A 576,716-nucleotide genomic window follows, 5' to 3' on the forward strand; every position below is an offset into this window, starting at 1 on the left:
AATTTGGGGGCATTCTTGCCGTATTATCTCTGGATTGTGTGTTTTTTCTGGGTTCTTTTTTGCTTTTAATTCTGTCTTTCCCATAGACTTTTTATAGATGTCTGGTGCATACTTGCTGTTTCTATAACAACAGTAATTTTGCACTATTTGGCGCTGCACTAAACAAAAACTCATTTATACATTGATTTTTTTCAATCTTCAGCTGGGTTTTCTTGGTGGTGTTCACCATTCATTTTGGTCCTAGATTTTTTTTTTCTTCTTACTTTCTGCAGAGTATCTCATGACTCTCAACCCCTTTATCCCATCTGCTTAACACTTTCTTCTGCCCTACAGCTGGAATGTTACGTGTTTTTATCTTTACCTTCTTCCTTTTGGTCTCAGTGGAAGATGTTCTCCGTCTCTGCAGCTAACCTCACCAAGGACCTGTTTTCATATTTCACCACCTCCCAGATCCTCAGGTCACTGACTTACGTGGCTGTCGTCTGCCTGCAACCTATAACCCTCAGCAAAACAAGCATGCACACGTATCTTCCTATTATAACAAATTCCCTTTGATTTTTCTCAACTAAAACTTGTAGAGACTGTCCTCTCTTCATTACCACCTTGATTCTCCCTTCAGCATATCATTGAAACTACTCTTAACCAACATCACCATTGACCACTGAATGTCTAGGCACTTCTTAAAACATCAAAAAGAAGGGGGGCCTGGGTGGCTCAGTAGGTTAAGGCCTCTGACTTCTGCTCAGGTCATGATCCCAGGGTCCTGGGATCGAGCCCTACATTGGGCTCTCTGCTCGGCAGGGAGCCTGCTTCCCCCTCTCTTTCTCTGCCTGCCTCTCTGCCTACGTGTGATCTCTGTCTGTCAAATAAATAAAATCTTTAAAAAGAAAAAACATCAAAAAGAAGACTCCTTCAGCTGGTAGCTAGTGTGCTTACTGGGGCGTTTTCAGGATTCCTAAGATTCTACTATTTTCAGACTTCTTGTTGCAGAATAGAGTACTTTTATTCCTAGCTTTTATTTATTTTTTCAATAGATTTTATTTGAGAGAGAAAGAGCATAAGCAGGGGGAGGGGCAGAGGTAGAGGGAGAAGAGCCTGACATGGGTCTCGATCCCAGGACCCCGGGATTATGACCTGAGCTAAAAGCAGACACTTAACTGAACCACCCAGGTGCCCCTATTCCTAGCTTGCTTTTTTTTTTTTTTTTAAGATTTTATTTGACAGAGAGATCACAAGTAGGCAGAGAGGCAGGCAGACAGAGAGGAGGAAGCAGGCTCCCTGCTGAGCAGAGAGCCCAGTGTGGGGCTCGGTCCCAGGACCCTGAGATCATAACCTGAGCCAAAGGCAGGGTTGAAAATTACACTGAGCCACCCAGGCGTCCCTATTCCTAGCTTTTAAATGCTATGACCAAACATTTATTTTGAACTAAGTTCTGGAATATGATACAGCTATTGCTTTGGCAAGCTCTGTAGGATTGTATTTTTATCATTGAATATACAATATGCAAGAATCTCTTGAAGTTATCTTAAAAATCATTTATAATATGTCTAATATCTAAAAAATATATCTAATATCTAAAAAAACATTTATAATAGACCAAAGATACAAAGTACCTAGAAATAAGTAATGCCAAAAAACAAATTTATAAAGAGACTGTGAAGATTTTATTGAAAGATTTTTTTTTCTTTACAATTTTCTTTATTTATTAGAGCACAAGCAGGGAAGGGTCAGAGGTAGAGGGAGGAGCAGGCTCCCAGATGAACAGGGAGCCCAATGTGGGGCTTGATTTCACGACCCCAAGATCATGACCTGGGCCAAAGGCAGATAGTTAACCAGCTGAGCCACCCAGGCGCCCCTTACTGAAAGAGTTTAAATTTGGGTTGGAAATTGCTTTATGGATAGGATAGTTTCAATCAAGTGTGAATGTTGAAAAGAAGATTAAAAGTGTGAAACAATTTGATTCAGTTTATCCCAGTTTAATGAAAAATTGGTTCAGAGTCAGAACTATATATTCTCCTGAGTTTTAGTATGAGGTGACACCACCTAGAAGCCATACTGTGGCTTGTATACTAATCTAGACACTTTGGATAGTAGTTTTGTTTGTATGAGCCACTTTACCCAAAGGAATGTACCCACCCATTTGCTGTCCCCAGTTCTTGGGAGAAGCTGTTTTCCACAGAGCCACATCTGGTTGTTGGCTGCTAAACATCCTACCAGTCAAGAAACTTGATTAAATTCTGGAATCCTCTTTCCACTGGTAATTGGAGGCCCTGAGATCACCTTTGGCTGAAAAGAGATGAAGTTGATGATAAAAAATCATAATTGTTAATAAATAAATGAAATCTTTAAAAAAAAAAAAAAAGGGGGCACCTGGGTGGCTCAGTGGTTGGGCTGCTGCCTTTGGCTCGGGTCATGATCTCAGGGTCCTGGGATCGAGCCCCGCATCGGGCTCCCTGCTCCGCAGGAAGCCTGCTTCCCTCTCTCTCTCTCTCTCTCTCTGCCTGCCTCTCTGCCTACTTGTGATCTCTCTCTGTCAAATAAATAAATGAAATCTTTAAAAAAAAAATCATAATTGTTGTTGTTTTATTATTATTATTATTTCAGGTATTTTCCTCCAGTGTGTGAGTGTTGAAATTATGTCCCACCCCATTCTATGAATAAGATATTTATTTGGGGGTCACCTGGGTAGCTCAGTCAGTTAAGTCTCCAACTCCTGGTTTCTCCTCAGGAAACGACCTCCGGAATATGAAATCAAGCCCTGAGTCGGACTCTCCATTCAGTGCAGTGTCTGTTTGAGATTCTTTTCCTCTCCCTCCCCTCTGCCTCTCCCCCCCACTTGCATGCTGTTTCTCTAAAATAAATAGATCTTTTAAAAAAGAAGGTACTCATTTGGATTATGAGCTTCTCTTTGTTGCAAATATCCCCTGAAGTTTTAGACCTCAACCCCCTCCCCTTCTCACTAATCCATTAATCTAAATTCTGCTTGAGCATTAATCTCTTAGAGAATGGATGAAAAAGATTTTGGCGTTCCAAGGTCTTCAGGACACAGAGGACCTTGACAGTAGTGGGTATAAATTCGAAGATAAACACAGTATCCTTTTTTTTTTTTAAGATTTTTTTTTTTATTTATTTGACAGCACAGGCACTGGAGTGGGAGAGGGAGAAGCAGGCTCCCTGCTGAGTAGGGAACCTAATGTGGGTCTCCATCCCAGTACCCTGAGAACATGCTCCTGAGCTGAAGGCAGATGCTCAAGCCACTGACTCACCCAGGTGCCTGCCCCATGGGCAATATTCTAGAAAGATGATAGAACATTGACAAATTTTGCCTTCTCAAGTTTTCTTACGTAAGATCTTGGCTTGATGTCAACAGTGTTTTAAATGGGACTGCTTTCTAAGGTTGTAATTTTCAACCCATCCTAATTCAGGTCTTGTCATGCTGAGAGGAAGAGAAAAAGAGGAACCAAGTAGAGATGAGAGGATGTTCTAATTCACCCCCACTCCCTGCCTTTCAGGGTGATTTAGCGCAAACTTTATGGTTCAAAAGCTCTTCAGTCATATAATTAAATGTGTTGAGTGTCTGTTGCAATACCCTAGTTAGCACTGGATTGGGATGGATTAGTAGGTAGGGAAAGAGCTCAAGGCAAATTTGAAGACTGACCATGTTCAGGATTGCAGGGTACCATGGTCTTCCAAAAGGGGGATCTTTTGTGATTAAGCAGTCTCTGGACTTTTGGAGGGAGAAGAGGTAGAAAGGGATAAAGAAAAGTATGAGTTTTGAATTACTGCAAAAATAAAAAAGTCAGTTTGGGTACTATTCTTGGGTTCTTTGGGTACAGCTAGCCACCCAAAAAATTTGAAATGGTGGGGGGTAACTAACCTATGACAGTTGTGTGGCTAGATTATGAGCTAGTCTCAAACCAAGCTCTGTCACACATTTAGAAGCCAATTAAGCAAACAGTTATTAGCAAGAGCATTCATTTGGCCTGTTCTACAGCCATTATCATACTTGGTGTCTGTCCTGTTAAGGGCTCTGTCCACACTTTGCACAAAAGATTTCACTTTAAGGGGCAGAGAAACATTCTAGAGGCCAGGATTCTGTCAGCCTTGCCATCACGGACCCAGACATCCTCCCAAACAGTGTTCATTTAGGGACAGAGCTTTGAGGGCTATCCTTGAAGGAGTCAGGTGGCAGGCCTCACTAGATTCTTAAACCTTGCCAATGCAAGGCTGCAGATTTACCCAATCCAAGTAGCTTGAATACCTTTAATTTCACTGTTGAGGGACGCCTGGGTGGCTCAGTTGGTTAAGCCACTGCCTTCGGCTCGGGTCATGATCCCAGAGTCCTGGGATCGAGTCCCTCATTGGGCTCCTTGCTCAGTGGGGAGCCTGCTTCTCTCTGTGCCTGCCTCTCTGCCTGCTTGTGTTCTCCCACTCTCTCTCTAACAAATAAATAAATAAAATCTTAAAAAAAAAAAATTCACTGTTGAGAGCCCATTGTTAACTACCAAGCAATGAATTTCATAAGGAAACCCCCCATTTCCCATCTTCATTTTGCTTGTTAGTGGAGCTCAGGTGATGACTGAGATATAGATACAGAAGTGCTTGTAGTAGCTGTCCATAGAGTGACCTTTCTGACGAGGAGCTCACAGCACCTCGTGTGTGAAGTTTCTGTTAGAATGACACACACTGTCCTTGGCAGAACATTTTAAATTACAGATGTGATACAGGTGAAGTTTTTGGCTTTGAAGTTTGATGTGGATTTAAATGCTTATTTGTAATAAGCATTTAATTTAGTGAAATTAATTTAGTGAAACTATCATTTCACTAAAGGAAAATTACCTAGAAGACTGACACAGGAAAGAAGGGCGCTTGCTTGGCCAGGCAATGATTTTAGATGGTCACTATGCACATTTTTCTAACTGGCATGGAAGCACTAACTAATATACAGCTAAAAGGGGCCACTTAAATTTTCAGTTCTACTTCAGTGTTTTTGTTTGTTGAGGGACATTATGTTACTTAGTGCTGTTTGGGAATGTATGATGCTATCAGAATGTCAGAAATTTACTGCACTATGTAATTTTGCCCATGGCAGATTGTACCTCCAGGATTAGTCTCAGAGGTCCAGTGAGATGTTTCCACTGTCTGGAATTCAGTTCAGTATGGCTAAGTCTATATAATCATATCTCAGGATCCTTAGATGTTTAAAGATTGATTTATTTTAGAGAGAGAGAGAGTGAGCTGGGAGATGGGGAGTACGTGAAGGGTAGGGTCAGAGGAAGAGAGAGAATCTCCAGGAGACTCCCGGCAGGGCTGGGAGCCTGCCTCAGGGCTGGATCTCATGACCCAGAGATCATGACCTGAGCTGAAATCAAGAGTCGGATGCTTAACTGAGCCACCCAGGTGCCCCATGGATCCTTAGAAGTTTATACATAGTTCGTGGAGGCTTGGAAAGCAGCCCAATTAAAAGTTCCACAATGCAGTGCGCCTGGGTGGCTCAGTGGGTTAAGCTGCTGCCTTTGGCTCAGGTCATGATCTCAGGGTCCTGGGATCGAGTCCCACATCGGGCTCTCTGCTCGGCGGGGAGCCTGCTTCCCAATCTCTCTCTCTCTGCCAACCTCTCTACCTACCTGTGATCTCTCTCTGTCAAATAAATAAATAAAATCTTTAAAAAAAAAAAAAAGAAAGAAAAGTTCCACAATGCAATGAGAGTTTTTCCAAAGACAGAATCTTCTAACAACTAGATTTTTTTTTTTTAAGATCTTACTGATTTGACAGAGGGAGACAGCAAGAGAGGGAGTGGGAGAGGCAGAAACAGGCTTCCTGCTGAGCAGGGAACCCCATGTAGGGCCCAGTCACAGGACCCTGGAATCATGACCTGAGCCGAAGGCAGACCCTTAACGACTGAGCCACCCAGGCACGCCTAATGACTAGATTCTTTCCTTCTTTTTTTTTTTTAAGATTTTATTGAGACACCTGGGTGGCTCAGTGGGTTAAAGCCTCTGCCTTCAGCTCAGGTCTGATCCCAGGTCCTAGGATCAAGTCCCTCATCGGGCTCTCTGCTCAGTGGGGAGCCAGCTTCCTCCTCTCTCTCTGCCTGCGTCTCTGCCTGCTTGTGATCTCTGTCTGTCAAATAATTAAACAAAAAATATTGAAAAACATATATAGATTTTATTTATTTATTTATTTGACAGAGATCACAAGTAGGTGGAGAGGCAGGCAGAGAGAGAGAGAGAGAGAGGAGGAAGCAGGTTCCCCGCTGAGCAGAGAGCTTGGTGCAGGGCTTGATCCCAGGACCCTGGGAACATGACCTGAGCGGAAGGCAGAGGCTTTAACCCACTGAGCCACCCAGGTGCCCTTAACGGCTGGATTCTTTAGAGATTTTTAGTTCTGCCATAGTTGTATCCTAGTTATGTCATCTTTCAAGTCCATACTTGGGATGTCCAATATAGGACCTACCCATTATTGCCTATCTACCAGTCTTAATTAAATCTCATAGCATATAGAGGAGAGAGATTCCACATCTTCTCTTTCCTTTTGTTAATAACCAGCTAAATTCTACTTTCACCAGGGCATGGGAAAGGACTTTGCAAGAAACTGTCTCCCCATCCCCATCCCAGCTCTTTTCCTGCTTAATTAGACTGTCATGATGCATTGTTAGTAGAATGGCCTAAATCTTCCCGTAACCATAGAATGGAATCAGTAGTGCTCACTTCATGGATTGTTGTGAGGATTATTTGAAATAGTTCACTTAAAGTGCTTAGCACATAGAAATCCCCTAATACATGTTATTATTTTTTTAACTTTTTAACTTAGGTTTTTAACTTTAAGATAACTTATGGTTTACAGGACTGTTCCAAATATAGTACAGAGATCTTATTTACCTTTCTTTCAGCTTTCCCTAATATTAGCATCTTACTAACCATTGTGCATTTATCAAAAAAAAAGTACAATAATGTTAAACTACAGGCTTTATTTGATTTCACCAATTTTTCCATTAATATCCTTTTTTCTGTCCAGAATCCAATCCAGAGTACCACATTGCATTTAAGATTATGTTTATAAGGGGCACCTGGGTGGCTCAGTCATTAAGCAGCTGTCTTCGGCTCAGGTCATGATCCCAGAGTCCTGGGATGGAGGCCCACATCGGGCTCCCTGCTTGGTGGGAAGCCTGCTTCTCCCTCTCCTGCTCCCCGCTGCTTGTGTTCCCTCTCTCTGTGTCTTTCTCTGTCAAATAAATAAATAATATATATATTTTTTAAAAAGATTATAAGGAAATTTTTTTTTAAGATTTTATTTATTTATTAGAGAGAGAGAGCACAAGTAGGCAGAACAGCAGGCAGAAGCAGAGGGAGACACTTAGCCGACTGAGCCACCCAGGTGCCCCAAGAATTTTATTTTCTCAACCCATCTTTATTCTCTGGTGTTCAGCATTGTAACACCATCAAGCATTCAAGATATTCACCTTAATTTCCTGGAACTTCCTTTAGGCCTTCATCCACATAATGTGTCTGTTCCAGCCAAACAAGCTAGGTAAATGTGAGGAATTGTTTTATTCACTTTGACCCTCGAGGGTCTTTGAGGAAATGGTCTTAGATGCTGAAAGAGGTCAGGGATGGACAGGGGCCGAATTCCAAGATCTGAGATGGGGGTTGGGGTGAGTAGCTACTTGTTCATGGACTTGTGGTATCTCCAACCAAGGGAGTAGCACGGCAGAAGTGTCTTCTGGAGTTGTCATATTACAGTCAATTAGCTAATGCAAAACTGGGTTACCAATCCATAGTGGATCAGAGGTCCAAGTACAAGGAAGAAAAACATAGTTCAAAAGAAATTTTAAGCTGAATTATTTGAAGATGATGAGCAACCTAGCACCATTCATGAGCCAAGTGTCAAGTCCAGAGAGATTTCAAACTAAGTCCTGTGGCTGTAGATGCAGGATGAGCTAGGAGGAACACATAAGGACATGACAAGATGGACATTTTCTGACCTTTATAAACTGAGAATTTGACTTTGCGACGAGGAGGACTTCGTGAGTTTCATCTGATTTCAAGGTGAGGCTTATCAATCTGCCGCTAGGATGCGTCCGTGGTGAAAATCAGCTTAGCAGCCCACAGCAGCAGCCCACAGCAGAGCTGGAGAAACAATAGATTAAGCAGAAGACTTGCAAGGAAAAAACTAGGATTGAGATATTCACAAGGGTTTTGAAAAGTTTAACATATTCTCAGGAACGTAGACATCCACATGCATGCTCAGGTGGTTCATGCTGTATGCATTCTCAGGAAACACCTGACAAGGCTTTAAGCTCTCTGCTCTGGCTGACTTTAAGGTTCGGAGAGAGCAGGAAGTAAAAGATAAATCATATTTGTAAATTGCATGGTGCAATAGTGACAGCATACTGCAGCATACGCATAGAGTCCCTTGGCAAAGAGACTTAATTGGTTCCAAAAATTAAAGATCGCGGGCACCTGGGTGGCTCAGCCATTAAGTGTCTGCCTTCGGCTCAGGTCATTATCCCAAATTCCTGGGATCAAGGCCCACACTGGGCTCCCTGCTCATTGGGTAGTTTACTTCTCCCTCTCCTACTCCCCCTGCTTGTGTTCCCTCTTTTTATGTGTGTCTCTCTGTCAAATAAATACAAAATCTTAAAAAATTTTAAAAAAAGAATTTAAGATCTCTGGGGCACCTGGGTGACTCAGTCAGTTAAGCATCTGCCCTTGTCTCAAGTCATGATCTCAGGGTCCTGGGATTGAGCCCTGCATTGGGCTCCCTCCTTAGTGGAGAGTCTCCTTCTCCCTCTGCTCCTAACCCCTCTCATGGTCTCTCTCTCTCTCAAATAAGTAAATAAATTCTTTATTTTTATTTATTCATTTGCCAGAGAGAGAAAGAGAAAGTACAAGAAGGGGGAGCAGCAGGCAGAGTGAGAGGGAGAAGCAGCCTCCCTGCTGAGCAGGGAGCCCAACACAGGAATCAATCCCAGGACCCTGAAATCATAACCCAATCCAAAGGCAGCCACTTAACAAACTGAGCCCCCCAGTCATCTCAATAAATAAAATCTTAAAAGAAAAAAAAAAAAAGGAAGATCACTGTCTAATCATTAGCTAACAAGTCCATTAAGCTGAGTAGAGACTTCAGGGACCACACACAACAAAGAATACATACTTCACAGAATTGGCTCAGAAAAATCAAGTAGCCACTGTAACAAGTAGTAGCAGCAATAAACCCTAGGGAGGAGATCTGATTCCCAGAATTATCACACTATATTATTTAAAATGCTCAGTTTTCAACAACAAAAAATTATAAGACATGCGAAGAAACAGGAAACTGGCCCATAAACAGCCAAAAAAAAAAAAAAATCAATAGAAACTATCCATGAGGGAGCCCAGACATTGAACTTACTAGACAAAAACTATTACCTATTTTAAATATGTTCAAAAAACTAAAGGAGACCATGTTAGAGAATGAAAGGAAGGTGTCTTGCCAAATAAAAAATATCAATATATAGAGAAAATATTTTAAAATAGAAATTTGGGAATTGGGAAGTATAATAATTTACAGGAAAAAAAGGCTGAAAGGTGGTTGATAACAAATGAAAAATTGAAGAGTCTTAATAGCAGATTTGAGCTGGCAAAAGAATCAACAAACTGGAAGATTACCTAATTTGAGGAACAGAAAGAAAAAAAATGAAGAAAAATAAATGAAGCCTTGACTTGTGGGAAAGCATCAAGCTTACCAAAATATGCATAATGGAAGCTTATAAGGAGAGGAGAGAGAAAGCAAGAAAAGAATATTTGAAAGAATAACAGCTAAAAACTTCCCAAATTTGATGAAAAGGTTTACGAATCCAAGAATCTCAAGAAATTTCAAGTAGAATAAAGTCAAAGAGATTGACTTCTAGACACATCATAATCAAACTGCCAAAAGCCAAAAACAAAGATTCCTAAAGCAACAAGTGAGATGCAACTAACCAAGCAAAAAAGAGCTTCAATAAGATGAACAGCTCATTTTCCATTGGAAACCATGGAAGCCAGAAGGAAGTAGGATGACATTTTCAAATTGCTGAAAGAAAGAGACTCAACTAAGAATTCTATACCCAGCAAAACTCTTCTTCAAAAATAAAGGAGAAATTAAGATATTATCAGATAAATAAAAAATAAGAGAATTTTTCACTAGTAAACCTGCCTTAAATACGGAAGGGAGACTTTATGATTGAAAAGCACTAGGGAGTAATTTGAAAGCACATGAAGAAATAAAGATAATTACACCCAAAAATATAAAATATAGCGCATGTGTATTTTTTTATAATACTTTTTTCTTCTAACTGATTTAAAGAAAAATGTGTAGAGCAGTCATTTAAAATCTGTGTTGAGGGATGCCTGGATGGCTCAGTGGTTTAAGCAGCAGCCTTTGGCTCAGGTCATGATCCCAGACTCCTGGGAGCGAGTCCTGCATTAGGTTCCTTGCTCAGTGGGGAGCCTGCTTCTCCCTCTGCCTGTAGTTCCCCCTGCTTGTGCTTGCACTCTCTATCTCTGACAAATAAATAAATCTTTTTAAAAACAGTTAATATGCATATAGTGTGTAACTTATATAACAGTTGTACAAAAGGGGGAAGAGAAATGAGTATGAAAGAGGAAAGTTACTGTATATTATTCAAATGAAGTTGTATTAATATGAATTAGGTTATTGTAAATAAAGTTGTTGATTGTAATTTCTAGAGAAACAAAATAACCCAAAGTGGAAGTGTGTGTATATGTGTCTACACACATATGTACTATATAGTAAAAGAAATGACAATGGAATTAAAATAGCATGGTAGAAGATATCTAACATAAAGGAAGTCAGTAATGTAGGAAGTAAGAAAAAAAGACATGAGACATATTGAAACAAATATCAAAATAGCAAACATAGGGGTGCATGGAATAGCAAACATAGGGGTGCATGGGTGGCTCAGTCAGTTAAGTGTTCGCCTTTAGCTCAGGGATGGAGTCCCGCATTGGGCTCCCTGCTCTGCGGTGTCTGTTTCTCCCTCTCCCTCTGCCCCTGCTTGTGTGTTCTCTCTCTCTCTCTTTCAAATAAATAAAATCTTTTTATTAAAAATGGCAGACATAAATTCTACTTTACCAGTAATTACATTAAATGCATATTGATTAAACACTCTGGTTAAAAGACAGAAATTTGAAAATAAAATACATGATCCAATTATATGCTGTCTATAATAGATCCCCTTCAGATTCAAAGAAACAGAGGTTGAAAGTAAAAGCATGGGAAAAGACATAGCATGCAAACAATAATCAAAATAAACCTGTAGTAGCTATTCCAATATTAGACAAAATAGATTTTCAGACAAAAAAATGTTACTAAAGACACAGAAGGACATTTTACTAAATAGTAAAGGTCAATTTATCAAGATTTAGCAATTATTAAACATTTATGCACCTGACTATAGATCTCCAAAATACATGAAGCACAAACTGATGGAACTAAGAGAGAAATAAACAATTCAACAAAAACAGAGACTTCACTACCTCACTTTAAGTAAGGGATAGAACAATTAGGCAGAAGATCAACCAAAAAGTTGAGAACTTGAACACTATAAACCAACTAGACCTGACAGACATATAGAACACACCATCCAGTAACAGAAGAATACATATTATTCTCAAGTGCACATAAAACATTTTCAAGGATAGATAAAGCAATTATTAATAATTTTTAAAAGATTAAAATCAGGGGCACCTGGGTGGCTCAGTTGGTTAGGCGATGGCCTTCAGCTCAGGTCATGATCCTGTAGTGTGGGGATTGAGTCCCATGTTGGGCTCCCAGCTCCAAGGGAGACTGCTTCTGCCTCTGACCTTCTCCCCTCTGGTGATCTTGCTCTCTCTCTCTCTTTCTCTCTCTCTCTCTCAAGTAAATAAATCAATAAATCAATAAAATATTTTTAAAAAATTGAAATTAGGGTTCTGGGTGGCTCAGATGATTGGGCATCTGCCTTCGGCTTGGTTTGTGATCTCCAGGTCCTGAGCTTGAGCCCCACATCCGGCTCCCAGTTCAGCAGAGAGTCTGCTTCTCCCTCTGCCTCTCCTCTTGCATGTGCTCTCTCCCTCTCTGTCTCTCTCTCTTAAATGAATAAGTAAAATCTTTTTTTTTTTTTTTTTTTTTTTTTTTTTTTTTTAAAGATTTTATTTATTTATTTGACAGAGAGAGAGATCACAAGTAGGCAGAGAGGCAGGCAGAGAGAGAGGAGGAAGCAGGCTCCCTGCAGAGCAGAGAGCCCGATGTGGGACTCGATCCCAGGACCTGAGATCATGACCTGAGCCGAAGGCAGCGGCCCAACCCACTGAGCCACCCAGGCGCCCCAGTAAAATCTTTTTTAAAAATTGTTTTAATTGGGGCGCCTGGGTGGCTCAGTGTTTTAAAACCTCTGCCTTCAGCTCAGGTCATGATCCCAGGATCCTGGGATCAAGCCCCGCATCGGGCTCTCTGCTCAGCAGGGAGCCTGCTTTCCCTGTCTCTCTCTGCCTGCCTCTCTGCTTACTTGTTATCTCTGTCAAATAAATAAAATCTTTTTAAAAATTTTTAAAAATTGTTTTAATTAAAAAAATTTGGGGGCGCCTGCATGGCTCAGTGGGTTAAGGCCTCTGCCTTCAACTTAGGTCATGATCCCAGGGTCCTGGGATGGAGCCCCAAATCGGGCTCTCTGCTTGGCAGGGAGCCTGCTTCACTTCCTCTCTCTCTCTGCCTACTTGTGATCTCTGTCTGTCAAATAAATAAAAAATCTTTAAAAAAAATTTTTTTTGAGATTTTACTTATTCATACAAATATACATTCTGAAAGCACAATGGAATGTAATTAGAAATCAGTAATAGAATGAAATTTGGGAGGGACGCCTGGGTGGCTCAGTTGGTTAAGCATCTGCCTTCGGCTCAGGTCATGATCCCAGCGTCCTGGGATCGAGTCCCACATCGGGCTCCTTGCTCAACAGGGAGCCTGCTTCTCCCTCTGCCTCTGCCTGCCATTCTGCCTGCCTGTGTTCGCTCTCTCCCCCTCTCTCTCTCTGATAAATAAATAAAATCTTTTAAAAAAAAAGAATGAAATTTGGGAGATACACAAATACATGGAAATTAAATAGCACACTTTTAAATAACCAATGGGTCAAAGAAGTCACAGAGAAAATTAGAAAATACTTTGAGTTAAATGAAAGCAAAAACAGAATATATCAAAACTTACAGTATATAACTAACACCATGTTTAGAAGGAAATATATTAGATGTAAATGGATATATATATTTTTAAATTTTTTTTTTTTTTTTACGATTTTATTTGACAGAGCACGCACAAGCAGGGGGAGTAGCAGGTAGGAGAGGGACAAGCAGACTCCCCACTGAGCAAACAGTCTGACATGGAGCTTGATCATGACCTGAGCTGAAGACAGATGCTTAACCCACTGAGCCACCCAGGCGCGCATATATATATATATATATATATATTTTTTTTTTTTTAAATATTTACTTATTTGAGAAGGAGAGTGAGCAAGAGAACATGAGCAGGGAGAGGAGCAGAGGGAAAGAGAGAAGAAGACTCCCCACCAAGCAGGAAGCCTGATTCGGGGCTTGATCTTGGGTCTCCCCCATATTACAACCTGAGCTAAAAGCAGACACTTAGTTGACTGAGCCACCCAGGTGCATATGTATATATGTATGTATGTATGTATGCGTGTGTGTGTGTGTATGCGTGTGTGTGTGTATATATATATATATTTTTAAAGTAATCACTATCCCCAATGTGGGGCTTGATTTCACAACCCTGAGATTAAGAGTTACGTGCTCTTCCAACTGAGCCAGTAAAATATCCCAATGGCTATATTTATTTATTTAAAAAATTTTTTAGACAGAGAGTGCACGTGCACCTGTGAGAGGGTAGAGGGAGGGGCAGAAGGAAAAGAAGAGAGAGAATCTTAAGAATTTTAAGAATCTTAAGAATGCTCCATGCTCAGCAAGCGGGCTTGATCTCATGACCCTGAGTTCATGACCTTAACCAAATTGTGAATCTGACACTTAACCGACTGAGCCACCCAGGCGCCCATATATATATATATTTTTTTAAAGATCTCAAATCAGTAACCTAACCTTTCATCTTAAAAAAGTAGAAAAAGAAAAGCCTACTAAGCCCTAAGCAAGTAGAAGGAAAGAAAGAGTAAAGATGAGAACAGAAATAAATGAACTAGAGAATAGAATGATAGAGAAAATCAATGAAACTAAAAGTTGGTTCCTTGATAAGAGTGACAAAATTGATGAATCTCTTTGTAGAATGACCAAGAAAGAAACAGAAATATTCAAATTAGTAGAATCAGAAATTAAGGAAGGGACATTAGTACTGTCCTTATATAGAAATAAAAATTATAAGGGAATTCCATGAACAGTTGTGTGCCAACAAATTAGATAATGCCTAGATGAAATGGGAAAATTCCTAGAAACACATTAGGTTGGTCTAACATGAAAATCAATCAAATTCATAAATACTAATAGAACAAAGTAACAAAACCACATTATCATTGCAATAGATGCAGAAAAAAACCTTTGACAAAATTCAACATCCCTTCATGAAGAAAACACTAAAAAAACAAGAATGTCCTCAACCTGATAAAACCATTTACAAAACCCACAACTTACATCATACTTCACGGTGAAAGACTGAACATTTTCCCCTTAAGATCAGGAACAAGGCAATAATGTCCATTCTTGCTACTTCTATTCAACTTTGTACTAGATGTTCTAGCCAGGGTTATTATGCAAGAAAAAGAAATAAAAGGCATCTATAGTAAGAAGCAAAACTATGTCCATTCCCAGATGACATGATCTAATAAGAAAATCCTAAGGAATTCACATAGATACAAAAATATTAGAATAAATGAATTTAGCAAAGTTTCAGGATGCAAGAACAATATACAAAAGGAACAGTAATCTATAAAGTAATCTATAAACAATATACAAAAGGAATAGTAATCTATAAAAATAGACATAAAATCAATGGGATAAAATTTAGAGGCCAGAAATCAATCTTCCTATTTGTGATCCATTGATTTTTGACAAGGGTGCCAAGACAATTCAATAAGGGAAAGAACAGTCTTTTCAACATAAGTTCCAACTATGGAACAACTGAATATCCACGTGCGAAAAGAATGAAGATGGAGACCCTTACACTAAATGCAAATATCAATTCCAAGTGGATCATAGATGTACATATAAGAGATAAAACAATAACACTCTACTTTTTAAAAAAGATTTTATTTATTTATTAGAGAGAGCATGAGTGAGGGAGACTGGGAGTGGGAGATGGAGGAGCAGACTCCCTACTGAAGAGGGATTACAGTTCAGGGCTTGATTCCATGACCTTGAGATCATGACGTGAGCTGAAGGCAGCTGCCTAAGCCACAGAGCCACCCAGGTGTCCCAGTTATGGTTATTTGTTTTTTAAAAAAATTGGGTGCCTGGGTATCTCAGTTGGTTAAGGGGCTGCCTTTAGCTTGGTCATGGTCCCAGGCTCCTGGGATTGAACCCTGTGTCGGGCTCTCTGCTCAGTGTGGGGAGCCTGCTTCTCCCTCTCCCTCTGCCTGCCGCTCTGCCTACTTGTGTTCTTGCTCTATCTCTCTGCCAAATAAATAAATAAAATCTTTAAAAAAATCTGCCAGAGAAAGACAAATACCATATGATTTCACTTAAATGTGGAATTTAAGAAACAAAACAGATGAACATAGGGGAAGGGAAGAAAAAATAAAATGAAAGCAGAGAGAAAGGCAAACCATGAGAGACTCAGATATAGGGAACAAACTGAGTGTAGCTGGAGGGTAAGTGGGTGGGGAGAAGGGATAATTGGGTGATGGGCATTAAGGAGGACACTTAATGTAATGAGCACTGTGTGTTATTTGCAACTGATGAATCACTGAATTCTATCCTTGAAACTAATAATACAGCATATGTTAACTAAATTGAATTTAAATAAAAAATAAAATTAAAAGCCTCCTAAAAAAATCTCCTAGAAGACAGATTTAAGTCAACCAAATCATGGATGGAAAAATTATGGAGAAAAGGTTTTGTAGTGAGGAATGCATTTAAATAAGTGTCTAAGTCTAAAGAAATGTGAGAATTACAGTTATAAGCAGAAGTTATCATTTTTACCCTTGGGCATTGTAGACTCGATATAACGGAGTTTTACAAGTGACTTTTGCTTCCAAAAAGAATGTAGTAGGAGGACAATGTTCCTGCTTCGACAACCTAAAAAAATGCAGAATAAGTTGAAAACATCATTGTTTAAAATACATCAGAGAGCTGGGAAGTAAGGACTTGTTACCCAATTTTAGGTAAACAAAATTCCAGAATGGGGAAAGGCCTTCTAAGGTGCATTGATAATCACTAGCTTCCCCTGCTCCTGGAAACATTTGTTGATTTTAGGTACAGGTTGAGGATCAGTCTTTTTTTTTTTTTTTTCCTTAAGATTTTATTTATTTATTTGACAGAGATCCCAAGTAGGCAGAAAGGCAGAGACAGAGTCGGGGAGCAGGTTCCCTGCTGAGCAGAGAGCCCGATGTGGGGCTCGATCCCAGGAGCCTGAGACCATGACCCGAGCTGAAGGCAGTGGCTTAACCCACTGAGCCACCCAGGTGCTCCTGAGATCAGTCTTAACTTAGGCAGAGGGAATCTGTGGGGGCAAAGAAAACCCAGAGGAACTTTTAGCAGGCTATTGGGACTGACTGGAAGGCAGAAGAGCCCCAGTGAATGACTGGTTTTCCATGTGGGGCATTTTCGAAGTTTGAGACCTGCTTGGAAGGCTGTGGAACTGAGCAAAAATTTTAAAGTTATTTTTAATTAAATTAATTAATTAATTTTGAGAGAGAGATAGCATGAGTGTGGAGAAGGATAGAGGAGGGGGGAGAAGGAGAGAATCCCAAGTCAACTCTACACTGAGCTGAGACCCTGACACAGGGCGGGATCCCATGACCCTGGGATCTTGACCTGAGCTGTAATCAAGAGTCAGATCCTCACTGACTGAGCCACCCAGGTGCCCCTGAACAAAAAGTTTTAAAAAGTCATGATGCTTAAGAAACCATACCCCATTAGAGGGACATGGTCTCCTCAGTCACGTGGTAAATCTCTCGCTTAAGACAGTTCTCATCTTTCTAAAAATTTTTATTTATTTTTTCAGAGAGAATGCATGCATGCACGAACAGGGTTTTGGGGGGTGATTTAGGGCAGAGGGAGAGAGAGAAATTTTCTTTCAAAGATTTTATTTATTTATTTGACAAAGAGAGAGCACACAAGTAGGCAGAGCAGTGGGCAGAGGTGAGAGGGAGAAGCAGGCTCCCTACTGAGCAGAGCGCTCCATGTGGGCTCAATCTCAGGACCCTGAGATCATGACCTGAGAAAAAATCAGGACTCAGGCATTTGACCCACTGAGCCACCCAGGTGCCCTGACATTTCTATTTTAAAGCAGAGTTGGTTGGAGGTTGAAGAGCTAAGCTCAAAGCCCTAGAGGAATGAACTGGAAACACTGTAGGCTTTCAGGGCTGAGATTGTCTATCAAAAGCTTGGTCTGCCCCTGAGGGAAGAAATAGAGGTAGGATAAGTCTAAGAGGGCAAACTTGCCAAGACTCATCTCAATCCCTGACTGGATTGTGATGACCAGCCCCTCAGCCAACCTAACAGAGGGAAGGGGGAATCCTCACTGGTAGATGATAATGTGGTGGCTCTATAATTCTTTTATACACACTGACACATAAGAAAACATTACCAAACACGTGAAGTGGCAGGAAAATGTGACAGATAATCATGCGGGAATTATGAACCACTGAACCAGATCAACAAATATTTAACCAAAATATTAAAGTAGCAAATAAGGACTGAGGGGGGAAAAATCCCACAAAACTAAAAGATAAAGAAAACAGAAGAAACGATTAACAACATGAAAAATGGAGACTTTCAACAGGTAACTGGAATCTAAAATTTATTAAATAAAAAAACACAGAAAATACAGTATTAAAAACTAAGAACTCAGTGTAGAGATTTGACAGATGATTGAAGATCACAGAAGAGAGAATTAGGAAACTCAAAGACAGGACAATAGAAAACACTCAAACTGAAGCCTCAAGTGAAAAAAAAAAAAGTACAAAGTGTTAAAACACACGGTGAGGGGTGCCTGGGTGGCTCAGTCTGTTGGGCCTTTGCCTTCTGCTCAGGTCATGGTCCCGGGGTCCTGGGATGGGGCCCCGATAGAGTTGTGCTCCCTGCTCCCTCTCCCGCTCCCCCTACTTGGGCTCTGTCAAGTGAATAAATAAAAGCTTAAAAAAAAAATACGAAAAAACACATGGTGAATAAGATCAAAGAATCTTACTTATGTAGTTGGGATCCCAGAGGGAAGGAGACAAAATGAAGCAAAAACTGTAGTTGAAGAGACAAAGGCTGAGGATTTCCCTCCTGGGGTGCAAAGCTCTGAAGCACCCAACCTTGATATTCAATTATACTCGCCTCCCTTCTATTCCAAATCAAATGCCCAAAATTTAATTCATCACCCACTACAAACCTATTGTTTTATGTCAAGACAGTGTATTGTAACTATCCATTTATGACTCCCACAATTAGACTGAGGGCTTGCAAGAGAATGAATACTTTCTATTTACGCTCAAGAAACATGCGTTGAGTGAATAGTGCTTGAACATTTATCAGGCTGAAGCCACTTTCCTCTCTCATGAGGAAAAAAAAAAATTATAGCTCTACTGCACAGACCTACGTAAACACCTGTAGGCAGTCAGTTTGGTGCTGGGACTACAACGCTGAGTAAGACCGGGCTCTGCTCTGCAGGGGAAGCGCTCTCAGTTGAGAGGCGGAGCAAGATAAAGAAGCAATTACTATACCAAGGGGTAAGATCACGGGAAAACCCCCAAGAAAAGCCCGGGCCAGGCCTCAAAGCGCATCCAGTGCAGAAAGGTGCCCCCTTCGCTTTTGGCAAAAGGGAAAGGGATTAGCGGTGGTCGGCCTTAGCACTTTTGGGGTTAAAAAATTGAGAGGGGACTGAACAGAGGTCTCAAATCCGCCCTGTCGAGCCTCTGCAATTTCTGAATCTCCGTTCCCACCAATCTCACGCGCAAGCAGGGAGACGCCAGTAAGTGACGGTGCGAACCAGCGGGGAACATCTGGCCTATAAGCCGGGAGGCCGCGAAGCGCGCCGCCGGAAGCGGAGGGACGGCGGAGCCACGCCCTAGCGCCCGGCCGCAGCTCTGTCTTCCGCTGCCCCCACCACGGACGGGCGGGGCTAAGGCGGAAGGGCACGGAAGGAGGTGACGCTGTAAGTGAGCGCCGGCGTCGCGGCGGCGCCTGTGAAGGAAGCTCGGTGGCTGTGGCCGCTGCGAGCAGGCCGGGCACCTCCTCACTGACCAGGGTTCCCTAGAATTGGCGAAGGCGGGGTCGCAGGCTGAGCTGCCGCAGTATCTCGACCCCTGGTGCGGCAGGTGCGGGCAGCGAGGGACGTAGGTAAGCAGGAGCCCCGGTGTCAAATCGGAATGACTTACGGACCGGGCTGGCTGGCCATTCCCGCGCCAGTGCGCGCCAGCTCAGCACCCCGGCCTGAAGGCCTCAGGCGCTGCCTTCCCCCCACACCCGAGCCGGAGGCAGCAAATTTCTCCCTGGGCGCTGCTGTTCTTTCCTGGGGGCGGGCAGGGAGCTCCTTCCGAGGCACCGTTGTCCTCCCCTTTTTCTCCCCAGTCTGAACTGTACGACGCAGAAGCAAAAAAAGCTAGCGCCCCCGGCCGCTTCTCCTGAGGCCAGGGAAAGGTTTGAAAGGAAGAGCTGCTGTTATGCGGATTGGGAATCCAAAGGTTTATATTTGTTCGGACCGTTCTGCTTCCTTCCTGCATTTAGTTCTTTCAGCCCGCACTCTTGGGACCTTGTTGTAGTGAATGGGTATGGCACAATTAAACGCTAGGGTGGTGGGAAGCTTGTTTTCCATAAAGCTTTTTATTTTTGTTTCTGTGCTAGTTAGTATCAACCCCCGTTGCACTGGGCTTCTGTGCTGGGGGAAGAGGGACGCGGAGAGGATGTGGGAAATGAGGGTTTTGTATGTAAGAGTCGGAACAGCTGAGTTAAAATCTTAGCCTGCCATTTGGTGGTGGTTTTAATCTTGTGCTAGATACTTCGACATTTTTAACCACACGTAAAGGGGCGCTTTTTTATGCCTATATAAATAGGGAGAATGAAATGGAGTGAAAAAAGCAGAACATCAGTCATTAAATGTTTTGGATTTAGGAATATCCTGGACACTTAATGGTAGGTTTCTAATTATGTCTTTTACGCAGAATAACTGAGTTTGGTATGAAGGAGGGTGTGTGGTTAGAACCTAACTGCAGGCTCTGTTTGGGGTTGTGCAGCATTAGGAAGAGGTCAGACTCTCCTAGCTACCCAGGTATCTTATGTTTGTTGATAAAACATTGCTGGTTTATGAGGAATAACCTAAATCAGTTCTGCTTCTTTTTCCAGATACTTGTGCTCAGTGGGCCCTTTCTAGGAAGAAAAGCTGGAGGGGATTCATTTACACTTTGGCCTGCTTTAGAAGGAATTCTTCACACATATTTCTGAGGATCCCTGCACTATGCTTCTAACAGAGTTGAAAACGTGCAAGGAATTGCAGAGAAATGACCCTTTGAGTGGCTGGATATTACAGTCATGAGTTAATCTGAGGAGCTGCCTTTCTCTGTATTGGGGAGTAAGACATATCCCACTCTGAAGTTTAATAGACCCTAAGTCAGAGGAATGTTCAGGGAAGAGGGTGTGGCAATGCAGTCAAGTGATCTGAGTAAAGAGCACCTGTTCTTACAGTTGCTTGGTCAGACAGTTAAGGATGCTTTCCTTTCCTCGGCAGTGGAACATGATGCTGATGGCTGCTACACATTATGTAGCCAAGTGCAATCTCCAGTTCCTTTAGTACAGAATTGCACATGGACACAGAAGGGATCTTGAGGGTCATCTAATCCAGTGGTTCCAAAACCTGGCTGGGCATTGGAATCATTTGGGGAATTAATACAAAAGTCTAGGTGCTTGGGTGCTGTCTCAGTAGATTGGAAGTATGATCTCTGTATTTGTGGTTTTTAAATAGCTTCTCAGGTGATACTCATGTTTTGAAAACCCAGATGTAGAGCCGGTTTCACATATTAGTTTATGAACAGGCTCCCAGTCAAAGTGTGATGCCATTAACAAATAACTTTACTTAAGTAAAGAGTAGTACTCTTTCAGGTTTTGTACCACTTTGAGCCCAGAAGATAGGTCCTGTAAGTCAGTAGCTCAGTATAATTGTTTTTGTATTTTCCTGTGCACTAAAACTTCTTAAAGCTCTCTGATGAAAGTATTAGATTTTACAGTAAAATATCTTACTAAATGTTGCTTAGGTTGTTTTTTGGCACAAGTATATAAAGGTTATATCACTTTGTACGTCAGTTTTTTAGTAGGCTTTTATGCCAAGCTTTCATAAACCATGGAAAAATTTCAATTTAAGAAAATTTTCCTTTTGCTTTGGCTTATAAACCCAGTGCAGGGGTTTATAATACACAGGTTGCCTTTTCTTTCTTTGTTTCTTTAAACCCCTTCCTCCATCCTAGTATGCATGGCCACTTTGTATCACTAATCAGCTTCTAGTGGAGTGCAGTTTGAGGACTTCCCTCTGAAGGTCTCTAATTGCCTATAAACACCTAATTTGTTAGAGGCATTCAGTATTTAAGCTTGAATTTTTAGTCCTTTTTCTTTTCTTGGTTTAGTTGTAATGTGCCACTGATTTAAAGCATTTGGTAGATGCCTGGAAAGGATCAACTGATTAGATGATAACAGTGCTTCACATGCACTTTTCTTAGGGTGGAAAAGCCTCATGATATAAAGGTAGGTAGATAGATGTATTTTTTTTTTTTTCATCACATTCAAATGAGAGATGTATATTTACTTTTCTTAGAGTGGAAAAACTCTATATCTATCTCATCAGGCTTTTCCACTCTAAGAAATGTACATATGAGGCACTTTTACCACCTAATCAGTTGATCATATACATATATATTGCTTTAGTATTCCTATTCTGTGTTATTAGTAGAGATGGAAATGGACCCTACTTTACAAATCCTCCAGAGGTGGATGCTGAGTTATTTTCTGAAAGTAATCTTGTTTATAGTATGTTACCTTTCTACTACCAGATGACAAAGGGTGTTCTAAATTTGCTCATTAATAAAAACATGTTAACAGGGTGCCTTGCTGACTTAGTCCTTAGAGCATGTGACTCTTGATCTTGGGGTCATGAGTTTGAGCCCCACATTGGGTATAGAGATTACTTAAATAAATAAATAATTAAAATAAACAAACCATGTTAACAAATGCATTGTACATGAATATGAGTCTAGAGAAACCTATGATACATGTCTGGGATGAAAAGCCAAGTCATGGAGTCTCTAAGTTTTTTATTTTTGTGTCTGAAATACCCTAATTCTGAGGTTTTAAAAATTGCTGTTTCAGATTCTGACAGAGCAGACTTTTCAAGTAGAGGTACTTAAAGAGGATAAATATGGACCCAGAGTCCCAATTTTAGTCTAAACTGATAGAACAGATTTAACATAGAAACAGAGGCAGGGTGAGGATAGTAACATGAAGACCTAGTGAAAGTCATTTGCTGGTCCTTGAGGCAGTCTTCTATGTCTATGAGGACTTGAGACCAAAACTGGATACTTAATCTACTTTATATACAGTGGCTGAATGTGATAAAAGTTTTACCAGTAGGGACTATAAATGGGTTAGTCTCTGGTTCTCAGTCTTGGTCTTTTTATGGTTCATTCATGTTCTCCGATGCCAGTGGGCATTATTTTTTTGTTTTTTTTTTTTTTTTTTAAATTTTTTTAAAGATTTTATTTATTAATTTGACAGAGAGAAATCACAAGTAGATGGAGAGGCAGCCAGAGAGAGAGAGAGGGAAGCAGGCTCCCCGCTGAGCAGAGAGCCCGATATGGGACTCGATCCCAGGACCCTGAGATCATGACCTGAGCCGAAGGCAGCGGCTTAACCCACTGAGCCACCCAGGCGCCCCATGTTTGTTTTTGTTTTTAATCTTGTTTCCTGTAGCCCTAGACCAAGGTGGGCATTGGCCTCAAGTGACTGGCAGAAGGTACAGCCAGCCTCGGATATAATTGGTAGGGAGTTATCCTGAGTTTATTTGTAAGAGGAGCAAAAATTAGATCTTAGGCTAAACACACACATGAAAAGTGTTAAGATGCCTGCTGGGGGCCACCTGGGTGGCTCAGTCAGTCAAGCTAGCCTGACTCTTGGTTTTGGCTTGGGTCCAGATCTCAGGGTCCTCTGATTGAGCCACACATCAGGCTCCACCCTCAGTGGAGTGTGTTTGATGTTCTCTCTTGCTCTCCCTCTTCTTTTCCTGCTCGTGCTGTTTCTCTAGAATAAATAAATCTTTAGTGGCAAAAAAAAATCTGGTTTCCTACTACAAGCCATTCAGTCTCTCATATTTCTGGGATGGGTAACCCCATCCCTATTTATTTGCTGTGCAACGGCTATGACTGTCTTTTTACGTCTGCTAAAAAGAACTTTTTCATAGCAGTGCTTGAGTTAACCTGTATGGTGGCTACACTGCGAACATTTCCCCTTAAGGATGGATCCCTTAAGGATTGTTCAGACTTAGGACTGTCTGGAAGTCAGTGAGTATCTCATAAAAGTTGAAGCTCTTTTTTTTTTTTTTTTTTTTAAAGATTTTATTTATTTGAGAGTGACAGGGAGTGAGCAGGAAAGAGAAAGCACAAGCCAGGGGGAGAAGCAGAAGGAGAAGTAGACTCCCTGCTGAGCCCGAAGTGGGGCTTGATCTCAGGACCCTGAGATCATGACTAAGCCACCAAGGCACCCTGAAAGCTCATTTTGGTTTTCATTGTGTGTGTGTTTTATGTCTGAACATATGTTGGTATTTGGTGAACATGAATACAACAGCAGTGTCAAGAATACTGGGGCAGGGGGCGCCTGGGTGGCTCAGTGGGTTAAAGCCTCTGCCTTCGGCTCAGGTCATGATCTCAGGGTTCTGGGATCGAGCCCCACATTGTGCTCTCTGCTCAGCAGGGAGCCTGCTTCCCTTCCTCTCTGCCTGTCTCTCTGCCTACTTGTGATCTCTCTCTCTCTCTCTCTCTGTCAAAAAAAAAAAAAAAAATACTGGGGCAGAAATGTAGAGGAACCACCTGTGGAGGTTGCTTTTAATTTTAATTACATGTAGTTGGGAGTGCATGCTTGGGATTTGTGAATTTTAGGGTATACTGATGGATTCTTTTATTGGAGTTGGGAGTGCATGCTTGGGATTTGTGGATTTTAGGGTATACTGATGGATTCTTTTATTGGAGAACCTTCCGTAGCAACATCTTTGGCTTTCCTCCTGAGTGAGTTAGATTCCTCAAAAAAGAATTTTCAGATCTTCTGCTTGGAGCTTGTAAGCTGGCATCCAGCAGTCTGGCTTAGAGGTTTTAGCCCTTAGTGTGTAGACTCTGCTTATGTTCATTTAACTCAACTCTTTTCAGTATGATACCTTCATTCTTAGCTGGACCAGCTGTTTTCAGTCCAGGAATCCATTGTTTTACCCTCTAGAGCTGCAGTGTCCAATTTGGTAGCCAGTAGCCAAATGTAGCAACTTAAATTTAATAATTAAAATTAAAGAATAAGTTCCTCATTTGCATCATAGACACATTTCAAGTGGTCAGTAACTGTATGTGCCCAGAGGCTACCATATAAGACAAGGTAGATAGAAACTTTCTATTATTGTGGAAGTTTTATTGGATTACACTGTTTTAGTATAGAAAATAAAGCTCCATGCTTCTCCCAGAGTGGGATAGGGGTAGTTGGCTGTATTTTGTGGAGAGTAGGAGGGTATCTAAGTGATTTGACCAATCTTGTTTTTAGCACCATGTTCATATCTCTTTTATAGAACTTGTTGCTGCCAATTTCTGACCTCTTGTGAGGCACTGTTGTATAAATTGGATTGCTTTCCTCATTACAAGCTTAACTCTCTTCACTCTTTTTTTTTTAAATTTTCTTTAGTCTTTAAGTCAATCTGCATTTTAACCTCCAAAAGGGTTTTTTGTTGTTCTCTCTTCCATTTTGTGTATGTATGCTTAAAAAAAAAAAAAAAAAGCCCAAACTCTTTGACTTGTATATTTTATTGTATATAAATTATATCTTAAAATTGAAAAAAAAAAGCTTTATTTTCATCTTAATGGGACTTAGGAGGGAGTAAGAGTAAAATGTGTTCAATCTGCCATCTTTTCCCGTAAGTAAAGTATGCTGTCAGCATTTAAATATGTACAACTGTCTCCATCAAAAAACCTCTGCTTGGTCTCTCTCCAATTTACTTGGGCTTCTTGAGCAGTTTTATATATGGTCGTCTTTACTCCATCTTGGTTTTGTCCTCTTCATTCTACTAAAATTTTTCTTACAAATGTCATGAGAATCAAATTAAGACTTTTAAATTTAATTTAATTTTACTTTTTTCATTTTCAGAAGTTTTTATTGCGATTATAATGGCAGTATATTTGGGAGATTAATTTTTATTTTTTTAATTCGGTTAAAAAATTAATTTTTTAATAAGCTACTGTATAGTACATCATTTATATTTATTTATTTATTTATTTATTTATATTAACATATAATGTATTATTTGTTTCAGGGGTACAAGTCTGTGATTAATCAGTCTTACACAATTCACAACACTCACCGTAGCACATACCCTCCCCAGTGTACATCACCCAGCCACTCCATCCCTCCCCTTCCCCTCCCCTCTAGCAGCTGTCAGTTTGTTTCCTGAGATTAAGAGTCTCTTATGGTTTGTTGTCCTCTCTGGTTTTGTCTTGTTTCATTTTTCCCTTCCCTTACCCTATGATCCTCTGTCTTATTTCTCATATTCCTCGTATCAGTGATATCATATGATAATTGTCTTTCTTTTTTCTTTCTTTCTTTTTTTTTTTTTTTTTTTTTTTTTTGTTTGGCAGAGAGAGATGACAAGCAGGCAGAGAGGCAGGCAGATAGAGAGGAGGAAGCAGGCTCCCTGCTGAGCAGAGAGCCTGATGCGGGGCTCGATCCCAGGACCCTGCGATCATGACCTGAGCCAAAGGCAGCTGCTTAACCCACTGAGCCACCCAGGCGCCCCTGATAATTGTCTTTCTTTGATTGACTTATTTCGCTTAGCATAATAACCTCTGGTTCCATCCACGTCATTGCAGATGGCAAGATTTCGGTTTTTTTTTTGAGGGCTGCGTAATATTCCGTCGTGTGTATGTATATTCATCACATCTTCTTTTTTTTTTTATTTTTATTTTTATTTATTTATTTTTTTTAAGATTTTATTTATTTATCAGAGAGAGAGAGAGAGAGGGAGAGCGAGCACAGGCAGACAGAATGGCAGGCAGAGGCAGAAGCAGGCTCCCTGCTGAGCAAGGAGCCCGATGTGGTACTCGATCCCAGGACGCTGGGATCATGACCCGAGCCAAGGGCAGCTGCTTAACCAACTGAGCCACCCAGGCATCCCATATCACATCTTCTTTATCCATCCATCTGGTGATGGACATCTAGGCTCCTTCCATAGTTTGGCTATTGGTGGACATTGCTGCTATAAACATTGGGGTGCATGTTCCCCTTTCCAATCACTACATTTATATCTTTAGGGTAAGTACCCAGTAGTGCGATTGCTCGGTCGTAGGGTAGCTCTATTTTCAACCTCCGTGTTGTTTTCTAGAGTAGTTGCACCAGCTTGCATTCCAACCAACAGTGTAGGAGGGTTCCCCTTTCTTGGTATCCTTGTCAACACCTGTCATTTCCTGACCTGTTAGTTTTAGCCATTCTGACTGCTGTGAGGTGGTGTCTCACTGTGGTTTTGATTTGTATTTCCCTGACACCAAGTGATGTTGAATACTTTTTCATGTGTCTGTTGGCCATTCGGATAACTTCTTTGCAGAAACTTCTTCACGTCTTCTGCCTGTTTCTTGATTGGATTATTTATTCTGTGGGTGTTGCATTTAATAAGTTCTTCATGGATTTTGTGTACTAGCCCTTTATCTCATATGTCATTTGCAAATACCTTCTCCCATTCTGTCAGTTTTCTTTGGTTTTGTTGACTGTTTCCTTTGCTGTGCAAAAGCTTTTGATCTTGATGAAGTCACAATATCTCATTTTTGCCCTTGCTTCCCTTGCCTTTAGTGATGTTTCTAGGAAGAAGTTGCTGTGGCTGAGGTCGTAGAGGTTGCTGCCTGTGTTCTCCTCAAGTATTTGGATGGATTCCTGCCTAACATTGAGGTCTTTCACCCATTTTGAGTCTGTTTGTGTGTGCTCTAATGAAACGGTCCAGTTTCATTCTTCTGCATGTGGCTGTCCAATTTTCCCAATGCCATTTGTTGAAGAGACTGTCTTTTTTCCATTGGACATTCTTTCCTGTTTTGTTGAAGTTTAGTTGATCATAGAGTTGAGGGTCCATTTCTGGGCTCTCTCTTTGTGTCTGTTTTTGTGCCAGTACCATACTGCCTTGATTGCAGCTTTATAGTAGACCTTAAAGTCTGGAATTGTGATGCTGCCAGCTTTGGTTTTCTTTTTCAACACTCCTCTGGCTATTCGGGGTCTTCTCTGGCTCTTCGGGGGCTTCTCTGGTTCCATATAAATTTTAGGATTATTTGTTCCATTTCTTTGAAAACAGTTGAGGGTATTTTGATAGGGATTATATTAAATGTGTAGATTGCTCTAGGTAGCATAGACATTTTCACAATATTTGTTCTTCCAATCCATGAGCACGGAACATTTTTCTATTTCTTTGTGTCTTCCTCATTTTCATTCATGAGTATTCTGTAGTTCTCTGTGTACCAATTCTTTGCCTCTTTGGTTAGGTTTATTCCTGTTACCTTCTGGTTTGGGGTGCAGTTGTAAATGGGATCAATTCCTTAATTTCTTTCTTCTGTCTTTGTTGGTGTATAGAAATGCAGCTGATTTCTGTGCATTGATTTTATATCCTGACACTTTACTGAATTCTTGTATGAGCTCTAGCAGTTTCGGAGTGGAGTCTTTTGGGTTTTCCACATAAAGTATCATATCATCTGCAAAGAGTGAGAGTTTGACTTCTTCGGCAATTCGGATGCCTTTTATTTCTTTTTGTTGTCTGATTGCTGAGGCTAGGACTTCTAGTATAGAATAGTAGTGGTTCTAGTAGTAGTTCTAGAATAGTAGTGATGATATTGGACATCCCTGCCATGTTCCTGACCTTAGGGGAAAAGCCCTCAGTTTTTCCACATTGAGAATGATATTTGCTGTGGGTTTTTCATAGAGGTCTTTTATGATATTGAGGTATGTACCCTCTATCCCTACCCTGAAGTGTTTTGATTGAGAAAGGATGCTGTGCTTTGTCAAATGCTTTTTCTACATCTATTGAGAGTCATATGGTTCTTGTTCTTTCTTTTATTAATGTATCATATCACATTGATTTGCGGATGTTGCATCAACCTTGCAGCCCCGGAATAAATCCCTCTTAGTCATGATGAATAATCCTTTTAATGTACTGTTGAATCCTATTGGCTAAGTTTAGATTCTGTTTTTTAGATTAAGATTTTATTTATTTATTTGAGAGAGAGCAAGCATGAGAGGGGGAGGGTCAGAGGGAGAGAATGTGGGACTTGCTCCTGGGACTTGAGGATCATGACCTGAGCTGAAGGCAGTCACTTAACCACCTGAGCCACCGAGGCCTCCTTAGTGAAAATGTTTGCATCCATGTTCATCAGGGATGTTGGTCTGTAGTTCTCCTTTTTGATGGGGTCTTTGTCTGGATTTGGGATCAAGGTAATGCTGGTCTTATAAAATGAGTTTGGAAGTTTTCCTTCCATTTTTATTTTTTGAAACAGTTTCAGGAGAATAGGTATTAATTCTTCTTTAAATGTTTGGTAGAATTCCCCTGGGAAGCCATCTGGCCCTGGGCTCTTGTTTGTTGGGAGATTTTTGATTACTCCTTCAATTTCCTTACTGGTAAGGGTCTGTTCAGGTTTTCTATTTCTTTGTGGTTCAGTTTTGGTAGTTTATACATCTCTAGGAATGCATCCATTTCTTCCAGATTGTCTAATTTGCTGTCATGCAGTTGCTCATAATATGTTCTTATAATTGTTTGTATTTCTTTGGTGTTGGTTGTGATCTCTTCTCTTTCATTCTTTGGGTCCTTTCCCTTTTATTTTTGCTAAGTCTGGCCAGGGGTTTATCAGTCTTATTAATTTTTTCAAAGAACCAGCTCCTAGTTTTGTTGATCTGTTCTACTGTTCTTTTGGTTTCTATTTCATTGATTTCTGCTCTGATCTTTATTATTTCTCTTCTGTTGCGGGTTTTAGGCTTTCTTTGGTGTTCTTTCTGCAGCTCCTTTAGGTGTAGTGTTAAGTTGTATAGTTGAGACCTTTCTTGTTTCTTGAAAAAGGCTTGTCTTGCTATATACTTTCCTCTTAGGACCACCTTTGCTGCATCCCAAAGATTTTGACCAGTTGTGATTTCATTTTCATTTGTTTCCATGAATTTTTAAAATTCTTCTTTAATTTCCTGCTTGACTTCAGTCATTCTTTAGTAGGATGCTCTTTAGCCTCCATGTATTTCAGTTCTTTCCAACTTTCCTCTTGTGGGTGAGTTCTTGTTTCAAAGCATTATGGTCTGAAAATATGCAGGGAATGATCCCAATCTTTTGGTGTCTATTGACCTGACTTGTGACCCAGAATGTGATCTATTCTGGAGAATGTTCCATGTGCATTAGAGAAGAATGTGTATTCTGTTGCTTTGGGATGGAATATTCTGACTATATCTGTGATGTCCATATAGTCCATTGTGTCATTTAAAACCTTTATTTCCTTGTTGATCGTTTGCTTAGGTGATCTCTCCATTTCAGGGAGGGGGTGTTAAAGTCCTTTACTATTATTGTATTATTATCCGTTTTGTATTATTGTATATTATTGTATTATTATCAGTGTTTCTTTGATTGTTAATAATTGGTTTAATAATTGGCTGCCCCCATGTTAGGGGCATAGATGTTTAAAATTGTTAGATCTTCTTTTTGGACAGACCCTTTAAGTAGGATACAGTGTCCTTCCTCATCTCTTATTTTAATCTTTGGCTTAAAATCTAATTTGTCTGATATAAGGATTGCCACCCCAGCTTTCTTTTGATGTCCATTAGCATGGGAAATGCTCACTTTAAATCTGAAGGTGTCTTTGGATCTAAAATGAGCCTCTTGCAGACAGCATATCAATGGGTCTTATTTGTTTGTTTGTTTGTTTGTTTTGTTTTTACCCATTCTTATACTCTTTGTCTTTTGATTGGGGCATTTAGCCCATTTACATTCAGGGTAACTATTGAAAGATATGAATTTAGTGCCATTTTATTGCTTGTAATGTGACTGTTTCTGTATATTGTCTCTGTTCCTTTCAGGTCTTTGTTACTTTTAGACTCTCTCTTTGCTTGGAGAACCCCTTTCAGTATTTCCTGTAGGGCTGGTTTGGTGTTTGCAAATTCTTTTAGTTTTTGTTTGTCCTGGAAGCTTTCTGTCTCTCCCTCTTATTTTCAGTGACAGCCTAGCTGGATATAATATTCTTGGCTGCAAATTTTCTCATTTAGTGCTCTGAATATATCATGCCAGTCCTTTCTGGCCTGCCAGGTCTCTGTGGATAGGTCTACTGCCAGTCTAATATTTCTACCATTGTAGCTTACAGACCTCTTGTCTGGAGATGCTTTCAGGGTTTTCTCTTTGTCTTTGAGACTTGTAAGTTTTAATATTAGCTGTTGGGATGTTGTCCTATTTTTACTGATTTTGAGGGGGGTTCTCTGTGCCTCCTGGATTTTGATGTCTGTTTCCTTCTCCAAATTAAGGAAGTTCTCCACTGTTCTTTGTTCCAATATACCTTCTGCCCCCTCTCTTTCTTCTTCTTTTGGGATCCCAATTCCAGTATTGTTTCGTCTTATGGTATCACTTATCTCTCGAATTCTCCCCTCATGATTCAGTATTTGTTTATCTCTTTTTCTCAGCTTCTTTATTCTCCATCATTTGGTCTTCTATATCACTAATTTTCTCTTCTGCTTCATTTATCCTACCAGTAAGAGCCTCCATTTTTTTTTTTTTTTTAAAGATTATATTTATTTATTTGTTAGAGAATACAAGCAGGAGAAGCAGCAGGGAGAAGGAGAAGCAGGCTCCCCACTGAGCAGGAAGCCCGATGAGGGTCTCGATCCCAGGACCCTAGGGTCATGACCTGAGTGAAGGCAGATGCTTAAGTCAGAGACTCCCAGGTGCCCCAAGCCTTCATTTTTGATTGTACCTCATTAGTAGCTTTTTGATTTCAACTTGGTTGGATTTTAGTTCTTTTATTTCCCCAGAAAGGGATTCTCTGCTATCTTCTTTGCTTTTTTTTTAAAGCTCAGCTAGTATCTTTATAATCGTCATTCTGAACTCTAGTTCCAGCATCTCACTAATGTTTGTATTGAGTAGGTCCCTAAGAGTCGGTACTGCCTCTTGTTCTTTTTTTTTTTTTTGAGGTGAGTTTTTCTGCCTTGTCATTTTGTCCGGAGAAGAAGAGATGAATGAGAGAACAAAATGCTAAAAGGGTAACAACGACCCCAGAAAAATATACTCTAAACAAATCAGAGGCGACCCAAAGCTGGGGGGAAAAGAAAGGGAAAAAAAAAAAATGATCAGGCTGGTGAATAGAACAGAGTCATACACTTGATTTGGGGTGTATTTTGGTCTGCTAGAAGAAACTTCCTCCCAACATTTTAAAGAAAGAAAAAATAAATATGTATATATATATGTATGTTAAATACATTGAAGTGATAGAATATGACTGAAAAATCAAAATGAAAAGATTTTTTAAAAAATAGTGATAAGATGTTGGTTAAAATAGGAAAGAGGAAAAATTAAAATAGAAAAATAAAGAAAATTTAAAAAATTTAACTTTGAAAGACTAAAGAATCATGGAGGAAAAAGTCATGAATTCTATGTGCTGTATTCCCCAGCACTGGAGTTTTGCAGTTCTCATTCATCTGTATACTTGGTCTTGGCTGGATGTTCTTGCTGATCTTCTGGGGGAAGGGCATGTTGCAGTGATCCTCAGGTGTCTTTGCCCAGGGTGGAATTGCACTGCTCTTGCCAGGGGCTGGGCTACATAATCTGCTTGGGTTTTCTCTCAGTAGCTTTTTTTCCCTGAAAGCTTTCTGTACAGCTTTGGAGAACAAGCATGCAAATGGTGGCCTCTCCGCCTCCGGGCCTTTAGGGCCCCCGCCTTCAGTGAGCCCTCAAAGAAAAGGAATCAGTCACTCCTGTTTCCCTGGTCTCCGGCCATGCTCTGTGCTCACCTGGCCTGTGACCAAGCATTTCTGTCTCTGGCACACTGTCCTGTTTGGAGTCTGCAAACCCAGCAGATTCCTGCAGGATGCTCCCATGCTCCTTCTTCCAGTGGAGGAAGGAGGGGGTTGGTCTCCCCGAATCTGCCACTTGTGAAGTCCCTGCTGGTAGAATAGTGACGTGACTTTGCTTTAGATCATGGTTTATGGCAACTGCTAGCTGAGATCCCATTCCTTGGCTCTGTCTTTGCAGCTGGCTTCCCTGCTCCGATACCTGAGAGCTCTGCCACACTCAGGCACTCACGGTCTTTCTGTAACCCCGAGGCTTCTGAGACCACACTGTCCCAGGGAGGATTCCACCCCCAACCCCAGCTTAATCACTGGAGTGATGTCCCTCTGTGGAGCAGATTTCTAAAAATTCTGATTTTGTGCTCTGCTGCTCCATTCCTTGCCTGGAGCCAGCAGATGGAGCCCCCCCCCCCACCCCTGCCCAGCAGTCTATCTTCCTGTATATTGCTTCCGATTCACTTCTCCGCACGTCCTACCTTCCAGAAGGTAGTCGCTTTTCTGTTCATGGAATTACTGTTATTCTTTTCTTTGATCTCCTGTTGAGTTAGTGTAGGTTTCAGAATGGTTTGTTAACTAGCTGAATTTGGGACCAGATGAAATTTAGGTCTCCTACTCCTCTGCCATCTTGCTCCTCCCATCATTAATTTTTGATGTAGTGTTCAGTGATTCTTCAATTGCATGTACATAACATGTGCCCTCCTTTAACCCATTACCCTTTTACCCCATCGCCCCACTCCCTCCCCTCTGAAACCCTCAGTTTGTTTCCCAGGGTCCATAATCTCTCATGGTTCGTCTTCCTCTCTGATTTCTCCCCCTTCAGATTTCCCTCCCTTCCCCTATGATCTCCTCCATGCTATTACTTATGTTCTACATCTGAGTGAAACCCTATGATAATTATCTTTCTTTGCTTGACTTATTTCACTTAGCATAATCCCTTCCAGTCCACTCAAGTTGATGCATCTTTTCTGATGGCTGAATGATATTCCATTGTATATATGTACCACATTTTCTTTATCCTTTCATCTGTTTTTTTTTTTTTTTTAAGATTTTATTTATTTATTTGACAGAAATCACAAGTAGATGGAGAGGCAGGCAGAGAGAGAGAGAGGGAAGCGGGCTCCCCGCTGAGCAGAGAGCCCGATGCGGGACTCGATCCCAGGACTCTGAGATCACGACCTGAGCCGAAGGCAGCGGCTTAACCCACTGAGCCACCCAGGTGCCCCTATCCTTTCATCTGTTAAAGGGCATCTCAGCTCCTTCCAAAGTTTGGCTATTGTGGACATTGCTGCTATGAATATTGGGATGCATGTGCCATGGGTAAATACCTAGTAGTGCAGTTGGTGAGTCTTAGGGTAACTCTATTTTTAACATCTTGAGGAGTCTCCATGCTATTTTCCAGAGCAGCTGTAACATCTTACTTTCCCACCAACACAAATGGAGACTTTTAAATCCTTCTCGTTTTTTTCCTTTCCTTTCCCTTCCTTCCTTCCTTTCTCTCTCTCTCTCTCTTTCTCTTTCTTTTTTTTTTTTTTAAAGATTTATTTATTTATTTATTTGACAGAGAGAGATCACAAGTAGGCAGAGAGGCAGGCAGAGAGAGAGAGAGGGAAGCAGGCTTCCTGCTGAGCAGAGAGCCCGATGCGGGCCTCGATCCCAGGACCCTGAGATCATGACCTGAGCCGAAGGCAGCGGCTTAACCCACTGAGCCACCCAGGCGCCCCATCTCTTTCTTTTTTTTGTCGTGACCTTCCTGCCAGTCATGGGGCTCAAACTCATGACCCTGAGATCAAGAGTCTCATGCTATACTGAGTCAGCCAGGCAACCAGTCCTTGTCTTGATTGACTTTTCACTGGCCTTTGACCATTTGCCTCCTTCTAGAAACTTTAATTATCTACCTCTTCCCCTGTTCATTTCTTCTTACTTCCCTTTGCTAAGTAGTCTTTTCTTTTACCTCACTGGTACATCCTAGAGTTCCTCAGAAGATTGCCATAGGGTGCGTCTGCTTCTACCTCTTACAGATTCTCCCTAGGTAAGCTTATTAGTTTCCATAGCTTTAGTTACTATAAGCTGATGGCTTAAAGTGGAAGTCCTGTGATATCTTCTTCTTAGACTTCCTGACCTGTATATCCAATAGTGTATGTCCACTTGGATTTCCTTAGGTCACCTCAGATCTAATATGTCTAAAACTAAAGGCATAGCCAGTATAATCTTCTAATCTTTGTCCATTTGTTCCATATAAATTATGCAGATGTACAATAAAATATACAAACCATTTATTTTATGGAGTAAACATCTTATTAATAAGATTTTTCAGTGATTATATTACTTTTAAGTATTGGGAAGAATGAATTCCAAATCTTTTATGTTGGTAGTACACAGTGAGAGTATGTTTGAATTTCATAGTAAGAAGTGTATTTTAGGGATGCCCGAGGTGGCTCACTTGGTTAATGGTGTGCTTTTGGCTCAGGTCCTGGGGTTGAATTCCATGTCAGGCTCCCTGCTTGGTGGGAGCCTGTTTCTCCCCTCTCCTACCTGCTCATGCTTGCTCTTGCTATCTCTGTCTCTCCTGTCAAATAAATAAATAAATAAAGTCTTTAAAAAGGTTTATTTTAAATGTCTTTTACCATTGATAAAGAAGTAAAGTAAAATAAAGTACCCTAAACCAGAGGTTGTCAACTTTCTCTGTTCACAGCCCCCTTCATGACTTTTTCATAGTGCCCTTAGGCCCAGTAGTTTATTAAGTAATTAGTAATGGCTTTAGGTAGATCTAAACAACTTAATAAGTATGCCCTAGTAACCTATTAGTTTTAAAAAAAAAATACACATAAATTGAAAGACAATATAGTTTTTTAATTTCATTCTTAGTAAACCACAGTTACATAATACACTTGTTGGGCACTATAGAACTTCTCATACCTTGGAACCATTAGACACTGCCACCCACATTTCCTGTTCCAAATTGGTTTTTGTGCAGTATTTTTTTTTTTTTTTTATCATCACAGCAACCAGCCAAAACCCAGGTTTGCAAAGATACGATGTCATCAAAAGGAATATACCAGGATATAATTTGAAACTGAATTATATTAAATTGGTAGATTGTGGAGTGCTTGACAGGTGTGACAGATAAAGAATATCATTTTTTCCCCTCTGATTTCGAATACTTTACATCCCTGTGAAGTTATTGCAGAACCCCAGGGTACCTTGGCACACATTTTAGGAATTGTGGGCCTAAAGTGTTAATAGTTTGGTGTAAATTCCTTTTTTTTTTTTTAAGATTTGTTTATTTGCCAGGGGTAGGGGTAAAGGAGAGAGAAACTCAACCAGACTCACAGGGCTCAAATCTCATGATTCTGAGATCATGACTTAAGCTGAAACCAAGAGTCAGATGCTTACCTGACTGAGCCACCCTTTGGCTGAGCCTGTTGTAGAAATTCTTTTAGACATTTTTCAACCTATAAACTCTTAAAATATACACACTTTTTTTTTCTTTTTAACAAAAATGGGTTCATATGTATTGTTTAGCAACTTTTTTTTTCATTCAGTTGTGTATTATTATGGTAAAGAAATTGGGTTAAGTGTACATATTTAATTCCACATCAGCCTGAAAACTTTAAAACTATAGAGAAGTGAGGGGTCCCTGGCTGGCTCACTCAGTAGAACTCATGACTTGATCTTGGAGTGGTGAGTTCAAGCGTCATGTTGGACATAGAACTTAACTTAAAAAACTGTAGAATTGTTGTTGTTAGGTTTGTTTTTATTTTTTCCGCAAATGATAAAGAATGGAAGCAGTGAGAATAACAACATTCTGGAAACTGGTAAGCAGAAAAGATTAGTGGTAACTGGTTAGCAGACTTGAGAAAGCTGAATCCTAAACCAAGTGGAGAGAGGCAACAAGTAATCATGTTTGTGTTTTAGAAGCTTTTAAAAGTTTCAGAATTAGTGGTGTCATGTACTGTGAAAGTGAAGGTGAAAGTGAGACCAAAAATATGTGATTGAAAGTTTTTTTTTTTTAATTGTTCAAAAATTTCATTATTTCAGAGAGAGAGAGTGTGCACGAGCAGGAGGGGGAGAAGGAGAGACAGTTCAGCCAACTTCAAATTATATCCTGGTATATTCCTTTTGCTGACATCATATCTGGGTTTTTGTTGGTTGCTGTGATGATTAAAAAAAAAAAAAAATACTGGGGCACCTGGGTGGCTCAGGGGGTTAAAGCCTCTGCCTTCGGCTAGGGTCATGATCCCAGGGATTGAGCCCCGAGTCGGGCTCTCTGCTCAGCAGGGAGCCTGCCTCCCTTTCTCTCTCTGCCTGCCTCCCTGCCTACTTGTGATCTCTGTCAAATAAATAAATAAATAAAATCTTAAAAAAAAATTTCCACTACTGGTCAGGAAGTCTAAGAAGAAGATACCACAGGAATTCCACTTTAAGCCCTCAGCTTATGGTAACTAAAGCCGACTTTGTGCTGAGGTTCTGACCCGAGCCGGAACCAAGAGTCAGAAGCTTAACTGACTGCACCACAAAGGCACCCCTGAAAGTCATCTTTAAGAAAAAAACTTCCAGGGTGCCTGGGTGGCTCAGTTGGTTGAGCGACTGCCTTTGGCTGAGGTCATGATCCTGGATTCCTGGGATCTAGTCCTACATTGGGCTCCCTGCTTAGTGAGGCGTCTGCTTCTTTCTCTGACCCAACCCCCTCTCATGCTTTTCTCTCTCTCTCACTCTCTCTCTCTCAAATAAATATATAAAATCTTTAAAGCGAAAAGGTATTTGCAGAAACAAAAAGAAAGAAAAACACTTCCAGAACTATAATTTTCTTCTCTCTGTGCTTAAAAACAGGATAACGAAAGGTTTAGTTTGTGCTGTGGAGAGGGTAAAACAGTCTCTGTACTGGAAGAACCATGCCTAGTTGAGGATGGGGTACAGTGCTTTTATAAAAGGGCTGAGTAGAAAAATACATTCTTTTTTTTTTTTTTAAGATTTTTATTTATTTATTTGATAGAGATCACAAGTAGGCAGAGAGGCAGCAGAGAGAGAGGGGGAAGCAGGCTCCCCGCTGAGCAGAGAGGCTGATGTGGGGCTCGATCCCAGGACCCTGAGACCATGACCCAAGCTGAAGGCAGAGGCCCAAACCACTGAGCCACGCAGGCACCCCAGAAAAATACATTCTTAAGGAGAACACTCTAGCCCTCTTTCCTTAGTTCCTAGAATCCTGCCCCTTCCACCATTTCCTATTCCCAGTGGCAGCCTCTTTCAAGTCTTTGATCTGTTCTTTTGGTATAAACAGCATGGCCCTAAATTACCTTATTTTATTTTATTTTTTTAAAGATTTGTTTTTATTTTTTTATTTTAAAGATTTATTCACTTTAGGGAGAGCATGTGCAGGCGGGGAGGAGCAGAGGAAGAGGGAGAGAAACTCCAGCAGGCTCCTCACTGAGCTCAGAGCCAACATGGGCTCAACCCAGTGACCCTGAGGTCTCGACTTGAGCTGTAACCAAGAGTAAGACACTTAACTGACTGCATCACCCAGGGGCCCCTAAAGATTTTAAGTAATCTCTGCATCCAGCATGGGGCTTGACCGGCCTGAGATTAAGAGTTATATGCTCATCCAGTTGAGCCAGGCAGGCACCTCTAAATTATCCCTTTTTTTAATGTTACTTTTGATTTCCTAATTTTAGTCTTTATTTACTATGGAAGATAAAGATTTAGCTGTCTTTCACATGTGCTCCTCACTTCTGTATACACGTACACATGTTATCTGCCTTCCACCTATCTTCATTGTATAGTGATACTGTAATTTTGGCTAGAAGCAGTTTTTCTCAGTAGGGGCAGTATTGTCATTTTGGATGAGACCGTTCTTCATTATCCTATTACATGATATTTAGCATTAGACTGTGCACTAAATATCAGTACCAACCTGAATTCATTTTAACAACCAAGAATTTCCCACATTCTCCAAGTGTTGGGATGAGGTATGATATGGTGTATCTTGTTGAGGGCCGTTGGATCAGTGTTTACCTTTTTATAATTTTGTAAATGGTAGTTACAGCTAATCTGTGTATTACTCTATGATTTACAATGATTTTTTTTCCTTTCTTTTTTTCTTTTAAAGATTTTATTTATTTATTTGAGAGAGAATGAGCAGGGAGAGCAGCAGAGGGGGAGAGAGAAGCAGATTTCCAGCTGAGCAGGGAGCCCCATGCAGGGCTTGATCCCAGGATGTTGGGTCTGTTTCTGCTTTTTTTTTTTTTTTTTTTTTTTTTTTAAGATTTTATTTATTTATTTGTCAGAGAGAGAGAGAGCGAGAGCGAGCACAGGCAGACAGAGTGGAAGGCAGAGTCAGAGGGAGAAGCAGGCTCCCCGCGGAGCAAGGAGCCCGATGTGGGACTCGATCCCAGGACGCTGGGATCATGACCTGAGCCGAAGGCAGCTGCTTAACCAACTGAGCCACCCAGGCGTCCCTGTTTCTGCTTTTTGTACGTTTGTTTTGCTTTATAGATTCTACATATAAATGAAATCATGTGGTATTTGTCTTTCTTTGTCTGACTTATTTCATGTGGCGTAATATGCCCTAGGTCCATCCACATCATCACAAATGGCAAAACTTCATTTTTTTATGACTGAGTAATATTCTTGAGTGTATGTGTACACATATGTACACACTGCTTATTTGTCTGTCTATGAATGAGACAGTTGAGCTGCTTCATATCTTGGTTATTGTAAATAATGCTACAGTAAACATAGGGGTGCTTGTATCTTTCCAAATAGTGTTTGTATTGTCTTTGGGTAAATAGCCAGTAGTGGAATTACTGGATCATATGGTATTTCTATTTTTAATTTTGGGGGGAATTTTTTATACGTTTTCTATGTAGAAAAGTGTTGCAATGGCTAATGTCAAAGAAATTACTGCCTATGTTTTCTTCTAGGGAGTTTTACAGTTTCGGATCTCAGGTTTAGGTCTTTCATCGATTTTGAGTTAATTTTTGTGTACGGTATAAGAAAGTAGTCCAGTGTTATTCTTTTGCATGTGGCTTTCCCAGCACCATTTATTGAATAGACTTTTTTCTCCCCCCGTTGTATGTTCTCATTTCCTTTGTCATAGGTTAATTGGTCATGTAAGCATGGGTTTATTTCTGGGCCCTTGATTCTGTTCCATTGATCTGTTTTTGTGTTTGTGTCATACTATTTTAATCACTACAGGCTTGTAGTATATCTTGAAATCTGGGCTTGTGGTTCTTTGGTTCTTCTGCATCAGAATTACTTTATTTACAGTCTTTTGTAGTTCCAGGCAAACTTTACTGTTATTTTTTAAAGTTCTGTGAAAAATGCTACTGGTATTTTAATAGGGATTGCATTGAATCTATAGATTGCTTTGGATAGTGTGGACATCTGATAATATGGATTCTTTCAATCCATGAGCATGGCCTGTCTTTCTGTTTGTGTCATCTTCAGTTTCTTTCATCAGTGTTTTACAGTTTTCACAGTAAGGTCCTTCACCTTCTTGGTAAAGTTTGTTTCTAGTTATTCTTTTTAATGCACTTGTAATCGTTTTAATTTCTCTTTTTGATACTTTGGTATTGGTGAACAGAGATGCAGCTGATTTTTGTGTGTTAAATTTGTATCCTGAAAAGTTACTGAATTCATTTATTCTAAAAGCTTTTGGTGGAGTCTTAGATTTTTCTGTGTATAGTATCATGTCATCCGCAAATAATGACAGTTAATTTCTTCCTTAAAAATATAGATGTCATTGTGGCGCATGGGTGGCTCAGTTGGTTGAATGTTCACCTCTTGGTTTCAGCTCAAGTTGTGATCTCATGAGCTGTGATATCAAATCTTGAGTGGGCTCCACACTCAGTGGGGAGTCCCTCCCTCTGCTTCTCCCCCCAGTCACATATGTGTCTGCACTCATGCCCACATGCTCTCTGTATTTTTCCAGTAAATAAATCTTAAAAAAAAAAAAAAAAATGGTTGGTAGAATTCACCTGTGAATCCATCTGGCCCTGGACTTTTTGTTGTTACTTTTTGATAACTAATTCAACTTTGTTACTAGTAATTGGTCTGTTCAGATTTTCTATTTCTTTCTGATTGAGGAGTCTGGCTAAAGGCTTAATCAATTTTGTTTGTCTTTATAAAGAACCAACTCTTGGTTTCATTAATCTTTATTTTTTTTTAAAACTTTTCCCACTTTTTTTTTCCTTAAGATTTTTTTTAATGTAATCTCTTACCACGCCCCCCTCCCCATGGTGGGGCTCAAACTCACAATCCCCAGATCAGAAGTCATATACTCTGCCAGCCGACTCAGCCAGGCACCCTTCATTGATCTTCTGTTTTGTTCTTGTCTCTATTTCATTTATTTCTCTTCTGTTCTTTATTATTTCCTTTCTTCTACTTATGTTGGGTTTTGTTCTTTTTCTAGTTCCTATAGGTATAAGGTTAGATTGTTTGAGATATTTTTGTTTCTTGAGGTAGACCTGTATAACTATAAATTTGTCTTTTAGAACTCCTTTTGCTATGTCCCAGAGATTTTTGTCATGTCCCAAGGATTTTGGACCAGTGTGTTTTTGTTTGCATTAGTTTCCAGGTATGTTTTGGTGTCTTCTTTGATTGATTGATTGATTGATTGATTGATTTTAATGATTTTTTTAAAAAAGATTTTATTTATTTGATAGAGGGAGCGAGTGTGCACAAGCAGGAGGAGCTACAGAGGGAAAGGGAGGAACAGGCTCCCAACTGAGCAGGGAGCCTCACAGGCAGCTCAGTGCCAGGACCCTGGGATCATGACCTGAGCTGAAGGCAGACGCTTAACCAACTGAGCCACTCAGGTGCCCATCTTCTTTGATTTCTTTGTTTGCCCATTGGGTATTAGTAGCACATTGTTTAACCTCCAAATGTTTGTGTTTTTGCTTTTTTTCCCCCTTTTTATAGTTATTTATTTTATTTTATATTCTGTTTATTTATTTGACAGAGATTGATACAGCGAGAGCAGGAATACGGGCAGAGGGAGTGGGAGAGGGAGTAGCAGGCTTCCCACAGAGCAAGGAGCTAGACGCAGGGCTTGATCCCAGGACCCTGGGACCACGACTTGAGCCAAAGGCAGACCCTCAATGACTGGGCCACTCAGGTGCCCCTGTAGTTATTTATTTTAAAAGTAACTTCTGGGGGCGCCTGGGTGGCTCAGTGGGTTAAGCCGCTGCCTTCAGCTCAGGTCATGATCTCAGGGTCCTGGGATCGAGTCCCGCATCGGGCTCTCTGCTCAGTGGGGAGCCTGCTTCCCTCTCTCTCTGCCTGCCTCTCCGACTACTTGTGATTTCTCTCTGTCAAATAAATAAATAAAATCTTTAAAAAAATAAAAAAAATAAAAGTAACTTCTGGGGCACCTGGGTGGTTCAGTGGGTTAAAGCCTCTGCTTTCGGCTCATGTCATGATCTCAGGGTTCTGGGATTGAGCCCCACATCAGGCTCTCTGTTCAGCAGGGAGCTTGCCCCCCCACCCCCCGCCTGCCTCTCTGCCTGCTTGTGGTCTCTCTCTCAGTCAATTAAATAAATAAAATCTTTTAAAAAAAAAAAAAAAGTAACTTCTACACCCAGCATGGGGCTTGAACTCAACCCCAAGATCAAGAGCCACATTCTTTTCTGACTGAGCCAGCCACATAGCCCTTTTCCTTTTGTGTGTGTGTGTGTGTGTGTGTGTGTGTGTGTGTGTGTGTGATTGATTTCTAGTTTTATCCTGTCTATTCTGTAGAAAAGATACATAGTAGGATTTCAGTCTAAAATTTATTGAGACTTGTTTTGTGGCTTGACATGTAATCTGTCTTGGAGAATGTTCCATGTGCACTTGAAAAAATGTGTATTCTGTTGTTTTTTTGGGTGAAATGTTTGGTGTATATCAGTTATGTTCATGTTGTTTAATGTGTCATTCAAAGACATTGTTTCCTTATTGTTTTTCTGCCTGGATGATCTACCTATTGTTAAAGTCTCCTACTGTTACTATATTATTGTCTGTTTCTTCCTTTATGTCATCTTTGCTTGATGTATTTAGGTGCTCCAGTATTGGATGCATAGACATTTACAATTGTTATATCCTCTTCTTGGGATTGATACTTATCATTATGTAATGCCCTTTTTTGCCTCTTTTTTCCCCTTCTTTGTCTCTTGTTACGGTTTTTGTTTTAATGTCTGTTTTGTCTGATAAAGGTGATGCTACTCTGGCTTTTTTTTCCCCCCCTACTACTTCCATTTGCATTGAATATCTTTTTCCATCCCTTCACTTTCAGTTTGTGTATGTCTTTTTTTAATTTTTATTTTATCTTTTTTAAGATTTTTATTTATTTGAGACAGAGCATGAGCAAGGGTAGGGCAGAGGGAGCGGGGAGAGAGACTCTCAAGCAGATTGAGCCCGGCATGAGGTTCAGTCTCACAACCCTGAAAGTATGACCTGAGCAGAAACCAAGAGTCATTCCCTAACCAACTGAGCCACCCAGGCACCCAACCCTGTATATGTCTTTTTTTTTTTTTTTTAAGATTTTATTTATTTGAGAGAGTGAGTGTGGGGAGGAGTGGATTGAGAGGAAGGAGGAAAGAATCTCAAGCAGATTCCTTGCTGAGCATGGAGTCCTACCGGAGGCTCGACTGCAAGATCATGACCTGAGCCAAAACCAAGAGTTAGATACCTAATCCACTGAGCCACCCAGGCACCCCTGTATATGTCTTTAGGTCTGAAGTGAGTCTCTTATAGGCAGCGTATAGATGGGTCTTGTTTTTTTGATTCAGCCATTTTGTGTTTGGAGCATTAAGTCCATTTACATTTAAAATAATTACTGGTAAGTATGTATTCATTGCCATTTTAAAATTTTTTCTCTGATTATTTTTGTAGTTCTGTTTCTTTCTTTTCTTGTTCTCTTTGTGATTGGTGACTTTTATAGTGTTCTGTTTGGCTTTCTTTCTCTTTATTTTTTTGTATCTGTTACAGATTTTTGGTATGTGATTACCATGGAATTCATATATAAGTATATCCTAAGTATATAGCAGTGAGCATATATTAAGTCGGTTGTCATTTAAGTCCAGACACATTCTAAAAGAACTTGTTTTATTTCCCTTCCACATTTTATGTACATGTTTCTGTATTTTACATCTTTTAATTCATTATTGTCTTACATCTAATTATTGCCTTTTCTTTTCCACTTAAAGAAGTCTCTTTTCCATTTCTTGTAAGAACAGTTTAATACTGATGAACTCCTTTAACTTTTGTTTCAGAAACTTACTCTCAATTCTGAATGATCATCTTGCCAGGTAAAATATTCTTGGATATAGGTTTTTTCCCTTTCCACGCATTGGCCTTCAAAATTTTTTTCTCTCTCTCCTTTCTTTCTTTCTTTTTCTTTCATATCTTATTTACTTATTTCACACACCGAGAGAGCACAAGTAAGGTGAGCAGTGGGGAGAGGGAGATGGAGAAGCAGGCTCCCCGCAGAGCAGGAAGCCCAGTGTGGGACTCGATCCCTGGACCCTGGGATCATGACCTCAGCTGAAGGCAGCTGCTTAACCAGCTGAGCCACCTAGGTGCCCCTGGCCTGCAAAGTTTCTGTTGAAAAATCAACTGATAATCTCATAGGGTTTCCTTTGTATGTAACTTCTTACTTTACTCTTGCCTTTTTAAAAATTCTCTATCTTTAAACTTCGACATTTTGGTTATTATGTGTTACAGTATTGACCTCCTTCAGTTCATCTTGTTTGGAACTCTGTCTTTCCTGAACCTGGATATCTGTCCTTCTTCCAGTTAGGAAAGTTTTAAGGTATTATTTCTTCAAATAACTTCTCTGCCCCCTTTTCTCTCTCTTCTCCTTCTGGGACCCCTTTAATGTGAGTGTTTGTTCACTTGATATTGACCAAGAGATTGCTTAATGTACCTCATTAAATTTCTTTTTTTTTTTTTTTTTCTTTTTTACTTTTCAGCTTAGGTGCTTTTTTTCCCTTCTTTTTTATCTTCAGCTTGAGTGCTTTCCATTGCCTTGTTTCAAGATTGCTGATGGTTTCTTCTCATCCACCGATTTACTGTTGATTCCCTCTAATCTATTTTCTATATCAGTTTTACTGTATTCTTAAACTTTGGTTCTTTTTTTATATTTTCTATATCCTTATTGGAAGTTTTCACTGAGTTCTTTCACTCTTCTCTCCAGTCCATTGAGCATCTTTAATATAATTACTTTCAACCCTTTATCAGACATGACATATTGCTTATCTCTGTTTCATTTAGTTCTTTTTTTTTGAGCTTTTGTCTTGTTCCTTCGCTTGGAGCATATTCTTCTGTCTCGTTTTGCTTGACTTCCTGTGTTTGCTTCTATGAATTGGACAGAACAGCTACTCGTAAACTTGAAGGAATGGCCTTGAATATGGTGTTCCCTTTGTAGGCTGTGTGTACTTGGTGGCTTGTTGACTGCCTGGAGCTGTGGTTTGTGTGGGCTGGGGGTTGTGGTGCACTCTGCACTGGGGCTGCCCTTGTGGCATAACCAGAGCTTAAGTGGGCTTGGCTTGGGGTGGCCCTGAGGCTTTTTGCACAGAGGGGCCTCTTGCAGGATAGCTGAAGTCAACGGGGTGTAGGCCAGGGGATTCCTGGGGCTGTTTGTGCAGAGGGTACCCAGGCAGGGCAGCTAAAACTGAAGTAGGCATGGCTGGTGCAGTCCCTGTGCATTGCCACAGAGGGTGCTTTGGTAGAACAGCTGAAGCTGAAGTGGGAATAAGCTGGGGTGTTCTGGGATTGTCTGCAAAGGGGGTACTCTGGTGGGGGCAGGTGTAGACCAGGAGCCTGGGGCTCACTGAGGCAGTAAGGCAGAGCACCCAGACCCTGACCCCATCCATGCCATCAGGGTGGATGGGGGATTGTAAACTGGCACTTGCTAGTCCCTTCAACTCTGGGAGAGTCCCAGCAACTCTCTTATCTGTTAACAGTGTTGTAGGTCTGGTCCTCTTTGTACTCTAGTTACTCTTTTTTTATTTTTTAAAGGTTTTGTATATTTGACAGAGCACAAGCAGAGGGCGTAGGAGAGGGAGAAGCAGGCTGCCCACTGAGCAGGGAACCCAGTGTGGGTTCCCTGGATCCTGGGATCATAACCCTACCTGAAGGCAGATGCTTAACCGAGCCACCCAGGCATCCCTAAAGGACAGTATTTATATACAGTCCTTTGGAATCTAGCCCTATACAGTCAAAATATTTTCTAAAATGTGGGTAATTTTTTCTGTGTCTGCTTTTTTCAATGCAGTTATCTGTCATACAGTTAGATTCATTTGTTACTTGTATTTCATTTTGGATTCCTTTTGCATTCTACTTGATCTTAATTTTATTTGTGTGTTTAAGTATATGAAGCATCAACATGGTTGTAAAAGTCAGAACTTTTCAAACAGGCATATTTAGAGAAGTGCCACTCCTTTCTTGTCCCTCTACCATTTTCTTGTTCATTTGGGAACATCTCAAGAGAGATGTGAATCTCCCTTGCCCTATACGTTCTCATTACTTTCTGGTTTATTCTCATGTTTGTATTTTTATTTTTTGTCTATTTTGGCGGAAGGGTTTGGGTGGAGCACAAAAGGGCAGATACAGGTTTATTTTCTTATTTTTTCTTTTATGAAAGGTGGCTGTTTGGTAAATAATTTAACCTTGCCTCAAAAGAAATCCTTTATCCTTGGCTTCTGGGAAATAATCTCGAAGGCTTTGGACTGTCATATCTGATTCGATGTCTGTATTTGCCTGGGGGCTTTGAATTCCAACAGTCTAACAGATAGCTTGATTTAGGATGGGGGCTGGCTATGACAGAAAGACCAGTGAAATGATTTAGAGTAATGACTTTGGCATCAGCAGATCTCCAGAGGGGCTGAAAAACTGAGCTCCATCATGTGGGCAATCACTTTTGCTTAAAATCCCCGAATAAAAACTATGGATATCAAGGCTCAGGTGAGCCTTCCCTGGCTGGCAATATTGTCACACACTGATGTCAGGAGGTTAAAGCTGTTCTACTCCATGGTAAGAGGACAACTGGAAGCTCCACACTTGTTACTTCTCTTGACTCTGCCCTATGTGCTTCTCCACTTGGCTGATTTTAATCCATATTCTTCAGCTTTCATAAGCCATAACTATGAGTATAATAGTTTTCAGTGGGTTCTATGAGTCCTTCTGGCAAATTATCAGACTGAGGGTGGGTTTGTGAACTCCCTGAGCTTGTAGTTGGTGTCTGTGTGCCACCGTCTTGGTGACGCACTGTTAATACTGATTTGACCTTTACTTTTCTCACCTAACCTGGAAATCATTCCATATTAGTTCATAGAGTTCCTCTTTATTCTTTTCTTTTTTAATTTTTAAAAATATTTTATTTATATTTAAGAGAGAGACATTGTGACAGAGATAGAGAGCACAAGCAGAGAGGAGAGGGAGAAACAGGGGCTTGATCCCATGCAGGGCTCGAACCCAGGTTGGTCATGACCCAATCAGAAGGCAGATATTTAACCACCTGAGCCACCCAGGCGCCCCTATTCTTTTCTAATATATTTGTAAGTAATCTTTATACCCAACATGAGGCTTGAACTCACAACCCCAAGATTAAGAGTTGCATGCTCTACCTACTGAGCTAGCCAGATGCCCCATCTTTATTCTTTCATAACTTACTCATGTAGAAGTATAACTTACTCAAGAAGAAGTAGTGTAGAAGAACCCTACTTTATTCAAGTACTGTCCTTGTAGGTTTTCAGTATTTTGCAATTACAGTGTTGCAGTGAATAACCTTGTGTTATGTATTTTCATTAATATTGGAGGTGTATCTTAAGGATAAATGACTAAAAATGGGATTGTTGGATTAAAAGGTAAATACCTACCTTTTGTTAGATTACCAAATTCCCTTCCAAAAGGGTTTTATTAGTTTGTATTCCTACCAGCAAAATATGAAAGTTTCTTTTCTCCCACCAACAGAATGTGTTGTGATAATTTTTGCCAGTGTTTTTGTTGAGGTATAGTTAACATCTAGCATTATATCTGTTTCAGTTGTAAAACATGACTTGGTATTTGTATACATTGCAAAATGATCACCATAGTAAGTCTAGTAAGCATCTACCACCATATATGGTAATCAAGTTTTTTTTTCTTGTGATGGGGATTTTTAAGATTTATTCTCTCAGCAACTTTCAAATATACTGTACAGCACTATTAATTATAGTCACTCTGTTGTATATTGTATCTCCACGACTGACTTACCTTATAACTGGAAGTTTGTACCTTTTTGACATGTCCCTCCACCCATTTTGGGCAACTCCCCAACCACCCCTTTGCCCATTTTCTTTTGAGTGAAGTTGAACATCTTATGTCTAAGGGCTGTTTAAAAATCTTTATTTGCGAATTGTCTCCGTATGTCTTTTTCCCATTTTTCCATCAGGCTTTTTTGGTTTTGTTTTGAGAATGAGCACATGCAGGGGGATGGTCAGGGCAGAGATGGGGAGGGAAGAACCTCAAGCAGACTCCCCACTGAGCACGGAGCCCGATGTGGGGCTCAGTCTCACCTCTCTGAGATCATGATCTGAACCAAAATCAGGTTGTTTGCCCTACTGGCAGTCCCCCAGGCACTCTTCCCCACCTTAAAAAGAAATTTGAGAGAAAGAGAGCTGGGTGAGGAGCAGATGAAGAGGGACAAACCCTGACACAGGGCTTGATCCCATGATTCTGATAGCATGACCTGAGCTGAAAAGGGTGCTTAATCAACTGAGCCACCCAGGCGCCCCAGCCCTTTATTCTCTGTTGAGTTTTTGAATTCTGCTATTTTACATTTCCAAGGTCCCCTTATTGTTTGTGATTGTTTCTTTAAAAATATAATAACCTATTCTTTTTTTTCCCTTCACTGGATTTTTTTTTCTTTCTTTTTTTCTTTAAACATTTTTTTTTATTTGCAATAAAGAGAGTGAGAGAGAGAAAGCACAGGTGGGGCGATTGGCAGAGGGAGAAGCAGACTACCCACTGAGCAGGGAGCCTGATGAGGGGCTCGATCTCAGGACTCTGGGATCATGAGCTGAGCTGAAGGCAGACGCCCAACTGACTAAGCCACCCAGGCACCTCTATTCTTTTTTTCTTTGTAGACAGTATTGGTTTTTTTTCTTCCTTCTTGTTTTTTTAGTGTGGTAAAATACAGGTAGCATAACATTTACCATTTTAATCACTTTTAGGTATAAAGTTCAGTTCAGTGGCATTAATACATTCACATTGTTGTGCAACCATGGCCACAGTCCATCTTCAGAAGCTTTTTCATCTTCTTAAACTGAAACTCTGTACCCATTAAACAATAACTCACCTTCCCCCAGCTCAGTCAGTTAAGCATCTACCATCAGCTCAGGTTATGATCCCAAGGTCCTGAGATCGAGTGCCGCATCAGGCTCCTTGCTTAGCGGGAAGCCTGCTTTCCCCTCTGCATGTTGCTCCTCCTGCTCATGTGCTTGCTGTCTTCCTCCCTCCCTCTTTCTGACAAATAAATAAATAAAATCTTTAAGTTATTAGCAAGCTGAAATTAGAGTACTGTTTTTTTGATTCATAGTCTCGTATTGTTTCTGTCCCATCTTTAGCGGCTCTCACCTTTCCTTCTATGCTGAAGAGCCTTCATTAGTAGTGGATCTTATTAAATCTGAGGGGAAATCCTGTTTGGTTTTGACTATCATTTTTATCTACCATTCCTAATAAGTGTGTTACCAGAGCTTGTGTGTGCATGCGTGTGTGTGTGTGTGCACATATGCACATGTGCTTTTTTTTTTTTTTAAGATTTTATTTATTTATCTGACAGAGAGAGATCACAAGTAGGCAGAGAGGCAGGCAGAGAGAGAGAGAGAGGAGGAAGCAGGCTCCCTGCTGAGCAGAGAGCCTGATGCGGGACTCCATCCCAGGACCCTGAGATCATGACCTGAGCCGAAGGCAGCGGCTTAACCCACTGAGCCACCCAGGCGCCCGCACATGTGCTTTTTACTTAAGAGCCCAAACCCTAACTGTGTGAAAGCACCTGATAGACTTTTGTCCCTGCGTGGTCACTCAAAGTTTCTGACTGACTGACGAAGAGGAGGCTGGTCTCCCTCTTGAATTAGTGTTACTGCTTGCATTTATTTAATATATGCTTTTGCATGTCTATTTACAGCCCAAAGTACCTGCTCTTTCTAAAATGTGAGGTATGGAACAACTTATTTCAATATGGAATCAGAGTTATTTATTTATTTATTTGACAGACAGAGGTCACAAGTAGGCAGAGAGGCAGGCAGAGAGAGAGAGGAGGAGGAAGCAGGGTCCCGGTGGAGCAGAGAGCCTGATGCGGGGCTCGATCCCAGGACCCTGGGATCATGATCTGAGCCAAGGGCAGAGGCTTAACCCACTGAACCACCCAGGTGCCCCTGGAATCAGTCTTAAATGGTGTGTGGTCCCTCCTTCCTTCCCTATCCCTTAATTTACAAGTGAGAACACAGAATTTGGGTGACTTAAAGTCACTTAGCTAATGAGAAGCAGTGCCAACACTTAAAGATTCTCTTCTGCTTCCCTACCCTGTCCACTCCGTAATAACTGGTGGAAATGATTCTTGAAATTTATGTCAGAGGCAGCTATACTAAATGGGGTCATGTGAGAGTATTTATGTGTTCCATCTTTCACTCTGGGGAAAACCTTGATCAGGTAACGATTTCATTGTGTCTGATAGTCTGTTATTTTTTATTTTATTTGAGAGAACGAGTGAGCAGGGGGGGTGGGAGAAGTGGACTTTCCACTGAGCATGGAGCCCAATGGGGCTTTGATCCCAGGGATCGTAACCCCAGCTGAAGGTATGCCATCGCTTAACCTGCTAAGCCACCTAGGTGCCCCTGGGTCTGATAGTCTAAATTGAATTTTATATGTTCTTCTTTTTCTTTGAATTTTGTAGCTTATATTGCTGTGATTAAATCTTTATGACCTTAATTTTAGGATAGAAGTAACTTTTCTCTCTCTTCTTTCTCTCAGCTTCATCAAGATCTCATTATGCATCAGAAAAATGAAAAAACAGAAGAAAATTCTATGGAGGAAAGGAATTCATTTAGCCTTTTCTGAGAAATGGAATACAGGGTTTGGAGGTTTTAAGAAGTTCTGCTTTCACCAACACTTATGCATTCTGAAAGCCAAATTGGGAAGGCCAAGTACTTGGAGCAGGCAGTTGAGGCATTTCCGTTGCAGAAAGAAGGCCCTTCAAATCCAGAAAACGTGGATCCAGGATGCACCTTTTTTTGCTAAGACAAAGTCCCATGTGGCTGCTCAAAATGTTAGTACTTTGTCCTCTAAAGTGAAAAGAAAAGACTCTAAACACTTCATTTCCTCCTCAAGGACCCTTTTAAGACTCCAAGCAGAGAGGCTGCTGTCCTCAGCAAAGAACTCTGACCATGAATACTGTGGAGAGAAAAGTGTCTTGAAGGCAGTTGCTGACTTACCAGGAAATAATGTTTTAGGTCAGGCCAATGGTCACAGACCTAGGACGGAGCCACAAGCTTCTGACTTTCCTATGAAGTTCAATGGGGAGAGCCAAAGTCCAGGTGAGAGTGGCACAATTGTGGTCACCTTGAGCAACCATAAGAGAAAGCGCTTTTGTTATGGCTGCTGCCAAGGTCTGGAGCACCACAGGAATGGGGGACCCCTGATTCCAAAAAAGTTTCAACTTAACCAACATAGAAGAATAAAAGTATCTCCTTTTATGATGTATGAGAAATTATCCATGATTAGATTTCGGTACAGGATTCTCAGATCCCAGCACTTCAGAACAAAAAGCAAAGTTTGCAAGCTAAAAAAAGCCCAGCGAAGCTGGGTGCAGGTCACTGGGGACCATCAAGAAACCCTTAGGGAGAACGGTGAGGGTGGCAGTTGCAGCCCATTCCCTTCCCCAGAACCTAAAGACCCTTCTTGTCGGCATCAACCATACTTTCCAGATATGGACAGCAATGCTGTGGTGAAGGGAAAGAACTCTCATGTGCCTGATGGCCACACTAAAGGAAGCCCTTTCTTGGGCAAGGAGCTTTGTTTAGATGAAGCATTCCCTGACCAACAGAATGGCACTGCCACATATGCCTGGGACCAGTCACCCTGTTCCTCTCCTAAGTGGGAGTGTACAGAGCTGATTCATGACCTTCCCTTACCAGAACATCATTCTAGTAACGTGTTTATCTCGGAAGCCGAAAGAGAAGTCATGACTCTGGGTCAGGAAAATCGGACAAGTACTGTCAGTGATGACAGAGTAAAACTGTCAGTGTGTGGGGCAGATCAGTCTGTGAGTAGAGTAGATGGGCCTGTGTCTGAAAGGCCTGTTCAGAATGAGAGCTCATGCCAGATGGATGAGGATGGATCTCTCAAGCAGAACATTCTTAGTTCTAAGCTGCTGGACCACCCTTACTGTAAAAGTCCACTGGAGGCTCCCCTGACATGCAGTGGACTCAAACTAGAAAATCAAGCAGGAAGTGGGAAGAACAGTCAGAAAGCCTCTCCAGTGGATGATGAGCAGCTGTCAATCTGCCTTTCTGGTATGCACTCTTCTTTATTCTCCCCCAACCTCCAGCCCACAATTACGGTCCATTATCTTTTCCAGGAGAGTCCTGTTTTTAACTTCTGCCCATAGATTCCCCTTAAAGCACTTAGTTCTCTTTGAAGCCTTCTATATTGCTCTATGACCTAAATGTTCCCTAATTTAAGTCTTCGTTGATAGACATTTGTATTGCTTCCAGTTGTTTACTTCTATAAATGATGGTGCAATGAAATTGTATCTGTATATTTAGATAAGTTTTTCTGTAAGTAAGTTAAATCTGTAGTAGTGGAATTGATGATAAAAGAACACACTTTTAAGAGAATTGTGAAATTACTCTCCAGAAAGTTGAACGAGTTTATTTACACTTATTAAACTTTACTAACCCTCTAGCTCATGAGAGTTTTGGGTTATTTTTAAGACTTTATTAATTTATTTGAGAGAGGCTTGTGTGTGCATGCATGGTGGGGGTGGGGCTGCGGGAGAGAGAGCATGCCAAGCAGACTCCTCACTGAATGTGGAGCCTGATGTAGGCATCAGTCCCCCAACACTGAGATCATTACCCAAGCCAAAATGAAGTCAGATGCTTAACCAGCTAAGCCACCCAGGTGCCCCAGGAGTTGTTTTGTTTTGTGTTTTGTTTGTGTTGTTTTTTGTTTTTGTTTTGATTTGCATTTTTAAGTTTAAAGTTTGAACATCTTTTTCTGTGTTACTTGGCCATTTTTTGTTTGTATATATTTTCCTTTGCCTATTTTTCTGTTGGATTGGGTTATTTCTATTTTATTTATTTTGGTATATGAGAATTTCCTATATGGCAGGCACTTTGTTAGTTCTAAGAATGTGGCAGGGAGCGGGAAACATTGGTTCCTACCTTCCTAGACCTTAGCATCATTCTAAAATGTTAAATTTTAGCTATAAATGTCATAAGCGGGGTACCTGGGTGGCTCAGTTGGTTAGGCATCTGCTTTTTGGCTCAGGTCATGGTTCCAGGGTCCTGGGATTGAGCCCTGCATCAGCCTGCCTGCTCAGTGGGGAGTCTGCTTCTCCCTCTGCCTGCCATTCACCCTGCTTGTGCTCTGTCAGATGAATAAATAAAATCTTATAAAATGAAATAAATCTGACAAGAGTTTAAATTTTTCCTTTCCAAAGGTAAAAGTACCCTGATTTAGTGTGTGGTAATTTTGCTTAAAGGAAATTATCAATTCTTCATTGTGAAACTTACCTGTCTTTATGGGTTCAACTTTTTACATCCTACTTTAAGATCTGCCCTGTGAGTAAGCTGATGTAAACATTTTTGGTAGATAGTGTGGCAGTATCACTCTTTGACCCTTTCCCCTTATTGGAATTTATCCAAGATATGAATATATTTCTACAGGGATATTATAGTATTGTCCTGGTAGTAAAAAAACAGAAGCCAACTAAAAAAAATTTCTGTGGAAGTATCTGTTACAGCATATCCACATAATAGTATACTATGAAACTGTTAAGGAAAACATTCAGTCTGTATTTTGAAACTGAAAGCTGTCTATATAAAGAGAAAAAATGCAAGTTGCAAAACTGGATGATACCATTTTGTTAAGAGAGAGATGCATACATATAGGATAAGTACATGTATATTTGTGCACGTGCATTTATATAGGTTGTATCTGGAAAGATATGTCATTGTTTTTTACCTTTAAAATGATTTATTTATTTACTTTAGAGAGCGCACATGCACACATGGGCAGAGGGGCAGAGGTAGAGGGGAACCAGACTTCCCACTCAATGTGGAGCCCATCGTGGGGCTTGATCCCATGACTTGAGCAAAACCAAGAGTCAGATGCCCAACCGAGCTACGCAGGCACCCCCCTCAAAGGGCTTTTTCTGGGGAGGTAGGAGCATTACTTGTTGGTAGTTTAAATAATTCTGAATACTTTGTTTTCCTAATCATTAAGTATCTATAAAAGATTTTACTCTACAGAATGTACACTTAGTGATCTGTAAAATAACTATCTTAATAGATTGAAGGAAAAAAGAACCTGAAGAACCATTTTAGGGGTTTGCTTAGTATTTCCATGCCCACTGGAAAGAGTTCAAGGCAGAGCAGTAGCTACTGCCCATCACAGCCCTCCCCACATCAGCAAATTACCCAAGTGCAGTTAAGCCCACAGTTGATCACCATATATCTGAGGAAAGCCAGCACAATGAAAAGGACAATTTCAACAAATAAAGGAGCCTCATTAATCAGGATTAATAAAGCAATTAGAATAAGAATCAGTGTGAGACAATCAGTACAGTAGATGCTCCTTTAACTGACTCCTATAGCATTAGCTAATACTAAGTTCCACGGTATGGTGCATGCTGGCTCTCCTCCAGTGTAACTGCGCAGTATGCTCACTGCAGTGGATTGCAGTGGATTTATCATGAGCCAGTTGTACTTACTACAATTTACTTACTTCATAATTGTATTAAATACTGCATAAAATTGGTTTTGGAAGGAAAAGAAGTAGATTCCTATGTCAGTATATTCCAAATGGATTAAAAATGTAATTAGAAACAAATACAGACACACAAACTTGTACACAGTGTGGATCAACTTGCACACATGCTAAGTGAAAAAAACCAGGCACAAAAGGCCACAGACTATATGATTCTATTGATTTGAAATGTTGGGGTACCTGGGTGGCTCAGTGGGTTAAAGCCTCTGCCTTTGGCGCGGGTCATGATCCCGGGGTCCTGGGATCGAGCCCCGAATCAGTCTCTCTGCTCAGCGGGGAGCCTGCTTCCTCCTCTCTCTCTCTGCCTGCCTCTTTGCCTACTTGTGATCTCTATCTGTCAAATAAATAAATTAATTAATTTAAAAAAAAAAAAAAGAAATGTCCAGAGTAGGCAAATACAGAGATAGAGAAAGAAGGTTAATAGTTGCCAGGGGCTGGAGAGAGGGAACCATGAGGAGTGCCTAGTAACAGGTTCACATTTTCTTAGTGGAGTAATGCACTTGTTCTTGAATTAGGTGGTAGTAATGGTTGCACAGCTCTGAATATACAAACAAAAAACTGTACACTTTGGGAGTGATGTGTGTGTGTGTGTGTGTATGCAAATCACAACTCAGTAAAGCTGTTAAACAAGAGACCATTTTATAATCTCACATTGATAATACATGTTAAAGCATGATAGGAAACTCAAAAGCAGTAAACCAGTTTGACTCCATAAACATTAAAATCCTGCACATAAATGTAATGAGTAATAACATTTAAATAGTTAAAAATTTAATTTTCACGTTCCTGGAAGGCTCAGTGGGTTAAAGCCTCTGCCTCCGGCTCTGGTCATGATCCCAGGGTCCTGGGATCAAGCCCCACATCCGGTTCTCTTGTCAGCGGGGAGCCTGCTTCCCCTCCTCTCTCTGCTTGCCTCTCTGCCTACTTGTGATCTCTGTCAAATAAATAAGTAAAATCTTCTTAAAAATTAATTTTAAAATTAAAGCTTGTTGCCATTTCAAGGTTATAAAAATGTTCAACCCTGTTTTTTTCTAGACTATTAATGTGTTATTTTTACATTTTGCCATTTGGCATAAAGTAAATATGGATCCCTACTGCATTCTTCACATCAAAATTAATTCCAACTGTAAATAAACTATTTAGTTAATAGTTCTAATACTATTTATTGAGTAAATCATCTTTTCCTCGTGGTTATGAATTGCTCCCTGTTTTGGGGTCTCTTTCTGGGCTTGGTTTTTCTATTTCTATGCTAGCACTAGGCTGCTTTCATTACACCAAGTTTGTTTTATAATTTGGTGGGACTGGGCCTTCCTTCTCCTCTCTTGGCCTCCTTTTTCACATCTCCTCTTTAATCCTTTTCAAAAATTTCTAGGAATTTTGCACATTTTGGTCCCAATATTTGTTTTTTTCTAGATTTTTAAAAAAATTTTATTTATTTGTCAGAGAGAGTGAGCACAAGCAGGCAGAGTGGCAGGCAGAGGGAGAAGCAGGCTCCCCGCTGAGCAAGGAGCCCCATGCAGGACTCCATCCCAGGAGCGTTGGATCATAACCTGAGCCAAAGCCAAAGGCAGCCACTTAAATGATTGAGCCACCAGGTATCCCTGTTTTTTTCAATTTAATAAAAATAATGGTTTTTGATTGGTACTGCATTCACTTTTAGACTAATTTAGAGACAATTGCATTCATTACACTATTGAATTTTTCTGTTTAAAAATAAAGAATTACTCCATTTATTAACCTATATCCTTTATTAGAATTTTGCGATTTCTGCTTAGGTTTGCACATTCGTTAAGGTTAGTCTTAGATATTCCATGCCTTTCTTATTTTAAGATTTTGTTTTTAAGTAGTCTCTACACCCAGTGTGGGGCTCAAACCTACAACCTCAAGATCAAGAGTTACATGCTCTCCCAGCTGAGCCGGCCAGGTGTCCTATGCCTTCCATGTTTTTGATGGGATCTTTCTGACATGGGTATTGTATTTTGTTTGGAGAACCAAGTGGTTACATTCTTGTAACCACTTCTTTGCCCAATGAACTCCATTCCATATTCACAGCAGGATGTGACCCGGCAGTTACCTCAGGAAAAAACTGTCCTACAGAGTTCGTTTAACATGAGCAATTTAGGGCTCTGTGGGTTAAAACCTCTGCCTTCAGCTCAGGTCATGATCTCAGGGTCTTTGGATAGAGCCCCACATCGGGCTCTCTGCTCAGCAGGGAGCCTGCTTCCCCCCCTCTCTCTGCCTGCCTCTCTGCCTACTTGTGATCTCTGTCAAATAAAATCTTTTTTTTTAAAAATGAGCAATTTAACTTCTGAAATAACAGGTTGTTCTGAAAAAACAGGTTGTGTTTTTCATATTACTACCTTTTGTGGGGGCTTTTTGTTTTAAGTTCTTAGTTTATTAATCCTCTCATGAAAAATCTGCACAGTCTTCACAGATAAGTCACTGCAGAATCTACTCCTTTTTGCCAGCACCAACATTGGCTTTTGCTGTCCCCCTGACTTTCTACATTCTGTTCTTGTGTTCCTTTTGCTGTTTTCTTGAGGTTTTTTTTTCTTCTCATATACGTCATGTCTTGCAAGTCTGTTTGGGTTCATTTTTCTTTGCATAATCCAAGGAATCATAAATCATACCAAAGCCACTTGTCTTGCCACCACCAAGATGGGTTCTAAATTCAAATACAAAGATGACATCTGGTGTGGTCTTATACATTTTGGCTAGCTGTTTTGTGAATTTCTGTCTTAGCTACTGTTGCCTTTCTGGGGTGAAGAACATCAGTGACCATTTGTTTCTGCTGAAGTAGTAGGTTGGTCATGAACTTCCTGGTCCTCAAAGTTACTGTTTCGTTCATGATGGTGGCCAAGCTTCAAGCAGCCAGTGAGGAAAAGAACCATATTGCTACCTTTCGTACTTGTAGGATGGACTCTCATTTGAATTGTAGCTTTTGTTGTTTTATTTTTTCCTAACATTTGATCCTTTGTTTCTTGGTCACATTGATGTTTTAGCACTTTGGGAGTAAGAGAAATTGTGCAGACCAGATGCATTTTTTCCTTTTTGGTTCATTAGTTTCATGAATGCAAGTGGGTAAAGAATAATGGATTTAATTCTCATTTTAAGAAGTTTTCTGGGTAATTCTTGGCCAATGGGTATTAAAAGGGAAAGATGAAGGGAAATGGCCAATGGGTATTAAAAGGGAAAAACAAGCTGCTTCTGTAGAGAAAAGATAATAGGTATTCTGCTTTGGATGTAGCACAGCATAATAGTTAGTGGTTCACTTTCTGCAGTCCTATAACCATGATCACAATCAGAATCTTCACTTTGCCATATGCTAGTTAAGGGTACTTGGGAAAGTTCCTTAACCTCCCTAAGGTTCCTGTATCCATTTGTAAAGTAGGGATGCTAACACAGGGTAGTTATAAGGATGAAATGAGATGTATTAGTGCTTGGTTTATGATAGTGCTCTTTGACCGCCATTTTACTTCTGGTCCCAGTGAAATTTGTTTATCTTTGCGAAGGGTTCTCCTTGAAGATGCAAGCAGGGCCTTTCTACTGCATTGGAAATCCTTGTTTATCATCTGAAAGTGAAAACCAAAATACAGTTAAGAGGAAAAAATATATAATAACTTAAAATCCCCAAAACACTACTATCCATAGATAATAAAATTGTTAGCAAGGACACCTCTTTCCTGTGATACTAGTTTGGAATTGGGGTCCATATCCCCTTGATAGAGGAAACTGCTCTCTTATTCGAGGAGTCTGAATTAAGGGTGCTGGGCCTAAAGTTTAATCTTTTGTTATCAGGGGCATTATTCTGTATAAAATTTGTTCCTCAAATGCAGTATCGCAAATGTTGGTATTCCGTATCTTCGTTTGGGTTCATTCTCCCCAGTAGACACAAGGCCGTTCTTAGGTAACTATACGATCTTGTAAACACAGGCAACTGCATGCTCTATTTCTAGTTTAGAGACCCTAAATCCTTACTTCCTACTCTTATCAAGCTGCAACAAGGGATTCCCTTTCTGTTTCTCTATGCTTAAAGTCCAGACCAGAACCAGGCAAACAAGCACTCTTCCCTGTTTACTATATCCTGATCTTTGCTCTTAAGTGTTTCAAATTGGGGGCCTTCTGGTGGGAGACTAACAGAAGGAAGATAGGTTTTTCATACCCTTGTCTGACCATCCTCAGAAAGACCCACAAAATACACCACTCCACTCCTGGGACAGTCACTTCGTTGTGCTCTTTTTTGTCCTTTTGTATCAGTGTGTACCAGAGGCCATGCTCCGAAGTTAGAAAGGGAGAAAAAGGAGTTGGGTAAAATAAGTGGTTAACAGTATCTTTTCTTCCCATTTTAACTCAGTAGACTTGTCAGACTGAGGGTTAACTAGGTTGTTGCTCTGCCCATTCAGCATCAGTGAATAAATACCGTAAGTCAGCAGTTCTGTGAGCCTCTCAGCCTTCCCTCAGCTTCTTTGTATTTCCTTAGAAATAATGTTCTGGTTCTACTTTCCTACGACTTTTTCAGGTATGTTTCTTCAGTGGATCCTCTGGGAAGCCACCTGAAGACTATCCTATATTCTGGCCAAGGTCACCCTTGTTTCCCCTCTTAAAATGTGCCTCCCTGGTAACAACCAGTTAACTGTTACCCAGTTCACCTTACAGGGTTATTTTGTATCAGAAGTATAATAACACTACCCAATTGTATGATATTAAAAATGCCAGGGGCGCCTGGGTGGCTCAGTGGGTTAAGCCCCTGCCTTTGGCTCGGGTCATGATCTCAGGGTCCTGGGATCGAGCCCCGCATCGGGCTCTCTGCTCGGCAGGGAGCCTGCTTCCTTTTCTCTGCCTGCCTCTCTGCCTACTTGTGATCTCTGTCTGTCAAATAAATAAATAAAATTAAAAAAAAAAAGCCTTAGAATTTGTCCCTTGCTATGTGAAATTTACACACATTTACCAAAGAACACAGTGACAATGATCTCAACAATTAAATTGTGATTTTTAAAAAGATAATACCTTCAATCACCAAATGTAATAGACATTTAACCAGGTGATTAAACCCTTTAGGTATCACTCTTCAGGAGTTAGGATTCATCTTTAAGGTTAAGCTATTGAAGGATGTCAGTCTTTATTTCAGCTAGCGATTCCCTCTCTAATAGTGTGCATCAGTAGCTTAAAAAGTCAATGCGAAATATTACCTTCAGGCATTTCTCTCTCTCTCTTTTTTAAAGATTTTATTTATTTGACAGAGAGAGAGAGCACAAGCAGGCAGAGTGGCAGGCAGAAGCGGGCTTCTCGCTGAGCAGCAAGCCCAATGAGGGGCTCAATCTCCCAGGACCCTGGGATCATGATCCGAGCTGAAGGCAGGTACTTAACCAATGGAGCCACCCAGGCATCCCTAGATAGGGTCAGACTTGAGTTGAATTTCCGGACTGCCTGCTGGTATCCAAGAACTGCTTCGTGTTATGGGTGGGAGGAACATACCCCCATGCTGGAATTGGGTCCAGAATCTCATTTCTATTTGTTGGTGGAGTGCTGTTGTACATGTTAACTTTATGGCTTGATGGGTCATTTAACATCCAGTTCATGAGGGGTATCTTCTGCTGGCTCCTGTTATGTTCCACCAATGTCAAACTGATACAGTCTTTTGTTTCTTGAAAGTCATCTGGATTGGCCACGTTTTAAAAAAAAAAAAAATTCAATGGAGTAAATTTAAAGATCTAATTGACTTTATTAATTGATTCATGTATCAGGAGGCATTCCATGTAGTAAATAGAGGAGTTCTCTGGGCATTTCTCTTTAGATTGGAATGGTGAAGGCCTGATCTATTTTATTTTATCCTTTACAAAACGTAACTTTTAAAAGATTTCTTTGTAGCATAATATGGTATTATAGGTTAAATGTGTGGTAAGTGTCATGTATAGGTTAAGTATTGGGAGAATGAGTTTTTCTGGAAATGTTTTTTCCACTGTAATTTTTCTTCCTTTATTTAAGGATTCCTAGATGAGGTTATGAAGAAGTATGGCAGTTTGGTCCCACTCAGTGAAAAAGATGTCCTTGGAAGACTAAAAGACGTCTTTAATGAAGACTTTTCTAATAGGTTTGTCAATGATGCTTAAGTTAAGCCCTTGAAAATAAAATTGTTGGTATATATGACTTTTCTCTTAATAAAAAAAAGAAGATTTAGCAATAAATTGAGTAGAACTCATGTCTCTTTTCTTTCAAAATCTTTCTTTTTCAGAAAACCATTTATCAATAGAGAAATAACAAACTATCGGGCCAGACATCAAAAATGCAACTTCCGCATCTTCTATAATAAGCACATGCTAGATATGGATGATCTGGCAACTCTGGATGGTCAGAATTGGTTGAATGACCAGGTTAGTATATTGTGGGTTCTTGGTGTGGAAAAGTTGCAGAGGATGTTGGACCATAAAATATAATTAATCTTTGGGTTGGCCTCGCAGTTATCTTTTAGAATCAAAGATTCTTTACCCTTACTGAAGTGATTCATTCACTAACCCCAGTATCCAAACGGTAAATTGTCAGTGTTACTCATTCTGTATGGGATGTTATGAATTGTATAGGGTTAGTAAGCTGGTTTTATGTTGACTTTTTATAGGTCATTAATATGTATGGTGAGCTGATAATGGATGCAGTCCCAGACAAAGTAAGTGCAAAATTACTCTTCTTCAGGAGAGAGAATCCTTGTGTATTAAAATGAGATTTTTAAACTTTATGTATTTATTTGATATTCCTTAGATTTTTTTTTTTTAAAGATGTTTTTATTTATTTACTTGTCAGAGAGCGAGTGAGCACAAGCAGGGGGAATGGCAGGCAGAGAGAGAAGCAGGCTCCCCACTGAGCAAGGAGCCCAATGGGGGATTGGTCCTGGGATCATGACCTGAGCTGAAGGCAGATGCTTAACTGACTGAGCCACCCAAGCATCCCTGACATTCCTTAAAAAATTTTTTTAAAAGATTTTATTTATTTTTATCAAGATCAAAAGCTTTTGCACAGCAAAGGAAACAGTTAACAAAACCAAAAGACAACTGACAGAATGGGAGAAGATATTTGCAAACGACATATCAGATAAAGGACTAGTGTCCAAAATCTATAAAGAACTTAGCAAACTCAACACCCAAAGAACAAATAATCCAATCAAGAAATGGGCAGAGGACATGAACAGACATTTCTGCAAAGAAGACATCCAGATGGCCAACAGACACATGAAAAAGTGCTCCATATCACTCGGCATCAGGGAAATACAAATCAAAACCACAATGAGATATCACCTCACACCAGTCAGAATGGCTAAAATTAACAAGTCAGGAAATGACAGAAGATGCTGGCGAGAATGCGGAGAAAGGGGAAGCCTCCTACACTGTTGGTGGGAATGCAAGCTGGTGCAACCACTCTGGAAAACAGCATGGAGGTTCCTCAAAATGTTGAAAATAGAACTGCCCTATGACCCAGCAATTGCACTACTGGGTATTTACCCTAAAGATACAAACGTAGTGATCCAAAGGTGCACCCGAATGTTTATAGCAGCAATGTCCACAATAGCCAAACTATGGAAAGAACCTAGATGTCCATCAACAGATGAATGGATAAAGAAGATGTGTATGTATACACAATGGAATACTATGCAGCCATCAAAAGAAATGAAATCTTGCCATTTGCGACAACGTGGATGGAACTAGAGCATATCATGCTTAGCGAAATAAGTCAAGCGGAGAAAGACAACTATCATATGATCTCCCTGATATGAGGAAGTGGTGATGCAACATGGGGGCTTTAGGGGATAGGAGAAGAATAAATGAAACAAGATGGGATTGGGAGGGAGACAAACCATAAGTGACTCTTTTTTTTTTTTTTTTTTTTTTTTTTTTTTATTTCCAGCATAACAGTATTCATTATTTTTGCACCACAACCCGTGCTCCATGCAATCCGTGCCCTCTATAATACCCACCACCTGGTACCCCAACCTCCCACCCCCCCGTCCCTTCAAAACCCTCAGATAGTTTTTCAGAGTCCATAGTCTCTCATGGTTCACCTCCCCTTCCAATTTCCCCCAACTCCCTTCTCCACTCTAAGTCCCCCATAAGTGACTCTTAATCTCACAAAACAAACTGAGGATTGCTGGGGGGAGGGAGATTGAGAGAAGGGGGGTGGGGTTATGGATATTGGGGAGGGTATGTGCTTTGGTGAGTGCTGTGAAGTGTGTAAACCTGGCGATTCACAGACCTGTACCCCTGGGGATAAAAATATATGTTCATAAAAAATTAAAAATTTAAAATTAAAAAAAAGAAAAGATTTTATTTATTTATTTGACACAGAGAGAGAGAGATCAAAAGTAGGCAGAGAGGCAGGCGGAGAGAAAAGGGGAAGCGGGCTCCTTGCTGAGCAGAGAGCCAGACATGGGGCTCGATCCCAGAACCCTGAGATCATGACCTGAACTAAAGGTAGAGGCTTAACCCACTGAGCCACCCAGGCGCCCCAACATTCCTTAGATTTTTAAAAGTGTTCGATTTTGGGGCGCCTGGGTGGCTCAGTGGGTTAAGCCGCTGCCTTCGGCTCAGGTCATGATCTCAGGGTCCTGGGATCGAGTCCCACATCGGGCTCTCTGCTTAGCAGGGAGCCTGCTTCCTCCTCTCTCTCTCTCTCTCTGCCTGCCTCTCTGCCTACTTGTGATCTCTCTCTGTCAAATAAATAAAATCTTAAAAAAAAAAAATAAAAGTGTTCGATTTTGCCTTGTTCAGGTACTAGAGTTCGACAGAAGTTCTCTACAATAGTTTAGTATAAAAAAGTCCTGTGCCATCATTTTCTTCATATTAGTTTCAAAATGGGTATGCTGATTCTTCAGGAGACCTTTTTTTTAAAAGATTTTCTTTTTAAGTAATCTCTATACCCAACATGGGGCTTGAACTCACAACCCTGAGATCAAGAATCACATGCTCCTCTGACTGAGCCATCCAGGCACCCCAAAGAGGCTTTTTAAAAAATGGTGTTAAGAGGGCACCTGGGTGGCTTAATTATTAAGCATCTGCCTTCCGCTCAGGTTGTGATCCCAGGGTTCTGGGATTGAGGCTCACATCAGGCTCCCTGCTTGGTGGGAGGCCTGCTTCTCCCTCTCCCACTCCCCCTGCTTTTGTTTCTGAACCTCTCTCTCTCTGTCAAATAAATAAATAAATAATCTTTTAAAAATAAATAAAATTAAAAAGGTATTAAGAAATAAATGTTAACTGAGTACATTTAAGAATCTTACTGGCTTTATTCAAATGATTCATGAACTGGGCAGCATCTTACTAAGAGGTAAAATGGAGCTTTGAAGAGCCATACAGAATACAAGACTTACAAGGCAGAAGGGGCAGGACAATGAAGTTAATAACAAAGAGCAGATTGGTTGCAGCGAAGTCACCTTCCTCTAGGGGAAGACAGGGTCTAACAAGCAGATTACCTCAGTAGTGCTGACCAGGTAATTCTATTAAGACTCTGCAGTCCTGAGAGAGAGTGAAGTTGTACGTAGGTTAGGTATTTTGGCTTTGGTGACGTGGGCTAAGCATAAGTCAACACTAAGTTAGATTCCATTTTGGGCTTGCTGTCTCTTTTTTAACAGTGGGGAGATACACAAAAGGGATATATTATTTGCTTTCAGCTTTTAATTTAAAGTTTCGTTCTCTTGAAAGATCTAATATAGTAGTATTCATTATCACTTCTTTTGTAGATTAATCTTTGATACTCTGTTTAAATACAGACAAACCTGGGGCACTTGGGTGGTTCAGTCAGTTAAGTGGCTGCCTTCGGCTCAGGTCATGATCTCAGGGTCCTGGGATTGAGCCCCACATCAGGCTTCTTGCTCAGTGGGGAGCCTGCTTCTCCCTCTGCCTGCTGCTCCCCGTTTGTGTTTGTTCTCCCCACCCTCCGCCTCTGTGTCAAATAATGAATGAATGAGAGAAATTGTAAACAAAAAAAGAAAAAAAATTAAAACAAAAAACCAACCCCCCCAAAAAACCCTCCTTGAACTCTAAAATTCTCATAAGAACTTAGATATTATTAAAATTATTTTTTAATTTAATTTTTCTGAATATGCAGATTGCCTGATGGGCAGCCTTTGAGTTCAACATAGAAAACCTTTCCAAGTACTTTATAAACTTTTATAAATCTAATAATTTAAACAGGTAGATATAATGCATCTGAGATTCCAACACTATGATTATAGACAAAATGTCGTATAACTTCCCATTAAAACCACAAATCTGTTTTCCATTTTAAACTGGAATCATGAGGGGCACCTGGGTGGCTCAGTCGTTAAACGTCTGCCTTGGGTTTAGGACAAGATCCTAGGGTCCTGGGATTGGGCCCCAAGTTGGGCTCCCTGCTCAACAGAAAGCCTGCTTCTCTCTTTTCCTCTCCCCCTGTTTATATTTCCTCTCTTCCTTTCTCTCTCTGTGTCAAATAAATAAATAAATAGATAAATATGAATTTAAAAATAAATATAAATAAAAAATAAATTGGAATCATGAGGCTAGTCTGTTGGATTCTCTTTTATGTAAAATTCTCATCATCACCAGAAGGTTTAAACCTAAACACATATAGATGATTTTTAACAAAAAACTATTAGTTTCAAGGATATAATTTGCCTTCATTACTTTTACATTTAATTCTGAACCTTCATTGGATTAAAAGGATACTTACTTAAGGTAGTTGTTCTCAAAGTGTAGTCCCCAGACCAGCAGCATCAGCATTACCTAGGAATTTACTAGAGATACAAAATTCTGAAATCTAACCCACCCCTATGAAATCAGAAACTGGAGGTGAGGCCCAGCAATCTGTGTGTTTTTTGTTTTGTTTTGTTTTTGAGTAAACAATTGTGTGTGTGTGTGTGTGTGTGTGTGTGTTTTAATAAGCCCTCTGGATTCTGATACACGTGAAGTTTGAGAATCACTGTTCTAGAAATAGCTGCAACAAGCTCTTTTTATTGACATCTTATGCTGCAGAGTTCTAAAAACAAATGTGCATTAGGATCTTCTGGATTGCTGAGCTCTACTCTCAGTTTCTTCATTAGGAGGTCTGAGGTGGAGCCTGAAAATTTGCATTTTAGCAAGTTCCCAGGTGATGCTGATACTGCTGATCTGGTGATCACAACCTGAGAACCTCAACTAACGGAAGTATTTTCATCTCAAGTGAGTCAGAGTTAGAGTGAACAGTTTAAGACCACAAGATGCTTACTCTCTCAGTTGAGCTGATCCTAATTTATAAGTCAGAAATTTCAGTGCTAGAAATATTCATTTTAAAGCCTTTTAGTAGTTGTTATGACAGCAGGAGTCTGCAAATCCACGTCCTTAGAGGGCGTTAATTTTGTAAGCCATATCCCTTGAGTACAAGGTAATGTTAACCTCATTCTTTCTTAGCCTCTTTCAGTTTTATCACAAGATTTGGAGAGATTTGTCAGGTTGCTTTTCCACTTGCTTAGATTTAGGTGATCTATTTATTTACTGTCCCAGTTCTGACTATAGAACACCGTTGTTCCAAGAAAATCTGGAATAGAATCTTCTGTGAATCATGTAATGTGTTTTCTATAGAAGAAACTTTCCCTCACTTTTTGGTCTATCTTACATACAAGGGTTTTTTTAATTTCCATTTTCTTTTGAAGTTAAATCTGTGCACAGCTTAATATAATCTGGGTGCTTGTATTTGATGTCTCTTCTAGGTTCACTTCTTCAACAGCTTTTTTCACAGACAGCTGGTAACCAAAGGATATAATGGAGTAAAAAGATGGACTAAAAAGGTATTCCCTTTATTTCTTTTTTATTCTAAATTTGAAATGCAGAGAAGCCATTTTGAGTAGAAGGGTAAGAACTTTAATGTCAATATGATATTAATTAGAAAGACTCTTAAAAAAAAAATCTTTAGGGGCGCCTGGATTGCTCAGTGGGCTAAAGCCTCTGCTTTCGGCTCAGGTCATGATCCTAGGGTCCTGGGATTGAGCCCTGCATCGGGCTCTCTGCTCAGCAGGGAGCCTGCTTCCTCCTCTCTCTCTGTCTGCCTCTCTGCCTACTTGTGATCTCTGTCAAATAAATAAATAAAATCTTTAAAAAAAAAAAAAAAAAGCAAGTCAAGTCAGAATACTTGGCTCAAAGGACAGGCTGGCTCTTTTGTTAAGGAGGGGCTAATGCAGTTGTTGACTTGAAGTTGAAGCCAGTGCTCATTGACCATTCTGAAAATCCCAGGGCCTTTAAGAATTATGCTGAATCTACTCTCTCTGTGTGTTCTATAAATGGAAAAATCCTTGCTGACAGCACATCCATTTTCAACACAGTTTACTGAATATTTTAAGCCCACTGTTGAGAACTATTGCTCAGAAAGATGTCTTTCAAAATAAGACTGCTCATTGACAACACATCTGATTACCTTAGGGTTCTGATGGAGATGTCTAACAAGGTTAATGTTGTATTCATGCCTGCATAAACTCCATTCTGCAGCCCATTGACTGAGGAGTAATTTCAACTTTCAAGTCATATTATTTAAGAAATACATTTCATAAGACTATACCTGCCATAGATTCCTTGGTTGGATCTGGTCATAGTTAATAGAAAATCCGGAAAGGATTCATCATTCTAGATGCCGTTAACATTTGTGATTCATGGGAAGAGGTCAAAATAGAAACATAAACAGGAGTTTGGAGCATGTTTATTCCAGCTCTCTTGGACTACTTTGAGGGGTTCAAGATATTAGCGGAAGAACTGACCACAGATATGTGGGAAATAGTAAGGGAACTAGAATTAGAAGTGGAGCCTGAATGGGGCACTGGGTGCTGCAGTCGGTAAAGCATCCAGCTCTTGATTTCAGCCCAGGTCATGGTCTCAGGGTCATGCGATTGAGCCCTGCATCTGCCTCTGTGCTCAGCGCAGTCTGTTTTGAGACTCTCTGCCTCTACCCCTTCCCCGACTTGCACTCTCTCTTTCTCTCAAATAAACTCTTAAAAAAAAAAAAAAGGGAGCCCGAAGATATGACTGAATTGCTGGAATCTCATGACAAAACTTGAACAGTTGAGGATTTTTTTTTTAATTTTAATTTTTAAAAAGATTTTATTTGAAAGAGAGTGAACATAAGCAGGGCGGGGGGTGGGGCAGACACACCACTGAGCAGGGAAGCCCAATGCGGGGCTTGATCCTATGTGACCTGAGCCGAAGGCAGACACTTAATCAACTGAGCCACCCAGGTGCCCTGAGGAATTGCTTCTTATAGATGAGCAAAGAAAATGGTTTCTTGAGATGAAATCTACTTTTGGTGAAGATGCTGTGACAATTGCTGAAATGACAACAAAGGATTTACAGTATTACGTAAACCTGATTGATAAAGAAGTTCTGTGGGTAAATGCTGTCAAGTAGTATTATATGCTACAGAGGAATTGTTTGTGAAAGGAAGAGTCTATCGATTGTAAACTTCACTGTTATCCGATTTTAAGAAATTGCCACAGCCACCCAATCTTCAGTACACTACCTTCTTGATCAGTCAGGAGCCATCAACATTGAGGCAAGACCCTCCCCAGCAAAAAGATCATGGTTCACTGTGAGTGAGTTAGCATTGATGATGGCTGGCATTTTTAGCAGTATTTTTAAATTAAGGTATGTTTATTGTTTAAGATATGTTTTTGTTTTTTAATTAAGGTATGTTTATTTTATGCTGTGTACTTAATTGACTACAGTTTGTGTAAATAAGTTTTATATGTACTTGGAAACCAAAATCATTTGACTCACTTAATTTTAGTGGTCTGGAACTGAACCCACAATATCTCTGTGGTGTATATGACAAATAAATGTAAAATGAACAAGAAAGGTTGAAAACAAAGCGACAGTTAAAGAGGTACTAGACAAATGTAAACTGAGATAAAGTGGTAGCCAAAAAGGAGGAATGGCAGTATTAGGAGCAGATGAGGTAGATATTAAGGTAAAAAGTAAATTATGTGATAAGATTTCAATATATAGAAATCTAACAAAATTACAGAAGGAGATCTTGATAAAATAGTGATAGCAGGAGACTTCTTGTAGTTGGATAGAGCAGGCTGACATAAAACAAAATCATAAAATAATAATACAACCAGTACTACATTTAGTTTAATAACTCTATACTAGATTTTGTAAAAACTGATCATGCATTTATTTGGCCATATAGAAAATTATTACCTATGTTATTCTTTGGTCACAGTTCAGTAAAAAATAAGTAAAGGTGGCCAAAAAAATCTAACAATCTGAAAATTTTACAGATATGCATATAACTGCATATGAAACACTTGGATCTAAAAATTTTTAAAAGAAATTATATACCAGTTGTCTAAAAAGGGATGGAAAGGGGAAACATCTTACCAAGCACTGTGGAACACAATGAAGGCTGGTTTGAGAAGAAAGTTAATGGCCATAAATGCCTTTATCACTAAAGAAAAAATGAAAAATAGAAGAATTAAGTACTCATTAAATTAGATTATATGAAGATAAATTACAAAATGACCAAGGATTTGAATGCAACAAAAATAAATAAAACCATGAAAATACTAAGAAAAGTACTAAGAAAGTCCTTATAAGAACTTGCTAAAAATAATCTCAGGGTAGCTAAGTCTGTTCTCTGTACAACTTAAAAGTTTACAAAAGAAATATGAATTAATTCAGTTACATAACAAGAAAAAATAACTATTTAAAACAGGAGCAGTGTAGGGGACACCTGGGTGGCTCAGTTGATTAAGCATCCCACTCTTGATTTCAGCTCAGGTCATGATCTCAGCATTGAGATCAAGTCCTGTGGTCAGGCTCTGCTGGGAATGGAGCTTGCTTAAGGTTCTCTCCCTCTGTCATTTCCTGCACCCTCCCCCCTCCCCAGCATGAGAACACTCCAGCTCTCTCTCTCAAAAAAAGGAGCAATTGTAAAAAGACAAACTGGGAGGGGTACCTGGGTGGCTTGGTTCTTAAGCGACTGCCTTCAGCTCAGGTCATGATCCCAGGGTCCTGGGATCGAGCCCCATATTGAGCTCCCTGCTCAGCAGGAAGCCTGCTTCTCCCTCTTCCATTCCCCCTGCTTGTGTTCCCTCTCTCACTGTCTCTCTCTGGCAAATAAATAAATAAAATCTTTAAAAAAAAAAAAAAAAAGACAGACTGGGGGGAAAATTGCCATTAATGTCACAGAACTAATTTTCTTAATGCAGAAAGGATTTATATAAATGGATAAGACAAAGACTTCACCAACTAAATAGAAAAATGGGTGGGTGATACAAATGAAAAGATTTGTGGTAAAGAAAGGGTTATTACTGTTGTGGATATAAATCCTTTGTCAGGTCTAGGTTTTGTGATTTCAGTCTGTGGCTTTTCTACTTATTTTAACCGTGTGTTTTGGTAAAAATTTTAATTTTGAGGATTTCTCCATATGGATATCTCGTTGTTCCAATGTCATTTGCTTGAAAAGACTTCTCTTTCCTAGTTTAATTGTGTTGGCACCATTGTAGAAAGTCAACTGACCACATACGTACGGGTCTGTTTTTGCACTTTATGCTCATTTCCATTGACCTTTGTTCTTAATGTTAATACCACAGTTTTGATTACTGTATCTTATAGTACATCTTGAAATCAGTGTAAGATGGCTAGATTTATCCTTTTTCCAGACTTTTTTGGGAATTCTAGGTCTTTTGCATTTTCATACAAATTTTAGAATTAGCTTGTCAGTCTGTTTTTTAAAGAAAATCTGTTGGATTTTGATTAGGATTGTGTTTATATGTTCGTTTGGGGAGAATAGACATTTTAGCAGTATTAAGTCTTCCAGTCCATGTGTGTGGTATATGTTCCTTTCATTTTGGCTCTTCATTTTTCTCAGCAGTATTTTGTAATTCTTAGTATGCCGGTCTTGCACATATTTTTAAAAAACACAACCCTGGTGTGCCTGGGTGGCTCAGTTGGTTAGGCAACTGTGTTTGGCTTGGGTCTTGATCCTGGAATCCCAGGATCAAGTTCGACATCAGGCTCCCTACTTGGTGAGGAGTCTGCTTCTCCCTCTGATCTCCCCTCTCGTGCTCTCTCTCATTCTCTGGTGGCTCAGTTGGTTGAGCCTCTGCCTTCGGCTCAGGTCATGATCTCAGGGTTCTGGGGTCAAGCACCACGTTGGGCTCTCTGCTCAGTGGGGAGCCTGCTTCCCCCTCTGTCTTCCTACCTCTCTGCCTACTTGTGATCTCTGTTAAATAAATAAATAAAATCTTAAAAAAAACCCTAAGGATTTCATATTTCTGAAACTTCTGAAATTTTTAAAACGTTACCTTCCAGTTGTTTGGTGTGAATTGACCTCATAGCCATCGACCTTACTGGAATCACTGGTTGTAGGAGCTTTTTTGCTTTTTTTTAAAGATTTATTTATTTATTTTGGAGTGAGTGAGTGAGAGCGAGCGCATGTGTACATGTTGGGGGAGAGGCAGACAGAGGAGAAAGAGCGATTCTCAAGCCGGACTCTGCTGAGGACAGAGCCCAGTGCAGGGTTTAGTCCCACAACCACAGGATCATGACCTGAGCTGAAATCAGGAGTCAGCCAGTTAGCCATCTGAGCCACCCAGGCACTCCTCCTCCAGGAGCTTTTTTGTAGATTGTCAGATTTTCATAATCATGTCTGTAAGTAGTGTTTTATTTCTTCCATTCTAAACTGTATGCTATTTTTTCTTGCCTCACTGCACTGGCTGGGACTTCTGTTAGAATGTCTTTGCCTTGTTCTCAATCTTAGGAGAAAAGCATTCAGTCTTTTCCTACTATTTATGATGTCAATCAGAGAGGGTTGCTGCTTCTGTTGTTTTTAAGATTCATTTATTTATTTTAGAGAGCACACATGAGTGGGAGAAGGGGCAGAGGGCGAGAATCCCCACTAAGTGCAGAGCCCACAGCAGGGCTCAGTCCCATGACCCATGAGATAATGACCTGAGCGGAAATCAAGAGTCAGAGACTCAACTGACTGAGCCACCCAGATACCTGTGTGGGATTTTTTGTAACTATTCTTCATCAGGTTAAGTAAGTTTTGCTCCTATTCGTAGTTTGCTGAGAGTTTTTAATCCTAAATGGATGTTGAGTTTTATCAAATGCTTTTCCTGCATCTAAGGAGAGTTTCCTATGCTTTTTCATCTTTATTCCTTAAATGGAACCCAGAGGGATGGAACAGCACCAATCTTGAGACATTAACAGTCTCAGGGCCACATGATGGCTCTGGAAGTTTCAGCTTGATCATGACGTAAGTTTGCTTCTGTTTACAGAGCATGGGTTAATAAAGCAGATCACATGATAGGACTATATTCTTCACCTGGGAGGGACAGTGAAGTTTCTTTGTACTCCTTTTACAGGGAGGACAACAAATTGGGATCAATAGTATAATCTTCCACACATATCATTCTTAATTGTATGTATAAAGTGTGTGTTGGGGGCAAGTGCCTGGGTGGTTTAGTCATTTAAGTGTACGACTCCTGGTTTTAGTTCAGGTCATGATCTCTGGGTCATGAGATTGAACCCTGCACTGGGATCTGCGCTTGGCACAGAGTTTGTTTGAGATTCTCCCCCTCTCTCTGCCTCTCACCCCACTCATGTTCTTGAGTATGCTCTCTCTCAGAATCTCTGAGAGAAAAAAAAAAAGGTGTGACAAAACGTATTAAAAAGAAAAATAATCTGGAAAGATACACACTGAAGTGTATTTTTTTCTGTATTTATTTCAAAATTTTTAAATTAAAAAGTTTCCTTTTGAGAAGAATATAAAATTTGATCTCATTTAATATTGTATTTTAGATGTGAGTCCTTGTTTCAGATATTCAAAATTTATGCATTGGGAAGGACCAGCTGTCCTCGTATTTCATTCTGTCCACCCCACTTCTCAGGTTAATGGATGCGAAAATTGGAAAAGTAGAACTGCTAAAGTGCTTTGCTCCAAGATCTTGTTGACTAGTAGAGGATTCATCTAGAGGCAGGACATTACCTGAATATCAGAAAGCAAGGAAGGCTTGAGAAATACCTTGTTAAGAATCTGATGTAGTTGAAAATAGCCTTGTGATTGTTTTAAACCATGGAATCAATTAAAAAAAAAAAAAACCACCTGTCAAAAAATATCTGAAAAAAGAAACTCATTGACTTTTTTACAGGTGTTTATTGAGCACCTACTACTTTATCAGCCAATCCACAACTGGGGTTTTAAATGGAAGAGTAAATATTTCTAAATTGTAAAGGATGTGTAAATAATTATTAAGGCTATTTTTCTCAATTTTGATATCTGGGAGACCTGAGGGTAGTGATAATGGTGATAGTTAAGAGTCACTGGCTACATGTAATGTGTGAAAGCAGTTTTACACATCTTACATGTATTATCACTCTCAACAGCTTCATAAGGTAGATATTGTTATCTGTAATTTATAGTTGAAGAAATCAAGGAACAAAGAAGCTTACAAAAATTGCCAAAGTCATCTTGCCAGTAGGTGGAGGAGGTGTAATTAACCAGACTTAACTTCCAAACCCATGATCATAACTATGATATGGAGTCTATAAATAAAGAAGGCTTATAGTCTGCTGTTTTCTAATACCATGATTCCTAAGTAAGAATTGAGTCAAAGTCAAATGCGTACACAAGAAAATTAAGCATATAAAAGTAAGAGGCTAAGCAAGGTTAACTACTTGAAAAGGTGTATGCACAGGTGTGTCAGGTTAAATGTGAAGTGGTGCTTTCTAGATCTTCAGTTTTCTTATTGTCTATTATGGCTTAGTAGTTACAAGCATGGGCCTTTAGATTCCAACCTGGGTTCAAATTTTGGCTTCACCACTTTCTGCTTTTATGGCCATGGGCAGGTCAAAAGTCAGTAAATGGAAGCTGCTGCCATTGTTCTTTTGAATAGTCTGTGGTGATGGCTGCATTTTTCTCTTCCTTTTTTCTTTTTAATCAGGTGGATTTGTTTAAAAAGAGTCTTCTGTTGATCCCTATTCACCTGGAAGTCCACTGGTCTCTCATTACCGTGACACTCTCTAATCGAATTATTTCATTTTATGATTCCCAAGGCATTCATTTTAAGTTTTGTGTAGAGGTAAGTTAATATACTGCTTGTATTTTCTCATTCATCTTGTGATCAAACAGTATCTTAGAACAGCAGAAGTCAGTCTGATAGAGCATCAGTTTCTGTCATACAGACTTTCAAAAATGTTGGGAGAGAAAAGGACTACTGCAAGAGGAATCCCAGATTGGGGGGAAGTAGAGGTAGCTATCTGTGCTCTGGATCCCCCTTCTGAGATACATGCCCTATTTAGATTTTGTCAGATATTTTCCTGCCTTCCCATAAAGCTACATTTTGTATGTGGACAGAAATCATTTTCTTTGTTTCTCTTAGAGCTGTAATGGGCATGTAGCTTCAAAATAACTCATGCAGAATGAGTTATAATCAAGAGAATCAGCTGGCAAAATACGAGAGCTCAACTAACAGAAGTTCAACAGGATGGTAGGAGGCAAAGCAAGAAAAAAATCAGTAGGTTCCCTGATTTTCTCTCACTAAGAAGGATGAGTTAGGAAATTCAACTAAAAACAAGATTCCATTTTCAAAAGCAACAACGATGTAAATTGCCCAGAAGTATACCCTATCAAAAGTTATGGAAGTTGTTGAAGATGAAAACTCTATATTTAAAGGAGCTCTGGACAGTGGAAAGACAGGAAGACAGACTCAGTATGAGAAAGAGATCAATTATCCTCAAATTAATATATACCCATTTGTCATAATCAGTTTCCCAAGAGGATTTTGAATGAAACCGGATAAGCTTATCCTAAAACCCATATTGCAGAATTCATAGCATGAACAATGGGGAAGGAATCCTTGGTCTACTACATATCAAACCATAACACACAGTTTTAATAAATAAAACTGTACTTATATTGGCTTAGGAATAGACAAGTAAATTGGTGTAACAGCACAGAGAATCCAGAAATTTCTCATGTATATGAAGAACCTGGTATATGATAAAATTGGGAAAAGACAGGCTATTCAGTATATGCTGTTGTGAAAAGCAGTTGTCTATTTGGAAAAGTAAAATACAGCTCCTTCACACTGTTTGTATAAACAAATTCCACATAAAACAGTGACCTAAATATAAAACACAAAACTGTAAAAGAATAAAATACAGTAAATGTCAAGTTCTTGGATTAGGGAAGGATTTCTGACATAGAACCATAAAAGCAAAAAAAAGACATAAAAGAACAGACTGATAAACTGGGCCATAATTTAAAACTTATGTATGTCATAAAATTTACAGATAAGGGTAGATGTGGGGAAAATGTTTGTGATGTAATAATCACTACCCAGAATATATAAAGAACTCATACAAATAAATAAAAGGACTTAATAGAAATGGACAAAGGTTAAATTAAGTAATTTTTAGGAAGAATGCAAATAGCCTATCAACACATGGAGAGATGATCAGTCTTACCAGAAGTACAGGAAATGCAAATTAAAACTATTATCAGGGCTCCATGTTTTGCCTATTAGGCATTGATGGTATTCAGGTGTTTATGTGGATATAAGGAAACCAGGTTTCCTATTTTCTGATGGAGTGTATTAATTGATATAGCAAGCCCCTTGGGGGAGAATTAAAATTCTGATCAGTTCTAAGTGTTTTGTAAATTTATAAAGGTGTATGTCCTAGAGGCGTCTGGCTACCTCAAGTCAGTGGAGTATGCACTCATTCCAGGGTCCTGAGTTCAAGCCCCATGTTGGGCATGCAGCCTATTTTTTAAAAAAAAGTATATCCTATTACACACCAGTTGTTTCTTGGTATCTGCTCCATTAAAAATGCTTGTGTATGAATGTGCACAGTGATAGGGCAAGTACCAGGATGTTCACTGCAGCATTACTGGATAGTAAGAAAAATCAAAACCACCTAAATTTAGCTCTACCAACAGAATAGCTAAATACACTATAGTATATTCATAGTTAAACTGACCATAGCAGTTAAAAAAATACAGATTTCCATGTCCTAACACGGAAAGATCTCCAAGATGTACTGGGTTTTAAAAGGCAAGTTGCAGAATGATGCGGTAGAATATGTGTGCATGTGTGTACATGCATGTGTGCATAAACACACAGCTGTATGTATAAACATACTTCATCTTCAGAGGGGTTAGTTTAAGTCCTGTAACGTCTGACTTCACCTTAGATGCAGAGAGAGCTATGGATGTAGAAAGCACAAGGAAAGTTTGAAACTCTGACAGGCTTCATCCTGGAAGAGATTTCCGCAGTGGACTTGACTGTATTTAGTATCCAGAATGGGTTTCAGTATAACTTTTAGAAACTGCATTATACCTTTACCTACAGCCCTCAAAATACAGATTATCTAAGGCAGGGAATGTTTGTCATTTAGTTCCAGTTACTGATTTCTGCCATGGGTTCCTTCTTTGTATTGAGCATTGGCAGTAATCAAGACTTTCTTTTTGTCTTGCCAGTATTTATTTAAATTTCTCATTCAGCAAGTTGGCTTACTGCTGGAAAAGGCTGACCATCTTATAAAAAGTTCCAATTAAAACATATACGGGTGTCCACAGCCTAAATGCATACCTGAGTATAGAAGGTCTGAGTCACTGTGAAGTGAAATGTCAGAAATAAAGTTCAGCTTATTTAAACTTTAAACTCTAATGCAGACTTTGCCCAGTGGTGGGACCACAGCTTTCTCCTTTGCTTCTATCTGCTGTGGGCAGGTTCCATTTTTCACCAACTGATGGAACACAGCATCTGTGTTGTGGTTTCTTTTTAACCAGAATATAAGAAAGTATTTGCTGACTGAAGCCAGAGAAAAAAATAGACCTGAATTTCTTCAGGGTTGGCAGACTGCTGTTACAAAGGTAAGTACGTGACAAAAATGAAAACTCAGGCATGTCAGGGGGATGGAATCATCTTAGGGGTGGGTGTCTTTAAGAAGCATTTTAAGACTGATGATGGAGATAACCAGTGAGAGTCTGGAGGCTGCAGAGAGGCAGCTTAGAGTAAACCTCTGTTTAGTATTGATCATCTAGGGCTTCGTTTCCCAGTGCTTGTGAGGAACAAATTTACTCATTTCATCCTTGGGGCAGCTGCTAATGATATGATTGCTGTATTGGGGGGAAAAAAGAAAAAAATAGATATGTGACTTTTTTCTTTTGGTGGCGCCTGCCTCTTGCCTCTTATTTCCAGATGACCCACATAGACCCAGAGAAATGCTGAAAAGACCATATGGATCCACTAAGGGAGGAAGTGCACTGGGCTTCTTACCAGGCATTTGGGGAAGACAGTGTCTTGAGTGTTTCAGTCTGAATGCAGCACTACGTTTGCCCTATAGATACTCAGGCTATATGTGGGGCAGAGTGCCCAGGCATGTCTTCTCATTGCTGTCGCAGATACCAATGTCTTAACATTTTATGGTCCCTGCTTTATTGTTTTCAAAGTGTTTTTGCCTGTGTGATCTTATCTGATCCTTACAACCTGTGAGGTAGGCAGATTGGTCATTTAGGGATGAGCATCATCTTTATTCTATAGGTGAGAAAACTGAAGCATAGGTGTGACCTTCCCCAAAGGCCATCAGAACTATTCAGAGTCAGGCCCTTGACCTCAGGTCTGTCTAGATCACTGAACACAATCTTAAAAGAGGTAAAGTTTTGAAACAAACTTTAAGCCAAACCCCAAAGGACCAGATTTGTTCATCCTTGAACTGTACTGAAAGCTAAGTACTTTCAGCTATGTATTAAAAGCATGTATTGAAAACATATTAAACATATTAAAAACTAGGTATTAAAAACTATGTAATTAATAACCTAGTCTTTTAGTTTAAACCAGAATTGAACTTATAAATTGTCTAAATTTACCCAACTAGAATATCCAGGTACTCTAAATTTAGTCAGGATCTTTCATACTCCCATTTTAGGCAGAATACATAACCAGTTCTTTTGGAAACCTGCTTATCTTTATGATTTCTTTGAAAGAATAAAGATTTGTGTAGTAGGAGATCAAAAGTGGAGACTGCTAAGCAGGATCGTTAGGAAGTATTCAGAGTCCAGGCATACGCTTTTTGATCCACAATCCTATTTTGGTCAGTAATCTGACAGCAGAACTAGTAATCCAAATGGAAGTTTTAAAGTGGGATTTTGATTTCCTATTTCTCCCATTTAGGCAAAATGTTCTGTAAATTACAGTTGGTTGCTTGCTCTTTGGTATGGCTAGATACTTCCATAAAATCCCATACTTTAAATACCAGAGGTATATACCAGTACACCAGCTGTCTTGGACAGAGATGGATTTTTGTCTTTTGCTCATCTTTCCATAAAAACAAATTATCTGAAGACAAGTACTTGGGTTTTATTTTAATGATCATTTTGTTTTTCTCTTTAGTGTATTCCACAACAGAAAAATGACAGTGACTGTGGAGTCTTTGTGCTCCAGGTAAAGATACCTCTTTTTCCAGAATTTAGGATGTGTGAGTTAAAATTTGTTGGGCTTAAGGCAGATGGGAGCCCCTGTGGTATGTACCTGGCAGTAGGAACAGGTAACAGTATTTCCTCCTTCCCTTCCTTTGTTGCTGGGGAGCTATAGATTCTGCACTTTCAGATGCGTTATCTTTAGAAGCACCACCTTCTAAAGCCAAGAATTAACAACAGGTATCCACCTCTTAACAGAGGTTATTAGTAAGGCACACTGGAAACTGACCTCAGTCTGTATTGTAGACCCTTGGCATTTGCAGAATTAACTATATTTTTTTTTTAGCCATTGGCAAGTGGTCTTTAACCAGAGTAAAAACTATATTTTAAATAAGGGTCACATTGAAATACTGCTTTCTTCTGCTGTGAGTTCCTTAGTGATCTTTAAGAGCTACTGAAAATTTTGTTAAACATTATATTTACAAAGGAAATTGTATATAATTCATGAGCTTAGAGATCTGCAAGGATCATGAAAGATGGGCTCATTCCTCTGACTCATGAATGTCTTGGGTTTGAAAAGAAACTGAGGTTCTCACTTAAAGACTATGTTAGGTCTAGCTGCCGTCTCTGCACATTACACCTTTAGAAGAATTGGAGCCTCTTTTATCAGTTTCTGCTTCTTATAGTATTGTGTGGCCAAAGGGGAGTCCCCAAGTGAGATACTTACCAGGGAAGGTGACTCTAATTTGGAGGTAAATGTTTTAAAAGCAATGTGTTTTACATCCAAACTTTAAAACGCTGCCTTAGACCCTATTCTATTAGGTCTATATCTGGGGAAATACACTGGGCTGCTTCCTAGCTCCACATGCCACTTAAGTGTTTCTGCGACCTTTGCAGTACTGCAAGTGCCTCGCCTTAGAGCAGCCTTTCCAGTTTTCCCAAGAGGACATGCCCCGAGTGCGGAAGAGGATTTACAAGGAGCTGTGTGAGTGCCGGCTCATGGACTGAAACTCAGCAGGGACTCTGGGAGGTCTGACCAAGTTGAAGCAGATGGTTTGTTACTTGAATCTCCAAACACTTAGTTGAATTTTTACAGATATTTCAGTTCAGTGGTGTTGGGCCACTATTGTTACCTCAAATTTGTTTTTTTGCCCTATTCATTTCTCTAGCTACCGTGTACTATTTTTTAATGTTTAGTTTGGTTTCATTTTTAATTTTATGGATTCCGTGTGTTTCCCCCCCATATTTAATATTTATTATCCAAACGCATGCATATAGACAGAGCATGCAGTGCAGAGTATTAAAAAAAAGAAAAAAAAAAAAGCCTAGTAGATTTGGTGCGGCTTTTGAAACTTAGTTAGACATGAACTGAATACAGGTTTAAAATTTAATCCCAGAACCTAAAAGTGCAGGATGTTTTTAATTCAACGTAACTCTGAGAATGATAGTTGTTCCCTGGGGTGTAAAGGGTAGCTAGGTGTGGTGGTTTTGACAAAGCCAGTCCTTTTACCTGCTGCACCTTTCACTGACTTCCCTCTCCCAAGTGAGTCTTGCCGAGTGAATTGCATTCCTTTTGAAGGGTGAGAAGTGGCCAAAACCTGACTGGTGTGTTCTGTTTAGAGAGGCACATGTAAAGCACAGTGCCTACTCTGGGAGGAGTTGATTGAGGTGGGAGGAAAAGACAACTTTGGATGTCCAGTTAAGACATGAGAAATTTCAATCTTGGCTTTAAGAACTGTAACAAAAAGACCTAAGTCTTATGAAGGCTTTGGCTGAAACACTGAATTCTCTGGATTTTTGGTTTTGGCCCATTAAAAATGTTAATATCCATTAAACTAGTGGTCAAACACATGAGAATTCAGCCTTTCTGAGTACAAGCTGTTATCCTTGTGTGGTCTCCCATATGGAAGAAATTAAGATTTGCCAAACACCTTTTTTTCCCCAAAGGTGTTTAAAATCTAAAATCTTCAAAACTAAAGACTGACCAGGTCTTTTGCAGATGGGTAGGGAGGAGAGAAGAGGAAGGGTAACAAGACTGGACTGCAGAGGAGCACAGCAGATAATGTGTTTTGCTCTTCCCTCTGGTCATCTCAGCAGCATGCAGGGCTCCTCATCTGGCCTCCCTGACCACCCTGAGACTCCAGCGCTGGGGTCTTTCCTTCACTTCTATCAGCCTTGCCTACTGGGGGAAAGCAGAAGTGACCCTGTCCTTATGCTTAGCTGCAGTAGGATTAAAGTAATGGATCTTGCATCTTTATTCTAGCCTTTTGTGATACTTGAAAGGAAAGGGAATCTGGAAAGATGCATGTTAAATTACCCAATTATCTTTTCTGAACTGGGGCAGAAAAAAACACAAAGGTGTATGTAAGAGTCTCAGAAGTTTACACAGAATACCAAGTAAATGACAGAAGATACTTGGCATTATGCCTGTTTAGGTGTGACTATTGAAATAAGCAGCTGAAACATGCAGTTTAAACTTGGCCAGAAGGTGAGGTTGCCAGCAGTCGAGGGTAGAGTCCAAACATGTTTACACGCAGGGTTCCCACTCCCAGACATTCCAAGCACCAACACCAATGTTTACATTGTAAAGAGCCCCAGTACTCTCCAGAGCCCTCTGGACTTACTGTAAAACCAGCTCAGTATTTCTTACTGCAATCAGAGGCACTTTATGCTGCTACAGTTAGGGTTATGTCATCATTAAGAGGACAGCTTAAGCAGGGACAATATCTTGAGGTTTTCCAACGTAATTACCCAAACGTGAAGTTTTTTCAGATCTGCATGTAAGATATTTGCCTAACTTTTGGGGGGCAGGGAGGTAGTTATACAAAGTAGCCAGTATAACTAGGCTGTGGACTCCCACTATCTTAAACTTCAGAGCTCCCGCTCACCTCCTCACTGACAGAACCAGGTATGTAGAAGAGACACCAAAACTGAGTCCTGAATCTTCATGTCCCAAACTTGAATTGCCGTTTCCTACAGTCTGAGAAATGGTCACCCTTCTGGGTGCTGAGGCAGGGGTGCACATAGGTAACTAAAGTGAACTGTCCAAGGCCAGCTTCCCTTTTACTTCCACTTTAAGAAGGTGCCTTGAGGTGCACTGTCCAGCATGCTTTTGCCTAAATGTCAGATATTTTAAGAATGTGGTTCAAAATGTTTCTCTGTTGGTGGAACTTGGTTTAAGCACACATAGTTGCTTTTTCCCCCTACTCATGATTAGGTGTGAACCTCTATTTAGCCCAAGCCCCGTATCAGAAGGGCCTTTGTCCTGATGTTTGCAATAAATTCTTCCTTGCAACAAAGACGTTTTTGAAATGTAGTCTGGACTGCTGGTGGAAGAGGCAGGCATTGTTTTATTGTCACTAGCTTGGCACTGAATTGTTTGGGTGCCCACAAGGTGGGCAGCCCTTATGCTTTTGGGGTTGAGTGCAGGCCCTGTACAAACTAAAAGCTGCTTACGATGTGCCTTCAAGCTGTGCCCAGTCCTGTCCATCAACAAACTTACTATAATTCTTTCTATCCAGTGATTTGTCCTTACATTAAATCTGTAGCAATGAATATAGATTTAATTGAACTTTTAGTTGAGTTCTCTTAAGAAAGGGAACGTAAGGAAGGAAAAAGCAGCAGTTGCTGCCAAAAGTCCCCAAATCACTTTTTGGTTTTGCACTGTATTTTTTACTTATCACTGAATATCAGTGACACCGGTCACGCTGGATTCATAGTTGGAACAGAACAACAGCCCTAACTGGGACACAGCCAGCACTAGTCTAGAGCTGCCCTTTTTCTCTGCAGTTTTGCTTCACTGCTTCCCTGCATTAGAAGTGCCGACTGGGAGAGCTCTGGGTGTATCAGACCCTTCAGGCGTGTTAATAGTGTGAACTGAATATACTGACTACCTGCTCTGTTTAATTATGTTAAGAAACCGAACTAATCAGCAGTTGTGAAACACCTGCTTTTATTGCGTGTGAGGCTCTGCCTCCTGGCCTATAGATAATTAAGATCTAAAGAATATATCATCAGAGAAGTGCTAATTGTATTTGGGTGTTACAAAAACAGGCCTAGATAAGCTGTTCACTTAAATGGTACCTTTTGGTCAGAAAAAGAATTTATTTAAAGATTGTGATCATGTAAAATTACTCAAACCTTCTAGCAAAAATATTTTTTTGAAAAATAAACTAAATACCTTTATAAATGTGTGTTCTCTTGAATAACATGTACTTCAAAGGCATGCTCTTGTCATGACAAGGCTCATTTATGAACAGTGACCAGTGTAGGCCCTAAGCAGCCTACCCTTCCGTAACACTGCCAACAGAATTTTCTGCAATGATGGCAGAGTTGTCTAAGCATCACTAGTGGCTACCGTATTAGGTACCTGTCAAATCACAAAACAGACATGCAAATTCACCTTACTCCTAAATATTCCAGAGTAAGAGTTCCAGTGTCACTCTTTATAGGTGACATGTAGGCAGAGACAATGATAATTGGGTTTGACAATTCAAATGCCTGTGGTTTTTAAGGCCTGTAGAAATCTTGAGTTATGTTTTACTACAAAATTGTAAAATATGTTAATTCAAACTACAGTGTCAAAGAAATTTTCAAAATGCTGTGTCCTCATTAAACATCTGCAGATGGTTCTTTCCTAAGCACTCACAACTAGTTATAGCTCTTAATAATCCAAAAGTCAGCCTGAATTTAATGTGAGAACCTATACTTACTGTAATGGGAAAGATGTTCACACTGAGATACTTCAGCACCAACTTTCAACAACTCTAGTGGAAGTTATGAGATACTCTGTTGCTAGATGAAAAAATTTCACTTAAGTAAGGGAAAATCATATTAGACTAACAGTTTAATGAGCAGTAGTTCATATATATTAGAGAGATCACCTTGTACCTTTAAATGCAAAATAAATTTTACAGACTCCCTTCACTATAGAGACTATCAGGTCACTATCCAGGCTCTGAAACTCGGCAAGCACAATTAGGGGGGAAAAAAACTTCAAATGAAAACTGGCTGAAACATTTCCTGTGGGAAGCAATTCTGATTGTTCTTTGTAAGTCTCCTCTTGATCTTCAAGCTCTTTTTTTTAAACCCAGTCCATTCCTGAGATCGCTCTGAAAATGAATCTTTAAGTAGAACACATCTTTTGAAAATGTGTACAGTAAATGCTAGTAAAGTCTTAATACATAAAGCATACAAGCCGGTAGTATCCCCCAGGGCAGTGCTTTAAGGCTTGCTTCTGCATCAGTAATCTAGGAAGCTCCCTTGACTCCTCTAAGTTTGGCTTTAGAGACCACAACTCAAGACAGAAAACAAACTCCGGTCAAACATCTCACTAATTCAAAGTTACACAACATAGCAAAACCCCATTTATTACACTTTTTTATTTCCTGCAAACTGAAAAATTTTAAGGCCCCCATGAAGACCATGAATCTATTATCAATTTTTAAAAATTTTCCATCTTCCTAAAAGAAGTGTGGTGTTTTGGGCTGACAGAACAAATCTGTTGCCACTGAAAACAAATTCTGATAACAGTGACATAAAATCATTCTGGCCACTTGACATATGGACAAGATCTAAGACTACAGAATAAAGGCATTCCTTTGGATTCTGTCCTTTAATAGTTTTCAAAAGAAAACCATGAAAAGGGTTCCAGCTCAGTAGAGACCTTGATCAAAGCATGGTAAACGTGGGCAGGTTTGCAGACCTTGGGTAATGCACGGCAAATTCAACAGGCCAAAGAGTGAGTTTTCATGATGGGGTCTCACCACTCACTGGTTTTGGGCCAGTTTTCCATAGCCTCCTCTCCCAGCATCATAGTCCTGCCGATACTCATCTCGTACCTTAATTGAAAAGAATACAATTACATTATAGAGAAGACTGGTGTAAGGAATACACTTCCCACAAACACACTAGCAAGTAAACTGCTTAGCCTTTTCAGGTACCATAATGTGAACATTCAAGCAGGACATGACATTTTCTTGAGCAACGGATATAAAGCTCAACTGCCTTGCAAAATTAAGATTACCTACTGGTTTTTTAAGAGTCATGTGCTCTACCAACTGAACCAGCCAGGTGCCCCTACCTAATATGTTTTTGGTTTTGGTGGTTTTTTTGTTTTTTAGTTTTTTAACCAAACATCATGCTTATACTCACCAGCACTGAGAAGTAGTATATTCCAAAGAATAAGTACTTAAATTAGGCTATTTTACAATCAGAAACTTAAAACTTATTTCAGTGCATTTTCCTTTTGTAAGACCCTCACAAGTGCAAAATAGCCCCCAGGAGGAGTCCAATAAGTGGCTTATGAAAATGTACAGAATATAATTTACCAATCCTAATGTGTAGTTTTCATATTCACTTCAAGCCAAGATTAAAGGCACAAAACTGTTTTCTAAAAGAACAAACATAAACGGACAAAGCCCTTGTCACTAGGAATGGACTACCAGGCAAAGACTGAGCCAAGAGAACCCTTCCTGCATACCTGGCCCCCAGATCGCCCACGGCCATATTGCCTGCCCTCTTTAAAGCCTGCATCCCAGTCTGTGCGAATGATCCGGTCATCCAGACGAGTTCCATTTATGTACCTCATGGCATTTTCCGCATCTGCTCTTGAATAGTATCTTAAGTTGGAAGCATTAAGGAACACTGTATAGCATTTCTCCAAACATTTTTGGAAATACAGGAAGCCACATCTAAATGAAACTGCGTTGTTAAGAAAGAATACAAAAACAAATCTAACCAGATGGATTTCAGAGACAGTAACTTGGTTTGCACATCCCTGTTAGAGGTTGGTCCAGGCGCACTTGCAGAGTCCACTACGATTTATCCAAGGCTACTGATCGTGATTTCCTGGAAAATCATGCTGATGATTATTTTGTCCTACTGTCCCCCCATATTTTGGTTTGTAAAGTATAAATATGTTCAGTGCAGGTTTAGAGCACACACTGCACACTTATCCAAGGAAACAAAAGCATCCAAATTTGGAACTGTAAATTCCAAATGCAAATACAACAACTTTAATAAAAAAGAGAAGGTTACAGTACACATGGAATTGCCACTGCATTTCCTTAGAAGGAAAGACTCAGTATCCTATCACTCAAGTTAGTTGCTCCCAAACCTATTTAATCAGATCCACTCAATCTATCTTTGGGGTGATATTTTTTAAAAAGTCCATAAGCAATTATGCTCATTAGCTGCGCTCAGGGAAGCACTTGCTAAAATCCCAGTGTCCAACACCTACATGAAGCCTAGCACCAAAGGGGCATTCAGTAACTTTTTGCTGAATGAATGGCATGATAAAAGGGCAAAGTGAGGAAAAACATTGGCAATGGCAGCTTCTCTTGGTAATCATCTGCTGTTTTGATCATAGATCTCTGACACACAAGACAAATGCAAAACCATTCCAGTACTCAGGGGCTGAATATTCCCCACAAGGTGGATTTTCTTTGCTTTGTGTCTTCTCAGTTGTTTTCCCTGTACCCTGTGAACTTTGATGCTGTTGCCACCTGAGGCAAATGTAAAATTTGGGCACTCCTGACCCTTGTGTCTCAAGGGAGAATGGAAGTAGCTTGCAGAAATCAGACACCAAAATAAAAATTTTGGAATAGGTCTGAAAGTAGGGCTTCTAGTTCAAGCTGACAGAGTGAGCACATTCCTCATTTCCTTTTCAAGACCCCATTAAAATGACAGAAAAGATACATACACCCAAAGAATAGAAGAGGTTATCAGCAAACTAGAGGTTCAAGAAAGATGAAGGAAGAGTGCTAACAGATGAAAAGTCACAGTTTGAAATATTCTTGAAGGGGCTTAAAGAAGGAGACAGCAAATAGGGTTTAATTAAAGGTCTGTATGTGGGAAGATGACCTGCTAGCAAGAAGGCATTTAAACCCAGGCAAATAGGGGGTGCCTGGGTGGCTCAGTGGGTTAAAGCCTCTGCCTTCAGCTCAGGTCCTGGTCCCAGGGTCCTGGGATCGAGCCCCGCATCGGCTCTCTGCTCAGCAGGGAGCCTGCTTCCTCTTCTCTCTCTCTGCCTGCCTCTCTGCCTGCTTGTGATCTCTGTCAAATAAAATCTTTAAACCCAGGCAAATAAAAATAGAATAACAGAGTTCTGAACAAACTAGAGGAACCCTACAGGGCAGTGTCTTTGATGTTATTAAGTCAAAATAGAATCTCTCTTTATTCTGGCATTTGGGAAACCCACATATAACAAAGGTGAGGCAACAACTTGAGAGAGCTCTGCCTGGGCCCACAAAGTTAGCCTTCTTTCCTGTAATTATGACTGGAAACCCAGGGATCACCAAATATTTAAGGAAAATTTACAGCATAAACACAACCCCCCAAAAAGAAAAAAAAAATACCCTGGTAATTTGGGGCACAAAATTTTTAAAAAATATGTTAGATGAGGTCTGGGAAACTTCTCAGAACTATAAAACAAAATGACCAAAAAAGAAAATGTTAGGAGAAAAAAACCCAAGCAAAAAATCCAGGAGGTCCAATATTTGAATTTCCAAGGAGACAATAGTTTGGTTTTGACTTTACATAAAATCAAGCTATATATATCTACATAACAAAATACTACACAGCCCCTTAAGAAAGAGGTAGACCTATGTGCATGAACATAATCTCTAAGGTGGGGGAAAAAACAGTGCATGCGGGGCGCCTGGGTGGCTTAGTGGTTTGGGCTGCTGCCTTCGGCTCGGGTCATGATCTCAGGGTCCTGGGATCGAGCCCCGCATCGGGCTCCCTGCTCCGCAGGAAGCCTGCTTCCCTCTCTCTCCCTCTCTCTCTCTGCCTGCCTCTCTGCCTACTTGTGATCTCTGTCTGTCAAATAAATAAATAAAATCTTTTAAAAAAATTAAAAAAAATAAACAGTGCATGCAGTAGGTTACCACGCATCCACAGGATCACTGCTGGAAAGCTACCCAAGAGACCAGTAACTCTCTGGGTTTAGAACAGTACAGAGATTTTATTTTCACTATACCCTTTATACTTCTGTAAACACCATGACCATCTATTTTCAAAAGATTATTTCTTAAAAAAATCAACAGAATATAAATATTCAGAACAGAATATAAATGTCAGCAGCTTTCACAATGCAGGAGTGTAAACACATTGGGCAGAAGGTAAGAGGTAGATGAAGGAAGGAGAGGTAGAGGTAAAGTATAGGGATGCTAATTAGTGGATGGCCTCATTCATTTTTTTTTTTTTAACTAGCCACTCTAGGCCCCACCCTCACCCAATAGCTATGCCAGACACACAGGAAGGATACTCCACAAAGCAGAACCCACATGCTGTTTTCTTCATCTTATCCAGGCCCATAATGATTTTCTTTATGTCACCACTTTTGCTGAAGAGTTCATAGATCTGTTCTTCAGTTGTGTAAAAGGAAAGATTTCCAACATACAACGTACAGCTCTTCTTCAGTAATTTTTCCTGTTCTTCATTGTCACCCTGGAATGTCAAAGAGAGAAAAAGTTAAGCAACACAATCCAAAAAGAGTCCTGCTTAAATAGTATGCCCAAGTATGGCAAAAACTCTCATTAATTCTAATTTGGGAATCAGCTTTTGTCATCATCCCAGTCTACCACAAATCCCTTGCCAAAGAGAGAGACAGAAACAGGCATTCACATTCGAAGACGCCCTTCTGCAGGTCCAGCCTGCTTTCGGGACACAGTCACCGCTGAAGAGTCAAGCATGTGGCCTTCCTCCTGGGCTGGACTGCCATGCAAATGGCCTGCCTTCTCTGCCAGCTCCACATCCTCAGCACTGGCACCTCCCATTGCTTGAATTTAACTTCCGGACCCTGAACCAATATATTAGAAAGGCTTTTTTTGTAATGAAAATAAATGGATTTTCAAAGATAGGGTATCCCCTATAATATTCCCATAGAAAATGTTTAAAACAACTGCTTAGATGGTTTACATGCTTAGATATTTTTCTGAGTTTAGGAGAAAAGGTAGTGATCACTAAAAACAAGAGCTTGCCTTTTTTTTTTTTTTTTTTAAGATTTTATCTATTTGACAGAGAGAGACACAGCCAGAGAGGGAACAGAAGCGGGAGTGGGAGAGGCAGAATCAGGCTCCCTGCCAAGCAGGGAGCCTGATGTGGGGCTCAATCTCAGGACCTTGGGATCACGACCTGAGCTGAAGGCAGACACTTAACCGACTGAGCCACCCAGGCACCTGAGAACTTAGGTTCTTGACAGTCTTCCTAATTTGGAAGACAGGATGAAGCCAGAGACAAGAATATAACTGCCCTTTGGCCAACCCACCTGACAAACCCTGGGGCTCCTCATGGGCTAGATATGGTATTTTACGCGCCTGCAGAGAAACCAGGTGTTCGTGTCCTCTCACCTTCTCTTCTGACCTCCACATTGGGGAGGACAAATGCTAATAACTAAAAAGAAGGCCTATCCACTGACCTGCTCTCAGACTCTCAGGTTAAGACTCTAACACCAACTGTACAGTAGTATTCCAGTTTGGAAAGTAGCTGAACAGATCTACACTTAGGCCCCTAGAGCGTTTTCAAGAGACCTCCCTTGTTCATTTCCTACACCATATATAATTCTGATCCAGTTTCCTTCACTCCAAGAACCAGACTTTGCATTACTTGTCTCTGAAAGCTTTGTAGCATAGAGCTCAGCATAACAGGTCTCACGTGATCACATTCAGTGGCAGACTGGAGGGATAAAGAAACCATCTAAAGGAAATCACATCAAAAGGAAAATGATGAGATAAATTATGGTACATCAATAAATATAAAAACTATGCAGCCCCAAGAAAAATGTATATGCACATGCAGTTACAAGTAACATCTCTGAGACAGTGATGACCACAGTGAGAACGTGAAGGGTATGCTCCAAAATACACATTTTTTGAAGTATGAATATAAAAGGTCTCATACACCAAAATAGGTACATGTTCCTCTAGGGTGAATCAAGGGGTCACAGGTCAGAGATTTCCATGTAAGAAGTTGCATTTAATTCTCAGAAGTGAATGAAGCAGGTCCTAATTTATTTGCCTTATTTTACACTTGACAGTTAAGTAACTTGTTCAAGGTCATACAGCTACTCAGTAGTTGCAGGTGGAATCCAAACCCAGTCTCTGCCACCACCCCAAACCCAGTCTTATGCTCAATCTCATACTTTCTTAAAAAGTCCACAGGGTAAAGTCATTCTACATTAAAAACAAGTTTTCAGAACTTTGGAATGAGGCATTACATAAAGTAGATTCACCCTACTTATATCACTGCTGTTAAAAGATTTATTGAAATTACCCAGGAGGCCTTCCTTTTTTTCTTTCCACTCCTCTCACACATGTAAGTAACCTAAACAGCGTACAGTTTAAGACAACTGTGATGTAAATCCTTACTTAAGGTATATTAACCTGGATTCCATTCAGGGAACTCTAGAAGTTCCTCATGACAGTATCTTACTACTACCTAAATAAAGCTGCAAGCCTTAGACTAAACAGATGAGTAACAGAACAAGTTGAAACCTTTCACACTTTTACTCTCACTGGATGCCTGAAATTCAAGATGGTAATGTGGAACTTAAGAACTGTAAGAGACAGAAGTGAAAACCTTGCTTGGCAGCATTTAAAAACGGCTGCCTTAGTGAATGAATTTCAGGCCTTCCTCACTTTGGCCTCAAACAAAATTTCCTTTTCCCCACACCCCGCTAACAACGCTGTACCCTCCACGCCGACCCTCTTCTCAACGCGTCCCTCCTTTCCTTTCACCCGCCGCCTCCCTTTTCTGAATCCTCACAAGATTCCCTTTCCCCTCACCATTTCTGCTCTAGATTATGATTACTCACCGGCACTTACAATCCTTACTGGAAAATTATAAACTCTTAGGGTGGGGACACGGTCTTCCCTCTCCCTCTGGGACTTAACAGGTTTAAGCAACAGCCCTCAATAAAAGTTACCTAATAATCAGTGGTTGACCAGTGTCGCACCACCTCGTCCCCGCCTTTGTTGAGACTGAGCAGCCCACCTCAAATATTTGCCGCCTTCCCTTTTCCCATAAAAAACACAATGGCATAGACCAAACTAAAACCTCTCTTCTTGAAACCGAGTTCTCTGCGCTTGACACCTCCACTCTTAAAGTGCCTAGCCTGGACAGTCTCCCTGCCCACCGTGAGGATTCTTTATGGTTGGAGACAAAGCTCAACTTTGTGTCTCCTAGCTACCGCGTAGAACTTAGTAGGACCGTTCTACGAAACCAAGAAGGGAAGGGTTCCACGCGCCACAGGGCTGAGCTAAGTTAAAACTAAAGTTATAAAGAGGATGTGGTTCAGGAAAACGCCCTCGTTCCCCGTACTCCAGTTGTCAAAGGACACCCCTGCCCCTCATATCACAGTCACTTTCCCGACGCAAAGCCTGCGCAAATGCAAGCCGCCGTTACTACCGCCACGGGAATTCCTCTGCTTTGGCCTGGGAAAGGCAGCAGCTGCAAGGGACTGGGGCAGCGAGCCTCAGGTGCTCTATGAGATAAGGGAATTCAGTGGTATCCAAACGCCCTTGCGGCTCCGTTCCCCAGCAGGCACCGGGGCCTCACTTCGCGTTTCGGGAAACCAAAGAACGGAAAACGACATAATGAGAAAAGAGCAAGCCGATTCTCAGCGTTCTGGCCCTGGGCCTTCCCTTCTCGCGGCCCGGCCTCCCTCACCCGGAAGTGCTGGTCCCGGTACTGGCTCAGCTCCACGTAGGAGTCGCTGCGCAGCGCCTTCAGAAGGCCGCCGGACATAGTGCAGAGAGGTGAACGAAAACGCCTCCACTCCAGTCACAACGAGACTGCCGCGGCGGTGGCGGAAGCGGAAACGCGCGAAGCGGAAGCAAAACGTAGGCATCCTGTCGACCAATCCCCGCGCAGGAATGTCGTCAGCGGGCTGCGCGGGCGCAGCCGGGGTCCGTCCTTATTTGTCGCCCGTCGGAAGCGAGAGCGGCGTGCTTCGGGTTCCGGGTCGCTCTGAGGATGGTGCTTCGGCGGCTATTGGCCGCCCTGCTTCACAGCCCGCAGCTGGTGGAGCGTCTGTCCGAGTCTAAGCCCATCCGGCGTGCGGCGCAGCTCACGGCCTTCGCGCTGATGCAGGCCCAGCTGCGCGGCCAGGACGCAGCCCGGCGTCTTCGAGCCCTCGCGGCTGGGCCCGCGGGCTCCCTAGGTCGCCGCGCTGCCCGCTTCAGGGACACCTTTGCAGAGGAGCTGCGCCGCGGCCTCCGGGAACGCCCGGGGTCACCGCCAGGTAACCAGAGGGGCCCGGGCGATAACCCCTAAACCCAGGCCGGGACGGGCCAGGGTCGCCGGCTTTCCCTTCTGGGCTCGACACAGGCCTCGGCGCTCAGCCGTCATCCTGGGCGCAGTGCACGGCTTTGAATCCGGAATCAGACTGTTTGCCTTCAGAGGCCTCGTTCATCAGAAAGCCCAGGCCAAACCGACGTCCCCCGTGAAGCCCTGTGATCGGACTGGGCACGGCATGAAGAAATGACCGACCACCCCCCGCCCCAAAGTCCGGAGCCTGGGGCACCACGTACAGAGAGCCCTGAACTGAACCACAGCCGGAGGCGTGTGCCCTCTGCGAGTGGGACTCAAACTCGTGTTCAGTGATGCTGCTTCTGCTCTGATAGAGCAGCGCGCCACTTCCAGGGGAGAGCACGGATGGAAAGACGCAGCTGCCAAAATCCTCTGATTAAATGTGTGAGCCGAGTAATGGGTGTGAGTGTGGTACTTATCTCGCGAGATGGGTTAGGGGTCAGGGGGACTACAGGCCCATGGTAATACTAGTTAACACATTTTAAGTGTTTGTTCTGTGCTGGCACTTGGTAATTGCAGTCTGTGTGGGTAATCTCACTCCTTACAGCCACTTTCATAGGAGGAAGTGGGCTGCATCCTTACACAGTTGGGATGTTTGATTCCAGGGCCTAAGTCCTTAACCGCAAGTCTCTGAGCCTTTACCCTGAGCTTCAGTGCCTGCCTTCACCTCCCCGACCTCCATTATCACCACGGGGCGTCAGAACTGCCTATTATGGAACAAACTACTTGGATTCCTCTTGCCAGTTTTAGAGGATCTGGGATACAATCAAGACAGCTGTTGGAACCATGAGTGGAAAATCCGTGGTATACAGAAATGCCTGGTCATTGAGGCCTCTGACCGAATTTCTGATTGCTCTTTAGTTAATCATGCAATCTAGAAAGCTTGAAGCCACAGGAAATGCTTCTAGGCTGGTGACCAACCAGAATTTATATCCTGGCCTTTCTGATAGGTACAGAGAAAGAGCTGGATAGGGGTGGAGAGACCTGCTGTGGGAATGGAGAAGCTAAAGTAACATTGTAATATCTGACTTGATATCCTATCCTGGTCATCCCATTGGAGGTGCTGCTGTTTAATCCTGAGGCCTGGAGTCCCACTCTCCTAATGACCACAGTCCTGGTTTGGCATCCTTTCCACACCCCAATCCTATTAAAGGACAAATCCTCATCCCAGATCAGAGGCAACTCTGGATCCTCCTTTGAGGCTGGTAGTGAGGAGCCTGGGGAGCTTGTTCCTTCTCTGGCCTTCCTGCCACACTGGTCTCAATCCCACTCATTTGTCTCTGGATCTCAGCAGCAGAGTATTAGCTGTCCCCAGCCTGACTCCCTACCCTCAGCACAGGCAAGCACACTCACTGGGAGGTCTTTTTCCAAACTGGCAGGGACAAAAAGGGAAGCAGGGCAGGAAGCAATGAAGCTGCTAGACAAACTGGTCATTTTGGTAAGAAAAGAAAGAAAGCAAGAGAAGGGGGCTGTGTTTATTTCTCATGGAAGTGGGTAAGAACTAAGTTCTCTCTGTTTTTGTAGAGGGAGTCGGAGCAGAGAGAGAAAACTTGGTCCTTTCTGGTTCAGCTGTAGGTGATTTCAGATGACTTCTGCTTCATTGGAGGAGACTCCAGTGATTGTAGTCACCGGCTTGCCATCCCACCCATAAGCCTATTACTAAAGAAACATCAGATTCTTCCCACCACCCCCGGTGGCAATCTCCCAGCATGCTTTTCAAGCTTTCCTAAATTCTGCTAGAGAGTGAAGCAGGGAAGCAACTCCTCCTGCTATCTTGCAGGGCAATTCTGATTCCTCCCTTGATGCTGCATAAACTTAGATACAAACGCTTTATGGACAAATTTATTAGAAGTCAGACCATCAACAATCTACACAGCCTGTTATAACCAATTTCCTGGAATTCCTCCAGGAAATTCTGAGATTGTGGATCCAACTGGGGGAAGAGTCTGGGACCCTGGAGTCAGGTGTCTCCAAGATGGCACTTGGGCAGAAAAGCCATCTTTGGCTGCAAAGAAAAGAGGAAGTATTTCCTGTGTGCCAAAGATGACGCTAAGCACTACGGATAGGAAGACAAATGAGAGGTTCATAGAAACATAAACCACAAGAGCAATTACTACAGAATTTAAAAGAGGGAAAAGTCCAGTAGTTTGCTGGAGCCAATGTCTACTGGCATCTCCTCTTAGCTTGGAGTTCAGTAGCATCATTGTGGTAGTTTGAAATCAGTCAGGTGGGAGTATTTACGCCATGGAAATCGGCAAATGCTCCACATGGGGGCTTTTGTGCCCCCAAAGAATGGTTGCTAAACATTTACTAGCATATCACTGACCCTGCCTGTCTTTGGGGTTGGAGTCAGGAGGAGCGTGTGGCACCAAGAACAAGCAGCAGCCACGAACAGCGTGACTGGGAGGGCCGCTGCTTTGGGCTGCCCCAAACCTTAGCCAGCAGGTCAGGACTAGAAGAATGCTCAGGCTTGGTCAAGTGTTGGTTTGGTCTCCAGCTCTGTATTGACTTACAGCTCAATGATTTCTGTGGCCTGGGTGCCTCTTATTTTCAGGAGGTGGTAGAGATTTGAGGAGGGAGAATGAGGACAGGGTGAGTGCTGCAGCTCCTCACGTTCCCAGTGGATTGGTTAGGGGTGCCCTTAGAGGGGGCGCCCGTGCCTGGAGCTGTGATGATAGCTTTCATCACCCACAGGGCATGGGGTTTGCTCTCTATCCTATGAAGCGGTTTCTGATGGGGGCTTTGAGCTTAGTGAGCCACCAGACTGCATTTAAGAAGTCTCTGGGAGCACCAGAGAGCTCCCAAGTGGAGACAGCTACTAATTCTCCATTCCCACTAGGGCCCGCTGAGGACGGGGAACATCTGGGCTCCCCAATCCGGAAGAATGCTCCTTAAAGGGTGAGATGCAGAAAGGTCCTACCCCCTCCCTCAGGGACAGGAGTAGAAGAGAGTGAGGAGAGCAATTCTAGAACTACTTGTTTTGGTAATAACCCCATGCGGAGACAGCAGGCCCCAGAGTGCCATTAAATACACCGCCACACCAAGGCTGCTTAAAGAGCTTTGGGACAGATATGCTTGTTTAGATGGGGGACATGCACTGCAGACCAAGGCATGACACAGTGTTAGCTGGCAGACACCTCAGAGACACTTTTATCCACTGTGCAGATTGGCAACTGAGGCGAGGTGAGGGGAAGGGGCTTTCTTAAGATCACACAGCCAGACAGTGGCAAGTAGACCAGGGACTAGAACTCGGGTCTCTGGAATCTGAACTGCCTGCTCTATACATCACCACTGCCTCCTTCCTGGTGATCTAGGAAGCCGGAGGGTTATCCGACAGGAAGAGATAAGGCATCCTGGAAGGTTTGAGAGAGGAATGCCATCTGCACGCAGATCTCTCTCTTTTCATAACCAGGTGCTAGCTACTACATATCAAAATATCACAGTGGCTAGAAGGAATAGGGCAGGAACAGACCTGAGGCTGTTCACCAGACACCGGTTACACCAGGTTCTTTGGGGAAATTGGTGTCAGGATTGTGACTGGTCAGATCTTTGGTCTTCAAGGGGAGAAGGGTGCCAGCTTACCCAGAAGGCAGAGCAGCCAAAGCCTATGCACAGGAGAGGCAGGAGTGGGACTTCTGGAAGGGAGAGGAATGGAAGAGAATCAGGGCTTTGTTCCAGCCCAGCTACCCACACAGAAGGTGCAGTGGTACCTTCACCTATGGCCAACTCATGGGCGGTGGCTTTTTGGTCACATTGCCAGGCTTCTCCCCCAGTTCCAAGATGTGAAGGCTGAGATGGTTCCTCCAAGCCCCACTCAGCAGAGAAGACAGGGTTGGTGGGTCTTCCAGGGTCAAGTGGGGAAACAGGAGCGTCTCACTCTTGAGAGGGAAGTGGCACTTCTCCATGGCAGGCCTGGCGGTGCCCGGGGTCACCACAAAGAGGCGGCAGAGCCACGGCCCACCAGCCACCTGGCAGGCTGGTTGTCTGGTGAAGTTGTTCAGGGCTCGGCACAGGACCCAGTCCTCAGTCCCAGCCAGGTCCACCACCTCCACCGGCGAGCCCAGGCCTGGGAGGTGGAGAAGGTGCCTGGGGGGCATGTAGGTGTGGGTGAAGAGGAGTGTGTAGTGGGTGGGTAGGCTGGGGGATGCGGGGGCATGAACCACCTGCTCCAGGTGCCCCAGGCCGGGCACTAGGCCCCCCTGGTGCAAGCAGCCAAAGAAGAGGGCGCCCAGGACATTGAAGAGGACCAGGGGGCCCTTGCAGGGCACAGGCTGGGTCTGTGGACTACAAAGCAGGACTAGGGGGACTAGGAGGGGGATCAGGAACCTAGCCTCCTGGTGGCTAAAGGCAGAAAGCAGGGCCAGAGGCGTGAAGTAGAGGAGCAGGAGGCAAGACCTGGGGCCAGAGAGCAGGCTCCTGTGCCCCAGAGCCCTCAGGAAGCCCATCTGTGCAAAGGCCCGGCGGCAGGCTTGCAGCTGTAGCCACGCCGCCTGCAGGGCCTGGGCATGCAGTATCCCAAAGAGCAGGAAACCGTTGACGGCCAGGTGAGTGAGCCGCAAATGTGTGCCATGCCTTGCCAGGTTCTGAGGATCCAGGTTGTAGTACAAGAAGTTGGCAGGCGTAAGAACGAGGGTGCTGGATCTAGAGGGACTGGAGAAATACCAGCTGTCCACAGCCACGAACACCGCCGCCACGAGGCTCGCTCCCGGGAGCAGCGCCAGCATTTCCTTCGCCAGCGACTTGAAGCCGGGGTGCGCCGCGCCGCGGCTGCTCCAGAGGAAGAGTGGGACCAGAGCAAAGGCCAGAAACGTGGGCCGGTTGAAGAAGCCAGCAGCCATGATGCCCCCCAGCAGCCAGCTGTGCCCCCACGGGCCCGGGGCGGGCTTCCTGGGGGTGGGGCTCCACGCCAACCTGGGGGACACCACCACCAGCAGCCCTGCAAAGAGCAGTCCCTCGATGGCGTTGGAGAAGGTCCTCGTGTAGAAGACCAGGGTGACGTAGGAGCCGGACAGCAGGACCAGGGCGTTCCAGCGCTCCGCCCCCCATAGAGGGGCCAGGTGGTACACGGCCACGTCCAGGGCAAAGGAGAGGGCGGTGAGGAGGAGTCGGGGCCCCACCAGCAGCACGTAGCCACTCACCGGGCCCCGCCGCGGCCCCCACTGCTCCCAGAGCCTGAGCAGCCAAAAGGCGGAGCCGGAGGTCAGCAGCGGGAAGAGCACCGTGCGGCAAGAGCTGCTGGGGTCAAATTCCCAAGGCCGCGCAGCCTCCACGCCCAGGATGTCCTCTGCGGACAGAGAAGCGGAGCTGAGCCAGGTCCAAGCTCAGAGACAAGGGTTGCAGCCCCAAGATGTTCCCACCCCCTCGTCAGCGTGCCGTGCACACTCCCCGGACTCTAGGGACCGCGGGTTTTACGCCGGTTACTGCTTTATGTTGCAGCGGACCTGACGGTTAGGTAGGCGATAACCCAAAGGGAGGGGCGCCTGGGTGGCTCAGTAGGTTAAGCATCCCACTCTGGATTTTGGACCAAGTCATGATCTCAGGGTCCTGAGATCCAGCCCCGCTTGGGGCTCCATGCTCATCAGGGAGTCTGCATGAAATTCTATCTCTCTGCGCCCCTCCCCCACCTCTAAAATAAATATCACCCCCCCACCCCCCAAAAAGAAGAAGAAGGTGAAAAGGAAACAAAATCAAAGTCAGATCAATCTGGCTGGGTTTTTCTGTTTTTGGTTTTTTACTGGCTCAGGTTAAAAAAACTGGCAAAGACTGGACCTTTCACCTGAAGAAACAAATCCAGCTGTGAGCCCTATGGCAGGGCCAGCTGCATGTTTCCCCAGTATCCATTGCTTTCTTCCTTCCTTAGTCTCTTCACTTGGGCATTTGGTCAGATATAAAGACTATTTTTCAGCTTCCTTCACAGCTAGGTGTGTTCATGTAATACATTCTGACCAATGGGATGGAAATGAGCAAAAAGTATGTGACATTCAAAATATGCCCTTAAAGGGGTGTCTGGCTTACTCAGTCGGAGGAGCATGTGACTCTTGATCTTGGGGCTGTAAGTTTGAGCCCTACGTTGGGTGTAGAGAATACTTAAAAAAACAAATCTTAAAAAATATATGCCCTTAGAGAGAGCAAGCATGCCCATCTCCTTTCCAGTGGCTGGAAAGACTTCATTTTAGACTTGATGGCTGGAGCTCAAGCAGCCATTTTGAACCATGTGGAGGTTCAAAACTATGAACCATATGGAGGAGGAACCCATGTGCCCACAACATCTGAAAAGCCTCATAGTCCCTGTCAGCCATCCTCTTGATATATTCTATACCCCTCTGCAGATAAATTCTAACAAGTGAGCATTCCAGGCCTGGATTCCCTCACCCCTCAGAAGAACCCAGAAAAGAAAAGTTTCAGTATCTCAGACCACAGCCCTGTATAAGTTTCCCTAAGCACCCGGGAAGCCCCACTCTAAAATCTCTCCACTGAGGAGCCCAAAACAACTTTCATTCTGAATAATCGGTACTGTTGGTCCAAGCAGGAAAACATCAAAGAGGCTGGCATTTCATTAGTACTGCCCAGAAGGTCAATGTCGCTGGTCAGGAAGGAGATGTGAAATCCCCACTTTCAAGTTCTTATTCCAGACAGGCTCATGGATTTACTGCTCAACCCCAAAGACATAGATTCTCCTTCCCCCTGAGTATGCAAACAGCAACCATCCAGACTTTGCTGCTGCATATCTTAACTGTATGCAGGGAACTTACCTGCCATGACCTCGGGTGACTGGAAGAACTCATCTGGGTGTACGTAGCCTGTCTGCGGCAGGAGACACCACACCAGGCGGAGAAGGCTCAGGCTGGCCCACAGCACACGGAGGGTCATCTTTAGATCAAACTGCTGCCAAGATCCTGCGGATGTCTGGAATGGCTTCTCAGTTTGCTACAGACACTATTCTGGTTCCACGGATCCGCACCTGCTGAGGATAGCCCCTGTTAGTTGTTACAAGGTGAATTATACACCTTGTTACAAGTTGTTACAAGGTGTGTTCAGTTGTCTGAACAAATTCAAAACTGGTCTACAAACAATAAGAGCTGATGTTTACAAATGCTCACTAAGTACCAGGAACCTCACGTGCCTGTCTCACGTCATCCTTTCTACAGTCTGGGGCCATGGGTCTTACTGTAGCCACTTTTTAAATTATTTTATTTATTTTGTGTTTTGTATTTTATTTTTATTTATTTTATTCAGAGAGAGAGAGAGAGCGCGAGCTGGGGGGAAGGTAGAAGGAGAGGGAGAAGCAGACTCCCTGCTGAGTGGGGAGCCTGATGCGGGACTCGATCCCTGGACCCTGGGATCATGACTTGAACTGAAGGCAGACACTTAACCAACTGAGCCACCCAGGCATTCTTTACTGTCTCCATTTTACATATAGGGAAACTTAAGGCCTCTGTTGAGTGACCTGGTTACTTGCCGACTGTATTTGCTAAGTGTCTAAGTATGACATCTGCAGATAGGATTTAGGGTGGCCTCCAAATACGGGTCTCACCGCCCCGTTCTGTTCACCAGCTCCTGTCTATAGGCAACCATGGCAGCCTGCCTCTTGCTCTTCTGAGAAACTTTGCAACCTCAATGCATTCCATCCATTTCCCTGCAAAAATAAATGACATTTGACCCCACGGTCTCCAGTCACTCCCTCCAACCTTCACACACCCTGAAAGTTACCTTTGGAAGGTGATGAGAACTTACAGCTATGGTCTGGCTGTGTGCGCCCCACCTCACTAAGGTGTTGAAATCCTAATGATTGATGTGATGGTGTGAGACAGGTGAGGCCTTTAGGGTGGAGCGCTCATGAATGGGGATTAGGGTTCTTATAAAAGAGACCCCACAGACTGAGATGACACAATGGGAGAGTGGCTCTGTGCCAGGAAGAGGGCTCTCAGCATGCCAGCGCCTTGACCTTGGACTTGCAGCCTCCAGAAATGTGAGGAATAAATTTCTGTTGTTTCTTAAGCCACCCAGTCTGTGGAGTTCTGGGACAGCAGCCTGAGCACGCGAACACACTTCCTCCTTGTGGGGATTTTTACTCTCCCGACTCAAAAGTCAGTAGGACTCTCAGCCGGTGGCATGAAGGACCTCCTTCTCAGACATCAGCACCCTCGTATCATCTCAGGTACACAGAAACACAAGTTTGATTCTCCTCCAAGGATACACGTGGTGACTGTTTTTCCGAATTTGATATTTTATTTTAAAGATTTTATTTATTTATTTGACAGAGATCACATGTAGGCAGAGAGAGAGGAGGAAGCAGGCTCCCCGATGAGCAGAGAGCCCTACGAAGAACTCAATCCCAGGCGCCCCCTCACCCCTGACTTTGAGATTTTATTTTATTTTTTTTTAAAGATTTTATTTATTAATTTGACAGAGAGAAATTACAAGTAGGCAGAGAGGCAGGCAGAGAGAGATAGGGAAGCAGGCTCCCTGCTGAGCAGAGAGCCCGACGCGGGACTCGATCCCAGGACCCTGAGATCATGACCTGAGCCGAAGGCAGCGGCTTAACCCACTGAGCCACCCAGGCGCCCCTGACTTTGATGTTTTAAAGCCTGACCTTCAACAGCCATTGTTCTCAGGTGGAATATGTCTTCACAGAGGAGAGGAGAGAGAGGAAAGCACCAGAACAGGAATCTAGTAGAGACTGACAAGGAGCCTCTTAATCCTTACTAACACCTCGAGGAGTTTGAAAGATAACTTTTGCAGTCTCTGCTCCAGCTTTTGGACTGAATTATACAGATCCTTTTCTCCAGAGCCAGTGAACGAGTATCCCGACTTTTAGAGAGAAGTTGAGGCCAAGCTTGGTGCTGGGATGCAAGCAAGGATTCCATTCTGCCCCAGGCAATGCCCGAAAAAGAACTTCAGTTTCCTCTGTTTTGACCTTAGCCTGTACTTCATCACTGATCAAATTCTTCTTTTTTTTTTATTATGTTCAGTTAGCCCCCCTATAGTACATAATTAGTTTTTGATGCAGTGTTCAGCAATTCATTAGTTGCATATAACACCCAATGCTCATCACAACACGTGCCCTCCTTAATACCCATCACCCTGTTACCCCATCTCCCCACCCCCTCCCTGCTGAAATGCCCAGATTGTTTCTCGGGATCTGCAGTCTCTCATGGTTCATCTCCCTCTCTGATTTCTCCCCTTTTGGATTTCCTTCCCTTCCCCTATGATCCTCCATGCTATTTCTTATGTTCCACATATGAGTAAAGCCATATGATAATTGTCTTTCTCTGCTTGACTTACTTCACTTAGCATAATCCCCTCCAGTTCCACCCCTGTTGATGCAAACGGTAGGCATTCTTCGCTTCTAATGGCTGAAAAATATTCCATTGTATATATGGACCACATCTTCATTTATCCTTCTTTCCAGCTTACCTTTTTTTTTTTTTTTTAGATTTTATTTATTTATTTGTGAGAGAAACAGTGAGAGAGAGCATGAGAGAGGAGAAAGTCAGAGGGAGAAGCAGACTCCCCATGGAGCAGGCAGCCAGATGCCGGACTCTGGGATCATGACCCCAGCTGAAGGCAGTCACTAAACCAACTGAGCCACCCAGGTGCCCTCCAGCTTATCTCTTAACTTGGGCAAAAGACCCTGCCAGCAAAGCACCCCAGGGAGGAGGGGAGGGAGGACCAAACCTACCCCTTCAAGCAATAAGGATGGCCCTGAGCCAGCAAGCCCCATGTGAGTGACCCCAAGACAATGATAGACCTGACCTTTACCACCCACCTGCAGAGTCCAGTGTCTTCCCATATTGGCCTTCCTGAAATCAATTCCTTTCCTGTCTCACCACCACTTGCCTCTCAGTGGCTGAACTGGTCTGTCCAGGGGTTTGCCCCTCTGCCAGCTCACATGCCCTCACTTTAACTTTCCTTCCAGGCTGGGATTCAAAGTGCATTGTAATTGAACAGTTCACAGGATGAGATTATGGGTTTGGTTTTCGGCCATTTCAGCCCTGCAAATAACAGGAGAGAAGGGTCTCTTTCGGGGCACACAAAGGTCATTTTTTGAAGACCTTGAGCTGGGAATTGGAAGCTCAGCAAAGACATCACATACACGGTCACCCAAAACCTTCTGGGATATCTCTAATGCCACGTCACTCCATGGACTACCAGTGCCCTCTTTATCACTCGAAATAGAGTCATTAGTGCCTTTAAATCTAATCAGTCTAGAGAACCAATTCCAGAAAACACAAAACCTCTATTCATGAAAGTCAGGAGATTCTGTTCCTCTAGAACCACTTGCGGTAAATAAAGTCTGTATTTGTCTGTATCGTTCAGGCAGATATATATATATATATATATATTAAGTATATAATGTATATAGAGAAGATATACATTAAGATCAATCTCAAGGAATTGGGTTATGCATTTGGGGAGCTGGCTAGGCAAATCTGAAATCTCTAGGGCATCAGGAAGGGCAGGTCTCTCTGGGGCAGGAGAAGCTGCAGGCCACAGAGAGAAATTTCTTATTCAGGAACACCTTGGTTCATTCTAAAGACCTTTCCGCTGATTCTGTCAGGTCTACACAGGTTATCTAAAATAACCTCCCTTATTTAAAGTCAGCTGATGGTGGACTGTCATCACACCTACAACATACCTTCAACAGCAGCAGGTGTTTGATTAACTGGGGACTATCACTTTGTCAAGCTGACACAAAAAACTGACCACCCCCTAAATAATCTGGGGTTTATAACCGTATTTGAATTTTATTATTTATTTTACTTAAAGATTTGTTTGGGGCACCTGGGTGGCTCAGTCAGTTGAGCATCTGCTTTCAGCTCAGGTCATGACCCCAGTGTCCTGGTATCGAGTCCTGCACTCCCTGCTCAGTGGGGCATCTGCTTCTCCCCTGGCTTATGCTTACTCTCACACTTTCTCTCTCTCTCTCTCTCTGACAAATAAATAAATAATAAAATCTTTTTTTAAAAATAAAAGATTTATTTATTTATTTATTTGAGAGAGAGAGTAGGGGTAGGGGCAGAGGGATAGAGTCTCAAGCAGACTCCACACTAAGTGTGGAGCCCGACGAGGGCCTCCATCTCACCACCCGAGCTCACACCCTGAGCTGAAACCCAGAGAGGGACACGTAACCGAATGTGCCACCCAGATGCCCCTCTGTGTTTGAATTTTGGATCAATGCAATAATTCTTCATGTAACCTACCAGTGACTTGTGTCTTTTACTCAAGATTCTAGTGGGGGGATTCATGCTGTTCCCAGCAGCTGCAGTCCATCCTCATTGCTCTGTGGTATTCCACTGGGTGGGTATACTAAAATTAATTTACCCTTTGGGCTGTTTTTATCTGCAAGAGCATCTCCAGGTGTTGACACATTTTTCTATTCCTAAGCATGCTGCTATAAATATACTCTTATACAAGACTTCTCTGAACTACATACCTAGAAATGGGATCCCTGGGTCTTGGGCATGCATACTTTTAACTTCATTAAACAATGGCCAGCGGTCCTCAGAGGTCCCACCAGCCAGCAGACGTTACAGTACCCACTGCTTCAATATGCTTGGGATTGTCTAACAGCTTGATTCTGTGAATCTTGGGGCTATTTACATGCATTTCCCTGATCACAAAAGTGGTCCAACACTTTTTCAAATGCTTGTGGAACACTTTTGGTGCTTCCATGGAATTCCTTCTGACCATTTTTTCTTACTATGTGTTGGAATTCTTTATATATTCTTTATATTGACTGCATGAGAAATACCCTTTTCCAATCTGTGGCTTGAATTCTTAACTCATTTCTATTCCTATAATGTTGGTTTCTTATGCTTTCTTTTTGTTTCTTGATCCTTTTCACCAACATTTTGTCAACTTTATGAATCTTTTTGAAAAATGGACTTCTGGTTTTGTTTCTCTTTTTTTTTTTTTCCTTTCATCTCCCTTTAAATTAATTTTTCTTTTTTGGGGCATCTGGGTGGCTCAGTGGTTTAAAGTCTCTGCCTTCAGCTCAGGTCATGATCTCAGGGTCCTGGGATCGAGCCCCACATCGGGCTCTCTGCTCGGCGGGGAGCCTGCTTCCTCCTCCCTCTCTGCCTACCTCTCTGCCTACTTGCGATCTCTCTCTCCCTGTGTCAAATAAAAAAATAAAACCTTGTTTTAAAAAAGTAATTTTTTCTTTTTTTTAAAGATTTTATTTATTTATTTGACAGACAGAAGAGAGGGAACACAAGCAGGGGGAGTGGGAGAAGGAGAAGCAGGCTTCCCACTGAGCAGGGAGTCTGATGCAGAGTTCAATCCTGGGACCCTGAGATCATGACCTGAGCCAAAGGCAGATGCTTAACGACTGAGCCACCCAGGCACCCTAATTTTTTTTATCTTTATTTTTTCATTCTGCTTACTTTTTTTTTTTTTGCTGTTTTATTTTAAACCGTTTGATATGGATGCTTAGCTCATTCATTTTGAGCCTTTAACTTTTCAGCTCATTAATTTTTGAACCCCTTTTCTATGAGAAATATTTAAGATAATACATTTTTCTTTAAATACTGTGTTAAGGGCTCCTGGGTGGCTCAGTTGGTTAAGCAACTGCCTTCAGCTCAGGTCATGATCCCGGAGTCCTGGGATCAAGTCCCACATCGGGCTCCCAGCGCCACGGAGAGTCTGCTTCTCCCTCTGACCTTCTCTCCTCTTGTGTTCTCTCTCACTGTTTCTCTCTGAAATAAATAAATAAATAAAATCTTGTTAAAAAAATAAATACTGTATTACTTGCATCCCACAAGCTATACTATATAATATTTCCATATTTTCATCACCTTTGGTTATCAAGATTTTCTAATCCTGAGACAGAGCAGGGACTCTACTGGGATCCCCTTAGTCCTGCCCAGGAAATCTAGTGTTCCTTGATAGTGGAAACCCTCTGCCTCTTGACTAGCATATCTTGCAATAATGCAAAGTAGGATGCCTATAAAAGGAAGGGTTCAAACTAGTCTGTGCTAGGGTGGACCCCAGCGCTGGCCTGTCACTGACCTTTCCCCTCATTAGAATACTAAAACCTCATATCTCATATTAATGAGACATCCAATGCCTAAGGAAGCATGTCCTATTCACTGTGTCTGCACACACGACTTCCTGTGTCTCTCCTCACCCTGCACACTCAGATGTCACTCCTTTCCTGTCACAATCTCTTTAAGAACTTCCCCCTGCTTTTGTCTGGAGAGCTGGCAGAAGAACACTTTCCTTTGTGCTGTCTTCCTGGTGCTGGAGCATAAACCCCCATAACAGCCTTGCCTGGAACTTCCTTTTGGCCTCTAATAAATTTCTATTGCTCAGAGACCCCAAGGACCCTTGTTGGTAAAAATTTCATTGTAATTTCTCCTTTGATTAATGCTTCATGGTTGAAGAATTTAATTTTTTATCAAAAATTTATTTTTTTTTTAATTTATTTTTTATAGCAGTGTTATGTTCACTGCAAAATTGAGAGGAAGGTTATAGAGGTTTCCCATATATCCCCCTCCCCCAACACATGCATAGCACCCCCTGCATTATCAACATTCCCCACCAGAGCGAAACATTTGTTATGACTGATGGACCCACCTTGTCATTGTCGTCACCTGAAGTCCTCAGTTTACATCACAGTTCACTCTTGATGTTGAATATTCTATAGGTTTGAACAAATGTATGATGACGTATCCACCATTATAGTATTGTAGAGAGCATTTTCACTGCCCTAAACATCCTTTGTGCGCTGCCTATTCATCCCTCCCCACCTCTAACATTTAGTATGTAAGGGTCCATTTTTGCAGACATTTCATGGATGCTGGAGAACACTATATATCCTCTAGTTACTGGAGACAGAGTTCCACACCTGTTCTTTAGATCAAGTTTCTTGTGTTGCTCAAACCTTTTATATCCTTAATAATTTTCCACGGCTTATTCTACACATCACAGAAATGTGTGTTGAAAGAGCCAATGCGGTAGTGAGCTTTTCTAATTTTCCTTGTGATTTTGTCATTTTAGCTCATTTTTAAAGCTATGTCATTGTTTTTATAAAAGTTTAGAACTGTTGTACCTTATTGGAAAATTGAACATTTTATCATTATACAGTTATTTTTTTTAATGTATCTTTTTAAAAAAGATTTTATTTATTTATTTGACAGAGAGAGAGAGAGATCACAAGTAGGCAGAGAGGCAGGCAGAGAGAGAGGAGGAAGCAGGCTCCCTGCTGAGCAGAGAGCCCAACGCGGGGCTCGATCCCAGGCCCCTGAGACCATGACCTGAGCCGAAGGCAGAGGCTTAACCCACTGAGCCAACCAGGTGCCCCTAACCTTTTCTTAAAGATTTATTTATTTTAGAGAAAGAGTGCATGTTGGGGGGGGGTGGGAGAGACAAGGGAGATGAAGACTCTCAAGCAGACTCCCCACTGAGCATGAAGCCCATGGGGCTCGATCTCACAACACTGAGATCACAACCTAAATTGAAATCAAGAATCAGATGTTTAACTGACTGAGCCACCCAGGCATCCCTATACAGTTATCTATTTATCTCTCATTTTTTGTCCCTAAAATATTTTCTCTGATATTAATATACTTACATGAGCTTTCTGTTATTTAGTATTTACTAGTATAACATTTTAATATTTATTTTTAAATTTTTTCTGTTGGAATCACTTTTAATATTTAAACACAAAAACCGAGGGGCACCTGGGTGGCTCAGTGGGTTAAGGCCTCTGCCTTCGGCTCGGGTCTATGATCCCAGGGTCCTGGGATGGAGCTCCGCATCAGGCTCTCTGTTCGGTGGGGAGCCTGCTTCCTCCTCTCTCTCTCTCTGCCTGCCTCTCTGCCTACTTGTGATCTCTCTCTGTCAAATAAATAAATAAATTAATAAATTAAAAAAATAAATAAATAAACACAAAAACTGAGCCCTTTTTTCTGTTTTAGACATATGCACACACACACAGGTCTCTAGTAGCCAAAATGGGCAAGAAAATGAGCTCCTGCTCTGTCCTCCATGGTCCCCACCCTGTGGTTAAAGCTGTTGCCAGCCCTTCCTCCTTTCCAACACAGAAATTCACAGCAGCTGCTTTTCAACTATAGTTGTAATGCCTTCTTTATTTCATACCATGTGTATGTCCCTTCTCAACATCTCCATGCTCAAACATAAAAATGGCCAGCGGCACATACTTCCCAGGAGCATCAGTCCCTATGCCTCAGTGGGAGAGTGAGGAGATTTTCCCATCACGAGGGTTTTGGCAAAAGGGGTGGAATGGCCAGAGCTGGCATAACCATCCACATTGCTGCACTCTGGTATCAGAGTGAAGGCAGAAGAAATGGGACAGTGTGGAGGGCACAGCTGCAAGTTGAGAGTCTCCGGGAGACACTGGGGAGAATTCTCCATGGCATGTGTAGAGAGATCAATGTACCAGCATTTAAAAAAAGAAAAAGGAAGAAGACGACTCCAAATAATCAACAGTTCCAACACTGTTGAATTTTCAAACTTGTTCCACCAAGACAAGTCACAGAGTAACAATCTAGATCTTTCCAGGAATTGGAGGTCGAGCCCTTGGCATGCCTCCTGAGAACCCTATGTGAGGCCCTACAAAGTATTTGCCACTGCTGTAGCTTCTGCTTCTCCATTTGCAACTTCTCCGTCTCAAGAACAAGAGGGAGAACGGGGATCGTGAAGGAGGTATCCCAACCCATAGGGCTGCCATGGAATATCTGGTTGCTGAGCCACAAAGACAGAGAGATCAAAAGGGGCTCCAGCCCCAGATGGGAGACTTTCTGGGAACATCTCTGATAGTCTCCACAATCTCTCCAAAAGGGCTTCCTCTAGCTCCTCCTCAGTGTTCTTGGCATCGCCTTTTGATAGCAATTCCTCCAGGGATGGGGCGCCCTGGGGGCTGCCGGTGGTGGCCAGTACTGTAATATTTAATACATTATGTTCTGTGCTTTCACTACGTTACGATTCAGGGTGTGCATTTCTTCTTTTTAAAAAGTATTTATTTATTTATTTGACAGACTGAGATCACAAGTAGGCAGAGAGGCAGGCAGAGAGAGAGGAGGAAGCAGGATCCCAGGGAGCCCGATATGGGGCTCAATCCGAGGACCCTGAGATCATGACCTGAACTGAAGGCATAGGTTTTAACCCACTGAGCCACCCAGGCACCCCTGGGTGTGCATTTCTTTTTAGCATAATTGAAAACGTTTTTGGCTTCTTGACTTTGTGGATAAGGGTCCTTTTCCATCTATAGATAGTAATCTTCCTTTTTTTATTTTTTCCAAATATTACCTCTTTTTTCTTCTTTCTTTATTCTCCCTCTGGAAGTATGATTAAATGTATGGTAGACCTTGTTGGTCTATCTTCCATGTCATTTTAACTTCTACTTTTGTATTTTCTATATCTTTGTCTGTCTGGTCTTTCAACTAATTTCTTCTGCTCTATCTTCCACATCCCTAATCATCCTTTCAGCTGTATTTAACCAGCTGTTAAACCTACTGAGAAGTGCCTGGGTGGCTCAGATGGTTAAGGGTCCTGGGATCTACCTCTGCCTCCGGCTCCCTGTTTAGCGGGGAGTCTGCTTCTCTCTCCACCTCTGCTCTTCCCCCAACTCGTGCACATGCTCTCTCCCTTCTCTCAAATAAATAAAATCTTTTTCTTAAAAAAAACCTATTGAGGGGCACCTGGGTGGCTCAGTGTGTTAAAGCCTTTGCCTTCGGCTCAGGTCATGATCCCATGGTCCTGGGATCGAGCCCCACATTGAGCTCTCTGCTTGGCGGGGAGCCTGCTTCCTCCTCTCTCTCTCTGCCTGCCCCTCTACCTACTTGTGATCTCTGTCTGTCAAATAAATAAATAAAATCTTTAAAAAAAAAACTATTGAGTTTTACCTTTCAATTTTATATTTTTCTTTCCTATGAGTTGTTCGATTTTTTTCCACATTTGTTTCTCTTTTGTCATATTATCAAGGCTCTTTTATTTTTATGTTACATTAAGCATATTTATTTGTTATACTAGATCTGATAATTTCAACATCTAAAGTTTTTTAGGTCTGAATCTGCTGTCTTGTTTCTGCTGGTTCTTACTCATCATGCCCTGTTTACTTCTATATTTACTAAATTATTTTCTTTCATTTACTCCTTGGATATAACCTGTGGGAATTATTTGAGGCCAGGGATGAAGGCAAATTTCTGAATTCCACTGAAAAGGATTTATACTTGCTTCTGTCAGGTACCTGGGGGCATCACAAGTCTGGGACCAATTTTGATCATATTATTGGCTACAGGGTTTTGTTTCTGTTTTCAGAGAAGCAAGTGCCTAATCATGTGAATTCAGGCTAAAAATCTATATGAGGGCAGGTTTGTGGTTACAATCCCAGAAACAGATTGCCCTACCTGCACCCTGATTCGATGAGCCTCGAGATCCAAAGAAGGCAGTTCTCTTACAGTCCTCTGGGGATGGAACAGTTTATTTCTAGGTCCCTTTTATACTGAGAATGTAGTCCTCTGGAGTCCCCGTTTTTAGAGAGAGTCTCCTGTCAGGCTTCTCTCTCGTGGGCTTTAGGATTTATCTTCCATCCTGCCGGTTCTGAGAGATCACAAAAACCCATGCTCATATGCACTCAGTTCTGCATATGTCCCGAGTCCAGGTCTGGCTTCAAGGCTCTGCAGGCCTCTCTAGGCCCCTGCTCTGGTGACTTAGCATTCCTTATCTTTTGTTCAGCCCACATATTATTATATTTATTATAATAGGTTTTGTACAAATAATACAAAGGAATGCAAGAAGAACTGCCTTTCTTGGAATCTAATGCTAATCAGATTAGGGAGGGCACAGGTTCCCCCCAGAGAAGGTGTGACCACGAGCCTACCTTCAGTCTAGCTTTTTAGCCTGAATTCACATGATCAGGTACTACCCCTCCCACAAGAACAAAAGAACCACCCAAGCCTGGGGCCGATAATGATTAGAAATGGTCCCAGACTCAGAATGCATATACAATAATGACATCAGATAGATTATATATGAATTATTATTTCACATTTATTTGTAGAGAGAAGGGTTGGCATAAGAAATAAGCATGCTGAGAGATAAGATGGGGGTTGTGAAAAGCTAAGTTAGTTTAAACTATGTCAGGTAGTTTTCAAGGAAGTCATGCACTCAGGAGTCAGCCTTGGTCAGAGAATCTTGTGGTCATTATCTGAGAGGAAACAGGAAACGTGAGAGGACCGTGTTGCAGTCACAGTGGTGCTTTTTCAGGATGTGGTCCCCAAACGCCTACGGGAAATTTGGGTGTCTTCACAATTACTGAAGGTAGATGGGATGGGAAGATGCCATGTCAAGGCCTCTGAAGCTGTTTCTAGAACTGCCGGGAGGCTGCTCCTCAATGTACGGGACAGTGGGTGATCAGGGGACCTTTGGGATAATGACCTGAACATGAGGCCTACAGAACAAGCCAGAGTAGGGACAAGGTAAGAGAGGGACTGGCTGGGATGGCAGAAGCCGACCTCTACTCACCGGCTCTGCCCACACCCACGGCTACTTCTCAGAGCTGCGGCTAGCAACCATGGGATTGAGTTTGGTCTCTCTGGGGGCTGTTTGACAATTCAGTGAGGCCTTTTAGTGCCTCTAGTATACTTTTAAAGAGGAAAGGCAATTATCTTATGATCTCTCTGATATGAGGAATCTGAGAGATAGGGCGGGGGTTTGAGGGGTAGGGAAGGAAAAAATGAAACAAGATGGGATCGGGAGGGAGACAAACCATAAGAGACTCTTAATCTCACCAAACAAAGTGAGGGTTGCAGGGTGGGTGGGGTAGGGATAGGGTTGCTGGGTGATGGCACTGGGGAGGGTATGTGCTATGGTGACTGCTGTGAAGTGTGTAAACCTGGCGATTCACAGACCTGTACCCCTGGGGCTAATAATACATTATATGTGAATAAAAAATAATTTTTAGAAAAAGAGGACAGGAACCGCACAGTGTTTGTTTTATATGCTTCTGTCGCTTAGCAAAGTATCATGAGCATCTTTCCACATGTTGTAAGCGCCCCCTCGTACCAGCCACAATCTCTCCATCCCTGCTCCCTCCGTTCTCTTCAGATGGCACCTTCCCTTCATCATAAACATGTTTGATTCTCCACCATTCCTAGAAAAACAACTAACCCAAACTCTCTCTGAAGTTGAGCCGCCCTCAATCCGCTATCCCTCTCTCAGTGGCCCTGCAAAGGATTCCTTAAAACATCCATGTTCGCTGAATTCGCTCCTCATGTCTTATTGGCTCTGCCCATCTCCACTGCGCTGACACAGCCCTCAAGAGCCTCCTTGCTTTTCCAACTGTCAGACCCAATGACCACTTCAGGCCCCCACCTTGCATATGCCATTTGACAACAGGGAGCCCTTCCGCAATTCGCAATTCCCGTCACCTTCTGCAGTGTCTTCCTACACCACAAAAGGCAGGCAAACAAAAAGCTGCCTTTTGTAGATCCCCTGGAAGTTCGGTTATACAAATTAGGTTTTAAGAATAGAGAAAGCAGGGGTGCCTGGGTGGTTCAGTTGGTTAAGCATCTGCCTTTGGCTCGAGTGATGATCCTGGGGTGTCGGGATCAAGTCCCCCTGTCATGTCAGGCTGCCCGCTCAGCGGGGAGCCTGCTTCTCCCTCTCCCTCTGCTCACTTGCTTACTCTCTAATAGATAAATAAAATCTTTAAAAAAAAAAAAAAAAAAAAAAAAGAACCAGGAAAGCAGATGTGAGACAAGCATATTTCTGCAGTTGGCCTTGTCTTCTCTGGGCAAACAAGGTTATGGGGATATGGAGTTTTTCCTGCAGCAGCTTTCCAGTGTCTGTCCCCAGCTTTGCAGGGACAGAAACACCGCTGCAGTTAGCGTGGTGTCCTGATTCTCAGCAACTAAATATGACTGAGTTCTAAGGGAGCCTTTACACCTGCCCGACTGTCACATGCATGGTGGTGGTCCCTCTCATGAGTTACTTCTGGGGGTTCAGAGTCTCCCCTGGAGGCCCAAATGACAACTCCTTCTCCCAATGCCCCCACAATTTTTAGTTCCTGTATATAAATTCCTTTTCTGCTGGCTTCTATTTCTCATACCGAACTCTGGTCATTTGGTACCAGAGGTGGCTGTAGGTAGCAAGCCCTCAAGGATGAGGACTTTCTTACGCTAAGAGAAAGTAACTTGGCACTGGCAGCAGGGGACACCTGGGCTTTGCGTAGGTCTCCTGGGTAGCGGATGCTCTGGGCCATGGCTCTGAGCAGCACAGCCTCCCCAAACCCCTCCCGTGCTTGTCCCCACAGCCTTCTAGAGCTTCTCAGTCCCCGAGCTTTACCACACCAGCGAAACCATCCTGCACTCACCTGCTTTTCCATCTTGACCCTGCGTCTCATTCTGATTTCATCCAGTGCCTCCACATTGAAGGGCCCCTCGTCACCCTTCTTCAGGACCTTCTGGGCCCCAGGTCCCAGCCCACAATTGGGTCCACCCTGTGGGGGAAGGAGAACCATGAAAGGGTCCAGACACATGCTCCCCTGCCTCCCACAAGAACAGACAGACATACATACATGCATGGGGAAAAAAAAGAAAATGAAGACAATAACTAGCAGTCTACCTTCCACGTCCAAAACTTTTTGGCAAAACAAGGATATTTTCTGGCAAATAAAAACTGAAAGATCTCCACAAGCAGACCCTCAGAACATTCCAAAGTTCATAATATATATATTAGGCAGAAGGAAAAATGATGCGGGAGAGAAGGTCTGAGATGGAAGCAGAAATAAGGAGCAGAAAAGTTGGTCATTAGAAGGGAGACATCTGGGACGTAGAAGCCAAGTAAAAGCTTTCCTTCCTCCTTTTGTTTTTCTTCTGGCAAGTAAGGTCAAGGCGATGGGTAAGTTTTATTCCTTTCTCTCTTTTTTAAAAGATTTTATTTATTTACCTGACAGAGAAAGAGAGGGAGAGAGAGAGAGCACAAGCAGTGGAAGCGGCAGGCAGAGGGAGAGGGAGCAGCAGACTCCCTGCCTAGCAGGAAGCCTGACTCAGGGCTCCATTCCAGGACCTTAGGATCATGATCTGAGCTGAAGGCAGACCCTTAACCGAGTGAGCCACCCCGGTGCCCTGATGGATAAGTTTTTTGATGTAGTGTTCCTTGTTAATTCACCAGCTGTGTGGGTGCTGGCAGGCAGCTGGGGTGGTTTGGCCTAGGCTGCCCAACCCTTGCATCGCAAACACAGCACTGTGCTCTGGAAGTCAGCAGTTCCGGGGCTGGCCTCCTGTGTCGCCTTCTCCTAACAGAGCCACAGAGGCAGCAGCTCCTATGGAGGTCAGTCTTGCAGTGTTCTAGAAGTCAAGATCTTGACCATTCAGAAGCTCCCAAGGTTCATAAGCAACTACTTCCCTATATTAAATCCCATGGTGATTCCAGTTGTTTGGAGACAATATCAACAACAAAAACTTTGATTCACACAGGCTTTAACAATTCATTACATCATATGACAAGACCACCAAAGCTTGGTGCCAGTGGGGCTCCTTTGCTACTTTCCAGTGACCCTTGTGATTTCTGCCTCTTTGTGTGGACATGGTCCTCAGGCTGGTAGCAAGACAGTTTGTCTCAGCCATTCCATCCAGACATGACAACACTGAGAGAAGTCTATAGATTCCTCGTGTATCACTTTTATTGTTGCTTCTTTTGCAACAGTTTATTCAGATATAGTGAATATAGTAATTCATTCACTCAATTAAAGTGTTCAATTCAGGGGTGCCTGGGTGGCTGGTCCAGTAAGCCTCTGACTCTTGATTTTGGCTCAGGTCCTGATGTTAGGGTTGTGGGAGTGAGTCCCACATGGGGCTCTGTACTCAGCACAGAATCTGCTTGTCCTTCTCCTCTCTCTCTCTTCCTCACATAAATAGATAAAATATATTTTTTTAAAGTGTTCAACTCAATAGCTTTAGTATCTTCACATATTTGTGTGACCATTGCCTCCGGCCAATTTTAATCTTTTTTTTTTTAAACATTTTTATCATTTGACAGAGAGGGAGCTCACAAGGAGGCAGAGAGGCAAGCAGAGAGAGGGGGAGAAGAAGGCTCCCTGCTGAGCAGAAAGCCCGATGCGGGGCTTGATCCCAGAACCCTGACATCATGACCTGAGCCGAAGGCAGAGGCTCAACCCACTGAGCCACCCAGGCGCCCCACCTCTGGTCAATTTTAGAACATTCTGGTCACCTCAAGAAGAAAATGCATACCACTGATTCAATCATCTCCCATTCTCCCACCACCACCTCAGCCCTAAGCAAGTGCTACCTACTTTCTCTCCCAATTTCCCTATCTCCCAGATTTCCCTATTCTGGACTTTCATATGACTAGAATCATACAGTATGTGGCCTTTTGTGGTTTGCTTCTCTCACTTAAAATGATGTTTTCAGAGTTCATTCATGCTATAGTCTGTGTCAGTACTTATCTGCTTTTACGGCCATATACAATTCCACTGCTTGTATATAGCATACTTTGTGTATCCATTCATCTGTCAATGAACATTTGAGTTGTTTCCACCTTTTGTCTATTACAAATAACGCCACTATAAATATCTGTGTGTAAGTTTCTGTGGGACCTAATTTTTTCATTTTCCTAGGTATTATACCTATGCTGGGTCATATGGTAACCCTACGTTTAATTGTTTGAGGAACTGCAAGATTGTTTTCCAAGCGTCTCTTCCTTTTTACGGTCCCATCAGCAATGCATAAGGGTTCTAAATTCTCCAAATCCTGGCCAACATGTGATGTTATCTGACTTCGATTCTAGTCATCTTAGTGAGTGTGAAATGATATCTCCTTGTGGTTGTCGTCTTCATGGGCAATTTTTTTTTAAAATCAAAGAAATCTTCCAGAAGCTCCTCAACAGACTTTCCACCAGGCCCCATTGACCAGAAAGGGATCAAATACCCTTCATAAACCTTCACTGGCAAGGGCAATGGGATAACCAGGGGCAACTGTGCTGCTGGTTTCGAGCTGGGGCTGTGGGCTACCTTCTCTGAGACACACAGAATCCACAACATGCTGACCCTGACAACATCAGGTTCTGTTAGGGAGAAGGAAGAAGACAGAGGATCAGTCAGCTGTGTGGCTCCTACATATGGCTTCCTCGGCACCAAGCTCTGGTGGCTTTCCTCCTTCTTCTATAACCATTTGTTTTTATGCTGTTCTTCCTCTGTCTACCCCTGAAATGCCAGGGCTCCTGGTGTTCAACTTCTACCCTTCTCAGCCTCTACACTCTTTTTGGATCATCTCATTTACTCTCCTGGTTTCAACTTCCATTTGATGACTTCTGAAATTGCTTCTTCTCTGAGCTTCAGATTTACTGATAATAAATAATAACAATGATAAGAGAGTTGCCATTTTTCGATATGTATTTTGTCCCAGACACCGCACATTGTCTCCTTTTATTCTCATTTTATCCCAACCCTAAAATTCTATTACTGTTGCTATCTTATGGATGAATTAACAGGTTTAAAGAAATCAAGTTTCTTGCCCAATGAGACAGAACTAGTAGGTTCATGAAGGTAGGCGCTGGACCCAGTCTGTCTGACCCTGGAGCCTGGATCCTGGAGCCACTGCCTGTTAGGCTTCTGCTCCCACATCAAACACAGGGAAGCCAACCAGAACTCATCACTTTCCCGAAAACCAGCCCTGCCCTCATCCCCTACAGCAGGGAGGGAATGACCGTTTGCCCAGTTATTCAGTCCAGAAATCCAGGGGTCATCTTCCTTCTTCACCCCTTCACTAAGTGATACTAATTTTCTTTCCTCACTTCTTTCCTGCCCCCCTCCCTCCCTTCTTCCCTATCATTTCTACACCCAAAGTGGGGCTCAAACTCACTGAACTCACAACCCCACAATCAGGAGTGGCATGCTTTACCAACTGGTAATGGCTTACAAGGCCCACCAGTCCCCACCAGCCCCACTCTCACCCCTGTGGGTGCAGAACTTGGCGCTCCAGAAACATCATGTCCTTCTGTAGTTAACCCCTTCTGCCCTGCCTTCTCACCCCAGTGCCTCTGCTCACATTGCTTCCTTGGCCGGATATGCTTATAATATAAAGGTTAAAACCCTCTTTGGAGTCCTAGGCCCAGTTTCAAATCCTTGCTGTCACTTGTTCATGACAAAAATGAAGTTAACAATAGTACCTACCTCAGAGCTGTTGTGAAGACAACATGAAAAAACAAACATAGGGATGCCTGGGTGGCTCAGTCAGTTAAGCATCTGCCTTCAGCTCAGGTCATGATCCTGGGATCCTGGGATCCAGTCCAACATGGGGCTCCCTGCTCAGCGAGGTGTCTGCTTCTCCTTCTCCCTCTGCTGCTCCCCCTGCTTGTGCTTGCTCTGATAAATAAAATCATAAAAAACAAAACATAACATGGTTTCTTTCATTATTCATTTTGCTTCAACTGCTGAGATCCCCCAGAAGCCCTCCCCAATCTCATTTCCACAGAGTCCTGTACTTCAGGACAAGGGTGCAGACGTTGGCTCTGTCCGATTGCTTCTCAGCCTCGTCTGGTTGAGATTCCTCCAGGTCTGCGATCTGCTGGTACCTATCTCAGCCCCTAGAATCGACCCAGTGTGCTTACTGTGGGGCGGAGGTCAAGGACAGAGTCGGAGGTCCCCAGAGGAGCTGACCACGCAGCAGGACACTGAACTTAACAAGTGCGGGAAGTTCTCCAGAAAGACCAGGGTGCGGCTCCACTGCGGCTCCCCCGGCGGAGGCGAGGCTGCAGGACTGGTCCCTACGACCAGGTGTTCAAGGGGGAGGAGCCAACCACACACGGGGTGTGGCCACTACTCACCTAAACCCAATCAAGATACGAGGCTGCTCATGCCTGCCCAAGAGCACGCTAAACTACCCGCGTGGAGATCCAGTCCTGCGGCCACAGCTGTGTGGCCTTCTCCAGGACGAGCATGAAGGGAGGGTTGGGGGAGATGGGGGCAAAGTGACTGTCTCCAGGAGGGCAGTGGAACAGCAGGTTCTAGAATAAAGGGACAGCGCCCGGGGCCACGGAGCTCTAATTGCGGGGCCGGGGAGCCGGCGCTGATAACCACAGACAAGGGGCATCCCAGCGCGTGTGCGGGGGGGTTGTGTGAAGGCGGGCATTAGGGAGAGACCATCTCGGTGGCAGGGGTACTCTGAAGCGGAAACCACTGCTCCGGGAGCGGGGGTGGCGGGGAAGCTGCTGACGAGATCGCTTCAGTGGGGCGAGAGGACGGGAAGGGAGACCGCGCGGCTCCGGGGAGCTGCGGGTGTGCAGAGACACTAGCCTTTCTCGCTGAGTCAGAGGGCGGGGCCGGCTCTCGGTGCCCCACCTCTCTCCCGCACCCACTGCTCGGCCCTGGGGACACAGCTGTGAGCGAGCGTGGTCCACAACGGCAGCCATGGTGTGGTGGCTTCTTCCAAGGAATGTCCCTACCTTCAAACTCAGACTTTCTCAACAAAGCTCTGGGGCGCCGATTTACGGGGTGGGGTGGGGGGGATCCCACGGTTCCGCCCCTTCAGGGGACCCAGCATTTCGAACAGGTTTTAAAGACAGCAGGACAGGAAGTGTCGGAGGAGGCGGCCCCAGCCCAAAAGCCAAAGGCATCTTCAGATAAGACGCGCAAGGACCGTGTTCCTCAAGGCCAAGATCTTGTCCAAACTCTAAAGCCCATCGCAAGGGCATAGGGCAAGAGCGGCTGTCCTGAGCCTGTTCGGCGTCGATTTCATCCTCATATGGACCCTGAAGGCCCCAGTAAGCCCTGCAGGGCACCCCACCCTGGAAGCCTAGGGAGGCCTGACTCTGGCTTCCTTCTTCCCCAGGCTGGCCAAACGAGCCCGTGTTTATCCTTTCATTAAGAGAGAATGCTACACAGGGCACGGAACACACCTGCGGGAGCGTGGAAGGCACTAAGGGATCCCCATTGACTGGCATGTATTCATGAACAACCTGTGACCGCAGGGCTCCCATCTGCAAAATGGGAACTCTGCTCTGTATGGGGAATTTCTGGGTGTTAATAATTGTGACACTGGTTCCCGGTTTTATGAGGCCTAAGTGTCTGAGGGCGAAGAATGACGTTCAGAAGTAACGGTGAAGGATGTCCCCCTTAAGGAAAACTGCAGCCATTTTTGCCACAGAGTATGTTCGCCATCCCCCTCCCCCGCGAAGGTCCAGACCGCCACCAACCAGAGCAGTAGGTGCTCACTCGCAGGGCTACCTGAGCCTCCTGGACTACAAGCTTTTGCCCTTGTCCCTGCGCGCATGCGACTCCTGGGCAAAGAGCCCATCCTCCCAATCTGTGAAAGGGCAGGCATGACCCGAAGTGCACCCGGCAGGACCGGAAGTGGAGAGTCTTCTCGCCTGATTAATGCAGATCTTTCTGTGCTTCACAGACTGAGTGCTGAGCACTTTGCAGCGTCTTTTGGGTTTGTCCTCACGGGGACCCTGGGAGGTGGCACGATGTTCCCATTTTATAGATGAGGAAAGTGAGGTTCTGTAAAGTTGCAGAACCACCAAAGAACAACAGCTCCTACCAGGAAAGGAGTCAAGCCTAGGCCTCTGTCTGGGTCCCAGGCTAGCGCTCTAAATGAAGTATACTCACGGCCTCACCTCGCTTTCTCGAGAAGGTGTCCAGTCTCCCCTAGGCTGGGTCCGGTCAGTGCTCAGAGCCCGCAGACCCGGGTCTGGGCGAAACTGACCGCCTCACCAGTCTGGAGCATCTGCTGATGTCCTGGAAGCTAGCAAAAGTGGGAAGGGAAGCAACTGCCCGTCCTCCCTGCCTTGCCCTCCTACCTCCCTGATCCCCATAAACTCTGCGGAGCCGCCCGGGCCGACTCACCGGCGCGCGGCCTCTGGGCTGCACCTGCGGCGCTGGCGTCGACCGTCCCCCAGTGCCTGCACTGGGGGTGGGCCCGGAGACACCCCGACCAGAGGGCGGGAGGGGTGCGGTGTGTCCTCAACGCAGCTGCGGTTCTGCGGGGTTCGGGAAACTAGGCGCACCACGCAGTGCGCCAGACAGAGCGGAGAGGGCTGGAGACAAGTGTGCCGGAGGGCGGGGCCGCCCAAGTGCGTCCCTTGAGGTCCCGTGGTGGGTTGCGGCCACGAGGAGGGAGAGTGATTACGGAGGGTCCGGGTGTCCCCGGGGCCTTGGCACGCGTTCAGAAGTAACGGTGGTTGAGCTCTCCCCTCCCCGCATTCCAGCCCATGCCCCTAGCAGCCCCCTACTTGGCGCGCCACGCCTGGGGGCCGCCTTATTAGCTCGAGGAACAGTTCAACAAAACGTCTCTAGGCCATACTTCCTCTGTCCTTCAAAACGACAGTTTCGGAGTTCTGCGTGGGTGGGGATTGGCTAAGGCTCTGAGGACCTGCTCTGAGAGGAAGAAGGTCCGGGAGGAAAGAGGCGCTTCGGCGTCTTTCTGCGGGCCTTGTCGCAGAAGCGGCGCCAGAGAGGCCGGGGCGATTCGCCCGGAACGCAGCTGGGTACCCGCAGTCGCCAGCTGCAGGGCCTTCCACCCTGGAAGCCGTCCCTGGCGGGCGCCGCTACCCTCTAATGCATTCCGCCAGTCGGGGCCAGAGGGCTGGCCCCACGTTGCCCGACAGCCGGGGCTGGAGTGGGGGCGGTCATCGTGTGCCCGGGAGCCCGGGCTCCTCTGTCGGGATGCCAGGCCCTCGGAGGTGGCCGAGCAGAGCGTGCGGGTGCGGGACTGTGAGCCGGCCGCTGGGCCGCAGGGGGCTGGGAGGAGGGCGTGGGGCTGCGCCGCGCAGGTACCACCTATCCGGCCCCCCGCGGGGAAAAAAGGCCCGCACCCGCGGGCTACCGGGCGGAGCTCGGCGCGTCCCGCGGGTCTCGGTGCCACTGCGGGCGCGGGGGACTGTGGACGCGCGGTGGGGTCTGGCTGACTACGACACTGCCCCCTAGCGGGGGGAATGTTCCACTCAACCTCCCGGTTGAGGCTGACCCGGCAGAAACATGAGAGCCTCTCTCCTTTCTCAAATCAAATTCATTTGGGAAGGTCTTTAGCAGAATCCCTCCACCTGTGTTCTCCTTCATGCCTCACAGCAGCTCTCTCATTAAAAAAACAAAACAGGGACGCCTGGGTGGCTCAGTGGGTTAAGCCGCTGCCTTCGGCTCAGGTCATGATTCCAGGGTCCTGGGATCGAGTCCCGCATCGGGCTCTCTGCTCAGCAGGGGGCCTGCTTCCCTTCCCCTCTCTCTGCCTGCCTCTCTGCCTACTTGTGATTTCTCTCTGTCAAATAAATAAATAAAATCTTTAAAAAAAAATTAAAAAAAAATAACAAAACAATAACCCTACTTTATTGAGATATTATTTACATACGGTAAATACCAGAAATTTTACATACTGTATACCGTCCTATAAATTTTGGCGGACGAACACACCACGCTAACTACTGTCCCAGTTCAAAATACAGCACGTTTCCCGGTCCGGGACTGGCTCTGGTTAAGTGACTGCCTTCAGCTCAGGTCATGATCCTGAAGTCCCAGGATGGAGTCCTGCATCAGGCTCCCTGCTCTGCTGGGAGTCTGCTTCTCCCTCTGACCCTCTCCCCTCTCATGCTCTCTCAAATAAATAAATAAAATCTCAAAAAAAAAAAAAAGATATAGCATGTTTCCATTACCCCCAGAATATTCCCTTCTGCCCCTTTGCAGTCAACGCTCTCTTTGCTGGCCTAAGACAACCACTTATCTGTTTTCTATCACTACACTTTTTTTTCCCCTGGAATTTCCCATAAATAGGACCATACAGGATGTGATCTTTTGTGCCCAGCTTCTTTTCGCTTAGCACAATGCTTCCGAGAGTCATCCACGTGATTGCGTGATTGTGTGTATCAGTAGCTCCCTCCTTTCAGCGCTGAGTAGTATTTGATTGTATGCATATGCCGCAGGCTGTTTGTCCATTTGGATTGAGGTGGGTGGACTGGGGAGGCCCAGCTGGGCTGGTGGGGAGGTATCCTTTGAGGACCCCAAAGACATTTGGGTTGCTGTTGGACACCTGGGCTGCTTTGGTTTTGAGATTTAGTGAATAAAACTGCCTTAAAAATTCCCGGGGTGCCTGGGTGGCTCAGTGGTTTAAAGTCTCTGCCTTCTGCTCAGGTCATGATCCCTGGGTCTTGGGATCCAGCCCCACATCCGGCTCTCTGCTCAGCAGGGAGCCTGCTTACTCCTCTTTCTCTCTGCCTACTTGTGATCTCTACCTGTCAAATAAATAAATAAAATCTTAAAAAAAAAAAAAAACTCCTATAAGTGGAGCACCCGGGTGGCTCAGTTGGTTAAGCCACTGCCTTCGGCTCAGGTCATGATCCTAGAATCCTGGGATTGAGTCCCACATTGGGCTTCCTGCTCTGCAGGGAGCCTGCTTCTCCCTCTCCCTTTGCCTCTCCCCCTGCTTGTGCGCACTCTCTCTCTCTCTGCCAAATAAAATCTTTATTAAAAAAACTCCTATAGGGACGTCTGCGTGGCTCAGCTGGTTAAGCGGCTGCCTCCGGCTCAGGTCATGATCCCAGCGTCCTGGGATGGAGTCCGGCATCGGGCTCCTTGCTCAGCCGGGAGCCTGCTTATCCCTCTGCCTCTGCCTACCACTCTGTCTGCTTGTGCTCACTCTCGCTCCTCTCTCTCTCTGACAAATAAATAAATAAAATCTTTAAAAAAAAATAAACAACAACAACAACAACAAAAAACTCCTATAAGTCTTTGTGTGGGGGTCCTTCGGTGGCACAGTCAGTTAGGCGAGGCTTTCAGGGTCATGATGTCAGGGTTCAATATCGAGCCCCATGTTGGGCTCTACACTCAGCTGGGAGTCTGCTTCTCTTCCTCTGCCCTTCCCCCTGGTCGCATGTGCTCACTCTCTCAAATAAATAAATCTTTTTAGAAAAAGCCCTTGTGTGTGTTAGGGTCTGTGATCAAAGGAGCAAGACTGATACAAAGCAAAGGTCAAGCAAAGCTTTATTTCACACCAAGCATCAAGAATCAAACTGACCAGTCGGGGCCACCTCTTACAGAGAGAGCATACCCTCCCAGCCTCACAGACTTTTATAGTGCAAAGACCACGTGGTTGAGCCTGGCCACATACAGGTGGCCAGTGAGATTGTAACACACAGAGAAAGCTGCACAGTCATGCTAGGTCACATACGGGTGGTCAATTGAATTACAATTCACCCCATAGTAGCTATTTGAACTAGCCTATCACCTTGGTCTGAATTGACGCCCAAAAGGCGGGGCCCACATTCTTTGGTAGTTTGGGAGGTAGTGTGTGCGCTTTACTGATTGGATGTCTCCACCTGGCCTAACTCGTCCTTGTATTCTGGGCTCTGTTATCAGGGACTGGTCGACCATATTTTACTGGTTTCCCGGACTTGCTTTTAAGTAAGTTCCCCTGGGAGCGGGCGTGGTGGGGGACAGAGTCAGTTGAAGTTTTACTGCATAAACAACAAATCACTGTTTAACTGAGATGGAATCACTCTGGCTAAATAGGCCCTTAAGGTGTGGATCTGTGTTGCCATTTCTCTTGGATAAAATACCTACACATGGATGGGGTAGCTTGGTTGTATGGTGTTTTTCACTTTTGAGGAAGCTGTGTGTTATGAGCACACTGTAAGGGGTACACATGAGTTGTGTCTTTCCACGATGTCAGCAAGATTAACATAATTATAATGCAGGTTCAGGATTCCAAACTCAGTGACATTTCACCGGGTGATGAACTTGGCTTCTTGCGCACAGAGCAGAACGCAGGACAAGCCACAAACAAAATAACAGAATGGCGTAGGAAGTAAGCAAACCAAACACGAAGTTCACCGGGCTAGGGCCGGTCAGCTCTGGGCACTTATGCTTCTGATGTTTACGCGGGGAGGGATCTCGGTTGCCACTGGAGAATAATCAGGTGGAGGCGTGGGCAGGAACTGCCTTTTTTAAGTGGTCAGACATAGAGGGGTAAGTGTGAAGAGTCTGACAGTTTGCTGACAAAATCCTCCCCCTTTTAAAAAAAGGGAATTAATGTGCTGGGCTCCTGCAGGTGTCCTCTGCCTCTGCTCTTGTCAGTTCTGGGCTGTCAGCTAATGCTGGTCTCAGCCATATCTCCTAGCTGCAATACCCTTAACTGCTTCCGTGGCTGCTTGACACGAGTGACCCCATCTTACTCTCCACACTGCCACACTGTTTGTCAAAGTGGTTATACTATTTCATTTTAATTCATTAGTTAAATTAACTAATACATTTTTTTTTTAAGATTTTTATTTACTTATTTGACAGAGATCACAAGTAGGCAGAGAAGCAGGCAAAGGGGGAGGGGGAAGCAGCCCCCCGCCCCCGCTGAGCAGAGAGCCCTAGGTGGGGCTCTATCCCAGGACGCTGAGATTGTGACCTGAGCCAAAGGCAGAGGCTTAACCCACTGAGCCGCCCAGGCACCCCTTAACTAATTAATTTTTGGAGAGAGAGTGTGTGTGAGGCTGCTGGGTAGGGGGGTGGGGTGGGGGAAGGGATTAGAAGGGGAGAGGGAGAGAGAGAATCCCAAGCAGCCTCCGTGCCTAGCAGGGACCTCAACCCAAGGCCAGGTCCATCTCACGACCCTGAGATCATGACTTGAGCCGAAATCAAGCTTCCCCGCTTAACTAACTGAGCCACCCAGGAGCCCCAGCCCTATTATTTTAATATTACCACCAGCCATGGATGAAAGTCCATTGTAGTTTATTTCTGCATTTTCTTTTTTCTTTTCTTTTCTTTTTTTTTTTTTAAAGATTTTATTTATTTGACAGACAGAGATCACAAGTAGGCAGAGAGACAGGCAGAGAGAGGGGGAAGAAGGCTCCCTGCTGAGCAGAGAGCCCGATGTAGGGCTCAATCCCAGGACCTTGGGATCATGACCTGAGCTGAAGGCAGAGGTTTTAACCCACTGAGCAACCCAGGTGCTCCTTAATGTACATTTATTATTATTATTATTATTATTATTTTTTTTTTTTTTTAAGATTTATTTGTCAGAGAGAGAGCACAAGCAGAGGCAGAGGGAGAAGCAGGCTCCCTGTGGAGCAAGCAACCTGATGTGGGACTCGATCCCAGGATGCTGAGATCATGACCCGAGCCAATGGCAGCCGCTTAACCAACTGAGCCATCCAGGCGTCCCCCTTTAATGTACATTCTTTTTTTTTTTTTTTTAAAGATTTATTTATTTATTTGACAATAGAGATCACAAGCAGGCAGAGAGGCAGGCAGAGAGAGAGAGAAGGAAGCAGGCTCCTGGCTGAGCAGAGAGCCCGATGCGGGGCTCGATCCCAGGACCCTGGGATCATGACCTGAGCCAAAGGCAGCAGCTTAACCCACTGAGCCACCCCGGCGCCCCTTAATGTACATTCTTAATCAAAGTAATATACAAATACAGTTTACAAAGTTCAGACAGACACCAAAATGCTGCTGCCCCTTGGAACAATTTGTTACTTAAACTGTAAGCCCTGGAGGATTTTACTAGTTGCCAAGCACATTTAGATATGGCCTTAAGAAATACACATACTGACAACAGGTCTTTGGGGAGAAGGACGATGTATGACCATGAACCTGGGCAGCTGGGATTGCCCGGCTCGCTCAGGGCGGAAGGCCGCCCCTTCACCGAAGCCGGGCAGCCGGGAATGCCCGGTCAGCTCAGGGTGGAAGGAAAACCGCCTGCTTCCCTTTTTCGTTGTCGCTCCTTTCTCTTCCCAGAAGTGCCCGTTGTTGTTAGATGAGTCCTTTGAATGTGCTTGGATAACTATAAACCTTACCCTCCTCCTTGCTTGTCTGCAAGAAGTGACTAACGTTTGACCTTCATCGGTCCTTCTGTTGGCTATTGTTTCTATCTAATAAAAGTCAGACTGTGGAGTTGCTCGCGGCAGCAGTCCTTTTCGACTGTTGTCCCCTGCTCCCAATCTCTTGCAGCTGACTTGTTTGTGTCTAATCTTCTCCGGTCTCTGACTGGAAGCGGCAAGAGCTGCCCAGCTTCATGGTCATACATCGTCCTTCTCCCCAAAGACCTGTTGCCAGTATGTGTATTTCTTAAGGCCATATCTAAATGTGCTTGGTAACTATTAAAATCCTCCAGGGGTTACAGTTTAAGTAACAAATTGTTCCGAGGGGCAGTAGCACCAAAAGCTTACATGAGAAACAGCAGCCTGGTATGAGAGCCTTTCCTAAGCCTGAAAATGAAATGGAGTAAGCCTAAAGCCCTTTCTTCTCTGGGCCAGGGCTCAGCTTCCCATTTTCTTGTCCTCCAGTCCCTTGCCTCTTCCTCTGTCCCCCCTCTTTCATTTCCCTACTCCTCCTCGTGGCCATCTTGAATCAGGACTAGATTCTGTGGGAAACTGGAAGGCAGGGGCAGAATGCCTGTGCTGAAACCATCTTTGTGCCCTCTGTCCTTGGTCCACATGGAGTGGGACCAAAGTTCACAGGCTGTGAGGGCTAAGGTCTTCCTGTGGTTTTCCTAACATACAAGGGGCAGGGCCAGTGCTTCCCTGATTCCACTGCCAGTGAAGTGTGTGACCCCGAGCAGACTAATGATACCTCTCTTTGGCAGTCCTAGCAGCCTTCTGGCTCTTGCCCCCAGCTCGCAAGCCTTCAGTGATGGCGGACATCCTGCCTACTCTGCATTCTCCTGTCCTCACGTGCCTCACAGGATGGCAGGAAGCAGCCAGGGCATCAGGAGAAAGAATGTTTGGGCCTTACTATTTAGATATACCATTTGAGTCAGAGGACATTTTTACTCTCAAGGAAGATTTGAATCAACACATGTAATCCAAATTACACAAATATCGCTTAATGTTTGGACAGAGAATTTTCCAGAGCAAACTTCACAAAGCTGACAATTACTTGATCAATGTTTTTTTAGCATACAGATTTTTATTTTGTTTGTTTTTATGAACAACTTTTTAAAAAGCGTCTTTTTTTTTTTTTAAGGATTCTATTTATTTATTTGAGAGAAAGAGAGAACAGAGAGAGAGAGAGTGTGTACATGAGCTGTGGGTTGGGGCAGGAGGGGTGGGAGAAGCAGATTCCCCAGCCAGGACCCTGGGATCATGACCCAAGCTGAAATCAAGAGTGGGATGCTCAACCAACTGAGCCACCCAGACGTCCCTTCAGGAACTATTTTATTTTTATTATTTTTTAAAAACTATTTTATTTATTTATTTGACAGACAGAGATCACAAGTAGGCAGAGAGACAGGGAGAGAGAGAGGAGGAAGCAGGCTCCCCACGGAGCAGAGAGCCTGATGTGGGGCTCGATTCCAGGACTCTGGGATCACGACCCCAGCCGAAGGCAGAGGCTTTAACCCATTGAGCCACCCAGGTGCCCCAGGAACTATTTTTAATACAGTTTTTAAAAACTACTCATTTAACAGCCTGTCCTGGTTCCACGAACCTCCTCCGTTCCTGTGTAATACGAAGTGCTCAGACATTCAGGAATGTGTACCTGGACCTCAGCTGGGACCTCCAGGGACTCGGATCTCCAGCATGGGAGCCTCATGTTCTAAGATGGGAAGGGCAACCGCTGGATGTGAGCAGCCGCGCTCTGAGTCAGGTCTCTGAGCTCAAACCTGGGTGAGCCTCCCTCACTGTGGGATCTTGCAATCCCCGGAGCCTCATTTGACTCAACCTCTAAAATGGGGATAAATCCCTATCATCTACCTCAGAAGAACTATTTGTGGCACATCAAAATAAGTAATTATTGGGGCACCTGGGTGGCTCAGTGGGTTAAGGCCTCTGCCTTCAGCTCAGGTCATGGTCCCCCGGTCCTGGGATCGAGCCCCGCATTGGGCTCTCTGCTCAGCGGGGAGCCGGCTTCCTCTTCTCTCTCTCTCTCTGCCTACTTGTGATCTCTGTCAAATAAATAAATAAAATCTTAAAAAGAAAAGAAAAAGAAAATAAGTAATTATTGCCATAAACCGTAGTAGCGTTAAATAATCACTTGTGTTAGCGGTCCTAATCCCAGCGTGTCGCCGGGAAAATTACCCCTGTAAACCACCACCCTCAGAGGAACAAGAGTTCTGTTTCTTCGCTCTGACCACTGGGTGGCAGCACAGATTTGATTCTGTGACTGTTTCCTTCTCAAAGGCAGCTTTTGTGTTTGAACCACAGCCATGTTTTGGTGGGTCAAAACCAACTGATTATTGGCGGTTTCATATAGTTCTGCCTGAAGCTTGAGGTGTGACTTGCCCCGGGTGGTGTTGTTTTGGCTTTTTTTTTTTTTTTTTTTTAAGATTTATTTGAGAGTGAGAATGCGAATGAGAGATCATGAGCAGGGGGGAAGGGTAGAGGAAGAAGCAGACTCCTGGAGGAGCGGGGAGCTGGACTCAGGACTCCATCCCAGGAGCCTGGGATCATGACCTGAGCCCAAGACATACTGAGCCACCCGGGGGCCCCTCGTTTTGGTTTCATCTCAGCTAAACCCTGACCCTTTTCAGGGACTCGTCCACTGAAGCTTTTAGGAAGACTGGGCTTTGTCCCTGTTGAGCCTGTGGAGAATCCCCACTCACTGTCAGCCAGGAATTGCTGCTAGACACTTGGGGTCAAAGGATCCATCCAAACTGGAAAGAGAGAGCGAAAGATCATCAGAGATAAGGACAGACCCAGACACACAAGAGCAGCAGTAGGCTAATGATCACAGGATCTGATTTGCAGAGGCAGAGGTCCCCCATTCAACACAAAATGCCCGGTGACCCTGACCTCTGTTCCCTGCTTCCTGTTACTTCTCTCATGAGGGATGCTGGCCTTGTACCTCCAGGGTTGTGAAAGAAGTTGAGAAACAGAAAGATCTCAGATCATTAACAATTGACTGGTGACCCTAAGAATTGGGAGTGGCTCACCTGAAGGCTGGGTGAGGCTCCTGGGCCCCGTACTCCCGACCCAGGGGCCAGGTCGTCAGGCAGAAGAGCCCATCTTGTCTGACTAAAGCTCAGCAAGGCTGCTTTTATTTATATGTGGGGCAGAGGTCCTTTGGGCCATCAGTCTGTGGCTCTCCAGCCAAAAGGACCCCGGGATTTACCTCTCTGTCTCTCTGTGCTGTCTTTCTCTCTATGAATAAATAAAATCATTTTAAAAATCTTTTAAAAAATTAATATTCAGAAACTATAGATTTCACATTTACAAGCAACAACTGTAACCGTCCCTCAGAATAATATACTGCTCAAAATATAACTTTAGCTAATGAGGAGTTGTAGCGGTCATGCAAGCATCCTTAGAGATGACCTTGAAAGACATGTACTAGCAGCAGCCCTCTGGTGTAAGGGATGATACAGGTCCTTGAAGCCCAGTGGCTGTGGCTGCCGGGCTTGCTCAGGGGGGAACTTCGTCTGCTTCCCTTTTTCCTTGTCTCGCCTGCCTCAGAGAAAGCCTGCTGGTAAGGTAATCCCTTTAAGTGCACTTGCTCAACTACAAATCCGTGCTGCCGGACCCCACACACCTTAGTCCTCTTCTTGTCTACCTCGATTACCTCTAAGACTTGTGACCAACTTGTGACTCACATTCCTTCTTGTTTACCTACTAGACCTGTGGCTATTGTATAACCTTCTTTTCTTCTCCTTTGTTGCTATCTTGTATCTGATAAATAAGGGACTGTGGAGTTGGGGGAGGGGGCGACAGTCCTTCCAGCTGTGGGCCCCTGCTTCCTCTCTCTTCCACCAGCTGACTTGTTGGGGCCTCGTTCTCTTCTCCTGTGCGCCGTTAGGAAAGCGGCAAACAACTAGTTAAAAAAAAACTAATGGAAGAAAATAATGTACATATACTAAAAAAACAATAACAAAACAATAAGATGAAACAGCTGGGAATAAACCTAATGAGATTTATGCAGTATATTTATGAATAAAATTTTAAAACTCCACTAAGGGATACAGAAGATGACCTGAATGAACAGAAAAACAAAGCCCATTTTTAGAAAGTCCATTTACTCTAGGTTGTATAAATTTAGCGAGTCCCCTAAAAATAGCGGCAGGATCTTTTTTTTGGTAACCAAACAACTAAGAATATCCAGGACAAATGTAAAGGGACCCGACTTATTAGAGATTTAAGTGTCTTATCTTACAGAGTTAAAATAATTAAACTAGTGTGATTGCAGGCCAGCAGGAGACAGATGAGTGGACAGAAGAGAAGGCACAGGAATAAATTCAAATACAAAGGAATTCAGGGTACGCTAAAATTTCAAATTGGTGGAGGGAAACTATTCAGTATAAAATTGCTGGGCAAACAGGGAGGTCATCTGAAAAACAAGTTTATTGGCCACACCTTCAACTTCACAGCAAAATAATTCCGAGACACACCAAATATGTAAATGTTAAAACATGAGACCACAAAATATTGAAGCAGCAATGGGAGAATGAAAAAATCATTTGGGGCTGGGGAAGCATTTCTAAGTATGGCATGGCACCTATAAGCCTTGAAAGAAAAGGAGAAAACAAGGAAAGAAATTCACTATGCAAAAGACACCGCAGTCACAGGCAAATCAAAAAATTGGGCAGGAGGGGTGCTCGGGTGGCTCAGTGGGTTAAGCCTCTGCCATCGGCTCAGGTCATGATCTCAGGGTCCTGGGATCAAGCCCCGCATTGGGCTCTCTGCTCAGCGGGGAGCCCGCCCCCCCCCCACTTGTGATCTCTGTCAAATAAATAAATAAAATCTTAAAAAAAAAACTGGGAAGGAATCACAGACGTATCGACAGATTTATATTAAGAGAAATGTAAATTAGGATAGTGAGGTACCATTTTTACCTGTTTAGGAAAAATCATCAAGTCTGGCTGTAGGTTGCCAGAGAGAGAAGGAAATGAATTTTTTTTAAGATCTTATTTATTTATTTATTTATTTAAAAAAGATTTTATTTTATTTATTATTTGACAGAGAGAGATCACAAGTAGACAGAGAGGCATGCAGAGAGAGAGAGAGGGAAGCAGGCTCCCTGCTGAGCAGAGAGCCCGATGTGGGACTCAATCCCAGGACCCCGAGATCATGACCTGAGCCGAAGGCAGCAGCTTAACCCACTGAGCCACCCAGGTGGCCTAAGATTTTATTTATTGACAGAGAGAGACAGCGAGAGAGCGAACACAACGCAGGAGAAGTGGGAGAGGGAGAAGCAGGCTCCCTGCCGAGCAGAGAGCCCTATGCGGGGCTCCATCCTAGGACCCTGGGACCATGACCCGAGCTGAAGGCAGACGCTTAATGACTGAGCCACCCAGGTGCGCCGGAAATGAATATTTTCATATGTTGGTGGTGCTTTTGTCAACCAGGACAATCTGGAGGAGCACAATTCCGTAATATCTATAACAATGACTATTATTATTTTTAAAGACAATTTTTGGTTTATATCCATTATTTCCATACATTTACTCAGCATTCTCTCCTTTATCTTCTGTCTTAGACTCTTCTTCTGAGATCATTTTCCCCTGCAGTGCAGTTCTCTTGGTGGTAAATTCTTAATTTTTTTTTTAAGATTTTATTTATTTATTTGTCAGAGAGAGAGAGAGGAGTGAGAGTGAGCACAAGCAGACAGAGTGGTAGGCAGAGGGAGAAGCAGGCTCCCGGCTGAGCAAGGAGCCTGATGCGGGACTCGATCCCAGGACGCTGGGATCATGACTTGAGCCGAAGGCAGCCGCTTAACCAGCTGAGCCACCCAGGCGTCCCGGTAAATTCTTAATTTTTAACCACCCTCAAACCTGGAAGATAGTCTCCCAGAGTTCATAATTCTAATTCTATGTTGACAGTTACTTTGTATCTGTATTTGCAAGATTGTAGTCAATATCTTTTGACTTTTGCTGTTGAGAAGTTGCTGTCTTCTTAATTGTTCTTTCCGGGTGACCTGTTCTTTCTGGCTGTTTTTACCATCTTACCTTGTCTTTGGTTTTACTGAGCTGGATTTATTTTTATTTACCCTGCTAAGTATATCCTGTTTCCCTTCCTAAACCTCTGATATGATGTTTTCTACCAGTTCTAAAAATCTCACGGCCATTCTCTCTTTAAACACTTTAGTTCCTTCATTCTCTTTATTCTCCATGGTTGAGGTTCTGGTTACATACACAGAATTTAGTAGAGCATTGTACTCTCACCTTCACGTCTCTGGCTCAGTGCTTCCTTTATGGTTCCCCCTCTACTTGTCTCCTTGTTGCTTTTTGCTAGTTGACTTACTCCCAGGTCTGCCATTCTTTCTTTGTGCCTAATTGGCATTTTATTATGAGAATTAGACTTTCATTTCAAAAAGGTTTAAAAAATCTGTTCATGTCTGATCATTTGAGTATGTTATGATCTCATCTCTGTGATTGCTTTCAACTTTTCATATACAGCTGTATTTTAAAACTTTTATTTAGAAATAACTTCACGTTCACAGAAGAATTATAAAGACCGTGCAGTGCCCTTCATGCTAACATCCTATATGACTGTGGCATAGCTACCAAAGTAAGAAACGAACATCAGTGTAACACTATTAACCAAACTGCAGACTTTATTCGGATTTTGCTCGCTTTTTATTCTGGGATCCCATCAGGATACTGTGAGGTACTTAGTCATGAAGACTCTTTGGATTCCTACACCTGTGATGTATCTTGGTTTTTCCTTGCTCTTCATGACCTTGACTTTTGAAGAATACTGGTCAAGTATTTCTTTTTTCCTTAAAGATTTATTATTTATGGGGGGGGGAGGCAGAGGGAGAGACTCTTCTAGCAGACTTGCGACTGAGTGTGGAGCCCAATGCTGGGTTGGATCTCACGACCCTGAGATCATGACCTGAGCTGAAACCAAGAGTGGATGCTTAACCGATGGAGCCTCCCAGGCTGCTCAGATATTTCATAGAATATCTCTAAGTTTGGGTTGGTCTGATATCTTCTCAGGAGGATTAGACCTCAGTTTTGGCTTTGGGTGAAGAATATCACAGAGGTGCCCTCCTCATCACATTATATCAGTATCAACCATCACGATATCACTGATTGTAACATGATTTATTACTAGTAACATTAATCTTGTTCATTTGGTTAAGATGGTATCTGCCTGACTTCTCCATGTAATATTATTTCTCCCTCTCCAAATTATATTCGTGAGAAAGCCAGTCACTGGGTCCAGTCCAACCACAAGGAGAGAGGAATTAAACTCCTTAGCCCAGAAGGATGAGTATCAGAGAATTCCTGGATGTTTGTTAAAACCAATGCGGTAATTAATTTGGAGGAAATACTTCATGTCTATGCAAATATCCTGCTTCTCCTTAGAGTTTGGCTCACTGATGTGAACATTTATTTGTGATCGTACCTGCAGGAATTATCACTAGTGTGCTAATGGTGATGTTCTATTGCACTCATTCCTTCTACACCTATTATTTGAAATTCTGCAAGGAAGATTTGTCCCTTTCCTCCCATTTATTTATTCAATCATTCACAGATGTGTATTTTACATGGTTATATTAAAAAAAAAGACTTTCAAATCAGCGGGAAAAACATTGGACTATTTCATTGAAGGCAGGAGAGGCAAAACCAACAATAAAATGTATTGTAAATAGAATATACAAGATAGAAATAAATCCTAATATAGCAGTATTAACAATAATTACACATAAAATGGGGAGGGGCAGAGGGAGAGGGAGAGAGAGAGAGAGAGAGAGAGAGAGAATCTCAAGCAGACTCCCCACTGAGTGTGGAGCCAGACTGAGGACTCGATCCCATGACCCTGAGATCATGACCTGAGCTGAAATCAAGAGTTGGAGACTAAGCCACCCAGCTGCTCCACAGCTGGATATTAATGAAGCCACCTCCTCAGAAAGAGATGTCCTAAAGCAAAGATATAGATGATTTGATTGACTCAGTTAATAGTCTTAAGAGTAAAGATGTGTTGACAGATGGAGGCCCCGGTTTCCATCTCCCAGAGGTGAAAAGCAGGATGGAATCCTCCGAATTAGAAACACACAATGGATATGGATTGTTTTTTGTTTGTTTGTTTATTTTTTATTTTTTTTTTAATTTTTTTTAAAGGTTTTATTTATTTATTTGATAGAGATGACAAGTAGGCAGAGAGGCAGGCAGAGAGACAGGAGGAAGCAGGCTCTCCACGGAGCAGAGAGCCCGATACGGGGCTCGATCCCAGGACCCTGGGATCATGACCTGAGCCGAAGGCAGAGGCTTAACCCACTGAGCCACCCAGGCGCCCCTGTTTGTTTGTTTGTTTTTAAAAGATTTTAAAGATTTTATTTATTTATCTGACAGAGATCACAAGTAGGCAGAGAGGCAGGCAGAGAGAGAGAGAGGCAGAAGCAGGCTCCCCACTGAGCAGAGAGCCCGATATGGGGCTTGATCTCAGGACTCCCAGACCACGACCTGAGCCAAAGGCAGAGGCTTAACCCACTGAGCCACGCAGGCGCCCAGATATGGATCGGTTTTTAAAACACAGTGTCAAATGCAAGATCAAGTGAGTAGGAGGATGAGATTTATTAGTCTGCGGCAAAGTTTGTTAGTTAAAGCCACATGTACATGAAAACATGCCTGCTTTACAAAGATGCAAGGATTCCCCTCAAACATATCAGAACAGATGCCCATGGTGAGTGGGGGAGGGGTCCCCCAGGAACTGGGCTGAGGGATAAAGGGAGATGATAAATAAGTAAAACAAGGGAAGGGTCTTGTAGGCTTGTGGCATTCAACTCTGAGCTGAGGCCCACGATAAGCTCAGCCTTGTCCTTTTCAGACACATACCTGATTGCAAATCTTGCGGATCAGCAGAAAGGTTTGTGGGTCTGTAAATAATTCTAATGGTCATGTGCCCTTCAGACTTGAAATTCTCCCTGCAAAATCACAAATACCTGGGGCCTGAAGGCAGCTCTGGAGGTGGGCACTGCCCATTCCTAGCATCAGACATTGGGTCAGCTGCCCTCCCAGCCCAGGCAAAGTCCCCTCAAACTCGATCTGTCTTGGGGGAGGGGACACCCCTGCTGAGCGGGAGCCATCCAGACACTAGCTCCATCTCAACTTGAGCTTCTGGATTTCTTAAGCAGTTAAAGTGTGAAATCCTCCAGGCCAGCTTCCCAGGTGGGTAAGGCTACTCCCCACAGCTCCCTCTCCCCCTCACCTCCCGCTCCCACAGAAACGTATGGGAGAGGAGCATGTCCAGCAAGAACTCTCGGAGAGAAATGGTCCCAAATGGCAACTTGCAGAGCATCAAGAAGAGAAGTTTTTAAAAATGTAAAATCGCCGAAGGACTTGAGTAAACATTTTTCCAAAGAAGATACACAAGTGGCCAGTAAGCACAGGAGAAGAGGCTCAGCATCCTGTCAGGGAGAGGCAAACCCAAACCACCAGGAGATCGCACTTCACGCCCACTGGGATGGCTATTCTGAAAAAAAAAAAAAAGAAAAGAAAACAACAACAACAATAACAAAACCCCAAGTGCAGGAGAAGATGTGGAGAAATTAGAATGATTGTGCATGAAGGGTGGCATGTGGAATGTGGCAACCATCTTGGAACAGTAGGGTAGTTTCTCAAAAAATTAAACCTAGAATTACTGTAGGGATCCAGCCATCCCACTTCTGGGTATATACTCAAAAGAACTGAAAGCAGGGTCTCAAAGAGATATTTGTATATGCATGTTCACAGCAGCATTATTCACAATGGCGAAAAAGTGGAAACAACCCAAGGACCCACCGATGGCTGAGCGGACAGGCAGGATAGCATCTACATACAGTGCAATATTATTTCCCTTAAAATGGAAGGGAATTCTGCAATAGACTACCACATGGATGAACTGGGACCCTGCATGCTAAGCGAAATTAGCTGGTCACTACAGGGCAAACACTGTGTGATTCCACTTACAGACCGTAATGGGAGAGTAGTCAACTTTATAGAGGCAGGAAGTGGAATGATGGTTCCCAGGGGCTGCGGGGAGAGGGAAACAGGCGGTGTATTATGTGTACAGAGTTTCATTTGGGAAGATGGAAAAGTGCTGGACATGGATGGTATGATGGTTGCAGCGCAAAGTGGTTGTGATCATTGCCGCAAATTTTTATGTTACGTATATTTTACCACAATTTACAAAAAATACAGAGGTGACTAAGAGAAGACTGTGAATGCCGCCTCCACCCCACCCCTTGAGGTGTCTTTCTCGGGGGAAATCTGAGGTTGGGGCTGGAAGCGAGGAAGCCTGGCTTTTCAAAGGTGGTTGAGGGGCGCCTGGGTGGCTCAGCTGGTTAGGCATCCGACTCTTGCTTTCGGCTCAGGTCATGATCTCAAGGTCCTGGGATGGAGCCCCCAGGTAAGGCTGTGCCATCACTGGGGAGTCTGCTTGAGAATTCTCTCTCCCCCCTCCCTCCCTCTCTCTCTCAAGTAAATAAATAAATCTTGAAAAAAATTCTTTTTTAAAAAAATATTTTATTTATTTATTTGACAGAGAAATCACAAGCAAGCAGAGAGGCAGGCAGAGAGAGAGGAAGGGAAGCAGGCTCCCCGCTGAGCAGAGAGTCTGATGCGGGGCTTGATCCCAGAACCCTAGGATCATGACCTGAGCTGAAGGCAGAGGCTTAACCCACTGAGCCACCCAGGCACCCCTTGAAAAAAATTCTTAAAAGTTTGTTAAGCTTCTGATGGAAATGGGAATGGGAAGATGAGTGAGGGCTTCAAAAGCCCGTGGTCCTAGGCGAGGACATTGCTTGTCATCCTCTGCCAAGCAAGAGCCACTCCTCTGTCCTGTTGCTGGGGGGGGGGCGCTTCAACATTTGTGAGGCATGCTTACATTCGTGAACACACATCCATAATGTACGTGTGGGTGCTCGCACACGCACTCATTCAGAACTGGCGTCCTATTGAAACACATCAGCTAAGCAAACCAACCCCTGGGTCTTAGGAGCTGGGGGAAGTGATCAGCTGGGATATTCCGCCCCCCTAGCCACCTTGGCTCTCCGCTGTGGGGCCAGAGACCCCTCAGCCAGGAGGGCTGATGGCCGAGCACATCCGCAGGCAAAAGGGCTCTTGGCTCTTGGTATCCCTTGCAAGAGGAGAAAGGGACTTCAAGCTTTGCTGCAAGACACCGACCTCTCAAAGATAAGCTCAGTCCTCCTCCCGTCTCTAACCTCAGCTGAGCCAGCTGTTATCAGTGGTGAGTGTGGGCTCTGAGAAGCGCTGACCCTGGCCTCCTGCTCTGGGTCAGGGGCCTGCCTGACCGGGCCCCTGAGAAGATGCCAGAGATCTGGAACAAGGGAGATAAGGGCAATCACACCTGGACTTTGGCAGGCAGGACGCCCAGGAAGCACGGGGTGTGGGGCGGGGGCGGGGGCAGATTCACTTCGACTCTGGCCTGACCCTTGCAGACCTGCCCCCTCCCCACACTATGCTCTGCGGCTGGCTGGGCCTGCGTTCACATCCCACTGAGTCCCTCACTTCTCAGAGCCTCCACCTGCCTGTCCCGTAGAATCAGGGCAGTATTAATAGTTCCCCTGGGCGGGAGGAGATGAGGTGAACAAGGAATGTTGGTGACCCATTGTCAGGATGGGGGTAGACACTGGCCAGCCCCAATGCCAACAGTGACCGTTTCTTTGTCAGTGCCACAGTCTGGGAGTTGCCAGGGAGGGCCGGGCCACTCAGCACTGGTGGAGCTCCCCGGGAGCGGTTAGCCTTCCAGAATGCAAAATGAACATCTTATCGCGTTCATTCATTCAGCCAGCAAATCCCTTATTGGATCCCTGCTATATTCCAGGTGAAGCTTGGCCCTGGACATGCAGTGGGCAGAGGGCATCCTCAGTCTCTGTCTTAAAGGGCTGTTTGGGGAGGCAGACCCTTTCTCTTCAATAGCCTTCTCCAAGAGACATGATGGGTGATAGGAATGACCCACTCACTGTTCACTGCTCAGTACCCCAACATGCCTAGAGTTGTAGGCAGGGCTCAGTGGAGATCGTGGGGCCAAAGTCCAAGCCTCCTGGTTGGTGCCGGCACCCCCTCCCCACCCCGGATCTGCGTGGACCTGGGCTGTTAACCTGGGCTTGAGCAGGGGTCAGGCTCCTCCAGCCGGGCCGCACTCCTTGGGTGGCGGAAGGCCTCTGAGGGCTTAGAGTGGGGAGTCTGTGGGGCCTCACAGCCCCAAGGCAGGCTCAGCCTCCTCTGAGGCTGTCAGTCTGCACAGCAGTGGACAGCTTGTGGAGGTCAAGGTTCACCATGCTCTCCTCTCCAAACCCCCCCACCAAAACTCCCCAAAAATACACACTCAAAAAAATGCCTGTTATCCACAAGCTCCTGGGCAAGGCAAGGGTCCGATTTGTCACCATGGCTTTATCACATAGTGGCTCTGGGATCAAAACGCCTGGGCTGGAATCCCTGCTTATCAGCTGAATGACCTTGAACGAGTCACTTATCATTTCCGAGCCCCAGTTGCTTCATCTGTAAACTGTGGCGATCATACTAATACCTCCTTCTGAGGCTCATTCGAGAGGGAGACCACAGAGCTTACAGATAGTGTCTAGTACATTGCCCAGCACAGTAAACACACCCTTTAAGTGTCAGACATTCTTACGATTACTGGGATTAAACTGTGGGCTTTGGCCAACTGGATTCAAATTCATTCTATCCTTTACTCCGTGTGATCTCAGGTACATTTCTTCCCTTCTGTGTAGTGGCCACTGTGGTCTGCCACCCAGAGACGCCACCAGGACTGAGGGTCTCATTCCCCTCCCACTGGGGGTGTTGGGGGTTGATGGGTCCCAGCTGGGTTTCTCTCTGAGACTCGCTTTCCACTGAAGACAGCCACCTTGCTTGAGGTCACACATGCCCTGAACTTGCATCCACTGGGTGGTCGAGGTAGAGTGTATAAAAGGCCAGGCCCTTGTGCCTGCAGAGACATGGGCATCCCGGGGCTGGATCAGCTGGGGTCTTGCGTGCTACCACGTTGCATTTCTGCTCCTCTCGGCACATTCCAGATTCCCCCTGCTTGCTGAAAGCACTCTCCAGTGAACCAGCTCACACATCTCTGTCTCAGAGCAGGTTTTCTGGGGACCTCCACCTATGACAGTGGTGCCAGGGAAGATCTTAGGAACAGCCTCCAACGCAGGATTTTGGTGCCAGTCTCCTGGGGTGAGCTGGCCATGAGGACCCCGGGACACACCTATAGCGTAGTCATGAACACTCTCCTGGCAGTGAACTGGGTGAGATGCTTGTGGAAGGGAAGGTGGGTGCAGGTCGCTGTCCATGGTGTCCTATGAGCCAGAGCTGAGAACCCGACTCTGAGTTTGAGCCTGGAGCCAAGCCCCTGGCAGCAGAAAGCCCTGTCTCCTGAAGGCTTTGGTCCTGAACAAGAGGGGACTGGCCACACCAACTGGACAAGCTGACGTCCTTCGGGTTCTGGCCTCCTACATCAGCCCTGAGCTTCAGATGGGTTTGGGTAGGATAGGAATACCCTGGAGCCAGGAGTGTGAATAATTGAGAATGATGGCTGGAAGGAGAGATTTTCTGCAGCCCACCTTGCCCGAGGCAGCCTGCTTGATCCTGGGCTCAGGCCCCCTGGCTTGGCTTTCTCCCTTGCCCAACCCTCCTCCAGGCCCTTCTGATGCCAGGGCACCTGCAGCCAGCCCTGTTGAGCTTGGATTTTTGTCTACGTCCTTCAACCTTGGTCTTGCAGACATCCCTGTTTTCCCCCCAGGCCTATCCACAGCCTGGGCAGGAAGCTGTGGGCCCTGGTCACACAGAGTGGCAGAAATTGGAAAGGTCAAAACTACAGTCCACACTTTAATCCCAACCACCATAAGAAGGTCTGACGTTTACGGCTTCTGTTTCCAGTCTGTGAGGCCTTGGGTTTGAGTTCCTGGCTGGGCCAGGGCAGGCAGGGGTCTCATTCTGTCCCCTCCAGAAGACCACGTGGGCTCCTGACCAGTCTCTTAGTCACAGCTCCCAACCAGCCCAAGAAGCAGACACTCATGGAGGAAGCAGAGGCTCTGACCAGTGGAGGGTCTTCTCCAAGGTCTCACAGCTCTCAGTAGAGCCACATTCACATCCAGGAGTGCGTGGCTCCCTCCCCAGCCCCTCTGCCTCCTGGTTGGGCCACCTCACAGCAGCCTGCAGGGGCTGAGGAAACCGGAGCGTTTGGACAGGGGTCTGGACAGTGAGGGACTTATCCTGTTTTTTGTTTGCTTGTTACGTATTCATTCCCAGCTGATTAGTTATCTTGAATGCTTTAAATGTAGAATAGAGAGTTTAAAGAAGAAAGTAAAAATTACCCTAAATTCCACCAACTGGAGATATTGTTAACAGTTTGGTGAACAGATTTCCAGACGGCTCTGTGTGCGTGCGCGTGTGTGTGATTTTATAATGGGATCATATACTGTTTCATAACCTGCTCTTTTTACTCAACAATATGTCATGGGAATCTTTCCACATCACTAAATATAGCTCTATCCGTTATTTAATGGCTGCAGACTACCCACTGTATTTCATTGCAAATTAAAGTATGTACCATCTTTTATTGATCCAACCCAATACGGCTGGGCATTTAGGTTGTTTTCAGTGTCTTGCTATCACAAAAGCTCTAGGTCAAACACTATTACATGTCCATTGAGTGTCTTCGGGAACATTCTAGCAGGCTGAGCTTAGAGAAAAATTCCCATAGCTCGGGCCATTACTCTGTGGCCTCCTTCCAGTAGTGGATTGTTTCCCAGGGGCGTCTCCCTGATGGGCTGGTGGCCTTCCTCCCAGGGGCTCCTAGGGCAGGTCAGCAGAGATGTGCTCAGAATGTCCCTTTATCCTTGGGCAGCTCTGGGTAAGAGGCGGGGTGTGCCCTTGCATCCTAAGCTGTGGAATTCCCAAGTCCAAAGACGCGAGAATCTACAAGAATCAGTCCTGCTGGGGTCCGCTGGGGCTTCTGGCGGCCTGCAACTCTGAGGGGTTTACCTCTGCCCTCAAAGAGGCAAATGGGCCAGGCAGGGGCTGAAGAAATTCAGGCTGAAGGCATGCGGGGTGCCTGCCAGGATGCAGGTCTGGGTTCGGTTCTCCATGGATTCCCGCTTTTATTCATTCTTGTCCACAGCACTAGCCAGGTTGCGGTAGGGGCAGATATGTCCAATTGAAGAATACAAGGTTCACAGATGGTAGGGGAGAGACCACAGTTAAATAACCGTAGGGTGACAAGCAATTCTCGTGTGCTTGGCGAGAGGAAGGAGGACTGGAGGATTTTGGGGGATAGTCAGTCCATTATCAGACTTTCGTCTAGATCTTAGCTAGGTAAGACCTACTTTAATCTTTTTTTTTTAAAAGACCTATTTTTTGAGAGAGGGAGAGATGCCTCTAGATGCCTTGAGTTGACACCTAGCTGGCTGAGACACCCAGGGGCCCCAGAGAGAAAGAATTTTAAGAAGACTCCATGCCCAGCATGGGACCGACTTGGGGCTCGATCTCACAACCTTAAGATCATGACCCAACTTGAAATCAAGAGTTGGATGCTTAACTGACTGAGCAACCAGGTGCCCCTAGTTCTCTGTTTCAGGATCTCCCTTTGGCTGACCACCGATAAGACCCTAGGATGTCCATTCCTAGGATGACCTTAGGTCATCCTAGGGTCTTATTGGTGGGGACCTAGGGTGGGGACCCTAGAATGTCCCCACCATTCCCAGGTGACTTCCTGCCCCATCACTGAAGTCTCCCCACTATGCCTAGACCTTTCACCTAGGAGATGCTCTGGGTCTTGATTCTGAGTCACAGAAAAACTTAAAGAGGCCCTGAAGACTGGTCATTCATCCCCACAGATGAAGAAACAGAGGCTCAGAGAGGGCCCATGACTCTCCCTGAGTCATACAGCCTGTTCCAAAGCCAGGACAATTCCCAGGGGCCGATCTTGCCGTCTTTTCACCTTCACCGCTGACGTCAGTTAGGCATACATTCAGCTGAAAATAAGAGAACACTGGATTGGCCGCCAGGGAACTAGATCAGGCCAGTCCAGGCCTGGGTACTGCCTCTTGACCCCAGGTTTTAGTCTTTCTCCTTTGCTCTGCTCACTGTGCCTTTCTCTGTTTGCTTGCTGCCTCCATGGCAAGGCAGCCTGCTCTATTTTCCGGTTTTCGCCTCTGCTTTCTGGGCAGGAAAGTGGAAAGCCTGTGCTAGCCCCATTCTTTTGAAAATGCCTTCCGGAAATCTGTACCCTAGAACTCGCTCTGAGGTTTCATCAGCCAGAACTGGGTGGCGTCACCCAAAGCGAACCTTTGTAGCTGGGCGTCTTGCCGTCCTGAACCAGACCACCAGGAAGGAAGCGGGGAGAAGGATAGGGGGTGACGGTAGACGGAGTCTGCCATGAAGCCGCCTGGACTGGATTTTGCTTAGTAGTCACCGGGCCCTCCTCTTCGTCCCCCAGGGTCCCACAGTCGGCCACAGTAGAGAATAGAAAGTGGGTTTTTCTCTGAACTGAGGTTTCTGAACATTGGCCACTGGGAAGAAGGAAGAGGGGTGTTCTGGCCACACAGCGTTCTTACCCTAACCCTGCAGTCTTCTCTTCCAGAGAAGTCCTCCTCAGAGATGCCTGGCATGGCGCGCAGGGCCCCGGACCTGTGGGAGGATGGAGCCGCATGCCGGGCAGGAGTGAAGTGAGAACTCTGCGCCAGCCCCTCAGCTACCTCGCTGGGAGCCCTGCGCTAGGTGTGTCAGCATCGTCCTGCCCATCCCACATCTCCCCATGGACTGCACGGATACCCCGGTCACACGGGCCACTCCTCCTTCCGGCCTGGACTCAGTGGCCTCCGTGAGTACTTCCCTACCACTCACCCTTCCCACCCAAATCCTCGACCCCACTGTGCGGGCACTCCTGTTCTCGTGCCCTGGGAGCTCCCGTGGTCTTTATTTAACAGGCTCTTCCAAGCCAGGTGGCCTATCAGCAGCGTCAGCATTGCCTGGGGATTTGCCAGAAACACAAGTTCTCAGCCCTTGGAATCAGGGACTTGGGGTAGCGGCAGCACGCTGGTTTCACAAGCCCTCCAGGTGATTCCGAAGCCCTCAAGTCGGAGAACCATGGGCACATCGTGACTCAGCCTGTGAAATCATTTCTGGGCTGTTAGCAGCAACCACAGGCACCTGGGAAAGGCAGAAGTAAAGAAGGGCTCTTCCGGCCCCTCCGTGCTTTGGCATAGACCAGGGGAGGATCCTACAAAGACGGGGACGTTGAGCCTGAGAAGAGCCGTGGGAGCTCAGGACCACGGAGGGGCCATCCAAGACTTCCCAGCATATGGATTTGGGAGCTAAGCTTCCTGAACCCTAGGTGAGCGATCCATTCTTTTTCCCCAACTGAAGTATCTTAAAAAAAAAAAAAAGCGCAAAGGCATTTATACCTAATGTGTGCACCTGTTACAAGAACACGGCCCCGAGGAATACATCGTTATCATAAACATGTGAAGAAAGCTCTGGAGGGGAGTCTGAAGGTAGGGGTGATGTCTCATCTGTGCTGTGCAGGCCAGGCCCTGCCTGTCTGTGTTGGGGGGGTTGGTGAGGAAGGTCATTTGCCTTGTCACCATCGCTGTTTCCACCACATCAACCCAGTGGCCTCTCCAAATGAGACCGAAGACGGGGCAGTGGCCCTTAACCCAACTTCTTGGTGTCTTCCAGAACCCAGGGCTGTCTGCGCTAACAGCTATATGCATGGAAGGCCAGCCTCCCCCAAACGTTGGTGGGGACCAGGACGAGTAGAAGGGAGGCTCACCTCTCATTGTGGCTACAAATTTATAAGTTGCAAATCGAGCTAAAGAACTTAAAGAAAAAGTCCTTTGACTTTGGCCAAGGAAAGTTTATAAAGACGTGGCAGACTGAGAGAGGAGACGCAGAGGGAAGAGCACCCCCCCCCCCCATAGCTTCCCTGTTTGTCCTCCCACCCAGCTCCAGCCCATGCTTTGAGGGCCTCATGCACAGGCCCATGGACCCTGCAGCCTGTTCGTCAAGCTCCTTCGACGCCTCCTGCGGATGGAACCTTCTGACCACCCTTTGGAGGCAGGGCCGGAAAAAGTCCTGAACCTGGAGGCTGGCTCAGGGCTCTTTAGAACGCGAATTCCAGAAGCATGGTCTAAATGATGGGTCATGGGCTCTGGGCGTGAACACAGCCCCTTCCCCTGTGATTCCTCCTGCTGTGGGTGGGTGTGGTCAGAGGAGGGCTTTAGCAGAGGCTTCGGAAGGCTTGTTTCTCAAAGTGTGGTTCCCCTGACCCGCTTTGTAGGCCCCACCTGAGTGCCAGGTAGAATGGCCGCCTCACTCCACACCTGTGAATCACGATCTGTTTCTAACCAAATCCCTAGAAGCACAGGCACATCCCCATCTAAAAAGCAGTGCTCTAGGGACGCCTGGGTGGCTCAGTTGGTTAAGCAGCTGCCTTCGGCTCAGGTCATGATCTCAGGGTCCTGGGATGGAGTCCCGCATCGGGCTCCTTGCTCAGCGGGGAGCCTGCTTCTCCCTCTGCCTCTGCCTGCCACTCTATCTGCCTGTACTCACTCTCTCTGTCAAATAAATAAATAAAATCTTTAAAAAAAAAAAAAAAAAAGCAGTGCTGTAAAGCACAAAACCCAGGGGGCAGAGTCCCTCTAGGCCATGTCTAGGGGGTCCTAACAGTACGAACTAATAAGCAGGTGCTTGACAAATGCCAGCTATGACCCAAAGCAGGCCTGCAGTTGCCACGTGGGACTGCCGACTGGTTCACCGAGATTTCATTTCCTCTTTCTGTGGGGCCTCTGTGGCCTGATTCTGAGGACGGCCAGATGGTTGCCTGAGCTAAGTGGTCCAGTAGAAGACACCTGACCCACATTGGGCGATCAGGTGATTCTCCCAGGAAACCCCCAGACAAGCTCTTGGGAGTCCCAGTACTAGCAAGTTACAGCAAACGTCTTTCCTGCATCTGGGGGTGCCAAGTGCTCTGTGGGATGTCCTACATACAGTAGAATCCGACCTGCGCACCCATCTCACCAGCTGCCGTTTCAGACGTGGAGATGGGACTCAGATGCTTGCTGACTCTCCCAAAGCTTCTAGCCAGGGGTGGCAGCCCAGGAGAGCCATATGGCAGGGAGACAATGTGGACAGTTTGAGGCCCAGGTCCTGGCCCAGCTTGCTGATAAGGCAGACCTCCCAGTTACAGGGTCGAGGATAGTGGGAGTGAGACCCAGCGCTGTGGCAGGGCTGCAGGAATGAGAGGAGGGGAGCCTGGAACAGTCGAAGAGCCAGGGAGAGCGGAGCACAGGGAACCTCCACCTTCCCACCCAGAGCACGGCACACGAACGAAGACCAGTTCCCCACTGCTGCACACCTCTGGACAGGGCAGAGGGCGGGCCCCTTCCCTCTTCCACAGTGAGTCAGCTAGGAGCCAGTTCCGAGTGGAGTGGCCCGAGGCCTGGGCTGGTCCCCGACTCTGGCTCTCAGGGAATGGGGCTCTGAATGGAACCTGCCATTCTGGGCAGGGGAGGGTGTGGGGCAGGTAGGCCTCTGGCCACCTGAGAAGACAGGTCAATGAGCAGCAGAGTTTCTGATTCCAGGCTTCAACAGGTACTCGTTGTTTCGCTTTATTAAAAAAAACCAGAGCAACATCTTTTCTTAGCACTGACACCATGCTGCTGTCCTCTAAAAACCCAACGACACACACCTAGCGTTCACACAGGTCACACTTTCCGTGGCTTATGGTTCCTGCTGTCACCCCAGTGCAGCATAGCCAAACAAATACACTCTTACTGCACAATCTTTAAACAAAAAAAGAAAAAAAATCAAACAATCATCAGGTCGGAGAATCACTCAGTGCCCTCAGGGGAGAGGGTACAAGGCTTGGCGGTGTCCTCCCTGGCTGCTTCCCCAGCACGGTGACTAGGGCACCTTGGGATGGCAGGACTGTGGCCAGGATACTGCCAGGGGCTTGGCGGCTGGGAGATGGAAAGGATCCGCCCCCACGGCTGTGGGCGAAGCACCAGGAACCAGCCTGTCATCGGCGTCCCCAAGGCCCCCGCAGATCCAGCCGCAAATAGCTCCAGACCCACGCGGCTCCCAGTCTTGAGAGGGTGGCTTGCTCGTTTCTCCTCTTTTTTCTTTCCTCAGGGAGCAAAATTCAGAGGAAGAGCTGGCAGTTCTGGAAACTTTTCTGGCTCCCCTGACAACCATGGCAAAAATGGAGTAGAGAAGACCCTCTGAGGCTCGGAGAGGAGACAGAAGGACCCTTGCTGTGTCCTGAGCTGGAGCAGGCTGAGACCACCTCCTGCTCACCCCTGAGGTGGTGGGGCTCCCTGCCGGCGCCTAACCTGGGCCTTGGCACAGCCCGTTCCTGCCTCCTCAGAGGGCTTGGGTGGCCCGGGAGGCCTGGGCCGCCTGCTGCTCCTGGCCTGCAGCTCTCGGCAGTCCTCAAGGCTGAGCACTTGTCTGGAGATCACTGCTGTGCTACATGTGGGGGGGGGGGCAGCCGTGGGTGTCACATGGGAGGAGGAAGAGGGGACACACATCTTGAGATGGAAACTCAGGGTAGCTGAGGACACGAGGAAGTCGCAGGAGCCATTTCCTGTGTCCGAGGAGCCCTTAGGGATTTCACCCTGTGCTCCTGGGCCCCTGTGCTCCAGCCCAGGCCCATCAGGTGTCCCGTGGTCTGGGCCAGGCCAAGCCACTGAAGACAAAGGGCTGTCTGTGTTCCAGCAGCTTCACCTCCTGGGCAGGCCTGGTGGAGCCTGATACAGCGGATGCCTCCAGGGACAGACCCAGAGACCTGAGGAGGGAGACCGTGGGCGGGCGTTAGAACCCAGACAGAGCGGGGCTCACGGAGGTCCTCGGGGCCTGTGCACTGCCCGCAGGGCGAGTGGGAGCCCCCCCCCCCCCCCCCCAGCGCGCGGCAGGGCCGGCCTGGCAGAGGGGGCCGTGTGGGAAGCCGGGCTCAGCCTGTTTCCTTGGTAACTGGCCTTTTCCAATCCGCAGCCTGGAGAGGCGGGGTGGTGGGAGCCCGCCAGCCCGTGGGTGCGGCGTGACTGGGAGGCCGGCCAGCGGGCGCCTCAGGTAGCCGCGGGCCAGGTGGTGCCGGGGAGGCGGGGGCCGCTTCACGCGGGAGCCCTGCTCGCATCCAACTCTGCTGCAGGCGGGGGCCCCTTCCTTTCACATTCGCTTTTATTCCGGTTTGAAGCAATCACAGCAGCTTCTCCCGGTGCCGGTGCCGGCATCGCAGCTCCGGGGCGCTCCAGGGTTTCTCACCCTTCCTCTCCCATCCCCCGCGGCCCCAGAAGCGGGGAGAACAGCTTATTTATAGACATTTCAGAGTAGGTTTCCATTCCGAGGGAGGGCCGGGCTTGCCCGGGGCTGCTTCAGAGGGCGGGCTGTAGGAGGGCGGCCGGGAGGCCCAGCAGGAGCAGCGCCGGCAGCAGCAGGGACAGCCCAGGGGTCGGGGCCGGGGCCGCTGCGGGAGCAAACACACGCGGTCAGGGCCTCCGCACGGGCGCCTGCAACAGCATTTGCAGGCAGCTGGCACTAGCTCTCGCATCGTGACCCAGGGGGTGTTTCTGTGCCCTCAACTCACCCAGGCTCCCCTTTCCTGCCCTATTACAATTTTTCTTTATATATTCATTCCTTTCAAAATGAGACCTCATGCTATGTATGGGGCTGCCTCAGTCCTCTCTGCACCATTCCTTGTAGCCTTCCTTTCCTTTATCCAGGCCCCTCTGGGTTACACACGCACTACTTCCGCTCTGTCGGGGGCCCTCCAGCTCAGACCACCCTCCCACCACGCCCACCTCACTCTGATCTCCTAGAGCCACCCAGGGCATCCATGAATTCACTCAAGGACTGGCGGTGCAAGGCTAGGAGGGATGCTGGGCAGGGAAGGGCATGTGGCGGAAACACCTGCTAGTCCTCTGGAAAGGGGTGACCTGCCCACCGCTGCCAAGCCAGGCCCTACCTGCGCCTGAGCACTGCTGGGACAGCAATGCCTTCCAGAGCCGCCACGTAGGCTTGGTGCCCAGCCAGTCCCCCGGTAGGTGTTTTCCTCCCCACACAGGCCCGAAACACCGCCCGGCCGGATTGTGGCATCCTGAAAAGCAGGTCTTGGCCATGATAGTTGGAGGAGTCGAACATTTTGAAGCCATTCTTATTGTGGTCATCTCCAAACAGGTCCCTGAAAGCAACCACAGGCAGACCCGCCTTTCATCTGGGCTTGCCACCACTACTCAGGGGCTGCTTGCTTGTTCATGGCTCTGACACCAGGAACCAAGAGTGAGGACCTTCAGGCACTGGACCGTTGACCTGACATAAGCCCAACCACTCACTGTGCTGTTGTCAGGGGGAATCTGAGTAGAGCTATGACAGCAGCTACCCCAGAAAGAAGGTTCAAAGTGGCCACCAATCTTTGGGGGGAGGGGGGACTCATGGATGCTTGAGATTCTGAGGACAGGTCAGCCTTCTCTCCAGGAAAATGTGCATTGCCACGGGGTTCTTCCCCACATCACATCAGAGGGGAGGTGGGGGAGGAGGAGGGGAGGTGGAAGTGGGAAGTGGGGGCTGGTTGGGAATGAAGGGCCCTGTTGTCAGACTGTCTGGGTTCCTTCCAGATGTATATGAAAGTCCAGCCAACAGGATTCGCAGAGGGGCTAGATGCAGAATGCGAGAGAAAGACAGGCGTTCAAGATGACTCCTGAGGAAATGGGAAGTCTGGAGGTGCCACTCAGAGCAGCTGGGGAGGCTGAGGGAAGCAGGGCAGGCCAGCTACAGGCTTGTTTGGGCCGAGGAGCCTGTTAGAAATCCTAGTAGAAATGTCAAGCAGGCAGTTGTTCAAGATGGAAGGGTAGGATGAAGGCAGGCCGGAGGCTGTGTTTGGAAGCTGTCCACGTACAAAGGACTGTTAACGACATGGGGCTGGGGAATGTCAACAGGAGAGCAGGCTCAGGCGCAGGGTCTGGAGTGGAGCCCTGGAACACTCCGTGGTTACAAGCCAGGAAATGAGGAGCGGCTACCGATCTTGAGAGGAGAGCCAGGTGGGTGTGGCCCCGGAGCCAAGGGGACAAGTTCCTCCAGCAAGTGGGAGCTGTGGCCAGTGCTGCTGAAGGGTCAGGGAGATGTGGGCTGAGAAACAGCCACTAGACTTAGCACCACACACCCCCATAATCTTGCTCAGGGCAGGTCCGTCTGAGAAGGAAACATTAATAAAGCAAGACACAGAAGCGATAGTAAAGGAATGGCCTGATTAAGTGAAAATCTCTGAACTTTCCCGCAGCATTCCTTGGTTTGCTCTGGGTACGCTGAGGCACTGGGTGCTCTAGCTCAACTCATCACCCACCCCCCGTGATGAAGCCCCTGCCCTGGCTCACCTGGGCCTTGTCCAGCAGTCCATACACAGTGAAGATGTTGGTGTCCGGCCGGACCATGACGGCGTGGGATGGCATCTGTGCCAGATTGCAGGCTGCAAACTGGGACACCTCGGCCCGGGCCCCATTGGGACACAGCAGCTCATAGTCCTCTGACCTTAGCTGGGCAGCCCAGGGCTCAGAATTATGGCCTGAAGGGAAGGAGCAGAGGGACAGAGGAAGCGAGAGGCTGCTCTCCTCCTGGATCCCCAAATCCTTGACCATGTCTGGCCAGCTTCCCAACTCCATTCCCCAACTGCTCTGCTCCACTGCCAGGACCCAGGAGCCCAGAGGGGCTGCTAACACTGGTCAGAACCACTGTGGGTAGAGCACCTAGAATGATGCCGGCATTTTACAAGCACCTGCTCTAGCCTCAAGACAGTTAACAGCAAGGGAGTGTGACCACCCCCCATTGCACAGGTGGAAAAACTAAGACTCTTAATCAGTCCCAGGCAAAGAGCCCCATCTAGGTGTTCCAGGTCTTGGGCCTGGTATGACTTGGGTAGGGGCCCACAAAACTGTGTTTTAAACCAGCAACCTATTGAGGCTGAAGCAGGGGGTCACAAGGGATTCCTGAGAAACACTGCTCTTGGGAATCACATTAGTTTTGTGTCTTCAGGTACTGACTCAATATCCACCCTCTTCCCATTTCCAGAAGAATTCCACATGGGCCCTCAAGTAGAGATAAAAATAAAGGGCAAGGAGTGGCCTTGGGAGGTGGGGGCCTCTTGAAAGGGCCCCTCCCAAGCCTATCACAGGACTGCAGAGGGCTGCGGCCAAACAGGGCTCCTTGGCTCCTGTGAGTGCCCACAGCTCCCTCCTCCTGAAAGATCATCCCAAGTGTCCTCAATGGGAGCTGGGCATGGGTGAGGGGTGGTGGCAACAGGGCCTGGGAGCCCTCCCAGCCTGGGTGACCTTGACAGGCAGGGTGGGATCCAAGTTTTGAAATCCTGATCTTTTTTCCCTGCATGTCTTGCTTCTTCTCCACCAGTCTCCTTCTCCCCTTCAGACCACATTATGCCTTTCTGCACTGAGTTTTTGGAAAGAATTTCTCAGTGAGAAAAGACTGAGCCTCCAGCATTTGGGGTTTCAAAGCCTGCATGGAGGTACTGTACGGAGAAAGACCAGCAGGTGCTGAAGGCAAAGTGGAACAGGAGCAGGGAGGGGAGTGAGGCACGCTTAGAGGGCCCCACACCCTTACAGGACCCAGGTGTGGGCTCGGGGGGGGGGGCTGGGGCATACAGTTTGAGGGTGCTTTTTCCCAGGTGGGGCCCAGGAAGGTGACTGCAGAGAAAAAGCCACCCATGTGATGGGAATGGGCGCATGCCCTGCCTGGCATGGCCTACCAGCTGCAGTGATTTCCCTGCATGAGGAACTGACCCGCTCAGGACAGAAGCCTGGATGCTGATGTGGGCTGAGGACCCCGCCACTCCCACCACACACCTTGGTGCTCCATCAGTGCCCCGGAAGGAATCTCTCCCCATTGACAGAGGTGGAGTTTCTGCCGTTTTGGTGGAATGGAGATTTGGTTTCTAAATTGGTCAAGAATGTCATGTGTCCTACACACCTGGACATGTGGACTGAGGTCTGTTCTGAGAGGACCTTGGAGTCCCTGGGGTCCCCCATGGTCAGAGCCTTCTAGCCTCGGTCTTCCCCAGCTGCTGTTCTGCCCCAATCCTAGCAGGACCCCCGGCCTGGACCATGCTGTAGATGGGGAACAGCTCTTGGGAGGATCCAGCGCCGCTCTGGCCCCAGCCTCCTCACCTCTGCCCAGTTACATACCATTTGTGTTTTCGAAGACAGTCGTGTGCTTGACAAAGGCGACGTCCCCTGCATTCTCAGCCAGGCACCTGCCATGGGAGAGGCCAAGGCCAGTGCTGGCAGGAAGGCCTGGCCTCTGCAATGGCCCTAGGAATCCCCTACCCCCAGGTGGCCGTGGTACCTGAAGGCGCCGCTGTAGCCGTAGTACCTCTCCTGGCTGTTGCCCACGCACTTGTTTCGGCCCTGCTCATCCCCCACACAGAGCGCGCACAGTGGGGATGGGTAATTCTTGGCGTTGTTCACAGGCACACAGCTGGCGCTGAAGAACTCGCTCACAGCTGGGGCGGGGGTCGGGGGAGGGCTGAGTCGAGGGGCCAGCAGAGGGAAGGGCAGCAGGGATGGGAGGGCCTCCCCTGCCCCCAGGTCTGCCCACTCTGCCTGCCCTTGTGTTTCCAGGGTATCCATCAGCTCCACCCCAGCTCAGAGGGGCGCATCTCCTCCTGTGAGCACTGCAGGGATCAGGGAACTACAGAGGCTGTCCAGATATAGGAACCCCATGCACCACTTCTGGGTTAGCAGTCACCCAGGCTTCCCTTGGACTCTCTCAGGGATGGGGAACTCACTACCTCATAAGCTCTTCTGTTCCAGTCAGGCCAACTGCCCAGCTGTAGAGGAGTGGGAGCAGCCAACCCTAACACTCCGTGTATGCTTGTGGAGGTGGATTAAGAAAAAATGTGGTTTTTTCCTGAGGTGCCAGACGGGACAGAGGTGTGTGCACAGTCAGCCCAGGATCTTGCCAGCTTCCTACTGCCTTCCTTTCCCCATGACTGTATGTGATTTAACACATGGGGGGGGGGCTGGTTATGGCATATGGTAGCTGCTTGGTAAATGTGTCTTCTTCAGCACTTACACAGATGGCTGGCCACTTTCCATAAAGGTCCCCCAGACACCCAGTGGCTGCCAGGATATGGGGACAGCCCCATGACTGGACAGTGACCCAGCCAGGCCCAGTGCCCAGGCACGCCACCTGTTCCTCATGCCTGCTCGAGCCAGTCCCCCTCTGGGTAAGTGGCAGGGGCACCATGGCACCCCGCATAGAACCAAACAGACCCCCCGCAGATGGTTACGAGTGTGGCCAACAATATTTCCCAACCTTCCCAAGAGAACGGGGCACATCAAGGATGAAAAGAAAATCTCTCTGAGCTGCTCTGTGGGCTCCTGCTGGGAGACAGCTCCCAGACCCTCAGACACCCCCACCCTACCCCCGCCAAGGAGTTCGCACATGTGCATCCCTGCAGAGGGCAGTACCTGTGAGGACGTCACAGTCCTTGGGCCGGATGAAGCCCCTCTGCACCAGGGCGCCCACGGGGATGTCCCAGCCCGCGGGGCTGTGGAACGCAGAGTGGCAGGAGCGTTTGCCTCGGAGCTCGTCCAGGGTGAAGGCGTAGGAGCTGTTCCGCTTTACCACAGCCACCACGAAGTAGGAGTTGCTACTGTCCTCCGCTGTGGGGAGGAGATGCCAGTGAGGCCTCTCACCTGTGCATTCCTGGCCTGGCCAGGAAAGACCCTGGGGCCGGTCCCCGGGACCTTCAACCCACTCCCTAGGGTGCCTGCTGCCTCAAGCTATGGTCGACCCCATGCACCTCTCCCCGCTTAGTGTCCCAGCCCCACGGGCACACCCAGCAGTGGGATCCCTGCTTGCCCCCCAACCAAGGCTGAGAAGCAGCCCTTGGCTCCACTTTTCAGAGTTCTGACTCCCCCAACCTGTGCCCCATCATTCCTCACCCGAAGGGATTTTTCTTTCCTTACACCCAGGTGGTGTTTTTCTCACTTCCTGGGAGAAAGGTGGAGGCACGGCTGAGGGCCACTGAAGCATTTTTCCTAAGCCCAGAGACTTCACATCCAAGTGAAAGGACCTGAAGTCACCACTTAGGAGGACAGAGCACCAAGGCCCCAGCGCAGGCCACTGGAAGGGGGCGGTGCTCCAGGGCCATCTTCTATGAGCCCCAGTGGGTAGGCGGGAAAGGCAGAGGAGGCCCTCTCATTGAGGGGGTGGCAAACACTCCACCTGTTTTTGTACGACCTGGCTTAGCCGTATGAAACACTTTTTGTATTTTTAAAAGGTTGTAAAAAAAGTAATAATAAAAAACTCCAAAACCACCAATGAACCCGTGGCCTGCAAAGTCTAACATGTTTACTCTCTGACCTCTTACAGGAAGGTTGCCCACACCTGCCAGGCTTTTAATGATTCGATGGGGAAACTGAGGCCTGAGGCAGGAGGGCTTGCCTGTGACAGAAAGCAACCCATCCCAGAGAAAGACCATAAAGGGGAGCTTGGGAAAAGGGCCCAGGGGTGAGGGGGAGACTGATGATATCCAGAAAAACTCTCAGCTGCCTCCTAGCAGTGAATGGGGCCGGGCCCCTATACTCACGGGCATAGTGCTCCCCCGCCGCTGGGACTAGGCCGTGTTTCTTTCCTGCTGTGTAGATGTCTTCGCCCTTCAGGGTCACTGCATCGATTTGCCCATTCTGAAAGGGGACAAGAAAGAGCGACTGGGCAGGGGAAGTGTCGGGACCTGACAGAGGTGCTAGGGTTGGGTCTCTCGGGCTCTCCCCCCTGGGGACCGCCTTCCCCTTCCTTGTGGGATGTGTGGGACAGAAAGGGGTTTGGAAGACCAGAGACGGGAAAGTAGCTGGCACTAGCACTCCATCCTTGGGGGGTTGCTGCTCCTGTTGTCAGAACTGTGCACGATCCCCGCCCTCCCCAGAGACTGCAGCCCGCAGACGCCTGGGGTGCCATGCTGTATCCCCCCGCCCCCGGCCAAGGGCTGGCCCACCACACAAGCCAGTACGTATTTGCTAAATGCTGATGCGAGTACATGAAGGAGCCAGGCCTCAAGAGACAGAAGTTTCGTGGTTAAAGCTCTGCCCCAAGGAGCAGGAAGGGCCCAGGACCCTCTCCTCTCCACCTGTCTGAAGCCCCCTGGTCTCCCCCGTCCACCCTTTCTTGCCCATTCTGAAGCCTCTGGACAAGTTGCCCCTTGGACCTAAATAGGGGTTAATAAGCGAGACACAGTAGTGCGACAAACCCCAAGGGAAAAAAAGGGGTGGGACAGGGGGAGAGAGGGGACACCTCCCTCCCAGAAGGCGCCCCAGGCCATTCGGGCCCAGAAGCATGAAGCTGTGATGCTGGAGTAACAGGCAGTGGCCTTAATTTCTGAGCCCAGAGCATCCACCTCTGGGGGCCCTCTCTTCCCCCGACCCAGGCCTCCAAGCCACTGTGGGGGCAGGGTGGACCCCAGTCCGGCTGACAGCCCTCTTCCGTGGACCACTGTGGCTGGGAAGCACATGGGAGTCAGAGATCCACTGGACACCACCCCGAAAGCCTGAGAATGAAGCATTTCTGAGTCTCTTGCTGGGGTTCTCAAGGAACCACCCAGTCTGCTCCTTTTCTGATGGACACTCCCTTGGCCCTGTTTGAGACAGAGCAAAGGCTCTTGCCCATAGGGAGCTGAAACCTCTCCTCCTGCCTCTCCCTGTTTTCTAGCCCATGCCCTCCCCCTCCCCCACAGGACAGCCTGCCCTCCCCCTCCATTCTCCCCTTCCTCCATTCCAGCTGAGCACCCCTCCCTCAGCACTACCTGTGGTCAGGGTCAGGGCAGCCTCCTTGGGGCCCTGGGGCAAGGGGCTCCCCACCCTGAGCTGGGTGACTGTGAGCAGGTGGCTTCTCCAACCTCTGCCAGCTTCAGGTTCCCGGCAGTGGTCACACCCACCCCGTGCTGCTGGGAGGGTTAAGGGAAGGGGTCCACGCAAATCTTGGCACAGTGTACGGCACATGGCACTCGCATGCTTGTGAGGCCGTCCTCTATCGTGATCCTGGCCTCCTGTTATTTCTGTCCACTCTTCTCTTCTTGGTCTCTAAGTCAATGGGGGGCAGTGTGGACACTTCCAAGGGGCAATGGTCTGGCCTGTGCTCAGGGATTGCCCTGAGAAGGGCTCCTCATCGTAAGCCCACAGGCCCCACATACTCGCTCATAAAAAAGAGGCGGGAGGCGGCAGGGGGCTCCTGGGTAGTGCAGTCGGTTCAGTGTCCCACTCTTGGTTTTGGCTCAGGTCATGATGTCAGGGTCCTGAGATCGAGCCCCATGTTGGGCTTAGCACAGAGACTGCTTGAGACATTCCCCCTCTCCCTCTACCCCTCCTCCTGCTCGTTTGCCCTTTCTCTCTAAAAATAAGTAAATAAAATCTTTAAAAAATTGAATGAGAATGGAGGAGTCCAGGAACCAGGCTGCCGCTGTGACCACTGTAGCCACCTTGCCTGCGGGGGCCCGGGGCCCCCTCCAAGCTCTGGCCTCAGTCTCCAGTCAGAGAAGCACAGCAGGGCAGGGCCCTTACCTGTGGCTGCAGAGCCGATCAGCAGGTGCCACAGACCATGTAATGGGCCATGACAAGCTTAGCAGAAAGGCCTAGGATGGAGTACTATGGAAACTACCAGGCACACTGTACTTAGTGAGGGTCGGTAGTGTTTCGTTTCATGCCTCTCTACTGAAGGTCACAGGACAAGCAATGTCTTGCTGGGCCCCTCTCCAGATGTTCCTTCTGCTCTCAGCTCCCCCACTCAGCGAGGAAGGGTTCCCGGGATCCTGAAAGGAAACAGCCCCCCTCCCCCACCCTCCTCCCCTGAAGTGGGGTGGCTGGTCCCTGCCAGTCCTTCCTCCCTTTTCTGAGGCTGGCACAGAAGACCGCCTATGCTTCAGACCGGGTGGTGCACGGCAAGGGCTGGGAAGGACCATCCTGGGCACAGCCATGGCCTGGCCCCACAGCCCACTCTGCGACCCTGGGCACGGCCCCCACCTGGATCCATTCCATGCAGTGCTGGGGAGACTCGGCCGACACACACTGGATCTCTGGCTTGAGCCTCTGCCGGCTGAAGGCCACAGCCATGTCTCCACACTTCTGGATCTCGGGAGTGGACAGCACACACCAGCGCAGATAATGAGGCAGCCCTGTGTATGTGTGTGAGCTTGTGGTCACCACCACACTCACCCGCTTCAGGGGCTGTCCCCGAGTGTGGCCTGTGGGGTGGAGTCATGGGGGCTTATACCTCAGTAGGGAGAGCTTGTAGTCAGGCCCAAGGGAAACTCTGGTTCTTTCCCTCATTAGCTATGAGAAGTAAGTTATTTTACCCTCTGATTCGGTTTCTTCTCACAGAAAGGGGGTAACAGTGCCTCTTTCACTGGGCTGTGAGGAGGCCTGAGGGGAGATCATGGCTGTCGTGTGTCTGAGTAGCACACTGTCTCCCTGACTATAGGGGGCAGAAGGCAGAAAGCCCACAGTAGACTAACAATGGTCCAGTCAACAGACAACGCCCGAGCCAGGGCCTTGGCCATGGGGTGGGCAGGAGGCGGCATGAGGCACTGAGGAGAGAGCCATGTTGGGACTTGGTGACTTCACTGTGGATAGGCAGGGAGATGCTTCCAAGACACGGCCTGATGGTCTGGATCCTACCCCTTGGAGCTGATGGGGCATCCAGGATACAGCAGGCCAACCATCTCCAGAGAAGCTTCCTCTCCAAACCCCTAGAGGCAGGGAGGTGGAGGCCAAGGGACACAGCCTCTGGGGTGAGTGTCCTTTCCCAGCTGCCTCTCCAGAAAGCACTGCATGCCTGTGGTCAGGCTGGGCTGGAGCTTGTGGGACAGGGGACAGGTGGACTTACGGTTGGGGTCACAGAGGAGGCCCTTCATGGCGTGCAGGTACTCCTGGCCCAGCCAGGCCTCATAGGTCTGTGTGGCGATGGGCACCAGCTCGGAGGTGGAGTCTTTGAAGAGCAGATCCTTCCGGCCATAGGCCTTGGAGCTGAACATCTGGAAGCTGCTGCTCTCATGGTTGAAGAGACGCTGTGTGTCGGGGACAGGAGAGGGGGCTGGGGAGGCGTGGCCAGTGGGGAGGGCAGCATGCCCCTTCCTCTCAAATCAGCCTGTGGCTCCTCTGGCCAGGCACCCCCACCCACATCCTCTGCGCACCCCCAGTGCACTCTTGCCTTGTCACACCGAGGGCCCAGGGTTGGAATGGGACTGAGGATGTGGGATGGGGCTGGCTATGGTGGCACAGGTTGGGGGCAAACGTACCTAGAGCTTGAGTGCCCAGGGGTTGTTAAGTATCACCTTAACACTATTCACATTTAATTAATGGTGTCTTTTGACATTTGTTAGCTTTGTCGTTTTGTTCATGGGCTCATAGACTCTGGGTTTACTTCTAAGAGCCACAAACATGAGCAGCTCTCTTGGAAGGGTGCCTGGGTCCCCGGTCTGCCTCTCTGGCTAGCCCTCCTTGCTCCTGCCTCTGGCTGCCAGCTCACACCCTTGGTCCCCCCTTCACACTAAGGCTGGACACTACAGAGACCTCCCTAGCTGTGGTCTGGCCCAGGGTGGGTCTCTGAGTCCTGCCCCCTCTTGGCCTGGCTGGCCAGCCCAGTGATGGCTCTAGCTGAGCTTCTACCCTGCGAAGAGACAAGGAGGTTCGGTACCATCTGGAAAGCCATGCAAGGGTGGGGGGGTGCCCTGAACTCACCTGGCCTTCATTGAGCAGCCGGAACATGAGGCTCCCGTCTGCATCCGCCCGGATGACCACGGCATGAGCAGGTACCCGGGCCAGGTGACATCGCCTCCACTCGGTGACATCAGCTCGGCTGCCATCCCGGCACAGCAGCTCAAAGTCCCGGGACAGCAGTGCCTGGCCCCAGGAGGGAAGAGTTTTCCCTGGGAAGATGGAAAGGCTGTGGTGAGCCAACTTCTGTCCTCGGCGGAGTTATGGGAAGGGCCTCAGAAAGGCCCAGGAAAGGGTGGGGAGGGCCACAGACTCACGGTGAAAACAAACTCTTGTAGGAGGTGAAGACCAGAGCTGGGAATGACAAGGAGCTTGGGGACTGCATTCCACAAGGCCAGGTATCTCAAGAGACTGTCATTATTGACTTGCATTTCCAAACCCTCACCAAAGCTTGTATTGGCTTAGACTTATGTGGCTTAGAGGTATGTGATGGTAATACGGCACGTGTAAACAGGCCTGTTCATTAACGGTAAGACTAAGAGACTCAGGGGAGCTTAGGGAGAGAGAAATGTTGCCAGGAGGTCCCTGCTGCCCTTGGACACTCAATTCGACTCTGAGCAGGTGGCAGGGGCCACTGCGGGAACAGAGCCAGACAGAATGGACCAATGGTAGCCCAAGAGAAAACGGTAGTTTTCTCCAAAGCTTTGCCCATGCATTAATCCAGTTATTACTCTATTTGTGCTTCAGGATATTTACTCCATGTTGTTTTTTCTATTTTCTAACCATTTCTAACACAGTTAAGGTATCCGATAGGCAATCTTGTATCCTGCTACCCCCCCACTTTTTTTTTTTTTTAAAGATTTATTTATTTATTTGACAGACAGAGATCACAAGTAGGCAGAGAGACAGGCAGAGAGAGAGATGGGGGAAGGGAGGCAGGCTCCCTGCTGAGCAGAGAGCCCGATGTGGGGCTCGATCCCAGGACCCTCAGATCATGACCTGAGCCGAAGGCAGAAGCTTAACCCACTAAGCCACCCACGGCTGCTCCTACTACTTTTTAAAAAGGTTTATTTGAGAGACAGAGAGAGAGAAGGGGGAAGGGCAGAGGGAGAGAATCCCAAGTGGACTCCCTGAGCACGGAGCCTGAGAGAAGGCTCTATCTCATGACCCATGAAATTATCTTCTGAGCCAAAATGATGAGTCAAACACACAACTCAATGAGCCACCCAGGGGCCCCACTACTTTTTTTTTTTTTTAAAGAAATGATTTAAGTAATCTCTACACACAATGTGAGGCTTGAACTCATGACCCCAGACCAAGAGTTGCACACTCCACCAACTGAGCCAGCCAGGAGCCCCTTGCACCCTACTTTTTTTTTTCACTTGTCGTTTTAAAGTATTTTTCCCACCCTTTTGGAAATTTTCCGTAAAACTCATTTATAATAGAAATCCAGACTTATTTGAAAGAGTGACTATGGACACCAGATAGGAATATTAAGAAGTCTAATTTTAGAACTGTAACTCAACAGATGGTCTTATAGAACAACATTTTTAAGACTTTTAAAATTTTCAAATGAGGAGGATAAGCCTCTACTAGGAAATAGAAAGGGTAAAAATAATTTGTGGGGTCATGAAAACTCTTCACTCCCAAACCCCAAAATTGAGAGTTATAGTTTGGAAGCCTCCACAGAGGTCAAGTTTAAGGTCTGTGTGATGGTTTCAAGCCTTCTTAGCAATCACTCTGTGTCATTCTCGCCTCCCTCCCCAGCTCTCTACTTTTCATCTGCTGCAAAGCCTTTGTATGGAGCTCTGGGGATGGTCTGGCCTTCCCCCATGACACAAATGCACCGTTTAGGTATTGCAATCTGCCACTCCTGTTCTTCAGTTGGAATGTCAATTCCCATTTTTGCTCTTACCAATCTTTTGCATAAAATTTTAAAAATTATCTCCTTACACTTCCTTAAATTATCAACATTTTATCCTATTTAATTAATTAAAATTTTAAAAGATTTTATCTGTCAGATAAAGAGGGAGCATGCGCACAAGCTGGGGAAGGAGCAGTGGGAGAGGGAGAAGCAGGCTCGCTCTCTCGGAGCAAGGAGCCCAATGCAGGACTTGATCCCAGGCCCCTCGGATCATGACTGGAGCTGAAATCAAGAGCTGAATGCTTAACCAACTAAGCCATCCAGGCACCCCTACCATCAACATTTAAAAAAAGCTGATTTTAGGGGCACCTGGGTGGCTCAGTTGGTTAAGCATCTGACTCTCGATTTCAGCTCAGGTCATGGTCTTGGGGGCACAGATCTAGCCCTGCACTGGGTTCTGTACTCAGTGGGAGTCTGCTTGAGATTCTTTCTCTCCCTCTTCCTCTGCCTCCACCACCCCCCTTAATATAAATAAATAAATAAATAAATGTTAAAAACAGCGAATTTCAACCCCATACACCCCTATTCTTTCTCCAACTTTGACATTTTCCCCTGTTTGATCTTGAGGCCCAAGTCCCGGCTGCCCATTTCCTCCATCATCTTGCCCTGGACATAATCCTATGTGCTTCCTTCTTTTTCAAATCATTTCTCTTTTTCAAATCTGGTTTATCTTGTTTGCCTTCTTGAATGTCAGACCACATGACAGACCTTCTGCTTTTAAAGGTAAAGGTTATGATAAAAAAAAAAAAAAAGACAATGATCAGACATTATTGAACAGGCAAAACTAGAGAGACAAGTGTGACTGGTGAATGCCAGAAGGGGGCATCAAGGAACTTACAGGGTGGAAGATTAGTCACAATCACTATCTTGACTGCAGTGGTAATTATGCACCTGTGGTTATACCACTGTATAGCCTGTACTTCAAAGGGTGCATTTTGTTGCATGAAAATTGTTATCTCAACTTAAATAAAGGATTCTTATGCGAATCCAAATTGGGGCATGTTCTATAAAGTAACCAGCCTGACTCTTCAAACATGTCAATGCCACAAAAACAAAGGAAGATTGAAAACTGCTCAGCAGTTACAGGAAACTAAAAAGACCTACAACTAACTACCGTGTAAGATCACAGATTAGGTCCTGGACCTGAAAAAAATTGCTACAACGGAAAGAATACAACTAACTACCGTGTAAGATCACAGATTAGGTCCTGGACCTGAAAAAAATTGCTACAACGGAAAGAATTGGGACCAGTAGTCAATCTGGACTATGTGCTATAGATTAGATAATGGTATTGAGTCAATGTTACAATTACTGAATTTGGTAACTGTGCTGTGGCTAGGCCCACATCTCCTTGTTTTTAAGAGATACGCACGAAAATATTAAAGGGCATGAGCAGGCAAATGTATTCTCAAAGATAGAATACATATGAATATAGAAAGAATGATAAATCCAACGTGTTAAATGCTTCAAGTTGGAATCTGGGTAAAAAAGATAAACGTGGGTGGGAGGATGCCTGGGTGGCTCAGCTGGGTTAGCATCTGTCTCTTATTTTGGCTCAGGTCACAATCTCAGGATCGAGCGCAGGCTCTGGGCTTAGTGGGGAGTCTGCTTGAGATTCTCTCCCTCTCCCTCTGCCCCTCCCCTACTCTCTCTAAAATCAATCAATCTTTGGAAAAAATGGGAATTCTCTGAATTATTCTTGCAACTTTTCTAAAGCTCAATTATTGCAAAATTAAAAAAAAAAACCTAAATGACGATAAATGGATCTACATAGAACACTAACCCCATTTACCATTATCTTCTTACGGATTAGAAATGGACGGCTTCTCCAGATAACGGGAGGAGGAAGGGTAGATAAGGATTCATACAGAGACTTGCACAACTAGGACCCAGTCTTAAAGTGGAAGCCAATGCCAGACACAAACCAGAGCAGGGCAGCCATGTCTACCAGCCCCCCTCGCCCCACGGAGCCATTTGAACTCCGCTCAGAACACCCACCTCTTCCTTCCAGGGACAACTACAAGGCCCGAGATGCTGCTCCCTGGGGCTGACCCCTCCCACTCACCATCCGTGTTCTCCAGCACCGTGCTGTGTTTCACGAAGGCCACATCCCCAGCCCCTTCTGCCAGGCACCTGTGGGAAGAAACTGTGAGCCTGGGCGGGGCTGAGCTCCTCTGCCCTCTGGGAGGCATGTTCTGGAATGGAGGGGTCTGTCTGGTGGGCCCATTTGGGGCCCCAGCCAGCTCTCTAGGTGGAAATACTGAGGCCAAGATGCTTAGAGGGGCTCTGCAATCTTCCATTCCAAGCTCTGCTGAATATGGACCCTCATCTGTGGACAGAGGCAGCTGTCCCACAGCTGCTGGGGACTCCTTCTGGCCCCATGGACGGCTTACCCAAAGTACCAGCTCTAATCAGGTGCAGAGCTGAGGCCAGCCCCAAGGACCAAGACATCAGGGTCCCTGCCACATTTTTCCATGCTTCCCACCCTCCCTGCTGGTCTGAGGCACCAGAATGGGGACCTGAAAGTGGCAAAAGGCTGTTTTTGCCATTTTCTTCTAAGACCTCATCTCTAAAAATACCAAACATGTTGACTTTGTGAGCAAACCCAGCCTGGCGTATTCCAGTTGGACGTTTTTAAACTAAGGAGGCACATGAACTATATAAAGGGCCCTTTGAGGAGATGCAGCCAACGGGCCACTCCCCTGGGGCCTTCGCAGTGCCCTGCTGTTTTCCACCCTCCCGTGGCCTCCGGGGCCCCCACTCTGCTCCTCACCGCCCCCCATGCCCTCTCACCGGAAGGCCCCGCTGTAGTCGTAGTATCTCTCCAGGTGGCTCTTGTCACACACCCCCTCCCCAGCAGCGTTGCCCCGGCACAGGCGACAGAGGGACTCCGAGTAGCTCGTTTCTCCTGCCCCGGGCACACAGCTACCCCCAAAATAGTCGCTGACAGCTGTGGGGAGGAGGAGGGATAGGGAGGCCCGTCAGCCACCCACCAGCCCCCCAGGACGGCTCACCCTCCCTCAGGCTGCAGTGGGGCTGGGCCCCCAGGGATGTGCCGGCCCTTCCGAGCTTCAGTCTGAGCAAAAAACGGGGGGAATGGGACAGGCCAGTGATTCCCAAACTGGGGCCACAAAAGCAGCAAGGGGCGTTGGAGAAAGTAAACAGTTATCTCCAAACCACTACATAGAACAACTCTTGCGTACATACTGCTCCCACTGCAGGTTTCGCTTCTAGTCATTTATACGTAATCGATGAAAGTGGGGGAGAAAAGAAATTATGACGTAATGCCTACAATTTCATAGACAAATCTTTTCAAAACAGGTGGAGGGGTATGGGCAGGAAGGCCTCAATGGGGAAGTGGTCAGATCTGCGTAGTCCTGGGGCCCTTGCCAGCGCTGTGATCCAGCGTCCACCCTGTGCACAACCATTCGTCCTGTACGCTGAGTCTCCTCAGTGTCACATAAGGTGAGGACTCTGGTGCACCAGCCCGCTAGATCCAGCTCTGCCCCAGTGGGCTGCCTTTCCTGGTTTTCTTTTGGCATCATCCCAGGGGAGTGGAACTTCAATACATGCGCCAACTGGCTGCCAGACCACCCGTCCCCGGCCACTGTCTGAGAGGACCGGGCCTCCATGCTTCCACGGGTCGCGCTGGTTGACATGGTAGCTGAAGCTGCTGGGGGCAGTGTATGATGTGTCCATGCACAGGCGCGTGCTGCACGGGCTCGTGCATGTGTGCGCACACAGCAGTTTTGTGTGCAGGTGCGTGCATGTGCCCACAACCAACAGCAAGGTGCCCCCAAGGGGCATGAAGTCGAGCTCATAAATAACAGCAGCTCCATGCAGCGAGGATGTACGTGGGGACACACATCACATGGAAATGTCCTCTGAGCTCTTGCAGCCCTGGCAGCACCACAGCCTGAGACTCTGCATTGACCTGTTTGACAGATGGGGCACTGAAGTTCAACAGGGCAGAGTCCCGTACTTGAAGGCGGCTATGCTGGGAAGGGCCGACATGTACTACTCTCTGACAGCAAAGTCTGGGCTCTCCCGCGACTCTCCCACCAACTCCCAGCCCCTGAATTACTGGTCACGGAGGGGACAAACCAGGAGGCAGCACTCGTGGACGAACTGTTGGGGGTGTGAGTATGACCCCTCAGAGGGCAGTTCACAAATGTGGCTGTCAGAGGTCAGTGGCCACATCACGGTTTGGAGCACCCTGTGGACAGACTGTCAGAGTGGGGTGGCCAAGAGAAGCCCAAAGCAGGACAAGCAGGAGATGAGCCCTGGCCCCTGGGCTAACGGCTGGGGACTCCAGCCAGGCACATGGGGCTTCAGCTCACTCACCCAGCGTGTGTTATTCTTGACAACCCCTCTCGGATCCCTCTCAACTCTCACTGGAGAACGTTCTAGCGGCAGGACACCCCTCTTCTCACTGTAAGTTAATCAACTGGGGAGCTGTAGGTCTCTCCCCAGTTGTGAGCTTTCTGGGTGCAAGCTGGCAGCTTGTTTGGGGTCCTGAAAAAAGTTTCTCATCTGTCTGAGGACGTGTTTCTGGAAAAGGGGACCTGCACAGGTCTGCAGCAGGTGAGAGCTGCTCCCTGGGCATCACCCGCTCCCAGCTGTGGGTGGGCCTGTGCTTGGCTGTGTCCTAGGGTCCTGGGAAGAGCAAGCGAGGGTCATGTATCAACTACCCCCAAGAGCTGCTCCACCAGAGCTTTAATTGTGACTGCCCCAGGCTGGCCAACACTAATGAGGAAGGGGTGACACCACCACCTGGGGGTCGGGGAGGCTCTGGAGGAGGTGCGATGGTGCTGCTCCTTAATTATGGGAGCCCAAGGGAGGTCACCCATCAAGAGAAGTCAGGGCAGTGGCCAGGAAGGAGACCCAGTGCCCCTGCAGGGGAAGCCCCTGCCGGGCCCAAAGCCCTTACCCTTGAGCACGTCACAACCCATGACAGACAGGCGACCGCTCTCCACCAGGTAGCCCACCGGCACGTTCCAGCCCACCGTCCTGTTGATGCCCGTGTGACAAGACTTCACACCTCTCAAGGTGTTGATGGTCACGTGGGAGCCCCTCTTGACCACAGCGACAGCGTAATAGGAGGTACCGACCTCTAGGAGGGGGGACAGGAGAAGAGTGAGGGTGGCAGGGGAGAAGCCACGAGAGGGGCTGAACGCAGGTGGGAAGGCTGTGGGAGACGGGTGTGTATGCATGGACATATGTGTGCCCAGCTACCTGGGCATGTGTGCACATGCATCCAAGTGTGCAGAGATGTACACAAGCGTGTGTACACGGGCTTCCCGGCTGCTGGGAGCGCAAGTGGGTACAATCCACGTTTCAGCATGAGCCCCAGCCCCCTCCTGTCTGACGTGGCAGGACACCATTCCCAGAGGCTCACTCCTCTCCTTTCCTTGCCGTCAGCGGGCATTTGGCTAAGTCTCCATCTGTCAGTGGGGCCCTGTAGCCACACAGAAAGCAGCAGCAGCCTCAAGTCTTGTGTTCTCCCAAGTCCAGGCCCCCCGGGGGAACGCAGAGGGAGGGAGGGGGTGCTATCGTGGTTATGGGGGCAGAGTGGTGGGAGGAGCATGTGGGACAGGCAGGACCGGCAGGACCTTCACCTCATTAGGTGCTGAGAATGTAGAGAGGAGAAGGGAGGGGGAAAGGGGAGGGAGAGGGGGAGAGAGAATAGATGAAACTATCAATATTCCAAATCACTCAGAACCGTGAATGGGTTGTATGTGGGTGGGCAGCCCCGCAAAAGATTCCCCTGGGTCAAATGTGGCCCACAACAGGCCATTCAGGCAGGACAGGGATGACTCATCCACGGGGACTGATGACCAGAGGCATCACATCCTCCCTCCCCCCAGTCTCCCCGCCCCGCCACTACCCTGTAAGGTGGGATGGCCACAGTCAGAATGAGTGTGGACTTCTAGAAAACAAAGCCAGTGCTATTTCTTGCACAGCTGAGCTAACGTCCTGCCAACCTAGGGAGCCTGGCCCGTCCCCTTCCTCTGATGGACCCACCATGCCCTCTCTTTCTGATTCCTGGAACATACCAAATTCTGTCCCGCCTGGGACCCTCATCAGGGTTCAGCTGCAAGGTCACCTCAGAGAAGTGAGGTGCCTTCCTGTCTGCTCTGTTTCAGTAGGTTCCCCCACATTCCTTCCCTTCCTCCTGGGGCCTTGACTTCCTCCACAGCACCTCCCACACTGGTAACTACGCTTCTTTGTGTTTATTTGTTCGCTACTGGACTCCTGCTCTCTGCGGGCAGGAATTGGCTCTTTTGCTTGTGACTCTGTGCTCATGACTGGTAAGCAGCAGTGGCTCAAAGTGTGAATTAATTAAAGAGGGCCACTGAGGCAGGGCAGTTCCTGGCTTCTGAGTGGAAAGGCTGGCTGGGTAGACTGCGTCCTGTGTCATCTGATGGTCATCAGTTCACCAAGCAGCCCAGTGAGGCCCTGTGCCAGGTTACCAGGTACCAGCAGCTTTACAGAGAGGAGCACCAGGCCCTTCCTCAAGGGACTCACTGCAGTGGGACAGAAACAAAAAAGCAGGGAGAACAGGATCTTAACAGTGTTGAGTCAGAGCTCCGGGAAAGCAGGAAAGAGAAGCCCTTTCAGGGGAGCTCTCAGGGGTGACAGCAAGCTGGGCTGTGACAGGGGCTAGTCATCTGGACAACAGAGATGGGGGACGGAGCTCCAAAGGGCAGGCTGAATTAGAGGCATGTGTTTGGTGAGGTTGGTGAGGTGAGGGACTGGGGGAAAGGAACTCCTATTTCTAAGCACACACCACAGGTCAGGTGTGCCCATGCTGACTCATCTGGTCTGTGTGACAGGAAAGTGTCACTGTCCCCATTTTCCAGTCAGGGAAGGAGGGCTGTTCAAAGTCACAGAGGCTCACAGGAATGAGCAGAACTGGGATGCGTTCTTCCTTCGTTGGGCTCTCAGGTCCTAATCAACTCCTCAGCCCTATTCCTCCTCCACGTTGCTTCTGACAGGGCCGCTGAAGTTCGGCCCAACTTTGGCAAGACATGGGGCAGCCCCTCATTGAGAGCTTGTGGGTGCAAGTTACAGGGGTGATGGGCTCCCCACAGGGAAGAATGGACTCTGGTCAGCCCAGTGTCTCTGGCAACCCTGCTCTGAGGGGGGTGTCAAGAGAGACTTAGCAGCGGGGGTCTCTGTAGGTTTGTCTGGCCTGGATCCCAGGACTGTTCTGGGGACAGGGCTCCTGACCAACTTGAGAGCTGTCGGGTTAGGCCAGGCGCAACAAGGACACACTGCAGAGAGACAGCCTCTTCTCCTCCCCGCCAGCCCAACACCCCCCACCCCCACCGCCCGCCCTCTGACCTTGATCATATACTTCGCCCACCACAGGCTTCAGGCCGTGCTCCTTCCCTGCCTCATAAATGGCTCCTCCATCCAAGGTGATGGCGTCAGCCTCCCGGGCCTGCTGGGAACATGCGGGGTCAGTGCAGGCTGGCCACCCTGGCCCGTTCAGCCAGGAGCTCAGGGGCATCCATTAGTCTGCCCAGGGCCCCCTGAAAAGCCACAGAGGTCCACACTGGTCCTGTCTGTCCGGCCCAGGAACCCTGCCCTGGGTTGGCCTCGTACCACCAGGGCCTAGAAGGCTTACCCTTTACCAGGTCCTAGGTGACAGCTCTCCTGGGCTGAGGGCTTGCCTTAATTATGTTATTTTAAAAATGATGGCTTCTAATGGCTTTCCATAGTTAAAAGAAAAATAAGGCCATACAAAATGGCACAGAGTAAAAAATCTCCCTCGTTTGCCTGTTTCTCAGCGCTGACTCCACTGTTAACCCGTTTCTCAGGTTTTCCAGGATGCAGACGGAGTCCCATAAATGCCCTCTTCATTTTTTCCCTTTTCATTTCAGACACAAATGGCAGTATGCTCTTGGTGTCCTGAGGTGCATGGTAAAATTCTAGTTCAGTGTAACTGCTTTCCTCACCATGGAGCCTAACTAAGCCCACAGCCCATGTGTGACTTGGATGAGGTCTGGGGAGAAATCAAGGGCCAAGCTGAAGTGAAAACCCAGGCTTCTGTCCACACCCCCGTCTTGCCACCGAAGTCCGAGCTCTGAGTAGCATCAGGGCTGGCTGAGCATATCTGCGGCCTAGCACTTCTTTGCAACCCCCCTTCACTCACCCAGGCCAGGCGGCGGGCGGCATTTCTCCTTCCTGAGAAACTGCACAAGCCTGATTCTGGAAAACCGCCCCTGGGCTCCCCCTGGTGGGGTGGGTAGTGTCCCCACTCTAGCAGGGGCCTGGTGGAAGGGAAACTCTGCCTCTTCCATACGTTCCCCTGCAGGGGCCCATCTCAGCCAGTGCCCTCCTCCCTGTGGCCTCCCAGGGGCTGGGCACTGGCAGGAAACAAGCCGGCCCTTGTTGCCTGGGGAACTCCAGAGAGCCTCAGCCTGGCCCTGGCAGGGGAAGTCAGCACCTTTCTCTGTGAATGATGCTGTTGTGCGCTCCCTTCTGAGTCAGAGACCTCCTGTCTGGTGGAGTGAGGGGCTGGAACTCACCGCAATGAGCTGGATGCAGTGGTCCACTGAGGTGCCCTGGGTACACACGATGGGTGGCTGGATCCCGGCCTCTTGGAAGGCTTTGCTCATGTCACTGCATTTCTGCTGCTCTGGGTCTGAGGTGGTGCACCACCGCACTTCCATCCCGCTGAGCACTGGGGGCACGAACCCGTGAGGCCCAGAGGCCCAGCACCCCATCCACAGAGAGCATCCCCAGCCCCTGCCCCCGACCCCCCAGAAGCTGTGTGACCCCCTGAGCATGCATAGTCAGTCCCACGCAATAGCCCTGCCCTCCCACTGGGAGATCTGAGGCACAAAGAGGTGTCACAGACCACAGAGGTCCGTGCGTGTAGAGACATGCACCCCCGCACTTGGGACAGATGGGGTGGCTCAGGACCTGGAACTTTACAGAGGCCAAGGCAGGGGTGGGGGGTGCATCTCCTAGGGTAGCATCAGCTAGTCATAAGCCTGCTCACTGGCCTGGAGAGCAGCCTGCTGGGTGGAAAGAGGATGAGGAGTCCTGTTTGGTTCCATGACCAGGCAAGTTCCTGCCCCTGTTCTGGCCCCTCTGGGCCTCTGTGTCCTCCAACCAGAGGGCAGTAGGGTCTCTCACTCAGTGTTCCTTAGCCCTCCTCACCAACTGGGAATTGAGATGGGAGGTGGTGGCGGTGGGCCTCAAGGAGCCTGGCGGCCTACGGGAGCGTCTGTGATTACAAACCCACCCTCAGGCTCCCCTACCCCTGCCTAGAGGAAGCTGAGGAAATCAGCAGATTGAGCGCAAGTTTCTGCTCCTGGAGAAGGAGCTGGTGACTTTGGGCAACTTATTTGACCTCTCTGAACTTGCTTTGTCATCTGAGAGCACAGATAAGGAAAACCATCTTCTGTGCTGAAGACGACCTATGTAGAAAGCCAGGAGGCACAGGTCCTCAGTGGCCTTTTGCTTAGGTCCCTCCTCCCAGTGGGACCCTATTGGGTCCTGGCATCTGACCAGATCAGAGTCCCAAGAGAGCTCCCAGCCTGAGGGCCCAGCAAAGCGGGGCCGGATTTCCTTGGGGTGGATGCCTTTGCAGACCCAAGCTCCTCCATCCACCACTCATGTGGCCCAGCTCTGGGTCCCGTTCTGCGCCCCCAGTGACCAGGCCATCCTCTTGTGGCAGCCTGTCCTTCCCAACCCCACCCCAGGGGTCAAGACTGCAAATTCTTCCACAGCCTACCTTTTGTGACTCAACTCCCCCCAGCACCCTGTAGTGTGAAATGGCCTCCCCCTCTCCAGAGCCCCAGGACTGCCCCTTGGTAGGCCGGGCGGGCAACTGCAGAATTGGGACTGCAGTGGCGGGTCCAGTGTATTCGTTGAGATCAGAGTGGTGAGGCCGTCCAGTGTCCGGCGACCCTGCCAGCAGCTCCCCGAGGCCCAACCTCACCCCTCACTGCGCTGGTCCTGGCTGCCTTGGGAGGGGGCGGGGCAGACACGAAAGACCCAGAAGCACCTTCCTCCTCCTCGCACCTTGCAGGGCGCCCTGGGGCTGGCTCCCGGTCGCATCTTCCGCCCCTCCCTTCCAGTCCCTTAGAATCTTCTCTCGTGGGGGCTCGGGAGAAGCAAAGGGGCTCGGCCCCCAAACCTTGCATCCACGGCTATCAAACGCGTCCATCCTCCCAGCTCTCCTCCTGATCTTCTAAGGCTCTCCCCCCTCCACCCCTCCGACTGCTTCTCTCCTTGGCCAGTCAGAAGGCCCGCTTTTTCAAGGCCCATGTGAATGCCGTTTCCTCCAAGACGTCCCAGGCAGCTGAGGTCGGAGTTAGTTCCCTCGGCCGCCTTCAGCTGCGGCTGGCACCGTTTCAGGACACACTTCCCCTCCTGCTCCCAAGGCCAGGCGGCCGGACCTCACCTGTGCGCAGAGCGAGGAAGAGCCACAGGACCACGCTTCGGCCCCGCATGGCGCGGTCGGGAGCTAGCGTGGGGCCGGGTTGCGCGCGGGGGCGTCTAGCTCTAGGTCTAGCCGGGTCCGCAGCAGCCGGGGCTCTCCCCCTCCCTCCTCCTTAGCCCTGGCCTGTTCCTACTTAAGCGCGGCCGGGGCGTGCCTTGGCCGGGTCCACGCCCCTCGGGCACATCCGCCCACCCCAGGCCGGACACCTGGGAGGACCACGCGGGTCTTGGCGCGCTCTCTCTCTCTCTCTCTGGCGCCCCCTGCTGGAACCTCGGCCGCCCTTAGTGACCGAGTCTAGCCGCTGACACTCGGGGTCCCCGGTGTTCCTCTGTCCCTGAATGTCAGGTGCCTGTTGTCTGGGGGTCTGATTACCCCAGTTCACAGGCTGTTCTAGAGTGCTCTCCCCTCAACCATCCGCCCCTCTCCTTGTTCTAGAAGGATCCGTAATATCATGTGCAACTGAAGAAGGAGAAGCTCAGATTTGGAAGAAGAAGTCGATTCCCAGAGTCTGAACTGCAAGCTGAAAGACCAGCACATTCATTCACCAGCCTCTCCGCAAGTACATATCGCACAGTGTCTGGTGATACAGGGATGAGCCCGGGTAGATGTGTTCTGGGGAGGGGCTGGCAGGGTGGTGGGTTGGGGGGGGGTGCTGTCTCTCCTTGGGCCTACGCTAGGGAAGTGACTTCACCCTACGGTCACACATTTAGTAAGTGACAGAGCTGGAACTAGAACCCGCAGCCCTGGCAGCTTGGCTCATCCCATCATGTTTGAACGATGGGAAGAAGACCAAAAAAAAAATGGGGGCGGGGAGGAGGAAGAAGCAGAAAAGGACAGAGAGGGCCATGAAAGGAGAAAGAGAATGAAGATGAGGGAGGAAAAGCTGAGTTGTCTATTTTTCTAGGCCTCGGGGGCTCAAAGTGTGCCCTAGACCCCACAGCACAGGCACACCCCCCCTCCAGGAATGTGTTAGATATGCACATTCTCAGGCCCACCTCTGATCTGCTAAATCAAAGCTCTGGGGGTAGGGCCAGCAATATATGCTTCTGCTTCTCATGCACAGCACAGTCTGAGAAACACTGTTCTAGGTAGACCGGAAGTGGGGAGTGGACTGTCGAAATTCTGACTCACTTCTCTGCTTCCATTTGTGTCCTTATGTTTTGTCATTGCCCTCTTGTAAGTACCCGGGAATGAGAGCCTCCCTGTCTTGGATAAAGGACACATGTAGTAAAAACACTGAGTGTGAGAGAAATATCCGGGTGTCTGAGTCCTCGAGCCTAGTCTGCTCCGTGGGGAAGGGAGCTGCTGCTTCTCACACCCTGAGATGGTCCGTGGCAGTTCCACGGGCTGGACTTCAGGAGACCTGACCAATGTTCTTCCGTGATCACTGGCTCACCAGTGATCACCCGCCTTGGGCGGGTTTGTTCTCTTCTCTCTGGGTTTCAGTTTCTCCATATGGAAAAGGTAGGTCATGATGGCTCTGGTGTGCCATTCTTCCTCCCCCAAAAGATGTCTTCTCTGGACAATCAGATGGGGACATGTATGGGAAGCTGTTTTTCCGTTCTGAGCTGGATCTATCAGGAGGCCCCTCTGTCTGATTCACACAAACAGACTAGTAGGTGGCCCTGGCAGAGGGGCTATGGCCTGTCCTGAGAGGATGAAATAAATAGAAGCATCCTTAGTAAGTCTCACCCTCCTGACCATGAGGATGAAAAGGCTCATTTTGTTATAGTCCAGGAGCAACCAGAAGGTACCGGCAAATACCTTTGTGTTCATGAAGATATTTCTCGAGCAAAACTCCAGGTGACACTGATAAGGTGTCAGATAGCTACAACCTAAGAGGCTGGGTGAGCAATCTCGCAGTCAGGTCCTTTCCCTATCTCTGGAGAGTTATTCCCCAACTGTGACTCACCAGTGAACTTGCTGTCTCTGGGGGCTCGTAGCATGGACATAGCTTTGGCCATGGAAATTACACACATAGATATCTATATGTAATGGGGAACTCTTGATTTGGCTTGAGCCTGGATCCTGCTATTTCTGAGGTAAGGACATCTGTGGGTATATCAGAGGAATGGGGTAGGATGCAGTGGGAGAATAATGAACCAGTGATTTAACCTAGAAGCAGCTGTTTAGAGGAGCAGAAGCACTGAGCATAGTTTGGGCCCTATTCTGGACTCATACTGAGGACTGAGGAGAGGAAGAGTGCCTTTGGGCTTCCTTCTAGAAACATGAACTAGTTTCACTAAGACTTCTATAACATGTTAGGACCTAGACAACTCTGTTTGGGACTACCTTTCTCTCCCTGACTCTACTCCATAACATGAAATACAAAGAATTCTACTACATTCTGCCAAAGACACAGATCTGGGTCTGGATTCAGGGTGCCCCCACCCCCACATGGAGCTTTCTTGCCAGGGAACTGAGATACAGTAGCAGAGGCTACGGGATGGAACACAGTAAAGATAGTCTCTGGGGACTCAGAAAGAAGGGGCCTTTGATGACAGGAGGTAGAGAACCTGTGTTGACAGTTGTGGGCTAAAGAACCAGCAAAATATGGATGCACAGTTCTTTTACCCAGAATCTTAGGAAAATTCATATTTTTTTCATCTCAATAAACCATGGTTTATAATTTTCTATTTCTATGAGCTGTGATGTCTTTGACTAATTAAGAATAAGCCCAGACTATTTTTATTTGGTGAACCTTTGAGTGGACTGGTATGCCCAGAGAATATTAGCAGTGGTGAACATTTCAGCAGAAAATGTGTTATCAGATGGTATTATGTTCTTACTCCTGACATTGTCCACTGTGTACTTGCTGACTGGCTAATACATCTGAATTTGTTTCTTGAGATCAATGGTAGATATGTTGAGCAAGTTTTGTGAATACGAGCTTTTGCCTCTTAAAAATGTGTTTTCCCCAGGAAGCTTTACTTAGGGGAGCCCTGGTCACTTGGGCTACCTGAGGCTCTGTGTATAAGCTTTTCATAGGCAGATTATGTTCTTGTTCTTCTCTTTACTAAACACAGGGTCTTGAGTATAGAGGATGGTTTCTATTAAGTTTTAGGATGTTACGAATTACTGTTTATGTGTTTCATGCTGCTAAGGGGGAAGGACTGAGAAGAGCCACAGAATTTGGGGAGTAGGAGGTCCACAGACAGCTTTGTCCAAGCAGGTTCAGTGGGATGGCAAGGGCTGAGGCTTGGCCAGGAGGCTGAGCTTCACGAGAGCAGGGTAGTGGCTTGTCTGCCATCATTCCCAATGTCTAGCTTCATGTCTAAAATACAGTAGGCATTCAACAAACTATTATTATTATAAATCAATGGAAAGTGGACAGAGTATCTCTTTAAAGATATTTGGCTTAATTAAGAAAGGCAGAGGAGAGAGATTGCTTCAAGGGGATTAGGAGTCAATGGAAAGTTTTTATAGGATAGGAGAGATTTTTTTTTTAAGATTTTATTTATTTGACAGAGAGAGGTCACAAATAGGCAGAGAGGGAAGCAGGCTCCCCACTGAGCAGAGAGCCTGATACGGGGGCTAGATCCCAGGACCCTGAGATCAGGACCTGAGCTGAAGGCAGAGGTTTAACCCACTGAGCCACTGAGGTGCCCCAGGATAGGAGAGATTTGATCATATAATCAGAGCACAAGTAACCCATGCAGGGAGGAGACTAAAGATACAGGAAAAGGTGCGGGGGCGGGGGGTCCGTAATTGAAGAGGATGTAAGAAATAAGATCAGGACAAGTGGAGAGGGTAATCAATCTTAAAGGAAAAGGGACGATGCTTCCTCCTTGGAAATGGGAAAGAAGAGGGGTGGAAAAAGCTCTGAGTCAAACCTGCATTCAAATATAAGTCCAAGATCCCAGAGCTTGGCTTATTATTTTAATATCAAACAAATAAGTATTTTTTTCTCCTGAAAACTTTCCTTGCAACCCACAGTTTAAAATGTAAAGGAGGATTAGCAGGTTCCAAGATCAGCCCTGGAGATAGAGTTTTTAAGCCATTAATAAATCTCCATCTGTTTCACTTAATGTAAGATTTAATGAGTAGAAACCAGTATAAAAGAAGCTAAAGAATAAATAAAATAAAGAATACTATATTTGGCTCTGTCACTAAGACTTACAGAGGAGTTATTCCTACCCCAGCTACTTCCAAGGAGGGTTTCAGATGACTTATCATGAAAACATATTCACAAGATAAAATTGACACAAAGAGAAAAATCACAAGGCATGTTAGGAAGGAAGACTACTCTACCAGGGACCAGAAAGGACTATAATTAAATAAAAAAACTTTGGCTGATTTAGAGATCTGTAGTCAGACTGTTTTACCCATCCACTCTTCCCTCCCAACTCTGACCGATTTGCAAATGAAGTGGCCACTAACACTCAGTGATCTTTTCAGGTCATGAAAAGCCAAGGCAGTGAAGACTGTCTTGCTGCACGAGAGGCCCGCAAGCTGTGCACTCTGGTCTCCTGCCATGGGTAATGAACTGGGGCAGACGAACACAAGGAGATTGGCCACCCAATCTGAGACAGACCAAACACCTAAGCAGCACAGGGAGAACATCCTCGGTGTTCAGTGGACCCCCAGTATACACACACTGCAGGTGTTCAGGTTCCAGGGCTGTAACAGGGAGTCTTCTGCAGGAGGAGGGATTTAGGCTGGGCCTTGAAGAAAGGCAGGGCTTTGCATGAGCAACAGCCACAGGCAAGAACTGCTGAGCTACCACTGGAGAGGTAGGTGGCGGGACATGACCGATGGACCTCATACTATGTTCCAAAACTGTATTAGACAGGTAGTTTATTGGTTTGGATTTGGGACCTGTGAAGGTCACTGAGGAAAAACACAATCCAAGCTGCATTTTAGAAGTTATCTGGTGATGGCTGGGTCAGGAAGGGAGCAAATTAAGAGGCTGAGAGATGAATTAGAGGCCACCTCAGGAATCAGCGGGTTGTGGGTGGGTTTGGGATTAGAGACAGTGAAAATAATAGCAAGAAGGGGTGCCTGGGTGGCTCAGTGGGTTGAGGCATCTGCCTTAGGCTCAGGTCATGGTCCCGGGGTCCTGGGATCAAGCCCCACCTCGGGCTCTCCACTCGGTGGGGAACCTGCTCCCCCCTCTCTCTCTGCCTACTTGTGATCTCTCCCTCTCTGTGAAAAAAATAAAAAAATCTTTAAAAAATAATAATAAAAAAAGAAATAGCAAGAAAAATATGACATTAAGGAATAATCAACAATATTTGGTGACAATATTTGGGGAAGAGAAATGTCAAAAAGCATTAAGGTTAAAATGTGGGTGATGGAGAGAATATTCTATTAAGCACAACCATTATTAGCTACTGGTAGAAAAATAGTTAAAAGGTTAGTAAAGTTTTTTCCTAGTAAGAGTAAGTAAGGAACATCAGATAAACTAGATCCGAAGCAAGCACTGAACTTTCAGAGAGAAAGAAAGGGATTATTAAGACATCTTTTCTAGTCTTAAATACCACTAGGGAAGTAGATATTTTTGATCAAATGACTGTCACAAGATTTAGAAACCTTTTCATAGAGATTCCTAGTGTGAAACATATGGGACGTAAGTCTTGTCTTTAGCCCTCCCATCTGTGAGGTGAATGAACCTGATTTTAGACATCCTGAAGAAAGATTAGATCACTTGTTCTAATCTTTTCTTCCACCAGAGAATTCACCATGTCTTGTTTCACATGCTAATTATTTTGTGCACAGACTTCTATACAGTTTTTAAAAAATCATTTTACTGTAGGTAAAAACTGTCCAAATGATATTGGTCATTAACAGTTGATTTGCAGAAACAGGGATGAATACATGCTCAATTTGAATGGCTTATTCCTATTTTGGGTAACACCAGTAGTTCCTAAGGTTTAGTTTGGCACCAATTAAGAGGAATGACCTAATGTTGTTATTGTTGTTTTTGAAAATACACAAGAGAGATCAAGTCATATTATGATATGGATGGCAAATACAGACAAGGCCAGTTGTGCTAGCTGCATGCCATCAGTGAAGGGGATGGGCAGCTCTGGGTCAAGGACTCCTTAAATATGCTGCATTGGAGGGGTGCCTGGGTGGCTCAGTGGGTTGAGCCTCTGCCTTCGGCTCAGGTCATGATCCCAGGGTCCTGAAATTGAACCCCACATCGGGCTCTCTGCTCGGCAGGGAGCCTGCCCCCCCCCCCTTTCTGCCTGCCTCTCTGCCTCCTTGTGATCTCTGTCAAATAGGTAATAAAATCTTTTAAAAAATATGCTGCACTGGAATTAGATTTCTGTTAATCATAGAATATTAGTAATTTTTTTTTATTATTTATTTATTTATTTTTTAATTTGACAGAGAGAAATCACAAGTAGATGGAGAGGCAGGCAGAGAGAGAGAGAGGAGGAAGCAGGCTCTCCACCAAGCAGAGAGCCCGATGTGGGACCCGATCCCAGGACCCTGAGATCATGACCTGAGCCGAAGGCATCGGCCCAAACCAATTTTTAAGATACAGAGAAGTCACCAGCTAAAAGAAATTGGTAGTCATTAATTTAAAACACAAGCTACAATCCTTTGGTGTTCAACAAACTAGATTTTCTTGAAAGATTAGGGCTGTCTCAGGACTGCTTCCTAAATTGTAAGGCTATTAATCTCACCTTTAACAAATGTTTCCATTGGTTTCTCAGACTATTTTCATCTCATCTACTACTATCCTAGGTAGACTACATTTATTTCCCTTTGGACACTAGCAATGAGAACCTGGCATGGGTCACTGGCACATCCAGCTTTTGGACCATCTGAGTATTATTCCTGGGAATTTGAAAATCTAAAAATTTGAAATTACTTACTCTCGTACTCTCCTACTTTAAATATAATTTTGTTCTATAAACAGGCTCTTGGGATATATTATCCCGCATTTAAGGTTTTAGGATAATAAGTTCCTGTACAACTGCCCAAATGTGTGGATGCTCACAGTAGTGAGAGAGAGGTAGAGGTGGGAGGGCCTGGCACAGCTGTCAGGTCAGAAACCCATTTCTGGTTCTGATTCTTCCTCCTACAGACCTAAAGCTGCAAAAAAAGCACAAAAGTATAGTGGGAAAGACTGAAAACAATCCTAAAGTCCTTCAGTGAAGAGATAGATAAATGAATGATACATCCATAAAATGGGCTACTACTTAGCAATGAAAATAACAAACTTCATTTCTGCAGCAACATGGATGAACCTCAAATGCATTTTGCTAGGTCCAAGAAGCCACACCCAAAATGCTTTATAGGATATGGCTCCACTTAGGGGATATCCTGGGAAAGGCAAAACTATAGGCACTAAGAAAATATCAGTGGTTATCACAGGTTGGGGGCAGAAGGTATGGACTAGAAGTTTTGGGGGTGACTACATGCTATATATACAAGGGTCAAAACTCTCAGAACTGGACCCCATAGAGAATTTTACTGTACGTAAGTTAAAGAGATACAAAATTAGGGAAATGCCTGTATTGCTTAGTTGGTTAAAACATCTGACTCTTGATTACAGCTCAGGTCACAATCTCAGGGTTGTGAGATCGAGCCCTGCCTGGGGCTCCACATTTGTCAGGGAGCCTGCTTTTCTCCCTCACCCTGCTCTCTCACTAAAATAGGTTAAGTCTTTTTAAAAAGCAAGGGGCAGGGCACCTGGGTGGCTCAGTTGGTTAAGCAGCTGCCTTTGGCTCAGGTCGATTCTAGGGTCCTGGGATGGAGTCCCACATCAGGCTCCTTGCTCAGCAGAGAGCCTCTTCTCCCTCTCCCTCTGCCTGCTGCTCTGGCTAACTGTGCATTCTCTCTCTAGCTCTCTGTCAAATAAAATCTTAAAAAGAAAAGGTGGGGGAGGGGCGCCTGGGTGGCTCAGTCCTTAAGCATCTACTTTTGGCTCAGGTGATGATTCCAGGGTCCTAGGATCAAGCCTTACATCGGGCTCCCTGCTCAGCAGGGAGTCTGCTTCTCCCTCTGCCTGTCTCTGTCTCTCATGAATAAATAAATAAAATCTTAAAAAAAAAAAAAAAAAGGATAGTGGCTTTCCTTGGAGTAGGAATAATGAGTGGGAGGGAGATGTGGCGGAGTACCTAGGGTGCTGGTCATGTTCTGTTTGAGCTTCATTCTGATTGTTATGTGGGTGTTGGTTTGTAAATATTCATTGAGGTATATGTACACTTGTGATATTTATACATTTTATATATGTATACTTCAATAACAAGTAAACAACAACAAAAAAGGGTAGTGGGAGAGAATTCCAGCCTTCACTGTCTTCTCTCCTTCCTCTCATCTTCCCCCATCTCTATACTCTACTCTACTAATAGAAACTGCTAGAAAAAATTGTAGTGTGACACTCTCCCTGGTCAGGTTTGGTGCCTGTTCCTGTTTCAAATGACATCAGTTTACCTGACCACAAATGCTGTTCACAATGCTGTTCGGCAGACCAGGATTTGTTTTGCCAACTCTCAGGTAACCATATGAAGAAAGAGCTGGTAGCAGTCACTGAGAAAGTAATCATGGATAAGTAGTGACTATTCTATGTCAAACTGAATAAAAGAAAATGTATCTTACCTGGGTGATTTAAATAATCTTTACCAGGCCTATTCCTCGACTCTCAATAGAGAGAAAACTGTTAGGTACCGTTGTGTCTAGCACTGTGCAGATATGAGGATGGCTTATGAAGTCTTGATGTCTTCCAGTTCCATGTTCAAGACTGAGGTAGAGTAGGCAAAAGTCACATCTCTGACAGAGTAGGGATGAGTAAACATGATTATAAGGACTGAAATGTAAATAATTTCTTCACTGAAAGTCCATCAAAGAAAATTTCTCTACAGTTGGTGAAGAACGGTGGACCCTATTATTCTCTTTTGTTAGCAATCATAAACATACTCCAGAAGAAGGCAGAAAGAGTCAAGTATCAGATGCTATGATCACTGTTTTGTACACATTACTTTATTTAATCCTTAAAACAATCCTGCAAGATAGTCATTCAAATCCCATTTAAAATGAAGGCTCAAGGTAATCTGTACAAAGTTGCAACAATTCCAGGCTTCTGATTCTAAAGGAAAAGGGAATTAACTTTTAGAATGTACTGTGTGCTAAGCTCCTTTCTTAAAGTATCTCTATATTATTTGTGTGTGTATGAGAAAGCGAACGCACATGCAGGCCGGAGGGGAAGAGGGAGAGAAGCAGACTCCCCACTGAGCACGGAGCCTGCTGCGGCTCAACATGAGGACCCCAAGATCGTGACCCATGCCAAAACCAAGACTTGGGACACTTAACTGACCGAGCCACCCAGGTGCCCTCAAATATCTCCATTTTAGAGATAAACAAACAGAAAGAGGGATGACATGACTTGTCCAAGGTTAGTTACATAACCAGCGAGTGGTGGAGCTGGTATTTAAGTCAAGCTCTGATTCCATAGCCTACATCCTTTATATTACAGCACTCCACTGCCAAAGCCAGTAGGAGCTATACTGTGCAATTCTGGAAGAACTTTGACATTGGAATGGAATCTTTGACATTGGACTAAAACACCGGATAATCTAAACTTAGGTCAGAAAAGTGACATTTGTTGTTTTCCGCTGGTATCTTTCAAACTGAAGCACCTCAATAAAATCTTCTAAGTTTATAGATATTTACTTTCTTTTAATGAGTAATTCAAACCTTGAGGGACTGAATAACCCACTAAATTCAGCTTATAGCACGGGAAGAAAAGGAACCGGATGGTAGAAAAACCACTGCCTCAGGATCCTGGAATCAAAGGTTCTAATCCTGGCTCTGTTCCTGATTTGTAGTATAACTTTGGTTAAGACATGGAGATCTCTGTAAATTAGGAGTACTCCAGACAGAATTTTGGAAGTAAACTGTTTAATACTTTAGTAAACAAATTTTTCTCATGAGTAAGCCTCCAACTTGCTATCTTGGAATTTAAATTCTATGTAGTGGGTTACCAGGTGTGAAAGTCTCTCCTGCAAGCTTGTTTCCATCATTTTTGAAAAGCCCTGGGAAGATGCAAAATAGAAAAGTAACCAGAAATGTGTAGTCACATTTAAGAGGCATTTAAATTTTTGCCAATTTAAAAATATTAAGAAGCATAGTAAAAATATGGAATATCTTATAATGATTTGAAATATTATTATTCTCTCTGTATCAGACTAATGGACTTTCCCCCTAATGAACACTGTTCCATTCCCATGCCCCCGCCCCGCCTCCCCATTTTTGGTTCCAAAGAAGTTTTTTGTATGTCACTGTGATGGTGCTGGGCTGATTTGTCTCCCAGAAACATTTCTTTCAGCTGTGATATGAAGTGACTTGTTCTATGGATCTGTCCTTACTTACTGTGTGACTCTGGGCAAAGACCTCATCTAGGGGTGTCTCTATAAAGGGGCACTAACATAATATGAGTCATAGTGCCTTACATAGTAGAGGCTGAGAAAAACAAGGCAGCATTAATATATTAGAAAGAACATGGGGCAGAGCAAATACTAAGCACTGCCATTTATTAGAGCTAAGTAATCTTGGGCAAGTGATTTCATTTAGGTCTTACCATGGGGCTAGTAATTCTTAAATTCTTATCTTTTAAAATTAAATGATAATATACTAAATCTGTTACACAGTAGTACTAAGCAATTAGTACTTTTATTAATAATTCTATACAATCTAGAAAGCTGAACAAAAGTTGTGTTTTCTTACAAAAACATCACTTAACAAGGACATCCAAAAGCAATGTAATACACATTTTAACAGATAAATGGCATCATTTTTATAACCTCTTGATATTTTAGAACATGTAACCAGTAAATATTTCAAAATGGCTTATGCTGGGGTCTTGCTGTAGAGTGATTTCTGGGACTCTTGAGATCATTTTACAATAATTTTCTTCTAGCTGTTTTATGTTTGGTAACAACCTAGTATAATTATTGTTATTGCCATAGTATTTATTTCAATGTGTTAACATACTCAATTCCAAGACCTACCGAAGAAAATTTGATTAGATTCCCTTATGGCCCATGAATCCAGTTTATAAATTACACGATGCTCCAGGTTGTTTCCAGAAAATGTTTGCTTGTAAACAATATATTCTTTCAGAATTCAAGACACATTTAACATATGGATTTTACAACAAAGTTTATTAGCTGTTCTCCTCTTTCTCATAAATGGAATGGATAATGTTGATAATCCTTTACAAACCAGTACTCATTTAAGAATTGTAATGAGGAGGCTGTCAAAAACACGTATTTAATAAACAACTCCAAAAAAGCAAAGGGAAGCCAAACATTAAAAGATCAGAGAAGCTGATTTCTGAAATCATAACTACCTTTCACTAAAACTTCTTAAAATTGCTGTCCATGAAGATCTGTGCAACTCTAGTGCAGAGCAGCTACAAGAGGTGAAAGGTGTGCAGTCTAAGGGGAAAACACACACATGAGGCTTTTGCTTATTTGCCTATTAGTGAAGGGAGAACTGGAAGGAGAGGCAGAAGACCAAATCCAAACCCAATGACAAGAACAACAGTAAAAAAAAAAAAAAAAACCTCAAAACAGAACCAGGAACCATTTGAAAACTTTTGTAGAAAAGAGGAGAACATGCCTACACTTCTGTATGTAATCTAATTTCCCTAAAGGTTTCTTTCCACAACCACCATACCCCCATTTTCAGTTCACATGATTAAGGAAGATAAAGTCTAATCAATTAATATTTAATTTAAAAACCAAACAAAAAGAGTAGGTGGCAAAAGAAAAAATATATTTTAAATATATATATATATGTTTGTGTGTATGTGCGCAACTATGTAAAGAAAATAATTCCCATAGTTAGAGTTTAGTTAAAGAAAGTTTTATATATATTTATATATATATATATATATTTTATTATAACAAAATAGGCAGTTACTGTGGGTAAAATATTCATTAAAATCTGATCCCTAAGAATACATTTAAAGTTTTAGACTATGAATTGGACTCCTTTTCCATTGCCATAATGATTACTACATCATCACTGTAATGTCTGTTCTGTCTGTATTTATGTCTGTGAAATTTCCTCAACCTTATGTGTAAAAGGTGAGCTCCCCTAGCACCTAAACATGGCCTCAATTCAGAAAATGTGATGATCGTTATGTATGAACAACTTTTGTAAGACACTATAAATAGTGCTGTACAAGTAGATTAAAAACATTTATAACACCGCTATTCCTAGCAAATGTATTGAGAAAAAAACCCCTCAAATAATGAAAAACACGAAGAACTCTTCTGAAAAATGAATATCCCTTTGTGAAATTATGAAAGTTAATGCAGACATTAATTTTGAAATTAAAAAACATATTTTCCTTATTTGTCTATAATGAAATATTTGTTTGGATAACACAAGTCAACTGAGATAAGGACTTGAAAGTTAATATATTGGCCAAACCATGCTATTAAAGTTAAGCGTGCACTGTTGCTCAAAGTTTACTAAATCACTGATTAACACCACTTTTCTTTCATTTATACTGAAATTTGAAAAGAATGTATATAAAGCTTTTCTGAAAATCTTATTTCCCTTAAACATTAAGGAATTTTACCACAATTTCCCAGTCTCCCCAAATCCTTAATAGCTGGTCAGGCCATTCCATCTTCAGTTCTGAAAAATGGCCACAAACCAATAGTGACATAAAATAATACAGATGCTACAACTTGAAGGAGACCCTAGATGTCAAAACTAAGCACAACTGCAGACCATGATGAGTGGGATATGATTCAATGTGGAGGGAGTATTGTAGACAGACTCCAAAAGGAAAGGGCAAAGCAGTGTCAGAGAAAATGAGATCGTGGAAAAGAGAAACAGAGAAATATCAGTCCTCATAACTTTTCTTTTGCTGGAACCCAGATGTACGGACCAGACTGTTCTTCTATGATCTGCTTCACTTGGTTATAAATGTCTTCCAGCGTATCTCCCTGTACAATAGCTGTAATAATTAAACAAAATTAGAAACTCCATTAATTGTCTATCTTTACGGTAACAATTACTGGTGAAACAGAAGTGAAATCTTAGAATTACTCATCCAGCAAAAGGCCATTTACGTATTGTTTGCTTAGTAATAGGCACTCATTTCAGTAATTTTCCTACTTGAAAAATAGAAGAATTTTAATTTTAAATATTGATCAAAAGGTGAGATTTGGTGATTTTTGCTTTTGCATATTTGGTAGATATACACTTAAGTATTTAAGAGGCAAAGGGGCATCTGCTTGCAACTTACTCTTCAGTGTTTCAGAAAAAAAAGAAATGTGGTAAAATGTTAACATTTAGAAAATATGGGTGAAAAGTGTATGAGAATTGCTGGTACTACTCTTGTGAATGTTCTGTAAGTCTTAAATTATTTAAAAAAAAAAAAAAGAAGGAAAAAAAGCACATGGGTTACACCACCATGGCATTTGATGTACTTAGTGTGAACACCTGGAGAATAATTTAAAGGACGAAATGAAGGAGAGATTATTTGGGAATTGCTACCCACTCATTTTTTTAAAAACAAATAATATCCTAAAATGGATCAAAATTTATAAAGCATAAGATCAGAAAAGTCATTTTCACAGAAGAAATCAAGTCTGAATCTATTTTTCTCCAATCTAATATGTCCTAATGAACCACTTAAGAAACACTAACTTTTAAGATTCCTCATCACCACTGCCTAGGTTAGATGAATTATTCTGAAAACCACAGTATTAATTACACAGTATTAATTGATAGTATTAGCCATGTAATTAATTACTGGTAGATGTGGGCATAGTTCAAAGTTCAATAGGTCAGTTTATATGGCTCCAAATCAAAATTCTGTCAGGGCACAGACACACATGATGCCAACCTGTGAAATGTTCAGTAAATTCTTGTTCCAGTTTCATGGCTCTTTCAAATGTCTTTCTGGCTTGTTCTTCTGTTAGACGCTTATTCATTTCCCTATGCAAATAAATGCAGATATTAGCAATTAGTACATTATAATCCTTTTTGAAAAAAGATGACAAAGGAGAAGATACACATAAAGCATAAAACCATGAAAAGCTGAGCTCTGTTGAGAATATGAATGTCATTAAAAATTAGATTCAGTCACTTTAGGTTTATTAAGCTTTATGCTTGGATTGACAGAGGGTTTCAACAAATTTTTGCATTGGCTCAAGGCAGCCAAAAAAACTAAGCATTAATTTCATGTTTTTCACTTTGATGAAAATTTCATATTAAGAGCTTAGAAATCTATCTACTAATTTATGGACAACAAAGATAATACATAAACATATGATCAACACCATGAGAAGGCAATCAGCAAAATATAGTCTGGGGAGAACTCTGCAGAAGAAATGACATGGTTTCTTTAACAAATAAACTGGGAAAAAAAAAAGAGATATGGAGGGAGAATCTATACATTAAAAGAATTAACAACCAACTGTCACAAACAGATCTTAGTTGGAACTTGATTCAGGCAAATAAGCTGAAAAAAAAAAAAAAAATCCAAAAAACCATAAGCAAAACTGATGAGACAATCAGAAAAACTGGAACTATCTAATGATATAAAAAATAATTTTAAGTGTGACATGAGAGATGTTTTCTAATAACATAATTCTTATCTTTCAAATATATACTGAAATATATGGATGAAATCATATAATGTCTGGGGTTTGTGTCAAAATAATCTGGTGTGGATGGGTAGGGGGTAGGGAGATAGATGAAACAAGACTGGTCACAGCTGATGATATTGCTGCCGCTGGATGATTGGTATATGAGAGTTCGTTCCCAACTTAAAGGGAATGCTTCCAATATTTTTTCATTAAGTATGACATTTGCTTTGATATTCTGCAAGTGACCTTTTACCGGATAAAGGAAGTTCCCTTCTATTCATAGTCTGAAAAATGTTTTTTTGTCATGAATGAATGTTTATTTTATTAAATGTTTTTCCTGCATTTATTAAAATGATCCTATGCTTTTACTCCTAAAATCTCTTAATGTGGCACATTTACATGGATTTTAAAAGATTCATTAAAAATAATGAAAAAATATACATAACATAGAAGTTACCATTTTAACCATTTTTTTTTTTAAATATTTTATTTATTTATTTGACAGACAGAGATCACAAGTAGGCAGAGAGGCAGAGAGAGAGAGATTTGGGGAAGCAGGTTCCCTGCTGAGCAGAGAGCCCGATGCGGGGCTCGATCCCAGGACTCTGAGATCATGACCTGAGCCGAAGGCAGAGGCTTTAACCCACTGAGCCACCCAGGCGCCCCCCATTTTAACCATTTTTAAGTGTACAGTTCGCTAGTATTAGTATCTTCATATTATTGTGCAACCATTAACACCATCCAAACCTCCAATTGTTTGTTTTGTAAAACCAAAATTCTATTCCTATTTAAAAATGATTCTGACCACTCTGAGAACCTCATAAAGGTGGAATCATACAGTATTTGTCTTTTTGTGACTGGCTAATTCCACTGAGCATAATGCCTGCAACCATCATCCATGGACATACTACAGAATTTCCATCCTTTGTATATATGTACCATATTTTGCTTATCAGCACATTCACTGATGGACACTTTGATTTCTTCCACATTTTAATTATTGGGAATAATGATACCATAAACATGAATGTACAAGTATCTCTTCAAAAAAGCAGCCCATAACTAGAAATAGAATTGCTGGATCATATAGTAACTCTATGAATCTTTTCATATGCTTGCTGGCTGTGGCTGTATCTTCTTCAGAGAAAGGTCCATTCAAGTCCTTTCCTCATTTTTGAATTGTCTTTTTTTTTTTTGTTCTCTAAATATTCTGGACATTAATCCCTTATTAGATAAATGATTTGCAAATATTTTTCCCATTCTGTGGACTGCCCTTTTACTCTGTAGACCGTGTCTTTTGATATACAAAACTTAAAGATTTTAAGTAATCTCTACACCCAACATGGGGCTTGAATTCTCAACCCTGAGATCAAAAGTCACAGGCTCCATCGACTGCCTTCAGCTCTGGTCATGACCCCTGAGTGCTGGGAGCCCCATGTTGGGCTCCCTGTTCAGCTGGGAGTCTGCTTCTCCCTCTTCCTCTGCCCTGCTTGTGCTCTGTCTGTCTCTCAAATAAATAAAATATTAAAAAAATATTTACGGAAACTAATCTTTGTTGTTGTTACCTCTGCTTTTGGTGTTATATCCAATAATCAATGCCAAATCCAATGTTGTAAAGCTTTTGTCCCTTTCTAAAAAAATTTCTTTTGTGTTATGTTAGTCACCATACAATACATCACTAGTTTTTGATGTTGTTTCCAAGATTCATTGTTTATGTATAACACCCCGTGTTCCATGTCCTATGTTTTCTTTTAAGAGTTTTATTATCTTACATTTAGGTCCTTGATCCATTTTGAGTTAATTTCTGTATATGGTGTTAAGTAAGGGTCCAACTTAATTCTTTTACACGTTAGATACCCAATTTTCCCAGCACCATTTGTTGAGAAGACTGAACTTTCCCCCACTGAATGGTTTTGTATCCTTCTTAAAAAAATCACATATATAACAGTTTACTTCTGACCTCTCTATTCTACTCCATTGATCTTTTTAATTTTTTTCATCATGGTAAGTGTACTGTTTAATCCCCATCCCCTATTTCCTCCATCCCACCACCCACCTCCCCTCTGATAACCATAAGTTTGTTCTCTGTGGTTAAGTCTGTTTCTTGGTTTGTCTTTTTCCTTTACTTGTTTCTCAAATTCTACATGAGTGAGATCATATGGTCTTGTCTTTCTTTGACTGACTTATCTTGCTCAGCGTATCTTCCAGCTCCATCCATGTTGTAGCAAATGATGACTTTATTCTTTGTTATTGCTTAACTGTATATACATTCCATTGTATATACATACCACCTCTTCTTTATCCATTCATCTATCAGTGGACACTTAGGCTGCTTCCATGGTTTAGCTATGGTAAATAGTGCTGCAATAAATATAGGGGTGCGTGTATAACTTTGTGGTTTTTTTTTTTTTAAGATTTGACAGAGAGAGAGAGAGAGATCACAGGCAGGGGGTGTTGCAGGAAGAGGGAGAAGCAGCCTCCCCACTGAGCAAGGAGCCCAAAGGAGGACTCGATCCCAGGACCCTGGGATCATGCCAAAGGCATATTCTTAACCAACTAAGCCGCCCAGGCATCCCTGAATTGGTGTTTTTGTATTTGTGGATAAATACCCAGAAGTAGTAATTCCTGAATCATAGGATAGTTCTATTTTAAATTTTTTTGAGGAACCTCCAAACTGTTTTCCACAATGGCTGTACCAATTTGCATTCCTGCCAATAGTGCATGAGAGTTCCTTTTTTCACCACATCATTGGCAACACTGGTTGTTTTTAGGTTTTAGCCCTTCTGACAGGTGTGAGGTGATATCTCATTATAGTTTTGTATTCCACTGGTCATATTTGTCTTTATGCCAATACTAGTTTTGGTTACTATACCGTTATAGTGAATTATAAAATTAGAACTCTGGATCTTCCAGTTTTTTTTCTTTTAAAATATTATTTTGGGGGTGCCTGGGTGGCTCAGTTTGTTAAACAGCTGCCTTTGGCTCAGGTCATGATCCCAGAGTACTGGGATGGAGCCCCACATGGGGCTCCCTGCTCAGCAGAGAGCCTGCTTCTCCCTCTCCCTCTGCCTGCTGCGCTATCTGTCAAATAAATAAATTAAAAAATCTTAAAAAGAATATTGTTTTCGCTATTTAAGCGATTCCATGTGAGTTTTAGTATGGGTTTTTCTATTTCTGCAAAAAATGTCATTGGGATTTTGACAAACGTCACATTATATTTGTAGATCATGTTGGGTAAGTACTGACATTTTAACAACATTAAGTCTCCTAAATCCATGAACATGAGAAGTGTTTCCATCTATTTTTATCTTCTTTATTTTCTTTCAGCCATGCTTTATAAACTTTATAGTTTATAGTTTTACAAATCTTTCATCTCTCTGGTTAAAATAATTCTTAAGCATTTTATTCTTTTTGATGCTACTGTAAATGGAATTCCTTTTCAGACTGTTCATTGTCCGTGTATAGAAATGCAACTAATTTTTTATGTTGACTCTATATGCTGCTACTTTGCTGAATTTATTACTTCTAAGAGTTTTTATCTGCAGTCCTTAGGGTTTTCTATAGATAAGATCATATGGTCTGCAAACAAATTTTATTTCTTGCCTTCCAGTTTGGATGCCTTTCATTTTCTTGCCTAATTCCTTTAGCTAGTATTTCTAATAACTGTATTGAATAGAAATGGTAAAAGCAGGTATCCTTGCCTTGTTCCTGATCTTAGAGAAACAGTTTTCAGTCTTTCACTACTGAGTATGTTTGCTGTGTGTTTTTTCATACATGGCTTTATCACATTTAAGTAGCTTCCTTCTATTCCTATTTCATTAAGTGTTTTTAATCATGAGAGGATGTTGTCAAATGCCTTTTTAAAAAAAATATCTTTATTAACATATAATGTATTATTTGCCCCAGGGTTACAGGTCTGTGAATCATCAGGCTTACACATATCACAGCACTCACCATAGCACATACCTTTCCCAATGTCCATAACCTAGCCACCCTCTCCCTAAACCCCCACCCCCAGCAACCCTGTTTGTTTTGTGAGATTAAGAGTCTCTTATGGTTTGTCTCCCTTCCAATCCCATCTTGTTTCATTTTTTCCTTCCCTACCCCCCAACCCCCATCCTGCCTCTCAAATTCCTCATATTAGAGAGATCATATAATTGTCTTTCTCTGATTGACTTATTTTGCTCAGCATAATATCCTCTAGTTCCACCCACATTGTTGCAAATGGCAAGATTTCATTTCTTTTGATGGCTGCATAGTATTCCATTGTGTGTGTGTGTGTGTGTGCGCGCACACACACACACACACACACACACCCCACATCTTCTTTATCCCATTCATCTGTTGATGGACATCTAGGTTCTTTCCACAGTTTGGCTATTGGACATTGCTGCTATAAACATTTGGGTGCACATGCCCCTTTGGATCACTACATTTGTGTCTTTAGGGTAAATACCCAGTAGTGCTATTGCTGGGTTGTAGGGTAGCTCTATTTTCAACTCTTTGAGGAACCTCCATGCTGTTTTCCAGAGTGGCTGCAGCAGCCTGCATTTCCACCAACAGTGTAGGAGGGTTCCCCTTTTTCCCTATCCTCGCTAACATCTGTCATTTCCTGACTTGTTAAATTTTAGCCTCAAGTACCCTTTTTAAAAAGGTAATCTCTATGCCCAATGTGGGGCTCACACTCATGACCTTGAGCTCAAGAGTCACATGTTTTACCAGACTGAGTCATTTAGGTGCCCCTGTCAAATGCTTTTTCTGCACTGAGATGATTTGTGTTTTTTCCTTCATTTTGTTGATACGGCATATTATGATTTGACATATTGACATGACTGACATATGAAAATATGTCAAACCATCCTTGTATTCCAAGGATAAAATTACCTGGTCATGGTGTGTAATCCTCTTAATATGTTGGTGAGTTCTGTTTGCTAGAATTCTGTTGAGGATATTTGTATCAAATGTTCGTAAGAGATATTGGTCTGCAGTTTTCTTGCAGTGTCTTTATATGGTTTTTGTATCGTGGTAATGGTTGCCTCATAAAATGAATTAACAAGTGTTTCCTTCTGTTCATTTTTTTTTTTTTTAAGTTTGAGAAGGATTGGCATTAATTTTTTAAATGCTTGATAAAATCCATTGGTGAAACCACCAGCTCCAGGGCTTGTTAGGAGGTTTTGATTACTGATTCAAGCTCCTTAGCCATTATAGGTTTCTCTACATTTTCTATTTCTTTTTGATTTAATCTTGGTAGGTTTGTGTTTCTAGGAGCTTGTTCATCCGTTACACAATTTTTTGGTGCACAACTGGTCATAGTACTCTTATAATCCTTTTTATTCTTTTTATTTCTATAGATTCCTTACTAATGCCCCCACTTTCATTTCAGATTTTAGTAATTTAAATCTTTTTTCTTAGTCTATCTAGCTAAAGGTCTGTCTTTTTTATTCCAGGAATCAACTTTTGGTTTCATTGATTTTCTCTATCACTTTCTATTTTGTCTTTTGTTGCTCTCTGCTCTCATCTTTATTGTTTCCTTCCTATTGTTAGTTCTGGGTGTAGACTGTTGTTCTTTTTCTAGGGGTAGAGACTCGCAACAATGACAATGGACACTTTTTCTAGGGGTGGGGACTTGCAACAATGACAATGGACACCTGCCTTTGTGTTTGCACCTCTAAAAACAAAAGAAGCAATCAGCTATTAGAGCACAGTTATCTGAAATTTGGAGAACCAAACCTTTTTTGGCCACCTTGGCCCCCACAAGCTGCTCTAGAAAGGCATGCATGGCTGCCTGCTATGGGCTGAAGGTGGGGAAATAGGTAGCTGCTATCAGCCTAAAAGCTGAAATTAACCAAAATTAACCATTCAAACCTTCCCCTAGAAGACTTCCCCTTCAAGAAACCTTCCTCTTCAAGCTTTCAATAGACTCCTGAGTTCCCAAGTAGTTACTTCTGACAAAGTCTGTTAAGTCCATTTGTATCTAGGTGGGGAAATGGATTCCTGGTGCTTCTTACTGCATCTTCTCTCTAGCTCTACCACTGACAAATTTTTAAATGTTTAACCTTGTATTCTTGACTAATCCCAACTTCGTTCTTTTATCTTATTTAAAAAAATTAGTTGTTGAACTCAATTTATTTGTATTTTGGCAAGGATTTTTCCATCTATATTTGTGTTAAGATTGTCTTATCATTTTCATTTTCTATGAGGTCTTAGTCAGGTTTTGGTATTAAATTAATGTCCATAAAATCAGTTGAAGAATTTGTGTTAAGATTTATATTATTTAGCTTTTGCTAGAATTCAGTAAATCCTGTTGGCCTAGTGTTTTATTTCTAGGAAGGTTTTTCGTAAGAGAGTTAAGTTCTTTAATAGGAATGGCATTAGATTTTCTATTTCGTTTTTTTCCTTTTCTGTTTCTTAAGAGTTTTCAGAAAGATTTTTTAAGTAGAACTTTCAAAGATAGAAGAGGAATATCATAAATATACAACTGGATGAATTTTAACCAACTTAAACTTACCTGTGTACCATCTAGTACCTAGATCAAGATCTAGAACATTACATCAGTACCCCAGAATCTCATTCCAGTCACCTACCTATCTTTGAAGAGTAACCTTCATTTGACTTCTGTGAGCCATGATTACACTGAAATCATAGAATATGTATAAAGGAATCCTAGACTACATATACTTTTAAGTAGGGATTTCTTTTTTACTCAGATTATGTTTGTGAGATTCTTCCATACTTTTGTGTGTAGTTGGAGATTGCTAATTCTCATTACTGTAGAATATTTCATTGTGTAAGTAGGTCATAATTTATGTATTCACTGATTTATATTTGAATAGTGTTTTTGGTTATTCTGAACAGTACTTCTGTCAGCAATATAGTACCTATCTTTGGTGAACATATGTAAACATTTCTGTGGATCTTTAAGTTATGTGTATGTCCAGTTTTTAGGAGATACTGTAAACCATTTACCAGTGTGGATGTACCAAATTTATACTCCCATCAGTGCTATGAGTTTCAGTTGTTCCATGTCCTTGCTAACAACTGTTTTCATTTTAGCTATTTTTGGTGTGTGGGTGGAAGTATATGACAGTAGGGTTTTTTGTGTTTCTTTTGTTTTTTAAGTAGGCTCCATGTCCAAAGTGGGGCTTGAATTCATGACCCTGAGATCAAATGTCACGTGCTTTACCGACTGAGCCAGTTAGGAGCCCTGATGTTACAGTTTTAACTTGTGTTTCCATGTCCAATTGAGTACCATCTATATGTTTATTCACTATCTGGATATCTCCTTCGTGAGCTAAATCCTTTGCTCATTTTTCTATTGGGTTGCTTGTGTTAACCTTTTTAAGGCCTATCTGATGTGCAGTGATATCCCATTTTCATTCCTGATACTATTTATGCCTTTATTTTATTTTCTTGATCTTTCTCACTAATGGTATGCAGTATTTTTAAAGAAAATATTTTTGATTTTGTTGATCTTGTCTACTATGTTTGTTCTCTTTGACTGTATTTCTACTTTGAGTTTCAGTGACTGGTCTTTTTCTAATTTCTCAAGACCTTAGGCTGCTAATATTTGACTTCCTACATTCTTTCCTAATATTTAGGGCTGTGGATTTTCCATCACCAAGGCTACCATATTTCAAATTCATTTACTTGACAATTTCATTGTCATTACATTTATTAACTTATGCTGTGATTTTTTTCTTTGACCCATCCGGAAGTAACATGCTTAATTTCCAAATATATGGGAATTTTCTAGAGATCTATTTTTTTAAAAAATATTTTTATTTATTTGACACACAGAGAGAGATAGCGAGAGAGGGAATACAAGCAGGGGGAGTGGGAGAGGGCGAAGCAGGTCCCCAACCCAGCAGGGAGCCCAATGCGGGGCTCAATCCCAGGACCCCGGGACCACTACCTGAGCCGAAGGCAGACGTCCAAAGACTGAGCCATCCAGGCACCCCTCTAGTTATCTATTTTAATTATTGATTTCTATTTCAATTTCACCAGGGTCAGAGAATATTCGTTTTCAATCACTGAAATTTGTGGCTTAGCATATAATTAGTTTTGGTAATTGTTCTATGTGCATTTGAAATTAATGTGTCTTTACATATTGCAGACGTTGAATGCAGTGTTTTTTACATACGTTAGTTAGGTAAAGTTTTTACTTTGTGTTCTATATCCATACTGATATGTTTGTTTTCTTATTCTATTACTTCCTGACTGTTAAGTTCTCCCACTGTGATTTTGGAATTATTCTTTTCCTGTATAATTACCAATTTATGCTTTACATATTTTGAGACTGTATTAAGTACAAATGTATAAATATACCTTCCCGATGGACTGAACCTTTCTTTCTTTTAATCATTTTTATGTCTAGCAATAATTTCCTGCCTTTAGATATACTTTGATAACAAATACAAACAAACTTACTTTTGGTTAATGTTTGTACGACATACCTTTTTTTCTAGACTCTCACTTTCAGCTTTTCCATGGCCTAATATTTAAGGTGTGTCTTATGAAAGCAACATATAGTTGATGGGTATCATAACACACTATTCCAAAATATAGCACTTTGGCATACTGAATATTCTAAGCTGAAGGAATTTGAAAAATGGCAGGTATATGAAGGACTCTGACCTTCCCTGAGGCAGGGCAAAGATCCTCATGTGAGAGGTGGCATTTCTATACCTGGAGGAAACAAACATCCTTATCTCCAAAGATGGTGGGACACTGAGAAGAATTTGAACAAAGAGGCCTTGCTAAGTTTCCCTAGTTTGCTACTCTTATATTCTTTGGTACTATTACATTTTCCCAGAACTGTCCATTTGTCACCAAACCTAGTATAAATATGCTCAAATTTAACTGTTTTTTTTTTGGGTCTTCATCTCCTTTATGAATGCTTTCATGTCACGTGAAACCTGAATTAAAAATAAATTTGTATGTTAATATGTCTTTTGTTCTAGAGGTCCAAGTAAAAACCTAGTAGAGAGAAAAGAACTTTTTCCCCTCCTACAAGAGCAACATCTAGTTTATTTTTTCTTCAACTATTCTGACAATCCTTGTTTTTTAATCAGACCATTTAGTCTAGCATTTAGTTAATGAAATATTTGGGTTCATTTAAATCATCTTACTAACTGTATCCATTTTGTCCCATCTGTTTTGTTTCTATTTGCTCTTTATCTTTTTAGTTTTTATTTAAATTCAATTTTTGCCCTCTATTAGTAAGTAGTTACACATTATTTTATTCTTTTAGTGGTTACACAGAGCTAGACCATTCAGTAATTAATAGCCACATGTGACTACTTAGGCTTAAAATTCTAATACATGTTACCGTATACACTTTAGTATATTAATGCTGCTGCTGCTGATTGCTAATATCACAGAATGCTTATTCAATCCTCACAATAACCATTTGAAGTGAGTATACGATTATTCTCTCCATTTTACAGATAAGGGAACTGAGATGCAGCAAAGGTAAGTAAACGATCCAGTCTAGTACGTGACAGACACTGGATTTGTACTTAGAGGTTTGTGCTTTAGGCATTTATACTTACATGATATTTTCCATGGATTTGGGTTTAATAAAAATGGAGATTGGGTAAAGTTGTGCAATCTGTAATCTCTTTATGGCATTTCCAGACACATCGAGGATACAGTGTTTGCCCTGAAATAGAGGAAATAAAGAAGAAAAACAAGTGAACCAAGTATTTTCAATTATATCAAAGGTACATTTCCTACAGGTACAAAATCTGGATTATGATACATTTGGCTCCTCTTCACTTTAAGCAAACTTGTCATTTCTGTTAGCAAATTTCAGAGGGGAAATGAAGACAATGAATAATGACTATGAATAATTAATTTCCATTTTCAAATATTACATTTAGAAAGGAATGAAAATACAGTTCCCTTACTCCTAGCTTTCATAGACCAGTTTCAAAATGGCAACCAATATGGGGCTCCTAAATTTATTTTGCCAAGAAAAACAACCACCCTAAGCTACCATTTTACCATGACTATCTTTTTTTTTTCTTAAAGATTTATTTATTTATTTGACGCAGAGACACAGGGAGAGAGAGAACACAAGCAGGGTGAGTGGGTGGGAGAGAAGCAGGCTTCCCACTGAGCAGGGAGCCTGATCCCAGGACCCTGGGATCATGAACTGAACCTAAGGAAAACACCTAATGACTGAGCCATCCAGGCGCCCTCATAACTATCATTTCTTTAAAGAACATACAATCAACAAGAAGATAAAAAGCCTAAAATGAAGGAGAATCTTTAAAACTGAATAAATTTTAACTTATAAAACCTCATTACCACTAATCTATTTCTCATTTTATTGGGGACCAGCAAAAACTTGATCACAAACTGGCAATTAGGAACCCCACTTCTGGATTTAGGACATTTTTCTGACATGCTTAAATTCACTTACAAAGGCCATTTGGATTTTTATATTTATGAAAGGTGTTCCTATGTTAAATAGGGCAGTAATCATAACTTATTAAATAGATTTTATTATATTTTAAATCAGGTACTGCCTCATAATGCATTTTTAAAGAAAGATTTGTTTATTTTAGAGAGCAAGAGAGAATCTTCAAGCAGACTCCCCACTTAGTGTGGAGCCTGATACAGGGATCAATCCCCAGGACCCTGAGATCGTGACCTGAGCCAAAATCAAGAGTGGGATGCTTAATCAACTGAGCCACCTAGGCACCCCTCATAATACATACTGTAATCCAAGGACTTAAGTATACTTCAATGAACAATTTCAATTTAGTAGGAATATTTATTTATAGATTTTATTTGTTATTTTACAGAGAGAGCAAGAGTGGGCGGTAGGGGGTGGAAGGGAAGAGGGTGAGAGAATCTCAAGCAGAGTCCCTGCTATGCACAGAGTCCAAAGCAAGGCTTAATCTCATGATCCTGAGATCATGACCTGAGCTGAAATGAAGAGGAGTGGATACACAAATGATTGAGCCACCCAGGTGCCTATGAGCAATACATCTTAATTTTATATACTGCTAACCTTGCTCTAGTTTTTATTTTATTTTATTTTTTTTAATTTTTTTTTTTAAAGATTTTATTTATTTATTTGACAGAGAGAAATCACAAGTAGATGGAGAGGCAGGCAGAGAGAGAGAGAGGGAAGCAGGCTCTCTGCTGAGCAGGGAGCCCGATGTGGGACTCGATCCCAGGACTCTGAGATCATGACCTGAGCCGAAGGCAGCGGCTTAACCCACTGAGCCACCCAGGAGCCCCTTGCTCTAGTTTTTAAAAGTATCTTTCATTTTATAATAGTCTTTAGTTTTATAATGAATTTATAATTTATTTTACAAAATAAATTTTATCAATATTGTGATAGATTTTATATGATTCCCCAGGTATACTATTATCTGAGAATACAGACAGTTTTACTTTTCCCCCTCAATTTTTATGCATGTAATTGGTTTCTCTTAACAGCACTAATGCCTCAAGTACAATGAATAACTTGAGTACAATGTTGAATAGCAGTAGAGATAATGGACATCCTTGCTTTGTTTCTCAATAATGGAACTGCCTTGTATTTTGCCTCATATTTCCCCTATTAAGGATTTTAAATTAAGAATATCTGTCTATTCATTCATCCATTTTCATCTCTCTCATTTTTCCTTTTTATTTATTTTTTAAAAAAGATTTTATTTTTTTATTTGACAGACAGACATCACAAGTAGGCAGAGAGGGGGAAGCAGGCTCCCTGCTGAGTGGAGAGTCTGATGCAGGGCTTGATTCCAGGACCCTGAGATTGTGACCTGAGTTGAGTGAAGACAAGAGGCTCAACCCATTGATCTATCCAGGTGCTCCTTCTTTTTCCTTTTTAAAATGTAACACCAATCTCCGGATTTTCGAGTCCCTCCGCCCCCAAGGAAAGGTATTCTACCAAAAGCTTTTTAGGCATCTATGGATATATGATTTTTTCCTTTAGATTTGTGGAAGATTATATTAATTAATTTTCTAACTTTGAAATGACCTTAAATTCCTTTAGTCCCATTTGGTCACAGTGTATTACTTTTGCAATGTGGTACTGGATTCTGTTTACTAAAAATATTTAACATTTTTGCATTAATATTTGTGATATTGGTCTGTGATTTTTCTTGTCTCCAGCACACTTAGATATCAAAAAAAGAATGCTCCTGAGCAGATTATAGGGCTTTAGAACAATCTAACCTTTGAGATTTGGCAGAATTCCCCTGAGAAGCCATCTGAGTCTGGTGTTCTTTGTCAGGTAGTTCCTTGATAATTTGCTCTATTTCTTCTAAAGAAATCGTTCCCTTTCTAATAGGTCAATTTTGGTAAACTACATTTTTCTAAAAAATTATCCATCACAAACACGTTTTAAAATTTGTTTATATAGACATACACAAATAGTCTTTTATGATTGGTATGACATGGTATGTCCCCTTGACATTTCTGTTTCTATTATTTATTATTTTTCCTTTTTTTAAAAAAATTAGGTTTGGGGCGCCTAGATGGCTCAGTGGATTAAGCCACTGCCTTCTGCTCAGGTCAAGATCTCAGGGTCCTGGGATTAAGCCCTGCGTCCAGCTCTCTGCTTGGCGGGGAGCCTGCTTCCCCCTTTCTCTCTGCCTGCTGCTCTGCCTACTTGTGATCTGTCAAATAAAATATTTTTTAAAAAATTAAAAAAAATTAGATTAGCTCACGGTTTGTCTATTGTATTAACCTTTTCTAGATCTTCTATTTTCTAGCTTAAATTCTTTAAAAAACAGTTTATGAATTATTTTTAGTCTAAAAAATATATGTGAGTTGACCAAACATTTAAATAGTTCAGCAAGGGGGCGCCTGGGTGGCTCAGTGGGTTGAGCCGCTGCCTTCGGCTCAGGTCATGATCTCAGGGACCTGGGATCGAGTCCCGCATCAGGCTCTCTGCTCAGCAGGGAGCCTGCTTCCTCCACTCTCTCTCTGCCTGCCTCTCTGCCTACTTGTGATCTCTGTCAAATAAATAAATAAAATCTTAAAAAAAAATAGCTCAGCAAGGATGGATTGTCAGTTTTTATTTTAAACAGCTTAAGGTGTAACTGACATACAATAAAATGTAGGTGTTTAAAGTACACCATTAAAAAATTTTTTTAAAAATATTTTATTTATTTATTTGGGAGACAGAGAGAGAGGACAAGCATAGGGGGTGAGGGGCAGAGGGAGAAGCAGGCTCCCCACTGAGCAGGGAGCCCCAGATCATGAGCTGAAGGCAGATGCTTAACCAAATGAGCCATCCAGGCACCCCTAAAATACAGTTTGTTTTGACATGTGTATACACCCTGAAATCATCACAAAAATCAAGATAATAAACGTATTAGTCACCCTCAAAAATTTCCTCATGCCTCTTTGAAACTTCTCCCTCTTGTCCTTTCCCAATCCACTACTGGTCTTCTGTGATTATAGATAGTGTTGTATGGACATATGCTTTCTTTTTTCTTGGGTAAATGTCCAGAAATGGATCATATGCTAGGCAACTGTTTTTTCTTAAATCTCATTAATTCATTCAGGGAATGCTGGCACACGAGGGGCGGGGCAGGTAGGGGAGAGGGAGAGGAAACAGAATCTTAAGCAGGGTCCCCCACACCCAGTGTGTCTGATGCAAGGCTCCGTCTCATAACTCTGAGATCACGACCCCAGCCAAAATGAAGATGTGGATAAGTAACTGACAGAGCCAACCAGGCATCCTCAAACTGTTTTTCAAAGTGGTTGTATATAAAATGTTATATTTTCCCCTAGTGGAGTATGAGAGTTCCTTTTGCTCCATATCTCTGTCAAAACTTAGTAATGGTCAGTTAAAATAATTTAGCCATTCTAACAGGTGTGTAATAGGAACTCATTATGGTTTCAATTTGCATTTTCCTAATGACTGATTATCTTTTTATGTGTTTACTGGTCATCTTCTTTAGAGAGATGTCTTTTTAAATACTTTGCCCATTTTTAAATTGGGATGTCTTTATTATATTATAAGACTTCTTTATATATTCTGAATACAAGTTTTTCATGAGATACATAATTTGAAAATATTTTCTCCTAGTATATGGCCTTTTTTATTCTGTTAAGAGGTTTTTTCCAAGGGCAGAGTTTTAATAATTTCAATGAAATCCAATTTGTCATCATTCTTTCTTTTATGGACTGTGCTTTCAGTATACCATCTAAAAAATCTTTGCCAAACCCAAAGTCATGAAGATTTTTCTGTTTTCTTCTACAGTTTATAGTTTTAGGCTTTACATTTATGATCTATTTTTAGTTAATTTTTGTATATTATGTGAGGCATGGGTAGTTAATTGTTCTAGCACCATCTGTTGAAAAGACTATCCCCTCTCTTTTTTAAAAGATTCTATTTATTTGACAGAGCATGAGAGAGCACAAGCAGGGAGAGCAACAGAGGGAGAAGGAGAAACAGGCTTCCCTGCTAAGCAGGGAGCCTGATGCAGGGCTCGATCCCAGGATCCTGAGATCATGACCTGAGCCAAAGGCAGACACTTAACTGAGCCACCCAGTCTCCTTAAGACTATTCCTTTCTCCACTGAACTGCCTTTGAACTTTTGTCCAGTTTTGAACAGTTGTCCATATATATATGTGGGTCCATTTAAGGATTCTCTAGTATGTCCTGATGATCTACTTGTTTGTCTTCATGCTAGTACCATAGAATCTTGATTACTGTATTTTTCTAAGTCTCAAAAACAAGGTCTGTAAGTCCTTCATATCTTTGATTTTTTTCAAAGTTGTTTTGGCTATTCTAGATTTTCACATTTCCTATAAGCTTGAGAATTAGCATGCCATTTTCTATCAGGGTTGTACTAAGTCTGAAAGTTCAACTGACATCTAAATAATATTAAAGCTTAGAAAACCATGAATATGATGTATTTCTCCATTTATTTATGGCTTTAATTCTCTCAGCAATGCTTTGTTGTTCTTAGTGTACTGATCTGTAAATCTTTTGTGTTAGCTTTATCTCTTAAGTATTTAATATTTTTATGTAAATAATATAAATAACTTACATTATTTAATAAATTCATATTTTTGAAAAATACAGGTATTACAGAATTGATCATTTTAATATAAAATGTAATTGAATATAAATGTAAACATTTACATTATGTAAGTAATGTAAATAATGTTATGTAAATAATGTTTTTCAAAATTTCAGTTGTCTTTTGTGTAATAAATTACACTGTATCCTTCATTCTTGCTAAACTTAATAATTCTAGTAGTTTTTTGGGTAGAGTCTATCAGATTTTTTACATAACCATATCATCTGCAAATGAACACAATTTTACTTCTTCCTTTCCAATCTGAAAAACTGTTCTTACTTCCTTTGAACTTATGGCACTGGCTAGGACGTCTACTATAATTCTGAAAACAAGTGGTCTGGGTGTTGGATTTTGCTGAATGCTTTTCTTGAACTATGGAGATGATTGTATGATTTTCCTTTTTTAGTTTAAGATGGTGGGTTATGCTAACTGATTTTCTAATGTTTAAATTTACCTTGCACTTACGGCATAAACCCTACTTGGTCATGGCATATTATTATTATTTATTATTATTATTATTTTTAAAGATTTTATTTATTTATTTGACAGACAGAGATCACAAGCAGGTAGAGAGGCAGACAGAGAGAGAGAGAGAGAGAGAGGAGGAAGCAGGCTCCCCGCCGAGCAGAGAGCCCGATGTGGGACTCGATCCCAGGACCCTGAGATCATGACCTGAGCCGAAGGCAGAGGCTTAACCCTCTGAGCCACCCAGGTGCCCGGCATATTATCTTTTATCATACATTGTTAAGATTCATTTTGCTTAATTTTTGTTTAGAATTTCTGCATCTGTGTTCATGGGAAGCCTATAAATTTTTTTATAATGTGTTTTGAAGTTCTGAAACTTAGGTAATGTTGGACTTAGAATGAACTCGGAAGTATTCACTCTCTTTAAATTTTATGGTAGAAAATGGGTTTTAGTTCTTCCTTAAATGTTTGGTAAAATTTATTAGTAAAGCCATCTGTGTCTGGAGTGTGTGGTATTAAAATGTCAATGTGAACCAATCTCTTTAGTAGATACAGGACTAGTCAAATGATCTATTTCTTCTTATGCCACCCAGGTGCCCCTAATTTTACTTAATTTATTTAATTTTATTGATGAACACTGTTTTTTAATTATGCTAGATGTTGGAAAGCTATTGCTAAATACAAGGTCTATGTCTGGCAAATGTATAGCACCTTAAAATAACCTCCCTTAGGTTCACTTTACCATTTCTGTTCTCATTTTCTTTGTTGATCTTACCTATTTTTTTCTGGGGTAAGGCCAAAGGGAGAGGGAGAAAGAATGTTAAGCAGGCTCCATGCCCAGTGTGGAGCCTGATGTGAGGTTTGATTTCACAATCCTCAGATCATGACCTGAGTGGAAATCAAGAGTTGGATGCTTAACCAACTGAACCACCTAAGTACTCCAATCTACTTTACTTTGTATGCATTTTTCTAGGCCACCACAATTAAATATTCAGTTGAATAAATTTATAACATTATTTAAAATGATCAATTCTAAACATCTATCCTGTATTTTTTCAAAAATATGGATTAAAAGTTTCGATTAGATCATTCTTTTATATTATAAAGGCACATCTGATTAGAAACTATATTCTAGGATCACTTTGGTGCCTTCTTTTTTTTTTTTTTTTTTTTAAAGTTTTTATTTTTAAGTAATTTCTATATCTACCATAGGGTTCGAACTTACAACCCCAAGATCAGGAATTGTGTGCTTTATCGAATGAGTCAGCCAGGCACCTGAGCCAGATATCCGTGGGTGCTTACCTTTTCTGCTACTTCCCGCACAGACTGAACACTTGTTCCATACAGATGGTTGTTATACTGGCCAGCTTCAATAAATTTATGTTCTTGAATATCTTTTTCCATCTGCTCTCTTGAAGTCACAAAATGATAATCTCTTCCATCTACCTCGTAGTCTCGTTTTGGTCTAGTTGTATCTTTAATAAAAAATAACTTGAGGAAGTGTTTAGTATTAAACACAACAAATCCATTTTCTTTCTTTCTTTCTTTTTTAAGATTTTATTTATTTATTTGAGAGGAAGAGAATGAGAGAGAAAGAGAGAGCACAAAATGGGGAAAGTCTGAGGGAGAAACACACTCCCTGCCGAGCAGGGAGCCCAATGTGGGACTCAATCCCGGGACTCCAGGATCATGACCTGAGCCGAAGGCAGTCGCTTAACCAACTAAGCCACTCAGGTGCCAAACAAATCCAATTTCTGCTTCAGTGATTATCTCGTAAAGTTCAACACAACAGCAGTTAATTGAAATTTTAAAAAGGACAGTAATATGGAAGAGTAAGTGATAACACAGTATAAACCACTAAAAAATGGTAATGTGTACTTTTACCACACATGGTGACAAAATGTTAAGACCAATAATAAAGAATTTTTATGTGGTTACTCACGAGGAACACATGATCCAAATTTGTCAGGAAATTCTGAGATCAAGTCATCATTTATCCTGTCTTTCATAGGTCCCAATATGATCACTGGTCGAGTATAATTAACTATAAAGATAAACTGCATGTTAAAAGGCATAAACACTCAACAAACATCAGTGTTCTTCAGAGTAGAGAACAAAAATATCCTTAAAAATTACAAAAAATATAATTCTATACATTGCTAATATCACCTCACTGTAAATGAGAAAACACAACTTAGTGTTTTACTGATCCTTTTTGAAGTAGAAATTGTTAGGAAGGAGATCAAAGAAGGGCAAAAAAGAAACTGGGAAGAAGAGGTGATAAAATCACAGTTGTGATCTAGAAAGATGATCTAATAGAAGTGGATTACACCTTACAGTGGACTGTAACGGATCATGCTAGAAAAAGGGAGATTGACAGTAAGAACCAGAAAATGGTAGGAGGGATAAAAAGAAGGTTATAAATAAAGGAAGATAGGAGAGAAGGATAAATAGAGCCTAGAAACTGACTGGACAAGGGAGTTGAAAAACAGAGAGATCAAAGATGTTTCCAAAACTTTGAAAAAGGGTCAGTGAAGGACAGTGACATTATCATAAGCACAAGAAAGAAGCTGCTTAGGAAAAAAATAGCATTATAAAACAGTTAATATAAAATGACTAGATTTCAACATACTGTGAACTAAACCATGTTTCATAAAATGCATATGGCAAATTTCTTTATATATTCTTAACAGAAAAAAATGTATAGCAAAATTCTAATAAAACACTATTTTGTAAATTATCAAATTTGTAATAAAGCAAATTATCAAAATAAGTTAGATCTGTTTTCTAAACTAAGAAGTTTTTTTTTTAGAAGATTAAAAAATATCAATAGGCTTCACAAACCTTCTTGTTGATTCACTGGCTCATAAGATAAGACATATTCCTCTTGACCACCTATTAGTTAAAATACAGATGAGAAAATCTATTAAGATAACTAATGCTAATTTAATTCTTCAAACGTAACATATAAATTGCTAGGACTTTCCTCAGAAAATAGCAAAGATGTAGAAAAAGGGACTTTACAAATAACTTATGGCAAAATTAAGTTAAAAAATAGCAAATTATGAAGTCATAAAGTCTGATAAATGTAGAAACAAGATATAAATGTGTTATTTAATAAATACCTTTATGATATCCTGTGTTTTAAACTGTCATTAGATCTATTTAAAATCTTCATTTGTGATGTCATGTATGCAATACTAATTTTTTATTTAGAAGCTAAGAACTGTTAAATCTCTTAAAACTAATACTTGATTGAAAAGTTCTACATATGTGAGTATTTATGTAATTTACTGTTATTAAGAACATGCTTATGTTTTGGTCCCACCAGATGCAATATTTAACAGGATATATATACATTTTTATAATTACAACTATTTATTATAAAAATTTTTAATGTAAAGGTAAAACTATTGTCACTATTTCACTGATGAAAAAAATTCACTAACTGTTCTAATAAGTCATTTATTCAATTAAAAAATTACATTAAAATGAATTTAAAAAGCTTTAGATAAGGGTGCTCCCTTCTACTTGCTGGAATGGGATGTTGCACAATTCATAAATTGCTTAATAAAGCCAATTAGAGCTTCAAAAAAAAAAAGGCTTTGGATAAAACGAAATCCTTCTCTTCTCTCTCCAACTATGAATCAGATAGATAGCAAATGAAATAAAATATATTTTGTTTTTAATTTTTAATTATTTGAAAGCACTTTAGAAGTTAAATCCTCGCAGATTAAATTAAAAGTTTAGAGCTTAAGAATGTTGTCAATAAAAAACTATACAAATTGTATCTTGACTCAGCAAAAGGAATGGAAAGAGTTAAAAATTCTAGTTCTTAACACACACACACACACACACGTATAGAAAACAAATTTGGAAGGACTGTTACTTCAAGTGGTTCCATGAAAACAAACAATGTCGGATAACATATTTGAGGATTTTCTCCTTGATTATCATGATTCTATAACAAGTTCTTCACTAAATTTGGCACTGGTTTTATAGCACAAGTATGCAGCTATGATCTTTTAAATTCACATATTGGCTTTAAAAGTGTATTTCACTGTTTTATTATCATAATATATAAAATACATACTTAAAAGCCACCTTAAAAATACTGTATGTAAAACAGGGTTTACATATTAGCAAAAACATGCAAGTCAAATGTTCCACACCTAACAATTCATGCAAATGGTGCGACAGACAGTATATACTTTCATTACCTCTTTTTTCTTTTTCCAAGACTAGAAAGTTACTCAACTACTCTATGGTGAGTTCTGATTATATGATAATAAAACATTAATAAGAAATCACATTCCCACACCAAAAAAAAAAAAAGACAATTATGTAACTATTATGAAAAAGATAACAACCAATCGAATGAGGGTTAAAAGTATATATTGTCAACATGAAAAATATCAGAGACTGATATTAACAGGATGGACCTTTTGAGCAGCCATACTCATCTGTAATCAAGATTACTTTCATATTAGACAGCAGTAAAAAAAAAAAAAAGTTAGAAAAGCAATTTTAATTTTTAAGGTACCACAACTGATAATATTCATGTACTTCCCTCTCCCATGCCCAAATCTCTTAAAAAACTCCAGATGCTTGTATAGTTCACTTAACAATACAATAGCAAAAATGTAACATAAGGATACCAAAAAAGAAATCAGTATTATTGTTTGAGCAACTGTTGAATAATATTTCCTTCTTCGTTTAGGTTCACCAGAAGCTGGTAGTAAACATTAACTTGATCTAGATAATTATTGGTAACAAAGAATAAAAAAGGAAATAAAGCTAACTATAAGTTAGCATTACTGAAAAATACTTAAATGCTCATACTAAAAGAGATTTACTAAAGAAAATGGTAAAATATAGATTTACCCCTCATTTAACCAGGTATTTTCTTGTAAAAGATACACACACACACACACACACACACACACACACACACAATGTACACAAGTAGCACTGTGTGTAAAAAGGATTTTAGAGTTTTATTAAAAATTGGGAACTCTGTTAACATTTATACATAGTATGACTTTATTTTTCAAGTACAGAATTTTATTTGGCTCTCTCTGATTTTAAAATATTAAGCAACTGATGTTCAGTATTCCGAATATATCACTAAGACAAAAAAACTCCCAAAGTATACATATTACTTGTGATTACAAAAGAACAAGTATTGAAACACTTACGGTAACTACTTTCACTATCGCTGGCATTAGAAGTTATATGCTCTGAAATTGCAGGACAATGGAAAAAATAAAGAAAACACAGTGTCATGAGTTTAAAGAAGCAAATTATCAAAATAAACACAAGGCGACATTACAAAATGTTGAGGTATAGATCACACATACTCAAAAAGAATTTTTAAAAAAGCATTCTTGATTTTCTTTGAAAAGTTTATTTTCCCCCAAATAAATATGAATTAGGAAGGAAAGAAACTGTAATTAAGGACAATGCTCCATTTTTGTACAACACAGTTTATGAACAAAATCTATGACAAATAATCAAGTAGAAAAAAGTGATCCTTAATTAGTCCAAATGTAGACAAAGAACCCAAAAAGAGAAAATGCAGTTGGCACCATTTAATTTAATTTTTTGACACAGTAATGACTAACAAAAGACACAAGTTATATTTGAACAAAGAGATGCCCATTTTAATGAAGGGATTATCTTAAAAAAATAAATGATCTTGCTTTTAGTTCAGCTTCTTTCTTGTTCCTGAAGAGGAATGAAAATCCAGGTTTCTGTGATCATACAGACAAAATATCTTAGATGTCATAGATTCATATGCGCCAAAATAAGTCAAATGGAAGGGAATTCTAGAAGGTGGGACTGTATTTTAAAATAGACTAGTACTGAGTAGTTCTGAGAAACTCTGTTTTGATAAAACTGACAATGGCTGTTCTGCTTTTTGCAAAACAAAAAAAGATAAAGCAAATATATCTACTTGCAAATTGCCTGGTCTCCCCTTGAAAATGACTCCATTTCACAACTTGTTGGGTAAACACCAGGTACTCTCCCCATGTAAACATAATCTTGAATGTTTTCTCAATAATTATCTCTGGAGAGTTAAAAAAAAATTATAAAAACTAAAAAACAAAATTTTCCACAGTAGAAAGAGAAATCTAAATTTCTCTTTCTTTAAGGGATAAGAGAACAGCTTGAGGAGAAATATCTGCTGTACCATGCCACCCACAGAATCTCCTAAAATCAAGATGTACTACTGTAGAGTTCTGAGAATGGCAGAATGTAAGATTTCAAATGAAGATAATAGTTCTTGAATTGCTGTCATAGTGAAAAATAAGTCTGTTATTCTAACCTGCAAAAACAAGATATAATTTTTTTTTCCTTTTTAAATATTGCAGGACAGTTGACATACAATGTTGTATTAGTTTCAGGTGCAAAGACAGAACTTTCTTAACTATGATTATAAATATTTTAAATATAGCAGGGACATTAAAAATTATAAAAGACTGAATCATATATGACAAGCACATATAAAATGTTCTAAAAAAGTTTATATTTAAAAATTTCTTCCCATGTTACCCATGTACTTCGAAACAATCTTTTTAAATTGTTGCATCCATAGTCTATTGAACTGATAAATCATAATTTACCTTACTACTTATTACCTAGACTTTTAGTTTGCTTTAAATTGTTTTCCACCAACATCAGTAATTAGGAATGTTTTCATTTATACAACTTGCCTTATTTCCTTAAAATTCATTCCTGAAAGTAGGAATGACACATTAAAAAAAATTCCTAAAATTTATATTAGGATTAGTAGTGTACTTTACAATCTCTAATACATAAAGGAGAGTAACATTAGTTGCTGCAATGGAGTGAGTGAAGGAGGAAAGTAAGTGGGAGTATAGAAGAGACAAAATTAACCATGAGTTGACAATTACAGAAGTTGGGTAAATGAATACTTGCAGGGTTTTACTATTCTTCTACTATTGAGTATATTTGGCATGTTATACAGTAAAAAGTTAAAGCTACTACAAATCTCTTTTGTCTTTTCTGGGGATTTCTCCTAATCTTGAGTTCTCTAAGATTACCTATAGTTGTTATGTGATCAATTCTTCAAGTTCTTTCAGGTATCCTTTTACCTAACTCTACTGGAAAATCTTGCTATTCAAAGCTTGGCTCTTGGATAGCATTGTCACCACTGCTGGGAGTTTATTAGAGAGGTAAAATGCTTTCTTCTTGATATTTAAAAATGTATTTTTAAGAAACTTAATCAAAAAAGGTATTAAAAAATCCAGTAAACATATAAGAAGGTGTTCTAATTTTTTCCTGTAATTACTTATCAGGGAAATGCAAAATAAAGCTACAACAGGTATCTCTACCATCCACCTGAATGGCTATAATGGAAACAAACAAAGAAACAAACAAAAAAACAAAACCAAAAACAGATATGCCAAACACAGACAAGGTAAGGGGCAACTGGAACTCACATACTACTGGGGTTGGGGAAATTGGTACAACCACTATGGAAAACTATTTGGCAGCCACTACGAAAGCTCAACAAATATATGTATGTATGACCTAGCAATTCCTTTCCCCAGTATTTCCCCAACATGATGACATATATATGTTGACCAAAGGACATGTGCAAGCCTGTTCAAACCAACAGTATTCAAAATTGCCCTAAATATATGTTTATTTACAAGTCTGAGATAATATAGTTTCATATTCGTTTTTTCTCATTTATATTATGAGCATTTTCCCATGTCATGTTTTAATATGATTTTCAATGGTTATATATTACAAAATACAGATAAATCATACTTCATTAACCACTTCCCAAATATAAAGGTTTCATATTTTAGGATGGTTTCATATTTTTTTGACTGTAATTTCTCAATAAAATTAAACTTACTGGTATATAAACCTTTATCTCTATCTCTGATTACATACTTAGGATAATTCCTTGAAGAGGAATTAGTAGGTCAAAAGATATATTTTTCCAGATATGCATAGTGGTTATATATTAAAACTAGTGATTCCATAAAACAATACCACTCGGTTCTGTGGTATTTAAAAGAAATTTAAAAGAAATATCTGTCAAGATGATGGGTAGAAACTATCATTTTGTTTACTGATTACTGGGGACATCAAGTATTTTCATACACTCATTTGTTATCTTTTGAGCATTCTTCTCATATCCTCCATTCAGTTATCAAATGAAGATTTGTCTGTTTCTTATTTAAGAATTCGTAGTGTAAAGGCATTATCCCCCTTTGACATACATGGTATATTCTTTGAGTTTTAATTTTGATTTTATGAAGTTTGATGACCACAGTCATTTCAAATCTCTAACCAAGTCTCCCCTTTCTCATCAAACATTTCTTCCTGAGAATGTATGAAATGACTTTTCTGTGCTTTCCCTCACTACTACCTATATATCACCAATCTCAAGCAATACTACTACTCTCATTCTTTACAAATAAGTCTGGTTTTGGCATCTAAGAGCTCTACACAACTTTGCTTCTCTAAGTCTTTGAGAAAGCTTCCCATTACATCTCTCTTTCTTATGTACCTAGGAGTTTTTGAGATGTTCTACAGAACGGAAAGCTACAAAAATTGTACTACAGCTACAAACCTCGCCTGAAACTATGTATCATGATTTCACTTTTGAGCACCTTACATAGCTCCTCCTGAACTTACTTTTTAAAAAGTCTCTGTTAAAGGAATCTTACATTTTTCCTTCTGACCTTTTTCAAAGTTGCCTTCTTAAGATATATAAGCTGTACACATCTCTATTTCTAGCTTTTCACAGCTATGATGATTTACTTGCATTCTCTCAGACTTCCATCATATTCTAGTTAGTTGTTAGTCAAAATAGGATTGGAAAGGCCAATTCTCATTGTTTCTTCTGCTCTCAACAGGGCAAATCAATGATTTATTTGGTTCTCTTTTTTGTAGAATCACTGAGTTCATGTGTATGAAAAGTGTTCTAGGTTATCACTTTTCTCTCTTTAATTAAAATACCCTATTTTTCACAGGTTATATGAAATTACATGTAGGTGTACATCTTTCTTGATATTCAGTGTTATTCCATTTCTTCATTGGATTTGTTTCTCTGCATTTATGCCTTTTCTTTTCAGTCCCTTCATGAGTCCTGTTTCAAAGGCTTGATGAATATGTACAGAAGTCTTATTTATTTCTTTATATTAAAATCTCAGGATTCTGCTTAGTTTATTTACTGTATTTGGAACTTCAGAATATGGATAACTGAGGCTACAAATAATGTTCCTGACCACCCTTTCCCTAGCCTTTTCTGTTACATAACAATTGGCACCTTGTCAATTGCTAGTCATATGTTTTATCCAAGTTTAGAATTCTTACTGATATTTTCCTATCTCCCTCAGTATTTTCCAAACAAAATCTTCTTGATTTGATCATGTTACTAGGTGAGTAAATTATCTTAGTTCCTATGAGATGAAGCACAAAAACTATCATTGAAGGGATCTTAAGTCTCTCTCCAGAAAATTAAATCCTTTTCTAAAGGACACTGTCTGGTAATCAGCTACTATTTTTCTCTTGTTTCTCTTCTCAAATCCCAATTGTCCAAATGAGAGATGGAAATAAGATATGGTCAAGGTGTAATTACCATCCATTATAACAGTATCAATATAGTAAACAAATTCATTTAGTTCCTTTACGATGAGTTTTCCACAGGTCTCTAATGATTTATAGCAGATAATAAAAAATCTGTGGGTCCTTATGCTGAATCATACCACCTTTAAAACACATCGTTCTCAAAATAAATTCTACAGCATTAAGAATCTATGTAAATATTTTCCAGTTTTAAAAATTTTCACCAAAGGTAAAAAAGATTAAAAAAGGGTGCCAATTTGGGTGCCAGCAAATTTGTGTCTTTTGCTGTATCTTAAAAAGGCATAGGCAAGATGTGTCTATATAGAAATAATTACATATAAAGTATACTGTCTTCAATCTAATACAAACCTTTAATCATTAAGGTTGAAATAAAAGTACCTATACTTTAGATTAAAATTCCAGTATAAAGTTAGCAGAAATCAAGGGAAAAAACCTTCTATGAAATATAATGTTTATTAATGTAGAGCTTAGAAAGTTAAAAGATACTGATCTCTAATTTTTTTTTTTTTTTAAGATTTTACTTATATATTTGACAGAGAGATAGCGAGAAAGGGAATACAAGTAGGGGGAGTGGGAGAGGGAGAAGCAGGCGTTCCACGGAGCAGGGAACCTGATGTGGGGCTCGCTTGATCTGAGACTTAGGATCATGACCTGAGCCAAAGGCAGATGCTTAACAACTGAGCCACCCAGGTGACCCTACTCTTTTTTTTTTTTTTTAAACATGCTGGGTGTGGAGCCCAATATGGGGCCTGAACTTACGACCCTGAGATCAAGACCACGCTGAGATCAACAGCTGGTTGCTTAAATGACTGAACCAACCCAAGTGCCCCCGTATTGGCTATATCCTTAATGACCAATGAATTACAAAAAGTAAGTTTTCAAAATGCTTAGTAATCCAAATAGAAATAACCATCCAGGAAAAAACTTTAGCTTAAGAGATTACTTCTATGAGTCACTGTCACCTAAAATAACTTAGTAATATTTGATAAACTTTCATATATAATTAATTTGAGAACACATAAATTTGAACTTTTGTTTGCTAAAAAAATGACTTGTTTCATCCATTCACTCTAACATTTACTGAATGACTCCTATATACCAGACTGTACCAAGTTTATATGAAAACTAAGTACTAGTTAGAAAATTAAGTAAAAACAACTCAAAACCACTGACAACATCTTGGTTAAAGGAAAAATAAAGGACAGTATTTCTCATAATTCTTTTAATAATTTACAACCTCCTTGGAAAAAGAGAGCTACAATTTCCATCCCCATATATCAACCGCTACTTGAACTTGAGGTCCACAATTCTTCTCTATTAACTTAAGACTCATTATATTCTACAGTTTCACATCATAGCAATGCTTTTCTAACATACAATCGAAGTGATTTTAACTTGTTTTAACAAAATAGCCTGGTGGACAGAAAACTGCAAGATTATTTTCTACATTCTAGTAATGAAAGTAGGTAGTATTATTTTAAAAAGCTTAAAAAAAGTCTTTTACTTAAAAAAAAAAAACCTAGCAAAAGTAACTGCCATAAAGATTACAAAAAGGAAAATGTAATTATGAGCAATTTTTTCAAATGACATGTGAAAAATGGAGCATCAGATAAACAAAAGATATGTATTATAGAAATAAAAATCCCAAGCACATTATTAACATGAAAAGTCTAAAAGCAATCTAAATCATATACCTCCTCATGCCAGAAAGGCACTACCATGAATCTCAAAATGTATCTGAAAAAGGTAGGTCTGTAGATGGAGGTTAAAAAATAACTTGGGAGTATTTTGATCACTTACTCAGGCCTTTTGATCCCATGTCGTCAGGGATCTCCTGTAGAGAGTAGTTCCCAGAGAGCAAGCAATAAAAAGATAATCAAAGAAAATAGTTGTCAGTAATGCATAAAATTGGTGCTACAATAAGAGACAGTTCCAAGACCATTACAGGTGCACATATTCTAGAGTGTTTTTGTAGATTTCTGAAAGTTTGAAATAAGGTAGCAGCTGAATGTAATGTACTAAAGAAATCAAAGTTTTAGCTTAAAAGCTGATTTAGGGTAGAGAAGCAAAATTTGAGATTATTTCTTGTTATCTTAAAAGTAAAATTCACTGTCTACATATAGTGAAGATACAAGATAGAATAGAATTCCAGAGGATCTATGATCAAAGATTGTCAATGCTTAAAGGCCAATTAATTACATATAGTATAATCATTAAGTCGCTTCTCAGGTATCCATAATATTCCTCTCAAGTATTAATTGAGAGTATTTTAAGTGTTTCTTCTAAGAACCCTTCCAACGTGTAACTTTATTTTAAACACATAGCTTAAAAATACTGTTAGCTTTAAATTAAGAATTCCTAAGGTGTCAGAAAAAGTTAAGATTGGTATGCAAATTAATTTATGTCTGTTAAGTTGCCCCTGTTTAAGACAATTAGTAACCTGTTGCAGCTCTTGAAACTGTCTCCATGGTAACAACCAACTGCAGGGCAGTAGGTCCCTCTACATTTATTTTCAGTTGACCACTGGATCCACATACTTACGGTCAGCATCACTTGTTTCCTGTTCACTCTGGTCCTTGTTCTTGTAGAAGGGGAATTTTCGGGAAAAGAGGTTCTTTTTACGCTTGTCATTGAATGACTGCTGAAGAAGAGAAGGAGGGGCAAAACAAAGGGATGTCTACTATCTGTGTGTACAAAGGCCCAGCCTAGCAGCTCTGTGGAAGCTGACTCTTGTGACCACACTGTGCAGTTTGTATATGAATTTATTAATCACAAAGTGAATTTCTGACTTTGTATAAACTCCTAACATTTCTCAACTTAAAATATTTTAAAATTTACAGTGCAATTCAGTAATACCTAGAACTAAGGAGAAAGTGCTACTTGATTAAAAAAAAAAAACAAAAACAAAACCCCAGAAATAAGGAGTAAGTGCCACTTGAAGAGTAACTCAAATTAGCTACCACTATAGTACAAACCTGCTAACTTCTGTTCTTATCAGTTCATATTTTTCTAGAAGATTCCCAGGTATGAAGTGCTCTATAGCAAAAGCTATTTTAAGTCATTATTCTAGGCTTATTCGAGTATTTTTTGCAGTAGGTAATAATCTTCCATTTTCCTCCGACTTGAGCATATTCCCTTCCTCCCCTTTTTGGTGGCTCCAATGAACTAACAAAAAGCCACTATTAAAAAAGAAAACCAAAACAACTGAAAAAGTTGCTAGTTCTGAATATTTAAAAACAATGAAGCAATCTTATTATTTTTTGGAAGAGAAAAAAGATAAATAGTTATGGTATGAATCAGAAAATGAGAAGAAAACTAAGAGGGGTCCATCAAGCATACATAATCCGGCAAAAGATTCATCGAAGCTATCCCACCGAGAAAGAAGAGTCAGAGCTCTCCTGGCCAACATGAATGCCATCCTAACTGATTTGTCTTTAAGCTCTACTATATTCATCTATTTTAAAAAGTATATATAAATAAACTGGAACCAGATTAAATTCATTGGCACCATATCTTGAATAGGAAATAACTCAGGTGCCTATAAAAGCCAAAAGGCAATGAAGATCCTAATAGTCATACAGTACTGCTGTGGAGGAGCTGCACAGCTGATCTGATGTCCCCTGTTACACAGATGTTAGAGAGATTTTCTCCCTTCTTCAATGTCCCATTTGTGCCTTCACAGATTTAAAACCAGGCCACATTAAGAAAAGTGATGCTATTAAAGAGGAATAACTTCTTTTGTAATTTCTGTCACAAACATTATGTCTTGAAGGAAATGGCCTGACCTAGCAAATAACACTTAGGAATTATTACTTTTTGAAGCAGGAACAATATAAAGGATAAAAAAATCTTGTTCTGACTTTTCTTGAGTTTAATCCAATGTCATAAAATGCTATCATTATTTTGAAGTATATCCACATCAGGAAGTATGTTTTGGCATGCCTGTATTTTTAAGCATATGATGTCTGGCAATTAGGTGCTGAGGGAGAATAAAGTAATTTTTGCTCCAATTCTATTACTTGAAAGGATTTGTTTTGGCAGGAATCTTAACATAAAAACAAGATTAAACTTTTGTTTTTTCCTTTTCATATCAATAATTCAGGATTAATAAATTCATAGAGCTCATTAGTCCAACAGATTGTCCTGATTTCAATCCTAAAATTTGGAGGCTATGATAACGCTAAGCAGAAGTTAAAAATTAAGTTGATAAGAAAAAATACTGTCCAGAAATTTGGACTTACAACTGTCAAGTAGCATTATTTAAATAAAAATCTTTGTTGGAATCCAAATTTTTGAATAGAGAAACAGAAGAAAACTAAAGTTTCAATACAGAAAAATTTATGATAATCTAATTTAGGGAAGGATTAAATCTTCTTGTTCATAAAAATCATCAATGAATTTATAAAGTAATTTTTATGGTATCTAATAAAACTGTTATGTTTTTAATAAAAGGTATTTTTCCCTCCTACTGCATATATAGTGGTCAGAGTCAGTTTCACAGCAAACAACCAAAAGAAACATGAAGTTTAAAATGTTTTGATTTTTGGTATCTTTGCAGTTAGCCAAAATGAGATATCATAAAGATATCATAATATAGGACAGAAAGAAATGCTTGTTAGTTAAGAAAGAATTAATTGTATTACATTTAATGTCCTCTGGATGAAGAATTTATTAAAAGTGAAAATAGCACAAAGCAAAGAAGACAAATATGTGCAGGGACAACACAAAACTGAAGAAACATACTACCTCTGGATTGTCTACATTTTCAATACAAAATACTCTATTTAATTATTTACTGTTATTAATGCTATATTGCAAGAGAGTATAATAAATAAAAGAACTGATAAAATATCACAAAATCATGATTTAAGCATAGAATTTCTCTATGTGGTATGTCAAAATAGCTAAATGGATGTTAAAAATGTTAATGAGAAATGTTGTAAGTCTGCAGTGGAAATAAGTCCATAAACCACCATGTAAGGAAAGGAAAAGATGAACTCAGAATGGGAAATTGTAGTACAGAAAGAAATGCAGTTCTGCATCAATGGCAAGCGTATTTTTACCCCACTCAGTATCATGCATCCTTCTGGTGCTGTGTTAGGACACAGTGACTGTGTATAAGGTTGGTTACAGTCAACAAACAAGACTAAGATTTAAATATGTCGTTAATTCAGTTAACTTCTTACAGTATGGAAGAAAAGTTACAACATGCAACCTCTTTTTCAATACATTGACAGTGTATTTTACTAAGTTATTTTTAAAGACATATATAAAACGAGCACAAAAAGCATTGTATAGATTTCAAATCCTGAGCATTTACTTGGGCTTTTTCCCTCACCCAAATTTCTATTTTAAATATTGCTTCAGATCAAACTATGTTATTTATTTTCTGAAAGCTGCAATTTTAAAGGAAATTATCATTTCTAAGATAACTGAATGCATTATACAATTTACTCAGATTTAATTTCTTTCAGGATATTGCTTATCTTTAATTTTATGCCTTTATGTTTGAGTGCTTAGTGCTATCAGAAGTACAGATGATAAGGTTAATTAATTTGCTGAGTTAACTTTACACATTCATTTGAAATATGATCAAAAGATGTATAAAACTTTTGCTTTAGATTAAAAAAAAAACCTAAAACATTCCTATGAATAGTATTTCAAGACAACATATGTGTTCAGCTTATTTCTTCAGGCTTATTACTACAATATTCCATTGTAGTGATTACACACATCATACAGGACAAAGCCTGCAGTATTTCTTTCATGTACTGGCATCCATTAGACTCAAGCAGAACTTAAAAATGAAAACAAAAACACATTTGAAATTATATACGAAAGAATTCAGAAGTATTTCTTGACTGTCCATAAACTTATCCTCTACTGTCCCTTTCTTTATTCCCTCAAAATAAAAATTCATATTGATTCAAATATTTAAAGCATGGATTCTCTTAACAAATTGTGAAGGGGGAAATGAAAACTTACATTATGACTTAGTTAATAATATTCTGGGGCATATCGTCTCAGAAGATGATTACATTAGCTATCATGATTAATACAAATTTCTAACTGGACATCTGAAGGAAGGCTAAATTTATTTCACTTGTAAAAATAACCTTACCAAAGTATGTTGTTAAGAATACATCAAATGACAGTTTCAATAATCTGGAAAGGTCTGTAAAATGAGTGCTTTAATAAATTACTTACTTCAGCATCTACTATTACAAAGCATCATGGCAAGAGCTGTTGATAGTTAACTCTTATAGCTAAATCCTTCTAATTTTAATAGTGTAGCTCTGGCAAGAATTATGAAAAAGCCTATTAGTCTCAATTATTAATATCTAGGAAAGGACATTTCATATACTCACCCCTTTATCTCCTCTTGTTTTAGAATTAAATTTCACTGTTTTTAACCGGGCTCGTTCTTTCTTCTCAACTCTGTCAAAGTACAGAATGTTATTTTTAAAGTATACCAAAATATCTAAGGGTCTAACTAGAAATCATCAGAAATGATACTTTAGCATGGGGCATTTTTATATTCTAAAACCTTCAGAAACCGTTTAGGTTTGTATCCCCAAGTTAAAAATAATTTCTGGAAGTGAAATACAGGGCTCATTACAAAACAAAACCACTTGTGAACTACCAAAATACAGTATATGTGTACTTATAGATTAATTCATATTCTGTAATTATACTGAAATTATTATTAGGAACCACTTCTGAGTTTAGCAATTTTCTGGATTTTGTTTTTTGGTGTTTTTGTTTCAATATTAACTTAGCACGGGGCATGCATACATCCTAAAAAAAAATCAAGCATGAGAGAGAGAAAGCAAATAGGGCAAAATGTTAACAACTGGAGAAAGTAGGTGAAGGGTATGTGGGTGTTCCTTGTACTATTCTTCCTTGTGTATTTTGCTGTAGCTCTGAAATTTTTATTAAAAAATGGGAAATACAAAAATTAAATTTATCTCCAGTGACACATTTGTGTAAATATATAAAGTAACCAATTATGGTATACAAAAAATCTTAAAGAGCTTTAAAATACCTGTGGAAGGATATACAAGACTTGGTAATATTAGTTATCCCTCTAAAACTGAAAAGGGTGCCAGGAGTATAGTTTAAGAGGAAGCCTGTATAGCTTTAGATCTGAATTCTGAAACTTGTTAAAGTGTTAACTATTCAAATAAGCAAGCCAATAAAATTACACCAAAACAAATGTTTCATGTAGATTGCAATACCAACACGAACCTTATAAAATTTCATGTCAATTAAACTTTTTATCCTTAATTTCAACATAGCAATTATGTTAGTATATAGCAGGAAAACCTACCAAAATCGTTTGTAAATAAATGCATTTTCTTCCTTATCCAGTGATACAGTTTTACTGTGAGTACAGAAGAACCATAGCAGTCATGGACTTAACACTTGTTTTTATTATTCTAGAACAATCCATGACATGACTAGAGAGTACATGGCATGATTAACTAATCTGTAATTTTGCCTAGGCACTTACTGAGGGGACTGCAAAACTAACATTTAGTGAGCAAAAGTTTACAACTTAAAATGGCTTTGTTTTCTCATACTTACCTTGTTCACTAAGTAGCTGAGTGACTTAAATTGTTGTTTATTTGTAAATACTGTTCCTGAATAAAAGCTGAAAACTGTATTAACTACAATTCCTTGGGCTATTATTAGAAGTAAAAAGGTTTAAGAGATAGTTTTCCTTAAGAAAATTCAAATTTTGAATACATTCAAAATAAAATGGCATAATCAGTTGTGGTTCCATATGTGGTTTACGGAAGGTAAATTATATTCTATAATGTTATTTGTGAATTTGGAAATTTAGAGGGGTCTTAAGTCTCCTGCAGCACTTCTGACTTAAAAACCCAACTTTATAGAATTTTTATGCTAAAGAGAAGAATCACTTTCTACCAAAGTCAGTGTATTTCTTATTTGTTGCAGACACACATAAAGCCCATGCAAGATAGAAGGTGCCAAAGGATAAGACAATTTTTAGGAACTCTGACTTTGGTATTTAAGATGTGAGGTTTCTACTGACTCAATGAGGCACAGAGACAGAGGAAGCATTTCTGAATTTAAAGCAGACTATTTTCTATTCTAGGAAAAAAGTTATGCTGAGGGCTGCATTGCTAAAAGAGGAGTTGCTACCAAATATATGATCTAGCCAAATGATTGGATCTTGTTAAGAATATGGATCTAGCCAAGAATGGTCATCAATCCCCAAACCACAACTACAAATCTTGGTTATACCTTAATACTCCTACTCTTCAACTTCTATAAACAGTAATATAAATATATAGAGAGGCCTATAAATAGGTATATGATTTGGCATACTTATCAATTATCGACTCTTAAAATAAGTATTACATCATAAGCTTGACCTGATGTGAATTAACCAGCTAGAATAAACATTAATGTCTCACTAATGATTTTTACAGGCTATTTTAAAACCTAAAAAGTCTTTCAGGCAAAGATTTGCACAAATCAGACCTCAAAAATAAGTTATTTGGGGAGACATACAAACTGACATTTTAATACCTTTCCCACAAAAACAGGAACACTCAGCAGCATTTCATAGCCCTACAAAGGGTTCTTTATGCTGGGATCATCCTGTTCAAAGACTACTCCACTTAATCATTTTTGCCAGTAGATAGTAAGTATGTATCACTTATAACAAATGGTTAAAAGCAAAGAGGAAAGATCAGGGAATGTACCAATACTTCTAAATTAAGCAAGGAAAGAGATGTGAAGCAAATACCAGATACTTCTAAAAATTTTAATTTACACTTTCAATTTTCAAGTCTAAAGGAGGCAATTCACAAAATCAAAAATCCTGAAAACTGAGTAAGTTTCATTACCACCTGTCTGGATAAAGTACAGAAGCTTTTAAATCTTTCTCCCTCCAATGGTAAAGATACATAGTAAAGTTATTTAAATGTATTTATTTTGTTTTGAGCAACTAAATGGGAGCTTTAGAGAGATTTCTCTTTGGGGGCATCATATTCTTTAATTATGTCATTGGTTATAACATAAGGTGAACAAAATTAAATGACTGAAACACAATATGAAAAACCAAGCAAAAAAAAAAATCACCCTCAGTGAAATAATTAAAAAAACCAACAATTATTTGTCTATGTTGCCCTACGTTCAAGTAGTAAGACTGTAATGGACTTATACTTACCTGCGTTTACTGGGAATTACCCCAACTTCGTCACTCTCCCCATCTGGTGTGACCTGCCTGGCTTGCCACCATTCATCATCAGAAGCATTAATAACATGGAGGATATCTCCAAATTTGAAGTTCAATCCCTGACTGGGAAGGCCACTGTCTTTAGTCTTGTCATAATCAAAAAGGGCTCTAGATGAAGAAGAAAAAAGTACATGTTTATTTGGTGTTTTTGTTTGTTTTAAAGATTTATTTATATTTTAGAGTGAGAGAGCGTGTGAGTAGGGGAGGGGCAGAGGGAGAGAATCTTCAAGCAGACTCCTTGCTGAGAGAGGAGCCCAATGAGGGTCTCCATCTCACAGCCTCTGAGATAATGACCTGAGCCAAATCCAAACATCAGATGCTCAACTGACTGAGCCACCCAGGTGTGCCCCCCACCAAGACTGTTATCATATTACCAATATTAAGTTAACACGGGATTCTGAAAGTATATATAATTCAAATAATTAAACAATATACCATACTAGGCAAAATGATGCCAAGCTCAAGAATTTGCACTATAACAGACAAAAAGACAAAAAAGAAATAGTAAAACTGACTTACAGTAAGTTATTTATTTGTATCCTAATTTCCAATTGCCAAATTAGAACCCCAAAATGAATAAATTATATTATATTGTAAATGTAATTGCTGGGATTCTTCCCTTAAGAGAACTCCTTTGGATAAGAACTTAAGTATTGTACATTAATCAAGTAATAGAACACAATTTTTCTTTTTATCAAATTTTAAAAGATTAACATTTTACAATTACTATATTAATACAGTGTATTTTTTCTAAAATATTTGGTGGGAGTTAAAGTCCTCTGTAGTTAGTTTTCATCATTGTTATTGACTCTGAAAATTCTATTGACTCTAGCTTTGTGAGTGAATGGAAGGAATAATTAACTGACAAAATAATCACTCTGTTAATCCAGTCTTATAGTGTATAACTAGTAACTCATATCTGTCAGGGATTTTGTTTGACCCAGTGTGTATAACCAAAATAAAGAGAAGAGTACCTTTTAATATTTATTCTTTGTTTATAAACTTAGGGCAACTCTCTAGGTTTATCTTCATTTTAGAATTCAATATGGCTTGCCACTGGATTATATTAAAAGCATTTTTAAAAATTTCTCATTCAGTATTGAGAGAAATAAGGTAGGATACCTAATTTTTCTTCTTTTAAAAATTTTTTATTATGTTATGTTAGTCACCATATGTCATTAGTTTTTGACGTAGTGTTCCAAGATTCATTGTTTACGTGTAACACCCAGCACTCCATGCAATACATGCCCTTCTTAATACCCATCATTGGGCCAACCCATCCATTCCCTCCTCCCCTCTAAAACCCTCAGCTTCTCAGAGTCCATAGTCTCTCATGGTTTGTCTCCTCTTCCAATTTCCCCCCTTCATTTTTCCCTTCTTTCTCCTAATGTCCTCCATGCTATTCCTTATGTTCCACAAGTAAGTGAAACCATGTGGTAACTGACTTTCTCTGCTTGATTTATTCCACTTAGCATAATCTCCTCCAGTCCCATTCATATTGATGCAAAAGCTGGGTATTCATCATTTCTGATGGCTGAATAATATTCCATTATATAGATGGACTACATCTTCTTTATCCATTCATCTGTTGAAGGGTATCTTGTCTCCTTCCACAGGTCAGCTATTGTGGACACTGCTGCTGTAACACTGGGGTGCATATGGCCCTTCTTTTCATTACTTCTTCATGACATTCTTCTTTGGGCTAAATACCCAGTGGTGCAATTCCAGGTCACAGGGTAGCTCTATTTTTAATTTTTTGAGGAACCTCCACACAGTTTTCCAAAGTGGCTGCACCAATTTGCATTCCCACCAACAGTGTAAGAGGGTTCCCCTTTCTCCACATCCTCTCCAACATTTGTTGTTTCTTGCCTTGTTAATTTTCGTCATTCTAACTGGCATAAGGTGTTATCTCAATGTGGTTTTGACTTGAATTTCCCTGATGGTATTGCTGGATCTTAGGGTAGACCCATTCATTGCTGCAGATTAGAGGAAGCTTAGTTGGGGTGTCTGAAGAAAGGGATATTGAAATAATTTATTCAGCAAGACTCTAGATATGCTCAGGAAGTAGAAGTGTATAGAATCCAGGTAGATGAGATCCAGAGATAAGTTACAGCAGAGAAAACGGAAGAACTGGTAGAAACACTTCATATAGCACTCAGACCCTCAGATTCCTTCTCCTGTTCCCAAACCCATAGAAGATAAGAGGTTTAGTTTCCAAAGAAACAGAACTTGAGAAGCTCTGTACTTTGGAACTTGGTGGGGAGAGGAAAAGTGCTAAGTGGGGAGAGGAAAAGTGCTAAACTAAAAACAGATTTTTTTTTTAAAAAGATTTTATTTATTTGAAACAGAGAGAAAACGTGGGGAGGGGCAGAGGGAAAGAGAGACGAAGAAGCAGACTCCTTGCTGAGCAGGAAGCCTGATCTGGGGCTCGATCCCAGGATCTGGAGATCATCGCTTGAACTGAAGGCAGAGGCTTAACCCACTGAGCCACCCAGGTGCCCCTAAAAATAGATTAAAAAGGAATCTGCAAGCAAAATGCTGTGACTAGTTTTAAGATGTCTAATATTCCTTTTCGTAGGCTCTGAGACCTAGTGTGAAGGTATATGCCGCTGAACCCTTGAATGCAGATGCATACTGAAAACTCAAGTACTAGCAACCTGTCTTATATTGGGCAAGGGATTGAGGATTCTTTTCTAGAGATATTTAATGACCCCAAAGAAAAAAATGACCTGGGGTGGGAGAGGGCAATGAACAAAGATAATTATTTTCTAGTTAAATGCACTAGCTTCACTAAATATATATATTTAAAAATTTTATTTATTTATTTGATAGAGAGAGAACACAAGCAGAGGGAGAAGCAGGCTCCCCACTGAGCAAGGGAGCCCATCTGGGCTAGGATCACTAAATATTTAAAGATCATTTCAGAGAGGGGTGCTTGGGTGGCTCAGTCCTTAAGCATCTGCCTTCAGCTCTGGTCATGACCCCAGGTCCTGGGACTGGATCCTGGCAGGAATCCTGCATCCCCCTCTCCCACTCCAGCTGCTTGTGTTCCCTGTCTCTCTGTGTCTCTCTGTCAAATAAATAAAATCTTAAAAAAGATCACCTCTTATATAAAAAATAAGAAAACAAGTAAACTAGAAAAGAGAAATACAGAGAAAGCAGAGAATCTGAGAAGGAGAATATTAGAGAAGCATGGGAAGGTACTATGTCTATGAAATAAAGGATGACAAAATAAGATTAAATAAGGGGCTCTCAGAAAATAAAATAGGCTATTATACCCTCCCCTACACCCCAAATTCTCTATGAAGAAGAAGGCAAAATAAAGTCAATTTCAGACATGCTAAGAGTAAAAAGTATCCCCCACACACCCCTTCCTTAATATTTATTGAAGAATGTGCTTTGGTAAAATAAAAGTTAAGTTGAGAAAGAAAAGGTGGCATCTCAAAAACCAACGGTGACATAGCAGAGATCTAAAAGGAATAGGACAGTGGCAAAGCAAGTCCTATGTCAGACCTATACAGCAAGTCTATAGAGCAACAATCCAGACTGGAGCAGAAAGATGGAAAAAATCAAGGTGCCCAAGTGGCTCAGTTGGTTCAGCATCCCACTTTTGATTTCAGCTCAGGCTGTGATCTCAGGGTCATGAGATCAAGCCCCATGTTGGGCTCCACATTGGGTAATAGCCTGCTTAAGATTTTTCTCTCTCCCTCTGCCTCCTTCTGCCTGCCCCTCTGGCTCACATACGCTTCTATTCTCTCTCTCTCTCTCACACACAAGATGGAAAAAATCTGAAGTGGTAAGATCATACGTGCAATCATGTTTCATCATGTGAAAAACTCTAGAGAATTGTAAGATAAAGATATTTAATAATAAATTAAATGCACAATTAAGCAAACAAAAATGACACAATTATTATGCCCACGAGAAATGAAGGTTGAAGAAAGGAAGCATGGTCATAATATACGATTTCAGTAAGTAATGACAGATACTACATAGTCACATGACTCTAAATGCTTTTAATTTTATTAGCAGTGATGGCACTATGAGTGATAGAGGAAGAGGCAGAATGGTTTGATATGAAAGAGAAAGTTGTTATCTCCATAGCAGTAAGTCCATAATGTCCAAAGTTGGTAAACTGGAAAACAGCAGTATATGCATATTATTTAGAAATACAGAGAGAAAGGCAAGGGAGTTTGTTAAGAAAATGGAGATGTTTATTTCTAGATAATGAAATTGGAGATTGTCTGGAGGTGACAGTTATTTTTCATTAAGTTTTTTGGTAACATATAACTTGTAAAAATATTTACTCCTTTTTTAAAAAATAAAAAGGAAAGAGGATTCATTAAATGTACCCAAAATAATTATAACCTAATGTTTTGATTTTTGTGTCTTTTTAAGTTTTTTCTATCTAATCACTTATTAAATAAGGCAACACATAATTATACTAAAATTAGAAAAAGAAGAAGAAAATTAAAGAAGATGGGTGCCTGGGTGGCTCAGTCAGTTAAGCAGCTGCCTTTGGTTCAGGTCATGATCCCAAGGGCCCTGGAATAGAGCCCTGCATGGGAGTCCCTGATCAGTGGAGAGCCTGCTTCTCTCCTCTGCCTCCCACTCTGTTTACTTGTGCTCTCTGTCAAATAAATAAATATCTTAAAAAAAAAAAAATGAAAGAAGGAGAGTATAAGCAGAAATGTTATTCCTTTTTCTGTGGATATCAGTACTACATAAAATATTTTAAGGACTCTGGAAAAGAATATGTTTTTTTAAATATATATATAATATATACATATTTAATAAATATAGCAGGAATTGGTGGAGGGAAAGAAAAATCTGATACACTAAAAGGTAGGGCAGAAGAAATGGTAGGGGTAGGAAAAGAAAAAGTAAAGAAAGTGAGAAAAATTTCCTTTTATTCTTTTATCACAGAATAAAATTATTTGAGAGAATAAATAATATCATATGTAAACAAATACAGAGTACACGTTTGTTTGTATAAATGTTTTTATACACATATGTAAACATGTATGGGATACTTGCCTATTTTACAGAACATATATCATCTCTCATCAGAAGAATAAATACAACACACTAGGAAATGTTCCTCAATAGTATCAGAAGGAATGAAAAAATAATGAAAAATTGTAGAGATCACCTGCAGCCATCTACTACAGTTAAAATAATAGTATAAAAGTACTGAGTAAAAGCTCTGCTAAAAAAAAAAAGGTGCATACAGAATACAAATAGGTCATCTATCGGTAAGAACAGTTTATATACTAATGGTATCTATTTACTATTATTAGATTTAAGCTATCTCATTAATTAGTTATAGAAAAATAAGGTTGACTTCTCCCAAATATTCAAAAAATGCATGTAGAAGTTTCCTGAATCTGTGTCCTTTACTGAGGTTATTCACATTTTAAGCTATTATTTCCATATGCTCTCTTTGCTATTATGGAAATTGCTATAGTAACTCAATGTTACTCAGAACATTTTATTATGAAGAATATAAGTGAAAGTAAGTGTTGGATGTTATGATATACCAAGATACAGTATAGTCACTCATCATTATTCAAGGGGTTGTATAACTTTCATTAATACAATTATAATAACAAAAGATACACTCAGGAAATCAATCATAAAATTGTTTCTTGATATGCAATATATTTTTCTTTCTTTTTTAATCTGTACACCCAATACGGGGCTCAAACTCACAACTCCGAGATCAAGAGATGCATGCTCCACTGACTAAGCTGGTCAGGAGCCTCTGCAATGTATTTTTCTATAGTAAAACTAAGTCATAGTAAAAAATGTGAAGGAATCTGCATGCATAAATAAGGATTGCCATAATTAGAAGTAAAAAAAATTTACCTGACATAGAGGGATCGCTTCTGGCTAGTTCGAAGAGAACCTGATCCTGAACTAATGCTACTATTCATCATCTGCTCCCGTAAGTCATGTATTTTGGCTTCAAAACGACTGTATTCTGATGGGAAAAAAAATAAATTTATACTTTACATTCTAAAAAATAAAGTATTTGAAAATAAAGTGTTAAATATGTTAGTGGTCTTATATTTGATTAAATGTGGTTAGAACCTTAAAAGAGTAACCTGTGTAAGATTTTGGCCAAAATGCAAACTTAAAAAAAATTGTTTTTTCTTCTAAATGTACCATAAGTTAGAACTGGCTGAATGAGAACTTTCTCATATGCTATTTTAAAGTTCATATCACATTTAATCAAGTAAAAGAAAACTTTCATGCATCAAAATACCAGTATGAATCTCATATTACTATCTAATTTAACTGTAAATTTTAAAAATTAAAACTCATAATTTATTCTGATTTTTATACCTAAAAAGAACATACCTAATATGATTTGTAATAGATTCTTTGTTTACTGCCTTTTTCCCCTTGAGGAAATCATTACTTTTATGTGATTAAATACAGAACTTGTGTACAATCAATAGACAGCAAAAGTATGCCTTAAAAATTAATAAATCAAATTTACTTTAATACAGTTTATAAATTTATAAATTTTTAAAATGTCAAAATAAGACACAAAGCAATTTGGATAAACATTCTAAGATCGTTTTTATATAAAAACAAGTATGATTTTGAAGATGAACTATTTTAGGCTATATCATAAAAACTACCTCATCTATTAAAACCTTAGGCACTTTTTCAAATATATTGCAATTATACACTTATACACTCTTATACCTTCTTCTTTATTTATAATAAATTATTTTAAAGAAATTAGATTAGATATCAGATTTTCTTATAAAACCAGTCTTATAGCAAGAGCAAATACCGTGCTTGGGAGTTTATATAGTTTAAGACGACAGAGTTAAGAGTAAGCATGAATACTGTGGAGGTAGTCTTCCTCCCATGGAAGTCATCAAATTTGTTTCTCAGGTACTAAGATTAACTGAAACAACAATTTATCAAAAAACTCAAAAACATTTAAAAGCTCACATTAATATGTAATAAAATGTTATTTTTCTTTAAAAATAGAAAATTTTAAATATAAATGTTAATAGACAGTATAATGTATCCATTACAATTCAACAATTAACAACTCATGGCAAACCATATTTGTGTAGACACAGCTGAGATACAGAAGACTGACGGATGGAGATAGGGATAAAAATACAAAATGAAGTTTGAGTTTACACTGGTTCTTCTTTTTTAAAAGTTTTATTTATTTAAGTAATTTCTACACCCAACATGGGGCTTGAACTCATGATTCCTGGATCAAGAGTGGCATGCTCCTCTGACTGAGCCAGTCAGGCACCCCTATACTGGTTCTTCTAATTAAAAATTAGGACTGTTAGATTTTTAATTAATCTATTCTATCTTACATCTGTATGTGTTTTCTTGTATAAGAGGAATTCTAGTTCTCAAGACACTGGGAATAACAGAGTACTGCATGGTGAGTTACATTTTATCCAATATTACATTCACAACGGCTTTAAAATAACAACACCAAAAACTAAGACCATGGCATCATTATTGAAAACAGCTAATTACTTTCCCTACTTCTTTTTTATCTTACTTAGAGCAAGGTCTATAGAGACACAGAGAGAAAGATACAGTTTAATAGTTGTTTTAAAGTGGCTCTGAATAGTTCCTCCCTAGGTGCTAATGTTGCCAACTGGATATACATTTAGGTCCATTCTTTCTTATTTAATTTCACCTTTAATATTTAGGGGTTGCTCTTTAAATTTTTCACTGTTTTTAATAGGTAAGTAAAATAGTTCCAAGGTTGTATCTGTAAAACAAGGATATTAAAGATAAAGTTTAGCTTCCAGCCCTCTCTCCTACCCTACTCTCTCCTGGTCACTATATATAAAAACATTTTAAGAAAGGTTTATTCTTCCAGGGGCACCTGGGTGGCTCAGTTGGTTGGGCATCCAACTCTTGATTTTGGCTTGGGTCATGATCTCAGGGCTGTCAGATGGAGCCCTGTACTGGGCACTATGCTGAGTGAGGAGTCTGCTTAAGATTTTCTCTCTCCCTCTCCCTCTGGCCCTCCACCTGCCAAAAATTCCCTCTTCTTAAAAAAAAAAAAAATTAAAAATTGAAATAAAAAAAAGTTTATTTTTCCAGTTTTAGTAACAGAAGGAGATACATACATATATGTAAATATAGTCACAAATACTTATTCTGTTATTTTAATATATGTAATATATAATGTGTGTATGTAATATATAATGTATATAATATATAAATTATATATTCACACACACACACACACACACACACACAATCGTATTGCTCATTTCTTAAACAGTAACCTACACATTTCTCCGAACTTGCTTATTTTACTTAACAAGTACATTAACAGTCTTACTAGCAGTAAGAGTAAGGACACTGCAGAGTAGCATATATATAGACATCTCTCATTCTTTTAATGACTATATAGTTCTTTTGCGTTTAACCTTCATTTCTTTGTTACAAAAAGATACTGTAAAGAGATTCTGCTTTATCGGCAAATCTGAAAATTGTTTTCTTTGAACATTTAAGGTAACTTTTGATATAACTGAAGTTGTTTGATCTCAGTTCTATTCATACTATTTTATGATTTATATATATGCAAACCTGCTATATGAGTAGTTGTGTCAGAGTGTATTTTCCCAAGATACATGCTTGCATCCCACATGTTCTTATACTATGTGACCTTGATGTTCTTCCATCAAGAGGGTGGAGTCTAATCACCCTCTCCTTGAATCTTGGCTGGCCTTGTGACTCCCATGCAAATGAACATGGTAGAAATGATTATATGCAACTTTCGAAGTTAGATTAGAAAATGCCATGAAACTGCTGCCTGTTTCTTTAGGGATGCTTGTTCTGAGGGGAAGTCAGATACCATATAAGAAGTCTGATAACCCACAAAGCACCATGCTGCAGAGGTCCCATGACGATGTTCTGAGCCCAGACTTTCAGCTAGTATCACCAAGGCACAGGACAAGGGGAGTAAAGCCATTCTGGACCCTCACCCACCAGCTGAATCCCATTACGTGACCTCAGTGTATGACACTATTTGACTATCCAGACAAAATCGTGACTGAATTCCTAATTTACAGAATCCATAACATGCTTATTGTTTTAATCCACTAAGCTCTGGAGTAGCTACGAAACAAAAGTAACTAGAATACACTCTTGTTGTGCAGTCTCTTTGTTTAGACACACACAAACATAAAAGAACAAGCCTTAAAATTAAAAATACATACTAAATTCCTAAAATGAGGAGCTACATATAAATTTATATTTATAAATGTATTTATAATACATTTGTATTTATAAAGATACTAAATTATCCCAAACATTAATATTTAATATTTCATAAAATATTCATACCTAATAAAATATATTCAAATAAATTTTATATACTCTCAAAGATAAACATATAAATATACAATTTATATTGTTTATTCTTCTGTTCTAACGGTAATCTTTTGTTCACCATGAGTAATCTCCACAGAGCCGAACTGAAATACTGTTTATATCCAGTTAAAAACTTTAAACCATTTAGAAAACTTATGCTATTTTTATAGGATCTTCAAATTTTCCCCATTTTCTGATAATTGTACTTTATCCAAATTGTCAGAGCATACAGTCTTTTCCAATTATATACTCTCCTCCTTACAACTAAATTAAGGACTGCTAGCACCAGTCCTTAGGGCAGCACCCCTCCCATCATTTTGGGTGTCTGAAGTTTGTTCTTTCCTCTCAGAGTGACCTAAATATCAGTCTGTTGTTTATACATTTGATTGCAGCTTTTATATGTGAAAGTCTATTTGATTCAGTTTCTTTCTTTGATTCTTTGAGTATGTTGACTCTACTGTTTCCTATGAGCCACTGCTGAATGAAGTTCTAATGACTACCTCATTTTCTTTCCTCTAAATGGTATTTTTGGGGGTGGGGCTGGAATTCCACTGGATTTTTTACTTTTTTGAGATTTTTTGTTATCATTTATTTGTGAAGTTAAAAGTGAGTGGTAGAAAGTAAAAACTGCCATACAACTTTTGGTTTGTTCTCAATTTGTTTTCAGTTTCAATGTCATCCTGAACAGATGGAACAGGACGGACTGGTCCTGGGAGGGGATCGATCCCAGGGGAATGGAGCTGGGAGGAGAAGGAAAAGCAGGGAGGCTAAGGGGCTTCTGGGGGGTTGGAGGGTAGGGTATGTGTATGTATTTTTCTTTTAATCCCACTAATTTCATGAGAGTATTTCCCTGTGCTAGTTATCACCTTAGGTAAACAGAATATTTTGATATGTAGTTTTTTTTTTTCAATTTTAGAGTTTTTTCTTCTTTATACATTCGATATGCATTGTTTTTTTCCCCCTGTGAAACTCCCACATGTATGTTGAATATTCTTTGCCTACTCTGTCATTCTCAAATCTATTTTTACATTAATATATTTTCTAAAGACTGAAGTAATCAGACAGTATTTTTCCTGAGCCATTTAAGAATAACTTGCTACCCTGATGCCTTTTTGCCCTTGAACAGTATATATTTTCTATAAATAACAGTATTTTCTTATATAACAACAAAGCCATGAAAATAAAAAAGTAACATTAATACATTACTACTATGTAATGCTCACACCTCTCTGAAGTTTCTCCAATAATGCCCGGTATAGAGAAGGATCTAGTTTAAAATCATGAACTGTCCTATCTGAGCATATATGCATTTAGTTGTCAGATCTTTTCAGTTTCCTTCAGTCATAACAGTTCCTCAGTCTTCCTCTGACTTTGTAAGATTGATACTGTTGAAGATAACAGGTCAGTTATTTTGTAGACTGTCACTCACTTTAGGTTTGTCTGATGTTTCCAGATGATTAGATTCTGGTTATGCAAATTTGGCAGGAATATCAAGGAAGAGATACGATGTTCTCGCCATCGCACCCTGGCAGGTAGTTTTACAATTTTGATTTCTCATTACTAATGTTATTAACGTTCAGCACTTGATGAAGTTTGTAACTGCCAGGTTTCTCTACTGTGAAATTACTTCTTCCCTTTGCAAATAGTAAGCTACTGAAATCACAACACTTCTCCCTTCTCATCAAACTTCCAACTAATACAATTATTTTTATTAGTAAAGACTCAGGATTTCTGAATTTACTCAGTGCAGTATAACCTCAAATTTTCATTCTGTTTAGCCAGTGGAAACCCTTTCAGACTGGACATTCTGTCCCTTCGACACGTGACCATCATTCCTTCAGCATTTACTTGCTTTCTGGAACAGAGTATTACAGAATAATCTAGTATTTTCCCTGTCCCACCCCAGAACTGGCCATTAATTCAAAAAGCCTTGGTAATTTTGGTGGGGAAGAGTATTTAGAAGCCAAGATCTGAGTGTTAGGTGTACACACTGCTATTGGGCCCAGGCTCTCTTAGTGGACAGAGCTAGAGAACTTTGTGCATGCACATGCGCGTGCACGCACACAGACACTATATGTTAAATAGACACATATTTATATTTTATATAAATTGAAAACCTTATGTTTATACAAATTTTTCTAATTCTAATCTTACAGGTTTTTATTTTAGATTTTCCCTTTCCATATTTACCCCTTCTCTAAAAATGAAAATTATAGATATTACTTTTAGCATATATGTATTCATTGGATCAGTCTCTCTGTAGGTAAGGAGTCTTCTGTCTCTACTACCAACCACTTCTTTGACTGAACTCTAACCAGTCCCATGTGTTACTTCCTCCCTCTGCTCTTTGTTAAACTTAATTTTTTTTTTTATGATTTTTATTTATTTATTTGACAGACAGAGATCACAAGCAGGCAGAGAGGCAGGCAGAGAGAGAGAGAGGAGGAAGCAGGCTCCCTGTTGGCAGAGAGTCCGATGCGGGGCTCGATCCCAGGACCCTGAGATCATGACCTGAGCCGAAGGCAGAGGCTTTAACCCACTGAGCCACCCAGGCGCCCCTGTTAAACTTAATTTTTTAAAATACATTTTTTCTGGGCACCTGGGTGGCTCAGTGGGTTAAAGCCTCTGCTTTCGGCTCGGGTCATGATCTCAGGGTCCTGGGATCGAGGCCCACATCAGGCTCTCTGCTCAGCAGGAAGCCTGCTTCCTCCTCTATCTCTGCCTGCCTCTCTACCTACTTGTAATCTCTGTCTGTCAAATAAATAAATAAAAAATCTTAAAAAAATACATTTTTTCTTTACATGTAAAAATTTTATGTTTTATCAACTCACTTATGCTGTTCTTTCATATACTCCATAATTATTTTATTTTATTTTTTTGATTTTATTTGTTTATTTGACAGAGATCACAAGTAGAGAGGCAGGCAGAGAGAGAGAGAGGGAAGCACGCTCCCTGCCGAGCAGAGAGCCCGATGCGGGACTCAATCCCAGGACCCTGAGATCATGACCTGAGCTGAAGGCAGCGGCTTAACCCACTGAGCCACCCAGGCGCCCCATAATTATTTTTTAACTTGTTTTGAAATATTAAGGTTATACTTTTCATTTATTTCATGGACATGTTTTTCTGGTATACTTTCATTGTGGAGATGTTATTCTGATTCTTATTTTCATTTTTTCAAACAGTTTTCCATTGGATTCAGTACTGATCCTTTTCTGTTATTCATTTTTTTAAAAGATTTTATTTATTTATTTGACAGACAGAGATCACAAGTAGGCAGAGAAGCAGGCAGAGAGAGAGGGAAGCAGGTTCCTTGCTGAGCAGAGAGCCTGATGTGGGGCTCAATCCCAGGACCCTGGGATCATGGCCTGAGCAAAAGGCAGAGGCTTTAACCCACTGAGCCACCCAGGCGCCCCTCTGTTATTCATTTTTATATCGAACTAGTTTTCCTGAACTTTTATTTTTATTTTTAAATACTTTATTTGAGAAAGAGAGAGCAAGCCAGCCAGCATATCCACAAATGGAGGGGTAGGGGAGAGGAAAAGCGGACTCCCCACTGAGCAGGGAGCCCAACATGGGGCATGATCCCAAGACCCTGAGATCATGACCTGAGCTGAAGGCATATGCTTAACTGACTGAGCCACCCAGGCTTCCCAGTTTTCCTGAACTTTTAGATAAGACTATTTGGGTTAGGCTAGCTTTTCTATCTTCACAGCTCTGGAGCTCCCTCTTTTGTTGTTTCTGACAAATGTTCAAAGATATGATTATCTCATACACTGCAAGGCTTCCTGTTGCTGTACTTTCCCCCTACTTGTCCATACCTTCTATTTCCTTTGGCCCTACTATCCCTATCCTGCTCAAGTTGGATTTTATTCTCAGTTTTCTCTTGGTGTGGGGCTTCAAACTGAAAACGGAGCTATCACTGTTTAAATGTGTCAGAAGGCGCATCTCCCTTATACCTTACTGTAGATCCCCTACACTTAAAATGTAGATTGTGCAAAAACCCTTACAGTTATAGGTGCTGTTCTCAAATTGGGCACTGCATTTTCTAGTGAGTACTGATTGGCTTTTGGGCTTCTTATGCTGCTTTTCCTTGTACAGATGCTGGTATTATAGGGTCTCATAGCTATTGATAACTTGTTTATACTTGCTTGTATTTTGGGATTCATGGGATATTTTTTCGTCTAGTTTTGTTAAAGATCTTTTAAATAAATCTTGGTTTTGCTATCCAGCTTTTTTTCCCTAATAATGGGGATGGGGGACTTCTGGGCGATTAACTTGAAGTCTACTATCTTATTTTTAATTTTCCATGTGTCCCACTGCTCTATCAATCCATTATTTTAGTGGTTATACCAGAAAATTATTAGGAAGTGATAAGTTTTCAATATTTACTGCTTTAGTTTTTAATATTTTAATCTCTTAAATGTATTTGTACATTTACTTATTCATTTATTTTAAAGATTTTTTAAGTAATCGCTGCACCCAATGTGGGACTTGAACTTATAACCCCAAGATCAAGTCATGGGCTCTTCTGACTGAGCCTGCCAGATGCCCCACAATTTTTTTTTTTTTTTAAAGATTTTGTTTATTTATTCGACAGGGAGAAAGAGAGATCTCAAGTAGGCATAGAGACAGGCAGAGAGAGAGGAGGAAGCAGGCTCTCTGTTGAGCAGAGATCCCAATGTGAGGCTCAATCCCAGGACCCTGAGATCATGACCTGAGCTGAAGGCAGAGGCTTAACCCACTGAGCTACCCAGGCGCCCCCACAATTTTATTTTTAATAATGACTATTTAACAACTACTTCACAAAATTCCAGAAAATTCGACAATTTGGCTCTCATAAGCCATTATATCATAGCTCTGATACAAAAGTGATGTCTGTGCTTCCTTACTGCCTTAACAGCTCTGTGATGCCCTTAATAAAATGTTCATTATATTTCATGTAGCATTATTAGTGGTTTGCAGTGAATTTGCCGGTTGAATTAAGGAAAGCCTTAGTGACTTAAAAATTCTACATTTCAGGGGGCACCTGGGTGGCTCAGTGGGTTAAAGCCTCTGCCTTCAGCTCAGGTCACGATCCCAGTGTCCTGGGATCGAGTCCCACATCGGACTCTCTGCTCAGCAGGGAGCCTGCTTCCTCCTCTCTCTCTCTCTCTCTGCCTGCCTCTCTGCCTATTTGTGACCTCTGTCAAATAAATAAATAAAATCTTAAAAAAAAATTCTACATTTCAGAAATTTAAAATCCTTCTGTAAAAAAAAAACATATTTTTATCACATTACTTTTTTTTTTTTAAAGATTTTATTTATTTGCCAGAGAGAGAGTGTATACACAAGCAGGCAGAGAGGCAGGCAGAGGCAGTTAGAGAAGCAGGCTCCCTGCCGAGCAAGGAGCCCGATTCGGAAGAGCAAGGAGCCCGATTCGGAACTTGATCCCAGGACCCCAGGATCATGACCCGAGCCGAAGGCAGCGGCTTAACCAACTGAGCCACCCAGGCGTCCCTATCACATTACTTTTTATAGTAAAGAAGAATACTCTTTCCTAAGTTACTACAAGTAGCAATTAAGGTCTCTTCAACCTTAAAAAATACTAGAGAGCTAAGACAATTCCTACTAATTTTTTTAATTTGTGCCTCACTGTGTTTACTCAGATTTTCATATTTACAGTCTTTACTTAATATTTACAATTCCTCCTAACCATCTGTCTGTTCAGAACATACTTCAACACTTTCCTCAAATTTACTTTTCCTTTAAACTTCCATTTCATTTATGTAGCTAAGATTCCTCACTTTCCTGTCCAATCAATTCATACTTTTAGCTCTATCATTTTCTACTGTATACCCATCCTGTATACCATTTTCTTAGATTTTATTTTGGGGGGAGAGTTTAATTTCTTTTTTCATTTAAGTTATTTATATCCCTCTCCTAAAAATCGTATCACAACTCATTCCAGGAAAGCTACGCTGGGAGAAAACAGAAATGTTATACAGAAAGTTTTCTCCATTGAGTACTTCAGAAAGCTTCAAACTTGTCATGAAATACATTCAGGGAGTCTCTGAACTTCCGGCCATAAGTTAAATAATATGTGTATGCTTCTAAGAGGAGAGAAAATGTTTAACGGCTTATTTTCTGCATTTGATTCCCCTTTTCAACTTCTAGTCTTTGTTTTGACTCTGCTAGAAGTGAAAAGACGAAGAAATTAGGGGAAGAGAGTGAGGATAAATTTTATCTCCCCCATTCTCTTTAAATTTGCAATCCCAACTGTGAAGAAAAAAAACTTATTTATACTCTATAATGAAATACATTAATTAAATGCTGAACTTAACATCTGAGAGCAAGAGCTCCCAGAGAACAGATACAACTGGTTTAAAGGAGAAAACGAAGGCAGGCTGGTTAGGTAGTAGCTAAGTAGAAAGACACAAAAGAAAAGTAACAGACTAAAACAAAATTTAATTAGGAACCAGCCAGAGAAAATCAGTATAAGAGATGACAAATGCTTGCTTACAAAGAAGTGCCACTGGTCCAATACAACCCCTCCATTTAGTCTGTACTTCTCTCTTTGGTTGTCACCAGGAAGAAATAATGCAAATAAAATGAGGAGATGGGAGTTAAAACTCTACCTCTGCAGGTGAGATTTAAATTAAGGCTTTGGAATTCAGACAAATTAAGTTGCTCGGATCAAACTCTCACTTTTCTCGATTCTAGTTTAGTCACTTAAAAATTAGGAATAATATCAACTTCAAGGAATTTTTTTTCTCCTGGAAAAAAACAGTTCAAAATTTAAGACAACCAATGGGAAAGAGAATGTAAGTTTCACGTTAAGTTTAATTCTTTTTATCTCTTTTTCCTTTATAATATCACTGCAATATATAATCAATATTTTTTGAACCAAAAATTTAGATTTAAGGTCTGAAAGCTGACATAGTGTACCTGAGGAACAAGGAGATAACTATCTGAAGTTAGGGCTTTTTAGGGTGTGGGGACCCACCTGGACCCCAGAGTTGTCATAAAGATTATTTTAAACTGAAGACGCTGGAGATTGAACGAAGGCAGAAAAAAAAGCCTCTGGAGAGCTTCCCTTATCTGACCAAAATAAATGTGGCTATCATAAATTCCCTCTCCTGGGGGGATTTGAGAAGGAAAGACTACTCTTAGTTTCTAATAATGTGTCTATATAAACTTTCTCCTAAAAACCCATGTTCTTCCTAAAGAAACGTATTTGTTTTTCCCACAGGTTTTTCTCTCAATTCTTTTTTCCATACTAAGTTAGGTATATAAGCAATTAATAAGCCCTACTTCTTTTGCTGGCTCCTCACAGGCGTATAAAATAAATGCTTCCCTCATGTGAATTGGTCTTTTGTCCGTTTCAGTTGCAAGCCCTAGCAACTGAAACTAAAAGGTTACAGAGAAAGTTTTTCCTCCTCTACAAAGTGGCTAGAAGAAATCTTAACCACTTAATTAGCTGTATAACTGGCAAATTACTTAAAACTTTTTGTGCCTTTGTTTACTCGCCTGTAATGTGAAATGGAGATAATAGTGCCTACCTTACAGGTTTTATGATTATTAAAAGAGTTAATAAATGTAACATGGTTAGTACCATATCTGGCACATAATTTTTCTATTATATTCTATTATCTAATCCACAGGAAGATCTTGAACTACATAGATCAGGAACTATTTGTCAAAATTTCGTTAACTTCTGAATATGGAGTCAAAAACTAGCACAGTAATTCCAGTGCCCATATTTGATTAGAGCTACAGATCCTGAAAGACAAAAACTTACTCCTATCAAAAGCTTACCTCTTTGCTCTTTGTATGAACACATATATGTCAGATTATCAATGAAGCAGAGAATCCCAAGGGATTCATCATTAGTAAAGTGAAGATACTAACTGCAGAGAGATGACTGATTAGTAGAGTGTCAGGTGACTCCTTTTATATTACTTATAGTATAAAAGTATATTCTTCCTCTCACTGAGAAAGAAAATCAGCCTTCAACTTATATCCTTGGCTCTCACAGCAATTATACACTGATGATGTAGAATATACATTTAAAAAAAATGCTGTACAACAAAAATACATTTGTTAAAAATATATTATTTTTATTAAAATGAAACATAAAGCTATAGCATCACTGCCTTATAAATAAACAATGTAAGCAATACAGCAAGGAGGACACGTGTTTTCAAAGTACCCAAAACATGCTTTTAAATTTTAACTCTTCTATTTTTGGCCTTTTTTCTTTCTTTTTTTAACCTATGATGTCATTTCTTCTCTCTGCCCATCTGAATCCTATCCATTCTTTAGGTTGCCAATTAAGCCCCAATCCTACTCTATGGTATCTTTTCTCATGCCAGGCAACATGAGGTACTTTCTTTGAATTCCTAACCTTAGGAAAGGCTGTCTTCTGTGCTCTATTGGTACTTACCATGTTTTTATTAGGCAACAGTACCATAGCTATGGTAAAAGAATACAGTAAACATCAACACTGCCAGACTAAGCACTCATTAAAATATTCCCAGTGAAAAGTATCTAGATTTTGAAGGTAACAGATTAGGGACTGAATCCTAGCTATTATTAGCTTTGTCATCTGAGTTTATCTCATCATCTGTATGTTTTCATAAGGCTCTACCGCAAGGTTTAAATAAATAATAAACAAACATGCACCTAAATAAACATCTAATTATAAACTGTGTTAAATGTTATAAAGAAAAAATATCACAGTGCTATCAGAAATGGAATCACAAGAAAGAGCCAGCAATAAAAGAAGAGGGAAAAAGAACACTCTAAGAAAGTACAGAATGATCAGAGAATGAGGATAGTATATGATGCAATAAAAAGGTCTGAAAGAAGATCTGTATGGTTAGAGCTTAAGGAGCGAAGGACAAGATGGGATAGGGAGGGAGACGTACCATAAGAGACTCTTAATCTCCCGAAACAAACTGAGGGTTGCTTGGGGGGTGGGGTAGGGATAGGGTGGCTAGGTTAGGGACATCGGGGAGGGTATGTGCTATGCTGAGTGCTGTGAAATGTGTAAGCTGATGATTCACAGACCTGTAACCCCCTGGGGCAAATAATACATTATATGTTAATTAAAAAAAAAAAGGAGCAAAGGAAAGGAGAAGGAGGGCATGCAGTGATCATGTGTATTGTGCTGTGCTCAATCACACAAGGCCTTTCCTTCCAGGTCCTATTAAAGGGTTTAGATTTTATTCACAGGTTAATGAAAAATGTTTTAAATGAGAAATAACACAATGCAATCTTTGTATTTAAAAAGATCACTTTGCTTGATGAACAGAGAATGAATTAGAGAAAATCAAGAACAAAATAAGACTCGTTAGAGGCTATTAGAATAGGTAAGAGATGATGGTGGTTTTGGTTAGGGAAGTATCTGGTGACAAAGAGACTGAGAAAGGGGCTCTGCAGCTTCTGGCTTAAGAATCAATGGAGATACCATGTACTGAAATGGTAAAATAACTGTTTCAGGAATGCACAACTGCAAACACATGGGGAAATACAGTTGGCGACATCAAATAAGATACATCATAAGGGGCACCTGGTTGGCTCAGTGGGTTAAGCCTCTGCCTTCAGCTCGGGTCATGATCCCAGGGTCCTGGGATCGAGCCCCACATAGGGCTCTCTGCTCAGCAGGGAGCCTGCCTCCCCCTCCCTCTCTGCCTGCCTCTCTGCCTACTTGTGATCTCCGTTTGTCCAAAAAAAAAAAAAAAAAAAAAAAGAAGATACATAATAAGTCTGGTGCTCACAAGATGTTTAGAAAAAAATATATCTGTAAGAATAATCTACATAAGGGTCTAACCTGGAAACAGAAACTATTAAACAGTAGCTACCTGAATAATCAAAGTAGAATGCGAATTCTCCTTGATAAAAAAATGGCTCCCTCAAGAGAACAGTTTAATTTTTGAATACAGCTAAAGAAAAAGTATCGATCACAAAGATTCTTATGAAGTACAGAAATCTCAAAAAAGAACAAAAGAAAACAAAAACAGTTCCAGGCACAGAAAGAGACAATCTGAAAGGAAGATTCTTGGGCCCATTCAATAACTATCATAGGAAAACAGTAGCCTACCCTTTCTAACCATCAGTGGCAAGTATATCTAGTGCTTATAGAGGTAAATGAGGCTTAGTTAAAAGCTGCTAAATATAAAAAATGGCTAAGTTAACTATCCCTGTTCTGGTCTATGCTTACCAAGCATTAGAGTAGTTCTTCCTATCACCATTTTAAACTCCTTATTAAATATAACCAGTATTTTTACCTGGGTTTCTTGGCAAACATTAACTAGAGTATGTCTGAATTCTGATGATTCTGAGTCAATTTCCTATCATGTGCTCTCTTTTTAAGAGAAAGATTCACTTCTTTTTAATTCAGTAAAGTCTGCTTCAATGCATAATTTCAAACATTTATTCTCTTCTTAAAAAAAATTTTTTTAGAAAGTCTAATTGTATATATTGCATATACATACTTGCCTGTCCTTCATTGCTAGTATTTTCTGTTTTAAAATTCTCATTTGTTTCATTTTATGTTTCCTCTTCTATCCTCTATGTCTGCTTTGATTTTTCTGCAGTATCTCTTTTGTCTTTGTGTTCAATTTGAGAAATTGCTTTTTCTTTCCTGGGTTCTGCTATCTCAAAATCAATCTCCTGGTTGTGAAGCCATTTTTTTCTGTACAGTTCTTACACTTCTATTTAGTGATCTTCTTTCAAAGAATTGAATGTATTAGTTGCCAAAAATACGAAGATCAAATTTTCATCTCATCTATGCCAATGTTTGTGTGTGTGTGGGTATGTGATTTTATCTGTTGCTAAGCTTTGTTGTTTGTTTCCACTTCTTCTTATCTTTGTATGAATGCCAGAACAGTTACTTGTTAACTACTTATTACCAAATGAGTTGGAATTTGCAGGACAAGCTATTTGGCTGAATCAGAAAGTTAAGGGGTGGAGGAGGGATGGAAGCATACTATCTTCATGGCCTTTGAAACCAAAGGACTGTCACAGTATGTGATGCTATCAAGACAGATTCCTTCACCCAAATACAACCTCTCTACTTCTTTAAACCAAACCACATCAACGAGGGCTTCTTTTAGCATGTTCACTCCAATTCCTGTTTTTATACCTCAAAAAAGAAGCTCCTCACCTTTAGAAAGAGTTATTTTCTGTCATATTCTAAGTTCTGCCACCACTGAGAATTCTCAATATTCCATGTTTTTAACTCTTCCCTCTCTCTGTGTGGCTTCTACCAGACCTCAAAGCTGCATAAGTAAGCCTTTGCCTATATGTTTTGTTGTCCAGGTCTTCAATCTGTCATCTTAGTTTTGCTTAATGTGAGGTGGAGTTCTGTTGGTAGAAGTGCATGTATGTTTTAGTTTCCTTGTTGGTTTTGCATGTTTTCTGAGAGAGGTCAGATGCCTTACCTTTAATCATACCTAAATAGTCTATATTTCTTATGCATGTATATAAATGAGAACCCTTCTATAATACTAAGAAGTCAGTATCTCAGTAAATATTGATAACTTGGCTTCCATATAGCATACCTATGGGGCGAGAATGTGTTGCCTAGAAGATAATAGTGTATGTGCCCCACTGGAGGTTTTGTTTCTCACTGAATTAACAAACTGGCATTCTGATTTCATATATTAGTTTCTATTTGTTTGGTTAATGTAAATTTATTTGGAACAGATTTACCTCTGTTCAGTTAATGGACCTGAAGTGCTGAGGTTTACAACTGTTCATATTATTGGGGGGTACCTGGGTGGCTCAGTTGGTTAAGCAACTGCCTTCGGCTCAAGTCATGATCTAGAGTCCCAAGATTAAGTCCCACATCAGGCTCCCTGGTCGGCAGGGAGTCTGCTTCTCCCTCTGACCTTCTCCCCTCTCATGCTTTCTCTCTTAAATAAATAAATAAAGTCTTAAAAAAAAAACAACAACCCAACTGTACATATTATGAAATAGCAAGGAAAGCCCTACATGCTACTTTGATTAGCTAAAAAAATTTATTAGGTTTTGTTGCAAAAATAACTTTGAATCTAAGAAAAAAATAATAAATTTAACAGTTACTAAATTAGAAATTGTTTCACTGACTCATTTAGCACATCATTCTTTACTTTTTCACCTTGTTGTTTATGAATACTAGCCGGTATATTATGTATTCTTCTGGGTATTTAAGCTTTTTAAATTCCACTGAGGTTTTATTGGAGAAGTGGTTATGTTGATGTACACCACTAGAGCTTTACATATGCCTAAATACGGCATGACCTTAAATTTTCCATTACCACCTTCTTCCCCTAGGAACTCAGTCAGGTCATGTCCATGGTACTTCACTATTTAGAAACACATTACATACCAAACTTGTTACTTTTTTCTCTTTATTTTAAACAGCAATAAAGACTATTATAAATATATCTTAAATCTTGATATTAACATACAAATCTAATTCAAAAGTTAGAAAAAACTGAGATGACCTACCTTTTTCTTTGGCAATGCTACTATCATTGTATATGGTTTTTATACAATCCTTTGGGATCACTAACCAAACACAATGTATGTGTTTGGTTAGAGGATAGATTTTAACCCACTGAGCCACCCAGGCGCCCCCGAGGATAGATTTTAAAAAATAAACACTTAAAAATTAATCCAAGTAACAGTGAAATACTCAAACAAATTCCTACATCCTACTGAACACATTTTGAAGTAGGTTCAGACTAAACAAATACTAGATTAATAAAAGAGATCAAAACAAAAACATTAAGCTTGGAAAGTTAAACATTACTAAGAGGAAGAATTCTAAAAACTGAAATAAATAATAAACACAGACAGCAAGAAATTTATTACCTTCAGGCCGATATTGTGCAACAATCGTGACAGCCTGGCCAGCATTTTTCAAAGCAGCTGCTGCTTGCTCATGGCTGGCAGTTCTGAGGTCAACACTGTTTACCTGTAAATCAAATTGAATCTTAAATTTGAAAGAAATTATTCACACTGATTAGAAGCCATAATAGCCTTTTTGAGTAGGCACAGAAAAAAAATTACATGCAATAATTTTATCACTAAAATATCTTCTTGTTCCAATTTACTAAAGTATAGCATACAGTAAAATAAAATATTACTTTTATTTACTTTTCATTACTATTAATGAAAGCAATTTTATTCACTAAGAATATTTTGCTTAATATCAAGTGAGCAAAACCAAAACATTTTCTTCCAGGTTTTCCAGGAGGTTGCCTACCAATCTCTTGGGAAACATATCTTAATTTGGTAACTTGAAATAACAACAAATACAATTTTGTACAGCTTATATCACTAGCAACTCAAGCAATGGGAGGGACATTAATTTTGTATGTAGCATCCTTTCAACTTCTGCCACACTTTGACTATTATTACTCATTTTAGTTCCAATTCTTTTCCCCAAACTAAGCTTCCATTTTTTTTTTTTAAATAATGAAAAAACTGTATTTAGATTTAGCCAGCAGGACTCAGTTTAGATGATCCCAATTTTGTTGGCAACATCCAAAGCATCACAGTCAGGGGCCAGCTGAACGTATGCCTTCTTCTCTCCATCAGGCCTGATTAAGGTGTTGACCTTGGCTACATCAATGTCATAAAGCTTCTTCACAGCCTGTTTGATCTGGTGCTTGTTGGCCTTGACATCCACAATGAACACAAGTGTGTTGTTGTCTTCTATTTTCTTCATGGCTGACTCAGTAGTCGGGGAACTTGTGATGGCATAGTGATCAAGCTTGTTTCTTCTGGGGCGCTCTTTCGAGGGTATTTGGGCTGCCTTCGGAGATGCAGAGTTTTGGGTGGTCGGAACGTAGGGGATGTGCAGATCTTCTTTTTTTTGTGACTGTGGATGCCTTTCAGCACCACTTTCTTGGCTTTCAAAGCCTTTGCTTTGGCTTTGGCTTTGGGAGGGGCAGGGGCTTCCTTCTTAGCTTTCGGTGCCATCTTCTCCATTTTTTTTTTTTATTAACATATAACGCATTATTTGCCCCAGGGGTATAGCTCTATGAATCATCAGGCTTACACATTTCACAGCACTCAGCATAGCACATACCCTCCCCAATGTCCATAATTCAGCCACCCTATCCCACCCACGCCCACCCCCAACAACCCTCAGTTTGTTTTGGGAGATTAAGAGTCTCTTATGGTTTGTCTCCCTCCCCATCCCATCTTGTTTCATTTTTTCCCTCCTTACCCTCCACGTTCCCTGTCTCTCAAATTCCTCATATCAGAGAGATCATATGATAATTGTCTTTCTCTAACTGACTTATTTTGACTAAGCTTTCATTCTTTTGGAGTAATAGGAAGGCAAGTATTTAAAAGTACTAAAATAGCTCAGATTTCAAAGACTGACATTTAGACAGAGTAAATGTTACCAAATGAACAAGAGGTGTTTTGAAAACAGGGCCCTTCCTTGGGTGAAATAACTACTGATGTGATCAATTCTACTTGAAAGTAAGCAACTTCTTTCTTTCTTTTTTTTTTTAAAGATTTTATTTATGGGGTGCTTGGGTGGCTCCGTGGCTTAAAGCCTCTGCCTTCGGCTCAGGCCATGATCTCAGGGTCCTGGGATGGAGTCCCGCATTGGGCGCTCTGCTCAGCAGGGAGCCTGCTTCGCCCGCAACCCCGCCTGCCTCTCTGCCTACTTGTGATCTCTGTTAAATAAATAAATAAAATACTTATTTATTTATTTATCTTTATAGATTTTATTTATTTACTTGACAGAGATCACAAGTAGGCAGAGAGGCGGCAGAGAGAAAGGAAGGGAAGTAGGCTCCCTACTGAGCAGAGAGTCCGATGCAGGGCTCCATCCCAAGACCCTGGTATTATGACCTGAGCCGAAGGCAGAGGCTTTAACCCACTGAGCCACCCAGGTGCCCCAATTCTTATTTCTTAAAGGCTGCCAATACTTAGTATATACTGCAAACACACTATCTTAAGACACTGTACCTTTTCCACTATTAGCAAAACTTAAATGGACATTCATGGGAGCATTATATTTGAATAGTAATAGCTTTAAATACTTAAGTTGTTTTTTTCCTCCCTAAAAATCAGCAGTGAATAGACTACAGTAATGCTTGAAACCTTGAACAAATATTTTTGGAAAGAACAACTGTCAAGCAATTTTTATATGAAAGTGTGTTTTGTCTCAAATCTGTGAAAGATCATATACCAATTTTGGAAAAAATGACTATGAGCCTAGAAATTCTTGGGATTTTAAAATTTATATAAAAGAACATTTTAGCCATGTAAAGACCTGATACTTGATATTATTTATAAAGGATGTCATTATGCAGCTAAGTTAAAACAAACATACTTTAATAGCCAAGATGCCCTTCAACAGACAAATGGATAAAGAAGATATGATCCATATATACAATGAAGTATTATGCCTCCATCAGAAAGGATGAAAACCCAACTTTTGTTTCAACATGGATGGGATTGGAGGAGATTATGCTGAGTGAAATAAGTCAAGCAGAGACAGTCAATTAGCATATGGTTTCACTTACTTGTGGAGCATAAGGAATAACAAGGAGGACATTAGGGGAAGGAAAGCAAAAGTGAATTGGGGTAAATTGGAGAGGGAGATGAACCATGAGAGACCGTGGACTTTGAGAAACAAACTGAGGGTTTTGGAGGGGAGGGGAGAGGAGGTTTAGGTGAGCCTGATGGTAGGTATTAAGAAGGGCATGTATTGCATGGAGCACTGGGTGTGGTGCATAAACAATGAATCTTGGAACACCAAAAAAAAAAAAAAAAAAAAACCACACACACACAAAAAAATTAAAACTGGTGCAGTGCACCTAACTAATGTACAGAATTTACTCAATTTCACCAACTGCTCCATTGATGTCATCTATAACAATTAAGCATTGTCAAAAAAAACCCCCCAAAAACCCAAAACAAAACAAAAGAAGTTTTTACTTATATTCCTGTTAGTTAACATACAGTGTTATGTTAGTTTCAGGAATACAATTTAATGGTTCAATACTTCTATACAATACCCAGTACTCATCACAAGTGCCCTTCTTAATCCTCATTACCTATTTAACCCATCCCCCACCCACCTCCCTCTCGTAACCATCAGTTTGTTCTCAATAGTTAAGAGTGTTTTATGGTTTGCCTCTCTCTCTTTTCCCTCTGATCATGTTTTGTTTCTTAAATTCCACGTATTAGTGAATTCATATAGTATTTGTTTTTCTCTGACTGATTTACTATGCTTAGCATAATACTCTCTAGCTCTATGTTGTTGAAATGGCAAGAGTTCATTCTTTTTTATGGCTGAGTAATATTCCATTTGTGTGCATGTAAACACACACACACAATACACCACATCTTTATCCATTCATCAATCAATGGGCATTTGGATTGTTTCCATATCTGGCTACTGTAGACAATGCTGTTATAAATATTGGGGTATATGTATCCCTTTGAATTAGTATTTTTGTATTCTTTAAGTAAATATCTAGTAGTTCTTGAACAAAAAATCAAGATTAAAAAAAACTTTAATCTTGGGTGCCTGGGTGGCTCAGTGGGTTGAGCCGCTGCCTTCGGCTCGGGTTATGATCTCAGGGTCCTGGGATCGAGTCCCGCGTCGGGCTCTCTGCTCAGTGGGGAGCCTGCTTCCTCCTCTCTCTCTCTCTCTGCCTGCCTCTCTGCCTACTTGTGATGTCTCTCTGTCAAATAAATAAGTAAAAAATCTTAAAAAAAAACAAAAAAACTTTAAAGAAATGTAACGCAATGTAATGTGCTTTTATTGGAGATTATTTCTAGCTGAAGGCTATAAAAAAAAACTCAACACAACGCAAAAATAGTTCTAGTTTGAGCATAAAGTAAAACTAATTTCTAACTCTCTGAATAACAAATCAGGAAAGAAATTCTTAATTTCACTTTCAGGTAGTTCAGGGTTAGTATACAGAAATACAGCTATTTCTTCTATAGTGATTTTCTATCCTGCAAAGTCAGTTTATTAACTCTAATAGCTTTTTTGTTGTTGTTGCTGGATTTTCTAAGACTGTCTGTATTAAGAGATCATGAATCTGCAAATAGAGTTTTCCTTCGTTGTTTTAAATCTGGAAGCCTTTTATTTCTTTTTCTTGCTTAACTGCCCTGTTTAGAAACTCCAGTACGATGATGAATACAACTGACAAGAGTAGACACCCTTGTCTTATTTATGATCTTAGAGGGAAAGATGTAATGGTGCTGGTTTCGAGAAGTGCTTTTTCTGTGTCTATTGAGATGACTGTGTCATTTATGTCTATACTCTATTAATATAGTGCTTACTTGGATTAGTTTTCTAATGCTGAACCAACCATTCATTTCTTGGATAAAGTCCACTTGCTTACTGTGTACAGTCCCTTTTTTATGCCAGTATATGATTTTTTTTATCCTTCTGTTTCCAGTTTGCAATTTTGGGGGGGATTTTTACATCTATAAGGATGTAAGAAATATTGGTTTATTGTTTTCTCCTTCTATTATGTCTTTCTCTGGTTTGATAAAAACAGTATTGTCCTCTTAGGATGAATTGGGAAGTGCTCTTTATGCCTTTTCCTTTTTTGGGAAGTTTGTGAATGACTGGTGTTAATTCTTTAAATGTTTGGTAGACTGTACCAGTGAAACCATCTGGTCCTGGGCTCTTGCGCCTTTGTGAAATGTTTTATCAATTCAGTCTTCTTAATTGTTATAGGCCTATACAGATTTTCAATTTTTTTTTTAAGATTTTATTTATTGATTTGACAGACAGAGATCACAAGTAGGCAGAGAGGCAGGCAGAGAGAGAGGAGGGGAAGCAGGCACCCTGCTGAGCAGACAGCCCGATGTGGGGCTCGATCCCAGGACTGCGGGATCATGACCTGAGCTGAAGGCAGAGACTTTAACCCACTGAGCCACCCAGGTGCCCTTCAATTTCTTTTTGAGTCAGTTTCAACAGTTTGTCTTTCTAGAAATTCATCAACAATGATATAATATATACAATATATACTATATCATATGTAATCTATAGGACATATACATTATAAAATGTACTTTGTCTTTAGTAACAATTTTTATCTTAGTTTTCTTTGTATGATATTAATATAGTCACTCCAGGTGTTTCCTGATTACTGCCTGCATAGTATATCTTTTTTAACCTTTTAATCTTTGTTGGAAAGTAAACCACTGTCTTTAAATCTAAAATGTGTCTGTCATACACAGCATATAGTTGGATACTGGTTTTTATTAAAGATTTGACAGTGAGGGAGAGCATATGCATGCACATGCAGGGGGGCAGGGGTAGAGGCAGAGGAAGAGAATCTCAAGCAGACTCCTCAATAAGTACAGAGCCTGACACAGGGTTAGATCTCATGACCCTTAGATTGTAACCTGAGCCAAAACCAAGAGTCAGACGCTTAACTGACTGAGCCACCCAGGTGCCTCCCCTACCCACCATCCTGCTTTTTAAAATCTACCTTGTCAATATCCGTCTTTTAATTGGAACGTTTAATTCATTTACATTTAATGTAGTTATTAAAAAGTAAGATATATGTCATCTATTTTGCTATTTGTTTTCTTCATGTCTGATATCTTTTCTGTTCCTTCATTACTATACTTCTACCTTCTTTTGTTAAACAGATAATTTCTACTGCACCATTTTAACGCCCTTGTTTATTATCTATATTTTCAGTTTTATTATACTTCTACCTTCTTTTGTTAAACAGATAATTTCTACTGTACCATTTTAACAACCTTGTTTATTATCTATATTTTCAGTTATTTATCTTAGTGGTTCCTCTGGTTATAATTAACACAAGTTCTACTTTCTTAATTTCATTGCTGTATAAAACTCTGCTCCTATGTAACTCTGTGCCCTCTACCCACCTTGTGATACTATTGTCACATAAATTACATCTTTATAAAATGTGTGCCCATTAGCACACATTTAAATTATTGCTTAAATTATTGCTTTATTCAGTTGTCTTTTCAATCAGACAGGAAAAAAGGAGTCACAAACAAAAAATATACTTATACTGTATTACATTTATCAATGTTGTTACCTTTAACAACACTCTTTATTTCTTCATATGGACGTAAGTTACTTCATATGAAGTTACTTCATATGGACTTAAGTTCTTTTATTTTAGTCTGAAGGATTCCCTTTAGTATTTCGTGCAGGACAGATCTACTACAGATGAACTTCCTCAGCTTCTGTTTACTTGGAAATGTCTTGATTTGTTGTTTCTGAAGGACAGTTTTGCTCCTGGATATAGAATCCTCGGAAAATAACTTCTTTTCTTCCAGAACTTTGAGTATGTCATCCTACTGCCTTCTGGCTTCCATGTTTTTTGACAAGATATCAGCTGTTAATCTTATTGAAGATCTCCTGTATGTAATGAATCATTTCTCTCTACTATCAAGATTCAATATTTGTCTTTTGACAGTCTGATTATGATATATGCATGGTATGGATCCCAAGTTTATTCTACTTGGAGTTCATCACTAAGCTTCTCAGAAGTGTAGAATGATTTCATCACATTTTGCAAGTTTTCAGTCATTATTTACTCAATCTTCCTAGCTCTCCTGTATTATGTACATTATGTATTTATTAAACACATTATGTATATGGTATACACTTGATGATATCCCACAAGTCTTTAAGGCTCTTAATTTTTCTTTATTCTTTTTTCCCCCCATTCTTCATCTAGATAATCTCAAGAGATGTATCTTCAAGTTTGTTGGTTTATTTCTTCAGCTAGCTCACAGCTGTTGTTGAGTTTGTCTAGAGAACTTCTGCTTTTTAGTTACTGTATTTTTCAATTCCAGAATTTCTATTTTTTTTTAAAGATTTTATTTATTTATTTGACAGAGAGAAATCACGAGTAGATGGAGAGGCAGGCAGAGAGAGAGAGAGAGGGAAGCAGGCTCCCTGCCGAGCAGAGAGCCCGATGCGGGACTCGATCCCAGGACCCTGAGATCATGACCTGAGCCGAAGGCAGCGGCTTAACCCACTGAGCCACCCAGGCGCCCCTATTTTTTTTTTTAATAATAGAAACCTCTTTATTGGTATTCTCTGCCTGCTGAGATAGTTTCTTTATTTTTCTTCCATTATTTAGTTCTTTGAACATATTTAAAATATCTGATTTAATGTCTTGGTTTACTAAATCCAATATTCTACTTCCTTAGGTTCAGTTTCTATTGATTGTGTTCCCCCTGCCTGTGTATGGGCCTTATCTTCTTGTTTTTCTGCATGTCTCATGATTTTGTTGTGGAAAACTAGACACCTGAAATAATATAATGTGGCAATTCCAGAAATTAGATATGTCCTCCTGCCCCGGGCTTGTTATTGTTGCTGCTAATGACAGATGTTTTTGGTGACTTTCCTGGTTTTGGTAAAATTTCAATGAAATTTGTATTTTTTGATGTGTTTGCCAATGAAGTCACTGCCTGGTTAGCTTGGCGGTCAGTTAATGACTGGGAAGAGATTTTCTTTTAATGGCTGGACTCTTTGCTGAAGGGCTCTGTGTGCATATTGGGTAATGCCTTCAAAACACAGCTAGAAAATTGATAACGCTGCCTTAAATTGTCACTTCCTGTCCACACAGAGCCTCATGGTCAGTCAGAGGTGAGTTTAGGACCTTTTCAGGTCTTTCCTGAGTATGCAGTGTCCAGAACATACATGTGTCTCCCTAGATTCCAAGGAATATGTCAGAGTTTTTCAAAGCCCTTAATGGAGAGCTCATTCCCGAGTTTATCCTTTTAAGGTTTTGATTAATGTATTATTTGCTTCAACTATTATTCAATGTCTCAGGCAGCCATAATGTGCCTATAATTGTTTCAACAAATAACCCAGGGAAAAAGGCTTTTGCATTGATTCAGCTCTGATTCAGGTCAAAACAGAGAGCCTTGCAAATGGGTTTTTAAAGAATGACCAGACAGGTCAAATTATGATAGTTCTCTGGGAAAGAGGTTCTGAAAGTTCTACTCCCATCTTGCTCTCTAGTGGCTGTGAGGTTACTGATTTCACTATAAATGTGGACTATTTCTCAAGGCTAATATGATCATGGAGAGCAGAGGATGGAACTTAAGACATTAAGCTCACGCTCATGAAGATTTTTTTTTTTTTTTTTGGTTGTTTGTTTGAATATACTTCCTGAACTGCTGAAAGCCTTTGGTTAAATTCTAGAGTTCTGAACAACTTCATCCTAACAATTCTGGCCACTTTTCTCACTTTCTTTACAGAGGAGAGAATTTTCATTGAAGTCTTTTGGGTCACTTTTGATTCTAAGAGTCTACGAGTCTAAATTTTTAGCAAATATAAATTGTATTCTATATCATACTTCTCATAACTAGCATAACGGGAATACTTAACTTATACCATACTGAAAACTACAGTGTTCTATATATGTAATGAATCTTGATTTCTAAAGCTTCTTTCTTCAACAAAATTAAATGTATCAGAAAGAATATTTTATAAAACCTAGGATTTATTTCCATGCTTTCCCAAATAACTTATTCATACTTTTCTCAGTGATATGGGTTATCATTAAGAACATCAATAAGAGGGATGGTCTTTAGAATAGTAGTTCACAAATTTTGGTCCCCAGAGCAGCAAAATCAGTATCTCATGAAAACTTGTTAGAAATATAGAATTTTAGATCCTACCTAAGTCATACTGAAATTGAATTGAAAACTTCAGGGAAGAGGGTCTAAGAATCTGTTTTTTGTTTGTCTGTTCTTGTTTTAACAATTTTATTTATTTATTTGACAGAGAGAGATCACAAGTAGGCAGAGAGGTTGGGGGGAGGGGGCGGAGCAGCCTCCCGGCTGAGCAGAGCGCCTAATGCAGGCCTTGATCCCAGGACCATGAGATCATGACCTGAGCCGAAGGCAGAAGCTTAACTCACTGAGCCACCTAGGTGCTCCAAGAATCTGTTTTTTAATAAGGCCTTGAAGTGATCCTGATTCAAGATAAAAACTGAAGACAGCTAAATTTTGTTTAATGAGGTACTTAAATTAATTTGTTCCTAACAGTCTTTTATTTTAGTTTTGAATATCTTTTTTCGTATTTTCTTCCTGCTCTTAGGCTACTTCCCTAAAGAAGCTTAGTAAGCATTAAAATTTTAAGGCTACTGATGCATATAGCCTAACGTAAGGCCATATGCAACTTACACTCACATTATGGTGAGCGAGTGGACTGGACTGTCTGGGATTTTCAGTTTTAAAATCAAGACTAAAGGCATTTCCAGACATAGGGTTTTCAGTGCTGAAACTGGGAAATTTCTGCATGAACGAGTTTGTGTTGGTCAGTCTAACATACTCTATCTAGCAGCATGTCAGTGACCCAAATAAAGCTGTCCCACATGGACAATTAAAAAAAAAAAATCTATTCTTGCTTTGAATTTTTTGCACCTATCTCTAAGCCAACTGAAAATTTATTTTGACACAAAGTGTGAAGTGAGGCTCTAAGCTAATTTTATTCCTCTAAACATCTAGCTAATTTATCTAACATTTATTTTTAACAAATTCATTCCTTTTCACCATTTTGTCCTTAATATACTATAATTTATTTAAAAAATTTAAATTACAGTATAAAATTACAAACAATGTGAAAATTTGAAGTTGAGTTGAAAGATTTTTCAACAACTGTATACACCATGAAACCACAACTACTAACAAGATATATACCTTTTCCATCATCCAACTCACTGTATCTCTTTTAATCAGTATGATTACCGACAACCACTCTGACTTCTCTTAATAGAAATTATTGTCTTCTACTCGCGATTATCATGTAACTGGAATCTTACTGTATGTGTTTTTGTGGTTCTTTTACTCAAGGTGATGTTCTTTAGTGTTATCTATGTTCTGTTTCAGTAGTTTGTTACTTTTTATTGGTTAATAGCGTTATATTATATAAATGTACGCCAACTTATTTAGCTATTTTGCTATTGATGGACACCTGAGTCATTTCCAGATCTCAATTATTATTAATAAGGCTGTTATGGACATTTTCTGTTAACTCTTTCTGTAGACATGATTTCTTGGGTAAAGTCTGGGTGATAAGGTTAGTTGTATGTTTAGTTTCTCAACAACTTCCCCCCAAATTCTTGTAGTGACTATACAATATGCCCAACAATAATGAATGAGAGCTACCAGTGTTCCACAGCCTCACCAATGTTTGTCATTTTTTTTTTTTTTAAAGCCATTCACCTGGGTGGTATATGGAATACATGCTGCCCCTCCACAGTTAAAAATCCACATACAACTTTTGACTCTCCAAAATCTCAACTACTACTAATAATGTACTGCTGACTAAAAGTCTTACCAATTGTATATTACATACCTTATTCTTACAATAGAGAAAATATTAAGAAAATCATGGGGGGGGGCACCTGGCTCAGTCGGTTAAGTGTCTGACTCTTGATTTTACCCCTGCATCGCATCGGGGTCCCAGCTCAGTGGGAAGTCTGATTGTCTCCCTCTTCCTCTGCCCCTCGCCTCACTTGTGCACTCTCTCTCTAATAGTAAATAAATCTTAAAAGGAAAATACATTTAGCATACTAAACTGTATTTATAAAAAAATCTGCATATAAGTGAATGCATGCAGTTCAACCCCGTGTTGTTCAAAGATCACCTCTATTTCCTTTTATTTAGGCATAATTTACTTTCAATAAATTAATCTTTTTAGTTTACAGTTAAAGAGTTTTGACAACTGCACATGTTGTGTAGACACTGTCACAATCAAGATACAGAAAAGTTAAATCACTCCTACCCAAATCCGACAAACCTCTTCATTCACTGTGGGTTTTTTTGCACTGCCCTGATGCCTCATGTTAAGTACCTTTTCATGTACTTATAAGCCATTCATATATCTTGTTTTGTGAAGTATCTGTTTAATTCTTCTGCTCATTTAAAAAACTGCATTCCTCATCTTTTTGTTAATTTGTGGGAGATGGTTATGTATTCTGGACACAAGTCTTTTGTCAGATATAGGCAGTAAGAATATTTTTTCCTACTCTGTTCCTTGCCAATTTGGTTTTTTAATGCACCCTTTTTATGGTTAGTATTTTATGTATCTTGTCCAAGAGATTGTTTGTCTACCACAGGGTTGCAATGATATCCTCCTATGTTTTCTTCTAGGAGGATTATGGTTTGGGCTTTACATTTAGATTTAAAATCCCTGTAGAATTAATTTTTACATCTGGACTAAGATGGGGTTGAAGTTCATATTTTTCTATATAGATATTTAGTCATTTCAACATCATTTATGTGAAAAGATTTTCTTTTTGGGGCATCGGGGTGGCTCAGTTAGTCATCTGACTCCTGATTTGGGCTCAGGTCATGATCTGGGGGTTGTGAGATTGAGCCCTGAGGCAGCCTCTGTGCTCAGCAGGAAGTATGCTTGACAATCTGTTTTCTCCTCCCTACCCTCTCCTCCCTAACCTACCTAGGTTGCTCCTGCTTTCTCTTTCTCTAAAATAAATGTTAAAAAAAGACTTTCTTTTCACCACTGAACTGACTTAGCCCCGTAGTCCTATTTAAGAAATCTTAGTCTAATTCAAGTTCGCTAAGATTTTCTTGTATGTTTTCTCCTAGAAATTTAGTTCTATCATCCATTTCAAATTAATTTTTGTAGATAATGAGTGATAAGGACACAAATTTCTTTTTTCTTTTGCTACTTATTCCATTAATTATGGAAGAAGTATGTTTAAATCCCCAACCTGATTGTACATTTTTTCCATTTCTTTCCTTAGTTCTGATAATTTCTGCTTCATGTATTTTGAAAGAATTATTAGGCACATGCAAACTGAACACTGTTATGTCTTCACAATGAAATAATATTTTTTATCATTATAAAAATCTATCAATAATAATATTTGTTGAAGTCTATTTTGCCTCAAAGGAGTATGTCACACCATCTTTCATGTGTTGTTTGTAAGTTTATACTTTCTTCTACTCTATTACTTAGAACATATGCGTCTATTTAAAGGATTTTATTCTTATTTATTTGTCAGAGAGAGAGAGAGGAGAGAGAGAGCAAGCGCACAGGCAGGCAGAGCGGCAGGCAGAGGCAGAGGGAGAAGCAGGCTCCCTGCCGAGCAAGGAGCCTGATGTGGGACTCGATCCCAGGACACTGGGATCATGACCTGAGCAGAAGGCAGCCACTTAACTGACTGAGCCACCCAGGCGTCCCCATATGCGTCTATTTAAAGAGAATTTTTAGAGAAGAGTATATATTTGGGTCTTGGTTATTTTTTTTTAACCAAGCTGATAATTTCTGCATCTTAATTAAGAGTGTTAACTGCAATGTAGACACCAACAGAGTTGGATTTCAATCTAACATCTTCATATTGCTTTTTACTTACCCTTTTTTCCCCTCCTTTTCTGCTTTTGTTTGTAAGAAGCATGGATTTTTTTTAATATTTCACTTTATTTCCTGTATTGAATTTTTAAAACTATAGCTCTTGGTAGTATTTTTAGGGCTTCTTCCAGAAATAATGACATGTAAATATAAGATATGACAGTCCACTTTCAAATAAATTTTTATCACTTCACAAGCTGTAAGAAACACTAGTATAATTCCATTTTCCCTGTCAATTTGTGCTCTAGTGCCTTGTATTTTACTTCTATATGTCATAACCCCTAGTATACATGCAATTATTTTTGTTTTAAATGGCTAATAGTCTTACAAAATAGGTACAATTATTTTTTAAAAAAATTCAAGATCTTTTATACCTATCCAGGTATACTTTCTTTTGTTCTTAATTTCCTTCTGCAGATCTAGGGTTTCACCTAGTATAATTTCTCCTTAATCAGAAGAATTTCTTCTAGTATTTCTTGCAGGTTTGCAAGGGACATATTCTCTAAGCTATTGTCCGTTTGAAAATGTCTTTATTTCAACTTCATTTCTCATAAATAATTTCACTGGATATAGGATTCTAGATTTATAGTTTTTTCCTTCAGCACTTTAAAGATATCCCTCAGTTAGCTTTGCATTTTGATATTAATATTGAGAAGTCAGTTGTCATTTCTATTGTTCCTATGTAGACGTGTTGTTTCTAAGACTGATTTTAACATGTGCTCTTTAGTGTAGCTGTCTAATACTTTAATTATGATGTATCTAGGTCCCGTTTGCTGAGCTTCATAGACCTGTAGGTTGGTATTTTTCATCAGTTTTAGAAACCTGTCATTATATTTTCACAGACTGTCTCTTCTTCATTACTGATACTATTTTATAGATCTTAAATGCTCTGGTCTGCTTTTTCTTCCCAAATTCTACACACTGCCCCTTACATTTCAGTTTGGAAACTTTGTCCTATGCTCAAGTTCATAGATTCTTTCCTTTGTTGAGTCCAGTGTGCTATTAAATCTTTTAAATAAAATTTTCATTTGTGACAGTTTTTTAAAAAAACTTTTCTAGCCATTCCGCGTGATCCTTTTTTGGTAGTATTGATAACGTTGTCTAAATTCTCCAATCTTTTCATCTGTATTTTCTACTTTTACCTCTATACTCTTTAGTATTTATCATCATTATCATCATCATGATTTTATCATACTTATTTTCAAGTCCCTATTTGATAAATACAACATTTGAGCCTTCTCTTGATTTAATTTTATTGACTGCTTTCTGTCCTGACAACTAGTTTTTTTTTTTTGCATGTTTTGTAATTTTTAATTGTAAAGTAGACAATTTCAGATAAAGTAGGATGAAACAAATACTATTTAATCCCAGAATAGGGAACAACCCTTGTGTTGGGCCACAACAGTGGGGGAACTACAACTGTACTTTATTGCAGTTTTTAATTAAGTTCAGTTTATGTGTTTGAGAGCATGATTAAGACCTTTTCCCCTGAGGGACATAAGATGGGGTACTAGCACTAGATCCTGGAGATTACCAGGATCACTTAGTGTTTTATAGCTGAATTGCTGGCTTTTAAAACTGCTTTATAAACCTGCTGCCAGCTTCTGAGTTGCTGTTAAGTTCTCTCTGTTCTCAAGATCTGGCCCAAGCTTGCTGTGTCTTTGGAGATATCATTCTGTCCACACAGTCTCAGAAGGCTTTTTCTGAACTCTCTTATCCGCCACCCCTCCCGCCAACTCTTATGTCTTAACACCTCAAGTACAGAGTTCCTAGGGCTGGTTTTCACAGATCTTCTGCCCAAGGTCCCCTATTTTTATGAGCAGGTACCTTGTATGATTCAGGAATCATTTTTTCTTAATTCTCTTCTGTTGGTTCCCAACCTTTGGTTTACTGCATCTGAGCATTCAATGAAGACCAATGGGAAAGAGCTGACAGGTGTTAAGACTTGGTCTGTGGCTTCCTAGAATTTTTATTAGTTTTTCTAGTCTAGTGATGCCATTACATGTTAGGTATTTGGCTGGTTTCCCTCATCCCCATCTATTCTTTCTTTTTCTCCCATCACGCTACTGAGTACTACTGAAAACAAACTCACAGTGCAAAATTTAGAATAAAACAATTTATCATAGGTCACATGTATTAGTTACCTGTAAGCTTCAAAAAACAGAACTCTTATTTATAGCACTTAATATAAAATATGTTTAAAAGAAAAATCTAAAAGAATATTAGGAACTGTAAATAACAAAGAATCCACAAAAACCACCAAGATAGACTGAAAAAAAAAAAAACAACAAAACAAAACCCAGGAATAATTTCTAGAAAGCAAAGGGTATTCTGAAATTTAAAAAACTGGTTTTGGCTTAAAGAGCAGATGAAGAAAATTCATGAACTAGAAAGCAGATGACTGAAGTTAAGTACAAGGAGAGAGGTGATAAATATGAAATGGGGGTTAAAAGATATGCAGAACAAAAAGATAATATACTCTCATAGGAACCGAAGAAGGACAGAATCCACACAATGTGGGAAATGCAAAATTTGAAAAAATACTGGCTAAGATTCCAGGACTGATTAAGGACAGAACTCCTCTGATCTAGGAAGCACAATGAATCCCAAACAGAATAAATAAAATGCTAGCCATAAACACATTTTAGTTAAATTGTAGTACACCAAAGAGTAAGAGACTTTAAAAGTAGTCAGTTAAAAGTAGTCAGTGAAAAAAAAAGAAAACCAAACCAAATCACTTGCAAACAGGACAAAGTGCAGATCTTTTTTTGTAAATAGCAACAAAAGAACCCAGAGAACATAAAACAGTATCTTCAAAGTATTGACAGACAATAGCTGTCAACCTAGCTCTTTAGACTAAATTATATTTACAAGTGAGGGTGAAATAAAGATAATTTGATGAGCAAATATCAAGGACAAAAGAGCCATATTAATATTAGGCAACACAGCTTCTAGGGTAAAAACCATTATTATAAAGAGGATTATCACATAATGATAAAAAAATTCAACTCACCAGGAAGGAATAATGATTCTAAACTTAGATGCATCTAATAACATAGTTTCAAAGATATAAAAATTAAAAACTGCTGCAAAGACAAACTGCTAAATCCATCATCACTTCAGAAAGCCTAAAAAAATCTTTTAATAATAGATCAGACAATAGATTACAGTATAAAGAAGATCTGTACTACATAAATAACAAGGTTAGTAAACATACAGAAAACCTTGCAGTCAACAAATAGAGAATACATAACTTTCTTCAAGCACATTTATAAAGAGTGACCCCCTTATAGGTAAGTCAAATATCAGAAGAAAATCGATCCTATAGAATATGTTCTCAGACAACACTGCAATCCTACAATTAAGTTACAAAATGGTAGGAAAATAACCAAAATATCTCCCATAACTTTAGGATGTAAAAAAAACACTTCTAATAGTAGGTCATAGTTATAATTATAAAAATGTTATTTTGATTAAAATATCCTACCGATATAATACGATCTCCTTTTCTCAGCTCTCCACTAAGATCAGCAGGTCCTCCAGCCAAAATAAAGGAAATAAATATTCCTTCTCCATCTTCACCTCCTACAATGTTGAAACCAAGGCCTGTTGAGCCACGATGAAGAACAACTTTTCTAGGTTCCCTAAAAAAATTAGAAAAATATTGAACGCCTTAGAAATTTTATATGGAACTTCATATTTTATCAGTGAGAATTCTCTACTGATAACTCTTATATTATCAAATTATAAATAAAGCTAGATGAAAGTTAAGGTTTTCAAGACAAGAGTAGAGATTCTAAGTCTACAAAGTAGGCTTAGAAATTAAAGGAAAAATTCTTATTTTAAATAAAAGCTAAAAACACATGTTAAAAATCAATGATTTTTGTTAAAAAACAAACATGAAACTAAAACAAAAAGGAGAAGAAAGTTGTGGTAATTAAAAAAAATAATGACATAAAGAACCTACTCAAGAAATACACACACTTAAGAAAAGCTGAGGTTGTACACATCTTATTACCTAGGAATCAGTCACTGCCCTTACTTCTTAGATATTGTAAAAGGCAGATAAACCTTTATCTTAGAAAAGGTAGGTAGGCCCTTTTTCCAGTCTCCAAAGGATGAATCATGACTAACCTAAGCCAGTCATAGCAATCTCATTCCTCTTTGTTAAGTTGAGGCTATGACCCTATTTTGACCTCTGAGAAATAAAGGTAAATTTTATTGTTATTTCCCAAAGAAAGATAGACCCTAACAAAAACAAAGCACATTCTGTTCCCTTACCCACCCAAAATAACCCCCCACAAAAAAATGAACAATAAAATCCTATTACTGATTTAAATATATATTATAACCATGAAGGTTATAGACCAGAAGAATCCCAGAGACACCATGGACCTAAGGGTTGCTACACAAATGCTGAACTGCCCATCTCTAAACTTTTTGTATAAAATAATTAAGTAGTTTTACTTCTTAAGTCATACCCTTCCAACTCTCTCTGCTGTTCACCCATTCTAAGATAAGACTTTTCCCCACCCCCTATTTAAAATCTCTGAAATCAGAATACATCTTACCACTACTAGTGTTTCATATTTGCTGCCAGTTATAAATGGTTGTGTGAATACCACGTATACCTCTGGTAAAACCATGAAAATTCCAGCAGCAGATGAGATACAGAATATCATTTGAAATTAGAATGTATCATATTTGGTAAATATTTTAAAAATTTAATTAGGTTTTTCTAAAACATTTCAAAAAGCTATCAGTAACAAAAGGCTTAACAGAAGTAAATTTTTTTTTTTTTTAGATTTTATTTATTTGACCGAGAGAGAGCAAGAGAGCATGTGCAGTAGTAGCGCGAGCGGCAGCAGAGGGAGAGGGAAAAGCAGACTTCCTGCTGAGCATGGAGGCCAATGCTTGGGCTCAGACCCAGGACCACTGGATCATGACCTGAGCCAAAGGCAGACACTTAACTGAATAAGCCATCCAGGAGCCACCAGAGGTAAATATTTTTAAAAGATGAATTTTAGGGATCCTTCCATATAATGTGGGATTAATTTAAAGCATTTGCTAAATACTTAAACTGGCATTTTCCAGTCATACATAGGTTTTCATCATTATTCAGCTTTGCCAGGTTCACTTACAGCGTAAACAAAATTATATTTTGTCAAAAATAGTAAAACCAAATAATAAATTGTTTAGAAAATATTAAACACATGCACACATATATAAAAGAAAAAAAGGGAATAATAAATCCAAATTCAGGAAAACAGTTCACTTGATGAGGCAGTGCAGGATCAGGGGACAAAATAGATTTCACTATATCGATGTTTTATTTCACTGTTAGATGATGGACTTATAGTATAGGGTTTCTATTACTTTAGAACATATATGGAAGAAGTGGGAGGGGGGATGGATTAAATGAGTGGTGAGTATTAAGGACAGCACTTGTGATGAGCACTGGGTGTTTTAAGTAAGTGCTGAATCACTAAATTCTACACCTGAAACTAGTATTATACTGTATGTAAACTTAAAAAAGTATATATATATGAAGCAAAAAGCTATACATACATATTAGCTTTATATAAATATAAATTTTATCTAAATAATAATTTAAAGGGGCGCCTGGGTGGCTCAGTGGATTAAGCCGCTGCCTTCGGCTCAGGTCATGATCTCAGTGTCCTGGGATCGAGCCCCGCATCGGGCTCTTTGCTCAGCGGGAGCCTGCTTCTCTCTCTCTCTCTCTCTACCTGACTCTCCGCCTACTTGTGATCTCTCTCTCTGCCAAATAAATAAATAAAATCTTTAAAAAAAAAAAATAATTTAAAATACTCTGCTAAAATCCAACAGTATTTCAGAGGAAAATAAATTCTGATTTTTCAAATAACACAGACACATGAAAAGATGTTCAACATCTTTAGTCTTTAGAGAAATGCATGAAAATCATGAGATATATTCCAGCTACTACAATGGCTATGAAACAAAATAGAACAGAAAAAAACAAGTATTGGTGAGGATGTGTAGAAACTGTACCCTCAAATATTGATGGTGAGAATGTAAAATGGTGTGGTTGCAATAGAAAACAAATGGTTCCTCATAAATGTAAACATACTGACTATGTGACTCAGTAATTCCACACTTTAGTATATATCCAAAGGAAGTGAAAACAAGGATGCAAGAAAGTGCAAGCCAATGTTTATCAGGTTATTATTCTCAATACCCAAAAAGTAGAAACAACCCAAGGGTCCAACAACAGATGAATGGATAAATAAAATGTGGTATATACACGTAATGGAATATTATTCAGCCATAAAGAATGAAGGTTTTAAAAAATATATATTTACTTATTTCACAGAAAGAGAGAGAGCACGAGAGCACACAAGCAGGGGGAGTGGCAGGCAGAGGGAAAGGGAGAAGCAGGCTCCCTGCTAAGCAGAGTGCCTGATGCGAGGCTCCATCCCAGGAAACAGGGATCATGACCTGTGCAAATGCAGACACTTAACTGACTGAGCCACCCAGGCACCCCAGGAATGAAGTTTTGGTACATGCTACAACATGGATGAATCCTGAAAACATCATGCTAAATAAGAGTCAGACAGAAAAGAATTTTAAGATGATACTTGTATGAACAATCCAGAATAAGCAAATGTATAGGACACAAAGTACACTAGATTAGAGGTTACCAGGAACTGGGAGAGGAAATTTGGAATTACTGCTTAATGGCTATAGTTTGTTTGAGGTGACAAAAAGGTTCTGGATTAGATGGTGATGATTGCCTAACATTGTGAATGCAATTAATGCCCATGAATTGCACATCTAAAAAAACTAATAATGTGGGGTACTGCGGTGGCTCAGGCAGTTAAGCATTTGCCTTTGGCTCAGGTCATGATCCCAGGGTACTGGGATCAAGCCCCATCAGGCTCTCTGCTCAGTGGGAGTCTACTTCTCCCTCTCTCTACTGCTCCCTCTGTTTGTACTCTGTCAAATAAATAAATAAATAAATAAATAAATTTTTTAAAAAGGAGTCCTTAAACAATTAAAAAATTAATAATGTAATATACCAAAAATCACTGGGTTTATATTTTAAATGCAATAAGTGTATGATATGTGGATCATCTCTCAATAAAGCTGTTAATAAAATGAACTTTAGAATCATCAATTTTCTGTATGTTGGGATTTCTTTTCCCAACAGAGTGAGAGAGTAGGCGCAGAGGGAGAGGGAGAGGGAGAAGAAGACTCTCTGCTGAGCAGAGAGCCTGAAGCGGGGCTAGATCCCAGGACAACCCTGAGATCATGACCTGAGCTGGAGACAGACACTTAACCAACTAAGCTACCCAGGTGTCCTCTTTTCCTTTTTTAAAATTGGTAATGTGAGATAACCTCTGAAAGATTGCTTAGGGTCAAATTGTGGAGAACTTCTAATGTGAGGGTAAAGATTTTTTGTACTTCATATCTGGACAAAGTTGTGTAATTACTAAAAGGGAGTGCTAAAACACATGTTTCAGGAAGGCATATGCAGTAATGAACCACCTGATTCTCACATAAAAGAAAACAAAACAAGTAAACTTGTATAATACTAAAAAAGTCCAATAAAATGGACTTTTTTATAAAGAAGAGATATAGAATGAAAAAAACATGGGGAACAGCAATTCAAGACACCAATATAACATATTTTTTAGTTTGAAAAATATGTAGAAATTAAAGACTGGATAAGCCATTACCTATTTTTCCTCTTTATTTCTATAATTGGCACTATTAGAAAGCAACAAAGCCATGCCAGATCAGCATAGGAGAACAGCCTAAAGACTTAACAGTCTTGAAAATTCATATCACAAAGAGATAACCACAAAACCCGGTTTTTCTGCTAATTTTCACTCCCAACACAACTGCTGAGCACATATTTACGATTTTTTTTTTTTTTAAAGATTTTATTTATTTATTTATTTGACAGAGAGAAATCACAAGTAGATGGAGAGGCAGGCAGAGAGAGAGAGGGAAGCAGGCTCCCTGCTGAGCAGAGAGCCCGATGCGGGACTCGATCCCAGGAACCTGAGATCATGACCTGAGCCGAAGGCAGCGGCTTAACCCACTGAGCCACCCAGGCGCCCCGATTTTTTTTTTTTAAAGATTTTTTTTATGATAGAGTGGGAGAAGGAACATGAGCATGGGGGAGCTGGAGAGGGAGAAGCAGGCTTTCTGCTGAGCAGGGAGCTCAATATGGGGTTCAGTCTCAGGACACTGGAATAATGACCTGAGCTAAAGGCAGACATTTAATGACTGAGCCACCTGGGTGCCCCTATATATTAAGTTTTCAATGTAGCTAACTCTTAAAAAAAAGGACATAGATGAATATTCTTTCCTATCTGCCCTTAAAAAATCCTTGCCTAGAGTCAAGAGTCTGACAAGAACAATTACAATTTTGAAAGCTCAAAAATAATAATGCCAACAATAATACATTAATAAAAACATAAAACAGACATTAATTGGCAGACATTTAATGTTAAATGTTATAATATGAAATACTTGTACAAATTATAAAGCAATCTGTATAAACATAACACCCTTATTACTATAGTAAATAATCTGTAAAAGATCTAAAACACTTTTCACTTATTTTTTCCCACATACTTAAGAGTTCTTTGGGAGTAAAAAGACGGATTTACAAACTTTATTTAAAACAGTAAAGTCAGGGACGCCTGGGTGGCTCAGTTGGTTGGGCGGCTGCCTTCGGCTCAGGTCATGATCCCAGCGTCCTGGGATCGAGTCCCACATCGGGCTCCTTGCTTGGCAGGGAGCCTGCTTCTCCCTCTGCCTCTGCCTGCCACTCTGTCTGCCTGTGCTTGCTCTCGCTTTTCTTTCTATGACAAATAAATAAATAAAATCTTAAAAAAAAAAAAAAAAAAACAGTAAAGTCAGATCAAGGTAAATATTAGGAGTGAGGATATCAAGGATGCATATCAAGGAAAGAAAATATCAGTTATTGAATTCTAAACATGAATCAAATTACTGCTATAAAAAATTTTATGATATATATTAAACAGGGATATATGAAAAGTTAGTTTTAAATATACATAGCATATTCTTAACTTAGTTTTATCTATGATAATTTCTAAGCACAATTAACCATTTCTGAAAAAAAGTAGTATGTTTTTAAAAAGGGCAGTGATTTATTTGGAATATAATTTATTTATTTATTTATTTGACAGAGATCACAAGTAGGCAGAGAGGCAGGCAGAAAGAGAGGAAGGGAAGCAGGCTCCCCGCGGAGTAGAGAGCCTGATGTGGGGCTCGATCCCAGGACCCTGAGATCATGACCTGAGCCGAAGGCAGAGGCTTTAACCCACTGAGCCACCCAGGTGCCCCTGGAATATAAAATAATTTTATATTTCAGCCTCCTCAAAGAACCCTCCAATGAAAAAAATTTAGGTTTAAGTTCATTATCTGTCAGTAAAATCTTTTAGTCCTGAAAATTGTGGCTATCTTACTTGGCTGATTACAACTTCTTCTAACAATTGGCTTTATTTACGAAGAACAAATGCTCAGTTCCTTACCTTGTAATTTCATCATCTCCAAGCATTGCTTTTGAAACAGGTGAGTATCTGGCTGGTGATGCTGGTGTATGGCCCAAGTAGGAAGATGGGCTAACATGGTTATCAACAGGTTGAGAAGCAGCTTCAAAATAAAGTAAAAAGCACTTTAAGTGAAATGAGCCATTCAGAACTGCATTTGTGAATTATCAATTTTAAGGTTAGTTAATGTATAATTCATATCCATTTTTTATGTAAGTTGAAAAAGACCAGGTAAAAATTAGACAAGCTCAACTTTCTAAAAAATCAGACAAGCTCAAGTTCAAGTTTACTATACTAGTAAAAACTAGTATAGGTATTCAGATCAGTAAGTAAACTTACCATGTTTGTCTTCTCTTAAAAAAACAGAACTAAAAAGGAATTTTACATTAACTGATTTGCACAGTGAAATCTAAGAAGTGTCATTTAAAAGGCTGTCCTAGAAAAGACTGTAAACAAAATCTAAAGTACAATAACTTAATTTTTCTGAGATGTCATTTTGCAGATTAAGTTTAAAAAACTTTTTATTACTTAAAATCTAATTGTAAATAATGAAAACCAAAAGTTTAAAAATAGGTTCACAAAGATTATGCTCGACAAAATTTTATAATAATTAAGGGACTTCTGGCTTCTAGTTTGGCATGTAAGAAGCTTGGAAGTCATCACTCTGTTCTAACAACACCTTAAAAAGCTAAAAAACCTAAAAATTCAAGTCTTCTTAGACCTTTAGGATAAGGGGGATGACAGGGCAAACTCCTGCCCCCAAACTGGAGAAAATGGTAGGCAAATACAGAGAATTATAACTTACCACAGCAGAAAACTCTGTGGGAACTAGTGTTAGGATAGAGAAACCTGAATTGTAACTGGCAAATTGCTGGAGGTTCAGCATGGGCCAGTAAAAACACTTCTGGGGGACCCTGTTATTGGGGGAGCCCACACATTTGTGAGTTTTACCTCCTGGATCTCTACCAGGCTCTCACAGAGAATAGTGGAGAAAAATCTCCTCGTGCTACTGACAGGAGGAAGGGAAAACAACCCATTTTCAAATATACAAGAGCATTCTGTTTTTCGTAACAGTTTTGCCTTCAGGAGAAATGATCAAAGCCTAACCTGCTAGGGTTTTATCAGAGACCAGTGACCTGGGGTTAGGGAAATAATCAACTCCAGTCCATTCTAGTCATCCTATCCCACCTAAGGGAGGAAGTGAGATACTGAGAGGCACTGTGTAGCTTACATTCCAGAGGTGCAAACTCATTAAAAGACTTGAGACCTGATCACAGGGCTAGGAACACTTTCCCTCTCCAACACCTTATCATCGTATTACTAATGGCCTATTTACAGCAGTTCCTTTTACCTAACACATCATGCCTGACTATCAAAAAAATTACAAGACATAATAAAAGGCAAAAACACAGCTGGAAGAGGCAGAGCAAGTATCAGAACAGACTCAAGATACAGCAGAAATTTTGGAATATCAGACCAGGAATTTAGAACAACAATGATTACAGGTGCCTGGGTGCAGACAGTTAAGTGTCCAATTCTTGGTTCTGGCTCAGGTCATGATCACAGCATCATGAAATCGAGCACCACGTCAGGCTGGTGCTCAGTGTGGAGTCTGCTTAAGACTCTCTCTCACTCTCCCTCTGTCCTTTCACCCTATTCTCTGTCTCTTTCTAAAATAAAGAAATAAACCTTAAAAAAATAAAACAACAATGATTAATATGCTAATGGCTCTAGTGGACAGACATGATGCAAAAACAGATGAGCAATAAGCAGAGAGATGGGAATTCTAAGAGAAACAGAATGAAATACTAGACATCGAAAACACTGTTAACAGAAATGAAGAATGCTTTTGATGGGCTGAGAAAAGAATCTCTGAACTTCAGGATATCTCAATAGCAACCAGTAACACTGAAAAGCAAAGAGAGAGAGAAAAAAAGAATGAAACAAAACAAAAGAAACCTAAAACAAAATATCTGAGAACGGTGAGACAGCTACAAAAGGTGTGACATTTATGAAATGTGATTACCAAATGTGTTAGGAAAGAATGGAAGAAATCTTTGAAACAATAATAATGACTTTAAGAATTCCCCTAAACTGGCATCAGACCACAAACCACAGATCTAGGAAGGTCAGAAAACACCAAGTAGGTCAAATGCCAAGAAAATTACACATAGAAATATCCTTTTCAAAGAAGAGGAAACAGGTAGTGGGGAAGGAGAGGAATCTAAAAAGAAGTCACAGGGAGGGGGTGCTGGATGGCTCAGTGGATTAAAGCCTCTGCCCCCTGGGATAGAGTCCCGCATGGGGCTCTCTGCTCAGCAGGGAGCCTGCTTCCTCCTCTCTCTCTGCCTACTTGTGATCTCTGTCAAATAAATAAAATCTCAAAAAAAAAAAAAAAAAAAAGAAGTCACAGGGAAAAAGACCCACTATACTGATAGAGGTACAAAGATATGAATTACATCTTAACTTCTTGGAAAGTAACAGCAGGAACACTGTATTCAACTATATATGCCTATGTATACATATGTGTATATGTATAAGTGAAATGAATGTCAACAATGGCACAAGGAATGGGAGAGAGGAATTAGGATTATTTTAAGGTAATTACACTACCTGTGAAGCTGTATAGTGTTAGTTGATATGTATATTGCAAACTCTAGGGCAACCACTGAAAAAGTAAAATGAGACTTTAACTGTTAAGGAAGGAGAGAAAATGGAATAAAATGCTTCAGTAAAACTGTAAAAGACAGAAATAGAGTGGATAACAAATAAAGAAACAAGAACAACAAATAGAATACAGTAACAAATATAACAGATATTAATCCAACTATATCAATAATTACTATGAACATCAATGGTCTAAATGCACCAATTATAAGACCAAGATTATCAGAGTGGGTCAAAAACAAGACCCAATTATATATTGTTTATAACAGAGCCACTTCATAAAGGCATGTACAGGTGAAAAGTAAAGGGATGGAGAAAGATACTACCATTCTAACACTAATTGAAGATAGTGGGAGTAACTGTATTAATTCCAGACAGAGAAGACTCAAAATAAACAAAGGTATGAGAGATACAGAAGGGCATTACATAATGACAAAAGGGTCAATTCTCCAAGAAGATATAACAATTCCTAACATTTATGCATCCAGCAATACTGTCAAGCTATGTGAGGCCAAAATGACAGAACTGCAAGGAGAAACAGATGGATCCACATTCTTTTCTTATAAATGGACAGATATAGGAGGCAGAAAATCAGTAAGGACATAGCTGAACTCAACAATATCACTAATCAACAGGATATAGTGGATACCTATAGACTACTCCATCCAACAACAGAAGATACATTCTTCTTAAGCTCACATGGAGCATTCACCAAGACAGACTACCTACCATCCGGGCCATAAAACACAACTTAACAAATTAAAAAAAAAAAAATCATACCATGTCTGCTCTCAGATCATGACGGAATGAAAAGAAATCAGTAACAAAATGACAGCTGAAGAATCTCAAAATACGTAGGGATTAAATAATATACTCCTAAATAATATATGGATCAAAAAAGAAATCTCTGGAGAAACTAAAAAATATTTTGAACCAAGTGAAAATGAAAACATGATGTATCAAAATTGTGGGATACAGTGAAAGCAGTGCTAAGAGGAAATTTATAGAACTGAATCCATTCAATACTATAAATCTAAAATGAATCATCTTAGTTTCTACCTTATGAAATTAAAAAAGCAAATCAAAATAAGAAGGAAAGAATAAAATTACAGCAGAAATCAATGAAATTAAAAAACAGGAAATCAACTGTAAAAATCAGTTAAGACCAAAAGCTGCTTCTTTGAAAAGATCAATAAAATTGGTAATCCTCTAGCCAAGCTAAGAAAAAAAGAGAAGCCAAATCATTAATATCAGAAATGAAAGAGGGGACATTAACAACAGAGCCCAGGGACATTAAAAGGGTAATAAAGAAATAGTATGAACAGCTCTATGCCTACAAATTTCATAACCTAGATGAAATGGACCAGAAGCATACCTACATAAATATAGTCAAGTGATCTCTGATAGAGGAACAAAAGCTATATAATGGAGCAAAGACAGTCTTTTCAATAAATGGTGTTGGAACAACTGGACATCCACATGCAAAAGAAAAAAAAAAAAACGAATCAAGACATAAACCTTAAAAGATTAACTCAAAATGGATCAAAGGCCTGTACATGAAACACAAAACTATAAGACTCCTAGAAGATAACACAGGAGAAAATCTAGATGACTCTGGATTTGGCAATGACCTTTTAGATAAAACACCAAAGGCAGGATCCATGAAAAAAAGTATAAAAAAGCTAGATTTCATTAAAATGTTTCTGCTCTGAAAAAGACACTATCTAAAAAATTAAAAGACCTGGGGCACCTGGGTGGCTCAGTGGGTTAAAGCCTCTGCCTTCGACTCAGGTCATGATCCCAGGGTCCTGGGATTGAGCCCCGCATCGGGCTCTCTGCTCTGCGGAGAGCCTGCTTTCTCCTCTCTCTCTGCCTGCCTCTCTGCCTACTTGTGATCTCTGTCAAATAAATAAATAAAATCTTTTAAAAAATAAGAAGTAAAAAAAAAAAAGACCAGACTGGGGGGAAAATATTTGCAAAAGACACACCTGATAAAGAACTGTTGGCCAAAATATACAAAGAACTCTTAAACTCAACAGTAAGAAAACAACTCAATTTTAAAATGTGCCAAAGACCCTTAACGATACCTCACCAAAGACCAAAGGTGGTGAATATGAAAAAGGTGCCCCACACACCATATGTCATCAGGAAAATGCTAATTAAAATTGTTGTACATCTATTAGAAGCTCAGATACCGAACAATGATAACCTCAAATGCTGTTAAGAATACGAAACAACAGGAACCCTCATACTATATGGCTGGAGTACAATTTGGAAGACAGTTTGGCCATTTCTTATAAAACTAAACATATTCTTATCCTATGATATTAGCCATCATGTTCCGGTATTCACCAAAAGGAGATGAAAACTTATGTCTACACCTAAACCTGCTCAAATATATTTAAAGCAGCTTTATTCATAATTCTAAAGTTTATAAGAAACCAAGATATTCTTCCATTGGTGAATGGATAAATAAACTGTGGTACACTCAAATTGTTATTCAGCACTAAAAAGAAAGGAGCTATCAAGCCATGAAAAGATATGGGAAACCTTAGATGCATATTACTATGTGAAAAAAGCCAACCTCAAAAGGCTACATATTGTATGATACAAACTATGTGACATTCTGGAAAAGGCCAAACTATGGTAACAGTAAAAAGATCAGTGGTCCTACAGGTTAGAGGAAAGAAAAGAACAGGCAGAATATAGGATTTTTAAGTAAGTGAAACTACTCTGTATGTTCTGTGATAGTGGATACAGGTCATTATATTTGTCCAAGCCCACAGAATATACAATTAAAAGTTAAATCTAATGTCAACTGTGAGCTCTGGGTAAGATGTAGCAATATAGGTTCATCAGTTGTAACAAATATCTCACTCTGGTGGGGGATATTGATAATAGGGGAGGCTGTGCATGGATGGGGGAAGATGGTATATAAGAAATTTCTGTACCCTCTGCTTAATTTTGTTGTGAATCTGTAATTGCTCTAAAACATAAAGTCTATTAAAAAAAAAAAAACAAACCTCTATGCTTTGACACCAGCTCAGATCTGTCAGCCCAATTTATTTATTTATTTTTAAAGATTTTATTTATTTATTTGACAGAGAGAAATCACAAGTAGATGGAGAGGCAGGTAGAGAGAGAGAGAGAGGGAAGCAGGCTCCCCGCCGAGCAGAGAGCCCGACGCAGGACTCGATCCCAGGACCCTGAGATCATGACCTGAGCCGAAGGCAGCGGCTTAACCCACTGAGCCACCCAGGCGCCCCAGGAGTATAAAAATGCAAGGATCACTAGTTTAAATTATTATAGTGGCTTGAGAGGTAAAAGGAATGAAGTGACCTGTGTAAAAGACAACTGGTAAAAAATGAAATCATGGTATACTGGAAAAAATGCATGCTCTATAGGCATGTGTTCATCTCCCTCTCTAATCATACAAAAAAGAAAAAGTTACAATGTCTATTGATAGTATAGGGCTTAGAAGTCTAGCTGTATCTTTCATTTTACAGGTTTGCAGTGTCCAACAGTAACTGTTTTCTGTCTAGTTCCCATTTAAGATGCTCTTCTGCATTCAAGCCAAAGGGCTTTCTACTATGGCTCTTGACTCTGGAAGTCCAAAATCTTTCCTTTGGACTTTGGTAAGCAAAAACATCTGTGATTTTCAAGGAAACTGGCATGTTGCTCTAAAGCAAGAAACTCATGTGAACCTCTATAATCACCAGCCCTTTAAAGTCTATGGTTTACTGATTTTGAACTCAACTATCTTTGCCGCATTATCAATTATGGTTGGAGCAATGACAACAAAATGCAAAAGGACAAGAACTTTGGTCAACTGCCCAAACCAGAAAAGGTACTTTTCCCCTGCATATCTGTGCAGACTGTGTCTTTATTCAATGGATCTTTTCTGGAAGAGTCATTTTCACCTGTAAGGCGAGAATAAAACAACACTATTTCCTATACTGCAAATCCTAAGTGAAAAGATTCCCCAGAGAACTACAAAACAAGGAAGCCTAATATTTTGTCCTTAGGTATCAAGGTTAATGATCAAAGCCCTCCAAGATTTAGAAAAGAAGCCAAGTGTAAGGACTTGATGTAAAAGTGGGAAAAGATCAGTAACCAAGTCAGAAGTTCAATGAGACCTTCCGGGTGAAAAGAATATAAATTAAAAATGAGAAACCTGTAATATACCAGAATGAGAATTCTAATGTCAGCAGAGAAACTATGTTCTCTGTTAGATCTAATGGACTTTTTTTCCCTTCGTAAGAAACCCACTTTTATTTCTAGGTGCCCTATTTTGGTTATTATCTGTATTTCGGTTACAACCACAAGAGTATGACTCCACCTGAAATTTATGGTCATAACTTAAGCTAAAGTTTTGTACTTCTCTCCAGTGATGTTCTGCTTTTTAGGGAGCAAGAATGAAGGAAGACAGCAGGTTGAAGCTTGGCTGGAATTCTGAAAAGGAGGAATTTGGGGGCCAAAGGAATAGAAGATATATGCAATAGAGAGAGTATCATAACAAATAATGGAAGTTAAGCCAAAAACATAGACAGATGGGGACACAAGAGGGCAATCAAGTTGTAGTGTTAAAGAATGGAAGGTCAAAATGAGGATGAATTACTAGAATAGGGATAAATGAACTGAGGTAGGTAGTTAAAAAGTTGAGGTGGTGAAGATACTGATAAAACATCTAAAGATATAATTATTAGAGATAGAGGAGGAGGAGAGAGAAGAGAGTACATGGGGCTGGGAAGGGGTAGAGGCAGAGGAAGAGAGAGAATCTCAAGTTGACTCTCTACTGAGCATAGAGTCTGACTCAGGGCTCTATTCCCCAACCCTGAGAACACGACCTGAGCCAAAATCAAAAGTTGTAGGCTTAACCGACTGAGCCACCCAGGTGCCCTGATAATGATAAGCTCTAAATTATTATATGGAACCATGTGTTTGAAGTGGAGTGGAGGGCAGGATAGTTAGGAAGAAAGAGATCAAGAAATAAAGAGGCCAGACTGTTGAGTAAGTCATCAGTGTGAATTGTGGCTGGACACCACCAAGAATGACAATATGAATAGTAGTAGCAAGGACAATGGGCCTGGCATTAAAATCTTCAATGACTAAAGTAAGTTGGGTAGTCTGATGACAAGGACTTCGGAAAAGATGATAGGTAAAAATAATTTCTGTAAAAAGTTTTTTATTTATTTATTTTTACTTATTTATTATTTTTAAAAGATCGCATTTATTTATTTGACAGAGAGAGCATAAGCAGGCATAGAGCCAGGCATAGGGAGAGGAGGAAGCAGGCTCTCCACTGAGGAGAGAATAAGATACAGGACTGGATCCTAGGACTGAGATCATGACCTGGGCTGAAGGTAGATGCTTAACCGACTGAGCCACCCAGGTGACCCTGTAAGAAGTTTTTAATCACAAATGCCTTTTGGAGAAAAAAAAAAAAAAAGATTTTATTTATTTATATTAGAGAAGGAGAAAGAGAGAGGGAGAGGGAGAGAGAGAGAGAAAGTGTGTGCATACAGGGGAGGGAGAGAGGATCTCAAACAGATTCTGCACTGAGTGTGGAGCTTGATACAGGGCTGGATGTCATGACCCTGAGATCAAGACCTGAGCTAAAACCAAGAGCTGGACACTAAGCTAACTGAGGCACCTAGGTGCCCTGAAACACATAGATAAATGACATAAGAACAGCCTATGTAGTATGAACGTGGGCTGGAAATACATAACAAGATTTGTAATTGTAGTTGCCTAAGAAGAGGAGAATGGAAATAGAACCTTATGGAAAGAGCTGAACTAGCAAGGATAAACAACTTTTTCACAATGTTCTATTAGTTCAATAGATGAAAAAAGGAAAGCTATCTATGCCTATAAAGAAGTCAACCATCATTATCTAATTATCACTCTTTAGGACTAGCTTTGACAGAGAGACAGACGGCGAGAAAGGGACCACAAGCAGGGGGAGCGGAAGAGGGAGAGAAGCAGGCTTCCCACTGAGCAAGGTAGTTCTTCCATTTCTATATGTCATATTACTATATATAAAAATGGGTAATTCAATTAAAAAAGAACTTTTTTTTTTTCCCAGTTCAACATATAAGCAGTAGCTTGGCTGTCTATATCTGGTCATAATCAGGACACCAACTCTCAGTTCACAAAACAAGTGTAACAAATATGCATTGTTGTCTTGAACAGATAAGGCAGCATAATAAAGAAATAAGACTGATATTTGCACTGGTGCATAAAATAGCTTTTTAGTGAATTTTATATGTCTAATCAAATAAAAATACATAAAACGGTTATATAAAGTTCATGTGTAAGACCAACTATATGTGAGAATTTTAAACAAGTAGCAAACTTCTGTTCTCACACAAATGAAGTATTTAAAAAAAAGATATCATCCCTTCTCCATTAAGAAACTAAATATGATTTTTAAAAGTTCAGTTATACTTGAGTAATTAATAAATCAATGGGCAGATAATGAAGAGGTATCGCTGGAAGACAGTATATTTGTTTAAAATTAAATTTATGTCTAACTTATCACTAATGACAATAATGAACTTTGACAGTTTTAAAACTGGAACCTTGCCATTTATAAAACCACAAATACCTCTAAAATTCTACAATTTAAATGAGGAACACTTGGAAAAGCAGACTACAGAGAGTACATTTAAGATCTCTGGTACACATGGGTGCTTCTATATCAACTCATTTCACCAAAGAAATAAAACTTCCATTTTCAACAAACACAAAACACATTCCTTAAATCTTATCCCAGTCTGTACATTAAAAAGGAAACTGGAAATCAAAGAGAAAACTTAAAATTACATTACTACTTTTCCTAACAGTTCATTTCTAGGCAACACAATTGTACTGTATACAAATACAGTTAGGTAATATACTAGAAGCTTGTATAAAAATAGTATCTGTGCTCACATAACAGAACATAGAAAAGCCCAAGTTTCAGAAATATTTAATATTAGTATTTCTTGAAGTATAGTCCATGAACTAGCAGGCACCTCAAAATTACTAAGGTTTTAAAAGAATTGCTTGTTAAGGTAAATTTCTGTACTACATCCCAAAACTATTAGACAAAACAGGAATGTGCATTACTTGCAAATACCTTTGGTGACTGTTATCTACATAAAACTTTGAAAAAGGACATACCCCTTCTTACTATCAAGATTCTGATTTAAATTTGATTTTTAAAAACTATTAAGTTAAAATGCTTAATATAGTTTCTTTAAAACATTTAAAAATAGGGAAATAAGAGATTTAAGCAAACAGACTTACGGTTGGTAATATCAGGTGGTACATAGCCATCATTCATATACATACTTGTGGGTTTTGCCACTTTCAAATAAACAAAATCAGACGTATTCTTTAAGGCAGTTACTGCTTCTTCATGAGTAACTTCCTCTAAACACACACTATTCACCTAAAAGAAAATTCCAAAAGACATTTGTTTTAGGACATTTTCACTAGCTTTCTGCTTTTTTGTTATAAACAATTATACCAAAATACGAGAAAAGCAGGAGTGACTTAAGGAATATAAAGATATATAGAAAGAAAATATCCATTTTTACTATCACATCAGGAAGTTGTTTATGTGTATTAATGGAATAGCCAATCTTTTCTTCTTTTAAGATTTTATTAGATAGAGAGACACAGTAAGAGAAAGAACACAAGCCGGGGGAGTAGGAGAGGGAGAAGCAGGCTTCCTGCTGAGCAGGGAGCCTGACATGCGGCTCGATCCCAGGACCCTGGGATCATGACCTGAGCCAAAGGCAGGACTGAGCTACCCAGGCACTCCTGGAATAGCCAATCATAATTCCAGTCCCTATTCCTCACAATCCCCAAACCTAATTCTTCTTCTGTTCTTAGGTATTTATGAATATATGTAAGGTATATTTAGATTTTTTTTAAGAAAATGAGACTATCTTAAAGTTTTTATTCTGCAACTGGATTTTCAATATAAAGTATCTAAGAGATCTTTCCATGTTGGGGCACAGAGAATTAAAAAACTGTTGCACAGTACACCATTGTGTGATTATACCATAATTTATTAAGCCATTCAAATATTAACAGATATTTAAACTGCTCTAAATAAATGACTTTAGTCAACTTATACTCACTACCATAGAATATGAGCATGTCATACCCATCTACTCAGGCCTTTTGCCAACACTGGACAGAATCAATTTATAAAAAAGCATGCTTCAATTTGTACATTAAGTTTTTATTTCCACTGTTTAATAGTTGAGTTTTTCAGTTATTTATTAGCCATTCATTTATCTCCTATTATAGAAACAGAATCGATTTTCAGGTAGTGATATATATCCTACAACCTCGTTAAACTTACTATTCTATCAATAGGTTCCTTAGGATTTTCTATATGCAAGTAAAACTGTATTTGTAGATGTAATTTACCAAGTTTTACTTTTTCCTTCCCAATCTGCATATCTTTTTATTTTCCTGTCTATACTCTTCAGTACAGTCTGAAAAAAGTGGTAGTGGTGGCTTTCTAGACATTTGTCCATTTCATATAAATTATCTAATACGTTGGCCTATAATTATTCATAAATATAAGTATTTCCTTATGTCCCCTCTTTTATTTCTACTTTTAGAAATTTGAGCCTTCCTTTTTCTCTTGATGAGTCTAGCTAAGGTTTGTCAATTTTGTTCACCTTTCCAAAGAACCACGTTTTGGTTTATCTTTGCTCTCACTTTCCTATTCCTTGTTTCATTAACTTCTGCTCTAATCTTTATTATCTTCTTCCTTCCGCTAGCTTTAGCTTAATTTTGCTCCTCTTTTTGGTAATTTTTTTAAAAAGATTTTATTTATTTATTTGACAGAGATCACAAGTAGGCAGAGAGAGAGGAGGAAGCAGGCTCCCCGCTGAGCAGAGATCCCAAAGTGGGGTTCGATTCCAGGACTCTGGGATCATGACCTGAGCCGAAGGCAGAGGCTTTAACCTACTGAGCCACCCAGGCACCCCTCTTTTTGGTAATTTTTTTTTTCTTTGGCAAAGAAATAAAACATCGGGGCATCTGGATGGCTCAGTGGGTTAAGCCTCTGCCTTCAGCTCAGGTCATGATCTCAGGGTCCTGGGATGGAGCCCATCGGGCTCTCTACTCAGCGGGGAGCCGGCTTTCCCCCCTTCTCTCTGCCTGCCCCTCTGCCTACTTGTGATCCCTCTCTTAATGTCAAATAATAAAAAAAAAAATCTTAAAAAAAAAAGAAATAAAACATTATAAATGTTTCTAATGTTTTAAATTACAATGTACTAAACAAATACTCATTTTAGTGTATTTTTCATTTCCCTAATTTGTTCCTATATAATTGACAGGAGAGGGTTTTTTTTTTTTTGAGATTTTATTTATTTATTCATTTGACAGACAGAGATTACAAGTAGGCAAAGGGGGGGGGGAACAGACTCCCTGCTGAGCTGAGAGCCTGATGCAGGGCTTGATTCCAGGACTCTGGGATCATGACCTGAGCAGAAGGCAGAGATTTTGATCCACTGAGCCCCGAGGAGAGTTTTTTAACATTCCAACAAAAATTTTTAAAGGTCATAGAACAATCATTAACTTTCACCAATTACTAATACTGCTTTGCAGGGCTTTAGCTACATGGTCATTTTTATGGTCCCACACTATCATGTACAGTGAAGGTCTACCTGCATTTTGAAATATAAAGTAAACTGTTCCTCTGGTGGCCTACAGTGAGCCATGCATCTTGGTATTCACACCCCTGTAAAATCCCTTCCTACAGTGAACCTTGCTTGGCTATATAACTAGCTTTAGCCAGTGAGACATTAGTAACTATGATACAATGAGAGGACTGATAAATGCCACACACAGGAGCCTGTGTTTCTGGTATATCCCTCTTATAATCTGGTCACCATCTTGTGAGAAACCTAATGTAGCCATGTGGGGAGACCACTGGCTAACGCTCCACCTGCACTCAGCCCTCCCAACTTGTCTGCCATAAATGAGTGAACCTGGAAGTTGATTTCTGGCCCTAGCTCAGCTACCAGGTGACAGTATACAGAACAGAGACAGACTGTCCTGGCTGAACCCCACCTAAATTACAGAAGTGTAAATAATTATTATTGTTGTTTTAGTCACTAATTTTTGTGTTTTCTTAAGCAGCTTTAGATAACAGATAAAAGAGCTGACAAGATTTGCTATGGGATTCAATAAGGAGTATGAAGGAGAATGATCCTGAAGTTTTAGACCTGGGCAAACAGAAGGATAAAGTTCCCACTTCATGAGATGTGAAGACTGTGCACGAACAGGACTTGAGGGTGGTGGGTGAGGCGTAGGATGAAAACTCAGAAGCTTAATTTTAGATATATTAAATCTGACAGGACTCTTGAAACATATGAAAGGAGACTAGATGAAATCTTCTAAGGTTTGTCAACTGTTTTGCCAAGAACTACTGTTAAAAATTTTATATTACCAAATAACCTCAGATGCCAAAAATAGTGGGATATTGCAAATGTTGAAAGGAAAAAGAAATGTTGGAAGTAGAGTTTTTGGGGGGGAGCATTTTCAACTTCATACAGTTTGAAGGACCATGAACAGGCTGGATAATGTGTCTAGCTTGGACCTCTTCAAGGTTAGAAGTGAGATTGAATGCTGTCAATTAACTAGGACCCCTGAAAGGCAATTCCTTAAAAGCGAATGAAAAAATATTTTATGTCCAGCAAAAGGTTAAGATTAGGAGTATTTACCTGTCAAGCAAACTGAATTGAAAGAAGAATGTAAAAGATGTGTTACTCTGAGATTTTCCAAAAGACTTGCACATATGTATATTTGCAACCAGAATTTGTTACTATTTGTGTAGCATGGGTGGGACTGGAGGAGATTATGCTGAGTGAAATAAATCAGAGAGTCAATTATCATATGGTTTCACTTACTTGTGGAACATAAGGAATAACATGGAGGACATTGGGTGAAGGGGAGGAGAAGTGAGTTGGGGGAAATCAGAGAGGGGGACAAAGCATGAGAGACTGTGGACTCTGAGAAATAAACTGAGGGTTCTGGGGGGTGGGGGGAGTTGGGAGAGCCTGGTGGTGGGTATTAACGAGGGTAGGTATTGCATGGAGCACTGGGTGTGGTGCATAAACCATGAATCTTGGAACACTGAAAAATAAAATTAAAAAAAATTTTATATTACAGCCAAGCACAAAATATTTGTATGTATAAAAATAAAACTGAAGTCAGAAAACAATACTTAATACCTACCATGTGCAATGAGACAGTAAGTTATTTGACCACCTATCAAAAAGAAGAAAAAATGTACAAGGACCAAGTCCTGTATCACTTCAATGTTTAGAGGTTAGGGAGAAGATAGATGCACCAAAAGGTAGAATGAGAAGGAAAGACTAGTGAGATAAGAGGAATACCAAGAAAGAAGGTATAACTGTTAAGCAAAATGGAAAAAGTGTCTCAAGAAGGAGGAAACCATGTCGAATGCCTGATGTGTCAATTAAAATGAGAACTAAGAATTAGATAATTTCAGTGGAACTATGACAACCAAAACCTTACTAAATGGTCAATCAGCATACATTGCTGGCTTCCCAAGCACTGAAACTGATTCTGGAAAAACCATAAAAGGAAAGCATGGTATCTAAGAAATTAAGAAGTACAAATGAAAAACTAAGTGGAGAAAGAAGGCTGTTTTCAACAGTGCGCGCACGCGCGCGTGTGTGTGTGTGTAGAAAAGCAGTTCAAAGTCAGCTCTTTCCTCTTCCCCATTATTAACTCATAACAGTCTATCTCCTTGCTGCAACAATAGGCAGTACTGGATAGCATGTACAACAAAGAAATCATTTATATATTGTTGACAGGAGCGTACATTTTTATAACTGGTTTGGAAAACAGTATGTTTTTGCTATAATGTTACTAAAAGGATATTCCATGACCACTGTCTAGGATAAATAGTTAAGTGAAATTCTTATATATACATGTTCACCAGAACACAAAGCAGCTCTCCCTAGCAGAATTATTCATACCACCAGGAAAAAAGGAAAGAAAGAAAAAAAAAAGGAAATAACCCAACTCCCCACTGTATCAGACCTAGTTTATGTGCCTTTTCAGATTTGCTTGAGCCTACCTGCCTACTAGGCTTTGGCTGTGGGCTTACTGGAGAGACCTGGCTACTGCTTCTCTCACCTCATCTCCTCAGTATCAGCTCCTTCAATCTAGGGTTGAAGGCCCTAGGTTAAGGGCTGTGCTTGGGTATAGCTGATATGTTTTTCTGTAGAGTGAGAGCTGTTAATATGTCAAAAGCCTGTGTCTGATCTGTCGAGATCACTGAGGGTCTGGTTCTTTCCACCATCCTGAGTTCAGACGAAGTACTATGCTATGGAGTATGGGAGCTGGCTTCCCTAGCATTTGCCTAGAGGAGCTGAGTAACAGCCCAGAAACTTGGGACCGTTAGCCCCATTGGAGACTCTACCAAAGAAGAGACAGAGAGATAATCCTTTCTTTTCTCTGGATGGCTGGATCTAAAGATTATTTAAGTATCATATCACCTGCCTGTAAGACTGTCCTATACGACAGGCAATTATAGCAACATTTTCTTATGAAATTATGGCTAGCTCAGAAATATAATAGCTTGTATTGACTTTCCCTTATTGTCTGCCTCACTTTTCATTTTTACTCACTCTAAGCTTCTTAGATTATACCTCCCCACAAAACCTTAGCATGGTAGCTTTTCTTCAGGTATTTTTCCAGGGAACATAGACTAGGACAGTTATTGATGAAGACTGCACAAATAAACTGCCATATAGTTCCAGAACAGAATGTTATGTGAAGGTAAAATGAATATTTCAGCTCCAGGCAACAATATGGAAAATCTCAGTAAACCAATACTGAGTAAAAGAAAGTATTAAAAGACTACATTTAGCACAATAGCCTTTAAAAAAATTTCCCAATAAATTAACATTACACAAAATATTCAGGCATATGTATGTGATTAAACAATTTTTTTTAAAGATTTTATTTATTTATTTAACAGACAGACATCACAAGTAGGCAGAGGCAGGGAGAGAGAGAAGGGGGGAAGCAGGCTTCCTGCTGAGCAGAGAGCCTGATGTGGGGCTCGATCCCAGGACCCTGAGATCATGACCCAAGCTGAAGGCAGAGGCTCAAACCACTGAGCCACCCAGGCGCCCCCGATTAAACAAATTTTTAAAAAGCAAATGAATAAAACACAAATTGTTGGTATTCTAGTTTTGGGTTGGGTAAAGACTTTAGCAGTTTCCATTATACTATAATTAAGTTAAAAAAAGGGAGGGGAAAAAGTCACATGAAAGATGACACTGTTTAAACAATTCTGTGCATCCAACTCCCTAACCCTTCAACAAGAAGAGAAAAAAAAGGGGGGGGGAGCTAGTAGAGGGGGAAAAAAAAAAGGCTAATCAGAGAATACCACGAGTCATTTTTTCAGGTTTCAATTAAACCAAGATTAGTATTCACTCATTTAAATATTATTTAGACATTTCTGGCACACAGAAATTCTAGTTTGTTAACCAAAAAAATAAATAAAATAAAATAAAATAAAATAACAAATTTCTTATACTCACTGCTAAAAGTTTATCTCCAATCTGAAGTTTACCATCTTTATGTGCTGCACCTCCTTCAATTATTTTGGTTACATAGATGCTATTATCCCCAGGGATATGTTGATTTCCAACACCTCCAGCAATGCTGAACCCAAGACCTGTTTGGAAAACATTAGTTTTGAAATTTCATCATTTAACAAGAACTTAAGTCCAAAGAAAGGGTTAAAAACTAAAAATTGACCATCTTATCACATTCATGTTTTTTTTTAAAACACAAAAGAATCTATTTGCCTTTTTTTTTAAAGGGAGCTTGAACTCACAACTCTGAGATCAAGATCTGAGCTGAGATCAAGAGTTGGATGCTCAAGTGACTGAGCCACCCAGGTGCCCCTATTTCCCTACTTTTTAAGTTTTATATATTTGCTTTGTAGTCAGTAGATGATCATATATATGTGAGTATATGTATATATATATATGTATTCCTATAGTTATAAATAAGCTCCTTCCCCCTCCCCCACCAGGTTATCTCTTAAAGTCTTTTTGTAAGTGCATTTATTTGTTTCAAAGAGGCATTACAAAATTATGTTTCACTTTTATTGCCATAATGTTTGTGCTTCTAACACTTTTAATACCTTCACAAGATTAAAACAATTGAGAAAAATAATAAAATTTTTGGTGGTGATATCTATGAATTAGCTTTTTTTTTTTTTTAAAGATTTATTATTTTAGAGAGAAAGAGCTCGATTGTAGGAGGATGGGGTGGGGGAGGTGGAGAGGGGCAGAGGGAAAGTGAAAGAGTGTTTTATTAAGTAGACCTTGCCCTGAGCCCAGAGCCCAGCACAGGCAGCATCTCAAAACACTGAGATCAGGACCTAAACTGAAACAAAGAGTTGGATGCTTAACTAACTATACCACCAATCAGCCTCTCTATGATCATAATTTTTTATTTTTTATTTATTTTTTTAAGATTATTTATTTATTTATTTGACAGAGAGAAATCACAAGTAGATGGAGAGGCAGGCAGAGAGAGAGAGGGAAGCAGGCTCCCTGCTGAGCAGAGAGCCCGATGTGGGACTCGATCTCAGGACCCCGAGATCATGACCTGAGCCGAAGGCAGCGGCTTAACCCACTGAGCCACCCAGGCGCCCGATCATAATTTTTTAAATAAATAATTCTGTAATTCATAAATCCCATAGCTTCAAAACCAGATAAATCTGTAGCTCTCTATTCTTTTTTTCATTTGTTGGAATACTACTACTTCCATGAAGCTATAAATTAGAATCAGTATTTCCATTTATCCCCAATCCCATCAATGTTTTCAAAATTCAAAAATCAAGTATTAACTGTCCTCACTGCAGATATAACTACTAATGACACACATAAATATTTTCATCTTTTAACTTAGCCTGTGTACCTGTATTTAAAGGTACTTTGTAGACTGATGATGACAATAGCCACACTATACAAGACTTAAAAGTGTTTAAGTAAACTCTACTTAAGACAAAAATCAGCAGAATAGAAATTCTGAAACTTCACACACATTCTGTAGATTACCAGTACTGTGAATCTTAGAATGTGTGTAACAAGTCGATAGTTACATTTATCTCAGTAATTTCATAATAATCTTAGTTTCATTATTACATACCTTTAAGACCTTTTTTAAAAAAAGTTTTTATTTATTTATTTGAGAGAGAGCGAGAGAGAGAACATGAGTGGGGTGAATGGCAGAGGGAGGAGCAGACTCCCTGCAAAACAAGGAGCCCCATGGAGGGCTCAATCCCAGACTCGGGATCACGACCTGAGCCAAGAAAGACACTTAACTGACTGAGCTACCCAGGCGCCCCCCCCATACCTTTAGGACCTTTAATGAGCTTTATTTCCATTATTTTTTCTGATACCGGTTTCCGTCTTTTTACATACAAGCGTACGATAGACCCGGCTTCTTTCAATGCTTCAACTGCTTTGCTATGTGTCACATCACGAACATCTACTTCATTTACTCGCAATATACAGTCATTGACCCTGAGAAAAAACCCAAAATATTAAAAATAAAAATTAAATATTAAAGTATCTCATTTTCACTTTTTTTTTCTAAAGATTTTATTTATTTATTTGACAGAGAGAGATCACAAGCAGGCAGAGAGGCAGGCAGAGAGAGAGAGAGAGGAGGAAGCAGGCTCCCCACCTAGCAGAGAGCCCGATGTGGGACTCAATCCCAGGTCCCTGAGATCATGACCTGAGCTGAAGGCAGCGGCTTAACCCACTGGCCACACACGTGCCCTCTAATTGTCACTCTGATAACTGCTTGTCATTTTCATTTTTAAGGTAAAGAGAATTATTTACTAGAGAAAATATATATGAAGAAACTTTGTTAAATTCCACTGTATCAAATACTCATATAAATAAATACAAATATTTTCCGAGGGCTAGCAAAAGAAACAGTGCAAATAACAAATTATCACCCCAAAATATTAAATAATAATGACAACTATAATTTGTATGGTTCTTGTATGCTTATTATGTGTAAGCATTAAGATACATTATGCTTTATTTATTCATCATGTTAGTATTTATTTAGCAATAACCACATGCCAGGTACTTATTTTAGTGTTTTATCCCTTACAACAACCTGTAGGGTAGTTATATAGTTATTATTCTTTTTTCACAAATGGAGAAATTGAGGCACAAAGAGTTTAAATAATTTTTCCTAAGGTCATCCAGGTAATGACTGACAGAGCTATGATTCAAAGAAAACAGAAGTGCAGACAAAATAATTAGTTAAAGGTCACGGAGACAGTGGTGGCAAAACTGAGATAATCACTGATATATCCAAAAGTAATTTTTTGACTTGCTTTTTCAAACTAGATAGATCTAAAAAAATAAAGTTATTTCTTGAAATTTATATAAAGCTAAAGATTACATCATTTAATTAAAAGGTTTCTCATGTAAATAATGTATTTTAATTTGACAAAGGAATATATTTATTTTTTAAGATTTTACTTATTTATTTGACAGAGATCACAAGTAGGCAGAGAGGCAGGCAGAGAGAGAGGAGGAGAAGCAGGCTTCCCACTGAGCAGAGAGCCCGATGAGGGGCTTGATCCCAGGACACTGGGATCATGACCTGAGCCGAAGACAGGGGCTTGATCCCAGGACACTGGGATCATGACCTGAGCCGAAGACAGAGGCTTTAACCCACTGAGCCACCCGGGTGCCCCGGAATACATTTTTTTAAAGTTTGATTTGTTCTAGTCCTAACTTTCCCCCCAGTTCTGGTCTCAGTTTAAATTACATAGCATTCCATCAGGGGGAAAAACAATCATTTGTAACTGGGCAGGGAAAGAGAACAAAAGACAATTAAAATATTAAAATTGTTCCTGATAAGGTTCTCTGTAATTAACTTTTTCTGTAATTAACTTTCTTAAGAGGAAAGAAACTCTGTATGTGAAGACAGTGATATATTAGAATATTACAGGTATGTTCTTCACTGAAACAAATGGAACACATTAATTTTCATATAAGGACAAATAAAAGGCCAATAACAGAATCAGGAAGTAAATGTCTGCATTTACAGGAATGGTCAAATTATTAATTTTATATCCAACTGATTTCATTAATCTATCACCTGTCATATCCAGTGAGAAGGCAAGAAAGTGAAGAGCTACAGAAGGCACCAACAGCCTTATAAACAGATGTTATTTTTAACAGACCATATAAAAATCCTTAGTTCTAAAACTTGTGACTCTTACTATATATATAGTAATAGTAACAATATATTACTTTATATATAAAGTAATATATTGTTACTATATATTGTTGGTGTGTGTGTGTGTGTGTGTATAGTTTGTTGGTATATATACCAACAAACAAGGGCATAGGAAAAGTGCCACAATGTATGGCCTAAGGAAACAACAAAATATGCTAAAGCTATCTTCTACAATGGAACACTGAATTCAAATAAGAGACCAGTATTACTTTCATTCATTCAATTAAGAAAATGTATTACTTTTTTAAAGTTTGCATAATCTTTACTTTTTGTGGTACAGGATACAAATTCAGTTATGTATCATCTCCCTAAGTTTATATACATGTTTCCTACCCAGGAAACAAATGGAAAACATTTTGTGAATACATTTAAAAATACAAAGGGAGTTTGAAGCCGCGGGGGTTGGGAGGTTGGGGGAACCAGGTGGTGGATATTAGAGAGGGCATGGATTGCATGGAGCACTGGGTGTGGTGCAAAAATAATGAATACTGTTATGCTGAAAATAAATTTTAAAAAAAGAATAAAAAAATACAAAGGGAATTTTCTGATTTCTATAAATTATGTCACTTTTTTTTTAAAGATTTTATTTATTTATTTGACAGAGAGAGACAGCGAGAGAGTGAACACAAGCAGGGAGAGCTGGAAAGGGAGGGCTTGGCCCATGACCTGAGTACTTTAACAACTGAGTCACCCAGGTGCCCCAAATTTGCTCACATTTAAAACCATCAATCAAATTTATTTTTCAACATGTTATAGTATCTGAGATAAAACTAAACTCCTAAATGAAAAGAGGGAAACAACACTTAGTGCACAATTATCTCATTCATTTGTTATTGGAACATCTACCTTATATTGGTTTATGATTGTGTTTATTTGTATTGATTCCTTACTCAATCTGCCTAAAGAAAAATACACAAATTATATTCAGCATCACAACACAAAATGCAAAATGTACCGTAATCTTCCATCTTGGGCAGCTGCTCCCCCTGTAATAATTTTGGTAATGAAAATACTTGAGTCATCTCCAATGTGTGGGTTGTCCGTACCTCCTGCAATGCTGAAACCAAGCCCTGAATTTCCCTGTGGATAAAGAAAAAAAAATTGAGATTGAGTAAGAATTACCCTTATTGAGAAGTTCCTGTCATTTTAGAACCTACAAACTGTACTAACATGGGGAACATATACATAAAGGTGTCTATGTAGGAGACATGAAGATTCTAAATTAAGAAATATAAGGAAAGCTCTTTTTTCCTCTATGAAGAATTCAAAGGCATTACTTCTGAGTAGGAACTAAATACTTCTGAAGTATAGTCTATTATGGTTATTTCTTTCAAAGTATATGCAATTTGCCCTTAGATCAGTCACCCCTCTGCAGAGGTCACTGATAGGTCTCTTTTAGAATGTATCCCACTCAGGTTTGGTAAGGCAAACATTTCTTAAAAAAAAAAAAAAGTAAAGTGATTTTTCCACTACAATTATTTCTGAATAGGTAAAATTAACATTATTTCAACTTTTTAAAAATGGGGTAGGGATGGTGCTTTTCTTTTACTAACCTTGCCATCAGCTGACTTTAAAATGACCAAGTTATATCTGTTAAGTCATCTTTGACATGTTTTTTCCCCATCCCTGATGTCTTTAACCAAGATAGCTGAATAGCAAAAGGCATTTTTTAATACTGAAAGTCCAACCTGAGAACTCAATTGGTGAGTTTTCTTGATAACAAAGTCAATTTTGCCAAAGCAGTGCTAGTTTTTACTTGTTTTACATTCTGTATTTCTAAGTAGGATTTTCTTTGAAGAGAAGTTTCCACTGCTTCGAAAAAGTCTTTAAAGATAAATGTTCTAAGCAATGGTATTAAAAAATTGTTTATTTTTGCAAAAATCTTCTAACTCTGGCTTTCAGGCAACTCAAATAAGCAGATACATCTGAACTGATTACTTAACTGTTAACTAAATAGCTTAAATACTCCCTCTACTGTGATGTGTTCTAAAATTCTATTTTAATCATTTTTTTTGTCTAAACTCTTTTACTAGAGTAAAACTAGAGTTACTAGAATACGAATAATAGGATCAATGGTTGTGTGATGTTACCATGTCATTCAGGAACTCACGTTCTTTTTCTTTGCTTTTTTAAAAAATTGAGATATAATGTACATATGACTATATAAATTTAAGGTGTACAATATGTTGATTTGACATATTTTCATGTTGCAATATGATTATAACCACTGCTTTAGCTAACATCTCTATCATTTCACATAATTGTCATTTCTTTCTGTGGTGAGAACATTTAAGGTATAGTCTCTTAGCAATTTTTAAGCATATAATATAGTATTATTGATTATAATCACTATGCTGTGCATTAGATCTCTAGAAAATAATTCATCTAAGTTTGTAGTCTTTAACATCTCTCTAATTCCGGGTACTCAAGTTTTTTAATAAGTGAAAAAGCAATGTCCATTCCTAACTAAATAAATTTATAAGGCACTGGGAGAGAATGAAAATGAGTAAGATTAAAAAGTTAGAATTACATGTCAATTATATCTCAATAAAGCTGGAAAAAAACTAAATAAAAAAATACTATATTAAAATACATGTACTACGTTAGAGTAACCCAAATTTGGGTAGTGGGCAGTAAAGATCTAGCATACATGTAAAAGACCACTCTGGTTTCACATTTAAACAAGCCTAATTATCTAAGATTTCAGTCTTTTTTTTTTTTTTTTAAAGATTTTATTATTTTGATAGAGAGAGACACAGCGAGAGAGGGAACAGAAGCAGGGGAGTTAGAGAGAGAGAAGCAGGCTTCCCGTGGAGCCAGGAGCCTGATGTAGGGCTTGATCCCAGGACCCTGGGATCATGACCTGAGCTGAAGGCAGACGCTTAAGCAACTGAGCCACTCGGGTACCCTGGATTTCAGTCTTAAACAGACATTCAGTTACTTAGAAAATTTTACTTCTGTGAAACACTTTATTTCTCAAAAATGCTTGTCAGGCAAGGTGGCATTACTGAAATCCATCAACATTTGAATGCAAATATTCTTAAGAGGTAACTATTACAAGAAAATTTACACATCTAAATTGTACCCTTAAATTATTTTCTGACTGGGGGAATGCCTAAATTTTCAATAGGATCTTGTCCATTAGAACTATGGTTATCATTATGCTAAAAAAGAAAACTGTTAACAATAAGCACATTACTAGCATACTAAATACTTTAAATCAATAATGTTTTACATGAAAAAAGTAAAACTTAAAAACAGAAAAATCTGAGAAACAGACTAGAGGAGTGTTTAAGGAGACATGATAACTACGTGTAATGTAGTATTCTGGAAGGGATTCTGAAAGAGAAAAACAGAAAAACCAAGGAAATCCAAATGAAGTATAGACTTTGGTTAATAATACTACTTAATATTGGTTCATTAGTTGAAACAAATGTATTCCAGTAATGTAAGATGTTAACAACTGGCAAAACTGAGGCCAAGATAAGTGGAAACTTTTGGTATAACTTTTCTATAAATCTAGAACTCTTTTAAATAAGTTTATTTTTTAAAAAAGTTATTAGAGAAGAGCAACATGTTTTAAAAATATCATGGTTAGTTTTATAATATGTGTACTTATAAAAGAAACTAATATTACATAGTTATGCTTTTGAAAAATCTTTTCCCTTGAATTCTGTATGAAAGAGCAGTATATTTAAAGAATTCTTTAAGCAACAGATTTATGCATAAAATCTTAAGATAATTAAGTTTTTACCCTTTCAAGTGTGATTTCTTCATATTCGTAATCTGCATCAGTGCCATTAACCTGATGGAAAAAAGAAGTAGCACAGAAATTTAGAATATAAAATTTGAAATGTCAAGACATAATTTTTGTAGGATTTATTAATGCAAACCTGTTAAATGTGGTGGTAATCAAATAATCTGACTTCATTTTAATAATTTTAGGTAAAATTTTCAAGGAATAGATGAGCACAAATGTAATTAATGAGTTGACAATTCATGTATTATGACTTTAAAATACAGAAAGGGTACACACAGCATTAATATTTTAAAAAGTTTATTCATTTGAGAGAGAGAGTGAATGAGCACATGTGCATGAGCACTGGGGAGGGTCAGAAGGAGAGGGAGAAGAAGATTGCTAGCCCTCCGCCATCCCCCTGCTGAGCAGGGAGCTGACATGAAGCTCCATCCCAGGACCTGGGGATCATGACTGAGCTGAAGGCAAATGCTTAACCCACCGAGGCACCGAGGCGTCCCCATACGACTTTTAATATTATGGAACTTCAACTCTTTTCACTGCCTTGATCCATACATCTAATCAGGTGCCAATTCTTATTGATTTGAATACTTCAATTTTTCTGAAAACCATTAGCTCTTCATTCTCATCTCTACTACCTTGATTCAAGCCTTTGTTAATCTCCTCTGGATTATTGCCAATGTAATAATCCAACACTCAGATTAGTATTCTCTGCTGCCCAAATAACTCTAATGTGTTTTACAGTGATGGATCTTTCTGGGGCTCATGTCCAGTAACATACTTACTGCTCCTAAACTTCCAGAAAAACTCATACATGACTCTGTATGAACTGACCTCAATTTATCACTTAGCTTCATTCCTAATATACATAATTCATGAGTGTTACATACCATCAAATTTGAATGATTTGCTCTTTCCTTTACATACCTTGCAAATTTTCACCTCTGCATCTGTTACTTTACTGCTTCCTCTGTCACAAATTTCACTTAAATATTTCATGTCCAAATCTGATTCCCCATTCAAGTTCTTGCTCACGTCTTATAGACCAAGCACTTTATCTTATTCTTTCCAATTTATTTCCTACTCCCTCCTGGAAGTAGTAATTTTCACAGTGAGGGCCACTGTTGAAAGGTAAATAATCCTTGGAATTGGATTAATTCAGGTTCATGTCATTGCTTTAAACATTTTTGATATGAGGTTGTACAAAATACTTGATAAGTCAAACAGGGATTGTGATAAACCAGATTTCTCTAGATGCCTCCCATCTTCCATCCTAAATGTTCTTTAGCAACATGGCTAAACTATCCTATCATGAAGAGATGTCATCTATTTCTCCTTCCCTTGGATCTAGGCAGGTCCCAGATGAGCTCTGTTGAAAAGACTGTGGCACAAATGATGCTGTGTGGGTTCTCAAGGTCATGTGATCCCTTGTAATATCTGCCTTTGTTTTAGAAGGTACTCAATCAGTTACCCACCTGCCTTTGGCTTAGGTCATGAGGTCCTGGGATCCAGCCCCACATCCAGCTCCCTGCTCAGTGGGGAGCCTGCTTCTCTCTCTCCCTCTGCAGCACCGCCCCCCCCCCCAATTATGCTCTCTTGCTCTCAAATAAATAAAATCTTAAAAAAAAAAAACAAAAACAACTTAGCTGTAATGTGAGGAATATCAAACAGCCCATGGAAGATTCAAATGAAGGAGAATTAAGGCCCTTAGCCAAAAGCCCCAGCTGCATTAACTAGCAATAATCATCAACTGCCAGTCACATGAATGAGACTATTTTGGATCTCCCAGCCTTTTCCAGTGTCCCAGCCAATATGAAGCAGAAGAATCTTCCAGTTAACCCAAAAAATTGTGAGAATAATGAACTGTATTTTAAGCCACTGAAGTTTCAGGGTGGTCTGTTATACATCAATAGAATAATGAAACAACAGAATAATGATATCTATGTAAGCTACTTCGCTTTCTTCACCATACTATAAGAAAGCACCCCTACTTCAAGTTCAGTTCAGGGCCCAGGAGTTTTTTCTTGAGGGCCTCTGAAACATCTCTTCTACCTTTTGGGTTCTATGGCTCTAATGGATTCAAACCCAACTGCTACTTTAACTCTCTTTCTTACCTAAATAGTTTTCCTTGTTTTTGAGATTATGTTATCAATGCACACACACACACACACACACACACACACACACACTCACTCTCTCTCTCTCTCTCTCTCTCCTTTTTAAATCTTTCATTCTGTAGGAGTGTGGACAATACTGACTCCACCTTTGGCCCTCCATCTTGTTCATATGTTTTGCTTGATGACTTCTGAGCACCCCAAGTACCATGGCCCTTGGAAATTAATATACATGTCTTAGAAATCCCCACCACGGCCTGGATATGGGGAGGCCTGCTTTGGCCTCCTACAAATCTGTTAAGAGACAATATGGTCTTTCCCCTCTCTGACAAACAGATGGCACCACAAAATCCAATTAAAGGTTAGTGGTCAATTAGGTGCAAGTGAACCCTTTGATCTCACTACAATGCTCTTCTGCAAGTCCCCTCACTCTACAAAATCTGTGAACCAAGGTCAGACTTCATGGAGAACAGCCATGCAGCTGCTGACAATTCGGATTATCCACCCAAACCCACCCTCCTCTGACGGTAAGTTATCCTGAACAGAACTGTGTAAACTATATGGAGCGGCCTATTTCATTTTTTCATCTCAAAGTGCCTTCTCAGTTTAGAGAATATTTTACTGTCCCTCCCCCACCTCCTAACAGATTTCTATGCATCTAAAATGCAGGAGGTTTATACATATACATATCCTACCAACCTGACTGGAAGTCCTTTTTTTATGAGAAAAATAAAACCCTTATCTGTAGCTATCCCACTTTCCTTATTCTAAAGGTTATCTGTATCACCTTTATTTTTCCTTGCTCAGACTTGCTAAAAGTGTCAGTCCTTATCAAAGTAGTTTTAATACTAATTAATCTATCACATTCTGTGCTATTACTTTCTGCTTTTATTTTTATCAATTCTTTATTCTTTCCTTAGAATAAATAATTGATAATTCCTTATATAGAATAAAGAATTTTTTCAAAGCTTCTTGAGGTGAACACCCAATTCATTTATGCTGATTACTCTTCTCTTTTTAAAAACATCCATTAAAGTTAATAAATTTTTCTCAGCAAATGGCTTTGGCCAAATCTCAAAACTGCTACACTGGGCTCTATTTCTGTTCATTTGTTTATTTCCAAATACTCTGAAATTTTATTCTGGAAAACATTCCAACGTAAGTGTGCTTATATGGCCCTTTTGGTGTTTATTTGGTGTTAAAATTTCTATACTGTGACCTTATGATTTCTGTTTTAAAATATTTGAGATTTTCACCATTAAGCCTTCTCGAAAGGTAAATATATGGTAAATATGCTTAGTGCTTAATTTAATGCTAAGTCATTGAGAGCTGGTGAGGATTCCAGGTAACACAGAGTGATCTTAAAAAGGTGAAAAGTGAGAACAGAGGGGCTCTGAATGACTTTAGTCTTAAACCCTCCATAACTTAAAACTGTCTGATAATTTTGTATATAAAAATAATCTGATAACAACTTTAAACATACTCAAACTGGGCTTCAAAATGCTAAGAGTACATTACCAAAACTACAAATTGCTCTGTAGGTAGCACTTCATTAACAGTAAAAGTGAAAAAAACAATGGTGCTGTGGTATTTTTAACAGCAATATGTTTTCCAGCAAAACTACAAAATGGTTGGTTTGCTTAGTTTTCTTTTTATATCTTTACAAAATATGGCTTCCAATAGGAATGAAATGCTTGACTAATATATTATTATATAAGGTTTATTACTCTCAATTAGCAGGATGGGAGAGGTGTAACATGGGAATAAAACCAGAGGAGACTGATATTTAGGCAAAATGAATATATTATTTACAAAATAATTTTTTCTTCTTTAAAACTATGAGAGTAGATCTAGAATACTTCCTGAGAACTGTCATTGCTAGTATTTTCCGGGTTTTGAATTTAGGCCTATCAACAAAATAGGATTGTGTAGGGGATCAAAGCTGGAGCAGAAACCAGAGGTCGACTGGGGCCTGACTGTGAAAGGTCTTGAATGCTGTAGTAAGCAATGAGAAATATTCTTGAAAGTTTCTGAGCATCAAATAGATTTAAAAGATTTTCCAGAAAAGGAGCTATGGTAGTATGGAACAGATGAAGAACAACTGGAGAAAAGTATACTAGTGAAGAAGTTATGGCAGTAGTCTGGATAAAAGGCACAAATTACAAAGACATTTAAGAACATGGATGGAACTAGAGCGTATCATGCTTAGTGAAATAAGTCAAGCAGAGAAAGACAACTATCATATGATCTCCCTGATATGAGGAAGTGGTGATGCAACATGGGGGCTTAAGTGGGTAGAAGAAGAATCAATGAAACAAGATGGAATTGGGAGGGAGACAAACCATAAGTGACTCTTAATCTCACAAAACAAACTGAGGGTTGCTGGGGGGAGGGGGGTTGGGAGAAGGGGGTGGGATTATGGACATTGGGGAGGGTATGTGCTTTGGTGAGTGCTGTGAAGTAAACCTGGTGATTCACAGACCTGTACCCCTGGGGATAAAAATATATGTTTATAAAAAATAAAAAATTAAAAAAAAAAAAGAATAGGTGGTAAATTCTTAAACATTTAAAAAAATCCTAACATTTATGGAGAAAAAACCCTATAAAGCTATAACTAAGAGCAACTAATCTAAAAGAAACTTGACCAAGAAAGAAAATCCGATTATATAACATATGTCTAGGTTAAGTTGTATTCCATTGATCTATCTATTATTTAAAACTCTGCTGTTTTATTTTTTTATTTATTTTTTTTTTAAAGATTTTATTTATTTATTTGACAGAGAGAAATCACAAGTAGATGGAGAGGCAGGCAGAGAGAGAGAGGGAGGAGGAAGCAGGCTCCCCGCTGAGCAGAGAGCCCGATGCGGGACTCGATCCCAGGACCCCGAGATCATGACCTGAGCCGAAGGCAGCGGCTTAACCCACTGAGCCACCCAGGTGCCCTAAAACTCTGCTGTTTTAATTAACGATGTCTTATAATATATTTTATTATTTGCTGGGGAAATCTCTCACAATTATTTTTATTTTAAATTTTACTTGATTACTCTTGAGTTTTTACTTTTTTATAAATCAAACTGTTCAACATAAGTTTCTGTGATGATAAAATGTTCTATCATCTGCCTTGTCCAATACAGGAGGTTACTACCCACATATGGTGACTGAAGTGGTTAGTACAACAGAGAAACTAAATTCTAAAACTCTTCCTCTTTTTCTTATCCCTTCTCCCCTCTTCCCCACCCCCGTCCCTGTACCCCCACTGCTCTCTTTTGGGGAGTTATAACTGGTCCTAGACCAAATTCATCTAGGGAAAATGATGATCTCTACATTGTCTTCCTGCTCAGCAATAAGATCTGTTCTCTGCTTACTTAGGTATTCTTTGAAGCCATCAGCAAAGTTTTATAGTTTTCTTACTATAAACTCTGTAATTTCCTGTTAAGCTGACTGCTAGGTATTTCATATTTTTGTTGATAGATTTAATGGAATTATTTACAGTTAGTTGCTGCCAGTATACTGAAAGAGCACTTATTAATTTTTAACCTGTAAAAATTTTTTCTTTTTAATACAATTTGTTTTAATTATCGGTACATACATGCCATTAAGAGGCAGAGGAAAATTTATAACATGTCCTCAGTTCCTTATAGGCCCAAAGATTTTCATTTTTTCATCAGCCTCTACCAATATATCTGAACAGGACCGACAAATCCATTACATAATCAGTATAAGACTTCTCCAAGGGAAGATTTAAAAATAAGCCTAATCTACTAATTACTTATTGTTTAGGCTCAATTCAGTAATTAATTCCTAACTATAGATTAATATATTGAAAGTAAAGATTTTATCAACAGTCATGTGACTCATAGTTCCTATTAATGCATAATTTCAGGCAAATAAAAATATCAAAGTCTATACCATCACAAGGTAAGAACCTAAAAAGAAAAACGTAATTGGGAAGAAGGAAATGTTCTTCCTACTGAAAAATTAACAAAACTAAATACAAAAGTCTTAACCTCAAAGAATGTACTTATAAGATTTTATTAAACAATGAACAGCAATGTTTTCAGTTGATTTAAAAATATTGGCAGTTATCAATTATCTTATATATGGAAAAAGTGAAGAAGATTCTAAGTATGTAAGAAAACTACCAAAGTCAAATTGAATGAATTTTCCTAAACTTCACTATTTGTAGGATACCTTAAGGGAAAAAAAAAAAGAAAAACAGATGAGAATTTCACCAAATTACTTCATTTCCATCTTATTACTGAAACCAATAAGAACTCAGAATTTTTGTTTTTAACTTGCCTTCGTTAATACTTTTCACTATATAAAAAAAGAGCAGGAATGCACAGAGACCGAACCAACCCCAATGGCAATGAAATTGTATCTACTAATACTAAAAACTGAGTATAATACATCATACTTAACAGAAAAAGATTGAAAGCTTTTTACCATAGATTAGGAACAAGAAAAGGATATTTGCCCCCAATACTTCTACTAAACATTGTAATGGAGGTTCTACCCAGGGCAATTAGGCAATCAATCAATCAATCAATCAATCTGGATTATAAAAGGAAGAAGTAAAACTATCTCCTTTTGCAGATGGCAATGGTCTTATATACAAAATGTAAAGGAATCTACACAAAAACATTAATAAATACGTTCTGTAAGGTTGCAGGACAGAAGATCAAAATCTATTATATTTCTAAATGAATTCCTAAAAATCTGTTATATTCTAATACACGAGCAATGTAAAATCCATAAATAAAATTAAGAAAACAATTCCATTTGCAACAGCATTAAAAGAGCAAAATACTCAGGAATAAATGTTAAGTGAAAGAAGTTTAAGACTTGTACACTGAAAATTAAAACATTACTGAAAACAAAGATGTAAACAAATGGAATGCCATCCTGTGTTCATGGATTAGAAAACACAATATTGATAAGATGGCTATACTGCCCACATTTACCTACAGATTGAAATCAATTCCTATCAAAATTCTAGATGTCCTTTTTTTGCATGCAGAAATTGACAAGCTGATCCTAAAATTCATATAGAAACACAAGAACCCAGGATATCCAAAACAAACTTAAAAAGCTGCAGGACTTATACTTTCTGATTCCAAATATTACAAAGTTACAGTAATCAATACTATGTGGTACTGGCATTAGGATACACATAAACATCACTAGTAGAGAATTAAGAATCCAGAATAAACCCATATATTTATATTTATATATATTTTTGAGAGACAGAGAGTGGGCGAGCATGCATGCAAGCAGAGTTGGGGGGAGGTACAGAGAGAGAATATTTTTTTTTTTAAAGATTTTATTTATTTATTTTACAGACAGAGATCACAAGTAGGCAGAGAGGCAGGCAGAGAGAGGAGGAAGCAGGCTCCCTGCGGAGCAGAGAGCCTGAAGTGGGGCTCGATCCCGGGACCCTGGGAGAACCTTAAGTATGTTTCTTATCCATAACCAGGGCAGACGCAGGGCTGGATATTAATGAATGTGAGACAGAATCAAGAGTCGGATGCTTAACGGACTGAACCACCCAGCTGCTTCAGCCCATATATTTATAACTAACTGATTTCCTACAAGATGTCAAGACCATTCAATGTAGAAATAGTCTTTCCAACAAATGTTGATGGGACAGGACAACTGGTACCCATATGCAAAAGAATTAAGTTGGACCCTTACCTTCCACAACATACAAAATTGACTCAAAATGGATCAAAGATCTGAGTGTAAGAGCTAGAACTATAAAACTCTCAGAAGAAAACCTAAGGATCCTCATGACCTTGGATTAGGCAGTGTTTTAAAGTATAAACTGAAATCAACTATTTAAAAATGGGGAAAAAAGAACTTTTACAGTCTATAAAATTATGTACCATTTGAATGGGGGAAAAAAAAAAGCATGGGAACTACTTCTACATAAACATCTTCCAAAGACATTTTCCTCTGGAGTAAAAAATGTTGGATTAGGTTCTGCTGTTCTGGGTGCTTATCTTTAAGGGCTTTTTAACAAAGTAATTTTATAGAGAAGTACTACTCAATTCAGTATGAAGTTATATAACTAATATCTGAGTATACATATAAACCTGGATAGTAAAAATCTAGTCACTCAACTAGATTTCTAAAATGACTGAATATATGGCACTGTGTAAAGACCATTGGTCAATGATAGCCTTTAGTGAAAAATGACCATTTTAATTTAAAAATAAACCATAAATTTCTATTTCAACATTTCTGCTTTACATTAAGTATGGGGAAAAAAAACAATCAAGAGGTATTGCTTCATGTACTTTAACAATTACAGATCAGTGAAAGAACAACACAAGTACAATGTGTTAAAGAAAATGAAGCTGTGATCTTTGTATATGTATCAAAAACTGAACAGGAAAAGAATTATTATTTAAATGTGTGGAGGAAATTGGACTTACATAAGTTGACGTTTCCAAGCTCTCTGTGTTGACCAGTACTGGAGGAGGATTTGCCTTAAAGAAAAGTATTATAAATGTGTTACCTTAACAGGAAAATTGACACATTCCATATCAACATTCACAAATGTCAGAAGCAAATGAAAGATCTGCTATTTCTTAAATTATAATTTTATATGAGCTTTCCATATGTTAATCAATGAATCCAGTTTCCAGCACCAGATGAAAAGAATTAAGTATAAACATTTAAATTTGCTTTTGAGAAATAAATTATTTCTGCTAAAACAGACATAATTTTCTTAACATTTGTAAAGAAGTTTACCAGTCTTCTTAAAAAATCCACAAATATGCTTTGCATAAGAACTCTTCCCAGGTTGCTCAAATATCATTAGCTTTTCTATTCCCAAGTATACCAGGAAGATTCCAACTTTTATCACCCAGAAAAAAATTCTATTTTCAGTTGCAATTATTGCTTAGCACCTGTTACCACTCACAGAATAACAAGAGTCAAAAAACCAAAAGCAAAACAACAGCAAAAAAACCAAGTAGGATAAATATGTCTGATTAAGTATGGATTGAAAGAAGCTTGGTTTTCTGGTTGACCTGGAAATTATTCTGTAGATGAAATAAAATTTAAGGAATAAAATGCAATCAATACCAAATGAAAAACATATCAGAACATATCATGAACATACCAGAAAACTGACATGATTCCCCTCAAAATTATCTTTCTCCTGCATATTTAAGAGTATAAAAGTACCATTTCAAATGCCATTTTCTTAGAATAAAAAAAAAAGACTATCCTTTAAGCCAATTTTAGGAGGTATGTTTATGAACACTAATAATTCTGCTATTCCAATTAACTAAAGAACTAAACATAAAAACTGTGTGAAAGAAACATTATACACAGAATAACCATTTTCTTCCAAGGTTCCTTGGAAGGTTCCTTTGAACCTTCCTAAAAGGTTCAAATATTTTACACTATTTTTGGCAAAGAACTAGATCTGGATGATATGATAAAATGCTTAAGGACAACACAGTTGCATGGTTAAATAAATATATATTATGCATTTAGGCTACATGAAGCAGCAGGTTAAAAATGAGAAACCTTATTATATATAAACATGACATTAACTACTTTATATGCAGGTCCTACCTTTGACTGTAATAATCTACCTTCAAATAATTTAGTGAAAACCAAACCTAATAAATACAAATACTATTTGTTTTTCAAATTTTTAATTTAAATTTGATTAATCAACATGATACAAATACTCTTTGTATGATTATTATTTAAGTAAAAGTAGTCAACTTACAGACATTTGAGATTTTATGAATATCTGAAATTATCCAATGACCCATAGAGATTCCTCAAATTGATAGTATTTCACTTCAACAAAAAAATTAATGGTACAACTTCACCCCATTTTGTTTAAGCAATTACAGATGATGACAAGAAAGAAAGGGGTACTTAAAGTTACAAAAGAAGTTACATTCTTCAAAAATTATGGCAACAAAGCCTTTTGCTTCCCTCTGCCCATTTATTAACAAACATACAGTGAAAAAAGTTGTTTTTTACCATCATCGTTGTACAGAAGTTATCTTTTGATTCTAGTCCTATAAAAAGTCTATTTGATATTGAAATATACAAAACCAAAATAATATAAAGTATTAAACTTACTTCAAAATAAAATAATGACAAAGAGAGGACACAAATGGGAGGGATTATGGATCATATGAGCACACACGAGTTAATGATTTGTTATAGTTTGGTAATGAGTATATGTGAGAGTTCACATATTAATTAATTCACATATTAATAATTTAATAGTTCACAATTAATAATTCACATATTAGTTCACATATTAATAGTATGTGAAATAATAGTTCACATACTATCCCTCTACATGTAAGTATTTATTTTTAAAGATCTTATTTATTTATTTGACAGAGAGAGAACACAAGTAGGCAGAGCAGTAGGCAGAGAGAGGGGGAAGCAGGCTCCCTGCTGAGCAGAGCTGGATCCCAGGACCCTGACATCATGATCTTAGCCAAAGGCAGAGGCTTAACCCACTGAACCACTCAGGTGCCCCAGTATTTTTGAAAATTTTAATAAAAAGTAAAGCAAAAAAATTATATTGAGTCAACTGCTCAGTTTGTAGGAGGTTAATAACTAAGGCAGTTGTAAAATACTATAGGTCAGAGTTGCTATTAAGTTATTAGCATTCACACCATAAAGTTGATTTTAATTTTCAAGTTCTGTTCAAAATAAAAAATACAGACTAGTGAAATAATTTGCAATTTTGACTTGAAGAACATGGTAATATACGTACAATAAGTTATTTTTAGATGTATCTTTAGAATTAACATGAGTGAGTGATCATACTTGAAGGGAAATGATGGTAATAAAAACATGAAATTGGACAAGAAACAAGAGTGTTCACATTGAGGATTAAGCAAGAATTTCAACCAAAAGTAATGTCAGGGTAAGAAAACCTAGCTATTTTAAAAAGACAGGTCATAAAAAATAGTCTCGAATAAGAGCCTATATAAAGAAAGCTCAAGAGGCATGATGTCTGTCTCAAGTCTAGTTGCCTAAAATAAAGATGAATTAAGACATTTAACTTGGAACAAACTATACTTTTACTTAATAATAATTTACTTAATTCTATTTTTACTTAGTAATTTTACTTCATTATAATTGTATTATGAAATACAGAAATGGTTTCTGAGAAAGTAATACTCCCTAGCTCTCCAATTTGGAGGAGGTAGAAATGGAAATAAATGGGTAGGACAATCTGAATGGGTTTGGAGGGTATGATACATAATTCAGAAAGACACAACACCCTAGAAACAAAGTTAAAGAACAGGGTACTTCTAAAGGAAGCAATGCAGAAAAATTTGGCCCCAGAAAGCACATACTTTGAAAAAGCTGAGGTAGAGAGTACTAAAATTAGAAATGGTAGCAAATCTGGCTAGTTTAAGACCTTGGGATCTGTAACTGGGACAGTGGGTAGCAGAACAGGTGACATGAAATTATCACCTTTACTTAGCAGTCAATTAAACAACAACAAGAATTAAGAAGAATCTACTTGAAAGTTATTTCAAATGAAGAAACCCCTTCCGTTGCACCTTGCTTCAAGTGACTTCAAGTGACACCAAAAGACTTGGTTCTGGTGCTGTCTCTATTTCACTCCACCATTCAAGTAAATCTGACTATACAGGTAAGTCACAAGTGATATTTAAACTCATTTATTTCATCTATAAAGAGACAGCAACACATGTTTTTACCTAAGAGGACTATGTAAAGATACAGCAAATACAAAGGAAAACTTACTGTAAACTACAGGAAACTACTGTTAATCCATTATTAGTATATATATTAATATATTAGTATATTATAATTTAATATACAATTGTGTATGTTTCAACTAGGATAATAATGAAGTCCTATAATACAATTAGAGATGGGGTGGGGGTTAGTAAAGGGACAGGAATATTCTAAAAAAGAGGTACTAGTAAACCTCTAAAGAATTTGACCAAGTATCAATAACAAGACTTAAGAAACATAATTCTGCTCATGCAATTTTTAGCATTCTATTTCATTAATAATGGGTCTCACAGGGATTGCTGCTGCTAACACATCACAGCATCCTTATACAATTTCAAAAAGCAGTATTACATTTTTTTAAAAACCTTTAAATAATTCTTAAATCCAGTTATTTAAAAACAGGCCAAAATTAGGAGTTTAGAAAACACTTTAATGCTGTGCATTGTATTTCTCCTTTTACCATTTATCAAAATTTTATTACGTTATTTAATCTGTCTCCTTCTCCCCTACTAAATTATAAACAAGTGTTTTTCATATAAAGAACTCACAAACCCCAGAGAACACATCTTAGATTCTAATTTGAGACATACTGCATGAAAAGGTAAATGCTATCACTTAAGGAATCAATGTAAGATAGAGTGTACGTAAAAATAAATAGGATGGATTCTGGGAAGACGGCACAATAGGAAGTACCACAAATTTGTCACCCAGACAATAACTGTACTGGCAGAATCTATGTGATGTAACTAATTTGGAATTGTATTGCACTCCAGAGTAGTCTGTTGAAGGCCTGCAACTTCCAGGGGAAGTACTGGATGGTAAACTGTGGTTAATTCAGTCAATTTTAGCTCTTAGCACAGTAGCAGCTATTCAACTCCCATCCTCTGCCCTGTAACAGCTAGTTGGGGAAGTGCTCCTGGAGTAGCCGGCACAAAAACTACACAACCCAGGAGGGGAAAAAAACCAAAAACAAACAAAAAATACCCTCCAAATACAGGGGATCTGTGCTCTGACTGCTTCTGATCACTGGGGTGCAAAGAGGCAGTGGCCATTATTGAACTGCCCATAATTGATACAAGTCTTCCCCCCTCTGGTTGAAGGGACTCCAGAGGACTTAAAGGGCAAACACCTCCTCCCACCATTTCATTTTTCTCTTTTTCCCCTTTTGAGAGTCAGACACTGAAACCTAGGATATTCAAAAGCAGCCACATACACAAGGGCAGGCAGGGAAAAAAAGACCTGAGGAAGACCTTAAGTTTATACTACAGACTGATTCTTGGCACAGAGATAGCCTACAACAATTAAAAAGCCCCAAAACAACAACTACAAAATAAAAATAAAACCTTAGGAGAGGAGGAAAATCTGATTTCCCGAGTTAGAGCATCCTAAGAGTCAAAAGTCCAGTGTTCAGCAAAGAAATCAAAAGGCATGCAAAGAAACAATATAGTGTGGTCCATTCAAAGGAAAAGAGGAAGGAATGAAGGAAAGAAGGAAAAGAAAAAAAGGAAGGAAGGGCCTTTAAAAAAACCTGGTGCCAGATCTACTACACAAAGACTTTAAAACAACCATATTAAAGATGTTCAAAGAACTAAAAGAGAAGGTGAACAAAGAAAATGAAAAAATAAAAGGGAAAATTTATAAAAGATAAAATAGAAAAGTCTATAAAAGAGAGAAAACCTAAAGGAAAATCAAAAGGAAATTCTGAAGCAAAAAAGTTCAATAAATCAAAAATTCAATATAACAATTCAAAGGCAGATTTGAACAAGCAGAAGAATTGATGAACTTGAAGATAGGACAATGGAAATTACTAAGTCTGAGGAAAGAAAGAAAAGGACTAAAGAAAATGACCAGACACTAAGGAACCTTGGGTCACCATGAAGCAGACCAACACATATATCATGGGAGTCCCAGAAGAGGAGAGATCAAGTAGCAGAGAAAATATCTGAAGAAATAATCACCAAAACATTCCCAAATTTGATGATAACCACAAACAACCATAACAAGACATGAAGAACAACATCCAAGCTCAACAACCTCATGGTAGGATGAACTCAGAGAGACTCACACTAGGACACATTGTAATCAAACTCTTGAAAGACAAAAACACAGAATTTTGAGAGCAGCAAGAAAAAAGTGACTCATTACATACAAGGGATCTTCAATAAGATTATCAACATGTTTCTCTGAACTCTGGAAGAGTTCCAGAAACTCTGGAAGTGAGAAAGTAGTGAGCCAATATATCTAAAGTACTAAAAGAAAAAACCCTTTGTCAACCAAGAACCCTGTATCTGGCAAAACTGTTCCTCAAATGTGAGGGAGGAATTAAAATATTCCCAGATAAACAAGAGCTGGGGCGGGGGGCGGGAGTTCGGTTATCACTAGTACAGCTGCCCTGAACAAAATTCTTTGCTCAAGAGTCTTGCAGGTTGAAATTAAAGGACACGAGAGAGTAACACAAGGTGTTTGAAGAAATAAAGATCTCAGTAAAGATAAATACAAGAGCAATTATAAAACCTAATATTGTAAGAGTTGTAACATCACTTTTTATTTTCTACATATTGTTAGAGGAAATGCTTTCAGTCTTTCACCACTGAGTACAATGATTGCAGTCGGTTTTTCACATATGAAAAGATGAAGAGAGTTCTGTAGATGTATGACAGTGATGGTTGCAAAACAATATGAATGTACTTAATATCACTGATATGTAGGGGTGCCTTGGTGGCTCAGTAAGTGTCTGCCTTCAGCTCAGGTCATGATCCTGGGTCCTGGGATGGAGCCCCACATCACGCCCCCTGCTTAGCGGGGAGCCTGCTTCTCCCTCTGCCTTCTGCCACTTCCCCTGCTTGTCTTCTCTCTCTTGCTCACTCTCAAATAAATAAAATCTTAAATACCACTGATATATAATCTTAAAAATGGCAAATTTCTACATTATGTGTATTCTACCACAACTAAAAAAATTGGAAAACATGTATGACTTCAAACTAATTATGCAGATGCATTAAAGACAAATTGAAACATATTCTACAAAATAACTAGCTTGCTTTCTTCTAAAATGCCACATTCATGAAAGACAGTGGGGCTACTCCAGATTACGGAGACTAAAGTGTCATGAAGGCAATGTGAAATCTTGGACTGGCTAAAGGACCTATTTTTTTTTCCTCTAAAGTACATTATTGGGGCAAATGGAAAAATATAATGTTTGCAGATTAATGACACTAATTTTATTTTAATGCTCATTTTCTGATGTAGCTCATGTACTGTGTTAATATTTCTGTTCTTAGGAAAAAACATTTAGTGTTACAAAGCATTTGTATTTGGAGGTAAAAGGGACATGAGAGAAACTTCCTTTGAAATGATTCATAAAAAGTAATACATAAGAAGGGAAATGATAAAGCAAATATGGTAGGTAAAAATGTTAAGAATTGGGGAATCTGGGTAAAGGTATATGGGAATTCACAGCACTATTACTGAAACTTTCTTAAATCTGAAATGATCTGAAAATAATGTAGAATAAACAAAACAAACTCAAAATACATATAGAATAAGGGCACCACAGTCAGATATTAATGTGTGGTTAAAAAGGCTCATCAAGGTAACTCAAAGTATGGTCTTCTGTTTAAAACTACCAGTAAAATGAAAATATATCAAGTCATCCTTTAGGTTATACTAAAGATCAAGTGATTTGAGATTCAATGCTCAGATGTTTTGTGAAACTTAAACGGTCCAAAAGCAATAAAAAATGGTCTGCACTGGCTCTACCTCTTATGTAACTACTCTCATGTCACGTGGTTATTGTTAACTGTCTATTGGATAGAAAGGAGTCTCCTGGAGGACAAGGATAATGTTATATTCATCTTAGTAATGATATGACTGGAATAATAACAAAAAACTGAACACCAATCCCTCTGAAGCACATATATGAATATGTACAAAGAATTTTACACACACAAATTAGTCACTTTTAGCAATTACATGACAGATCCACAAAACTGGTAGAAAGAGTCTAAAGCATCTGGTTTTAAGGCAGAGTATTTACTCTGGGGTGGAAAAAAGATATTTAATAGTTCAGTATCTATGTAGAGAACTGAGGCTATTAGAAGCTGAGACATTTCTACACTGTCACACAGCTAGAAAGGGGTGAGGCCAGAAGTGGTAGTTAGGTCTCACTATAAAGTCTGTGCTCTTCATTCAACTTCAAGCAGTCGTTCGTTATGCCTTCTTCTGTACTGCTGTGTATAATAAGCCTAATAATTCCTATTATGGAAAGCTTTTAAAAATTTAAAAGACCAATATAAAAGTACTCTGAAAAGTATAATAAGCATTTAAAAGTAATCAGGGAGGCATTATCTTCCATTTTAATAGATGAAGGGAGGATAAAATGTAGACATTAAGTAACTTGTTTGAATTGCAAAGGTAGGACGCGAATCCAAACCTTATGTCTTCTACTTCTATTATATCCTGATGCATCTAAAATGTAAAGTAGTAGATCTTTAGAAGAAAAATTATTTCCATTTAAAGTGTTAAAACTGGGTTATAGATTAAGTATAGCTTTCAAGTTTATTTGAGGACATTTTAATCACTTATACTAATTTTTATAATGTCCATATTCTACTTCATTAATCAGGAACGCACTTACTGATTCCGGAAAAATGAGGCACACCTATAGGCTTTTCACATTATACAACATAAATGATTAATCTACTCTACATGGGCTTTCAGTGTATTTAAAAACTTAAAATGAGGCAAAGTTGAATACATAAGCCTTTGTCTTGTGCACATATCCTCATTTGTTTTTCTAACTTGTTCCCTGGTTTACTGTCTCAAAGAAATATGAGATAACACTAATAATATGAACAGCCAAGATTATGTGCCAGTTGCACATATGCCATTATTCTTCCAACAACATCTTAAGCTAATACTACTATCATCTTCAGTGTTAACAGATGAAGTAACAGAAGCTCAGTGTGGTTAAGGAAACTGCTCAGAGTTACACAGCTTATAAAGTGGTAGGACTAGAATTCCAAACCAGATCTATCTGCCTCTAAGACCTCTCATTTATAACTACAAGGCTATGTAATGTCTCAACAATTTCCAAATATAGTGTGATGTTAGGGACACTTGGGAGTAAATAAGTCAGAGGTCTTTGAGCAGGAAAAGACAGGTTCCTTATGCAACATAAGAACAAAAACTACTATGAAGTTTCAAAGGGTTTTGGAACTATTTTAACACCAAAAGATGAATTGAAATGACAAGAGTAAAATAAACTTCCAAATCCCCTACTTTAAAAAAAATATTGTATTACTAAGTCCTAGATGCTTGGAGAGAGGTTATATTATTACAATATTACAATAAAACATAGGCTGCTTACTTAGAATTATATTTTATTTATAAGTTCAATTTCTTCTATGCAACACAGAGAAAAAAATCCATCTGGATTTATCTATTCTATCATTTACAACGATTTAACTTTTAATGATTTTCACAAAGGGTGAACGATTACGTAGAAACAGTAACATTATAACACAGACTGAAGTCTTAGTGGAGTATCTGTAATTTCCCCTAGAGTCCTATTTTGTATAATGTCCCTCTTGAATTTCATTTTTTAGGAGGGGAAGGGCACTGAGACAAGTAATAATTGATATCCCATTTTACTTCCAATGGAACTTACACAATAAGCATACAATTTTTATCTAGATTTTATGCACAGATCAGTAATAGTAAAAATAGCTAAAGATGCATTTATTTATACTCTAAATGAGACTGAGATTGTATACAACCAAGATCTGAGTTATTTATTATATGCAATAATACTATCATTATTTTGACTTTGGATGACTTAGTTTATAGGGTAGGTAATGTCTTACTAAGTCATCCCTTGGAATTACTGAAGGATTTGTCTAGCATTTTAGTTTTTGACTGTCACGTTACTTTTTATTTTGTTTTCAAAATTTTATTTAAATTCTAGTTCGTTAACATATAGTACAAAAAACCCCATATAGTACAATGTTAGTTTCAGGAGTAAAATTCAGTGATTCATTACTTATATATAATACCCAGTGCTCATCATAAAAGTGCTGTCCTTAATATCCATCACACATCTAGCTCATCCCCCACCCCGCAATTGCCCTCCATCAGCCCTCAGTTTGTTCTCTAAGAGTCTCTTATGGTTTGCTTCCTTCTCTTTCCTACCCCCCACAAACATTCATCTGTTTTGTTTCTTAAATTCCATATGTGAGTGAAATCATATGGTATCTATCTTTCTCTGACTTATTTTGCTGAGCATAATACACTCTAGCTCCAACCATGTTGCAAATGGCAAGATTTCATTATTTTTGATGGCTGAGTAATATTCCATTGTGTGTGTATACGCACACATTACCTTTTTAAAAAATAAACTTTTATTAGAGTAATTTTAGATTTACAGAAAAGTTGCAGAGATAGCACAGAGTTCCAATATACTTTACATGTATGGGGTCTTATTTTTAACAGATAAATATGAACGTTATCTAACCAAATGACAGAGAAAGAAATATTTCCAAAGAAGGTAAATATATATTGGAAAACAAATATGAATGACACATCTAGTGTAATATGAAGATAAAGATTTTTATTATCTTTAGAAAATAAAATTTCCTGGGGTGTCTGGGTGGTTCAGTGGGTTAAGCCGCTGCCTTCAGCTCAGGTCATAATCTCAGGGTCCTGGGATAGAGCCCTGCATCGACCTCTCTGCTCAGCAGGGAGCCTACTACTTCCCCTTCTCTCTCTGCCTGCCTCTCTGCCTACCTGTGCTTTCTCTCTCTGTTAAATAAATAACATCTTAAAAGAAAAAAAAAAGAAAATTTCCTAAAGCAAATAAAAACTGGTTCAAGCAGATTTATAAATACAAAATGCATGATAACAAATCTAAGGAGGTTCAATATTACGAAGTTTAAAATGTGTCCTATTTCATAGTTAACCTAAAAAAATGACACATATTGAACCCATTTTATATTAAATCCCGAATATTTAATTCCCTAAAAACACCAGGTGAAGTCCAAAGTGAATTATTAAATCTAACAAAGAAACAGTTAAAACAGTTTGAAAAGAATACAAATGAAACATTAAATCAAATGAAATGTTTATAAAGAAAAAAGAAACTTAATAAAAACCTGTGGTATGGTGGGTAAGATGACAGTATTCTCAGCAGGGACTGGCAGGACAGGGATCACAGGGACAGTGGGAGAAGAGGGAGGTACAGCTTCTGTTGGCTAAAAATCATCAATGACAAAAAATCAGGAAAAATACCAAAATAAAAGAAAAACACATAACAGAAAATTTTGCCATAATATATTATAGTTTTCAGAAATAACTGAGAAAAAGGTAAAATATTAATGTTACTTCAATTTAAATGAGAAAATGCTCTCCAGAAATTATTTTAGAAATCATTATGCTACTAATAATAGTTTTAATAACTGTAATTAAAATGAGAGACTACTTTTTAGATATTTCAATGAAAACAGTAAAAGATAATGACTTACAATTTTGCTCCTCTAGGAGACAAAACACTTACTTCAAAGACTACAAAATATTTTTCCAGGATTCAGAATATTATTTGATTACTTTCCTCCTTGCATTCAAGGAATCAAAAGCAATTTTATTAGCCCATCAGGCAGGAAACTGGGGCTCAGAAATTCACAAAGGATTCAAAGAACTTAAAAATTGAATCTATTATCACTTTTAAAATCTATGCTATTGACCTCTACTATTAAGAACTGTACTAAGCTGCCTTAAAATTGCCTTCAAACAGGCATCTAGGTTGTGCAATCAGTTAAGCGAAGCTTCTTGGTTTTGGGTCAGGTGGTGATCTCAACATTGTGAGATAAGCTCCAAGCTCAGAAGGAAGCCTGCTTAAGTTTCTGCTTCCCTCTACCTTGGCCCCCTCCCCTGCACCCATGCTCTCTCTCTCAAATAAATAAATCTTTTAAAACAACTGCCTTTAAAGTCATTAATTCAACTAACACTGAGTAACTATTATGTGCCACACATATTCCAGAAAAAATTAAAAAAGAACTCTAGTGACATAAACTAAGGGGCTTTGATATTTACACTCAACTACTCTATCTGGCTTGATTCATTTACTTTTACAAAGATGTAAATGTAAAACAAGACGTGTTTTGTAACTTGTCCTAAACCTTGTTAACTGGATTAATTCATAAACATTTATTAACTAATAACATACTCTACATGTATAAGAGAAACATTAAAATCCAACTGATTACAGGACAAGGTGCATTACAAGAGACAGGAAGAACAAATTTGCTGAAATCAAAACTATGCTTTTCCTAACAAAGAAATACAAAATAAAATTACAATGTTGACCTTCTTGGCCTATCAGTTAATCAAAATTTATTAAAAATGCACGGATTCTTTTCAACAATGGTGCTGGGAAAACTGGATATCCACATGCAAAAGTAATGAAGTTATATCACTCTCACATCATATTCAAAAATTTAAAAATTAATCAACAATAGAAATACACATACTAGAACTCATAAAACCAGAAAACAAAGGGGTAAATCTTCCTGACCTTAGATTTGACAGTGAATTCTTAAATATATCAAAAGTATAAGTGACAAGAATAAATGAACCAGACGTCATCAGAACATCAGACAAAATATTTTGTCTACCAAAGGACATTATCAAGAAAGTGCAAAGACAACCTACAAAATGGGACTAAATGTTTACAAGTCATACATCCGATGGGGGTTTAATAGCCAGAATATATAAAGAACTCTTACAACTCAACAACAAAAAGATAGTTAAAAAATGGGCAAAGGACTTTGGTGGTCATTTCTGCAAAGGAGATACACAAATGGCAAATAAGCACATGAAAAGATACTCAACAAATTATTATTCATTAGAAAAATGCAAATCAAAGTTACAGCAATAAATCACTTCACACTTACTAGGAGGCTGTAATAAAAAAAGAAAAACAAAAACAGAAAGAAACTACATTGGCAAGGATGTACAGAATTTGTAATCTTCAAAAACTTTTGGTAGGAATGTAAAATGGTGTAAGCTGCTATGCAACAGTTTGATGGTTCTTCAAAAAAAGCTAACCATAGTATTACCATATGACCCAGCAACTTCTACTAAGTATACATAGACTCAAAAGAACTGAAAACAGGGAGTTGGATACTTTACATCACAATGTTCAGTGATGCATTATTCACAACAGCCGAAAAGGTGGAAAAAACACAAGTGTCCATCAACAGACAAATGGATAAACAAAATGTTATATATACATGCAATGAATTATTATTCAGTCACAAAGAGGAATGAAATTCTGACTCATGATACAACACGGATGTATACTGAAAACATTATGTTCTCAAGTGAAATGAATCAGACACATAAGGACAATATTGTATGATTCGACTTACATGAAACATTCAGAATAGGTATACTCATAGAGATAGAAAGTAGAATGGAGTTACCACGCTAGGAGAGAAGAGCATGGTAAGTTAATGATTACAGAGTCTGTGAGAGGTCATGAAAAGTTTTGGAAATCTAATAGTGATGGTTGCAACACTGAGAATGCAATTAATGCCACAGAATTATTTTTAAAAAAGGTTAAAATGACAAATTTTATGTCAGATATATTTTGCCACAATACAAATCTCAAAGTAAATTTTAATGCATGGAAACAGGACCTTTCCCACTGTTGTTGGATGTATAAATTCATACAAACTTTAAGAAAAGCAATTTAGTAGTAATTATCTACAGCCTTAAAAAAGTCTAAGCTTTTAGACTTAATTCTAGAAATCTACCCAAAGTGAACAATTTAAAAAACAAGTATTCTAAGAGTCTTAATACATTCTACTGACCACTGTTTATACTTGGGAAATGTGGAATATCCTAAATATCCAAAGGTGCTGGAATGGTTAAGTATACAAATAATGATAATTATGTAAAATTAAATATTACACAACCAATTAAAAATCATCTGTAAGAACCATCTGTAGATCCGGCTTGGAACTCTAGTCACTAATTATATATTGTTTCCATAAAAAAAAACACTTTAAATTCCATATTATGAGTTTAAAATGCATCACTTAGATATTAACCAACTTTCAGTTTAATACTCATATCACTTTTTAAGAATTTTTGAGGTTCTGACTCTAGATTTACAACAAAGTGTGCGAAAAAAGATAGTTTTAAAAGAACTGCCACTTGATCAACTAGGTATACCTACAGGAAATGAAATGAATCCCATCTCTACCTTATACAATACTTAAGATTAATTGCAGACTGTTTGCTAACATAAGAGAAGTACAAAAATTAGATTTCTAAATGATATTAATGACAGAATGTTACCATGACCCTGGTGTAGGTAAAGACTTCTTTAACAGTAAGGTACAGATTATTGAAGCCAAACAGGGTGAGGAGAGTGTCTGTATGCAGGGAGTAGAGGGGTGGCAGCGGTCTAGAACAGGGTGCTTGGAGCCTGAGCAGAAAAAGGAGGGTATCCATATGGGCAGAGCAGTGGAAGCAGGCTGATGTGTTTTGTTTGAACCTAAATGTGGCAGTAGCAGTAGTCTGGCATGAAGTGTAGGGGCCTCAGTGGAGTAAGAAGGAGATATGATGGAGCTTGGGCAGAGTAAGGAGGTTGTCCCACCAAGAGAAGTGGTGATGGGAGATTGCTGACATACAGGAGATTTTGATCTAAAAAATACATACATAAAGGATAAGGGGAATAAGATACCTCGTGTCAGAGAAAGGAGTTATGAATATGGAAAGGGAAAAAATTAGCATGATATCTATGGTTCCAGAACAGAACTGGAGGTATTAGCATGAATGCACAGCTTTCAATATATAGAGATAGACTTGGAAACACAGACATACGTGTGTGTATACATACATATATTCCCTAACTCTGCCCACAAAGAAGATCTGGGGGCAGTAACACACCAATAGCATGAACACACCTAGCATTCAGATCATGTTTTCTAAATACCAATTCTCAAATTAAAAAACAAACAAACAAACAAACAAAAGGCTAGGAGTCTTTGGATTTCAAAATGGCTAATTCCAGTGCTAGAGCTTAGCAAGTACAATAAGATCCTAGAACAACTTGCTGTGCCAGAAAATACAGAAGTGCTCATGGAATAATGAGGGCAGGACAAAAGACACAGGAGTGAGCTTGAAGAGTTTTGATCAGTCAGACTGGGAACAATTTGAGATTCGAAATAAAGATAACAGTGGCATACACAGAATAAAAACAGGATTCCAAGAGTCCATATTGATATAATAATTATAAAAATAAATGAAAAGATGAGAAAGCATTTCCTTATAGTAGGATGCCAACTAAAAGATGTAGAAGGAATTCTGGAATTTTAAAATCATAATTTGGCAACCACCACAGAAATAATACATTCAAAAAAATCAATAGATATAAAAATTCCAATGCTGCTGAATGAACCTTCCCTTTCATGCTAGTAGATGAAAGTTTAAATAGGACACATGGATCTACTCAAGTATTTCTCTTAAAAACACTTATTAATTACAGTGAAGAAATCTAGCAGATACTATCTTAATCAAAGTTACCAGTATCAAGGATGGGACAACTCAAAATCATGCTACCTGATAGGATAAAGAACCTATCACTTCTCAGAAACTCCAGTCAAAGATGCGTAACCTGAATCCAATCACCAAATAACAGACAAACCCAAATTGACTGATACACTACAAAATAACTGCTGCAGTCATCCACACTATCAAAGAAAAAAAAAGTCTAAAGTTTATAATTATTTTTTGTAATATCAGGTTTTTAAAACAGCTTTATTGAGGTAAAATTGATATACAAAAAACTTTACCCATTTAATGTAAACAACTTAAATGAGTTCAGACATATGCATGTACCTGTGAAACCATTACAATCAAGATACTAGATATATCTATCACCTCTAAAGTTTCCTTATGCCTCTTCAACAGGGTCAGATATTAGCTGATTAATAATTACTTTAACATAAAAATAAGACAGAGCTAAATGCTTATATCAAATTTCAACATCAAGCACAAAAATCTCCACTAGGCAGCTGCTCTCCAAGACCTTTATGATAAACTATAAATCCTTTAATATTACATTTAAACCTCATGGTAACCTTGGCTTTAAGTCTCTTCTGAAATCTACCTCCTTTAGATAAGGATCTGAATACCATTTTTAAGAAATCCTAAAACAACTTATGCCATCTTAATTCACTCCACTCTCTATATGGCAATGAACAAGTAGTTTGAAAAAGAACATAGCTTCTGCCAGTTTCTTGAGAAAGGAAAATCCTGCTGAAAAAGTCTTCAAAAATAAGTAACGTTATCAATACATACAATTTCCTAGCCACAGCTGATAACGAATTCAGGTAACAAAGAATTACAGAACAGCAAAATAATTCATTTAGTTCATCTGAAACAAAAATACAGCCCCAAACAAATAACAGACAATCAAATGAAGGCTGAGTGATACGGGAACAGCACAGATGTTAGATCTGATAATAGAGTAAAATAAAAAGGTAAGAGGATATTTTAAGCACAGGATTTAGAGCAGGGTAAAATTCTGGGGAGTTGTAGAAGATTCTAAATTGGAAAATGTCATGCTTTAGATCCTAATGTAAACAATGAGGTAGCAAAATACAGTCACCATTATATTTGGGTTATTACAGAAAAGGAGAAATTCAGCATAAGCATTTTAACTTGAAAAATCTTATATACATATTTCATTAGACAATGGTAACTGTTATACCATCATCCTTTTACTGCTCCATTTGTATCACTCAGTAAGATCAGTTCCAAAGAGATTTTTTTTTTAATCATGACCATGTGACTAACAACAGTCTCAGTTGTTTCTATCCATAGCAACACCATGGAATCATTAGCCTCTGAGGCTGCCTTCAGAGGCTTGTTTCCATGACAACAGAGGCTATAATATTAACAGTGTCTCAAAGAACATCGCAGAAAATTGTAAATTCCTGTAAAATAATTGGCTTGTACGTATTTTAAAAGTACTTTTTTCTACGACAGTATGAAATTGACAGCTTCTGGGAAAGTGTTTAAACAATCATTTTTAGAGATTCTTATTAAATTTCGTCATAGTTTACATTTTAAATTCAATGTAAGATCTTAAAATTATGAAATCAGCTTTTAAAATGTAACAGATTTTCACTGAAGTGGTCTGAAGCCTTATTAGGTACAGCCACGTGCATAATGTGTACTGTATATCAACATTCATGACTATGCACCACCTTCTTTCACTGCCATTCATGCAATAATAAATGCCCCTGGCCTCTTCCTTAAGAAAGCAAATACTGCTGAAAAATACTTCAAAAACAAATAACATATCAACACACACAATTTCCTAGCCACAGCTGATAACTAATCCAGCCGTGTAACCAATTCAGCATACAATCAGGAAGGCATATTGAGTAAGCCCACATTTATTAAATCGCATTCTGCTTAAAATAGCTCAAGTGGTTCTTTTATGTGCATATGAATCCTGACTGATACAGGAAGAGACAGAAAGGACAATTAGGCTTCTTGAGAGGTCATCAGTGGCTTGGTGAAAATGGACATGAGTAGTCAAATCAAGATAGATTTTGAATGTACACCTAGTGTCATCTGGTGAATAATGGGCAACTGGGAGTTAGGAAGGACTATTAAGAATAACACCCATGGTGCGCCTGGGTGGCTCAGTAGGTTAAGCCTCTGCCTTCGGCTCAGGTCATGATCCCGGGGTCCTGGGATCCAGCTCATCGGGCTTTCTGCTCAGCAGGGAACCTGCTTTCCCCTCTCTCTGATTGCCTCTCTGTCTACTTGTGATCTCTCTCTCTTTCTCTCTCTCTCTCTGTCAAATAAATAAATAAATAAAACCTTAAAAAAAAAAAAAAAAAGAACCCACTTTGGCTATTAAAAATAACCTTTTACATCAAAGACCCAAGCATAAAAGATTTGCAAGGCTATCTGAATACATTTTTATTGCTAAATTATTAAAATGATTTTCATAGCAGAAGATAAATATCTGAAGATAACTGAAATCATATTACAGGATAATTTACATTGACGTGTTATATGAATGAGGTAAACTGAGCTTAGAATATACACAAAGATTCAATAAGGTCTAAATAAATTTATACCACATTTAGGGGAAATGAAATACATGAATTAGCAAATCTTTTATTAATACCTTAGATAACAAGGAAAAGCAATTATTCTTGTGCCACTGTTGGTCAATAAGTACCTTATTTCATTTTTGTATGGCAAAGTTAATATTCTTAATCCAAGTTCCTTCGTTTAAAGATTTACTATGCTGTAAGGAGATATGCTTCTCTGATCAAATGTCAAAGAAGCTGTTTAGAAGGGGGCGGAAAACAAAAAAATCCGGCAATGTTTATAGAAGAATACAGCAGAGCAGATTTATCAAAACTCTACTTGGGAATCACTGTACTGAACAGGGGTCTAGTATCTTTAGAATAAAGATATTTTTCATTATTTAAGTCTGACTCTCTCCCCCCTGTTGCAGGGGGGAAAATGTTATCTGAACCAGCTACATGTGACATCCACATCATAATTATGTCAGAAGCAAACATCAATAAACCAGGTACATTTTAAAACAAATCACTAGGTGTTAAATTCCAAAGTTTTGATTTTAAAATAACAAAGGAGAGATCAGAAAATAGATCCAGTGATTAATAATCTTATTATAGAAACACGGGTACAGTTTTGTTACTTCACACAGATTACCTAGTCCGTGAAACTATTTCTGCTGGCAAGATTCATGACAATGAAGTAAAGTTTATCATCCCTTTATTATGAAAAGATGGTATTCTATCAGCATTCAGCTCGTTCACTTTGTGCTGGTAGAAGGATGAATCAACAACCACTAAAAATTTAAAGTAAAGAGACCTTAAACTTGGATTTAAAGATATGGTTACATAATTAACAAGTAGGTATGAAACTACAAACTGCAATATACTTTAACCTGATTTTTAAACCAGAAAATGGTTAGAGAAACCTACACAGTCATGGAGTTCATGATTACTAATATAAAATGCGCCCTCAATGCTTTCTAGTAATCATACGTTTACCCTATTCTATTCATTCTTCTAGAAGTCCGTAATGATTCCAGCCCCTGTTGCCTTTCTACTATTCTCCTACCACTTAACTGTTTCAGCCATACTGACCTCCCTGCTGTTCTCCAAATAGCCTGAACTTGGTTTGGTCTCAGTCTTTTATTTACTTACTATGTCTCTGCCAGGAATGCTTTTGCCTCAGATATCCACATGGCTCAATTTCATGACTTTATTCAAGTATCAAATATATGTAGGAGATACTGCAAAAAGATTTTTCTGTGCTTGGGGAGCCACTACCAATCAGGTATTCAAGATGTTCTATCATTTGATGAACGTAGGACAGAAGTCTCAAAAATATGAAAGTGCCCCCAAATTGCCAGTTCATGTTTTTATCTACCTAGCAGTAGCTAGTTGCCTAATAATGTCCTATTTGAAAATAAACACGTCTTGCTTAGGTACATTTGCTTAATAGATTTTCATCTTTTTTTATTTTTAAAGATTTTATTTTTAAGTAATCTCTACAACCAATGTGGGACTCAGACTCACCACCCAACATCAAGAGGTGCATGCTCTTCCAACTAAGCATGCCAGGTGCCCCTCTTCTCTTTTAAAAACTGTATTAGTATTTTTCACTGACAGCTTATATTTAAAAGCTGTGGTGCCCATCTTCCAAATTTCTAGGTTCTACTAATTTCAGCTTGTTTCTAGGTCCCTACCACATGTGGCAGCTGCTTCCTATGGTTTCTATCTGTTTTACTTTGGTGTTTCACTTTTCCTTTTCAAATCTCCAATTCTTTTTTTTTTAAAGCACCTTCCTCCCCCAATATTACATTCTGTTAAAATAAATGCTGTGGTTCCTGTTTTCCTCACTGGATACCCTGTCAAGGTTACCAAGCCTCTGGTTAAACATAATTCTTTACCACTCTATAATTAGATTGCTTCTCCCACATCTAGATTCCTCACTTAAAAAAACAAAAAACAAAAAACAAAAACAGAATATTTTGTGGAACTACTGATAATAGTGGTAATGAAGATGGTAATGATGATGATTATCAGGTATTATTAGGGCTTTGCTTATACTGCCTCATTTAATTTCCACTAAATCTTGATGTGGATAACACTTTTTCATCTCTATTTTCTACAGGTGGAGGAAAGAGATTCAAAGAATTTAGATGTATTTGTCTAAAGTGCCACAGCTAGTAAACAGCAGAACAGAAACAAACTCAGGCCATTATCCTCTAACAACAGGCTGCTCACCCAGTATGCTACACTGTCTTTTTAAAATATTTTCAGAAGAGTTATTTGGTCCTTATTGTTACTATCATGTTTTACCACAAAGACAATATATAATACCCCCCAAAAGAAACAGAATACTTGTTCAGTCCTTAGCTCAAGGACTGGCAAACATTTTCTTTTTTTTTTAAAGATTTTATTTATTTATTTGACAGAGAGAGATCACAAGCAGGCAGAGAGAGAGGAAGGGAAGTAGGCCCCTCGCTGAGCAAAGAGCCTGACGTGGGACTTGATCCCAGGACCCTGAGATCATGACCCGAGCCGAAGGCAGCAGCCCAACCCACTGAGCCACCCAGGCGCTCTTGGCAAACATTTTCGAAAAAGGGCCAGATAATACATATTTTAGACTTTATGGGCCATGTTTCTGTGTTGCAACTACCCAACTTTGTGCTTGAAAATGGCTATACCCAATACACAAACGGAGCTGTGTTCCAATAAAACTTCATTTATCTATGATAATAAAAATATGCAACTCCTCCCATAAGATCATGGAATTGAAAATAAAAAAATAATACATATAGAAATTTCAAATTTAATCTACAGTTACTTAAAATATTTTTATAAAAAAGGCTTATATAATAAAGCAGTGTTCTTATATCTGAAAGAATATAGGCTCTATACTGTATGTAGCCTTTCAGTTCGGGAAGAGTGATTAAAATGACGTGATTTTTGTTTTGCTTCCCATTCTTACCCACCCCCCTGCCAAATCCTGCTTATGGTACTTAGTATAGATGAAGCAATTAATCCTAACATTGGGATATGCATCTTGTTATCTCCAATTTTCAAAATAACTTCAAACTGATTTTTTTCAAATTTGTAATACTTTGTAGATCTTAGGTCGCTCTACCAAGATCAGTCAGAGTTAAATACAGAAAAATGAAGCTGGAAATGTGTTTTGATCCAAATCTCAGATTATAATCTCTAGTTATTTCTCTCAGGACCAACAAAAAATCTGTAAGGCAATCAACTGGTCCTATTCTGTCATAACAATAACTGCTTCACATTCCAGAGCTGGCTAAATTAATAGCCACAATTTAGATTTCACAAAAACTAAAAAATACTGTTCTGAAATATAGGATTAAACTGGGGTTTACTAAAGGATAAAGAATTAATAGGCAGGAATCCTTTTAAGAGGTAAGGGAGAAAGTCTTTTAAATACATTTATCTAGAGGCAGAAGTAGTTGTGTTTAGGCTTTCCTAAAATTCCACTACCTCCAGATGTCATTGCCAGTTGGTTTATTCGTGCACAAAATAGGTCCAGTCTTTTTTGATTGATTTGCATATGCCTGTAAAATTATTACATCAGTTGGTTTATTTAAAGTTTGTTAAATAAGGTGTTAATTGTAGGCTACTGTTCTCCACATGGTCTGAACAACTATTTTTGCCTTTATAAAAATTCTAAATTTTAAAAATGGAGGACTGAAATGTAATCTAAATTAGAGTGCCAGGAAGTACAAAGAATAACACAGAAAAAAATCTTTAAAGAAAATGAATCTAAGTCAAATTTTAACGATATAAATTTAAATTCTTCATATGTACAGAAATACATATGCCTAATTTTTTTCGCAGAGAGCTTTGGATTACTTTTGAAATATACATGATTTTGCAAAATCCTGTAGTGTAGAGTTTTTTTAATTTAAAAAAATTTTTTTTCAAATTTTAAGTCGAAGGCAGCCGTATTTGTGGAGCATAACAAATATCATGGAGGACAAGGGGTGTTAGAGAGGAGAACGGAGTTGGGGTAAATTGGAAGGGGAGGTGAATCATGAGAGACTATGGACTCCGAAAAACAATCTGAGGGGTTTGAAGTGGGGGGGGGGTAGGTCGGGGTACCAAGTGGTGGGTATTATAGAGGGCACGGATTGCATGGAGCACTGGGTGTGGTGAAAAAACAATGAATACTGTTTTTCTGAAAATAAATAAATTAATTTAATTAAAAAAAAATTTTAAGCCATAGTTCTACATATAAAGTGCCTGGGAAATTTATAGTGGCCAAACCATATTCAGAAGCTCCAAACTTCCTCACAGCCAGCATCAGATTAAATGAAAATAAACAAGTATATAACATTTGCTTATTAGTTCAACAAATATTTTTCAAGCGCATTCACCATGCTAGTTACTGGGGATATAAGGAAATACGCATCTTATACTATCAGCTCTTGTGAAGCTTATGGTTCAGCAGCTAATATTAAATCATTCCCAACTGATTACCTGAATAAATTGATTATAGTTGTGATAAGAGGTATGAAGTACAAATCTCATAAAACAAACACTGCTTGAAAATACAGGCAAAAATGTTACAAAGGCTGAATGTCTTATCTTGACCTCATGAGAAGTGGATAATTTTTCAGCACTGTTATTTAACACATTATTTTAAAGGTTAACTTTAAAACCTGTTTGAATATATTAAAAATATATAAGCTGCAGCTTGTGAAATTTCTTTTTACCTATCTGTCCTTGACAAAAGGGCCATCTAACAATCATGACACTATACAAAGATGAATACAACACATTTCCTATTTATAAAGAGCTTATATAAACAAATTTCACTTATTTAGTTCTTTAAGCTATAGCCAATTGAATCTCCATTAAGATACTAATTTTTTTAATAGGCTTTATTTTTTAAAGCAGTTTTTAGGTTCAAAGCAAACTTGAGGATAAAGTACAGAGTTCCCACATAGCCTATGCCCACACACCCTAGTCTTCCCATCATCAACATTTACCACCAGAGTGATACATTTGTACAAATGATGAAGCTGCACTGACACACCACTATTATCCAAAGTTCATAGTTCAGGGTTCACTCTTGGACATTCTATAGGTTGTAACAAATGTATAATGTCATTTGCCTTCCAATATAAGATCATACAGAAGAGTATTACTATTCTAAAAGTCCTCTGTGTTCTACCTATTCATCATCATTCTTCCCTAGCCCTTGGAAACCACTAATCTTTGTACTGTCTCCATAGTTTTCTGTTTTCCAGAAGGTCACATAGTTAAAAGGATAGGGTACGCAGCCTTTTTAGATCGGCTTCTTTCACTGGGTAACACGCATTTAAGGTTCCTCCATGTCTTTTCATTTCTTTTTAGTGATAAATCAATTCCTCTGTCTGAAGGTACCAGAGTTTATTTATCCATTCACCCACTGAAGGACATTTTGGTTGCTTGCAAGTTCTGACAATCATAAATAAAGGTGCTATAAACAAGTGTGCAGGTTTTCATGTGGACACAAGTTTTTAACACATCTGGGTAAATACCAAGGAGTGCAATGCTGGACTGTATGGTCAATTTGGTATTTTTAAACGGCTTATATAACCATTATAACACTTTTTGTTGTTGTTTAATCCTCATCTCTACACTTTTCTAAAGTGTCTTACTGTAAAAATGACTGGGTCTTAAACATTGTTTGAACAAATTTTTAGTGGGTACATATAAATTTCCCTGTAAGAAATTCCACAACTTTCTTCAGGTGAAAAGGGGAACAATTAATTTCTAAATCTGAGTCATGGTACCAATCTTACCACTGAGCTTTAGTGGCCTTTTGAGTGGGCAATTAAACTTTGTCAACAGGCAGCACCTCACAACCAGTATAGAAGAATTTTTATCCTAACCTTGGTTTCTTGGTCTGTCAATACCCAAAGGAGACTATTTCTAACTATTCTCCTAGAAACGGACTACCTACTTTCTATATATTCTAGTTTAATACAAAGGCAATATATTGCTGAATATAACCAATTTCATTCCTCAGAGGTGAAGAAAAATATATAAATTTGACATAACACTTCAAAATACAACTGTCATTAGGCACGATATCTCAAGGTGGAGATATCTTGGTGTGACTATTCAGACTTGCTGCCTGGTGAGAAAAATCAGCAGATAAATGGCTATAAATGATGTACCATACGCCTCTGTTTGCTTGCTAAGTCTATATTTACGCCTGTTGTCCCACTTTATTTATTAATAGTTTTCTCTTTCCATCAAAAGTACTCCAGTTTGGTTGATGAGTTACACAGTCATCCTAATTATAATGAAATTGAATGGTTTCTCTCTTTTCTCTCTCTCTCACCTCCTCATGCGTATCTCTTCCCAGATGGGTAAAGAGGAAGAGAATCATCAGCTAGAGGATCAGAATAACACTAGATAAAGGGTGACATATTGTTCATAGAAGGTCTAAGGGAGAAATTCTGATGGACAGAAAAATTTGTAATAGTAAAGAATCAGACAATATTGAATACTGTAAGGAAACAATTTTGTGAAGGTAAGAAGACAGTAATGTTTGGAGTGAAAGAGAACCTGCAACCTAAGATAAGCATCTTGGAAGGCCCTGTGAAAAAGCACAGATAAAGGGATATCTGAAGGCAGTGAGGGAATGAACCATGAGAATATCTACCGGAAAGAAGGGAACATCAAGATAAAGGCTCTTAGATGGCCACATCTGATATATCTGAGGAACAGGAACAAGGCCAGTATAACCAGAGCAGAGTAAGTGAGGGAGCAGTAGCAAACACGACTGGATGTACTTCTGGGGTGAGATCATATAGGCATTTTGGGCTGTAAAGTTAAGAAGGATTTAGAATTTTACTATATATTGGATCAGAAGCCACAGAAGGGTTAAAAATAAAGTACTGACATTCTCAAAGGATGATGCTGGCTAATGGGTGAACAGACTGTTTAAAGAATAGAGACAGGGAGACCAGTAAGAGGTCTACTGCTGTAGTTCAGGCAAAAAATTAAATAATTTAAAACTAGTAGTTCCGGAAATTCTAAAAAGTGGCCACATCATAAATATATCCTGGACATAGAGCCAATAGGATCTGCTGTTAGACGGAATGTGGACCAAAGGAAAAAATAACAGAAAACGATTCTAAGAGTTTCTATCTTCAGCATCTCAGTGAGTGATGGTGAAAGAAGATGACGGGGAGAACAATAAAATTAGACACTTGTTTTTGACATGTTAACTTTCAGGTATTTAATCCAAGTGGAGATACTGAACAGGAAGTTAAATATACAAGTCTAGTGTACAAGGATTAGCTCTGGGCTAAAGATACAAATACTGATGTTATTTAAAGGCACAGGACTGGATGAGATCACCTGATATGTGAGTATAAAAAGACAGAAGCTCAAGGACTGAGCCCTGAGGCACTCTAACATTTAGTGGTAGAAAGAGGAGGAGAATACTGCAAAGGAAACTGAGTTTGGGAGAATACTGGAAAGGTAGTATTCAAGAGTCAAAGGTGAAAGGAATTTAAAGGAGGGAACGGTCAACTGTGTAAAAGCTGTTATGGGGTCAAGTAAAACAAAAACTTTGAACCAATCATTGGATTTGACAATCTACTCCAAAAGAGGATTTTCTGGTTGGTTGTTTTAATGAGAGGTATTAGAAGAGATATATATGCTGATGAGAATGATTTGGTAGAAGGAGAAAGGTAATGCAGTGAAGAGAGAATTTCAGTTCTTGAATAGTTGAAGGGACTAAGAAGTGAAGGGTGAGCTGTAGGAATACAGATGGATCATTCATTTTAACAAGGTAGAATAAAGAGTAAGATCATCAACTGAGAATGAGGGCCAGGCAGTGACTCTTGGAAATTTAATGTGCACCTTTGGAGCCAGTATGTAGGAGGCAGAGTTGCAATTAACCAAAGTTGAATCTTACCAATGAAGGGGCAACAGTTAATGAAAGGCAGCACTCTTAGTCATGGACCAAGGAATCTGAGTGAGGCAAGGAGGGAAGTGAAAGCATGAAAGGAGTGATAGATAATAGAAAATTATGCTGAAGGTCTTCAGAAGATAAATTTTTCAAAAAAATCACTGTAATAGGAGAAATGAGCTAAAAAGAAAGTAAGTGCTAGTCAGACTGTTTGAAATGCTTGCAACTAAGATTTTCTAAGTGTACAGTCAATGGTAATAAGGTTTTAAATGTAACTAAGCAGGTCACCCAAGTGAAAGAAAAGACAAGGTTCCTAGAGATAAGGATATCAAAGAATTGAGAAAGTCAAGATTTTGGATAGATCACACAAGGATACTGAAAATCACTAAGAATAATTACAGGAATAGTGGGCAGAAAAAAAACAGTACCAGGTGTTCAAATCATCAATGAGCAGGAGTGACTGAGAGAGATGCAGATGACTAGAAAAGGAGGGGAAGCGGAAAATATTATCTGATGCCATCTACATTTTTTTTAATTTTTTATTTATTTATTTTTTAAAGATTTTATTTATTTATTTGACAGAGAACACAAGTAGGCAGAGAGGCAGGCAGAGAGAGAGAGAGAGAAGCAGGCTCTGCACTGAGCAGAGAGCCTGATGCGGGGCTCGATCCCAGGACCCTGGGATCATGACCTGGGCCAAAGGCAGAGGCTTTAACCCGCTGAGCCACCCAGGCGCCCTACATTTTTTTTTTTTAAAGAGAGGGGAAATACACTCATCCATAAATATCACTGATAAGCAAGAAAGATAGACAAAACTTCCACTTTTTGTGAGGGTATAGTACAAAACAGTATCCTCAGGGAAATGCCAAGTACCTGAGAGAAAAAAAGGGTGATCCATCACAAAGAGTTTGAGGATAAGGAAATGAATGAGAGTGATCTGGAAGGTTTGGACTTTTTGGGGTGATTAAGGACAAAAGGATATAGAGTATAAAATTAGTCCTGATGATACACCTAGGAAAGCTTGGTAAAAGATGAACAATCAGTTAACTTTGTTGTCTACTTGTGACTTGTTTAACAATTTGCAAAAGGGAATGTTGGGAGGAGAGGAAAAGCCAGGGAATTGGACGTCTCACCAAGAAGTGAGGTTCTCTTTAGGCTCATCTCCCCTTAAATTCTACGATTAAAGGTGCTGAGGTTTGGAATTCTTAAAAAAGTACATGGCTGTACTTAGAGTTAGCTTATTCAGTCAACACAATTTACTGAATATCTGAATAGACTGCACTACCCTGGGTGGTCTAATTCCTAATTATCTATATTTGAATTTGTTCATGGGCTATCAAAAGTTAAGTAATCTAAAAAGAAAATAATAATATTAGTAATAGCTGCCAGGCACTGTTCTAAGTATGATACATATATTAAATAATTTAATAGAATTAACTCATGAGGTTGAGAGTATTATATACATTTTTGGATAACATATCCAATGCACAGCTCTACAGATTTAAATCCTTAATAATCTAGACTGTATCTGTTTGGACGAACAGTATTCTTTTTATACAAATTAGCCTATATATTTTTCCATACATGGGTATCTGAAAAGTGTTTTCCTGCATTTTAATGCAGGACAGGTTTTTCCTCTAAAAAGAAAACTATTCAATTCTTAAAATTTTATTGTTCTACTTCAATTATGATAAGTCATCATGTCTGTTCCATTCACTCCTAGAAAAGAACTTTATTGTTTTCAGCTCAACCTGCCATGTCAGTTGTTGGGGGAAAGGCAGAATTTATAATGGCTATTTATAATGATCCATGCTAGGGATTTTTAGGTGGTCCAAAACACAGGCACAGCTGCTAAACACACATTCAAAGTGACCTACCACTTCACAGCTGTTCTAAGTTTAATATTACTACTACACTCATTAATAAACACTGATATCACCAAGAAGGCTAATCAAGTAGCAAAGACTAGAAATACTGGAGTTCTTTAAAACCCTCATGAATTTAAAAATTAGTCCTAGTCTGGAATAGAGGTGAGTGTGCTAAAAAGGACAGGGCAGACTGGCATTAAGTGATCCTAAATGCAAGAATAGGGGAAATTCTGAGGTAAAGACATGAGGAAGGTTTGACAACATGTAGGCCCTTTTTTTCTGTAATAATTATTCAAAATTAAGAACATAAGTAGTATGAAGCACAAAACAGAAAAACTTACAACAAAGTAAAAAAAAAATTAGAAACTCCTTTTAATTTAACATTAAACAAACAAACAAAAACAACAACCCAAGGGCACCTGGCTGCCTCAAATTGGTTAGGTGTCTCATTCAACTCAGGTCAGGATCCCAGAGTCCTGGGATCAAGCCCCACGTAGGGCTTCCGGCTCAGTGAAGAGCCTGCTTCTCTCTCTCTCCCTCCCTCTACTGCTCCCTCTGTTTGTTATCTGTCAAATAAACAAAAGCCTTAAAAAAAAAAAAAAAAGGCAATTCATGTGAATTTCTGGGATATAACCAAATGACAAAGACTAGAAATAGTTTGTAAACTGTACAGTTAACATTATTGTGTGGGGACCCAGAGGGGTGAGGAAATCAGGTACATGGGGAATTTGTGTGACCTGAAGTAAACATGAAGAATGGAGGGGAGGAGAAGGGAAACAGAGAGAAATGGGGTACTGTGAAGAACTAAAGGCACTGGTGAGGGAAGGAAAGTGGATCCAAGAAAAACAGGTACCCAGGAGGTTTAGGATTAGGTACTATATTTTGGAAGGTCATAAACTAACAAGGTTTTGGTGACTGAAATGGAAAATAATCAATTCTATAAACATTTACTGAGCACCATCTACATGCCAAGCCCTATCCTAGAAGGGGGGGAGGGGGGGAGAGGGTCTTGCAGAAGTTTATAACTACTTAGCTTCCTTAACATTAAAAAAAAAATTAATGACTTCATACTAAATTCCAGATATTATAGTAGAAACTGGCACATAATCTGAGTTATGAATGTGAATATTTCTAACACACAAGTAACTTAAATGAATCCCTAAATAAATTTTCTTTTTATTTACAGAAGGTATTGAGGGGTTATTAAATCAGGGTAATGACTTTCAAATTAATAAAACTGGATTTAATAGCAATTCTCCACACTGCTGAAAGTATCATGCTGCATAGTTACAAGAAATTACATTCAAACTTAAATCTTGCTATCAAATCTTAGAAAAAATATTTCTAACAACAATGAAATAGAAAATCTGGTTATCATTGCTGCTATTTATCAATTACAGAACAAAACACTATCATAATACTATCTTCACAGAAACATAGTATATGTTCAATAAATTACAAAATTTCATTAATCTACTTGTTTTTAACAATACGCAAATCCTTCTGGTGCTACAAATTAAAAACCGTCTGCTATGGGTCAGTAGATGAAACAGGTCTATCATCAGTCCAGATCCAAATCTGTCTAGTGTTCTATCTCAGTCCTATCATATTTTATCCAGTAAAATGAATTCCAGTGAGTTACAACAAAAGACCTGGATATATAAAATATCCCAATCATCAGTTAGAAAAATATACAGAATGAAAAATGGTATAATGGTACTTTAGAGCAGGAGAAATAAAAGCTAAAATCTTTGACCTAATGTTTATATTTCTAAAAATGAAATACAAAGGTAATGAAAGACAAGTAAAAAAGAAGTATGAAAGAAATAAAAACTAAGTCATTCATCAGTGTAACAAATGATTTGAACCAAATGGGAGGAAAATAAAATTTTAAACGGCTTTGTAGGATTAATTGTGAATAGTTTTTACTGAAATTATGACTCTATTTTAGTACAATATAATAAGTAGTTTTTTCTCCAATTCCTAAGTAATTATAATGTAATTCTGTGGTTTCAATAGTTTTACATGTAAACTATTTTGCTTGCCTTTTCATTTGTATGCCTCTAATAAGATTACGTATCAGTGGTAGTGTGTATGTATACATATACAGTACTGTGTACTTATATAAACCTCATGTAAGTTTTTAAAAGTTTTTAGCACATCTTTTTCTATTAACAAAAGAAAGTATCATTTAATATTAATCTATTATGAATTAACACCAAATCTTAGTTTTTGCATCCCTTTTTGGTATGTATAACTGCAGTCAAATCAAGTTAGTTAAATTCTTCAGGCAGTGTTCAATCTTGAGAGTTAAATCATGCCACTGCTTCTGAAGTTTTGATTGAAACTAACATCGGTGCCTATATAAGAACAATTAATGATCCTTCCTAGCCCAGTAATTCCATTTCTCTCACACATGTTAGAAAAATAAATACAATTTCTTACTTAAGAAATTCGACAATATTTTAAAATCAAAACTATTGAAAGATTAATTCTGGTAACCAAAAGCAAGAAAGAAGCTGTTGACAGTTTATTGTGCTGCTTCTAATTATTTTTTAAAAAGATGGTTTTAAAGAAATTTATTTTAAAAAGCACTAGGATATGTGTATAAATTTTATTAAGTATTAGTGATGTGAAAGGACAAAAGCAATCTCCCCTTGTTTTTAAATTAGACTATTTCTTATCATTTCATTTTTACTAAAGTTTAATATCTACAGAAAATATTTTAAAATATAGTCCCCCAACCTCCTTTAATGACAAATGAGTATTTCACTTAAGTTACTATTAATTTCTATTTCCCCGTTATTTTTAAATCAAAAAGATTTGGTTTTATGTGGTCTTCTTTTTTTTAATTTGGGAGATTTTTAGTGTTGCTCATCTCTTTAAACTGTCAACTGACTATCTGAAAAAAAATATTCCTATAATTGTGTAGTTACACAAGCTAAATGCTTTTAAATTAACCCTAGATAATATATACAGAAATGGAAAGATTAACTAAATTCCTTGAATAAACCATAATTATAACTTCATAAGATATAAGTATATAGCAACAGTAAACTATATTCAATTTATTCTCAAAACACTAGAAAATAAAAATCTTTCTGTATCTTCTGTTTTTTTACCATAACAATCTTCCTAAGGTTATCTAATGACATACAGAAGCTAAAGTGGTTTTCTTTTTTTTGGGTTAGACATTGTACTTTATAGCATTTAACAGCCTAAAAATAAGGAGACAAGCATTATTAATTTACACTGTAATTTATGTATGAATGGTTTGTATTTTTAGAGAAGTCCCTCAACAGAATCAGAGCCTGTATTGTTTGGTATTACATAAGAGCAAAAGAGAAAATATTTTTTGTTTCCCCTTCCATGCTAAAGACCTACACAGATGGACTGAAAACATGTATTTCTGCACACTCAAGGTTTCAGTACATAAGACTGTATTTTAAATAATAAGAAATCTATATTAATACAACTGCAAAGCAAACATAAAGCAAAAATATATTGAAAATAATTTCAACAAGTGGTATGTTACCTGGGTGGAGCTGGTGGCTACCGAGATGCAGTCAATAAAGCTGTGTCTTCGAGTGAAAAATGCAACTATCTGCTGCCAGCGTGAAGGTTCTGGCTCAGCCTGCAGTTCATCTGATGAACCCTTTTTTGCCCAATGTTTCTGCTTTGGGCCTACTGAGCCATGGCTAGAGCTAGTATTGCCTCCTCGACTGGCGCGAGAGTATAGAAGTGTGTTGTTCCCGAAAATGTAATTCATCTCTGCAGCCCTGCAGGTGGTTGCCAAGCAGTCTTACTTCTCTACCAGCTGCTGAGTGGTGAATGATCGGTAAAAACTGCAGCTAGAATTACAGCAGCATCACTTGTAGATCAGGGAAAATAAAAATCTTGAGAAATGATGCTCATTTTCTCTGTAATTTCTTCCCATGAAAGAGCTTGTATCTTCCCTCTGTACCTGTTAGTTGTATGATGTCTGAGTTTATATTTGCAGACAAAAAAGACGGCATAAGGTTGATGGCTTTCTCATGATTATTTTTTCACCAGCGTCTGCAGGAACCAAAAGCTGTTCTTTTGTTAGCTGATAACTAGACGGAATGAAATCCAGGAAGTGAGGTCGATTAGCAGGTAAAGAAGGATGTTATAAACACTGGACTACCAAGACCCTTTGGGGATGCATGATTTAATGCACAGGGTGGAGAAACCCTGGATTACGAAGTTTCAATCTCAGTCTGTAGTAAAATCCAGTGTCATCTTCACTGCTTAAATAATTATAAATATGAACTGAATTCAAATATACAAGAGGATTTTCTTGCCAACAGTTCTGATTGTTTAATTTTACTGAAGGAGACTTTGTCATTCATATATAAATTTCCACATCAGGAAGGAGCTCACATTAATTAGGCTCTAAGTTTTTTAAAGGTACTATTTACATTCAACTCTGAGGATCTAACACTAGAGGAAAATCCACTTGTAATATGGCATGATCATTTTATATAATATATTGGTTCTTAATGCTTTGATAATGGAGTCTGGAGCCAAAAACAGATTAATCAGCGAAATAAGTATTTGACTTCTGAACTTTTGTGATTAAAAGAAACTTAAATTATTACCATCATCTCTCATATATTATAAACACTTAGATTAATAAGTTATAAATTTTTAAAAATGCCAAAGAATTAAAGTAAATTTTTTGTTTTAAAAACAACAAAGCATGTTTTATCCAACACTATATAAATAATACTCTGGGGTTCAACTAAATAATATTGTTTGATTGCTAGACAGACATTTTCTGACATTTAATATCTAGGTGTGGGTTTTTCAACAAAGTAGTCTACCTCAGAATCACCTAGGATGCTGGTTAAAAATGCAGACTGGTATCCCCTCTCCTCACCAGAATTTTTTAGAGTAAGAGGGATCTTGAAATTTTCATTTTTTAAAAAAAGACCGTTAAGTGACTCGAGCAACCTCAAGTTTAAGAACCATAGATTTGTAACTCTGCCCTGCTAATATTGCTACATTATTATATAATATATGGTCATATAAACATATAACATATAAACACTTAAAACAATATATGAATAAAAATGCCATTTGATAATTTACTAATGGTTGAGTAATTTAGTTTTTAAGTTGATACAAGCATCAACTTAAAAATCCCATCACAAATCCCAACCTGAGCCATATACTTTTTCAGATGTGGACTGACAAAAAATCTTGCTTACTATGTGCTTACTGCACCAACTAAATGCAATCTCTTGAAAAGCAGAAACTGTGACCTTCAGATTCATTGAAAATCCTGATTCAGCAAGCAAAGATGCTAATACTCTCTCTCTTGATTTCATCCCTGAGATACAGACACATGCCCAAAAGAGGTGAGTCATGTGGGACTCTCGAAAGCTAAGATGCTCTGTGACAGAGATTATAGCACAAAGTTTGGTGCTTCTTCCCAAGGACTCTGTAGATAGTAGCTGGCAATTTTGTGACCCTAGACAGACTGTCCTGTCCATTTGGAAAATGGACAGGACAACAGATGAAAACACTAAGGGTAAACAGAGAACTAAGAATCCTCTGAAGGAAAAAAAAATTAAACCTCTTTTTAAAGAACCACAGTAATTTGGACCACATATTTAATAAACAACTGGCTAGTGTGGTTTATATAATTGGTTTGGCCCCAAAAGATGTGCCTTGATGATCCATGTCTGATGAAAATCCAAGATGGGGGAACCCTAGAACTGATATAGGCTCTGTTATTCTGGATTGGTATGGATGAGGATATTGTACACAAATGCTGAGTGCAAATTTCCTACTCACACTGCAAATAATAACAACACAGACCATGAATACTAAGCCTTTTGTGTACACAGATTTCTTATCCCATGGAGCCAAAGAGCTCAAAAACAATCTAACGCTGATATCCCGTGTACCCCCTAAGTACTGCCAAAAGTACTTTTCGAGCACAGATTTTGTAATCAAATCCACTGACATTAAAAAGCAGCTCTGAGTTTTGAGAAAGGGTTCTTTATGAAAATAACCCATTACCTGTACTACAAAAATCTAAGATCATCTCATCCATTGCCCAGTAGTCAATGGATGCATACAAAACCATATGTGTACTAAACCATAAATGGTTTCATATGGTTTGACTGGGAGATCAAAGGTGACCAATTCCTCACTGATACCTGCTTTAGAACAGCCCTACTCATAAAATAAACTCTATTCCATTAAAACAAAATTTAAGTTCATTATGGAACCTGGAAAGTCTATTTAAAGTAATGAATTAAAAAAATACACAATGTCGAAATCACTGAATAACTATTAACATTTTAATGATTTAAATATTTTTTCTGTGCAGTTTACTTTTTTCCACAAAATGATATTGTCTATAATAGAACCCTAAACAATAAAGATTAAGTAAACTGAGTATATCCATTTAATGATTACATAACCAAAAATACAATTATGAAGAATTTGTAACTGTGAGAAATTTATTTTGTAATATTAAATGAAAGTAAGGACCATTCAAAAATACATATAAAATAGGTAGGCCCCCAATTATTTGTTTACCAATCAAACTCACAAAAAAACCTATTCAAGTCTTCAGGTATAGTAACAAAAGCAAAGATTAAATAATCTCAGTGAAAAACTTAAAAGGTTGAGAAAAAAAACAATATTAAAATTCTAAAATACTAAAAAAAAAAATCACTAAGTAACTACAAAGCTACTATACTGTAAATGCAATGTAATAGGCACTTTCCTTATACTTTTATCTTTATGATCTGGCTTATTAAATTTCAAACGTGAAACTCTACTAAGATAAGACTTAAAAAATTTTTTTTCTACTCAATTTATTTAAACAAAACAAAAAACACACAGTTCACTTTTCTCACTACCCTGCCTCTTATAACCACCAATATTTTTGTCCACATTATAAAAGAGATCATTGGTTATTTATCTTTCTCTGACTTATTTCACTTGGCATAATGCCCTCAAGGTCCATCCATGTTGTCCCAAATGGCAAAATTTCATTCTCTTTTTACCACATATATCATATTTTCTTCTTTCTTTGATGGATTCTTAGATTATTTCTATATCTTGCCTACTATAAATATTATAATGAGTAAGAGGGTGCATATATATCTTTTTGAATTAGTGTTTTCATTTTCTTCAAATTAATACACACATAAGCAGATCTTCTGGTCACACGGTAGCTTATTTTTAATTTTCTGAGGAACCACTCATACTGTTTTCCACAATAGTTTCAACAATTTATGCACTCCCACTGACAATCCATGAGGGTTTCCTTTACTGCACTCACTTGCCACACTTATTATTTCTTATCTTTTTGTTAAGAGTCATTCCAAGAGGTGTGAGGTAGTATCTTGCGGTTTTGATTTGCATTTCCCTGATGACTGATGATGCTGAGCATCTATGTTTTCATGTACCTATCAGCCACTTGTATGTTGTCTTTGGAAAAATGTCTCCTCAGATCTTTTGACATTTTAAAATCAGTTGTTGTTGTTGTTGTTTTGTTATTGAGTTGAATCAGTTCTTTATGTATTTTGGATATTAGCCCCTTATCAGGTTTGTGATTCATCATTATTTTCTCCCATTCGGTAGTATGCTTTTTCATCTTGCTGGCATAGCTTCCTCTACTGTGCAGAAGCTTTTTAGTGTGATGTAGTCCCATTAGTTTGTTTTTGCTTTTGCTACTTTTGCTTTTGGTGTCAGATTCCAAAAATCATCACCAAGACCTACGTCAGGGTGATTACTACCTATGTTTTCTTCTAGGAGTTTTCTCCTAGGACAAAGCTGAGAAGACTGATGACACAGATTGGTTATTTGCTTAGAAAAACTCCGCTCATTTATACACACAAATCCTTTCTGTAAGAGCACCATCTTGTGGTCAAATTGTATGCAGACTATAAGATTACCTTAATACACCAGGGCCATCCAAAAAAGATAAAATTCAACATTTTAATATATTCCAAAGATGTAAAAACAAAATTGATTTCAAAACTACCCACTTAAAATAGGTAAGACTCTATTCAATAGACATGTATTTGCCTATGTCTATTTTTCTGCTACCCTCATTTCTCACAATATTTGAAAAACTACCAACTACTGCTAGTGATCTCATTAGCAGTAATCTGCTAGTATTCTTAATACTACTGGATGAGGGGCGCCTGGGTGGCTCAGAGGGTTAAGCCTCTGCCTTCGGCTCGGGTCATGATCTCAGGGTCCTGGGATCGAGTCCCACATTGGGCTCTCTGCTCAGCGGGGAGCCTGCTTCCTCCTCTCTCTCTGCCTGCCTCTCTACCTGCTTGTGATCTCTGTCTGTCAAATAAATAAATAAAATCTTTAAAAAAAAAATACTACTGGATGAAATGTACCCAGGCTAGGTGATATACATATTTAAAATAATTATCTGCTCACATACTCTGTTCTATCTTCGATTTCAAGTCCTGCTTAACTATATTTACTTTGCACAATTTGGTTTGAACATAATTTTCCTTGCCACTGAAAACAAAAGCCAAATATGAGTTCTTTAATTTCCTCAATCATCAACACAACGTCCCATACTAAGCAGTGCACCTACTGTCCTCCTTATCAATTCATCCTGATTTAATCTATTTTGAAATAGGCTGGAGTTTTATTTGTTCAATTTACTGTTCTGACCATTTTTCCTAATTCCCAGCTCATTTTCAGTTTTAGGAATCTTGACACTGCTCTTATTATGATACACGATTATATTCATAACTGTTTAAAAGCTAAACTTTCTTTGCAGATTTCTTACATACCATGAAAATTTACCCACTGTGTCCTTTTCTTCCACAGAATTCTTCACCACTATATTGCCAATCTCTTCCCTGAAACTGACCAGCACTGGCAAAAAAGTTTCCCTTTCAGAGTCTTAAATGATAATTATATTTAGGCTAAAATAAGGCTGACTAAAGTAACTTTCAATCACTACCTTATTTCATTCATTTTCTTCAGTAATGAGAATCAGCACCACTACCGCAAGAACCTGTTAAGATTATTTCATAGCCCATTTCATGGTGGCAAACCTTTCATCGGGCCATTCATCAGCTCAGGATTGAGGCCCCCATTTGCTAACAAGTTCCCAAAGCTACACTATAATAAACTTTCCTGAATTTTTATAGTTTCCTCTGATTATCACCCTGCTACTTTACTTATTTTCCCCAGTAACTGCCTTTCCTCTGAACTGCATCTTGTCCACACCTTCAACATCTTGTCCTAATATTCATTTTCTTTTTTTAGAATAGTCCAAAAATTTAATTTTTCTCTTTATTCTTGCATGTTACATACTTTGTTATATCTCTCCATAAAAATATTCATCACTGAAATCTAACAAAGTTACTTAGCATAGAGGTTTAATAAATATTTGTTAAAGGTATGTATTATTTGATAAAAAGCTAATATTCTGGCAGGTGATTTTTTTCCCCCTGAAATCTTATAATCAACTTTATTCAAAAGTTTTCAAAAATTTAAACCTGACAATAGTCACTGCAAAAGCTCACATCTGCCGAGGTGCCTGGGTGGCTTAGTGGGTTAAAGCCTCTGCCTTCGGCTTGGGTCATGATCCCAGGGTCCTGGGATCGAGCCCCGCATCGGGCTCTCTGCTCAGCAGCGGGCCTGCTTCCTCCTCTCTCTCTGCCTGCCTCTCTGCCTACTTGTGATCTCTGCCAGTCAAATAAATAAATAAAATCTTTTAAAAAAGAAAAAAAAAGTTCACATCTGCCAGATACTCGTATTGGTTCTAGGTGCATTCAATCTTATACTGAGTTAAGCAATGCCCATGGGTCAACCACAAGGGCTTTATGTGTACTATAATCTTCACCACAACCTTCCTTATTGTGATTTCACAAATATGCTTGTCTTTCTAAAGCTTACTTTCTAGCAGGAAAACAAACAATAAGTACACAAGTAGGTGAACCTATAATCTAGTTTGACTTTGAGCACTGAATCCAAGGGCCAGCAACTATCAACCTTCTCCTGAAATGAAATTAGTGAAGACTCTCATTTTTATTTCAAGTTGTCAATTTGCTAAAATATTTATCAGTTTATTTATATTCAACTTTTGAAAAGGGGGTGGGGCCCTCACTGCCCATACCTCTGTCATAATTTGCATACACATGGAAGTAACTACCAAAACAACCAACCAAAAGAATGAGGAGCTGAGAGTGTGCAAATTGACTTTGCACAGTTTGTAACCATCAGAATGACCAGAAATTCAAAACATCAGAAACAAAGAATTATGCTTACCTGGGAGAATTTCATGACTCAAGTAATAGTTTATATTACTTCAGTCAAGAGAAAACAGGAATAAACAAGAACAGCATATCCAGCAGGACAGAGTGCTTAGAATTCAAGTGTTCTAAAGTTCAATGTTATTCAGAATGAAGACAGAAAAGATTTACTGACTTTAGTTTTGTAAGTTAAAAATGTATATTAAAATTTCTGGGATAACCATTAAATGAAGAGAAACATGTAACTTCCAAGCAAATAAGATGGGAGATAGGACATGAGAAAATATAATCTAAAGTAAGATATGAAAGGAATAAATGTCTCCTATTGAGCTAGAGAAGCTGAAGGAACTACATTTTAGAAAGGCTCTATTTCTGCTGTTTTTCTGCTAGGGCCCATTTACTCATGTTCTATTTCGCATCTGAGTAAAAAATCAAAGAAGCGATGTTCCCACTCCACGGAAGAAGCAAGAAGTTAATTATTCTCTGAGGTTTGTCGCAGGCCCCCAAACATCTGATAACATCTAAGAAGAGTCAGATCCTAAATACGTTCCAGGAGGTTAGCTCTGAAAAACTGCAGCTGACTCTGGCATCAATACCTTCTACTTTCAATGATTTCTAAAATAACACCCATTATTCACCTGTTATTCACCTCTGATGAGCCCCTACCCTGGATTCCTGAAGGACCACTTATCCTGGACCCCTTTCAAATACAAACGCTGAGCCTCAAGTGCAGAGACTCATTCTCCTTTCCTTCCTGAGTCTTCCAGATACTCCAGCTGCTATTCTCTACCTGTCACTTGGGCTATTTATCCAACTAACTCTGCCTTCACTTTCTCCAGCTCGTGTTTGATTTCTACCCTGCATGAAGCCAAGCACTCTCTTGGCTGGTCCTAAAGGACCCCCACTTCTGGGTTCTCAGACCAAAACTGCCTGTATCACTATGTTTAAAAACTAAGAAACATACTCATGGGGCAAATAAAATCACAAGGGAAATAAAAGAAAATGTTACAATGATTTAAAAAAATTACATTTTAAAACTTGCCGATACAAGTGATATTTAAAGGAAAGTTTACAAACTCCACTACTACTAGAAAAGACAGATACTGTTATAGTATGTAACTAAAGAAACTGGGGGGGGGGGGGAGTAAAACCGCCAAACCCTAACAGAATAAACTCAAAGAAAGCAGAAGAGAAAAAACACTGTTAAGAGGAGAAGGGGGATAAGATAAAAGAACTGTTTCTGTCACTAATAGCCACCAATTTCTTCCTCTCTGTATCTCTCATTCAGCCTTCCAAGGGAAGGTCAGCTTGCTTCTACTAAACACAACCTTAGTTAATATGTAGGTTATCTACACCTTATATTTATAGATTTACATGGAACACATATATTATGTGGGTAAATGTGTGTGTGAAAACAGGGAGGGTGAAGATGACAGCACATGGGGGAGGGACACAAGATTTTTTTTTTTTTAAAGATTTTATTTATTTATTTGACAGAGAGAGATCACAAGTAGGCAGAGAGGCAGGCAGAGAGAGAGAGAGAGAGAGAGAGAGAGAAGCAGGCTCCCTGCTGAGCAGAGAGCCCGATGCGGGACTCGATTCCAGGACCCTGAGATCATGACCTGAGCCGAAGGCAGCGGCTTAACCCACTGAGCCACCCAGGCGCCCCAAGATTTTTTTTAAAAAGAAATGAATCTTTGAAAAGACCATCTTCTGGCAAGAATGGTCAAGGGGAAGAAAACAAAACAAAGCACAAATAAACATTATGAGGAATGAAAAGGGGGCCATACCTAATATGCTATAGACAAAACCCCCAACATATTAATAACAGTATTTTGAAATAAATATAAAATGGACACATTCCTAGAAAAAATAACCTACCAAAACTATTAATAGAAAAATCTAAATGGTATAACCATTAAAAATCTTAACTAGAAATACTAAATCATCTTTCAAAGAGATTATAAAACACAGGTTACAGTTTACTGGGAAAAAATAATCCTTATTCACAATGCATACAACCAACAAAAGATTAGTATCCAGAATATATAAAGAACTTGTAGGGACACTTGAGGGTTCAGTTGGTTAAGCAGCCAACTCTTCATTTCAGCTCAGGTCATGATCTCAGAGCCCTGGGATCAATCCCCACCTCGGGCTCCACACTGAGAGCAAAGTTTGCTTGAGGATTCTCTTCCCTTTCCCTCTGCCCCCAACAACTTGTTTGCTTACTCTAAATATATAAATGTTTAAGATCAGTAAAAAGGACACCAAAGACAAAAAGGAACAAAAATCTTGAGAGGTTATATCACAGAACAGAAAACCTGGATGAGTAATAAATATATTAAACCACATTATCGAACAGGGAAATGCACATTAAAATCACAATGAGATACTATTTCAAGTCCCAAACAATGGCAGAAATAAGAATACCAGGTACTGATAAAAATGCAGATCAGTTAAAACTCTTTTTATTGCTGCTGAAAATGTAAATTATTTAACTATTTGGAAAATAATCTAGTGTTATCCACAAAGATATGTATACATAACCTATGTTTTAAATAGCACTTTTTATATTCATAATATTCTGAAAATAACTCAATATCCATCAAAAGTAAGATAAATTATAGTGTATTAATGAAAGAACAACTCCAGAGCAGTGAAAACAATCTCAGGAATATAATGTTGAACAAAAAAGTCAAGCTGCCATTATATGCACTATAATTCATTTATATAAAATGTAAAATCAGCAAAATAAATAATACACTGATTGGAGATCTAAATGTATGCTAGAGCTTTAGAAGAAACCAGGACTGTGGTTATTTCTGAAGGGAGTTAATGTTAGTATTAATGCTCTTTTTCTATACGTACTAATATTTAAAACACATTTTAAATACTTCAATGTGTAGTATTTGAAATATAATAGTTATTTCCTTTGTGGGAATTTTTAGGCTCAATGATAGTATCACTGAATAAAACTCATTTATAAAATATATCCTTAAAAATGTTTTTAGAATGCTAATGAATATTATATAATTCCCTATAACTAAGAAACCATAAACAAGGGATGAAAATTCTACATGAACAAAGAGTTCTCTCTGAGCATGAGCTATACGAGTAACAAAATATATAATTCATAGCAACAAAATAAAATTTTCATCCTACCTTTATTGGTGAAATGTGAGAATGGGAAACAAATCCATGGACATTCTCAATTTCTGACAGGTTCTTCTCTGAGACATGAACTAGTTCCGGACCTATCACCTCATTAGTGATTTGTGGGGAAATGTGCTCTTGAGGAGGTGTGTCTTCATCCTGATACCGGTATTTCTGTAAAGAAAATTCGAATATATGAAAAAGTCCTGAAAAGCGAAGTAAGTTCAATTCAAATCATGGTTTCATAACAAATAATCAATAATATTGAACTATCTGGAAAGTGTATTGTATAGTTTAATGCATTAAGTCTGAGAAAAATAGGCCTCCGTTTTAATCATACCAGTTTTTAATAAAATATCTGATTATTAAAACTATTTCAGGGACGCCTGGGTGGCTCAGTCGGTTAAAGCCTCTGCCTTTGGCTCAGGTCGTGATCCCAGGGTTCTGGGATTGAGTCCCGTGTCGGGCTCTCTGCTCAGCGGGGAGTCTGCTTCCCTTTGCCTTGCCTGCCTCTCTGCCTACTTGTGATCTCTGTCTGTCAAATAAATAAAAAATCTTTAAAAAAAACCAAAAACTATTTCTGATTATGGGAAGATGGCTGAGTGGGAAGCACAAAAAATTTGTCTTTCCACTTAAGACAATTACACAGGAATGATCTGTCTGATATAACTATTCTGGAACTCTGGAGTCTGCTGAAGGCTTGCAATTTTCCAGGGGGTTAACTGGGATGGTAAACTATGATTAATTTGGGTCAGCTTGACCACTTGTATTCATCACAGTACTGGAAATTGCACCTAGAGCAATTAAGCAAGAAAAAGAAAGGAAAGACACTCATACTGGAAAGGAAGGAGTAAAATGATCTCTGTTTATAGATGATATAATATTGTATGTAGAAAACCTTAAAGACTCAGCAAAAAGCTGTCAGAACTAATGAATTCAGGAAAGTAGCTGGATACAAAGTCAACACACAAAAATCAGTTACATTTCTATACACAATTAAAAAAGAAAATTACAGGAACAGTTCTATTTATAACAGCATCAAAAAATAAAATATTTGGGGATAAACGAGGTGAAATACTTGTACAGTGAAAACACTGCTGAAAGAAATTAAAGATGACAGAAAAAAAAATGGAAACACATTCTGTGTTTATGGATTGGAAGACTAAATACTGTTAAGATGTCAATACCACCCAAAGCAATTTACAATCCCTGTCAAGATACTAATGAGAATTCTTGCAAAAAGAAAAAAACCCATTCTAAAATTCATGTGGAATCTCGAGAAATCTGAATTGCCAAAATAATCATGAAAAAGAACAAAGCTGGAAGACTCACACATCCTCATTTTAAAACTTACTACAAAGCTAAAGTATTCAAACAAGTTTGTCCTGGCATAAAGACAAACGTATTGACCAATGGAACAGAATAAAAGTCCAGAAATAAACCTTCACATAAATGGTCAAATTATTTTCAACAAGGGCACTAAGACTAGTCAACAGGGAAAAGGCAATCTTTTCAACAAGTGGTGCTGGGAAAAGTGGATATCTACATGCAAAAAAATGAAGCTGAATCCTTACCTAATTTTCACCAGGTAAAATTCAAAATGCATCAAGGACCTAAATGGAAGACTAAAATGATAAGCTCTTAAAAGAAAACACAGCACACAAAAGCTTCATGACACTGCATTTGGCCATGATTTCTTGAATATGACACCAAAGGCACAGGTAACAAAAGAAAAAAAAAAAAACAGACAAACTGGACTTCATAAAAATTTTGTGCATCGAAAGACCCTATCCAAAGAGTAAAAGGCAACCCAAGGAATGAGAAAGTTTTGCAAATCATATGTCTAATAAAGGATTAACATCCAAAATATACAGAAAACTCCTAACTAAAAGTCAACAATAAAACCAAACTCAAACACGGGCACAGAACTTGGAAAGAGATTCCCCCAAAGACGACAAACGAATGGCCACTAAGCACATGAAATGATGCTCAACATCACTAATTGCTACAGAAATGCAAGTCAAAACTATAATGAGATACCACCTCACACACATTAGGATGATTCCTACTGAAAAAAGGGGAAAGTTCCAAAAGAAACTGGAACCCCTGTGCATTACGGGGAATATAAAATGGTACAGCCACTGTAGAAAGTAGTATGGTGGTTCCTCAAAAAAGTAAAAATAGAATTACCATATGAATCCAGCAATTCCACTTCTGGGTATATGCCCAAAAGAATTGGAAGTAGGGTCCTGAAGAGATTATTTGTACACCCATGTTCATAGCAGTACTATTCACAATAGCTAAAATATGTAAGAAACCCAAGTGTCCATCAATGGAGAATGAATAAGCAAAATGTGGTATATACATACAATGGAATATTTTTAGCTTTAAGAAAAAAAAGTTGGGTAATGTGTTACATGTGGAAGAACCCTGTGAACATTATGCTAAGTGAAATAAGCTAATCACAGAAAGACAAATACTGTGTAATTCCACGTATACGAGGTACCTAAAATACAGCTTTATCCTTGGAACAGGGGTCAGAACACCAACCCCCTATCAAAAATCCGTGTATAACTTTGAATGCCCAAAAGCTTAACTACTAATAGCTTACACTGGGAAGCCTTACCAATAACATAAACAATTAACCCATATTTTGTATGTTATATATATTATAGACCATATTCTTACAATAAAGGTAGAAAAAAGTTGAGAAAATCATAATTATAATTTCATAATCATGAAAAAACAGACTAGTATCTACATATATTTTACATTTATAAATATTTCTTTCTTAATGTTTTTAATATTTCTAGGCTATGCAGTTCATCTGCGAGTTTTTTCAAACTGTTGCAAATGTCTAAAAGATTTTCCAATATATTTATTGAAAAAAGTCTGCAGATCAGTGGACCTGCACAGTTCAAAAGCATGTTGTTCAAGGCTCAACTGTAGTCAAAATCATAAAGACCTAAAGTTAAAATGGTTGCTGCCAGGGGCTGTGGGGAGGGGAGAATTGTGACACTTAACAGACATCAAGTTTCACTTTCACTAGATGAAAAGAGTTATGGGGATGGATGGTGCTAATGCCTGCACTATCATGTGATTGTATATTAATACCACTGAACTATAAACTCAAAAATAGTTAAATGGTAAACTTTTTGTTATGTGTACTTTATCATTTAAAAAAAAAAGAAGTTTAAGAAATAATTCAGAGCTAGGAAGGTGAAAAAGAAATCTGAATACAAATTTGCTCATTTCTTACCCAATGTCAGCTGAATGCTGTTATCTCTAACTACACAGTTGTTTAAGTGAAGTCAAAATGAAAAGCCAAAGTTGTCTGACTAAATTAGTTTGGTTTTCTTATTCAGTTAATGGATATAAAAATGAAAAAAGCCTTTTCAAATCCTAACTGAAAATCAGTCTATTAGAGAACAGTATTTTTCTTTTTAACTATAAGAGAATTTTTGTCTCTTTCTCTCACTCTCTCACACTTAACTCTATGCAATCTACTTTTTTTTTTTAATTTTTTTTTAATTTTTAATTTTTTATAAACATATATTTTTATCCCCAGGGGTATAGGTCTGTGAATCACCAGGTTTACACACTTCACAGCACTCACCAAAGCACATACCCTCCCCAATGTCCATAATCCCACCCCCTTCTCCCAAACCCCCTCCCCCCAGCAACCCTCAGTTTGTTTTGTGAGCTTAAGAGTCACTTATGGTTTGTCTCCCTCCCAATTCCATCTTGTTTCATTTATTCTTCTCCTACCCACTTAAGCCCCCATGTTGCATCACCACTTCCTCATATCAGGGAGATCATATGATAGTTGTCTTTCTCTGCTTGACTTATTTCGCTAAGCACGATACGCTCTAGTTCCATCCATGTTGTCGCAAATGGCAAGATTTTATGCAATCTACTTTTAAAGGAACATAATTTTAAGAAAACCAAATCCACCTTACCCCATACACAAAAGTAAAAAAAAATCATAATTATAGGAACTGGTAGAAAATAAAAGTACATGTTTTTCAACTCAAGCTGAGAATGTGTATACATACACATAAAACCAAAACAAACTAAAATATTCTCCCCCTCCCCCAAGAAAAATACTCAAAAAGACATAAGTCATGATAGAAACAAATTTTGTAACAAAATTATTAGCCACTATTAGCAGCTCTTATAAATCATTAGAAAAAACAGCAAATATCATAATGGGATAGTCAGAGAAGGCATACAAATGGATCAATAAACTTCTAGAAAAAACATGCTCAACTTCCTTAGTATGTAAAAATTATAATGTTAGCATTCAGAGAAATGGGCATAAATCATCATATTCTTGGTTGGGGTCTTTTTCTGGTGGGCAGATTCCAATGTTTCACAAGTCCTGAAAATGTTTCTATTCCTTAATCCAATAATCCCACTTCTAGAAACTAAATTTACACATAGCATCAGTAAGAAGCATAAATATTTGTTGTATACAAATATGTACATTGTAAAATATATTAAAAATCCCTTTAACTCTGAATTTCAGTGCTGCAAGGTAATACAAAACCTCAGCATCACTTTTTAAATAATATCCTTCTGTGAAATGGTAAATTACATGGAAAACAATCAAACTCATATCACTATTAGCTAGTTCATTTAACATGATATATGAAATATTTTTATGCACTAACCTCAGATTATTTTCAAAATTAAATGGAAAGAACTCTCTACTTTATCCTGAGTATGGCTGAAGGTACAAAAACACTCACAAAATTTAACACAGTTTAAATACTCAATTGGGCAGAAGAAAAATCTACATACACTTACACTTTAAAAGTAGATAGATAAGGAAAGAAACTCGATTATCATTTATTTTCTTTCCTTCTCCCCAGGCTCCCCCCTAGCCATCTTTTCAAACTTTACAGCTACTTCACAACTTAATATGTACTTTGACGAGAATACATGCAGGAAGATATTCACTAAAATCTGTAGTGAAGAAAAACTGGAAACAAGCTTCCTATCAATATACAAAAAAAAAAAAAAAAAAAGCTAATGAAATTATGGTACATTCTACAAAAGTTATAGACATTTAGGGTAAAAATATACTTCTTTTTATAGGAAAACCTAAAAACATGGATTGCTGAATGAAGAAAGCATGTTTTGAAGCTAACAGTTTGAACATTTGATTTTTTAGACTTTATTTATTTGAGAGAGAGGGGGAATGGGGGGTGGGCAGAAGGGGAGGAAGGAGGAGACTACGCACTGAGCAGGGAGCAGTCATGTTACATGGAGCTAGATTTCAGGACCTTAAGATCATGACCTGAGTCAAAGGCAGCTGCTTAACTGGGCCACCAAGATGCCCCAGTTTGAACATTTTAAACCAAATCAATAGTATACTTATGTATATGTATAATATGTAAATGCATATGCAATATGTGCATACACGTATATTTACTTATCTTCATGTCTATGTGTATGTGTGTACATCTCTCTCCATATCCATGAATGTACACAAGTAATGTGAGAGAATCTAAAAGGATTAAAAAAAAAAAAAAGGTTCATACTGAAAAGGAAAGAAATCATTAAAAAAATCTGTCTTTTAAATATCTTTTTAAATGGATGTTACCCCTTGTAATTACTGGAAAACTCAAGGCATCTGACCTGGCCTTTCCCAGTAAAAATCACTCTATATTCATGGAACAATTCAATGCAGCCCCTTTGGCTTCTGTATTTTCTGCAAAGTGGCAGTTGAATGCAGTAACTTGACCAATCTCATGTTTAATCCTTTTGGCAAGACTATAGATAGTACTGTGCCCTTTTATCAAGAATTACATAAGGTCTGGTTATCTCTTCTTGCGATGTTCGATGTTCGGAGCTCTTGATATTCAATGCCTTAATCGGTTCACTCACTGCGAGCTGCAAAATGGGGACAGTCTAATTCTACGATTTCATTTTCATTTATTAAACAGTATATACATAAATATTTCTCTTCACCTACTATCTGGTTATCTACTGATATAGTTCACACATGAATAACAGGAGAAATACTTAAATTGTTACTTTATTTACCAGTTTTCAAGACAGATTAAAAAAAAAATGGTTCCTTATCATCCTCTTAAAGCAATTAGGAGGGTTTTAGATACCACGCAATCCTGACCAAAATGTCATCTGGCTTTTTTTTCAGCAACCCACAAGCTAACCCTGATACTCATATGGAGATGCAAAAGACCCAGTAGAGTCAAAACAACATCTTTAAACAGAAGAGCAATGTTGGGGCACCTAGATGGCTCAGTCGGTTAAGCAGCTGCCTTAGGCTCAGGTCCTGATGATCCAGCCACACAACCAGCTCCCTCTGCTCAGTGGAGAGCCTGCTTCTCACTCTCCCTCTGCCTGCTGCTCTATTTGTGCTATCTCTGTATCTCTCTGTCAAATAAATAAATAAAAATCTTAAAGAAAAAAAAAAGAAGAGCAAAGTGGAGGACCCACACTTCCCAATTTCAAAACATTCTACAAAGTTGTGGTTTTTAAAGATTATTTATTTATTTATTTGAGGGAGGGAGGAGGGAGAGAGATCACATGCGCATGCGCCTGAGTGTGAACACAGTGCACTAGTGGCATGAGGGGCAAAGGGAGAAACAGATTCCCTGTTGTACAGGAAACCTGATGTGGGTCTTGATCCCAGGACTCTGGGATCATGACCTGAGCTAACGGCAGATGCTTAACCAACTGAACCACCCAGGTGCACCTACAAAGCTGTATCAATCAAGACTGCCATACTGGTGTAAAGATAGATGTGTATCAATGGAAAAGAATTAAGAGTCCAGAAACGTTATCATTGCATTTATGGTCAACTGATGTTCAAAAAGGTGCCCAGAGAATTTAATGGGGGAAAGAAGAGTCTTTTCAACAAATGATGCTGAGGCAACTGGATGCAAAGTAATTAAATCAGACCTCTTTCTAACACTATGTATAAAAATTAATTCAAAATGGATCCAGATCTAAATATAAGAGCTAAAACATAAAACTCTTAGAAGTAAACATAAATAAACATCTTTACAACCTTGGATTAGAAGTGGTTTCCTAGGTACAACGACTAAAGCATAAGCAGATAAATTTGACTTGATATAAATGAAAAACTTTTGTTCATCAAAGGGCATTATCAATAAAGTGAAAAGATAACCCTCAGAATGGGAGAGAATATTGGCAGATCATATATTTGTTAACAGTATCTAGAAAACATAAGGTGTCTGGTTAAGTCTCCTGAACACATAATGAGTTCTTACAACTCGACAATAAAAAATTGAATTGTAAAATGGACAAAGAATTTAAACAGACTTTTTTTTTCAAAGAAAATACAAAAATGGACAATAAGCACATGAAAAGATGTTCAACAACATTAGTTATCAGAGAAATGCAAATCAAAGCTGCAATGAGCTATCACTTCACATCCACCATAATAGCTATAACCAAAAAGACTGATGATAGTAACACATGCTGGTGGGGATGTGGAGAAATGGGGACTGTCAGTGTTGGGGGAATGTAGTCATTCTGGAAATAGTGAAACCATTCTGGAAAACAGTTTGGTAGTTCCTCAAAAGGTAAAAAGAGTTACCATTTGAGTAATTTCACTTCTGCATATCTAGCCAAGAGAACCAAAAAGGTGCATTCATACAAAAACTTACACACAAATATTCATAGTATTATTATTCATAACAGCCCCAAAGTGGAAACAACCAAAATGTCTATCAATTTATAAATGAATAAATAAAATGTGTTATATCCATACCATGGAATATTCTTCGCCTATAATAAAGTTATTTATAGATTCTACAATATAGAACTTTGAAAACATTATGTTAAGTGTAAGAGGCCAGTCACAAAAAGCCACATACTATATAATTCCACTTATATGAAATGATGGGAACAGGCAAATTTCATAGAACCAGTAAGTAGGTTAGTGATTTCCAAAGACTTGTGAGAGGAAGAAATGGGAATCAACTGCTGGTGAGTCCAGTTTCTCTCTGGGTGATGGAAATGTTCTGCAATTTAGGGATGACAGCTGCACAACCTTGTGCACAGAGCTATACACACTTGAAAAGGACGAATGTTACGGTATGTGTTATTTTAATTTAAAAATTACTATTAAAGTGTCATTATAAATGGATGAATTAAACATATTTGATTGGCTAAATTCACTGCAAATATTCTTTTGGAAGCTCAAATTGTCTTATCTCTAGCCAGTTAAGACTCTATTCATCTGAGTCCCCTTATACCTGACACTTTTAAGAAAGTTTAATACAACAAAGTATGGTCACCAAAAGGAGAAAAAAAGGGGATTCCCTGAGGTACAATTATTACTTGAGAAAGTATTTCCAAGTTGCTTTCCAGGCCTACCATTACCACGCACTGTAATATTCATCTGTATTTCTTACTATCTAAAGGTTGAACTCAACCAATTACCAAAAATATTTTAACACTGAAAACTTTTCATATAAAACGAGTTTGCTAATACAGTAGAATGCATAAAACTAACCCTCCTACAAGGATGGTCCACATCTAAATTAGCTAACACTTATACTAGAAAAGAATTACAAAATGGGATGAGAGAAAGGGGATGGAGAAGGAGGATTTAAAAATGACTGTATTAAGAACATTCTAAATACCCATTTAGAAATTTCCCCATTCTTTTTTATGTTTAAGGGTTGGTATCTTCAGTATCAAACCCTCCACTGCTCTTCATCTTGGTTACCAATATCGGCAACATTACTACTTACTGACTATAGTGGTTTGAAAGCTATTTTAATTTGGAATGTAAATACGTTACTACTTCACTGCTGTTACATTATTTTCCAAAACTGTTTAAGAAACAGTAAGTTTTCTGATTAACAGATACCGCACAGATTCCCAAGTCTATCAGAAAATTAAAATGGTTGAAATTAAGACCAAAATCTTTCTATTTTACTAGAATAAGTTTCTTAATGCTGATCAGTAGAATAAACATAGTTGTTAATTTGTATCTCCTTATCTACCTCTCAACCTATAAACATTTGTTGTTTCTGTAATAAATTATAAAGAAATATTTTTGCATCACCTATGTTTTACTAGTACACTGTTCCATGTACCCCCAACATATTTCTTATAAGAAAAGCAATAAATAAGACATCAACATTAAGTGCAATGGTGGGCTTTAAAATTAATTTCTAAAACAGAAGATTATTAGAAAGAAGATTATCATATGTTTAAGAATGCAGAGACAAAATCACCACTAGTTTGAAACCCAATTTCCAAATTTCAATAAAAACTTGTGCTCGCTTCAGAAGATTATTAGAAAGAAGATTACCATATGTTTAAGAATGCAGAGACAAAATCACCACTAGTTTGAAACCCAATTTCCAAATTTCAATAAAAACTTAAGTGCTGGGTATGTACTGTGAGTGTTTGTAAATATGGGGATAAATAACACTTAGATGTTGATGAGAATATTTTAAATATTTGTTAAAATTCAATGGTAAAATGTGCTTTGGTGAGTGCTGTGAAGTGGTAAACCTGGCGATACAGGTCTGTCTTGACAGACCTGTACCCCTGGGGATAAAAATATATAATATGTTTATAAAAAATTAAAAATTAAAAATTAAAAAAAAATTCAATGGTAAAGACCTGTATAGAAAGAGAACTCATAAAAATTAGAAAAGAGAAGAAATGGAAGAAAGGAAGGAGGGATGGAAGAAAGGAAGGAAGGAAAGAATTGAAATTAAAGAAGTCAGGAAACGGGCACCAGTTAGAATGGCAAAATTTGATAAGACAAGAAACAACAAATGTTGGAGAGGCTGTGGAGAAAGAGGAACCCTCTTACACTGTTGGTGGGATTGCAAGATGGTATAGCCACTATGGAAAACAGGGTGGAGGTCCCTCAAAAAATTAAAAATAGGAGGGCCTGGGTGGCTCAGTCGTTAAGCATCTGCCTTTCGCTCAGGTCATGATCCCAGGGTCCTAGGATCAAGCCCCATGTCAGGCTCCCTGCTCAGTGGGAAGCCTGCTTCTCCCTCTCCCACTCCCCCTGCTTGTACGTTCTCTTTCTCTGTATCTCTGTCAAATAAATAAATAAAATCTTAAAAAAAAAAAAAAAAGAGCTACCCTATGACCCTGCAATTGTACTACTGGGTATTTATCCCAAAGATACAGATGTAGTGAAAAGAAGGGCCATATGCACCCCAGTGTTCATAGCTGCAAGGTCCACAATAGCCAAACTATGGAAAGAGCTGAGATGCCCTTCAACAGACAAATGGATAAAGATGTGATCCATGTATATAATGGAATATTATTCAGCCATCAGAAATGATGAATACCCAACTTTTGCATCAACATGGATGGGACTGGAGGAGATTATGCTGAGTGAAATAAGTCAAGCAGAGAAAGTCAATTATCATATGGTTTCACTTATTTGTGGAACATAAGGAATAGCATGGAGGACATTAGGTGAAGGAAGTGGGTCAGGTGATGGATATTAAGGAGGGGACACACACTGCATGGAACACTGGGTGCTATACACAAACAAACAATGAATCATGGAACACTACATCAAAAACCAATGATGTACTATACAGTGACTAACATAATAAAAAAAATTTAGGAAATGGGAAGAAATTAAAACACATGCATGAAAACTGTGATAAATATAAAATATGATGTGAGGAATTAAAAAATGAATAATCACAATAAATGTAAATGTATAATAAGTATATTTAAATTCTATCAAGGAATAGCTCATTCCTGCATTTCTGAGGATGATGGAAAGCTTCTAAATTCATTAGACAATCAGTTTACAGAACCTTGAAACAAGAAACCAATCTTCAAATATGAAGACAAACATGTTTTGGAAGGCAAAACAGCAACTTAAATACAATAGTTCATGTATTCATTTTTTAAAAACCATATGAACAGATCAAAGAACAAAGTTCACATGATCATCTTAGTAGATGCTTAAAGAATACTCTAAGAATCTGCCACAAAGTTAAATCTATTCCTAATTATGGTGGCGGGGCAGCTCTTATTAATAAAGAAAATGAAGCATTTAAAGCATCTACCAGCAATCATCAAATTTAATGATGAAGCATTAAAAGCATTTCTATAAACTGAAGATCAAGGCAATATCACTCTTATTAATATTTTTCTAGCATTTCTAAACAATCTGCTAAAAGCAAAAAAAGAAAAGGGGTGCCCAGGTGACTCAGTCTGTTAAGCGTCTGCCTTCAGCTCAGGTCATGATCTCAGAGTTCTGGGATCAAGCCCCACAATGGGCTCTCTGCTCAGCGGGGAGGTCTGCTTCTCCCTCTCACTCCCCCTCTGTGCTCACACTCTCTCAAGTAAATAGATAAAATCTTAAAAAAAAAAAAAAAAAAAGAAAAGAACTTCCTAAAACTGCTCCCCAAAATTGCAAAGGGGTGTGAACATTTTTCAGAACAGATGCTCAGAGCTTTAGTCAGTTTCTTAAAAGAGATTTGGGATAATTAGTTTAAATAAGTTTGGGAGCTTGGGGGGTGGTGCACAGGGAAGCGCCATGATCAGAATGATCACTTTTAGATATGCTATAAAAGTGATGGAAGACTGTAAGCTGGGGAAGGGAAAATACGTGTATAAGAATTTTAATTTTAAAATATAATAAGCAAATAAGTCATTTTAAAAAAGAGATTTTATTTATTTGAGAGAGAGCACAAGTTGGGAGGAGGGGCAGAGGGCGAGGGAGAAGCAGACTCCCTGCTGAGTAGGGAACCCAATGCGGAGCTCGATCCCAGGACCCTGAGATCATGACCTGAGCCAAATGCAGACACTTAGCCAAATGAGTCACCCAGGCAACACCAAATAAGTCATTCTTACATGATGAGACAAGTTATGACAAATGGATAAATGGTAAAATCCAATAGGCATAATTCTAGTCATAACTTCCACTTTGCTCTATTAAATTACAACTATAAAGAAAAACCTGAATTTTAAAATGATCAATTCTATAACAATCTAATAGAAAAATGGGCTAATTTTCTCACTTAAAATTTTTTGTTTTAAATGAAGGAAACTATTTTGTAGTTTCAAAGTTTAGTATTCATAACAAGATCTAAACTTCCATTTCATAAAATATTTAGAAAACTTTGTCACAGTCTGTATTACGAACTTTTGAAAAACAGTTCTAGAACCCACAGGTTATAGTGTGACCTTCAAAAGACTGGGTTTCCTAAAAAATAAAAAGGGGGGGATATTTTAATTTCTTAAAATTGATCTACTAGCTAATACCATATTTCACCCAATCCAGTACATATCATCAATCATATAGCACCCACCTTAAAAAGAGAAAAAAAAAATTGCGAAGTTCATCAATTACAAATGCTTTGAAATTCAAAAAAGGTTAAATGAGAAGAAAGTGTCTCTTACAATCAATGAAATACAATCATTTAAAACCACAGAAATGTTCTGGATTTCTTCTCAAAAGCATTACTTTCACTCTTTGGACCTTTAACAGCTAAAAATCATTATTTTCAAGAGTTAAAATACACTTTTCAGTTTCAAGGTCAAAATAGCCTCAGAGACAAAGAAATAGGCATTTAATTTTGTCACTCAGGCAGCCTAGAGCCACAGAACAAATGACTGAAAATGTTGGCAACACTATACAGCTGACCCTTGGAAGTGGGTCCTTGTATATAGATTTTTTTTTGACAAAGATATGGCAGTACTGTATTTTCTCTTATTATTTTCTTAGTAATTTAGGTTTCTCTAGCTACTTCAAGAATACAGTATATAATGCATATATCATACAAAATATGTGTTGACCAACTCTTTATGTCGTCAGTAAGGCTTCCTATCAACAGTAGGCTATTAATCCAGTTTTGGGGGAGTCAAAAGTTAAACAATTTTCAACTGTGCAGAGTATTATGTCTCTAACCACCCCTAAGTTATTCAAGGGTCAACAGTAATTAAAATAAGGCTGGTGGGTGCCAAACTGGTACAGGTCAAAGCCACAAAAGCAGTGGGGAGCTACTTTTAAGACATGCACAGAAAGCAATGAAATATATCAACTGCAAAAAATCATGTCCGGTTGGGAACAAATCTCTAAGTAAAAGGCCCTGGTGCAGGTAACTTGTCTTTAATTTTCTTAAATACAGTTCAAAGAACCCCTTGCTTTCAGGGTAGCAAAGAGCCAAGAGCTCTTTTACGTTCCAATTAAAAATTATAATTTTATTCCTATGGCTTGTTTAGGAATAATTAGATATGAACCAATGTGACTTCCACATTACATTAACATCATTCTCTCTTCCTTACCAATCTTGAAAGAGATAAATGCAATACAAAAATGCATACAAAACACTGTATTGGTTTTGTTCTTAACAGAGGTTTAAAATGAAACTGGAGAAATAGAGCAGAAGAATCATGTAACTATAACCACTAATATTAAATTGATTTAGAGCTTATTTTCCTGGTCCATGACAAAAGCTGTTTCAAGACCACTTTACCGCCAGTGCCAAACAAAATATTTTAAAGTGGGCCTAACCATGTTATTGGTAAAACATCTGCTGGTTTGGGATAGCAACTACAATATGGTTTTTCCTATTAGTTCATTAATAAAATTAACTATTACATGCATTAACTGAGAACTGGGATGAAAACTTTAGATACAATTAAAACACTGCCTGTGGTTAAACAATTCTTAGTTTTCAGCCAATATGAACAGAAACCAATCTATATAACCAAGGAAATAATTTGGCCAAAAAACTGATCACTGAGGGGCGCCTGGGTGGCTCAGTGGGTTAAGCCGCTGCCTTCGGCTCAGGTCATGATCTCAGAGTCCTGGGATCGAGTCCCGCATCGGGCTCTCTGCTCAGCGGAGAGCCTGCTTCTCTCTCTCTCTCTCTGCCTGCCTCTCCATCTACTTGTGATTTCTGTCAAATAAGTAAATAAAATCTTAAAAAAAAAAAAACAAAAAACTGATCACTGATAAGTACCTTTTATCATTGTATTACTGATACATTATCATTATATATCATTATATTCTCTATTTTATATGTAATATATAATATATAATTTATATTCTATTCATATCATTATATTATATATTAATATCATTATATTACTGAAAATACCTTTAAGTAAACAATTCTTTCAACTATTCACTTGCCTGAAATAGAAACAAATTTAAAATCCCTAGAACCACTGACAATAACTGCTGAAAGGCTAAGGCCCCAGAACAGAATTATTAATTCAAGCATTTTAAGAAAGGAATCGTGACAAGCCACGACAAAAGATTTTCCCACACACCAAATGATATTAATGATATTATTGCAAATAATGTGTTTGGTCTTTATATGATAAAGCCCTGCGTGAGAAACAATCTGCCCTACAAATATTGCTATTTATTGCCTTCACCTTTCCCCGGAAACAAAGCCTGGGTTGGAGGGAGATAGAGGAAGGAACAATAAAATACAGTAAAAATAAAATCAAACTGTTTTATGATTTTGTAAGAATACACACACTTTTAAAATTAGCCATAGATGAGATAAAAATCTTAAACAAAAACCACAAAGAAAAAAAAAAGAGTATCTTCAAAAAATAATTCCTCAGAAAAGACAAAAAAAATCTAGAAACCAATCTCACTTAGAAATATATTTGTGGGGCACCTGGCTCAACCCCTGAAGCCTCTGACTCTCTGTTTTGGCTCAGGTCATCATCTCAGTGTCCTGAGATGAAGTCCCACATCAAGTTCCATGCTGAGCATGGAGTCTTCCTGAGATTTTCTCTCTCCTTCTTCTCTTTCTGCCCCTCCCCACAGCTCGCTCTCCCTCAAATAAATAAATCTTAAGAAAAACAAAAAAAGTAAACGCAAAATTCCAAAATAAAACATCAGCAAACACATCCTGGAAGAACATCAAAATAATATTAGAAACCAAGTAGAATATACTCCAAAAATGTCAGATTAATTAAACAGATACAGTAATTTAAAACAACTGACCTCACTAATAAGTCAAAAGGAAAAAAATTATAGTAACAAATGCCAAATAGTCAACAAACAAAAAATATCCATTACTGATGGTTTTACAATGACTACCACCTCTTAGAGTGAAACAGGAATAGATGGGCAACTTCCTACGTAAATCAAACCAAAAACCACCACATCATAGTTAATGGCAAAATATCAGCCATACACTCAGTAAAATCAGAAATATAATCAATTGTATGCTTTTCTATGGATGCTGTAACAAGTTACCACGAATATAGTGACTTAAAACAACACAAATTTATTATTCTTTTCGTTCTGTACTTGAGAACTCCAAAATGCGTTTCACTGGGCTAAAATCTAAGTGTCAGCACAGCTGTACTTCTTTTGGAAAAATCTGTTTCCTTGCCTTTTTCAGTTTCTGGAGGCTGTCCTTGGCAACTAACCCACTTTTTCCATTGTCACTGCAAACAGTGTCAGTCCAAGTCTTCACATATTTGTATCTTTGATTCTGTTTTCCAATTCCTGTTTCCACTTTTAAGGAACCTGGTGATTACACTGGGTCTATGCGAACAATCCAGGATAATCTCCCTGTCTTAGTATCAGGTGATTAGCAACCTTATTTCCACTTGACCTTAATTTCTTTTTGCTATGCAACCCTAACATATTTATAGATTCCAGGGACTAAAACACAGACATCTGTAGGGGAGGGGACATTATTTGCCTACCACAGTGTATGCCTTTGAGAAATAAGTAAATAATCTACAATGTAAAGAATCAAATCACTTCCAGAGATTCTTCTAAGACATTTTTTTTAAAAATCGCAAATTTATTCTTTTTTAAAAAAACATTTTATTTGAGAGAGAGAGAGAAAGAGCGCGAGCATGAACATGCATAAGCAGATGGAGCAGCAGGCAGAGGGAGAGGGAGAAGCAGGCTCCCGGATGAGCACAGAGCCTGATGAAGGGTTTGATCCCAGGACCCTGGTCATGACCTGAGCCAAACAGATGCTTAACCAACTGAGTCACCCAGGTGCCCCTTGGTATTTATTCTTATTTTATAAAGAATTCCTAGGCACCTGGTGGCTCAGTCCATTAAGCAACCAACTCTTGATTTTGGCTCTAGCCATGATCGCAGGACCCTGAGATCAAGCTCCATGTTGGGCATGGAGCCTGCTTAAGATTCTCTCTCTCTCCCTCTCCCTTTGTCCCTCCCTGCTAACCAAACCAAACAAAACAAAACCCAGGACGCCTGGGTGGCTCAGTTGGTTAAGTAGCTGCCTTTGGCTCAGGTCATGATCCCAGCCTCCTGGGATCGAGTCCCACATCGGGATCCTTGCTCAGCAGGGAGCCTGCTTCTCCCTCTGCCTCTGCCTCTGCCTCTGCCTGCCACTCTACCTGCCTGTGCTCATTCTCTCTGTCAAATAAATAAATAAAATTAAAAAAAAAAAAAACAATAACCCCTCCTAATTACTTAAGATATGTCCTTGATTTAATATTCTTTTATCCACCCCAAAAGTCAACATTCTAATTAATGGAAAAACACTACAGCTGTTCACATTAAAATCAGCAATAGGGGAAAATACGACTATCACAACTGCTGCTAACACTGTCCAGGAGTTGTAAGAAATATAAAAAATAAAAAGAAGATTTGTTCATCACAATTTGCCGATGAACTAATGGTAAACCCAGAAATCCCAGGAGAAATGCAGAAAATAATATAAATTCGGTTAAGCTATGAACATTTCATATGAAATATGAAATTCAGTTAAGAAAATGAATGTACAGTAATCAATAATTTTCTTTTTAAAAAATATTTATTTATTTATTTTTTAGATTTTTTAATTTTATTTGTCAGAGAGAGAGAGAGAGCGAGCGCACACAGGCAGAGTGGCAGGCAGAGTCAGAGGGAGAGGCAGGCTCCCTGCGGGGCAAGGAGCCCAATGTGGGACTCGATCCCAGGACACTGGGATCATGACCTGAGCCGAAGGCAGCTGCTTAACCAACTGAGCCACCCAGGCGTCCCATCAATAATTTTCTTTAAGTCAGAGATCTATAAACTATGTTGACCTGTCAAATTTGACTTGCTGCCTTTTTTGGTAAATAAAGTTATACTAGACCACAGCTATAGTCATTTGTAATGTATGTATTGCTTACTGTCATTTTTAAGCTGCTTTTGAGCTGCTTTCTCAATACAGTGGTGGTGCTAAGAAGTTGATGATTTGTAAAGCCTAAAATTATTGTTTTCTGGCCCTTACAGAAAAGTCTGCTGACCCCCAATTTAAACTTATATAATCAATCAGATGGTAGGATGAAATAAAAGACTGTATTTGTAATAGAAATGAAAAAGATAAAACGTCCAGGCATAAATACATTTGAGGTATCCAAATGTCCAACTACGAAATGGAAAAGGAAGACATACCACGGTCTTGGCAGAAGAAATCAACTTAAAGATATCATCTCCCATCCTTGCTTTTAAAAAATTTAAAATGATCCCAAGAAGGCCAACAAGAAACTTACTCATTTATTGAATGAACTTATTCATTATCATAAATACATTTATGTATTTATTTAGGAATAGAAGAGATAACTAAAATTCATGAAAACTAATCAGCATAAAGAGAGAAAAGCTACAAATAAAGCGTAGTAAGTGTAAATTATCTTCAACAAATTTTTAAACTTAATATAAAACCTCGATAATTAAAATACGGTGGTACTGATGGGTAAACAAAAAGTTCAGTGAAAAAAAGAAAATCAGTACCTTATTAATAGAATATTAGTACTAGTTGATAAAGACATTTCATTTTTCCATTTTCCATTTCCAACCAATATCACTGGATGAAAGGAGAGATTATTCAATAAATAATAAGGGGGGAAATGGGTAACTGTTACATAAAAATTTCCAAATGTATGAAAATGCATTTAAAATGCAAACCTAAAAATCCAAGATTCTTCTAAACAAATCTTTTATAACTAGAGTTTAGAGACCAATGTGACTATAACATAAAATGAAAAAGCCATTTTTAAAAATGACTTATAAATATGATCAGCTATCCAAAAGTAAAAAAGAAAAAATATTTGTAACATCAATCAAAGGACTAATTCCACAAATATATATGAAAAGCCTCAAACCCTTATGAAAAAGATAGCCTTCCAACTCTCTCTCCTACACATGGGAAAGAATATAGTGAGTACAGACATAACTTGTTCTACTCTGCTTCACTTTATTGTGCTTTGCAGACACTGCATTGTTTTTGTTTTTAAACAAATTGAAGGTTTATGGCAACCTGGTGTCCAGCAAGTCTATTGGTGCCATTTTCCAACAGCATTTGCTCAATCCATGTCTCTGTCACATTTTGGTAATTCTCATATTTCAAACTTTTCCATTATCATCATATTTGTTACACTGTTTTGTGATCAGTAATTACAATTTGCTGAAAACGCAAATGATAGCCTTTTTTTAAGCAATAAAGTACTTTTAAATTAAGGCATGTGTAAAGTTTGTTCAGAAGTTACAAAGAAAAGAAGAATTCCTAATATAGAATATAGAATTCATAATTACTGTAGAAAAGGAATGGGATGGGATCTTCATGAAAGGGGCAAACAGGGACTTCTAAAGGACTAGATACAAGCATAGCTCAGAGATATTGTGGATTCCATTCCAGACCACCACAATTAAGTATCCTTTTTTTCCTACCTTTATTTTTTATTTTATTTTATTTTTTAATATTTATTTGATATAGAGAGAGATCACAAGTAGGCAGAGAGGCAGGCAGAGAGAGAAGGGGAAGCAGGTTCCCTGCTGAGCAGAGAGCCTGATGCAGGGCTCGATCCCAGGACCCTGAGATCATGACCGGAACCGAAGACAGAGACTTAACCCACTGAGCCACCCAGGCACCCCTTTTCCTGCCTCTTTGTTGGTTTTCTTGACTGTTTTATGAAAGTGTTTAAAATACATTCTGGGTATGAAATTAATTTTTGTTTTTATATGATATAGGAGTCCCACTTTTTTTTCTCATGGTTATTTTTATTTAATTTTTAAAGATTTTATTTGAGAGAGCGAGCAAGCGTGCATGCACAAGCAGGGGGAGCAGTATGCAGAGGGAATGCGAGAAGCAGGCTCCTCACTGAGTAGGGCTGCTTGTTCCCAGGACCCTGGGATCATGACCTGAGTGTAGGCAGATGCTTCATCAACTGAGCACGAGGTGCCTGAAACTACATTTTATTAAACCTTTGATGGACTACCAGTGTTTAATGAACCCAACGTGTGTGTGTGTGTGTGTGTGTGTGTGTGTGTGTGTGCGCGCTTTTCTATAATTTTTGTTCTTCCTTAAGATCTTCCATAGAACAAAGAGGAACTTGACTTGTTCGTATATAGAACAAAATTCATTTTTTCTTGAAATAAGTCATTATGATTGTATCATCCTTCAGATAGCATCTTTGTACGGTTTTTTAGGTTTTGGGTTTCATTGTTTATAGTTTTTAGTTGGGAATTCATAATTCTTAACTTTCTGCCTGTATGTGTTGAAAGATCCTCAAGATCAACCCCGTGATTTTTAAGGAGGGTTTATGAGACCAATTGTAAGTCATTCCTAGAAATATGATTACAGTGAAATGATAAGGTGAAAATCAACAAAAGGAAACTACCCATAAGGCAAAGTCTGGGGGAAGCAGGAGCAAGAGTCTAGAACCCTCTCCCAGTGGTCACACAGGATGCCCTTAATTTTCCCAGCTATAAGTTGTGATAACACATATAAAATGCTGCCAACCGGGCACCTGGGTGGCTCAGTGGGTTAAGCCGCTGCCTTCGGCTCAGGTCATGATCTCAGGGTCCTGGGATCGAGTCCCGCATGGGGCTCTCTGCTCAGCAGGGAGCCTGCTTCCTCCTCTCTCTCTCTGCCTGCCTCTCTGCCTACTTGGGATCTCTCTCTGTCAAAATAAATAAATAAAATCTTAAAAAAAAAAAAATGCTGCCAACCAGGAAAAATTGTGAGAGACTCAGAGCCCACAGTTTTCACTGGGGGCTGGTCACATGGGCTAGCCTCTGTCTAGCATGTGACAAAATTCCAGACTCCCAGAAGAAGTGTTTAACACAAACCATTTTGTTTGCACAGTTTAGGCACAGTGAAACTCTTATCAGTTAGGGGTGGCATCCTCTTGTAATGTAAAATTTCCCCCTCCCCACAAAAAAGAAAGGAAGGAAGGAAGGAAGAAAATGGAAGTTCCCAGAGACCAGTCAAGGGCCAACCATGCAAGCAGATCTTTTCAAGGATAGCAATTTAGATTATGTTAACTCTTTTCTGCATACCATCAACAATGAAAAAGAAAACTTCCAAAGACATTTTATAATCACTAGCTGATAAGAGGATGAATGAAAATAAAAGGAGTAACAATAGATGAATGATGATGGTGGATTTGGCTATATAAGTGAAACCTGAGGCTAGAAGTCTTCAGATAACATTCTAAATGTATTTTCTCAAATTCAAGAAGAGATGAGTGAAAAACTAAGGGCAAAAAGAAAATATGGCATTTTTGCAACACTTTGTGACAAGAAATTGGATCATTTCCACACTCTAAAAAGGAAGTATGATAGTACTCTTATTTTTTAGATTTATGCACGACTTGTTTCAGGAAGTTTGTATGTACAATTATGTTAAAGCTATATATACAAAGGTGAACAGAAGGAAACAGATGATGCAAAAATAAAGTAATTCATCCCAGACTGACCATTCCAATTGGTGCTTATAAATCTGAAATGAAACTCTCTACACTTATACAGAGACAAATGTTCACTAATGTTCAAAGACAAATGAATGTCTTCTCTACTACGAAATTACAAGCCATCGAAGTTTACAAAAGAATCCTGCTTTAATATCAAGTGAAAAACCAGAACTTATCTGATATCTGGAATCAGTATATACCAAACGGATATACAGTGCATGTTCACGTATGTTAGTTCATGAGTGCTTAGTTACACTGCACATTTTGGATATAAATATCTTTAAAACCAAATGTTTTATATGCACAGAATAGAAATCTATTCAGCAGCTAAAAAGAATGAACTACTGACATAGGCAATAATGCAGATGAATCTCAAATTAATCTGAAAGAATACAAAATACAAAATCTAAAAAACAGAACATATTTTATTTACATAAAACTCTAGAAAATTTCAACCTATCTACTGTGTAATGACAGATACCAAACCATTAGTAGCCTGGGAGAAGAGGGGGTGGGGAGGATGAGAAGGAAACACTGAAAAGAAGCTTGAGGAACCTATGTAAGTGATGGATATAGTCACTATCTTGCTTGTAGTGATGGTTTCACAGCTGTATAATGGTACTTCTTTTAATATTACAGCTTATTATATGACAATTTTATCTGTGTAAAACTGATTTTAAAATTGGGTCTGCTATGTTTAAAAGCTAATCAAAATTTGTAATGAAGGTTTTTTCATTATTCCTTTATTCCTCAGCAAATTATTTATAAAAATGACTTTAATGAAAAGAATATAATGGAACTTATGACAATTGTAATTTAACATTCCAAATTTATAAAATTTGTCAAACCTGCTGCTTCTTTTTTCTAAAACCAACTGAGGAACCCTTTTAAAAATTCTGCTAGGTGCTAGTAGCTGCTTCTGTGTATCACATCTCTTAATGGCTGTGAAATTTATTTTTTTTCCATTTTTTAATTTAAATTCAATTAACTAACATATAACATAGTACTGGTTTCAGAGGCAGAGGTCAGTGATTGAGCAGTCTTGTATAATACCCAGTGCTCATTACATCACATGTAATGTAAGCCCTCCTTGCTGTCCATTACCCAGTTACCCCTCCCCTCCAACAACCCTCAGTTTGTTTCCCATGACTGAGAGTCTCTTATGGTTTATCTCCCTCTCTGGTTTCATCTTGTTTTATTTTTTCCTCTCTGCCCCTACGATCCTCTTGTTTCTTTAATTCCACATATCAGTGAGATCATATGATAATTGTCTTTCCCTGACTGACTTATTTCGCTTAGCATAATACCCTCTAGTTCCATTCATGTCGTTACAAATGGCAAGATTTCATTTCTTTTGAAGATTTCATTTCATTTCTTTTGGCTGTCAAATTTAAAGAAAGCTTTCTTTTACTCCAGAAAAAGCCAGTTTAAAATAGATTAAAAAAAAAAAAAAGCAACAAAACACACAGCTATAGTGTCAGAACAAATCCACTCCTAGACCTGAAGTCCAGAAAAGGAGCCAATTTGCTTCACTCTTCAAAACACACTATCAAACAAGAGCTATCATATTTTCTACTTCTGCAAGATATTATTAAATAACAAGGAACTACAACTTCTGTTGGAACCTAATACGTTTTTACAGAGACAGTTCCCAAATGATGAGAATAGGTTATATTCTAAAAATCAGTACTTTTTGATTGTCTGAAACAACCTGAAATAACAATGTAAATTACAATTAGACTGTTTAAGCCAAGCCATAAAAAGTCCACTTAACACAATGGACTGGAAACATGTATTAATTCAAACATAGGTGACCATCAAACACATGCAAATACACATATGCATGTATACCAAAACATTCTGTTTTCTTCTCTACCTTTCAGTCTCAAATACATGCTTAAGATATTTCTTCTTTGGTAGCATCAGATAGGCATAGGGTGGCTAAATTGAGCAGCAGGTCATACTGACTTTGTTAATCTGAAAATTCAAGTAATTTTTAAATTGTATATTGTTAAATCTGAGTGCCCTCACTTACTCATTTGTCAATCTTCACTGACAGAATACATTCAAGTTTATGAATGCTTGGTAAACTTTATTAACAAAATGTTTTCTAATAATGTGGTATGTCACAAAAATTTTATATTCAAAACTTATTTCACATGCTGTGGAACTTCGAAGTTCTAAATTCTTCCTTAATAAAAACACTATTTGGGGCTGAACTGTCTCCCAAAATTATGTGGAAGCCCTAAGTCTCAGTATGTCAGAATGTGACTGTATTTGTAAGTAGTGCCTTTAAAGGTGTGATTAAGTTAAAATGAGGTCATTAGGGTGTGATAATCCAATCTGACTGGTGTCCTTCTAAGAGGAAATGTGGATATATTGAGAGACAGTGGAAGGCACCTGAGCACAGGGAAAATGGAAGAGGTGGCAAGAGGATGGCTATCTGCAAGCCGAGATAAACCAGAGAGAAATCAACCCTGCCAGAACCTTGTATCATGGACTTCTGTTGACTCTCAGAATAATGAGAAAAATTAATTTTTGTTAAGCCACTCAAATCTGTGGTGTTTTATGACAATCCTAGCAAACTAATACGGAGCTTAAAAAGCAATTGCTAGTTATACACAGGGTAGAGTTTTTATCTCAACATTCTCACTGATGGGATATCTAAATTAAGAGCTATAAAGAAGAAAAATTACAATATGAAATATCAGATTATAAACTCCATGAGGATTTTCCTTTGTTTACTGCTATATCCCCAGCACACAGATGCTCAATAAATTACTGAATGAATGATGAGAGACTGCATGAAAGAATGAGTCAATTAATGATAATGATTTTCTTTGTAACAATTAGAAACACATATATCCTATTTTAACTTTCTGAAATAATTTCCTGTTTCAATGTTATATGGTCAAACAAGTGGTATTTGTTTAAAAGTGAAATATTCTTGGGGTGCCTGGGTGGCTCAGTCAGTTAAGGATCCAACTGTTGGTTTCCACTCAGGTCCTAATCTTGTGGTCATGGGATCAAGCCCCACGTCAGGTTCTGCACTTAGTGTGGAGTCTGCTTCAGATTTTCTCTCTCTCTCCCTCCTGCTCACACTTTTTCTCCCTCAAATAAAGAAATAAAATCTTAAAAAAAAAAAAGTCAAAAATCCTTTCAAAATTTATTGGCAAGTTTTCCATCTGTGACACAACTGTGAAAAATAATATTTCATAAATACACTGTTCTATTTTATTTTTTATATATGTTATTTATTTATTTTTTGACAGAGACACACCAGCAAGAGAGGGAACACAAGCAGGAGGAGTGGGAGAGGGAGAGCAGGCTTCCCACAGACCAGGGAGCCCAACGCAGGATTCAATCCCAGGACCCTGGGATCATGACCTGAGCCGAAGGCAGACATTTAAGGACAGAGCCACCCAGGCACCCCACTACATTGTTTTTTAAAGGATTTTATTTATTTTAGAGAGGGAGAGAGAGTGTGTGCAAGCAGAAGGAGGGCCAGAGCGGGGGCTGCGGGGAGAACCTTAAGCAGATTCTGTGCTGAGCAGAGTTCAACATAGGGCTCAATCCCAGGATCCTAAGATCATGACCTGAGCTGAAATCAAGTCAGACACTTAACTGAGCCCCCCAGGTACCCCTCATAAATACATTCTTAAAGGAACATAAGAAAAACTACATTTCAAAGCAACATATTTTCAAATAAAGAAATTAAAATTTAATTATTTTTAAAGATTTATTTATTTGACAGAGATCACAAGTAGGCAGAAGAGAGAGAGGGAAGCAGGCTCCCTGCCCAACAGAGAGCCCAATGTGGGGCTTGATCCCAGGACTCTAAGATCATGAACTGAGCCAAAGGCAGAGGCTTTAACCCACTGAGCTACCCAGGCGCCCCAAAAGGTTAATTATTAATACATTACAGTATATAGTCCTAAATGGATATAAGAGAGTAATAAACAAGTAACTTTCTGGTTGCAGACTTATTATAGGTCAAAGTGCTACTAGAAACCATTTATCAATTAATGAAAGAATTATTTGATCCACTCACTTTAAGGAAGGAGTTTAATATAGCATCCTGAAAGACTGAGGAGTTAGTTAGAGTCCCAGAGTCACTGAAGAATAATTTTTATCCTTTGGAGAAACCATTCAGTCAATAAAAAAAGGATTCCAAAATAGAACAGAACACTAAAGATATTGGTTCAATGTCAAAGTTTGGCAATACTGCCAAGAGAAAGTACATTTAATCTTAGAACAAGGATAAAGATATTGAAGGAAGTTTGTGCATTAGCATAAGAAGGCATTTAATTTTAATTACTGTTAAAATTATTCTAATCCAATTAGAATGAGCAGTGTGCTACTAGTCATTATTCATTACTGAGTATTTCTCAATTTGAAATCTATTTTAAAAAATATCCTTACTTAAGAATATAGTTATGTCACCTATTAATGCTTAGTAAACTGGTTTGAAGAAAGCCTTAAACACTGTATTACTATATATCATAACTTAAGACTAAAAGGACATGTTCCTTACACTTCAGTGTGTATGGAACTAATGCAAAGGTAGCTTTTTACAATGTTTAGCTTTGAAGGTTGGACCAAGGTGAAAGTGAAAAGTCAAAAGCCTCAAATAGACTTTACTGCTTTATTTCAGCTAAACAGATACACCACTTGATTAGTGCCTCTGAAATTAATCAGACTTCCATTAAAAAATACTGCACTTCCACACTAAGTCAGCCACTGTAAGTTGCTTTACCTAACACTACAATCTGTTTTCCTTGCTTTTCTCTATTATAGAAGCTAAAAAAGCCAAATACCACGTTTCCTGTTCTTCCATACCACCACGAGAGTGCTTGTGACACACTTCTAATAAATGAAACAGAAGCAGATGCTTTCTAGTTTTATAAACCACACCCCACTCCCTTCTCTACCTCTTCTTCCTGTTCTGGGGGCTAGAGCTCCAATGAGGCCAAGGCCAACAGAAAGGCAGAGATGTCAGCAGCTGTAGCAGCTGCATCCTTCCAAACTGATTATAATTAGGAAAAAATAAAGACCCACTTGTTCAAAGCCATTGTTAATTTAGTTTAATTATTTGCAAACACAATCTTCAGCATGAGTGGACTAAGTGAAGTAAATGGGCTGTACTGTTCAAATCTATGCTGTAAGACTTTTTGCCCCAAGGGAGGAGTGAGAAGGGTAGAGCAATTATATAACTGTAAAACAGTGCTTCTCAAACTTTTCCACCAAATGTCTTCTGGTAGCAAAAACCAAATCATTACTTTAACAATATGAGGAGACATTGTAAGGCGTCATACCTACATGCAATATTTGATAACCCTATCCTTTACATTAATCCCACATACACAATTACACTTAACACAAATCACACATTAACCTACTCAAATGATGTACCTCAAGTTTCTATAGAAAAATAAGATTTTAAAATCATTTTTTCTTATTTAAAAATAAGTTCAAGAAAAACTGATGTCATACGATGACTTTCTGGTATCCACTGATATACCATCTTTGTTCCTAAAAGTTATTTGTATCTCAGGCCAAGAATCAGTTGCATGGGAACTGTACCTCTTCTAACAAAACAGAATCAACAAGGTTTAAGATTATCTCCCTGTGAGAAGATAGTCACGAAAATATTCCTTTTTCCTGGGTGTGTTATCTCCTCTCTGGGATTCTCTCTCTAACTGCTGCCACCAAATACACTTTAATGCTCTATTATGAAGAGCTTTAAGATGGCTTCCCTTAGGAACAGTTAGTAAAAGCAAGAGCTTATACTCTTATAATACAGAAGGATTAAATAAAACTTCCCTTACAAAATACAGGTTTCTGATCCTAACACAGCTAATTTCCTCCTACTTGGAATCTCAGGCTCTGGCCTTACTGCACCTACTATTTTGGAAATAGCTAATTCTAACCTATAGAGTTGACATGCCCTAGAAGCACTTCAAATACACTCATTTGTGTTAGTATCTACCCCCAAGGAACTGCTTCCTAGACAGCTCTATAATCTCTAGATTAGGAATGTGAGGAACCTCGGCATTCTTCCTACATTCCCAAGGGTCTTGTCTCTGACAAGACAAGTAGAGCTGAGAGATAAGCAAGCCTCTTTCTGAAGATTGACACTAGAAATTAATTCACTCTTTGGTGATACTGCTCTGCTTATGTATCTACTTCTACACACAAACACACACAAAGACACACAGGTTTTAAGATTACAGTTGACCCTTGAACAATACAAATTTGAGCTATGTAGGTCCACTTACATGAGTTTTCTTTAATAAATATAGGACAATATTAAAAGTGTATTTTCTCTTCATTATGATTTCCTGAACATTTTTTCTCTAGCTTACTTCACTGTAAGAATACAGTATATATGTAATACACAACCATGTGTCAATTGACTATTTATGTTATCTGTAAGGCTGCTGGTCAACAGTAGGTTATTAATAGTTAAGTTCTGAGGGAGTCAAGAGTTAATATGAAGATTTTTGACTGTGTGGGGGGTCGGTGCCCCTAAGCCTCATGTTGTTCAAGGGTTAACTGTATATAGTAAACAGATGCTTGCTCATGACAACCTACTAAAGTTAACTGTCTTGGATGGATGTCTAATAAGGCATAGTATAGTTAAAGGAAAAGATATTTCATTTTCAACAAACAAGGTGGTGCTTTTACTACTTTTACAAAAGCTAACAGCCATCTATGAAAACACAAAGTTTATTTTACAATGTGACTGGACTTTACACAGATAGATTACTTGCTGTATACCAAAAACTGAAGAAACAAAAAATTAATAACTGATATCAAAAGTACCGGTGGTATTAGAAAATAAACCTCTTGTGTATATACAGTACTGGTATTATGTTTATGCATTAGGAAGAAAGATTTGCTTACCCTTGTAAGTTCAAGCTATTTCCAATATGTATTAAAAACAAGATGTAGGATGATTTTTCCTTTTTGTTAATAATTGCCCCTGCCCCCACAAATTGTTCTGCTTTGACTATGTATTAAAATCTTTAACATAAATTTGGTTGCATTTAAATATAAAGTTTTAGATGATGGATTCTGAATACACAAAAATACATTAGCAAAAAACTACAACTAGGGCACCTGTAGTCTTAGAAACTGTATTTCTGCATTTGGTCTTTTATCAAGGCTACCTGCTATAAAATTGAAACATTCTGGAAAAGGGTTTTTTAAAATGCTATCCACAAAAGTTGAAGCAAAGGAAAAATATCCTTTTTACTACCCAAATTATATTATCTGATGATTTCCTAAGAAGATTAAGTACTCTTCTAACTACCTTCGTCTGCCAAGTAGGACCACAGCTTTCAACAAAATATTTTCTCAATTTTCCCACCAGGGGGCAACCAAGAACCTCAAGTAGTACCAGCTCTAAAGAGGTTGAAGGGGTGGGAGTGGTAGAATTTTGAAGTATATAGGAATTATTTTACTAATTACATACAAACATGGTATTACATTTTCTTAAAATGGTTCTATGATAAGGACAGCATTCTTAAGACATCTTATAATACTTTATTAGGATGTTTAATTTGCCTAAATATAAAAGGAGGGAAATTTTTAGTGTGGTTAACTTATTAAAAATATTGTTTTGAGAATTTTAAATCCTTTTCCTAGGCATCCTATTGTATGTATCACATGATATAGCAGGCTTAACATTCAGGGGGAAACAAAAATGTAGCTTAAGCTATTTAAACTGTACATATGAATTTCACATTGGCTGACAGTTAAATGACCAATACAAATGTAAAAGAAACAAACTAGTAAAAAATCTGTTTCTATAAGCAGTATATTTTTCTTGTGCAACCATTTCCATGCTATACTTCAGAAAATATTTCAGAAAATTTCTAAAGTATCGCTAGGAAAATAGGATTCTCTGACACTACAGAGTTCAAAGCGGGGTGGGGTGGGAGAGGAGGAATTTCAGTTACCAGAAAAGCAATGTATTCTTTAATAAAGGGGTAAAAAACAGTTTCAGTATAACTTATTGAGTCAACTAGCAATTTGGAGACCTCTTCACATTATTAATTTCAAAGTTTCAGTCCTAGAAAGACTAAGAAAACAATACTTTAGAATAAGTAATTATTCTCCAAATACTGTATTTATTAGGAAGCTCTGCCTGGTTTGAAATTGGTTTTAAACCATGTTGTTTTTAATTGCAGAAATCGGGTAATAAAATACATCACTTCTTTATGACATTTAATATTTTAAAGAAACCATTTATCTTTAAGGCCAACTCTGCATTTATTTTCTTTACTTAGATCACATCATTAAATTAATAGCAGTCTTGCACTTATGGGGGATGGTTAGGTCATGTTTCTCTTATTGTTTTGTTTACAAGTTTTTCCTCCCTCTACACAACCTAAACACCAATTCTGATTTAGTACTAAGTCACAAAACCAACAGCATTAGTTTAAACATAAAACCTCCCACCAATATTTTTTTCCATCAAAATGGTATCAGAAGGAATTTCCAGCCCTATCAATGTTGTTTTCTGTATGCTTAATCCCCACAGTAGCAAAACATTAAAATCAAGTCAATAATTAATCTTCATTAATGGTGAATGATGACATTTAACATGCAGCCTTCATAAAAATCAGATCTTTTTCCATTACACTTTCACTGTACATAAACCAATTCTTTATCTGTGTCAGACACAAAAGACAAGGAATTTATATGCCATGAAATAAAGTCAATCAAGTCACCTAACCTAAATCATAATTATTTCTTTGCCAAAATACTGCTGGATTTTAAAAATAAGCTTTTTTAGAAGTATTATTCAAAATTAAGGACACTGTGCTAGTACATGCTACTTTACAGTAGCGTAACATCGGAGAAAAACAATCCAAGTTTTTGATGCCAGGAGACATTTTTTTCAGACCATGAGCACTTCAACACCAATTCCAGAAAAAAATGCCTTGGTAAGTGTTACTTTCTGTCTTGAACAATTAATCTAGATCCAAAGCACTCTTTTAAAAAGATTTATATTAAATGTTGCATTCTTCAGCTCTTCCCACGACACCCCTCCCAGCAAAGATCCAGTAGGCATATTATGAATGGAATTAAGATGCTGCTTCTTTTTCTTATATAATAATGTTGTTTCAATAAAATTATAATCAAATCCCCCAAAGTGAAATACTCATTCAGCATCACTCTGTAAGGGCCCAAAGTCTTGCTAATATCCTTAAAATTTAATCCAGGATCAGATTCATCATGGGAGTACCACCTGCTGCAGTGTAAATATTGCCATCTCCTCCATGAGAATAAAACACAACAAGAGCAGAACCGCTATGCTGAAATATATGCAGGCTGTTTTGGAGGAAGGGCAAGCTGTTGCAAGAAGGGACTCATTACATAGTTCATTAAGAGATGAGCCCAGAGCTTATTGTACATGATACTTTCTCACAACAACACTGAACACTGTAGGCTAATTTAAAATATAGTTTAATGGTAAGAAGAGTGCCTAATCACTTACATTTTGTAGTTTGATTCCTCTCCCTAAACCATTCAAGCAACAAGCAAAAAAATCAATTATCTGGCAAAATTAAACAGAATAATAATAGAATTCAAGATGAAAGTTGAGTGAGGTAAAAATACTTAATATATCAAAATAACAGTATTTGGGGAAATGTGACGGAACCAATTTTGCTGTATATCCATACCTTGTATACAGTTTAAAGGCAAAAGATTGCGGGCTCTGGGTGGCTCAGCTGGTTAAGTCCCTGCCTTTGGCTCAGGATATGATCCCCGGGTCCTAGGATCAAGCCCCACATCAGAGCTCTCCGCTTAGTGGAGAGCCTGCTTCTTCCCTCTGCCTCTGCCCCTTCTCTCTGCCTGTGAGCACTCTGGGTGTGTGTGTCAAATAAATAAAATCTTTTTAAAAATATAAAGGCAAAAGATCAAGCAATTTAATTCACTTATATATCACAGATTAATTTGATCTTCCAAAGACTATTTTCTGTACTTTAGCTTTTTAAAGTAACCCATTAGCAGACAAGTACAATTACCAATTTACATCCAAAGCAACAAAATACCATGCAAATGTCATTTTTAGAGTATTTCATATTTAAAATCTTACACATAAAATGTTACATTTTATGCCATAGCTCTGTTGTAATAATTACAACGGGTAATATTTAAACTTAGAAGTTATACTAACCAATGACTGCAAAAAGCTGGGCAACAGTGAAAGGAATATTAATACTTCAACTATGTAATAATTATTTTCCTTTTTCCATTTTATTTGGGGCCTTCTAAGCAATATATTTATGTTACAGTTAGGAAATGACCAGGGTAGCTGCTAATGAACTGCTAATGAACTCATGCATTTTATAAAACTAAAGTTATCAATTCATCTATTTGTCCCCAAAGACCTTATTTTCTAACTTAATAAGCTTTTTATAGAAAGGTAAACTTTGCTGTATCTCAGTGACCATGGGCCAAAATACAAGATGAACTCCCTGATCCCCCAATCACTACTCTAATCCCAAACCTGACACAGATATTTTTAATTTTTTTTTTAAAGATTTTATTTATTTATTTGACAGAGAGAAATCACAAGTAGACGGAGAGGCAGGCAGAGAGAGAGAGGGAAGCAGGCTCCCTGCTGAGCAGAGAGCCCGATGCGGGACTCGATCCCAGGACCCTGAGATCATGACCTGAGCCGAAGGCAGCGGCCCAACCCACTGAGCCACCCAGGCGTCCCAGATATTTTTAATTCTAATTTCCTAAAGGATCCTCTATTCTGCTCCATTCTACTTAAGTGATTTTATAAGGACATGAAAAAGATTAAACTAGGTTAAACTTCTAAAACAATTCAGAAAATAGCTGACTCTTCAGTCTAATGACTCCTATAGGTAAACAGTTGCAAATCACATGAATTTTGTGAAACTTACATGAAAGACCAAGTGCCAAATATAATTAGGGCAATAAAAAGTAAACTGTGCTCTTTAGAAGACTACAGCTGACCCCTGAACACCACCAGCTTAAAGTGTCCAAGTCCACTTACACAAGGATTTTTTTATGATATGGTACTGTAAATATATTTTCTCAGTAACACTTTTTCTTTTACTTTTTTTTTTTTTTAGATTTTTTTATTTATTTGACAGAAATCACAAGTAGACGGAGAGGCAGGCAGAGAGAGAGAGGGAAGCAGGCTCCCCGCTGAGCAGAGCCCGATGCGGGACTCGATCCCAGGACCCTGAGATCATGACCTGAGCTGAAGGCAGTGGCTTAACCCACTGAGCCACCCAGGCGCCCCTTCTTTAACTTACTTTATTGAAAGAATACATTTTATAATCCATTTAACATACAAAATATGTTTTAATCAGCTATTTACATTATTGATAAGGTTTCCAGTCAAAACAGGCTATCAGTAGGTAAGTCTTTGGGAAATCAAAAGTTACATGCAAATTTTTGACTATGTAGGAGCCTGGTGCCCCTAACCACCCACCCCCATGTTCAAGGGTGAACTGTCTATGTTTAAAGATACATTTACTAAATCAGAACTACAGTTATCAAGTTGCAATTCTCAGGATATTTCACTGCAGTGCTTCCGGGGCTCCATCAATGGTTCTTCCATTTTAAAACTTTCATTTTCACTTTTTAATAAAACACACAAGCACAAATGTGTAACAAGGTTTTTGTTTTGTTCTGTTTTAAGATTTTATTTTTCCATCTTAGAAAGCAAGAGAGCATGTGCATGCATGCACGACTGAGAGTAAGGGAGAGGGAGAGAGAATCTGAAGCAGCCTCTGCATACAGCACAGAGCTTGAGTCTACAAATGCAAGATAACCACATAAGCCAAAACCAAAACTTTATCCCAACACAGCAAGATAATCACCTGAGCCGAAACCAAGAGTTGGAGGCTTAACTGACTGAGCCACCAAGGTACCCTTAACAAGTTTTAATATTGGTATTTATAACAACTTTTCTCCTTATACTAGCAATTTAACTTGGTAGATCTCAAAATACAACTTCTCCAATATTTGTACACATGTAGGAATTGCCTCACTGAACATGTATTTTTAGCTCTGCACTGAGCCTTCATAAAAATTCAGTCTTGTGCGCATATGTTCTCCTAAAATTATATAAAAAGTACATTATTTTAGCATGTCTCACTAAATAAAATGCCAGGCAAAGTTCAAACAAATCTATCTATGCTCTTAACATGGTCTAGCTTAAAGAGTTTGCTGTACAACTAATGTGAACATGTAATGTGCATTCAGCTATAATAATACTGTGTTACAACTAAATGATTATTAGGAATTTATGAGTGGTTCTTGTCTGATTTTCAAATAAACTGAATGAGGTCAATCTAAATGTTCTGAGTCAAATTTTCCATACTTAAAACTGAGACAGAATTGCGAGAAATGTGAATTTGGGTCTTAGCATGCAAAATGTAATTTTGACCAGAGTTTCAAAAACTCTGAGAAAACCCAACAGCTAACTGTCCAAAGAAAATGCTATTTGTAATAATACAAATAACAGTGCCATCTTTGTTATTAATAGCAGTTACTATTTAGTAATTATTACTTGTCAATAATTGTGCAAAGTGCTTTACATGTATAAGAAAAATTATCAAAGAAAGATACAAATGCATATTCTTTCGATGTTACATGGGAGCAAAGGCCATCTATGATTATCTAGGGCAATGATTCTCAATCAGGGACAATTTTGCCCTCCAGGGAACACCTGACAATGTCTGGAGAAATTTTTTGTTGCCACAACAGAGGAAAAGAGAGTCTACTGGCATCTAGTGGGCAGCCAGGCCACTAAAAGCTCTACAATGCATAGGACAGCACCCCCAGCAAAAAATTACATAGTAAAAAGTGTGAATAGTGCTGATTAAGCAATCCTGATTTAGGGGAATGAACTTCAACTTACTATCTGCTATTGATTAAAAATGCAAAATTTAGTGAAGTTACATGTTTAACTTATAGATTTTTATCCAGTAGAGAAGTAAATAATTTGTGCCCAGCAGAAAATATAACCACAAAGATTAAGTCCATGGTCTTGTTGGACATTAGCCAGTTTCTTAATCTAATTCAGTAGTTTCATGTAAACATTGCCTATAAATACCTAGACTCACAAATGTACTCTGGACTGGTTTAACATCTTACTGGCTGCCTCATTAATAAATGAGTGAAATGCAATGTGACATGTTTATTTTTCATTTGCCTAAAAGAAATGATTTTCCATTTTTGAAAATCAGACTTTAACACATGTACTTTATTTAACTCAAATACCTCTTGAAGTAAAAACTAACATAATGTCCAATCCAAGGCTAGAGAGGTAAAATACTTTATCCAAGTTGTCATAGCTAGCAGAAAAGAAAATCACGTCTGACTTCAAAGCCCATTTTCAACAATTACTAAATGCAAGTAATGGTTAGATATTTAGTGAGTCAACTTTAAAATTCAAAATCCTTGTAACACTTTCTAGCTGCCAGAATAACAATTTAGGACTATAAGGCAAGCTTTAAAATACTGATGTCAGTTACTTATCTGGTTAAGTTGAGGTTTTCTCAATATTATGTAACAAAATGAGAAAAATAATAGATGCTGAATCTAATAATATTGAAATGTCTGCATTATTTAAAACTGCCTTGCTGTTTACATTTGTAAGAAGCAAATGTAAATCTGAATTTATATGGTAATAAAATGCTACTCATACATATTACAATTCCATGTTTAAGATTTCGTTTTCATTTAAAATCTTATAAAAAGGGGTGAGGTGTTAGAACACAAGAACACAATCAAACTCTTACCTATCACATTAATAAAAGATCAGAGTTCAACATTGTGGCAAATGAGATTATGTAGTCATGAAAAATTTCATTATATATAAATTCCAGTTGCTAAAAAATGCCACATTATTAAGTTAATATTGTACATCTCGGTCGGGCTACAAATTTTTCTTATTAGGCCACAAGCAGTTAAATTTGTAGACTAGTGACCCTTAAATGATAAAGGATATGCTTCTTTTCAGATCCCTAAATGGCTTTGACATGTTGCAGTCCCCTATCCCACTCAGAACACACGAAGATCAATCTATCACTAAGGGCAGTACTAGCCTCTCTTTTGAAATGAACAATTTTTATTCTTATTCTTTTTTAAAGATTTGTTTATTTATTTGAGAGGGAGAGAATGGGAGAGAAATAGAGAGAAAGCACACAAGAGGAGGAAAGTCAGAGGGAGAAGCAGACTCCCTGCCCAGCAGGGAGCCTGATCAATCCTAGGACTCCAGGATCATGACCTGAGCAAAAGGCAGTCGCTTTATCAACTGAGCCACTCAGGCAACCTGGACAATTTTAATTTTTACAAAGAGATGCCACATCTAAAATACAAACTTTTTAAAGATTTTATTTATTTATTTGACAGACAGAGATCACAAGTAGGCAGAGAGGTAGGCAGAGAAAGACAGGGAAGCAGGTTCCCCACTGAGCAGAGAGCCCAATGCGGGGCTCGATCCCAGGACCCCAGGGTCATGACCTGAGCCAAAGGCAGAGGCTTTAACCCACTGAGCCACCCAGGTGCCCCTAAAATACAGAATTTTAAATCTTAAAGAGGATCTGAATTTAATTTTCTTGCTTGCCAAAAAACAACAATAAAACAATAGTAATATCTGCTAAGATAGGGCACTATTTGCCAGGACTCTTCCATCTGTTTTCTATATATTGTTTTATCATCTTAATGCAATGTAAATAAAACATGTATTTAAATATATGTACATAAATATAGATTATAACTAGTTAAGGTAACATCTAAATTTCCATACATTAACAATCAATGAACATTCATTGATAATTTCAACAATAAAAGCTATTCTGAAGAGAAGCTCCTAATAATTCTTACAGTAAATACAGTTAGATCACAATACTATAAGTGGGCCATGTGGGATTCAAATGGTTGATGGAGTTAGAGGAACACAATTTTTCTTACATCAAATAAAGGAAGAATTAATGCCGGGGTTTTGCTTATTTGCTTTCTTTTTTAAACAGTAGAATATAGCAATAACATCATATATCCATGAATTTACTATGAATTTTTTTCTGCCAAAGAGTAGCCCAAGACTGGACATCTCTAAGTAGACTTAAAATGCTGATTTAGTGAAGGTACTGTAAAACTGACTAAATACATTCTGCTGTAATTAAAAATACTAAATTTCTACTCTGTCAGAATGTTGAATAATGAAAATTAAAACTGATGTCAAAACAAATACATTATTTGGTCTTGAGCAAACTGCACGAATTTAATTTCAACTAATCACAGAATTTCAACTGCTTTCACAGCTGAAGACAGACAATTACCAGAAACGAACAAATTAAACAGGAATTAAATACAATTTCAAGTAATGGGGAAAATCTATAAGCTGCAAACTGTACCATGAAACCTCAGTATACACGGCCAAAAAGAGAGTAAGAGAGTGGAATTACAGGAACACCACGAATCTACTGCAAACAATTTGCTTTGTGCATAATCTAGCACCATCTGAACACAAGAAAAATATGTGTAAGAGCTTTGCTAATGATATTGTCCATGCTAACAACAACATTTTAGAAAACAACTATTTTAGAAAAAGGTGGAACTGGGTTCTTTCTTCCTCAAGGTTTTACTTAGATATTTTTAAACTGTTTTATTATTTTTTAAATTAGTGTCAAAAATTACAACAAAACTTCATTTTCATAAGCCTAAAACTAACCTGGTAAATCTAAATCTTTAGTGTTCATCAGAATCTAGTACACTAATTAGAAACACATATTGCAGGCACTTCATGAGTAGTTGTTAAATGAATGACAGCAAATCACTTCCATGGTTTTCATTTAAAACTATATAATATACAATGCACAGCTGATCCTAAAAATCACCACCCTTATATTAAAAAACAAAGTATGAATAGGCATCTGGGTGGGTCAGTCAGTTGAATGTCTGTCTCCTGATTTTGGCTAGAGTCATGATCCCAAATTGTGGGACAGAGGCCCACACAAGATATCCCCCCACCCCCTGCCTTGCTCAATGCAGCATCTACCTGTCCCTCTCCCTCCCCCTTTACCAGTCTCCCCACTCATGCTTGCTGGTGCTTGGGCTTGCTGGAGCACACTCTCTCTCTCAAATAAATAAATAAAATCCTTAGAAAAAGCATGTGACAAAAATCCAACATTCATTCATGATAAAAATTCTCAACAAACTTGGAAAATAAAATTCCTCAGCATGATAAAACAAACCTGTATCTAACACTATATAACACTAAAAAAAACCCTGTATCTAACACTATATTCAAGATAAAAAACAAGTAAAGAATGTCCAAATTAGCCACTCCTATTCAAAACTGTATTGGAGTTCTAGCCAGTGCAATCAGACAGGAAAAAGAAAAGACATCCAGATTGGAAAGGAAGAAGTAAAACTGCTTTTATTTGCAAATGACATGATCCTATGCATAGAAAATCCTAAGGAACCCACCAAAAAAACCCCCAAAAACCAAAAGACCCAAAACAAAAAACACCCTCCTAGAACTAATAAACAAGTTCAATAAGGATACAGAATTCAAGAGCAACATACAAAAATGAACTGTAATGTTTCTATACAGAAACAATGAACAATGAAATTAAGAATATAAATTCCATTCCCATTACCATGAAAAAGCACAAAGTAAGTTGGAAAAAATACAGTAAAACAATAAGAGTCATACAATGAAAGTTATAAAAGCACTTAATAATGTAAATAGGTAAACTAAAGATTCAAATAAATACATTCTATATCTAGGGATTGAAGGAACTACATGTCAAGGTAGCAAATGCCATTTTTCAATTTCTATTCAAAGAGTTTTAGAAATTAGATTTAAGAACTTATTAAAAATTTGTTGAGTATACTCAGAAAAACCATAAAGTGAAAATTATAACCTAGAGCACATTATTTGAGAAACAGCATATTTGCATAACCTTTTAAAAAAATTTATATAAGCTTAATAAGTCATAACTCCTACCTTAAACAGTTTGCAGAGGCTTCTCTACAGAGATAAGCCTATCACATAAGCAGAGCTCCCATAAGCTCTGTGGTAAGCACACTTGCTTTTTAGGATGAAACTTCTTTGAAACCACATCTGAGGCAGATGTCCCAAAAAACAAAACAGATAAAATCAAGAGAGGTTCTGGTTGGGGGTCTTGGTATGTGCTCCTGAACCCATCAACACACAGGTTTTTAAGGAATCCTAGAATACCAGAGATCAGGTTTTGAATAGTGCTTCCCAAATGGTGAGCTATCTGATTAAAATTCCCAGGTATTCAATCTAATTCAAACCTAGCAATTTTTATTTTTAACAAGCTCCCCCTGTGATTGTAACAGACGAGCTTACAAACCTAGATTATCCAATTAAGAAAAGAAAAAAAAACACTTCTCAAACTAAAATGAGTAAAAAATTTCTACAAAGAACACTCTTCTCAGGATGGAGAGAACAGATGAAGCAAGGACAAAATATGCTGAAAAATAAAAAGTTGAATTTAGTAAAAAATTGCAATTTAGGAGTATAGTCTTTACTGGCTAAAGTTCATACTTCGGAAACAATAATAGATGTTTAATTATAATCAATAAGGTCATAATCTCAGGCTCAGGTCATAATCTCAGGACCTAGACCTGAGTCAGGCTCCCTGCTCAGCGAGAAGTCTGGTTCTCCCTCTCCTTGCCCCTCCCCCTGCATGTGCTCTCTCCCCCTTTCTCTCTCAAATAAATAAAATCTTAGGAAAAAGAAAGAAAAGAAGAACTGTGTCAGGTTATAAAGGAGTAACCAATAGAGAACTTGTCCTCCTGCCTAGAAACAACTAGAAAACAAGGAAAACATACACACAATGACCGTTTCCAGACACTGGGACAGTAAGCAGAGTGAATGACTGTGATACCTGAGATGGGGGGGGGGGGGTTGAGTGCTACTATTTTTCTCATCTTCTGTCATGAGGCAGATCTGGGAACCTGATACACAATGAGGAAACCCAAACAAACACAGCCATCTCCTGAATTAAAGAGATTAAGACCAGATCTCAGGGAGTGTGAAGCAGCTGGAATTTGTAAAACAGAACACCAAAAAAAGGCTACTGGAGACCCAATTTTTATTTTTATTTATTTTTTTAAAAGATTTTATTTATTTATTTGACAGACAGAGAGATTACAAGTAGGCAGAGAGGCAGGCAGAGAGAGAGAGAGGAGGAAGCAGGCTCCCTGCTGAGCAGAGAGCCCAATGCGGGGCCCAATCCCAGGACCCCGGGATCCTGATCCGAGCCGAAGGCAGAGGCTTTAACCCACTAAGCCACCCAGGCGCCCCTGGAGACCCAATTTTTAAAAACCCTAAAATGAACTCTTACAAGAATCAACCTTATCTGCAAAAGATTTAACTGTCTGCCAAAACAAACAAACAAACAAAAAACCCACCTGGAACTCTTAATAGAAAACAATATTCACCAACACCCAACAACATTCACAATGTCTGGCACCCAAGAAAAATGCAAAGACTCTATATTGCAAAAGCATCATAAAACTGTGACCCATCACAGGAAGAAAATCAGTTCATTAAAACATAACTAGAAATGTCAGAAGATGGATTGGCAAAAAAAAACTTTGAAATGCTTTTATAAATTATAAATGTTAAAGGGTTTTTTAAAAATCAACATAATCACACAAACACAAGCAATAAAAATGTAGCAAATGGAAATTAAAGTCATGAAAAACACAATGTCTGAAATGAAAAATCTATTAGATGAAATTAACCTCAGATTACACACCAAAAACAAGTGAACTTGAAGTCACAACAACAGAGATGACTTAAACTGGAGGACGGAGTGAAAAATAAAACAAAAATAAATAAATATAGCCCCAGTGAACTATAGGACAATATCAACAAATCTAACAAACATGTAATTGAAATTCCAGGACAGAAATGAGATGAAAGCGGGGAAATTTTTTTTTAAATAGTCAAAAATTTTCCAAACTTTATAAAACCATAAATGCACTTCTCCAAAGGGCTTATTAGCAAATCTCAAACAGAATACACATACCTCTACATACACATATCAAGACACATGATAATCAAATTACTAAAAATCTGTCAAAAGCAAAGATTAAAGCAACCACAGGGAAAAGGAAACATTATTTATAGAAAAGAGAGATAAGGAACACAGCAGACTTCTCGTCAGAAGCATTACGAGTAAGGTGTTTAAAATGTTGGGGGGAATAAACCTGTCAACCTAGAATTTTATATTCATAAAAAGTACCATTCAAAAATAAAGGCAAAATACTTTTCCAGGCAAACAAAACTAAGGGAACTCATCAACAGAAGAAGTTCATTTCAAGAAATGTTAACGTTCTTTATGATGAAAAAGAACCCAGATGATCTACACAATAAAAACCATAAAAAATAGTAAATATTTGCATGAATATTAAAAACTTTAGTCTTGATTTTTAGTATCTTTAGAGGATAATACTTTAAAACTCAACTAGGAAAAACAAACATAAAATCTATGTGACCTTGGGTTTGATAATAACTCTTTAGATATAACACCAAAAGCATGATTTATGAAAGAAAAAATTAAGTTCTTGCAAGAGACTCTGTTCATATAATGAAAAGACAAGCCACAGACTGGGAGAAAATATCTGCAAAACACCTATCTGATAAAGGACTAATAACCAAAATACAGAAATTCTTAAAATTCAGTAATATGAAAACAAACAAAAACAATGAAAAATGGGCAGAAGATCTGAATAGACACTTTCCCAAGGAATATATACAGATGGCAAAACAGCATATTAAAAGTTGCTCAACATCATACATCATTAGGAAATTGTAAAATACAACAAGAAACTGCACACACCAACTGGAATGACTAAAAACCAAAACACCAAATGCTGGTGAGGATGTGGAGTAACAGGAACTCTCCTTCATTGCTGGTGGGAATGCAAAATGGTACAGCTGCTCTGGAAGACAGTTTGGCAGTTTCTTACAAAATTAAACATCCTCAGCATACAATCCAGCAACCACACACATTGGTGTATGCACAAACAAATTAAAAAGTTATGTCCACACAAAACCTACACATGGATGTAGCAGCTTTACTCATCATCATTGTCAAAACTTAAAAGAAACCAAGATGACTTTGAATGGATAAACTGTAATACATCTATACAATGGAATCTTAATTTACCAATAAAAAGAAATGTGCCATCATCAAGCCAGAAAAAGACATGGAGAAGCCTTAAATGCATATTACTAAATGAAAGAAAACAAACTGAAAAGGCTATATACTATGTAATTCCAACCATAGGACATTCTGGAAAAGAAAACAACCAGGAAGGCAGAAAAAAAGATCAGTAGTTGCCAGAGGCTCAGCGGGGAAGGAGAAATGAACAGATAGAGCACTGGTGATTTTTTGAGCAATGAAACTATGCTGTGTGATAATATAATGGTAGACATATCATTATACATTTTTAAAACCCACAAAATAGCATAAAGTGTGAACCTCAATGTAAACTTGGACTTTAATACTCAATATTGGCTCATGAAAAGCAACTGTGGATGAGAAAGGACTACTGTATCTTGCCAGCACCAGAGTATATGCCTTACCCCCACACTCTCAGTGGCCCCAAAAAGCCAACAGTGCACCTCATCCCCAAGATCACCCTCCGCTCTGCTAAAGGCAGCAGATACAAGTAGTCCACATGGGGGATGCTCCTTGAGTACCTGGCTCTGGTGGATGGGGAGTGCCTATGCTTCCGGGACCCATGGGTCTAAAATAGTGGTGGCAGTTCTTGGCAGGCTACCACCCCCAGGGCACTGCACAGACACCAGAATGAGGCACATCATCAGTTTCCCTATGAAAAAGGCCTATTTACTTGTCCTACAGGTTTAGCCTAAGAGACAGGTATCAAGTTTACTACACATATAGAGACTACCAAAATTCTCTCAGGGAATGGCGGCTGGGGAACTATCCCTGCTGTCTCCCTTGACCTCACTACAGCTCACTGGTACCTCCTGGGAAGGAGCTTATAACTTTTCTGGAGTCCCAATTTTTTTTCCCAACTATTATGGAAAGGGCACCTCCAGGCTTACTGATCTGGAAGCCAGCATGGTCTACTATTATTTGCCACAGGATGATACATATTTTATACTTTAAAAACTTCTGCCTAAGAGTGTAGCTTGCAATCGACCTGAAACTAGCTGCTGACCGAGATGCCTTCCTCTGGAACACTGACAGATACTGGCAGAGCATCAACAACTAGGCCTAACAAGAATAAATCAGCATGATTAGACAAGCACAAATATTTGAGAGAACCAAGAATAAGAGCAAAATTGAATAAGATTCAGTAATAAAGTTCATCTCCTATATGAGGCCATTCCTTCAAGACTGAGAGAGACAGCTGTTTTGTCTATTACTTAGAAACAGAGTCAAGCAAAAGAAAGAAACAGAGGAATATGTTCAAAATGAAAAAATGAGCTAAAATCTGAGGAAAAAAACTTAATGAAATAAAGATAATTTACTTGATAAAGAGTTCAAATTAATGGTCATAAAAATGCATTAATACAGTGAGAACTTCAACAGAGACAGAAATATAAAAAAGCACCAAACAGAAGTCACAGAGTTGAAGAACACAATAAATGAACAGAAAAATATAATAAAGAGGCTCAAAAGCAGTCTAGAGATGAAGCAGAAGAAAGGATCAATGATCTGGAAGATAGGGCAGAATTCAACCAGAGCAGCCAAAAGAAAAAAGAATGGAAAAAAAAAAGTGAAGACAGCTTAAGGACCCATGCAATGACATCAAGCAGAGTAACTCACATTTTAGGAGTTCCAGAAGAAGAAAGGGGCAGAAAATTTATAAAAGAAATAATGGCCAAAACCTTCCCAAACCTGGAGAAGGAAAAAGACATGGAGATCAAGGAAGTCCAGAGAGTTCCAAAATAGAAGAACCCAAAAAGATTCACACCAAGACACATTATAATTAAAATGACAAAAGTTAAGGATAAAGCAAGAATCTTCAAAGCAGCAAGAGAGAATCAATTTGTTACATACAAGGGAATCCCAAGAAGATTATCAGCATATTTACTGGCAGAAACTCTGTAGGCCAAGAGAGAGTGGCATGATATATTCAAAGGGCTAAAAGGAAAAAACTTCTTACCAAGAATACTCTGCCTGGCAAGGTTATCACTGAGAATTGAAAGACAGATAAAGAGTTTTCCAGAGGGGAGGAGTCAAGATGGCGGAGAAGTAGCAGGCTGAGAGGACATCAGGTAGCAGGAGATCAGCTAGATAGCTTATCAAAACATTCCGAACACCTACAAATCCAACAGGAAATCAAAGAGAAGAAGAGCAACAATTCTAGAAACAGAAAATCGACCACTTTCTGAAAGGTAGGAACAGTGGAGAAGTGAATCCAAAGCGACAGGAAGATAGACCGCGGGGGGAGGGGCCGGCTCTCGGCAAGTGGCAGAGCAACCGAGAGCAAAATCAGGACTTTTAAAAGTCTGCTCCACTGAGGGACATGGCTCCAGAGACTAAGCCGGGGTGAAGCCCATGCAGGGACAGCGTGGCCTCAGGTCCCGCGGGGTCACGGAAGGATCCCGGACGTCTGGGTGTCGCAGAGCTTGCAGATACTAGAGCAGGGAAGCCGGCTACAGAGACAGAGCCGAGGAGTGAGCTCTCAGCTCGCGGTTACCTTGAACTGTAATCCGTGGCACAGGCCAGTGCTCTGTGAGTGGGGTCCCCACAGGATCCAGGGAGACCCCGACCTGGAAGAGCTAAGGGATCTGTGGGGTTTGGAGACTCCAGGCGGAGCTGTGTGCCAGAGACAGAAATGCTTGGTCACAGGCTGGGTGAGCTCTGAGCACAGCCGGAGGCCAGGGAGATGGGAGTGATTGAGCGCTTTTCTCTGAGGGCGCACTGAAGAGTGGGGCCCTGAGCTCTCTGCTCCTCCAGGCTGGAGATTGGGAGGCTGCCATTTTCATTACCATCCTCCAGAACTCTACGGAAAGCGTTCAGGGAACAAAAGCTCCTGAAACTGAACCCGAGCAGATTACTTAGCCTGGCCCCTGGTAAGGGCGGTGCAATTCTACCTGGGGCCAAGACACTTGAGAATCACTACAACAGGCCCCTGCCCCAGAAGATCAACAAGAAATCCGGCCAAGACCAAGTTCACTTTCCAAGGAGAACAGCGGAATCCCAAAGAAGGAGAAAGCAAAGCATGGAATTCATGGCTTTTTCCCCATGAATCTTTAGTCTTGCAAAATTAATTATTAAAAAAAAATTTTTTCTTCTAATTTTTTTAACTTTTACCCTTTCCTCTTTTAACGTTTTTTAACTAGTTTATCTTAATACCTTCCGTTAAAAAAAATATTTCTTGAACCTTCATTATTATAGTCATATTTTATCCTTCATTGTATCTAACTTATTTTTTGTATACATATAGGGTTTTTTCTTCTTAAAAATTTGGGGTACAACTTCTTCTAATAGATCAAAATACACCCTAAATCTGGTACCAGGCTTGAACTAGTCTCTAGCCCAAGCAAATTCTCTCCACTTTCTTTTTCTTTATCCTCCCAACCAACTTACCTTATCAACTCCTTTGTAAGAAATTTAAAAAATTTTTTTTTTCATCTTTATAGTCATATTCCATCCCTTCATTGTGTTTACCCTTATATATGTTTTTCATTCTTTAAAATTTTGGGAAGTAGTTTCTTCTAAAAGACCAAAATACTCCCAAAATTAAGTGGGTAACCTGTTCTAGTCACTAGCCTAATATATATATATTTTTTTCTTTGTTTTATTTTAAAAAAAATTTTTTCTGAACTTTTTACCCCCCTCCTCCCCCCATTTGGAGTCTCTTCTGATTTGGTTAAAATACATTTTCCTGGGATCCTTGCCACCCTTTTAGCATTTCATTTGCTCCTTCATATATTCTTATCTGGACAAAATGACAAGGTGAAAAAACTCACCACAAAAAAAAGAACAAGAGGCAGTATTGAAGGCTAGGGACCTAATCAATACAGTCATTGGTAATATGTCAGATCTAGAGTTCAGAATGATGATTCGCAATGTTCTAGCCAGGCTTGAAAAAGGCATGGAAGATATCAGAGAAACCCTCTCTGGAGAAATAAAAGCCCTTTCTGGAAAAATAAAAGAACTAAAATCTAACCAAGTTGAAATTAAAAAAACTATTAATGAGGTACAATAAAAAATGGAGGCTCTTACTGCTAGGATAAATGAGGCAGAAGAAAGAATTAGTGATACAGAAGACCAAATGACAGACAATAAAGAAGCTGAGTGAAAGAGAGACAAACAACTACTGAATCAGGAGGGGAGAATTCGAGATAGGTGATACCATAAGACGAAACAACATTAGAATAATTGGGATTCCAGAAGAAGAAGAAAGTGAGAGGGGAGCAGAAGGTATACTGGAGAGAATTATTGTAGAGAATTTCCCTAAAAGCATGAAAATCCAGGAGGTGCAGAGAACCCCCCTCAAAATCAATAAGAATAGGTCCACACCCTGTCATCTAATAGTAAAATTTACAAGTCTTAGCGACAAAGAGAAAATCCTGAAAGCAGCCCGGGACAAGAAGTCTGTAACATACAATGGTAAAAATATTAGATTGGCAGCGGACTTATCCACAGAGACCTGGCAGGCCAGAAAGAACTGGCATGATATATTCAGAGCACTAAACGAAAAAAACATGCAGCCAAGAATATCCAGCTAGGCTACCACTGAAAATAGAAGGAGAGATAAAAAGCTTCCAGGACAAACAAAAACTGAAAGAATTTGCAAACACCAAACCAGCTCTACAGGAAATATTTAAAAGTGGTCCTCTAAGCAAAGAGAGGCCCTAAAAGTAGCAGATCAAAAGGAACAGAGACAATATACAGTAACAGTCACCTTACAGGCAATACAATGGCACTAAATTCATCTCTCTCAATAGTTACCCTGAATGTAAATGGGCTAAATGCCCCAATCAAAAGACACAGGGTTTGAGAATGGATAAAAAAACAAAACCCATCAATATTCTGCCTACAAGAAACTCATTTTAGACCCAAAGACACCTCCAGATTTAAAGTGAGGGGGTGGAAAACAATTTACCGTGCTAATGGACATCAGAAGAAAGCAGGAGTGGCAATCCTTATATCAGATCAATTAGATTTTAAGCCAAAGACTATAATAAGAGATGAGGAAGGACACTATATCATACTCAAAGCATCTGTCCAACAAGAAGATCTAATAATTTTAAATATCTATGCCCCTAACATGGGAGCAGCCAATTATATAAACCAATTAATAACAAAATCAAAGAAGCACATCGACAATAATATAATAACAGTAGAGGACTTTAACACTCCCCTCCCTGAAATGGACAGATCATCCAAACAAAAGATCAACAAGGAAATAAAGGCCTTAAATGACACACTGGATGAGATGGACATCACAGATATATTCAGAACACTCCATCCCAAAGCAACAGAATACACATTCTTCTCTAGTGCAATGGAATATTCTCCAGAATAGATCACACACTGGGTCATAAATCAGGTCTCAACTGGTATCAAAAGACTGGGATCATTCCCTGCATATTTTCAGACCACAATGCTCTGAAGCTAGAACTCAATCACGAGACGAAATTTGGAAAGAACCCAAATACATGGAAACTAAACAGCATCCTTCTAAAGAATGAATGGGTCAACCAGGAAATTAAAGAAGAATTGAAAAAATTCATGGAAACAAATGATAATGAAAACACAATGGTTCAAAATCTGTGGGACACAGCAAAGGCAGTTCTGAGAAAATATATGGCAATACAAGCCTTTCTCAAGAAACAAGAAAGGTCTCAAATACACAACCTAACCCTATACCTAAAGGAGCTGGATAAAGAACAACAAAGAAAGCCTAAACCCAGCAGGAGAAGAGAAATCATAAAGATCAGAGCAGAAATCAATGAAATAGAAACCAAAAGAACAGTAGAACAAATCAATGAAACTAGGAGCTGGTTCTCTGAACAAATTAATAAGATTGATAAACCCCTGGCCAGACTTATCAAAAAGAAAAGAGAAAGGACCCAAATAAAATCATGAATGAAGGAGGAGAGATCACAACCAACACCAAAGAAATACAAACAATTATAAGAACATACTATGAGCAACTCTACGCCAACAAATTTGACAATCTGGAAGAAATGGATACATTCCTAGAGACATATAAACTGCCAAAACTGAACCAGGAAGAAATAGAAAACCTGACCAGAACCATAACCAGTAAGGAGATTGAAACAGTCATCAAAAATCTCCAAACAAACAAAAGCCCAGGGCCAGACAGCTTCCCAGGGGAATTCTACCAAACATTTAAAGGAGAATTAATTCCTATTCTCCTGAAACTGTTCCAAAAAATAGAAATGGAAGAAAAACTTCCAAACTCATTTTAAGAGGCCAGCATCACCTTGATCCCAAAACCAGACAAGAATCCCATCAAAAAAGAAAATTACAGACCAATATCCTTGATGAACACAGATGCAAAAATTCTCACCAAAATACTAGCCAATAGGATCCAACAGTACATTAAAAGGATTCTTCACCACGACTAAGTGGGATTTATTCCAGGGCTACAAGGTTGGTTCAACATCTGCAAATCAATCAGTGTGATACAATACGTTAATAAAAGAAAAAACAAGAACTATATGATACTCTCAACAGATGCTGAAAAAGCATTTGACAAAGTACAGCATCCTTTCCTGATCAAAACTCTTCAAAGTGTAGGGATAGAGGGCACATACCTCAATATTATCAAAGCCATCTATGAAAAACCCACTGCAAATATCATTCTCAATGGAGAAAAACTGAAAGCTTTTCCTCTAAGGTCAGGAACACGGCAGGGATGTCCATTATCACCACTGCTATTCAACACAGTACTAGAAGTCCCAGCCTCAGCAATCAGACAACAGAAAGAAATGAAAGGCATCCAAACTGGCAAAGAAGTCAAACTATCACCCTTTGCAGATGATATGATACTATATGTGGAAAACCCAAAAGACTCCACTCCAAATCTGCTAGAACTTGTATAGGAATTCAGTAAAGTGTCAGGATATAAAATCAATGCACAGAAATCAGTTGCATTTCTTTACACCAACAACAAGACAGAAGAAAGAGAAATTAAGGAGTCAAGCCCATTTACAATTGCACCCAAAACCATTAAGACACCTAGGAATAAACCTAACCAAAGAGGCAAAGAATCTATACTCAGAAAACTATAAAGTACTTATGAAAGAAATTGAAGAAGACACAAAGAAATGGAAAAATTTTCCATGCTCATGGATTGGAAGAACAAATACTGTGAAAATGTCTATGCTACCTAAAGCTAGCTACATATTTAATGCAATCCCTATCAAAATCCCATCCATTTTTTTCAAAGAAATGGAACAAATAATCCTAAAATTTATATGGAACCAGAAAAGACCTCGAATAGCCAAAGGAATATTGAAAAAGAAAGCCACAGTTGGTGGCATCACAATTCCGGACTTCAAGCTCTATTACAAAGCTGTCATCATCAAGACAGTATGGTACTGGCACAAAAACAGACACATAGATCAATGGAACAGAAAAGAGAGCCCAGAAACAGACCCTCAACTCTATGGTCAACTAATCTTCGACAAAGGAGGAAAGTATGTCCAATGGAAAAAAAAAACAGGCTCTTCAACAAATGGTGTTGGGAAAACTGGACAGCCACATGCAGAAAAATGAAATTGGACCACTTCCTTACACCACACACGAAAACAGACTCAAAATGGATGAAGGACCTCAATGTGAGAAAGGAATCCACCAAAATCCTTGAGGAGAACACAAGCAGCAACCTCTTCCACCTCAGCCACAGCAACTTCTTCCTAGGAACAACGCCAAAGGCAAGGGAAGCAAAGGCAAAAATGAACTATTGGGACTTCATCAAAATCAAAAACTTGCACAGCAAAGGAAACAGTTAACAAAACCAAAAGACAACGGACAGAATGGGAGAAGATATTTGCAAATGACGTATCAGATAAAAGGCTAGTATCCAAAATCTATAAAGAGCTTAGCAAACTCAACACCCAAAGAACAAATAATCCAATCAAGAAATGGGCAGAGGACATGAACAGACATTTCTGCAAAGAAGACATCCAGATGGCCAAATGACACATGAAAAAGTGCTCCACATCACTCGGCATCAGGGAAATACAAATCAAAACCACAATGAGATACCACCTCACACCAGTCAGAATGGCTAAAATGAGCAAGTCAGGAAATGACAGATGCTGGCAAGGATGCGGAGAAAGGGGAACTCTCCTACACTGTTGGTGGGAATGCAAGCTGGTGCAACCACTCTGGAAAACAGCATGGAGGTTCCTCAAAATTTGAAAACAGAGCTACCTTACGGCCCAGCAATTGCACTACTGGGTATTTATCCTAAAGATATGAATGTAGTGATCCGAAGGGGAATGTGCACCTGAAAGTTTATAGCAGCAATGTTCACAGTAGCCAAACTATGGAAGGAACCTAGATGTCCATCAACAGATGAATGGATAAAGAAGATGTGGTGTGTATACACACACACACACACACACACACACACACACACACAATGGAATACTATACAGCCGTCAAAAGAAATGAAATCTTGCCATTTGCGACGATGTGGATGGAACTAGAGGGTATTATGCTTAGCGAAATAAGTCAATTGGAGAAAGAAAACTATCATATTATCTCCCTGACATGAGGAAGGGGGAATGCAATGGGGGAGGGGGTTTAGGGGGGTAGGAAAAGAATAAATGAAACAAGATGGGTCGGGAGGGAAACAAACCAAAAGAGACTCTTCATCTCACAAAACAAACTGAGGGTGGCCGGGGGGAGGAGTGTAGGGAGAGGGTGGTGGGGTTATGGCCATTGGGGAGGGTATGTGCTATAGTGAGTGCTGTGAAGTGTGTAAACCTGGCGTTTCACAGACCTGTACCCCTGGGGCTAATAATACATTATATGTTTATTAAAAATTAAAAAAAAAAAAAAGAGTTTTCCAGACAAGCAAAAGCTAAAAGGAATTCATCACCACTAATCTGGATTTACAAGGCCTTCTTTAAGCTGAAAAGCAAAGGCACTACAAGAGAATATACGAAAGTAAAAATCTCACTGGTAAAGGTAAATATATAGTAAAGGTAGTGGATTAATCACTTGTAAAACTAACATGAAGGTTAAAAGACAAAACCAGTAAAAATAACCAGAACAATTAATTAGAGTACACAAAATAAAAGGATGTAAAATGTGACATCAAAACATAAATGGGGTAGAGTAAAAATGAAAACACAGAATATATTCAAACCTAATTTGATGGCAACTTAAAATAGACCGTTATATACATAGGCTGTTCTATTTGAGTTACATGGTAACCATAAGCAAAAAAGCTGGTACATACACAAAAAATAATGAGAAAAAAATCTAAGCACCACACTAAAGAATCACAAGGAAAGAAAGCTGAAGAAAGGAACCGAGGAACTACAAAATAGCCAGAAAACATGAACAAAATGGTGCTGAGTACATAACTATTGATAATTACTCTAAAATATAAATGAACTAAATCCTCAAGTCAAAAGATACTGCGTGGCTGAATGGGTAAAAATACAAAGCCCAACTAATATGTGGTCTACAAGAGACTTACTCTAGATGGAAGGACACACAGAGACAAAGTAAAGGGATGGAAAAAGAGTTTCATACAACTGGAAACCAAAAGAAAGGTGGGATTCGCTATACTTTATCAAACAAATATACTTTAAAACAAAGACTGTAATAAAAAACAAGATGGGCATTATATAATGATAAAGGAGTCATTCCAACAAGAAAATATAAGACTTACAAACAATTATGCATACAATATAGGTGCACCTAATATATAAAGCAAAGAGTAACAGATCTAAAAGGGAGAAACTGACAGCAAAAGAATAGTAGGGGAATTTAATATCACAATTACATTGATAACTGGATCCTTCAGACAGAAAATCAATAAGGAAACATTGGCTCTAAATGAAACATCAGACCAGATGGGCTTTCTCTCCTTCTCCTTATCCCTTCCCCCTTTCTCTGCTCCCTCTACACATACACACACATAGACATTCCATCCCAAAGCAGCAGAATACACATTCTTCTCAAGTACACCTGGAACATTCTATAGGATACATCATGTTAGACCACAGAACAAGTCTCAATAAATTTGAAAATACTGAAATCATAGCAAGTATCTTTTCTGAACATAATGGTTATGAAACTAGAAATCAATTACCAGAAGAAAACTGGGAAAATCACAAATATGTGGCGATTAAACAACGAGCTACTGAATAACCAAGGGGGTCAACAAAGAAATCAAATGGGAAATTTAAAACAAAACAAAACAAAAAACCTTGAAACAATTGAAATGGCACTACAACATACCAAAATCTATGTGTGAAAATACTAAAGAAAAAAAAGAAAAAGAAAAAAGAACCACCTTTCTTAGAATGGAGTTGGAAGGCTAATAAGTAGCATGGGGAGCTCTCATCTCCACCCATTCAATGTCAACTCATACCCAACAGGAAGAGATAGAGCTTGCATAGGTGTATTACTTTACTATACCAGCAGGAGGAAGAAAATATTTCACCCTCCCCCGCCCCAGCAACACACCCAGCCAATAAGAGGCTGTCACAATTCAATCAATGAAAAGCCACTATACTTCAAACCCCCAATTTACTCCAGTGAATTTTTTTTTTTGTTCACAACAGCCCTCCTGACTTCCCCTTTCATTTATAAAAGAGAATCCCTCTTCCTTGTTCTACAGACCTGCCCATGATTTTATTTGTAGCTTCCAAGTCTTCGTTTGCAATTCTTACTATCCCTAAACAACCATTTTTGCTGTTAAAATAAGTGGTAGTTTTATTTTTCCGGATAACATAATAGGTTCAGCAAAAGCAGTTCAAAGCAGAAAGCTCATAGCAATACAGGCCTAACTTAAGGAACAAAAAAATCTTGAATAAATAATCTAACTTTATACCTTAACTAGAAAAGGAAGAACAATCAAAGCCCAAACCAGTAGAAGAAAGGAAGTAATAAAGATTTGAACTAAATAAATGAAAGAGAGTGAAAGACAATAAAGATCAATGGAACCGAGGGCTGATTCTTGCAAAGATAATAATGACAACCTTTTAGCTAGACTCTTTAAGAAAAAAGAGGGCTCAAATGAATAAAATCAGAAATGAAAAAGAAGTTTAAAAGGACACCACATAAATGCAAAGGATCATAAGAGACTATTCTGCAAAATTACACACCAACAAACTAAACAACCTAGAAGAAATGGCTAAGTTCCTAGAAACATACAATATTCCAAGACTGAGTCTAGAAGAAATAAAAAATGTTAATAATCAATTACTAGTAAAAGGATTGACTCAGTAATCAAAAATCTCCCAACAAACAAAAGTTCAAGACCAAATGGCTTCAGTGGTAAATTCTACCAAACATTCAAAGATTTACTACTACCCTCTTCAAAGTCTTCCCAAAAATAAAAAGGATGGAATGTTTCCAAATTCATTTTGTGAGAGCAGGATTACTCTTAATACCTAAACCAGACAAAGACACCATGAGAAAGAAAAGAAAATTACAGGCCATTATCTGTGGTGAATATAGATGTGAAAATACTCCAAATATTAGCATAATGAATTCAAGAATACATTAAAAGGATCATACACCATAATCAAGTAACATTTATTCCAGAAATGCAAGGACAGGTCAATATCCCTAACTCCATTAACATGATACACCACATTAATAAAATGAAGGATTAAAACCGTATGATCAACAGATGCAGAAAAATCATTTGACAAAATTCAATTAGATTCAATAGATTGAATCAATTAGATTCAGTAGATTCTATTGAATTCAATCAATTCTATAAATTCTATAGATTTATGATAAAAACTTCAACAAAGTAGGTATAGAGGGAATGTACTTCAACATAATACAGGCCACATATGACAAGCCCAGAGCTAATCTCATACTCGATGGTGAAAATCTGAAGGCCTTTCCCCGAAGATCTATAGAAGACCATTCTTGCCACCTTTATTCAACATAGTACTGAAAGTCCTAGCCAGAAAAATTAAACACAAAAAGAAATAAAAGACATCCAAATTGGAAAGAAAGTAGTAAAACTCCATTTGCAGATGACATAATTCTATAAATAGAAAATGCCACCAAAAAAACTATTAGAATAAACAAATCTGGTAAAGTCAGAGTATAAAATCAATATGCAAAAATCTGTTGTGTTTTTATATACTAACAACAAACTATCAGAAAGATAATTTAAGAAAACAATCATATTTACAACTACATCAAAAAAAAAAACCTAGAGATAAATTTAACCAAGGAGGTGAAAGACCTGTACACTAAAAACTATAAGACACTGATGAAAGAAACTGAAGAAGAACTGACACAACTAATGGGAAGATATTCAATGCTCAAGGACTGGAAGAGTTAATATTGTTAAAATGCCCATACTATCCAAAGCAATCTACAGGGTCAATGCAATCTCCATCAAAATTCCAAGGGCATTCTTCACAGAAATAGAACACGTAATCCTAAAATTTGTATGGAACCACAAAAGATCCTAAGTAGCCAAAGCAATCTTATAAAAGAACAAAGCTGGAGGTATCATGCACCCTGATTTCAAACTCCATTACAAGATTATAATCATTATAACAATATGGTATTGGCATAAAAACAGACACATAGATCATAGAAAAACATTACATAATTATAAAAAGGTTATTCTGCAAAGACTCGACATAGCCATCCTAAATCTAAATGAGCATATACCCAACAACAAAGGTACGAAGTGTGTGAAGCAAAAACGGACAAAACTGTAAGGACAAGCTGACAAATCCAAATTATACTAGGAGACGTCAACAACCCTCTCTCTACCAATGACAGAACCACAAAGAAAATCAGGAAAGATAAGCAAAAATTCAACACCACCAGTAATTAGGATTTAATAAATTTATTTATAGAACACTCTACCCAACAATAGAATACACACCCTTTCAAGTGCCCAGAAAACATATACAAAAATAGACTATATATATTTTGGTTGTAAGATAAACCTTAACAAATTTAAAAGAAGTGTAATCAAACCTAGTGTGTTCTCTGACCACGATGGAATCAAAGTGGAAATTAACAACAGAAAGATAGCAGGAAAAACCTCCAAACACTTGGAAACAAAATAATACACTTCTAAATAATCCAAGGATGAAAGGGGCAATCGTGAAAAAATCCACTGAAATAAAGGAAAATAAAAATACAACATATCAAAATATGTTAGAAACAGCTAAAACAGTGCTGACAGGGAAATTTACAGCACTAATACATACTTAAGAGGAAAAAAATCTCAAATTAATAATCTTATTAAGCGCCCACCTCTAAAGGGGAAAAAAACAGCAAAATAGCCCAAAGTAAGCAGAAGGAAAGAAAACAAAGATAAAGCAGAAAGCAATAAAACTGAAAACAGAAAAAGAAATCAATGAAACAGAGAGCTGGTTCTGTGAAATAATCAGTAAAATTGACAAATACTAGTAAGACTAACAAACAAACAAAAAGAATTTCTCAATTAATTTTATGAAGCTTGTATTACCCTCATTACAAAACCAGTTTATCTGGATAACAAAAACTAAAGACGGTACAAAAAAAGAAAACCACAGACCAATAAACCTCATGAATATATAAATAAATAAAATAATTAAAATAAAATATTAAATAAAAAAAAATTAACAAATAAAATTCAGCAAAAGACAACAAGTGTTTAAACCATGACTAACAGATTATTATTGCAGGGATTCAAGCCCGGTTCAATATTTGAAAATCAATCAGGGTGATCATCCATATTAACAGGTTAAAGAAGAAAAATGACCTGATAACATCAATTAATGCAGAAAAAACATCTAACAAAATCAACATCCATTCATGATTCATGATAAAAACTCAGGAAAAAAAGTGGGGGAAATAGAGGCAAACTTGCTCAACTTGAAAAAGAGCAGCTACAAAAAACTTACGGTAAGTAATACTATATATATATATATATATATATATATATATATATATATATATATGAAATAAATTGTGGAAGTCTGAATGTTTTTTTCCTAATACTGGGAACAAAGCAGGATGTCTGCTTTTACTATTCTTACTCTACACAGTGCTAGAAGTTCTAGCCAATGTATTAAGGCAATGAAAGGAAATAAAGGCATAGAGGATAGAAAAGAAATAAAACTGTCCCAATTTTCAGTGTTGTCTCAAATTATCTACAAAGAAACTCTTAAAGTAGTAAGTTGAGTTCAGTGAGATCACAGGATACAAGACAACAATACAAAAGTCAACCGTATTTTTACATAATAGCAATGAATATGTGAATACTGAATTCAAAAACACAGTGTTATTGGGGCTCCTGGGTGGCTCAAGTAGTTAAGCGTCTGACTCTTGATCTCAAGTTCATTAGTTCAAGCCCCACACAGAGCTCCACCCTGGGTATGGAGCTGATATAAAAAAAAATTACAGTATCATTTACAATCACTCAAAACAAAAGTGACACACAATGTGTAAATCTAATAAAAGTGACCAGACTTGTACACTGAAAACTACAAATACTGATGAAAGAAATTAATGATAAGTTAAATAGAGAGCCATACCATGTTTCAAAGACTGGAAGATTCAACCAACATCTTTATTACCAACAGTAATGGTATATAGCTCTCTATAGTAAAGATGTCAATTTTCACCAAATCAATTTACATAGTTAACACAATTAAAATCCAATCAAAATCCCAAGACATTTGTAGGTTACTATAAAATTTGGAAAGACACGGGTGCCTGGGTGGCTCAGCCGTTAAGCATCTGCCTTTGGCTCAGGTCATGATCCTAGAGTCCTGAGATCGAGCCCCGCGCATCAGACTCCCTGGCTCTGCAGGAAGCTGCTTCTCCTTCTCCCACTCCCCTTGCTTGTTTCTCTCTCTCGCTATCTCTCTCTCTGTCAAATAAATAAAATTAATAACAAAATAAAATTTAGAAGGACAAGGAAACTAGAAAAACTAAGACAATTTTGAAAAAAAAATGGATAAGATCAAGTCTATCTGATTTCAAAACATGTATGTAGCTACATTAATCAAGACTGTGTGGTATTTGTGGTGGACAAACACATAAATCAATGAAACTGAACAACTTTATACAATGCCTAACCAATTTACAACAAATCTGTAAAAGCAATTCAATAGAGGAAAGACAGTCTTCTCAACAAATAGTGGTGGAACAAGTGGATATCTACAGAAAAAAGAAAAAGAAAGAACCTCAACCTATGTCCCACATCTTACACAAAAAGTAACTCAAAATAAATCATGGACTTATTTAAAAAAAAAAAAAGAAAGAAAGAAAGAAAAGGAAATCTTCAGAACCTGGGACTAGGCAAAGACATCTTAGATTTGTAACAAAAAGTATGACACATGAAGAAAGTGTTAGTTAATAAAATGGACTTCTCCAAAATTAAAAATTTTTGCTCCACAGGAAAGACCCTAGTAAGAGGATGAAAACTGAAAAGACAAGCACCAACTGGGAGAAAATGTTTGCAAAGACATATCTGACAAAGGATTAGTATACTAGATTACGTAAAGGACTCTCAAAATTCAATGGTAAAACAAAAAACAAAAAAAGCCCAAAACAATTAAAACATGGGCAAAAGCCACGAAGAGATATTTCACCAAGAAGAATATATAGATGGCAAATAAGCACATGAAAAGATGTTCAGTATCATTAGCCATTAGGAAAATATACATTAAAACCACTGACATAACATAACACACTCATGAAAGTGGCTAAAATAAAAAACAGTGACACCACCAAATGCTGATGAGGATATAGAGAAACAGGATCATTCATCCATTGTTGACGGGAATACAATATGGTACAGCCACCCTGGACAGCAGTTTATTAAAAAGCTACACATGAGGGCACCTGGGTGGCTCAGCTGGTTAAGCGACTGCCTTCAGCTCAGGTCATGATCCCGGAGTCCTGAGACTGAGTCCTGCATTGCGCACCCTGTTCCATGGGGAGTCTGCTTCTCCCTCTGACCTTCTCCCCTCTCATGCTCTCTCTCACTCTCTCTAAGTAAATAAATAAAATCTCAAAAAACGAAAAAAAAAAGTTACACATGAATTTTTAATAGGAGCTTTATATGTAATAGCCAAAAACTACAAAAACCCCAATATCCTTCAACAGGTGAGTGGCTAAACAATTTTTCATCTGTATCATGGAACAGCACTCAGCAACAAAAAGGAACAACTACTGATATATACAACAACAATTTTCTGGATGAATCTCCAAAAAAATTGTGCTAAGTTTTAAAAAACCAATGCCAAAAGTTTACGTACTTATAATTCCATTTATAAAAAATTTTTGAAATGATAAAATATTAGAAATGGAGTACAGATTAGTAGTAGCTGTGAATTTAGGAAGCAGATGGGGGTGGGAGGGAAGTGGGTGTGGCAAAAGCAACTGAGGGATCTTTGTGATGACGGAACTGTTCTGTATCTTGACTGTATTAATGTTAATATCCTAGTTAGTGATATAATACTACCATTACCATTGCAGGAAATTGGGTAAAGAGCACAGGAGACCTCTGTGTTATTTCTTACTACCACATGAATCTATAATCACCACAAAATTAAAAAGTTTAATGAAGAAAAAAATGGAAATTTCTGAACACAAGTTAATCTAAAGAATTCAAATCCCAAAGAAATAAGCCTTTTCTTAAGAAGGCAGACACTTATATAAATGAAGCAAGTTTAGGCAAGAGGAGGCAAAGGACTGGGCCTGATCTGGGTTAAGAATCTCTGCTGGGGTAAGGAGTGGATTTTTATTATTATTATTTTTTAATGTAATCTCTATGCCCAACCCGGGGCTCAAACTCAACTCCGAAATCAAGAGTCACATCCTCTACTGACTAAGCCAGCTAGGTATCCTAAGGAGTGGAGTTTTTAGTGACAGGTGGGTTGGCGTGACAAGTTAGAACCTGGAAGAGACTAAAATGGAGAGTTCGTTATCCCCACACCCTGGATCACGCTCCTGGAACATTTACTAATGGTAACTGCAGTGGAGGAGGCTGGGACTTGGGATAGAAGGGCAGTCAAACATTTCTATAGTCTCAAAGTTCTTAGAACCTAAAATCCTGCTGGTTGAAAGAATTTACGAAAGACATAGAACTGATCTCACTCTTAATATATTTGAAAATAGCAGTAAGCAAAAAGTAACTAACGTAGCAACCTAGCCCTATACAAATTCAACTCCTAACTTTTTAGTTTCATTCTAGCTTCTGGAAAGTGAAAGAACAAGGGTTTAACCTCAATTTTTTTTTACACACTATTTAAAGCACACAACAAAAACTTCAAGATACGAGAATAATCAGTAGAACACAAATAAGAGAGAATTATTAAAAGCAGACCCCCCAGGAGAACCGCAGGTGACAAAGACATTAGAACTAGCACAAGACAAAAATGGCCATTTTAAATATATAAAGTAACAGCATTAAGAGATATTGTGTTGTTGTGAAGGATATACAAAGTGGATACAATAATGAATTTAAAAAGAAAAATGGATTTCCTAAAAAAGAGCAAATAGTCTCAAAGTGAAAAGTACAATAAATGAAATTAAGGAAAACTTGTGACCTATCAAAACAAAGTAATTTTAAAATTCTGCAGAACTATAATCAATGATATAAAAGAATTTTCAAAATATATTAGATACAAATGATCCCATTGTTCCGTTAGGTCCCCCACCCTTCTCCAGTCCCTCAACCATGCATAGCAAATACTACTAATTTACAACAGCAGAAAAATTATCTTTATCTATAAAATTTATTTTTAGTTTGTTTATAAGCTATCAGTACAAACTCTGAATCACACAACCACAAGGAATCAATCTAGTACCTACTTAAAGCTCACCACATAAAATGAGAACTGAAAACTAAACTGAACTTTGTTCCAGGATCCAAGTTTTTTCTAAAAGCAAAAGTGACAATAACACATTTAATGGGATTTGGCATTAAGCAATAAATATACTTTAACAACTAAGTTATCAGAATGTTTTATATAATTATACTCCAATCTAATAATATATATACTTTAAGAAATTATCCTACTACAGGTTATCGAGCATTTTTACCTGGCAGTAAAACAATCAACAAACAGTAGAGGGCAGCATTTCTATTTACTACCAAAATTTAGCTTTTAAAAATCTAAAAAAAAAAAAAACCTGGTACCTATGTACGGGGTCTTTCTTTTAAAAGGTCTCTTTCAAAGCTACTGGCTAACATACTATTTTAATACAACCTAGCACAACTAAAAGTGCCCTGACATACAAATATGAACATTTAAATAAAAGTTGTTTCACCTAAAGAAGCCAAATTTTCTATTATAATTCCCAACCAATAAGCCAACAAGTCAACATTTCTCTGGTGATTGATTTCCTACCACTATATCAGCTACCTAGTTAAACAGTTGCTAAGTACCCACTGGAATCACAAATAAGTTTCTATTCCCACATATGAACAACCATTTCTCTTTATCCATATAAGAAGACCACACAGTAATCACTGAAAGAAGTATCATAGTTATTACATTCATGAACATTCGGCAACCAAAGATTCAGCAAGCTGTCTTCAATGACCGAGCATTAACCTAACTTTAATATCTAAGCAGCAAAAGAAGAGGTAGATAAAATATAAACAGGCAGAGGTAGAAGTGTCTTTAAATCCTACCCTTTTTCATTTTCTTTTTATTCCTACTTCCAGAATGCCCTAATGATAGAGCTGTACCTAAACCATCTACCACTCCTAATAAGAACCAGCACACTAGTCATAAAAGGCAAGGAACAAGAATTAGAAAAGAAAAATCAACAGTGTCAAACACAGAGAATGAGTCAGAGAAAGACTGCTCTGTCCAACTAGAAGGTTATATATTGTATTACTATTTAATACAAATTATAAAAAGATCTAACAATTAGTAAAGTTTTACTATATGGTAGTTATCATTTCACACACTTGACAGGTATGAGCTCAATTAATCTTTAACAACCCTGTAAAGTAGGTGCCATTATTTTCCCCATTTTAGAGATGAGGAAATTTAAACGCAGAAGAATTAAGTGCTTTGTCCAGGAATCAAGCATTGGGACTAGAACTCAAAGGTCTCTAGAGCCTGAGCTCTTAAATATTTTTCTTTATTCTCTCTGCCCAAACTAAGTGATATAACTTCAGTTGAGTGATTGCTACAGAATGAAGACTATAAAAAATTTTAAAACAAGAGTAACAAAATAGGAAAAACATTAAGTCTTAGTCCTCATTCACTTGAAAGCCCGATTGTAAAAGGGAAGGGTAGTACCTGAAACACAATCTCTATTATCCCAATTCAGTAGGTCCCAAATAAGGTGAACCCCAGATGAGCACTGACTGACTGGATATTAAAAACTAATGAAAAGGTGAAAGTCAAGAAACAAGACAATATATTCTGGAAAGTTCAAAGAAATTCAGTCATGAATAAGATTAGGACCTCTAATGAACACTTCCAGATGTAAATGAAGAACAATTTAATGAAAACATACTCAATATAAAATAGGGCATGTTAGCAGGGGAAAGTCTGAAGGTGATAAAAGTTAAGCTACTGTGGCAGCAATATTTATGAAAACACTGAAAATGCCCATATCTTTTTTTTTTTAAAGATTTTATGTATTTATTTGACAGAGAGAAATCACAAGTAGATGGAGAGGCAGGCAGAGAGAGAGAGGGAAGCAGGCTCCCTGCTGAGCAGAGAGCCCAATGCGGGACTCGATCCCAGGACCCTGAGATCATGACCTGAGCAGAAGGCAGCAGCTTAACCCACTGAGCCACCCAGGCGCCCCGCCCATATCTTTTATACTAGAAATTCCTTACATAAGAATCACGGTATGGTCAGAGAGATTAAGCACAAAGTACATCATGTTAAGAGAAAAAAAGTAGAAATAATTCAAATGCTTACTCATTTAATAAATTATAAAAGCATCCAAACAATGGAGTCAAATTTTTTTTAGTGGAGTCATTTTAAATGCTATTAGGCGATCACCCAATAATGTGTAAGGATTCTCAAAATATATTAAATACAAATGATCCCATTGTTCTGCCAAGTCCCCTATTTTTCTCCAATCCCTCAGCTATGGAAAAGACTGCCTGATGGCAGCATTCTTCCTTCAACCTGTTGGAATTCCCAATACAGAGAGACCTGTGGGCATCCAACACCAACCAGAGTTGGCACTAGAAATAAATCTATTTCATTTAGTCAAAGGCAGGTAACTTTAGTCAATGGGTGAAGTCATGGAGCAAAACACTAGGCAAAATTTATGAAACAGGTGAAATGTGCCCTTGATTAAATGAAATCAACTGTTAAGAAGTCTTAAACGATGAATTTAAAATCCTGCTCCTCAGGCTAGGGAATCAAAAATATTGTCTAGCCTCTTAGTGGGAGTTTTTACTCATAACTGGGAAAGGTTTATAAGGAATAAACTTAACCAGCTTTCCTGCCTCTCTCTTCTGGGCAGAAAACATTCCTTAAGGTGTACTATTTATGTAGAAGTTATTTCTAATACCATAACACTTTTTTTCTTGGCTAGATAAGTTGATTCTAAAGTTTATGTAGAAAAACAAACAGGAAAAAATCCTCCCCACCTCCTTTTTACGAAAAGCTCAAAAAAAGAAATCAATGAGAAAGAATATATCAGATGCTAAGTCATACTAAAAAGTTTCAATAAGTAAAACACCGTTCAGTTGGTTCATGAACACAGACCAATGGAACAGAACTGAATGTCTAGAAGTAGACAAAAATACTTAAGATAATTTATTTGTCAGAAAGTGGCATCTCAATTTAGTGGGGATAAATATGGACTTTTTAATAAGCAACACTGGAACAAATAGGTAACCACTGGAAAAACAGTTCCAAATAACACTATACATCAGGATAATCTTCAAACGGTCCAAAAATTTAAAAATGAAATTCTAGAGTGTAAGAGGGGGAAAGAGAAGGGGAAAGGAAAAAACATCTGCAACTCCTATTACAAAGACTGATCTCCTTGATATATAAAGAGCTCCTAAAAATTAAGAAAAAGACCAACAATCCAAAAGAAAAACTGTAATAAATCTTGCTTGAATAAGAGATGCAAATTAGAACTACATTTATACATTTCTCACCTAACAAATTTTCAAAAATCCAAAAATTTGAAAATACATTCCATCAACAAAGTTTCAGGGAAATAATCACTTTGATACACTGCTGGTGGGAATACAAAATAGCACAATTCTAATGGAGGAGAGTTTGGCAATAGCTACTGAAATTACCGATTCCCTTACACTCTAAAGCAGCAATCCTAATATCATACAGATATATCTGTACAAGTATAAAATGACACACATACAAAGTTGTTTACCAAAATGGTTTTTAACTGTAAAAGAATGAACTCTGGTGCCCAGCAAAAATACATTTATATATTCTGAATATTTTGGAATTTCTCATGCTACACAGTATTGGGCATAGATCCAACTTTCATCCTTCCGCAATTAGAACTAGTTGTTATATGCCATTCACTTAAAAGTTCATGTTTGGTTAAAAAAAAAAAGTATGATATATTCACCCAATAAAATACTGTATTTCTGTAAAAATGAATGAGGAAAAGCTCTGTGTGCTAAAATGAAGAACTTCAGGGTATTTTAAGTAAGTTAAACCGACGAGAGGCACAAGATTGTGAAAAACAAAGGACCTACTGCATAAAGGAGAAATAAAAACATCCAAGACAGGAAACACAAAAGCAGCTTCTTACGGAGAAAGAAATGAGACATAGTTATATAAACTCTTTAATGACAGTTTTGATACTTGAGTTTATTTTGAGTAATATGTGAGTTTATTGCCCCCTCAAAAAGAAAGGTTTAAAAAATTCAGGAGGAGTAAGTGAAGAGTTGGCTGGTACATGGGAATAGTTGTTATAGATCAGTAATCTAAGTCCTTGTAAATTAGTTAAAATTAAAATTAGGTTCCCCTGTCAAAATGGCCACATTTCATGTAGTGGTGGATTGGACAGATATTTAACATTTATGTCACTGCAAAAAGTTCTACTGGAGTGAAGTTGTTACTTAACGTTAATTTTCAGCCTAGAGACAGAAGTAAACCCTAAAAAATGAAAAAGGATCTGTCTCTCCCAAATTAGGTATAAAACACAAAGAAAAAACACTTTATATGTATATAATCAGTCAACAAATTAGTCAAATACTTAAGTAACTAGTAGTCAAATTTCAAGACATTATAAACTAAGAAAAAGGTGGAAAACACTGGGAGACAGGTCACATTCTGGATCCTTTTAAATCCATTATAATACAGAGAGATAAATTTTAGTGACAATTTCCAGGATCTCAACATATAACCATATTCAAAATAAGACTTAAAATCCATTATGAAGTAAAATGCTCTTCTTTAATCCATAAATTTGGAACATCTGTACCAAAGCTTCATACATTCAAAAATTATTTACTGAGTATCCACTCTAAGTAGGTACTCAGACACTTGCTTTGGCATCAGAAATACCTTGGGGAAAAAGACGTCTTACTTTTAAAGCTTACCATACAGTGAGAGAAATATACATTAAAAAAAGAATCACATAAATATATGATACAGTGTGTGTTATAAAGGAATAGTAAAGTATACTTACAGAAGTAGAGGAACCTTACTTAATCTTGGGCTTTAAGGTAGGCTTCCTTGAGGAAGTCATATATAAGCTGGAATCTGAAGGGTTAATAAGATTTGGGGTAAGCACTTGCAAACAGAGGAAATTATTATGCATGAAGAGCTCAAAGAGGAAGGAAACACCTCACAGGAATTGGGGGGAAAGAAAAAAAGATCTGATAACAAAAATAATGAAAACCTGGTCTATACCTCCTGAAACAAATGTATTGGGAATCCTTAATTGGAAAAGACGCCCAAGACTCCATGTATCAACTTCAAATATCACCCCAACGGCAGTTAATATGGACTCCAAGTTTTGGAAAATGAGTTAAATAATAAAATAACAACAACTGGTACTGAGTATAAGAGAATCTCCCGAAATATAAAAGTTCCTTTTCTCCTTTCTAAACTTAATCAAGAACATACAGTATAATTTTCTTTTTCTTTTCAGGTCTTTCTCCTGCCCCCTAAACTTCTGCTAAATGATCCTAAAAGAAACAGAGACAAAGAACATCCTTTTTATACTTGATAAAGAAGCAGTATAACAAAAGATGGAAAAAAACAGAATTCTACTCCAAGAATTCTGGTACTAAAGTTATGGAACTCCCCTCTCTCAGAAGTGAATGGACAGCTGAGAAACCTCTATACTAAAGATTATGAATGTCCACAGCTATAGCTTATACATAGTGCTTTACCACTAACAAAAGAAAACATACCATATATAACAATACTACTAAATCATTCTTGTTGGACCTTGTATATTCCTTCAAATTAATTTTCCTACATGATAAAGAGTCTGATAAAGCCACACCTGTCTGCCTGGCTCACTGATAATATTAACTTTACCCCAACTGACATACATTTACAAAGAAGCTAGCTTCTTAGAACACAAAAATTTACAAACACAAAAATAAGTACCTTTTAGAAAGACATTATGTGAAAAGCACAACATATTGTATCCAAGCTGACTGAACTACACAGAAATCTATGTATATATATTAATGATAATCATAAATACTGCAATGATAGAAAGACTAACTACGATTTTTTTCCCCTGCAAAATATCTAAATTCAGAACAATATTTTTTAAAACTCAAAGAGAAAATACATTTTTATTTTCATTAAGAGGCAAAACAAACATTAGTGTTTAAAACATATTAATCAGAAAAAGAATGTAGAGCTAGCTATTTATGATCATCTTAAATTAGTAAATGACATTAATACTACTGTAAATAGAGGCCAAGATTTGGCAGTTCAGTAGCAGTGATGATTTAGTCATCACATCTCACAACCTAGTCATTTGCAAACGTTTTAAAATAAGAGTCTTCATTGTGAAGAACACACAGTTACGAGGGGAAAAAACCCAGAAAACTAATCATCATTGCTTTAGCTCAACCCACATGCCTGTTCTTAAGGGTATCCATGGTAGCAGTGATGCAACATGCCAACCTAGCTCACTGTGCCTACACAAGTGGGAGAAGGGGAGGCGGATGATGGAAAAAAAAATCTCACTTGGAAAGGTGTTTTAGTATTAACATGATAGAATTACATCAACTATATTGTCAGACTTTAAAAACACATATAAGAACCAATAAGCTCTCTGAAGATCAGAAAAAAGATCTAAGAGAGAAAACATGAAGCAATTTGGTTGAAAAGAAAATTAAGAATTTCCCTCTTCCTGCTGTAGTCATTAGTTAAACGTTCAAGGGTTTTATTTCTAATAATAGATGAAATTATTTAAATTTACTCTTTCAAAAGTAACTACAAATAATGTTTCAGGCTTCCTAATTTCAAACTTACATCTTTTCTCTTTGTTAACAGTTACATAATAAAAATGTATAAAAACTTCACAGTAGTGATCCCATACTTTAACAATAGTAGCTCTCTTGTTTAGAAAGGGTCAAAGGCAAACATTCTTTTATTAAGAAGGGTAAGAATGAGAGAAGAGCAAGCATTTCAAGTAGGCTGACTATAATACCAAAAATAAAAATCAAAATGAGTGAAGTGATAAAAGGTAAATCACTAGAAGAACTAACCACAGACAACCATGAAAAGAACTCCTGGAGAAAAAGAACCCAAAACCTGTTTTCCAAGTTTTTTGCCCTTTAAACATTGTTTAAGAATATTTAATAAAACATTTTACTTAGAGGTACAAGACATCCCCTTATAAACAGGATGGGACCAGATAATGGGCATGTTTGTATCTGATTAAAACTCCTGTTTGAACTGTAACTCTTTGAGCAACAGGCAAAGAAAACTAATTTTCACCAATTTTCTCACTTCTCCTTTTGTAAGAAATAATTCACTATACAGGAACAGTATATTCTCAGAATTTACATATTTACTTTTATTAGTCTAGCAATCACTGTCATCTTAAGTTACAGAAATAAGAACCAACAAAGTAAACTATTCCATAAAAGACCATGTAAAAATTGAAAATGTAAGCATCCTGAATCTTATACAATGACACATTGTCCAAAAACTGGTGCTCAGAAATAAAAGAAACCGAACTTGGGAGATTAAGCAGAGCATGTTGCACTTTGAGGACAATAAGTAAAACAGACTTAAAAACAAGTACTTCCTTAAGGGGTACTTCTACAAATTTAATCATTTAAAAATCCAAATCAACATCTTTCCAAAGGCAAAACAATCAGAACTTAACTATTTTTTAATTCTTGAAAAAAATTAACTTTTTACAATTGATAGAACAGTCCAGAAACCATTCTCAAAATGAGTTATATGTATATATATATGTGTGTGTGTATATATATATATACATATATATATATATGTATATATATATATATTTTTTTTTTGACAGAGATCACAAGTGGGCAGAGAGGCAGGCAGGGGAGGGGGGAGCAGGCCCCCCGCTGAGCAGAGAGCCTGATGCGGGGCTCCATCCCAGGATCCTGAGACCATGACCCAAGCGGAAGGCAGAGGCTTTAACCCACTGAGCCACCCAGGCGCCCCAAAATGAGTTATACTTTAAGCCATTATCACATGTTGGGGCAAAAAATAAAACAGAGGGGGAGAACTTTCATAATATATTTATAAGATTTAAATATAATCAAGGCCTTATAAACCTTTGCTATGGGAAAAGAGCTTCCTATAGATCTCAGAGGGAAAAAAAATCCACTCAATACACTATTTTTAGCCATTTAAAACACATTTCAAAATATTACCTTCGCTAAAGAATACAAACTAAGCATCACATGGATTCAACTATCTATTTTTAAATATATAACAATGTTACACTTTGTTTTCAAAATACATTATGAACAAAAAGGCCTCTCACATTCTGTCACTAACAATGAAATGGAGAAAGCATACTATATCTTACCTTTGTGGTTACAATGCACAGGCAATCCATTACTTTACCATTACAATATTTTACACGTAAAGCAGATTACTCCAAACTATTTTAAGCTCCATATGAATAAAAAACTTAAAAATAAAATTTAAAAATGAAGTTGTGAGATAAAACCATAGATAAAAAGTTGTAACTATGATCAGATCTCTCCAGAATCCATTCTTAGAGGTATTAATTTTTGTACTATCCAAAATACAAGAAACCAGAATGTGTCACGTGCCCTATAATCTTCTTTATGTAATCTATATCTGAAGAACTTGAAATTATCCCACAAAACACCGTGGAAGGTATCAGGGTTTATTCCGTAAGAGTTCACTGCTGCTTCAGATGCTATTTCATTAATCCCTCTTTCCAAGATATGAGGTTGACAAGGAGTCATCTGATGAAATGTTCCACAAAGAGGTTTCCCCGATATAAATTTAAATCTGCTTCTTGCTTGCTACAGTTTGGATATTAAAAAAAAAAAAAAACTTCCAAAAAGGAAAAATCACTTAAAAAAATGCAAGCAAACATTTCTTCCACTAAACCATTTCAGCAACTGCAGCTTGCAAAGTAATGACTTTCTCAAGCAGTAATGAATGGAATATTCCATGTGGTATTTTTAAGAAGGGGAGAAGGAAGAACAAAATGCAATAATTTAAAATAGTATGTCTAAAACTTACCTCTTCTCTCTTTACCAAAAAAAAAAAACAAAAAAAAAAACCCAACACTTAACCAATGAAGCCAGATTTTAAATTTAGTGCCTTACTAAATCCATTTTACCTAGTCCTTTAGAAAAAAAAAATAAACACCCCAAAAAGATAATTATAACTTTGTAGCACTACAAACTCTTCAACAAGACTTTGTTTTAACCCAGCAGTAACCTAACTACTTCTGAATTGTGAATTAATGTCCTATCCTCAAGATCACTGTGAAACAGAACTAGATGGGCTGACAGGGAACAAGGAAGAAAGATGCAGCTGGCTTTCAGTTTCACAAGCTTGCCTCCTCCCCTTAAAAATGTACAGTTAGGAAGAGAACTACCTGCAATTTCTGTCCATCAGGATTCCTCATGGTCTAGAGGTATTATGAATGACCTCAATTCAAATTACTAAACTGTTGCCATTTGCCTCTTATAACCTAACTCCTACACCTAATGTTTCAGGTTATCATGGGCTACATCAGCAACTTTAATTATAAGGGTTACAAGAAAGAGTTAATACATGTATACCACTTATATCTTTCATATAATAAGCATCATCATCATTATTATTGATTGGCTATTAGGTGATAGCTTTTTGTTTCAATCCTAATGGGATACACTTAAGACATATCCAGTGGAAGTTTACCTTGAACAGAGTCTAACAGGACTACTGCAAGGATTAAACAATATGTGCACAGTACTAAAAGAACTGCCAACCTTGTCAAGTGCTCAATAAATGCCAGTTAGAGCTGTAAATCTACATACATAAATGTGGCTATGGGGGCTTGGGGTGAGCAGAAGTAAATTTCACCATGGGCCAACAAATCCTTTCCCCCATACAGAAGAGAGAGCCAGGAAATTACATGCTTGGTTGGAGATTCAGAGTACCCCCTTCTTCCCTTCCTACCACCCCAACAAACTTTTGCTCCTAAAATGAAAGAATAAGCCCACTCAAGGCTAACGACTCCACAAATAATGAAACTTTAACATTTTTTAGGAAAAATACTGAAAACAATTTAGATAATAGGCAAAAGAAAGGTATGTGAAACTCTTCAGCTGGTTTCTCCCTTAGTGTTCTGAAATTTATGTGAAAATTTTATGATATCTAAAATAGTCTAGCCCAGAGAGAACACATTCCTAAGTCTGGCAGACCTCCCAGCAGTGGAGGTTGAAAATCACCATACCAAGAGTCAGAAACAGACTCTGTTAACTTTAAGTAGCCACCTTCTTTTGGGGCAGGAGGTACACCTCAGTGTCCCCCTTTATAAAATAAAAAAAAACTCAGTAGTTTCTAAGAGTCCTTCAACTTAGAAGATTTCTATTTCTCAGTTTCTCAGTTCATTGGATTCTAAGTTCTAATGGGGCAAGACTCAACTACCACTTTATCCCTAGCACCTGGTAACCAGAATGTAACATGGGCGCAATAAATATTTGTTGAATTAACGAATAGCTGTTCTAATATCCAAACTATAGGTGATTACAAAATTAAAAGACTTCTGAAATAACCCTGAAAATCAGATACCCCATTTTCCCAGTAAAACCTGATTAAGATAGTTTTGCCAGATCAAATATAAGCCTGTAAGAATAGAGATGAAATAATCAGTATCCACTTTAAACTGACTCAATTAATATATATATGCTTAACAACACATATTATTAAGATAATACGGCTAAAGCATTTTATTCCAGTCACATTCAGAAAATAATTACCATCAAATTCTTCATATTCACCTTAATGTTAGCGTCGTCATTGTAATACAGCCACTTTTAAAAATCATCTAATCATTTTGACCTCAAACATCAATTTCACTTCCCTCTAAATTGTTTAGATGCTGCACTTTTTGAATCTATATATTAAAATGTCACCTGACATTTTATCTCAAATCACTATTAGTATCTATTCACATAATAAACAATTTTCCCCATTTGTTATGTAGGTATATATCAGGATCTCTATAATATGGCCACTTTTATCAACATACTTTTTAATCTTTCAAGAAAGATTATATATTATATCCAATGCTTGATGATTTTTAAGGTCATACTCAGCCATGATTATTTAATCTGTGTTATATTTTACACTCATTGTATTTTCTATAAACATCCAAACCTGCATGAAGGACATTTCAAGCCTATGTGTTCTTCTTAAACTGTAATTTGTGTGCAAAATAATTTAGAAATTACCCTATAACATGAGCAACTTCAGAAAGTCTGAAATATAAGCATTTGGGGATGGCTACACTTCACCTAATATTCGGGCACATAAGATAATTAACAGTATTTTAGAATACTAACAGCTTTCTATATATAGGCAACTGTTTCAACCATGACAGAACAGAGAAAGGATCAACTCTCCTACCTTAAAACTAAAGAACAGAACATATAAGAAAAAAAAATATTTTTAGATATTGAACAAATGCAGTGCAAAACAGTGCACTGTGATCCTTGTGAGAAGAAAACAAATGAGGTTGAGTCCCATAAATGCCTCAGGTAACTAACTACCTGAGAAAGTCTCCAGGCTGCCACAGAGGGAAGGGGAAAATAAACAAAGCCCAGCAATCTAAGGTAAGGAGAGAGATGAGAATTCAGGAAGGCTAAGGTGTCTAATATTCATAGGTAAGAGTACCAGGGAGAAGACAACTACACAGAGAGAGCTCAACAGATCCAGATAATTCTTCTCAAGTCTTCAGATTATTTCTGATCAGTCATACTTATAAAGACACTTGGGGAAAGAACTATAGAAAGAAACAGGCAGAACAATCCCAAGAGTTCCCACAGGGCCAAAAACAATGGAAAAACTCCTAAGAGAGTCAGAAAAGTGTAGGTACACCTCATTTTATTGCACTTTGCTTTACAATGGATTTTTCTTTGTTTGTTTTACAAATTGAAGGTCTCTGGCAACCCTGTGTGTCAAGCAAGTCTACTGGCGCCATTTTCCCCAAAGCATTTGCTCACCTCATGATTCTGTGTCACATTTTGGTAATTCTAGCAATATTTCAAACTTTATTATTACACTTGTTATGGTGATCTGTGATCAGTGACCTTTGGTGTCTGTATGGGAGCACCACAAACTGCACCTATATAAGACAGCAAACAATAAATGTTGTGTGTGTTCTGACTACTCCACTGACCAGTTATTTCCTGCATCTCTCATCCTCCTCTTGGGCCTCCCTACTTCCTGACACACAACAATATTGAAATTAAGCCAAATAATAACCCTATAATGGCCTCTAAACATTCAAGTAAAAGGAAGAATCACACATCTCTCACTTTAAATCAAAACTATAAATGATTAAGCTTAGTGAAGGAAGCATGCCAAAAGCCAAGACAGACTGAAAGCTAGACCTCCTGTGCTGAACAGCGAAGTCATGAATGCAAGGAAAAGTTCCTAAAGAAAATTAAAAGTTGCACTCCAATGAACGCATGAATGATAAAAGCAAAAGAGCCTTACTGCCACATGGAGAAAGTTCTCATGGTCTGGATATAGGAGAAAACTAGATACAACATTCCCTTAAGCCAAAACCTAATCCAGAGTAAAACCCTAACTCTCTTCAGTTCTGTGAAGTATGGGAGGTTAGGAAGCTGCAGAGGAAGTCTAAAGCTAGCAGAGGCTGATTTATGAGGTTTAAGGAAAGCAGATGTCTGCATAACATAAAAGAGCAAGGTGAAGCAGCAAATATGGATATAGAAGCTGCAGCAAGCTATCCAGATCTGACTAAGGTAATTCATGAAGGTGACCACACTAAACGACACATGTTTGATGTAAATGACAGCCTTCTCTATTGGAAGAAGATGCCATTTAGGACTTTTCATAGTTAGAGGAAAGGTCTGACTTGAAAGCTTCAAAGGACAGGCTGATTCCCTTGTTTGGGGCAAATGTATCTGGTGACTTGAAGTTGAAGCTAAAGCTTATTTGCCATTCTGAAAATCCTAGGGCACTTAAGAATTATGCTAAATCTACTCTGCCTGTGCTCTATAAATGGAATAACAAACCCTGGATGACAGCATATCTTTTTACAACATGGTTTACTGCATATTTTAAGTCTACTGTTGAGAGCTACTGCTCAGAAAAAAAAGATTCCTTTTAAAATATAACTGTTCACTGACAATGCACCTGGTCACCCAAGAGTTCTGATGTAAATGTATCATGAGAATAATGTTCTTTTCATACCTGCTAACACAACATCCACTCTGTAGCTCATGAATCAAGGAGTAATCTCAACTTTCAAGTCTTAAGAAATGTATTTTGTAAAGCTATAGGTGCCAAGGAATAGTAACTCCTCTAGTGGGTCTGAACGAAGTAAACTGAAAACTTTCTGGAAAGGATTCACCATTCTAGATGCCATTGAGAATATCTGTGGCATGGGGCACCTGGGTGGCTCAGTGGGTTAAGCCACTGCCTTCGGCTCGGGTCATGATCTCAGGGTTCTGGGATCGAGTCCCGCATCGGGCTCTCTGCTCAGCAGGGAGCCTGCTTCCTCCTCTCTCTCTCTGCCTGCCTCTCTGCCTACTTGTGATCGATCTCTCTCTCTCTCTCTCTCTGTGTCAAATAAATAAATAAATAAATCTAAAAAAAAAAAAAAAAAAGAATATCTGTGGCATGAGAAAAACACTCCTCCTGGAAAGAGTTCAAAATATGAACATTAAGAGGAATTTGGAAGAAGTTGATTCCAACCTTCATGGATGACTTTGAGGGGTTCAAGGCTCCAGTGAAGGAAATCATTGGAGATGTGGTGGAAATAGCAAGAGAACTAGAATTACAAGTGAACCCTGCAGATATGACTGAACTGCTACCTTGTAACAAAACTTTAACAGATGAAAAGTTGCTGTCCAAAATGTAACACATAGGGAAAAGACTAAAAAAAGAGGTTCTTTATCCTTGCTACATCAATAAATTACTAATGAGTATGCAACATTTTAATACAACTAAAGATTATTTTTTTTCAAGATTTTATTATCTTTCTGACCTTGTCAGAGAGAGACAGAGAGTGTGCATGCATGCACACAGGCAGGGGGAGCAGCAGGCTTCCTGCCAAGCAAGGAGCCTGATGCAGGACTTGATCCTAGGATCCTGGGATCATGATCTGAGCCGAAGGTAGACACTCAACTGACTGAGCCACCCAGCATACCATAAAGGTTCTTTATTTTTTTTAATCTACCATTTATTGATACTTACTATGTGTGTCAGACTCTGATCTAAGTTTTGCATAAGTTATCCCATTTCATACTACAAGCACCATATGAGGTGAGCTCTGTTATCATCTCTACTTTGCAGATGATGAAGCTAAAGTAGCAAAATTAAGCAATTTGCTCTACATTATATAATGTAGTACAATATTTCTAAATATACAGATTTGGAAAGTCAAGTTACAGACTGATATGTATATATCTCTCATTTTCAATATGCATGTCTGAGCTAAATACATTAACATATAGGATTAGTTGAACAAAAATATATCAAATGCTTAAAAGAGATTATCTCAGAGAAAAAATGTTTAAAAAAGACTTTCAATAACCTTTCGTTTATTTTTTTATTTTTTATTTATTTTCGGCATAACAGTATTCATTATTTTTTCACCACACCCAGTGCTCCATGCAATCCATGCCCTCTATAATACCCACCACCTGGTACCCCAACCTCCCACCCAACCGCCAATTCAAACCCCTCAGATTATTTTTTAGAGTACATAGTCTCTCATGGTTCACCTCCCCTTCCAATTTCCCCCAACACCCTTCTCCTCTCTAACTCCCCATGTCCTCCATGCTATTTGTTATGCTCCACAAATAAGTGAAACCATATAATTGACTCTCTCTGCTTGACTGATTTCACTCAGCATAATCTCTTCCAGTCCCAACCATGTTGCTACAAAAGTTGGGTATTCATCCTTTCTGATGGAGGCACAATACTCCATAGTGTATATGGACCACATCTTCCTTATCCATTCGTCCGCTGAAGGGCATCTTGGTTCTTTCCACAGTGTGGCGACCGTGGCCATTGCTGCTATAAACACTGGGGTACAGATGTCAATAACCTTTCTGTGTGTGTGTGTGTGTGTGTGTGTGTGTGTGTGTGTGTATTTTTTTTAAGATATGCCAGAATTATTTTGTAATCACAGATTTTTTTTTTAAGGTAAATAACTGAAAATGAGAGAGAGCAGTAACTTTGGAAAAGGGGTGTCAGAAGCCAGGTTACAGTGTATTAAGAATGAGAAGGAAAGAAAGAAAAAAGGTAAATTACTTTTTCAAGAAGAGAAGGTAGGCTATCAGGTCCTACTAAGAAGCACCTTTTTGTTTTTATTTTAGGAGAATATCTGAATATATTTAGAGGATAAAAACAGGTACAAAGGCCTGAGAAAGAGAAAGAAGCTACAAATATTAAATGAGAATAAAGAATGAGATTCCAAAGAGAAAGGGATCAAGAGCAAAACAGAAGCTATTAGTGCTAATTATCTGACAAGGTGACTTTCCATAATTGAAAACATACTTCTATTAAGTTGGGAATTTTTACAATAAGCACGTATCACTTTGCCAGTTCAAAAAGGGGGTGGGTAGGGTTTAAGAGCACATGAGGAGATATTGTTCTAATACTGAAAATAGTAACATGCCAACGCAGGTATGGAACAATCAAAATTATCTAAATTAGCTATTGGAAACATCATATAATCATACTCATAATTCAAGACATACTGGGATGCCTTCTTGCAGCATATAAATTTATAACCACTGTGGCACACCTAAACTTTAATAAAGACTTATTTTCTCAGTAACTGGATAACATTTTGCCAAGCTTTCTCCTAGATTAACAGTGTGACATAATAGGGCAATTGTTTCACTTCTTTCACAGCATTTCTTTATACTTTGCTTCCATTTCAAAGTTACTGACTTAGGGGTATGTCCTTCAGTTCTTGTACTTGCAAGTATCATTTAAATGCTGGGATAAGACTGTCCTAAGATATAAACATGAAAATATAATGTAATAGTGAATGTAAAATAACAGCAGAGTGGTCATTGAAATCACCTGCAGATATCTCATGTACAATTCACTCAGTATACCTAATAATTTTTTCATTATAAGGGCTCTGCACAGGGGTTGTGCATTATTTCAAATTTTGTGTTTTTTATTTACTATTTCATAATATATTGCTTAAAAATTGGAATGAGAAAACACTAAATTTGGTGGTGGGTGATGGAGAGGTCAAACTAGTGTCTCTGTGTCATATTACCTCTGAGAGAGAGAGAGACGTCTGCTAGAAAAATAGAACGTCAAGGAGAAGAACCTTGAGTTCTTCTGATGAACAGGAAAAGGCACCAACCACCAATACATGATTGCCAATTATTTCAAAGGCAGGAATTCAAAATTGTGACAGTTCATAAAGCTGTATTATAAAATTTTGTCAGCTCTCTTCCAAAGTCCATAGTAAGAACCAAAGTGGAGGTCTGCTTCAGGGATACAGAATTATAGGATAGGTAGTGCCAAAGACTAAAAATGTACTGAATTTGAATATGAACTGATAATAGCACTGTATAAATAATGGCATTATATTAATTTTAAATATCCTGTCTTGTAATTGCATACTAGGCATTTTTAGACATATTCATAAAAAAATTAAAAAATTTTAGAACAATATCCTTGTTCATAGGAGATACATGAAGTACTTAAGGGTAAAAGATTCACGATGCCTGCAATTTGCTCTCAAATGGGTCAGCAAAAATAAAAGCTTATACATATGTGCGTGTTTACGTACAGAAACAAGAAAATGTGACAAGATGGCAGTTTATCTTACTATTCTTTCAATTTTTCCAAAGACAGAAATTTTTTTCAAAATACTAAATTCTGGGGGGGGGCGCCTAGGTGGCTACACTCGTTAAGTGTCTGCCTTCAGCTCAGGTCATGATACCAGGGTCCGGGGATCAAGCCCTATGTCGGGCTCTCTGCTCAGCGGGAAGCCTGCTTTCCCTCTCCCAATCCCCTGCTTATACTCCTGCTCTTGCTGTCTCTCTCTCTCTGTCAAATAAATAAATAAAATCTTCAAAAGAAAAATTATAAAAAACAAAAAAAAAAACTAATTTTTTTAAAAAAGGACTGAAATAGAGCTCAAATAACAGTAAAATGTTAAGTTCCATAAGGAAAGTACAAAGTGCTACAGGTATTCAGAAGAGATTAGTTTTAGCCAAAAGATGGGTTGATGACCTCACATGGAAGATTTCTGAGCTGGGCCATGCAAGATGGAGTTAATGTAACGGACATTCCAGTTGAAAGGAATGGCATAAAGAAGGACCTGGAAACAGAATTTCAGGAAAAACAAATACTCTACTTCAAACCAAAAGTAAATCTATAAAAGGTAGTGCTGGTAGTGTTTGTATAACTTTAAATGTTTCTACCAAGGAAATAGGAGTTGAGCAATTAGTTATTTCCTTTAAAAAAGGAATAAAGCAAATGAGGTAACTATTTAAAACTTTTCTTTTTCATTCTTTCTGAAAACAAACCAAAACAGCAGTTTACTCTAACATAGAAATTATCAGTCTATGGACAGCATTTTTTTTTTTTAAAGATTTTAGTTATTTATTTGAGAGAGAGAGCACACACGTGAGTAAGAACAAAGGGAGAGGGACAAGCAGAGTCCCCACTGAGCAGGGAGCCCTACATGGGGCTCAATCTCAGGACCTAGGGATCATGAGCTGAACCAAAGGTAGTTTAACTGACTGAGCCACCGGGCACCCTGAACAGTATTTAGTAATTCTACCTTTCGGTGAAAAATAAGGCAGTGAAAAGTGAATATATATTCCCCATTCGTGATGTAAACTAACAATTAAAAACCTTAACAATTAATGAAAACTTTAATTGGAATTTATCTATACTTGCTCAGAACTTGATGAGATTTAAAAACATTACTGTAAACTAATGACCAAGCTCTCAATAGTGAAGTAGTTTTCGTTAAGAAAAATGAAAGAGTGATAAATGATTAAAAATAAAATAGTTCTTGCTTTCTGGGTATTTTTTTTTTTTAAGATTTTATTTATTTATTTGACACAGAAAGAGAGAGAGAGAGAAAGCGCAATCACAAGTAGGCGGGGGGGGGGGGGGGGGGGGGCAGAGAGCCCGATGTGGGGCTTGATCCCAGAATCCTGAGATCATGATCTGAGTCGAAGGCAGAGGCTTTCACCCACTGAGCCACCCAGGTGCCCCTGGGTATTTTTAAAGCAAAAACTTTAAAAGCTAAATTAAAAAAAAAAAAAAATCCCACCTTATTTCAGAAAAGAGATTAAAATAAGTATTTTAAATCAGTCTAATGTCTATTAGCAGAAAAAGATCTTAGAATAAAATGCTCAAGTTTTCTTAATGGCTCAAATACTGTTAAGTAACTGGCTCCAGGTTCAACTTCAGCAGTTGGTAATTAAATAGGTCAAATGTCTATCAAAAAAGACCAGTATCTAGAAGAATACCAGGCAGCAATCAATAAGAATGTGACAAATATGGCTAGATATAAAAAGCCAGTTAAAGCATTATTAAGACATGCTGAAACACAAAGCTGCAAAAGCACAAGCTAACAAGTATTAGTACGATTATTTTAAAAATTAATAATAAATATATGGAAAGAAAAACATGGCAGAATTTATTATACACCAAACCCATTTTCAGCAGCCTCTGGTGCATAGAGGATTTCATTTTCTTATGTCAAATATTTCTGCAAATATTTTTAAACAAACTATCTTGTTATGTTTCTATCTCTATTCTAACTAGTTCTTTTCTCTCCTTATTTTATTAGGGTTATTATGGTATTTTCATTTGCCTAGGTAACAAGTCCAATTCCCAAGAAAGTTATTAAATAAAGATAGAAACACCTGCCTTGAAACCTGAACTTCTGACTTCTAATCTTTTTCTATATGGTAACAATGTAAGTTTGGGCATTCACAACATCTCTGAACAACAGTGCGCTGAACTCTAAAGTGAGTATTAGCTCCAAATATTAAAGAACAAACCCTGGTTGTCTCATATACGATAGGATAAGAATCCATGCTCCTATGGCATTTCACAATATTATCATGTCTGTGAATGTGCCTTTTTAAAATTATGCAATTTGAAAATAAGGTTATTATTATTACCCATTCTTATGGAATACATGATGGTCTTTCAAAGAAAGGAAGAAAGAATGTATTAGTTTTGAACTATTAATATCATAATGTGTTTAGAACAGGAATACTTCTCAAATTTAATTTCACCAGTTCTGTGGCAAAAGGCTATAGTTAGAAGACTGTCATCTGCCTCTATATTTGCTTACCTCTCAAAGATAATGCCTCAAAAGGAAAGGCAATCTCGTGAAACACAGAAACAGAAGCCATTATTGCTGGCTGATTCTAGTTCTGAGACAGTGAAAGCTCAAAATGAACTTGGGAAAACTGTGCCAGAAAGCAAGGACATGATCAAAAACTCAGGCAGTCATGTCAAAAGGACCCAGACCCTTCAAGGGATTCCCCAAATGTGGAGTAATTTGAGTAACCTATAAATAAAAATCTCTCAGTCACTAAATTAGTGATAATTTTTTTTTAAGATTTTATTTATTTATTTGATAGAGATCACAAGTAGGCAGAGAGGCAGGCAGAGAGAGGGAGGAGAAGGAAGCAGGCTCCCTGCTGAGCAGAGAGCCCGGTGTGGGGCTTGATCCCAAGAGCTTGAGATCAAGACCTGACCTCAGAGGCTTAAGCCTCTGAGCCACCCAGGTGCCCCATTAGTGATAATTTTTTAAAAGGAGAGAGAGCAACAGAGCACTCAGTTCGTTAGGTGTCTGAATTTGGCTCAGGTCATGATTTCAGGATCCTGGGACTGGGCTGCGTTTCCCTCCACACTCTGTGGGGAGTCTGCTTCTCCCTCTCTCCCTCTGCCCCACCCTCCACTCGTGTGCTCTCTCAAATAAATAAGTAAAATCTTTAAAAAAAAAAAAAAAGAGCAACAAAAAAGGAAAAGACTTAATAGCCAATCTTGAAAGGGAATATTGCACAAACTTTTACTCTATATACTAGCATTAAAAGAAAATAGAAGCTTTACCCTGCTCATCTTTTCTTTCCTTTTTTAAATGACATTTACTTTTTGAAGAGACCACATCAGCTGTCTTACAGAATACCACATATTCTATATTTATTGAATTTGTCTCCTCACACTAAGTCATTCCACAAAGTCCTGTATTTCCGGTAACAGGAAGTTCGACATAAAGGATGATTAGACTTATTTTTGGTAGGTAAACTTCATAATGATATACTGAATTTCATACTGTATCCCACCAGGAAGTGCACACCATTCCATTGTAGAGGTATGTTTTTTCTTTGTAATTATTAAGTATCTGTAGGCAGGCACTTCAGCAACTCATATTGAATAAATTTTTATCTGATTGACTCATTAATGATCTTTCCCTAAATCACTTATTTCATTAGGTTTCAAAATATTGATTCCCCACACCCCAATTTTATCATCTCATTTGTATTTATTAGCTGTTATTCTTCTGAAAAAAATACTTTTCCCTGGAAAAGGAAAAGGAACCTTTACAAGGGCAGGGTAAAAAGCTTATTTATCTGGGGACAGTAGTAAAAATGAACTGAAGAGAAAATAAAATATTATTAATTTTGTTAGTAGTAATAACAGTATTAGGGTTATTTACATAGGAGAATGTTTAACTTTTTTTTTTTTAATTTATTTGAAAGAGAGATTGAGACAGAGCACGAGCAGGGGGAGAGGCAGAGGAAAAAACAGACTCCCTGCTAAGCAGGGAGCCCGACGAGGTGCTTGATCCTGGGACTCAGGGATCATGACCTGAGCTGAAGGCAGATGTCAACTAACTGAGCCACCCAGACATCAGGACGTTTGACTATTCTTATTCAATGGAAACATATACTGAAGTTTTCATAGTTTAAATGCTTGATGAATGGAACTAATTTTCACATAATGTACCAAAAATACACATACACAAAGAAAGCAAATATGACAAAATGTTAGTAATTGTTGACTCTATAGATATTCGGAGGTTTGCTGTACTATATGGACATTGTACTATTCCCTTGATTTTGTTGGAGTTGGAAGATTTTTATGATAAAGCTAGAAAAAAATATAGCCACCGTTAGCCTGTTACATAATTACAGTATGGAAAGAACCAAAATTCTCACTTCATTTGGTAAGTATTTACTGAATAGCTACTACATATAAGTACTACATATATTTTAGTAAACACAAATCTCTAGCCTGAAGGACAGCCTAGTAGAGACCAAAATAACACAAAATCTGTAATTTCACAGCATTTAATTACAATACTGATGAATATTATCAAGCAGAAGCAGAAAGTACTATAACACAGGCTCTGATAATCTGAGAGGTAAAGAAAGGCTTCTACCAGGAAGTGACCACATAGTTATCCTTAATTCTCTTGCAGTGATCTCCATCTTACTCTCACAACCCATTTCCAATCTGTCCCAAATACTCATGTTCTACTTTAAAATATCCATAATTCAGCCACTTAGCACCTCCATTATCACCACTCTGGTTCACGCCTACATGCATCCTTAACTGGATCACTGAGACAGACTCCTTAACAGGTCTCCTGCTTCTACTCTTACCACAAACTATTTTCAACAAAACAGCCTAAGCGATCCTTTTAAAGATTAGGTTAAATGTCATTCCTCCAGTCCAAAACCCTGAAGAAGCTTTACATGATCTGCCTCTGCCTTACCCTCTGACCTCATCTCCCACTACTCTTTCCCTTACTTAATACCTTCTAAACATACTGTCCATCTTGCTATTTCTCATACAATTCAGCCTTATGCCTTATAATCTTTGCACTGATTATTTCCCCAAATAGCTGCATCAACTTCTAACTCTCTGTACAAATACCATGTTCTTTAAAATCAGGCCTATCGTGAATAACCCTAATAAAAACTGCAAAGTGTACGGGAATGTACTTCATAAAACTGGAAAGGCATATGACATTCCTCATACCCTCACTCAGCTCTTTTTTCCCTTCCATATCACTTATCGCCTTCTAACATACTAAATAATTTATTGTTTATTACCAGCATGGCCACTAGAATATATGCTCCATGAGGACAAGGATCTTTGCCTTTATTCAAGCCCATTGTTCAATGTGTGATACATACCAGATGCTCAATTATTTGTTGGAAGAACTGACATTTAAAATAAAATGTTAAAAATAAGCAAGAGTTGGCAAGAAAGAACTTCCTATGCAGAGGAATTATGTGGGGACCCTGAACGAAGAGGAACCAATAGCCAAAGAATGAAAGAGTTTTACAAGAGTGGAAAAACAGGCAGTGGTCAAATAATTAGAATTTCTGAGTCTCTTTAGAGATCTCCCACTTCATTCTGAGAGGAACAGAAAGCCAATGAAGGGTAATGAAATGACTTGCATTTTATAAAAACAATCTTGGAGGCAAAGTGGTCATAAATGGAAAAGGTGCAAGTGTGAACAGATAGGCCAAAGAGACCATTACAATAATCTAGGCAAGAAATGAGGGTTGTTTAGACTAAAGTGCAAGAATGGAGATGCGCTGTAATGCTAATTCATGTGAAATTTTGCAAATTCTGCAATATGGATTACAGATGTAAATGTGAAAAGTGAAAAAAAAGTTTTTAACAAATAATAAAGTAGGATAACTTTATGACTTTGAAGCTGAAAAACATTTCAGTAGGCATAAAGAGCATTAACCATTAACCATATATTAGATTTAAGAAATAATAAAAAGGTATCATTAGTAAAAGCATGCCTCAGAGTGGGAGAAAATGTATATTATACATATATCCAACAAAGGAATCATATCCAGATAGAGATCTCCTACAGATCAATAAGATGAAAAACAATGGGGGGGGATGAGAAACTTAAATAGACACTTCACAAAAGATAGCAAAATGAATAAACATATGAAAAGGTGTTAACTATTAATCTTGATAAGATAAGGAAAATGCAAATACAACAATATGAAGTACCATCGCACACCTACTGAAATAGTTTAAATTATTAATAGAAAGACTGACAATAACAAGCAATGGTAAACTTGTAAAGCAACCAAAACTTGCATGTACTGGTTGTAATTATAAAAATCAGGCATAACCATTTTGCCAAACTGCTGTTATTATGTTCCAAAATTAAACATAAGCATATCATTTTCACAACTGGGTATATAAACAACAGAAACACATACACAGGTACACCAAAAAATATACACATAAAAAAATATGCACCAAAAAATATACACGGTTCTACCATAACATTTTGAAAAAGCAAATATGTTCCAATACGATTGACATATTAGGGAACAACGGTAGCTAATTTCATGTTTGCTTAAGTCCAATCTCGTCCATGTGAAACACTAGGTGAGAACAGAAAATTGCACCCAGATGAAACAAACCATAAAGAAATACACAGAAACACACATTTCAGACCTTAGCTTATTGAATGTTAGGATTCACAGCCACCCACACCTGTTAATAACCCTACATCCAATTTCAGATAAATTCCTGAGCTAGCACTGGGCAATAACTCACAAGTTGAATCTTAACACACACTCCTGTAAGTGTGTTTAGAAATTGTGCTGCCATTTTTATCAAGATATTATCTTTTTTTATATGTTACTCACCAAGTTTTGAGCTTTGAGTCTCTAACTCCATTTTCTACATAAGCCCTATAGTTTTTACTGCACAATTTTGCATTTTGAAGTGATTTTTAAGAACATATATGTTGTGCTATGGCAGAACTTACTATAAAATAATGTTTAAAGCAGCACTAACACAAAACTGAAAACAACACAAACAGCCATCACCAGAATGGATAAATATACTGCAGTATATCTACAATGGAATATTATACAGCACAAAGAAGAAAAAAAACTTCCACTCTTGGAGGAAATTCTCAAATATAAGAAAAAAGTTAGACGTAAGAGAGTACATACTGTATGAATCTGTTAAATTATAGTTTTAGGAGAGGCAAAACTCATCCATGGTGTTAGAAATCAGGATGGTTCTTTGAAGAACAGGATACAGGTAGTGACTAGGAAAGGTACAAGGAAGATTTCTTTTGTAAAATGAGACATAATGTACATACCAGGAAAATTTACCAAATATTAAAACGTACAATTCACTGGTGTTCAGTATATTCAGAGTTGTAAAACCACCATCACTATCTAATTCCAGAACCCATTAGCAGTCATTCCATTTTCTTTTCTTGACTGGGTATATCCATAATGCAGTAATTCATCAAGCTATACATTTATGATTTGCGTAGTTTTATGTATAAATACTACCCAGTACTTCAATAATTTAAGTCAATGTTCAGATTCAACCGGGTGGACTTAATACATGCTTTTTACTATCTCCTGAAATTTTACTTAAATTAAAGCAGATAGAATTTTTTTAAAGCACTAAATCCAAAGGTCAAAGAGAAGGGAAAAGAATCTGTATTCCCTACTCAGAGAATTTCCTTCCCCTGAAGATGAACTCAGAAGTGCTGAAACATGGAGCTCAGAGATAGCAGAGATAACTGAAAATGAGTACATTACTGAAAAGACTAAGTGTGTATTCTTCTAAATATATACCTGACAATATTCTTTTTCTTTTTACAGTCATATTATACCTCCTGATATGTAATCACTTAATAACATAGAGAGGATATGGAATCTATATTTTTATGACTGCTTTTTCATATTGCATTAAGTGGCTGTACCATAATGTGTTTATCCAATTTCCTTTTTTATACAATTTTTTAAAGTAATCTCTACACCCAATGTGGGGCTTGAACTCACGACCTCAAGATCAAGAGCTGGAAATACTCTACTGAGCCAGCCAGGCATCCTTAACCAGTTTCTTACTGATAATAATTTAGATGGTTTCCCTGTTGATTTTTATGAATATTACAAATAATACTACAACGAACATATATATCTATATAAATACATATTAATTTGTGTAATTATATCTGGAACATGTAGCTAGATCAAAGAATATGAATATATACTGTTGTCTTGCAGAAAGGTTGCACCACTGTACCTGCTACCAACAGTATAAAAGAGTTTGTTTCCTCACATTTAATTAATCTTTGACAATCAAATTAGTTAAAATACTCCCCTTGTCAATTTGATATGCATGCTTTTGAAGTGAGGTTGAGCATCTCTTCAAAGGCTTACTTGGTCCATTGGTAATTCTTTTTCTCTAAACTGCCCATTCACTTCCTTTGGTCACTTTTCTATTGAATGTTGATGTTTTTCTTACTGTTCTGTAAAGAGGTTTTTTTGAGTTGAGAGGGGGGAAAATTAGTCCCTTTTTATAAATGTAACAAATTCCCCCATTTCTCAATTGTTTAATGTACCTTTTCAAGATATAATTCTCTAACTAAACTTCAAATAATCAAACTTTGTGATGATCACAAAGAAATTCCACAAAGTCAGCATTCTTTTTTTTTCCTTCCATTTTACTAAGTAGAGCACAACGCAGGGCTTGAACTCATGACCACGAGATTGAGACCTGAGCTGAGATCAAGAGTCAGACACTTAACTGACTGAGCTACTCAGGTGCCCCCAAACTCAGCCTTCTTAACCTTTTAATTCTTCTGGATTTTGATTGCTGTCATGCTTAGAAAAGCTCTTCCTATCCAAAAATCATTAAAATGGTGATTTTTGTGATTTCACGTCAAAAAAGAAAACCAAGCCTTTGACTCTTTGGTGTGCTTGCAATGTACTATCAAAAACAGAACTGCCATAGGCTGAATGTGTCCCCCCACAAAAATTCACATGTTGAAATGCTAAACTCCAATGCGATGGTATTAGGAGGTGGGGACTTTGGGAGGTCACTGGGCCATAAGGGAGGCTTTGTGAATGGGATTAGTGTCCTTATGAAAGTGTCCTTATAAAAGAGACTATGGTGAGCTCTCTCACCCTTCCTCAACATGAGCACACTAAGAAAAGGGCCAACTAGGAACCAGGAAAGTGTATCTACCTGTGACCGGATCTTGGACTGCCCAGGTTCCACACTGTGAGAAATAAATCTGTTGTTTATAGGCTACCCAATCTGTGATACTCTGTTATAGGAGCCCAAAAGGACTAAAATAGGATACTGCATCCTTTTCTGTTGGAATTTCTCATTAAATCAGACAATTTCTCCTACTCTTGCCTCTTGGTTCCTTTTGAATACTCTTCCTTACCATCTCTAAAATTCACTCTTATTTTAGGATAGATTTGTTTCCATAAAAATGACATGCGTTCATTATTTTTTTTAAGTATCAGAGAAAAGTACTAAAAAGAAAAAAGTCCCCATCACCCAGAAACAATCATTAATATTATGCAAACATCATTCCAAACAATATACTAGGTATACGTTCAAAATAGAAGACAGATATACCAAACACAAAAAAGTTCTAAGAAAATGGGATACTGGGGCGCCTGGGTGGCTCAGTGGGTTAAAGCCTCTGCCTTTGGCTCAGGTCATGATCCCAGGGTCCCGGGATCAAGCCCTGCATTGGGCACTCTGCTCAGAAGAGAGCCTGCTTCCCCCTTCTCTCTCTGCCTGCCTCTCTGCCTACTTGTGTTCTCTGTCTGTCAAATAAATAAATAAACAAATCTTTAAAAAAAAAAAAAATGGGATGCTGCCATGTCACTGCAAAAATAAATGGCATTGATTTTCACTTTACAACATCAGAAGAAATATAGGAAATGAAGTTACAAGGCCACAAATTAACTGACAAATGAAGATCTGGCAAGTTAGATCAGTTAATAACAAAACAAAAAGGACAAGAAGAAAAGTGAACAAATGTCTACAAGACAAAGATTTTCACTTTAAGAAAGTAAGAGAAGCATGCCCTGGAAATTGCTCTATCTCAAATACTTCTTTTGCAAAAAAAAAAAAAAAAAAAAAACCCTCTTTATGATAATCCTACAAAAGTGAACATGAAGTAAATGAGATAGTAAGATTGTGTTGCATACAACTTTGTCACAAAAACATTACCTTTCTGTTTACTACCTACCAACCTATTTTAAGGTGGAGGAGGGGAGAGAAGAAGAGGAGGGAGAGAGAATCTTTAGCAGGCTCCACACCCAGTGCAGGGTCCAACTAGGGGCTGGATTTCACAACCCTGAGATCATGACCTGAACTAAAATCAAGAGTCAGACCCTTAACCAACTGAGCCACCCAGGTGCCCGCATTACCTTACTTTTTTATCCAAGAATTAGTGCACAAGTGCCATAATAACCTAAAATTTGTATGAGATAAAATATTTTCATGATTTTCATATTATTTTTTAAGTTATGGTCAAATAAAAACTTCTTCTGCATTTGTTTTAATTTGGGTCAGTGGACTCTCTTCAACTACAAAACTTTAAATAAGGTGAATTAAAAGTTTGAGATCTCTTTTCAGTCCTAAACATTATCCTCCAAGTGTCTAAAGCAATCGAGTCAAATGCCTCTTAGCCAAGTTTTCTGTCCAAATTAAGCATACATAAATGGGGAACAGGGGAATATACTTTCCTTCTACTCTCAAAAAAAGTAGAAATGAAACCTATAAACATTACAGGGTTTTTTGTTTGTTTGTTTGTTTGTTTTTTAAGACCTTAGGACTGTCATCCACCAAGTGTGTTTCAAAACTATTTACATTTTCAGGCAAGCATCTATCAGGGTATTCTGTCCTCTCTACAAAACAGTACTTCTTTTGAACTAAACTTAGCTCACTATAGATTTGACACACACAGATCTTCCCTTCTTTAAAAAAATCTGGGACTTGATGGACACATCTCCATGATCCCATTACTAAGTTTAAATGTGAATGGGTGTAAATTTCAAGCACACTAGAGCATTTTCATGTGCCAAGCCCTAAGCAACATTTTAATCATAATCCCTTCTCATCCATTTTCCTAATTAGACCTCCCATTTATAGTCTGAAAATTCTTGTTCTCCTATTCTCCTTTAACATGTCCATACTACACCCTTTAGGAGATGCAGAAACCAGTATTGCAAAGGGTCTTTCTAAATACCAGTGCCTCACTTTACACAAGTTGAAATCTTCCCATACTCTTCTTTTTTTTTCCCTTAAGATTTTACTTTAAGTAATCTCCACACCCAACGTGGGGCTCCAGCTCATGACCCTGAGATCAAGAGTCACACGCTCCACTGACTGGGTTAGCCAGGCACCCCTGAAATTTTCTAATACTACTCATAATGGAATTCAACGCCTTCCTGATCTTTCTGACTGAACTCTATATAGAAATTAACTTCCACTGTGCAGTATTATCCACTTATTTAACCTTAATGAACATTTATTTTACTGGTTACATTGAGCCAGCCATTATCTAAACAATCTCCTATAAAAATAGGCAAATCAACTATAAGAACTCTATGCTTTATACTCATAGTTGAACATAATCAATGAGACAATAGAAAACAATAGTTAAGTAATTAAATAAGAAACTCAATTCTCTTAAAATTTAACATGTCTCCTCAAATGCAAAATTTTTAAGCTAGGAAAATAAATGTGAAATAAAAACTGTACTAATAGTTAACATTAAAAAAAATCTATTTGGAATTGATCATAAGAGCAAATGATTTATCAACAAAAGGGAATGAAAATGGAAATGATCCAAGAGTGATAAAAAAGAGATTAAAAAAAAAAAAAGACACAGAAACAATAAACATACAAGTGCAGAACAGGATCAGTAAAGAGAACCGTGATCTGTTACAAGGTCTGAAATCTAAGGGTAGACTTGCCCAAACTAGCTAAATAAGCTGGGTCAAGTCATTCCTTTTCTTTTGGATCTCAGTTTCCAAATCCTTAAAATGAAAAAGAGGGATCAGATGTGTTGCCTGCTTTAAAATTTTACAGTTCTATGTGACATAATATAAAAAAAGAAAACTCAGAAACTGTCTGCTTCATTACCAAAGGGTTGTCTGGTTGCTGCCCACCACTACTTTTCCCTGATTTATTACTCACCAAACAGAGGCTGATTCAATTTTCCAAGCATTTCTCTAGTACAAACTAGAAGGGACTAGAATCAAATTCAGTCAGACAACCACATTCAAATGACTAATGTTTGTCAGACAGAAGCCTCATTACAAAATGCTTCATATATCTCTGTTCTATCTAACTCTACCAGCAACAGTACGTTACAACCAAAAAAAGAACATTACTAAAACAGTTCTTAAAACTTAAAGAAATATAGTTTTAACTACAGAAAAATGCTGAAACCAATGCTAACCTTAAGATTTACTGATCAGTCTTTAGTGAATTTTATTAATGCAATCTTCAAGTCAAATAAACAGAATCACTGGAGTATATGTAGCAATTAATCGGCCCAGCACAACAAAACTATATTCTATTTCTCAAAACAAACAAACAAAAAACCAGAGTAAAATCACCTTTTCAAAATACAATTTCATTAAGGTATCTCATGCAAAGTGTTCTTTTAATAGTCTAAAGCCAAGTATTTCAGACCTCAAACCATTTAAATGTTAAGAAAGGGGCATCAGAGATTCTGAGCTTTTCTCTTAAAAAATATTTGTAATCTCATGATATTTCCACATAATATCCATTTTAATAAAGTGAAAAAACTTAGCAGCCCCAATAAATTGATTATTAAAAAACAGCCTCAGGAAAAAATTTATCTTACCTCTACACTAGGGCTAAGGCTGCTTGGCAGTGTTTCTGAAGTCACAGTAGTGCTTGGAAGGCTGGAAATTTCCCAAGTATTCACAGGCTGTATTGGTTCAGACTGCTTTGAACGATCTATACATTTTGGATTATCCAGTAAGGTCACTTCATAAAATTCTTGAATATCTAGAAGTGAAGAAAAGAAAAAAAAAATCAAAGTATTTAGATTTTCTAATTAAACTATGCATTGCTGAAACAGCATTAACTCAAAAAGTAAAATAAGCCCAATCTTATAATGTACTTAAAACAGTGAATATTTTCTCATTTTATTTTGTCATAGTTACATCAGAACTTGCAGGGCATAGTGTAAAAGTCACAGGTTTTTTACACTTCAAAGTCAGTGCTGAGTTCAAATCTCTATTTCATCATAAATTAGCTGCCTGTTCAGGCAAGTTACTTAACCTCTGATAACTTGCCTCTTTATCATGTGAATTGTAAAAAGTACTGAGTATAATACATATGAAGCCCACAATGGCACCTAACAGGCTCCTAACCAACAGCAGCTAATATCACTACTATGAATTTTGAAGATGTGAGTCATTACTGATATTTTATCTTCATACCACCAATATCTCCTCAATATAAACCCCTCACATAGTTTTAACTGTCCTTCTAACCAACATGAACAAGAAAGTGAAATACTAAATTAAATATTTCATATTTTAGAAATAATCAATTAAACATAACAAAACTAAAAAATCCATAAATTTATTTAAAGTAGCACAGGACAATTTAAAAGGTCAATTTACTTTGCTGTCAACTAGAATTATATAAACTTAGCATATTAACACTGATTTTTCATGCCATTCAGAAAGCTCTGAGTGACAGTTACATAATGCTTAAGTTCACCACTATCAGTTCTTTATTCACCTAGTTGTGTATTTTGAGTTAGTTTTTTAAATGGGAGAAATTATTGTTTTAACAGCAAAGGTGGGAGAATATCCTATACAGAATTTTTTAAACAGAATAACATTTAAACAGAAGTAACATTTAAACAGAGTAACTTTTACTTATTTCTATGATGAAAAGATTAATATGTCCTTTAAAAAACAGTCAGAAAATAGTAGAGACAAAATAACTCTCTTTTAATAACCAGTAGAATTGTAAAACTTTCTAAGTAAAGAGCTCATAAAAACTAAATCAGCATAGTGAAGATAGTATCAACCCACTTTACAAGGTGTTAAGAATATTACTAGAGAAAATTGCATATGAAAGTATTTTATAAACCATGAGTTAAGTACAAAAAACTGTTCACATAACCATCATGAAAAAAATTATTATAAACTCAAATTAAGAGCATCAGCTACAAAGTGTTCTTACCAAAAATTGCTTAACCTGAACCTAAATCAAACCTTCAGAACCAACTTGCAGTTCACAGGAAATAAAGAAGCTAGAGAAACAAGTAAAATGACACCAAAAGAGCAAGGGGGAAAAAAACAGATTCAGAAGGGGACATTCCATAAGACAAATGGCCAGTTTCTTTACCAAGTCAATGTCATGAAAAGGAAGAGAAATTATTTGAGAAGAATTTTTTTTTTTAAATAAAGGAAATGAAAAAAACACAGCAATTAACTGCAATAAGTGAGACTTGACTGGCAGGAAGGGGCAGGAGGATATAAAAGATATTGTGATAATTAGGGAAATTTAAATATGTACTATTTTCCAAAAATACTACAGATTTTTTTTTAGGAAATGTATATATATATATTAGGAGATGTATATATATATATGAGACTATGTATACATTTCTGTGGCAGGACATATACTTCTACATATATAAGAAACACATATTTATTATACACAGAGGATATATATTCATAGATCTATAGAGAAGGAGAAATATCTTCTGCAAGAAAATAAAGATATCAGAGCTCCTAGTGTAATTATGCTCCCCAAAAGTGCTGAATATTGAGTAATTTGAGTAATTGGATGATTACCAATCTCAAGGTAAATAGCCCACATCACCATAAAAAAACTTCATTATATTTTCCATTATTACAAGTCGAGTTTGAAATGTTTACCTTCTGTGACCTTTTATTCTACCCTTAACAGATATACTGCTGTATTATCCTTCAATAATATCTCTAACAAATATCTCTATCAGTACTGTCCAAAAGAACTTTCTACAGGGATGAAAATGTTCTATAGCTGCACTCTCCAATATGGTAGCCACTAGCTACACATGGCTATTAAGCACTAAAAATGTGACAAGTGTCACATTTTTGTGAGGAACTGATTTTATAATTTTATTTATGTATAATTAAATAGTCACAAACAGCTAGTAGTTATCATATAGGACAACAGAGATCTAGACTAGTATAATTTGGAGTAACATTTTACTATCTAGGAAGATCAAGGAATAAAATGCTCCCTATGTGAATTTTTCAAAAGTCTACTCACATCCTGCTACTTACTGTCAACTGAAATGCCTCAGCTCTTAAAAAGTCCTTCTAATTTGCAGTGCCTGAGCTCTTACGGACTGAATATGAATCAAATATTCATATTATTTTAACTATATCAGGCTTAAGACAACATAAACTGAGTAAACACTCATTAGAATGACTATTATCAACAAAACAGGCTAACAGGCTTTGATGAGGATGTAGAGAAATTAAACCCCTGTCCATTTATAGGTAGGAATAGAAAATGATATAATCATTGTGGAAAACAGTACAGTGATATCTCAAAATACTACAACATAAAATCACCTTTTGATCAAGCATGAGATTCTAGATATATGCCCAAAAGAAGTGAAAGCGGGGACTCAAACAGATTATGTGTACATCAATAAGCACAGCAGCATTATTCCCAGTATACAACAGGTGGAAACAACCCAAATATTCATCCACAGATGAATGGTTAAAAAACAAAATGTGGAACATACAAACAACTACTCAACTTTTAAAAGGAACAAAATTCTGATACATTCTACAAAATGGATGGATGGATTTTGAAGACATTATGCTAAGTTTAGGGTAAGTCAGACACACAAGAAAATATTGTATAATTCCACTTACATGAGGTACTAGAAGAGTCAAATTTATAGAGGCAGGAAGAACAATTGTTACTGGGGTAAGATAAGAATGGATTAAGGAGGGACTGAGTGAGGAGGAAATGGAGAGTTATTTTCTAACGAGTACAGAGTTTCAGTCTGGGATGATGAAAAGTTTCAGGAGACACAATGAGTGATGGTCACAAAATAATGTGAATGTACTTAATGCCTCTGAACTGTACACTTAAAAAAAAGATAAACTTTGTTACCTACATTTTATCACAATAAAAAAAATAAGCTGGATATGTCAGCTTATTATCATTTTCCTTTATTTATATTTTAAAGGAAAGTGATAATAAGCTCACATATCCAGCTTATAAATATACACATCCCTTTAATTTTGACCCAATATCCCATTTTGACCAACATTCCACACATTTTATTTAACTTGTCCACCACACTGCTTCATCTTTAGGGTATCTCAAAGACTATAAAGGTCAGTAACATAGGAATACCTCTTCAGAAATTATTTCTCTATCACAAATTTACTCAGGTGTATCAGTAAAGATTTTTCAAAGCTGCACTTCATCAAAAAGGGTACTCTGGAAAAACTGGACAGAGCTTTTCTTTTTGAGTCCAAAGTACTCATATTTTATATTTCCCATAGTATCAGCAGTCATTGTTCTTTATAATCTACATTTTATATGTCAGAAGATAATTATATCACTGATCATAACCATAAAGATTTAGCAAAGAAAAAAGATTATTCCTGGGACAGGAGTGTTTCTACAATAACATTCTAAGATTCAAAACATTACTTTCTTTTCCTTTAGATTTTTTTTAAATTGGGGAGTATAATACTGAGTTCCATAAGCTAATGAGCCTAAAGTAAAATCGAAGCTACTACTATTAACAGAAGTCAGAAATAGAAAACAAAAACAAGTTCTAGTATAATCCCCATTTCTCCCAGTTCTTCAAAATCTGTTTAAAATGCTCAAGTCTCAAATTCCAAGTTATTCTCAACAAACTTCATGAAAATAAAGAATTAAACTAATGAGTTCACCCTGAACACTTAAGACATTCAAACAATGAATACTAATAGAGAGAATACATTTTAAAGAGGAATAAAAGAATTAAAAAATGAGATATAACAATGTCTTTGAGAGATGGAGAAAATTGAGGAAAAAAATACATTAACACTTAAAAATCAAATAACACCATTTAGAAACACTTAAAAAGGTAGCGTTCTATAAAAATTTGATGGTTATATTTTAAGGTGCTATAGAACCTTACACATCTATTTCAAATTTCTATTACTGCACATGTATTAAATTTTTTGAAAGTAAAATTAACCAGCTCTGACAATGAAAAATTCTTTTATAATTCTGATTTATATAATTCATTTATATATTTCTACGCCAATTATACCCAACATCACTAATAATGGCTACTCATAGTTATACCAAAATATACAGACAACAAAAAATGTAATCACAGCAAAATAATACTTCAATAGTCATCTCTCTCAATACTATTACATTAGAAATTGCTAAATTTACTATCACATGTAAGATGACGGACACCTGGGTGGCTTAGCTGGTTAAGAAACTGTCTTGGGTGCAGGTCATGATCCCAGGATACTGGGATGGAGTCCTCCATTGGGCTCTTGGCTCAGCAGGGAGCATGCTTCTCCCTCTGCCTGCCCCACTCACTGCTTGTGCCCTCTCTCTGACAAATACATAAAGTCTTTTAAAAAAATGACAGAGTCTTTCAATAAACCTACGCAAACATTTCACTTGCATCAACTCTAAACTTAAATCTTTAATATGAAAATGTACAGAAAATGGGAAAAATACAGAAGTAGTCAAAATGACTGCCACTTAAGACAGGTAATTCCATACTCATCTAAAAATCCATATAGTTCACCCAGATATACACCTACAGAGACATGACAAATAAATGAAATACCTGGTGTTAGACTGGTTACTGAAAAAAATAATTAGGAAAGAAAAAATATAGTGGAAAAAATCTGACCTTACACAGATGAAATAAACTAGAAAAATTATTTACAGATGCTTTTATAGCTCTGTTGATTACAAGGTTCCAAAGAGAATTCAACCAGATTCAACATAATCAAAGCACTACATCAGAGAAGTAGTAAGCAAAACTACTAGCAAATAAATAACAATCCAGGTTCAATCAAAATGACCAACTGAAAAGTTAATAAAATTTTCCTCCAATAAAGTTTTGGTCAAGAGAATGATCCAGGGGCGCCTGGGTGGCTCAGTGGATTAAGCCGCTGCCTTCAGCTCAGGTCATGATCTCAGTGTCGTGGGACCGAGCCTCGCATCGGGCTCTTTGCTCAGCGGGAGCCTGCTTCTCTCTCTCTCTCTCTGCCTGACTCTCCGCCTACTTGTGATCTCTCTCTGCCAAATAAATAAATAAAATCTTTAAAAAAAAAAAAAAAAAAAAGAGAATGATCCATATAATGTCATAAACGTTTTCTTTTCTAAAACCTAGCCTGCAAAGTCACACACATGAAGTTAGCAACAAACTAAAATATAATATGACAGGGGGCGCCTGGGTGGCTCAGTGGGTTGAGCCACTGCCTTCGGCTCAGGTCATGATCTCAGGGTCCTGGGATCGAGTCCCGTATCGGGCTCTCTGCTCAGTGGGGAGCCTGCTTCCTCCTCTCTCTGTCTGCCTCTCTGCCTACTTGTGATCAGTCTCTGTCAAATAAATAGATATTTGAAAAATATATATATATATAATATGACGGGAACCAATAATAAACAAACAAACAAAAAATCCAATAAATTTTGACATTTTACTATTACAGCTAGAAATTCACAAACCTTGATTACTAAATAAATACATTTTTCAAAATGTGTAAATTCCATAATTACAAGCATCATTCCATCATAAATATTCTCCTTCAAAGTAAAAACTTCAACAAAAAAAAACCACTGATACTACAAATCAACATCTATCTTAAACACATTTGTTAGTGTTCTTTACCAATTAAAATATTCAACTTATGATAAAGAATATCCTAATAACTGAACATGAGGAGAGGCTCTGGATTCAGATTAGTTGAATTCAATTTCTGGCTCGACAGTTTAGTACCTGAGCGTTCTTGAACAAGATACATAATTTGTCAGTGCCTCAGTTTTCCAATCTATAAAAGAGTATAATCACCTTACAGGTGAATAGAGACTTCATAGGATTATGATGACTAAATGAGACACTTGTATTACAAAGAGAAGTGCTTTTTAAATATACTCTTCAGGGGTGCCTGGGTGGCTCAGTGGGTTAAGCCTCTGCCTTTGGCTCAGATCATGATCCCAGGGTCCTGGGACCAAGCCCCGCATCAGGCTCTCCGCTCAGCAAAACAAGGAGCTTGCTCCCCCCTCCCTCCGCCTGCCTCTCTGCCTACTTGTGATTTCTCTGTGTTAAATAAATAAATAAAATCTTTTATAAATAAATAAATACACTTTTTACATACACTTGAAAAAGTCAAAATCTCAGATCCATTAGGATGGTTATTATAAAAAAAACCCTGAAAATAACAAGTGTTGGCAAAAGTATGGAGACCCTTGTGCTCTGCTGGTGGGACCGTAAAATAATGCAACTGCTATGTGAGGCAGTAGGGCAGTTCCTCAAAAAATTAAATATGTAAATACCATATGATCCTGCAATCTTGCTCTTGAGTATCCCAAAAATTGAAAGAAGAGTTTCAAAGAGATATTTGCACACCCATGGAAGCACTATTCACAATAGCTGAGAGGTTAAAACACTCCAAATGTCCATCAATGGATCAATGGATAAACAAAATGTGGTATATACATACAGTAAAATAAATCCAGTCTTAAACGGGAAGGAAATTCTGTCACATGCTACAACATGGAGTAACTTTGAGAACATTAAATGAATTAAGTTAGCCACTAAAAAGATAAGTACTGTATGATTTCCCCTTGCATGAGCTACTTACAGTAGTCAAAATCATGGAGACAGAAAGTACAAGAGTAGTTACCAGGTGCTGGGTGTACAACGAAAAGGGAAGTATTGTTTACTGGGTAGAGTTTTGCTTTTGCAAGAGGAGTAAGTTCTGAACTGTTTTTGGAACAATGTGGATATACTTAACACTATCAAACTACACATTTAAAAGTGGCTAAGATGATAAATGTTATTTTCTTTTTACAATTAAAAAAAAAGGAGACATACTTTTGAAACCCAGTATCTACAAATTTAAATGTCCTTTACCATGTTTACAAGGCCTAGTCAAATTCAGTTAATAGAGTAGCAAAAAATGAATGAGCCAAATATCTCAGAAATGGTCAGTGTTATTACATAATCCACCTCATCTTGAAAAATTTTAGAACTAAAATAAAAAATGTATTAAAGTAAGCTTGCTATTTATTGCAGACAAGCATGTTACTTATTGCAGACAAACTATACAAATCTCATGATTCAACTTACTCAAGTCTCTAAAGTCAGCCTGATCTTTAGCACAGGTTTTTCCTCCTGTGAGCAAGAAAAGCAGATAAATTCTCTGACCCCATAAGTAACTCCAGGGATCTAGACTAGTAAGAAATCTTTGAAGACTACCAAGTCGTCTCAGAGATTCCAGACAAACCTAAGTATCATAAATGACCTCAAACCAATATGGACTTGAACACCTGGGCTCTGACCTGTAATCAAACCATATCAAGTCTACTTTACTTACAAATTTTCAAATGTAAGTACAGAAAATGAGAATACAAAATCAAATATATTAAGTTTTCAAATTGTTCTCACCTAAATCACGGAGTAAAATTAGGCAGACTTTATCTTCCATTTATATAAAAATGATCACCACATACTTGGGGAACAAATTTTAAATAAGTATATATAGCTCATGGATTTTTTTTTTTTTAGATATAACTTTAAATATTCATCTCTAAAGAAGTAACTTGTCAGCTGAAACTCAAAATTAATAAAAACTGTTCTGCTTTCAATAATTTTTAAATCTTCAAGACATCTTTCAATGTCACTAACAAACATCAGAACTAGGACAATGATTGCCATGTTTCACTGAATTGATGATATCGATTCTCTGATGCACCATTATTTCATGTGCCACTAAGAATGTATAATCACTTCCATAATACATCAGTCATAAAATGTATCCCAAATTCAAAGATATTAAGATAAATTAAAAATTGTTATCTCAGAACAGACATAATGCAATATATACATGCCTATTCCTCTGAATAACCCCCAGGTAACCAGAACAGACCTAATCTGATTAACACATTTCAAATACGGAGGAAAGGAAAAAATAAATCAACATTTCTATAACACCAAAATCCCAGAGCCCTACACAAACTTCTTTTAAATGCATGAAAACAGTACAAACTACCAGCTCAAACAATCAATAAACAATTACGCAGACACCAAATCCAAAGAAGTAACTACATAATTCACTACTGCCTAAGAAAATGATTTCCAAACTCAGGCAGTCAAAAACCTAAGCACCAAATGACTTTCAAACAATTCAGATGGTCAAGACCCATGTCTCCTTAAATCTAGTGGTCCGCTGATATCAGCTCAGAAAAGAGAGTGCCACCTACTAAAGGAAGAAACAGTTAATCCAGGATTTTCCAGCACATACTATGAACACAACAGACTCTAGTTTAGCCTAGGAAGAGGTACAGGTTTAAAGTATACTAATATGCTGTTTCAAGAACAACGGTACAGGTGCAAACCAAAAAGAAAATCTTACTGACCTAAAAATTTTCCAAAAACTGACAAAAGTTAATAAATACCAAAGAATGCATTTAATAATTTAGTAAACAATTAATTCAATTACAGTACGGAAACACATAAAAATCTCTACTAAAATTACCCATTTCAAAATTCCTAAACTCTATTACTTTTCCGACACCAAAATTTGTTATCATATCCTATAAAACATTAAAATATATGTAAATCTAAATATCAAGGTAAACTGACAACCAATGAAATTATACAGTACTAAGAAGATTGACAAACTTATTAAAAGACTAATTCTCTTAGAATTCAATTATGTATAAGAACAGATAAACAGTCAAAAGGGGCAAGGCAGAATATATTTTAAAAATCCCTCCAAACATACCCTCCAAATCTACCTCCAATCTACAGAGAAATCTAAAAGTGTAGATTATGTTTACTTTACTGACCATTTAATTTTAAGCTGCAGACTTCACACAGAGAAGGACTACACCCATCTACATCTATAGGTAAACAAGGACATACAAGTCATACTATTTTTTTTTTCTAAACAGTGACTCTACTAAATAAAACATTCTTAGGTTTGATGTTGACTTAGAAAACCAAATAACTAAAAATACTTCCCTTCCTTTTTGGCTACTTTTTTCAGAGGAATCCAATTTGATCATCCATTTGTACCTTAAACATCAGAGCTTAGAAATTCAAATGTAAAAAATGTCCATCAGTTTAAAAAAAAAAAACAGAATGTTGATAATTTTTGAAGATGGGTTACAGTTAATTACATTGTTAATTAGATAGAGCTGTTAATTATACTGTTCTCTATTTTTGCGTAGGTTTTTTCAAGTCTATAATAATACTAAGATTTAAAAATTATTCAGGTGTACTGAGTGATCTTCCTTAAAATCTTTAATTTAAAAAAAATTTAGTAGAGAGTATCAATTTAGCATTAAGTTTTTTGACAGAATACACTAACTTGTGTAGTCCACAAACACATCAAAAGTTACTCTATTAATAAACAGATGTTAGGTCATATCCACTTGGAAGTTACTAAGAAAATAAATGCAATGCAATGAAGTTCATGTCCTATTTATACAGTCAATGATTAATTAAAAATTTTTATTCTTAGAATTGGAAGGGACAAATTTTCTAGTTCAGTGGTCTACACATTTTCTAGATACCTAGGGGAGAGTCCAGAGACAAATCATCTTGTTTGATAAATCAGGAATTGTGCACAAAATAAGAGATTTTGTTTTCAAAAAGAATCTCGCTGCATTAAAATCAGGTTGGAGGAAGGGCTAAAAATCATTGTTCTATTACATTCACATTCTACAGCAAATATAGTGACCTAAAAAAGGTTAAATGACATATATTACCATTCAATTAGTGGCAGCCTGAGGAAGAGAATTTAGGACTCACTTGCCCAGTTCTACTTTAAAACAATGCACCACCTTAAATTTAAGTTACTTATGAATAACATTGTTTCTATTTTCTTGGCTACAAAATAATATTACACAAAATCATCTCTAAGATAATTTTCAGGTCTAAAATTCTGACTCCATGCATGCTAAGTTTAAACAGAAGTCTACACTAGGGCATGTATGTCCTTAAACAGAGCAGAACTCTTCAAACATTTTCAGGGACTTCAGAGAAATAGAAGTAAAATATAGAAACAAGTTAAAAGTTATTTGTTCTTTATTTTTTGGATCCTGAAACATTTCTGCAACTTCTCCACCTTTTAATAGTTAATGCTGAGAATATAAAACATGTCACCAAAGACCACTGAAATAATCATACTGAAAGTTTTTTGGTTATTAGATACTTTTGTAAACACACGTCACTGAATGTTCAAGTTACTGAATGTCTTATAGAGAACCAAGTACATCACTCTCTGTTAAGTTTAAAATAAATGAATTCAGAGGTGCATTAAGTCTAGCTAACACATAATGGTCACAAATAATGTTTTAATTCCCACCTATTAAAGCCTGAAAGAGGTTGCTCTGAAATATGTTAATAACCCGTTCTATGGAACTTCTGAGCTGTCTGTCTTCAGTTTGGCTTAGTTTTGAACGATATTCTTCCAAAAGGTGCAATGCTCTCTGGGTGTCTAAGAAGAAAAGAAGAGTCTGATTAAAATTACACATTCCTTACACAGCAAATAATTCTGCAAGACATCTAAACACTTCTCCAAATCCTCTACCTCAACCAATGCTACTACGTTCACAAACATATTTATTCCCTAGAATAACCAAAATTTTTTAAAAAAATATGTCACAGAAAAAGGAGGTAGACAAGCACTTGCTAATAAATGTTCACTAGTAGTCTACCACAATAAAAGACTGTTTGATCAAGATATTAGTTAACATAGCTTCAACTGATCTGATATGCAAAGCGGATTACCCACAATTTGTCATTATAATATAAATCTTAAATGTTTCAAAATACTAGCTCTTAGCCAGGATCCTACAATTGCTCACAGAGTGTTTAGGAAGAATAACAAAGTAAAATATTAAAACACCAATTCAAAGTTTTTAAAAAGACATTTCAGTGGAGTGAAAATTAACTGCCTCTGGAGTCACTAGAGAGATTCAAAAAAGAAAGTTTGAAAAACATTTAGATGTTTCCCTCTTCTGAAAGATATGATGAAGCTTAGATTCCCTAAGTAGTAAGGCTAACAAGATGCTGTCTCATGAGAGTTAAATACTTTTAAAACCAACAATCACAAAACACACACAGGAAACACACACAGGAGAGTTCCGAAATAAATTCTCACCTTGCTTCCGGACTGGCATTTTTCTCCAGTATCAGGAAGAGGGCACACACCTTTAAAAACAGAAAAGAAACAACTAAAGCAAAGAACAGAATCGTGGTTAAACTAGTACTTCCCCCTGAATCTCACATCGAAAAACTCCCAGCCCTATTTGAAAAGGCCACACCTGGAGAAGTTTTCCCAAACGAAAGAAAGAGCCTCAGTGTCAGCCAGCAGTGTCAGTCAATCTAGAAAGCTTTTACCTAAGGGTGGGTACCCCTACAAATTAAGAGCAGACAGAGAAGCCTGCTTCCAAATTCTCCTCGAAAGCTGTTCCCTCTCCAAAGGGTACTAAAAATGCCTAGACGTGGGGCCACCGCTCCCCTGGCGTAACTATGCATATTTCCCACCTGCTACTGGGGGGGGGGGCGGTGCAGAAGCGCTCCGACCCTTGGCCCCTAAGCCCGTAACGACCGTACAGCGCAGAGACAGGACTAGCTAGGCAGATCACCCCACCCCCCTCGGGCCCCCTCCTCTAGCTTGCCTTTCTCTTTGCTCGCTTCGTCCAGGCTACTCCAGCGGGGGTCGGACAGGGCTGCGGCCACTCTCCGCGACGCCCTCACGCCCCACATGCACACCTCCGCGGGCCCCCACACCTGCGGCGCCACCACAAAGTTCCACCAAGCGGCGAGCGCTCCGAGCTGGGGTGCGCTCCGGCCCGAGTCGGGGCGGCTCCCCCGCCCTGCCCCGCTCCACGTCCCCCCGCCCCGCCCGGGGCTCGAGGAGCTGAACTGAGGGGGGTGAGGGAACGGGGGAGGAGCTCCCCTTGGCGGCCGCACCCCCGCCGCCTCTTCCTCCTCCTCCTCCTCTGCCGCGGCCGCCTAACTTCGCCGCGGTCGGCTAGCCCGCTCGCCTTTTCCCCTCCTAGCCGCCCCACCCCCGGAACCTCGCCTCCTTCCGCGCCCCCAACCGCTCTCCCCCCAAACTTTCCGCCAAGATGGCGGCCCCGGAGCTGGACTGCCGCGCCCCCACGTGACCGCTTTCCCGGCGCTCTCAGCCAATGGGAAGTGAGGAGGCGGCTGGCGCCGAGCCCCGGGCTCTCTGGGCTGCTACCTTTGGGTTGGAAGGGGGAGGAGGGCCTGAAGGGGGCTGGGGAACGGGAAAGGGGACCCGGGGACCATCCCAAGTGAACCTCCTCTCTTAAAGGGGCGGCCATCGAAGTGGCTCTGAGGACAAAGGAGTTGACACACAGATTCTACAGGTGGTCCGTGGTGGCCCTGGAAGAGCCCGCCTTTACCTCGCCCTAGCCCACCGGTGTGTCCCGCGCTTCAGAGCGAGTAGAGCGCCAGGCCCGGAATGGTCCGGGTGTCTGAAGAGAGACGTGACCTCACCTATACCAGATCCAAGACATTCCGAGAACCCTTTAACCTCACTAAACACGTGCTGTTTCCAACTCCGAAGCTGGAGAGAGTGCCTGGCGCCCCCGGGGGTGGATCCCCAACCGGGAAAATCGGTCTTGGGAAGTAGTCCGACTGCACCACCTACGTTAGGGGCGGGGGCGGGGGCGGCGGCGGGGGCGGCTGGGGCCTGGAACGGGGGAAGGGGGAGGAGTTTGGGCGGGGGTTGGGGATGTAATCTCTGCACTTAACATTTTGTACTAATTTTTTTTTTTATTATTAGACCTTCAGTAAAAGTCTGGGGGGGGTGGGGCGGTGAATAAAGAAAGGCTCGTAAAATAGATTAAGAGTTTGAGGGGTTTACCAGAGGGTTTTTAAGTCTAAGTGAGTCTAAGTGTGAATGTATTTAAGGGTGGAAAGAGAACATTTGCTCCTTCTTTCACTCGCACATTCATTCACACCCCCTTGCCTCAGCCCCTCCGCGCAGCCATCAGTCTCAGGTATTACCCAAGCTCTGGCGGCCCTTTTAAGAGCTCACCTGTAGCTACCTCCTACGGAACCGAGCCGCTTTTGGCACGCGCCGCGGGTTTTAGTTTAGACTGCAAGGCAGAGAGGGACTTCGGGTCGGCCAGAACCCGGCTCTGGATCTGAGACACCCAGGTGGTAGAAGGAGAAATGGCGAAAAGCTCTCAAAGTCACTGTTCAGGTCTTCGAGCGTTGTCTGGATAACAGGGACCTCCCTCCTCTGAGGTCCAGAGAGATTTTGCCCAAGGTCACTCAGAGTTAGTGGCAAAACTGGAAAGGAGAAGATCCCGAGGCCATATGCTTGGGCTAATTTAAAGGGAAGCCCCGAAAACCTACTGTAACAGTAGCAGTTACTCAGAGGTGTGCTGACCACCAGGGTTCACTTTCGGATCGCTCCTTGGAATTCTAACTTGAGAGAACCCAACAATGACTTTAGAGCTCATCTAAACCCAATCTCTCAGTTTAAGATAAAGAAACTGAGGTTCAAAAAGGGGAAGCAACTTGCCCAAGGGCATATAGGCTAATCAGTGACAGCAGCCCAGAATTGGTTCTCCTGTCTCCAATACAGGAGATAGGGTTCTTTCCACTGTGGTTCTGGACAACTTGACACTGGTATGTTGGTATCTTAGCAACAGATGCCTATGCTCCCCTAGGTCAAGCACCTTGGGAGCTTGAGCAACCGTTTAAAGCAACATTCCACGGAAGAAATGGGATGAAAAAGTGAAAGGAAGCTCTTAAAAGCAAGGAGCTTAAACGGAGAGATTTTTAAAATAGTGAACTAGGGATGTCTGTAATAGTGAAAATGACTAATGGTATGCATGCTATTATTATCAAGACTTCATTGATGAACAGTGAATGGAATAGTTTCAGTTAAGGAAGCATTCTAAGAATGGAATCTCTTCAGAATTCAGGAGGAAGGAGGGATTTTGCCCTCACCCTTAATATCATTCATTATTCATATATGTTCACTTGCTAAGCAATGAGGATAGAAACAGTTAAGATCCAAGCCCTGCTCTCAAGGAGCCACAGCCTATTAATGAGGGGATAAAGGCCAGTGCAGCTTTTCTTGAGGGCCACTGCAAAGTCAAAAGCAAAATTTGTATGAGTTCTCAATGTCATCCTAGTTTTCCACTAAAGACAAAGGGGAGGGAGAGGAGAAAGAGAATGACAAGAGGGCATGAAGCCCTTCCATCTTGTCATCCTCTAGCTCTGTTGGTTGTCAGCAGTGTCCAAAAGCAGAAATGAAACTAGTACTTCTTTCATCCTTAGAAGCCAGGACAAGGCCAGGCCTAGAATGAGAGGTCTTTATTCCTTATTTCTCCTTTCTAGTCACCTGTATTAGTTATCTATAACTGCATAACAAATTCCTCAAGCTTAGTAGCTTAAAACTTAGTAGCTTAGCAACTTAAACAGCAATAAACATTATCTCGTGGTTTCTGCAGATAAGGAATTCAGGAGGACCTTAGCTGGAAGGTTCTGGCTTAGTGTCTCAAGAGATTACAGTCAAGATGTCTACAAGAGCTAGTCATCTAAAGGTTTAGTGGGGATTAAGGGAGGCTCTTCCAAGATGGCTCACTCACATGGCTAGTAACTCAATGCTGACTGTTGATAGGAGGCCTGCTTTTTTCACCATGAAGCTCTTTCTACAGGGCTGCTTGAATGTCTTCATGATGTGGTGGCTGACTTCCTCCAGAGCTGGTGATCCAAGAGGGCAAGACAGCAGCTCCATCTTTTGTGACCTAACTTCAGAAGTAACACTCTATCATTTCCACACTATCTTACTGGTTACTTAGGTCAGTCTCAAGAATCATTAAAAGTGCCATCTTGGAGACTGCCTACCATATCATCACAACAGACAAAGCAGTAACATCTGGATTTCCCCAACTTTTATATCCTTACTTTACACAGGTAGCAGCTGCCATTGAATAGGATCCAACATAGCATCTGACTACTTTTCCAAACTCCTCAAACTTTCCAGCCCCATGCTAACTTTTCTTTCAAATAACTTAGAAGACTTAGGTGTCAGAGGACCACAAGGTAAAGCTTGAAGCTCACATTCTTCTCTTGAGTTGTCAGCGAGTTGATCTCTAAGAATATTATCTCTCAGTTCTAAACTTTCCCTCCCCTACTATCCTTCTATGCAAGCCACCCATGAGCTTCACGTCTCTGGCTTTTCCTTTTCCCCATTCAGGTCCCCAGCCTACCCTCTGTAACGGTGTTCAGGTCTTGCCAGACCCTACTGCATCATTTTCTTTCACTATGTACCAAGCCAGTCACTGAAAGGAAAGAGTGTGATGCTGTCAAAAATGCTTATCCCAACTTAGGCTGCAAAAGAAGAACAATGCTGAGAATGTGAAAGTAACCATGGTGGTCAGATCTCCACAAATTGCTCAAGGGGGCATTTCCTGGCAGCAAACTTTAAGAAAAGTCTACCCAAACCAGCATCAGGAAAGAAGAAAGTAACCAGAACAATCAGAGATATGAAGCTTTAACCCAAGGGGGAATGATTGTAGAATCTAGAGTCATTTCTTTGAGAAAAGAGAGGGATCTGGGAGCTTGATTTCAATCTTCAAAGAAGCTTAGTCTATGTATCTGGGGGGCAGGACTAAAGTCACTGGGACAACAAGAAGTTCTTTAACATGATTTGTCAGAAGTTGCCAAAATTCCTAAGAGCTGCCCCCAAGATATTAAGAGTTACCTATCAAGCAGAGACCAAAAGAATCAGGCAAAGCTGCCTTTTCAGAGGGAGGTACATACTCAGGACAGAAAGCTGGACTAAGTGACCTCTAAGACCACAGTTCTAAGCATTTGAAACCTCAGTCTCTACTGTGGTATTAGTACCATTTTATCTACATCAAGAATCCATTCTATCCAGTTTAAGTGATACTGAGACTGATCTCCTTCTGTATAGATAATTCTTACCAGAATAAAAGGTACAAGTTGAAATCAATTCCCTTTGAAATGTGAGCAGTTACTCATCTCTATGACAATTAGTCCCTGAATTCATGGTGTATGGTGTAATACACCATATTATGGTGTAATGGGTACCTAAGTGGGTATAGGACAAAACAGCTATACTTTTAAATGGGTATAGCCCTTCATAATAGACTTCAAAGGCAGATTTAACACATTGTAGTCTCACAGCAACCTGTGAGATAAACTCATTGGCTATGATCTCCCAATTTGCAGAGGAAGACACTGAGGAAGAAAGAAAGAAAGCTGTCTAGGACACCAAGCTAGCTGGTAATGGAGCTGGGACTGAACGTTAGTTCACTGTTCTTTCCATTAGACTGTTTGTTTCCTTTTCTCTACCTGACAGCTTTCTTAAACACACACACACACACACACACACACACACACACACACACACAGTGTGTGCATGTATATGTATAAGGGACAGGATCTGAAAGTCAGAGAAAGATACTAAGAAAAAGAAAGAAAGGCACTAAGAGATGTTCTGATAGAATAAAGCACACTTAATAGGCTAATCTTTACTTGTTTATCATATATTTGAATGCCTTTCACAGCTGAGACAATTCCGATGGAAATAGGATATTACTTATTTCTGACCACAAAGAAATAAATATGCACACCCTAGTTATATGTTATGACTAAATGAGTCGGGGCAGGGGGGTGTTTTGTTTTTGTTTTTGTTTTTCAATGCAAAGGCATTTATTTAAATAACTGCAGCTTCCTTCTCTCCTTCCTTTACCCTGACAAGTACTCCTGAGTATAAACCAGAGTTTTCACAAATTTATGGGACATCTGACCTGGGAGGGCCCTCAGACACTATCTAATGCCATCCTCTCATTTGACAGACATGTGAAGTAAGCTCCAGAAGAGCTCCCAGACAGTAGCAACACACAATTATCGACAGACTTTTTAGTGAAAGCAGCATGCCACCAGCATTTCAGGAATAATCAATTTTCTCTTGGCTGGGAGACGGAATGGGAATTAGTAATCTTTTCTAAAGATACATTTCTAAGTTTAACCAAATTTGCCATTATGCTTTTGAAGAACTTGGGATATTGACAGAACCGTGGGATTCCCATATTGAAATCCTTGGGATTAATACTCAAATCTGCTTACATGAGACAGCCTCCTCACCCCACTCCCTGCCAAGAGGATTACCAGTGTCTATTCAAAGAAGGTTCTGGGTAGGCCCCCTGGGCCAGATTATTCTTTCATAGGCAGAGAACACAAATTTGGAAACTTAATTGCAATTTGAAGAAACACTATTAGAATTTTAGGAAGTCATTTGTATTCGATTTTTGAGATGTGACGTGGCTAATAGAATTCTGATAAGCAATAGAAACCAAAAGATTCTTCATAATTGGACATGAATTAAGTCCAGTGACCAATCTCCTGTAGCACAGAAAACTGCCACATTCCTCCAAAAGCTTTCTGTACCAGCCTTTCATTTTTGGGAAATGACATTCACTAGAACTATAATTTTCCTGTTCTTCATGTTGTGTAACCCTGAATTTTTTATTATTCCCTTCTTTTAAGTTCACAAGAACAGTAAAGACAAAGAATCATTTAAATCTTACTTTCTGTTTAAATTTTCTTTAAATTAGATTAATTCATTTCAAAAAATAATTTTATCAACTTGAGATTAATTATTTACAATCAAAACATTCTCTACCTTTTAAAAATAAATTGGGCTACAGTTGAGGAAACTTCCAAATATGCTTGTTAAAAATCCTGCAAAAATTTCCCCAGCTGGATATTATCTTAAATTGCAAATTGCTATGTGAATAAATAAAGTAAAACCCAAGACTGGTGGGAGACAACAAAATAATAACTACAAGAACAGAAATAAAAAAGGGGAGGCATAATCAATTGCTAATGAAGATGAATAAAATAATTTAAGAACAAGGGAGGAACAAATATTTAATAAGAAATGTTGCCATAATAATTTAGAGATGCTTTGATTCAAGGGAACAGAATAAATCTATGTCTCTATTCTTTTTTCCCCTAGAAAATCACTCCCAAAATGTTAGAACAAGAAGAAACTTGTTCCTCCATCTTCAATGAAAATAAGATTCTTTAGAAACCCCACCAAGACTGAAAGTAGTTGGAGAATTGGTCAAATTCAAGGGCCTGCATTTGGATTTGGGGAAGTGGTAAATACTCCCTCCCAAAGGTTCAAAAACCCAACAACCAAGTAGGGAGGAAAAATGTGTGGGGGGTGTGTGTGTGGTGTTAGCAGGTTCATGGTAAATACAAAATTGTCTCTTCTACTTATCCTCTGTATTTTGTGACTATTTGATTATTGAATATTTGAAATATTGAAATATTTCTTAATTAAAAATTTAAATCTCCCCCCTCCCAAAACCACATATACTTGTCTTGGAGAACCCTAAAAAAGTAGAAGAAATAAAGTAAAGTTAAAGTTAAAGATATAAAGACTCCAGATACCACTGATAATGAGGTGCCGCTAAGAATGGTAGGACAGGATCCAAAAACAAGAGAATGACTACCTATATAAGGAAAACTGAGATGCTAGGTTCCCCCACACTCAGGCGACCACCTTTCTATTTTTGTTCAAAAGAGAGTTTATTTACTGGAGAAAATGAGAAGCTTTAGATCTGGGGACACCGGCGTGGAGGGAGATGGTGGTTACAGTATGAAACCAGGATACTAAGGGAAAATCTGCACACTGAACATAGATAGGTTCCTTCATAAGCCCCATTCCTCCTTCACAAGCCCCATCCCCAAGAGCCATGAATTGCCAATGCATAGTTAAAGTTGAAAGAGTCACAACAAAAGTTAGGCCAGCTGTCAAGAAAATGCAAGTCAAACTCACAATGAGACACAACTTCACCCCCACTGGGCTAGCCATAATCAAAAAGGCGTATCTGTTAAGACATACATATTATTATAACAAGTGCTGGCTAGGATGTGGAGCAATCAGAACTCTCATACATTGCTGGTTGGAATGTAAATGGTGCAGCCATTTTGGAAAAGTCTGGCAGTTTCTCAAATGATTCAACATAGTTACCATATGACACAATTCCACACATAGGTATGTATCAGAGATTTGAACATTTATGTCCATGCAAAACTTGTATAAAATGTTCATAGTAACAGTATTCATAAGAGCCGAAGAGTGAAAGTCCACAAACTGTTGAATGGATTAATAAAATGCGATATGTCCATACAACAAATTATTATTCATCAATGAAGAGATGAAGTACTGATATATGCTATGAAATGAATAATCTTTAAAAACATCATGTTAAGTGAAAGAAGCCAGATACAAAGGACCACATATTATATGTTTCTATTTATACGAGATGTCCAGAATAGGCAAATCTGGATTAGTGGTTGCCTAAAGTTGAGGGACAATGAAAGGGGAGGGGTTGGCGGTGGAAGGCTAAGGGGTGACAGATTGTTTTCTTTTGCTTTGTTTTGAGGTTAATGGAAATGTCCTAAAATTGATTGTGGTGATGGACACACATTTGTCAATATACTAAAAAGCCACTGGATTGTATGCTTCATATGGGTGAACTGTATGGTATGTGAATTATATTTCAGTAAAGCTTTTTTTTTTTTTTTTAATCAGGTTGGTCACCTTATTGCCCTTCAAGAATGCTGACCAGTCAACAAAGCCCTTCCATGTAGCAGGGGCTTTCCATCAGCTCAGCTTTCAACAACAAGGGGCAACCAAAGATCATCATACAACTGGGGAGTGCCTCTGTCATGACAGATGGAGACCAAAAAACTGACAAACCAGGGGGGAAAAACTCAAAGAAAACAGAATTTCAGAGTTATTGGGAGGACTAAGGAAAAAAAAAACAAGAAATTATAACTCATATCTTCAGAGATCTCAAACCCATGAAGTAAAGACTACAAAAAGAAAGTTCTTTGAAATTAAATTTGAAAATAAAATATAAAATTCAATAAAAGGTTGGAAGACAAAGTCACAGAAATTTCCAGAAAGAAAATATAGGAAAGTGAGAGTTTTGGTGAACAAGGGACATCAAATAATAGGTATTCCAGAAGAGAGATCAGGGGAGGAAATTAAGTAAATAATATAAGAAATGACTAAAATAAGGGGAAGAAGTTAAGCAAATTACATAAGACATTTACCAGAACTGAAAGACAGGAGTCTATAAGTCAAAAAAGACCTCCTGAGCATCAGCAATAATGAATGTAAAGAGACCCACACCAAAACACATTGTGATATTTTGAAACACTTGAAATGCAATTTACATCCTAAATGCTCTCAGAGAGAAGAAAAAAAAAACAGTCCATGTACAAAGAATCAGAAATCAGAATGGCATCAGAATTCTCAATAACACTGGAAATTAGAAGACAGTAAAACAATGCATTTAAAATTCTAAGGAAAAATTACTTTTCCTCAGGATTATATATCTAGCCAGATTACCAATCTTGAGTAAAGTTTGAAAAGAAAGTGTTTTTCCATGTCTCACAAAATTGACCTCCCATGAATCATGCATGTTTTTTAGGAGCCTTCTAGATGAATGGGCTTTAGTAAAACAGGGGTGTAAAGCAAAAAGGAAGGAGACGCGGGATCCAAGAAACAGAATCCAACATGGAATGGGGGCAGGGGAACTCTCGGGATATTGGTTTAATGCAATTTCAGGCCCATAGCTGCTTAGTGGAACATTGAGAGGAAGCAATACAGATTGAAAGGTTGGAGGACTTCAGGATCAATGTATCCAAGAAAGACATGGAATTGGTAAACAGTTTTGGTCATATGGAAAAATGTATCAAGAGTGTTTCAGAGCTGTTAGAGGGTGTGGGAAAACTTGAGATGTTGAAAGAGAACTGAACAAAGGGAAACATCTATTCACTCCAGGAAAATAAATCATGTAAGAAAGAAAATATAATGACCATACACTATTTGGCTCAAAAATGCAATATTTTGGTGGCTCAGTTGTTAAGCGTCTGCCTTTAGCTCAGGTCATGGGGTTTGAGCCCCACATCAGACTCTCTTCTCAGCAGGGAGCCTGCCTCTCCCTGTCCCAATCCCCCTGCTTATGTTCTCTCTCTCTCACTGTCTCTCTCTGTCAAATAAATAAATAAAATCTTTTATAGAAAGTGTAATAATTTTGTAGCCCTAGTAATGAAAATAATATACTGATTCAACAACAACAAAAAGAGAATTGTGGTAGGAGAATGAGAATCCATAAACTGATAGCTTCAGATAGATAATTAGATAGATAGCCAGAAAGGCAACTGATAATTTCAACCAACGAACAAGTCTCAGTCTCCTATATGATTTACAGAAGTAAATATAACATAGAAGTAGAGTCCAGTAGAAACAGCTAGAAGAACTGAAGATTCTTCTCTAGAGTGGGATGGGGGCAGCAGAGAGGGGAAGAGAAGGCAAGGAGCTGCTATTACTATTATTATTATTATTACTGTAAAGCTTCAGCACTCTTTGAACTTGAAGAAACTATTTGCATGCACTAATTGAATTCAGGATAAAGATTATTTAAAATTTATATAAAGAGAAGTTAAATGATGAAACTGACTTCCATGCCATATTGAATCCTTCAGCAGAGTTCCATTACTAAAGGTTGATATAAAGAATCTGGTAACTCCAGGGTGCCTGGGTGGTTCAGTGGGTTAAGCCTCTGCCTTCGGCTAGGGTCATGATCTTGGGGTTCTGGGATTGAGCCCAGCATTGGGCTCTCTGCTCAGCAGGGAGCCTGCTTCCTCCTTTCTCTCTGCCTGCCTCTCTGCCTACTTGTGATCTCTCTCTGTCAAATAAATAAAATCTTCAAGAAAAAAAAAGAATCTGGTAACTCCAATTGCAGCTGCAGTCACTGCTGTGACAACCGTTCCTCCTGACGAATGAGGCTGCTGGAGGAAGTGGCCATCACAGGACCAGAATGACAAGAGTACAGAATTTTCTTTTCTAGGGATCTCTGATATTCTCTCGAGAAAGATTTAAATGCAGTTCTGCTTGCCAAAGATTGTAAAATCACTTCTTAGAAGCTTTCCAACTTAATGTGTGTGTAAATCTCTAAAATTCCTGGAAACAAATAGAAGATCTTTGGAGAGTGAAGATGACATATCTTCCCTGCTAAGTCATAAAAACTCCAAGTAAAATCAGTCCTTATTAGCATGTATCAAAATATTAGTATGCCTGGGGCCCCTGGGTGGTTCAGTGAGTTAAGTGTTCAACTCTTGATTTCAGGTCAAGTCATGAACTCAGGTCGTGAGAGCGAGCCCTTCATTGGGCTCTGCACTGGGCGTGGAGCCTGTGTCAGATCCTCTCTCTCCCTTTCCCTCTCCATCTCCTCCCACCAAAAATAAATAAAACAAAATAAAATATTAGTACTCCTTAGTTCATATTCTGGTGCTTTCTTTATAGGTACATATTTTAAATAAATATACAATTTTTTAAAATCATGTAAATGATAATCTGTTTATGGTTAAAAAAATAAAATATCAAATGGTTGAGAAGCATGTATGCTTCACGTAAAATTTGTCCTTTATTCCTTTTTTTGTCCCCCTTCTCTGACTTCCGCTCTTTAGGAGTGGGTATCATAACTTAGTGTATCACTTTTCATGCCTACTACATTTTGAGATTTCAAGAAGGTTGGAGGTAAGAAAGCAACTCGAGAAATTGAGTACTATATACGATGAGAGAATGAATATATACACAGACTTGCTAGACTATATATGATAATAGATCTCTGACCCACAACCTCTGCAGCAACCAGTCCAGAGAGTCTAATGACAATCTCGGCAGCAACTGGTCGAGAATGATTGGGACGTGTTCAATGACTGTCTGCTTCCCTATTTTCTGCCCTTGCTTTTAACTCAGGACTAACCAGAGACAACCAAATATGCTCTCTGAATTAGTATAAAATGTCCTGCTTCTAGGTATCCTGCTTTCAGCTTTTCCATGTCCATAACCTCCAATTAAAGGGTAGCTGAAGCTTTCCCCTTTTTTGCTATAAAGTTTTCCCACTCCTCTGTCTACCTTTGAGTCCTTGCCAAACAAAGGTAATAGTAGCTGATTCCCAAGCTATAGTGAGCTCGGAATACCTGGCCACTGTTCTCATTTAGATGGCCATCATTTATTTCCTCAATGACAAGAAGCTCCCAAAAGGAGCAAAAATGATACCAGAATCACTGTTTAGTCTGCTACTTCAATAGAACCTTCATTTATTTCGTTCAACTAATATGTATCATGCTCGTATGAACCGGGCACTAAAGTAAATTGTATTTAGAAGAACACTACATAGCTGAAGCCTTGGGAGTTGGAATTTTTTTTTTTTTTAATTTGACAGACAGAGATAGCAAGTAGGCAGAGAGGCAGGCAGAGAGAGAGGAGGAAGCAGGCTCCCCGCTGAGCAGAGAGCCCGATGTGGGGCTCAATCCCAGAACCCTGGGATCATGACCGGAGCTGAAGGCAGAGGCTTCAACCCAGTGAGCCACCCAGGTGCCCCGGGAGTTGGAAATTTTTTAATCTTCAGTCACTGTTTACGATCTGAAGCAGGCAAACTATTTACTTGAAACTTCCCAATGTACCTTCATTAAACATGAATGAAGAAAACGCCTCAGCAATTAATATAATGGCAGAAAAGAATTACTAACTATAATGCGTATCATGCTAGTCTTAGGTTTAAGAAGTCTTTTAGTATCCCTGAAGGTTGGTAACACTCGTGTTATTGTTAGAGTTGTTTTAGAAATTATAGAAGTAATGACTTGTCTAAGGGTGAATGTCTCCCACCCACCAAAGAATTACGTTCGGTTTACTAATGCAGACCACAAAGTTTTTTATTAATAAAGTTGGCAAACAAAAGCATCTGAAAACATCCAGGGAGTGATATTCTAGTAAGTTTTACTGAAGATGACATTTTCATTAGCACTGTTAATGAACTATGCTTATTCCTTTGGGGAACTGTGATTTATTAGAAGAATTAAAAGTTTGAAAAAACGCCAAAAGAATTACACTCATTCATTTTGAACATGACTACAGTATTTGCAATAGAAAAATTAGTGAGTATTCCCTAAAGTCATGGTGGCTTTTAAACACTGCATAATTCTGGGTATTGCCATCAGCAAAGCATTGCACCATTGCTCATTAGAAGGATAATGTCATTATAATAGCTTTACTCTGAGGCATAAGCCAGTTAGATGAAGCACCAGAAAAAGAAAGGCAGAAGTTTGTTTGGTGAATCATTCTTGTTCTGCAGTTTGGTGACTCTACATTAAAGCCAGAAAGAAAAGCAGCTTGTGGCTTAATTTGAAGGATCTTCCAAGGAAACGCTGCAGGAGTACACAATTCTTATAATTGGTCTCCAGGCTTCATTATCTCTGTTCATGAAGTTGCCTGTTCACACTTAACTTTGCAAGTTAACTGTGAACAAATCAAGAGAGAATAAAAACAAACATAGCATGGCATTAAGGAAGATCTCCTGAGACTAGGGCTTTTGATTCCCTTTTTCACATGGTGACATTGAACTGGAAGCTTCGGTGTGATTAGTGCTGTTCTGGCCCAAAGTGCCAGGAAGTTCATCATAGGTCAAGGGCAAGTTCAAGGCCAGGTCCACTCTGAGGTTAGCCTATTCACTTGTCCTTTTCCAGGCTGGGATCACTTGAGGATCACAGATTACTGGGGATCAGTAGCACGGTTCTCCAAAACCTAACCAGTTGGCTGGTCAGCAAATTATACTGCGGGGTAGATTTGGGCTATGAGCACAGAATCTCATTGAGCACCTTATAAATCTGGTCATGGTGAGAAGGCTGTGCAGAAGTGAGCAAGGGAGACTCCTATTGAGAGAAAGGTCTTACCCTAGAACCCTCCATATTCAAGGAGCAGGCTGCTTTAAAATTCTTAACTCCAGTCTTCTTGAAGATAAAATATTGCTTTCTAGAGAAGTGGTTGGGTCAGGGATTTATATTATAGGATAACGAACTGTAGACAGTCTAGAGCTAACGCTAACAGCCGGAGAACTGCATGAGTCCTTCTGCCCCAAGGAAAACCCTTCTGTCCAAAGGGCTCAGTACAGGATGCTCTTGGAATGGTACCAATGGATAGTACTGTTGGTGGCTCTAGAAGGAGGCTGGGTCTCTGGAGGTTCTGGAAGGTGGTCAGTGTACCAAGCTCAGTTGTCAGTGAAGTTGTTGCTCACTTTCAAGTAGGAAATGTGGAAGTGTTAGCAACAAGAGAGCCATAATTCTTCAATCAGGTCGATTCTGTCCAAGCAATATTTAATATTGTGTTTTGGGCACTGTGACCACGAAGGTGAATAAAACCCAGTTCTTGCCCTCAGGAGCTATGGTTAAATGAAGGAAGGCGGTACAGAGAACTTAAGTATAATGTGATTCATGACAAGAAAGCAAACCCGCTGAGCCTTGAAGGATAACTTAACCAAAGGAAGAAAGGTGGAACACATTTCCAGTTTGGAAAGAGGAGGATGAAAAGCAGCAGTGGGGCCTTAGGAAATCAGGGCCAAGCTAGACACAGTGAGGGTCCTTTCTATTATTATGGATTTAGAATTCTAGATTTCTCTGTTTTCTGAGAAGAGCAGTCTGAGTCTTCCTGGCCGCATATGATTGCATGATAGCTTTCATGATCAGAAGCAGTGGTCAGGGGTGCCTGGGTGGCTCAGTGGGTTAAGCCTCTGCCTTTGGCTCAGGTCATGATCTCAGGGTCCTGGAATCAAGTCCCGCATCAGGCTCTTTGCTCAGCAGGGAGCCTGCTTCCCCCCTCTCTCTCTGCCTGCCTCTCTGCCTACTTGTGATCTCTCTCTCTCTCTCTCTCTGTCAAATAAATAAATAAAACCTTAAAAAAAAAAAAGCAGTGGTCAGCATCTCACTAAAGACCCTCCTGAAGCAGGTGCTATACCCTCATGCACAGAGGGCTGGGGTTTAGTCTTCATCCTCTCTTCCTCCTTCCTTCCCCAGAAGCTTCTCATGCCTTTTGAAATTGGTTTGTCAATCTTATTTCCCTCCCTTTCCTTTGCTTCCCCCAAATGACCTCATTTTTTATGGCAAGGAATTCTGAGCTGAAGGTAGGTCTGTAACATGGCCTCATTGGTGAGACCTTGGAGTTCCCAGCACACTTTGCTCCTACAGTACGTGAGCACTTTTTTTTTTCAGTGTGGGGCCCAAACTCATGACCATGAGATCAAGACCTAAGCTGAGATCAAGTGTCAGACGCTTAAATGACTGAGCCACCCAGGTGTCCTTAAGCACCTTGATGGCAGGCTATATAGGGAGTGATCCCATCAAGCAGGTGTTAGTTCTCGAAAGACAGCCTAATTGAGCAGGAAATGAAAGGGATGGATCACACAGGGAGGAAAGGAGGGAGTGGGGGAAGATGGGGGCACTGTGGGCTGGGATCTTCTTGAGTTAGGAGACCAAAGAGAGTTAGAAAGTTCTGACATTCCCAACTTCTGCAGATCCAAGCTCACCTGCCAGGGGATTATTGGCTTTTTGACTCAAAAGAATTGATTGGCACTGTTGCCAAAGTATTCTTGAAAAATTTGCCATCTGATAGAATGTACCTTAGAATTAATTTTTCTTTACTAACATTTTCTTCTGGTTTATGTGCTCAGTGAAGAACCAAAACAAAAAAGCCCTAGGAAAACTGACAAAAATTAAACAAAATCACACAACCCAAAGATAACTACCAGCATTGTTGTAGATATTTCTAGTATTTGTCAAGCATTTATATTTTTCTTACAAAAATAGTATCATAAATCTTATCTTGAGGCTCCTGTTTTTAAAGGGAATTTACACATTTTTTTTTCAGCTTCAAAGGGCTTAATGAGTGACGATAACAGGAAATTAAGGTTCTGTATGAGTGACATTTATTCCTTGGAAAATGTGTGCTGCAACTTAATCAATGGGTTAAACATTAAACATGGCAGTATTGGTGTTTCATATAGACGTTTACCCATTTAAGATGATTACTAAACATAAATCCTGTATCTATGCAAATACACACCCGGTAACCTGGGAATCAGGAGATTGGAGTGACCTGTCAATATCGTGCCCTCAACTTTATCAACAAATTTAAGCAAATCAATTCAATATTGCTTTTCTAGATGAAGTCCTAATTCTGAAACATGGCGTATGAAGTCCCATATTGTCTGGTCTCTGAAGCCATATTAGAATCACGTGCAGTTCCCAGAATGCACCATGCTCTCTTGTGCTTGCATATTTTTTAAACTTTTTTTAACCTGAAATACTCCTTCCCATATGACTTATTAGCTCCTCTTTGCTTTAAAAAATTCTTAATTGTAGTAAAATACACGTAACACAAAATGTACCATCTTCACCATTTTTAAGTGTAGAGTTCATTAGTGTTAGGTACATTCACAATTTGCACAACCAATCTCAAGAACTCTTTTCATCTTGAAGAACTGAAAGTCCTTACCCATTGAACAACTCTCCATTCCCTCTTCCCCTCCAGCCCCTGACAACAACCATTTTATTTCCTGTCTCAATGAATTTGATTACTCTGGATGCCTCTTGTAAGGTGAATCGTTCAGTATTTGTCTTTTTGTGACCAGCTTTTTCCATTAAGCATAATGTTCTCAAGGTTCATTCATATTGTAGCACGTGTCAAGATTTCTTTCCTTTTGAAGACTGAAGACTATTCTATTGTATGTGTATACTATATTTTGTTTATCTACTCACCTGCTGATGAACACTTGTGATGCTTCCACCCTTTTGGCTATTGTGAATGCTGCAGCTATGAAGAAGGATGTGCAAATACCTCTTTGATATACTGCTTTCATTTTGGGGGATCATACAACCGGATGTGGAATTGTTGGATCAGATGATAATTTTATTTTTGTCACCTCCTTTTAAAACTTTGCTTTCTTACACTTCTTTAACCCAGAGTAATGATTTCCTAGATTAAAAGTTAGCTACTCATTTACAGAATGACACTTCTTAAAAATTGGGGGGAAATTTTCAAACATACACAAAAGTGGAGATAATTGCAATGAATTTCCATTACTCTGTTTGAAGAGTGGTCAACATTTTGCCAATCTCGGCCTGCTTCCCCACTTCCCCCCGTGCTTTATTTTGCAGTAGTATTTTTATTTTTTATTTTTTTAAATTAGCTTATAATGTATTATTTGTTTCAGGGGTACAGGTTTGTGATTCATCAGTCTTAAAAAATTCACGGCGCTCACCATAGCACATATTCTCCCCAGTTCCATCACTCCCACTCCTCTCCAGTCCAGCAACACTCAGTTTGTTGCCTGAGATTAAGAATCTCTTATGGTTTGTCTCCCTTTCTGGTTTTGTCTTGTTTAATTTTTCCCCTCTCTTCCCCTATGATCCTCTTTGTCTTGTTTCTTAAATTCTACATACCAATGAGATCATATGATAATTGTCTTTCTCTGATTGACATATTTTGCTTAGCATAATACCCTCTAGTTCCATCTGTGTCATTGCAAATGGGAAGATTTCATTTTTCGTTGACTACATAACATTCCACTGTGTGTGTGTGTGTGTGTGTGTGTGTGTACAACATCTTCTTTATCCATTCATCAGTTGATGGACATTTGAGTTCTGCCCATAGTTTGGCTATTGTGGACATTGCTGCTGTAAACATTGGGGTGCACGTGTCCCTTTAGATCACTACATTTATATCTTTGGGGTAAATACCCAGTAGTACAATTGATTTCCTAGATTAATAGTAAGCTACTGATTTACAGAATGACTTTTATTACTCTTATTTTATCAATTAACTCTATTAATTGTTTGCTTCTAATTTTCCATTATTAAAAACAATGCTAGATGAGTAGCTATTCATTAGATGAATTCTTGGAAGTGGAATTACTGGGCTAAGGGGTAGACATTTTTCAGGCTATGATGCACAGTGTTACAGTGAACACACAAGCTTCTAAAGACTCCTTTGTATGACTTGTCAGCCTCTGTTTCCAGTATCCTTTATCAGCAGGGCAGGATGCAGCAGCTTGGGGATCCTGTGGTTTCTTTAAACTTTGCTCCCAAAGAAAATATATCATTATACTAAAATTCTTTTTCAGAAGTGAAAGGCATTATGTAAGTCACCAATCCTGAGAAACAAAAGAAATGATCAGATCTTGCTGCCTACATTTTCAGTTAAGTGCTATCAGTTCCATTTTTATTTATTTATTTTTTAAAGATTTTATTTAATTATTTGACAGCCAGAGATCACAGGTAGGCAGAGAGAGAGGAAGAGAAGCAGGCTTCCCGCTGAGCTAAGAGCCCAAAACGGGTCTTGATCCCAGGACTCTGGAATCATGACCTGAGCTGAAGGAAAAGGCTTTAGCCCACTGAGCCACCCAGGCCCCTCTCAATTCCATTTTTAAAAGGTCCTCCCTAAGTAAACATGAAAAGGCCCCTCAAGTTTGTATAGTACCTTTCAGTTTACAAACAACTTCCACTTATGTTTTCTTATATATTCCTTACAGTTAGTTATTATTTTTCCCTGGTTGACACCAGGGAATATAAAATTATAAAATAAAAGTGAGGCCCAGAGATGTGACTTGCCCGAGGTCACAGAGCTGATAATCAATGTCTTCTGGTTCCACGTTCATTGCTTTTCAAATTACAGATGATTCATTTACCAGTTCTTGACATATAACCATAATGAGTGAGTGTAGTCAATAGATGTTTCTAAGACTTATTTTTCAAGAGAGAAAGAGGTGGTAATGGTTTGGGGAAAGTGGCTGAAAGCTGTGATTTAATAGGAAGCCATTTTTTGATTGATACATAGTACAGAAATACAAACAGTATTTCCCTTTGCCCCTGGAATTGTGTGATAACCTTCACTGAGCTGCTATATGTGGCGTCAAGCATGCTGGGCTCTGGGGCCAGCCTGTTGGAGGCCACCAACTTTGACTTTACAGAACAAGTTACATGATCTGAACAAATTACCCTTTCTTTGTTTCTGTTGCTTCACCCATAGGACAAATAATAATAGCTTCCAGCTCACCGGGTTATTGTGAAAATTAGATGAGATCATGTGAGTGCCCAGCACATGCTCACTGCCTTCTACATATGGGCTCTTATTGCTAGTGTTGAGGACTAGATAATACCGTTCCTCTATTTTATCCCAAGGAGGAGGGGACATGGAAGAGGCTGGGGCAGAAAAGTTCAGAGTGAAAATAGCCTTTTTGGCTTCTGACTATTTAAAAAATATACTTAAAAGGCTTCTCTAGTAGACTACCACTGGTTTTCAGAAACTTGATTAGGATATGGCCTAGTGTAGCTTATTTTGTATTTGCTCTATCTTCAGTTTGTTGAGTTCTTGAATCTGTGGGGTTATCGTTTTCATCAAATTTGAAATACACTTGGCCATTATATCTTCAGTGATGTTCTCCCTTCCCTTCTGGGGCTCTAATTACAAGTATATTAAACAGCTTGATATTGCCTGATAGATCACTGAGATTTGGTTTGATTATTTTTTTCCCAGTCTTTTTTTCTTTCTGTGCTTCAGCTTGGGAAGTTTGTTGGGAAGTTGGGAAGTGTTTAAGTTCACTGACCCTTTATTTTGCCATGTCTGATATGCTATCAATCATGGGAAATTATAATCATTTCATTTCAGATATTGTACTTTTCAACTCTAAAAAGTTCCATTTGGTCCTTTATTGTATCTTCCATTTCTCTTCTTATGACATTAATTTTTTATCAAATCTTTGGGCATATTTATGTTCTCTATTTTAAGGTCCTTGTCCGTTAATTCAATCCTCTGTCATTTATGGTTCCATCTCTCTTTACTGTTTTTTGTCCTTGTTATAGATTGTACTTTCTGGTTTCTTCACATGTCAGGTGGATGCCTGCTCAGGAATGGGCTGACTCCCTGGAATCTGAGCAAAGAGAGAAAGAAGGAATAGAAGAAGTAAGGAGGAGCAAGCAAGCTTCTGTCAAAGAAAGGTCAAGAATAAGAAGATTCTGAGCAGAAGCACCAGCAATAACATCTTTCATCTGTTTACCACTTCAAGGTTCACAATGCACCTTCACCTTCATTACCTTGCATAACTCTTTCCCGGAAACTGGGACAGATATTATTATCACTAGTTTACAAGTGAGAAAACTGAGCTCAGACATATTTAAGTGACTTGGCCAGACTCACGTATGCTCAGAAGTCTAAGAGCCATTGTTAACATTCCTATTCACCTATGACATCTTCCATTCAGGTGTTTAGAAAAAAGCTTAGAATATTTTCCTCAAGAAATTTTGAGGCACACACAAACCTGATAGACTCCCAGGTTCTTGAACCTGCCTCCATTCCTTTGGTAAATTATGTATGAAGACTAAAGGATATTTGCTATCACCACTAATATCTTAGCTTCTCTCAGAGCCTGAAAGACATTGTGTAGTAGATTAGGAGGATTCTAGTGCTTTTCTCATAAACATGTTGGCATTTATTAGCAAGGAGTCCACAGATGTCTTATGATGATCCTGGGACATCCACCTCATCTTTGGCCATTAATTAGCCTTGCGTCATTGGTATACTGCAGCCCTCGTTTCTAACTTTGGATGGTCTAGTCTAAGAATTATTGAGTGATTTATACCTAGTGTAGTACAGATTGCACTAGGACTCATTTTTTTTCTCTCTTTTCAAGTAACTATACCAGTAAATCAGTATTTACATCAGTAGTTTTAAAACTTTTTATTTTTGTCAGAGGAATACCTTTTTTTAAAAATAGAATCTTATGTGGAGCCCACTTACATAACACAGATAAAAGTGGAACTGATCTAGTTGAACAGTGGGGACAGGAGTGTGGAGCTTCGAGGGTGTCAGTTATTTGACAATCCCCTATCTTTCACATGGTAAACTCGAAGCCCTTATCTTGAGCCCTGTAACTCCAAAGAACTGGGAGAAACTCTGGTCTGTATAATAAAATTAAAACATCTGTTTACCCTTCCTCTTATCCAAACAATATTTACTGAGTCCCACTCTGTGTGAGATCCTGTGTTAGACCTTGAAGTGGGGTGGGGGTGGGGGGCAGTGGTAACAGAGAGTGGGGAGAATACAAAGATGGGACACACCTCAAGTAGTTCACAATTTAGGAGCAAGAAGTCCACGAAGGACTACAGTATAGGGTAGAAAGCCTAAATGCCACCACAGAGGTTCAGATCAAGGACCTTTGGAAGCATTCTACTGACTTGAGGGCAGTAGCTAAAGTTCGTAGAATACAACAATAATGCCACGGAGGGGTCTTGGTCCTGGTGAAACATACAGGAAAAATTTCAAGGCATGGTAGTTATCTCTGAGAGGAGAGATTATGGCCAGTTTCTAACTGTCATGATGCTTTGTAAAAAATACTTCTCAGGTTTCTACGCATTGTACGTATCACTTTAGCATTCAGAGAAAACCTTAAGAAAAATAAAAGACCACGTTACAAATTACATGAAATGATTTATCTCTACTTTTTATTTTATTTTTTTTAAAGATTTTATTTATTTATTTGACAGAGAGATCACAAGTAGGCAGAGAGGCAGGCAGAGAGAGAGGGAAGCAGGCTCCCTGCTGAGCAGAGAGCCCAATGCCAAGACCCTGAGATCATGACCCGAGCCAAAGGCAGAGGCTTTAACCCACTGAGCCACCCAGGTGCCCCATCTCTACTTTTTAAATGACATTCTCCTTTAACGTTAAAGAAAAACAGCAGGTGAAATAGTATCTTGAAGTTTCCATGTATTCTTTTATTTTGGGTAAGCTTGAAAGGAGTAGCAGATAGGAAATGGGACTGACCGTAGTAAGCGCCTGTTTAGACACTTCCGATGGCTTCTTTGCTGGGCTTTCTGAGCGCTCCATCTCCAGCCTCAGCCCTTGCTTAAGGCAACCCAAACTGCATTCCACCCCTGGGTTCCTCTAGTAGACTCTACACTCCAGGCACACAGGCTGATGTTCCTTAAGCAAGTTCTGTCCCTACTCACTCCACACCATCACTCATTGCTCCCTCTGTCAGAACACACCTTCTTTCTCTCACCTTGTTAAAATCTTACTCACTCTTCCAAGCCCAGCTCACCTGCAGCCTCCTCTAGGGAACCTTCGATAGATCTCTGCACTGCTTACAACCTTCACTTTCAACCCAACAGAATGATGTTCTCTTTCTATCGTCACCGGTGTTGTTTATTTCTCCGCTGCTGAATTTGTCACAGTTGGCTTTGCAATGTGTCAGTGTGCATCCCTGTTGCTAGTCTAGAACTAAGGGCTCTCAGAGGGCATGGATGCTGCCCTATTCATTGCTTTCCCGACAGTCTCTGGCAGATTTTCTGGCACCTGGCAGGTGCTTAATAAATACTGCAGAGAATGAAGAGAGAGAAGCCTGAGGAGCTGAGGCCAAATACAACAAGAAGAATTTTGAGACTAAAACAAAAAAGGGGATCAAGAAAGCAGGTGTGGAAGGCAGGGGGAAAAAAACTTTCATACAGGTGTCTCCTCCTCAAGGAAGGCATCTTCTTGAGTTCACCTGGTTCCAAGATCTGCTGCCACCTCCTTCCCTCAGCTTCCATGATGCTACTTCTCTTTACTTCACAAAGTAGGGGTCAGAATTGGTTAGGGCTATGTTGCGTTAAAGTATCAGAAGCTTAGAAGCTGGATGGCTCCGTTGGTTGGGCATCTGACTCTTATTTTTTTTTAAGTTCTTATTTATTTATTTGACACACACACAGAGAGAGAGAAGGCACACAAGTGGGGGGAGGGGGGCAAGAGAGAGAGAAGCAGGCTCTCTGCTGAGCAGGGAGCCCGAAGCAGGGCTTGATCCTAGAACCTTGGGATCATAACCTGAGCCCAAGGTAGATGCTTAACTGACTGAGCTACACAGGAACCCCTGGGGATCCAACTCTTCATTTTGGCTCAGGTCATGATCTCCTGGGTGATGGGATTTAGCACCACATCGGGCTCTGTGCTCAGTGGGGAGTCTGCTTGAGATTCTCCTTCCCTTTCCTTCTGCCCCTTTCCCCACACTCCCTCATGTGCTCTCTTCCAAAACAAATAAATAAATCTTCAAAAAAATAAAGTAACAGAAGTTTAATATGCTGAAAAAATATAAAATAAAAACAGGATGGGAGAACTTTTATTGGAGGGATACTTGGGAGATTCATAAAACTTAAGAAAACAAACACTCCAATATAAATAGGGCAAATATTTGATTAGACCCTTCACTAAAGAAGACATGTAGATGACAAATAAGCACAAGAAAAGATGCTCAACCTCAATAATCGTTAGGAAAATAGAAATTAAAACCACAGTGAAATACCATAATTACTAGGATGTCTGCAGCTAAAAAGACGGCCTAAGCCAAGTGTTGGTAAAGATATAGAATAATCTGAACTCTTATTTACTTTCAGGGGAAAGTAAAAATGATACAGTGACTGTGGGGAAAATGGCTTGGCGGTTTCTTAAAAAAATTAAATACACATCTACCACATAGCCCACCCATTCTGTTCCTCATCATTTACCCTAGAGAAATGAAAGTGCGTTCACACACAGACTTTGCACGTCAGTGTTCACAACAGCCTTACTTGTAATAGTCCCAAACCACAAACCACCCAAATGGTCCTCAGCAGAAGAATGGATAAATAAATTGAAGTATATCCATAGAGTGGATTATTATTTGGCAATAAAAAGGAATTAATTATTGCTAGAGGCAGCAATATGGTGGAACAGCAAAATAAATTATCTTAAATGAGAGAAGCCAGACACCCCCCATCCTCTCAAAGAACATGATGTCATTTATATAAAATTCTAGAAAATGCAAACTAATCATCATGACAGAAAGCAGATCGGTGGTTGCTTTGGGATGGGTTGGCAGGGGAAGGAGGCAAGTACCGGCAGGAGCAAGGGATTATGAAGACCCACGAGAAAGCTTTTGCTGGGTAAAGTTTATTGTCTTTATTGTGATGGTGTTTATGTCAAAACATAAAATTGTACACTTTCAATCTTGCAGTTTATTATACGTCAGTGATACCTTGATGAAGCTGTTTTTCAAAAGCTAACAAACAGACCATTTCTCTTAAAACTAAACATGCACTTCCCATACCCAGAAATTGTACTCTTGGGCATTTCTCCCAGAAAAATGAAAACTGATGTTTACACAAAAATCTCTTCATGAGTGTTCACAGCAGCTTTATTCATATTAGCAAAAAACTGGAAACAACACAAATGTCCTTAAAGGATGAGTGGCTAAATGAACTCTAGGTATTTATACCATGGCGAACTACTCAGCAATAAACAAGAATGAATTCTTCACATGTGCAACAACTTGGAAGGATCTTAAGGGTACTATGCTTAGTGATAAAAGGCAATCTCAAAAGGCTATATACGTATGATTCCATTTATAATCATACTCAAGTGACAAAAGTGTAGCGATGGAGAGCACATTAGAGGTTGTCAGGGGCCAGGGGAGGGTTAGGGAACTGTGAATCTAAAAAGGTAGCGCAAGGGAGTTCCTTGGTGGTGATGGAAGAGTTTTGTATCCTGATTGTTGCAGTGGTTACACAATGTGGGGTCAAATTACATAGTACCATGCACACACACACACACACACACACACACAAATGAGTTCATGTAAAAACTGATGCCAACTGAATGAGGGCTGTCGTCTACTTCGCAGTATCGTACCCATATCAGTTTCCCAGTTTTGTTATAGTATCGCAGTCCTGTAAGATGTCATCATGGGGGAAGCTGGGCTCAAGGGATCGTATGGGCTATTTTTGGAATTTTCTGTGATCTGTAATGATTTCAAAATAAAAATCTCAGAAATTTAAAAAAGCAACAACAAAAAACTTTTCTGGAGAATTCAGGTTGGGCTGGTGAAGTTAAAGCTCCTGAAGACACATTTCTCCTCCAGAGTTCTTCCTAAACACCTTTAATTAGTCAGTCTGAGATGAAGAACAAACAAATTCATATTCCCACCCGTATTAAACAAAGGCAAGACCCACAAACATTGATCAAGTCTATGAACACGTAGTCTTCACTGGTCTTAGTTCTTAAGGCAGAAGGCACCAGAATGCAATTTTTACAGAGGTCAGGGACACTGTCTTTACAATTCTATCACCTAGGATAAGGCCTGGTTCCTAAGAGGAGCTCAGAAAAGCCTTTGGAAGGAGAGCAGATAGGGAGGGAGGGAAACAGAAGGGTAAAGACAGGGAAGAAACCTCTGATTGACTTCAGATGGTGTCTTCTTTTTCGTGTCAGTGTAGAAAGGTTGGGTTTAGTTAATGACAGATCTGGGTACAGAACCAGTTCCTTGTAATGGAGAGAATAGAGGCAAGGAAGGAGAAGGTCCTCTGTGTAAACAAACATCTGCACCCTTAGACAATGAGAATCCTAATTGCTGCTGGACTTCCCTTCTGCCAGGGGCAAGAGTGCCCCGCTGAGGCTGCATGTGTGGAGACTAGAGCCAGGCTGGGAATGGGAGGGCCTAAGAGACTCACTGAAGCCATCTGAAGCAGAAGATTTTAAGGACAAATATGAGCTGAGGTCTTGCCAAAGAGCCCAGATTCAGCCAAAGATGAGCAGATGCCAAACCCATTTCAGAAGTCCAGCGTGGAACCCAAGGGGAACCTACAACTAGAAATTAGAGAGGACTGGACTGGCATGATCAAAGACAATTGGGGAGCAGCTACATAGTTGGGGAGGTGCTCCTTGCCCTCCTCTGTCCAGTGCCCACCTGATGGCTGACTTAGAAATACAGTCAGAGCTGACTACTTCGTACTTTGTAAAAGAGTTACAAGAATGTGAAACTTTCGAGACTATCTTGGACTCCTCAAAGTGTTGGTAAAATAGTTAATATTTATTCAGATTCTTAGGGCTTCTTTCCTCAACACCATTTTGAAGATTATGTAATTCAGCTTTGGTAGGTCGACTGGGTTCAACGTAAGCAACATAACCATCTTGTTCTTGGTCATACCTCCTTCTACCCCAGGACTCCAAGGCTTTGTGTTTTGAATAGTGTCAGTCTGGGGTGCCTGGGTGGCTCGGTCAGTTGAGTGGCTGGCTTCTTATTTTGGCTCAGGTCATGATCTTGGGGTCCTGGGATCAAGTCCCACACTGGACTCCCAGCTCAGTGGAGTCTGCTTGAAGATTCTCTCTCCTTCTTCCTCTAGCCCCTCCACTCACACTTGTGCTCTCTCTCTCGAATAAATAAAATAAATCTTTTTTTAAAAATTAGTGTCAACCTGTTCCCGCCTCATTATTTAGTAACACGGCCTCCCTCTATGCTTATGTGACTTAAAGTTACACATTTTTTCTTAAAGTCCTTTACACCTCGGCATAGCTGCTCAAGTTTACAAGCTTCAAAATTTAGATTTAGCAGAAATACAAGTATCTGGTTTTTCTAAGAAATACATTGAACATAAAACTGTGAGGCTACATTTTCCAGCATGATAGCCCCTTTCTCATCTATCTTCTTAACCTTTCACATCATTTCCTAAAGCCATTTCATCTTCCTTCTAAAATGCCAACCTAAAAATAAGTAATCACACTGAAAAGGATCCAGATGGAAACAGAAAAACATGGACACACTCATTTGGTACGTGAAACATTTTCTATATTTGTCAGTAGACTGAAGTTTATGTCTCATCTTCATTTCTGCCTCATTGCAGAGGAGCATTAGAGATTAACAGAAATGTTTGGACTCACCGGAACAAAATCCATTCCACATGGTTTTATTACTTCAGGCAACAATAGTTGATTTTGGCATTTAAGCTTAAGAAAATGGTCTGGAAATAGACGTAACTAATTTATACTTTTTATTCAATCAACTAAGACTTTGGATTATTGTATGCATTCTTAAGAAGCATATGTTTGTTTGTTTATTTCAATCAGCTGGGAAAAGAAGCCTGCATCAACCTCAGAACTTGGCAAGTCCCCTCATTTTTCTTGGTGTAGGAGTATGGAAGACTTTCTAAAGCAGCTTCCTAAACATTGACAAGCTGCCCTTTACACTCATGAAAAGCAGATGAATGCATGTAGAGTCAGAAATGCAAAGGGTGCCTGGGTGGCTCAGCCTTTAAGCGTCTGCCTTCGGCTGAGGTCATGATCCCAGGATCCTGGGATCAAACACCTCATCAGGCTCCCTCTCAGCAGAAGTCTGCTTCTCCCTCTCTCACTCCCACTGCTTGTGTTCACTCTCTCGCTGTGCCTCTCCCTGTCAAATAAATAAATAAAATCTTTAAAAAAGAAAGAAAGAAAGAAAGAAAGAAATGCAAAATACCAGACTCCTTCATAGACTTTTATCATAAAAATTCTCATTTTAATTAACTTTTAGGAAGAAAGAAGAACATTACTCTCTCTCTCTCTCTGTCTTATATTGGGGGACAGGGAGGACTTAGTGAGTAATTTTTTCCCAAAGGAATCATCTGGTGTCAGTACGCATTTACCTAAAATACCTTTCTCTTCCTTATTTACAGTCTTGTTCAATGGCAACTGGCATTCAGAATGAGAAATGTGAGACACCTTAAGATATTGAATCACTGAAGAAAAAAAATATCCTACTTATTATCAAAACAAGAAATCTTTCTACACTGTATTGGAACAAATACCAGAATAAAACACTGAAACCAATTTGTTCACTGGATAACTATCTTTCAGTGAGGAGAGGTCTCATTCCCTAGGCAGTGTGACAAATCTTTTTGAGAATGTATTCAAGAGTTATACACTTTAGGACTAAGTTAACAATTTAAGCCATGGAGATCCACAAATTATTCCCCCCACAATCCGAAAAAAAAAAAAAAAAATCAGCCTCTAAATTATGTGGCTTTAGAAATGCCCCGAGAGTGAGACTTAAACCTGCTATCATTAGGTTTAATTCTACATGAGTTATTGGCCATAAATTATTAGTAGGCTCCAAAAATGTTCCTACATTTCAAAGTGCAGGTACTCCAAGGCAATCAAAGGAACGTTATCCTGAAAAAGATGCTGAGCCTTAATACCAAGAAAGCATACCTTCAAATACCTTGATGGTAACAAAAGTAGAGTCACTCGGTCCTCCATATTTACACATCCAAATTCCACCACGGGGTCCTGCCCAGAAACAGCCCAGACCCCAAGGTAGGGTGCGGAGTCTCTCTCTCTCTCTCTCAAACTCTGAGGACCATGAATGTGCTGGCTTGGGACTCCGGGTTAGCTGTCCATTTCCAAAGAACAGGGAATTGCTCTTTGCCTTATGACACGTACCATATTCTATTCTGCAATGCAAAAATTTATCTATAGGCTTCATCTCCCCTACTAGATTGTGAACTTTTAGGAGTGTGAGGACTACGTCTGTGTCATCTTCTTTGAAACAACACAAGTGAGAAAACTCAGTGTAAGTTACAAAATGCTTTCACCTGTCTAAGTTTCTGTTCTTGTAAAATTCTTTGTCTCTGTTAGTGCCTTACACACATCGTAGGTGCCCGGTAAAGATTTGTTGATGTACAGAATAAACGAATGAACATCTTAAATGATTTCCTCTGATCACCAGAATTCCACGTGGTATCCAGTAGAGAGAAGCCCAGCAAACAGAAGGTCAGCTCTCTAAAGGGCATGTGTTGGAATGGAGCCTGGCAGGCTGACCTGCCGTCTTCAGTTTACTGCTCATCAAACACCAACGCCGCGGCCGATTCTACCATTTCACGCTATCGGATTTGGTTGCACCCCGTGGCATCCTGGCAAGCTGTCCAGGAAAGTGTCCTCAGGGAAATGTGGATGTCTGACCCCATGCTTAAAACGTATTTCAGGACTGGTGAGCGCAGAGGTTGCCAAAAACTACCCCCCCACATTGGCCATTTGGATGTGCAAACAGCCAGCATTAACACAAGTCTCCTCCCCCAGGAAGCAAGGGGAACTAAAAACAACTGAACCCAAGTGAGCATCTAATTAGAAGACACCAAACTGGGCATTTTGCTCTGTTGCTCTCTCTATGCCGAATGCACAGCTCTAAATACATAAAGTATTCTGCCTTCAAAATGCTTCAAAATTTTGCAAGGCTTGCTGAACCGTTTTGTCACGTGAGATCTGTCCCAGAACAGAGATGCTACCTTTAGGGGAAAAGCACAACCTGTTTTAGGAGCGTATGTGGAAAAACTCTAAATAAATCACTTTCTCTTTAGGGAACACTTCTCCTGTTTTAAAAGGCAGAAAGGAAAAAACGAAGGAGGAAAAACAATAAGATTTCAGAATGGTCATTTTCTGTATTGAATTGGTAATCCAGAGATCCACAGGTCACCTGTTCACAGCCAATCCTTCCTTCTTAGCTGATCACAGGTCAAGTCAGAAGCCCTCAGATTCTATGATGCATTCCCAATGTTTCACTGAGAACATTTCCCAACTGTATTTTTTTCCACAGAGTCTCACTATTTCACTATAAAAATCTAAAAGAACAGGCCCCTTGTTCTCAGGCAAGAAAACACAGAAGCTTCATTTGTTTATTATTTTTAGCCACGACGCATTTTGTGTGCTCTATAGCTTCTTGGGTGATTGTTTAATTGTGAATATATTGGCATGTGACTTGAGGTCAGCTGTTTGTTCCCTGAATGGTACAGTCAGTCAATCCATAACACTGACAAGGAGAAATTTATTAAAGTTCAAGCTTCAAATTCTAGGCTGTCAACAGATAATCTCCCTCTCTTCAAATCCTCTACGTCTCTCATGAAAAAATTTCCAAACTATCTAATTGTCCTCGAGTATAGTTTCTAAAGCAACTTCCTTCTTCTTCATTGTTGTAAAAAAGGCAGATTGGCAAACAGGAAAAAAAGTTACTTCCAATTCTCCTATCCAAAGGTAATCCCAGTTAAGATTTGGGTGCCCAGTCTTCTCAGCTGGTTGAAACAATTTTTTGAACAACCACCGAAATGAAGTCAAAGTGAGTTTCCCAAGGGCTTCATGTGTGGGCATGTTCTTCAAAATCACTTTTTCCAAAAGCCAAAACCACATAAAGTAAGGTTTTTTCTTTCATTTAAATGTTTCCAGTTTGCCACCAGTGTACAGCTCAGGTGGGCCATCAGTCTCTGGGGAAATAGGGTTTTTTTAAAGAAAAAATGCTGATTTCTGCTATTCCACACCTCATTTCAAGAATGCCAGAACTGATTACATTTCACCCATTTCCTGCTCCTCCCAGATGCACCCGTGCCCTGCTCTGGCACTTCTGAAATACCTACTATGGGATCCCTTCATCTGGTTCTTTTGCTTCCAATTTGGCCTCTGAGGGGTGAGAGGAGGATCAACGGGGTGAGATTGACAGTAAATACAACATGGTATTAATGGTGGTCAACACAGGGCAATAGGAACACAGCTGTTGGTTGTATTAGTTTCTGTATCCTTACAGATTTTTTTAAAAGTCCTAAATATTAACAAATCTAAGCCAAACAAAAGGTATGGTTTTTGTGTTCCAAGAACTCAGGATCTGACATAATATGCAAACTATTACAGGACATGCAAGCCTTGCAAACAGGTCATTGCCTTAGAGAGCTTTCTAACAAAGGTTAGTACAAGTGCTAGACTCTAGTAGCTAGGAGAACACAGAGTGGGGATCACCGCTTCCCTCCCCAACCAGGTCTTCTTAGAGAATATAGGAAGGCTTCTGCCAAGAGACAAATACTGACTTGAGGCTGGGAGGGTGAATAGCTTTCTGTGGCTTCAAGTGAAAGTAAGTGCATTGCAGAAAGAGCCATGGCATATATGAAATCCGACTATGAGATCATACAAGTGCATGGGGAGGGGACTGTGTCTTCACTATGGCTGGGGTTGTTTTTGTGTCAGTGGATAAACTTGGAGAAGTGGGAATTCACCAGAGGTTAAGAGGCCAAAAGAACAAGCTACCCAGTGGTTGACATGAAACCAATAAACCAATGAAGGGCATAATGCAACTTTCGTGTTAGCAATGTTCTTCAGTGGACGGTGTGAAAGATAGATGGTAGGGAGGAGGAAGGGAGGCAGAGAGACCAATTGGGAGGTTACTGCGGTGATCTAGGTGAGTGATGATGATGGTTTATGATAGGGCAATGGCAGAGAGGGAGTAGGGGACAGTCAGGGAAACTTTAGAAGATAGAATCCATCATGCATGGAGACAAATTATGGATGTGGCAGGGGGAGAGGGCAGACTCGAGAGGGACTGCTGGGTTTCAGACTTGGCAGTGGGTTGGAGATTATTCTAAATGCACTAAGATAGGAGCAGAAATAGAGAAGAACAGATGAGTAAAATTTGCAACATGTTGAGTTTGCAACAGGTTGGAGTTGCCCAAGAGGCCACGAGGAATAGGGATTTAGAGTGGGTGCAGCAAGCGTGTTCTCTAGGCTGGAAGCAGACGCATCGATATAACAAGACCACTGCTGAGGTCATGACTGTGCTGAAGGTATGCTGGGAAGAGTGAGGGAGAGAGAACAGAGGTGGGAGATCAACATTTAAAAGATCAAGGGGTGATCTAGAGAGAAGGCAAAAGACCAGGAGAGAGCGATGTCAGTCAATGTTGCATTTGTTAAAGAAGGAAATCATTTCAACAAGGAACAGCTGCTAGGTAAGAGTGGGCAGACAAGTACTATACGACACGGTGTTGCCAGATACAATGCAGAGTGCCCAGTGCAATTTGAATTTCAGATAGGAATGAATTTTTTTTAGTATAAGTATGTCCCCTATTTTTGTTTGCTAAATATGACAATCCTAGCAAGATAAAGACTAAAAGTGCCTATAAACGTGGTAGTTAAAGCAGGTAGTTAAAGCAGGGAGCAGGAGCAGGAAGGAACTGAGAGTCACTGCAGGTGAACCAGACCCTTTCTCTTGTGCATCAGAAACTCCATAAATGGTTGGCAAGTTAAATCCCGAGACGGTTTCTCTAAGCCTGTAGTAAAGAACTGGAATACCTCACTTTTGCCTCTATCGAAAAATTATAACCCCAAATAGTTGGGGCACATATAGTTCCTATTTATCAGAACAATCTGGAAAATCGTCTCAGTTCTGCGTTTCTATTCACCAGTGAAGGCCCATCTGAGAGGCCGATGTCCTTTCTGCCCATCTGGTAATACACAGCAGCCCCAGGGGCCAGCAATCTCTTGAATGCCTCCTGGTTGTCAAGACAATGCAGCTTTCCAGGTGAATGAAACAGATTGTGAGTCTGGCTGAGGGGATAACAAAATAAAACAAGGTGTGCACCAAACCTGCAGAGTCAGTTTCTCAAGAGGGTTTCTAGGCCAGTGGGCAACTTCAAAGTCCTTCAGCTTGGTCTGATGTTTGCTGCTCCCCAGGGCCAGCAGACTGCCTTTCTTCCTTTGCATAGCTAAATGAAATCCACTTACCCTGCTGGAGGAATTCACCAACCACAAAACTAACCTATTAAGAGGCTGTTCAAGCCTGCCCTAAGTGATCCAAAGCAGGCAAGCAAATCCACAGGTGCTTTCAAAGACAGGTCTTCTAGCATTTCTGCTCCCTTATACTCGTGAGCCAACACCGGAGTGGAGTGCAGGTCCTAGGACTTATCTGGAGGGACAGGGCCTGAAGATGCTTTCTGTTGGTGGACAAAGTAAGAGAAAGCTGGTTTAATGGGAAATCTTGGATTTCTTTTTACCATTTAATTTTTTTAATTTAAATTCAATTAATTAACATGTAGTGTATTATTAGTTTCAGAGGTAGAGGTCAGTGACTCATCAGTCTTGTATAACACCCAGTGCTCATTACATCATGTGCCCTCCTTAATGCCATCACCTAGTGACCCCATCCCCTCCCCACCTTCCTCCAGCAGCCCTCAGTTTGTTTCCAATGATTAAGGGTCTTTTACGGTTTGTCTCCCTCTCCGATTTCGTCTTGTTTTATTTTCCCCTCTCTTCCCCTATGCTCCTGTTTTGTTTCTTAAATTCCACACACAAGTGAAATTATATGATAATTGTCTTTCTCTGATTGACCGATTTTACTTGGGAAAGCTTGGATTTGGGGGTTCGATTAGACCTGGGTTCAAATGCCAGGTCTACCTTACTCCAGTTTTGTAGTGTTAGGCTCCATAGTATGGTGGGTTAAAAGCAAGGCTTTAGAATTGGACACGCTGGATTTAATTCCTAGAGCTACAAGTGAAATGCAGATAATGTTTTTCAAAATGCCTTCCTTACATATTCTTCTTGCAGTCATTGTGTCATTATGGCTCTAAGAGAGAAAAAAAAGATGAATGGTACCTCAGGAAGGAGAACAGGAAAGAATCCAGGGATGGTTCCAGTCAAACAGTGGGAGGGACAGGAAGGCCTTTCACCAAGGGGAGGAGTGAGAAGTGAAGAGGGAGGGGTAGCAGAGGGGAAAGGGGTGAGAGGGGGGCATTAGAGGCAGTCAGTGTCATCAAAGGGGATTCCAGAGCTGTGGTCTGTACCCGCTTCCTGCTTAAGAGACTCTGAGGAGAAGACCTTTAGAGGACCCTGCACTGAGCGAGGACCCTGCACTGACCCGGAGTGGCTCATGGAACAGAGAGCAGGCCTGAGGTGGAGCCTACCCCTCAGCTTGGTGCTCTCCAGCTAGGCCTGAAGCTCCTGCCGGCCTCCAGTGGGGAACGCAGTACCCAGAGAGCTGAGGCCCATCTGCCTGCCATGGACTTCTGTGGCCAGGGGGAAGTGACTCAAAGCAGAGATGGTGAAGAGGACCGCCTGCACCTTCAGGGACAGGCTGAGACCCAGGTGTGTTGTCCTAGTGAGAGGTGGGCTGCCACCAGCCAGCAGCAGGAAGGAGAGAGGGAGAGGACATCACGCCCAACCAGGCCAAGATAACCACTGCAGGCTTCCGCAGCAGGGATTTCAGGGGCCGGTGTGAACGTGGTGGGGGCTTCTCCATTTTGACAGTGAGAACCCAGAGAAGAATGCAGAGACCAACCTTCCTGGGAGGGGGAGGGGAAATAGCCTGGTAAGGAAAGTTAGAGCCTGCAATTACTAGAATACTTGTTCAATAGCAACAAAGAAACTAGCAAACAAAAAGAAAAACAACAACAAAATCTTCCTGAGAGCTGTGACTTGTCTAGTTTGTTTTTGTTTTGTTTTGTTTTGTTTTTTCCCCCTGTTCCTTAGTGGCTTTTGGGTCTGTAGAGGACAAAATGATCAGTAATGGGCCAGGGGTGGGGAGAGAAGGATCCCACCAATACGCATACTTGAGGCACAGTGTATGAATTTACACCAGCACTTGCAGGGAAACTTTGTAGGCTTGGACTATCTACTTAACTTCTTTGAGCCTCAGTTTCTGCATCTGGAAAATGCGAATCACAGTAAATCATAAGGGATGTTGTGTGTATTAAATGAAATGATGCACATGAAAGTGTAGGGAACAGCGCCCAACACATAGTTGTGCCCATGAAAGGCCCTATGACATTATTACTTCGTTTCCATGAGCTTCATTGTCTATCCCTGTGAACCGGGGAATGCAATTTCCATCTCACATCATAGGTATGCAAATCGTGTTAATTTTTATTTCCCTTCTGTTCCTTTTTCTGGAGAGCTACAGCTTATCTTAATCTTCTACCTCAAATAAATACATCTCTATTCACTTACCTAATCAAGAATGTGTTCTTGAGTATTTGCTCTGTGTCAGTCACTGCCCTGAGGGTTCCCCCGATTACGCATGTACAATGTGTATCCTTCACAGGCTGCTGGTGGTGAGGGAGGGGGCAATATTCTTACTTCTTCCTTGTAGAAAGGAAAAATGCTAAGTGAGACAGCCAAAGCACTGTGGTGACCCGGAAGAGATGGGGTGAGCTCCAGTGGAAGTCAGGGAATGCTTCCTGTGTAACATGACATTTGACCTGAACCTTGAAGAATAAGAGACACTTAGAGATTGGGAAGGGTGGTCTAGACCGAGAATTATGAAAACAATACCATGTGGGGGGTGTGTTTTGAGATTGGATAGATGAGTGGTTCTGTGTGACCAGATCAGATAAGACAGGAAGTTGTAGCATAGTAATAAGATGGAGAGCTGGATACAGGCTTGATATGATGGACCCATGAAGCTACCAAGCTAACAGTCATCAACTTTTCGCTTTCTCATAATATTTTGTGAAGGGAAGGAGAAGAAACCAAAATGAATTGTGCTCCAGATACAGGTGAGTCACAGCACTGAGACCATTTGTCTATATATAATACTTACAACCCTCATGGTCATGCTGGAAGGTAGGTATACACAGAGGAGGAGACTGAAGTTCAGAGAGGCTAAAAAACTGACACGAGGCCACACAGCTGGACAGTAATCCACTGAGAGTCAAATCTAGATTTGCTGATCCAAAACTAGTGTGATAATACAGGGCCTTTATGGTTCCCTGTTCTACTTGTTACCTTGTGAAAGCACCACTTCTTTCCAGCCCCCGTGTTGAAGGAAGTTCTGTTACCAACAAATTAGCAGGAAGGGTGGGCTGGAAGCTGTCTGAGAAATTGAGACCCAGTGAGGAGATAATTTTGGTTCCAGGGTCCAGGGTCTTAGAAAACCACCAGAAGGAGATGGGTCTTCTGCACCTTCAAACGGCCCCATGGATGTTCTAGAAATCTTGAGGCATTCAAGGAGAATAGTGTCCAGGATTGAGATCCATCTTAAGAAGGTAATAGGAGCCTAAAAGTAGGAAACCTCAGGATACTTTCATCTTCTGTACATTTATGCTCCATTTAAGTCCTAGGGGATGACCTTTTGAGGTGAAAAGTCAGGATATATGATAGGCTCACTTTTATATGTGATAGAATTTAGGAGAGAGAAGACTCAGAAATGCCTGCTTTTTTAGCTGGAACCAATACAGTATGACCCAAGACATTTTTGGTTTCGTACCATAAAGCTGGAGAATGAGAAACAAGATCTGACCTCATGAGCCTTGGGGAAATGGCTGAGGCTCAGAGAGGCACGTTGACTTACTCTGGGTCACACAGAAGCAGAGCCAAGATGAGAACACAAGTACCAAGGTCCCAGTTTTATTACCACACTGCTCAAAGAAGAATAAACTCACTTAATTGGAGGACTAAAAACAGTTTATGCTCTTGATGGCCTGTGATTGGGTTTACAAGAATCACAGTTTTTTCAACTAGAGGAGATGGTAAATATCGTCTAGTCCAATTAATTCATTTTATAGATGAGAACACTGAAGCTCAGAATAAGAAATTGACTTGCCTAAGGTCACAACAGTTTTGGTGGTGGGGCCTGGTTTAGGTCACAGATCCATTGCCCGTGCTTGGTATTCTTTCCATGATGGTTTAATACTGTGTGCCCTGGATTACAACTCCCTCCACTCTGGTATCCCCACCCCCACATACTCATATGTGGAGTCAAGAGCTAATCAGTTACTTCCTTACCCTTAAGACAGGCATACCTTTCCAATTTATGAAAGAGATAAAAATATGTTCTTTCAAATCAACCAGGGAAAGCAGTTCTCCAGACATCTGGCACTTTCCTGCTTTGAGTCCCTATATTTTCAGTGCAAGTCTCAGAAAGTCAAAACAGAGTCAGCTCCCAAACTCCATCTTATTTTTCATGAAGCCTCCCAAATTCTAAGCAGATTTCCTGCCCTACACTGTCAATGACAAGAATCTCCTCCTCTCTGGTCAGAGTCCTGCCCCTACTTTCCCCCCCCCCAAGAAATATGCACGGCGCAGTGGCCATCTCCTGCCTGGGCAGCCAGCAAGCCACCCAGGCTGTTCTGTCCTCTGGAACAAAAGGCTAGGAGCCCACCTTCCTCCCAGCCTCCTTGTTTTAAGAGGGGGCCCTGATGTGTTCCCATTAACCCAGGCGGAGACTGTTTGCCATCACTTCCTGCAATGAGGGATTTCACGGAGCCCAGAGAAGGAAACCCGGACTCCTCCCCTTGGGGATTAGCGTCCCCCTCTCCACCCTGTTCGCACAGTATCCCTTTTTTCTAGGTCTGATATGACTTTCCTCCCCATAGCGGGCCGGTAAGGATCCATTTGTGTTCCTGGCCTGCATTCCAGCAGAGTCCCCAGAGCACTGGGGCTGGAAATGATTTGTGTAGGGCACTCGGCCAGCTTTGCTTTTAATCACTCACATACTCACAGACACAGGGAGTCCCGCCCTGCTCACCCGGGGAATGGAAGGGACCTCCCTCGCTTTGACAGGGTCTTACTAAGTGGTGGGGTAAACAGGGATTCTAGTCTCCAGGAAAGATGTTGTAAAGAGCCTCCTTTTCCGGGGTTAATTGTGGAAATCGATGTCTCGTGGAGCCCCTCCCCCTCCTCCCAACTGCCTGCGAAGCAGACCATGTTCCAGCAACTATTCACCCAGCAGCCTTCCTGAGCACCACTCTGACTGGGGGAGGAGGCTGGGATGGAGCGGAGCCTGGGAAAATGGGTAGGATTTGCTCAGGACATTTGGGCTAGGAGGTGACAAAAGACAAGGCCCCAGGGAATGAGTCACCTGGGGGTGGGATAAAGGAGAGAATCAGGGAGCAGCTGGAGGGGAACAGAGGTGCTTGCTGGGGAGGAGGGAGTGATGAATAGCCAGGGTCCCAACAGAAAACAGAGAGCACACCCGGAATGGGATACTTTGAGGAGGGTTTGTTTGCAAAGGTATGAGCCTAGGGGAACCTCAAACAGTAGTGCAATAAGGAGCCAAGGCGTTAAAAGCTCTGGGCACAGAGACAGTGACCAGAATAGAGGAGAATCATGCAGGGCAGCTACCGAAGAAGGAACTGAGCTCTTCAGTCAAGAACACATCCTGCTTGAGGCGGCCTTGAGTGGAAGATCCAGGCCGAGGCAGATTTAAGCAAAGCAGGTGACATTTAAGCTACGGGGACCCCACATTTGCACAGACCCCTTCTCAGGCCTAAGGAAGAGTCCTAGTGATTTGTTCATATGTCACATATTTTTGTAAATGGAGGGGTAAATTTTGCAAAAGTAGGATATTCTCTATCCCAGTTTCCCTCCACCACATACTTCATGTGCTGGGTGGCTTGGAGTGCTTGTGGGCATTTTTAGGGTCTGGTCAGGGAGAAGATGAGTTTGGGCTTGGTGGGATATAATGTGGTCGCCCACCGTCACTTGTGTATGTATTTAATTCATTGTTAGCGGTCCTCATGTAGAAATGGCTTCCAGGATCTCCCACTCCTCTGAGGTCATGACTTGAAGGTACAAAGAGGTCACATTGTAATGTAAATGTGTCCCTTGGGGCCCAGCGTGGCTATTTGTGGGTAGCAAGGAGAACACTGGTTTGTCATGTGAGGAATGGGAGGCCACAGCTCAGTCATATGACACCAGATTAGGAAGCCTGGAATGCCAACCCAGCTTGAATTTTACACATGGAAAAGTGAGATCTGAGTGACATGAAGACAAAAGTATTTACTGAAGGAGTCTTCACTCTGGGGTTGTAAAACATCTGTCATTTACCACTTACCTGCAGCCCATGTGAAGCAAAGTCCTGCATCCCCGTAGAGGCGGGAAGAGCAGTCTGCTCCCGTTCTTCTCTTCTGTGGCTTGGGGATGGTCTGTGCCCCCACACAAGCTACAGGGGAGACCAGTGAACAACGGTCAACCCCAGGGTTGGGGCCCCTAATCAGAAGCCACAGTAACACCTCTCATTTAACAGCCCTTTCATCCTGAATGCCAAGCTTATGTCCCCTCTTCTTCCACGCTGTGATCCTTCTTGTCCCTGCCTCTCTCGGTCAGCTCCCAGTTGCCGCTCTACCCACACAGAATCAGATGGGCCTCCTGCCTCGGAGAGGACGAGCCCAAGTTTGAGGTGGAGAGGTCAGAACTGAATTCCCCTCTAAGCGCCTCTGTGACCCTTCTGGGTCATTGAAATCCTGGCATCATTTCCTGGATCTTTTCTGTTCTGCTGAGATTCCAAGAGATTCCAGAATGACTCCCTTCTCCTCATCCCACACCAGTGCTCTCCTGGACTGATCTCTCCAATGCTTTGTCCTCCACCAGGAAACAAGGACTTCTAAATCTGCTATCTCCAGCCAGTGGGCCTTGCCGAGATCTTCTTGTCCAACCTCCTCTTTTAGCTGACACCCCTCTCCTTGAGTGTCCCCAAATACTTCCCACACAATACGTTCAAAACCAAGCTCACTAAGTCCCAGAAATTCTTCCTTTGTGCTTCTTCCTTACTCTCTGTCACTCCCTTACTGGGCTCTGACGTGCTCTTGTCCAGCCCATTGTAAGCACCTATTGTAATCCACACGCAACGGTGTCATAGTGAGTTTCCTACAACAGATCATGCACTCCTCTCCTGAGAAACCTTCTGTGGTTCTGGATGCTTTGTAAATTGCACCCAAAGCTCTCAGCCTGGTCACATTTATTTGATAATGAAGAGTGCATGTGACATTGTAGTTGTTTGTAAATACCTAATCAGCCTGATATCCCTTGCTCCAGACAATGTCTTCCCCTCCCCTCAACAGACAGTGAAACTCACCAGCACTCAGGAAGTGTTAGCTAAATGAACACTTCGGCCCTGGGTTCTCTTTCTAGCTTTATCACCCTCTGCTCCCCCTATTCCCCCCACTGCCCTCAGGCTACTCAAACTCCAGTGCTCACTGCTCTCCCACCTCTCCTGCTCAAATTCTCTCCTCATTGCCCTTGTGCATGTAGGTTTCCCACTGGGGATCTTTCCTAACCTGGCAGCCACTCCTTCCCAACCACTGTTAGGTGCCTTTGGGGCACTCCTACACACACACACACACACACACACACACACACACACTCTGCTTTCACCATGAAGAGCTTCCTGCTTCCTTCTCCTCCTCTCTTCCCTCCCCCGGAGCTAATCTCCTCCCAGAACTCCTTCAGCATTGGTCTGTATGCCCCCCTCTGGCTTGGATCATATTTTGCTGACATATTTCACATACTGGTTTACAAGCCTCATCTCCTCTACCACAGAGAGAATGCCTCCGGGACTCAGCTGTACATGAGTCATTTTTTTCTCCCCAACAGCCCCCGGCCCATAGTAGGCATTTATGAATGGATTAATGGTCGCATCTGCCCTTCAAAGCATGAAGGTATTTCTTCTTGTTATGGGTAAACCTATTTTTTAATTATATATATATACGATTCATGATTACTTTTTTATTGTAAAAACTCAAACTATATAGATGAAACTAATATTCCCTTTGCTTGTCCCCAATCCCAGTCCCCTCCCCATTTACCTATTTTTTAAAGATTTTTTTTTATTTGTTTGAGAGAAAGAGAGAATGAGAGAGAGAGAGAGCATAGGAGGAGAGAGATCAGAGGGGAAAAGTAGACTCCTTACTGAACAGGGAGCCCAATGTGGGACTTGATCCTGGGACTCCAGGATCATGACCTGAGCCAAAGGCATTTGCTTAACCAACTAAGCCACCCAGGCACCCCCCCCCATTTACCTACTTTTTTAAAAAAGATTTATTTATTTTATTTTAGAGAGGGAGTGTGAGCAGGGGGAAGGGCTGAGGGAGAAAGAATCCCCAAGCTGACTCCCTGCTGAGCACAGAGCCACAAGTGGGCTCCATCCCAGGACCCTGAGATCAAGTCTAGAACAGAAACCCAGAGTATGAGACTTAACCCACTGAGCCACCCAGGTGCACCCTACCATTTACATACTTATACACTAGGGTATAATATAATTTTGTGGGATTTTGCTTACTGCAGTGACATACTACATAAATAATTCTGCAACTTACTTCTTTTACTTTACAATATGTCACAAATAGCTTTTTGTCTTTCTTTCTTTCTTTTTTTTTTTTTAAGATTTTATTTCTTTATTTGACAGACAGAGATCACAAGCAGGCAGAGAGAGAAGAAGGGAAGCAGGCTTCCTGCTCAGCAGAGGGCCCGATGTGGGGCTCGATCTCAGGACTCTGGGATCATGACCTGAGCCGAAGGCAGAAGCTTAACCCGCTGAGCCACCCAGGCGCCCCCCTTTTTGTCTTTCTTTACATTAAGTATACTTTACATTAAGTTTATGGCAACTCATTCTTTTTAATAGTCATTAAGATTAAGTCACCCGAGATTCCATAGATGTGGTGTGCCACAGCTTATTTAACCATTCCCTTATTCATGGATAATTACATTATTGCCAGTGTTTTGCTATGCACATGCCTTCTTGCACACATGTGCCTTCTTCTAGAATAAGGATAAAAAAAATAGAATTTTGGAGTCAAAAGAAATGCACTTTTGCAATTGTATTTGATTCAAGCCCAAAGATACTGTCCATTTAACTTCCAAAGAGGGAAGTTCAAAGAAGAAGTAGAAGAAGTTCCAAAGAAGAAGAAGTATTTCTTCTCCCCCAAACCGTTGCCATAGTTTGATGTTATAAATCTTTAACACTTTGGCCAATCTGATGGGGAAAAAATGGTATTGTGTTGTAATAAGTGCATTTCCCCATTTACTCTAAATAATACTGATCCTCCACTTACGGGTGTTTTGACCATTTGGCTTTGGCGATTATCCTTTGCCCGTCGTTGCACCGGGCAGTTTTCTTTTTCTTACTGATTCGTATATCTTTACAGATTCCGGATATTAGTTCTTTGTTGAAAATATTTTCTCTGAATCAGTTGCTTGCCTTTAAATTTTCTTGAGGGTGCCTCCTTTGCTACAGATATTTTCTTTTTGATCCAACTTTAAATTGTCCCTAAAACATATCTGAGTCGCAACAGTCATTACAAAATATTCATCCGTCCTTTGATGCTGTGAAGTCTCTTTTACCAGACAGTGAAATTTCCTATCTATATGGATCTGTTCCTAGGCTTTTAAATTTTCACTGTCACTTTAAGGTATGCTTCTTCTAAACAGTAGTAAGATAGATTGGGGTGTTTTGTTTTGTTCTTGTTGTCTCTGCCTAGCCCACTCTTATAGACTCTGTTAATCAATCAATTAATTAATTAATTAATTTAGATTCTGTTTTATAAACAGAGAATTCAGTTCATTCACATTTTGCCTAACAACAGTTGTCTTTGGTTTGACTCCTTATGCTTGTGATGATTCTTTTTCTTTTCCTTTAATTTTGCTAATTTGCTCAAATTGCTGTTCCATTTCACCCTTGCTAATGTGGGCATTCCCCTGTACTCTTTCCATCTCATTAATGGTTATCTTCCCTTTCCTTTTCTGGTGCTCTTCTTTACTATTATAGGAATGCTATTATAGGAGAAGAAGCTATTTTTCTCCCACTTAGATACTCTGTTCCCTTATTATCTTTCCCATTTAGGTGTTCCTTCCCTCCACCAATGAGATATTTAGAATATGTTCGCTTTCCCTGTTTTCTTCTCCTTACCCCAAGAGCCTTTAGGATGCTTCTACTCTTTATGCCCTGCCCCCAACTGCTAGGTTTTGCTGAAATTGCACAGTACTTTTCTTTCTAGACCTTATTAGCATATTCTTTGCAGTATTTCACCTCTATTTTAAGACTCCTTATTCAGCATTACACATTTTCACACAGTCTATTATTATCCATTTCTATCGAACTATATATATATATGTACATATATCTATGAGCACATACACATATATGTGCATAAGTACATAGATTTGCATGTATATATGTGTGTGTATGTGTATATACAGTTAAACATCATTTACTGATCATCCTCTTTCCTCTGTTCTCTATTATAATCCATCTGATTTTGGTTGGAGTCTTTTAAAAACTGTTCTCCTCAGACAGTCTTATAATTTTTGAATCCATGCATATTTATAAAAATATATATGTATGTATTTCAACTCTCATGGGTGAGTGACAGCTTGTCTAGGTATAGGATTTGGGGGCTGCTATTCTTGACCCTCCCTAAGAGTCTGTAGATGTTATCCCACCATCTTATTTTGTTCTCTAGGACTCAATTAGTCCTGTGTTAGATCGCCTAGATCTGTGCTAAAAAATCTCACAATTTCAGTTTCTTTGTATTTTTCTCTGGTTGGTGATATTTCTCCCACTTTATCTTCCAGACCATACCAATTCGAGTCTCAGCTCTACCTTTCCCTTAAATTATTCACTTTTTTTTTTTTTCCTGAAAAAGCATGGTTTGGGTTTCAGGATGTTTGCATTGGGGTCTTTTCATTGTTTTGTTGTTAATGTTGTCATCTGTCTCCTCTGCTGGCTCTCCAGAAGGCTGTTCTGGGTATTTGGGATGTTCCTCTCCTTGGGGCTACAGGTGTCCGGGGTATGTTGTTTCCCTCTCTTTGCCTGCTCCCTGTGGCTCAGTGACTGGAAAACTGGTGGTTGTGGAGGAGGCTCGTGCCAGAGCAGGTAGACAGGCCCCTGGGGAGGCCACAGGAGGAACTTGCTGCTCCTGGTTCTCTGGGTCTCAAGGTCCCAAAAATGTCACACCCTCAGCTCACAGAGGTGGGATGAAGTAGGGACTTGTCGGGGTACACATGCCAGAGTCGTGCTTCCTTCAGAATCTCCCCCGAGGCTCTCTTAGGGAGAGAGAGCCCTGCCTCAAATACCCGGCCTGTTTCCTCCGGTCCCTCGCCTGCCTGGCAGGCCTCCGCAGCTGCTGGGCCCAGAAGAGGTGGGTGGGTGGAGCGGGAGCTGTAGGGAGGGCAAGGAGTCACATTAAACTGCTCCCAGAACCCATTTCTTCACTCTTCGCTGAGCTTCCTGGTGTCTGTGCTGCCACCTCGGAGTTTCAGAGCATGAAAGTCAGATTTGCCTCCCTCTTTTCCATGTCCCTTTGCTTCTCTTCCTCACATTTACTTGGCTCTGTCTCTGCCTATCCTCTTCCTGAGGGATGTGAGAATCATCCTCAGAACGGCTTCCTTTTGACTTTTTGGAAAAACTGAACTAAATTTAAAGATAAATAAAGAAAAGATGGACATCGCTGTGAGATTACATCTTCTCCTCTGGAAACAAGATAATCAGATTTATTCAAGACTTCTTTTATATCCTTTAGTAAAGTTTTGTGTTATTTTTATGTTTTTAAGATTTTATTGATTTATTTGAGAGAGAATGAGAAAGAGCACGCGCCGGAGCTCTGCGGGAGCAGCAGGCAGAGGGAGAGAGAAAATAATACGGCTAAAGCTGGTCACGTGTGCCTGAACATCTGCCCTTCCTTGCTGTCACCCTCTTCTCCTTCAAACCTTACATCCCCAAGCACCCGGAGAAGGGGTTCTCCAAAGCTCACAGACCACTGCAACCATCCTGATTGAGGAATCCAGTGATTCCCCAAGCTTTAGCACACAGCAGACCAGCAGAAGTCTCGGCAAATCTCCATCCTCTCACCTATAGGCCGGGTGTCTTGCTCTGCCAGTGGAGAGCTGGAGTCAAGCTATGCCTTGAACTCACTGATACTGCCTTGGGAGCCAAGGTCTATTCCTGGAGAAGAGATTAGTAGAAATTCCTCCGGAAGAAATTGGCTGCCTGTGAATGCCAGGAGGCGTCACAACTAGATAACCTACCCAGAAATAAGGGTTCTGAGGTTGATATCACTTTAAAATTATACTGAGCACCCGGGTATGGCAATTTAATTTAAGCAAATTAACTTGGCCCCTGCTGAGCTGTCCTCCAGGGCAGACCCGCTCTGCTGGGACTTAGCTTGGACGTGTGGTATCCCTCTGCCCTCCTTACCTTGAGAAATGGGACTTTGTGCTGAGGGAACAAGGCAGTAGCCACTCTCAAAGGGCCTGCATTGGAGCAGCCTTAGAGAAACCAAACACAGTAATTCTTGCCCTCCCTTAAAGGCCCCTTTACTTATGGTCCCCATTTGTCTGTTCCTCACCCCACCAACGTCATAAATATCCGTTTATCTTCCCGTGGATGGTTCAAACTTGAGCTTGTGTAGATCCAAAGGAGATCATGGTTGCTACAGAAATCTTCGGGTCTCTTCCCAGCCAGGTCGGTAGGCCTATCTTCTTTCCCACTCCACAGGCCCGAGATTTCTCTCTGCCCTTGAGAGGAGCATCAGTAAGTGCAAGTTAGGCCAGGGTTTGATCTTGAACATTGTCCCACAGAAGCTAAAGCAACAGGGCCTCTTTGCCCCCTGAACAATTAGAAGGCATGTGGCTTGAGCTGGTGACACGAAGATGCTCTTGGGTGTCAGAGTCACAGCATCCTGCCCTGCAGACTTGGGGTCCCCTTGTTCTCCCACCCACTTTCTGATAAATGGGGACCTATCTCTTCCTCTCCTTTGGCCTCAGTTTTCCAGTAAAATCAGGCACCAAATTCTCCTTCTAGCTCTGAGGCTGTGAAGAAAGTCACAAAATCTGGAATTTAGAAGCACCTGTGTGGCTCCAGGCCCTAACTCAGACTCTCCAAGGCCACCGGGGCCAAAGATAGGGCAGAGAGGGAAGGGGAGCTCCTGGTGGGGCTTCCCAAGATGGAATCTGGAAGGTGTTTTGGCATGAATGAAGAAGAGACTGAAGGGCCTGGAACAGCAAATGAGCTGATTCAGTGTGGAGCAGTGCCGGGCTGGGCTATGTCTATTAGAAGGGCTATTCCTGGCCTTGCATTCATGGAGCTGGGACACCGTGGAGTTTAAGCGGCTGCAGACCTGAGGTCCGACGTAGGCCTGAGACCATAACAGCAAAGAATCCTTTTTCTTCATGCATAAAGATGGCCATGAAGATCAACTAGCACCCAGGATCAAGATAGGACGGCAAGATCTGGAGCCCAAGGAGAAGACTGACAGCAGGTGCAACAAGGAATGCCCAGAAGAGAACAACAAAGGCTCTCCACATATTCTAAAGCAGTGGTTCCTCAAGCTTTAGCACACAGCAGGAAGTCCTCCTGGGCTTAAAACTCCAGACTGCTGGCCCTACCCCTACAATTTCTGACTCAGTTGGTCACTGTCTCGAACAAGTTCCCAGGCAGTGCTGATGTTGCAGGTCTGGGGGGGCACCCTCTGAGAATGCCTTCAGATTGGGATTGGGAGGACATGTCAGGGATGATGGGGGTGGCAAAGAGCTCAGCTAGCGATTCTGTCCTTTGCCAGATGTGTGCCAGCTACATAGCCTGCCCCAGCCTGTTTCTTCGTCTCTAAAATAGGATTGATAATAAATGAGGAGTAAAGGGTTGGTACAGGTAAATAACCTGCAATAGTTTCTGGCACAAAGCAAATGCTCTATAGAAGGTAGCTAGTTGTGCCTCTCAGTGTGATGGATGATGAATGAAAGCCTCTGGCACTTGTAAAGGGCTCAGTAGTGCTACTTCCTACGTATTAGGCTTGGGCTCAAATACAAGTAAAATATGCCAACTAGAGTGACTTGAACAATGAAGGGATCTTTTCACACCTATAAGATGCCCAGGGGTGAATGGTCCAGGGCTGGCGTTGCAGACCTGCAAAGGGCTTTCAGGACCCCGGAGGATACTACTGCCTCCTAACCTACCTAACTTGGGTGTGGCTTGGTCCTCCCAGTTGCAGTATGGCTGCTGTACCTCCAGCCTTTGCATCTCTTATGACCATCCCTAGAGGCCATAAAGGGCGAACTGTTTTAGATTTCTGGGCTCTATGCTGGAGATGGCAAGAAAAAAGAAGTTGAAGTGGCTGCTGAAAGATCCAACCAAGGTATCTGCCATTTGATGGCTCAGAGCTTGAAAACCATGGAAGTATGAAGCCCACAATTCATCCTATACCCTTAATTGACTGTAGTGTGTGTGTGTGTGTGTGTAACTGGGGAGACTTTGCTTTTATTCACTCTTGTTTTGTAGGATAATTGGTGAGTGGGACTTTTGTTCCTTACTCCTTCTCCGTCTCCTATCCATCCCCACAGTCTGCAAGCTGCTCCAGGTTCATGATTTTCTTGACTACTCACCAGACCAGACACCGTCTCAGCATTGGAGATATGCTATGCACAGGGCATATTTGTAGCCCAGCCTGTATGAAACTTAACAGTCTGGCAAGAAAGGCATTAAAAATAAAAGGTATTAAATCATTTTTAGAAGTTCCTAAATGATAAGAACTTGTCCATAAAATTGAACTGACTATGGTTTATATGATCAAGAAGTGAGTCAATTTGTCATCATACGTCCTCCCCAAACCCTTTCTTGGAATCCCTAGTTCTGCATGCTCAGCACCTAGTGGGCTCTCAAAGCACATTTTATGACTGTCCAACAGCGTTCCTTCTTCAAGCAACTTACACGATCTCTTTTCCTGGAGGTAATGAGCTCTTTAGAGTCAGAGGGAATGGCTGATTGATGTCTGCATCCTCAGTGGATAATTCAGCGCTGGCACACAGTAGGAATTCAGGCAATATTTGTGGAATGGAATGGAACAGGGTTGATGTCATCAGTAAAGATGGCCAAATTGGTAATTAGGCCAGAATCCACTCTGGGTGTGTACTCTCCGGGTCACGGCTATATGATTAGAGACGTGAGTTCTTTCAAACCTCGTAAACTGTTTTTGTGTGAAGCCACAGGCTCATCCTGGCACCAGGTATACACAGCTTGTCCCCATGAGGTCACTGCAGGGAGAGATTAACTCCATGGGCCCAGGCAGGTTTAAATATCCCTGAGTGTGTCTGGCATGTTCCATGCCTGGCTTCCTCTCAGGCCGCTCTGTCTCCCTTTTGGTTTGCAGAAACGATCATAGTGAACACAAATTTTCTCCCCACTGGAAGAAGTAATGGGGAGTCTAGACATAGTTGGATCAAATGTCTTTTCCCCCCTCCTTGCCTTCTCGTTCTGAAGTCCTCTCTGACCTGAGAACTGGAAGGCACATACAAGCCACCCAATCACGGCCGACCGGAAGCCGTGCTACATGGGGAGAAGTCTCCAGGCGGCCCTCCCTTCTCTTCTTAGACGCTGAGATCGAATCCAGTGGAAAAAGTGTTCTGTGTTCTGCCACAATAATGAGAATCCTATCAGTTTTATCCCAATTATAAGAAAAGGAAAAAAATAATAGAATTTTTACCAGTTGTAAATTTTTCTTCCCTACATTTTTCTTAAGCTTTTGATGTCTGTGTTTTGGTTTTGGTTTTTGACCATGGGTAAGCTGAAGGCACAGCAAGTAGGAGTGGTTTTCGAAGCTCCCCAGACATCGGTGTGGGCCTTTGCTACCTGGACTAATTGGAAACAGCATCACTCCCGGACATGCTCAGAAACCACCTGCTGCCTGGAAGGCAGGGAGAGGAGGTCAGCTTGACCTGATGCTTAATCTTGTGCATGTGTTTCTCTGTTCTGATCCACCCACAGAAAGGACACGCAGATATGAAAAGAACCATCTCCGCTCAACTAAAAATGTTTCTTTCCTGTAAAAATGGGGCAAGCATGCTATGTGGAGTCTGACAGTCCTAGGTTCTAATCTTAGCTGTTCTACCCACTAGTTATAACTTTGGGCAAGTTAGTTCACGTCTCTGAGCCTCAGTTTCTTCTTCTGTAAAATGGAGAGATGACTACTTACCAAGGATTTTCAGTAAGATTGACTAAGATCATATAGGAAGAGTGGCTAACTAACCCAAGACAAATGGATATTAGTATTACTCTGATTTATATATTGGTGATCCCGGGGGACCTTGGTGGGGAGGGCAGTTAACTTGGCCACAGGTGTGCGTATTCAGAAGCCCTGGCTCCAGCTGTCCTTTTTTTTTTTTTTTTTTAAGATTTTATTTATTTATTTGACAGACAGAGATCACAAGTAGGCAGAGAGGCAGGCAGAGAGAGGAGGAAGCAGACTCCCCGCGGAGCAGAGAGCCCAATGGGGGGCTCCATCCCAGAACCCCGGGATCATGACCTGAGCTGAAGGCAGAGGCTTTAACCCACTGAGACACCCAGGCGCCCCCCAGTTGTCCTTTTAAAAGCTTTCAGGTTTTTACCTATTAAATGCTCCTTAATTCTCTATTTTTCAGCCCCAGCTTTGCCCCTTCCCACTCAGAAAGCAGAAACCTGTGGTTTTTCTGCTGGCATTTTGTTCAGGCACTGGTTTCTAGAAGTCTTTCCTACCACTTGGAAGAACCAAAGAACACAAAGAAGGAGAATGTGGACTCCTCGGAGGGAGACACGGGGCTTCCCAGGGTGAATGGACACAGGAGTCATCCCCTTTCGGCTCTTCCCTGGAGGGAGAGCAGGTGTGCGCGCGGACGGACCCCCCACTCTGCAGGCCCAGGACAGCCACTGCTCCGCATCGCTCCATACTGTTCTCCCACCCTGACACTGGCTTCCTGTGGCCCCGGGGGGCCGTTTCAGTAAAACTGTTACACCAACCTGACATGGACCTCGCCCAGTGGCCCACCTTGCTCTGTCATGTGGGGCCCCTGGAGGGCTTTGGTCCTGTTGGACATTTGGTTGGGACACTTTTCCTTCCAGGATGAGAGACAGAGACAGGGAGCACTGATCAGACAGAGGCTGAGAGAGAGGCTGAGAATCAAAGAGACCCTGTCTAAAAGAGAGAGACACACAGAGAGAGACAGAGGGACAGACAAAAAGGTATGAGAGGCAGGGGGAGACTGAGAGACACACAGAAACAGATTGAGAGGCAGAGAGCGAGAGACACAGAGACAGAGACACACACAGAGCAGAGGAAAGAGTGACAGAAATACGGAGAAAGCTACAGAAGCGGATGGAAAGACGGAACTATAGCAAGAGGAGAGAACTACAGACAGATGGGGAGAGAGGGAGAGAAAACAGTGTAGAGGGCAATGAGGCTAGAGAAAGAAGCCAGATTAGTGGGGGAAGGGGTGTAGGGCAATGGCAGCTCTGCAGCCACTGGCCCCCAAGAGCCCTCCTACTGTGGTGGTTTCGCAGCCCGCAGCCACCCCCTGGGAGTCCTTGCACATGACACACTTCAGACGGTGGACTGGGCGGGCATTCAGAGACTGCTGGGCTGTGACTGGGCTTTACAGAAGTCAATACTTTAATCCATGGGCTGGGGCTGCAGGCAGGACCTGGGGGCTCAGGCAGGCTCTCCCCACAAGACACGGACAAGGACCCTGCCTCCCCGGGTGCCGGGTCTGATGGAGCCGCGGACGAGGAGCGTGTGCATGCACACTCGGGCATGCGTGGGTCAGAAGCCAGCAAGGGACCAGTGGCTGGCACCCAGCAGCTGCTGGTCTGGCCCTGGCTGCTGGGGAGGGGTGGGGAAGGGGATAGGCCTCTGTGGTCAGCTCCAGAATGTAGGGAGCAGCCAGCTTATTTCCTAGGCAAACTCCTCCCCACCAGGCAGGAACACACCCATGGAAACATGCACTTGCTGGTCGGCTGGGGGACCAGCTCCTTGGAAGCAGAGAGGACTTAATCATTAAAGCCAGTGACCACAGAATTTCCAAGTGTCCCAACAAAGTGGGGCCAAGTCCGGCGGAAATCTGGCTGGTTTCAGCATGGGACCTCCAGGAGGCCCCCGAAGCAGGGGCTCTGGGCAGAGGGACAGCCCCCCAAACACCTGAGATCATTCCATGACCTTATTCCCAGAGCCTCTGCCTCCCTCCAGCCTCGTTCTCACGCCCTGACCTGTCCTGTGTCCCTCCCTTTCCTGCCTGCTCCCCTTCAGGCCTGAGGACTATGGAGGCTTTTCTCCTTCTGCTCACTCTCCTCCCTCCCAGGCTTTGCCCACCCCTTCCACCTCACACTCTTCAGGGGCTGGTCCTCCACCCCGGGCCCTGCTGCAGTGACCAGCTCTGTTGCCAAGCAGACCAGACCCATTCCCCAGAAGGACCCCGAGACTTTGCCTCAAGGCTCCGAGGGATGGGCTACCATCTCTCAGTCGGAGAGGGAGATGATACCTAAAAATGGCTGCCCCTCGGACCCTAGGAAGTAGAAGTTGAAATTTAAACAAAGCCATCGGAGCCATCAAAGCCTACCCATAGGTTAGGAAACAGAGCTTGGGTACCCTTGTGGGATTATGGCATTCGTGCCTGCCTTCACAGACCACACCAGTCCACAGGGAATGAGGCAGCTCGCTAGGGTTAGGTCACCAAAGCCTGAGGCCTGTGTGGGGCCTCCATATAGTGTTACAATGCACCTTGGGGACAGTCAGGGAGCTGGCACAGCGCGTGGCTTTGTCAGCTGCTGGGCTGGGAGCCCTTTTCAATAGCAGCCCTCTCACTTGCCCTTTCGATTGTTCTTTAGTTTGCAAAGCACTTTCCTGGTCCCTGGGCCGTAGGGAGCACTCCTTTTTGGTAAAGAAATTGAAGACAAGAGAGGTCCATAGTTTCTTCGAGTGAATAGCGCCAGCACCAAAACCCGAAGTGGATCTTCTGGATTCACGTTATAGAGGGCATTTCCCCTAGGTTTGGCTGCTTCTATGGTGAGACACTGCCCAGCCCTGGCCAGCATTGTAGCCTTCTTTTATTTTCACCTGGAAAAGAGAAAGCCAGAGTGGCAGAGAAGGTCTTGCCTGTCATTCCTCAGGGCATCAGACAGTCCTAGAACCTCACAGAAAACTTCCAGCTTGAGGGTTTCCTCTGAAACTTCAGACCCCCAGGTTTTCCCCTGGGTACATACAGGCTGCCAGGGCCAGAAAAAGGCAAAAATGCAGGGGGTAGGCTGAATGTAGTCTGTGCCTACATTCCCAGGGTAGCACAAGGGGACACCTGGGGGACAAGGGGAATTTGCTGGGTCCTGTAGCTTGTTATTGTGGTTATTGCTGACCTATGGGAAAGCTACTTCTCTGAGATATGGGTCTTAGATCCAGCCCTTTGCTGAAATCTTACCAATACTGATAAAGAAAGTACGTTGGTCTTTATTTTTTTTAAGACTATTTATTTATTTATTTGAGAGACTGAGAGAGAAGGAAGGGGCAGAGGGAAAGGGAGACAGTCCTCAAGCAGATTCTGCACTGACTGTGGAGCCCATCGTGGGGCTCAATCCCACAACCCTGAGATCACGACCTGAGCCAAAATCCAGAATCAACTGCTTACCTGACTGAGCCACCTAGGCGCCCCTGCTTTGGCCTTTAGAGTCTCTGAAGCAGAGGAAGGTTAAGCTGCGTACACGTTCTCATCTTCCTCCTGCTCCCTGAGCAGTCAAATCTTACTCTTCTGTCACTCACTGAGCTCTTCATTTGTCCAGCTGTTCAAGTAACACTTCTTGAGCATTGAGGTTCGGGCCCTGGGTTGGAATTTGGTGTTCAGGACCCAGAGATGGGTAAGATGTGTAATCTGCCCTCTGAGTAGAGTCTGTGTACTCTACCCATTTGAGAAAAATCAGTGGGTAGCTGGAGGACCAAGAGACTCCAGAAAAGACCTCATTTTCTTCTGCCTATATCTGCCTCCTCAAAAGGGACCCAGGAAACTCAGCAGGGATACTGACTGCCATGGCAGGGACTTGAGGAAATAAAAATAGGGTCTAGAGCCTGATGTGTAGCAGAGCAATGCACAACCTGTGCAACTGTTCATGAAAACCCTGATGCTGATCCAGGCAAGGTATTTATCAGGAGCTGCTTGGAGGAGCAGAAACAAAGGGGTGGCAGGCTTTGAGGAAGGAAGTCAAGAACCAATGCTTAAGGAGATCGGGTCCAAATGAGTCTTGCCAGCCTATAATCAGGAAAGCAGCACAAGAGTCAGGCACTGAGAATAGGAACAGGGCCAAGAATGGCACATCGCATGGGCAATGGGCAACGGTTTGGCTGGGAGTATTGAGGGCTGCTTCTTATGGTACAGAAACAGATGAGTGAAGAGTACAAAGAAATAGTTTGGGGGAACTGTGTCATTTTTTCTTTTTCTTTTTGTATCTACAAAATCTGTATAGCAACAAGGGCAACAGCCAGAGCTAGCATTGGAAATTACAGGGGTCGAACTGCAGCCAAACAGAGAGAGGAGATGCTAACACAGCGAGAGCTCACTCACAATAGAAGGGGCTGTGTTGGGGTGGGGTGGGGGATGGTGAACTCAAAGTCATTTAAAATGCTCACACAGCCAGAGGCTGGGCGGCTCCAGGAAGGGATGGTATGTGGGGGACAGGTATGAAGGCAATCGCTGCTCACTGGGGGCTTCAGGGGGCTTCCAACTCACCATATAATGAAGTGTCGAGTGCCATGTTTGCCACCACGCACCAGGATAGCCAGAGGTCTGTTTAACAGTTTGCAGAAAGGGTCTGACCCAGTAGGCGCTTAGAGCACATATGTGGGTTCTTCTTGTTCTTTGATATATTTAAGCAAAGATTTTATTCTGCCCTTTCTCAGATCTCCAGCCTAATGAAGCATAAAATGAGCTAGGTGTTTGGTGTGGAGAGCTGGGGCACTGAGAGTCATCTCTGTGCTGGCATCCAGCCCAGAGCATCAGGCTGGAAATATTTCCCATGTCCCATGGTGGGAGGTGGAGGGGAGAGTAAGACAGAAAGCATTATCTGAAGAAGGTGTTTGGCCACATCCCTGTCAGAGCCACAAGCCCAGATGACACATTTGTGTGGATGAGAAAAAGGCACTTCCTGCTCTAGGTGGACACATTCCCTCTACTCTTTTGATTTGAAACAATCAGGAAGTCTGGACTTCAGCTCCCACTTTCTCCCTCTTGTGCAGTGGATAACGTGCACCACTATACTCACTGGCCCTGATCTCCATCCCCTGCCCTGTTCCAGGCTATGTCTCCTGTGTGCTAGGACCTCAGGAATGGACATAGTAGAAGACTGGATCAATTAATGAGAATGAGTGGGAGGCTCCAAAAACAGTTCTGTATCAGAAATCAACCATCTGGAAGACAAAGCCACACTAAGCAGTGTCTAATATTAAGACTGATGTCTTGGCCCTTCTGGACCTTTCTCAGAGCCGCACAGCCCAGGGAAGGCTAAGGACAGAGAGATACCTTCCAGGAACAAATCCCCAGATGGCTCCTTCCCTCACTGGCCCATTAAATGCACTTATTCCTTTACTTGCACTTAAATACTTATATGTTAAACAGTTTTTGATTTATGCTTATGTTTAATATGTGCCTTTAATATCTGTCCATAATTTCATTCTTTGTCCGAAATTCTAAGCTCCTAGAAAGTGCCGACTCTGCATTATATGATTAATATTGCTCAGTAAAATGCCTGGCATATTGCCACCTGGTGCTTTTAGACAATAATAATGGTGATAAAGTTTCTATTTCTCACCCTGGGCATTCCAGACCTTCCATCCTCTGACTACTCCTCCCCCAACCCCCTCCCATCCCCATCTGCTATTATTCACCTTCAGCATCCTGTACCACAGCCAAAATGGTCTACATTGTTTGCACTTCCCATCTCAAGGTGTTTCTTTCATCTGCACTCCTCTCTCCCCCTTCTGCTATCCCTGAGTGTCTATCTAACCCATCTTTGGAAGGTCAACTCTAATACTCTTCCCCACAATACCTGTCCTAACTCCTTGTGTAGGAGTGACTTGGCACTTTTGATCCCCCATGCAAATTCATTTCAACTTTTTACGCATCTAATTACAGTCTACCTATATAATTACTGTATTCACAAATGACGGCTTCCCCTGCAAACCTGGGACTCTTCAGGACAGAGGCTATGCCTAACCTAACTTCATCTCCACAGTGTTCACCCCAGGGCTGAGCCCGGTATTTTAGCTCTGCAACCTGGACAGGTCCTGTCCCTGCTCTGAGTCTCCATCGGCTCATCAATAAGTGAAGGGCTGGGCAAGGTGATCTCCAGGAGCGTGGTGGCTCTGAGGCGTATGGTCCGGAGCCCGCTGAAGGCTCATGGACTGGCTAGGAGATCAAGAGATCCATCCCCAACCAGAAGAAGGAGTCTTCTGGGGACTTCTGTTTATCAACACCGAAAAATTCTGGAATCTCCAAGAAGTTGGAAATTCGAACCAGTTGCTCTTAGGCACAAGATTTCTCTCTTCCCATGAATGGGAATGGCAATAGGTGACTCAGAGAGTAGTTGGCACAGAGATGCTGTCCCTGTTCCTTGAAGGTGGAGCTGAGGGCTCCTCCTGCAGTTCCCCTTCCTCCCCCCTCAAGCAGCAAAGGTCAGGTCCATGACACTCTCCCTGTGGCGGCAAGGGGCACTGTCCCTGCTGAAATCCAGACCCCCTCCCCAACCGTGGCCAGGTGAGGCCACACACATTGTGTCCAGACCCCTCATTAGAGGAGTTGCTGGCTACAGCATGGGAGACCCTGGCCCAATACCTGTTTTTGGCAATAATTATCAAGCATTTTCTAAGAGCCTGCGTACACCAGCAAATCTTGTAAAAATAGGCCTATATTGTCTCCCCAGATTTCTGGGGGTGACTCAGCAGACCGTACTGAGTAGCTGTGATTCACAGTGTAGGCACCGAAGGCCTGTGGGTGAGTGTTGGCAGCTGCTCTGCTCTGCGTCCTGGAACCCAGAGACTCACAGCCGAGGAGAGGAGGTACGCATACCCTACACCCCCATTCTTCCGGAATGCTACTCTTGCCAGCAAGCCCAGGCCTCTCTGCCTTACAGACGCAGCCAACCATCAAAGCCAAGAGCTTTGGGCAGGACAGCTCCAGAGCTGGGTTGGGGTAGGGAGGGAGACACACGGGGACTCTGACAGCCCTGTTTGTGGGGGCAGAGGTCCACCTAAGTTCCGGGGGAATGAGGAGAAGGGGTCCACAGGAGAGAGGGTAGGAGGAAGGGCTGGGGAACGTCTCAGCTGATAGAGGCCCAGTCAAGAGTCTCGGGCGTCAAGCCCAGTGGGGCTGCTGACTCACGGTGGACCCTTAATCTCCTGTGGAGGGCAGGCCCAGCTCCTAGAAGCCCAGAGGGCTTAGTGGTGTTTGTGCAGCTCTAGACACGGGGCCTGTGGGCTGGCACGAAGCCCTGCCTGGCCATGGACAGGAGGGCGGGAGATCTGGGCAGGGTGGGAGAGAACAGTGAGAGGCAGGACGAGAGGGGTGAGCCTGGACCAGCCTGTGACAGGAGTAAATTCAGAAGGGACTGACAGAGTGACAGAATATGCGGGTGGGGGTTGGGAGGTGGGGGAACAGTCAGGCAAGCTTACACCCATGAAATCAGTCCAGACTGCTCACCCAGCTTTAAGAAGAGCTGGCTTATGCATCTTCCAGTTTTCATAGCTGAGCCAAAGACTTCAACTTTCTCAAAATATACCAGATGTACTCAGAGGCTTAAGGACGCTAATAAATTAAGTACAATAACAGAAACTCGAGACCCACTTCAGAGCTCCTGTGCCTGTCCTCCTGGCCTGACTACCCGACCCCCTGCCCTCAGGGCCCCAGTATTCACTTAACTCCCTCCTCTCTCTCCTTGTACAAATAGGAGTTGGGAATAAAAACACCCCCTCCTCCCTGCCTCTCCAAGGCCCAGAGAAGGAGTGGAGACCCGGAAAAGAAGCTTACGCATCCCGAGGCTCTGTATAAAATGTTGAGTCTTGGCACCAAATGGGTAGCGTAGAGATAATGTTGTGCTGAAATCTTTTCAGAAGTGTTTCTATGCCTCTAAGTCTTGTTGTTCTGGGACTTCCCACTCAGTGTAGCAGGGAACATTAGCATTTCCGGGGAAGCGCTCGTCGCTGCCGTTCCGGAACTTTCGCTCTCACATTAGGTTTTTGGGTGTCCCCAAAGTGACAATCGGCTTGACTTGAGAGTCAAATGCTAAGTAGAGAGGAATTTCTCAAGGTCTGGAGGATCCAACTCTGGAATTTTGTCCCTGATGAGGCAGGTCCCCATGAACCGTCTCCATGAGGCAGAAAGGGGAAGAGGAGAAGCCCATCCCCTTATTTCTGACAGATGACGATGAGGAAAGAGCTGACAGAGAGGGCGGCCAGGTAGTCAGTCAGGCCCGGGGCCTCATCTCCCCACCCCGGGATGCAGTCTGGGGGACACTCGTTTAGTAAGTTGAGGAAAACACTTCGTCCTCTTGGCTGAGTCTTCAAGGACAGCCTCACACACTCCCTGCACCACCGTGGGGTTGTTAGCAGCCATATCACAGGAAATGCCGTGGAGCCTGGGAATCTCTGTGGCTCCTAGAGGCTCGAGAGGAACTTGTTGAAAAGTCCGGCTGGGAAGTTGGAAGTGGGGGTGCCTGACTCAGCAGCCAAGATTGGACTGGGATAAGCCCGCCTGGAAGTCCAGCCAGACCTCAGGTCTTGTGGGGCTGGAGAAAATCCTGGAGGGGCCAAGTCAGCCCAGAGATGACTGAGCTGCGGCCAGACTGCCGGAGACATCAGCAGAGCGTGCATCCGTTCTCTGCAGCCCAGTGGGAGTTCTCGGACCAGCCACTCTCAATCATGGGTCCACAACAGTCACCTGGGATGTGAGGACCCAGGCTCCACACCCAAAGGTTCCCATTTAATCTGTCTGGGTGAAACTGTGGCACTGGTATCTTTCTAAAAATCCTGGGCTTGTGAACCAGGGAACTGAACTACTTCCTCCAGGGTTAGAAATAACCCTCCACACCAATGCCAGGACACAGGTGAGTGCAGTGAGCTGCGCACGGAGCACAAAACCTAGGGAGGCGCTTCCTGTTGCCCTCAGGCAAGTGCAGGGTGGGCACCTCTGCTTCCACATGGCCCCGGGTGCCACTCGTGCCTCACCCTGGCTCTGCTCCATCTCCTCCCTTGGTAGGTTCCTTCCCTGGCCTGACTTGAAGGGGTGACTCAGGCCGCAAGTCCTTGTCCTCTGGTAGGGCCCAGAAGGCTGCTGACAAAAGTGTCATGGGGCCAGGAGACCTGCTGGGGAATGGGCTTGGGAGGAGAGTGGGCAGAAAACCAAAGAATGAACAGCCCAAATCATTACCTTAAGCGCTTTGTTGGTTTCCGGGGCAAGAATGACATGACATGACTATTGGCTGAGGAATACAGCTTAGTCATCTTTGCCAGCCCCCTGAAGCCAGGACAGCGTGGTTAACTCACTGTGGGGGAGGGTGGACTGGATCCAGGGTTCCTCAGAAAGGGATTCAAGTTACACAAACCAATGTGTGTTCCTGTTCTCTTACACTCACAAAGACAGAGTGTGTGCCGGCCTCCAAATTATGTGTGGGCGAAACTCAGGGGGCCTCTGCCCCGCTCTTGGTTGCTCATCCTTTGCCTCACCCAGAAATCAGGCTCAATGGCAGTGAATCAGAAATGGGCCCCGTGGAAGACAAATTTTTTAGGAGCATTTGGAAGCAATTAGTTTGTTCATGTGAGCTCAGGGCTCCAGTGAAAGGCCCAGCACTGCGCAAAAAACTCAGGGCTTCACACGCTAGGACAAATGCGTTCTTTGTAAATAATAAGTGACCTTTGTTTCCCTCTGCCCGCCCTCCTTCCCCTCCCTGCTTCGTCTTGGCCTCAGCATGGATCCTGGGTCCTCCAGAAGGAAACCTGACCTGGCTCCGCTGATAGAATCAGGCACCCTGAGCCACGACACCACTGAGACGGGACGTCATTCTGTATTTTAGCCCAAAGTCCTTCCTAACCGGGTAGGAACAAAGGCCATGTGCCTTAAGGAGCACAGCTGTGCTCCAAGCCGTGTTGGAGCACCGTTTAAGTCTAGTCTGTTTCCGGCCTCCCCTCCTTCTCAGCTTTGACAGCAGTGGGGAAGCAGGGAGGCAGGAGCCTTGGCTCCTGATCACATCGCTGACAAGCCCCAGTCACTGCTCAGGGCCCTGTTGGCAGCCCCTGGTCCCAGTCACAAACCTCCAGATCCTGAACCAGTTTCCCTCAGCATAAGAATTTGAGGTCTGACTTCCTTCCTATAGGATGGCTTGGCCAGATCTGGAGGCAGAGGGCATCAACCTGCTCTCAGCGGCTCTGGAGGTAGTGAACACATGAGCAGATACTGACGTCTCTAATGAACTAGGCCACTTCGGCTCAAGTTCTTTCTCTCTCACTCTTGATTTCTGCTGAGAGAAGCAGCATCAATGACCCATAAAACTGGAGAGCTCTTTCCCCTACCCGTTAGCTGAGATCTATTAATCTCTTCCGATAGCCAGCAGCTAACCCATCTGCAAGACACCTGGTCTTGATTTAATTACTGTGCAAAGCAAAAGAACATCAGGCAGGTAAAAATCGGTAATTAGCAATAGTCTCTCAAGGTTTTCTTTGTTGGTACGCCCCTCCTCCCCTTTCCAGGCAGTGGGAGGGAATGGGAAAGAGCCAAATGCAAATATGGTTTAATTCCATCTTGAGTAATTACTCCGGAAAGCCCTCTAAAAAAAATTGTGGCTGTTTAACTCAGCAATTTGGACTTGCATTCGGGAACATCATCAAACTGTAAATGCTTTGATCTTTTTTACGCTTCTGTACATACAGAAAACCAAGTACACCCAATTCCTGTGCTGTGTTGTCATAAGCATTAGAAACCCTTGGCACATGGCCACGGGTAGGAGGCTTGAGAGGGGCTGGCTTTGTCGGAGGAGGAGGCAGCTGGATGCCTTGGAGAGAACATCAGAAGAGGAGCCAAGAGGCTGGAGCTCAGCTCCCCTCTGCACAGCGGCTCACAGGATCACGCTGGGCAGGACATGCCCCCTCCTGACCTCTATGGCCCAGTCTTAAAATAGGGGAGGTAGGGCCAGATGATTTCTAAATTTCAAAGTCTTGCCCTCCTCTGCACCCCAAGCTCTTTCATTCTTTGCTTCCAGGAAACACATTCCTTTCTCACACCACAAACCCAGAGGTGAGGCAGGCGAGGTGGGGCAAAGGGAGCCAAGTACAGAGACTTGGGTTCGATTATCACGATGTGTAAGGAAAAGAGGACCAGTTGCGGATTATGAGACTCCTTTGAACAGGGGTGCACCTTCGATGCAGTGTAGAACCTGTAGCTACAGAGGAGAAAAAATTCACTGGCCTCTGGGGGGGTTGTGGGGCACCTGTGACCTCAGGCCTAATCGGCGTCACATGCTCACCCTGTAACACTGAAAAACCGCATGGGTTTTAGGCAATCGCCCAAATTAAACCGGTGCCATTGCTTTCATGCTCTTGCATGCTGTATGGGGGAGAAAAGCAAAGCAAAGCAGGAAGGAAAGCAGAACTGGGGCAACAGGGGCAGAAATCTACTCATTCATTTCTTCAGTCAGGCATTCATTCAGCACATGCTAAGCACCTATAATGCGTGGGCCCTACAGAGGAAGAAGGAACAGCACGAAGCTCAGTCCGGATGCTGCAAAAGATTCTTTGAGCTTCTATGTTCACTTCTTTGGCACTTTCAGGTTATATAGTAGATCTATAACCAGAAGAAGTCATTCACAGGGAGACTTATCTTTGAGCTCATAATGAGCCTGGATAGCTACAGATCCTTAACTAAGAATGCCTACCTCCGTCTGTAAAGTTCCTGTTCTTCCTTCAAGGCTCAATTCCATCCTACCTCCCCTGGAAAGCCTCTCCTGACATCCCGAAGCAGATGTGATCTCTTTGTCCTCTGGTCATCTGTAGCATTTGATTGGTCCTACTCAGTTGGTTATCTGGTACCGCAGATTGCACTATTTTTGATTCTGTATGTGTCCTACTCTCCTTTACACAGGTAGGTCTTCACGGGCAGGGCTTACTGATGCACAGAAGGACAGACTTTGTTGGAGTGGTCAATATCCTGACTGTGAGATTCTATTACAGTCTTGCAAGTCTTACCATGGAGGGTAACTTGGTAAAGAGTATAAAGGCACTCACTGTATTATGTTTTATATCAGCATATATATATCTGTAATTATCTCCAAATAAAAAGTATAATTAAAAAGCAAAACACAGGCAATGCCTGGGTGGCTCAGTATGTTAAGGATTTGCGTTTGGCTCAGGTCATGATCCCAGGATCCAGGGTTGTAGTCTGGCATTGGGCTCCCTGCTCAGTGGGGAGTCTGCTTCTCCCTCTGCCTGACACTCCCTCTGCTTGTGCTCTCTCTCTCTCTCTGTCTCTGTCAAATAAATAAATTAAATAGTTTTTTTTAAAAAAGCAAAATACATGGAATCATAAGACCTCAATGTCACAAGAAACTCAAGAGAACCACTAGTCCTGTCTTTACCCAAAGCGTGAATTTTCAAACCACATAGAGATTTACCCAGGCTTTTTCAAACCCCAGCAATGGAGAACTATTCTCTCATGACAGAGAGAGCATTCCATTTCTAGACAATTCTAATTCTATTCTGAAACAGAATTGGCCAGGCTATAACTTCCCCTCGGAGCCCACACAGAACAAGTTCCCTTATCCCCATGACAACCCTTCAGGTATGTGAAGATGGTCATGCATCCGTCCAAGCCTCCGCCAGGCTGCAGGGTTTCAGTTCTGTCATCTCCACAGCACTGAGTTCTACCATTCTGGAGCCTTCCTCCTGAATGTATCTCATAGGCTGCTCTAGTCTAAAACAGGGCTAACAACCCCCTTTGTCCTGGATACCCTACTGGCTTCACAGCAGCATTTTCAGGCTAACTCCCAACCATTGGCTCCCATTAAAGGCAGGGTCCACGAAAACCCTTCAATCTTTCTGGTACCCCAACTGCAGTCAAACTCCCCATCCCCTACCCTGCCAGTTACTGTTAAGGCTTTGGTTTTGACTCAAAGGTAGGACTTCACACCCGAAGGCAGGAGTGTCAAGTGCTGTAGTCCTAACCTTTCATCCGCTGACAATCTGAAGGAGGTCTGAGTCCGTAGTGAGATCCAGAAGGCTGTCAGGGAGAGTGCTGTGCTTGCGCGTGCCGCCGTGGGCTGGCTCGCATCCTAGAGCAGTGTGCCTAGAGACGTATGAGTACTGCTGGTGCTGGCAACCCTGGGGTATTGCTCATTGTTGTTGAATAGCAAGAGGGTTTATTTTTATAACAAGTATTTACTGCAGAACAGCCTTGCAGAACCTCCTGGGTTTCACAACTCTTCCGGCTCTATTACGTACGCCGAATGATGCCAGCCTGGCTCCCTTTCTCATTCCCCATCCCCATAGAAACGCCCACTGGGAACCAGAGCCTCAGGCTAAGGCTCAGGGTCAAGCATCTGTCCCCAGGGTTCAGGGAGACAGGGAGGATGTTTCTGTGGGACATTAGAGGGCAGAGCCATCTCACCTACTTAATGAGGAGAGAAGGCAAGGCTTTCAGGCTCCGTAGATTGGAGTGGGACACAACACCTGCTTATGTAAAATCGGTGAGGTCCAACTCTTCCTGGGGAGAGGTGACCTCAGCCTAAAGCCCATGTCTCTGTGGGAGAGAGTGATTGGTGTCCTCCAATTGGTGTCTTCTTCCCTTCTCCTGTGGTGGTAGAAACTTAGCAGACCACTTGTTGCCTGCATTAAAGATGATTCCCTCTTCTCCTCTGTAGCTAATCATTGCCATGTGACCCCCTTCCGGCCAATGGGATGTGAGTGGAAATGGCAAAGGCAATCTCTTTGCCGTTAAAGGGAATGAGGGTTCCTACCCAGGATTCCATTAGCTGGAGTGTGGACACGGTGGTAAGCCATGTTGAACCACGCAAACGAGGACAACCCAGAGATGATGAAGCCAGAAAGGAAGCCTGTGCCCCCGAGGATTCACTGAGCAGAACCATTTTATCAGCTCAGGGTTTACTTGAGAAACACACTTCTATTTTGTTTAAACAAACCACGGTTCCTCTGGGTCTCCGTCCCACGTAGCTAAATCGGCATCCTACTAATCTAATGCTCCAATCTTCTTAAATCTTGGCTGCCTGTTCTGCTTCTGTTCTCTCCCTGCCTTTCTCACTTTCAGCCCACAGCTTCATCCCCCAGCTTCTTGGCTCGTGCCTCCCCACCGGGCCTGACCTGATCCTTCAAGGTAGCCTTCGATCCCTTTTCTGACATTGCCCTGATAGGCAAGCAAGGCAAGCGTTAGGGAAAGGATGGTGGCATTTCCAGATCGTTTGCTTTCTGGTTTTCTCCACTACTTGTGTTTCAGATCCTAAGTGCTTGATGCCTCCTGAGCCCTTATCTTGTCCACTTGTCTTGAGTTGGGTCCTTGCCTTATTTCCCAGCAACCAGACTGTGAGCTCCCCCAGGGCAGGCACTGTGCCTGTCCCCTCTTGAAAGGCCTCCAGTAACTTGCCCACAGTAGGTCCCTAATCAATGTGTACATTCACATTTGTGGGATTCCCAGGGCACCACGGGTGAGTCCTGGACATTGCAGAGAGCAGTGGGCTCATTACTAGCTTTTACCAATTATTGAAACTTTTCCAGCTGGAAAAAGGCAATTGGGTCAATAAATTAATTCACCAGATGTGTCTCGATTGGGGTTTTTTCAAGACATTTTCCTCCCTGAAAAAAAAGGGGGGGGGGGGAACGGATTATGGCATCAGCCCTATTAATCCCCCAGCACTTCAGCCTCCCAAGACAAGTTATGCCCACCCACCCCTGACCTTCAAGTATTAAAGCAACAAACCCAGAGCAAGCTAAATCTTAGTCACTGAGCTGAGAAGAAAGAATTGATCTGCACTTTCTGTACTACTTTCTGTAGCACATAAAAATAAGTTCTCCCTGTGGATAGGAGTGGGAACTTGACAGGGAAATATAGTAGAAGACCTTGATTAAAAAGCCGATTAAGAGGACAGGTACACTGTTGTACCAGACATTACAGGGCCAAGGGAGCTAGAAGATGTGTGTGCGTGTGTGTGTGTGCATACCAGAGGACCTGGTTCCCCTGCTGCAGGTCACATCTAGGGCAGTAAAGGCACCATGTGCTGGGCTTTACCCCTCCCTCAGCCAGTGTCCAGCATGGAGAAGATTCAATGAGAAACTGGAAGCCCCTGGAGGCAGAAGAAGGAGCTCCCGTGTAGAAATGAGAACACTGGGTCCCAACTACCCACTGTGACACTTCCTGCTTACCTGGACAGTTGGCCCTGGCTGAGTCTCTGAAGATTTCTGAATTCATTCTCTCATCCTCCGACGGGAAGAATAGATGAGATGCTCTCCAAGTCCCTTCTAACTACAGCATTCTGGGGAGTCTGGTGGTTTCTCATAGTCATCTGCCTCATGGCTTCCTTTGCCTCCTCTGCTCCCACCCTGCCTGGCCACCCCTGGGCACTGCCCCCTTTCCTCACTCCGTCCTGCCATCTGCTTCTCCTACCACTGGGCCAGAGGATCAGGCACATTCAGAGTTTCCCACCAACACATACTCCCCTGAACACCACACAGAGAGAGGGACGGGGAGGGGAAGGCAGCGCGTGAGCCCGCCTGCCCTGAGCCCTGCCCCTCGGATATGTCAGATACCTTGGGTATATCCTCACCGAAAGCCTGCACTGCCTGCGGCAGTTTGCCAGGGGCATTGAGGATGCATGAAAAGGCAAGTGGGACCCCTCCAAACAGGTGGATGAGTTCTTTAGGGCTCTGACATATTTTGATTTTATTGGACTTTTCTGGTCAGTTCCAAAGCCTTACCACATGTCTTCGCCCCCCCGTTGCCTCATCAACATGTATCTTCTTTCATTCCTTCTTTTTTCCTACCCAAACAAATAACCACAAATCACAACAGGCTCCCAGAGGGAAGAGTATCAAGACATTACTTGCTGCCTCCCAGCACACTTCCTCAAAAACTGTGTCTACTGGGGCGCCTGGGTGGCTCAGTTGGTTAAGTGTCTGCCTTCAGCTCAGGTCATGATCTCAGGGTCCTGGGATAGAATTCTGCATCTGGCTCCCTGCTCAGTGGGACATCAGCTGCTTCCATTCCCTCTGCCCTCCCCGCCCCCCACTGCAGCTCACTCATCTCTGTCCTCTCTCTCTCTCTCAAATAAATAAATAAAAATCAAAAAAAATCCCCACAAAACTGTCTACTGCAGTAGCTCAACCTTATTTGATTATATTCCTTCTCGCCCCTGTTGGCAGATGGCAAAAAGTGTCCACAAGAGTTTGTAGTTCCTCTTACTTCTGGGGGAACTTATTTCCCTGTGCCTTTTTTTTTTAATTGTAAGATACATTTAACATAAAATTCACTATCTGAAGCCTTTTTAAATGCACAGCGCTGTGCCCTGACCTCCATTCACATTCTATGATCATCACCACTACCCGTTTCAAGAACTTTTTCATCTTCCCCAACTGCAATGCTACTTTCACTCCTTCCCTCCACCTCCCAGCCCCTGACAATCACCACTCCACTTTCCATTTCCATGCATTTGACTCCTCCTGGTACCACGTGTGAGTGGGATCATACAGTAGGTGTCAATGCTGTGCCTGGCTTGTTTCACTGAGCCTAATGTCTTCTAGGTTCGACCAGGCTATATCTTGGGTCAGAATTGCCTTCCTATATAAGGCTGAATAATGGTCAAGTGTATGTACATGCCACATTTTGGGGATTCAGTCATATTGGATTATCCATTAGGTATCCGGGGTAATTTCTCCTGTTGGGTATTGTCAATAATGCTGCTGTGGACGTGGGCATGCAAATTCTATTTGAGCCCTTGCTCTCAATTCTCTTGGGTATATATCCAGAACTGGAGTCGCTGGATCATATGGTAACTTTATGTTTCATTTTTCTGATCACTCCCCACACTGTTTTCCACAGTGGCTTCCCCATTCTACATTCCTACCAGCAATGCACCAAAGTCCCAATGTTTCGACATCCTTTGCAACACCTCTTACTCAGTTTTTTGCATAATAGCTATCCTAATGGGTATGAAGTTGTATCTTATTGTGGCTTGATTTGCCTTGTGTTAAGGATTAGTACATATCTTTCAATGTGTTCACTAGCCGCTGGTACATCTTCTTTGGAGAAGTGTCTGGGAAAGTTCCCCATTCTTTGAATCTGGGCTGACTGTTAGAGTAACCAACTGTCCCAGCCAGTCCAGAACTTTCCAAGTTTTTGTACTGAGACTCCCGTGTCCTGGGAAACCCCTGAGTCCCAGGCAAACTGGGACAGCTGGTCACTCCAGCAGGCCTGGTGTCTTGCTTTGGTCAAGAGAACGCTTTGGAAATGACAATGTACAGGTTTCAGCGAGGCCTCAAGGGGCTTTGTAGCTTCCTCTCTTGCTGCTCTTGGAAATTCGCTGCCACATAAACAAACCCATGTTAGCCTGTTGGCTCTTGAGAGGTATGTGGCCCAGTTGCTCCATAACTCTTCCTAACAGCCTGGTAGCCGCCAGACATGGAAGTGGGGCCGACCTCAATCATTCACCTGCCAGCCGACTCCCCGGCTGAGGGCAGACGCACAAGAGCAGAGCTCAGCCAAACTGGCCCAGACCGGGAGTGCCCGGCCAGCGCACAGAACTCTGACCCAAATCAATGGTTGCTGTTTTTAGCCACTTTGGGGGATGATTTGTTACTTAGTGAAAACTAATTCAGACAGTTCCATGTTGTCAAATATGGTCTATTTATGGTTCCCATAAGATCTTTGCCATAGGCAGGACGCTCCTGGGCCCTAGCGCCCCTCTTCTTAGTGAGAAGAGCTTTACCCACACTTTCGTCGGCAGCCCAGCCATGGAAGCAACCAAGAGTCCGTTTATCCTCTCTGTCAAAAACAGACAATAGCTTGCCCCTCTTCTCATCCCTTTGTCCGTCCTGCCTTCGCGCTGCACAAAGACAGATGGGCTCGTTAGACTTGGGGACTAAAGTGTCTGTGGGGGCCTTCCCTCATGCCATAGCCAGCCACTTTCCCTTAGTTTCTAATTCCCTCTCACCAATCTTTTTCTGCTTGATCACAGTGCACCTGGAAGAATTCTGACCCACTTCAAGTGTTCTTTCTCCAGTTGGCCAAAGCTTCTGCAACTCCATTCCCGTTCAGTGTGCCTGGTTCTCTGGGCCGGTGCAATGAAAGGAATAGTTACACACCACACTCTGATTGTGGCCGCCCCGTAAGCTGTTTCAGAGCTGCTCAGTGGCTCGCTCTGGGAACTCAAGGTCAAGTGGAGCTCTCCTGGTCTTTTTTTTATAGGAGAACTGCTCTTTGCTGGAAGCTTCAGGCCCTTGTACCTACAGTGGGAGGGACTTGGACCTTCAATGTTTCCAGGAAGCGGGCTCTGGGTGGCAGATGCTCTCCACTCTGAGGAGTGATGTGGATTCCATTTCAGGATTCTTTCCCAAGTCCTGGTCAATAAAGATAGAGCCATAGGAACGTCAGAAATTCAAGGACCTTAGAAATCACCTGGTCCAACACTTCCATTTTCCAGGTGAAGAAACTATGACCTCAACTTGCCCACGACTACCCAGTAAGGCAGTGGCAAAACTTAGGGCTAGAACCGTGGCCCTCTGAGCTCTGGTTTGGGGGCCATCACAACTACCCACTGCTGCAGACAAACATCCTCTAGGCTCTTGGCTTTGGTTGATTTTTGTTGTTGTTGTTATTAAGAGTTTATTTATTTATTTGACAGAGAAAAAGCAAAATCAGGGAGAGCAGCAGGTGGAGGGAGAGGGAGAAGCAGGCTCCCTGCTGAGCAGAGAGCCCAGTGAGACTCAATTCCGAGACCCTGGGATTATGACCTGAGCTAAAGGCAGCTGTTTAGCTGACTGAGCCACCTGGGCACCCTGGCTTGGGTTGATTTGAAAAATGAGTTAGGAAAGGGAAAAGGAAGCCAAGGGTTTTCAGCAGACCAAACTGTTGGGTGGCAGAAGCAGAGGGTAGAAGGCAGTGCCACTGAGGTGAGAGACCGTAGTAAATCTCTTGTCCTCTCCTTGAGCTGAGAACATCCGGGACAAAAATGAAACTTACAGGAAAAGGAGCCACGCCTCTCACCCTGCCAGCATGGGAACACCTACCAGGAGGTGGTCTTGTCCTCACACTTTCCATTTTATTCAAGGCACACTTTTTTAGTGAACTTGTACAGCTTTCCCAGAGGCAAAAACCCATTGTATGTTATTATGTGCTTATGTTTCTGTTCATTCCCTTCTAACACCTGTCAAGTTTTCATGTTGTACCCTCAATGTGAGGACATACTTCTCGGTGTGTTTTTTCTCTAATATTATTTGAAATGCAGGGTTGTTTTTTTTGTGTGTCAGAGGTCCTCACATTTATCATTTTTAATTGTAATACTGTGACCATTATGTGGCACATCATAATTTGCCTCGGGGTGAATGTCTGTATCATTTCTAGTTCATTAGTATTAATAACACCAACATGGTTATTTTCGTACCACTCATTCTTTTATCCCATTGTGTTTATTTGTTCCAGATGTGCTCCCCTAGATGGAATGAGTAGCTCATGGCCAGAACTCAGCTCCTGCTGTTGCCAGATTACTCTCCAGAAAGATGCAACTGATCTGTGAGGTCTCCAGCTCCATTTAAAGGCGCCATTTTCCCCGGCATGGAACTGTCTGTCACTGAGTTTTGTCATTTGTAGTCACCTCCGCCCTGGCAAACTGGGGAGACTGAGAGAGTCAGGAATACAGGATAGGAGTCCAGGGAGAGGATTTGCAAGATGAAGCCAAGACGCAGAATTGCGCAGAAGCTAAGACAAATGCTTCGCGTGAAACAGTGAATGAGAGGCACTTTTTATGGCCGTTTGTCCTTGGGTGTGTTGTGGGCTGGCCCGGGTTGAAAATTTAGAGTCACGATGGATACCAGTTTAACAAATGTGTAGTGGAGCCTGAGGCTGGTTTCTAGCTTCACACCTCTCTTCCTTTTTAGCCAGCCTATGGTTCTTTCTGTGGATAGTTTACTATCTGCAATCCTCCTGCCGTTATCATGGATTCCTTGTCCTGAGGTCTCTTTCCCCTGCTCTCTCAAGCAAAAAACAGAGCCCATGAATCGTAAAGGAGCAGAAGTACTTTTCCTCTCTAGCTTCTCAGCATCCATAGCTCACAAGAAGGCATACCAGAGTGGCTCCCAAATGCCATTCCTGGAAAAACAGCTCTTCCTGGTTGCAGTTGGTCTGGCCAAGGTGATAAGAACTGAAATGAGCTGCTTGAAAGCTGAAGGGAGCACGCGGTTGACCCAAGGAGCTGAAACGGTGGGCCCGAGGGAAGATCCTGATACACACCTACTTGGGCCCTTCTCCGTCTTTGCCCACCTGTTTTCACCCACATGCCACTCTTTTCAGAGCCATTTAGGAGAGCCTAACTTTCAGAGATCCCCTCAGGGACTGCTGGGCCAAATTTAGAGCCCATACCAACAAGTCTGTTGGCCACATGGTCTGCTACATGAAGCCTGCGACATATGAAAAGTTATATTTAATATCCCTGAGAGAAGACCAAATATGGGAAAGCCAATTTGTAGGATGCAATTGCTCCTTTTGTAAAGAGCATCTCGGTCTAAATATTTGGTGAACTCACAGCCCTCTAGAGCTGGGCTGGAGATTCTCTAGTTTTAATAAGACATGTGGAGAAACAGAGTCTTTAGAGGTAAAGGAACAGTCCAGGATCCTCAAAGCCCCACATGAGGTCATTGTCCTCCTGCCACATCTGATCAGCATCCGACTGGCACTAGAGCAAACTTTGAACAACTCTCAGGCAGCCCAGCGTCCTGTCTCGTGGCCTGACCAAGGGCTGGACTGCAATCCTTCTTTCCTCCTGAAAAGCTGGGACTGATGGGGGAAAAGAGAATGGAGATGGGGAATGGATGATCTAATTTTCCATGGGGTTAGTCAACAAGTTGATCCCCAACATTGAGATGTCTCCTTTCGTGACTCTTTTACCTACTTACGTGTTGGATCCCGGGACTTCTGAATGGACTCTTCCTAGACAATTCCACCGAGTCTCTTAAAACACAGCCTAGCCTGCTTCCTTCCCTCACTGATTCTGAGAAATGAAGCCATCCCAAATCTCTTTCTTACCTTCTATCACTCCAGCCAGGCTAACATTGGATAAAGCCCTCCTATATCCCTCAGAGTAAGGACACTAAAAGTCCTTCAGCCACACCTGAATTTGTTCAGGACACCGTGCTAGTCTCTGATGCAGCCTGTAGAGGTTCTGAATTCTGATCGTTGCATTTAAAGGAGACTTAAAGGAAAGATAAGGGCTTTGAGCTCTCAAAATATACTCAGAGCAAAAGAAAGAGGGGTGAATGAAGAGGAGAGATTGAGGCCTTTGCTCTATTCCCCAGGTGCAGAGAAGCAAAGCACTAAAGGCACTGAATTACAGGCTTCTGGGGCTCAGTAGAGCTACGTAGGTCAAATGAGGGCCCTGCCCAGGTCAGTCCCTAATCAGGATGTGATCTTTGTCCAAAGGGAGCAGATCATGTAACCCTCCACCCCACAGTGTAGGATCCAGCATGGGTGCAGGACAGGGATACACACAGAGCAAGTCATGGGGCCAAATGATCAGACTCGCGCATTACATCACATAGATCAAGGTCAATGCATGCAGCCAACACCGGCATTTTGTAGAGCCACTCAGGGGAAGAAACATCATTCATACAAATCACTTGAAACTGTCGGTTCTCAAAGACTATGAACTTAGGTGTAAGAGCTCTGAGAAAGGGAAGGAACCTGAGCATCATACAGCATCAGAAGATGAGAACATCACGAGAGTAAGGAGGTGGGGAGACACAAACACCCAGAACTGATTTAACAGAATTGGGTCAATGCTAAGTCAGCTGTCCAGACTAAGCCAAACAGAGCTGATTCTCTGGCCTTACAGTCCTCAGTGGGAAGAAAATGGAAGTTAAGAGCATAACGCAGCCCAGGTGAAGCCTTGGCACCACCAGAGAGAAGATTCTACATTTAGAAAGCCTTGGCCCTCTCCTTGAACTTGGTTTTCAAGGTTCTGGTGATGAGTCACCTCATTCTCCCTCATCAGCTTCTGTCTTTAACTCTAGCCTGACGTGTCTGAACCCGTAAGCACCTCCAGAGCTGGAGCGCCCGTCATCTTCACACCATGGATGACTAACCATGGGCTGCTCACAGGCTCCTAATTATCACAAAACAAAAATGTTACATGCTTAAAATCTGAGGTTTGGGGAACAGTGCATTGGAAGAGCAGCAGAAGCAACTGAGGGACAGGGTAGCAATGAGCTAACCTTTGGACAGGCCTTTGTAATCCTCAGAGGCATGGGCCAAGCAACCAAGGACGCAGATAGGGTTTTCTCCTTGGCAAGGCTGTACTGTTAATATCATTCATTACTGTCTCTGATTAGGTTCCCAGGCTCATTAAGACCTGCGAGCCTTTGACTGTTTCTCTTGGATCAGATTGGATTCCACTTTGCAGAGAATTGTCAAGACTTTCTAGCGTCCAGCATGGCCTGATACCATCTCTTGGCTTGACTTCTTCCTGAAGTTTCTCCCCTGTGCCTCTGTGTGCACTGTTGATGACACGAGTCATCATTCTGGCATGCTGGCTAGCAGGCCCACTGTGCTCAGCTCAACCTAAACACTTGAACTAAACTTGGGCTCACAATTATGGCAGTGCAGAACAGAGAAAGACACTCAGATACAGAAGCACAGCTAAGTCAACTTTTAAAAAGGAGAGAGAAGAGGGACTCCTGCCCTCTCTGATATTAAGACATAAAGCAAACATGATAAAAACAGTAATTGAGAAAACATAACAAATAGACCAACAGAAGAGAGGAGAGAGCTCAGATATATCCATATAAGTGTCAGAACTTAATACAACGAAGATGGCACCACAAACTGGTGGAAGCAAGGGTAGAGCATTCAGAAACTGGCAGTTGGGAGACTGACTTCCTATGTGGAGGGAAAGAAATCCAAAAAACAAAACTGGATCCCTACTTAATACGAAACACAAAGAGGGCTCTGGGCAGTTTAAAGACCAGAGTACAGAAAGTTCAAGGAAAACAGTGGAAACAAAGTTAGTAGAATTAAGTGAAGGGAAGTATCTAAAACAAAATTTCAAGAACATAAACCATAATACAAATTCTGTGAACTTGACTACATGAAACTTAAGGCTTTCTACTCAACAAAAGACCCCTTGGATGACGTTAACAGACTGATGATGTAAGAGGAAGAGCCATCTATAACACTTAAAACCAACACAGGATTGATACAAAGCATATACAAAGATCACAAACATCTCTGACTGCCATGGAAACAGTGGGGAAAGGATATAAACAAACATCATACAGAAGAAATTGCTCCAAACCATGGACAAGTTGATGTAGGTCAATTTTCCAGGGAAGCAAATTTTGAGATGAAGAGTTGTGAGCAGCAGTTTTGACATTAAGCATGAAAAATGCAAATTAAAACAACAAAGAGTTATCACTGTCTGCCTTTATATTAGCAAAATGGAGAAAGAAGGGCCACACCAAGCATTGGCAGAGCGCTCACACGCTGTTGGGGGGAAGATAGACATCAGAGAAGTGAATTGGTGAACATTCTGGGGGTGCTGATCTGGCATTATGAGTCCCTTTTTCCATGTAGCCTACAAGAAGTTCTACTATGTATACATCCCAAGAAATCCTCAGACAATGCTGTTTTCGGAGACATGTGTACACCTGTTTGGTGCACGGTTACTTGTGGTAGAATTTGAGGGCCATCTGAGTTTCCAACAGTCTGAAAAATAAAATCTAGTGAATGAACACCAGGCAGGGCTAGGCAGGAGGACTGAAACAAATGATCAGATGTACATAGAGCAAATGGATGCTTAAGGCAGTGGAAAGAACAGGGGTAGAAACAGTGAAAAAAGGAAGCAAGGAGATAGAATATATACATAAATTAAACATATTGCAAACAAACACTGTTTGTATGAAACATGCAAACAAAAGGATGAACACAGACACAAAAATCACTGTGTATGAGAAAGGGGAATGGAATGGCAGGACGGGAATAAAAGGAGTAAGGAAGGGGCACCTGGTTGGCTCAGTTGCTTAAGCATTTGCCTTGGGCTCAGGTCATGATCCCAGGGTCCTGGGATTGAGCTCCACGTTGGGCTCCCGGCTCAGCGGGAGCAGCATGTGCTTTTTCTAAAATAAATCAAATCTTTTTAAAAAAAAAAAAAGGAATAAGGAAGTAAATAAATTCAAGAGAGGGGTCTGACAGGGACCAGTGATACAAATACCCCGGACCCAAGTAGTCGGAGTCACTCAACTCACAACACCTGCCTTCTAAAACAAGCCCCAGTGACAAACACCAGTTGAACCTTGGGAAGCAAGCCCAAGATCTCTTTGAGATCTCTCCCAAAAGGGCACAGGCTGAGTCACTGGAAAATTGCAGAGCCCTACCGCACAGAACTCCCTCCTTTTTACCTGTGAATGAAATGACATCCACCTCCGATCTTCCGTGGGAGGAAAAGGTTGGAACCTGGATAAAGGTTCATGCGTCTCTCAGGCAGAATGGCTTTGCTCACAGGATGCCTTTTCATTTTGTTTGACATGAACTTCCCCACCTTTGTTTCTAATCAAAGCCATCAGCTGAGCCGAGATGTGGTAGACATAACTAACTGCCAATGACCCTCTTTGATCAGAGCTGTATGAAAGACAGAGGAAACACAGTGAACTCAGAGCATTGTCTTAGATCTTGCCCACCTGGGAAAGGGCCCAGAGCAATGAGGTGACATTCATCCCACAGGGAGGTGGGCTTACTTTGATCCACTTGTCTGGCAAGTTCTCTCTGCTAGTGGGGAGTGGGGGATGTGTGAACTCGATACTGCCTGCCCATCAGTCCCTGAAAACAGGAGATCCTGAGAGAGCTAGAAGAACAATGAGGCTTATCAGTTGGTCTTGGGACCCATTCCCTGTGGCAGCTGTTGCAAACCTTGACTGCTGTCCCTGAAGTCCCCAACTCTATCCCATAGGCAACTGAGGACCGGTCAGGTTACCTGTCCAAAGTGAGGAACACAGAGATTAAGATCCAGGGATGCAGAGAAGTGCTGATCAGAGATGATGGAGAGAAGGCCAGAATATCAAAGTGCCCCAAAATACTGCTCTAAACCTTCTGATTGGTAGCAGGCCCTGACTCCCAGGTTAACCCTCACTTGCCCAGATGATACCTTCTTCAGTTATCACTATAGGAAAGGTCTCCTTGAGACACCAGCATTGTATTCCACAAAAAAGCCTCTGCAGTGAATAGGATCCCCAGAAAAAACAAGACTCAGGATATATGGTAAGGGAGTTTGCATAACTACCATTTTTATTGTGTTTCCTTCTGGGTCCAGAGAGTAAACTTCTGTGCCTTCCTTAAGACTTTTAGTTCTGGGAAGTTCATGGTAAGTTGTATCTTGCTGGGTAAAGACTTTCTAAGGACAGAAATTGGCTGATGACAGCATAAAATGCCTTCACAGTAGGGATTCTGCAAATGTTACCTCCCTGCCCCACCGCCTAATCCCTCCTTCCTTGTTGGTGTAGTGGAGGAGTCGTGTTGGAACCCAGAAGATCTGGTCTTTGTTCTTGGCTCCAACACCTTTTCACAGGATGGTCCCAGGTAAGGGGCTCTCCCTTCCCCCAGCCCTCTGCTTCCTTGACGCTAGTTTCTCATGTTTAGAATTGGAGCTACTAAAATCTGTCTTGGTTGTGGCCAGGTTAGCCCCCATCCCCTTTTCTCCAGCCTCTAGGGAACACAAAATATTATTAGATTTCATTTTTTTTAAAGATTTTATTTATTTATTTGACAGACAGTGACCACAAGTAAGCAGAGAGGCAGGCAGAGAGAGGAAAGGAAGCAAGCTTCCCACCGAGCAGAGAGCCCGATGCGGGGCTGGATCCCAGGACCCTGGAATCATGACCCAAGCCAAAGGCAGAAGCTTTAACCCACAGAGCCACCCAAGCACACCTAGATTTTATTTTTTTAATAGAAAACTATAAAGAAGAAGTATAAAATCAGTCAAATCCTACAATCTAGGTGAACCTGGTTGTCATTAAAAAGACAGGACTTTAGAAAGCAGAAGTGACATGAAAACATACAAGATGAAAATTGAAAGTCACTTTCTCCCATTCCCACTATCCACAGTAAATAACTATTCCCCCAAAATAAGTAACTGCTATTAACAGTTTCTTATAATTCCATCCAAAAAAATTATGCATAATATTTACATATATTCTCTCTTAAAAATACACCAAAGTGATCATACCTCCTATGGTATTCTCTAATTTGCTCTTTTTTTGATTTATATCTTCCATGTATATATTAATCTACTTTATCCTTTTTCTCAGCTAAATAATATTTTATCAAATGGACTTACCAATCAGTCCAGGAGGATTGTGAATTTCTCTTCTTTTGCAAACACCGGTTCCTCCTCTTGCTGTTTGAGTTCCTCCCAAGAGTCCGAGTTGGTCAGGAGCTGAGATTTACATTCCAGGGGAGACTGAGAAGTCCCCACATACCCAAATGTTTAGGGTAGAGTCACTGTGAAACTGCCATGGTGACAGTGTCGGCTCGTCTCTCCTGGAGAATATGACCAATTTGCTCCTTATGTTGACAGCTAAACATTTCGGACCAACATCAGTCTTTTCAAATGATGAAATTTCAGATTTGGAAAGGACCTAAAGGTCCTCTGGGTTCAGCTCCTTGAACCTACTGTAGGAATCTCTTCCACAAGCTTCTGTGGTACAACTTATTGACCATCACCATCTCGTAACATAGAATAGTTCCTACTGACAGAAAGTTCTTCCTAAATTTTCCAAACCAGCTCCCATGCAATGTATTTGCCAGACTCTAGGACAAGACAAAACAAGACACAGTTCCCGACTTTAAGGACCTCTCAGATTAGCTGGTGATATGTGTGTCCGGCATTGTGCAGAGGCTACTGGGGATGCTGGGAAATCATGGCAGCTTCCTGAAAATGAGACAACTGAACTGAGTTCTGGGGAAAACTGTCCAGGTGAGGGGATGGAGGGATGCCTCTCTAGGCAGAGCAACAACAGGTGGAATTGCGGGGACGTGAGGACACAGCAGCTTGGGAGGACAGTGTCTGGGAGCGGGAGGGAGAGATAGAGATGTAGGCAGGGCCATGTCAGGAAAGGTCTCAAATGGCCCTGCTGAGGAATTTGGGTTTTACTCTGAGAACATGAGGGAGCCACTGAAAGAATTCTAAAATCCCACAATGACGAGATTTGTGTTGTAGAGAATTTTTCTTACAGCAGTGTAGAAAGGAGCTTGGAGGAACAAGAATGCCGTAAGATAAACCAGTTAGGAGACTATTTGGAACATAATTGGAAAGTAAATATACAGGAGAATAGACATAAAGGACATTTAAAAAGTAGCTGCCAGAATTCAGTGAATAGATGGCTACACTGAGCCTTGGGTGACTGGGTGGGTGGAGCCCTCATCTGAGGGAGAGAACAGGCTTGGGGTGAAGACAATGAATTCCACCTGGGGCATGGGAAGGTTGACCATCCAGGCTGATCCACGAGGAAGATGAACATGTGGGTTGAGAGCTCAAGGAAGGGAGCTGGCCACAATGCAGGTCCAGGTGCCTCTAGAGGACAGGGTCAGAGGCTAAAACTGTGCGAGTGGGCGAATCACCCAAGGAGAAGGTGTGGGATGGGAAGAGAAAGGGGCAGTCTGCAAGCCCCAATCATCCTTTGTGAAAATTTCCCAAACATTTTAAAGAATCCCGGGTGCCTCAGAATTATTGCCAATTAAAAGCAGCCTCTTGTCCCAAAGCACTACAAGTCAAGAGAAGAGCAATGAGAGAGAAATAGCAGTACAGAGAGAGGGGAGCTGGATTTTTCAGGACAGGAACAAAGGCACCTGAAGGAGACTTCATAAGAGGAGAGAGAGAGACACTTCCAGAAGAGGCCTGCTTGAGCTAAGGGATTTTTGCTTCTTTGAACCTATGCTCAGGCCTGGACCCCATCCCACCCCTAAGTCCAACTTTAGGCTCCCTGCAAGCCAAATGCAGGTATAAAGCTGTCTTCTGGCTGTGAGGACTAAAAACCTGTATTCTAAAATCTGAATTATTCAGATGTTATACCTCAGAGGTGATTTCTAACCTGAGGAGCACCTCCGGAGAGCAGCCACTGATGATTTGCGTGAACTCGGCTTAGCCCACGATGTCTCCTGCTATCAGTCAAGGGCTAACAAAAGATAAAATAACAGAATTGTTCTTGCACAATGTCCTGAGGAGATCCTGGAGGAGAGGAAGTGTAGGCTGTCATAATAAGGAGAGAAGCAACTTGCCCTAAGGAGGGAGCAGAGGGTTCCCTGGGCTCTCCAAGTGCTGGTATCAAGAATTCCTGGGTCCTTTCTTCACACAAGGGAGGGCAAGTTAAGCTGCAGAGGGGGTATTATTCCAAATATTCCCTTTTAGAGTAACATGTAAGAGCTTCCCTGAGAAAAGTGACAGCAGTCTTCCAGCCCAGACCTGGAAGTCGACGGGGTTGGTCAAGGTGTGTGCCTCAAGACCATGAGCCGATGGCTACATGGCAGGGTGTGTGTGTGTGTGTGTGTGTGTGTGTGTGTGTGTGTGTGTGTGTGTGTGTGTGTAGTGCCAATGGTTTGGTGAAAACCCATCTCATGAATGGAGGAAGCCCTAAAACCCACTCTAGAGAGAGGGAGGCAGCACGATCCAGTGCCTGTTCCTGGGACTTGGAAGGATCGAGACCTGAGTTGTGAGTCCCTGGCTCTGTCCCTGTGTGACCCTGGAGAAGACAATTCTCTCAGCCTCCATTTCTGTAACACTAAAAGGCTGACCCTTGTCCCCTACTTATGGGGTTCTTGGGAAAATCAGATGAAATTAAGATATGACCAGTATAAATTAGGGTATTGCTTTGGTTACTATGGCAGAGATCAAAATAACAATGGCCTAGACAACATAGATAATTATTTCTCTCTCTTATAAAACTCCAAGCTGACATGGCAGCCCTGGTCAGAGAAGTCGTCAGAGGCCCAGGCCCCTTCTGTCTTATTGCCGAGGGTCTTCCCTTCCTCTGTAGGCTCCAAGAAGTCGCCTCACCACTCCCTCATTGCTGCTAGGAGAAAAGGGCAAAGGGCAATGGGAGGGCAAGCCCCTTCCCCATCATTCCGAATTTTCTACTTCGCTTCCTCTATTTCCCATTGTCCAGAATGAGGTCACAAAGTCGAAGCCAGCTGTAGGGAAGGGTGGGAAATGTAATCATTTTCTGAAAAGCCACGTACTCAACTGAAAATTCTGTGATTATGAAATAAGAGGGGACGGATATTGAGGGACAATTCACAGTCCTTGCCAACCCTCCTTCACTTATCTAATGACTATTTTTAAAAAGTTTATATTTATTTATTTGAAAGAGAGAGAGCATGAGGGGGGAGAGGCAAAGGGAGAGGAAGAAGCAGACATCCAGCTAAGTGGGGAGCCTGACCACAACAATGATGCAGGGCTTGATCCCAGGACCCCAAGATCATGACCTGAGTCCAAAGCAGATGCTTAACTGACTGAGCCACCCAGGTGCTCCTATCTGATGACTTTTCATCCCTAGATCCCAGATTTAATGCCACTTCCCTGGGGGAGACCTTCCTTGGCCCTTCCCTATCTCCTTCACACTTGTTGTACCTGTGATTTTCAGTTTACTGTCCATTTTCCTAATAGGAATGTAAACTCCATGAGTGTGGGGCTGTGTCTGGCTTCCTCCCCGTGGTCTCCCGGGGCCAACCCAGAGCTAGGTACAGAGGAGAGAAGCCATACATCCATGCTGACTGACCAGCACTGTCCCCAAAGGGTCCCAAGTATTCCTCAGGGTGGAGCCTCATATTGAGGTCAGCAGCCAGTACTCTCCAACTCAGGGTTTGCTTGGATGAGAACAGATACCTCCTGCTCTTTCCCCGGCAGTGGGAGTTGGCTGCCTGCTGAGGACATTGGAGCTTCAGGTCACCCTCTTCTCTTTGTGCCTGTCCTCCGTCAGAGTCCTTGACTCTGTGGTTTCATAATATTCCCTTGCTCGGCAGTGCTATCACTCAGGATCTGGGAATGAACCGAGAAAGTCGGGGGGAGAGCGCACTGTCCACAGTACAGTGACCAGAACTGAGGACACAAGGAGAGACTGGGTTTTCCACTCTCAGCCTCTGGAATTAAACTCCCAGCTCTGATCTTGCCCTGTGGGGAAGAGGGAAGGTACCTCAGTGGAGGAAGTCCCCAGGCAGTTGGCCCTGGTGTGAGGGCCCCAGTGTGAGGCCCTGAGGAGCTGCTCGGGGCTCCCCTTAAGTGACCTCCAGCTCATCTTGATTTGATACAAGCCTCACCGTTTTCTCAGAAGTTTCCTCCTGAACTCATTTTCTTTGTTGCCTGAATGCCTTTAGGGAATCCTGTCAAATAGGACTCTGGTTCCTGTGTGAAGTGGAGGTCTGTGCCCTAGGGTTGACCTCCAACCCATCAGACATGGTTTTCTAGTCACTTATCGTAGTTTGCTTGGATGGGAGCGGGAGGACACCGGGCTTGGGCTGTGAGTGGCCAGCCCTTTTCGGCTGTCTCCCGAGCTGCTGAAGGGGCAAGTCACCCAAGACCGGGCCCCGGGGTTTGCCTGGTATTCAGGTTACACTGATATACAAAATGAGCTTATTCAAGAGCGAAGTTTAAATTTCCATGCTGGTATTTTTCCAGAGAGTCCGGGAGGGAGCAGCTATATCCTACCAGACGCCCCTGCAGACTCTGTCCCCCAAGCCTGGCATCAAGGGAATTCCCACCCCCACCCCCCAGCTGTGGCCATTGGGCAGACCTGGGAACAAATACAACTCTAGCTTCATTCCGAAGTGGGGTTTTTCCCCCATAAAATGGCAGTGTTCCTTTAAGTCAGAGCAGAGGTCCTCTCTTGGACTGGCCAGTAGATTAAATGAAACAACTGACCAGACTTTTCTCACTGGGGGTTCTGGGCTGGAAATTCCTCCCACTAGCTTCAGCTTATGTCCAGGAACAAAGAGCAGTTAAGAAGGGATTAACTTTTCCCTCTGTTGGTTTCTCTATTCTCTCTCAGAATAATTCCATTTCCAACTCAGGGATTTAGTTTCCTCTTGGAGACTTGCTTCTTTCTTGACTACCCATTACGGTTACAAAAAGTTTCCTGGCCGCTGTGGTCTTCCCTGGGCCCAGCGTGAGGAGTGAGTGTCTCTCTGGGTGGTTTTCTCAGCATGGCTTTTTCCTATCTTGGACTCCTGGCTTTTTTCATTTCTTTCCAGCACGAACCTGGGATTAGCCTTCCATCTATTCCAAATAACATCCTATGAATAACGTTATTTCCCCAAGTAGGCTTCTCTTCTGGGAAATGAATATGTTGATCAAATCATAAGTGGATTCTGGTTCTCATTAAAATTTGACAGCCAAAGGTAGAAAGAACACTGATTTGGGAGTTAGGATTTCTGGGTTCTCATCCTCTCTCTGGCTTTAGGTGTGACCTTGAGAAAGTCACTGGTCTTGGGTGAGACACACAGTCCCCTCTGTAACATAAGGGGTTCCTTCTAGTGCTAACATTCTGGTGTCTATTGTAAATAGTCTCGCAACCCCCGTGACACTTGATCATTGTGAAGACACACAGATGTAGACTTGACCTAGGGACCAAGGTGATCATAATAACGAATAGGATATCAAAGCACCTAACCTCAGTGGCCAGTTATCCCCGCCTAGATCTTGCTCTGTCTGTGCCCTTTATAGAAAAGGTCCAACAGATTAATGGGAGCCAAATGATAACTGGGACCAGACTCAGAATGGACACAGAAGCAGACCAGAGGCCTAATCTCCCAGGATCTATACCCAGTCCATTTGTATTCCCAAAGGGTCACAATGTATCTCTTTAGTCCTAGGCTAAATATAGGTCTGAACTAGAATCAACCAATGCCTGGAAAGGGAGTTGGGGTGGGTGCAGGGCTCAAGACAGACCACTCTATCTCTATTCAATTCTTCTCTTTGAGGTCCCTGTAGACAGAAAATACCACCCCAACACCCCCAAGGGCAGTTCTGCAGCACGCTCACCCTTCCCTGAGCATCAGCAGGGCTGAGAAGGCAGGTGTGGCTGTGCTAGGAACAAAGGGTGTTTGCACTCAGCAACACTATCACCCAGGCAGACATGTGTCGGTGACTTCAGCTTTCCAAAAACCTGGAAAAAAAAAAATCTGCACTCCAAACAAATGTGAAATATTTGCAAGTTTTCAAAAGCAACGGGGTCTGTTTTCTATAGGAGAGGGGGGAAAAAAAAAGGAGCTGTAAATGTGGTAATTAGAAGCAGACATTTCTTCCATTCTTTTAAAGCCATGGGGGTGTTGTAAGGTTTGCAGATCGGACCATTTGGGGACACATGAATTTGGCGACCAAATCCAGGAAAGCAGGCTCTGCCTCAGCAGGGAAGTTACAGGTCTGCAGCAGCCAGGATGCCTTTTCCGGAGTGTGGTGGTGTCCAGTACACAGAATCACTGGCAGGATTGGCCCAGGGTGTGTGTGTGTGTGTGTGTGTGTCTGTCTGTCTGTACGCTGGCGGGTGCGGTGGTGAGGAAAACATCCTTTAGGTTGTCACTGAATTCTCCAGAAGATGCCATAGTCATCTGCAGTCCCAGTGTCACCGGGAAGAAGCTGTGTCCCGAGTCTCATCTCAGCCATCCCCACCCCGCAGTATGGCCCAGGCTCCTCAATGGAGAGAATAAAGAGTGAATCATAACTACCTCCCACATTCATATGCCCCGGCTCTTCATGGAAACATGCCAAATAGGAAGTTGGGCGCTAAAACTCAGCTGGCCAAACTTGTTTATGTCATTGTTTTATGACCTCCAATGATGTGGGTAGCCTAATCAAGATAGTGCTGAAGCGGGGTGCCTGGGTGGCTCAGTGGGTTAAAGCCTCTGATTTAGGTTCAGGTCATGATCCCAGGCTCCTGGGATCGAGCCCCGCATCGGGCTCTCTGCTCAGCGGCGAGCCTGCTTCTCCCCTCTCACTCTGCCTGCCTCTCTGCCTACTTGTGATCTCTGTCTATTTAAAAAAAAAAAAAAAAAAGATAGCGCTGAAGCCCCTATCTCTACCTTTCAATAGACAGCTCTGCCTTCCTCTTGGCTTTATTTGACTGAAAGCATGACTACGTTAAGTTTCATACAAATATTAAATTAGCCATTCGTTATGCAAACAAAATCTATAATCATTAATTTTGCTCATGTTTAAAGCAGTGTTTCACAACCATGGCTCGATGTTGGCATAACCAGGCAAGCTTTATAAAAATTCCCATGCCTGAGGCCCACCCTCAGAAAATCTATTTTAATTGATTTGGAGTGGGGCCTGGGCATTGATTTTTTTTTTTTTTAAAGCTCCCCAGATGATTCTAATTGCAGCCAGGATTGAGAACCATTGTTCTGAATGATGCCTGAGAAATGTGCTAATTTAGTGTGTGCGGTGGGGGGTGGGGGCTTGGGAAGGGGAAACAGTCAAATGAGATCTTGGTTTGAATCGGCTGGCTTGTTTGGTCAGTGTGCAGCCCAGTATCAGGATAGGAACAAAGCCAAGATTATAGTGCAGTTATGCAAGATTTGGAGGGTAAGCCGTTTCTCCGAAACCTGACTCATTTCTGTCTGTGTATTTCATCTAAAGTAGTAGTTTGGAGATATCTGAGGGGAACCTCATTTGTTGGGAATACAGGTGGAGTCTATTAAAATAGTCAATGATCAGTCCGTGATCTGAAAGGACAGGACCCAATAAAAAAGAATTCTCACATTTAAAATAATCTGCACTGAAAATGTTTCTGGTCATACCAGCTCATCATAAGCCAAATGGCACAGATTTATATTGCCTTGAATTTCGAGACATTACTCTAGTGATTTACGATGACAAGATACCATGTCTTGCCCCTGAGATAAATTCCTTGTTCAGAGTGTCTGGAGGTGGCGTGGGGAAGGCGGTTCACGTGGCAGAGGAGAGGTGAGCCAAGGACAATGACTGAGCTGGTGAATTTGAGCTTGTTAGGGGCCCGAGACTGATCACCTCTCCGCAGGATGCTCAGGAGCTGCAAAGGGTTGGAGCCTTTGTTCTCCCTTCCCTGGGAGAGTCAGGTCCATTAGCTCTGGCTGTCTTGGGCTTAATTTGTTTTTTTCCCAACACTACGGAGGGGAGGGTGCATTCCAAAAGTTAGAGGACAGCTAAGAGAGATCCGTCCTCTTTACAGGATGTCATTAAGCATATGGTGCGGGGGCAGGGGGAGGCCATTAACAGACTAGAACCAAGAGAGAGCTCAGCTCATAGAAAAGAAGGCAGCTGAGAGCAGTGGGCCTGGTACAGGGGCAGTTGCCAGGTAGAAACCCAAGCTTGGGCATCAAAGCCTCTGTCTAATCATGTGTTTAAAGAGTTGTCATCTTTTGTATGTCTGAGGGGAAAAAGTTAGGAACTACTCTCAGGAAGGGGATGCATTAAACTCCCAGAGGACTAACATCTCCAAATCTTCAGTACCTTGGGCCATTTCTCTGGGGCTGATTCCAGGACAGGCTGTCTGGCTGCTCCTCTCCGCCACGGAGCCCAGGCCTCAGTGTAAGGGTCCAGGCTCAAGGGGCTACCTGATCCCCCTTGTGCAGGGGCTAGAACAGCTTTGGCAGAGGCTTTCAGGCTGTGAGTAAGCCAAGAGCATCGCATCAGCGGTGTAAACGGAACACCAGAAAGATAAGGTGAGAAAGGGGCCGCATAACCAAAGACCGAGGCAGAACTTTATGAGATGGAGCCTGGGGAGGTCCTGTTTCAGATGGCCTTTGCCTGATGGTTGTGGATCAAATACAAACATCTACCCACACTGCAGGCTGAATTTAACTCCTTTACCAAATAAGCAAAGTATCAGTTCCTATCATGTACAAGTAGATCTCTATCTGCCAGTCTAAGATGGTTCTCCTTCTGCAATCTCGGACCTGCTCCGGACATGGCAAACCACCTCTCCTCTGGGCTTCCCAGGCAGTGCCTTCTGTGAATGTAACAGGGCTTGTTGCCTTGGACTGTGGTTGGCAGGAAAAACAAATCTCCCAGGCCACAATGGACCAGTGTCTTACTTATCCTGCATCGTCAGCAGCTCGAGGCTCTTGGCGAAGGTCTATTAAATGAATCTGCGTGTCCATGCATTCCATCTCCCATCTCTAATAAACACCAAAAGCCAAAGGACAGGAATGGAGGAATCAGGAAACCAAGAAAGAGGTATTCGGTGATAATGAAGTAAAAATATAGTCCTGAAACATATTAAACCATTCACAGCAAGTTAAATTCCCTCTCTGTCTGCCTCTCTCTCTCTCCCCATGACAGCTCTCTCCCCATGTCTGCAAAGGAGGAAGCACGGTGGACAGGCCTTGGCGGTTTCCCCTCCTAAGAAATAAGATCACACTAAATGGCCTTTCAAGGTCCTTACACCTCTGACATCTTGTAATTTTATGCATCTAACGCCCTAATCCCAAGCGACTGGGGAAGAGGGAGTACCTGTGGTCGGAGGGCCCCGGGGACACAAGCTGGAATGCACTGGGCCTGCATTCACCCCTCAGCCCTTGGCCCTGAAGGACCCAAGTGAGGTTCAGCTTAAAAATACCCGGTGTTGCAAATACCAGACCACAGCTGCACAAAATAGGAAAAATCTTGTTAGGAAATGACCACAGCCCCCTGGAGCTGTGGAAAACATTGCCTCAGACGAAAAAGGAATTTTCCAGTGGGGAAGAAAAAATCATCAGTATTGTGTCTGCTAACACTGTCTGCCCAGGCACTTTTCACCCGATGTCCTGCCTCTTCAGAACCTCGGCTCCAGGGCAGGGCTTCTGCACCTGCCCAGGCTCCTAATGGTAACTAACTGCAGACTCTCACCTCTTCTGGCCCCAGCTGTGCCAGGATGCGCACTTGGAAGTCGTTTTCACATTCACCTTTGGTCTGTGGGCCGCTTAAATGCTTCCTCTAGAGGCAATAACAAACTGCTTTCATTGGAACGAGTCTCAGAAATCATCTCGTGATCCTTGCTGAATCCCCAGTCTGTGGAGAAACAGACGTGTCCCAGGCCAGGAAGGGCCTTACTTGAGGTCACATGCAGAGAGAGGTGGGGGAGGGGAAGGAGTCCTGGCGCCTGTTCCAGGGTTCATTCTATTTCCACAGTGCCTCCAGCCCTGGGGCCAAATTCTCTGCCACCTTCTGTTTCCAAACCAGCCAGACTGCCGACTAGCCAACCAGCCAACCGCCCTGTCCGTGCTCCCTGTGAGCTTAGGACAATGCGCTCTGCTGCAAATAATGACTTTTTTTCTTTCTTTGGTTATTTATTTATTTATTTATTTGTCGTTTTTACTGTCCCAAAGTGCAACAGCAAACACTCACCTTTTGGCACAGAACAGAGTTGACCTGCATCTTTTAAGTTGTCCTTCCATCTCCGGAACTGAAACTTACTGTTCCACCTCTTCCTTGAAAGGCATTGAGGGTTAGCTAAAAGAGTTGCATGTTTTCAAGTGGGGCAAGGTGTCTTTGGTGTGCGTGGTGCTCAGACCGTGCCGGGAGCACGCATGTGGAGAGACGGCTGACGGCCCAGCTGGCGCAGATGCTCACCCCCTCATAGCCTGCCTGCCCCCCACTACACCTCCCCTTCTTGACGTTCCAAAGCTGGACCAAGGTGACCAATAGAAAATATGTCACTAATAACTTTAAAAATAGTTATATGCCTGAAGTGATATTTTAAACTTATTGGCTTAACTAAAATGTATTATTGAAATGAATTTCACCTGTTTCTCTTTTCCTATAGCTACTCAAGACCTTAACACCACATATGTGACTCACATTACACTTCTATTGGCTAGCCCTGATGGAGAGAAACCACTGCCAACATGTGGATGTATTTCCCCCATTGTGTACGTGCCTGTATTTGAGGAGCTCTGGCTCCTGGTTACAAACCTCTGTGTGATTTTTTTTTTTTTCCCAGCCTGACCGTGGGCAATTAGAGAGGCTTTAGCTGGCAGGACCCACCAGGAGCATGGCCCTCCCCACCCCAGCTTTGGCAGGCCGCCTGCGCGCCGCTGTCTCTGGAGGGAGCAGCAGGCTGGGGCTCCGTCCCCCTGGCCAGCATACCCTTCACATATTCATATTCCTAGGTCTCTTTGTCTGGGACCTTGAGCAGACATCTTTTTCTTGGGCCTCTGCAGAAATTTCCTTCCAGAGCAAGGAGGGAGAGCCTTGAAGACACTCCACCCACAGTGACTTAGAGCCCAGAGCTTTTCCACTCCTAGACCTCCCCCTACTCCAGGGGCCATAAAACTGACCGAGCCTCTTACTGGGGGGCTCCCTCAGCCATGAGAAAAGCCCACATCTGCCCTGATCACCCCGACCCTCTCCCCATGTATCCCTTCTGGGGGGGACAGGCACAAGGGGGTCACCGTCTTTTCCGGTTTTTGCCTCTAGCTTATCCTATCACAGTGATTAAAACCTTCACAGTTAATTTCATTTGGGCTCATTATTGCCTTAACCAGCTTTTCCCACTCTGGGTGTGTGCACGAATGTGTGTGCACTAACACACCTGTCTTCTCATCTCAGTCCCTCCCAGAACATGCCTCCTTCGTTATTAGCCCGGGGTGGGAGCCCCCACCCGTGTCTCACCTCTCTCGGCTCTGCTGAGCTCCTGACAATATTTTTGAACACGAAACAGAAATCTCACTGAAATGCAGTTTTCCATCTGTATCAGTCAGGGTCCCAACAGGAGACAAACAGTATTGTCCCTTTGGGTAAATCAAGGAGGTTTTATTTATAAAGGGGCTAACTACCAGCTGGTGGAAGGTTGGAGTATGGGAGAACTACACAGGCGGTTCAGAAACCCAGGGCTCGCGGCCCCAGACTGTCACTGCCCCTGCGTCCCTTGGGCACAGGGAAGGATGGGGCTCAGCACCAGGAAAGAGAGAGTGTGCAGAGCTGGAATGCACTGAAAGGAAGGGAAGAGCCGGACTGAGGCCATGTGACAAGGATGGAGACCTGAGAACACCTGACAGCTCTCTCCTCTCCCTCTAATGGCTGAGGTTCCTCATTGGCTGAAACCAGTGGGCAGCCAGAGGTTGAGGGCCTCCCATGGTGTCCTCTCTCAGGGCAGTCAGGGGAGGAGGGTTGGGGGGAGAGAAGGGAGAGTGAATCTAGAGGGGCAGCCAGCTCTCCTGTGTCATGTAACTTCATCCTAAGTTAGCCTGATAACCTGATTCCTTCCTAACGTAACCAGCGTCCGTCCTGGCCCCCTCCAGTGACTGAGTGGATGCCAATACCGGGCACCCCACTCCAATCCCTCAGTCCAATCTGGGTTTCGAGCCTAGGGTAAATCCAGAGGGTTTGTTGTTCTGTGCGTATATGTGTGTGCCTGTGTTATCTGAGTCCCTCCCAGGACATGCTTCCTTCAACCTTAGCCCTGGGTAGGAGCCCCCGGTGCCCCCGTGCCTCTGGCCTTGCAGAGGTTGACCCACAGTGCAGCTGCTGGCCCGGTTCCTTCGAACCCTGCCCTGGTTCCTGCCTCCCAGCCCCAGCCTCTTCTCTCTTGACCACGTCCCCCACGCCCCCAATTCCACTCCAGTCCTGTTTCTCTTTGCTGGCCAACCACAAGTGCCTGCTGCCCTTCTAGCTATTAGCAGGCCAGTGAGAGGGGCTTCTGGGCAGGGCAGGGAGCTCTAACTAGGATAAGATCTTCAGACCTAAGTGAATCCCCCTGGCACAGCAATCTGACTGAATCTTCAATTGTCCCAAGTTTGCTGGGAAATTAGATGCAGAAACTGCCCAGGCTAAACAATCCTGGAGCGGAGGGCTTGCATGTGAGGAGACAGAGTTGACCCTCCTCTTTTCAAGTTTATTTATTTATTTATTTATTTGAGAAAGAGAGAAAGAGTGACCGAGCATGGGGGTGGGGGGAAGAGGGATGGATTGGGGAGAGGCAGAAGGAAAGAATCTCAAGCAGATTACCCACTGACTGCGGAGCCCGATTCAGGGCTCCATCTCATGACCTTGAGATCATGACCTGAGCCGAAATCAAGAGTTAGACATTCACCCAAATGAGCCACCCTCGTGCCCCAGCATCGTTCTCTCTTGCCATCTGTACGTGAAGCCAAGGGACACTGACCTGAGCCTGGAAGAACGTCCAGGGTCAGCTGGGGGAGCTGTGCTCTGGCTGAGGGACAGAGAGTCTTGTTTGAAAAAGAAGAAGGAGCCCAAGGGAGGACTGTAGAAATCATGGAGAGAAGGTAATGCCACGGCAGGGATGTGGCAAGCAGAAGAGAGTCATTTTATAGGACAGGAAACAATCTGTTGCAGGGATTATTATACACGCCCAGGGGAAGAAAAGACTAATTTGCAGGAGAGGACAATTCAAATGGAAACTGATAAGTATGCCATCTGAAGGAGCGTTCATTCTGTGTTCATCCGGGCCTGGGGAGGGCAGGGGGACCTGTACCCTACGAGGGGTAAGCCCCAGGGGCATGGGAGCCTTTCTGGCCAGGAGGAAGGCAACTGAGCAGCAATCATGTCCCTTCAGCACCATGCCAGGCACACTTACGCTGAACCGGCCATCGACGTCTGCCGCAGTCACCCATATCCGTATCGGGGACATCATTCACTTGCCCCACAAATGTTTAGTGGATCCCCTTGCTCTGGGCTGAGTGTAGCGCGAGGCACTGAGAGAGGTGAGAGAGAAACAGGTCAGGGTTCTCACCCCCCCCAGGACCAAAGAATGTGGCGGGGGAACACACCAGTGAAGGGTCCAGTGACACAGGGGGCCATGACAGCGATGTTCTAGGTCTGACGGCATGGGGTTTGGAAGGGAGTTGAGGAGGACTTCACCTGGAAGTGGAGGGCTGAGGAAAAGGAGCAGAGACGGAGAGAAGGAGGCGGAGAAGGAGGAAGAGCTGATCAGGCTGATCAGGTGCTCAGCAAGCCCTATTGCAATAAAAATGGAATACATAAAGCATAAAGCTGATGAATCTGTGTTGCAAATCCTGTCACCATAGAGTTTTTCTCTTGGCTTTACCAGGTAACGGGGGATTGGCATGTTTGGCTTTCCATAGATAAGAATGATGATCAGGGGGCTCTCTTTGGGTTTCCACCTCCTCCTGGGGCTGGTGCTTAGACAGCTGACCTGAGGAAACGCTAAGAGTAGAAAGCTGCTAAGAGATCCCCAGGCCAGGATCCAAGTTTCCAAGCCATCGTGACTCAGAACCTGCCAGTGGTGAGAGCCTTCCCTGGTGAGAATCTGAGAAGCCGGTCCATTTGGGCCACAAGACATGAGGAATCATTCAGATGAGAGGCCTTTGCTTCTGTCTCCCTGGTTCAGCTCCTCCCTCTGGTTTAGACTCAGCTTTGCCTCCTGCACTTAGCAAGTCTGCCCACACCACCCAAATCCGTGCACTTCCCATCCCTTTCCATCCTAAGGTAAGTCACTTCCCAGATGACAGCAAAACGCCGTCTGCCGTGGCAGACCAAATAGGGCTCCAGGTCTTACTACTACTGAGCCCAGAGGAGTCTGGGCATGGCAGAAACAATACCCTCTAAAAAGCAGGTCCCTTTCCCAGCTTGCCCTGCCCTCCTCTTCTGGGCAGGACTGGGCCCTCTGGCCTCTTCATTGGGTATCACTAAGAACTCATTCTGCAATCTGCTTTCCCAGTCACAGGCTTACGATAACCAGTAACTTCCAGCAGAAAGATCGTAAAACTACGAGATGCACCTAGATGCCATCACCACGAGACCGACTGGGAATGTGCCCCGTTTCCAAGCGTTGGAAACTTGGAAAAACTGTTTCCAAGTTTCCCATACTGTGCACACCCGAGACATGAGCTGACAGCCTCTGGTGGCTTCAGCAGGACTGAGGACACAGAAGGAGGCTCTGTAAAGAGCCAAAGCAGCAGCAAGAATGTGAGAAATCAGATGAACTCACCCAGAGGCTTACCTCTGCCTCACCAAACAATCATCTATGTCTTATTTGCCTCTGTATTCTCTGGGTAGTTCCTGGCACATGCAAGACGTAAGCATTAATTTGTTGGATGAACAAATGAATATGTGAATACTTAGACTGGTCTCCAGCTGCCTGAGGTTTCTGAGGTCATAAAGGGCCAGGCACCGAATATTTAAATACATGTGTAAGTATATAGAAATCACAAATGGCCTTGTCATGGGCACCATAGGAAACTATGCTCTAATGGTCAGAGGCAAGAAAAAAAAATCTCTCGTCCTTGTTGATAACCATGAGATGAATGTGTGTGTAGGTAAGGATGGGGAAGAAAACAAAATTACTTTAAAAGTGGAAAATTTTAAGTTTTCATTCTTTTTCTTTTTCTTTTTCTTTTTTTTTTAAAGATTTTATTTATTTATTTGACAGACAGAGATCACACGTAGGCTGAGAGGCAGACAGAGAGAGAGAGGAGGAGGCAGGTTCCCTGCTGAGCAGACAGCCTGATGTGGGGCTCAATCCTAGGACCTTGGGATCATGACCGGAGCCGAAGCCAGAGGCTTTAACCCACTGAGCCACCCCGGTGCCCCTTGTTTTCATTCTTTTTCTTTATGAGGATTCCCCTAACGAGGACTCCGCTAATCAGGTCCCTCGAAGAGGACCCCATCCCTTGCAGTTCTCATCACCAATCAATCAGTCTTTAAGGTCTGCTCTGAGTTTGTAGGGACACTCCTGTTCTCAAGAGGTTAGTGTCTGCTTGTCCAGCTCTGCAGATGTCAGGGCCTTGTGTAGGAATGACGATGGCGTTTAATTCCCTGGCTCTCTCCACAAGGAAGAGCATCCTAATTGTCCCTCAGATGCTTGCTGTCCCCTCTCAGGGATGATGACATGTGTCAGGTCATTCCATAATGAGGGTTAGACCCACTGCAGAAAAGGTGGAACTCATAACTCAGCACTGGCCAATGGAATAGTCAATTCCTATTTTATCTTAGTGGGGGCCATAGGCAGTGGAGAAGGAGGAAGGCACCTAGAGGCAGATAATCAAGGTGCTGATTTAGGGGCACCTCGTGGCTCAGTCGGTTATACATCTGCCTTTTGCTCAGGTCATGACCCCAGAGGCCCGGAATCAAGCCCTAAATCAGACAAGGAGTTTATTTCTCCCTCTTCCACTGCCCCTTCCCCCACACTTGAAAAGTCTTCCAAGTTACAAACTTTCCCTAAACACTGACATGAAGCTGTTTATATTTCATCTTTTGCTGGCCAGATTTGGAGACAAACACCAGATTATAAACCTTCTTCCCCTTCGTGTGGTATCGGGTGGGTGGGGCCGGGGGAGGTGATTCACAGAAACACATGCAGATACACACAGCCATGATGAGTCGGTCTTTCTATGAGGCATTCAACCACACGCATTAAATTAACTGGAAATCAGCAGTCAACCTTAATATCTGTTTATACCCAAGTGGAGAAAGTCAGACTCTTAAGTTTCTGTTTTTCTGACATTTTAAAAGCATGAAGTAAAAAAATCCAACAATGAGAGACAACAAATGCTTTGTTTCTTTTGTCTGGGGGGTGGGGGCGCGGGGAATAAATTATATCTCATACCCCTGTCATTAATAGATTTTAGTGGAATTGCCAGGCCAGAGAGTATCCCATTACATGGAAAGAAACAGACTGAGTTTCCAGTTTATTACTAGCTCAGGAATCAACTTCATGGTTTGGATGGATGTTTTCGTTTTCTTTCTTTCTTCTTTTTTTCTTTCTCCTTTAATGAAAATGAAAGTCCTTTGTGCACAATCCCTCTAAATATTTAGAATAATCTAATTGTTCTTAAATCACAGGATTCCCGTGGGGACACACGAAGGGCACTTAAACCCATAATCCTAGGCTATAAAAAGGGTCCAGGGCTACTGATCAAAGGTGAACTGGCCATTTACAAGCCCTCTTTCAAGGCCCCTTCCCATCTCCCTGACAGTTTTATAGAAGTCTTTCTCTTTTGCTTCAACTCAGATCAAAGATCTGGATGCAAGGGGTCTCCCCACCCCCCACCTGGCTGGGAAGGAAGGGATTACCCCAGGAATTAAAAACCTCAGTGAAGTGGGTTTACCCACCTCTCTGGGGGGCAAAGAGGGGGTCTGGAGCCTTTTCTGGATGGCAAGAGCAGAGTCAAACAGGAGCCGGCATCATCGAAGTTACATTCTCTTCTGTTCTTGCAGCAGGGAGATAACTTTTCTGTCTTCCAGCCTTCAAAGAGGAATTCTCTGATCTTTTGTACAGTTATATCTACAAGTTGCAAGAATCCTGTTTACTTACTGGCCAATGACCTTCACTTCACTCCCACACAGGATGAACCCAAGCCACAGTCTCCACCAAAGACATTGGAAGCCCCCCTAAACCGCAAGTCTGGGGTATCAGAGAGCAGAGAAGGATGTGGGAAGAAGCTGCAGGGTATTTTGAATTAACTCAGGCCACAGCCTGGCAATTTGTTTTCAATGCCACCTTCTACACTTTTCTGGGGACACCTGGAGCTGCTTTATGTCTTAATGGTCAAGGTAAAAGTCCTGAGAATGCTGCTTTGAGAGCTGAAACTGCCTCAGTTCCTGGGGACTCCGCACATACTGCTGTAAAGAGACACCACAAAGGGAGTTGCAGGAGCACCATGGAGCTCTTCTTGCTCTGGGAACCACTGAGCCCCCCTCCCATGCTCCTATTCAGCCTTGACCACACCAGGGTTGGGTAGGGCTGACCCTCCTGACAAGGGTGTCTACAGGGGCAGAAACCCAGGTACCCAATGTTATGGATATAATTTTGTTTAGAGAGTTGAAAGGTCATCTAAGACCCCCTGCAGCATAAAGGGATCCTACAGACCTTTACCTTTACCCAAGCCAGATCCCGAAGCCAGGTCTTCTGACTCCAGCCTCTGCTCCCTCTCCACGCTGCCTTAAAGCTCAGCACAGTGTGCTCCTTGAAGGAAATTAGGCTCCGGGAGTGTTCGGTCCCTCAGGTACTGCTAGTTTGGCCCCTTATCAGATCAGGGTTTAATGAGAATGGGTATGGAGAATTGTTTTCCTGTATCCCAAGCAGACTCTCCAAAATGGCCACCTCCGGGGAGACCTTCAACCCCCCAATCCCTGCTAGTCTTTCCGCCCTTTTCCTCTTCCCCAGCAAGAGCCTCTGCACCAGCCAAATCCATCTCCCAGCACTCTGCTGCTTCCTCTCTTTACACATTCCCCTTTGCCCTGCCTGGGATGCATTCTGTCCTCTTTGTCACAGAAGCAGTTCCTACCTGGACTCTAAAGTCCAGTTCAAGTCCCACCCTCTTCCTCCTATGGTTCACTGTAGGTTCTAGACCCTTGCTACTCAAAGCATGGTGTCCGGATCAGCACTGGCAGCCTCTCACCCCCACCCCCAGAGCTGCTTCATCAGAGTCTGCATCTTCACAAATACCCTGCTGATGTACGTGCGTAACCAAGGCTGAGACTCGCTGCTCTTCACTCCTGGGGCTCAAAGTGTGGCCCCAGGACCAGCAGCATCAGCATCACCTGGGAACTGGTTAGGAATGCGAATTCTTTTTCTTTTTTTAATTTTTTAAAAGATTTTATTTATTTGAGAGAGAGAGAAAGCACAGAGGGAGAATGAGAGGGAGAAGCAGGCTCCCCGCTGAGCAGACAGCCCAGCGCGGGTCTCTATTCCAGGACCCTGGGATCACAACTGAGCAAAGGCAGACGCTTAACCAACTGAGCCACCCAGGTGCCCCAGGAATGCAAATTCTTGAGCTCCACCCCAGGCCTACTGACTCAGAAACCTGGGGAGGTACCCAATAATCTTGTGTTTTCACAAGCCCTCCACTTAAGTTCATGAAAACACCCACAATCCTTAACCAGAACGGGCTTCATGGGCACATGACCATAAACCTCCTTATCACTGTCTTGAAATTCTTGGTTTTTATCTTTGAACTTATGTTTTGCAAGTGACGTCTGACAAGGCAGGGGAAGAGGCACACGAAGGAGAGATGCCAAATATGTGTGTCCATCACTGCTCCTCAGCCTCCATTCACAAATAGTGCTCCTGAAGCCCTGAGAGCAGGCTTCCAGCAGACCCATACTGCATGGAGTTTGGCCAGACTCCAGTGAGTACCAAGTGTGTAACACCCACAACTGAGTGTGTGGGTAACAACAGATCTGAGAAATTACGTTCTCCCTTTGAACCAGACTTGCTCTGGGCACAGAAGGCAATGGTAGTTTTTAAAAAGATTTTATTTATTTATTTGAGAGAGAGAGAGAGAGAGTGTGTGTGTGTGTGTGTGTGTGAGTACATGAGTCAGGGGAGAGGCAGAGGGAGAGGGAGACAGGGAATCCTCAAGCAGACTGCCCACTGAACTCAGAGTTGACTCAGGACTCCATCTCCTGACCCTAAGATCATAATCTGAGACCAAATCAAAAATCAGCCACCCAAGAACCCCAACAATGGTATTTAAAAAAAACACAAAAGACCAAGGAATTCTATCATACCCTTTCATACATGTTTCTTCCACATATTAGTAAATTACACTACAAATTATGACACAGAAGGAAGAGGAGAGATAGGACAGCTTACAGTTCCTTTTGCTTTTGGTCCTTTCTTTCTCCTCAGTAAGCCAAAGGTGAGTATTGATAGAATGTGCACATGTCAAAAAGTTAAATAGAAACAGTTCAATGTTTCGCCACATTTCCACTTTTTGATAAGAATAGAATACATATACATGTATGACCTACAAAAGAGGAATTGGGCAATTTTGGTGATTCCACATGTCAGCCAAATGCTCTCATACTGCATGTTGGGACATCTGGGGAGGCTCAATCAGTTAAGCTTCTGATTTTTTATCTTGGCTCAGATCATGATCTCAGTGCTGTGAGATGGGGCTGCATGGAGCTTGCTTAAGATTCTCTCCCTCTCTGTCTGCCCCTCCTCCACCCCCAGGAGGTTCTCTCATGTACTCTCTCTCTCTCAAAAAAATAAGCTCTTAAAATACCTTTAAAAATGGCATTACATGATATAAAGATGAAAGATAAAATTCATGTTAGTAACTTAAAATGTTATTTATTCTTTACTTAGAACAACGTAAAGTAACACATAGAAAATATGACAAGTCGAGAAACTGTGGAAAAAGGAAAAAGTTTTATGTTTTAGTACCTTTAACAGCATTTTTTTCTTAGTTTCTGAACAAGGACCTCCACATTTTACTTTTCTCACCAGGTCCAGCAAATTATGCACCCGTCTCTATCCTATTTCGCCCATTGTTCCCAGCGGGACTTCTGAGAATGATACGAACGCCATTAACTTTATACCTGTGCCCCAGGTACAAGTTGAGTTTGTCTTAAACAGCCTAGGACATCCGGTCTTCCTAAATTTTAAAGTCCATGATGGTAAAGAAGAAAGCAAAATAGGAGTGAAGACATTCTGCTTCCTTTCTGTGGATTGTAGGAAGTTTTACAAAATTGTATCTTTTTGTGAAGGTTTTCCTTCTTAACTCTAGTTATTTTACAAACTATCTGATGAGCTTGGAAATGGGTAGTTTTTTCCCTGTTCTTCTGTACGAAAGCAGGAGAATCTTCCTGGCTATTGATCTTTAGTTTTTCCCAATCCTTGAAACCTCAACTTCTAATGTGCTTTGGTTTTCTTCTGGCAACCTGAAAAAAATTGTGACATTCTTCTATATACATCCTTCCATCTTTATATGTGTCCTCTTAAAATCAGAGCTCATCAGCAGAAAATGCTGTTTTCTTTAGAATATCTCTTCTTTTCCTTCCTCATTAGGATCATTCACAATTTTAGGTTCAGAATTTTATTTTTAGAGCCAACCTTTTTTAGCCATACTCCCTTTTGGAGGTTCTCACCATGAGATCATCTATGTTGAAAGTCTGAAGATGTACATCTGACTTGTCCTGCTTTGGTGGAATGGGCACTGTTTCCCAAACTCTCATGAGTTTCACATCAGTAACAGTCCTTTGCTGGCAGAATTAAGTCTGGAATATCGGTTCCTCTTGCTGTGAACTGTTCCATTCAAGTGATGAGATTCTCAGTCAGACCACAAAAGAATTTACTAAATGCTCTGCTTTTTTAAAAAAGACATGGAACTTGGGGTACCTGGGTGGCTCAGTGGGTTAAAGCCTATGCCTTCAGCTCAGGTCATAATCCCAGGGTTCTAGGATCGAGCCCCACATGGGGCTCTCTGCTCAGCAGGGAGCTTGCTTTCCTTCCTCTCTTTCTGCTTGCCTCTCTGCCTACTTGTGATCTATGTCTGTGAAATAAATAAATAAAATCTTTAAAAAAAAAGATATGGAACTTATAAACTTCCACGGAATGCCTACTTTAAAAAGCCAGCATTTGTCATTGTATTTTATTTCTGTGCTAGTTTTCCGACAAATGTGTGCAACAGCATCTCCCATCCAATTTAATCTTATTATGTGACTTTGACATTTCTCTCTTCAATAGTGGGATCTACGTTCCCACCTCTTAAACCGGGCTGGCTTGTTCTGTAGAAGAAGGGATGTCATATGACTTCCAAGGATAGACCATAAAATGTGATGCAGCTTCTATCTTGTCCCCTCTGAGGATCTTCACTCTTGGTACCCAAGAGCAGTGCTGTGAGAAAGATCAGCTAGATCATGTCGAAAAACCCCATGGAAAAGTCCCCTGTCTGTGTTTTGGATGACAGCCTGGGTGAAGTCACAAATCAGGTGATTAGAGCCCCCAGTCACACCCAGCTGAGGTCCTAGACATGGCAGAGCAAAGACAAGCCATCTCTGCTTTGTCCTATCTGAATTCCTGACCCACAGAATCCATCAAAGAGAATAACGCAATGTTTGTTTAAGCCACAGAGTCTTGGGAGATGATTTGTAATGCAGCAATAGGGAATTCATGCACTAATTAAAAGCACAGTAAATGAGGAACAAAAAGTAAGACTAATTAAGAACGCATCATCTATATCCTTCATTTATACCCTATACTGATCAGTCCTTGGTTTACTGTCATTCTAAAAAGCCATCCCTATAATTTAGGTCCAATTCCTATTCAGGTGGAAGTGAGGCTACGATTGTATTAGGCCCCAGTTACCAGGCAGAGATTTCATTCCTTTTTCTAAACCATACTTTTTTATGGTATTTGATCTTGGTTATTAAAGTAATTATATCATCCCTGCTTAGTATACTCTGTGAATTTCAGAAAGAACAAAATGAAAACATCTCTCACATACTTCTCTAGGTGATTAACATAACACAATTTTATCTAATCTCAGGCCCCCTGCTGGAAAATGTTCCCTCCTATTCCATTTTATTGAGTCAGAGATCATTTGTTTGCAATGAACAGAACCCATTCAAGCTGGCTTAAGCAAAAAAGAAAATTGATTAGAAATAGAGGGATCTAAGGGAACACAAAGGCAAGAAGTGTGGCCAGGTTTCATAAGGGTGGAGGCCCCAAACTGCAAAACTCAAGACAATTAGGCTGGTTCGTCTCTCTAAATCTTTCTCTCTAGAGCTATATTGTCTTTTACACCTGACTCTGTAGGGACACATGCCCCAATCTTCTCTCTCCCTTTCTCTCTTATTCCCTCCATTGCTCCAGAAAGCAGTTTGGCATATGGCTAAGGACAATATATAGAGTCAAAGTGCCTAGATTCAAATATTAGCCCCACCATTTAATTGCTCATACCTTGGGCAAGTTCCTTTAGTTTCTTTAGTTTCCTCATTTATAAGGTATGGTTGAAGGTAATTGTGTACACACCTCATAGGATTGTAGTGAGATTAAACGAATCAATATACAGAAAGTTCTTTGAACAATGTCTGGCACTTTGCAAGTGTTTGCTTTCATAATTGTCTTTCTCTGCTCACTTAACCACATCCAAACATGGGTGCCCTAATCCCAGCTTCATATCCTAGTCAGTTCAAGTGGCAGGCAGAAATTTACAATGTTTCTGAGACCCAATTCCACATGCCCCGGAGAGAGCATCTGATTGGTCTAGCTGTCGACACATGGTCAAATCAGCAGTGGCAGAAGGTAAGGGAGTGGGTAGTGAAGGGTCTTAGCAGGGAGTAGATTCTCTGAGAAGGGGATAGGGGCTGGTTCTCAGGAAAGGGTCTGCATGCCAGTACTCCCATGTGTGGGCCTACTTCGTTTTATTGCTCTTAGCTTTATTGCACTTCACAAACACTGCGTTTTTTGTGGTTTTGTTTGTTTTTTAAAAATTGAAGGTTTAAGGCAAGCTTGTACGGAGCAAGTCTATTGGCACCGTGTTTCCAACAGCATTTGCCCACTTTGTGTCTTTATGTCACATTTTGGTAATTCTCGCAAGATTTTGAACTTTTTCATTATTATTATATTCATCATGGTCATCCATGTTCAGTGACTGACTTGCTGAAAGCTCAGATGATAGCATATTTTAGCAATTAAGTATTTTTAATTAAGGTATTTACATTTTTAAAAGATATAATGTTATTGCACACTGAATAAACTACAGTGTAATGTAGACACAACTTTTACATGCACCAGGAAACCCCAAAATTCCATTTGACCCGCTTTACTGTGATATCTGCTTCATGGCGACAACCTGGAATGGAACTCACAATATCTCCAAGGTATGCCTGTGTGTAACCACCTACGTTTCCAGTGTGCCAACTCTGGCAATATGAGCCTCAGCTCTAGCTCCCTGCTCAGCGGGTTGGTTCCTATTATCAACTGACCCAAATGGCATAAAGAAGGCAGCTTCCTTGGACCAACATGCACTCCTCCCTCTCCCACATATCTAGCTCTCCTCCTTCTGCTTGGCATGGAGGGCTCTAGTCCCCTGAGAAACCAAAATACAAATGTCTCCTCCTACTAGAAGATGGATTTTACAAATCCTGACCTAGATTTCCCACTCTGAAGTCATAGTGAATTTTCCTTCTCACAGAACAAAAAGGAAGAATTAGATCCCTCCCATCGGTATTGTGAGTTTAAGCTATTAAGCATGTGGTGGCTATTTGCTGATTGAAGCTCCCACTGGTAATGGAAATTTTGAGAATTAATACTTAAGATTATTGATCTTACCATAGAGGAAAAGAAAATTAAGCGGAATGTTGACCAGAAAGCTAAGGGGTCTAGTAAAAGCATAATGAGATTTAAGGCATACTGCTCAAGTCTCCTCTCATTTCTATATATCATTCTAATCTCCATTAGGTTTGGTCATTTGGGGCAAAATGCTCTGAAACTGAATATTTTAAATCCTAATCTTCAGAAATACTTGAATGTTACAGACAAATCAATAGCACTTTAAATCACGGAGCAGAGCGAATGAGCCAGTCCTCCCTGGGAGAGGCGATGGCTGCCTCCGCCCACCCGGTGCCAGGCCAGCCTCCAAACTGGTATGAGCTGACCTTTTCCCTGCACTCGCTTTTCTCTTTTTGTGAAGTCTGAACCCTTAGGTCGCAGCAGCTGATACTGTTGTCGGGTGTTATTGTTAGATCTTCTTAGTGCCTGAGATTTGTGCTTTCTTAAGAGGACCCTTTCAGAGAAAACAAGAGGTTATTTTAGGTGGAAATGACCCATGGCTGATTATTGGCTCTGTTAAATGACCAATTTGAAAGGAGGTGTAATGTTCCCACCCACTCTAAATGAGAAGAATGCTCACGACTTACGGTCCATATTCTCTACACCCAACACCGCCATTTCCTCTCCTCTGATTCATTCTTTAATGAATGGATGGCTTCCCCCATTTTTTTTCTTCATGGGAACTGCTCTCTGGGCAAAGCTTATTTGCAGTTTGAGCCAAAGAAGTAACTTTTTAAAAACTCTATCCACTTCAACCAGAAACAGACAGAACTTTCTCAATCCAATCTAACAGAAGTTTAAAAGAAAACAAGGTAAGCTTGGCCTGTTACTGAATTATTGCTAAATAGTTAAACTGTGGGTGTCAAGAAAAACACATATAAACGCTCCAGGGCATGTGGAGACGATTAACATAATTTACTCCAATAATAATTACGGGGTCATTTATACTCAATTCAGAGGTCCACAAGAACTATTATATATGTTGCTGAACTTCCCTGACCAGCTCCGCCAAGAGGCCCCCCGACTTCTCTTTAGCCCATCACTGTCTTTCATTTCTTGTGTAGCACTTCCCACTCTCTGAGATTTTTTAATAGTTCTTGTTCGTAGTTTGCTTTTTTCCACTTATTTAATGCCTGCATTCTCTTTTAGAATGTAGGGCGAGCAGAGCCCTTCTCCGTTTCCCTCTCTCCATTGTGTTCTCAATGTCTAGTATTCTAGACTAGCCTAACATACACGGTCGCCTCCATAAGTATTTGTTGCATTAATGCGCCCCCAACCACCCATGGCCTCCCAGCCTCACACCAAGGCCTAAAGAGTGTATCACCCACCATCTTGCTCTAGACGCCGCTGGCTCTTCACAGTCTACGTCTTGGGGGCTCTAACTGTAGTTCTTGCAGCTGCTGGTCCTGGTGAGGGTGGTGAACAGATCTGTTTGCTGGCGGAAAAGAGAGGAAACTTCTGGAAGCATTCCCTGGGCTACTTCCACCTTTAAGGCTGTTTTGTCCTCGTGGGGAGAGTCATGTGCTGTGGAGGGGCTCGGAAGTTCCCTAGCCCCCTGGGGAAGTTGAGATGGTAGCTGAGGTACAAGCAAGCGGGCCTGACAGGGGTCTCCATGATAAGGAATGAGGTGAGTCCACATCAGCAGCTTTAGGGTTGATGGTGGAGGAGGCTGAGACTCAGAGACTATGGGCCTGCAAGGGAGGCACTGCAGGTCCTGACTGAACCACAAGGTCTCCTGTGGAAACCAGACACCGGTCAGACACCTGGCCCGCTACAGGAGCCCATAAGGGCCCAGAGGCCAGCATGTGACAAGCAAGAGCTCAAGACCATTCCCCATACACCCTGCCACCCACCCAGAGCTGGGATGATGGAAGGGGAAAGGAATCAGAACTTCAAAGCTTTCACCCCAACAGGTCTCTCAAAACTGGAATAGACTGTGAAATGGTTGATTGGCAAGTCACCATTAACTCTACATCCATTCCCTAACAGGGACAGGACTCAGGAGAAAGATTAGATCAGTCATCGAAAAAAACCTTTTAGAAATTGGTATCTAGCAAATGGATGTGGTTCCAAGGTAACACCAAGCTTGAAAGAGTACTTCAGTCTAGGTCATTCTATTAAGAACACAAGACATCTCCCTGCTTGGCTTGTACAGAGCCAATAGTAGAGTCCCCACGGGTGCTAAGATATGTCACCTCAGGGTTGTCTTCCAGCCTCCTACCCTCCCCTGTGGATTGTAGCGGGATGGGTTCTTGAGAGAAAAGGAAGGCAAGGTGGCGTGGAAGGGAGAAAGCGCCAACAGAAGAGCAAGTTGACGAGTGTTCCTATTTATCACAGCACAGTCCTCTGCTTTTTCCTCCTGCTGATTCCTGCACTCTGCTCTCTAGGCCACTGTGTCTAGGGAAACAAGCATACTTGTGAGCAACCCTGCAATCGAGAGTTGATAGCTTAGGTAAAGAGCTTCAGTCAGACCTTCCCCTAACCCCAACCTGCCTCCTGGTCCCCACTCTTCAGGAGAAAGCATTGCAAGAAGTAGCAGGGGATGAGACCTATCTGCATGTCGCTGTCCATTATCCATGCATCCCCTCTCTGAGCTATGGAAGGCCGCGTCTCTGCAGTGTATCTATCTCAGCGGTTGTCCCCAGGTTCGATGAATGAGGGATGCATGAAAGGATGCCTGAGCAAGTCTGTAGCGGAGACAGTTGCCTGAAACTCTTCAAAGACTGGGGAAAGGTCCAGAGGCCTATCAGTCTGCCATAAAGGAGATTTCTTGGTCCCTGTCTCCTCCTCACCTAAGAAGCAGGTGTGGGGTAGCCTGAGACTCTGACATGATAGTGCGGGCTCTGGCACACCCCAGATTACTCCTGATGAAGAGTTGCCTCAAGAAGTTAGGGTAAGTCTAGGTCAAGGTAAGTGCCTTCAAAGCACATTCAGCTTCCACTTACCCAGCAGGAACCCTGGGGAGGACGTGGGAGGTGGGACTGCAGAGAGGGTTGGGAAAGGTGGGACGCACCCTGCTTGCCTGAGCAGTTTTCAAGGAGGGAGGTTAGAGGGGGATGGGAATTCCTTGAGGAAAGCATATGAGAAGGAGCAGGAAAAAGAGGTGAGAGATGGAGAGAGTCCTCAGAAAGGGTCTGGGGGCTAGAGAGGCAGGAGGACATGGCAGAGAGTTGGGGCTCTCTCATTCCACAGCTATGGTCATAGTGGTTTGAGGCTGGGAGTCACAGCTGATGTCAGAAGAGAAAAAGTGCTACATCATGGAAATGCCAAGGAATACTGAACACTTTGTAAACTCCTAGACATCAGGAGCCAGGAGGCTTCAAGTCTCCAACAGCCCCCTTTATTTTAACAAGAAAACTGAGGCCTTGAGAGATCAAGCCGGTAGAGCTGGGACACACAGACCAATAGCCAAGGGCATGACCAGGGTTGAGGCTCCCTGTGAGGGGCTCCTTGAGTCTTATGCAGCTCCTCTGAACACCCAAGAAGAGACAGTTTGACCGAGGAAGTAGCCAGAGTATAGAAGGACAAGAAGGATTAAAAAAAAAAAAAAAAAAAGTTTGCTGAATAATAATAGATATCATTCAGTGAACAGTATTTAATCCTGATAAAGCTTTGGGAGGAACTGGCAAACCACTGAGCCTTTCTTATTAGAATGGAACTACTGATGAAAGAATTTAATTGAGGCCAGTGCCCTTTCCCATAAGAGCCCAGAGCGCCATGAAAATCCAATGAAGCTCTTCTGAGATGCCAGCAACGCTTACCTGTGCCTCCCCAAGACCCCTCTCAGCCCCCCCAAAAACACAAAATCTCCTTAAGATGACCCCAAGGGCAGAGGAAATGTGTTGCAGATGAAGGATACATTATGTTTCTGAGGGAGGGAAATTGTTTGCTTTTGGGAGAAGGGCTTCCTTGAAATGGTCAACCAATTGAAGAAGTGCGAGGCCTGATATGGAATCCATGTAAGAGCTCCTGTTGTTGAGGACCACAGGTCTAGGACCCCCTCCCTGAGGGCCCAATGAGACACAGTGGCACAAACATCAATTCTCTCTGCTCAGGGTCTTCACGATTCAAGAAGGATGTGGGGAGAGAGCATTCTCTATGGGTTGTTGGACCCCAAGATTAGAGATTGTGCTGACCAATCTGAAAGTAGGTGGGTCAGGTTCAGAGAGGGAAGAGGTGCTGCCGTCAGAGGAAGCTCACTGAAGCATCGCTCTCAGTGGCGGGAAATTGAAGGTCACCTAGAATCCACTGTGGGGTAAGTGGAGGAGGAAAGCCAGCCAGAAGTGAGTACAGCAATGCAAATGGAACTTACAGGCATAGTGCTGGGGGTGGGGGTGGGGAAGAAGGGAGAAAAAGAATGCACAATGTGACACAGAACCAGTTACGTAAAATAAACACACATCACAGGAAACTGGTTAAAAAGATGCAGAGTAAATCCACAATTGCCTACAGGGGAAGGAGAATGGGAGGGGTTCCCAGGGAGGGTGGGGAGAAGGAAATGAATAACTAACAGGAGAGCAGGGCCTTGCACAGACAAAGAGGACAGTGTGCTTCTGCCCTGGAGGTCCAAAGTCACAGGAGTGGGGCTGGCATCCAAGCAGGCCTTCCATAGGAAGACCGAAGTCTTTCCTTATGGATTTAAGAAAAAGCTCCACAACACTAGTTCTCTAGGCTCTGCTCGTACTCTCTGAAGTCCCCCTAAACCATCAGGAAAGAAACCTGTGTGTGCCTGACATGTGATCTCATGAAGGCTGATGGGCCAGTGGGTCAGGAAAAGAGGGGCCTCTTCAATTTGCTTGCCTCTTGGATGGCATAGCCTACCTAGGGAACTTCGGCTCCAAATTCCAGGTGTCTTTGGGTGCCCCACAAAGAGATAACAGCAGTAGAAAGAAGTGCTGTCATCCACAAGAAAGGAGGCATGCCCAAGACACCGATAGAACATTCTAATTATCTCCGAAACAAGTGTTGTGCTCTGAGAAGGGAGTGACGCCCGGCAAACTCTTAAGGTACATATTATAGTCAATTTGCAGATAAGTAAACTGAAGCTAAGAAAGGTTGGGCAGTTTGCCCGCGATCACACAGCTAATAAGTGTCAGAGGCAGGATTTTTTTTTTTTTTTTGGGTGGGGTGAGATTTATTTATTTATTTGAGAGAGAGAGAGTTGGGGAGGGGGCAGAGGGAGAGGGAGACAGAGAATCTCAAGCAGACTTTGCTGAGCACGGAGCCCTCTGTGGGGCTCAATCTTACAACCCTGAGATCATGACCTGAGCTAAAATCAAGACTCTCTTAACCAACCAAGCCATCCAGGTGCCCCAGAGAGGCAGGACTTAAATCTAGGTGTATGTGATGCCAAAACCTTACCCAGATCTTAACCTCCATGTTAACAGCGCCTCCAGTGTAAATCTTTGGGGCGCGCACACACACACACACACACACACACACACACACACACAGGAATGTCACCAAAGTTACATGTTGCGAAACAAATTCACACTCTGGTTGCTTCCAACCTGGGTTGTTACAGGCACTGTGAAAAGAGGTATGTCTCAGGGGCAGACAAGGATAGACGGGATGATCGCAGAGGTCCTTGGGCAAAACCAACGAGAACGGCAAGGAGGAAACAGAGGTAGGCGGCGGAGCGGAGGGGAGAAGACGGGGAGGGTTTCCCCAGTGTGGAACACGGCTTCAGAAACAACCACTGACATCAGATCAGAGAAGTGCTTTGCCGCAGGCATGGAATTGCGTGCAATTCCATCTGGGGCCAAGAGAAGAGATTTATTTGAAAAAAAAAAAAATAGAGGGTCATCTGAGTGGTCCTCATGCATGAGCTCTTACCTGAAGTACCCCTCACAGCAGACAATGGTGGCAGAGGTCAGAGAATTTCAGGGTCTGCAGGAATCTTTAGAATCATGGCACCTAACTCCTTGGTAGGTGGTAAGAGGACAGGACAGGACAAGAACCTGGGCCTCTGGCTCGCAGGCAGTTGCATGCCACTGGGCCACCATCACTGACCTCCCATCAGGTTGGAGGCACAACCCCCGCCAACTCCCTACAGACCCTGCTGCTTCCTCTCTGCCCCGTGTCTTGCCAGCAGTTTCATTCTTTCCAGCTGCCTCTCAGGAGCAGGGAGAGAGGCAGTGAGGCCAAGACATGCCTTTCAGGATTGGAAGGCAAGCGCTCAGGGGTGAAATTCTGGACGGATGAGCAGTTTGGCTACAGCGGACTTCCCTCCACGCACCTTGGTTTCCAGCCTCTTCTTTAAGCATCCCTGCCTGACCCTTCTGAGTCGGCCCACTCTTTCTTTTTAAAACCCTGGGGTAGCGGGGCATGACCTTAATTCTTCAAATCCTGTTCTATGTGTTTTTCCGAGTCAAACCCAGGCCCTGACGCAAGCACAGCAGGACGTCCCTCGGCGGGGGCATCCGAGCCTGTCACAGCAGATTTTCTTTCTTGCCACCAAAGCGAGAGACACTCCCAGAACACAAAGGACACTGAGGATCCTGTCTCCTTGGGGGATTTAATTATTGCCATTAGTGGCTCTCCTCTTCAGTAATGGCATCTTTGCCTCCCTGCTTCTGGAGCAGAGGGTCACAGAATTTCAGCTCTGACCCAGGTGGGGCGGGAGAGGGTCCCCCACGGGCGCACAGCGGGAGGTATGATGAGCGGCCACCTACGCAGTGTCAGAGGCTCCAGGCCCCCAAACACAGCCCCCATTCACTAGCTGACCTCTGAGGCCTACCATCGGAGTTTTATTTATTTAGCTTCAGGGATTTACGGATCAGTCAAAATTCAAATATTCCTGGAGGGGATGATAGCTGTGACCAGCCACTTGCCACTTAGTAGAATTTTTTGCAGGTCACATTCCAAAAGCATTTTTTAGAGTGAGCGTGAAAGCCAGATGGCCTAGGAAGGGAAGACAGTGGAGGGAGAGAAGGGCTCATGAATTAGAGGGGAGGGAAGGGCCCAGCAGGAGGCTGGGGCACAGAAGGCAGCCAGGCTGCCTCACCAGTTGACCTAGAGCAGGAAGCTCTCTGAGGCCCCAGCAAGAGCAGCAGCCGAGGGCTCACTTGGATCCTGTTAGACCACAGGGGGCCCAGACTTACTGAATCGCAAACTCTGGGGGTGGGACCCAGAGTCTCTAGCTGAACAAGCACCTGCCTCAGGTGGCTCTGATGCATCGTCAAGTTTGAGAGCCTTGGGATTGCTGTGTCCGTCCTATTGGTAAGACTGTCCCTATATCCCACTGCCCTTCTCTGACTTGCTTTCTCCTGTGCCCTGCAGTGAGCCATGAGAAACCACCACTGTGCGTGGCCAGGAGACTGCTTGGCACCCTGTAAAGCTCCATAGCCATGGGAGGTGGGATAGTGACAGAGAGCAGGACAGTTTTGGGGCCAAAGGGCAAAGAGCAAAGGGCTTGGGTCAAGCAGGGTGAAGGGGAGTGATCAGCCGAAGGAGGGTTTCTAGGGCAGCCACCTAGGCATCCAAGAAACACGAGCAGGGATGTTGAGTGAAGAGGCAGAAATGTAGACAGAAAAACCGCTGCAGACGGCTTAAGCCCAGACTGAGGCCCCGTAGTGTGTGGGTTCTGGGCCATGAGTTACCGCCAGGTGGGCGAGATTACAGTTTCCCTTTCTTCAGCATCTCCTCTTTTTTGGTCCATATGCTCAAGATGCAGCTCCCCGGCCAGCTGATCTCTGGTTCTCCCTACCACCCTCCTACCCCCCCCCCCAAGGCAGTCCTTAAGGCAGAGGACAAGGAGCCCCAAGGAGACAAACGGAGAAACCTGGATCAATCTTCTGCAAGCCAGACCTGCTGATGAGGTCCCTTCTTTGCTCTCTTTTTCTCCATAGCATTTGTCAGTATCTGAAATACTATGCTTTTTGTCTGTTTACTTCCCTAGAATGTGAGAATTTTTTTTAACTGATTATTTACTGCTCAATCCCCAGGGCCTGGCACACAGTAGTCATTCAATAAATATTTGCTGGAAAAAAACAGATAAATCTCAAATGTGTGCAAATCCTCAAGTTTACTTAGTGATCTATCAATATTTGTTTCCAATATAAAAGTGGTTACTCAGATTCTTGAGTAAAAATCATGTCTTCCACAAAGCTGGGGCTTCAGACGCCTAAGGGCCATGCACTCCAGGCTCGACCCCAGAGAGAAGCTTCATGTATGGTCAGACAGCAGGATTGAGAGAGGTTGAGGCTGGGAGGGTCAGGGCTCTGTGTGAAGGATTTACCAAAACATATTATGCCTCCGTGCCTCTGGCAGATCAGTGTTTCTGGGAGGTACAAGGGCAGGAAGGTTATAACCAAGTGACAAGACAATGTACACAAACTGTCCAGTGCCTGGCAGACAGCGGGCCCCCAAGAAGGTTAGCAAGATCTCTCTTTGCCTCTGAACTCCAGTGAAATCTTGATGAAGAAGACATTCAGGGAACAGTCCTCGGAAGACCTCAGGGACAGGGACTCAGTTCCTTTGTTTCCCTAGTACTTGGCACAGTGTGTGTCTAGAAGGCCCTAAAGGAATGCTTGATGAATGAAAAATATTGTTTCCATTGATTTTTCTGGATATTACATTATATTTCAGGCATTGTGGCTGAAAATCATCCTAACGTGTATTCAGCAACACTTCTACATTAGCAAGCGGAGTACCGAACTTCCTTGAATCTTCCTACGGGGTTACAGAATCTTCAAAGTGGTCATCAGCAAGTACCTGATCCCTGACCACGTGTTCTTGTGGGAGGCCATGGGGGGAATGATGCCAAAGGGACACGAGATTGAATTTTTTAACCCCTCAAAACCATAGGGAATTGAAGGAATTCCCTGATGTCTTCCCCCTTGAATTTCAGGGTTAGAGCTTTCCAGGGACTAAGATCATCTAGCACCAATAGCCTAGCTTGACAAACAGAGAAACCGAGGCCCAGAGAGAAAACAGGTTTCCTGAGGGTACCCAGTATGTAAGTAGCACTGTCAGAACCAGAACCTTGTTCTCTTGACCCCCGGCTTCAACACTCATTCCATTTTGTAGATTTGTCTCCATCTCTTAAGAGTAGAAAGGAGAGAAAATTTCAGATTAATTCATTGTTTAATTCTGTACTAAAAGAAAGATATCAGTTTGTTCATAAGGATGTTTATTGAGATTTTACTTTATACGCACCACTGTCTTTACTGTAGGGCAGAAAGCAAGCACAAAACTGTCCCTATCTCTTGCGTGGGCTTGATGATGATAATAGTAAGTTTCAATTTTTTGAATACATGTTATATACAAGCATTGGATACATTACATCTATTATCACAGATAATTCTCACAATAGCCTTGTAAAGTAGATTTCTATGTTTGGTCTCTATGGGTTGCTTATGAGAGAAACTCAACTCAAACAAGCTTAGGAAAAAAAGGAACTTAATTGCACACACAAATGAAAATATCAGGGGTTGTCCAGCTCTGGCTAGACTGGATCCATGTGTTCAAACAATGTTGTCAGAATCTCTCACTTGTTCCTTCTCCTCTGTGTTAGCTTTACTTCCTAGTATGTTCTTTCCCTGTGATTTAAAAAAAAAAAGACTTCCAGTAGCCCTGGTTCCATGAGCCTTACAGTTTATAATTTCAGAGGAAGAGTCCCCTGAGTCAACATCCACATCAGCCCCCCTTCTTGACCCTGACTGATCCTCTTTGGATCATGTGGGCACATCTGCACCAATCATTAAGTCTAGGAAAAGGAGATGTTTTGATTGGCTACTCCACATGTTGATAGGGTGTGGGAGGAGACTTTCTTTTCTCAGTAGAGTGAAGGAGAGGTAATTCATAATCCCATTCTGCATAGGAGGAAACTGAGACTCAAAATCAAGTAATTGCCTAAAGCTATAGAGCCTATTAGAGGCACAGCTGGATAAAAACTCAACATCTTGCCTCCAACGCCTATGTTTTTTTTATTTTTTTTTTAACTTTTCCTGAGCTTTTGTGGGTTTTGGGGGGGAAGGGAGTATTATTCACATACCTTAAAATTCACCATTTTAAAAGTGAAAATCCTGTCTTAGTCATCAGGCCAGGTGTTCTCAATTTTGGTGTGATCACTGCTCAGTTGTGAAGTGTGTGGTAAGTAATTTGTTGCTATTAATGGTTGAATTACCAAAGTTATTAAATGATGTACTTTTAAAAATAGAAACCAGAATTAATTAAAGATTATCCCTCTAAGGGCGCCTGGCTGACTCAGTTGGTAGAGCATGTGACTCTTGATCTTAGGATGGTGGTGAGTTCAAGCCCCACAGTGGGAGTAGAGCTTACTTAAAAAAAAAAAAAAAAAAGATTATCCTTCTAATAATGCCATCCTCATTTTTTCCCCTGATATACTTTTTTAGACGTAGCCAGCCAAACACCTGCTTAAGAGAGTGTTGTCGCCCATTTTGAGTGTTTCTTAAGAGAAAATGCCACGGCATGGAGCACTGCTCTAGCTTGCCATAAACAAAGCTTTCCCCATTGTAAGACAGAATGAGTAGGACTCCAAGAAAGATACAGAGCATTCTAGGAACATTAATAGAAATGACAAATCTGTTCAGCAACACTGCAGATTGTAAGATTAAAATGAAATCAATACCATTTCTAAATTCCAATGATGAAGGCTCGAAAAAAATACAATAAAAAATACATCTAATTCCCTAAAGACTCCAAAACATTAAGTTTTTCGAAATTAACCTAAAAGGACATGCAAAATCTATTCAAAGAAAATTACAAGCCTCTGATAAGGAAAAAAAATTACTTGACTAAATGGAGCTTCTGGTTGGGAAGATTCTACATGTAGATGGTACAAAAACTCATGCAATCTTGGCCATATTAATACTCTGCTTTAGAAGGAGGGCAATGATAATCCTGTTCTCCCCTGAGCTGCTCAGACCACACTCCGAGGGAAACCCAGATAAACTAGAACATGTCAGGGGCTAGGAGGGACCGGGAGGCTGGTAACAGGTCTGGAAACCATGCCATACAAGGAACTGAGCAGGCTAATCCAGATGTTAGAGAACTGGGGGCATTTCCGCTGGGGAAGAGAAGATTCAGGGGTGAGGTCAGAAGGCTGTGGCACAGAAGTATTAGACTAGCCATGTGGGACAACAGTGACGGAAAATTATAGGCAGAGAGATGTCGGCTCAGTCAAAGTAGCGGTTCTGAAAGTCAAAACTATCATTGATCTGAATTAAATAACCTTGTGAAATAGGCAGAGTAGGTGATATTATCAAGGAGATGAGGAAGGGGTCCACAGACAAAAAGGATTTGTCTCTAATCACTCAGGAGAGGCATAAGGGACTGTGGATTCCCAGTGGTGGGCCTGGTGTCCCAGCACTGAGTTTAAAAAGATGCAGCAAAGCAGGTGTGAACAACCAGCAGTGAAGAAGTCACAGGAAATCTACCCATGTCAAAGCATGAAGAACAGCTCTGAATATCCTGTGGAGAGAAGGCTCAGGCAACGAGCAATGATTTCCTATGGGAAAGTAATGACTTCTGACAAGAAACAGGGATCAGGAGAGCAGGAATTTCTGACAGGAGACCAGAGATTTTTGACAGGAGAGCAATGGTTTATGACAGGAAAACAGGGATTTCCTGACAGAAAATGTTGATTTCTGACAGGATGTTAGTGGACTTCTGACAAGAGAACAAAGATTTCTGAAGAGAGTGGTGATTTCTCTTAGGGCAGTGACTTTTAAAAGAAGAGTGGTCATTTCTGACACAACAGTGCTTTCTGACAGAAATATAGTGAATGCTGATAGCAAGAGCATGGATTTCTGACAGAACATTAGTGCCCATTACACAGGAGAGTAGTGATTTCTGACAGGATGTCTTTGACAGAAATGAAGGTGTTGGTTAGGAAGGACAAAAAGCAGCAGCACAGAAGAAAGGGGAAACACGGGGAGAAATGAACTCTCTCCAGAAAGAGCTGTTGGTCCTAGGTTCTAGTGGGAGGGTTCATCAGTAAGATGAACAAGTAATTAAGAACAAGCTGGATCAGGGAAGGGTCAAACTGGGCAAGATCGTGGGTCCAATATTTCATTTAACAGAGGGGGATTGAGTGGGTTGGAGGGAAAGTATTTAAGAGATTTATATCAGAGAAGCGAGCATAAGTGACTAGGAAACGCACTGTCACCCAGACCCTGGGTGGAAGTGGAAGAGAAGGGGATCTGGTTCTTTTTCAGTTCCCCAAACCCAGAAATCACAGACTTGGTTTTGATTCAGGAGATTCTAATGAAAACTTTTGCCCTCTTAATTAATTATATATTCTTGGCTGAGAGAACAGGATAGGAAAGAAGGGGTCTGTCTAAAGCTGTGGTCCTAAAGTTATCCAGAAACCAGATCCCAGCATGCTTGGAGAGAAGTCCGTACTGTGGTAGAGAGGAACATGAATTAAAGGAGGAGAATGTATCCATAAAGAGCCTCTGATATAGAAACGTTAGGCTGACAGAATCCTGCTCAGAAGGAAAAGTGATTTTCTTTGTCCCACATTTACCACCCAAGGCTCTGAGAGCTCCCAGGCTAGACCCCGAAACCCAGCAGGGTCGTTTGTAGGATCCTTTTCCGGCAAGTGGTTATGTTTACTGTGAGCAAAAGCCCAGCAGTGCACAAGCAAAGCAGATATGTCTCAGAGGGAAGGAACGCTTTTTCTCTCAGACTGAGCTCTCATTGACCCCAGCTCCAGGCACCACGTTGACCACGTGACTGGATTCCTGTGGGCACTGAGCGCTAGGAGAATTCTAATTGTGCGGATCCCCAGAACAGCTGCAGCATCCCGAGCCAGGAGCTCCAGACTGGTACTTCCGACCGGATGCCGGAGCTCAGCGCAGCTCTTCACACTCAGCCCTGCAGGCCTGCGGCAGAGATGAACACACAAGGCCTCCTGCAGAGAGCACCCCCCTTCCCCCACAGACCCACCTTTAGCTCTCTCTGGGGGTCCCTACCACTTTCTTCCCAGACCCCCAGGGCCTGGTCTTTTCTTTCCAGATGCCACCACCTTGCCACCCTCTGGGGTTCCCGTCAATCCTGGATTCAGATGAGGATGGAAAATTCCCCAGCTTCCCCCCACCTCCTCCCACCCACTCTTGATGCCCCTGACTGGCCCTCAAGCTATTTTATTGCTGTGAATATCATAATAAAATTACAGATGAGAAACAAATTGGAGACTTTTTTTTTTTTTTGGTAGTCTCCATGCCCAGCATGGAGCCCAATACGGGGCTTGAACTCACAACTCTGAGATCAAAACTGCCCCCCCGCCCCACCAGCTGAGATCAAGAGTCAGACTCTTAACCAGCGGAGCCACCCGGGTGCCCCAAATTGGAGACTTTTTTAATCTAAAAAAAAAAAAAGTGCACTTCTGGAAAAAATGGTGATTTTTCCCAGGACATTCTATGCAGCTGGTCCTGTCTCACTTTGAGAACCGCTGTGATAGAGCTTCCCAGGCAAAGCCCTTTCCTGCATTTCTGCCTCAGAAGGCAGGTGAAATCTCTCCTCAGCAGCGTGAACCAGGAAGCCATTGAGAGCCTCTAGGTCAGTCCTTTTCTGTGAAGACTCACCATGTCTTCCTAGCTAGGTGACTCCGGACAAATTGTTTCACCTCTGAAATCTTGGTTACCTCATCTATAAAATGGGGACAACGATGCCTACTTCACATAAATTGTTGAGCGATTAACTGAAATTATATATATATATAAATATTATTACATAAGATATGTTATTATATATAATTATATGTATGATTTATATATCATATCTATATTTGTATGTATCTATCTATCTATAGCATATCTGGCACCTGCAGGCTGAGTCTCTTTGCCCTGGCTTCTCACCGGGTGGGAAGGGGAGTTGGGAGCTGTGCCCTTGAGGGCAGGGCTGCCTCAGGGAGGTTGTGCACTTTCTGTCCGGCCGAAGGCTCTGGGCTAAACCCCTGGGTGGAGGCGGCCATACTATGGGCACTCCGCTCCAGGTCAGGTGCCCTGGGTGGGGCTTTTCTGCACAAAGGCCGTGTCCCTTTGTGCACAAAAGCACCATAAGGGCACCATAAGGGCAAGCCGCAGCAGCTGGGTGTCTGTGCCAGAACCTGGCCCACCTGCTGGGGGAAGAGAGAATGGCACTTCCAAGAGAAGCATTTACAAGAACCTGGAGGGCCAGGTTCTTCTCTCCTGCTTGTCCTGGGAGGCCTTGGGGAGGGAGAGAGCGGCTGCCGTAGCTAGAGGTTCCCCTTTTCTCATAGAGGGGTCTCCCAGCGTGGGGGCTAGCCTGCCCGCACTTGGGCTCTGGCAACCACTCCTCCTCCTATCAGGGTTCCCATTGGCGTGATTTGTAGGGTCTCAAACTCAGAACCTCAACCTTTATATCCTAGGGCTACAGAAGAAGCTCCTTTTTAATACCGTGACTAAAGAGCCAACAGGGATTTTTTTTTTTTTTCTTTCCCCCAGTGGGTAAAGGACTAAAGGTGGAGTTCAAGGTCCTAGCCACTCTGAAATGCTGCAGTCTCATCATGCGGCTCCCAAGGGAAGAGGCTTTCTGGGCCGGGCAGTCTTGATCATTACCGCTCTCTGTCTTCATGTTTGTTCACATCGTTTGTAAGACATGAGACCAGGCACAAAGGTGGTTTTTTGGGTTTGTTTTTTGAGAGAGAGAGCACGAGTAGGGAGGGGCAGAAAGAGAGAAAATCTCAAGCAGGCTCCACGCCCAGCGTGGGGCTCGATCCCACCACCCTGAGATCATGACCTGAGTCGAAATCAAGAATCAGACATTCAACTGACTAAGCCACCCAAGCACCCCCAAGGCAAAAAGGTTTTAATTCATACTCCTGTCTCCCAGAGTTAATCTGTGTGTTTCCCTTTCGCTCTGCTTTCTCGTGGGTACCCAAGGGCACCCCCATTCACAGTGACCAGAAAAACACACTCACAGAAACTGCACAGCCAAGGCCTAGACACAAAGGCTGAGCATATGCTTGCAGAACCAGATTTTCTGCTCCCAAAGACCAGAGAAACCTGGGCTTGGGGAAGCCGGAAGAGGTAGCTGGCCCAGACTGGAGGAGTGAAGACACCTGAGTCCTTGAGGTGGGGGAGGGGCGGAGGAAGAAGGGAGCAGATGAGAGGGCACTCACATGGGGCTTGGTGTAGGGCCCTATCCACCATCAGTGCTGGGAGCTTTTAAGGTCTGGAACAGCAAATGGTGGCCTTGGGAGCCAGGAGTAGGGATGAGGCTAACATGGAAAACCTTGCCCCTAAACAGAACCAGGTGGAAATTTCTCTATAAGTAAGAGCAGTGATGGACCATACACTGCTAAGGGGGTGGGCCATGGTGGGAATGCTCTCCTCAAATGAAGGACTATTTGATGGAAGAACTGTATAGAAAAAGTGGGAGCCATTTGAGCAAAAATACTCAATTTATCAGCACAAAACTAACTGAATTTCTCAGGTAACTGGAATATCTTTTTTGTACCGTTTTTAGGAAGTAGAGGTATATAATAAAGAATTGAAAACAAATCAAGGATTTATTTTTTTAAACAACAAAACAGATTCCAGGAACTCCCCTGGCCAGCGCAATCCACCCCAATATACACTTTGATGATAGGAACAACTGATGTTCTAAAGGATGACCCTTGAATCACTAGGTCATCAAAAGCAAGTTTCAGTTCAATCAGCTGCCAGAATCCCTATTTCCTTTGCATTATGGGAAAGTAGAGCGTGACTATATTTCTAAATTAACCCCAATCTCCTGAAATTGATTTTTCAAGAATTCTAACATCCTCTGAATAAAGGCAACACTGTACAGAAACAGAATGTATGACACATTCAGGAATGAGTTCTTTTGAGAAGAACCTCATGTGGTTGCATCCTGCGGACATTTCCCTGGAACGGTTTGTACCAGGGGTCCTCAGCCTGGGGACTGGGGAGCATTCCACCCCCTCCCCCAGGAACTACTGGGCAATGTCTGGAGACATCTGGGGGCATCACAACTAGGCATTTGGAAGGGAGATGCTACTAACCTCCAGTAGGCAGATATACCAGAAACATTGCTCAACATCCAACAATGCACAAAGCAGCTCTCCACGACAAAGAATTATTGGACCCAAAATGTCAGTCGTGCTGAAGTTGAAGAATCATGGCTCAACATGATGCAAAAAAATGTGAGGGCCGGTAGGGTAGCTTCCCCAAGGCTACTTACGAACCCTCTGGGCCAGGCTCAGAGTCCTGCCTTGTCAGCCATCCCTTGGGACTGGTATCACCTTATCTAAGCTCTTAGGATGGTTCTAAGATCTAAAGCGGGGAAATTCATCTGCAGTAAACCGTAACAATTGGTATGTCTGGCTACTCTCTGCAGGCTGTGAACACCCTCAGCGGAGCCCACAGTGAGACAGGAGCTTCTCTAAGGGAGCAGAGAAGGAGTCTCTAAGGTCCACGCCTGTCATCGTTGGGCGGGTGCTGGGTGGAGCTGCTCCTGCTGGCTTCCCCTGGCAACCAAGTCTTCTCGCCCAGCACCCTATTTCTTTGGATGTGTTAATGTCATCTGTAAAGTCTGACTTTGACCTGAGGCCAGAGTCTACTTAAGATGATTGTATTACTTGGCTCTGATCCCTTTGTTATGTTTACATTGTATACTTTAATGCGGGAATTCCCTGATCTGAGAGCAGAAGGAATTATTTCGGGAAGCCAGCTCATCTCTGAGTGCCTGAGGGTTCAATGGCTAACATGGTTTGCTCTGATCTAGGACCAGGATTGGTCAAAAGTATTTCTATGAGGTAGTAATTAATAAAATAGAAACAATTGGAAAAGTGGTCATAATTCCTAAGAGCTTTGTGCCAATATATATTTTCTCAATAAATAATAAAAATATAACTATTATCATCTGGGAGTGGGTCTGGGAAGTATTTGGATGATAAAAAGGAGGACTATCCTGGAAAAAGTTGGGAACCACTGGTTTGACACTCAGAAAGTTAATTTCCCATAATTTTGAGTTCTCGAGCAGGGAGACACAGCACTCCAGGGTTGCCTGATACCCCCTATGGAATCTGCTTACTCCTTAACCTCTTGCATGCTTTGCAATTTCTAAAACATTGTCATCTTCATTATCTTACTGGCTCTTCTAGCCACCAGTGAGGAAGGTAGAATGGGGCCCTTCTATTTTAGGAATGAGGTCAAGGTCTGGATCTATTGCTTGCAGGGCTGGGTCCTGGATCTCATCTCCGGACTCGGGACCCAGAGCTCTATCCCCTCCTCCTGAGTTAGTCACAGAAACTCTGGAGGGATCTGACCCACCAAACACTGAACTCCAATCCGTAGTAACTGGTGGATGAAGAATTACCAGAAGTACTTATGAGCTTTGATGAACTAATCATTTCATATACTCCTGCATCCCAGTTAGTTTGTGAGAATTTCACAAAGGTAAAAAATAAAATAAAACAAACCAGAAAATAATGAACAACCCCCGCCCCATGTTAAGTCGCCATGGAAACCAGGCTTACCTTAAGATCTATATTTGGTACAATTTTCTGAAATTCCCCTTGAGGATTTCAGGTGATTCTGGAGTTTTCTGAACCTCACTCTCTAAATCTGAAAAGTTAAAAAAAATGCTGAATGAATCAGATATTTCTGCATTATTTTATCTTTGATATTGTTCACCTAAATCTATGAGTTGTATCAGCATCATCAAAGAAAGAACTCTCCAGAATAAATGAAAGACATTCATGTATTCATCCAGCCATTTGGTCATTCAACAAACATTGATCAAATGTTAGGGCACTGTCCTAGGCTCTGTGTGGAGTACAAGACTTCAAATCAGAAAAAGTCCATTGAGCACAAACTCATGCAATGAACCTTTATAAGGAAATCAAGAACAACTACAAGAAAGTCATTATGACTGGCTTACAATTGATGCTTTAATCCACTTTTGACAAGGAGTAAGGGCTCTTTTATTGGAATCTAAAGTATGCAGACTAAGAAAATTTCCTGCAAGTGACTCAGAAATTCTCTGAATTCTAAACAAGCACTCAAATGGCTATAGTGTTTAGAGAAAACGAGTAATGAAACAGTTTACTTTCAGTTCTATGTGATGAGCATCTAAAATCTACAACATAAAAATTTCAAAAGAGCTTCCAATGCACAATCTCAAGGGCAAGGGGAAAAAAATCTTCATTAGATTTAATCTAGAGTCTGGTATTGACTGCTGGCCACTAAGGGACTTTCTTCTTGTCTCAAAAGTAACGTGTACCATACACTTCCATCATTCACACAATATCTTTTCATTTGATCGAAAAGTAGCTATGTTTTACTTGTTAGCAGGAGATGAGTTTGATTTGGCAAATGGAAACCAAGGAGGTATGTCTAGAAGGATATTTTCACTGTCGCTGTTACATGGAAGATGACAAAATTAGGCAGGAAATTACAAAAGCCTGATGCAAAGGAGGAAATTGCTTGTGCGGTGTACAGGTAAGGAGGGTACACCGAGGGCGTGCCCCAGACAGATTGGGGGGCGGGGAAGGCCCCAAGTTACTCTGTTTTGTTTCTGAGCATCACTCAGGAAACCAATACCAGGTGCCATACGCCCTGAGTACCGTCACTGAGATGGGTAAGACACTGCCCCTGCTTTCGAGGTGCTTATTGTACTTTCAGGGGAGACCCTGCCAAATAACTAGAGTGTTCCAGCCCCGTGCGATTAGGACCTCAGGAGGCTGGTATGGGGATTGTGTGAGCACAGAGCAGGGCTCTCACGCTGAGGCTGGGGGTCTGGGGTCAAGAGCCTCTCTGAAGTGTCCTCTAGGACTGACACTTTACATGCCACTGTGAAGAGAAAAGTAAGTATAGAATAACAAAGCGTAATAAGAAATCTTTCAGAGGAATAAACAGGACATGAAAATACAGTCAAATCCCCTGCTGTCTTGATTCAATTGCCCTTGGACAGGGAGACAGGAAGACAGGGAGGCTCCGGGGTCGGCAACACCTTCCTCTCAGCAGGTTTGCTCAGGTTTTTGGGAAATCTCCAGGGATGTCCACTCTTCCCATTAGCAGTGCCCTGGGATGGAGGATACCCCACACTGCACAGATATTTACTATATTGGATTACAAAGCCGAGTAATTGCCATTTAAGTTTCATGTCATGGTGAGGGCATTCATCGGTGTTTTTGTTCATTTGTACGGCAATTAATCTGTACCTAAATTAACAAGAAAAATGGTTATGTGATCCGATAGAGTAGAAATGAAGTTAAGAAGAGAATAACTTCATCTGTTTACATTCCTAGCCAGGTCAAACCACCCTCTTCCTCTTTTCACTGTTGTTTATCTCTCCAGAGAAGGTGATGTTTAGACCCGAAGAGTGGGAACAAGTTGTGCGTGCTGGTTCGGGTCACGGGTCTGGCCTCAGAGGCTGAGGACAGGAAAACGAGATCTGTGTCATGCAAAGTATTGCTGGCGTGCAACAGCACTGGCAGGTCACTCCTGCAGCATGCTCCCAGGCAAGGCCAGGAAACAGGCCCTCTGAGATTGTTTAAGGCACAGAGAGACACAAACCAACCCATAAGATGTTAGCATAGGACCAGCCAACTGGAGCTTTTGGGCAGCATATGGCTGGCAGACACATTTGGTTTGGCATGAAAAGGTTTTTAAGTCTTTGGATTTGTTTCCAATGTTTAACAGTTAGGATATTTTACATGAATATACGATCTCCGATTCTTTTTGGAAAAGTTGGAATATTGTTTGCACCCCATCTACGTTCCCACCTGGCAACACTTGCCCGGAGAAGAGCAGTCACCGTGCCGTGTGGTCACGCACTGCTTGAGTGTAGCTCCCATCACTCCCTAGTGTCCGCCACTGGGACTGCCTCCCTCCCTTCGAACTCGTTTGGCTCCCGTAGGATTTGAGTGCTACCACTGTTTCAGCATTTGTTTCGTCACTTAGAGAAGTAATCTGCTTTGCTCACTCTTTATATCAGTCTCACTTTTTAACTGCCTGGAGCTTTTTTTTTTTTTTTTCAGAGTTTGCATGTCTTAGACCTGAAAGGTATTCCCTGACCAGGTCTTATGCCTGCTACTGTGTCCTTTACATTTTTTTTTTTTAAGATTTTATTTATTTATTTGAGAGAGAGAGAGAGAGAGACAGAGCATGAGAAGGGGGAGGGTCAGAGGGAGAAGCAGATTCCCTGCCCCAGCGGGGAGCCTGATGTGGGACTGGATCCCAGGACTCCAGGATCATGACCTGAGCCGAAGGCAGTCACTTTACCAACTGAGCCACCCAGGCATCCCATGTGTTCTTTAGTTTTAATGTTGAACCTGTGGCCATAGAGCCACGCACCTATCCATCTAAACATCTATAACCTAGATCTATCCCTATAAACAGTGGAAGCAGTTCATCTAGCTGTCTCATTTAGGAACTGAAGCTCAGAGAGGCCAAGTGACTTCTTCAAGGTCACACAGCAACTTGAGACAGAGCTAAGGCTAGAACCAGCTCTTGTGCATTTCCTCAGATGTTTCAGGCCCTTCCGGGGTGCTCACTCATGATCCTGCACGTCCCAAATCAGGACTGTAATCTCCCAAGTCATTGTGCAATCTTAAAGTTTGAACAGTATAGGCCTGTTGGGCATGGCTATCTGCTCTCTTAGATGGCCCCTGGTGATAAGATATGGCGTTCAAACTTAGTTTCTGATTTCTGTCTGTTGACTTCTGGGAGCTTTGAACTGGGAGTGAAGCCAACTGGGTTCAAGGTTTGGCTCTCCCTCTTAGCAGCTGTGTGATCCTGGGCAAGTGTCCCTGCCTCTCTGAGTCAGCATTTCCCAACAGTAGGATGGAATGCCTGCCTCACAGGGTGTTATGATGATCACAGGACCTAAAAAACATATACAAAGGAAGATATATGGGAGTTACTCTCCCAGGGCCTTGAACTCAGCTATCAAAGAATCTCAGATTCCCGCCTTTTACAAGTGAAGCCACAGAAGCTCAAGAACAGTCAACTGGCCAGCTCCTGGCAGAGTTCAAATTAGCAAGCAGGTCTCAGGTCTCCCTGACCACGACCACAGCTGGACTCAAGGACCCAAGTTACAGACATGGGGGCCCCAGCACATGGGGATCAGAGGCGGACCCACTGACCCGGGGAGGGGGGGTGTGTGTGAAATGCTCTCAGTTCCCCTCACCAAGGTCAGCAACAGGAGAGCCCCCATCTCAGAAACAGAATCACTCCCTGGCTCTTATTCTGAGAACAGAGCCTCCCACCCCCCACTTGCTCTGATTCCTAGTCCACGGGCATGGGCTTGGGGAGCATTATACTATACAAATGAACACTGTTTTTGCAAATTTGTGGGACCTGCCAGCCCTCGCAGTTTAACTAAATCTCTGCAATGACATCCAGGCATGTTCTGCATTAAATTAGAGCTGGTAATTTTCAGAGGGAAACAGCTCTGAAATGGCATGAAAGAAGAAAATCTGTTCCTTGAAAAATGGCACCATATGTGCCTCATGGCTGCAGTTGGGGTAAAAGGCTTCTCCTCCCTTTGTTACTCATCACGCCGCCCATGTTAATGTCAGATTTGCAACAGAACTATATACTAATGGAACCCAAATTAGCTCTAAAATTAGCTCTTAACAAGAAACTGGAGGCTAGCTCAAGGCAAGCAGATTTCTCTGACTGTGAGAGACGGAAAGCATTTTAGCAAAGCAGCCTCATATTGATAACTCGGGAGCCTCAAAAAAGATCACTCTTTGCTCAGAGTGAATTGCCCAGGAAGAATGGCGTGCAGCCCGCCGTCTGCCGACCTGTCAGGCACTAGCAGCTCAGCCTGTGGTTTTAAGAAAATCTTCCCCCAAACTAAGAAGCTATTGAGAGTCTGGAGCCCAGCTGAGGGGAGGGAGGGACCGAAGGGATCAGACCTGGGGGTTGGGACGGGGTCCTGGGGCTGGCAGTATTCCAGATTATAGAGCAAGTTCCATTATTATTGTCCAGCTAACATTTTTAGAGAACCTAGAGACTATAGAGAAACCAGTGATGGGAAATATTTATATGGGTCAAGAACATTTAGCAGCTGAAATGGGTAACAGTGAGTTATATTCCACCATTCTGGAAAATCAGGGACTGAAATTTTTCTAAAGCACATCCTATTGCTAGTAACACTTGGGAGACATTAACAGAGGGTTAATGTCACTAACAGGTCCCAACCCCACTGAGTTTTTGCTGCTGCTGGCTCCTTGATGACACTGGGTTGGATTTTGACAGTTAATGGGTCTGCATTTTGAATGCCACTCCACGTTTGCAGACCGGGCTGGGGGGAGGCTGAAGAATGAAGGATGGGTAGTTAGAGCCTCTGAAACTTACCCTAGGAAAGGACAGAAGAACTAAGAAACCGAAGTAAGCATGCAGTTGGGAGTAGCAGGAAAATGGCCTAGGTGCAAGGTGGTTTGAATTAGACACCGTCCCACTGGGAAAAATGTATCCAGTTCTCATGGGTGAGAAGTCTATGTCCCCAACCACTCTGGGAAGCAATGACCTCCTGTTTGGCCAAGGAGTGTTCTCTGTACCTAACATTTGGGGCACGTAAATTCTACTCTGCTTCACACCTGGAACCCACATCAAGCACTGTCAATCAAGTACCAGGTTGGTTAGGCTAAGTCCTCCTCTCAACCTCATGGAGCTCAGTCTATTGGGATAATAAGATGGGCACCTAGATAATCAGAAGAGAAGCCACAGTGGGTGAGAGCTCTGAGGAAGGGCCCGAGAAAGTATGCTGGAGCTACAGATAAAGGAGCGATTTGTTCCGTGTTGGGCATACCTGGAGAGTCTGCCCAGAATGGGTAGCATCTGGACTGGGCCTGGAAGGATGGGTATAAAGTAGTCACAGGACTTCTAGACCACCAGAGGCCAAAACACTAAGCCTATCTTTGAAGAAAATAGATGGTGTCATGGAAAAAACTCTGGCTTGGGTTCTAATCCCAGCTCAACATTAAAAATTGCTATGTATCAATCAAAGCCACAATGAGATACTACCTCACACCAGTCAGAACAGCTAAAATTAACAAGTCAGGAAATGACAGATGCTGGTGAGGATGCAGAGAAAGGGGAACCCTCCTACACTGTTGGTGGGAATGCAAGCTGGTGCAACCGCTCTGGAAAACAGCATGGAGGTTCCTCAAAAAGTTGAAAATACAGTTATCTTATGACCCAGCAATTGCACTACTGAGTATTTACCCTAAAGATACAAACATAGTGATCCGAAGGGGCTCGTGCACTCAAATGTTTATAGCCAAAATAGCCAAACTATGGAAAGAGCCTAGATGTTCATCAACAGAAGAATGGATAAAGAAGATGTGGTATATATATACAATGGAATACTATGCAGCCATCAAAAGAAACAAAATCTTGCCATTTGCAATGATGTGGATGGAACTAGAGGGTATTATGCTTAGCGAAGTAAGTCAATAGAAGAAAGACAACTATCATGTGATCTCCCTGATATGAGGAAGTGGAGATGCAATGTGGGGGGTTTGGAGGGTAGGAAAAGAATAAATGAAACAAGATGGGATTGGGAGGGAGACAAACAATAAGAGACCCTTAATCTCACAAAACAAACTGAGGGTTGCTGGGGGAAAGCGGGGAGGGAGACCGTGGTGAGATTATGGACATTGAGGAGGGTATGTGCTATGGTTGAGTGCTGTGAAGTGTGTAAACCTGGTGATTCACAGACCTGTACCCTTTGGTCTAACAACACACCACATGTTTATTAAAAAAATAAAAATTTTTAAAAATTGCTATGTATCTTCAACCGATTCATTTACTTTCCCTGGCAATTAAACAAGACAGTTTGTACAAGATAAAACACTACACAAACGCTAGTTATTAGTAATCATACATGTGCTGCCTCACAGGACTGTTATGAGACTTCTTTGAAAGGGCTATTCAAAAGAAAGTTATTACTATAAAAAATTCTGGAATCTCCTGGCCCCAGAAAGAAACGTAGATGTAATAAGTGTTTATCAAATTATCAGCAATCGAAAGAAAAACTGAAGCCCAGAACACACTGTATTAGGTTAACTAGAATTACGACTGGCAGAAACATACTTCTTATTAAATAAAAGAAAAGAGCCTTTTAAGTGAAACAAATATCGAGTTCTCTAATGATGCTTGTAAATCACTTTTTAAGATGAAGAACTTGCTGCCATAATTGTTCATTTTTTCCTGGCAGGGCAATTCTCATGAACTCACAACCTTACATGTTGGGACAAATCGATCCAGTCTTTCTGATGACCGCTACGGTTGAAGGTCTGCAACGCAGACGTACCAACATTGGCGAGCAGGGGCATGCGTTTTGTCCTTCCCTAAATCTGCCAACAGCTCGCGAGGTGGTTTCTAATATGCCTTCCTCATCAATAAAACCAGCTCCCTTTGAATATACCCCTCAAACTCAGGAAAAAGATTGCCAATTCAAAACAACAGACCACAAAAATACCGTACCTCCAAATGGCCTGCAGGGCAGCTGTGATAAAGCCGCTACACTGGGGGGCTTAGACAACAGGAATTAATTTTCTGTCAGTCCTGGAGGCTAGAAGTCCACCACTGAGGCGTCAGCAGGGTCAGTTAGTACTGAAGTCTCGTTCTTGGCTTGTGGGTGGCCACCCTCCTTTGTGTGTTTCATCTGTCCCTGTTGGTGTCTAAGTTTCCTCTTGAGGACACCGGACATACTGGATTAGGGCCAATTCATATGAGCTCATCTTACTTTAATTACTTCTTTATTTATTTTTTTTTATTTCTTAAAAGATTTTACTTATTTGTCATTGTTGGGGGGAGGACAGAGAGAGCACACAAGCAGGGGGACTAGCAGGCAAAGCAGGTGGAGGGACAACCAGGCTCCCTCTTCAGCAGGACTCGATCCCAGGACCTTGGGATCATGACCTAAGCCTAAGGCAGATGTCTAACCGACTGAGCCACCCCAGGGGTCTCAACTCCAAATACAGTCACATTCTGGGATACTAGGAATTAGGACTTCAACATACAAATTTGCCAGGGCAGGGCTGGATAGGGGGACAATTCAGCTCATACAAGGAAGGTTCCCAGTTCCTCATGTAACCTCTAAAAAAATAAAAAAGCCCATAGATAACCTCCCCAACACCAGAAGAAGACAAAGATACACCCTTCTCCTGCACAAATTGCACACATCTGTAACATGTATTGGCCCACTCATGGCTGTGTGTGCCTGTGCAAGGGCACAAATGGTACAATGCTATACCTTTCAGGGAAAGCAGCCCCGTGGGAATGGGTTGTGTGGGAGGAGGTAGGGCTTGTCTGTCAGTGTCAAGGTCAGCTGTGCTGGCATCTGAAAAGCAGCTGCTGAAGTGATGGGGAGGAATAGGAGAAGGAGGGAGACGAGCCGGGTAGCTTCCCCAGGAACCATGTTGTTCTTTTTCCCCTGATGATTTTTTTCTTTTTCCTAAGGAGTTGCTCCTGGCCAGTAAGGAAATCTGGGAGAGATCCCAAGTCTGTGGAGATCAGATACCCATCTCCCACCCCCAGTCTAATAGACCACATCTGATGGAGAAGACAGAGATGGAAAACACTGTCTCATTAGCAACAGGCCTTGCCCTTTTGGATTTCCAAAGAGATCTGCAAAGGAAAACAACTGTGTTCAAACACCGCTCTACCCTGCCCTGCAGACAGGGGGCCTGGGCCCTACAGTCTGGAAGCTTCCTGATTTTCCTGTGGGAACAGTGGGTGTGATTTGAGGCATGCTCAAGAATGCCTGTAATTTTCCACCTGTGGACCTCCCTGACCGATACAAGCCTGAACAGTATGGACAAAGGGAACCAGGGAAGCACAGCTTCCATTCGGACAAAACTGATCACCTAGAAACGCTCAGAACTAAAACAGGCATAACAATGCCCAGATTATTGGATGCCTCCTGGGTGCCACGAATATACAGATAGGATACAATGGAATCCTCTCACTCTTCAGGTAGAGGTCATTACCTTTATTTTACAGATGAGGAAGCCCAAGTTTAGCAAGGCAAAACACAGTCACCTCCCCAAGACCAAGAATTATGAGGGCACTAGGGTTTGAACCAAAGCTGGGACAACTGTCCACAGCCTGACACTGCTTTCCCCTGTAGCTAGGAGGCTGGTAGCAGAATGCCAGCATCCCGTGCCTGCCACGGTCCCTGGAGGAGCCACAGTCACCGGAGTCAGCACCGAATGGTTCTCTCTTCTGCCTCTGCCAAGGGCAGCCTCATGCAGCTGCTTAGTGCATGCTCAGAATAGAACACGGAAGGCCCTTAACAGAGGGGAATTGAACTCAAGTATCATTAGGTCATGACATAAACCACTCTAGGTTACTGGGGTGAATGCCAGCCTCCTAATCTGGACAAAGTATGGGGTAGCCCCAGGGGAGCCCTCACTGGGTTAATGGAATGCTGGGCACCCAGATTTAGTCCTGCAGGGCGAGGGACAAAGGAAGCAAGCAAAAAATTTCAGACCGTGAAGCAATGGCCCTCTGTGATCTGTGGTGCCCCCTTCCCCACCCAAACCTGGCCCCACCCTTTAGAAGGAGGGTCTTGATCAAGGGTCTTTACAGTAATTTCTTTTTTTTTTTTTTTAAGATTTTATTTATTTATTTGACAGACAGAGATCACAAGCAGCCAGAGAGGCAGGCAGAGAGAGAGGAAGGGAAGCAGGCTCCCTGCTGAACAGAGAGCCCGACGCGGGGCTCGATCCCAGGACCCTGGGATCATGACCTTGGCTGAAGGCAGAGGCTTAACCCACTGAGCCACCCAGGTGCCCCTCTTTACAGTAATTTCTGCTCTGAAACAGCACCTTAATGGAGAAGACAGGAGGTGTTGAACAGGTCTGCCAACACGGTCACTGTTTTCTTTTGGACAGACCATTCGCTCATCACAGGCTTTGCTTCTCTGGCGGCCAAACTGAGCCAGTAATGCTGACCACCTATTTCCCTTGGGGGGAAAGAAGAAAATGTTTACCTCCAGCAGAGCTTGGAGCTCCTGGAGAAAAGTATTAGATAAACACTGTGCCATTCAGATGGAATCTGGGCTTGTTTTCACTTTCGCTGCCAAACGGAAAGCAAAGCACGCAGCATTTCAAAAGTGTCCTCCAGAGCTTTAAAAGCCTATTTCATTTCCTGAGTGTTTGGGGAAAGAAGGTCCTATTGCGTTTTAGAAAACTGGGTGTTTTGGAATTGGAATCTCTGAGTAGGTAAGAAAAAATCAGATTAAGAAATCAGTCTAGTGGTTAATTTCAACTCATACACACAGACCCTCTTTCCTGGCAGGTGTCAGTCAAAGGTTTATAGAGACACTGTCAGTCTGGGGGAAATCCTGACTCCTCCTCTCATCCTCGTGGAAAGCAGGCATTCACTTTTCCCTTTTCTCAATCAGAACTAGTTTCTTCCCCAAGGCCCTTTCTAAACAGGTATTGATTTCCCCTGCTGGAATAGGCCATTAATAATGCTGGGACCTCAGGAGTCCCTTTAATGCTCTTTGTTGCAGGGGAGGGGGGGAGTGTATTTGTTTGCAGAGGCCGGAGGAGACGTCTGGGGGCCTCCCAGGGAGGCAGCCAGGCCACACCCTACGCTGGGTCAGAGCATGGGGAAGTGAGCTTGCCCACAGCCCTCCCTGACCCCAGCCCCTGTCCCCCCAACGGCTAGGCCCAGTCTGTGTCCAACTCCTGCTCTCAGCAGTTCACCCCTGCGGGCAGGCACCTGCTAAAGAGAGAACTGGTCACCTAGGTAGGAGTTGCTCATAGCAAGGTGTAAGACTGTCCCTGAGCCAGATACCTCTTAGGCATCCCCTGACACTCTTTGTCCTCTCCAAAGGCCATGTGTTTCAACCCCAGTCTTGACTGCAGTGACCAGCTCTATGTGGGCCCCAACAACCTTCACCTGGGCCTGACCCCACAGTGCCTCACTTCAAGGCCACGCCGTTTGCCCCGTAGTCACGGGGCTTCCCTGTTGATCCTAACACATAGAATGCTTGGCAGCCTTCCTGAGGTTCAGGCATGTGCCGTGGAGAGGAGTGGAGGAATGAGGCCCTGTGGGCCAAATGTCTCCGTTAAGAGATAGGAGCCAGTGGATGCTTTCTTCTCTCTTCCTCCTCTAGACTGAGAAGGAACGTTGAGTGTGCTCATCCTATGACCTCTCAGCCCATGGTGTCACGAAATGAGCAGCTGTGGTTTGTACCAGGTGGTGGCCAGCTCAGAATATGCCTTTCTCTTAGCTCTCCCTCAGCCCCACACCCCTTCTCCCTTACTTCCGCTCCTTGAGATCCCGCCCCCTAATGAAGCTGATCTCCTTGTGCCATTCCCCCGGGCTCTGCTTTCTGAGAATCCTGAGGTGGACAGTCCTTCATGCGGATGTGAGCATTTTAAAAGAGATCTCTTGAAGGAGGAGGTGTTCAGACTCAAAGAAAGGCAGCCTAATGATAGACTCTCACCCAGTGGGGCTGAAGGGGCTTAACGTCAATCCAGATTTCAGAGGTGGGGTGTGGGAAGGGAATCACTTTCTGCTTTGCTGCCTTGTCACCTCGAACCAACTGGCCTCCTCCCCCTCTGTCCTTGCCTCAACCTGGGCTTCTCTCTGCCTGGCTGTGCGGTGACATGCTTTTTTTTTTTTTTTTTTTTTCCACTTGTGCATTCCGTTTCCCAAGGTGGTTCATCCCAGAGAAACACCTGCTCCCTCTGAAGGGGGCTGCCTGAATTATAAATGAGTCTCTAACAGAGAAAGATGTGTCCAAGAGAGGGGAAAGAGAAAAGCCGGTAAACAAGTGGGTCAGAACATTTCTCTGAGCATCCCAGGACCATGCAAACTTTGCTTTCCCTTGAGATCCTGATTTAAGCCCTGAAACCGACTTCAGAACGGTCTGGAATCATCCTGACCACCGCTTTCTTCATGTGCCTCTGGGCTTCTGCATGTCTGCTCCTTGCCTCACCCTCTGTCCTCTGTCCTCTGTTCATGTGTGTCTTCTTTCTTCTCTGTTTTCACATGTCTAAATCCCACGTGTTCTTCAGGACTCGGAACAAGACGCTAGTTCCTCCAGGGAGCTTTCCTGCATTGCCCACTGGGCATGATTTCTCAGTCCTCAATCTGTTCCCTTCTTAATTTTCTTGCCTCTGATTATAAACATCTTATCTGTGGGACTCTGGCTGATTCTCCCCTGAGTCAGATAAGGGCCCTCTACCTGGTGGCTGGTCAAGAAATAATGAGGAGGGCCACTTCAGTGGCATCTGCCTTCGGCTCAGGTCATGATCCCAGGGTCCTGGGATCGAGCCCCACGTAGGACGTCTGGCTCAGCAGTGGCAGCGGGGGTGGGTGCCATTTCTCCCCCTCCCTCTGCCTACTGCTCTCCCTGTTTGTGCTCTCTCTGTCAAATAAATAAATAAAATCTTTTAAAAAAAGAAAGAAAGAAAGAAAAAATGAGAAAAGGCAGGAAGGGAGGGAAGGAAGGAGACTCTGGATCTAGACAAGTGTCTTCCGTGCCTAGGATCTGGCAGTCCGTGGCCAGTTTTCTTTGTTTCCTTTGTGTGCACTTCTGATGTTGCCAATGACAAGCCACAGCAGAGAATCTCAGATTTGTTGTTCTCAGGTGCAGCGTTTGCCTGAGGTAATGCGCGTGCTCTCTCTCTCTCTCTCTCTCTCTCCTTCCCCTCACCTCACAGAAAAGCCTGTGTCCAAAGCCCATTATCGGCCCCAGTACGTGGACCTTGCAGGGAAGAGTTGCATAAGGACATGACAGACGTGGGTCCCAAGTCTCCAGTCAGTGGGGAAAGTGGCTTCACAAGATGGGAAACCCCTCAACCTTGCTTTCTCCTTGGTCCTTCTCCCCAGTTAAGCGCCTCCTAATCTTCTTACCTGGCTTCTCCTTTGAGTCTAATCTTCTGTTCTCCCTTTCAACTCTTGAGGTTTGAGTAGCTGGTGACTGGTTCTGTAGCCTTACATATTTAGACAATGCCCTCCTGTACCTAGGAGGCCCTCACACAGATGGACTGAGTTAACAAAGACAGACCATTTCCTTAATCCAAATTGCTTAAAGGTAAGGAGCCCCGACCCTGAAGGCAGAGCTCTCTCTTGGAGCCATGGGTAAGCCACAGTAGTGATCCAAGTGGCTTCTAGGCCTGCTGAATCCCCTCTTTGATGCCCAAGCATCCTGTAGACTTGCCGGATTAAAGCCAAAATGCCCAATTTTATTTCAATTTCAGACAAACAATAAAAATATTTTAGTATAGGGGTGCTTGGGTGGCTCAGTTGCTACATGTCTGCCTTAGGTCAGGTCATGATCCCAGAATCCTGGGATGGAGCCCCACGTCAGGCTCCCTGCTCAGCAGGAAGCCTGCTTCTCCCTCTCCCATTCCCCCCCGCTTGTGTTCCCTCTTTTGCTGTGTCTCTCTGTGTCAAATATATAAACAATATCTTGAAAAATAAATATATATATAAATAAAATTAAAAATATGTTATAGTATAAGCATATCCCATGCAATATTTGGAACATACTTGTATCAACAATTATTTGCTATTTATCTAAAATTCCAGTTTAGGGGCACCTGGGTGGCTCAGGGGGTTAAGCCTCTGCCTTCGGCTCAGGTCATGATCCTAGGGTCCTAAGATCGATCCCCACTTCGGGCTCTCTGCTTGGCAAGGAGCCTGCTTCCTCCTCTCTCTGCTTACCTCTCTGCCTACATGTGATCTCTCTCTGTCAAATAAATAAATAAAATCTTTTAAAAAAAATAAAATTCCAGTTTAACTGGAGGCTGCATGTTTTTATTTGCTCAGTCTGACAGCACTTTCTTTGCAGATCCTGCAATCATTCTCCAGCACCCAGTTACAGCTTCCCCTCTGGGCCCCTGGGGCCAGGGAGAGGTAGTATCAACTGCAGGAAACTTTAGGAATTTTGGAATTATCCGTTTCTGCCCTCCTCAACTGCTTTGCTACCAGAAAAGTAGGATCTCTTTTAATTTTCTTTTAGGATGACTTCTAAGATAGGTTAAGCATATATGCATTGTCCTATTGTGCAGGTTCTATGTCACGGAAACCATTACACTTGGAGAGGAGCTGACAGTTTAACAGAGTATGGCCATGTGCATTCCCTTTTCTTTCAGGATGACCCCTGGAAGCAGAGGAGGGCAAGGTGGATCGGTTCATATTTGAGGAACTGCAGGCCCCTGTGGGAGGTGGGGGTGGCGAGGGGGTGGGAAGCAGGACAAGCCCTGGGTCTTAGGCTCCCCGTGCAGCGTCCCTCCGCCTGTTCAGACTGCCCCCTTCTCGGGCCCCTAGGCTCTAGGTTAATTAAACAGCAAAGAAGCCTTTGGAGGAGCTGAAAGTGAGAGGAAGTACCCCCAGAGGGACTGGTGTGGGGAGCATACCAGTGTTTTAATAGATCTTCGATTGTGCCCACAACTGCCAGCTTCCAGGGCACGCAGCTGCTACTTCTGAGTCAGCGCCCTTCCATGAGGTTTGGCCTGCCCTGAGTGCAGACATTTCTGGCTTTTTTCCCCTACCAGGCTCTTTGTGCAGGAAGCTGGTCTGTGCAAAGCAAAAGCTTTCTTCTGTTTTCTTAATTAACCAAGCAGCTTGGAGCCTGGCATCCTGGGAATACTGTCCAGGGTCACCTGCAGCTCCTCCCCACCCCCCACCCATCCCTCCACCTGGTTTATCCTCGAAGCCCCAAGAGACCTAACTCTGCTGAAGCTAGACACAGCACTAAAGATGCTGCAGGAAGCTTTTGAAGTACAAAATACTTTGTAGGAGTATTGTAGGTGAAGGAGTTTGGAAACTTCTGGGCTACTTATAAGTTCCCTAGCATACCCATGGTTCTCACAGCCTGCAGGGTACCTATCCTCAGCTGAACCGCTGGAGAAAGAGGAGGCTTCTGGTAGGAAGAACCACGCTCCTGTCTCCCTGGAGACCTTGGGATTTCGAAAGATGTCACCAGACAGGAAGAAAGACCCTGGGTAAGGGGATGCTCCAGCCACTGAACTCACAGAGCCAATGACTTGCTCGCCTTTCCCCAAAGATGTTTAATAAGCATCTTAAAGCCAACAGAACTCTTGGTTCCCTCCCTCTCACCTCCAACACGTGCCTTCCCTAACCTTCTCCATTTTAATAAATGGCCTCACCACCCCCTCCAGAAATAAATGGTTTTGGCTTAAGCCCCAAATCAAGATTTATCCTTGATTCCTCTCTTCCTCACAACTCCGCAGCCAATCCATTGGCAAGATCCTTCGTTTCTGTCATCGTGAGATAGGTTGGACCTGCCCATTTTGCTTCATCTCCATTGCCAACATTCTCTTCCAGGCCATCACAGTCTTAACCCAGTTAAGTCTGTCTACAGTCACTCTGGCTCCCTGACAGGCCCTCTGTGATCTGATTCCACCTGCCTCCCCCTCCATGGGCTTCTCTTCCTTCAAGTGAGAACTAAAATAGCTCAAGTCCCTGTTCAGTCCCCTCAGTATCTGAATCTGCCATGTTCATATTTATCCATGGGTGTCTGTGGCCATGCCTTCTTCGTTAGAACGTGAGTTCTCTGAGAGCCGGTTGTTTGTCTTTTTTCACCACCAGAGCCCCACTCCGCCAGTGTTCTGGTTTCCTTGGACAGTCATAACAAAGTACCACAAAGTAAGTGACTTGAAACAACAGAAACTCTTTCGGTCACACTTCTGGAGGCTGGACATCCAAAATCAAGGTCTTACAGGATCATGTTCCCTCCAAAGCCCCCTCAGAGAGGATCCTTTCTAATCTCTTCCAGCTTCCAGTAGCCTTGGGCCTGCCTTGGCTCTGGGACCAACACTCCAAGTTCTGCCCCCAACTCTCACACAGTCTTCCCTTCGGGTCTGGCTCTGGGTCTCCTCTTCTGAGAAGGACACCAGTCATATCGGGGAAGTGCAAGTATGACCTTATCTTGACCTGATTATATTTGCAAGGACTCTATTTCCAAATAAGGTGACATTCACAGAGACTAGGGTCTAAGATTTCATCATATCTTTTCTGGGGGTGGGAGGCACAATTCAACCCATAACAGCCCAGCATAGTAGATGCTCAAAAAGATTTTTGAGAGGGGTGCCTGGGTGTCTCAGTGGGTTAAGCCTCTGCCTTCAGCTCAGGTCATGATCCCAGGGTCCTGGGATTGAGTCCCACATCGAGCTCTATGCTCAGCAGGGAGCCTGCTTCCCTCTCTCTCTCTCACTGCCTGCCTCTCTGTCTACTTGTGATCTCTCTCTGTCAAATAAATAAATAAAATCTTTAAAAAATTTTTTTTGAGAATGAATGAGTATTTTCAGCTGGACTCTGATTTCCAGAGCAGCCAACACAAGGGTGTGGGGCTGCCCCTGCAAGGGAAGGAGGTCTATAACTCCATAATGCCAAAGCAACACCCTAGAAAGAAAACATTCATATAAACCCATTGTTGGGTATTACGCCATTTTTGAAAATATTAGAAACTGAATTTAAATTTTTTCTCACCGAGTAACATCTTTTGAAATCACAGCTTCATAGTATTTTCGAGCTGAAAGACACTGTTAGGTTGGAGGAAGGGGCCCTTGTCCTCAAGCAGGATGGTAGCTCAGGAGTGGGATTAAGTCCCAAATGGCTCTAAGACAAAGCAGAACATCCTAAGATTGTCACCAAAGTTCCAGAGGGATTTGGAAGTGAGACTGAGTCTCTCCCACTATGATCCTTAAGGAAACTTCACAGGGGAGGGGAAGTCCCTTTGACCTTGGTCTGGAAGGAACAAAATACAAGTTTCACAGTAGAAATGCATTCTGAAAAGAAGGAACAGCTTGATCAAAGGTGACTAGATAGGATTGGGTGTGTTAGTGATGTGGAGAACAGTGAGGGACATGATGAGAAAGTGAGTAGAGACAAGCAGCTCATTCTGCATGGGGACCCGTCAGTGGGGTTCCAGCCCTCGCCAGGCACCTGTTCCCCAAGGGACCTCTCCCTCAGCCTCTGGGCCTGTTTTCTCATCTATAAATAAGAGAGTTTTCTACAGATACTAAGTAGGCCTCACGTGGTATAAAGATGCTGCATGGCTAGGCTTCCATGTTGAGCTGCATGGTAAGATTTTATTTTAAGAATGGTTTGGGGGCTTTAAAAATGTTTAAAAGTCACTGCTCTCCATAATCAAGTTCCCTCCAACTGTATAATTCTATTTCTTTCTGCTGCAGGCTTGAGAGTTCCTCTGGTTTGTTATTCAAATGAAGCATGACTCATTTAGGATTTACCAGGTCCTCTGAATTGTCTATGGCTGTATTAAGTCGTTTGACCTGTTTCCAGTGGAAAATCCATTTTTATTTATATCCCTAGAAGAAAGAGCCAGTGTGGCTGAAAGCATCCTGAGAAGTAAGTCAGCAGATCTGGCTGTATGCTGGAATAACAAATTATCATTCATAAATAAGTTCAAATAAAACAACACATATTTGTTGAATAAATGCTAACTAGTGACACCATCTTGAGCCAGTGCCCTTCCCTCTCTAACTTTGGCTTTTACCACCTCTCAAATCAAGACAACACCTGCCCTGTCTGCCTCAGGCCCTTTTGTGAGGCTCAAATGAGGGAATGCACTGGATAGCTCTTTACAGACTATATGGCCCTCCACATGTGTAATGTACCAGGTGGTGCTGGCTGGGGGGTCAGAGGTCAGGCTTTGAGAGAGCTGTTCTCCTGGGTGACTGCGGAGGGGGTGGTTTGACGATGAGACCTCAGGAAGTGACTGATATTCTCTGTCAAGCATTTCTCAGCTCAGGCATATTAAAAAAAAAAGCAACAAATCAAAAGGAGAAGAACTGCATGTGCTGCCCACTTTAGATGTTCCACCTCGCTCCAGGTCCCAGCTAGCCTTCCAAGCCACCAGAAAACCAAAACTAACACTTGTCCTAAAAGCCAGGGAAGGCCCACTCCAAGGAGCAGAGATTCTTGGGGTGCCTCGGTGGCTCAGTGGGTTAAGCCTCTGCCTTAGGCTCAGATCATGGTCTCAGGGTCCTGGGATCGAGGCCCGCATTGGGCTCTCTGCTCAGTAGGGAACCTGCTTCCCCCTCTCTCTCTGCCTGCCTCTCTGCCTACTTGTGATCTTTGTCAAATAAATAAATAAAATCTTTTTTTAAAAAAAGCAGAGATTCGGGCGCCTGGGTGGCTCAGTGGGTTAAGCCGCTGCCTTTGGCTCAGGTCATGATCTCAGGGTCCTGGGATCGAGGCCCGCATCGGGCTCTCTGCTCAGCAGGGAGCCTGCTTCCCTTCCTCTCTCTCTGCCTGCCTCTCTGCCTACTTGTAATCTCTGTCTGTCAAATAAAATAAATAAAATCTTTAAAAAAAAAAAAAAAAGCAGAGATTCTTGTCTGGCTTCCAAATATACCTGCAAGCTCAAGATGGGGCTTTAAAAATCATTGTTGAGTTCCTAATTAAAGCCACAACATTAGGCCAGTGAATGACTGGGTCCAATTTCTCCTGCAGCTTAATGAAGCATGGATTCTTCCATTGAACTTATTTGCTGACAATTCATCTATTTATCAACATTTAACCAATGACATCTGTCCTTCTGGAGCCCAAGCCACCATCCCCACAATCTCTTTGACCCTGCATTGTTGGAGCTCTTTCTCAGATATTTCTCAAATATGCTGGATTGAGACACCAAGAGATCACTGAAATGCCAAAAAGGAGGCCTTTGCCCAAACACATTGTATGGCTCCCTCTCTCATGGAACCCACATGCCTTAGCCTGAAGGTCTCTCCAGTCTGGCCCTATCCTGGAGGACATCAGTTCTCCCCCACAGAAGCCCTCAGCTGAGGAGAGAAGACAGACCTCAGTTCTTATATGTCTCTGCTTGTGAGAGCAAGTGAGCATGTCCCCTTTGCTCTCTACGCCTCGGGTTCCCTGCTGGTCTGCTAAGGAGGTTGAACTGGTCCAGCCATATAGCTCCATTCATTTTCTGGGGACTAACCCTGGGGTAAGAGGAACTGAGCACTTCTGCTTTGAGTAGCTTGATACATCCTGAGTAATGTTTTTCTGGGGTGAAGAATTCTACTGCTAAAAAAAAAAAAAAAGTTTTAAAAACACCAGCCTTCACCCAATTCCAAAGCTGCCTGGACACCCTTCCTGCCCCCTGGGCCTGCGAGGAGCTTTTCTGTAGTCTTGCTACAATGACTTTACTCAAGAACCTCATCCCAACGTGCAGTGTTTGGGCTCATCTGCAGAAGATGACACCCCTAATGGGGTCCTGAGGTTGAGGGCTGCCTAGAAGAGGGTCACTCCCAACTCTGGGCCTCCCCACCCCAAAATGGGGGCAGTGGAAGGGACATAGAGGAGAGGTAGCTTCCCAGGGCTGGCAGAAAGTGGGGCAAGTCTGAGACAACACAGAGGATCCAGACTGGCTCAGCTCCCTCTTCTAATGTCTTCCCACTCCTCACTGCCCATTCCCTCTCCCCTTACCCAGCCTGGGATGACGCTGTTGCTGCTCTGTTAACAGGATCTTCCTCTCTCCTCTGTTTCCTCAGGGACTTGCTCATTGCTCCGGCTGCCTCTCTTCCTCTCTGTTCTGAGCCTACCTCTTCATCCCCTGAAGAGACCAACCCTGCCTCGCATCTCTGCCTCTGACTGTGGATGATCTTGAGCAGGTGGCTTCTGCTCTCTGGACCTCTGTTTCTGATGTCCTGCCTCATTGGATTTTCCAGAATTCTGGAATTCCAGAATTCCGTCCCTTTGCATAAATGCCTTGCAAATCTCCATCCTGCCTGAGTCCTGGAGGTACTCTGGGGCCCTCACTCTTGGTCCTCAGGCTCCAGCCCTGGGTCCTGCATTGTCACAGACACCATCCTAATTAGATGTCCCAGGGCCTGTCCTAGCAAGAGAGTTGGTAGAAAGCAGGCTTGTTCACATCCTAGATCGGGTGCCCCAACCCAAGCCCTGCTGTGGAACAGCAGATGCCTTGTGGTCTGGTATCAGTGACTCTTTTGTGAGTGATAGAGGCCCAGGTACCGGCGTGACCTTGGGCAAGTCCTCTTTCCCTCCACCCATCTTCCCTCACTTTCTCTTTGTCATAAACATTTACTGAGCATTTTCTAATGACCAAACCCTAGCTAGACTTTGAGGCTTCAAAAACATAGTCCTGACCCTAGAGAACTGGGTCTCATTGTCGAAGTCTCATAATCTAATCTAATTGTGGAATCTAATAATAATCGTGAAATCAGAATGTGAACCAATAACTGGGTCATTTTCCACCCTGGGACTCAGTTTCCTCATCTGCAAATGAGGGAGTTCTGGCCCTGATACTCTATGATCCTCTCAATTTAAACATTACTCTGTGGGGGCACCTGGGTGGCTCAGTCGGCTGGGCATTCGACTCTTGGTCCTAGGATCTTGGGATTGAGCCCAGCATTGGGCTCTGTGCTGGGCATGGAGTCTACTTAAGATTCTCTCTCTCTGCCGCTCTCCCGCCGTGCTCATATACATGCACTCTATCTCTCTCTAAAAAATAAAATAAATAATAATAAAAGAAACCACTATTATGTGATGCTTTTTATCACATTAGACCGCATATTCTCACTGGGTTGGAGAAGCAGTAGGCCACTGTCAGCAGGTAATCCACAGGGTAGAGTGAGTGATAAACAATGACTTGAATTGCATTGAGGTCTGGTTCTTACTCTCCAAATTTCCATTTTCCCAGCTATGTCCACCAGCAAACCATGTTAAAACTGTCAGAGATTATTTCCAGCATGTCGAGGGGATCCAAGATGGATTCGAATAAAGACATATTAGACTGTTGGAGTCTCAGCCAGCACCAGACTCAAGCCCTTTCTGACATCAGCAGACCCACCAGGTCCATCCACCTCCTTCTCTTCCTTGTCTCAGACTTGAGGAATATGAAATACATCTCCAGGGTAAGAAGCTGTCAGATGGAAACTGTTCCATAGATGTATAGAACCCCACATCTCGTGGCCTAGGATCATTCTTCGCTAATGTTTTTCTGGCAGGTGGCCCATCTCAGATGTTAGTTGGAGACTTCCCTTCCTTCTCGTCCACATCTTTCTCTCCCCAACACTTGCCCTACGCACCAGCCATCTTCCCTCTTCTCTGTTCCTCCAGCTGAAATCCAGCAAAGAGCCAAGAAGACACCCAGGTTATTGGACCTGCCCGTGATGTCTTCCCAACCCAGCAGAAGGCCTTCAGCTTGGGGTGAGAACCCGTGGAATACCACCTCCTCCAGGAAACCAGTGTCTTCTCACCAGTCTAGATGTATGCATCAGTCTCAGTCACTCGCCTTTTCTTTGCTTCCTACACTTGTGTCTTCTTGCTATCTTCTAGAATTTTCCAGGTCTTGGCCTTACATTTGCATCATCTGCAGAGGAAGGGCTAGATACTGCACTAACCAGTCCCAGCTCCTCTAAGGCAATTCCCTGGCCGAGGAGGGCAGCCTTTTCAGGTATCCAGAAACACAGGGGCTCACGGAACACTTTGCACAGCATTGTTCTCCTGGAGCATCAGGCCAGAGACGGCGACGTGACCAGGCAAACCTAAGGGGTAGTTGTGGAGTTACTGCAAGGCTTGTGATGAAAAATGGATTTGGAGGTTTCCATCTCTAAATGTGCAGTGTGTCTGCTGGCCATTCAGTCCAAGCGGGAGCCATTCTAGCTGCTTCCCTGGGAACTTTCGGAGATGAGAGGGCATGTGGAAGCTGGCGGGAAAGAGCTTTCTCTCCCACACACCAGCTGAGCATCAGCCTTGGACACAAGGAGTTGAGGAAACCGGCACAAGAAGCTTTCGGGGTGTCGCTGCTGCCTCTGACAGGTTAATATCAAAGCATCCAGCTTGGGCAACAGAATACTTCAGGACTGTATTTGTCTGGCTTTACATTTAACTTTGGAAGTAACGCTCATCTTCAACAGTGCTATTGTTTCTCAGGACAGCTTTGGAGTAGGCCTAGGATGGTATCTTGCAGTTTCTTCCTGAAATTTCTGGATGAACCCCGAGGCGAATGATGAAGGTTGCACGGAGACACTCTGAGCTGCGGCATGGCGACCCATGGGGGCGGGGCGGGGGAAGGCTCGCATTAAGGGACCCAGGGGCCCTGGGCCATGACAGACAGAAGCAGGTGGGGTGAGGACCACAGGGACCGTAAGTCATTTGGGGGTTAGGGGGGACCTGGACAGTGCCGAAGGCACGCAAAACTGCTGGGAGGAGTGCTGTTCTCTCACCTGGCGGACTTGCAAATTCTTTTCCTTCGCGGTTTTCTTAAAAAGAACGCTCTTCTGAATTGTCTGCGGTTTAAGTTCGGCTCTAGCCAAGCTGTCTTTGAAAAATAGGACACATTACATAGTTATTGAATTATCAGGCTTTGTCAACATCAACATCATCATTATCAAAATGTGATCCAGGTGTTCAGCCGAGCAGATCCTGGCGCAAAGTGATTTACATGAATAAACACGCTTTCCTCTCATCTTTGGGAATTTAGCTAAGAAGCAAAAAAAAAAAACACCCCAAATCCTGGTGTGGATGGAAATGTAAAAAAGATAGGCAGACACACACCATGTGCACGAAATCTGAAAATACAACATTGTGAAGGAATAAAAAGGGGAGGGAGCCTAACCCTCAGTCATACCCGCGTCCGGCTGAAGCATGCTGACAGCTGTCCATTTGGGCTAGGAGGGACAGAAGAGTGGATCTGCAGGGTCATTTCAAACGTCTGAGTCAAAATGACCAGACTTAGAGCCCTTGAGGACAGAGATCCCATCTTGTTAATGTCTGAGCCCTCACTATCCATCACTGCGTCCAGCACTTCAGCTGTAGCTTGGTGATAAGCGCTATTATTTTATTGTTGTTATAGTCACTGTTATGAAGGTTTCCATATCACCTACTAACTATCCCAGCAACCGAGGTTGCCATAGTGAGGGTTGAGGCTCACAGATAGCATCAACCTGTTTAATTTTGTAGGAAGTACACCATATCACTCTTCTGGAAGCTTTTTTCTGCAGAATTCTGTAAGTTGGACCCAATTCTGTAAGCTGGACCCATCCCCATTTAGGATGAAGAGATAACAACTACCAATGCAATGGAACAGATGTCATGGAGAAATGAAATTCAGTGTTCTGATCAAATAATTAAATATATGTGTAGGGCAGAATGGGTTTTATATCCTTCTAAGCCTTAGCCCATTCAGGCCGGTCTAACAAAATACCACAGCTGGGTGCCTTATAAACAGCGGAAATTTATTACTCACATTCCGGAGCCTGGACATCTAGTAGCCTGGTGCTACTAGGGCAAGGGAGCTCCGAGGGATCTCTTTTTTAAGAGAGCTAATCCCATTCATGAAGGCTCTACCCTCAGGGATCAAATCACTTGTTGAAGCTCTACCTACTTATATGTACCCTTTGGGGGTTAGGATTTTAACATATGAATCTGGAGGAGGGGCACAAACGTTCAAACAATAACAAACCCTCATCCCATTCTCCTCTCTTTTCCTGGGGCCTGACAAACCCAAGCGAGGCTAACTCAAGGGGGAGAAAGAGCAGAGACCCACAAGCGCATCAGTACAGAGGCGCTCCAAGCAAGAAGGCCAGCGCCGCCAAGAGCAAGCTCAGCTCGCCTTACAGACCCCGCGGCCTCTTTCTCCAGCCCAGGCAGAGCAGAACCCAAGGTGACCAAACGCCGCCTTGTCTTGGAGACTACGGATGCAGGTGGGACCTGGGAGCAGGAGCAGTGGGGTAAGAGAGTCAGAAGGAGCAGGATTTGGGGAAGAGGTGCTGAAGAGAGAGAAGGTCAAGTGGGAGGGACCCCCCAGTCTACCTCGGCCTACCTCCAAGGACCAAGGGCCTAGGGAGGCCGAGGGACTACCCCCTGGAGTAAAAAAGCCACTTCTGATCCCGACCTCCTAGCTTCTGACTGGTTTAGAAGAGACAAGGCACACTTGAAGGGCTATTGTGGACATTCTTTGAACTCCATGGTACATGGACAGGCTAAGAGTTAAACTAAAACCGAAAACTGCTCTTCCCTTCCACTCTTCAGGAAGAAGCTGCAGTTTTTTGGTTTTGTTTTTAAGATTTTATTTATTTATTTGAGAAAGAGAAAGAGAGAGAGTAAGCAGGAGACAGGGGGAGAGAGAATCAAGCAGATACTGCGCTGAGCACAGAGCCCAATGCAGGGCTTGATCCCGCAACCCTGAGATCATAACCTGAGCCGAAATCAAGAGTCAGACTTCGCGGATTGAGCTACCCAGGTGCTCCTCTGGGTTTGTTTTATATGCATTTTCCACCTAGCTCTCATACAATAAAAGGAATCATATTGTCATCAGTTTTCTAAAGGCAGTACCGACTTCCTTTACTTTTCCTGTGTCTCACAGAGGCCAGCCAGTCTCAGGGACCTCACCACACAATCAGGGTAGAACTTCCAAATGGACAGCCCTGGGTGCTGGCTAGGTAGGACAGCTCAGAGAAATGCAAAGTATCCCAAGCGTCAGCCAGGAATTTACTCCCACCCTCTCCTCTGCCCACAGAACAGCACCACCAGGCCTCAGCTTTCTCCACTTAGAGCTGAGGGCACCCTGAGGCCTCTCCTGGAGATTCACCCTCTTGGCCCAAGTGGAAAGAGGGGAAGAGCCCCAGGTCAGAGGGAATGCCTACTGGGTCATTACGCAGAAGGAAAGAGCAGAATTTGAACAGATATCTCTGCTGGAAAGGTCCAGACAAAAGGCATTTCCAGGCCCATGAGTTAGGTGGACAAGGAAGTAAGAGGAGGGCCCATGCCAGTGGAGATAAAACTCCTGGAAAGTCTGCTTTCTGAACCCTGGGTCAGACTCCAGGGCTGGCTGGAGGGGCCGGGCTGGAGGTGCTGTCCCTTTCGCTTAGCCTGACACCTTCAGCGGAGGCAGGATAAGAAGGAGGGATGAGAACAGAGATGGAGGATTAAAATAGGTTTAGGGGGCTGTGCTAGCCTGAGGAGAGGAAACACACGAGAAAAAGCATATGTACCCCGAGGGACAACCCAACATATTCCAAGAAGAGGAGGCTTGGGGACAAGGAAGCTTAGGACAAGCAGCTCTTTTGCAAACCTGGACTAGACCAGGGATAGGGGCACCTACAGGGTGTCAGCGTGGCTAGTGAATGGCACCCCACCAACCATGGTCACAGCTGACATGCCCCTAGAATAGAGACAGCAGGCTGGGCAGCAGTATCATCATCATGTCCCACCCATTTTACAGATGAGAGAACTGAGATGAGTGCCAACTCTCTCACCTGCGGGGTGCTCCTCAGAGAAAGGGCACAAGGCCACAGGGGGCTCTGGGGTGAGCAGTACCACCCGTTTGTTGTAATACGCCTCTAAAAATACAACTAAAACCCCCAAACCTGTGGTTTCAGGGACACTGTTGCTTGGGAGGATGCGATGTTTGAAAGTGAGTTTATTTCAAGTTCATTTAAACGAAGGATCAAATAAGTAATATTACATATGGCACTCGGTTTAACTTAAAAAAAAAAAAAGAAAAAGAAAAAGAAACGAAGGTGGGAAACCAAGTACTGATGATGGTGAGACTGACCAGGACAGCCCTCCATTTCATTACACTCACTATGTACATTTATAAAGTCATTATCCTCACAATAGCTCCCTGGGGCTGGCACAATTGTCCTGGTTTTCTACACAGGCCCTGGAGAGACCCCAAAAGTTTCCCCCCAGGATCCAGTTCCAACTGCCTCCAGGTGCCCAGACTGCAGAGCGAGGCTCAGCACAGAGCACCTGGCTGGGGTCCTGGGGTGGGAGTGGGGGAGACTGCCTGTGGAGAGGGGGTTTCACATGCCCTCCGTGCTTCTGATGCAGAACTTTAAGAGACTGAATTTCATGGCAGCCTTCCCTCCTGATGCAAATGAGGACAAGCCAGTGACAACACACAGTGAGCCGATTTCATGACCAGCTCCGTCCGGAACCACCTGTTTTTTGCATCGGGTGGTGATTATGTTGCCCAGTTGACACAAGGGCCCCGGGCAAAATCCCTGCTAACTCAATTTCAGGTTGGCCTTCCTGCCTGCCTGCCTGCTAAACTCTTCCAGATGATTCTGGCTGGATTTGCGAGGCTTTAGCAGACAGGTTGTCTCTGCATTAGAGGAGGGGAGGGACATCTGGAAAACGTCTGGAGAGAGGAAAGGAGAGCTTGAGTTCAAAGGCTCGTGTCGTGGGATTGACCGGAAGCAGTGGTGGGGACAGGGAGAGAAAAGCGGAGGTTAACAGGTCCTAGGATTCCTCGGCCGAGAGCATCAAAGACAGTTGTGCTTCTTACTTTGAACACGGTTCGCTAAAAATCTTTCCGAACATCCTCCAGGTTAGTAGTGTTTAAGAGCAAGAGCTTTGGAATCTCAGATTCGGCTCCCATTCGCCAGATGGCCTTGCCTCTGGCCATTTAACCTCTCTGGGCCTTAGTTTCTCCATCTGCGGGGTGGGCATTAAAAAAGTGGTGAAGATGAAATGAGAGCCTGTTAGAAGTGTAGTAGAGTAGGAGGGGTGTCAAGTGCCCAGTCCAGGTGCTCGTCACTGTTATAATCCTCCAGAATGGGGTGAAAGTTTACACTTCTCTGAGGACACTTAGCTCACATTTTAAGTTCGGGCTGAGCTACAACAGCACAGGAAAATTTTAGAAATCCTCGTTTTGACGTAGTTCATGTCCCAAGATAATAATAATTTAAAAAGAGGCACGTGGGCAAGTGTACAGATTTAGTAGAACATTCTAGCCAACGTGAAGAAATCAAAGTGGCTGGGAAAGGGGTCCAAAGTTGGATTCATGATGTCTCACTCAAAACCTACTCTTCCTTCAGTGTTCCCTACCTCAGGAAATACGCCTCTCACTGTTGGGCTTTGGTGTGGAACAGCTCCATTTCCAGGGCAGAGCCATGGGTTGAGGCTGGCTGAACTGGTTATGTCAGCCTGAATGGAACACGCCTCCCAGACTTTAGGGTTCCACCGCGGAAGAACACTCTGGATCACACCTGTCTGTGGCAGGCAGAACGGACAAAAAAACCCAGAAGCCTCTGAGTCACTCTAGCCCAGTCCCTCCTCCCTAACGCTCCGATCATATAAGGAGGAGCCACCCAGACCTAGCCCAGGAGTGTTACTCTAATAGAAGTCCCTCCACTTGGAAACATGAGGAGTGGGGAACAAGTGTTCCCCTAACACCGTCCACCTGCTTGCGTCTGTCCCAAGTCTTGCAGTCATCTTAGACACATGATTTCCCTCACTCCCCCGCCCCTAACCCATATCCTGTTCATCACAAAGTCCTATCAATTTCACTTCCTAAATATGTCTTGAATCTGTTTGCCTTGTTCCATTCCACAGCCACCATTCAGTAGGCCAAGACAGGATTACTTTTTACCTGGACTCTGACAAGCCCCCTTGTCCACCTTTGCCGTCTCCAATCTGTTCTCCACTCTGCCAGCCAACTCTCCTCCTTACTTTTTTTTTTTTTTTTAAACCTTGTTTTAAAAAATTCCTTGTTG

The 576,716-nt window shown here is 40.8% G+C and overlaps 6 protein-coding genes, 2 long non-coding RNA genes and 1 pseudogene across 41 annotated transcripts; 3 read left to right on the top strand and 6 right to left on the bottom strand.

Moving 5' to 3' along the window:
* The first annotated feature begins 19,308 nt into the window (after nucleotides 1-19,308).
* SENP5 (SUMO specific peptidase 5) lies at nucleotides 19,309-82,044 on the top strand. 6 transcript variants are annotated; one of them, XM_032336865.1, is made up of 10 exons: nucleotides 19,311-19,514; nucleotides 50,433-51,973; nucleotides 60,435-60,540; nucleotides 60,682-60,820; nucleotides 61,063-61,110; nucleotides 66,154-66,231; nucleotides 73,378-73,515; nucleotides 76,227-76,310; nucleotides 77,830-77,880; nucleotides 78,753-82,044. In XM_032336865.1, exons 2-10 carry the CDS (start codon nucleotides 50,464-50,466, stop codon nucleotides 78,861-78,863), a joined length of 2,265 nt encoding a protein of 754 aa, XP_032192756.1. In that variant the 5' UTR covers nucleotides 19,311-19,514; nucleotides 50,433-50,463; the 3' UTR covers nucleotides 78,864-82,044. The 6 variants fall into 6 exon arrangements, with proteins under 6 accessions (XP_032192741.1, XP_032192767.1, XP_032192775.1 ...); XM_032336850.1 differs by having other exon boundaries at nucleotides 19,309-19,514; nucleotides 77,830-82,044; XM_032336876.1 differs by lacking the exons at nucleotides 77,830-77,880; nucleotides 78,753-82,044 and adding an exon at nucleotides 76,639-77,810 and having other exon boundaries at nucleotides 19,310-19,514.
* Nucleotides 56,829-57,312, bottom strand: LOC116586675 (annotated as a pseudogene).
* Nucleotides 56,829-90,682, bottom strand: NCBP2 (nuclear cap binding protein subunit 2). 5 transcript variants are annotated; one of them, XR_004284098.1, is made up of 7 exons: nucleotides 90,525-90,682; nucleotides 87,124-87,305; nucleotides 84,337-84,475; nucleotides 83,628-83,695; nucleotides 68,810-68,876; nucleotides 59,925-60,105; nucleotides 56,829-58,021 (listed from the first exon to the last, which is right to left on the bottom strand). XR_004284098.1 is itself a non-coding variant. In XM_032336912.1 (6 exons), exons 1-5 carry the CDS (start codon nucleotides 90,600-90,602, stop codon nucleotides 68,852-68,854), a joined length of 492 nt encoding a protein of 163 aa, XP_032192803.1. In that variant the 5' UTR covers nucleotides 90,603-90,682; the 3' UTR covers nucleotides 56,829-58,021; nucleotides 68,810-68,851. The 5 variants fall into 5 exon arrangements, 4 of the variants coding, with proteins under 4 accessions (XP_032192803.1, XP_032192830.1, XP_032192823.1 ...); XM_032336912.1 differs by lacking the exon at nucleotides 59,925-60,105; XM_032336939.1 differs by lacking the exons at nucleotides 59,925-60,105; nucleotides 68,810-68,876.
* A 56-nt stretch (nucleotides 90,683-90,738) lies between these two features.
* NCBP2AS2 (NCBP2 antisense 2 (head to head)) lies at nucleotides 90,739-91,563 on the top strand. Its single transcript, XM_032336966.1, has one exon. It carries the CDS (start codon nucleotides 90,831-90,833, stop codon nucleotides 91,128-91,130), a length of 300 nt encoding a protein of 99 aa, XP_032192857.1. The 5' UTR covers nucleotides 90,739-90,830; the 3' UTR covers nucleotides 91,131-91,563.
* Nucleotides 91,564-92,092: 529 nt separating this feature from the next.
* PIGZ (phosphatidylinositol glycan anchor biosynthesis class Z) lies at nucleotides 92,093-115,376 on the bottom strand. 7 transcript variants are annotated; one of them, XR_004284118.1, is made up of 6 exons: nucleotides 115,327-115,376; nucleotides 111,508-111,633; nucleotides 97,919-98,130; nucleotides 94,883-96,450; nucleotides 94,749-94,801; nucleotides 92,093-93,171 (listed from the first exon to the last, which is right to left on the bottom strand). XR_004284118.1 is itself a non-coding variant. In XM_032337017.1 (5 exons), exons 3-4 carry the CDS (start codon nucleotides 98,034-98,036, stop codon nucleotides 94,883-94,885), a joined length of 1,686 nt encoding a protein of 561 aa, XP_032192908.1. In that variant the 5' UTR covers nucleotides 98,037-98,130; nucleotides 111,508-111,633; nucleotides 115,327-115,376; the 3' UTR covers nucleotides 92,101-94,801. The 7 variants fall into 7 exon arrangements, 6 of the variants coding, with proteins under 6 accessions (XP_032192908.1, XP_032192883.1, XP_032192891.1 ...); XM_032337017.1 differs by having other exon boundaries at nucleotides 92,101-94,801; XM_032336992.1 differs by adding an exon at nucleotides 104,748-104,811 and having other exon boundaries at nucleotides 92,101-96,450; nucleotides 97,919-98,127.
* Nucleotides 115,377-143,601: 28,225 nt separating this feature from the next.
* MELTF (melanotransferrin) lies at nucleotides 143,602-168,338 on the bottom strand. Its single transcript, XM_032337182.1, is given in 17 exon segments — nucleotides 143,602-145,484; nucleotides 145,983-146,010; nucleotides 146,012-146,197; nucleotides 147,388-147,575; nucleotides 149,206-149,273; nucleotides 149,366-149,522; nucleotides 150,493-150,687; nucleotides 151,617-151,713; nucleotides 154,039-154,190; nucleotides 154,901-155,081; nucleotides 155,755-155,942; nucleotides 159,720-159,787; nucleotides 160,448-160,604; nucleotides 162,585-162,767; nucleotides 165,002-165,101; nucleotides 166,192-166,346; nucleotides 168,078-168,338. Coding segments are annotated over 17 exon segments (2,244 nt in total). The 5' UTR covers nucleotides 168,127-168,338; the 3' UTR covers nucleotides 143,602-145,392.
* Nucleotides 168,339-179,951: 11,613 nt separating this feature from the next.
* On the bottom strand, nucleotides 179,952-435,642 carry DLG1 (discs large MAGUK scaffold protein 1). 19 transcript variants are annotated; one of them, XM_032337041.1, is made up of 27 exons: nucleotides 435,539-435,642; nucleotides 434,172-434,221; nucleotides 433,374-433,505; nucleotides 422,618-422,784; nucleotides 334,401-334,565; nucleotides 304,204-304,302; nucleotides 293,728-293,781; nucleotides 285,174-285,224; nucleotides 282,375-282,499; nucleotides 279,506-279,675; nucleotides 277,675-277,811; nucleotides 271,370-271,514; nucleotides 261,395-261,515; nucleotides 255,334-255,490; nucleotides 239,342-239,444; nucleotides 222,986-223,100; nucleotides 217,049-217,225; nucleotides 214,215-214,284; nucleotides 210,388-210,487; nucleotides 203,412-203,453; nucleotides 202,656-202,691; nucleotides 201,058-201,108; nucleotides 200,156-200,257; nucleotides 199,516-199,688; nucleotides 192,238-192,347; nucleotides 181,942-182,033; nucleotides 179,952-181,047 (listed from the first exon to the last, which is right to left on the bottom strand). In XM_032337041.1, exons 2-27 carry the CDS (start codon nucleotides 434,188-434,190, stop codon nucleotides 180,941-180,943), a joined length of 2,820 nt encoding a protein of 939 aa, XP_032192932.1. In that variant the 5' UTR covers nucleotides 434,191-434,221; nucleotides 435,539-435,642; the 3' UTR covers nucleotides 179,952-180,940. The 19 variants fall into 19 exon arrangements, with proteins under 19 accessions (XP_032192932.1, XP_032192970.1, XP_032192942.1 ...); XM_032337079.1 differs by lacking the exons at nucleotides 210,388-210,487; nucleotides 435,539-435,642 and adding exons at nucleotides 209,647-209,680; nucleotides 434,692-435,116; XM_032337051.1 differs by lacking the exon at nucleotides 435,539-435,642 and adding an exon at nucleotides 434,692-435,116 and having other exon boundaries at nucleotides 210,388-210,484.
* LOC116586787 lies at nucleotides 365,784-385,437 on the top strand. Its single transcript, XR_004284151.1, has 3 exons — nucleotides 365,784-365,803; nucleotides 374,694-374,698; nucleotides 385,368-385,437. It is a non-coding gene; the product is annotated as an uncharacterized LOC116586787 (long non-coding RNA).
* Nucleotides 435,643-463,190: 27,548 nt separating the features above from the next.
* On the bottom strand, nucleotides 463,191-473,043 carry LOC116586792. The gene is made up of 3 exons (XR_004284152.1): nucleotides 472,336-473,043; nucleotides 468,510-468,644; nucleotides 463,191-466,501 (listed from the first exon to the last, which is right to left on the bottom strand). It is a non-coding gene; the product is annotated as an uncharacterized LOC116586792 (long non-coding RNA).
* Between the last annotated feature and the right edge of the window lie 103,673 nt (nucleotides 473,044-576,716).

This window comes from Mustela erminea, chromosome 1 (assembly GCF_009829155.1).
Source record: "Mustela erminea isolate mMusErm1 chromosome 1, mMusErm1.Pri, whole genome shotgun sequence".
NCBI lineage: Eukaryota > Metazoa > Chordata > Mammalia > Carnivora > Mustelidae > Mustela > Mustela erminea.

What these genes read in the sequence shown, in the direction of transcription:
- SENP5 (XM_032336850.1), top strand. Translation starts at nt 50,464, where the DNA reads ATGAAAAAACAGAAGAAAATTCTATGGAGGAAAGGAATTCATTTAGCC. An exon ending in AGAATTGGTTGAATGACCAG is followed by an intron (nt 60,821 to 61,062) that starts GTTAGTATATTG and finishes GACTTTTTATAG; the next exon opens with GTCATTAATATGTATGGTGA. An exon ending in ATTTTAAGTTTTGTGTAGAG is followed by an intron (nt 73,516 to 76,226) that starts GTAAGTTAATAT and finishes CTTTTTAACCAG; the next exon opens with AATATAAGAAAGTATTTGCT.
- NCBP2 (XM_032336912.1), bottom strand. Translation starts at nt 90,602, where the DNA reads ATGTCCGGCGGCCTTCTGAAGGCGCTGCGCAGCGACTCCTACGTGGAG. An exon ending in GTGGGCGATCTGGGGGCCAG is followed by an intron (nt 83,696 to 84,336) that starts GTATGCAGGAAG and finishes TTTTCAATTAAG; the next exon opens with GTACGAGATGAGTATCGGCA. An exon ending in GGAAAACTGGCCCAAAACCA is followed by an intron (nt 68,877 to 83,627) that starts GTGAGTGGTGAG and finishes TTTTTTCTTTAG; the next exon opens with TGATAAAGGCATTTATGGCC.
- NCBP2AS2 (XM_032336966.1), top strand. Translation starts at nt 90,831, where the DNA reads ATGGTGCTTCGGCGGCTATTGGCCGCCCTGCTTCACAGCCCGCAGCTG.
- PIGZ (XM_032336985.1), bottom strand. Translation starts at nt 98,036, where the DNA reads ATGACCCTCCGTGTGCTGTGGGCCAGCCTGAGCCTTCTCCGCCTGGTG. An exon ending in GTCACCCGAGGTCATGGCAG is followed by an intron (nt 96,451 to 97,918) that starts GTAAGTTCCCTG and finishes CTCTGTCCGCAG; the next exon opens with AGGACATCCTGGGCGTGGAG.
- DLG1 (XM_032337041.1), bottom strand. An exon ending in AAGGAGATCGTATTATATCG is followed by an intron (nt 239,445 to 255,333) that starts GTAGGATATTTT and finishes TTTGATTTACAG; the next exon opens with GTAAACAGTGTTGACCTCAG. An exon ending in TGCACAATATCGGCCTGAAG is followed by an intron (nt 223,101 to 239,341) that starts GTAATAAATTTC and finishes TTTTCCCATCAG; the next exon opens with AATACAGTCGTTTTGAAGCC.